This window comes from Ambystoma mexicanum, chromosome 6p (genome assembly GCF_040938575.1).
Source record: "Ambystoma mexicanum isolate Mex_15411 chromosome 6p, UKY_AmexF1_1, whole genome shotgun sequence".
Lineage (NCBI taxonomy): Eukaryota > Metazoa > Chordata > Amphibia > Caudata > Ambystomatidae > Ambystoma > Ambystoma mexicanum.
The window spans coordinates 74,111,190-74,687,905 of NC_090935.1; the positions used below are offsets into that span (position 1 = coordinate 74,111,190).

Below are 576,716 nucleotides of genomic sequence, written 5' to 3' on the forward strand. Positions count from 1 at the left end.
TGCAGGAAAACACATTATTGTTTTCAGAGATCTTCTTCAATTGACACCAGTGAAAGGTGTGCCTATTTTTAAAACTTTAGGACACAAACTCTGCCGTAAAACTATTGGCAGCATGATAATGTCAACCTTTGGCAACATTTCCAATACAGAGAATTAACAGAAAACATGCAGCAATCTGCAGATCTGACTTATGCCAACATCTTAAAAAGTATTAGAGTTGGTATACTATCGCAAGAAGCACAAGTAATATTAAACCCGGCACATTCATGCACTTTATGGCGATAATGCATGTGCTACAGATGTTATGGAACAATTAGCTCACAAAAATATCAATTGTATGGCCTTAATGCCAACTCTTGCAAGCTGTTTCAAATTCAATGAAACAATGTTAAAAAAAGAAATGCAACCACTAATTGAAATTAGCGCCACAGACAAACTAGACATACATGGTATGACAGTACCCATGTGTGAACAAGCCACAACAAGACTAAATACTTTAGAAAATTCAATCTCCAACACAGCTGGATTGGAAAAAATATTAAAATTATCCTTAAATTCCAGAGTAATGCTTAAACGTAACCTTGACGTGGATCAAGGACTAGTTAATGAAGCACTGGGTACAGTTGTTGGCTTTCAAACATACCCACGTGACAACAACATTCAGTTTGTCAATATTCTCTTCGACAAACTTTCAGAAGTGAAAAGGATAGGACCCTCAACAGCTCGATTCCTTCACTTCAAAGACATGTATCTACGCAGAGAACAATTTTCGCTAACTCTTGCATACGCAGTCTCCATTCATAAATCACAAGGTCTTACCCTAGACAAAGCATTGATAGACATTGGTAACACAGTCTTTGAAGAAGGCATGAGCTATGTAGCACTATCACGCTTATGTACACCTGACGGTCTATTTCTAATCAACTTTGATGCAAGTAAAGTAAACGCTGATATTCCTTGCATTTCAGAATACAATAGACCTCCTTCACTATAAACCCCCATCTAAAAACATATCCTGTTCCACAAAAAGTAAAAAGTTGTAAAAGAAAACTAAATCAAACAGAAATGCAACAGGATGTCACTGCAAATCCTCCAAAGAGAGTAAAAGAAACTAATACTTCATCAAGTACCACAAGCAAAAAATAACCTACTAGGGAAAGTAAACCAGGTACTTCTTCAAAGAAGGAAGTCAAACTCCAAAAAAGCACTCAGATACAGAACTACCTGGTCCATTCAAATTTTCAAATATAACTGGTGTAAGTTGCTACGCAAATGTAGCAATGAATGTTCTATTTTATTTACCTCCAATTGTTGACAACATTTACTTACACAGTACAGACCAATTGTATTTGCAAATGTTTGTACTTCATAGAACCACAACAAACAATCCTGACAACACTTATAGTGTTCATGGAATAAGACAAGAATTGGACTACTGTGCTGGAATGGTTGTATTCACTATAAACTCACAGGAAGATCCACAAGAATTTCTAATGTACTTACTGCAAGTACTGGAAAACAAAAACATACCTATAAGTGAAATCTTCCATATTTCATACATGTGGAAACATACATGCACTCTATGCAACGATGTGACACAAGAACAAATCCCCAATGAGCGCTTTGTGTATGTATCAATACCTAATTGTGAATCTGTTCCATTTCAGCAACTTGTACAAAATGCAAACCATGGTAGATTATGTACTAACTGCAATTCGGATAATCGTTCCACCTTACTAAATACGTAAACTAATGCTTCTACGTTACTATGCAGATGGTACCAAAAACAACTGCAAGCTGACTGGATTCACACATGGTCAAGTATCACTTGGTAAGAAAACCTTCACAACAATAGGTGTAATGTACCACACAGGAGCCACAACCAATGCAGGTCACTATACTGCATATATAAAAAAAAATGTGGTTGATTCGAATATAATGATAGTACCATTACTCTAAAGCAGAGATTACCTGCAAATCTTACAAACACTTATTTAATCTTCTTAAAACCAAAATGTATTAACTAAACTGTACTTAAACATTAACAAAATTTCTATTAAAAAACTATAAACTGTTACAATATGCCAACAGCTGTCTAACTGCCCCAAGATTGTACAACAACTAAACAGATAAATGAATACAACTAAATTATATCAAACACTAAAGAGTTAGAATACACCAACTGGTATCTAACTGTCCCAAGATTTTACAATATCCAAACAGATAAATCAATACCACTTTATTATAACAAAAAATAGACTGTTAGAATATGTCAATAGGTATCTAACTTCTCCAAAAATCTGCAAGCCAACATATAGAGCATTACCCAGAAACAATAAGTGAACACTGAAAGCAAACAAATAGACTGTAGAATAACTAAAAAAGTTTTTTTTTAATCCAACATGGAATTATTTTCTCCTACAGACCCAATGATTTTAGCAAAAAAAACAGAAACTGAGCAAATTGCACAGTACACTGGTTTGTCATCTACTAAATATGAGGGTCAAAAAAATTAAAATTTGATTATTCAATGTTATAAGTCGTTACAAAATACCAATACTAACATTACCTTTTCTTTTATCACAGAAATGAACATGAAATACATGTACTCCAGTTACTAAACCAAACAGTAAGTATATTATAATAAGTACAACCATCACACCAAATCACACCCATAGAGACTTATAACTTTGATGCTTATAAATTTGGTCTTGTCCATGCACCCAAGACTGGACAAGACCAAATTTATATGGCCATGCTCCCAAGACTCTATGCCCTGGCCACAACCACCACAGCATATCACACCCATAGAGTGAAACATTTTAACTATGCCATATGGGCACTTTTAATGTCAACTTGCCTACGCACACTACGCTCAAGCATAGCGTCCTCAGGACACCCCCATTTTGTTTATTTATTAACATCCCAGGACACATGATGTGTTCTTAGAACACTTTCATCTTGCCAGCGAACAATACGGACAGCGTCCTCAGGACACCCCCATTTCGTCCATTGACGAACTTTTCAGGACACTGCATGTTTTATTAGAACAGTTTCAACTTGCCTGCGAACAAAACAGACACTCATACCGTCCTAAGGATACACCCGTTTCTTTATTGACGAACATCCCAGGACACATGATGTGTTCTTAGAACAGATTCAACTTGCCTGCGAACCAATTGGACAGGCTTACCGTCCTGAGAACACACCCATTACGTTTATTTTTTAACATTTCAGGACACCGCAAGTGTTCTTAGAACACTTTCAGCTTGCTTGTGAACAATACGTACTGGCGTAGTGTCCTCAGAACAGCCCAATTTTGTTTATTTAGAACATTTCAGAAAATCTGCGTTGTCAACGGACAAAACAAACACAACAGGGGGGTCTACCACCGAAATAAATACAACATTTAACCCATCTCTTACTCCCCCACCCTCCCCAAACAGTTTTACACACCAACACACTATACTAAATAGTATTTTTCCACCAAGGTTCACTGCGCTGTCCGCAGACGTCTGCGTATCCAAAATGGCGGGCGTTCCCGAAAATCTGACGCGCTTCACGCTCTTCACCGTCCAATCAGCGAATATGTTGCATGTCCACGGACATGATGCAAGCTGGTTGGCCAATCAAGACACTGGCCCTCATTACGACCCTGGCGGAATTCCAAAAACGAAGGCGGAAATGAAATACTGCCATCGAATACCGCTCGTTGCGATCATGACCCGTCACCGTAAAGTACGATGCCATTAGCGACACCGTAGTAAACGCCAACGCTAACTGCACCAAGCACGCGCACGCGCGCCTTGCAAAACCGTAATTTCCGCCATGGCACAACGGTACGCGAATTCTGACCCTAGCGGACGTGTACTCAACGCCATCAAGCATGGCGGAAAGTACCTCTCCACCATGGTGAGAATTATGGCATCGCGAACCAACCGTACATGGCCCTACTGAGTGCCTGTACTCCACTCCCTGCCGACATTGCACAACTCCTCGTAGGCAAACGCGGCCAGTACAGTACCACACAACTCCACTCAGAAGCCGGAACCCAATGCAGATCATCTCACAATACATCGCGCCACAAATCGGAATATGCAACATCACTAGTAAAGAATAAGGCCACACGGTCAATATCTGAACATAATTTTAATGCACATCCAAATCACCAAGCCCATACAGCTATTCGCAAACTAACTCCCAAATGATTGCCATCACTGTGGGCTGCATCCGCAATGAATGACCAGCTTCTACTTGTGTGACGCCCTGTTTCTTCATGGTACACAGGGCCTACATTTACGACCAAAAAGGCAACACGGAAGCGCCTAGAACCGCAGGGCAGTCCCATGCAGTAGGCACTAGTCCAGCTGAAAGGTACATATGTTGCTCCTAGCCACTAGTACTGCCTAAGGGCATGTGGCCCATTGGCGATCGTCCCATAAGATCGTAATGGTGCTCCACTGATTAACTCGAAGCTGCAGGTGTCGACTGAAAAAGCCATCTGCAGGAGTGGCGTACAGATGGCAGCGGCAAAAGGGGAGGAGATACCTGTCACCCAAAAGAAAAAAATAATAGCATGGGCATCCGAACTTCATATGAATTACTCAGTTCATTCAACACACTAAATATACAACCATATGCATGCTGGCACACTGAAAAGGATTAATGTCACCAAAAAATCACTTGCGAATCATAACGACATAAATCGAGCTCAATACACTATTACTAACGAGTGTATGTGTGCATGCGTCTGTCAAAACAGAATCCATTAGATGTGATTAGTAACGTGCACAGACACAAGTGTTTGAAGGCGCGTCGAGACAGGGAGGGTTCAACAAGGGCAGACAGATGATGGACCCACTATGGCAGCTTTGCATCACATAGCGCAGGGGAAGGGGATAGATATCAAAAAGCCATGCACATGACAAACTCTTAATTAAATCATCTGTCCATGCATCCATTCATCATTCCCTCATCCCGGAATAGAAACGCCTGAATATTTACTCACATTACATTTGAAATTTCCATTGAGTCTGTGCGTAATGCAGTCTGCAAAATCCACTGTGCTCCTGCCCGGTTCACTAGTGTAGTGAAGTAACATGTATTTGGGGACGTCCTGCCTCATCGTCCACTACGCTATTGCGCATCCCATTCAATTCACATCAATCATTGCATAATCATCATGGGCCCTGTCCCAAGGACATTCAACAATAGAACGTTACATTTCCAGTCAGACCTGTGGGCATCTCCTCGCCGCTAGTTGAAAAGCAAAAGCGCTGTCCTTCGAATTCCTCATTTGCAACATCACGTCGAAAAGGCATCTGTAAACGCTTGGATTCACAAATACATCTATGTAGTGTGGCTGTGTGTGAAAATGGCAACTGGCTTCAATCACTAATGGGACTCCCCGCCCGTCGGTGAACGTCGGTACAGTGCTGCATGAGGGTCCACCGTTGATCGAGTACTACATTCCACTGACCCTTCACAAGTTTGTCCGCGACTGCAAAAATAGTATGTGAAACAATGGGACCATAGCAGAATCAACATATTAACCAATATTTCACTGCCATCGGGATCATATACATGATTGTAATTGCAAGATGCCATGCGTCAAATAGCAGCGTTGTGTGCGGGACGTGCTCGCCCAAAAGTAATTGCAGCTGGCACAGGTGGAATGAATCACCACAGGTGGAGGCTATACAGCCTGAAAACACATAAATTGCACACCCAAACCCCTCCCACAACCACACCCACTCCCAAATGCTACCGACAGGACTAGCGATGTTGGGCCTGGGGGACCTGATAGCACTGCAAGTACTCCAACTTCAAGAAGAAGACGAACACCAATGACTGCAACAACCGGCCGCACAGAGGAGACGCAGGAGGAGGAGGAGGAGGAGGGCAAGGCAGGGGCAGCAAGGCCCACCAGCACAGCCACTACCACCATGCAGGCAGCCCGCAATCCCACGCCTCCGTGCCAATCCGTTCAACCTCACTGCTGAGCAGATCCACACCCTCTACCGTTTGGACCGGGACACCATAACCGCCATTGTCGACATGACACACGCTGACCTTGTCAGCATGATAGATAGCCCAACCGCCATCCCACCCCTACTGAAGGTGGTGTCTGTACTCCACTTCCTGGCCACAGGCACCTACCAGCACACAGTCGGACAGTTGCATGGCATTTCACAGCCACTATTGTCACGGACACTATTCCAAGTGCTTGATGCCCTCCTGAAGCACTCAGACGACTACATCTGTTTACCACGCTCGGAGCAGGAGCTCACAAACGCAAAAGTGGGATTCCATGCACTTGGCGGCATACCGGGTTGCATTGGTGCCATCGACTGCACCCATGTGGAATTGGTTGTCCCACATGCCATGGAGGTCCAGTACCGCAACCGGAAACAATATCATTCTATCAATGTACAAATGGTGTGTGACTCCAACAGGATCTTTACACATTGTTGTGCCCGATTTCCAGGATCAACCCATGACTCTATGGTCTTGAGGAACTCTACAGTACCACGCTACATGGAGCGACATGCAGGGCACCGATCCTGGCTACTCGGTGAGTCTCATTTAATGCATGTGAATGTGGGGTAGGTGATGCGTCAATGACGTGGCAGGAAGGGGGGGATGCGTACGTAGCAATGTTATTCCACAAACATCCTTCTTTGTCCACATACAGGTGATGCCGGGTATCCACTGAAGAGATGGCTCCTTACACCAATCCGGAACCCACAGACCCAGCCCGAGGAGGACTACAACCACGCCCACTCACGTACCCGTGTAGTCATAGAACAGGCATTCGGCCTACTGAAGGCTCGTTTCCGCTGCCTCAGCAGGTCTGGCGGGGCACTCCTGTACCGCCATGAGAAGGTTGCAAAGATGGTCATGGCATGTGTAATGCTACACAACATGTGCGTACGTAGAAATGTGGCCATGCCCCCTGACGCAGAACTGCAAGCACCTGAAGATGGTCATGATGAGGGTGGGGATGTGGCAGCACCTCAAGGAGTCTGCGAGGCACAGGAGGCCCGTGAGATTCGTCAGAATATCATAGATGCATGCTTCTAGTACTCACGCCTGGTGGCTGTTACATGGACACGGGACTTGTGGCACTGTGTGTGTCGGGAACATGCACAATGTGGCCTGTACGCCAAGAAAGGCCTCGTACACAAAGATCAATGTCCACACATCTCATTGGATTAATGTGTATATATGTATTGTAAATGTGAAATGGTATTACACACCCAATCGACCCGCCACCCGGTAGAACCCTACACACCCCCTCCACCCTCCTACCTCCCCCCAGAACACCAGTGTCCAGAGATGCTCATTGTCATTGGTCAGACGCTATTGCAAGCCCCCTCTCCGGGTATCAGGGGCACCCCTGCCTGTGGAGCGCAGGTTCCTCCCAGATCTGTGTTGGGGGCTGCCCTGGATGGAACTTGCAACGGATGATGTCTCTGCCTGCTCAAGTCCATGCATGTCCCTAAGGGTTTGTGAGAGCTCAGTGAGCACACGGCGCACAGCGGCAAGTTCAACACATACATCTTTGGACGTCGCATGCAGTTCCCCCCTCAGGCTCTCGGTGCTTCTCTCCATTTGTCCCCTCAGGCTCTCGGTGCTTCTCTCCATTTGTCCCCTCAGGCTCTCGGTGCTTCCCTCAATTTGTGCCTTTAGTGTCTCTGTACTTCGCTCCATTTCTGCCCTAAGTGTCTCAGTAGATGTTTCAATGGCTGCCTTAGAACCCCCACATTCATCAGCATGCTCCTTGAGGAGCGTGGCCAGTTGCTGCTGTTGCACTATCATCTGCTCGAGGGACTGTTGCCTCTGCTGGGCCATGCCCATTTCCGGTGGTGTCACAGAGGGGCTGATCACCTCATGTTGCCTTGCCACAGGCCTTGTGGGGGTTGGCCAGTCGTCGTCTTGTGGGTGCCCCTGCGTGGTGTCCTCATGGTGTACGGGATGAAACATACAGGGGGATTGGGACAGGTCATGGATGGATCCTACATCTACAGCACCGTTTTCTGTGTCGGAGCATGCTGGCATGAAAGCAGTGTCACCTATGGTGCTGCTGCCACCAGAAGCAGTGCCTTCTGTGGCATCCATTGGGGGGACCTGTGGTGCTGCTGTTGTGGACATGCTGGCTGCTGGGGTGCCTGTTGATGTCCCCTCCAGTGTGCTGCCACTCGATTCGTGCTGCTGACGTGTCTTGATCCGTGCAGCTGAGGTGGAGGGTCTTTGGCCGTTGGTCTTGGCCCTCTTTGCAGGTGTGCTGGTAGGGGTGTCCTGAAGCTCGTCGTTTGATTCGGACCCTGTGGTGGAGTAAAGGAGGGCAAGCGTTATTTATGGGTCTGTTGTAATTGGAATGGCAAAGTATCACATGCATTGGGGTGGTACCTGAGGGTGATTTGGGTCAGGGCCTTGGGGGAGGTCTCATTTTCGTGTGGATTGAGGGTGCAGTTATTTTGCAGCCTGCAGTTAGGGTGTGCATGCTGCACATGCAGAGGGTGTTTTTAGGATTTTTACTTATTTATGTATTTAATCTGACTTTTACAGGGCGCTATCATGGCAATGTATGTGGACGTTCTCCTGGACATGTGTTTCTATTGCACTATGGGGACACATGGTGCTTCACATGATTGGACTTTGTGGATTTAGCGTTGTTTAATTTGGCCCACCTACCTGATTCTTCGGATGTCTGCACTCCTTTCTCCATCCCTCCGACTCCCTCTATGCTCTCCATTCCAATGGTGGAGGCACAGAGTTCTTCCCAGGGGGTCAACTTGATGGGTGAATCAGATCCTCCCCCGGTAGCTGTGGCAATGTTGCGGTTGGCTGAAAGTATGCTCCGGACGCGTATCCGCAAGTCGTCCCATCGCTTCCTGCATTGCTGTGGGTTGCGGGGTGCGGTCCCCACCGCACTTACCCGCTGTGCCACCAGGGCCCATATGTCCTTCTTGTTCGCAAGTGCCGTCCTGGTCATTTGCGTCGAGAAGACGACGGCAGCGTTCTCCTGGAGGGTCTCTGTGAGCACGGTGAGTTCCTCATGGGAGAAGTGGACCTGCCGCTTGCGATCGCACGCTTTTTTAGCAACTTTTCCCATTTTTCTTTTTTATTATGGGGTGGCTAACGGGTTGGGATGTGTCTCAGAGTCGGTTTTTTATGGTTGTGTTGGGATTCTGATTTTATAGGTGTACGGCGTCCTGTTTCCCGTTCCGGCCCCATGTTTTTACTTCCGTTTCCGTATATTTACGGTGACCGTAATTTGCGCTGACCGCTCATTACGGTGACCGCTAAGATGGGTGGCGGAATTGCACCTAGGGCGCCGTACGACGGCGGTATGGGCCGTTTTGGGGTCATTTCCGCCATCGCGGACTTTGCACTTCCGCCATGGCGTGGTGCTCGTGCCCGATGGGTCGGAATTGGCCGCACTTTGCTCCATCGTGCAATGGCGGAAACGCTATTTACGCTATGGCGGTCATGTCAGTTACTTTCCGCCAGGGTCGTAATGAGGCCCACTGTCCGCGGAGCGAACAGGGAAGTGTGTCTGCAGACCGAACTTAGATATCACAAATTTTTTGTGACCTACTTTTTGGTCATTTTTTAAAAACCTACTGGACAGATTTTCACTAAATTTGCAAAAGCATGCTTTCGGGACCAAGCCGCTGCTCCTGGTCCTAATTTGATGAAAATCCGTCCAGCAGTTTGTCCTGTAGACATGAGCAAAGTTTTTCCCCATTCAGTCTGTGGGAAAAAAATAAGTTTTGGGACCCCCCGTATAACTTTGCCCCCCCTGGACCAAACCACACCACACTTTGAAAAACAATTCAGAGTGACACATATACTTTTTTGGGCAAAGTTTGAGCAGGATTCTTCCAGGGAGAGCGAGTTTATAAGGCACCAAAAAAGGGCTCTTCCTATGGAAACAGCGACTTAACCATAACTGTTATGGTTAAGTCGCTGTTTCCATAGGTAGAGCACTTTTTGGGCGGCTTATAACGCCTCTCCCCCTGGACGAATCCTCGCCAAACTTTGCAGGCAGGTACGGGGGCTTGGTGTAGAAAGCGTGCTTTTGTAAATTTGGTGACCTTTCGTGCAGTACTTTTTATTAAAATAACCAAAAAGTAGGTCTGAAAAAATTAGTGATATCTATGTCTTCTGCGTGGTCAGACTTCCCTGTTCGGACCACGGACAAGATTGGCTAAAGGGCTGGCGTCATGAGCGCGGACACGCAAGTCTCTGCCGATTGGCTGCTGTGAGACGTGTTGTGCGTCAGATTGCTCGGATGCACCCGACATCTTGGATCCACCGATAGCGGAGCAACAACCAGCGTACACAGCAGCAACCAGCATACACATGCTATATTTATAAAAGTCTTTTGCTGTGTTACAGAGAGTTGGGAAAGCTTTAGACAGTAGGGCATAGATAATCAATGCATTTGTTATGGGGGTCGGTCTTCATGATGCATTTTCCATGGCCACCTTGTACACACAGAAAATGAGGGGTGTAATAACGGTAGCATTTCAGTCCATGCAGTGCACAGGAAAGTTGTAACTGTTGTAAGGACACTCATAGTGGTAGCGAACATTGAAATTGACACCATGCAATAATTGATTTACTTTTTCCTATGGGTATTATTATATGTATTACTACGCTGCCATGGGTGTTTCATGCTACAGTGGTTGTGGCCAGGGCCTAGAGTCTTGGATGCATGGCTGTCGGCCGAAGGTCGAAGGCCTTACTTACAAGACTGTAGGCCCTGGCCACAACCACCGCAGCATGTCACACCCATGGATACACCCGTAGTATTGCGTATCCAATGTCTAGGTGTGGGGAGTGTGTGCAGTGTTCAGGAAATGGCTGAAGGCCATGCACCCAAAAACAAAGTTGTAAGTACTGGACGTGCAAGCCACTGAACACTCATCCCATGTAATATCTATGGACAGGCTACAGCTAGGAGTGAAGCCTTTGTCCAGAAGCACTGAAGGATACCACACCTGTATAAAAACCCCCACTACCACACATCACAAAGAGGTGGTTGTGGGGAGACCCTGCACTCTTGGGTGCATTGTAGTGGTAGCAAACATTGAAATTGATAACATGGCATAATTGCATTACTTGTTCCTATGGGTATTATTATATTCATTAGTACGCCGCCATGGGTGTCAAATGCTACAGTGGTTGTGGCCAGGGCCTAGAGTCTTGGATGCATGGCCGTTGGCCGAAGGCCGAAGGCCTTACTTCCTAAACTCTAGGCCCTGGACACCAACACTTCAGCATGTCACACCCATGGATACTCCCTTACTAATGCATATTGATTGCCTACTTGTGGGGAGTGTGTGTACTCTTGGGTGCAAGGCTAAAGGCCATGCCCCCAACAACACAGCTATAAACTCTTCACTTACAAGCCCACATGGGTTTCATGTAGTGCAGTGGTTGTGGACAAGATGTGTACTTCTGGGTGCATGGTTGCAGGCTGCATGCACCCAACTGGAAACTTGTAAGCACTGGAGTTATAAGAGACTTCACAAGCATATATTGAAATGTATGGCCATACACATAAAATATTAGGCTCTGCACACAAACAGTGCACCATTTCAGAGCTATGGAGACACCCCTAGTATTGAACATCAGTCAGGTGGCTGTGGGGAGAGTCTGCAGTCATTAGTGCATGGCTGTTGGCCATGCACCCAACAGCACAGTTATATATAGTGTAATTACAAGGCAGAATGGGTACGATATGGTGTGGTAGTGCATCACTGTGGTGGCTGTGGGGAAGGGTTGCAATCATGGGTGTATGGCCGAAGGGCATGCACCCAAAAGTACATTTGTTCGTAGTGTACTTATATGACACAATGGATGGCATATGGTGTGGTAGTAGTGGCCAGGATTCAGAGTATTTGAATAAAGTAATAAGCACTGCAGTTGTAAGTAACTGCATTTTAAAAACTGTATGCCTATACATTCATAATGCTATGGCCTCAAACTCACATTTGTACCCTGTGGCTACAAACTACTGCACCATATCACAGCTATTGGTACACTTGTACTATGCAACATCATTAAGATTGTTGTGGAGAGGGCGTAGCATTTTGGGAGCATGGCCAAAGGCCATGATCCCAAAATCAAGTTTGTAAACAGTAAATTGACAAGGCACAATGATTCCGATATGCTGTGGTCTTTCTGGCCAGCACCCAGACACTTGACTGCATGCCCAAAGACCAAGCACCCAAGACTGAAGTCATAAGCAGTGGAGTTACAAGTGAATATGGGTGTGGTGTAATGCGCTAGTTGTGTGGACGCCTTAGTGTCTTGCCTGCATGGCTGCAGACTCCTCCGAACAGTAAATGTATAAGTAGCTAATTTACAAGGACCAAGGTTTTGATAAGCAGCGATGCTTGTGGCTAGGAAGTATACTCTTTGTACCTTGGTCATCAGTCGTAGGTGGTAGGGTACACACAGAAGATGCAAGGGCCAGCCTACAAGCACTGCAGCATATTAGTACCATAGTTTGGACGTGTAGATTTGCATGTGTACAAAATGACTGCCAATATACTTACTCCTTACTTTGTTCAGAATCCACATACAGTTTTTGATTGGTTATCGTACTTGGCAGAAGTATCCCTTTTTCAATTTCTGTGATAAAAGAAACAGGTATGTTAGTGTTTGCATTTTTTGGAAATTTACTACATTGCTTAATAGACAGTTTACCTTTTTTTTTTAGACCCTCAGATTTAGTTTACAAACCAGTATTTTGTGCCTTGCGCTCAGTTTCTGTGTTTGCTTTTCTAATCCTTGGGTCTGGGGAAAGAAAATCCTTGTCGGATAAAAAAAAAACTTCATTTACTATGGTACTAACTACTTCCTTATTTCCTTTGAGTGTTTCCTTCATCTTTCAGATTAATGTTATGTTTGTTGCCTTCCTGCCGATTGTTACCAACAGTTAGATACCTGTAGGCATATTCTAACTGTGCATTTGTTCCTACAGCTTTGTGATATTCATTCATTTGTGTTGTTGTTGTTGTATTGTGTTTCCTTCATCTTTCCCATTAATGTAATGTTTGTTGTCTTCCTGCTGATTTTTAACAACAGTTAGATACCTGTAGGCATATTCTACCTGTGCATTTGTTCCCAACGATTTGTGATATTCATTTATTTGTGTCATTCTTACATCCTCTTGGGTATTTAGATACCTGTTGGCGTATTTTAACTGTTTGAAGTCTTTCACATAATTGTTTTAAAAAATCTTGAAGCACACATCATTTCGTAAATGTTGGCTTTAAGAACATTAAATACGCATTTGTAAGATTAGCTGCAATCTCTGCTTCAGAGTAATGGTGGTATCATTACATTCAAACCATCCACAATTCTTTTTAATATATGCAATGTAGTGACCTGGATTGGTTGTAGCTCCAGAAAACAACAGGGAAAGCTTATAAAGCTAAAGTGCTCCGTACAACCGTGTTTGTCCTTTTAACCGTTAACAAAATCACATATGGTAACACAAAAACAACGGTTTTGTAGGAGAGAAGGTATTCAGGGTGCATCAAATGTATGCGAAAACAAATAGTTGAGTTAAAGTGCTCACACTCGAATACATGAGAAGGAGGGCCACCTGGCTCGGCGTACCTAGCCCTAAGGAAGAACACCCTGACCCTGACGGGGCGCCTATCCCTGGGTTGCGCGTGGTGTATCGCCTACTCAAAAGATATAGAGGAGAGTATTGTCCCTCAACCTTCTATACTGGTGGCAATGTCTGGAGACAGACACGAGTAGTCCAACAGGGACATCTAAAAAGTGGTAGACTTCAGCAGGTGAGGCAGCGTGCAACAAAACTGTATATTAGATCTTGAGGCTGTTAGAATGCATGGATACAACCTGTGAGACAGGTCAACTGCTTCTATTCCATCCAGAATGTATAACTTTAATAATTCCCGTAGGTCATTGTGGTTGGAGTATGAAACAGTGCTGCTGGAGACACCACTGGAGGGTATAAAAAAACACAAACCCAGGGAGAGAAAAGGAGGGGCAATTACATTGATGGAAGGATGAATAAAAAACAGGCACCAATAGTGTGTAGACTTACAGGTGGTGATTGTCATGCATAGAGTGGAGCATGTCGGAGCAAAAAACTGCAGCGGTCAGAAGTTTGCAGGAATGGTGGAGGTGCCTGGACACCTGTGTAGGGTCTCACAGGTTGTATCCATGCATTCTAACAGCCTCAAGATCTAATATACAGTTTTGTTGCACGCTGCCTCACCTGCTGAAGTCTACCACTTTTTAGATGTCCCTGTTGGACTACTCGTGTCTGTCTCCAGACATTGCCACCAGTATAGAAGGTTGAGGGACAATACTCTCCTCTATATCTTTTTAGTAGGCGATACACCACGCGCAACCCAGGGATAGGTGCCCCGTCAGGGTGTTCTTCCTTGGTTGTAGCTCCTACATGGTAGATTATACCTACTATTGTAAAGGTTTTCTTTCCAAGTGACACTTGACCATGTGTGAATCCAGTCAGTTTGCAGTTGTTTTTGGTGCCATCTGCATTATAACGTAGAAGCATAAGTATTATGTAGGCACTATGTGATTGTATCAGTAAGGTGGAGCGATTGTCTGAATTGCAAATAGTACCTAATCTGCCATGGTTCGCATCTTGTACAAGTTGCTGAAATGCAATGCTCTCACAATTTGGTATGGAAACAAACACAAATCACTCATTTGTATGACTTTGCTACAGAGAGTACATGTATGTTTCCACATGTACAAAATCTGGAAGATTTCATTAACAGGTATGCTTTTGTTTTCCAAAACTAATAGTATGTACATTAGACATTCTTGTGGATCTTCTTGTGAGTTCATAGTGAATCTCACCATTTCAACACAGTCGTCCAATTGTTCCCTTACTTCATGAACACGGTATGTGTTGTCAGGATTGCTTGTTGCATTTCTATGCAGCACTAACATTTGCAAACAAAATTGGTCTGTACTGTGCTGGTAAATATTGTTAACAATTGGTGGCAATTGAATAGCTATATTTGCGTAGCAACTTACCCCGCTTTCATTTGCAAATTTGAATGGTCCCGCAAGTTCTGTATCTGAGTGCATTTGTCGAATTTTCTGTTGCTTCTTTGCCAACGTCCCTGGTTTACATTCCGTAATAGGTTCTTCTATGTTTGCGGTAATTAATGAAACTTTACCTTCTTTTCTTTTCTTTCTGGAATTTGCTGTTGGATTCTGTTGCATTTTTGTTTCATTTACTTTTCTTTTACCACATTTTACTTTATCTGGAACAGGGTATTGTTTCAGATGAGGGGTGTACAGTGAACACAATCTATTGTATTCTAGAATGCAAGGAATATCAGCTTTGGCTTTACTTGCATCAAAGTTCATTATCAATAGACCGTCAAGTGTACATAAACATGATAATGCTACATAGCTCATGCCTTCCTTAAAGACTGTGTTTCCTATATCTATCAATGCTTTGTCTAGGGTAAGACCTTGGGATTTATGAATAGTAATTGCATATGCAAGAGTTAGAGAAAATTGCTCTCTACGTATATACATGTCTTTGAAGAGAAGGAATTGAGCAATTGAGTGCCCTATCCTTATCACTTCTGAAACTTTATCAAACAAAGTGAATATTCACAAACTAAATGTTGCTATCACGTGGGCATGATTGAAAGCCAACAACTGTGCCTGGTGCCCCATTAACTAGCCCTAGCTCTACGTCAAGGTTACGTTTAAGCATTACTCTAAAATGTAAGGATAATTTCAATATTTTTTCCAACCCAGCTGTGTTGGAGATTGAATTTTCTAAACTTTTTTGTCTTGTTGTGGCTTGCTCACACATGGGTACTGTCATACCATGTACGTCTAGTTTGTCTTTGGCGCTAATTTGCAGTATTGGTTGCATTTCATTATTTAGCATTGTTTCATTGAATTTGAAACAGCTTGCAAGAGTTGGTATTAAGGCCATACAACTGACATTTTTGTGCGCTATTTGTTCCATAACATCAGTTGCACATGCATTGATGCCATAAAGTGCATGTATATGCCGGTTTTTCATTACAACTTGTGCTTCTTGCGATAATACACCAACTCTTATACTTTTCAAGATGTTGGCATAAGGGAGATCTGCAGATTGCTGCATGTTCTCAGTTAATTCTCTATATTGGAAATGTTGCCAAAGGTTTAGGTTACCTATGCTACCAACAGTTGTCCGGCAGAGTTTGTGGCCTAAGGTTTTAAAAATCGGTTCACCTTTTACTGGTGTCAATTGTAGAAGATCTCCGAAAACAATAATGTGTTTCCCTGCAAAGAGTTCTTCGTTGTTACTTTTGAGTACTTCTTGCAATCTGAGATGAATCAAAGCCAACATTAGCTTGGAGACCATTCTCACTTCATCTATTAGTAGCATTTTCATTTGTTTCAATACTCTGCGTAATTCTATTGCAGCTTCTGCAAAAAGTTTGTAGTACTCTAATTTATTGTGATGCTCTACTGGAAGCTGTACTAATTGGTGTAAAGTAACACCGCCTATGTTGTAGGCAGCTAAACCTGTGGGGGCCGTTACAACAGCTGACAGTTTGTTGTTTGTCAATTGTTGAAGGAACTTGCTGATGATTTTGATTACAAATGTTTTACCTGATCCAGCTTCACCACTGACGTACAGCAGTATAGGTTTGTAATTTTGGCAGGTACATTCTTTATTTTCATGTTGTACACCATGTACAATTTGTGTTGTTACGTCTTCAAAAATGGTGTGCTGATCATTCTTAAGTTTTGCTTCCTGTACAGTTAAGTCTTCTGTATCTTCTTGATACTGATACATGGTGTTTTCTACTTCTGCCATAGCTACCTCAGCCTCATTTGCTATTAGTGGTTGTCCTAGTGGTTCTTGACTTCCTGTTACAGAAGGTTGACTACTGTCGGAAGAGTCCTTATCTAGTTGGGCCTGAATTTCTTCTTCCTGTTGCTGCTCATTGTGTAACATTGTTTTGTACTGCGTAAAGTTCACATTGGTGATAGCACTTTCATTTGCTTTGAAAGCATCTTCATAGCAGTCATAGTTTTCTAGTGTGTCTTTCTCTTTTCTCCATGGTTTGAAAAGTTGAAACAGAGACATAATATAGTTCTTTCTGTTGAGGAGTTGTTAATGACAATTTTACATGATTAATTAAGCTTTGTTTGGTAAGTTTCACTAAGTTCCCTTCACAATTGCTTTCATCAGGTTTTACATTATTTTTGTATGCAAAGTTCTGAGCTATGTGGCACAGACACATGCTTTCCAGAGTGCTACTCCTGTTCGGATAGTATGTGTCCAGTAAATGGTTTTTTAGAATATCTTGGCTGTTGGGATTATTTCTGGCAATTGTTTCTATGTCCTCATATGATTTTAGCACTCTTTTTGCAGGACCAAGACTAAGCCATACTATGTTGTCTGATTTTCCATACAAAGCAGTACCGGTTAAACGATCTGCGGCTTCATAGGCGCCACATTTTCTATGAGAAAGCATTTTTTACCTAGGCTGTACAATTTCTGTGATAAAGTTTTGTCTGATGCTAGGTCATCCCAGAGGTCTTGCAGCTCTGTTTTTTCTGCTTTTGTTAAGAAGGCTGTAACATATCGTGCAACAGCAGTTGAATTGTCTGCAGTGTACTGCACATCTATGATTGCATTCCATAAGAGGCCAATGATTGCATTGTAATCATTCATATATGTTGATTCCTCCCTTCTTTTTATGTAATACATGTTATTAGGTGATTTACCTTTAACACTATTTCAAACTGAGGACATGAAGTTGTTTACTTCACCAGTTTCTGTAACTGGTCTAGGGAAACCAAAGTGGCATTTCGTGTAGTATTTACCTTTGTTTTTGTATTTGCGTCGACAATATTTGCCACATTTGTGTCTTTGAAATTGTAAAATCTGCCCATGCAGCTCACTATGTGTCTGTTGAGAAGGGATTTCACAAGTGACATATTTTTGGATAAACTGCAAAACAGTGCTGTCACTGTCCTGACCAAATTTCGGTGCACCTTTGATCCATAACAGCATGTGAATATGTGGTGCTCCTCTCGCTTGATATTCTTTTCTCCAAAACAAGTGTTGCACTTCTCCAAGGGGAGGAAAAGTTTTATTGCAAATAAAGTGTAGCATGGCAATGAAACGATGATGGAAATATCTTGACACATTTACTGGATCTAGAGAGAGAAGTTCTCCAGGTGTTAATATATCTATGTTGTTTTTGTTGCTGTTTGCTATGCGCAGGAACTCATGCAAATCTTCCCATGCATATTCGGCACAACTTAGCGTAATAAACCAAGTCGGTGGTCCAAGGTTTATGATCATACAACGCACGTCTCCGTGCCATCGGAACCAGTATTCCTTTGTACCATGCATGTTTGCAACCACATGTGTTATACTTGATTGTAAAATCTAATCTTTTTCCTGTACTTTTTGTATTAACTGTGTAGCTGACATATTTTGAAAGTGGGTACCAGATTTAAGAATGTGTGCAACTCGTAACATAGTGTTGCTAATTCACTTTCATAGAGTAGGTGGAATATGTAGTCCACATTTTGTCTAAATCTGGGATCTTGGAAATGCATTCGTAATGACCAGTATTCTGATGCCCCAATCTGAGTGGGTCTATCATCATATCTTCCACCTTTGCCAGTAGGAAATAGCAGTGGAAAAGCACATGCTTCCATACTTTTTTCCCATATTCTCATTGGTGACCCTTTGGTTTGTTGCATTTGGTAAGTTTCTAGTGTATCATCTATGCTTTAATTGGAATGCAATGGATGAATTGTGTAATGGTCCAAAAGAGTAGATACTATAGCATGATCCAGAAGTTCGAATTGTCCAGTTTCTGATGGCTCTTGAATTATTTCTGTTGTTTCCCTTAAGCTTTGATCAATATTGATTTCCTTGTAATACTCATTATTGTCTTTTGTATATTGCAATGCTTGTCTAACTTTGTGTAAGTCCACTAATTGTTGACGCATTTTTGTGTCCTTTGTTGATACTCCATTTACCAAGACTATTAAAGAATGCTGTATTGACCATTCTACTCCTAGAGTGTGTACATTTTCCGTTAGATCTAATGGCAAATAAACTACTTTCACCAATTCAGAGGAAGGTAATTTTGCTGTTTTTGGATGAAGGCGTATAATTGCTTGAAATGGGTGAACTGCTTGAATTATTATGCTCTCATACAAATTGAGCTGTTGCAGGATTGTTGGTAATGGAAACAATTCCAAATTATTTGTAATAGTACGTGAAGGAGGGTGGTTGTTGTCTAATTTTGTAGTACAGTAACATATTAGGCGTTCAGTTAGTTCATATTTGTTTTCTGCTAAAAGATAGCGAGCTAATTCAAACCATTTAGAATCTTCATTGTCTTCTATTTTGTATGGTATTTCCACTTTTTTGTGTTCCTTTTGTAAAATGTTCTGCGGCAACACACACACACATGGTTTGGTACTTCAGCCGATGACCTTTTAAATTTTACTATTTCTTTTCTGTATGTGTGTAATAGAGGGTTGCTATGTGCAGAATTGTTGCTACTATGTTCTAAAACTGTTGCATTTTGTAAGTGGCTCTCACTTCCAAAATACTTTGTCTGAATACGCTCAATTTCTTCTTGTAAGTATTTGGGTGTTCCATCCAGAAGAGTGGTATTTAAGTTGCCTAATTCTGAAGCTGGACTTTTTGCATACTATGTTTTAAACACTAGATTTCTCACGTTGGAATGATGTATTGATATCCTTTCGATATCATGGAAGGTGCTTTTGCAAATAGGACCAGAAATGCAGGCTAATGAATGTCCTTTTAGTCCTGTGTACTTCTGCACTGGACAAATATCCATATTTTTCAGCACTTTCATTTTACTTTTGTCTTTACCTTTTACATATTGATGGAGGAACTGGTGTAAAGATTTGAACGCTTTGTTTGGAATGGTACACATTGATGTGCATGGCCATTTGTATACTGGACGGTCTGGTGCTGCTGAATCGAGAGGTAATTCGAGTTTTTAGGGAATACATTTGTAAGCAGTGTTTCTTGTTCCATGATGTAGTATTGATTTTCACATTCCCTCGTCCACTGGTATGGATGGCAATTGTGTTTGTTTGATTTTGTTTGTATGCTTCTTCATTAAAATATGGTTCTGCGGTTGTTGTGTGACTCCATTCACCACCACAAACTTGTAAGAAATTATTTTTGTTCACATTTCATTTTTTGCTGAGTTTCTTTTGTAGTTTCGTACTTAGTTTTGTTAGTGCTTTCATTCTATTTAACACTAATATAAACAACCTCCTTTTCAGAAGGATTGCACTGTCCATGAGAGCTTGTAGGATTAACTTTCTACCGTAGGTTTTAAGGGGTGAGGATGATTTTGGTCCTTTTCTTAGTAGATTCGGAAGGACTCTGTGGCGAAACATTTTTGATAAAGTACTTTTTTTACTATGCGTTCTTGTTACACTATCAGGATTATTAGGAGCATTGTTAGCTGAACTGGTAGTTGTTTTTTGACGACAACATTTTTGTGGTTTGTGACACACTTTGATGGAGGAGGTAAAGTTTCGGTAGCTGAGACTTCCTTTGTTTTCCTAACCAACTGCATTAGCTGGTTTGTTCCAACATTCCGTACAAACTCTACAACAGGTGGATGCTTACATTGGGCACTTTTATTTTTATTTGCTCCACATTTGCGTTCCTTTCTACAGAGTTGCTTTTTGGTAGGCATTCTTTGGTGTCTGTTGAAAAAAAAAGGTATACTTTGGTCTTATGTCTAATGTATGTTTGCTGTGTGCATGTGTGCATGAGTCTGTTGGGTAAGCTCTTTGTCATGGTGTGGCAATATGCATTGGACTTTTGCAATTATTTGGGAAGGCTCCATTACTATTTGTATACTACTACAATCTGCTTCAGATGACAGTACAAAGTGGCCTCGAGAACCATTATTAAAAAATGAAATGCCATAAACTTGCGACAGCAACTTTTTTTCTAAATCTAATCCTTCTAAGGATTACGTATGTTGTTTGAGTTCCAAACACACAGGGATTTGTCAGCCATTCTGCCTGTTATTCTTTGTTCAATAAATGGATATTTGTAGGTAGAATGGTTTAGAAATCAATGTTTGCTTTGGCGCCCAAATTAAATAAACAACCTACACAGCCTCTTTGAGGAGTTCTTACAATATAAAAGGTATTCATGTACTTACTTTTTTTTGCAAAATACCCAGGTTTCTTCGGATATGTCATCTACAGTGTAGGTGCTGTTCATTCTAAGGAGAGTAGTCTTCACTGCGGTGCAAAAACAAAATGCATTACTTTGTGTGTTTACCGCAGTGATGATACTGCACACATTAATTGTGGTTCTTTCGTCACAGCATTTTACTTTCTTATTTCAACCCACTGCATGTGTGCATTTCACTTCACTCGGTGCAGTGTTTGAATGGCATTTGCAATATGGTACTTGAAAGTCCTTCCAAATTGCTAACAATTTTAATTTTATGAAAATGCCTTGTTTTTTACATGGTGTTCTATGTATAGGAAAGAGGTTTGTTAGTGCTAGGGCATAGTAGTAGATGGTGGAAAATGTTGTACTTGCAAATTAAAAGCATGATGCCTGCCGAGAAATCGGGAGAACCTCAGAGGGAGATGTCACCACAGCAATCGGGAGTGCTTGGTATGTATTGCCTATGCACATTTAGCCGCATTAATTTGTCTAAATTAAATTATAAGGGTTGCACATGTTCTCTGATCACAATATACATACCTGTATTCTATACTCATGCATGTGTCCATGCATGAAGCTGTACGTAGAAATTTGTAATACTTGCACAGTAACTTGTAAAGTAGGTGCTTTGCAATGATATGCGACTTCTATTCAGAATCATCGACAGTCATTTTGAAGTGCACAATGTTGATGACGTAGTTAGAATTGGCGATGTTCAATGTGATTGGTGGATGGTTGTGTGACTGCTTAGTTGTGTCCAATGAGGGACTCGATTTGATACCGATGTGGAAAGGGTAGAAGGACTGGCTAAGAGTTACGTGCCATAGTACACAACGCTTGTCCGCGGGTAGGGCATGTCACAAACGGGTTTCTACAGCACATCCTGCATGGAAAGGGGACTGTAGGCATCAGCCAATCAGATTTTCACATTACGCTTTTGTGTCAAAAGACGGTGCGTAAACTGAAGATGGCAGGGGTGGAGAGGGTCAGTGTTTTGGTGCTTGGAGACATTTTTATGCATGCCTTACAACACTATTCGGACAGTAGGCATGTGGCACACCATTTCGATGTGAGAGGAGTGGAGGTTGTGTGGAGTGCTGACACTGATGCTAATGCTGAGGCAATTCTGCATGTTTGCAGAGACATGCGTTCTATGACGACTCCTCATGTGGTCATTTTGCACTACGGTGCTTCCCATTCGGGATACGTGAGTTCACGTACTTTGTTGGGAGATTTGACACAGTTGGTTGAAGCACTCATGACCATCTTCCCAACAACCAAAGTGATTTTCTCTGCTTTACTCCCTATAGTAAAATGGGACAACAATTCTGTTTTCTGTCCAGATCAAACTATTGGGAGGTCTATCATTAATGGCGGCATGCGTGCATTCATACTATGAACTGGTATGTTTTTCTGCAGCCACGATAACATTGCTTCAAGCAATGTAGATTATTTTGAAGAAGATGGTGTTGCGCTATCTTCTTTGGGAAATGCAATGTTCTTTTGGAACGTAAGGTTTGCTTTAGAGAAGGTTCTATAATGGTTGTAGGAGGAAAGCAAGAACAAAAAATACAAAAAAATACATAAAATAACAGATGTCTGTACGTTATCTGGCCAAACATATTTAAAAAACGGCTCTTTTCAGAGCCCACCTTCAACGGGAAAAAGGGGAATAACTCTTGAATGTACCGTCGTCACGCTCTGATCCTATACATGTCCGCGAACATGGCAGTACTTTTCTGCCAGTGCATATCACCAATGGGAATTCAGGGGTGGAGACGCATGCGAATGAGAATGAGCGGATATAGGGATTGGTCCATAAAGTTCAGCAGGTGTGTTCTGAACGGCGCACTTTATTCATCTTTGATGTCCTGGGTGTTAGTCTTAGCAATGTGCATAAATGGTGCGAGTTATGGTTGCTTAGCTTACCATAATGGGGGAATGAGCAGTGTGTTTTGGTTTCACTGTGAAGTATAACATTCCTTTAACAAAGGTTTTATACTGAATGTACATATATATATATATATATATATATATATATATATATATATATATATATATATATATATATATATATATATATGGCAGGAAAGATGTTATGGTGTCAGTAATGTAATCAGTGACATTTGAGATGACATCTTTCAGGGTCTGGGTATTAGTGTTAGCAGTGCACAGGGGCGGTGACAGGTTTGGGGGCTTAGGTTACCATAACTGTCGAATTTCAGGTTCTAATTGGTACCATACAGGGGAGGGTGAAAGTATTTCTTTAGTGAACTGCACAGGTTTTTGGTAGAGCAACTTAACCATAACGTACCCTCAACAAGTTTTATTTGTAGTATATATATATCTATATATATGTATAATGTGTAAACTTGTGTTGTTCGAGGAGACTCTGGTTTGTTTGACTCCATGGCGTCATCTAGTTTGTACGATAATCTAGATGACTAGATGATATAGTTTGTACAATAAACTAGATGACAGTAAACTAGATGACGATTACTACAATAATCTAGTTTGTCAACAGTTTGTACAATAAACAGATACGGATAAACATGCACTAATTTCTTAAGAGGTGGGTCTACATTGTGTTATGGAGATCGGAGCCCCACCCGCACATTTTTAAGGACCATGAAGGGACTCGAACTTCAGCAGTACAACACCTCAAACAATGACCTGAACACCTTCCAATCATATTTGTAACCCATTAACATGACAGAGGCAGCTATAATTCACACACTGGATGTCCCCACAACTTCAATGACGAAGCAAAAACAGCACCTTGGCATACTCCTTAAGCTCTCTGCAGCTTTTGACAACATCAATCACACTATTTTTCTAAACATATTATTGCACAAGGTGACCCTCTCAGGCACTGCTCTTGAATATGTTACCTCCTTTCTGTCTTACAGAACTCACTTTTTCTCCATGCCCCTGTCGATCCAACCACACCCCAGTTAAGTGCAATATTCTAAAAAGATAACTACTATCTCTGTTTCTGTCCACTCCATATGACAACATCCATTTTGGTTTTCGCAGATGACATGCAAATATATTTCCAACCCCCAAACTCTTTGGATCTCCAAACCCTCAAAGATTCATCCCCTCCTGGAGGGTCACCAATGTCTTGAAACTCAGATCAGCCAAACACTCCCCAACAACACCTTTGGCCCCCTATATGCCATACAGAACACAGCAGCAAGACGCTGCCTGCACTTACCCAAAGGCTCACGCATAGCACCAGCTCTCTTGCTCTCCACACCTCAGAGAATTGCTTCCAAAGGACACTGCATCTTATATGTTAAAGTTATAAAAATGTCATGTTGTTGTTTCACTCTCCAATCTATTTTGGTGCGTCCTCTTCCCTCATTACACAATGTAATGTATCTATTTTCGAAAATGTTATTATTCTTACATTTGTTTAAAGTGCAGTCCTGGAAAGTACATCATAATTCATCACTGCGGACGTTTCATCTTTCAGACCTTCCTTCCGCTACCTTCGGCACCTACTAGCTTTCATCTATGCCATCGAAGAGATCAACAGAAACCCTGAACTCTTACCAAATCTCACATTGGGTTATCAGATTTATGACTCATGTTCCAGTGCATTGAAAGCTCTTCATGGTGCGTTGGGCATATTCTCAAAAGAAACAGTGCCAGTACCAAACTATAACTGTCAGAGGAAGAGCCCTTTGGCTGGTTTGATCGGAGATCTGACATCTGCAACGTCCATCTCAATAGCTCATCTCATGGAACTCTACAAGCTTCCACAGGTAGGAGTGGCTGGTGGACTTGTTGCAGAAGATACAGTACTTGTGATCAACATTTGTCATTTCTGTCGACCCTCCTTTGGCCATTTGACACAATATAATATCCTGCATCCTTTATTATTTTGTTTCCCATTATCAATATGCTTACATGAAAACCTACTGTATCGATCCACTCATTCCACAGTGTGGCGCTAGTAGACACAAAACTGTCTGGCCATATCCAAAATGTCACATTATATACTGTCTTGCAGTTTAGGCACTAAATGCCAACAAAATGATTGTCACTTGGCACACTGTGCTGTGTATGCTTGTTAGAGCATTGGTAGTGTGCAAGTTTGAAAGCTAAACTAAAATGGAGCATCCTTAATAGCTGCGTTTGAATATCTCTACTTGTTTTTCCATTTCTTATCTTTGTATATGGCTGAAATATTAGGACGCTTAATGTATGAAAAGAAAATTATGTTAATGAGACAAGAGTATAGAGCGTGTCAATCATGTAATGGTCACTGATTTTGCAATCCCCACCAGAATGTACTGACAGTGCTTCTACCTCAGTGTTAAGTTGGGCTCCTGGCCCAGAACGACACTGACAGCAGTGTAGGAACAGAAAACATCTTTACTAAGTTGCAGTTCCTTGTAGAGAGTACAGGAATACATTTAGGCCACATCATGTTAAGTTATATGTACAGAACATCTACAGCATCCTCTCAAAGTCAACCCATCTTCTCAACTGACATTCACAGAACCATTCAGAACATAACATTCTCACACACAGCATTGCATGTCAGACACTCCTAGCATTCCACGCATACAGGGCAGGGTGCAGGAAAAGATAAGACACAGCATATCTTTCCCCCTTAAACAACACAACACAATACTGACAAAGCAAGAGACATACATACACACACAATCCCAACACATGTACATTCCTCAACTTCCACAACAAACCCTTGCAGCGACGCACCCACACACAAACATTGGAACTGTCCTCACCCAGTGGGATAATTTGCACCATAAAATGCCACTCCATTTCCTCTACCGCTAAGGGATAGACACCAACCACTGAAGAAAGGATATCACATCCAAACCATTCAACAACTTCAGGCTTCCAGTCCCAAACCACACGACAGAGGCAACACCATGCCGTACTAACATGCTAAGTACCCGAGAGCACACAGAGAGTGGATCTCCCAAAACACAGACGGAGGAAGTAGATCTCCAAAAACACACACAGAGCATGGATTTCCCAACACATAGTACACCACAGACTTGCCATACCATAAACAAAGCACGGGTTCCAAATACAATGTTAACCATTCCCACGGCAACTCACTGACTGCCCACCATAACATGTGCACCATTTCCAACACAGCAGGGTACTCCAAGTACCCCGGTTAACTAACGCCCCATAGAAAGAGCACTCTAAGTACTTTGGGTACCGACACCACACAAGAAGCCTGTGCTGAAGGACTACATTCCACAACTTTTGCAACTCCAAATTAGAAAGTGAAGCTTGACCACACCTCATCATGGCAAACGATCCTGACAAAGCACAACATATATTCTAGACAATTATAACAATTCGCTAAATACATTAAGATCAACCTCCCTTGCTGTTTTATTTAAAGCATAGAAGCTATGCACTTGAAATTCAATTTCTAATTCACTGTTCATCAGTAAAAATCCAGCGTGTAAACTAAAGGGGTGGAATGGGGTTAATAGAACATGCATCATAACTTGCACAATACCCTACTATTTCAGGAAGTCCATGTCCCTAAATTGGGTAAATTGTAACCTGTAGGAAGAAAATGTTAAAACATAACTAAATTGCACCTTAAATCTCAACAAACTTCACAATAAGCACTTTACATAAGTCTATACAGAGGCCACGACTACCATTCAGTCCATGCATCTCATACAACACTGGGCCTCACATCACAACACCAACTCTAACATAGTGAACACAAAACTATATGAACATCTGAGCCAAATTCAATAGAACAAGTCATCATTCTCTCTGTTCAAACGAAATAGCTTTAAGAAATTCAGGAGTCCACTTCTTGCAATTTCAATAGATTACTGTTACTGGCACTTTCAACACAGTGCCACAAATGAAGCAAAAATATGAAACATGTGCCACTTCCTCTTCCAACACTGCCTCTTGGAATCCAAAAATGCTTGATAAATCCCCACCTTCCCCCACAATACCTGTGGGAGGTTTCTACTCCACTCAGTGATGACGGTCCAATTCCCTCTCTGACCCCCTTGCTCACATCAGGATTGACTTCCTCCTGAGTCATTCTGCCAAGTTTCATCTGATTCACCAGAATCTCACTCTGGCCTATATTCAGCTCCACTCCCCCTCTCTTCCTCGACTGGGTGCCACGTCTCATGGACCACCACACTCCGTTCCACAGCAACCCTCCTTTTTATTTTTTGCCTCCATGTGAACTGCAACAGTGATGTGCGACGCTGCTATGACCAAAAGAATTAGATGAAAGTGCCTGATAACATGGGCACGTTTTTGACTGAACGCCTGTTGCTCCAGAATGCTGAATGTTCTATGGCATCAACAGTTTCCTGGATCCTTCACACAGAGCGCAGCTCCCCCAGAACTCCACTACAATAGCCTCCAAATGCCTCAAAGGCCCGGACACAGCCCTCCCGGCAAGGCACTCTGAACAGCTTAGACCTGTGGGCAGGACACCCAAGAAATAGCAGACTATAGACCCAGTCGCTTGCGACAGTAAGAGCTGACTGCCGCACCCACTATCCTCTCCAGTACAACAGTTAAGCCCGGACACAATAAATGGACTTCAAGTCCCAAAATTCCATACAGCGTGATGGCACTTCCTCAAATGCAAGCGCTGCAGTAGTACAGTATTCACCTGTTCTTGTGCAGGCCCCCCTTTTCCTATATTATTTCCCTTTAACTCTCACTGGCTCAGGCCCTGGACAGTGCTTTTCTGCCCACTTACTGCAATTCTCACTTTTTGCCACCGTCACTCAACCGCAGACTCGATGGGCCCCTGGCCTGCAAAGTCTCAGTCTGCCCCTTGCAGACCTTATGGGTCCTTAGCCCCACAATATCTGTATCTGGACCCTGCAGACCCAATAGGCTGCAAAGACCTGGCGCTGGTTTGGGGGGCAGTGGATGTCTCTCTCATGGTGCTGTCCTCCAGCACAGCAGGCTTCCTTGTTGCCATTGTAGGAACAGGAAACATCTTTACAGCTCCGGGTAAAGGGTACAGGAATACACATCAGGGAAATTATATGGACAGAGCATCCACCAGCATCCTCTCAAAGTCTACCCATCTTCTCAACTGACATTCACAGAACCATTCAGAACATGCCATTCTCACACACAGCATTCCATGTCAGTCACTCCTAGCATTGCATGCATGCATGCATGCATGCAGGGTGCAGAGATAGACAGGACAGAACAGTCGGCTACTGTTCAACACCCCAACACTCAAATCCCCAAATATTTCCATTGAAATAAACATTCCAGTAACATAGTATGTGACAAGACAAAGATGATCAGTGGCTAACCCCAGTCATCCATATTGCTTCAGATATTTTGCCTGAGAATGATTCATATTTATGGATTAAACAATGGCACTCGTTAAGAAAACGATAAAATCTGGAGAAGAATGTGTAACGACAGTATTTTGTGTACACTGTCCTGCTAGCCCAAAATAAACATCTGATTTATAACAACGTATGTTGAACAAAGACAAGGGTACTGGGGAATCTTTCCAAATGAGTCTAGTTGTGCTCTTCTGCAGTAGGCACACCCTTATGAGAATTGACCATGTAGAGGGGATATGACTAGTAGTTTTGTTTAATTGAAGTTATTGATTACCTTTTATTACCTTAGCTATTTCTCCAAAGCCACCAATGTCCTACCCAAGTATGCATGCTTAGTAGGGCTGCCATCCTGAATTCCTGAACCGTTACTCCATGCGCACGCAACATTCCAGCCTAGCTGGTACAGGCATGATACTATATTCTTTATAAAATAAGCAGAAGGGAGTAGAACCTATTCACAACACCTCACAGTACTCACCAGACTCATCTCACACAAACTAGCCACCACAATTCCACATTTGCAACCAACAAAACAGCGTTCTTTACTCGGCGTACCTAACATTTGCAACACACAGAAGAAAACATAATACCATATATTTAGGGGTCTGCCACCCCTGTTTCTCAGAGTTGCCACCTCAAGCACTATCCAAAACATTTCAACACCTGGAACCCTCACAGCATATACACTTCTCAGCTGAGCCTATCACGCTAAGGTGATGGCCTGCAACCCCCCAGCGCACTTGTATTCCTCAAATAAGAAAACACTACTACACCTGCAACCCTACATGCAATAACTATACCAACACACCCAAATCTTCAACTGGAATCTTGTCACACTTGTGAGGCATAACATCTCCAAACACACAAACTCACATCTGCCCCTAACACACAAAACATGAACTTCAGCAAATCAAACATCTCCCAAAGAACACACAGATGAGAAAATATCAGGTGCAGGAGTGTGCACTGACATTATAGGCCCTGATTAAATGGAGCCCCAGCATACAACGTTGGGCCAATGGGATGTATTGACTTACAGAACCGTGCAGTGGTTTTTTTCTGAAGTTTTTCTCAGTAAATTGCACTGTTGTGAGGCAACATCATTGTTGCCTGACATGGGTCCGGCAGCATGACTTTGTTTTGTCATGCTGTCACCGTTTGTTTTGCTGAAACAAACATGTGTTTGTCGTTCCTTTAAATAATCTTGATGTGCTTCGTGCATAAGACATATCACGTAATCGCCGAGAGCAGTTAAAAAATCCTATGTTTACACAAGCGTCACTTGACCGCGAGAACACGATCGATCGGACGCTGTGTGTTGTTTTTACGCTGGAGCCCTTAAAAGCAATAAGGTAAGCCCGGGATGCAGGGGGAAATTGCTGTTTGGTCGACAACCCGCTCCCCAGCTACTGTTTACAGGAGGCCACATTGCAGTGTCTGGTGTTAAGTAATGTGCTTTTACTGGGTGAAAATACAGAGCTGCATGAGTCTAAAGAACTTTTCGAGAGAAGGCGGGCAATTTACCGTCACAGTTATGAGAAGAACTGAACTTATAAACAAAATCAATGTTGAGGCTATGTTCGATCGCACATCTTTAGGAACAGCGCATCACTAAGGTGCCCAGAAATAAAAGTGTAAAATAGTCTAAAGCCCAGGTTTTGTCTGTGCTTTTCCATAGAAAACCAAGCGAGGAGGATCCTTACACGCAATCTCACGGCGTGGCGGAGGTTCTCTTTGGTCCGAAAGTGTGCAGCCGAATTCACATAACACTGCAGTTTATAAAGGCTAATAACTAGCAGGAATTAAGTAAGTTTATCTTTCAATGTTGCCTGCCGGCAATTTAACTAGGCCACAATACCGAGTTTTTTAAGTCAATTAATGTGACCGACTGCTCAATTCTAAGATTAAATGATCTAAAAAAAGTGCTCGTAGAAGTATAAATGGTGTGCACCAATGTGTTTCGAAGAAAAAGCAAACACATATATAATTAAAAGACTATGGGCCTCATTAGGACCCTGGCGGAGAGGGTATTACGCCAGCGTAGTGCATGGCGTACCTCTCCGCCATACTACGAGTTCCCGTAGCGCCATGGAGGTTTTCTCCGCCTGGTTTTACCAGCCGGAGAAAACCATGGCGCTACGGGACCTCGTTGTTAATTACGCCACCGTATTTTACGGTGGCGTAATTAACTCCTTCCCCACTCCCATTATACCCTATGGGGCAAAAATGGGAATGGGGAAGGGCAGAATGGGGATTGGGGATTTACCGCTCCGCCGAGGTCGGAATGGGGCGGTAAATCCGCCAACCCCCATGGCGCTATCGGCGGCTTTCCGCCATGCTTCGCGGTGCATTTAGCACCGCGAAGTCCGCCTGGGTCGTAATGAGGCCCATAAAGCCGTTTACATTTTTTGTATTAAAATGAATTAAATAAGGATAAGGTTTCCTTGTCTATTAAAAAACAGGTTCCCAACACAGTTTGTGATATCTGAATAAACCAGAGTTGATCTGTGAATACTCGGCGATAGGAATAAAGTCTTGCCAAAGGCATGATTAAGCCGGTTTTGAGCTCATGTCCGTCCAGGATGCAAGTAAAGGCTTGGTGATACATGTGTAGAAATATGCTACTTTTAAATACTGTTGCAAATAAATTGATCACATTATGTGTAAAAACAGTGCTAAATACGATTAAGCTGTGGATGTATTTAGCAAATAGAAAGAGAAAAAAGAACTTTCTGTGGGAATTGAACCGATGTTGTTTATACATTTGTTTATGTTTGTTTTTAGATGTTGCTAAACCTGTTACAGGGATTTGAAAGAGGTGCCCATCACTTGGAAAGAAATTGTCTGTCCTGAAGAAGGCCTAAAAAACCACTGGATGTAGAGACACTAGGGATAGTTTTTTCATCTCCACAAAAGGCCGAAACATGTCGACACATTACAATAGATTTATGAATTGATAAAGTCTTGTATCTTTAAACTGCTTAAGTGAACATTGTGGTTTCCATTAATGCAATTAACCCCTTACAGATGATACTGTTTTTAAGAATAGATTGAGAAGATCATGTATTACTGATTTAGCTTGATGGATAGATATGTTGTCCTGCTCTCTCTCTTTTTTAATTTTTCTGAATTGGTCTTAAAAATGAATAAACCCATATGGACTTATTTAAGAATGGTTATGCTTTAGTGTTTGTTGAATGTATATGAGTAGGATGGTTCTTCTCCTCCACAAAGTAAGTGATATTGCTCACATGAATTTGGTCCACCTATTTCTAAGGTGGAAGCAATAAGTAAAACAAGATTGTAGATCACCAAGCCTGGCCTGTATAGACATTGAGCGGGGTAGTCAGTTGTCTCGTTCTAGTATAACACTTGTGAGGCAAAAAATCTCCAAACACACAAACTCACATCTGCCCCTAACACACAAAACATGAACTTCAGTGCATAAAACATCTCCAAAAAAACACACAAAAGCCTGGAAAAGAAAGGAAAGCATCATACCAGACAAAGAGCACACACAAACAAACATACAGGAGCAGAAAGTTATGACACATACAGACATGGGTTGATCACTCCCATGTCTAGGCCTTAGAAAAGGATTGCATGCATACGATGGAAAGCATTCTTCTACATGCACAAATATTCATAGGCCAAGCTCAATTTACTGCACCTTTCATCAAACAATCCCTCAACTACCCCAGCCTCCCTCCCTATTTGGAATGAAATCGTCATCAATCCAGACCTGGGCACTTCCTTACTTCATACACAACTGGATCTCTCTTGCAGGGAATGAACCCATCCATATATCTCTTCGATCTATGACTCTGCGAAACAATGGACCCCCTCACACCATCTGGTTGCCCCTCCACCAAAAGTCATGCACCCCTTCCCTAAAAGCTCTTGAAACCCTGAAGCATCGCCAAGAGCAAGCCTGGAGGACAACCACCACTCCTCTTAACAAAACGGCCCTCGCAAGACTGACCAGGGCATACTTGTATGAAATCAAGAAAGTAAATTAAAATCACTATGGAAACAAACTCCAAAGATCCATGCTGGTAACTCCACAAAATCCTAGGGCAATTGAATTCCCCTAGTTGCATAACCCCTGCACTACCTGAATTCACAAGCTATCTGCGATGAACTTTCCAAACACTTTCTTAACGTTGCGCTTGAAAGACACCATGCCATCACCACAAAACTAGCTTGGACTTCGCCATTGACTTAAGGGTCCTCCACAATCCCAAACTCGTACTCGCCCTCCCAACCTAATTTATCTTCTTTCACTCCTCTTTCCCAGTCTCATTTCTGCAACCTACTAGCACTTGCCTTGAGATCTGCACCCAACTCCCCTTTTGAAATAGATCCTTACCACGACTAGTGTTGGCAGCGTAGCATGCTCCATTGTAAATTTTCCCTCATCAGGCACCTTCCCAGAGGCCTTCAAAACCTCTCATGTTAAACCGCTTCTCAAAAAACCCAGCCTCAACCCACTATCTCTATCAAGCTACTGCCCAAACTGCAATACCCGCTTCATTGCTAAACTAATTGACAGCACAGCATATAAGTAAATTGGCCTTTTCACAGAATCCAATAGACTCCTCGACCCAGCTTAATTGGGATTCCGACCACTCTGTGGAATGGAATACTCTCTGTTCTCCATCTGGGATGACCTAAAAAGAACTGCCAATGGCGGAACCATGTGATCGATAAGCTGGGTGAGTCTGATGTGACTGTTGAACTGCTATTATCAAATCCTGATCGAGCAAATGCTAAAATCTATTTAGGGGCTTGGGCTCTGAATGAAGCAAGATGCATAAAATACAAACACTTTAATCCTTTAATCTTTGGTACGAAAATATTCAGCATTATGGAATCCTATTTGCTGAAATGCCCGTCACCTAAGATCCGCATGGATTATTTAAGGTTTAGACTTAATCTAGGGACAACGTGTGAAGTTCTTTGTAAAAGCAACATTTTGTTGTTAGAACAAAATTACTGTAGGTATAGCTGTGTACTCCAACAAAGAGAAACATTACAACATTTGAAAGTAGAATGCAAAGTCTTAAGTGAAGTTAGAGCAAGGTGCTTTGATAAGGTGATCCTACTACACAATGATATGGAAAGCGATGAAATATGGCAATTGCTGTTTTCAAATGTTCTTGTAGGGTTCAAATAGCGCTAGTGCTATTTTTACAAATGGTGTTACCTTGGTACAAGGAAATCTAAAACCTACCACATATGAGGATTCAACATGTATACAAGGTGCGATTGTAATTGTGTTGGTTTGGTTGGATTAATAACCGCTTATTTTTTTTTGTGCTTTCCTCTCTCTCCTTTGTTGTGATCATTGAATTTCCTTGTTCTTGCAGTGCTTTAAAATGATTGTAATTAGTTGTTGGTTTGTTTTAACTTAGCGTAAATTTCTAAAAGGATTTTTATGTATGTGTATTTTACTTTAATGTGGATTGTTATCTTATTTGCTGTGTGATCCTGTGATTATTAATAATATTGTAGTAAAAATATTTGAAAGGTTACTGTATGTAACTGAAACAAATAATAAAAGAAAAAAGAGCTGCCAATTTGGAGGGCTATGCCACACTCATCCTCCTAGAACCACCACTATCGCAATCAGACAGATTGGGATGCACTGCCGGTGATTGTCCTGGGAGTTCATGCCGCCATGGTCACGTCCCGAATCAGCAGGCAGGTGGGGGTCCCCCATGCAACACTACAGGAGGGCAATCAAGAACCTGTCCCCCTGATCATACGTGTGCAGGTAAGGTATTGAGCATGTATGAACCATAGGAGGGGCCGCTGATGGTAACAGTACCTTCTTAAAATGTTCAGTGAGCGCTCCATATCTGGGTAGACTCGCCACCTTAACCGCCATGAAGAATCTGGAAGTACAACCCTGTGCCTCTTGTGGAAAATAGTTGGCGCATGGACTCTCGCTGTTGCAAACTGTTTTATCACAGCCGCAAGAACTGACAGAAGAAGCCAAGCATTTGAGCGAGTGCCCAAACAAGAAAGCGCCATAGATTTCAGCAAGATACATATAACACACCACTAGCCGCAGGCATGGATATCCACAAACATCAGTATACAGCAAGGACAATCACAAAATGTGGTTGTGTTGTTCACATAATGCTCCTGTTCACGAGGAGAGGAATTCGCTGATGGGCCCATAGGTCAGCGCTCACCCTCAAGAACCAGTAAGATGAGATAGCTGCACCATGTGAGGACAGGAGGTGCAGGATACACTTACTCTGACACAACTCAATAATGAGGACTCAGTAGGTTGGCAAAGGGAAGTCCGTTTAATGATACGTGCATCAAACAGGGAAACAAGTGGGAATCAGCTGTAGTGCGATCACCGGTCTCACTCCGGCTTCCACAAACTTTGGTAGAATAGCAATTCTTATAGGATAACATCGTCATCTCTGACGTCTAATTTCTATAAAAAATCATCATTCAACATAATTGGTTAGGAAAGGCAACTTAAGTATAGGTGCCATATCTGTATAGAGAAATAAAGGATGTGATTGGATAACTACGCCCATCCCTCTACAACACACGTGATTGACGTCACTATGAGTACGACGTCTCATTGGTTACAGAGTCTATAGGACCCTAGATTACATGGTCCATTGTGATTGGGCAAGTTACACCCCTAAACATAAATCTCCACTTTAATTAGCAGCATGTAGAATAGACACCCAGGTGCCTAGTGACCAAAATTCACCCTTCCTCCTTTCCATCAGTGTTTTAGGGCTACATGTCAATTAGTTGGCTGGGTATGGCCTCGGAACTGTAGCCTCTTATCAGGAAAAGTTATGGCATCCTCGGGTTCCGGATGACATCAGGCGGTGGTACCTCCTCGCGCCTGGCTGGTCACGTGTTGGTTCACCGTGAATCTGCTTCAGCTTCTAGCCTTTTGCTGCATTTAATTCTGCTTCGGCCCTACCATCTGCCTGGGCCTTTCTTATCTTGACCTTCATGGTCGAGCTGGTATGCTCTGAAGTTTGGTTCTTGTGAGCTGACGGTCTCCTCCCTTACTCGATTTCCCAGGCATGAGCCTCTCTCTGTTGAGTTTCGATTCCACTCTTCCTCTCTGTTCTGGCTGGGCTGTGAAACTCGACCTGTTAGGCCTCGGGCTGCCTGGGCACATTTATGCTTTACAAAATGGAGTCACACTTGTATAATGTGCTTTTGAGGTAGTTATATAGTTGGCCCATGCTGCTTTTAATCTTCTACTAAGCATTGCAAACAGTATTGATTTCTTAGTATCTTGCTTTCCAAGCCTATTTACACACGTTTAACAGGTTGGTTGCTTCCATCTTGTCTTGTAGCACCGTTCTCTCACGTTTTAACATTGTCTCATCTTTGTATCCATTACATTTATTTTCGTAATCACTTACACTGGCGTGTTATTTTCGAAAGTGGCTTTTGTTCATTTACGAGTCTGTTCAGGCCCTTGTGTCATTTCCACTGGCCTTCCATTAGGGCTCTTGGGGTCTCTTCATGGACCGTCTGTAGGTACTCCTCATTTAGTATCAGCGGTTGGTATGGCTGTCTGATAGGGTACCGTGCCACCCAGGGTTGTCTGGTTATGGGCACTTCAACAGGTACGGATTTCCTAATGTACACTGGGCAGAGTCCCAGTGCAACTCTCCGCTGGTTCATTTGCTCTTCACACGTCACATACTTTGGCAAGTACCTTCCAGGTACCTCAAAAGAAGGGGCAGGGGTGCAAATCATGTCTGGAACCTCCTTTACACTCCCCCCTCTGGTCGGTTCATTGACCACTTCTGCTTCATTCTTCATCTCTATTTCTTTAGATTCTTCAGGGTTTTGTTCATCGTCTTCATGGTTTGCACATGATGGCGTGAATGTGTGAGCCTTTGGAGTCCATATTTTTATCACTCCTTTCAAATTCCCTGCTGTCTTCACATGTTCATCTTTGTTCCATGTCATTAGCTGACATTGTCCATTTGGGCGGCAGTAGATCCATTTTCCTTTGTACCTTCTTCGTTTCTTTGGATAAGTGAATTTTGTTCCTTCTGGTGCATATTCACTGGCCTTCACAAAGTCCATGATTTCTTTATCTGTCAGGTCTCTTGGCTTCCAACCTGGCTCGACATCGACCATCATTTTCATCCCAATGGCTTTCTTTGTAGTTTTCTGGCACTGTGTAATGATTATCTTGATGACACAGAATCCTAGCAATACCATTGCTAGTAGAGCTCCCAGAAACTTGAATATTTCTGCCATCCATTGTGGGACCCATGTGAATAGATCTCCAAACCAGCTGTCATCATTTACTTCGTCACTTTCATCGATCATCTGGTTTTTCAGGCTTGTCAGCATGCTTATGGCCTCTGTTACGGTTCTGTTTTCTTCATCGTGTAATGGTACAAATGTGCAACATAGTTCTCTGATTTTTGCACAAAAACCTCCATCCATTGCAGTGATCATGTCAAGCAAATATCTGTTTTGGAGGGTCATTAGTCTGATTGCTCTCAGCTCTTCTTTGATTGTGTTAAATCCTTTTATAGTGGTATTGATGGTCTGCAACAACTCCCATCTGGTTATTTGCAATCAATAGCATTCACTCCAATTTGGATGTGTGGCAAGAGCATCGTGGCTAACTCTGTTGAGGTGAGGCTGAACAGCCTATGTTTGTATGGGATTGTATGGAAAGCCTCTTCTGATTTGGCAGAAAGTAGTTTTCTCCCTTCCTCCTGGATACCAGTTCCACAGATCTCCTTCTCCTTAGATGAACATTTGCTTTCGGAAAACTGTCCAGATTTAGGTCATTTTTTTGAATCACTAGTGCAGGAACTTGGACATTCACTGTTGTGTATATGCCTCCCCAGTATCTCGGCAGCCTTATGTATGCTTTGGATCCACAAGCCCAGTATTGATCCATAATTACTGCTGTTCCATGTATCATTCCTGGGGCGTCGAAGACTCGTCCACAGTTCTGATTTTCTCCCATCTTCCTTGTACCATTGTTTCTGAAGCATAATTTTGGGTTCTCCAGTGCCACTATCTGCAGGGGTCCCCCTCTGTCTTCGACCCATGTGAGTAGTCTTGCGAGTTTTGGCCATAATGGCTTACATCTGTTCCGCACTATGTTAATGGTAGCTTTGCAATGTCCAGTGACCATCCAGGCTCTGCAGATCATCACTCCTTTTTCCCATCCGTCTGGTGACAGCACTGTTCCCCAAATGTGCATCTGGCCTCTGTTCTTCCAAGTTCGGTCCTCTTCTGTTGTCTTTCCTCAGAAATTTAGCTTCTGATTCACTTCCCATCTAATTCCTGCCTCTTTTACATAGGGTTCTCATACCTGATCACATGGTTCTTAGTATGAGCTCTGTTTCTTGTTTTTATGTCTTGAACATAATTGTCCTCATCAGGATCCGTTGCTTCCTTTGCCCATTTCAGGGAGGCATCATGGCCCATGAACTGGCCTCTGGTCTTGCACAATGCAACGTGTGACTTGCAGTGTGCTGTCTGGACATCGATTTCTATAGCCACAAAGATCTTGGATTTTCCCATATTTTATGGCAGGAGCGCACAGACGAAGCATTCCCCTTCTGACTGCCTTCGTCCTATTTCCTTCATGTGTTGGTACCATATGTTGTTTCCGAGATGGGCTGTGCTGTCCAGATAATCGTTAAGTTCATTATTATCTTTGTGAGGGCTTCTCTTGATTCTCAGCGCTCTTCTGTAATTTGCTATGACTACGTCTCTGAATGCATCTATGCTGCTTTTCCACTTCGGGTATCTCGATGGAGCAGGCTGCCACGACTGCATCGCTGTGATAGGAGGAGGATATGTGCTTCCTTTCCTTCCCTTTTATAGTCTGCCATAAACTTCCCATAACCACCATTGGTTCACCAACCTCCCAACTTGTGGTTGTGCTGTAGGCCTGCGGCTTGTTCCTTGCATTGGAGCAGGTGGGCTTGTAGTTATAGTCTCTATCGTTCTGTTTTTCAGCTCCTTGTGCAGTTTCTTTGCTCTGGCTATGAATGGGAACAAGCAGTCTATTAGCATTTGTGTCTTCTCTGTGAATTATTTTGTGGCCACTTCTGTTCTTTTGAGGGATCTTGCAATTCCCTCCGTCGTTAGTAATTCACTTGGCTTTTCTTGGTTATCTCCGCTATTCTCTGGACTTGAATATTTGGTAGGCAGTTTCTCCTTCTCTGCTGCTTTCGTTGAAAGCCTTGTAGCCATCGACACTTGCCCTAGTTTGCGTGTATTCTGTGTGTGGATGTGTGCCGTGGCCAGTGCTACATTATCATTCATTCCGTGCTGACCCTGTCCCCAGCTTTTTCTCTCATTCATCACCTCATGTGTATATGTATCACTGCTAATTATATTCAACTTGAAATCATTTGCCTCATCATTAGCTTTTCTTGGAACTGGAATCACTATATAGAGTCTGGGTGCTTTTGTAGGCCCCTGACGTTCGTTATCCAGTGGGTGTACTGATATGGGGACACTTCGTGCACCAATAAAGAAAGCAGTTCTGATTGTTAATAATAGAAAAACAATTATGATCACTTTACATATGCACATAATCGTTCTGGGTGAAAGTTTGCATCATTTTCTTCCAGGAAAGCGGGGGCGTCCTTCTGCTGGAGGTAAAACTATGTTACTGCTCTGGGCCCCCATGTCGATTGAGTTCATAGTTAATTATTTATTATTTTCTCGTTCCGATCTCACAGTTCAAAAGTTTATTATTACTAAAGTGTCGAGTGCTTTTCACATGTCCCCCCTCTTGTGGGTGCTGGCGATAGTTGCTGGGCGTGCAGTACTTTTTCGTTTGCTAGGCTATGGATTAGGTTAGACTACTGTTTTTAGCACATCACATTCATTCTGTATTTCTATAATAAACACCGTCCCAGGGCACTTCTTGAATTTGCTTTAGTCCCGAGGACGTGCTGGAAACAATTCAAATGTGAAACATAAAACGATGGAACTGCTACAAAATCACACAAAATGGAATGCTGGAAAAGTTAAAAAAAAAAAAAAACTGTAGTGTATGTGTGGCCAAATAGGAAAAACTATACTTCACAAAAATAGCGTTGCAAAATTAGGAACAAAAATAAAAATGAAAATGTGGAAAAATAAAAAATGAGTCAAAATCGCAAAAATGTGATGTTGTACCAACAGGAACAAAAAAAAACAGAAGTCAATATATGAAAAATAGGAAAAGCTGAGAAGGATGCAGAACAGGAAAAATAAGATGGTGAAGTTCTTGTCTTCTCCTTTCGTTCGGTCTCTCGGCGACGAGTTGAGGAGCAGTGTCTCTCTTCTATATCTGCTCCACAGTGAAGTGATGACAACAAAGTTCTATTTTGGATTTCCTCCTTCTAAGGCTCTCCTCAGCAGTGGATGTCCATAATTGCTTTTTAGTTGCGCTTCAATAGCCCTCAGGAGCCGTTTCAGTTGCATGCTTTTTGCTGGATTACTGAGGAATGTGGGTATGTCAATATTGCTGGGTCTACCCACTAGTTCTGGAAAGTTTTCAATGAGGTGGAAGAAGACCCAGAATGCTTATCTGCTGAAGAACAGAGGCCAGATGCACATTAGGGGAACAGTGCTGGTGTCAACGACATTTGCTCTTGTTTTCTAGTCTCTAGATCACAGGCCTTTTTGCTGTGTTAACAGTTGTCTCCTCGATCTGTCCCTCTGCGATAGGTCTCACTGGAATCTCCTTAGGAATTCCTGCTGGAAGTTGGACAGCTCCAACTTGGCTCTGCATTATTCCATGGAGAAGTGTGCTCATGTGTGGGGCGTTGGCTGGATTTCTGAGGAAGGTGATGACGTCAACATCTGCAGGCCTTACCATTTCAGGATAGTCTGTTACCAGTCTGAGCATGACATGGTGGGCCAGCTGGGTATCTGCAGGTGACAGGGACATCTGCCTTGTTTGTTGGGTCTTGATACTAGATGCTTCAGGATATCGTTTTTGGGTCTCAGGAATGCCTTGTTTGCCGCTATCAGAGTCTTACAGTTTGCGTTCACTACCTTGTGTGGCTGAAACGTTCATGTTATCAGTGTCATTGCATTTTTGGATGTGTGATTCTCTTCATTACCCTGCACCTTTGTCTGCACAGAGTGTTCGTCGAATGTCTTGTATCCCCTTTAGTGCTCAGCGGAAATGTTCAATGTAAAGCCACGCGTTTCACAACAAGTACTTTAGTCTTGTCTTTTCTGCTCATGCGTCCTTCATCCTCGCCATAGATCTTGTCTGCACGTGATTAGGTCCTTTCTCGTTGTCTGTAGATTCTTCGGTGCAGGAGGGCTCTCTCCTATAAAAGGCTTGATGTCATTCAGGAAGATCCAGGCTCTCCTGCTCTTGAGCTTGACAGCGGATGGGGTGCAGTCCTCTACGATGAAAGGGCCGTTAAACCGTGATTCGTCGTACCTCTTTCTGGTGAAATTTCTTACAAGGACGCTGTCACCAGGGAAGATGAGGGGCGCACAAAGGCTGTGAGCTGTGCCTGCATCAGCACTATCTGTTGTGGTTTGTGCTGTGCTGCCCCTTTCCGCCGTCGCTGCAGCTGGCCTGAAATGACAAAGGTGCTAGATGTCAAACAGTCCAGGTAGGCTTTCATCTCTTCTCCTAGTACCTCCCTAGTTGGCTGGGCATCATATCTAGCTCTGTCTCGGGGGGTAAGAGGGGTCCTCATCCTTCTACCAGTAACTATTTTGTGTGGCGTGAGATGATGGTCAGAGCCTGGTTGGTTCCGAAGAGCATACAATGCCAGTGGTGCAACCATCCCTTCCTTAATGTGAGCTTCAACTTGGCTATCCTTTCCTTAAGTAAGCCATTGATTCGTTTACATATCCCATTCCCCTCAGGATGATACGCCGACGTGAACTTGTGGTTTATATCAAGCAACAAGCTGATCTGTTTGAAAACTGAATTTACAAAATGGGCCCCATTATCTGATCTCATTACTTCGCACACCCCCCATCTAGGGAACATTTCCCTCACCAGGAACTTTGTGGCACAGGTTGCATCGGGGTGTGTACAGGGACCTGATTCTACCCATCTTGGAAAAGGACACACCACCACAATTTAATACCTATACCCATTACTCACCTGAATCATATCGACATAATCGATATGCAGGTGCTGAAACGGTCCATTTGGTCTGTGGATGATTGCTCTCACTACTTTTAATGTGTGCCCAGAGGTGAATTGCTGGCAGATAATGCAGTTTACCATAGAAAATGCAACATGCTCCACTAAATTCGGTGTGAACCAGTCTCCTGCAAGCTTTGCAGCAAGATTTTCCTTTGACATGTGTATGGGGTAGTGAAGCTGTTCTAACGCTACCTTTATAAGGGTGACAGGCATTACTGGTTTACCAGTGCTGTCTTGTCTCCACAGTCCGTCAGAGGGTTTTAAAGAACAGTTCTTCTCCTCCTGTGGTGCCTCCCGTTGGAGCTCAATTAGCTGCGTCCGCCCCATGTTGCTATAGGCATCTGCAGTGGCTTGTGCTATCATCATTCTTTCATGGGTGCGTGCCACCTCCACGTCCATGATTGTTTCAGTTTTGGATGCCATGCGCTTGGCTTCAGTGTCCGCTTCATGATTTCCGCAAGACACGAAATCTGTCCCCTTGGTATGAGTGGCGCATTTCACGACTGCTATGCTCACTGGGAGCTGTATCGCTATTATCAGCCTGTCCAACAAGGCTGCATGTTGCACTGGGGTGCCGTCTGCTCGGAGGTAGCCCCTCCTTTTCCAGCGTGCTAGTCCTGCATGAACCGTGGACGTCACATAGGCGGAGTCGCTATACACCCTTACTTCCTGGTCTGCATGGTTCTCAATGGCGAGTATCAATGCCAATAGCTCTGCAGCCTGTGCCGAATAGTGTGATGGTATTCATGCACTAACGAGTACTTGAAACTCTCCATTCGCTATGTGTTTTACCACGCCAACGCCTGTATACCTTTGTCCGTCTTCTTGGTAATTTCTTGAAGACCCCTCAATAAAGACAATCTCTCCACCTGCCAGGGCATTTTCTTTTACCCTGGGGATCTCATAATAGAATTCCTCATAGTTTGCTCGTCGTGTATGGGTTCTCCCTCCATGACTGGCTCAGCTATTAACGTGGCAGGGTTTACAGTTTTATATCATACTGCTTTAATCGATGGATTACAGATAATCACCTCATGGGCGATGCTCTCTGTGAAGTCAGTGTGCTCTTTGGTTTCTCTAATATGGCGAACAGTGAGTGCTCAACATACAATGTCATGGAGCACCCCATCACAATGGATGATGCCTTCTCGATGGCGAACCCTCAGCAGCTAGATTTTGTTCGCATGGGAAATGGCCCTTCATGACCGGGTCCAAACTCCCGCTGTAATATGCTAGGGGCTTGTATCCCAGCGAGGTTCGCTGGGCGAGCACTGCCGTCATAAAATTTCCGTCGTTGTGTGAGAACAGGTAAAATTCCTCTGCATAATTAGGAATCCTCAGCACTGGGGCCTTACAAATTGCCCCCTCGAGCTCTGTAAACCCTTTCTCCATTGCTTCATTCCATTCAATTTCTTCTCTTGTTGCCTGGGCCTTTTTAAGGGCCTTTAGCAAGGGCTTGGTATACGAGCTGTAGTCAAAGACCCATGCTCGGACATAATTGCACAGTCCTAAGAAGCTTTGCATTTGTTTTATTGTGCGCGGCTTGGTCATGTTCATGATAGCTTCAGCCCTTTCTGGAGTTACCTTCTTCCCCTCATGTGAGATCAGTTGCCCTATGTACAACACCTCCTGTTGGCAGTACTGCAACTTTTCCTTGTCAACTTTGTATCCCTTCTCAGCCAGTATAGTCAATAGCTGGACAGAATCGTGCCTGCATTGCTCTTCAGTGGTGCGGCAGATCAGAATGTCATCTACATACTGCAAAACAACATTGTCCACCGCGATATTGCTTAGGTCCATTTGCAGGACCCTGTTGAAGATTGACGGGGACTCACAGTACCCCTGTGGCAAGCTTGTACTTTTCACGCACATTTGTCTGAAAGTAAATGACGTCAGGTCTTGTGAGTCACGGTGCAATGGAATCGAGAAAAACGCATTTTTCAAATCGATCACCATGAAATACTTTGCTTCAGTTGGTATATTGCATAGTATTGTGGTTGGATTAGGGACTAAAGGAAACTCGGCTTCGACTATATCATTTAATGCTCGTAAATCCTGGATTAAAGGCCAGGACCCTCCTTTTGATTTCTTGACAGGATAAATCACCACCGTCTTACAAGGTGATTCTGACGTCACTAAGATACCCTGGTCCATCATGGCAGAAATTGTCTTTGCGATCCCTTCATTCACTTCTCTGTACATGGGGTATTGTCGTGCTTGCAGCAAAATAGCTCCTGGCTTAAGCTTAATCTTTACTTCACCTTCCCCTTTCAGGAGACCTACGTCATAGGGCCCTGTAGTCCAAACTGTGGCTGGCATTTGGGCCATGTCGTTATCAAAGTACTATGGGCGTATCAGTGCCAACATCATTTTCTGTGGCACCTCCCGTTTGATCATTTTGACCCAAAATATGAGACTCACTTCCACCATTGTCTCTTCTAGGTCAGGGTGCTCTTCAAACAGATCATCATCGGTGACATCAGTCACTCAATACCCTTCTTCAATGGCAACGATTGCACACCATTGTCTGCCTTCATCATCATATCCTTCAACCAATACCACTCTCCCTCGCACTGCGGCACATTGTATCTTTAGGGGGAATACTTGTCCCTCCTCTTCGTGCATGGGTATTCTTGGTCTGAATAGAAATTCATCAGGGGATCTCATAGTTCTGTCTGCGAGGCCCGGCAATCCCGCCATAAGCACTCGCACACCATATGAGAAGACTTCAAAGTCTCCAACGGTATAGCCCTCATGGCTGCACGTCCAGAATATGCTCTGATCATTTCACACACATTTGAGTAGTGCATTCCTGGGGAGCAGCAAACTATACCATTCTCGGTAAATGAGATGGTCATGTTTAGTTTAGTCATCAGGTCCCGACCCAGAATATTTACTGGGGTCTGACGTGAATATGTGTAAATTCATTTTGCGCTCTCCCACTGAGACTGGGAGTGCACCTGTAAAGGGAACTCTACTATGAGCTCCAGTGAAACTCTGGGTATCTATGGCCTCGCCGGACAAGGAAAATGTGCCTTCTCGAATGCACGAACGCGTTGCACCCATGTCAACTAAAAAGGAATATTCTTTCCCCCCTATGGTGACATTCACCCGTGGTTCCCTGTTAGGGTCCGGTGTTACTAATAGGATAGAACACATCAGAGTCTCCTGTGAGCTGTCCTACTTTATATATAAGTTCCGTCCACTGTACACTTGTTGATTTCCCCCAGTCCCAGGATTAACACCCCCTCCGCGGTTAATGACCTGCGACATTTGTGGCAGTGCCTGCTCGGGTTGTCCCTGTGGCAAATTCCCCATGTTCGGTGGTTGAACCACTTGCTGTGCTCTTTGCTGCAAGCCTGCCGCCTGCTGCTGTACTGTATAATTTTGTGCACCGCCCTGCTGCGGGGCGGCAGGTTGATTCACCATGCCTGTCCCCGTCCCTTGGCTGTTTTGCCACATGCCTTGGCTTCTGTACATGCCCGCAAACGCTTCCTGTCACTCCACACAGCCAACACTCTGGCAGCGGCCGGACCATTTGTCCATCCGGCATAGCTGGACCGCCCATTTGTGCATTCTGGATACCACCTTGGACATTTTGAAAACCTCCTTGGTTACCTCAAAACCCTCCCTGATTGCTCTGCCATCCCCTACCTCCAAAACCTCTTCCCCTCGGGTAAAATTTTGCAGAGGGTTAGTTGCTTGTTGTGCGCTTGTGCATTCTTAGAGAGCTTTCTTTGCACCAGCTTTGCCTCCTCTCCCTTATGAATTGCCTCCTTTTTCATTTTCTTTTCTTGCAACAATCTGCAATAGTGTGCAATTGTCAACTGTATTTCAGCCCATGGTTTAGCTACGATTCCTACCAATTTCTTGAGCTGTTTTTGCACCGGTTCTGGTAACCCTTGGCACAATATATGGTTGAATACAGGGATGGATTTTGTTCAAGATTCATGCGTTTCAAGCACCAATGCGTCTTGAACATTTTGGATATAAAGCAACGGATCCTCTGACTCTTTCATTTTCCGAGTCATTATAGCTCCCATGTCGGAAGTGTCTGGATATAGCGTACGCAGCGCTTTCCACACTGCTGCTCTACAGTTATTAAATGGCGCTCCGTCATGGGTGGTGTTAGTTAGGGTTGCTCGTTTACATACATCATCTGCTCTTTCACCAAGTATGGCAATTAGGAGGCCCTTATTGTCCCCTATAGCTAAGGTGACACCCCTTGTCATTTTCTCTCACTCATTTATCCACTTTCCGGCTCCCGATGTCAGCATTGGAAGCTTATTTTTTAGGTTTTCTTGGTCCATGTGTGGCCATGGAATATATTGTGGTCTTGCACCCTCTTTTTCTCGCAATGGGAATTGGAATGCACAGTCCTCCTTCTCTTTCCCCATAGCTCTCTGGTCTACTGCTAGGGTGGCACTCCCACCTTGTCATCTGCCTGGCAAAGCCCTTAACCTGTCTGCATAGGCAGGCGCTGATGCCCCCCTCAGACCGTGAGGTGTTTCTTCATGTCAGTTGGATTGTCCAGCGGACTTCGGTGCCCTACTTGTAGACCCTCTAGCATCCGACCATCGTACCTCTCGGTCCCTTGGGAGCCGTTTTTTGCAACTTCTCCCTTCGTCATGTGCCCCTTCCTCCATTTCCCCACCGGAGTCAGATCCTGAATACTCCCAGTTTACACAACTTCTTGCATCTTTTCGTTCTGCCCAATCTCCAGCCTGTATAGGGATTGTCCTCTGCTTCCACTACTTCGGGTGACATCCTCTTTGTCGTATAGCTGAGTACTATCTAAACGCTCATCCTCCCTTCCCCCTTGGGAAATTAGTTCCAGGCCCATCTCGTCATAAATATTCTCAATCGTTTCCGGATGCTTCTGGTGTGGAAGTCATCATCAATATTTGTCCCGCTTGTACCTGGTACTGCATAGCTTGCAGGAAAGAACTCTTCTATGTCTTCCCATTCTACAAAAGGATTGGGTTTTTTAACTTCCCGTTACAAATATTCTAGATCTCGTGCCCTCTGTATGCACTTACGTTCTGCTTCCTCATCTATTTCCTTTCACTTCTTTGCTTCTTCTCTAGCCTGATCTACTTCCCTCATCCATTCATTTCTACGTTCTTTTGCCCTTCTACTTTCCTCATCTTCCCGCTTCTTTACTTTCCTCTCTTGCACTCTCCTTTCTTCCTCTAACTTTAGCCTGTTCTGCTTGTACTTTGCGTAGGCTGCGTATTGTGTGTGTCTGAGCGGTATTCCTTGTTTTTCGCAATATAGTTGTTCCCGCCTTAACCTATCCTTCTTTTTTACCCTATGGTCTCTTATTTCCTTTTCTTTTTCCTTTCTCTGCACCTCATCAGACCATTCCCTCGGTCTTATGTAATCACTCCCTTTACCATCAAGTTTTGGCAATATCTGACCTCCCATCCACTTGTCCTTTGCGAATGCTAACTCGCTGCTCCCTTTCTGCTTGTTTCTCTCTCTCTCTCTCTCTCTCTCTCTCTCTCTCTCTCTTTCTCACTCTCTCTCTCTCTCTCTCTCTCTCTCTCTCTCTCTCTCTCTCTCTAGAGAGAGAGAGAGAGAGAGAGAGAGAGAGAGAGAGATGCACTACTCTGTGCCTGATCCTTTCCTTCGTCTCTGCATCTCTCCTTGTCCCTCGGGACTGCAGAGGCAAGATCACCTTCCTGCTCCTTTTCTTTGATGTCGTCCCCACTGCATGTAGGCGACTCGTCTGCCGGGTTGCTATACCCATTGGCTGCCTTAAGTTCTCTTAGTGGGTAAAGACCCTCTGACTTGCTTCGCTCAATGACTGGTTCCGGCGGGGCTGGTGGCGCGGTAGGCGTCTCACCCCCCTCTGTGGTTCTTCCTCCTTCGCTTGCTCGAACATTTACCAAAGTTCGAGGACGGCAAGGCATTTCTTTAGCATTTTTCCAGTATATGTGGCATGTAGGAAGGTGGTCAAGTGCTGTAAAACAGCCTTAGAGAGTGACCCGTTCTGGGGCCACGGCATAAACATCTTATTTACGGTGCCCTTAACCCACTCCTGGCTATATTTCTTCAGCTTTGTTGCATGTTTGGGCAGTTGCTTGCATAAATGCGCAAGCGGGGTAACTTCCTCCATTCTAAATTCTGTCACCAACAACAATTATACAACTCCTTCAATCTTTCAATAGTATGAGGAAGCACCAAATACGCAAGCTCCAATCCAATCCTTTCCCGTCAAATTTTATACCAACAATTTACTCAAAACTCATCAATTCAGTGGCGATTCCCTCTCAGTTACCTCCTCGCGCCTGGGTGGTCACGTGCTGGTTCACCGTGAATCTGCTTCAGCTTCTAGCCGTTTGTTGCATTTAAGTCTGCTTCGGCCCTACCATCTGCCTGGGCCTCTCTTATCTTGACCTTCATGGGCGAGCTGGTATGCTCTGAAATTTGGTTCTGGAGAGCTGACGCTCTCCTCCCTTTCTCGATTTCCCAGGCATGAGCCTCTCTCTGTTAGGTTTCGATTCCGCTCTTCCTCTCTGTTCTGGCTGGGTTGTGAAACTCGGCCTGTAATGCCTCGGGCTGCCTGGGCACATTTCTGCTTTACAAAATGGAGTCCCACTTGTATAATGTGCTTTTGAGGTAGTTATATAGTTGGCGCATGCCGCTTTTAATCTTCTACTAAGCATTGCAAGCAGTATTGATTTCTTAGCATCTTGCGTTCCAAGCCTATTTACATACGTTTAACAGGTTGGTTGCTTCCATCTAGTCTTGTAGCACCTGTCTCTCAAGTTTTAACATTGTCTCGTCTTCGTATCCATTATATTTATTTTCGTAATCACTTACACTGGCGTGTTATTTTCGATAGTGGCTTTTGTTCATTTACGAGTCTGTTCAGGCCCTTGTGTCATTTCCACTGGCCTTCCATTATGACTCTTGGGGTCTCTTCGTGGACCGTCTTTAGGTACTCCTCATTTCGTATCAGTGGTTGGTATGGCTTTTTGATAGGGCACTGTGCCACCCAGGGCTGTCTGGTTATGGGCGCTTCAACAGGTACGGATCTCCTAATGTACACTGGGCAGAGTCCCAGTGCACCTCTCTGCTGGTTCATTTGCTCTCCATACGTCACGTACCTTGGCAAGTACCTTCCATGTACCTCAAAAGGAGGGGCAGGGGTGCAAATCATGTCTGGAACCTCCTTTACACTCCGCCTACTTACACCAGACCAAACCTCAACACCATTGACAGCAGAATACAGCACAGACCTATGACAAATTTGGGCATGCTGAACAAATAGCAAGTCACTAGCACTCACGCCACCTCCTGACTCCTCTCTGCACCCATCCAAATGCATGTCCGCATGGGTTTCTTCCCCACCGGAGCCTTGTCAGGCTTGTTAGGGAGTTTTCTAATTTCTGTGCTTATTCCGTTCAACCTTAGAGACGCCCAGCTCTTTTGCTGTACTTAAGAACTTTTATTTTTTATCTTGTAGTGAGTGAGACCTTATTATCACTTTCTCATGTATTTTTTTATTTGATTCAATCTCTGTGTTTCTATGATTTTGGATAAACTACTGTTTCCAAGAGTAGTGAAGTGAAATTGACTTTACTTACCTTTTTCTCTTTGTAGACCCAGCACACACCATCTTATATGGAGTGTTGGGGGTTACTTAGTAGCGTCCTTTTTCCACTTTATCATGTAACTTTTTTTTGTTACCCTCACTCCAATTAATGGCTGTTGGTAGTGGTTTAATGTTCCTACCACTGTGTGTTTTTACTGCAGGCTGAATCCTCTGCTGCAGTATTGCACCCATGGGTGTCCATTTTGTAAAAATGGCCCGGTCTTCTTTTTTTTTTTACCATTTCTTATGAGGTCTTTCTTGCATTTCACTCTGCCCGACAAACCAGGTTTGGTCCCTTTGTTCATTTTGTCCGTGGCGGGCTTCAGTGTTGAAACCCGCCTCTGGCTCCAGTATGTCTGGGAGGGCAGGAAGAGAGGGAGGTGCCTGAACATCGCTGTGCTTAGTCTCCTTAGTTACAGGAATGCACCCAAAGGTGCCTTGGAGGACAGCCGCCCTGCTGTGTGAGTGATAGCTAGGCTGTCAATGAATGGGAGAAACCTGCATAAAAGGCTAGGTCTTTTAGACAGAAGGCAGAGTCAACCACTGGATGAAGAATACGAAGAAAAGAAAAGGGAAGAGAAGCTTGCAGCACCCTCCTGGACCATTGGTTTGCCCAGTGAAGCCCTGCAGCAGTGCTGAAGCTCCACATTTTGCATCGACTAGAGAATCTCGAAATGGACGACTTCTTGGGTTGGTGGGACCAATCAACCCCAAGATGAACTTACCTGGAATCCCTTTCCCTGCTGGCTGTACTTCCTTGCTGATTCTGGAACCGAGTGCGAGGGGTCAGAAACACCAGAAACGAGTGCATCATCTTTAAGCCGGTCCCAAGCTCCAGGAAGATCCTAAGGACTCCCTTGAAGCAGGACGACCCATGCCAGAGGCACCTCACCAGAGTGCTGTACTCCAGAAGCGTGGGGAGCCCATAAAGTGTCCGAGGTCCGCGGTGGTGCTATTGACTGGTAGCTGAAACTGTGCTGCTGATTTGAAAAGATCCCTTTACTGCCGCCAACCTTCAAACTGCAGTCCCCAAATGTCCTCCCTCTTGTCCTCACGACTGAGTACCAGGAACATCAGATCTGCTGGACTGCAACAGGAACAGAAGCCAGCTGAAAACTCTTCTTCTAACCTAAGGTACTGTATTAACTAAAGGGGTACTTAACTTTTTGGATGTGTAGTGTGTCTTTCTCACAGGAGACTTACAGTAGCTGCTTTTTCTGCAGAGTTGCTTGCAGCTTTGCTTTCACATGTCTTACAGCTTGTGGCCCAACAGTAATTATTTTCTACAAACTCTCTATATAGAATTGTGCAAGACTTTTGTGCTAACTACAAGAAGAGCCCCAGCTCCCCTAGACTTTGTTCAATTCAAATTGGCTGTCCTGGCTCCCTGCAGACTCTTCTTACCATTGACTTTTCGTTTAACTGTCCTCTCAGGATGGCTGAGAGGAAATGGCATGCTTCCTGTACATCCTCTGACAAACTGGCCTATCGCCTGCTCCAAAGGCAACACTGGCTCTCTGTCCGCACTAAGAAGAGATCCCTCATCTAAGCCTGCATCTCTGGGGCATCCAACAACTCTGCCAAACTCTTAAAAATCTGCAATGAGCTTGCCAATCCTGCGGCAGTCTCTACCTCTCCTGTCCTCCACCCTCTGCATGGCCATGGCTTCTCATTTCATCTCTAAAACTCAGGACATCCTGTTCTCTCTCTCTCTCTTCCTCTGCCCCTCCTCCCCCTACTCCCCGCTCTTCCTCTTGCCCTTTTGTGGCCACCTCTCCTCCCCCTTCTCTGCCTTTCACCTGTTCTCCCCATATGAGGTTTCTAGACAAGTCTGATCTATGAAAGTCTTGTCAAAACGGGTTCTCCCCTGTTCCTCTAAAACCATCAAGGGCCACATTGACAACCTGGCTCCTGCTTTGGCTGACTTCTGCAACCACTGGAGTCATCCCTTCCCCCATGAAGCACTCCCTTGTGCACCCTCTTTTTAAGAAACCCTCAACCGACCCCTACCACCCTATCTCCATCACTCCTTTCCTGGGCAAACTCTAGGAAAAGCTGGCAATCTCCCAGCTTAATCTTCACACTGAATTGGTTTGTTGTCTCCATGACCATCAGTCTGGCTTCAGAGCTGCCAGAAGCACAGCAACTGATCTCCTGAACATCTGTGAAGACCTGCTCTCCAACCTTGACTCCAATACCCCCTGTGTCCTCATCTTACTTGATCTCTCTTCTGCCTTTGACATGATCAAACATGCCATCCTGCTCAAACGTCTCGGTGATAACTTATCACTGATCAGGCCCTGGCTTGGCTGACCTCTTTCCTCTCGGATCGACCCACCCAGGTCCAATTTGGGTCCTTCCTCTCCTCTATCTCTATTTGTGGTGTTACCCAGGGGTCTAACCTACTTGCCAAGTACTGCAACAAGAAATATGACTTGCACCATTATAATCATCTCCTGCTTTAGGGTCTCAGATCCTGGTTTCTCCTCCTCTCTGATAAGGCCCACTTGGTTGACCTTCTCGCAAAGTACTGGCACGAGGAAGAAAACTTGTACCGTTACATCCTTCTCCTACTTTAGAGTATCAGACCCTGGTTTCTCCTCCTCTCTGATAAGGCTCACTTAGTTGAACTTCTCGCCAAGTACTGCTATGAGGAAGATGATTTTGATCCTGCTCAACCTTCTCCGTGATAACCTGGGGATCACCGGTCAGGCCCTGGCGTGGCTGACTTCTTTCCTTTCTGACCAACAATCCCAGGTTCAACTTGGGTCCTTCATCTCATGTAACTCTATCTGTACCTGTGGTGTTCCCCAGGGCCCTAACCTCTCTCCCTGGTGGTTCAACCAATACCTGGCACTTCTTGCCCACCGTATTGCAGCGATCTGCCCCAACTTTCAGTGCTATGCGGATGACACTCAGCTAATTTCAGGCTGCACTCAGGCTCCTCTTCTCCCTTCCTCATCTCTCACTGTCTGTCTGCTATCCAGCAGTGGCGTGCTGCCAATGATCTCTGCCTTAATGCCAGTAAGACTGAGAATATCATCATCGGCACACCCGCTCCCTCCTTTCCTGTCACGCTCTGGCCGGCCTCTCAGCCCTTCTCCTGCTCCCACCTGTGAGGCTAGAAACCTTGGGGTCATCTTCGACTCTACACTCTCCTTCTCGAATCATATCTCTGACGTCTCTAAGAAGTCACACTACCAGCTGCGCCTCCTCAGAGGTATTCTTCCTTTCCTCTCCTTTCCCCAGAAGCTCAGTCTCTAGAGCTCTGGTTGTCTCTGGGCTGGACTACTGCAACAGCCTATTTCTAAATCTGCCTGCTTCTACTCTCCGCCCTCTGCAACTCATCCAGAACAGGACTGCAAGACTTGTCCTTGGCCTCAAGCCCAGGGATCGTATCTCTCCAGGACTGCCAAGTACTGCCATAAAAAATCTCTGCACTGGCTCACAGTGGCTGTGAGGATTAAGTTCAAAACTCTCTGCATTGTCCACAAGACCTTCTGGGGCCTGGGGTCTCAATACCTCCAACTCACTCTTCCTAAATATTTTCTTTATCGAGTACTTCGCTCATCCGCCTCCAACTCCCACAGGGTCAGTCACTTCTCCAAGCAACACGTTGGTGGTAGATCTCTTTCTTCGGCTGGTGCCTCCCTCTGGAACAGACTCCCTGACACCCTGAAACTTGAGGAGAACCACCTCAAGACCTTTGTCTTTGCTTCTGCTTTCTCTCCTCCTCTCCTCTGCTGAACTCCTGACTGAAACTGCACTGATCACCTGGCTACCCTCTGATCTCGGGCCCAGGTCCCCTCCCCCACCAGCTTCACACCTGTACTGCCTCCTGGGCAGCCCCTGCACTTGGGGTCTGTTTCTGTATCCCTACAGTTCCCACAGCTCTTGAAAACATGATGTCTGTACTTACTCCTGAACCTGCCACAAGTTGGCCACACTTCTACCTATTGTTTTATTTATTCTTTACTGTTGATCCTATGTATTACACTGCCCCCTCCCATTTCCCCCAACACTTTCCCTTTGCCCCCTATCCTTGTGGCCTAGTAAGATTGTTGTCTTTGTCTTCCCTCTGTTCCCCCTCCCTTGCCTCGTCGCGCCTTTAAACACTTGTGTATAGGCGCGTTATACATGCCATATCATACCATATGTTCATAGGTGGTACATAAATTACTTGTATTGTTGGGCAAAAGTTATCCTATACTAGAGTGTCCTAGCAATTGAAGTCACTGCAGGGTTAAGGAAGTGTCTTACCTACTTAACTTAAATCTGAGAGAGTGTTTTTGAAGTGTATTTTAATGAAAGTCTCTGTTCAATAAATACTTACTTTACTAGACAACCTTGAGTATCAGCGTTATTTGGATATGTGTTACTGTGAATCTCTCTGTTGCATCTCTACAGCTCACAATTACCCCTCTTGAGTTAAGTCAACTTGTGTAGTGCATACTGTGTAGTTGGGTTTCTATTGCCAAGAGGACAAGTCTGGTGTAGTCTCCCACAGGGTTCCTACATACAATCTTGCCTAACAAGCCCTGCTATGCCTTTTTTGGCCCAATGCACACACGCATCCTAATCGTACTCCATGACCTGCAACACTCTGGACTTCGGTTCTCCGAGAGCATTCCCATTAACAGCATATTGAGACTATAATAAGTGTAAAAGGCAGTATAAAAATGACAAGTACAATACCATCACTTTTGCATTAAAAAGACACATGACATTAAATGGCTCAAAGACCACAGATCTGCTCATGGCAGATAACCACTGCACTGCGTTCATGCTAGAAACATCATCCAACTCAGTATGGTACAGCAAGATATATGCATATTTTCATTAAAATATAGATACATGATTTTTATTTAATAGTCGTGATTAAAAACTTCCTTGACACGGTTTTTCTACAAAAAGTAAATCATTCCTTGGCACCAGACTGTTCTTAATTGACTCACAGAAATGTGCAAACGAAAATAATATACAAATCTATCAGTATTCCTTACGTTCCTTTGTGGAAATAATTAAAACCGGCCCCTTACACTTTGCCACATACGCCTTCCCATCCAGGCACAAAGTAAACCAACTTAGATGTGCACAGAAAGAAACACACAGAAACAGGCGCCACGGTCGGCTTTACCCAGCGTAAGGCAAGTCAGCTCCTCGGCCTCCAAGAAACAGACTTTTTGTTAATGACTCCTTCCTTAGTAAATGTATACAAACCACCATAAAACAGCCCATGGCAGGGAGTATAGATTTCAAAGCTGTAATATGTTAGAGTTGTCATGTGTGTGTGAGTGCGGAATGACGTGATGTCACAGGGAATGTTGGAGTGTTGGTGGGTGACTGGGTTCTATGGTTCTGATAGTGGCGGCATAGCTCTCAACCATTTGTTGTGCAAAGGCGGGTGAAATCACCCGATTTTGTTTTTGGCGGGTGAGACGCTCATTGGAATGAATGGGCGTGCAGGAGGCTTGGCGGGTGAGTCAGCCCTTTACAAGGCTCTCTGTGAGTTGAGAGCTATGAGTGGCGGTTAGAGTGTGCTAGCTGCCTGGGATGGATGCTCCAGTTATGTCCTATGTCTCTGGCTTAAGTCTTACACATCTACTGGGGTTCTCACAGTCATGGAATAAACTTACCATCAATGTACCTCCTGTCTCCAGCATGGTGTGTGAGCTCAAGAACCCCCTACTACATACCACATCCCCACATTACCAGGATTTATTTCAATATGCGGCATGTATATCTCGCCCAGAAAGCACAGAACAGCTAACTCACTGGATGATCTCTGTCTGGCTGTAGATTCCTCTGGTTCCAACAGATGCCGAGCGGTGCTGTGTCACGCACTGGAATGCACAAAGACACATGTGCATCAGAGCTGCCTCACTGGGATCAGCTCCAACACGACGTTTCGCAGATTCCACCGAAGAGGGCGCTACATTCCTGTGGGCCACCAACGGCCATGGTGGAATGCCCGGGCGACAGCGCAGTGCTCTCCACATATGAGCATTTTATAAACTCCATGCAGCGCCTTTCCTCCCATCAATGCGGCCCCACCTGCGGAGTGTGGGATCCCGCAGGGCCCATGGCGGAGGGACTACATAAGGCGCCACTACTGCCAGCACCCCCGCTGCGCGCGCACTTGGGCCTTTTCTGCCCTTGCTCCTCGGTGTGCTCCAGTCACGCCGCCTCCAGAGCGCGGGCAAAGAATGTGGCCCCGAATCCCACGCGCTCTGAGTGGATCTCTCGATATGGCGTCTGTACAGCTGCAGATGGGCCTTCAGCAGTGGCGCCAACCACCAAGTCATTGTGTCTTCCTGGGCTCAGATTTTGCCAACTCGACTCGACGTCGGATTTGCCTTGTATGGACCAGCAGGAGACTCAGCTAAGACTCAGAGAGGACGCTGGAGCAAGTAAGTAGAAACAGTAAATGTGCTTTATTCTGTTACAGGTAGTGGGAGAGCAGGTAACATCTATCCTTCTTAGTAGAGCCCTCATCCGCAATCCCCGAACCGTCACTCACAGAATCCCCATGGAACCATGCACTCAACATTCCACCAGCCTAGCTGGTGCAGGCATGATACCACGATAATACATCAGATATTGATCCGGGGGGCACAGTAATTATGCAACTGGGTATTAGCCATAATTTATCTTACACTTGGTGTGATGTGTTGCCTCTGAGGTGTGCTGCCTTGCAGTGACGTTTTCCATGAATGTGATTGTATCCCAGACAAGGAATAAGGAATCAAGGGTCAACCTTCCATCAAAGATAAGGTACTTCATTGAGTTTTACAAATCAGGTTACATTGCAAGGTGGAATTAACCTTCACAATGAACCCCAAACTTCATAGTGCCATGCACAGTTCATGAAAGGTGCGAGAAAACAGTCTCATGTGGCAGTGGCAGTAGTTATGCAAGACTCTTCTCACTATGGTTGAATATGATAAGAATCTGCGCCACAGCAGAAATGTTACTCATACTATTGCGTGGTTCACAAGAAGTTTGCTGACTTTCAAAAGAATGTGAAAAGTCAATGGGTGCTCATTAAACAGGAGGCTAATATTCAACTGGAAATATGCATGGAAACTTAGTCCAGTGAGGAGAATTGTAAAGTTACTGTATGCAGCTGCTCTTATACTGTAGCTGACAGTCTCTTTGACTGAAGGTGGACTATGCATTAAAAAAAACACCACAGCCAGAATATCTTTTTTTTATTGATATAGTTGTAATATCAACCGTTCAACATATAAAATATACAACATATTACTTTCAAATTACATGATTGATCCATTTTACAAGCACAAGTCACATAAAAACATTAGAACATAGACATTCACCAAAAAATACATACATGTATTTGAAAGTGAACATACCATTTTTCTTATTGTGTTGATCTGAGATGGTATGTTAGTTGATCGCATCTAAACAAAATGAAGACAAAAACTTAATATCTGCAATTATTACAGATATTCTCTCTCCATTAAAATACTCTGCCATTGCATATCACAAGAGTCCAGAGCTGTGGACCACTCATGTGGTCTGTCTGTGTGATGCTCTCTGTCTTTTCTATCTTTTCCAACTGTTTCTCTATCGACTATCCTACCCTTCTCACTAAGTCTGGTAGGAGCAAGTTCAAAAAGGATGTCCCGGTCTCAAACCCAGACCCCGCTATCGCCGATACCTACACCAGCACTTCCTCCAGGCAGCCCTCACTAACATCCTCTTTGTCGTTCCTTTGACAGTCCTATGGACTTCTCAAATGGTCTCTGTGCTCTCCCCTTTCTCTTCCTCGCCCATTAATGGTGGCACCTCTTGAGAGGCCCTCCTGGTGTCCTTCCACTCCTCTAAGGTCATCATTAATGTTTACCTTAATGGCACCGTCTTGGTGCAAGGCCCTCAGAGCAACCTCCTCCTCTTTGATAGACGCTTCCTGCGCCTTATCAATTTCCTTTCCTCTGCCACTGTCCCTTCTCTCCCTTCTTGCCTCCACCCTCTGCCACTTCTCTGGCACCTTCTTCCTCCTCCTTGGTTACCTTGCCCTCTCCTCCCACCTCCTCTGCCCTCCCTCGGGCTCCGTCTACACCTCTGCAGGGAGTAACTCTGATTTGTTCCCCTGTCCGGAAGTCTTTCAAGGTTAGCAATCGTCTCCACCTCGCCACTCTTAACTCTCGCTCAGCTGTCAAACACTCTTCTGACATGTGCCTTCTCCTGGTAGAACTCAACCTTGATGTCCATGGTCTCACGAGGCATAGTTCACGGCCAGCTCTGTCACGAGCTTCGACACTATCCTTCCTGATGGCTACAAGGTCCTCTCTGCGCATGTTAGGGAGAATTCTCAAGAATGACTAATTTCCCTTACCTCCTGAGTCCCTCAGCAGCTGTGCTGGATTTCTAGGATTTATTTTTGTTCATCTGCTAAGAGGGTGAGCCTTTTTTCTGACTCTTACATATGGTTTGCTGTTTGTGTTTAACATTCTCTTGTGTTCATAGACTGGAGCCTCACCTACTCCATAGGCATCATCTTTTTATTGTGTGTTACACAGCACCTTCAGTGCAGTGACACAGGTGTGTATTTTAGACTTCCCAACTCAGAGTCCATTTTCTGGGACTGACTACTGTCTCCCAGAACATAGTGCACCCTATCTTACATGGAGTACTGGAAAGGGTTAATACATATACCCTTTAGTCTGTTTCTCTTGGAGCATTGTTTCGCTCCCTTTTCATCCAGACTTGGCTTGTGGCAGTGGTAACTACCCTATTTTTCCTACCGTGGTTATCTTAAATAACCTTGGTATTGTTTTAGGCTATCTTGGTAGCCTCAAACTTAAACCCGCTAGACCATGTAGGTTTTTATATGGTTCCGGCTGGGTTTATTCACCATTTCTTTTTGAAAATCTCTTTCTTGTGTTTTACTCTGTGTGCCAAACCAGGTTTGTTTCCTTTGTTCACCGTCTTATCACAGGCTTCTCCACAGAAGCGCTCAGGCGCCTGAAAGTCTTTGCAGGCAGGATGTGAGGGAGGGGTTTTAGGACCCCTGCAGAGAGGTCTAGGAGGAGGAGTAAGGCAGCTTGGACGTTATCTCTGCGCTTGTCGATCTGTGCTTTAAGGTCATTGAGAGCCGTTTCAGTCCCATGTCCCAGCTCTAGTAGGAAGATACTTCCGTAGGGAAAGCTGGGGATATTTTAGTCCCAGGCCCCAGAAGGCCATGTGGACAATGCAAAGGGTCTTGAACTTGATCCTTGCAGCCATTGGGAGCAAATTGAGGGATTTCAGTGATGGAGAGATATGATCGCTGGGCTTGAGGCCAAGGACATTTCTTGCAGTTCTGTTCTGTATGACTTGCAGAGGACGGAGAGTAGAGGCAGGCAGATTTAAAAAGAGGCTGTTACAGTAGTCAAGCCTAGAGAGATCCAGAGTTCTGGAGACAGTGAGCTTCTGGGTGAAGGAGAGGAAAGGAAGAATACCTCTGAGGAGGTGTAGTTGGTAGTTTGACTTCTTAGATAAGTCAGAAATGTGAGGAGAGAAGGATAGTGTGGTTTTAAAGGTAACCATAATGTTCTTAGCCTCACAGGTGGGAGCAGAAAAAGGGCCAAGGGAGGCTGGCCAGAGAGTGGCGGGAAAGAGGGGGATAACTGGCCAGCCCAAACCATTAAGGATGCAGCTAGAGACCTAGTCCCTTTTATCTCAAAGCTCATTAATGCATCATTCAAAATGAACCTAGTCCCTAATAAACTTGGGTACTCCCACTGCTCAAAAAACAAACGTTAGAACCGTCCATCCCAACCAACTATAGACCTATCACCACAGTCCCCTTTCTGCTTAAAATCATTGATAGAGTATCTAACTTGCAAATACAAGATTACCTACAATCTAATCACCTATTAGGATCACGTCAATCTGGCTTCGGACCTCTTCATGGCACGGAAACCGCATTAATAGACCTCAAGACTCAAATTGTCGAGTTGAAGGACAATGGGAAATCAACTTTGCTACTCCTCCTTGACCTATCAGCAGACTTTGACCTAGTGGACCATGCAATATATGCAACCATCTTAGGTCAGCTGCCCATTTCTCAAGTGATGCCATAACCTGGATTCAGTCCTTCCTAGCCAACCACACAATAAGTGTCTTCTCCCCATCAGCAGCTGCTGATCCTATACAAGTCTCCTGTTATGTACCGCAGGGATCATATGTATCTCCTACCATGTATAATATCTTTACTAAGCCCCTGTTCGACAAGTTGGACAGACTGAGCGTCACCTACACTAACTATGCAGATGACACCCAGATCCTTATCCCCCTTTCGGGCAACTTCATGGAGGACTCGGCCTTGGTAAACAAAATATACCTCCTCATTCAGGCATGGATGGCCTCCCACAGCCTCTGCCTGAATGACGATAAAACGGAGCTACTGATCATAGGTTCAGAGACACCTATGAAAAACCTTAGCCCGAGATATGCCTCCTTCAACATTGATAACAACATTATTAAAGTGATACACGCAGTCAAAACCCTGGGCTTCTATCTTGAGTCGGCACTGACGCTTAAGAAGCAAGTCAATTGTCTTGCATCTTCTACAGCATACACTTGCAAATTGATCTGAGCTTGCTGACCGTGTCTATCCGAATCGAGCTGTATTACCCTGGCAAAGGCACTTATAATATCTAGATTGGATTACTGTAATGCCTTATTTGTATATTATCGACAAACTGCAAAGACTTCAAAATAATGCCCTCAGAGTAGCCCTAAATATTCCCATCAAAGAACACATTTCCATATTCAGAAGAAAGTTCCACTGGCTCACAATTCATGACAGGATCCTCCTTAAAAAACTCTCTCTCAAGTCCAAATGTCCAAATAACATAGCCCCACCTTACCTTGCCGAAAGAATTAACAGGAGGATCACTACCCGCCCAATGAGATCTGCCAACGCCCATACCCTTGAGGTCCCCAGATTTAAACGGTCTACAGCGGGCGGCTCTAGCTTCATAGTCATAGCCGCACAATCCTGGAACTCACTTCCTTAGGATCTCAGAACTGACCAACCTTACTCTAGTTTTAGACGTAAAACCCACTCCTGGATTTGGTCCAATGACTCCTAACCTACTGCCTCACTATTACCATGCCAATACTCACCTTCATATGCATGCTAGGCATATCGCGCCCAACACAGTCGTCACCTAGATCATACCTGAATGCAATAATGCTGTGTAAATATTGTAATATTTATATATGACTATTTGTCTTGTGTAAATCTTGTAAATTTGTATATGATTATTTGTCTTGTTGTAAACTATGTAGTGGCAATTTGTCTTACTTCTCCTGTATGCAGATAACATTATTATCTATGTAACTAAGATTCTAAGTATACTTGCAATGCTTGCGCCCAGCTACCTAAGGGTTTGGTTGTGCTTTATCAAATAAACAAACAAACAAACAAACAAGAGCTCTCCTTTCTTGTTCTGATGTCAGTTTCAGTGTGGAGTAGAGTCAGCCCTGCTACGTGCTATCATGCTTTTGCAATTTTATCCCACGTTCCACTATTGCAGCATTGTCTTCATTGACGTGTGTGTACAACCACCGCAGGGCCATGAATTGCGATGTGAATCTGCCAGCCTCATACTGAATACTACTGCTATCGCGCTTGCCGGCATTACCAGTGACTTGGAGCCCGTCTACTTCTTTCTACCGCACTGTCTCTGTACGTCAGTGTATTACGCGCTCAAGCCTCTGCTACCAGTTAGTTTGCATACCCAATGCTACATTGTATCACTCGACCAGCTGTACCACGCACTCCTGACGATTTCCTCATGCGCCTCAGCTGTAGCCTCTGCCGCTGCTATTGATGCTCATTTTCCGACCCTCCTTCAGTAAACTGGGTCTGCTTTTGTTGGATTACCGCATGGCACTTCAGACTCTTGGTGCGATTTTGCCGTGCTCTTCCCTTTGTTCGTAGCTGGGTGCCATCTTGCATCCCTCGTCGCTGGATCTCACAATTTTCACCAACTCATATTTCAAAGCTTCTACTGTGATTCACACCAAGCTTTCCACTGTTCATGCCTTTAGTAGTCATGCTGCTGCCTCTCCAAATTCACGTCTCTCAGCAAGCTCAGAGTGCATATTTTAAACAGGATCACAGATGGATTGGCAGGAGCACATAGAGATCACGACTTAGTCCATGGCCATGTAGCCACGCCCTCACTTTGAGACAGAGTTCACCTGATAAGGAGTTTGAGTGGTATGATTAGCCGAGTTTAAAATACCCCAAATTTGGGCCCTTTTTTTAAGCTATAGCTGAGAGCATCAGAGCCGATTCTCTTTGATAAATTGTGGCATGGTGAAATTTGAGTCACTTTTTGTACTGCATTTTTAGAGTGCGTTCTCGATCAACCATTGACCCATAGTTAGATGAGCAAGCACTTGTATATTTATTTTCAGTTCAGTCTTTTTTGTGTTCACCTCATGGTCAAAAGCATGTTTATGTTTGAGCACTGGTTTCTGGTTCAGAGAGGGCTGCAGTTCAAATAGGCTCATAACTGCCACATAACAACCATTCACACAGGACACACGAGGACCCGGCTTTAAATGAGCAGTTTGTAAACACTTTTCGAAGTCAGCCACTAATTGTGCAGATCACCGAAATGTGTTGCTCCCCCCCGAGAAGCTCTAGGGAATAGTTAAAATGCATTGGTTCCTTAAAAGAGCTAGACCACGACCAAGACATTGTTAATAGCTCATGATCTTTGTGTCATTGTGGTAGGACCTGAAAGTCCTATATGATGTTAAGCATGTTTCTTTGAACAAATATGTAATCAACTATTGCTGTTTGACTGCCTCTTCTCCATGTCGGTGGTGGCGGAATGTCCTCCTTAAGAGCTCCATTCAGCATGACAAATTGACATTCATGCATCAGTTTGAGCCATCTTTGAGCTGTATCGGATCTCCGATAAGCCTTGTTCGGAAGTGAATGAATGTTCAAATCATCAGCTAAAGGAACAAAGGTCATAGTCGCATACAATCAAATCTAGCATTTGCTCAAAGTGAAGCAAAAAAGTGGTCTCCACAATTCCAAGGTGATTCCAGTAAAAATTTAGTACAGCAAGAGTGGCAGAGGATGTTTTTATTTTAACTAATTGTTTAAAAATATCGGGGGTGGCCCAGAGCTCCAAAACAAGACCTATATCTGCTTTAACAGCAACCATAGGGCCTGCCAATGCTCTACCTCGAGTCAAGGATTTGGCGGGCAGCAAAGAGAAAATATAGCTGTGCCATACAGGAAGTTCAGTAAAGCATGTTTCCTGTAATAAGATGATATCAAAGTTGTTTAGAGGATTTTGGTCCGTAGACAATAAATGTTTGAATCCTCTGGTGTTCCAACTCGCTAACCTGCAGGTATTTAAGTGGGCAGTGATGGGTTCCTGTAAATATGTAGTGTAATTCTCTTATCATTATAATGTAATTTGAATAATCATCTTTACATGCTTCACCTGTATCTCTGTTCCTCATGCATATGCAACTATGTAATTGCGCCCAGATACCTCACGGTTTGGCACGCTATATTAATAAATAAAGAAACAAACAAATTAGTCAAATACTATGTGATCCGAAATTGCGGCGGCCGCACTTTGAAAAAGATCTATGCTTTTAGATTTGGCTGAGGAATTGAAAAGGCCAGCTATGTGTGATTTTGCTGTACAAAACCTCTGATGTCAGTCATTAGGGATAGCACTCTGTCATTCATTTTGAACAAATATGTAATCAACTATTGCTGTTTTTACAAAAGGTGCGGGCGCCCTTCTAACAAGAATGAATATGGCTCAAATACCCTCTTATATGGAATGTACTCCACTCAGGAGTGTCTCCAACCATGTTTTATCTCACTACACCCTTTATGGAAGACGAATTTCCATTTGCATCTAAGTCTGGTCACACCCACTAGGGCAGTCCAGCACCGGAATGCTAGGCAATTTCATCTGAAAAAGAGTACCTTTTGCAATCCCAGACATGCGTTTCGGCCCCGCTGGGCCTCATGAATAAGGAGAAGATGGGCCTCTCTGGGGCATAGTGAGCAAGGCTCCACACCTGAACCTTAGTAGGAATCCTTTGCAATTATAGTAATTCTTGACAATAGCAGCATTTTCTTCAGGAACAAGCGGGTTTTTAAAATAAAAGTATAAAAACATTGCGCATCAAAGGGGTAATATTTGACAGATGGAGGCTTTACAGGTCCGGCAAGCGTTGACAGATGGAGGCTTTACAGGTCCGGCAAGCGTTGACAGATGGAGGCTTTACAGGTCCGGCAAGCGTTGACAGATGGAGGCTTTACAGGACCGGCAAGCGTTGACAGATGGAGGCTTTACAGGACCGGCAAGCGTTGACAGATGGAGGCTTTACAGGACCGGCAAGCGTTGACAGATGGAGGCTTTACAGGTCCGGCAAGCGTTGACAGATGGAGGCTTTACAGGTCCGGCAAGCGTTGACAGATGGAGGCTTTACAGGACCGGCAAGCGTTGACAGATGGAGGCTTTACAGGACCGGCAAGCGTTGACAGATGGAGGCTTTACAGGACCGGCAAGCGTTGACAGATGGAGGCTTTACAGGACCGGCAAGCGTTGACAGATGGAGGCTTTACAGGACCGGCAAGCGTTGACAGATGGAGGCTTTACAGGACCGGCAAGCGTTGACAGATGGAGGCTTTACAGGACCGGCAAGCATTGACAGATGGAGGCTTTACAGGACCGGCAAGCGTTGACAGATGGAGGCTTTACAGGACCGGCAAGCGTTGACAGATGGAGGCTTTACAGGACCGGCAAGCGTTGACAGATGGAGGCTTTACAGGACCGGCAAGCGTTGGTCAATGGTCACCTAGGAGGTATAAAACTGGATAAAGTATGAAATAAGTTTAATGATGACATTGTACAGCAACAGCCTTTGCCCCGAGACGTCCAGCATTCTGCCTTAAACTGTGAGTCAGGTTTTAAGTATATGTATTGGGTATTATATATATAATCAATGATATCATGATATTATGCACTTTACCCTCAAGATTTCTTATTGCAAAACATATATTTAATATTATTAATAATGGGCAGAGAACACATTCAGAATGTTACAAAATGGTAGAGCATTGGTGGGGGTGATCGAACCCACTGCGACTGTGGCTGCTGCCTTTCCCGAGTGATATTACAATCTCTGGTCCACCAAGGATTTGGAAATGATGTGTGCATGGGAGCCTAAAAACCTTTTTTCATCCAAGACACTTATGTGGATTGTGGACAGCACGTCTGCTGTCGCACAAGGGGCTGAGCTGAATGACCTCAAAACCCTGGGTGGCAAAACAACTACAGCAGCATTTGAAGCAGGACTTGACACATCAAGGGTAGATTTCTGTGCAAACAAAATGGTTATATGTGTGAACGAAATAGCACTTCGTCCAAATACTGCTCAGCAGTGAATTAAGGTGCTGTTCATTTAGGATCACATTCTTGGGCAGAATCATGTGTGGTATCTGCTAACTGGATAAAGAGTGTTCTTTTCTGGAGTTTGTGCATCTAGCAGGGTATGAGGCTGAGCTTTTAAGGTGATGGAGCTCGAATGAAAGTAGCATCAAGATATGGAGCCTGATTCAAATATCAGACTTTCTCTTCACTTTATGTAGACATTGGTGTGGGTGTTACATGATTTGTTACTATGATAGGAGGTTATTATTTAAACATGGCAATATTTAATGTAAAAAATCCCTGAGATGAAATCAATGAAATGGGAGAAAACATGCATTTATAATGTACTCCCATCAGACGGCCTTCCTCTTTAATATGCCCAATTATTACAGGGAGGTATGTCTAATGTGATGTCCCATTTGGAACACTGTCCTATCACATACATTGACCAATTAGATTGGGAATGTACACACACCTCGAAAAGGCAGTGTTACTCTTCTACATATGATTCAACAATTACTCACTGAGGGAGTCACTGACAGACTCACTCGCTCACTCACTGACTGCTGAAGAAAAAGGATTGACCCGCAACATTGTGTGACATGGCTGCTCTTAAGGTGGCATTCTCTTGTTTAAGGGCAGTGACTTCTAGATGTGATGCCTGTATCTCTTCAAGACGTTCCTGCAATGCCGCGATGTCCATTTTGAACTCTTGGCGTCTTAAACTGTTAAGTGCCTGATCACTGGGATATGGTTTACCAGTTGCCTGGTTGCTGTCATGCGCTGTTTGGTTGATCCTTTTGGGGACACCGGCTTGTGCGGCGTTCAGGGTGTCTTCCTGCGGTTAGTGTGGGCAAGAGATTCAGCCCCCTTCCGCCCTAAGCAATATGGGTACTTGAGCACAGGGTCTCCTCCTGGTATTAATGTGATGAGGAGGCAGTGGAACACACTGAACTGGGGGTTTGTTGTACTGCAGGAAGCAGTGCTTGTACATAGCCTCCCTTAGAGCACCCCAGGACCAAGGAAGGAAACAAGAAGAAGAGGATGATTGGCAAAATAAATTAAACACTTGGCCACATTGTTCTGAATGGTAGAGAGCTGCATACAAATAACAAATTATTCATTTTCCCTCCTCAACAAGTATTGCCAGTTGCTATACCAACCAGATATACTTTCCAAAACTCTCTCTCTGCCTCTTTTCCATTGTTTGTGCCACTTATTAAGATGCCAAAATGTGCCAAAAACCCAAATGGAGCTCTTTTATTGGATGTTATCCTACACAGTGGCGAGTCCTAGGAGCAGAGGTGAACCATAGGAGGACACAATGGTTGAGACCCGTGTGGGAGATGGGACCATCAATGACAGACGTAGTTCTGGAGGTGAGAGAGGGTCCATCATTGCAATGAAGTAGGTGTTAAATGTTAAAAACTATTCAAAGGGTAGGATGGAATTAAAACAGGTAGTACATGGGGAGGGAGAACCAGTGGTGCCCTTTTAAGAGTTCACGTGAAGATTCGAGAGATGTCAACTTGTTTTCAGAAATTTCAACTTCAAAGGACGCCACAAATCAAATTTATCTTGACTTGGACATCCGTCTGTGTTTTGGAGTACGTAGTGAGTACCCAAGGTAGAGACAGCCAGAACATATTTAGGTTGATAGGAGATTGTTGTGTACACTGACTACACATAGCTATCAAGGGGGTTACCCACAAGTATATACTGAGACAAGAAGGGAAAGTAGAGAGTCAAATACATTAAAGCTTCAAAAACTAAACCACACTTAAAAATCTAGTGGGGCTTCGGAAAAAGTTTTTACTCCGGCCATGGGGGAGGAGCAGTTAAACCAGCCCTTGCAGTGTACCATGCCCAAGCAAAGGCATCGCCCATTTGTGGGTCTGAGGTTTGGGGCTATGCAAAGTCTACACCCTAACAGTGGTGGAGAGTAAATTCCTGAAGAGTGTTCTACTCCTTCCTCAAAGCACTCCATCTGCAGCAGTGTGGATGGAGTGTGACATAGGCTTCATTGGTGATGAAGCAGAAATGAGGCCAGTCTATCATTGGTTTAGAGTATGGGGCACGCCTGGTTTGGTCAAATATCCGGAAGCTCTTTCTTATGTGATGTCTTTGGGGGGTACATATAATGTGCTTCAGTTGCTCCACGTGAAGAAATGGCTGTTTGTGTTGGGCTTAAGTATGTACTGGGAAAACCCTCTAAACATGCCCTTGACTGCTACGCTGTTGGTTAAAACAGCTCATTTAAGCTACAGGGCAAATAAAGTTAGTTCATCCTGTTCTGCATTGATGGGCCGTGGCCAGCTATGATGTGAGCAGGACGTGCCTCACACCAAGCTCCTAAACTGATCTGTCAAAATAAGCATCTTTTTCATCTATAGAGATCAAGCTGAGGTCCCTAATAAACCCATACAAGTAGAAGAACTGGAGGAGGTTTCCGGTGGTGTCCGGACATTGAAGGAAACCCGACAGGATGAGAAAAGAAGACCCAACGACATCACCCGCGAGAAAACAAAATGATAGGTGCAATGATGCAATAGCGGAGACGGCTGGAAAATCCAACAGGGAAGTGCGGTGAAGCAGTCTGACAAGTGAGCCTGATACAGACCTTTGTCGAAGTTGAGTGGCAGTGGAGCAGCGAACGACAGATGGGATTCGGGCAGCAGGCACACAGATTGAGACGTGATGGATAGGTGGGTTCGTAGAGTCTCAGGTCGTGGTGTAGATCCTGTGATAAGCAGCAAAGAGAAATTGCTGAGCGTGGCTGCTGTGAAGCATGCTGCCACCCGAAAGCATAAGCTGCGACACCTGCCAGTAAGCAAAGGCAGCCCCTCCTCCACAGAACATTTTTTTTTAAAGGAAAAAGGGCCCTCCCCGGACCACCTCCCCCAACTCCCTCACCTCCACCGAGCCACTACGAATATTGTGAGCCCTGCACATGTCGCCGGAATTCTGCTCCTTCTCTATGTTAACAGGCACCAAATATAACACATAGAAATCTAGCAGCAAAAGACTTGGAACACCAGGGACAGCAACAGAGACAGCCTGAAAGGAACAATCAGTGCATGGTAGACACAAGACTCCAGACCTGCAAAATGTAATGAATTCTGAAGGAAGTAGAGAGTTAAGGTGGCACACACTAGAAAAAAAGTAAATAATGGAGTAATATGGGAGCTAACAGACAGTTTCTTGGAGAAAATAAATAGCACAAGATTGAGACTGCTATACACCAGTGCTGCGGTGTAGCCTAACACAATACCACATTAATACCGGATCAGACCACATAAAAGACACAAGTCTGGTGACTGCATGAGTGACCTTATGCCGGAGGGGGGAAGGAAAAAAAACCTGACTGAGCACGGATCAACAAAAATGAAAGCATTTGCCAGGAAAGAAGATCCGGGGAGCCTACAGAGAAATTGAGTGAAAACTGTCCAGACTCTTCGACACTGTTCTTGAGGCGATTGTGGCTTTAGGGACTTCAATGGAATCCCGTATTGATGTGGGGTTGCTGAGACAGGATATCCGAAACCTGGCAGGAAAAGTCGGAGAAACAGAGAACAAAGTGTAGGAAATGTTGATTGCAACAAAAGAATTGCAAGTCACAGTGCAAGATTTGACATCAAAGGTGTGAATGCTTCAGGATCAAGCAAAGGATGCCGAAGGAAGAGCGTGAAGAAGTAATATCCGAATCCTGGGACTGCCAGAGGGCGAATAAGACAGAGATCCCACATTATTCATTGAGAACATGCTACTTTAGGAAATTGTTCCCTGAACAAAATCACAGGGGTTCCCGGTAGAGAGAGCCCACAGAGCATTTACAAACCCCTCTCACCGAACCCTCCGGGTGCTGCTCCCAGGCCGATGATAGCCAATATACTGAACTTCAGGATCAAAGAGAGAATCCTCATCTTCTCTAGAGAGGGGGGTATAACTCGCAGAGGATCGGCTGCACTGGCTATCTACGCTGAATACACATTACAAGTCCAGAGGAGGAGAGGACAATGTGTTCCGACGAAAGATAGGTTGCGCCAGCAGGGCATCAATGATATGCTCCTGTATCCAGCATAGCGGGAGTTCCCTATTCTTCTAACCGATCTTAGAGGTCAATGTGTGGCTGGATGCTAACCATATGAATCCCATGGGAGAAAGAAAGAACAATACTTGCCATTGTGCTGGAATGGGGACGAGCACTGAATGCATCAAACCATGAATGCAATGTTAACAGAGAAGGCAATGTATTTGGGACTGGTGTGACCAAACTGCTCCAAAAGGGGGTCCCTTGGGGTCGGTCGCCATAGTACCTCTGGCCATAGTCATACCCCATCCCTTACCCCCTCATATCCCATCCCTTCCCTGCTCCTTCATTCCCTTGAAAAATGTACCCACTTCCCACATGTCGAGCACTGCCCCATTCCTCCTCCCCTTGGTCCCAGTCCACCAAATCCTCCCCTCTCGATCCTCTGAACTCACCTCATCCTCACTGCTGCCAACCTTGCCACTGTGACTCAGAGAATTGTGGATTTCTGCCCCACTGTCCTTGTGTTCCTTCAGCCCACACAGCGGCTATTCTTGCATTTGTGATATTGGGGTATATCCTCCCTCCTCTATCTGTGCAGGAGTCGGCCCCAATGTCACCACAGCCACTTTGCATAATGATTCTGTACCAGTTTCACTTCCTCTGCCTGTCATCTCTGAAGCTTTTCTTTCTCTCGTTCTTTTATTCTCCGACAATGATGTACTCTAAGCCTTTGAATCTCAAGCCACCTTTTCGCTTCAATCCCAGCGATGTGTCAAGTGCCTTTCGCAGTTCTTCTGGTAAGCCTTGTTTTATTATAAAATGGAAGAAGGATACTGACTGGTCCCAAGCGTTACCCGTATCTGCCCTCCACTTCTCTTGTACTTTAAGAATGAACTGCGTGGCGTCCTCATCCTTCTGGATTATACATTGCATGATGGACTGTAAATCAGGCATGTCTGGAAATGCTCGCCACAGCGCATCCCACACTTTTGCTCTGATCTTCTTGAATGATGCTCCATCGTGAGCGTCGTTTGTCAACATTACTCCCGGTTATCCTGCTTTTATCCACACATTGGCAGCCGATCCCCAAATGCAGCTACTAATAAACTTGTAATGTCGCCTATTGCTAGGGGTACTCCCGCGGTGTGTTTTTTGAAGGAGTATACCCGATTTCCCATGTCCGCCATGAGAGGCGGGAGTGGCTTAAGTAGGTTGTTCTTGTCCATCTATGCCCATGGTACGTACTGCGGCCTTCCCGCACCCTTGTGTATCAGGAGCATTTGCATTCTCATCTTGCTCCTTCTGCCCTTAGTTGCACTTCAATGTTTTCCTTCTGTCATCCGGCCAAACCTTTCCCTCAACCTACCGTCCCACAGACTTTCCACCCTCGGGGTGCGCTGAGGCGCTAACTCTCCTCCCCATCTTCACCTTCCTCAACCTCATTGAACTCTCACCACTCCTCTTCATCTCCCCTTTGGGACCCAACATTCTCATAGCCCAAGCTATCCATATCGCTGTCACATTCTATGTTGACAGTCTTTATGAAGCGTTGTCTATTCTGATTAAAAAATCCCCTGACTTCCACTCATCTCCCACTCCCACTGGTTGCACCAGTGTCTCTGCTTTTGTTATGTCACATGCCCCCCGAAATCTGGCTAACTCTGTTCGCTTGGATGCTAGTGCTATTTCTAGATAGAAATTAGCTGGTCCAATAGCACACACAAGTAGATTGCTCCCTTTGACATCTGTACAGAGCTTGCTGATGCAGGTTTGAATCCCGGCAGGGCCAAACTCAGCCTTTCAACCTTCCGAGGTCAATAAATGAGCACCACACACCGTGGGTAATAATATGCAGTGCTCAGATGCCTGAGGGTTCGTATAGCTATTTCAATGCTAAATTATTATTATTATTATAAATATCTCGTGCTTACACCAGAGTGTGCTGTGTGCGCTCTGACTTCTAGAGGGGAGACATATGGGGGAGGTGGTGCTGTGGCTGGTGTCAATACATTTGTACCCGTTGACACATATGTTGGGTTTGTGTACCCCTCTTTAGGACAGGATGCTAAACAGTATATTCCTTTCTTCCCTGCCAAGCCCTTCCCCTCCTCCTGGACCATATCTCTGTCATTGCCTTGCGCCCCTCCATCCTCCCTATTGTCCTCTGGATCCACAAACATTTTCCAGAGGTTCAATATTTCCCTTCTATTCTGAAATGGTCTCCCCTTGTAGTTCGCTGTCAGGAAGGTAGACATGTGTTCTAATGCACTCCTGTCGAAGGAGCCCTGCTCTGGCCAGGAGCGGGGCATCCCCCCTTTTCTGGTCACCCACTGATTGTGATATTTCTTGATTTTGTTGCGATACAACAGCAGAGCCTTGAACATGTCCTCTATGGGCATTCCTTCTCCCATAGTCGCATACCCTGTGTACCTGCTTATTGGTGCTACACCTGTACGAATGTGCAAAAGTTGTACAAATGTCATGAAAGAAAAAACCCACAAAAAAACTGCACACAGTCCAATTCCCCCCTCCCTCTGTTCCCTTTTTTCCCGGTTAAAGCTTGTCATTCTCACAATCTGCACTCGCTATATCCCCATTCACACACATACCACACAATGCCCCACCTGGGCCTTTTCCATGCACAATAAAAATACAAGAACAAAATAAACAAACATAACAAATTACAGTAAGTAACAACCCCTACTATTCCCGATCTCTCTAATTATGCAGAGCTCCTATGTAGTTTCTCCTTCTCTTCCCTATCTTCTGTTTTCCTTTCCCTTACTTATAATTCTCCTTATAAAATTAGTAAAACCAAAAAACAAATCACAATTTACAGACATGCCACACTCCCGCTTCCATTTAATCGGGTTTTCGTATTGTTCACACTCCCCCTACATTTGTCCCCAACTTGTTACACTCAGATGTGCGCGGTCACCCGTAGTCCTCTGTTCATGTAGTTCCACACCGGCTTGCACCTCTTCTTGTGGCCGCACCCTGCTCCAAAGAGCAGGAAGGCTTCTGCAAAGATGGCTGCTGCAGGCCATTGAAAAGTATGCATTTTGGGGCTGGTCGCTGTAGGTGGGCGCAGCACCTCCGGAGAGTCTGCATGAACAACACATTATGAGGGAGTCTGGCATCATCAATTGGATCATCACATATAGGCAGAAATCGCAAGACTGGTTGGTTGGGCCCTATGCATGGGCCTGCTCCTTCGGGGATCCCAAGCTATGATTGGCTGCAGCCTCGTCTGCTTGTCTCTTCTCACGTGGGGTCAGCTGGGCTCATCTCTCCAAGGACCTACAGTCAGGCTTTTCACATGTTGCCATTCTATGGTTACTTTTACTATGATAACACTACTACATCATTATGGCATGCACCTGGGAAACTTGGGGACTGGCACGGTAGGAGAGCTACGGTCATGCTGAACTACACATTCTCTGCACTCTATGCACCTAAGGCTTCCACCCTCGTTTTGAGCTATAATTTATTCCTCCCTGTACCTCGTACTACAAAGGGTGTATTTATGGGCTAAAGTGAAATGGTCATCTTCGTTTAGATCTTTTATGGCCATTGGTTTTATTGCTGGTGGTCGGAGGTTGGCACTATCGTGGAATGCAGGGGCTCTTGAACTGTGTCAGTGGTGGGTACTATTACTCCTGGTGGGCTAGGTGGGGGCTGGAGGTCTGCTGTTAACCTGGCTTTCATGAATGTGCACCACAAGGAGCCTGGTGATGTCTCATGGCCTTGCAGGGTGCATTCCTTTCTGGGATCATAAGTAATTGTAACAGTTCAGGAACAAAGGGAAGTTTCTGTGAGACTTGGCAGCACTGGTTCATCTGCCTATAGTGTTGGGGCCTATTCAAGTTTCTTCGTCTGGCCTACGTTTACTGTGCAGCCATGCAGGACTGAATGTGTCTACCATAACTATAAAATGGTGTCTCTTTATATTCGTGCTCTAAATCTATGTATCTATGATTCCCGTAATATTGTACTTGTGCCGGGTTTCAAAGCACAGCCCTTTCCCCCCTGGTAGATTGCAAGTCTATCTATGGGATTTACCTCACTCTAAAGCGCCTAGGTGGGTGGGAAAGGCTCATCTCCTTCCCAATACAGTCCCTATTTTCTGGAGCCCAATTGGTGAGACCTCTGTTTCTTGCCTTCTGGCTTTTTTGAGTCCTTTATTCTAATTCTTCCAACTCGGGCGCAAGCATCTTTGGGCATACATTCTAGTCATCTTGGCCACCTCGCTGAATGTCTGAGGCCCTTGACAATGTTGATAGTATGCTTGAAAGATGGATTGCAATTCCTTGACATTTTCTATTGTAGCAATGCACAATGGTCTGGTTGCAGATCTGTCATGGGTATCAGGCAGTTAGTTGGGGCTAACTGGGTGGATGCTTGGCAGGCCTGGCATAGGCAAACAAAGAACCCATAACAAATCCCTCCTTTCATTCCTTCCTAGTGTTTGTAGTAACTTCCTGGTTACCACTTCCTGTTGCCAAACAGGAAGTGCATGATAACTCATGGGCTGTCTAGTGTTTGATGTGGCTGGCTATATAAACCACACCCAAGATTCTTCCAGTGCTTCGTGTTGCTTACTGTGAGCTGTATCAGCAACACACTTGCCGTGCTCTGGATCAGCCAGCATCTGCTTACCTGCTCTGGATCATCCTGTTTCTGCTTACCTGCTCTGGATCATCAGGTTTCTGCTTACCTGCTCCAGATCATCCTACTTCTGCTTACCCGCTCTGGATCATTCAGCTTCAGCTTACCTGGTTCTTACCCCATGACGCAGCTATCTCCAGTCAAGAGGGGACTTCTACACCGGCACCTGTAAGAATAAAGAAGAACAGCGTTAGTACGCGCACATCAGTAACGCTGCGCATACTCACCGAATCTTCCCGCAACGTTGGAATCCAGGTTAGTTGCACGAGCGCACAAACCCCTTTAAGAAAGAAGAGACATTATTCATTGTGCTTGCTCCAATAACGCAGACACTTATTTCACTCCACTCTCTCTCTCTCTCTCTCTCTATGCGGTGCATACTTATCAAAAGCCTCCGTGCATACTTACCTAACCACCAAGTCTCCAGTAGTGCTGAACCCGGACTCAAGGCGTTAATACCACATAATTTATTCTGCAAGAGAAAGGAAGAGACATTACCAGGCGCGCTCGAATTGAAGGCGCTGCGCAAACATACCAGCAGCTAGCTTCTGCACGCAGCACTACTCACCCACAAAAATACCGGCAAACAAAGACAATACGGACAATTTTGGACACTCAACATTCTGCGCACAACGTTCACTTGTGTGAAGGACTTTCTAGCCAGTGAAGAAACTGGCGCCTTGAACTCTCGGCCTCGCTTTGAAGGCATAAAACAGCGTTTGGTGTCTGAACTCAGCCTACAGACATTGGCCCAATCACATGAGTGAATCACGCCCCTGCAAATGCAGGATGGAGTGCACACCCTACTAAAGTTCAAGGCAAGCCCATAGGGGGACATCACAGCACACAGTAAAGAGAAGGGAAGGGCCCAGGGGAATCGGTGAATTCAGGTCTGAGTGTACACCTTGTATTTGACAGGTATTCCTCTGGGTGAAACAGGGGAAGTGAAGACTCGGGGTCAAGGGATGCTCATCCATCGCTACTGCAGAGACACAGTTGAGTGTGACAAGATCATTGGGTCTGTGGATGTGCTCAGTTGACATGGAGCTGTGAAGATCCTCAGCACAACTACTTAGGGTGTAATACTGTTATATAGCACTGGACAATTTTCTAGAGATTACGTCATTCAGCAACAATGCTGTGAGGTTCTTGACATCAAAGCCAGCATTGGCTTCCTGTGCTTCCACAATGGTAATGTAATCATATGTTTGCTGTCATTTGGTTAGAATATCATTTTCTGCTTGGTCTGTACAGCGGATTAGAGAAAGGGATGTGATTCTGCAACCCAGGACCGCTCTCCTGCAATTAGCCATGTTGCTTGCGTCTCTCTGCTCTGCCTGGAATAGTCCTGTGGAAATGGTAGGGCTGTCTCTGTGTTCTCACTGTGTTGCATTGCTGTTGTAACATTGGTGATGTGAGGTGAGTTGGGCATCCTCTGTTGTTGGTTGGTTCACATCTGTCTTAAACACTTAACTTCAGAATTTGCCAGATTATGTGTTGTGAATATTCAGGACAACAAACTCATTCTTTGACTTTAGAGGATCAGGTTTTTTGCTGAAGGTCCACTGGGTATGTGGCCAGAGCCTCTGCACCGGAATTGTAATGGCTCACCTGCAAACTGTTTCTGTGTTGTCAGATCATCGTCTCTGAGTACTACAGCCAAGTTACCCGCCGCAGTATGCAATTGTCTTTGTGTTTAGGTTGCTAAGCAACTACCCCAGGCATTCTCATAGGCCGCCAGGGTCTGCCGTAAGGCGTTAGCCAGCCCCCTTACGCAAAAGGTCCCTTTAGCTCAAGGACTCTCCTGTCTGGGCCTGTCCGGGCCTAAGGGCTGTGGGCCAACCTACAGTCTGATCACCCAGCCAAATGTGAGTTTACCGCCAGTCTGCACTGTAAGTACCTTTAACGTTCAGCATCAAAGCCTGCCACCCTAACAATGAACAAGCCGCATGTTGTATGTCCAAACGGCTGGTACGCCTGTGCATTTGTAACTTATCGTGAGCATACCCTTTCCAAACTCCCCCATACTTCGCATATGGTGCTCAATGTTGCCTGGTAATCTCCCATAGCCTCACCTCGTCTATACTAATGCTAGTTAGTCGCCAAACAAAAATAAAACAAAAGCGAAGTCACTGTGTACTATTAACCCCACGGCAGACCTTATTGGCACTGTATTCGTGAACCCAGTTAACCACTGAATGCTGATATATGCCATACTTTTGAATCTAGTAATCTGCTCAATGTTGATATATGCTGTACTTGTGAATATAGTAATCTGCATGTTAACCCAGCTAATTACCTCACGTTCATACTTGTTAAACCTGTGTAACCTGTAACCACTAGGAGTAACCAGTAATCTACATGTGAACTCAGCGAATCTCTGAACATTGATATTTGCCCTATGTGTGATTACAATGATTCCAATTATACTATTCAAAACATCCTATGCTCTACGACTATAACTGCCAAGTGTGGTAATTACCCCAGCCTTGCTATTAGAGGCCTCACTGGTGTTATATATTTACTACTGGTCCCAACAGAACGATTGCTAGCCTCCCCCGAACCCTAAACCTCATCGGGATAAACATCCAGACCATACTCGCTTCATGGACAGTCTAATTAGAAAGAACATGACCTGCACAGCAGGCGCCTTTATATACCTAGGGACTGGACTTGCCTGCTTACAATGCGAACACCACCACACCATCCCTTGCCCTACTCCTTTCCTCAACACAACAGCACCCTTCCCAGAATCCCCCTCCTGCCCAGAAAATCCAGCCGCCCTCAACAATGCACTAAGGCCCTATCCATAAACCATCACCCATCAACCCCCCCACCTACCCCCTGACAAATAGGAAATATTGTGCCGACTATCGGCCTGAAATGCCCAGAAACACCACCACACCTCCATAGCTTATCCACCAGCTAATAAAATTGCAGCAGTTGTCTCTGAAGTTGTATGCCAACAACCTACCTTGTGCCCAGTTATGGGACTTAGCAGAAAACTCTCTCACGAATGCCGCAATAAACCACAAATGCTAGACATCCACATTTAAAAATACTGGTGTCTGACAATCCAGCTGTTGCTAAAGAATCCCCTGCCCTCACTACACACCAATCTATGTGCAACTTGCCAGATGATCAAAAACACCCCTCCAAGACACCATTGGTTTCCAAGGTCATAGCCAACAGCAATGAGACTACTAAAAGGCGCACACATAAACGGCAGATGTTTCACAGCCCATGAACCCTGTTGGGTGTTCTGACCCACGTTTGGACTATTATGCTACAACATTTGGTGCTGTGGGCTTAGGAAATTCAAGATGGCCGAAAAAGCCCACATGTGCGCCAGAATCTATGAAAACCGCGCAGTTTATGCGCACACCAAAATGGTCGCCTGACTTGCCACCCCCCGGTGCGGGTGTGCTGGGTCAGAAGAGCCATGAGTGAAATGGGGTGCCAAAGAGAAAAACAGCAGTGCCTGTTCGCTAGAAAGCACACCTTTTATTTCTCTGAATGCCTGCTCAAAATGCCTATTTTCAAACATTGCAACACATCCAAAAATCTCACTGAACACCAGCGGACATCTGGCAGAATGAAGTATGTGTGCATACTAAATCTGGGAAGATGAAGAGCCCAAAACAATGTTCATAACAAAACTGGCTGAGCTATGCATGTCAGCAGCCTAACTGAAACTGGATTAAAACCACCAAAATCGAAATGTTTAAATTAACTGAGTGACCTACTTTTGAGTGTCACATAGTTTGTAACTGTTAAAATGTCATAGTTTTGAACTTAGAATCAGCATTCTAGCTGCATGTGTAAAAATTGTTAGTTTATTTGAATGCAGAAAACTGGGTAACTAGAAGTGACATTAGCTGGGGCCTGGCTTAAGGAACTGAATTCTGCCTGACATCTACCCCCACAGGAGTTAAAACCTGCTCAGCCACTCTTCCCCTTGCCAAAAGGAGTTGTCACCTCTCTGATTAGATTAGGGGTGGAGCAGCTACAGGGAGTTGAACAAAGGCCTGTCCTGGGCCCAGGCAGAGGGTTTATTGGGGGGAGGCCATAAACGGCTTCCTCTTGAACAATGGGCCTTCCAGGGCCCAGGCAGATGGTTTATTAGGGGGACCGTAAAATAGCTTCCTCTTGGCAGAAGCTGGGAGGGGCAGGGTCTCTGAGCTTGGCAGAAACTGGATAAACTGGTTTCTACACCATGTGACCTGGGAAACCACACCCCTTTGGGGCCTGAACATAAATCTAAAAAGATGGATCATTCATAGAGCGGACTTGTGACAATTTTAAAAGTGATGTCATTTTTCTTGGGATTTTTCTGTGTACATTTGAAGACGTGTTAGGACCAGGTGGTATGTTCAGGGGGGTTTTTAGCGGAAAAGTGGATATTACTCTAAATGTATGTATGTTAAAAATTTGACACTCCACCACCTAATGCCCACATGCTTTGCGAACATTTGTGTAAATGCGGGGACAAATCCAAAATTGGTAACCCGACCAAAAAGTGAAATATGTTGCCATTTTTGAACCCAAGCTCCTAGAAACAACAGAATTGGAACAGGGGCTACCACCAGTAAATGCATGATGTGTGTATGCAATGCCAAACAACTGTCTATCGGGGAAGTGTGCATTTTGATCAAATATAGATTTGTGGGCAAACTGACCAGGGGAGGATCCTCTGACCCATAAAACCTACAGCATCACTCTGACTCACAGTTCCTTCCCCAATCATGGGAGAGGGGAGAATTGGGCCAATGACAAGTTGAAAGAGGGGCTGGCTAGTGATGCTGCACACACACCCACTTTCAAAAGACATAAAAAGAGCCACTGGAAGCTAGAGAGGACCTTCAATTCCATTTGCTGCGGAGCATGCTGCCGGACCATACCACATCCAGAGATCCAGACTTCAAATCCATCAATCTCCAGAACCTGTAGCAGTACCTAGAAAGCAGAGCAGTATCCAGAATCCAGAGAGGCTAGACCAGCAGAGCAGAGCTGACCCAGACGCTGTGCGCAGAAACCGTCCGTGGCGAGTGAAGAAAACCTGTTGACCAGATCCGTGGGGAGGCTTATTTCAAAAATATATTGTGACTACCTAGCAGAACTGTGCAGAACCAATCTCTTAGTTAAAATAATATAATTCAATCTATTTTAATCTAACCAGAACTGCCTCCTAACTGTCACCTGTCATTTGCAAAGCTGTTACTTGTCATTTTCTAGCTGCAAGCTGTAACCTGTCGCTTTGAACTTTTAAAATTTCAAATCCGAAAAACAACCTTCACAAAATCGTTCATAACTCTGGAACCGTTGATGCTTTTAAACAAGCTTAGAACCGACTTGCTACTCCTGATACTTTTGCCGTAATCACGATTCTCACACTCACGAATTTTACCGCGATTTGCGATTTGGTTAAAAATCCAGCCACGTGTGAAAACAGCAGCTTCCTTGCTTTCCTTGCTAAAAAATCGTTTGCCTCTTAAGAACCATCCCTGAATCATTGCTAGAGTGAGCCTGGACTAATATTAACTAGATACCACTCACCCTGAACCTCTAGAGGGAATTAAAAGCATTTTAGCGTATTTTTCACTTCATTGCCAGCACATATAAAAGCATTTTGGGCCTGTGTTTCAAACTTCTGTAGTCTAAGCTTGCTGGGGTGAACTGAATTACATTTGATTGCATTTCTGACAACTGTGTGCTTTCCTTCCATTTCCTTGCATTGCATAAAGGGGGGGAGTGGATTGCCAGGGAAAAGTGATTACATTGTTTTGTTGAAATCATATTGAGTATTTTCTGTACTGCCTTTCATTCAACATTGCATCCATCTGAACTTATATAAAGCATTCTCTACCACCTTATTCTTCTGTTCCTATTGACAAGTGTGCTAGTGCCAGACTATCCATTATTGATTACTGCTCAGATTAAGTGTGATATTCAATTATTAATTCATTATAAAGTGTGATATATATATATATATATATATATATATATATATATATATATATATATATATATATATATATATATATATATATATATATATATATAATTTAAATTCTCAAATAAACCTTTTAAACTTACAAAACAGAATTACTTCTTGGCTCAGCGGGGTCAGGGGGATTCCAAGAGAGTGGTGTTACACCGGGGTAGTCATCCAGAAATCATAAACTGGACATAAAGATATATCAATAAGGGTTTCCATTCAGTATCCCAGACTAGGCATTGACTTAGCTGTAGTGCTGGATTGGATCCTCTTACAACCCGATATTGCAGATATTATCAAAACCAACAACCTCAACTTCATAGTTGTCATGGAAATGTGGCTACATAAGGCCTCTGGCCCTGTTTTGCCACTAGCCATCCTTGAAGGATACTCCATATTCAGGAGGGATAGAATAACCTCAAAGGGAAGGGGAGTAGCCCTCTTAGTAAAAAAAATACATGAACATAAGAATCTCCACCGAACCCCCGTTCCTCAGGTGAAATCATCACACTAAAAATTATCCCTCTCACAAACTTGTACGCTCACACTTCACATTATTTATCGACCACCAGGCCTGTTATCTACATTTGAAGAAGACATCACATCTCTCCTGGCACACAATATGAAACCACAATCCAAAGTCATTATGGGTTACTTCAACTTAGGCCTAAACACCCATTAGACACCCACACCGACCTCCTAGCTAATTCCATGAAAGCACAAGGCTTAATCTGCACACGGACCCATGAAAAAGGACGTACCCTAGATTGGATAGCAGACTCTAGCTGCTGCACCGACATCCTCACCAACACCATAACATTATAATCTTCACCACCTCCATCACCACTAGAATTCTAGAATTACCAAAAAATCCTCACTGACTCTTACAGTACCATCGATCTTTGACAGTGACCCCTCAATATTGGTCAGAAACCTCAGTAAAGACATGCTCACAGCTATGGATAAAATAGCCCCACTGAAAATGAAAAAAGCCAAACCCATTGCTCATGTTAACTCATGGTTCACCCCTGAACTTCATACCATGCGCATGACCAAAAGAACAGCAGAACGCAATTGGCTCAAGACTCCAACCCAGACAAACAAACAACTCTTCCAGACCCTAGCTAACAACTATAAAAAAGAAATCATCAAAGCCAAAAGTGAAGTCTATTACCTCAGAATCCTAATACCAGGTAACTGTTCACAATTCTCTGCAAATTGGAATCTCCAGCACCCACATCAGACCACACCTTCAAAAATGAACAGTGGAGCTCCAACATACAAAAGGCCTTGAGCAAAGTGTTGCTACTACAACAAAAAAATAACTCTAAAAAGAAAATCTAATCGTAATCCCTCCTCCCAAAAGATACTCACATTGACAGAACACCAGAGGGACAATCCATTCGTATTTACCCCTTTTGCCATCCCAGACACCATTAACATGATCAAAGGCCTAAAACCCTCTAGATGCAAGGGTGACACTTGGTAAAAGAATGAGCTATTGAACTTGCACCTTTCATCACTAACCTTATCAATAGCTCTTTTGCCAACAACTCTATCCCGGAAGACTTATAAACAGCCTGGGTCTTACCATTACTTAAAAATCCTATTTATACCCCAGCATTCCTACTAATTTCAATCCCCATCACCACAGTACTGTTCCTATTAAAAATCCTTGACCAAACTGCCTATCTGCAGATCCAAAAATTCTTGGAAGATAATAACCTTTTAGGCCTAAAACAATCTGGATTCAGACCAGGTGATGGAACAGAAACTGCTGTCCTTGACCAGAAAACACAAATGGATCAATACAAAGACAACTTATGCATCCTTCTCCTCTGCAGCCTTTGATCTGGTCAATCATGACATGTGATGCCAGCACTTGGAAACTGCTGCACACTTTTCCCTAGATGCCATCAAGTGGATAAAATTGATTCTTTCAAATCAGAACATGAGGGTCTTCTCGGACACCTCAGCAGACCCACCTGTACCCATAACCTGCGGCGTTCCCCAAGGATCATGTGTGTCTCCAACGCTATACAATGAATTTACAAAGCTATATTTGACAAACTGGATAAAATGGGTATCATGTATACAAACTATGCAGAGGATACACACATTATAATGCCAATCACCTGTTGCTATAATCCAGACTCAAAAAACTTAAATACAATCTATCTGGCCATCCAGGTCTGGACGGCTCAGAATGAGCTGTGTCTTAATGACGACAAAACCGAGCGGATCATAATTGGAAATAAAAGTAAAGTAACCGCCCTCCCACACGAGTACAAATCCTTCAACATCGACAGCAATACCATCATAGTCGCCAATGAAATAAAAACCCTCAGAGTTTACTAACTTAATAACTCTGAGTGGCACTGAACATCCTGTTCAAATAACGTATTTCACCTATTAGGAGGAATATCCATTGGCTCCCAGTCTATGATAAAATAACATTTAAAATTCTCACACTCACACATAAATGTATCCCCAACAAAGCCCCGGCTTACCTCAACCGTCTGATTAGTAAAACACAGTCCAGCAGTCCCACTCGGTCCCTTTACACTAACTTGCTCACCACGCCTAGATTTAGAAGGCAAAAAGCAGGGGTTTCAAGCTTTCCAATGATCTATCCCAAACTCTGGAATCCTCTCCCTACTTATCTAAGAAATGGCACATCCCTCTGGTTTTTGCAGAGAAAAACTCAAAACCCTACTTTTTAGGACAGGCCTTCATCCACAGACTTCATGACCAGTGTTACCAACACTCTGACCTTGACCTCCTGTATAGTCTGAATGTAAATTGAACTGTATTCTGTGAACTGCACGTAAATTGAACTGTATTCTCTGTAAACGTACTATGTCAAATGTTTACAAGGCAAAGCCTTCTGTAACCATATTCTTAATTGCTAACGTATGTAAATCTCTGTAAACATATTCTTAAGTGATAGCGGCTAGTTGCCTCTGGGATTTGCGCGTGGTATAAATCCATAAATACATAAATAGACAAGCCTTTCCCAGCAGTAGCAGGCTAAAACAAGTAACCACCTATGAGGGGCAAACAATATCAAAGACAGTGGGCTAGAAGTGGCTGCAGGGAGCCAGGACAGCCAAAGTCAATTTGAAACAGTGTATGGAGCTGAGGCACTTCTTAGATTCAAAGAGAGAAATCACTTGTAGGGCCACAAGCTGTTAAGACTTCTGTACTGTGAAACGCAGAATTATAATCCACTCTAAAGGTAAGCCAATGCAGTTCCCAACTGAGAAAAGCACAGCTAAAAGCCACTGAGGTAAGTACCCCAAGTCTAAACAGTGGTACCTCTGGTTTGAAGAGTGGTGCAGTTGGATTCTGTCCTGTTGCAGAGATGCAGGCCCTTGGTTCCTGAGCCTCAGTCGTGCAGATATCAGAGAGGACGTCATGAGGGCTCCTGCTGTGGCACTTTGGAGGTCGTTGGCAGCTACGGGCTCAGCAGAACTTTGCAGTTTCAGCACTTAGTAAACAGCACCGTCGAAGATCTCGGATAACTTTTGGGCTGCCTTCACTTCTTGGGACCTGCAGTCTGAGGGGATTTGAGTTCTGGTCGTCCTGCTTCTGGAGGGTCCTTAAAAGACCACTGGAGCATCTAGCCAGATTTCAGACGTTGCACTTGACTACTGCAGCTGCGAATAAGTACAGCCAGTCGGGGAAGATCGTCTACTGGAGTTAGTTTCAGGGTTAGTCGGTCCCACTAACACAAGGGAAGAAGTCATCCCTTCTGGACTGTTATGCAAGATTGTATGCAGTACCCTGTAGGAGACTGCACCAGCCTTTCCCTTGTGGCAATAGTTAACCCAACCTTTGGTATAAACCTGTGCTACACAAGTTGGTAGAGTGACTAAGCAGCCAGGCTTATCTCAAGAGGGGTCAATGTGAGCTGTAGGTTTGCAACATAGTTTCACAGTGACAAGAGAGGTGCAGGACTTGTGTCACTAGGCCATCGCCCAGGGGATGTTCTTTGTTCAATTCCACCTGGCAGGAGTAAAGAACACTGTCGCTGACTCTCTCAGCAGGGAGCTATCCTCTTGCCATGAGTGGGAGCTTCGGCAGAACCAAGTGGGAATTGTGAAAATTAGCTTGCTTCACATCTAGTCAGGACTGTGAATGTTAGCAATGCCACACTTAGTTAGAATTGTAAATATTAGCCTGTGAATGTTAAGCAGTCCAACATTTAGAGAGAATTGTGAACATTAACCTGCATCACATCTAGATAGGATTGTGAATGTTAGCAATCCCACACTTGGTTAGAATTGTGAACATTAGCCTGCGCCAGACCCAGACAGAGTTGTAAATGTTGGTAATGCCAAACCCAATGAAAACTGTAATCATTAGACTGCACCAGACCCTGACGGAATTTGAATGCTAGCAATTGCCACACCTAGCTAGAATCGTGAACAATAGCCTGTGCCTGATAGGACCTTAATGCACCAAGAATGTTCACAATTGCCACACTTATTTATCTTTTGTCGAATATTAACAAATACCACACTTAGCTAGAACTACGAGCATCAGCCTGCGCTGGACCCAGATGGAATTGTGAATGTTAGCAAATGCCACACTTAGCTAGAGTTAGCCTGCATCACATCTAAACATGATGGTAAAATGTCGGCAAGTGCCACACTTAGAAGAACAAATATCATCAGTAATTTCAACCTAGAAATTGCTCCTGCTTCATTGGCTCATAAACCCACGCAAACACTCCCATCCCATATCATTACGCTTACTCTCTACTCTACACCATCACACAATTAGAATGCAACTATACCCCTGATTTGGCCTAGCTGTTCACATACAAATATTACTTCATGACCACATCATCATTCTAATAAAACGAAGCTGTCCCATGACATTCCGGCCTAACTACTCACATAAGCGTTCTACAGGCCTAACACAGCCAGAACCCAGTCTGGGTGTCCACCCACCAGACTGCACACATTCAACTGATATCTTCTCCACCTAACGCTAGGATTCAGTTACCATCTGGCAATTACATCAGTTGTACACATAACTGGTGCACCCACGCACCCTTTGAAACTTTCTCTCTCTTTTGACCTGGACTGTGGTTCCCGAGGGCTTTCAACCTACCAGCGCTTTGAGATCATGCCAATGATATATAGAGTGCTATATAAATGCCAAATAACATAACATAACATAACATAACATCTTGTTGTCATGCAATGAAGATGGGAGCACTGACGGTACACTAGGGCTACATTACTGAAAAGCAAGTGTGGCGTCACCAGACACTCCTGTCTTCAACAAACTTGTTCAACCAACCACAGACCCATGCAAGTACCAGCATTACAGTTCTACGCCCCCTGCATACATAGACCACACATATGATCATAAACGCACCCTCACTCAAATGACTACATGGCTCTCATGCAAAAAATTCACATGGGGAATTCTATATGGCAGTTACCACTCCCACGCTCTTTGAAAAAACATTTTTGTGAACAATCGCACAAAACAATCTTTGTTTTTGAAGAAGCATATATGCAGACCTCTACTTTTTTTGTTTATTTTTGTGAGAAAAAATGTCTTCTTTTGAATTCTTGTTGTTACATATTTCATCAATATTCTTTGTCTTTGAAGTTCTGCTTTACTGGAGCTGTTCATTCATAATCACCTGTGTGCATTGCCTCGACAGGAAGATGCTTTTTCATCCACTTTTCCAATCTTATATCAGAACATTATTGCTGCAAGCCTTTTCCTACCTATTTATTTTGCTGTTTTTAGAACATCTCTTAATATGCCTTTATTTGTTTGCCAGCAGATCAGTTATGGGGCTCAAGCCCCTATCTTTAGTGACAGAGTGAGTTTTCCAACCTTTTACCGCACAGTCCCGGACGAGCGATCCCAGTTCGACGGAATAGCTCAGCTGTTGAAGCATTTTGGTTGGACCTGGGTCGGGATCCTGGCCCCGGCGGATGAGAGCGGAGAGAGAGCTCTGCGAGAATTGAAGAAGCTGATCTCTGAGAGCGGAGGCTGTGTTGAGTTTTCCTATCTGTTGGAAACAGAGATTTCTCTTTTTGCTTTTGATAGACGTATAAGTATTTCTCAAGCTATCAATACTTTCACATCAAAGGTTATCATCCTTTACAGCACAGGAACTTTAATGGTACAATTTGTCCTTCAAAGTATGTTGAATAAGGTGCCAAGTAGAGTTTGGGTTGTATCTGGAACGACATATTTTGGAGAAAAGAATTATTTTGAAAATGTATTGCAAATATTCAATGGAACCCTGGCATTTTCCATCAAGACAGGGGACATTCCTGGATTCCAGGATTTTGTCTATGGTGTTAATCAATCTATATTTCCAGAGAACGACACTGAAAATCATCTCTGGGTGGAATTTTTCCAGTGCAATTTTGATAATATGAGTGAATGGAACAAACCAACTCTGCCTTTATGTTCAGGCAATGAAACCTTGCAAAGCGCTGCCTCTTCGTTCTATGATTCCTTCAACTTGCGATTCACATTCCGAGTATACATGGCGGTCTACGCCCTGGCTCACGCCTTACACAGCATGCTGGCATCAGACGTCGGGACTGCTCCTTCTGCTGAAGGTGCAAAGCGAGAGTTCAAACCCCAGAAGGTAATTGTCTGTTTCGTGGATCCAACAGGGCAAGTGTGTTGATCTTGCTACAAAATTATAGGCATCAACATGGAAGGTGTTTAACATGCTGTCAGGGTTGCCAGTAGAATAACGAATATGTGAATGTAATAAAGCAATTGCTTCAAACCACTGCGGATTCCACTACAGCTCTGCAGAAAGCCCTGCAGAGGCCACGTGACCTGGCTCCTTGTCATAGCTGCACCATGTTTTGTGAATCCATCTAGCCTCCAATGACCTTGAAACGGCAGTCAATGCATGAAATCAATCCTATAGATAGAAAACAAGCCTTTGTTAATCAGGTTCTTAAACATTTAATATCAATCTTACACCACCTCCAAACCTTCCAGTTCTCTATATCTGTCACCCCATCCAATGATTAGTCATACATTAATAATGAGGACAAGATAGCTGATGGCCTCAAAAATAAGGATTCATCAGACCAGACCAGGCATTGCTGCCAGAAAGAGCAATACTGAGGAGGAAAATGAAACAATCCCATAAACAAATGCTAGAGTATTAAAAGACACACTTCCCCCACCTGTGTGTAGTTTCTTCATGGTTAATTGTGTGGAATGATGGAGGTATGTTGCTCATATGAGTGTGTGCAGAGGGATGCACCTCAGATCTTTTGACTTCTCATCCTTGTGCAAGTTACCACCACATATGGAGCCAGATAGATATGGTTCCTAAGTTGGTCCTTACCTTCCTGCAGCACAACGCTTTCCAACAGAGTGTGCATGTAGCCAGATTTAGTTCTATGTGTCCCACTGAAATTACAGAACAGCTTTTTTCTGTGTGTAATACTGGCAGATATTTGTTTTCCTTATGGATTAGGACAGTCTTGGCTCACGTGGAAACCATGGTGCTGATGTTTATGACTGTGAGGATGTTGCGGATGCCACATAATGGTGTGATGTTTAACATGAAGGCTGTTTCTTGAAGAAACTATACACAGGTGGGGGAAGTGTGTCTTTTAATACTGCAGCCTCTCTTTCTTTGATGTCTTCATTATCCTCCTCAGCATTGCTCTTTCTGGTAGCATTGCTCAAAATGGTCTGGTCTATGATGAATCGTAAGATGTTAACGCCATCAGCGATCTTGTCATCATTATGAATCTATGACTTATCATTGAATGGGTTGACAGATATATGGATCTGGAAGGTTCAATCTCCTTCCTACCAGGTGTCACCTAAGGGCATGTGTCTCATCCACTCGCACCAAGAGATGGACACTGGAGGATGTGTCATCCAACTCCCCCAAATCAGGCGAGTGTGTCTCACCCACAGATGCCACCTGACGCCACATGTCTTCTCAATTGACTTCATTACACTGAGGATCATTACAAGTTTGGTGGTATCTCGGCAGTAAATCTGCCAAGATACCACCAAACAGAATTACTGTTACTACCACTTGGTCTTGCGGTATCACTGCCTGACTACAAGTGGTGGTTTGGCAGTGTTAGTCCACATTGATGGGATTTTGGTGGTATTACCGCTGGTATTACACCAGTCGTTTGATATTTCACTTGCGAAATCTCAGGCGGAAGTGACGTTTTAAGTTAAGAAGTACGAAACATTGGTCCTCATTACAAGCTTGTCAGTGTAAGTAAAAATGGCATTAATGTAGTGGTAATTCCATTACGTTTAAACACCTCACCACCATACTACAAGTTTGGTGGTACAATGGTGGATATAGCTCCAGAAAAAAGGTGGAGGTGAATCCATCACTTTAACACCAAAAATCAGTGACATGAACAGCATAACTGCCAGCAGAATCACTGCCGGTGGTAATTCTGCCAAAATCACTATGGAGTTCTATGGGGATTTACACCACCCTACCACAACATGTAATCCTTCTTTAAATCTGTGGAATGAGTGTTTTTTTACGGTAATGGAGTTTGGCAGTAATCTGGCAGATTTACCACTGAATTACCACCAACCCGTTATGAGTTACACTATAAACTGTTTGTTGTAAGGAAAAGCACAGCTTGAGCTATTTCTAGTGAATACTGTGTAAACTATACATTTTTTAAATTCCATTGACACACCCCCAAAGTAAAAGCCAGCCATTTTCACAGTGCAAAAATTGTAATTTGGCAGAACATCCTCCGTGCCAGGTTATGATGCACAATCATCAGACGTATACCTTTTGCTATTCACGTTCATCCATCCTCTGAGCCTCCCTCCCCACTCCTCTATGACATGTTATTCATGATATGGTATGATATGATATGATAGTTTATTTATATAGCGCCTATACACAATGTGTTTCAAAGCGTTTCAAGGCACGGGACGGAAGAAGGGAAAATACAATGACATTCTTACAGGCCATGAACAGTAAGGATGTGAAATTAACTATCATACTCGGCCTGATGACATTTCAGATAGTGCAAGAGCTATGACATAGATAAGGAAGGGAGGGGGAGAGTGTGAAGGAAATGGAAACAGACAGGCGATTACCATACTAGGCCTGACAACATTTCTGGTGCAGAAACGGAGGGGAGGAACAAAACAAGCGACTTTCATACTAAGCCTAATGACATTTCAGATAGTGCTGGAGGGGGTGTGGGGAGGAAAAAAACAGTAATGGCAGGGTGGAGGAAACAGACAAGGTTGCTATCATATTAGGCTAATTCTGATAGAGTAAGTGTATAGAAGAACGTAAGGGGAGGAGATAGGAAAAGGGAGAAGCGAAAGGAGGAGAGAACAGAGAGTAAGCAGTCAAAAAGAGTGGAGAAGCAAGAGTGGAGAGCGAATATAATTGCAGAAGTCAGTAGTAACACATAATGTTGAAAGCCAGGATACAAGATGCAGATGAGAACAGCATGATTCAGGGCCACCATGAGTACAAGATGCAAAGGAAGTCCAGCATGAGAGTTGAGAAAGGGTAATGCACTGTGAATGAATGAAGTCCATAAAAGTCAATCCAGCATTGGCCACAAGACAGTGATGGTGAAACCAGAAGGTATCAGGACAGACTCCTGTAGAAGTAGGCTGGAGGATGTTGAGGGGGAACAGGGTAGAAGAATCGAGCAAAACAGGCAACACTTGTGTGCAAGAGGGGGGGCACAAGGGAACATCACAGGGGGACAAGAGAGGTTGGGGATGGCCTGTGGGAACAGATGGGGTAACACATGTTTGTGCATGCTTGCCTGCTGTCTGAGCAGGGGGTCAGGCCCTGGGTCCTCCTGGTCCGAACAGGTCCAAACAGGAATTGCCCTTTTCTTAGTCTGCCCTTCGCTTCAGATGCCCGGGCGAGAGATGCCCTTCATCTAATAGTTAAGAGCAGGAAGGAAAAAGCAGGGCTAAGAAGGTGGGTGGTGCTTAGGCCATGTGACCTAGATCCACTTGCACCTGCTCCCCATCAAGCACAATCATCAGACGTATACCTTTTCCCATTCACCTTCATCCATCCTCTGACCCTCCCTCCCCACTTCTCTGTGACATGTTATTCATGCACAATCATCAGACGTATACCTTTTCCCATTCACCTTCATCCATCCTCTGACCTTCCCTCCCCACTCCTCTGTGACATGTTATTCATGCACAATCATCAGACGTATACCTTTTCCCATTCACCTTCATCCATCCTCTGACACTCCCTCCCCACTCCTCTGTGACATGTTATTCATGCAGAATCATCGGACGTATACCTTTTCCAATTCACCTTCATCCATCCTCTGACCTTCCCACCCCACTCCTCTGTGACATGTTATTCATGCATAATCATCGGACGTATACCTTTTTCCATTCACCTTCATCCATCCTCTGACCCTCCCTCCCCACTCCTCTGTGACATGTTATTCATGCACAATCATCAGACGTATACCTTTTCCCATTCACCTTCATCCATCCTCTGACCCTCCCTTCCCACTCCTCTGTGACATGTTATTCACGCACAATCATCAGACGTATACCTTTTCCCATTCACCTTCATCCATCCTCTGACCCTCCCTTCCCCCTCCTCTGTGACATGTTATTCACGCACAATCATCAGACGTATACCTTTTCCCATTCACCTTCATCCATCCTCTGACCCTCCCTCCCCAATCCTCTGTGACATGTTATTCACGCACAATCATCAGACGTATACCTTTTCCCATTCACCTTCATCATCCTCTGACCCTCCCTCCCCACTCCTCTGTGACATGTTATTCACGCACAATCATCAGACGTATACCTTTTCCCATTCACCTTCATCCATCCTCTGACCCTCCCTCCCCACTCCTCTGTGACATGTTATTCATGCACAATCATCAGACGTATACCTTTTCCCATTCACCTTCATCCACCCACTCACCTTCCCTCCCCACTCCACTCTGACATGTTATTCATGCAGAATCATCAGACGTATACCTTTTCCCATTCACCTTCATCCACCCACTCACCTTCCCTCCACACTCCACTCTGACATGTTATTCATGCAGAATCATCAGACGTATACCTTTTCCCATTCACCTTCATCCATCCTCTGACCCTCCCTCCCCACTCCTCTGTGACATGTTATTCATGCACAATCATCAGACGTATACCTTTTCCCATTCACCTTCATACATCCTCTGACCCTCCCTCCCCACTCCTCTGTGACATGTTATTGATGCACAATCATCAGACATATACCTTTTCCCATTCACCTTCATCCTTCCTCTGACCCTCCCCTTCCCACTCCTCTGTGGCACGTTATTCATGCACAATCATCAGACGTATACCTTTTCCCATTCACCTTCATCCACCCTCTTACCATCTCTCCACACTCCTCTGTGACATGTTATTCATGCACAATCATCAGACGTATACCTTTTCCCATTCACCTTCATCCATCCTCTGACCCTCCCTCCCCACTCCTCTGTGGCACGTTATTCATGCACAATCATCAGACGTATACCTTTTCCCATTCACCTTCATCCATCCTCTGACCCTCCCTCCCCACTCCTCTGTGACACGTTATTCATGCACAATCATCAGACGCATACCTTTTCCCATTCACCTTCATCCATCCTCTGACCCTCCCTCCCCACTCCTCTGTGACATGTTATTCATGCACAATCATCAGACGCATACCTTTTCCCATTCACCTTCATCCATCCTCTGACCCTCCCTCCCCACTCCTCTGTGACATGTTATTCATGCACAATCATCAGACGCATACCTTTTCCCATTCACCTTCATACATCCTCTGACCCTCCCTCCCCACTCCTCTGTGGCACGTTATTCATGCACAATCATCAGACGTATACCTTTTCCCATTCACCTTCATCCATCCTCTGACCCTCCCTCCCCACTCCCCTGTGACATGTGATTCATGCACAATCATCAGACGTATACCTTTTCCCATTCACCTTCATCCATCCTCTGACCCTCCCTCCCCACTACTCAGTGAACACAATCATCAGACGTATACCTTTTCATTTATCAAGTGTACATTCCCACCTTGTGAGTTACATGTTTCTGCCATGCGTAAGTACACCTGGCAAAACCTGATTGAATCAGACGAATGTATTCATCACATACATTTCTACAGTATTTTGTTAGTCCAAAACTATTATTGCTATGTTATGTTATGTTCTGTTATGTTATGTTTAAGAGCAAATACAGAACAACTGCAACCAATCAGGAGTAGCCTCTTGGTGCTGAAGGACCGTTCAGTTTCATGCCGTGAATTAGAAGTGGTAGTTTCTCCATTTTAATGCCAGCTGCTCAGTTGCTTTCTAAAGTCAAGGGGGTTGAAGTTCTTGTTTCAGTTCGATAGTGCCACAATTGTGTCGGCCGGTAGGAAAATAGGCAGCCCCCCCATTCTAGGTGTTTTGAACCTGGGCACTTTAAGCTATTTGAAATAATAGGAACATAGACTTCAAGCTTATTTTTAGATTATGAGTTTATCTCTGATAAATGGTTCAATGTGGCCTGACTGTGAGCGGGTCCAGGAAGAGAAAGGCACTCACCTTCATCCATCCTCTGACCCTCCCTCCCCACTCCTCACCTACCCATCCTTCTGGTTCTCATTGCTCTATTCCCTCCTGTGGTTGCAGCAGCAGCATTTCAGAGGCCCTTCCATGTAGCCTTGCCCGGGCAAAGGTCCACAAGGCAAAGGGCAGCAACCATGTAACCTAGCCTAAGTGTGTAAATTAACCATTTTGGCACTCAATCTAAGTGTGTAAGATAGCAATACTCTAGATGGAGCTTTAAATAGGTACAGAAACCAAACCCAAACTGTTAGTATAGCCTTGTTATATTCCCCTGCTGCGCTCTGAGGTATAACTGTGCTTCGCTCCATAGTTACCCATTGTGTTCTGCACCATAGCTAATGTGTGTTGAACATTGCCAAACCCTATAACTAGCCATCCTACGGCGATACAGGTCAGGAAGCACAACCATTACTGTGCTCCAGGACCCAGCCACTATGTAAACATTGCTAATATAGTTAGAGTCTGAGTTGAGTGTGCTATCCTCCATAGTCATCCATTGTGATATGTTTTATCGTTAGCAGTTGTACTTAATTGTGGAAGGAGAGTTGTTGCACCTACATGTATACTAGGGGGCAGACGTCAGGCAGCATTTAGATGCATTTTGTGAGAAACAAAATGTGTTGCGCCCAATTGTATTTTGGGGGCAGCAAATCTGTTACAATAGACATATTGGGAAGATTAGCCATGCGTCACATGTAGATTGAAATGTAAAGAATAGCAGTGCGTCACATTTAGATGGATTTGTGAAGATTAGCCATGAGTCACAATATATTTGTGAAGATTAGTCATGTGTCACATTTAGATAGAATTGTGAAGAACGACATGCGTCACATTTAGATAGATTTGTAAAGATTAGCCATGTGTCACATTTAGATAGATTTGTTAAGTTTAGCCATGCGTCCCATCTAGATAGAATTGTAAAGATTAGTCATGTGTCACATTTAGATTTGTGCAGATTATCCTTGCCTCGCATTTACATAGAATTGTGAAGTTTAGCCATGCATCACACTTAAATAACATCTTGAAGATTAGCAACTGAGAAAAACTTTGCGATTACCCAATGTTCTAAGCCCCCCCACTCCTGCGCCCCTCCTACACTCATCCGTAGTACTATACATGTCCATTGTATAACCAAACTACACACAATCAAACATCCAACATAACTAACACTTGCAAACAACAACAATCCTAGTTACTGGACCATACCCCTACCAACAGAACAAGCTAGCATGCAGTACCATAACCATAAACATCAGCCAATGTACACATAAAACACAAAAATAAACACTCAACATAACAGATATTAACATACAACAAACAACCCAGGCACTTGGCCTAACCTTTACATACACAAGCCAAAGCGCTCAACCACAAAAACCCAGCCAATTTACACATAAAACACACAGTCACGTCACACACCCAAAATAACAGACATTCACATACAACAAGCTCTGTGGTAGTAACTGATTTATTGTGTAGGCATTGCTTGGTGGGGGCTTGGGGATTCACTGTACCTAATAACAAGCCTGCATCACCTCCCTTGAGTCTCAGCCTGGCTACTTGCCCAATGTTACCAATTGAGAGCCTTGGATGTAGCTCTGTGCCTCTTCCCCGAACCATATAATGGGCACAAGTACAGACACCCTCCTCCAGTATTCACAAAGGGGGCAGAGCGGTGGGATCACTGGTTTTAGGACTGTGTTTCATCTTGCTACCGACAAAAAAATCTACACTTTCGGTTTATTTGGGTTTTAGTGCTGTATACTAGAAAAACCTCACTACAATGGAACCTATTGCTAATTCTTAATTGACAAGAATGAGTTTAGAAGCTCTACAGCAGAGGTCGCCAAATGTCGAGTGCTGGAAATACTGAAATATAAACACTTTTTAAAGTTTAATTATTCAATGCTGTGTTTTGCGGCTATTTTCCTTGATCAGGATCTGAACCCTGGTCGTGCCACTTGCATGCAGGGAGCTTGACTGCTGTGCCATGTGGAGCTGCTTGTAAATTCCCTGACAGATGTCAATATCACGTTCTGCTTCTGGAGGCTGCCTGTAGTACCAGAGTTGGCTTTGTGCACCCCCGACACTGTCTTGCTTAAGTAAACTGCTTAGAGATGTCAGAAGTGCTGGGGCAGGATCAGGATCATTGGGACCACGCAATGAAAATATTACAGTATTGCTGCCGCTCGCCTGGAAATGTTCAAAATAATATTTTAAAAATGGTGCAATTTCTTTCATGTGGCTTCTTTCCAAACTCCACACTGTACATTTCCACTTTAAATCACTTCCATAACACAGGTACACCCACTTTTAGTACATTAAGCAATCCATAGACACGCTGTACAGTAGAAGCCTACGAGGGTAGCTCAGCAGGTTGACAGACTGATGCTGAGATGTTATATATTCAAAACTAAATGCCGTATCATATCATATCATATGTGTTTCAATGGCGTGCAAGTGCATGGGAAGGGGAAAGGAGGATAGTGCCGACATCAGGTGTCAAGTGCTAGTGGTGGAACTGTAGAGGTACAGAACAGTCCCTAAGTACAGGGGGTTGCCAGGAAGGCAGTGCAGGTGTGCAACTGGGGGGGGGGCTGGGCTTCAGAGCAGGGGGTTTGCCAGGTGACCAGTGTAGGTGACCAGTGCAGTTTCAGTATCTGCCAGGAAGTCAGCAGGGGAGAGGAGGAGAAAAGGCAGAAGCAAAGATAAAGGTATTGAGGTGTTTCCAGAACTGGAAATGATTCTCCTCAAGTTTCAGTGAGGCGGGGAGGCTGTTCCAGAGGAAGGCCCCAGCCGAAGAAAGAGATCTACCACCAACTCGTTGTTTGGAGAAGTGACTTAGCCTGAGGGAGTTGGAGGCGGATGAGCGAAGAGCTCAAGAAGAAAGATATTTTGGAAGAGAGAGCTGAAGGTATTGAGGCCCCAGGCCCCAGAAGGCCTTGTGGACAATGCATAGGGTTTTAAACTTAATCCTCGCAGCCTCTGGGAGCCAGTGCAGAGATTTCAGTCCTGGAGAGATACGATCCCTGGGCTTGAGGCCAAGGACAAGTCTCGCAGGCCTGTTCTGATGCAGAGGGCAGAGAGGAGAAGCAGGCAGATTTAGAAAGGGGCTGTTGCAATAGTTCAACCTGGAGAGAACCAAAGCTCTGGAGACAGTGAGCTTCTGGGGGAAGGAGAGGAAAGGAAGAATGCCTCTGAGGAGGTGCAGCTGGTAGTGTGACTTCTTAGAGATGTCAGAGATGTGTGGAGTCGAAGATGACTCCAAGGTTTTGAGCCTCACAGGTGGGAGCAGAAGGAGAGCCAAGGGAGGCTGGCCAGAGACTGACGGGAAAGGAGGGAGCAGGTGTTCCAATGAGGAGAATCTCGGTTTTACTGGCATTAAGGCAGAGATCATTGGCCGCAGACCACTCCTGGGTGGCGGACAGGCAGTCAGAGATGAGGGAGGGAGAAGAGGTGGCTGAGAGTAGCCTGTGAATGAGCAGAGTGTCGCCCGCATAGCACTGGAAGCATAGAAGAAGTGCTAAAAAAATATATATTTTTGGCCAGGGTATGGGTTGGGCTGCTTGCTTGAGTATATTCAGGATGGAGGTGGGGCTATTTCTGCCCCTGTAGTGAAAATCAAAAGTTGGCACCCATGAACCCACTGTTTCATTTCCTAATAACTGCTGTCAGCACAACAGAAGCCTTTATTTGTGATTGACCAGTTTGACAAGCATATAACATCTTCATAAATATAACCTTTGCTAAAACACAGAGGGGCACACAAATAACAGTGTAGGTGTGGTGTCTGACAAAAAAAAAAAACATTTCAACGAAAACTAGTGAACGCAAGAAGCATTTTTCAATTTGGAAATTCCTTTTTTTTTAAGTGTGAAATGCACATTTGGAATCAATAGTGTGCTTAGCATGTAGAAAGCCTGTATAAAATGCCAAGGAAGAGCACAAAAATTACAGGATATTTGTGTGGTAGTCCATCAAACATCTGTCTTTTTGAGACAGCTACTATTAAATAATAATGCAACAAAGAGGTTTTTGAAGTTCTTAATATAATCGTGAAGGCATATGTTATTTCATCTGTTTATAGAGAGGAAATAATTGGGGGAAAAAATATTGGTAAAAATTCAGAGGTTTATAAATAGCCCCACCCGGATATTGCCCGCTACTAGCTCTCCACTGTTGACCTCCACTACAAGTAGTTCTAGCTAACGTAAAGGTTGGAGAGCCCTGCTCTACAGAGTGCTTGTGAGGAGAGAGAATTAGACTTTTAGGATAGGTCTAGGGCAGAACTGATAGCTGCCTTTGTGGATTACCGGGCACAGTCTGTTACCCTTGATGAGGAGGAGGAAGATTCCAATGGGGCAAGTCCCCTTGGGGATACTGTAGTTCCTCCCGATGGGAATTCCACCTACCCTGCCACTTCTATTCCAAAACCCAGCATTGTTCTTCAGGGGGATGCCTGGAAACCTCAACTACTGAAATTGGGGTTACAAAGAGAGAAGTTAGCCTTTCAGGAAAACAAGTTGGAAACAGAAGCAGAGATGAAAATGGAGGAATCGGCACAAAGACAGAGATGCCGAAAGCAAAAGAATACAGCTGGAGAAAGCTAAGGTGGAGATCTCAGATAGATGGTTAGAGGCATTTGAAAGGGCTTGTGATATCAATGATGTTTGACCAACAGGATTGGGCTAAATGTTTGTTGAGCAAAGTACCTTAGAATGGTTATGACTATATTCTGAAGCTGAGTGTGGAAGAAAGGGGTCAGCATGAGTGTATCAAAGCTGCTTTAATTGGCGAGTTTGGCAATACAGAATCCTTGAAGTATGCTAGCTTCACAGACTGCTCTCAATCATATGTTTGCCACAATGATGTGGCATCAATTGGTACAGTTAGCGAAATTAGAAAATGAGACCATTAGTTTGAGACACACCTTGTGAGTTATAAGTAGGGTTCCTGTATTTGGATATTAACAAAAAGACACATGTATTGCTATCATACATCGTATTGACAAAAAATCAAATGAACAGTTGAAAGGGTCATATTTTGACATCCAATTAATAAAGCATGAATAGACCCTTGTCACTCGTAATTGGCCAATCCATACATTAAGTATGTTCTGAAAAGAAATACATTTGGTCACGCCACATAAGTTTGGTCACGCCACGCCAACACGTGTTTCAACCTTGCTAGGCCATCTTCAGGGCGTAAGAAATGCTACCAAATAATCCAATAATCAAATCAAACATTCAATCCTAATTTGCAGAGAAAGTCCGGGTGGGGGACATACACAGTGGGGAAGGTACATTTCCAAGAAAATACAAGTTTTTGGATGAATGGGAAACAAAAAAGGGAGAAAAAGAAAAAGAAAAGAAGGATGTTACATGAATAATGTGTGAATAGAACAAAAAACATCACATTTCCATTGATACGATTTGACTACGTTTTTTGAAGTTGTACAACACTAATAATTTGACCATACAGTTATTCCAAGCCCTTGGTTTGGAGATTCTTGTTAATAGGCACTATTACTCAGTTTGGTCTCTGCTATCTGATTATACAATGTACAGACAACATTAGTGATTGGTTTGCTTCGACTAAGACTCATGTAAGTAGGTAAGCGTGCCTGGACAAGAGATGACTTGGAGAGCAATAACATATCACTCATGTCATAGAATAAATATGGAACGGTATGTTACCTAGTCCGTAATCCTCTGGTGTTCTGGGGGGATAATTCCCAGGGGTTGAGAGCAAGAGTAGTGGTTCTCCTCTGTAAAGCAGGCTCCCAGTGGTCCTAGTTGAGTTCATTGTGGATTGCTAATGGTACCTATGCCACAACACAAGTACCCTCATTGTGGATTGCTAATGGCACCTATGCCACAACACAAGTACCCTTATCGTGGATTGCTAATGGTACCTATGCTACAACACAAGTACCCTCATTGTGGATTTATAATGGTACCTATGCCACAACACAAGTACCCTTATTGTGGATTGCTAATGGTACCTATGCCACAACACAAGTACCCTTATTGTGGATTGCAAATGGCACCTATGCCGCAACACATGTACCCGTATTGTGGATTGCTAATGGCACCTATGCTACAACACAAGTACCCTTATTGTGGATTGCTAATGGTACCCATGCTACAAAACAAGCACCCTTATTGTGGATTGCTAATACTACCTATGCTACAACACAAGTACCCTTATTGTGGATTGCTAGTGGCACTTATGCTACAACACAAGTACCCTTATTGTGGATTGCTAGTGGCACCTATGCTACAACACAATTATCCTTATTGTGGATTGATTGCTAATGGTACCTATGCTACAACACAAGTACCCTTATTGTGGATTGCTAATGGCACCTATGCCAATGGCACCTATGCTACAACACACGTACCCTTATCGTGGATTGCTAATGGTACCTATGCTACAGCACAAGTACCCTTATTGTGGATTGCTAGTGGCACCTATGCTACAACACAAGTACCCTTATTGTGGATTGCTAGTGGCACTTATGCTACAACACAAGTACCCTTATTGTGGATTGCTAGTGGCACCTATGCTACAACACAATTATCCTTATTGTGGATTGCTAATGGTACCTATGCTACAACACAAGTACCCTTATTGTGGATTGCTAATGGTACCTATGCTACAACACAAGTACCCTCATTGTGGATTTATAATGGTACCTATGCCACAACACAAGTACCCTTATTGTGGATTGCTAATGGTACCTATGCCACAACACAAGTACCCTCATTGTGGATTGCTAATGGTACCTATGCCACAACACAAGTACCCTTATTGTGGATTGCTAATGGTACCTATGCCACAACACAAGTACCCTCATTGTGGATTTCTAATGGGACCTATGCTACAACACAAGTACCCTTATTGTGGATTGCTAATGGCACCTATGCTACAACACAAGTACCCTTATTGTGGAGTGCTAATGGTACCTATGCTACAACACAAGTACCCTTATTGTGGATTGCTAATGGTACCTATGCTACAACACAAGTACCCTTATTGTGGATTGCCAATGGTACCTATGCTACAACACAAGTACCCTTATTGTGGATTGCTAATGGTACCTATGCTACAACACAAGTACCCTTATTGTGGATTGCCAATGGTACCTATGCTACAACACAAGTACCCTTATTGTGGATTGCTAATGGTACCTATGCTACAACACAAGTGCCCTTATTGTGGATTGTTAATGGTACCTATGCCACAACACATGTACCCTTATTGTGGATTGCTAATGGCACCTATGCCACAACACAAGTACACTTATTGGGGATTGCTAATGGTACCAATGCCACAACACAAGTACCCTTATTGTGGATTGCTAATGGTACCTATGCCACAACACAAGTACCCTCATTGTGGATTGCTAATGGTACCTATGCCACAACACAAGTACCCTTATTGTGGATTGCTAATGGTACCTATGCTACAACACAAGTACCCTCATTGTGGATTTATAATGGTACCTATGCCACAACACAAGTACCCTTATTGTGGATTGCTAATGGTACCTATGCCACAACACAAGTACCCTTATTGTGGATTGCAAATGGCACCTATGCCACAACACACGTACCCGTATTGTGGATTGCTAATGGCACCTATGCTACAACACAAGTACCCTTATTGTGGATTGCTAATGGTACCCATGCTACAAAACAAGCACCCTTATTGTGGATTGCTAATACTACCTATGCTACAACACAAGTACCCTTATTGTGGATTGCTAGTGGAACTTATGCTACAACACAAGTACCCTTATTGTGGATTGCTAGTGGCACCTATGCTACAACACAATTATCCTTATTGTGGATTGATTGCTAATGGTACCTATGCTACAACACAAGTACCCTTATTGTGGATTGCTAATGGCACCTATGCCAATGGCACCTATGCTACAACACACGTACCCTTATCGTGGATTGCTAATGGTACCTATGCTACAACACAAGTACCCTTATTGTGGATTGCTAGTGGCACCTATGCTACAACACAATTATCCTTATTGTGGATTGCTAATGGTACCTATGCTACAACACAAGTACCCTTATTGTGGATTGCTAATGATACCTATGCTACAACACAAGTACCCTTATTGTGGATTGTTAATGGTACCTATGCCACAACACACGTACCCTTATCGTGTATTGCTAATGGCACCTATGCCACAATACAAGTACCCTTACTGTGGATTGCTAATGGTACCTGTGCCACAACACAAGTACCCTTATCGTGGATTGCTAATGGCACCTATGCTACAGCACAAGTACCCTTATTCTGGATTGCTAATGGTACCTGTGCTACAACACAAGTACCCTTATCGTGGATTGCTAATGTTACCTCTGCTACAACACACATACCCTTATTGTGGATTGCTAATGGCACCTATGCCACAACACACATACCCTTATTGTGAATTGCTAATGGTACCTATGCCACAACACAAGTGCCCTCATTGTGGATTGCTAATGGTACCTATGCCACAACACAAGTACCCTTATTGTGGATTGCTAATGGTACCTATGCTACAACACAAGTACCCTTATTGTGGATTGCTAATGGTACCTATGCCACAACACACGTACCCTTATTGTGGATTGCTAATGGTACCTATGCTACAACACATGTACCCTTATTGTGGATTGCCAATGGTACCTATGCTACAACACAAGTACCCTTATTGTGGATTGCCAATGGTACCTATGCTACAACACAAGTGCCCTCATTTTGGATTGCTTATGGTACCTATGCCACAACAAAAGTACCCTCATTGTGGATTGCTAATGGTACCTATGCGACAACACAAGTACCTTTATTGTGGATTGCTAATGGTACCTATGCGACAACACAAGTACCCTTATTGTGGATTGCCAATGGTACCTATGCTACAACACATGTACCCTTATTGTGGATTGCCAATGGTACCTATGCTACAACACATGTACCCTTATTGTGGATTGCCAATGGTACCTATGCTACAACACAAGTGCCCTCATTGTGGATTGCTTATGGTACCTATGCCACAACAAAAGTACCCTCATTGTGGATTGCCAATGGTACCTATGCGACAACACAAGTACCTTTATTGTGGATTGCTAATGGTACCTATGCGACAACACAAGTACCCTTATTGTGGATTGCTAATGGTACCTATGCTACAACACAAGTACCCTTATTGTGGATTGCTAATGGTACCTATGCTACAACACACATACCCTTATTGTGGATTGCTAGTGGCACCTATGATACAACACAAGTGCCCTTATTGTGGATTGCTAATGGTACCTATGCTACAACACAAGTACCCTTATTGTGGATTGCTAATGGCACCGATGCCACAACACACGTACCCTTATTGTGGATTGCTAATGGTACCTATGCTACAACACAAGTGCCCTTATTGTGGATTGTTAATGGTACCTATGCCACAACACATGTACCCTTATTGTGGATTGCTAATGGCACCTATGCCACAACACAAGTACCCTTATTGTGGATTGCTAATGGTACCTATGCCACAACACAAGTACCCTTATTGTGGATTGCAAATGGCACCTATGCCACAACACACGTACCCGTATTGTGGATTGCTAATGGCACCTATGCCACAACACAAGTACCCTTATTGTGGATTGCTATTGGCACCTATGCCACAAAACAAGTACCTTTATTGTGGATTGCTAATGGTACCTATGCCACAACACAAGTACCCTTATTGTGGATTGCAAATGGCACCTATGCCACAACACACGTACCCGTATTGTGGATTGCTAATGGCACCTATGCTACAACACAAGTACCCTTATTGTGGATTGCTAATGGTACCCATGCTACAAAACAAGCACCCTTATTGTGGATTGCTAATACTACCTATGCTACAACACAAGTACCCTTATTGTGGATTGCTAGTGGCACTTATGCTACAACACAAGTACCCTTATTGTGGATTGCTAGTGGCACCTATGCTACAACACAATTATCCTTATTGTGGATTGATTGCTAATTTTACCTATGCTAGAACACAAGTACCCTTATTGTGGATTGCTAATGGCACCTATGCCAATGGCACCTATGCTACAACACACGTACCCTTATCGTGGATTGCTAATGGTACCTATGCTACAACACAAGTACCCTTATTGTGGATTGCTAGTGGCACCTATGCTACAACACAAGTACCCTTATTGTGGATTGCTAGTGGCACTTATGCTACAACACAAGTACCCTTATTGTGGATTGCTAGTGGCACCTATGCTACAACACAATTATCCTTATTGTGGATTGCTAATGGTACCTATGCTACAACACAAGTACCCTTATTGTGGATTGCTAATGGCACCTATGCCACAACACACGTACCCTTATTGTGGATTGCTAATGGTACCTATGCTACAACACAAGTACCCTTATTGTGGATTGTTAATGGTACCTATGCCACAACACACGTACCCTTATCGTGGATTGCTAATGGCACCTATGCCACAATACAAGTACCCTTATTGTGGATTGCTAATGGTACCTATGCCACAACACAAGTACCCTTATCGTGGATTGCTAATGGCACCTATGCTACAGCACAAGTACCCTTATTCTGGATTGCTAATGGTACCTGTGCTACAACACAAGTACCCTTATTGTGGATTGCTAATGTTACCTCTGCTACAACACACATACCCTTATTGTGGATTGCTAATGGCACCTATGCCACAACACACGTACCCTTATTGTGGATTGCTAATGGTACCTATGCCACAACACAAGTGCCCTCATTGTGGATTGCTAATGGTACCTATGCCACAACACAAGTACCCTTATTGTGGATTGCTAATGGTACCTATGCTACAACACAAGTACCCTTATTGTGGATTGCTAATGGTACCTATGCCACAACACACGTACCCTTATTGTGGATTGCTAATGGTACCTATGCCACAACACAAGTACCCTTATTGTGGATTGCTAATGGCACCTATGCCACAAAACAAGTACCTTTATTGTGGATTGCTAATGGTACCTATGCCACAACACAAGTACCCTTATTGTGGATTGCAAATGGCACCTATGCCACAACACACGTACCCGTATTGTGGATTGCTAATGGCACCTATGCTACAACACAAGTACCCTTATTGTGGATTGCTAATGGTACCCATGCTACAAAACAAGCACCCTTATTGTGGATTGCTAATACTACCTATGCTACAACACAAGTACCCTTATTGTGGATTGCTAGTGGCACTTATGCTACAACACAAGTACCCTTATTGTGGATTGCTAGTGGCACCTATGCTACAACACAATTATCCTTATTGTGGATTGATTGCTAATGGCACCTATGCCAATGGCACCTATGCTACAACACACGTACCCTTATCGTGGATTGCTAATGGTACCTATGCTACAACACAAGTACCCTTATTGTGGATTGCTAGTGGCACCTATGCTACAACACAAGTACCCTTATTGTGGATTGCTAGTGGCACTTATGCTACAACACAAGTACCCTTATTGTGGATTGCTAGTGGCACCTATGCTACAACACAATTATCCTTATTGTGGATTGCTAATGGAACCTATGCTACAACACAAGTACCCTTATTGTGGATTGCTAATGGCACCTATGCCACAACACACGTACCCTTATTGTGGATTGCTAATGGTACCTATGCTACAACACAAGTACCCTTATTGTGGATTGTTAATGGTACCTATGCCACAACACACATACCCTTATCGTGGATTGCTAATGGCACCTATGCCACAATACAAGTACCCTTATTGTGGATTGCTAATGGTACCTATGCCACAACACAAGTACCCTTATCGTGGATTGCTAATGGCACCTATGCTACAGCACAAGTACCCTTATTCTGGATTGCTAATGGTACCTGTGCTATAACACAAGTACCCTTATTGTGGATTGCTAATGTTACCTCTGCTACAACACACATACCCTTATTGTGGATTGCTAATGGCACCTATGCCACAACACACGTACCCTTATTGTGGATTGCTAATGGTACCTATGCCACAACACAAGTGCCCTCATTGTGGATTGCTAATGGTACCTATGCCACAACACAAGTACCCTTATTGTGGATTGCTAATGGTACCTATGCTACAACACATGTACCCTTATTGTGGATTGCTAATGGTACCTATGCCACAACACACGTACCCTTATTGTGGATTGCTAATGGTACCTATGCTACAACACAAGTACCCTTATTGTGGATTGCTAATGGTACCCATGCTACAAAACAAGCACCCGTATTGTGGATTGCTAATACTACCTATGCTGCAACACAAGTACCCTTATTGTGGATTGCTAATGGTACCTATGCCACAACACAAGTACCCTCATTGTGGATTGCTAATGGTACCTATGCCACAACACAAGTACCCTTATTGTGGATTGCTAATGGTACCTATGCTACAACACAAGTACCCTCATTGTGGATTTATAATGGTACCTATGCCACAACACAAGTACCCTTATTGTGGATTGCTAATGGTACCTATGCCACAACACAAGTACCCTCATTGTGGATTGCTAATGGTACCTATGCCACAACACAAGTACCCTTATTGTGGATTGCTAATGGTACCTTTGCCACAACACAAGTACCCTCATTGTGGATTTCTAATGGGACCTATGCTACAACACAAGTACCCTTATTGTGGATTGCTAATGGTACCTATGCTACAACACAAGTACCCTTATTGTGGATTGCTAATGGTACCTATGCTACAACACAAGTACCCTTATTGTGGATTGCCATTGGTAACTATGCTACAACACAAGTACCCTTATTGTGGATTGCCAATGGTACCTATGCTACAACACAAGTACCCTTATTGTGGATTGCTAATGGTACCTATGCTACAACACAAGTACCCTTATTGTGGATTGCTAATGGTACCTATGCTACAACACAAGTGCCCTTATTGTGGATTGTTAATGGTACCTATGCCACAACACATGTACCCTTATTGTGGATTGCTAATGGTACCTATGCTACAACACAAGTACCCTTATTGTGGATTGCTAGTGGCACCTATGCTACAACACAAGTACCCTTATTGTGGATTGCTAGTGGCACTTATGCTACAACACAAGTACCCTTATTGTGGATTGCTAGTGGCACCTATGCTACAACACAATTATCCTTATTGTGGATTGCTAATGGTACCTATGCTACAACACAAGTACCCTTATTGTGGATTGCTAATGGCACCTATGCCACAATACACGTACCCTTATTGTGGATTGCTAATGGTACCTATGCTACAACACAAGTACCCTTATTGTGGATTGTTAATAGTACCTATGCCACAACACACGTACCCTTATCGTGGATTGCTAATGGCACCTATGCCACAATACAAGTACCCTTATTGTGGATTGCTAATGGTACCTATGCCACAACACAAGTACCCTTATCGTGGATTGCTAATGGCACCTATGCTACAGCACAAGTACCCTTATTCTGGATTGCTAATGGTACCTGTGCTACAACACAAGTACCCTTATTGTGGATTGCTAATGTTACCTCTGCTACAACACACATACCCTTATTGTGGATTGCTAATGGCACCTATGCCACAACACACGTACCCTTATTGTGAATTGCTAATGGTACCTATGCCACAACACAAGTGCCCTCATTGTGGATTGCTAATGGTACCTATGCCACAACACAAGTACCCTTATTGTGGATTGCTAATGGTACCTATGCTACAACACAAGTACCCTTATTGTGGATTGCTAATGGTACCTATGCCACAACACACGTACCCTTATTGTGGATTGCTTATGGTACCTATGCCACAACAAAAGTACCCTCATTGTGGATTGCTAATGGTACCTATGCGACAACACAAGTACCTTTATTGTGGATTGCTAATGGTACCTATGCGACAACACAAGTACCCTTATTGTGGATTGCTAATGGTACCTATGCTACAACACAAGTACCCTTATTGTGGATTGCTAATGGTACCTATGCTACAACACAAGTGCCCTTATTGTGGATTGCTAGTGAAACCTATGATACAACACAAGTGCCCTTATTGTGGATTGCTAATGGTACCTATGCTACAACACAAGTACCCTTATTGTGGATTGCTAATGGCACCGATGCCACAACACACGTACCCTTATTGTGGATTGCTAATGGTACCTATGCTACAACACAAGTGCCCTTATTGTGGATTGTTAATGGTACCTATGCCACAACACATGTACCCTTATTGTCGATTGCTAATGGCACCTATGCCACAACACAAGTACACTTATTGGGGATTGATTGCTAATGGAACCTATGCTACAAAACAAGTACCCTTATTGTGGATTGCTAATGGTACCTATGCCACAACACAAGTACCCTTATTGTGGATTGCAAATGGCACCTATGCCACAACACACGTACCCGTATTGTGGATTGCTAATGGCACCTATGCCACAACACAAGTACCCTTATTGTGGATTGCTATTGGCACCTATGCCACAAAACAAGTACCTTTATTGTGGATTGCTAATGGTACCTATGCCACAACACAAGTACCCTTATTGTGGATTGCAAATGGCACCTATGCCACAACACACGTACCCGTATTGTGGATTGCTAATGGCACCTATGCTACAACACAAGTACCCTTATTGTGGATTGCTAATGGTACCCATGCTACAAAACAAGCACCCTTATTGTGGATTGCTAATACTACCTATGCTACAACACAAGTACCCTTATTGTGGATTGCTAGTGGCACCTATGCTACAACACAATTATCCTTATTGTGGATTGATTGCTAATTTTACCTATGCTACAACACAAGTACCCTTATTGTGGATTGCTAATGGCACCTATGCCAATGGCACCTATGCTACAACACACGTACCCTTATCGTGGATTGCTAATGGTACCTATGCTACAACACAAGTACCCTTATTGTGGATTGCTAGTGGCACCTATGCTACAACACAAGTACCCTTATTGTGGATTGCTAGTGGCACTTATGCTACAACACAAGTACCCTTATTGTGGATTGCTAGTGGCACCTATGCTACAACACAATTATCCTTATTGTGGATTGCTAATGGTACCTATGCTACAACACAAGTACCCTTATTGTGGATTGCTAATGGCACCTATGCCACAACACACGTACCCTTATTGTGGATTGCTAATGGTACCTATGCTACAACACAAGTACCCTTATTGTGGATTGTTAATGGTACCTATGCCACAACACACGTACCCTTATCGTGGATTGCTAATGGCACCTATGCCACAATACAAGTACCCTTATTGTGGATTGCTAATGGTACCTATGCCACAACACAAGTACCCTTATCGTGGATTGCTAATGGCACCTATGCTACAGCACAAGTACCCTTATTCTGGATTGCTAATGGTACCTGTGCTACAACACAAGTACCCTTATTGTGGATTGCTAATGTTACCTCTGCTACAACACACATACCCTTATTGTGGATTGCTAATGGCACCTATGCCACAATACAAGTACCCTTATTGTGGATTGCTAATGGTACCTATGCTACAACACAAGTACCCTTATTGTGGATTGTTAATGGTACCTATGCCACAACACATGTACCCTTATTGTGGATTGCTAATGGTACCTATGCTACAACACAAGTACCCTTATTGTGGATTGCTAGTGGCACCTATGCTACAACACAAGTACCCTTATTGTGGATTGCTAGTGGCACTTATGCTACAACACAAGTACCCTTATTGTGGATTGCTAGTGGCACCTATGCTACAACACAATTATCCTTATTGTGGATTGCTAATGGTACCTATGCTACAACACAAGTACCCTTATTGTGGATTGCTAATGGCACCTATGCCACAATACACGTACCCTTATTGTGGATTGCTAATGGTACCTATGCTACAACACAAGTACCCTTATTGTGGATTGTTAATAGTACCTATGCCACAACACACGTACCCTTATCGTGGATTGCTAATGGCACCTATGCCACAATACAAGTACCCTTATTGTGGATTGCTAATGGTACCTATGCCACAACACAAGTACCCTTATCGTGGATTGCTAATGGCACCTATGCTACAGCACAAGTACCCTTATTCTGGATTGCTAATGGTACCTATGCCACAATACAAGTACCCTTATTGTGGATTGCTAATGGTACCTATGCCACAACACAAGTACCCTTATTGTGGATTGCTAATGGTACCTGTGCTACAACACAAGTACCCTTATTGTGGATTGCTAATGTTACCTCTGCTACAACACACATACCCTTATTGTGGATTGCTAATGGCACCTATGCCACAACACACGTACCCTTATTGTGAATTGCTAATGGTACCTATGCCACAACACAAGTGCCCTCATTGTGGATTGCTAATGGTACCTATGCCACAACACAAGTACCCTTATTGTGGATTTCTAATGGTACCTATGCTACAACACAAGTACCCTTATTGTGGATTGCTAATGGTACCTATGCCACAACACACGTACCCTTATTGTGGATTGCTTATGGTACCTATGCCACAACAAAAGTACCCTCATTGTGGATTGCTAATGGTACCTATGCGACAACACAAGTACCTTTATTGTGGATTGCTAATGGTACCTATGCGACAACACAAGTACCCTTATTGTGGATTGCTAATGGTACCTATGCTACAACACAAGTACCCTTATTGTGGATTGCTAATGGTACCTATGCTACAACACAAGTGCCCTTATTGTGGATTGCTAGTGGCACCTATGATACAACACAAGTGCCCTTATTGTGGATTGCTAATGGTACCTATGCTACAACACAAGTACCCTTATTGTGGATTGCTAATGGCACCGATGCCACAACACACGTACCCTTATTGTGGATTGCTAATGGTACCTATGCTACAACACAAGTGCCCTTATTGTGGATTGTTAATGGTACCTATGCCACAACACATGTACCCTTATTGTCGATTGCTAATGGCACCTATGCCACAACACAAGTACACTTATTGGGGATTGATTGCTAATGGAACCTATGCTACAAAACAAGTACCCTTATTGTGGATTGCTAATGGTACCTATGCCACAACACAAGTACCCTTATTGTGGATTGCAAATGGCACCTATGCCACAACACACGTACCCGTATTGTGGATTGCTAATGGCACCTATGCCACAACACAAGTACCCTTATTGTGGATTGCTATTGGCACCTATGCCACAAAACAAGTACCTTTATTGTGGATTGCTAATGGTACCTATGCCACAACACAAGTACCCTTATTGTGGATTGCAAATGGCACCTATGCCACAACACACGTACCCGTATTGTGGATTGCTAATGGCACCTATGCTACAACACAAGTACCCTTATTGTGGATTGCTAATGGTACCCATGCTACAAAACAAGCACCCTTATTGTGGATTGCTAATACTACCTATGCTACAACACAAGTACCCTTATTGTGGATTGCTAGTGGCACCTATGCTACAACACAATTATCCTTATTGTGGATTGATTGCTAATTTTACCTATGCTACAACACAAGTACCCTTATTGTGGATTGCTAATGGCACCTATGCCAATGGCACCTATGCTACAACACACGTACCCTTATCGTGGATTGCTAATGGTACCTATGCTACAACACAAGTACCCTTATTGTGGATTGCTAGTGGCACCTATGCTACAACACAAGTACCCTTATTGTGGATTGCTAGTGGCACTTATTCTACAACACAAGTACCCTTATTGTGGATTGCTAGTGGCACCTATGCTACAACACAATTATCCTTATTGTGGATTGCTAATGGTACCTATGCTACAACACAAGTACCCTTATTGTGGATTGCTAATGGCACCTATGCCACAACACACGTACCCTTATTGTGGATTGCTAATGGTACCTATGCTACAACACAAGTACCCTTATTGTGGATTGTTAATGGTACCTATGCCACAACACACGTACCCTTATCGTGGATTGCTAATGGCACCTATGCCACAATACAAGTACCCTTATTGTGGATTGCTAATGGTACCTATGCCACAACACAAGTACCCTTATCGTGGATTGCTAATGGCACCTATGCTACAGCACAAGTACCCTTATTCTGGATTGCTAATGGTACCTGTGCTACAACACAAGTACCCTTATTGTGGATTGCTAATGTTACCTCTGCTACAACACACGTACCCTTATTGTGGATTGCTAATGGCACCTATGCCACAACACACGTACCCTTATTGTGGATTGCTAATGGTACCTATGCCACAACACAAGTGCCCTCATTGTGGATTGCTAATGGTACCTATGCCACAACACAAGTACCCTTATTGTGGATTGCTAATGGTACCTATGCTACAACACAAGTACCCTTATTGTGGATTGCTAATGGTACCTATGCCACAACACACGTACCCTTATTGTGGATTGCTAATGGTACCTATGCCACAACACAAGTACCCTTATTGTGGATTGCTAATGGCACCTATTCCACAAAACAAGTACCTTTATTGTGGATTGCTAATGGTACCTATGCCACAACACAAGTACCCTTATTGTGGATTGCAAATGGCACCTATGCCACAACACACGTACCCGTATTGTGGATTGCTAATGGCACCTATGCCACAACACAAGTACCCTTATTGTGGATTGCTAATGGCACCTATGCCACAAAACAAGTACCTTTATTGTGGATTGCTAATGGTACCTATGCCACAACACAAGTACCCTTATTGTGGATTGCAAATGGCACCTATGCCACAACACACGTACCCGTATTGTGGATTGCTAATGGCACCTATGCTACAACACAAGTACCCTTATTGTGGATTGCTAATGGTACCCATGCTACAAAACAAGCACCCTTATTGTGGATTGCTAATACTACCTATGCTACAACACAAGTACCCTTATTGTGGATTGCTAGGGGCACTTATGCTACAACACAAGTACCCTTATTGTGGATTGCTAGTGGCACCTATGCTACAACACAATTATCCTTATTGTGGATTGATTGCTAATGGTACCTATGCTACAACACAAGTACCCTTATTGTGGATTGCTAATGGCACCTATGCCAATGGCACCTATGCTACAACACACGTACCGTTATCGTGGATTGCTAATGGTACCTATGCTACAACACAAGTACCCTTATTGTGGATTGCTAGTGGCACCTATGCTACAACACAAGTACCCTTATTGTGGATTGCTAGTGGCACTTATGCTACAACACAAGTACCCTTATTGTGGATTGCTAGTGGCACCTATGCTACAACACAATTATCCTTATTGTGGATTGCTAATGGAACCTATGCTACAACACAAGTACCCTTATTGTGGATTGCTAATGGCACCTATGCCACAACACACGTACCCTTATTGTGGATTGCTAATGGTACATATGCTACAACACAAGTACCCTTATTGTGGATTGTTAATGGTACCTATGCCACAACACACGTACCCTTATCGTGGATTGCTAATGGCACCTATGCCACAATACAAGTACCCTTATTGTGGATTGCTAATGGTACCTATGCCACAACACAAGTACCCTTATCGTGGATTGCTAATGGCACCTATGCTAAAGCACAAGTACCCTTATTCTGGATTGCTAATGGTACCTGTGCTATAACACAAGTACCCTTATTGTGGATTGCTAATGTTACCTCTGCTACAACACACATACCCTTATTGTGGATTGCTAATGGCACCTATGCCACAACACACGTACCCTTATTGTGGATTGCTAATGGTACCTATGCCACAACACAAGTGCCCTCATTGTGGATTGCTAATGGTACCTATGCCACAACACAAGTACCCTTATTGTGGATTGCTAATGGTACCTATGCTACAACACAAGTACCCTTATTGTGGATTGCTAATGGTACCTATGCCACAACACACGTACCCTTATTGTGGATTGCTAATGGTACCTATGCTACAACACAAGTACCCTTAGTGTGGATTGCTAATGGTACCCATGCTACAAAACAAGCACCCGTATTGTGGATTGCTAATACTACCTATGCTGCAACACAAGTACCCTTATTGTGGATTGCTAATGGTACCTATGCCACAACACAAGTACCCTCATTGTGGATTGCTAATGGTACCTATGCCACAACACAAGTACCCTTATTGTGGATTGCTAATGGTACCTATGCTACAAAACAAGCACCCTTATTGTGGATTGCTAATACTACCTATGCTACAACACAAGTACCCTTATTGTGGATTGCTAGGGGCACTTATGCTACAACACAAGTACCCTTATTGTGGATTGCTAGTGGCACCTATGCTACAACACAATTATCCTTATTGTGGATTGATTGCTAATGGTACCTATGCTACAACACAAGTACCCTTATTGTGGATTGCTAATGGTACCTATGCCACAACACAAGTACCCTCATTGTGGATTGCTAATGGTACCTATGCCACAACACAAGTACCCTTATTGTGGATTGCTAATGGCACCTATGCTACAACACAAGTACCCTCATTGTGGATTTATAATGGTACCTATGCCACAACACAAGTACCCTTATTGTGGATTGCTAATGGTACCTATGCCACAACACAAGTACCCTCATTGTGGATTGCTAATGGTACCTATGCCACAACACAAGTACCCTTATTGTGGATTGCTAATGGTACCTATGCCACAACACAAGTCCCCTCATTGTGGATTTCTAATGGGACCTATGCCACAACACAAGTACCCTTATTGTGGATTGCTAATGGTACCTATGCTACAACACAAGTACCCTTATTGTGGATTGCTAATGGTACCTATGCTACAACACAAGTACCCTTATTGTGGATTGCCAATGGTACCTATGCTACAACACAAGTACCCTCATTGTGGATTGCCAATGGTACCTATGCTACAACACAAGTACCCTTATTGTGGATTGCTAATGGTACCTATGCTACAACACAAGTACCCTTATTGTGGATTGCTAATGGTACCTATGCTACAACACAAGTGCCCTTATTGTGGATTGTTAATGGTACCTATGCCACAACACATGTACCGTTATTGTGGATTGCTAATGGCACCTATGCCACAACACAAGTACACTTATTGGGGATTGCTAATGGTACCAATGCCACAACACAAGTACCCTTATTGTGGATTGCTAATGGTACCTATGCCACAACACAAGTACCCTCATTGTGGATTGCTAATGGTACCTATGCCACAACACAAGTACCCTTATTGTGGATTGCTAATGGTACCTATGCTACAACACAAGTACCCTCATTGTGGATTTATAATGGTACCTATGCCACAACACAAGTACCCTTATTGTGGATTGCTAATGGTACCTATGCCACAACACAAGTACCCGTATTGTGGATTGCTAATGGCACCTATGCTACAACACAAGTACCCTTATTGTGGATTGCTAATGGTACCCATGCTACAAAACAAGCACCCTTTTTGTGGATTGCTAATACTACCTATGCTACAACACAAGTACCCTTATTGTGGATTGCTAGTGGCACTTATGCTACAACACAAGTACCCTTATTGTAGATTGCTAGTGGCACCTATGCTACAACACAATTATCCTTATTGTGGATTGATTGCTAATGGTACCTATGCTACAACACAAGTACCCTTATTGTGGATTGCTGATGGCACCTATGCCAATGGCACCTATGCTACAACACACGTACCCTTATCGTGGATTGCTAATGGTACCTATGCTACAACACAAGTACCCTTATTGTGGATTGCTAGTGGCACCTATGCTACAACAAAAGTACCCTTATTGTGGATTGCTAGTGGCACTTATGCTACAACACAAGTACCCTTATTGTGGATTGCTAGTGGCACCTATGCTACAACACAATTATCCTTATTGTGGATTGCTAATGGTACCTATGCTACAACACAAGTACCCTTATTGTGGATTGCTAATGGTACCTATGCTACAACACAAGTACCCTCATTGTGGATTCATAATGGTACCTATGCCACAACACACATACCCTTATTGTGGATTGCTAATGGTACCTATGCCACAACACAAGTACCTTTATTGTGGATTGCTAATGGTACCTATGCGACAACACAAGTACCCTTATTGTGGATTGCTAATGGTACCTATGCTACAACACAAGTACCCTTATTGTGGATTGCTAATGGTACCTATGCTACAACACAAGTGCCCTTATTGTGGATTGCTAGTGGCACCTATGATACAACACAAGTGCCCTTATTGTGGATTGCTAATGGTACCTATGCTACAACACAAGTACCCTTATTGTGGATTGCTAATGGCACCGATGCCACAACACACGTACCCTTATTGTGGATTGCTAATGGTACCTATGCTACAACACAAGTGCCCTTATTGTGGATTGTTAATGGTACCTATGCCACACCACATGTACCCTTATTGTGGATTGCTAATGGCACCTATGCCACAACACAAGTACACTTATTGTGGATTGCTAATGGTACCAATGCCACAACACAAGTACCCTTATTGTGGATTGCTAATGGTACCTATACTAGAACACAAGTACCCTAATTGTGGATTGCTAATGGTACCTATGCTACAACACAAGTACCCTTATTGTGGATTGCTAATGGCACCGATGCCACAACACACGTACCCTTATTGTGGATTGCTAATGGTACCTATGCTACAACACAAGTGCCCTTATTGTGGATTGTTAATGGTACCTATGCCACAACACATGTACCCTTATTGTGGATTGCTAATGGCACCTATGCCACAACACAAGTACACTTATTGTGGATTGCTAATGGTACCAATGCCACAACACAAGTACCCTTATTGTGGATTGCTAATGGTACCTATACTAGAACACAAGTACCCTTATTGTGGATTGCTAATGGTACCTATGCCACAACACAAGTACCCTCATTGTGGATTGCTAATGGTACCTATGCCACAACACAAGTACCCTTATTGTGGATTGCTAATGGTACCTATGCTACAACACAAGTACCTTCATTGTGGATTTCTAATGGTACCTATGCCACAACACAAGTACCCTTATTGTGGATTGCTAATGGTACCTATGCCACAACACAAGTACCCTCATTGTGGATTGCTAATGGTACCTATGCCACAACACAAGTACCCTTATTGTGGATTGCTAATGGTACCTATGCTACAACACAAGTACCCTCATTGTGGATTGCTAATGGCACCTATGCTACAACACAAGTACCCTTATTGTGGATTGCTAATGGCACCTATGCTACAACACAAGTACCCTTATTGTGGATTGCCAATGGTACCTATGCTACAACACAAGTACCCTTATTGTGGATTGCTAATGGTACCTATGCTACAACACAAGTACCCTTATTGTGGATTGCTAATGGCACCTATGCTACAACACAAGTACCCTTATTGTGGATTGCTTATGGCACCTATGCTACAACACAAGTACCCTTATTGTGGATTGCTAATGGCAACTATGCAACAACACAAGCACCTTATTGTGGATTGATAATGGCACCTATGCTACAAAACAAGTACCTTTATTGTGGATTGCTAATAGTACCTATGCTACAACACAAGTGCCCTCATTGTGGATTGCTAATGGCACCTATGCTACAACACAAGTACCCTTATTGTGGATTGCTTATGGCACCTATGCTGCAACACAAGTACCCTTATTGTGGATTGCTAATGTTACCTATGCCACAACACAAGTACCCTTATTGTGGATTGCTAATGGTACATATGCCACAACACACGTACCCGTATTGTGGATTGCTAATGGCACCTATGCCACAACACAAGTACCCTTATTGTGGGTTGCTAATGGCACCTATGCCACAACACACGTACCCTTATTGTGGATTGCTAATGGTACCTATGCCACAACACAAATGCCCTTATTGTGGATTGTTAATGGTACCTATGCCACAACACACATACCCTTATTGTGGATTGCTAATGGCACATATGCCAGAACACAAGTACACTTATTGTGGATTGCTAATGGTACCAATGCTACAACACAAGTACCCTTATTGTGGACTGCTAATGGAACCTATGCTACAACACAAGTACCCTAATTGTGGATTGCTAATGGTACCTATGCTACAACACAAGTACCCTTATTGTGGATTGCTAATGGTACCCATGCTACAAAACAAGCACCCTTATTGTGGATTGCTAATACTACCTATGCTACAACACAAGTACCCTTATTGTGGATTGCTAGTGGCACTTATGCTACAACACATGTACCCTTATTGTGGATTGCTAGTGGCACCTATGCTACAACACAATTATCCTTATTGTGGATTGCTAATGGTACCTATGCTACAACACAAGTACCCTTATTGTGGATTGCTAATGGCACCTATGCCAATGGCATCTATGCTACAACACGTACCCTTATCTTGGATTGCTAATGGTACCTATGCTACAACACAAGTACCCTTATTGTGGATTGCTAGTGGCACCTATGCAACAACACACGTACCCTTATTGTGGATTGCTAGTGGCACTTATGCTACAACATAAGTACCCTTATTGTGGATTGCTAATGGCACCTATGCCACAACACACGTACCCTTATTGTGGATTGCTAATGGTACCTATGCTACAACACAAGTACCCTTATTGTGGATTGTTAATGGTACCTATGCCATAACACACGTACCCTTATTGTGGATTGCTAATGGCACCTATGCCACAATACAAGTACCCTTATTGTGGATTGCTAATGGTACCTATGCCACAACACAAGTACCCTTATTGTGGATTGCTAATGGTACCTGTGCTACAACACAAGTACCCTTATTGTGGATTGCTAATGTTACCTATGCTACAACACACATACCCTTATTGTGGATTGCTAATGGCACCTATGCCACAACACACGTACCCTTATTGTGGATTGCTAATGGTACCTATGCCACAACACAAGTGCCCTCATTGTGGTTGCTAATGGTACCTATGCCACAACACAAGTACCCTTATTGTGGATTGCTAATGGTACCTATGCTACAACACAAGTACCCTTATTGTGGATTGCTAATGGTACCTATGCCACAACACACGTACCCTTATTGTGGATTGCTAATGGTACCTATGCCACAACACAAGTACCCTCATTGTGAATTGCTAATGGTACCTATGCGACAACACAAGTACCTTTATTGTGGATTGCTAATGGTACCTATGCGACATCACAAGTACCCTTATTGTGGATTGCTAATGGTACCTTTGCTACAACACAAGTACCCTTATTGTGGATTGCTAATGGTACCTATGCTACAACACAAGTGCCCTTATTGTGGATTGCTAGTGGCACCTATGCTACAACACAAGTGCCCTTATTGTGGATTGCTTATGGTACCTATGCTACAACACAAGTACCCTTATTGTGGATTGCTAATGGCACCGATGCCACAACACACGTACCCTTATTGTGGATTGCTAATGGTACCTATGCTACAACACAAGTGCCCTTATTGTGGATTGTTAATGGTACCTATGCTACAACACAAGTACCCTAATTGTGGATTGCTAATGGTACCTATGCTACAACACAAGTACCCTTATTGTGGATTGCTAATGGTACCCATGCTACAAAACAAGCACCCTTATTGTGGATTGCTAATACTACCTATGCTGCAACACAAGTACCCTTATTGTGGATTGCTAATGGCAACTATGCTACAACACAAGCACCTTATTGTGGATTGCTAATGGCACCTATGCTATAACACAAGTACCCTTATTGTGGATTGCTAGTGGCACTTATGCTACAACACAAGTACCCTTATTGTGGATTGCTAGTGGCACCTATGCTACAACACAATTATCCTTATTGTGGATTGATTGCTAATGGTACCTATGCTACAACACAAGTACCCTTATTGTGGATTGCTAATGGCACCTATGCCAATGGCACCTATGCTACAACACACGTACCCTTATCGTGGATTGCTAATGGTACCTATGCTACAACACAAGTACCCTTATTGTGGATTGCTAATGGCACCTATGCCAATGGCACCTATGCTACAACACACGTACCCTTATCGTGGATTGCTAATGGTACCTATGCTACAGCACAAGTACCCTTATTGTGGATTGCTAGTGGCACCTATGCTACAACACAAGTACCCTTATTGTGGATTGCTAGTGGCACATATGCTACAACACAAGTACCCTTATTGTGGATTGCTAATGGTACCTATGCTACAACACAAGTACCCTAATTGTTGATTGCTAGTGGTACCTATGCTACAACACAAGTACCCTTATTGTGGATTGCTAATGGTACCCATGCTACAAAACAAGCACCCTTATTGTGGATTGCTAATACTACCTATGCTACAACACAAGTACCCTTATTGTGGATTGCTAGTGGCACTTATGCTACAACACAAGTACCCTTATTGTGGATTGCTAGTGGCACCTATGCTACAACACAATTATCCTTATTGTGGATTGCTAATGGTACCTATGCTACAACACAAGTACCCTTATTGTGGATTGCTAATGGCACCTATGCCACAACACACGTACCCTTATTGTGGATTGCTAATGGTACCTATGCTACAACACACGTACCCTTATTGTGGATTGTTAATGGTACCTATGCCATAACACACATACCCTTATCGTGGATTGCTAATGGCACCTATGCCAAAATACAAGTACCCTTATTGTGGATTGCTAATGGTACCTATGCTACAACACAAGTACCCTTATTGTGGATTGCTAATGGCACCGATGCCACAACACACGTACCCTTATTGTGGATTGCTAATGGTACCTATGCTACAACACAAGTGCCCTTATTGTGGATTGTTAATGGTACCTATGCTACAACACAAGTACCCTAATTGTGGATTGCTAATGGTACCTATGCTACAACACAAGTACCCTTATTGTGGATTGCTAATGGTACCCATGCTACAAAACAAGCACCCTTATTGTGGATTGCTAATACTACCTATGCTGCAACACAAGTGCCCTTATTGTGGATTGTTAATGGTACCTATGCTACAACACAAGTACCCTAATTGTGGATTGCTAATGGTACCTATGCTACAACACAAGTACCCTTATTGTGGATTGCTAATGGTACCCATGCTACAAAACAAGCACCCTTATTGTGGATTATCCTGTGGATTGTTAATGGTACCTATGCTACAACACAAGTACCCTTATTGTGGATTGCTAATGGCACCTATGCCACAACACACGTACCCTTATTGTGGATTGCTAATGGTACCTATGCTACAACACACGTACCCTTATTGTGGATTGTTAATGGTACCTATGCCATAACACACATACCCTTATCGTGGATTGCTAATGGCACCTATGCCAAAATACAAGTACCCTTATTGTGGATTGCTAATGGTACCTATGCCACAACACAAGTACCCTTATTGTGGATTGCTAATGGCACCGATGCCACAACACACGTACCCTTATTGTGGATTGCTAATGGTACCTATGCTACAACACAAGTGCCCTTATTGTGGATTGTTAATGGTACCTATGCTACAACACAAGTACCCTAATTGTGGATTGCTAATGGTACCTATGCTACAACACAAGTACCCTTATTGTGGATTGCTAATGGTACCCATGCTACAAAACAAGCACCCTTATTGTGGATTGCTAATACTACCTATGCTGCAACACAAGTACCCTTATTGTGGATTGCTAATGGCAACTATGCTACAACACAAGCACCTTATTGTGGATTGCTAATGGCACCTATGCTACAACACAAGTACCCTTATTGTGGATTGCTAGTGGCAATTATGCTACAACACAAGTACCCTTATTGTGGATTGCTAGTGGCACCTATGCTACAATACAATTATCCTTATTGTGGATTGATTTCTAATGGTACCTATGCTACAACACAAGTACCCTTATTGTGGATTGCTAATGGCACCTATGCCAATGGCACCTATGCTACAACACACGTACCCTTATCGTGGATTGCTAATGGTACCTATGCTACAGCACAAGTACCCTTATTGTGGATTGCTAGTGGCACCTATGCTACAACACAAGTACCCTTATTGTGGATTGCTAGTGGCACATATGCTACAACACAAGTACCCTTATTGTGGATTGCTAATGGTACCTATGCTACAACACAAGTACCCTAATTGTGGATTGCTAGTGGTACCTATGCTACAACACAAGTACCCTTATTGTGGATTGCTAATGGTACCCATGCTACAAAACAAGCACCCTTATTGTGTATTGCTAATACTACCTATGCTACAACACAAGTACCCTTATTGTGGATTGCTAGTGGCACTTATGCTACAACACAAGTACCCTTATTTTGGATTGCTAGTGGCACCTATGCTACAACACAATTATCCTTATTGTGGATTGCTAATGGTACCTATGCTACAACACAAGTACCCTTATTGTGGATTGCTAATGGCACCTATGCCACAACACACGTACCCTTATTGTGGATTGCTAATGGTACCTATGCTACAACACACGTACCCTTATTGTGGATTGTTAATGGTACCTATGCCATAACACACATACCCTTATCGTGGATTGCTAATGGCACCTATGCCAAAATACAAGTACCCTTATTGTGGATTGCTAATGGTACCTATGCCACAACACAAGTACCCTTATCGTGGTTGCTAATGGCACCTCTGCTACAGCACAAGTACCCTTATTGTGGATTGCTAATGGTACCTGTGCTACATCACAAGTACCCTTATTGTGGATTGCTAATGTTACCTCTGCTACAACACACATACCCTTATTGTGGATTGCTAATGGCACCTATGCCACAACACACGTACCCTTATTGTGGATTGCTAATGGCACCTATGCCACAACACACGTGTCCTCATTGTGGATTGCTAATGGTACCTATGCCACAACACAAGTACCCTTATTGTGGATTGCTAATGGTACCTATGCTACAACACAAGTACCCTTATTGTGGATTGCTAATGGTACCTATGCCACAACACACATACCCTTATTGTGGATTGCTAATGGTACCTATGCCACAACACAAGTACCCTCATTGTGGATTGCTAATGGTACCTATGCGACAACACAAGTACCTTTATTGTGGATTGCTAATGGTACCTATGCTACAACACAAGTACCCTTATTGTGGATTGCTAATGGCACCTATGCTACAACACAAGTACCCTTATTGTGGATTGCTAGTGGCACTTATGCTACAACACAAGTACCCTTATTGTGGATTGCTAGTGGCACCTATGCTACAACACAAGTACCCTTATTGTGGATTGCTAGTGGCACATATGCTACAACACAAGTACCCTTATTGTGGATTGCTAATGGTACCTATGCTACAACACAAGTACCCTAATTGTGGATTGCTAGTGGTACCTATGCTACAACACAAGTACCCTTATTGTGGATTGCTAATGGTACCCATGCTACAAAACAAGCACCCTTATTGTGGATTGCTAATACTACCTATGCTACAACACAAGTACCCTTATTGTGGATTGCTAGTGGCACCTATGCTACAACACAATTATCCTTATTGTGGATTGCTAATGGCACCTATGCCACAACACACGTACCCTTATTGTGGATTGCTAATGGTACCTATGCTACAACACACGTACCCTTATTGTGGATTGTTAATGGTACCTATGCCATAACACACATACCCTTATCGTGGATTGCTAATGGCACCTATGCCAAAATACAAGTACCCTTATTGTGGATTGCTAATGGTACCTATGCCACAACACAAGTACCCTTATTGTGGATTGCTAATGGCACCGATGCCACAACACACGTACCCTTATTGTGGATTGCTAATGGTACCTATGCTACAACACAAGTGCCCTTATTGTGGATTGTTAATGGTACCTATGCTACAACACAAGTACCCTAATTGTGGATTGCTAATGGTACCTATGCTACAACACAAGTACCCTTATTGTGGATTGCTAATGGTACCCATGCTACAAAACAAGCACCCTTATTGTGGATTGCTAATACTACCTATGCTGCAACACAAGTACCCTTATTGTGGATTGCTAATGGCAACTATGCTACAACACAAGCACCTTATTGTGGATTGCTAATGGCACCTATGCTACAACACAAGTACCCTTATTGTGGATTGCTAGTGGCACTTATGCTACAACACAAGTACCCTTATTGTGGATTGCTAGTGGCACCTATGCTACAACACAATTATCCTTATTGTGGATTGATTGCTAATGGTACCTATGCTACAACACAAGTACCCTTATTGTGGATTGCAAATGGCACCTATGCCACAACACACGTACCCGTATTGTGGATTGCTAATGGCACCTATGCCACAACACAAGTACCCTTATTGTGGATTGCTATTGGCACCTATGCCACAAAACAAGCACCTTTATTGTGGATTGCTAATGGTACCTATGCCACAACACAAGTACCCTTATTGTGGATTGCAAATGGCACCTATGCCACAACACACGTACCCGTATTGTGGATTGCTAATGGCACCTATGCTACAACACAAGTACCCTTATTGTGGATTGCTAATGGTACCCATGCTACAAAACAAGCACCCTTATTGTGGATTGCTAATACTACCTATGCTACAACACAAGTACCCTTATTGTGGATTGCTAGTGGCACTTATGCTACAACACAAGTACCCTTATTGTGGATTGCTAGTGGCACCTATGCTACAACACAATTATCCTTATTGTGGATTGATTGCTAATTTTACCTATGTTACAACACAAGTACCCTTATTGTGGATTGCTAATGGCACCTATGCCAATGGCACCTATGCTACAACACACGTACCCTTATCGTGGATTGCTAATGGTACCTATGCTACAACACAAGTACCCTTATTGTGGATTGCTAGTGGCACCTATGCTGCAACACAAGTACCCTTATTGTGGATTGCTAGTGGCACTTATGCTACAACACAAGTACCCTTATTGTGGATTGCTAATGGTACCCATGCTACAAAACAAGCACCCTTATTGTGGATTGCTAATACTACCTATGCTACAACACAAGTACCCTTATTGTGGATTGCTAGTGGCACTTATGCTACAACACAAGTACCCTTATTGTGGATTGCTAGTGGCACCTATGCTACAACACAATTATCCTTATTGTGGATTGCTAATGGAACCTATGCTACAACACAAGTACCCTTATTGTGGATTGCTAATGGCACCTATGCCACAACACACGTACCCTTATTGTGGATTGCTAATGGTACCTATGCTACAACACAAGTACCCTTATTGTGGATTGTTAATGGTACCTATGCCACAACACACGTACCCTTATCGTGGATTGCTAATGGCACCTATGCCACAATACAAGTACCCTTATTGTGTATTGCTAATGGTACCTATGCCACAACACAAGTACCCTTATCGTGGATTGCTAATGGCACCTATGCTACAGCACAAGTACCCTTATTCTGGATTGCTAATGGTACCTGTGCTATAACACAAGTACCCTTATTGTGGATTGCTAATGTTACCTCTGCTACAACACACATACCCTTATTGTGGATTGCTAATGGCACCTATGCCACAACACACGTACCCTTATTGTGGATTGCTAATGGTACCTATGCCACAACACAAGTGCCCTCATTGTGGATTGCTAATGGTACCTATGCCACAACACACGTACCCTTATTGTGAATTGCTAATGGTACCTATGCCACAACACAAGTGCCCTCATTGTGGATTGCTAATGGTACCTATGCCACAACACAAGTACCCTTATTGTGGATTGCTAATGGTACCTATGCTACAACACAAGTACCCTTATTGTGGATTGCTAATGGTACCTATGCCACAACACACGTACCCTTATTGTGGATTGCTAATGGTACCTATGCCACAACAAAAGTACCCTCATTGTGGATTGCTAATGGTACCTATGCGACAACACAAGTACCTTTATTGTGGATTGCTAATGGTACCTATGCGACAACACAAGTACCCTTATTGTGGATTGCTAATGGTACCTATGCTACAACACAAGTACCCTTATTGTGGATTGCTAATGGTACCTATGCTACAACACAAGTGCCCTTATTGTGGATTGCTAGTGGCACCTATGATACAACACAAGTGCCCTTATTGTGGATTGCTAATGGTACCTATGCTACAACACAAGTACCCTTATTGTGGATTGCTAATGGCACCGATGCCACAACACACATACCCTTATTGTGGATTGCTAATGGTACCTATGCTACAACACAAGTGCCCTTATTGTGGATTGTTAATGGTACCTATGCCACAACACATGTACCCTTATTGTGGATTGCTAATGGCACCTATGCCACAACACAAGTACACTTATTGGGGATTGATTGCTAATGGCACCTATGCTACAAAACAAGTACCCTTATTGTGGATTGCTAATGGTACCTATGCCACAACACAAGTACCCTTATTGTGGATTGCAAATGGCACCTATGCCACAACACACGTACCCGTATTGTGGATTGCTAATGGCACCTATGCCACAACACAAGTACCCTTATTGTGGATTGCTATTGGCACCTATGCCACAAAACAAGTACCTTTATTGTGGATTGCTAATGGTACCTATGCCACAACACAAGTACCCTTATTGTGGATTGCAAATGGCACCTATGCCACAACACACGTACCCGTATTGTGGATTGCTAATGGCACCTATGCTACAACACAAGTACCCTTATTGTGGATTGCTAATGGTACCCATGCTACAAAACAAGCACCCTTATTGTGGATTGCTAATACTACCTATGCTACAACACAAGTACCCTTATTGTGGATTGCTAGTGGCACTTATGCTACAACACAAGTACCCTTATTGTGGATTGCTAGTGGCACCTATGCTACAACACAATTATCCTTATTGTGGATTGATTGCTAATTTTACCTATGTTACAACACAAGTACCCTTATTGTGGATTGCTAATGGCACCTATGCCAATGGCACCTATGCTACAACACACGTACCCTTATCGTGGATTGCTAATGGTACCTATGCTACAACACAAGTACCCTTATTGTGGATTGCTAGTGGCACCTATGCTGCAACACAAGTACCCTTATTGTGGATTGCTAGTGGCACTTATGCTACAACACAAGTACCCTTATTGTGGATTGCTAATGGTACCCATGCTACAAAACAAGCACCCTTATTGTGGATTGCTAATACTACCTATGCTACAACACAAGTACCCTTATTGTGGATTGCTAGTGGCACTTATGCTACAACACAAGTACCCTTATTGTGGATTGCTAGTGGCACCTATGCTACAACACAATTATCCTTATTGTGGATTGCTAATGGAACCTATGCTACAACACAAGTACCCTTATTGTGGATTGCTAATGGCACCTATGCCACAACACACGTACCCTTATTGTGGATTGCTAATGGTACCTATGCTACAACACAAGTACCCTTATTGTGGATTGTTAATGGTACCTATGCCACAACACACGTACCCTTATCGTGGATTGCTAATGGCACCTATGCCACAATACAAGTACCCTTATTGTGGATTGCTAATGGTACCTATGCCACAACACAAGTACCCTTATCGTGGATTGCTAATGGCACCTATGCTACAGCACACGTACCCTTATTCTGGATTGCTAATGGTACCTGTGCTATAACACAAGTACCCTTATTGTGGATTGCTAATGTTACCTCTGCTACAACACACATACCCTTATTGTGGATTGCTAATGGCACCTATGCCACAACACACGTACCCTTATTGTGGATTGCTAATGGTACCTATGCCACAACACAAGTGCCCTCATTGTGGATTGCTAATGGTACCTATGCCACAACACAAGTACCCTTATTGTGGATTGCTAATGGTACCTATGCTACAACACAAGTACCCTTATTGTGGATTGCTAATGGTACCTATGCCACAACACACGTACCCTTATTGTGGATTGCTAATGGTACCTATGCCACAACACAAGTACCCTCATTGTGGATTGCTAATGGTACCTATGCGACAACACAAGTACCTTTATTGTGGATTGCTAATGGTACCTATGCGACAACACAAGTACCCTTATTGTGGATTGCTAATGGTACCTATGCTACAACACAAGTACCCTTATTGTGGATTGCTATTGGTACCTATGCTACAACACAAGTGCCCTTATTGTGGATTGCTAGTGGCACCTATGATACAACACAAGTGCCCTTATTGTGGATTGCTAATGGTACCTATGCTACAACACAAGTACCCTTATTGTGGATTGCTAATGGCACTGATGCCACAACACACGTACCCTTATTGTGGATTGCTAATGGTACCTATGCTACAACACAAGTGCCCTTATTGTGTATTGTTAATGGTACCTATGCCACAACACATGTACCTTTATTGTGGATTGCTAATGGCACCTATGCCACAACACAAGTACACTTATTGGGGATTGCTAATGGTACCAATGCCACAACACAAGTACCCTTATTGTGGATTGCTAATGGTACCTATGCTACAACACAAGTACCCTAATTGTGGATTGCTAATGGTACCTATGCTACAACACAAGTACCCTTATTGTGGATTGCTAATGGTACCCATGCTACAAAACAAGCACACGTATTGTGGATTGCTAATACTACCTATGCTGCAACACAAGTACCCTTATTGTGGATTGCTAATGGTGCCTATGCCACAACACAAGTACCCTCATTGTGGATTGCTAATGGTACCTATGCCACAACACAAGTACCCTTATTGTGGATTGCTAATGGTACCTATGCCACAACACAAGTACCCTCATTGTGGATTGCTAATGGTACCTATGCCACAACTCAAGTACCCTTATTGTGGATTGCTAATGGTACCTATGCTACAACACAAGTACCCTCATTGTGGATTTCTAATGGGACCTATGCTACAACACAAGTACCCTTATTGTGGATTGCTAATGGCACCTATGCTACAACACAAGTACCCTTACTGTGGATTGCTAATGGTACCTATGCTACAACACAAGTACCCTTATTGTGGATTGCTAATGGTACCTATGCTACAACACAAGTACCCTTATTGTGGATTGCCAATGGTACCTATGCTACAACACAAGTACCCTTATTGTGGATTGCTAATGGTACCTATGCTACAACACAAGTACCCTTATTGTGGATTGCTAATGGTACCTATGCTACAACACAAGTACCCTTATTGTGGATTGCTAATGGCACCTATGCTACAACACAAGTACCCTTATTGTGGATTGCTTATGGCACCTATGCTACAACACAAGTACCCTTATTGTGGATTGCTAATGGCAACTATGCAACAACACAAGCACCTTATTGTGGATTGCTAATGGCACCTATGCTACAAAACAAGTACCTTTATTGTGGATTACTAATGGTACCTATGCCACAACACAAGTACCCTTATTGTGGATTGCAAATGGCACCTATGCCACAACACACGTACCCGTATTGTGGATTGCTAATGGCACCTATGCCACAACACAAGTACCCTTATTGTGGATTGCTAATGGCACCTATGCCACAACACACGTGCCCTTATTGTGGATTGCTAATGGTACCTATGCCACAACACAAGTGCCCTTATTGTGGATTGTTAATGGTACCTATGCCACAACACACATACCCTTATTGTGGATTGCTAATGGCACCTATGCCAGAACACAAGTACACTTATTGTGAATTGCTAATGGTACCAATGCTACAACACAAGTACCCTTATTGTGGATTGCTAATGGTACCTATGCTACAACACAAGTACCCTAATTGTGGATTGCTAGTGGTACCTATGCTACAACACAAGGACCCTTATTGTGGATTGCTAATGGTACCCATGCTACAAAACAAGCACCCTTATTGTGGATTGCTAATACTACCTATGCTACAACACAAGTACCCTTATTGTGGATTGCTAGTGGCACTTATGCTACAACACAAGTACCCTTATTGTGGATTGCTAGTGGCACCTATGCTACAACACAATTATCCTTATTGTGGATTGCTAATGGTACCTATGCTACAACACAAGTACCCTTATTGTGGATTGCTAATGGCACCTATGCCACAACACACGTACCCTTATTGTGGATTGCTAATGGTACCTATGCTACAACACACGTACCCTTATTGTGGATAATGGTACCTATGCCATAACACACATACCCTTATCGTGGATTGCTAATGGCACCTATGCCAAAATACAAGTACCCTTATTGTGGATTGCTAATGGTACCCATGCTACAAAACAAGCACCCTTATTGTGGATTGCTAATACTACCTATGCTGCAACACAAGTACCCTTATTGTGGATTGCTAATGGCAACTATGCTACAACACAAGCACCTTATTGTGGATTGCTAATGGCACCTATGCTACAACACAATTACCCTTATTGTGGATTGCTAGTGGCACTTATGCTACAACACAAGTACCCTTATTGTGGATTGCTAGTGGCACCTATGCTACAACACAATTATCCTTATTGTGGATTGATTGCTAATGGTACCTATGCTACAACACAAGTACCCTTATTGTGGATTGCTAATGGCACCTATGCCAATGGCACCTATGCTACAACACACGTACCCTTATCGTGGATTGCTAATGGTACCTATGCTACAGCACAAGTACCCTTATTGTGGATTGCTAGTGGCACCTATGCTACAACACAAGTACCCTTATTGTGGATTGCTAGTGGCACATATGCTACAACACAAGTACCCTTATTGTGGATTGCTAATGGTACCTATGCTACAACACAAGTACCCTAATTGTGGATTGCTAGTGGTACCTATGCTACAACACAAGTACCCTTATTGTGGATTGCTAATGGTACCCATGCTACAAAACAAGCACCCTTATTGTGGATTGCTAATACTACCTATGCTACAACACAAGTACCCTTATTGTGGATTGCTAGTGGCACTTATGCTACAACACAAGTACCCTTATTGTGGATTGCTAGTGGCACCTATGCTACAACACAATTATCCTTATTGTGGATTGCTAATGGTACCTATGCTACAACACAAGTACCCTTATTGTGGATTGCTAATGGCACCTATGCCACAACACACGTACCCTTATTGTGGATTGCTAATGGGACCTATGCTACAACACACGTACCCTTATTGTGGATTGTTAATGGTACCTATGCCATAACACACATACCCTTATCGTGGATTGCTAATGGCACCTATGCCACAACACAAGTACCCTTATTGTGGATTGCTAATGGTACCTATGCCACAACACAAGTACCCTTATTGTGGATTGCTAATGGCACCTATGCTACAACACAAGTACCCTTATTGTGGATTGCTAGTGGCAACTATGCTACAAAACAAGTACCCTTATTGTGGATTGCTAATGGTACCTATGCTGCAAAACAAGTACCCTTATTGTGGATTGCTAATGGCAACTATGCTACAACACAAGCACCTTATTGTGGATTGCTAATGGCACCTATGCTACAACACAAGTACCCTTATTGTGGATTGCTAGTGGCACTTATGCTACAACACAAGTACCCTTATTGTGGATTGCTAGTGGCACCTATGCTACAACACAATTATCCTTATTGTGGATTGATTGCTAATGGTACCTATGCTACAACACAAGTACCCTTATTGTGGATTGCTAATGGCACCTATGCCAATGGCACCTATGCTACAACACACGTACCCTTATCGTGGATTGCTAATGGTACCTATGCTACAGCACAAGTACCCTTATTGTGGATTGCTAGTGGCACCTATGCTACAACACAAGTACCCTTATTGTGGATTGCTAGTGGCACATATGCTACAACACAAGTACCCTTATTGTGGATTGCTAATGGTACCTATGCTACAACACAAGTACCCTAATTGTGGATTGCTAGTGGTACCTATGCTACAACACAAGTACCCTTATTGTGGATTGCTAATGGTACCCATGCTACAAAACAAGCACCCTTATTGTGGATTGCTAATACTACCTATGCTACAACACAAGTACCCTTATTGTGGATTGCTAGTGGCACTTATGTTACAACACAAGTACCCTTATTGTGGATTGCTAGTGGCACCTATGCTACAACACAATTATCCTTATTGTGGATTGCTAATGGTACCTATGCTACAACACAAGTACCCTTATTGTGGATTGCTAATGGCACCTATGCCACAACACACATACCCTTATTGTGGATTGCTAATGGTACCTATGCTACAACACAAGTACCCTTATTGTGGATTGTTAATGGTACCTATGCCATAACACACATACCCTTATCGTGGATTGCTAATGGCACCTATGCCACAACACAAGTACCCTTATTGTGGATTGCTAATGGTACCTATGCCACAACACAAGTACCCTTATTGTGGATTGCTAATGGCACCTATGCTACAACACAAGTACCCTTATTGTGGATTGCTAGTGGCAACTATGCTACAAAACAAGTACCCTTATTGTGGATTGCTAATGGTACCTATGCTGCAAAACAAGTACCCTTATTGTGGATTGCTAATGGCAACTATGCTACAACACAAGCACCTTATTGTGGATTGCTAATGGCACCTATGCTACAACACAAGTACCCTTATTGTGGATTGCTAGTGGCACTTATGCTACAACACAAGTACCCTTATTGTGGATTGCTAGTGGCACCTATGCTACAACACAATTATCCTTATTGTGGATTGATTGCTAATGGTACCTATGCTACAACACAAGTACCCTTATTGTGGATTGCTAATGGCACCTATGCCAATGGCACCTATGCTACAACACACGTACCCTTATCGTGGATTGCTAATGGTACCTATGCTACAGCACAAGTACCCTTATTGTGGATTGCTAGTGGCACCTATGCTACAACACAAGTACCCTTATTGTGGATTGCTAGTGGCACATATGCTACAACACAAGTACCCTTATTGTGGATTGCTAATGGTACCTATGCTACAACACAAGTACCCTAATTGTGGATTGCTAGTGGTACCTATGCTACAACACAAGTACCCTTATTGTGGATTGCTAATGGTACCCATGCTACAAAACAAGCACCCTTATTGTGGATTGCTAATACTACCTATGCTACAACACAAGTACCCTTATTGTGGATTGCTAGTGGCACTTATGTTACAACACAAGTACCCTTATTGTGGATTGCTAGTGGCACCTATGCTAGAACACAATTATCCTTATTGTGGATTGCTAATGGTACCTATGCTACAACACAAGTACCCTTATTGTGGATTGCTAATGGCACCTATGCCACAACACACATACCCTTATTGTGGATTGCTAATGGTACCTATGCTACAACACACGTACCCTTATTGTGGATTGTTAATGGTACCTATGCCATAACACACATACCCTTATCGTGGATTGCTAATGGCACCTATGCCAAAATACAAGTACCCTTATTGTGGATTGCTAATGGTACCCATGCTACAAAACAAGCACCCTTATTGTGGATTGCTAATAATACCTATGCTGCAACACAAGTACCCTTATTGTGGATTGCTAATGGCAACTATGCTACAACACAAGCACCTTATTGTGGATTGCTAATGGCACCTATGCTACAACACAAGTACCCTTATTGTGGATTGCTAGTGGCACTTATGCTACAACACAAGTACCCTTATTGTGGATTGCTAGTGGCACCTATGCTACAACACAATTATCCTTATTGTGGATTGATTGCTAATGGTACCTATGCTACAACACAAGTACCCTTATTGTGGATTGCTAATGGCACCTATGCCAATGGCACCTATGCTACAACACACGTACCCTTATCGTGGATTGCTAATGGTACCTATGCTACAGCACAAGTACCCTTATTGTGGATTGCTAGTGGCACCTATGCTACAACACAAGTACCCTTATTGAGGATTGCTAGTGGCACATATGCTACAACACAAGTACCCTTATTGTGGTTTGCTAGTGGCACCTATGCTACAACACAATTATCCTTATTGTGGATTGCTAATGGTACCTATGCTACAACACAAGAACCCTTATTATGGATTGCTAATGGCACCTATGCCACAACACACATACCCTTATTGTGGATTGCTAATGGTACCTATGCTACAACACAAGTACCCTTATTGTGGATTGTTAATGGTACCTATGCCACAACACACGTACCCTTATCGTGCTTTGCTAATGGCACCTATGCCACAATACAAGTACCCTTATTGTGGATTGCTAATGGTACCTATGCCACAACACAAGTACCCTTATCGTGGATTGCTAATGGCACCTATGCTACAGCACAAGTACCCTTATTGTGGATTGCTAATGGTACCTGTGCTACAACACAAGTACCCTTATTGTGGATTGCTAATGTTACCTATGCTACAACACACATACCCTTATTGTGGATTGCTAATGGCATCTATGCTACAACACGTACCCTTATCTTGGATTGCTAATGGTACCTATGCTACAACACAAGTACCCTTATTGTGGATTGCTAGTGGCACCTATGCAACAACACACGTACCCTTATTGTGGATTGCTAGTGGCACTTATGCTACAACATAAGTACCCTTATTGTGGATTGCTAATGGCACCTATGCCACAACACACGTACCCTTATTGTGGATTGCTAATGGTACCTATGCTACAACACAAGTACCCTTATTATGGATTGTTAATGGTACCTATGCCATAACACACGTACCCTTATCGTGGATTGCTAATGACACCTATGCCACAATACAAGTACCCTTATTGTGGATTGCTAATGGTACCTATGCCACAACACAAGTACCCTTATTGTGGATTGCTAATGGTACCTGTGCTACAACACAAGTACCCTTATTGTGGATTGCTAATGTTACCTATGCTACAACACACATACCCTTATTGTGGATTGCTAATGGCACCTATGCCACAACACACGTACCCTTATTGTGGATTGCTAATGGTACCTATGCCACAACACAAGTGCCCTCATTGTGGTTGCTAATGGTACCTATGCCACAACACAAGTACCCTTATTGTGGATTGCTAATGGTACCTATGCTACAACACAAGAACCCTTATTGTGGATTGCTAATGGTACCTACGCCACAACACACGTACCCTTATTGTGGATTGCTAATGGTACCTATGCCACAACACAAGTACCCTCATTGTGAATTGCTAATGGTACCTATGCCATAACACACATACCCTTATCGTGGATTGCTAATGGCACCTATGCCACAACACAAGTACCCTTATTGTGGATTGCTAATGGTACCTATGCCACAACACAAGTACCCTTATTGTGGATTGCTAATGGCACCTATGCTGCAACACAAGTACCCTTATTGTGGATTGCTAGTGGCAACTATGCTACAAAACAAGTACCCTTATTGTGGATTGCTAATGGTACCTATGCTGCAACACAAGTACCCTTATTGTGGATTGCTAATGGCAACTATGCTACAACACAAGCACCTTATTGTGGATTGCTAATGGCACCTATGCTACAACACAAGTACCCTTATTGTGGATTGCTAGTGGCACTTATGCTACAACACAAGTACCCTTATTGTGGATTGCTAGTGGCACCTATGCTACAACACAATTATCCTTATTGTGGATTGATTGCTAATGGTACCTATGCTACAACACAAGTACCCTTATTGTGGATTGCTAATGGCACCTATGCCAATGGCACCTATGCTACAACACACGTACCCTTATCGTGGATTGCTAATGGTACCTATGCTACAGCACAAGTACCCTTATTGTGGATTGCTAGTGGCACCTATGCTACAACACAAGTACCCTTATTGTGGATTGCTAGTGGCACATATGCTACAACACAAGTACCCTTATTGTGGATTGCTAATGGTACCTATGCTACAACACAAGTACCCTAATTGTGGATTGCTAGTGGTACCTATGCTACAACACAAGTACCCTTATTGTGGATTGCTAATGGTACCCATGCTACAAAACAAGCACCCTTATTGTGGATTGCTAATACTACCTATGCTACAACACAAGTACCCTTATTGTGGATTGCTAGTGGCACTTATGCTACAACACAAGTACCCTTATTGTGGATTGCTAGTGGCACCTATGCTACAACACAATTATCCTTATTGTGGATTGCTAATGGTACCTATGCTACAACACAAGTACCCTTATTGTGGATTGCTAATGGCACCTATGCCACAACACACGTACCCTTATTGTGGATTGCTAATGGTACCTATGCTACAACACACGTACCCTTATTGTGGATTGTTAATGGTACCTATGCCATAACACACATACCCTTATCGTGGATTGCTAATGGCACCTATGCCAAAATACAAGTACCCTTATTGTGGATTGCTAATGGTACCCATGCTACAAAACAAGCACCCTTATTGTGGATTGCTAATAATACCTATGCTGCAACACAAGTACCCTTATTGTGGATTGCTAATGGCAACTATGCTACAACACAAGCACCTTATTGTGGATTGCTAATGGCACCTATGCTACAACACAAGTACCCTTATTGTGGATTGCTAGTGGCACTTATGCTACAACACAAGTACCCTTATTGTGGATTGCTAGTGGCACCTATGCTACAACACAATTATCCTTATTGTGGATTGATTGCTAATGGTACCTATGCTACAACACAAGTACCCTTATTGTGGATTGCTAATGGCACCTATGCCAATGGCACCTATGCTACAACACAGGTACCCTTATCGTGGATTGCTAATGGTACCTATGCTACAGCACAAGTACCCTTATTGTGGATTGATAGTGGCACCTATGCTACAACACAAGTACCCTTATTGTGGATTGCTAGTGGCACATATGCTACAACACAAGTACCCTTATTGTGGTTTGCTAGTGGCACCTATGCTACAACACAATTATCCTTATTGTGGATTGCTAATGGTACCTATGCTACAACACAAGTACCCTTATTATGGATTGCTAATGGCACCTATGCCACAACACACATACCCTTATTGTGGATTGCTAATGGTACCTATGCTACAACACAAGTACCCTTATTGTGGATTGTTAATGGTACCTATGCCACAACACACGTACCCTTATCGTGCTTTGCTAATGGCACCTATGCCACAATACAAGTACCCTTATTGTGGATTGCTAATGGTACCTATGCCACAACACAAGTACCCTTATCGTGGATTGCTAATGGCACCTATGCCACAATACAAGTACCCTTATTGTGGATTGCTAATGGTACCTATGCCACAACACAAGTACCCTTATCGTGGATTGCTAATGGCACCTATGCTACAGCACAAGTACCCTTATTGTGGATTGCTAATGGTACCTGTGCTACAACACAAGTACCCTTATTGTGGATTGCTAATGTTACCTATGCTACAGCACACATACCCTTATTGTGGATTGCTAATGGCATCTATGCTACAACACGTACCCTTATCTTGGATTGCTAATGGTACCTATGCTACAACACAAGTACCCTTATTGTGGATTGCTAGTGGCACCTATGCAACAACACACGTACCCTTATTGTGGATTGCTAGTGGCACTTATGCTACAACATAAGCACCCTTATTGTGGATTGCTAATGGCACCTATGCCACAACACACGTACCCTTATTGTGGATTGCTAATGGTACCTATGCTACAACACAAGTACCCTTATTATGGATTGTTAATGGTACCTATGCCATAACACACGTACCCTTATCGTGGATTGCTAATGGCACCTATGCCACAATACAAGTACCCTTATTGTGGATTGCTAATGGTACCTATGCCACAACACAAGTACCCTTATTGTGGATTGCTAATGGTACCTGTGCTACAACACAAGTACCCTTATTGTGGATTGCTAATGTTACCTATGCTACAACACACATACCCTTATTGTGGATTGCTAATGGCACCTATGCCACAACACACGTACCCTTATTGTGGATTGCTAATGGTACCTATGCCACAACACAAGTGCCCTCATTGTGGTTGCTAATGGTACCTATGCCACAACACAAGTACCCTTATTGTGGATTGCTAATGGTACCTATGCTACAACACAAGTACCCTTATTGTGGATTGCTAATGGTACCTATGCCACAACACACGTACCCTTATTGTGGATTGCTAATGGTACCTATGCCACAACACAAGTACCCTCATTGTGAATTGCTAATGGTACCTATGCGACAACACAAGTACCTTTATTGTGGATTGCTAATGGTACCTATGCGACAACACAAGTACCCTTATTGTGGATTGCTAATGGTACCTATGCTACAACACAAGTACCCTTATTGTGGATTGCTAATGGCACCTATGCCACAATACAAGTACCTTTATTGTGGATTGCTAATGGTACCTATGCTACAACACAAGTGCCCTTATTGTGGATTGCTAATGGTACCTGTGCTACAACACAAGTACCCTTATTGTGGATTGCTAATGTTACCTATGCTACAACACACATACCCTTATTGTGGATTGCTAATGGCACCTATGCCACAACACACGTACCCTTATTTTGGATTGCTAATGGCACCTATGCCACAACACACGTACCCTTATTGTGGATTGCTAATGGTACCTATGCTACAACACACGTACCCTTATTGTGGATTGTTAATGGTACCTATGCCATAACACACATACCCTTATCGTGGATTGCTAATGGCACCTATGCCGAAATACAAGTACCCTTATTGTGGATTGCTAATGGTACCCATGCTACAAAACAAGCACCCTTATTGTGGATTGCTAATAATACCTATGCTGCAACACAAGTACCCTTATTGTGGATTGCTAATGGCAACTATGCTACAACACAAGCACCTTATTGTGGATTGCTAATGGCACCTATGCTACAACACAAGTACCCTTATTGTGGATTGCTAGTGGCACTTATGCTACAACACAAGTACCCTTATTGTGGATTGCTAGTGGCACCTATGCTACAACACAATTATCCTTATTGTGGATTGCTAATGGTACCTATGCTACAACACAAGTACCCTTATTGTGGATTGCTAATGGCACCTATGCCAATGGCACCTATGCTACAACACACGTACCCTTATCGTGGATTGCTAATGGTACCTATGCTACAGCACAAGTACCCTTATTGTGGATTGCTAGTGGCACCTATGCTACAACACAAGTACCCTTATTGTGGATTGCTAGTGGCACATATGCTACAACACAAGTACCCTTATTGTGGTTTGCTAGTGGCACCTATGCTACAACACAATTATCCTTATTGTGGATTGCTAATGGTACCTATGCTACAACACAAGTACCCTTATTATGGATTGCTAATGGCACCTATGCCACAACACACATACCCTTATTGTGGATTGCTAATGGTACCTATGCTACAACACAAGTACCCTTATTGTGGATTGTTAATGGTACCTATGCCACAACACACGTACCCTTATCGTGCTTTGCTAATGGCACCTATGCCACAATACAAGTACCCTTATTGTGGATTGCTAATGGTACCTATGCCACAACACAAGTACCCTTATCGTGGATTGCTAATGGCACCTATGCTACAGCACAAGTACCCTTATTGTGGATTGCTAATGGTACCTGTGCTACAACACAAGTACCCTTATTGTGGATTGCTAATGTTACCTATGCTACAACACACATACCCTTATTGTGGATTGCTAATGGCATCTATGCTACAACACGTACCCTTATCTTGGATTGCTAATGGTACCTATGCTACAACACAAGTACCCTTATTGTGGATTGCTAGTGGCACCTATGCAACAACACACGTACCCTTATTGTGGATTGCTAGTGGCACTTATGCTACAACATAAGTACCCTTATTGTGGATTGCTAATGGCACCTATGCCACAACACACGTACCCTTATTGTGGATTGCTAATGGTACCTATGCTACAACACAAGTACCCTTATTATGGATTGTTAATGGTACCTATGCCATAACACATGTACCCTTATCGTGGATTGCTAATGGCACCTATGCCACAATACAAGTACCCATATTGTGGATTGCTAATGGTACCTATGCCACAACACAAGTACCCTTATTGTGGATTGCTAATGGTACCTGTGCTACAACACAAGTACCCTTATTGTGGATTGCTAATGTTACCTATGCTACAACACACATACCCTTATTGTGGATTGCTAATGGCACCTATGCCACAACACACGTACCCTTATTGTGGATTGCTAATGGTACCTATGCCACAACACAAGTGCCCTCATTGTGGTTGCTAATGGTACCTATGCCACAACACAAGTACCCTTATTGTGGATTGCTAATGGTACCTATGCTACAACACAAGTACCCTTATTGTGGATTGCTAATGGTACCTATGCCACAACACACGTACCCTTATTGTAGATTGCTAATGGTACCTATGCCACAACACAAGTACCCTCATTGTGAATTGCTAATGGTACCTATGCGACAACACAAGTACCTTTATTGTGGATTGCTAATGGTACCTATGCGACAACACAAGTACCCTTATTGTGGATTGCTAATGGTACCTATGCTACAACACAAGTACCCTTATTGTGGATTGCTAATGGTACCTATGCTACAACACAAGTGCCCTTATTGTGGATTGCTAGTGGCACCTATGATACAACACAAGTGCCCTTATTGTGGATTGCTTATGGTACCTATGCTACAACACAAGTACCCTTATTGTGGATTGCTAATGGCACCGATGCCACAACACACGTACCCTTATTGTGGATTGCTAATGGTACCTATGCTACAACACAAGTGCCCTTATTGTGGATTGTTAATGGTACCTATGCTACAACACAAGTACCCTAATTGTGGATTGCTAATGGTACCTATGCTACAACACAAGTACCCTTATTGTGGATTGCTAATGGCACCTATGCTACAACACACATACCCTTATCGTGGATTGCTAATGGTACCTATGCTACAGCACAAGTACCCTTATCGTTGATTGCTAGTGGCACCTATGCTACAACACAAGTACCCTTATTGTGGTTTGCTAGTGGCACCTATGCTACAACACAAGTACCCTTATTGTGGTTTGCTAGTGGCACCTATGCTACAACACAAGTACCCTTATTGTTGATTGCTAGTGGCACCTATGCTACAACACAAGTACCCTTATTGTGGTTTGCTAGTGGCACCTATGCTACAACACAAGTACCCTTATTGTTGATTGCTAGTGGCACCTATGCTACAACACAAGTACCCTTATTGTGGTTTGCTAGTGGCACCTATGCTACAACACAAGTACCCTTATTGTGGTTTGCTAGTGGCACCTATGCTGCAACACAATTATCCTTATTGTGGATTGCTAATGGTACCTATGCTACAACACAAGTACCCTTATTGTGGATTGTTAATGGTACCTATGCCACAACACACGTACCCTTATCGTGGTTTGCTAATGGCACCTATGCCACAATACAAGTACCCTTATTGTGGATTGTTAATGGTACCTATGCCACAACACACGTACCCTTATCGTGGTTTGCTAATGGCACCTATGCTACAACACAAGTACCCTTATTGTGGTTTGCTAGTGGCACCTATGCTACAACACAAGTACCCTTATTGTTGATTGCTAGTGGCACCTATGCTACAACACAAGTACCCTTATTGTGGTTTGCTAGTGGCACCTATGCTACAACACAAGTACCCTTATTGTGGTTTGCTAGTGGCACCTATGCTACAACACAATTATCCTTATTGTGGATTGCTAATGGTACCTATGCTACATCACAAGTACCCTTATTGTGGATTGTTAATGGTACCTATGCCAAAACACACGTACCCTTATCGTGGTTTGCTAATGGCACCTATGCCACAATACAAGTACCCTTATCGTGGATTGCTAATGGCACCTATGCCACAATACAAGTACCCTTATTGTGGATTGCTAATGGTACCTATGCCACAACACAAGTACCCTTATTGTGGATTGCTAATGGTACCTGTGCTACAACACAAGTACCCTTATTGTGGATTGCTAATGTTACCTATGCTACAACACACATACCCTTATTGTGGATTGCTAATGGCACCTATGCCACAACACACGTACCCTTATTGTGGATTGCTAATGGTACCTATGCCACAACACAAGTGCCCTCATTGTGGTTGCTAATGGTACCTATGCCACAACACAAGTACCCTTATTGTGGATTGCTAATGGTACCTATGCTACAACACAAGTACCCTTATTGTGGATTGCTAATGGTACCTATGCCACAACACACGTACCCTTATTGTAGATTGCTAATGGTACCTATGCCACAACACAAGTACCCTCATTGTGAATTGCTAATGGTACCTATGCGACAACACAAGTACCTTTATTGTGGATTGCTAATGGTACCTATGCGACAACACAAGTACCCTTATTGTGGATTGCTAATGGTACCTATGCTACAACACAAGTACCCTTATTGTGGATTGCTAATGGTACCTATGCTACAACACAAGTGCCCTTATTGTGGATTGCTAGTGGCACCTATGATACAACACAAGTGCCCTTATTGTGGATTGCTTATGGTACCTATGCTACAACACAAGTACCCTTATTGTGGATTGCTAATGGCACCGATGCCACAACACACGTACCCTTATTGTGGATTGCTAATGGTACCTATGCTACAACACAAGTGCCCTTATTGTGGATTGTTAATGGTACCTATGCTACAACACAAGTACCCTAATTGTGGATTGCTAATGGTACCTATGCTACAACACAAGTACCCTTATTGTGGATTGCTAATGGCACCTATGCTACAACACACATACCCTTATCGTGGATTGCTAATGGTACCTATGCTACAGCACAAGTACCCTTATTGTTGATTGCTAGTGGCACCTATGCTACAACACAAGTACCCTTATTGTGGTTTGCTAGTGGCACCTATGCTACAACACAAGTACCCTTATTGTGGTTTGCTAGTGGCACCTATGCTACAACACAAGTACCCTTATTGTTGATTGCTAGTGGCACCTATGCTACAACACAAGTACCCTTATTGTGGTTTGCTAGTGGCACCTATGCTACAACACAAGTACCCTTATTGTTGATTGCTAGTGGCACCTATGCTACAACACAAGTACCCTTATTGTGGTTTGCTAGTGGCACCTATGCTACAACACAAGTACCCTTATTGTGGTTTGCTAGTGGCACCTATGCTACAACACAATTATCCTTATTGTGGATTGCTAATGGTACCTATGCCACAACACAAGTACCCTTATTGTGGATTGTTAATGGTACCTATGCCACAACACACGTACCCTTATCGTGGTTTGCTAATGGCACCTATGCCACAATACAAGTACCCTTATTGTGGATTGTTAATGGTACCTATGCCACAACACACGTACCCTTATCGTGGTTTGCTAATGGCACCTATGCTACAACACAAGTACCCTTATCGTGGTTTGCTAGTGGCACCTATGCTACAACACAAGTACCCTTATTGTTGATTGCTAGTGGCACCTATGCTACAACACAAGTACCCTTATTGTGGTTTGCTAGTGGCACCTATGCTACAACACAAGTACCCTTATTGTGGTTTGCTAGTGGCACCTATGCTACAACACAATTATCCTTATTGTGGATTGCTAATGGTACCTATGCTACAACACAAGTACCCTTATTGTGGATTGTTAATGGTACCTATGCCACAACACACGTACCCTTATCGTGGTTTGCTAATGGCACCTATGCCACAATACAAGTACCCTTATTGTGGATTGCTAATGGTACCTATGCCACAACACAAGTACCCTTATCGTGGATTGCTAATGGCACCTATGCTACAGCACAAGTACCCTTATTGTGGATTGCTAATGGTACCTATGCCACAACACACATACCCTTATTGTGGATTGCTAATGGTACCTATGCTACAACACAAGTACCCTTATTGTGGATTGTTAATGGTACCTATGCCACAACACACGTACCCTTATCGTGGTTTGCTAATGGCACCTATGCCACAATACAAGTACCCTTATTGTGGATTGCTAATGGTACCTATGCCATAACACACATACCCTTATCGTGGATTGCTAATGGCACCTATGCTACAGCACAAGTACCCTTATTGTGGATTGCTAATGGTACCTGTGCTACAACACAAGTACCCGTATTGTGGATTGCTAATGTTACCTATGCTACAACACACATACCCTTATTGTGGATTGCTAATGGCACCTATGCCACAACACAAGTACCCTTATTGTGGAGTGCTAATGTTGTCCTTGAAATTCTACTTCTTTATCATTCTGATTACAGCAAGAATAAAGAGGGTAATGGGACTGAAAGAGAGAACCTATGCTTATTTTGCAAGGCAGCATATCAAGCTATGAGTGATGATCGTGATGGGATGGGGGTGCCTGACCAGATCTTCATACCCCTTAATTTGTTTTTGTTCAGTGGAGGGGGGCCCCACAGGGGTCCCTGCCCCGGGACCGAGAAATGCTTAAAATGGCCCTGCCTATGCCTGAGGTGGAGGGCCACTGTCCTCCCTTCTTCTCCAGGAATGTTTTTTGGTGCTCCTGCAGAGATCTCCTTATTTGTGCTTGTTCCTGGGATCAGTACTCAGAGGTATTGAATACTATCCCACTGAATACCCAGAGATTTTTGAGAAGTAGCTTCATTAATGGCCAGCCTTCCACTAGTTTGAGAGACACTGGGGCTAGCATTACGGTAGTGGATAGTATCCTGCTCAGGCCAGAGGACTATATAGGTACTACTCTGAGAACAACTGAGTTAGCTAATGACCCCCCCTCCCCCGTAGCCCTAGTCACCCTCCATATTGATGACAAGGCAGTCAAACTTCCGGCAAAATTACAAGATAATGTGCGTGCCCAGATGCTGTTGGTTAATGACCACCTAGCTGAGTTGGGGTTGGTTTCTGATGGGCCACCCCTGACTACTGCTGCAGTCACTCACTCTAGGGTCAAGCACGGTCTGGCTGATGTCAGTTACCCAAGCCAAAGGCGAAATGCAAGGCAAAGACTAAGAAGGCCTCCTCTGTGAAGGGGATTCATTCTTTAACTGCTGCTTCAGCAGCACCCACTGTGGACCAAAACCCCTGAGAGACTAGGCCGAGTGGTGACCCTAGACTCAACTTCTGGGGGAGAAGAGCCAAATGATCCACCTCAGGGAGTGATACTCACCCCAGAGGATCACCCTAACCTACAATGCCTGCTAGCTGAAGGTGGGCCAGAGAGAGTTTCTGAGGTAACAGGTCCAGGTGCAAGGTAAGAGTGCAGGTATTTTAAGATGTATTGGGAGGGTGAGCTTCTTTATATTGAGCCCACTGAGCCAGAACATTATGCAGTTAAAAGGTTCCTACTGCAGTTGGCCCATGAGGTGCCCCTAACTGGTCATTTTAGCACTAAGAAAACCAAGCAAATGCTCCCAGCCCACTTTTACTGGCCCAGGATTGGAGTAGAAGTGGAAGCCCACTGCAAGACCTACAGCACTCGTTGGTTGTCTAACAAGACTTGAGTCAGTGGCATTGCCCCACTGCAGCCTTTGCCAGTGGTTGGCACAGCATTTGGGAAGGTAGGCATGGACATTGTTGGTCCCTTAGACCCTCCCACATCTGGTGCACACAGGTTCATCCTGGAATTGGTCGATAATGCCACCAGGTATGATATGATATAATATGATAAGTCATTTATAACGTGCCTGTACACAAGTGTTTCTAGATGCAATACTCTGAGACTTTAGCCCTTCGGACCATTACTGTCAAGGTGGTTTCCAGGGCTCGCCTGGGAATTTTCACCAGAGTCGGATTCTCTAAATAGGTGGTCTCTGGCAGAGGAATCAATTATATGTCCATCTATATGCAGTATTGGAAGGAATGTTTAGTAATTTATAGGGTTTATACATCCTACCTCCACAGACCAATGGCCTGGTTGAGACATTTAACAAAACTCTCAAAGGCATGTTGGGTGCTTTGGAAGATTCGCTATCTACTATTACCATGCCTGCTGTTTGTCTACAGAGAGGTACCTCAGGAGGGTGTTGGTTTCAGCCCCTTTTAGCTCCTATTTGGACATCCAGTGAGGACGTCACTTGGCTTAGAAACGGCTTGGAAGTCATACCTCAGGTCCTGCCAAGCACCTGTAGGACTATGTTTTAGGCCTCAGGAAGAGGAGAGCACAGATGATGGGCCAGGCATCAGCAAATCTTAAGCCAGCCAAGAGTTGAACAAATACTGGCACGGCCTCAAGACTTCACAAGTGGACTCGACTCCTGGATAGGAGATCCTTGTTATGGAGCCCCCCAAGGCTCAAGCTGTGGCAGATAAGTGGACTTCAGGATAATCGTCAAGATGTGCAATATCAACTATCAGGTTGACTTGGCTACCCCTGGGGTATCCCCCAGGTCTTCCATATTAACATGCTCAAGTCGTAGACGTACAGGCTCACCCTTTGCGGCTCACCCTTTGCCACAGGCTCAGCTACAAACATGGCAGGGTTCACTATTTTACACCTGACCATTTTAATTTCAGGATTCTATATAACTACCTCATATGCAGAGGCTCTCTGAGATGTCAACGTGCGCTTAGGTTTTTCCAGAATGGCAAACAAAACATGCTCAACAAACATTGTCATAGAACATCCCATCACAATACTAGTAGACTTCTCCATTGCGAACGCGGCTGCTGCCAGTGATTGTTTGCAAGGAAAATGCCCTCTCATAACTGGATCCAAAATCCCATTATAATATGCCAGCGGGTTTGTATCCCAATGTAGTTCTCTGCTGTCATGAATGTCCCATTTCTATGTGAAAATAAGAAGAACTCCTCATCATAGTTGGGAATTCCTAAAACTTGAGCATTATAAATTGCTTTTTTCAACTCTTCAAACCCTTCCTCCATTTCCTCAGTCCATTCTATTTTCTCTGTTTTCACCTGTGCTTTCTTCAGAGCTTTCAAAAGGGGTCTTGTATATGAACAATAAGCAAACACCTACGCTCTAAAGTAGTTGCATTATCCCAAAAAACTGTTGCATTTGCTTTATCGTGTGGTTTTATTGTTTTCATAATCACCTCAGCTTTTTCAGGTGTGACTCTTTTCCCCTCATGTGAGATTAACTGGCCTATGGTCAACACCTCTTCTTGACAATACTGCAACTTCTCTTTGTCTACCTTGTATCCCTTGTCTGCTAGGATAGTCATTAAGTGAATCAAATATTTTCTGCACTCACCTTTTGTCGCCCTACAAACCAAAATATCATCTACGTACTGCAGCACAACACTTTTCAAATCAATATTGCTTAAGTCCATCTACAGGACTATTTTAAAGATTGATGGAGACTCACATGTCATGATCTCTGCTTCCAAAAGATCAGGACTTGCCCGACTCCCTTGGAAGCAGACCCATAACCCCGGTTGGAAGCGCTGGGCTCATAATGCCATAATGCTCATAATGCTTGGGTGGACTTACCTGCAGCAGACCATTCTGCTTACTTACCTGCCAGTTGAGCCCCTGATCCTCTTCTGTTTGGGACTACTTTTCCTGTTGGGTGGGGCAGGAGCCACTCCCTAGGTTCAGAACACTGTAACTCTTCTGGAAAGCAGGAACTCTTTTCTCACCTAGGTGAGGCTGTGGAAGGAGACACCTAAGCACTACAGGAGGCTATTTAAACCACACCTGATGGATGAATCTTGCTTTGCGTTATTCTGCATTCTCTGCAGCAGAACGCTCATCGTGTCTTCTGCTTCTGATCCTGGACCTAAGGGAACAAAGGCTTACCATCCTGGAATCCAGTCTTCAGCAGCACCTGTAAAGACAAAGAAAGAACAGGTTAGCACTACGGTCTTCAGTGGCAGCGCATCTCTTACCTGGTCCATCGGCTGTCACCAACGCCTCGTGCTGCATTCCGGCATCTGAAAGACAAAGGCTTACCTACTCTTTGCATGCTCCGGAGGTCTTCGCACTGCATTCCGGCATCTGAAAGACAAAAGCTTACCAGCTCTTCGCAAGCTCCGGAGGCCTTCGGCGCTGCATCCGGCATCTGAAAGACAAAAGAATGTGCGTTTAAAGACATTGGGCAACTTTATTACTCACGTGCCATTACTCCTTCCCACGCCGAATCCAGTGGGTATTCCAGCACCCTTCAGCTTCTCTAAAGCTCCGAACTTGTACCTGCAAGATAAAAGGGACAGTTAGTGCGCATCGTGAAGCAGGCTACAAGCGCTTACTTACGTGCTTCCAGGCGCTTCTATTCCTCACGCGGGTTCGATCCTCAACTCTCATCAGCCCGCCATCCACCATCGTCGGAACCCTGCAAAACAAGAGATAGCATTACAAAAGACTTTTAAGACATTTGAAGTGCCCAGAACTTACCGTTCGTGCAGTTAACGACGGACAGCAGTCCTCTGAGGTCAAGAGGTCTGCACCCTTATCCAGTGAAGAAACTGGTTACGGCACCCTGCCCCGAGGCAGATGGAGAGCTCGGCGTTCACTTACCTAAGGTGAGGGCGTTAACCTTTGGGGTTCTACAGGAGAAGAGAAAGGGAGGAAGAGAGAGGCACCCAATAACCACAGTTCATTAATCCCATATTTTCTATCTGCAGACATCTTACTCTTCGAGTCAGACATACAGTGCACAGAGGTCCAGCCCAAAGAGCCAACCGTGTGTTACACATCACCTTTGAAGATACGGCATTCACCCAGTCAAGACCGGCGCCTCTGCGGGAATCAGGTGAGCGTTACAGAACGCAAAGCCGACTGCAAAACTCCCACCCAGGCGCTATGGAAACCTCGGATACCGACCAGCTAGCCCAGTTACTTGAGGAACTAAGAGCAGAAGTGCATGCAGCCCGTCAGGAAACGAATGCTCTAAGAAGGGAACTGATTATTTCCAAGGAGCGAACAGACAATCTCGCTAGACAATTGCTACAGTCACAAGCCGGACAAACTCCGTTACCCGCATCAGGGGAAAATCTTCCTTCAGCATCCTCTGCGAACCAAGTGCAGATCAACCTACCTGGGAATGTACCTCTGGCTCCGCTCGAACGATTTTCTGGTGACCCAAAGAGGTTTGCAGTATTTATTTATCAGTGCCAGCAGCCTTTCCAACTGATCAAGCTAAGGTAGCTTTTGTGCTTTCGTACCTTAGTGGCAATGCGGCAGACTGGTCGATCCCTCTAGTTAATCAAGATGATCCGGTTCTCCATGATTTTCAAGCTTTTCAGCTCAGTATGGAAAAACTGTTTGCAAGACATTCACAGGGGCAGGCCTTGGACAATGAGCTCCTTTCATTGCAACAGGGTAATCAAGACCTTTTGGCTTATATTGCGTCTTTCAACAGACTGATAGTGGAAACTCGATGGCCTGAGGACAAAAGGATTACGCTGTTTTATAGAGGTCTACGTGGAGAGCTCAAAGATGTGTTAGCCCAAGTAGTGAATCCCCCGCAAGACTGTTCGGACTATATTGACTTAGTCGTTCAAATTGACCACAGACTGCAGAACAGGAAGGCCGATCGTTCCAAGTTTGATGCTCGAGTATTTTCCAAACCACCAACTCCTACCAAAGGAGTAGACTCCGGGGAACCCATGCAAATAGGGGGCATAAAAGGACCACTAACACAAAAGGAGCGGGAAAGGAGAAAACAGCTGCAATTATGCCTCTATTGCGGAAACTCGGGGCACTTTCTTCGAGACTGTCCGGTGAAACCAGCCAAGAAGGCAGTAGGAGCTGCAGTTACCAGGGTCACAAACGCTGAGCACGGAAACAACCTCGCCCGACAAGAATAGAGGTCCTCTTGCCGAGCGTTACAACCAGTTCCGTGACCTCGCATTTCGTGATACCTATGGTCCTCATTAGCCCTGAACATCTGGATAGATTACATGCGATTGAAGCTTACGTCGACAGCGGTGCCATCGGCAATTATGTGGATCATGAAATGGTTTTGAGGATGAATCTGACTCTTTGTCCAAAGGCTGTAAAGGATGTCATTACTACGGTGGATGGTACGGAGATAGCCTCCGGACCAGTAACGCATACCACCCAAGAAGTGACGCTAGTAAGTCAAGATGGACACCATGAGAAGATCGTGTTCGATGTGATCAAGGCCCCTCAGTTCCAGATTATTCTAGGAATTCCTTGGTTAGAGAAGCACAATCCTCAGTTCGATTGGCGGGCAAGAACGGTTCAGTTTCCAGAATGTGTCTCTACTTGTCACCCTCGACCTGGTGTTGCACTGGCAGCAATTTCCTCAGAGGCTCCCCAGTTACCTCCTGAATATCTAGAATTCCAAGATGTTTTCCGGAAAGATCAGGCTAACTCTCTACCTCCTCATAGGTCTTATGACTGCCAGATAGACATGATACCTGGATCTACTCCTCCTTGTAGTAGAATTTATGCCCTCACCGAGCCTGAGAATCTTCACCTCCGACAATACCTGGATCAATACCTAGCGAATGGGTTTATTCGTCCTTCCAAGTCCCCTGCTTCCTCAGCTTTGTTCTTCGTTCCAAAAAAAGAAAGGGACCTTAGAACTTGTATAGATTATCGCTCCCTGAACCAGATCACCGTTAAGAATAGATATCCGTTACCTTTGATCCCTGAACTCCTGGACCAAGTCAGAAAAGCATGCATATATACAAAGCTGGATCTTAGAGGAGCCTACCTCTTGGTACGAGTAAAAGAGGGCGATGAATGGAAGACGGCCTTCTGCACCAAGTATGGGCTATTTGAATATCAGGTCATGCCCTTCGGACTTTGCAATGCCCCGGCCGCCTTTCAATATTTTATGAACGATGTCCTCAGAGAGCTCATAGATGTGTGTGTTGTTGTTTACATTGACGACATCCTCGTTTATTCTTCATCGGAAACTGAACATCGGAAACATGTGAAAATGGTCCTCGAGAGATTGCGTCAACACAAACTTTTCGCTAAGTTGGAAAAATGTGTTTTCAACGTGACTGAAGTTGAATTCTTGGGATTCATATTATCACCTAGCGGAGTGCGTATGGATTCAAAGAAGGTCGATGCAATTCTCAAATGGCCATCGCCATCCTCCGTAAAAGGTGTTCAAAGCATGTTAGGCTTCGCTAACTTTTACCGCAGGTTTATCCCCGAATTCTCTCGAATAGTCCAGCCCATCACCGCCTTGTTAAAGAAAAACAAACGTTTTGAATGGTCTACCGAGGCGGAACAAGCTTTCCAGAATTTGAAGACTAGATTTATCTCTGCACCGATCTTAAAACATCCTCGCCCAGAACTCCCCTACATCGTTGAAACTGATGCTTCGAGCCTTGCCATGGGGGCAGTTCTATCACAAAAGGACCCAGTAACCAATCAGTTGCATCCCGTGGCATTTTGGTCCCGCAAATTCTCACCTCCTGAAATCAATTACACTACTACTGATAAGGAACTTCTAGCTATCAAGTCCGCCTTTAAGGCTTGGCGGCATTATCTTCTGGGGGCCCGACACACCGTTACTGTGATTACAGATCACCGAAACCTGCAATATTTGAAAACCGCAAAAGCTCAATCCTCTAGGCAACTCCGTTGGGCACTATTCTTTGCCGAGTTTGACTTCATAATTACCTATCGACCTGGTACAAAAAACGGTAAAGCTGATGCCCTTTCTCGTATGGGAGTGGAAGAACATTTGATCAATCCTAAACCTGTACCTATCATTCCCGAACAAAGAATTCTAGGTGTAATCGCCACACAATCCATAGAGGAAGTTAAGGATAAAGCCAGGCTACTGGTAATTCCAGCAGACATACAGAATTGGCATCTGCAGGGAACAGACTTTAGGGTGAAGGACAACCTATTATATTTCCAAGAACGGTTATACCTGCCCAGCACAGATTTACAGAAAAAGGTAATCTCTTGTTATCACGATTCTTTAATGGAAGGACATCCCGGTATGACCAAGACCTCGGAAAAGATCAAGCGCTACTTCTGGTGGCCGTCTTGGAAAAAAGATATCAGAGACTTTATAATGTCCTGTGGAGTATGCGCCCAAAACAAGAGTCAAAAGGAAAAACCAGCCGGCCTCTTACGCCCTATTGACATCCCACCTCGCCCTTGGCATACGCTTTCTATGGACTTCATCACCGATCTACCTCCATGCTCCGGATACAATACGATCCTAGTAATCGTGGACCTATTCTCCAAGATGGCGCATTTCATTCCACTCAAAGGCTTACCAACAGCAGCAACTCTGGCCCGAGAATTTCTCGAAAACATCGTCCAACTGCACGGTTTTCCTTCAGTTCTTATTTCGGATTGAGGTAGTCAATTTATTTCTCATTTTTGGCGAAGTTGCTGTCGGTCGGCTCAAATTGATGTGAGACTTTCCACCAGCCACCACCCTCAAACCGACGGACAAACCGAGAGGACCAATCAAACTCTGGAACAGTATTTGCGCTGCATGCTACAACAAACTGAAAAAACCTGGAAAGATATCCTTTGGATAGCCGAATATGCCTACAATAACTCTGTCCACTCGGGAACTGGGAAGACCCCGTTTTTTCTTTTATACGGTAGTCACCCTCGAACCTCGGAGTTGGATCCACTCCAAGATCTTGGAACACCAGCAGTAGACCACCTGCATTCTACAATCACCCAAGCCTTTAAGGAAGCCGTTTCTCACCTTCAAAGGGCTAAAGAACAATACAAGAAAGGAGCATACCAACATCGGAAGGAAGTCCCCCAATGTCAAGTAGGAGATCAAGTCTGGTTATCCACCAAATATCTACCTCTAAAAGGACCACGCACATTCAACCCAAGATACCTTGGTCCCTATTCCATCACTACCATAGTAAATCCAGTAGCGGTCAAGTTGGACTTGCCCCCTCACATGAAGATACATTTGGTCTTCCACATCTCTCTATTAAAACCTGTGCAACCTCAAACCCGACTAACTAAATCTCCAAAACCTATTCTAGTTGATGGAGAACTGGAGTTTGAAGACAAAAACATCCTGGATTCCAAGATCTCCAAATCTAAACTATTTTACCTGATTGACTGGAAAGGCTACGGTCCCCAAGAAAGATCCTGGGAAGCTGCGGAATATGTCCACGCCCCTCGTCTAATCAAAAGATTTCATCGAACATTTCCTAACAAGCCCAAACCCCCGGAGAAGCCTGGTTTGGGAGGGGCCTTGAGGGGGGGGTGCTGTCATGATCTCTGCTTCCAAAAGATCAGGACTTGCCCGACTCCCTTGGAAGCAGTCCCATAACCCCGGTTCCTAGTGCCAGCCAGTCCCAATTGGGACCTTTTGGACCCTCTCCTGGCTCCAGTGGCACCAGGCTCATAAAAATGCCAAGTCCCAGCGCTGGAAGCGCTGGGCTCATAATGCTTGGGTGGACTTACCTGCAGCAGACCATGCTGCTTACTTACCTGCCAGTTGAGCCCCTGATCCTCTTCTGTTTGGGACTACTTTTCCTGTTGGGTGGGGCAGGAGCCACTCCCTAGGTTCAGAACACTGGAACTCTTCTGGAAAGCAGGAACTCTTTTCTCACCTAGGCGAGGCTGTGGAAGGAGACACCTAAGCACTACAGGAGGCTATTTAAACCACACCCGATGGATGAATCTTGCTTTGCGTTATTCTGCATTCTCTGCAGCAGAACACTCATCGTGTCTTCTGCTTCTGATCCTGGGCCTAAGGGAACAAAGGCTTACCATCCTGGAATCCAGTCTTCAGCAACACCTGTAAATACAAAGAAAGAACAGGTTAGCACTACGGTCTTCAGTGTCAGCGCATCTCTTACCTGGTCCATCGGCTGTCACCAACGCCTCGCGCTGCATTCCGGCATCTGAAAGACAAAGGCTTACCTACTCTTCGCATGCTCCGGAGGTCTTCGCACTGCATTCCGGCATCTGAAAGACAAAAGCTTACCAGCTCTTTGCACGCTCCGGAGGCCTTCGGCGCTGCATCCCGCATCTGAAAGACAAAAGAAGGTGCGTTTAAAGACATTGGGCAACTTTATTACTCACGTGCCATTACTCCTTCCCACGCCAAATCCAGTGGGTATTCCAGCACCCTTCAACTTCTCTAAAGCTCCGAACTTGTACCTGCAAGATAAAAGGGACAGTGCGCATCGTGAAGCAGGCTACAAGCGCTTACTTACGTGCTTCCAGGCGCTTCTATTCCTCACGCGGGTTCGATCCTCAACTCTCATCAGCCCGCCATCCGCCATCGTCGGAACCCTGCAAAACAAGAGATAGCATTACAAAAGACTTTTAAGACATTTGAAGTGCCCAGAACTTACCGTGCGTGCAGTTAACGACGGACAGCAGTCCTCTGAGGTCAAGAGGCCTGCACCCTTATCCAGTGAAGAAACTGGTTACGGCACCCTGCCCCGAGGCAGATGGAGAGCTCGGCCTTCACTTACCTAAGGTAGGGCGTTAACCTTTGGGGTTCTACAGGAGATGAGAAAGGGAGGAAGAGAGAGGCACCCAATAACCCCAGTTCATTAATCCCATATTTTCTATCTGCAGACATCTTACTCTTCGAGTCAGACATACAGTGCACAGAGGTCCAGCCCAAAGAGCCAACCGTGTGTTACACATCACCTTTGAAGATACAGCATTCACCCAGTCAAGACCGGCGCCTCTGCGGGAATCAGGTGAGCGTTACATCACAGTGCCCTTGGGACAAGCAAGAAGTTTTCAGTTTAATTTGGCAAACCATAAATGACGTAAGGTCTTCGGAGTCCTTAAGCAACAAGATTGAGAAAAAAACATTTTTCAAGTCTATCACAGTCAAATATTGTGCTTCTGCTGGGATGCTACACAATACCATTGCAGGATTTGGAACTAAAGGAAACTCTGCTTCTACAATCTGGTTAATTGGTCTATTTTCTTGTATGAATCTCCAAGATCCTCCCTTTGCTTTTTTCACAGGATACACTGTGGTAGTACTCTGACATCACTAAAATGCCTTGTTCCATCAGGGCTGATATAATCTTAAAAATACCCTCATCTGCCTCTGGAGTCATTGGGTATTGTCTTGCTCGAGGTAAATTTGCTCCTGGCTTCAACTTAATCTTAACCTCCCCTATTCCCTTCAATAGGCCTACGTCACAGGGGCCTGTAGTCCATAAAGAGTTTGGCACATATTTTCCCCAAGTCTTCATCAAAAAATGCTGGGCGCTGTTGCACCATCACCATTCCCTGTGGGATCTCTCTTTTTTTTATTCTGATCCAGTATGTAATACTCATCTCCAATATCACACCATCATCTGATGGATCATCTCGGAACATGTCTTTGTCTGTGACGTCAGTCAATCTATACCCTTGCACAATGGCAATCACTGTTCTCCATGGCCTGCACTCATCATTGGTGCCTTCGAGCATGGCCAATTCCCCTTATACTATGGTTGCATCTAGGGGAATAATCTGTCCCCCCCTCTTTGTCCATAAGTATCTGTGTCTGAACAAGAACTCACCAGGTATTCTCATGATCTTTCCCACTAAGCCGGGTAGCCAGGTCAAAAAAATGCATATCCCATGATGAAAGACTTCCGGCTCTAGTGGCATCCCTTGCAGAGCCATTTGCCTTGTAAATGCCAATATAAATTCACCCATGTTTATATAATGTATCCCTGGAGTGGAAAACACTATGGGCCTCATTACGACCCAGGCGGTAAGGGGTTTACGCCAGCGTTAACAGCGCCGACCCTTACCGCCTGAGTACGAGGTCCCTTAGCGCCATGGCGGATTTAACACCTGCTTTTAGCAGGTGTTAAAATCCATGGCGCTAAGGGACCATGGAGTTAATTACGCCACCGTAATTTACGGTGGCGTAATTAACGCCTTCCCCACTCCCATTATGCCCTATGGGGCAAAAATGGGAATGGGGAAGGGTAAATGGGGATTGGGGACTTACCGCCCCGCCAAGGTCGGAATGGGGCGGTAAGTCCGCCAACCACCATGGCGGAATTGCAACCTTAGCGCCATGGACCATGGTGCTAATAGCACCATGGTCCTCCGCCAAGGTCGTAATGATGGCCTATGTCTTAGTGAAAGAGATCGTCATTTTTAATTTTGTCATTAAATCTCAGCCTAGAATATTAACCAGTGTCTGCCGCGAATACAATAATGGAACAGACATGTCACATGCTCCTGTAGAGACTTGTAATTCATCAGCAAAAGGAACTCTGCTTGTAGCTCTAGAGAAACCTTGCAGATTCATGGCATTTCCCAACATTGGATATTTACCCTCACGTATACATGAGCGAGTAGCCCCAGTGTCTACTATGGTTACATCAACTCTGGGTTCCTCTCAGGGTCTGGCATCACTGATAGTACTGACCACATCAAATAGCCCTGTGAGCTGTCCTATTGTGGATACATGCTTATCCCCATACCCGTGAAAGAACTTCCTCTCACCACAGTGACACTCCCTACTCTATGTGTCAATAGCTGTCCCGTGTTTACATTCTGCTGTATCTGCATAGGTGCATGCTGTGACTGCCCTTGTGGCTGATTCAATGGTGCTTGCTGTGGTTGCATGTGCGTTGCTTGTGCTTGATACACCATCTGATCTTGACCCTAGTTTGTGAGCTGTATGCTGGAGGATAAGCTGTGCCACCTCTTGAGAAATGCCCATTCTGTACATCCCCTTGGCTTCCACATGTTCGTGTGATGTGCCCTGTCATCCCAGATATCCAACAAACAGGAGGAAATCTTCTGATTTGTCCCCCTTGCATATTCTGATTGTCATTCTGCATATTCTGAACCCACCTTGGTTATTCTGAAAACCTTCTCTTCCTCTGTAGCCCATTCCTCTGCCTTGTGGCGTAAACCCATTCCCCCCTTGATCTATTGGTGTTGATTGTTCGCCTGCGATGTACCCACTGCTTGCTGCACTCCTGATCCTTCTCCACTTGTCATTACTGCCCCAGCTATTTTGACAATTTCTTCTGAACTAATTTGGCTTCCTCAGGTTTTCTAGCATTTTCCTTCTTATTTTTCTCTTACAACAGCCGACAGTGATGCACTCTGCTCAACTGTATCTCTGCCAATGGCTCCACTTCCATTCCTACTAATTTATTGAGTTGCCTCTGTACTGGCTCATCAATCCCTGACATAAAAAGTGGTAAAATAATACCACTGATTTTCTTCACCGCTCCCTCGTTTCAAGAAGCAATTGGATCTTTATCATATTTCATCTTACGCGCCTTAATTGCACCCATATCTGACGTGTCAGGATACTGTACCATGAGCGCTCTCCAGACATCTGCTCTACAGTTGTTAAATGGCGCTCCATCATGTGCTGTGTTCTGTGTCATGACACTTGAATATCCAGCTCTCGTCCAAATGTCATCAGCCCTTTCCCCAGGAATGGCAGCTTGGAGACCCCCTAATGTCCCCTATCACTACCGTATTGCCTCCTGTTATCTGTTCTTGGTCATATATCCGTTTCCCTGCACCCTCCGTTAAACTAAGACGTTCAGACCTTAAGTTATCCTTATCCTTAAGGATTTGTGGCCACGGAAGCTACTATGGCCTGGCCCCTCCTTTCTCCAATAAAGGAAATTGCGTGAACCCAAATCCGCAATCGGCTCCCATCGCCTGCCTGTCCATAGTGGGGACAATGGTTTGTGATCGCCTTCTACCTGGCAACGACCTCAGCCTGCTTGCATATGGTGGCGACTCTCCCTTCTCACTATGCAATCGTTTTTAGGTCACTCTGGATACGCTATAAGATCTGGCGTCCTATCCTTAGGCTGCTCTAGATCACACCATTGTTCTTCCCTTTCTGTCTGCAGACAACCCTCTGGACTGCAAGCACCTCCTCCCTATTCTCCACGGAAGGTTTCCCTGTCTTCATCTGACATATCTAGTCCCCAATTAGTATGGCTCTCTTCTCTTTCATCTTTATTTAAAGTCAGCCTGTCTAAGGACAAGGCTCTTTGCTCAAGACTGAACGGGCTTCCTCCTTCACCTTGTGACTGGGCTATTATAGATTGTTCTTCCTTTCCTCTGCCTCCTCATTCACCTCTTGCTCCCATATCCTGAAAGGCTTTATCAATCCAATCTCCGATGCTCCCTATCTCGAAATTCTCATCTAATATAACTTTAGATGGCCCTGATGTTGCTCCCTGTGACAGGAGGAACTCCTCTGTATCGCTCCATCGTATCACTGGACTCGGTTCCATCAACCCCTTTTGAATGCAATCAATTTCACGCTCTTCCTGTCTTCTTTTTTGCTCCATTTCTTCATCTGATTCTCTTTGCTTTCTTTCCCATCTAACTCTCTCCTCTTCCCTTCTTTCATTTGCTCTACCCTATTATTTTTCCCTTTGTCTTTGCATTCTTTTATCCCATAATTTCTGTGCTTCCTCCTCTTCTCTCTTCCTTTCTTGCCTATCTCTCTCTTCAATTGCTCTGTCTGTTGTCATATTTCAGTTCCTTCAATGGATAAAATTGATAAAATCCTTTGCTTTCTGTACTCCAGGTAAGGCAAGGGGAGCAGAAGGCTCAGTACTTTCCTCCCTACACTGGTTAAGCATCCAATATTCAGGAGGCGGATCCTCCTGCTCATTCTGGTACATTTTCCAGAGATCTAAATTAGCTGACCTTTTTGTCCAATTTCTTGCACGTATGTGGCCATGTGTTGCAATACCGCTTTTGACAGCGATCCCCCTTGTGGGCATGGTATTAACATCTTGTCTGCTGTGCGCTTGACCCATTCCGTACTATACTGTTTGAGATTTGGCACATGTTTTGGCAGCGTCGTGCACAAATGCATCAGGGGATTAATATCTCCCATTGTGACAAGTCTCAATCGACTGTCAATACTTACCGTTAGTTACAAAAATACATTTCAGAAAAACAACACATATGAGCACGCTCCAACACTCGCTATTCAAAGCCTCTACTTCTCAATTACCTCAATCTACTTTTTCGGTTGGCGCTGAAAATGAATAAAAACATGTTTTATCGCGGGAAAGCCGTTAATAGCAATCTGCAGCGCTCAAACCTGCCACAGGTACACACGACCAGCACAGGTGGAGGCAATTGAGTCTGGCAAAGCACAAAAGGAGCACACACCACACCCTTTCCAAACCCAAAATGCTACCATTAGCAATTGCAATACTGGGGCTGTAGGACATGCCTGCACTGCTACTACTCCAGCAGGCATTGAACCAGTGAAATGCAGCGGAGGCACAGGAGGAGAAGGAGGGTGTGACAGGGCCAGCACAGACCACAGGACAGGCAGTTGTACCCCGCAGGTAGCCACCAATTCCTCACCTAAGGACTTGTCCATTGACCGAACCCCTGCACAGATCCACACTGCCTGTGTGGGGGGACACAAGCATAAGTAACCTGTCTGCTGGCTGGGATATGAGGGGTGTTGCATGGGGGGGTGGAACACAAGCATAGGCAACCTGTCTGCTGGCTGGTGTATGATGGGTGTTGCATGGGGGGGTGTAACACAGTGACTTGGGTGGCAAAACTGTGACCCCAATCATCTTGACAGAATGTTCGACACAGCCAATGGATGCAGATGTGGCATGCCTACACAGCTGTGTGTTAATGTAAGCAACATACACAGCACCCACCCCAGCACATGCACCTTGAACACCATCAGACATGAACCACAGGTACCACGATAAACCATCATGCAGACAAAACATGAGCGGAGCAAAGTCCATCACTGGACATTCAGCCATGCCTGGGGAAAATCCAACTGCCACAAATGGAAATCTCTGTCACTGCACCCACCCCACGGTTACACCGCAGGCCAGTATACCGGCCCAAGCACCTCAAGGGACACATACAATTGCAATGGTGCAAGCAAGGAAACTAATGTAATCACTGATCAGTCACCACCACTAACATTTGAGCGAGTGGCGCAGGACCCATCCACAGTACCTCTGCTCCACCATGCCAGTACACACCCAGCCCCGTCAAAGAAATGTTTGCCGTCGACGGCGGACCATACTGCCATTGGGCCTTGGTCACATGGGGGAAGGCAGTGATGGACAACTACATGGTGACATCAAGTAGTTGGAAACACAATTAGCAAACCACTCTGTATCATGAAGCATATCAGGCATACATGTCATGATGCACTCCACATGTATAGTACACATTTCAAATGCAACACACCCATCAGATGTCAGCAGATCATGGTCATTGTCAACTCATTTGTGTGAGTGCTGTACCTGATGGAAAGGTCCCTAAGACTTGAACGGCACACATACCCCCTAAGCATGGACCATCCCTAAGTACACTTACTTGGGTCTTACTATAAGGAAATGTCAAGTGCAGTCATGATGAATCTGTGGCATGGGACATAGGCATTGCACACAAGGAATGACAACAATGTTCACAAATACACTTTCCATTGGTCTCGTACAGGTGATGCCGGGCATCCCATGAAACGGTGGCCCCTACCCCCCATTAGGCAACCAGTCAACAGGCACGAAGAGGACTACAACCATGCACATGCACACAATTGTGTCACAATTGAACAGACTTTTGGCCTGTTGAAGGCCCCTTTTCGCTGCCTCAGCAGGTCGGGTGGGGCATTCATATACAGGCCTGAGAATGTGGGCAAGATAGTGTTGGCATGTGCCATGCAGCACAATATCTGCATCCATCGCAACATACCCCTGCCCCCTGACACAGACCAGATTCCACCAGAAGATGAGGAGGAGGATGGTGGAGAAAATGCATATCGACCACGGCACAATGTGAATGATGGACGTGTAGCACGCCAAACTAAGATTGTACATTACTTTTGATGGACTGGGCTACACAAGACACTTGGAATGGGGGACACTGAGCACTGGGCACTTTTAAGAAATAAATTGACAATGTCAATGTCCAGTAACGTGTTTTTCTTATGCACACCAGGTGTATTAAATGTATCATAACTAAGTAGAGTGAACAGGAACCAATGTGGACTTCTACCCCTCAATATGCAACAAACTACCCCCCACCCACAACACCCCCACCGCCCAACACCGCCACACACCAGCACCCTCACCCCCCAACCACCAACACCCACACACTCACAACCCCCAACACCCTCACACACCCACTCAAGCCACCCACCACCCATCAACACCCCCACACATCCACGCACCCCACCATTCATGCACCAACACCCCCACACACCCACGCCCCTGCACCAACTTCAAGTTCAACTCAACCCCCAATGTGTGTCAGGCTACTGATGCCCCTTTTTAGGTGGAGGGGTTGTTCGTCTGGCCAGCGCAGACTGAGCAGTGACCTGCGCACCAGACTCATCTGGCCGAACTCGCCGGTGTTGAGCTGGTCAATTGGGGGGGGTTGTGGGTCAGCCACTGCAGCACGATGTTGGGCCATGGTGGCCGCCAACTGGGTGACGGCCTGTGTCATTGCTGCCATGACTTCATGCACGTGCCAGACCACAGGGTAGACAGCACAGCTTATTGTCCTGGCGTTCTCTTGCATGGCCAGGCGTGTGGCTTCCCCTTCTGCTACATATTGCTTGACCATATCATGCATGGCCTGCTGGAGCTCCTTCATGTGGGTCAACCGGACCCCCAAGTCCTGGATGGATTGGGCAGCCGGTGGTTTGAGGGGGTGATGGAGGGTGCGTGGTTGCAGGGCTGCGTGGTAGGACAGACATATCATCCGCTGATGCATATCCACTGGACCCAGGCTCGGGTGAGAACTGTGGGTTGTCCAGCATGATTGGGGTGTCCGGCACATCCTCTGGCAAGCTATAGACTGAAGTGTCTTCTTCCTCCACCTCCTGAACTGCCTCCGCGCTGTTGTGCAGATTGCGCTGCCTCTCGAAGGTCACTGGTGGCCGTCAACCGTGGCCCCTCCACGTCACTGGCCGCAGGTGATCCCTCCTCTTCAACCTGAGGTGTTTCCTGTGGGTCTGATGTTTTTTTTGGTGGGGAGATTTGTGGAAGGTGTGCCTTTTGGCACGGGTGCCTTCATGGCAGCAGTGTGTCCTTGCTGCTCCACCTTCTGGGGTGTTTGTGTTGGCTGCTCGCAAGATTCTCCAGCCTGTGCACCCTGTTGGCTGGGGGGCTGTGGCGCTTGGGAGTGGTGGTTTGCTTATGGCCAGCCCTTGATGTGGGGGTAGTGGAGGCAATGCCTTGGCCTCGGCTCAGGCATGCAGGAGTCTTTGTTGGTGTTGCAGTGTCTTCTGCCTCGCTGTATGATCCCATGCCTGTGGGAGGGAGAGAGGCAGGACATCAGTCATGGGTCAACATACATCCTACATAAATCGATGGTACTTCATTTTGAGTCCTGTGCATTCTCGTGTACATGTTGGAGGGACAGCCATAGTGCTTACAGGAGTTGGGGGGGTGCATTGTTTGGGCATCCTTCTGGTGCATCCTTGATGGGCATGGTGTCTGTCGGGTGGCCGACAGGTGTATCGTGGCTTGCGTGTTGTGGCCATGCCTCAGGGGCTGCGTGCCATGTGGTGTCTAGATGTGGGTCGGACGTGCTTGCACAATGTGCGATGTTGCATTGGTGTTTAAACTTTGTGCCTGTTAATGGTGGGTGTGTCAAGTGTGCAATCGGTAGTGGTGATGGCACAGTGGTCAGGCCTGCATCTGTACGGTGATGTATATGTGTGTGTATGTGTGCATGCAGATGGCGCATGTGTCTGCGATTGGGGACTCATGTGGTTTGTGTCAGTGGGGTTTGTCATGTGTTGTCATGATAGGGATTTTGGGTTTTGCAGAGGCTGACTTTAGCTCGGTGGTGATGGGCCATGTATTTGCTCTCATCTACCTGCCATTTGGACTCCACCATTGTACTTGGGGTATTGGGCCTGTGTGGTGACATTTGTATTACGCTAAGGGTCACTCACCGTCATCGTCCGATGATGGGACTCCCATCTCGGAATGGCCAACACCCTTGATGGCCTCCATGTCAATGACAGAGAAGCAGGTTTCCTCCCAACGTGCCAGCTTTATACGGGATGATGCTCCGCCTCATGTTGCCTGGGCCTGGCTGCGGTTTGCTCAGAGGATGTTGCGGACAAGCAGCCACAGATCATCCCAGCTCTTCCTGCAGTCCTTCACAGTGCATGGGGTAATCCCTACCACAGAGGCCTTCTGTGCCACCTCCTCCCAGATGTGTTTCTTTCAGTGTGTCGGCGAGCATGTTGTGTTTGTCATCACGAAAACATGGTTTCCACAGCTGCAGTGTGCGTTTTCGGGGTGCCTTGGCCATCTCCTTGCTGACACAGTCCAGTTTGCCAATCCAGGTGCTGTAGGCAGATGATTGCAATGGATTGTGTTTTTAAAGATGGCACCGGTGCATTTCCTGTTCTGGTGCTTCTGGTAACGGCACTTCCGGTACCGGTATTTACGATACCGGTATCAACGATACCATTCATTACGGCATCTAGGATGCCAGTGCCGTGTCTGCAGCATTGATGGCGCCGCTATCGTTACTGGCGTGCCGGTATGCACGTGAACGCTGACTCAGAATCAACCGTTGATTCTGGCAGCAGTCCTACACGGACACTGGTGCACCAGCATGCCGGTAATTTCAATCTTTTACCAGCCAATTCGTAATGAGGCCCATGGGCCCTTTTCACCTTTAGGAAAACACCACAATCCTCCACAGGATTTTCCCCATTTAAACTTTTATATGGGCGAGAACAGCAAGATGTCTTAGATATGTTGCGTTAAATGAAATGAGAAACAGCTACTTTACCACTATCCCAAACTGCCCAGAGACTGAAAGAGCAGATGGCAGCAGTTTGATCCATATTGCAGACTAACATGACTAATACCCAGGAACAACATAAGGTCTATCATGATATAAAAGCTGTAGTAAGATCCTTTTCTATAGGCAAAGTGTCCTAGTCCTCATCCCCTCTTCTGAAAACAGAATGCTCTCTAGGTGCCATGGTCCCAAAGGTTTAATAGATCAGATGGGGCCTTACGATTATCGAGTCTCACAACCAGACAGAAAAATCAAGACTCACATTTATCACGAGAATTTATCATTGAAAACAATACCATTGTATCAACCAGTTTGTTTTCTGATGAAACCAGCACCAATACTTTAATTTCCTCCATTTCGGCTCATAATCAAAAGGAGGAACTACGTTTTCAGAACGGAACCTGTGGGAGCAAAGGGGATATATCATTACTTCGGTACCCTTCAAGAAAAAGTATTACATCTGAAGCCATATCGTATGCCTGAGAGTAGCAAGGACATCATTGAGGAAGAATTGGAAAATATGTTAAGGGCTGATATTATCGAGCCCTCTCAAAACCTCTGGTCCTCTCTGAATGTGTTAGTCTCTAATCCAGATAAATCGTGGATGTTCTGCATTGATTTCAGGAAGGTAATTTCAGTCTCCCAATCTGATAGTTACCACATGCCCAGATTTGATGATCTTATTGATCAATTGGGATCCACCGTTTACCTCTCCACAATTTATCTGACGAAGGGGTACTGGCAAGTCCCTGGTAAGCCAGCAGACAGACAAACAACAGCTTTTTCTACTTCTGTGTGGTTTTTCCAATTCAAAGTATTGCCTTTTGGCATTCATGGGGCACCAGCTTCCATTCAACCGTTAATGGACCAGATCTCCGGGCCTATGCTTCTTTCTGTGGAGCATACATCAATGATATCATCATCCACAGCAAGTCTGTGAAGGAGAATGTTTACCCTTTGTATTTGGTTACAAGAGCCTTAGGTAAAGCGAGGCTTACGACATACCTAAAGAAATGCCATTTAGATTAGCAGTAAAATATCTTGAGTTTTTTTGTGAAAAACAGGCTGATTCAGGCCCAGACAAAGTCAGAGCAGTTAAAGAAACCCTCACTCCAAAAACAAAGATATATCTTAGAGCCTGCTTGGGTTTAGTAGCATATTAGAGTGTTATCCCTAATTTATACAGATAAACTCAAAAATGCTGAGCCCCAGAAAATGTAATGGTGTTGCAAAGATCAATTGTGCTTTGTTCAACTCAAACATATTTTGTGTAGTGAGCCTGTGTTGAAGGTGACAGATTTGAACCAGGAATTTATCCTACAACAGATGCTTCAGTGGAGCACAGGAAAGGAAAGGTGCAGGGTAATGTAGGCTTATTTTCCCGTTTACCAATATGTGCAGAAAGAACCAGAAATATTAGGGGAAGGGTATGTGATGAATGTATTTGTTTATTTATTTACTTTTGAATTTATTGCAGCACACAAAACCCTCGGGTATCTAGGTGCTTGTTACATTGCGAAAAAAAGACGGGCGAGAGGGAGAAAAGAGGGGGGAAATGCATCAGGAAGAGTGACAAGTTTTAGGAGGAGCTGTGTTAGTTAAAAAGCCAAGTCTTTAAATTTGTGTGGAAGGTCCAGTAGGCTGGTTCTTTTCTGAGGGCTGGTGTGAGATTGTTCCAATATTTGGCAGCCACGACCGGAAACCTCCCTCACTTCCTACCCTTTCAGACACACTGGAGACAGAGGCGGGTTTCAGGACTGAAGCCTGCCAAAGGCAAAATGAAGAAAGGGCTCAAACCTGGCTTGGTACACTGAGTAAAACCCAAGAAAGACCTCCCAAACAGAAAATGTTGAATAAAGAAGCCATGCTGCAGCTGAGGGTTCAGCCTGTGGTAGAAAAGCACAATGGTAGGGAAATTCAACCACTGCCACCTGCCATTTAAAGTAGTGAGAGTAACATAATAAATGTTACATGACAATGTAAGATAAGGGACTACTGGGTAACCCCTCAGCACTCCACATAAAATGATGTGGGCTGGACCTACAAAGGTATTTAAACCTTATATGAAATGTAAAGGATTGCTCAGTGCCCCTGCACTGAGGGTGCTGTGTGTCACCATACAAAAAGTGGATGCCTATGGAGTTTGTCAGACCCCAAAAACAATGGAAACACATCATCCAAATCCGGTCAAAACATATGAGTGAGTGAGCAAAAGGTCTCGCTTATTCCAGGCTTAAAATGAAAAAGTTCTAAAGTCCAGCAAAAGAGCTGAGGGTCTCTAAGGTTCAACGGAATTAGCACCAAATCGAGAATTCACCCTAACACTTGCCCAACCCCACCCCCAGACTAAGGGACAGGAGGATTATATCCCCTCCTGGATGAATCTCCTAACCCAGTCAGTTATACACTCTGGAGAGACCATCATCATTTTGGTGATTACACCCTGACCTGTGTTCTATGGTAAAATCAAACCCTTGGAAGCTGATTGACCACCTTAACAATTTCGGATTCTCCCTTTCATCTGCATTAACCATATCAAGGGTTGGTGGCCTGTCTGAATAATGAAAGTAGAACCATACAAGTATGGCCTAAACATCTTCAGAGACTACACAATGGAAAACATTGACGTTCTATAGTTGCCCACCTTGTCACACGGTCCTTCAGCTTCCTGCTGATGAAGCTGATAGGGTGATCCCTGCCTATCACAGCCAGTTGGCTCAAAACTTGCCATATCCCTGTGTTAGAAGCATCTGTTTGCACAATGAAGGATTTGTTGTAGTCAGGAGCTCTCAAGAGTGAAGCTTGACAAAGGGTTTGTTCAGTCCTTCAAAAGCCTTAGCACACTCCTCATTCCACCTGACCTTCTTGGGGAATATTTATGAGGAGATCACATTCAAGGAAGAAGCTATGGTTCCATAGTTCTCTATTAAGTTCCTGTGATACCCACTGAGACCTAAGAAGGCTCTCACTTGGGTCTGAGTAGTAGGGGTGGCCCAGTCTTGTACTGCCTGCACTTTGCTAGGCAATGGCCTTATTCCACCTCCTCCTAACTCATGTCCAAGGTAGACCACTTTACTCGTCACCCCAAGTGGGGATGAACATTGCAATGTCATCCAAGCATGCCATGCAGAAGTCCTCTAACCCATTCAGAACTTGATTCACCATCCTGTGAAACGTAGCAGGTGCATTTATGAGTCTAAAGGGCATAACCTTAAAGTGGCAGAGGCCTCCTGGGGTGGAGCATGATGCAGTTTTCTCCTTGGCATTGTCTGTCAGAGCTATTTGCCAATAGCCCGAGGTAAGGTTAAATGTACTGAGGAATTAGGCTGAACAAAGTTTGTCCACCATCTCATCTGTCCTGTGTAAAGGATGGGCATCAGTCATGGTGACTGTATTCAAAGCTCTATAGCTCCATAATCCACAAAGAATCTCAACTCTTTGGTTCCTGCTTTTGGTACTAGTGCAACTGGAATAGCCCATGGATTTGCAGATGGATCAATAACCTCGACATCAAGCATCTTTTTGACCTCTTCCTTTATGTGAGTTCTTACATGATCTGACATTCTGTAACCCCTGCCTTTGACAGGGAGACTGTCACCAGTGAGAATGTCATGCTAGCCCCAAGGATCAAGTCTGGTGTCAGTGAGAACAGGGAGCCAAACTGATTCAAAAGAGCCTTGCTCTCCACCTGTTGTTCCAGAGTCAAATCTGAAGAGAGTTTTACTCCTTCAATTGTCTCATCTGAGGGTTGTCCACAGAAGGGATCATGGAGAGGCTCACTCTCCCCCTCCTCTTGATCAGAGGCTAGAAGCAAAGCTCTGAGTTCTGGAAACATAAGCCTTCAGATGGTTAGTGTGATAGACCTTAGGGGCCTCCTTGCGTTTGCCACTCCACTAAATAATGTCCTCCAAGTTTACCCACAAAAGGTTCCAATCCATTTGTCCTGTAAGGCCGTCTGCCTTGTAGGTACCATAACCAAGACAAGCTGGTCTGGAGTAAACTCCACCATGTTGGCCTACTGATCATGCCAATGTTTGACCAGACCCTGACTTGCTTTCAAGTTTTCTGAAGATCATGTCATCATCAGTGCCAACCTCTTCCTGAGGCCCAGCACATTGTCAGTGACTCTCACTGGCTGTTGGTAAGGTGCACTCTGCAAACCGTCCTTGATCAGGGCCAAAGGGCCTCTGACCGGATGACCATAAAGAAGTTCAAATGGGCTGAACCCAACCCCTGCTTGAGGGACTTCTCTATAAACAAAGTGAAGGCATGGCAGTAGAAGGTCTGTTTTTCATCTAGGGGGTTCCTCTAAAGCACTTATCATGCGCTTCATAGTAAGGTTAAACCTCTCCACCACCCCATTGGTTTGGGGATGGTAGGCTATTGAGAATTTTTAAGTCACTCCACACTTCTTCCACATGGTGTGCATGTAGTGGGACATAAAGTTTCATCCCCTGTCAGAGATGACTTCCTTAGATAAACCTACCCTGGTAAAGATACCAAGGATGGCCTTAGCCACTGCCTGAGCAGTAACAGTCCTCAAAGGTATGGCCTCGGGGTATCTGGTAGCACGGTCTACCACAACCAATATAAATTGGTTGCCTGAGGAGGTTGGAGGGTCTAGGGGACCAACAATGTCAATCCCCACCCTGTAAAAAGGGACTCCTACCACAGGGACGGGTACTAAAGGTGCCACATTCTTGGACCCACCCATGCCAGAATTCTGTTAAGTATGGCAGCTCCTACAGAATGTATCTACATCAGCCCCCATTTTGGGCCAGTATAAGTACAGAGATAAACTCTTTGTCTTCTTGAAACTCAAGTGGCCAGCCAAATGAATCTCATGGTCTAACTGTAGGAAATGTTGCCTCACCTCCTGGGGCACTACTAGCCTCCTATGGTAATCCTGTGGTACATTCAGTAGGTTCACTTTAGAGGAGGCCATCCTCCCAGTAAAGTCTATGCTTCCCTGGCTTTTTCCCTTCCAGCTGAGAAGCTGTCTGCTGGTGCAGATCTTCTAGAGAGGGACACTCTACTTGTCCTCTGCTGAAGTGTGCCCTAGCGGGTCCATCTTCTGCAAGTAAAGTCTGCAGCTTACGATGGTTTATAGGATCCAGATTTCCAATGCAGGGAAGGTTTTCTTACAGCTCTGTGTCACCGGTAGCTGCCTCCACAGAGTTTTGTTGGTCTTCCCTCTCAACCTCAGCTGGGGAAGGGGTCACTGGGGTGACCTGGTACAGTCCTCTCTGGGAGGCTCTTGTCCTCTGAACAGGTTTAGGTTTGAGACCTTTCTTTTTCCCAGAGACCTTGTATTTCTTCTTTGTATATTTCTATTTCTTGGGAACTGAAGGTGACCTTCCTGTGGACCTGAGGTATTGGAAATCTCCTCAACCTCAAACTGAGAGTCTCTTAAGGTTTCCTCTCTGGCCAATCTTGTTTGCTCCTGCTTCTGTTTACTGGAAGGACTTGGGGTACTAGATACAACTCCAAGAGTTTTCAAATAATTTCCCAACAGGACTCTCCATGGCACTTCATTCTGTACACTAACAGGAATTCTAACAGTCATATTATTGCACTGGATGAGATCTGGCAGAATAGGAACCATTTGAATAGGGTCTCATGAAAGTTTAGTGGGATCTTTGGGTCTTTGGAAAAAACGTCCATCTACCACTGTAATGCTTGCCCCAGTGTCTCTGATGGCAGGGGTTTCCTGACCATGTACAATAATACTGTCCTTATAATATGCTTTTGTATTATCTGGAATGGATTTACACACATCCACATTATGTTGTTCCCACAGACCCAGAGACACTAAAGAAACACTGGCTTGAACTCCAATGGGTTATACAGTCAGTAGTTGAAAGTGTCTATTTGTCATGTGTTCTTCCCCATCAGGGATGAAGCCTAAGGAGGCATTGTGGACCCCTGAAGGTTTACCCTTACATCCATCTGGGATCTCCTTTTTGATATGGTTTACAGACCCACATACACAATATTTCCCAACTTTTCTCTGGAATGGGGTTTTCTGTTGACCTCCCTCTGGTATGGCACCAGAGGGTTCACTAGACCTACCAAGTTTCCCATGGACTTTACCCTTGCTTTGTTTGTGGCCCTCCTTTGGATAGTTGGAATTAGAATTCTCTTTCCCCTCTTCCATATACTGCTTCCCCTCTTCCTTATTGTGAGTTGCCCTAGAGTCCTTGTGAGTGGCACTGTTGGCAAACCATAAGTCAGCAGCTTGTGCTAGCTTTTTTGGATCATGTTCTTTTGAGTCAGCAAAGTGCTGTGTCAGCTCTGGAGAGCAGGCCTCAGCACTAGATTCTAGCAAAGGAAGATGTATCATTCCTGTTAGAGAGAATTGTCATACATGGCTGATTTCCCTTACCTAATGAGTTCCTCGGCAGCTTTGCTGGATTTCTAGGGTTTATTTCGTTCAACTGGTAAGAGTGTGAGCCTTTTCTCCACTCTTACCTGTGTTTTGCTGTGTGTGTTTTTACCATTTGTGTGATCTTGGGCTGTGAAGCTTCACCTACTCCATGAGTATCATGTTTACGTATGTTACACAACACCTTCAGTTCAGTGACTCAGGGTTGTCTTTTAGACTTCCCACTGACTCCATTTTTCTGGGACTGACTACTGCATCCCAGAAACATGTAAAGTTGCCATTAACGTAGTGTAGTCTTTTTAAATCACAGACCCAGTACACCACATCTTAAATGGAGTATTGGAAAGAATTCATTTTTATCCCTTTTTGTCTGTTTCTCTTGGAACACTGTTTCGCTCCCTTTTCATCAAGACTTGGCTGGTGGCAGTGGTAACAACCCTGTTTTTCGTACCGCGGTGATCTTATATAACCATGGTATTGTTTTAGGTTATTATATTAGCCTCAAACATAAACCCGCTTGACCAAATATATTTTATTTCAGCTCCGGCTGGGTTTATTCACCATTTCTTTTTGTTAAAGTCTTTCTCGTGTTTTATTCTACGCGCCAAACCAGGTTTGGTCCCTTTGTTCGCCGTCTTTTCGCTGGCGTCTGCACAAAAGCCCTCCTTAAGGTGCCTGAAAGTCTGGGTAGGAAGGATGTGAGGGAGGGGTTTAGGACCCCTGCCATGGGTTCCCTTGGTAACCCAAGTCGCACTCCTGTTTGATGGGCTGGGTGACTGTCCTTGCCAGGACAGCCACTCTGCTGTGTGATTGACAGCCAGGCTGTGTGAATGGGGGAAAGCTGCATAAAAAGCAGGTCTCTGGGACTGGAAAGGCAGAGTCGCCACTGGAACAAAAGAACCAATGAGGAGCTGATGGAAAAGGACCCCTAGAATGACTGAACTGCCTGGTGAAGCCCTGCTGCAGGTCTGAATCTTCAGAATCCGTCGACAGAGAAGATCCTCCAGGAAACTTCTTCCTTTGAGCTGGTGGGACCAACTAGTTTGCCCAAACTGCAAGCCAGGACCCCTCCTCTGGTTGAATTCGCTGTACAGAGCTTCAGTGGGCCGGATAGCTAGGAAGGTCGGACCCTGCTTGGATTTTAAGGAGAGCACCTTTTATTTTTTGTTTCGCTCTGATACTGGTTTCTTCCCTGGGTGGTGCAAGACTCTCCAGTCTTCCTACTTCTTGTCAGTACGACAGTCGCTTCAGGAACCGTGAGCCTGCAGTAATTACCAGGAACATCCGCTTCAGCTACATCTTCTTCTCCGTTTTAAGCAACTGTGCAAATCCGGTTGTTTGTTTCGTTCAACCGTGGTGAAAAATCTTTCTCCAATCCGATGGCTTGTCCTTCTCTTCTCTTTCAACTAACTTTTCTACCAACCAACCTTGTCTGAAATCCATGGCACGAACTTTACCGCGAACTATCCTGAACCATGTGATCTTGAGCAAAATACTTTTGACTCATTCACTTTGGACTTAAGCCTTTTCTACCTGATTCTATCACTGTAGTTCCTCTTGCTCAATTGCCCGGAATACTTACCTGTTGGTGTTGTTCAATTTCTATTAACTTTGTCTTTCCATCCCTTTTAAATTGGTGGAGTGCCATTTTGCTCCCACTTCATTTTGTGAGCTTAATTTGTCTGGAACTTATTTGGAGTGGTGTGGTGTATTAAGATTGTGATTTTTAAACTGCTTTATTATAGTGAAATGTTCAACCACAGCAGCCAAGCGATAAACTTCCTTCACAATTGCAGTTTAGCCCTTCAAAGAGAGCTCACTAGCTTTCTCTGGCTGCCCCCACCCCTCCACTGCTGGTGTCTGTCTCAGGAGGCAGGAGTGCTCCCTGTTCCAAAAGAGCGTGCTGGCAATGACGCTGGCAATTCCCTCGCTGCAGCTGCGGCTGATCTCCAACGGGGCACCAACACCATCACCACTCCCCTGCTGTAGCCAGCAGGCCACTCTGGTTTCTCACCAAGATGGCGTGCGGCTCAAGCACCCGCCAAAGATCAGTTGGCATGGGGGCTCCCGGGTACCGATTTTGTATAAAAAGTGCCCCAGTGGAAGTGGAGTCTCTCCGTAGTCGATTGCCGCCTGTGTGACAGCTGGATGTACGCGGGTAGAAGGATTTTGAATACAAGATGTCGTTGACCCTGATGGAGCAGCATAGGCTCACCTCTTCATCGGCAGACGTACAATAGCGCCCCCAATGCTTATTAATTCTTAAGCTTTTTAATAACTGCCTTCAGTTGGTGCATTGTAACTGAATCTAAGTATACTGTGCTGCCACATAGAATGGTATTTGTTTGCAATTGCTAGAATAGTGTTGCCTAAGTAAAAAACATGTTGTTTATTACTATAAACTTCCCTAAACGTCATTTAATTTAATTACAGGTCTGTGGTAATACCTGACTTATTGTGCAGACATTCCGTTGTGGGGGTTTGGGGATTCACTGTACCTAATGACCAGTCTGCATCACCTCCCTTGAGTCTCAGCCTGGTTGCTCGCCCAACATCACAAATTTAGAGCCTTGGCTGGGGTGCCTCTGTGCTTCTGCCCCAAACCATATAGTGGGCTGAAGTACAGGCAACCCCTCCAGTCTTCACACTCACTCTATGAACCAACCAGAAACCACAACTAGAGAAATTACATACTAGTATACTATTAGAAACCAGAAGATTTTTCAGAGAAAGGCTTACAGGGTCTTCCTTTCCCACTATAGAGATCAAACACGTAAGGGATCTACCAAGGGACATTTGATCCCAGCAGGACCCCCTGACATTCAGGCAAAGTCTAAAAACCTGGCTCTTCAATGCTTCACAGACCAGGTTTTACTTACACCGAGCAAGCAGCGGAAACAACACTCCTCAATAGTTTGATTTGCACATGCAGGTACAACCTAAGGGAATGTCATACTGGCTCCTGACCATCTGCCAAGAACACGATACACAGCACTCATGAACCTATAACAACTAGAAGACATCACATCATGGTACTGCCAAAACTATAACAGAGGTCAACCATGGGACATGCCTAATTTACCTAATAAATACCCACACAAATACTCAACTTGTGCTTTATGCTCAGTGCTTATTTGGAAAACATCAAACTTCTTATAAAGCATACAAGCACGCCGCTGTGTGCTTCCGATCTGCAACTTCAGCACTGTAATGTTGTCTTTACATGGTACATATCCTAATGTTATTACCATATCCCCATCTTTACCACCTTCACTACTGATGTCACTTCCTCCTCCTCTGTACCTCCTTCACCGCCTTAGTTTATTACCTCCTCCTGCCCCTTCTCGCCCTCTGACTCCAGAACCTCCTTTACACTCTTTATATCAGGTTCCAGTGTCCTCCTACCACCCGCCACACCATCCTCCAACCACCCACACTGAGCGCATTATGATGATCACTACCCCTCCCCTCCCTCCGAGTTTGGACACTTGGTTAGTGCTTGGACCAGTTTTCTCTAATGGTGGCCATGCTTAGATTAGCTTTGTGTATATCTGGTCTTTCTTTGGACTGGGGGAAGTGGGTAGAAGCAAACAATCATCAGGCTGTGCATCTGTCTGGGGCTTCACTATTGCCTACCTGCCTTGTACTCCCTAGAAATTACCTGATCCCCCCATTTGCCCAGATTGAGAACTAGAAGCTGGAATATCTCTTGGTAAACCTTTCTATTGTTCTAACTGTAGATACAATTCATGTTAGTCAAACCTTCTTAGTCCCCAAAACTAGGCTGACACATCATCTGTATTGAAGTAAAGAAAAAAAGGAGTAAGATGCCGGGTACAGAATGGACACATCATGTTCCATTTATTCAGACTAGCAAGTCAACAAATTGACAGGATTCTCCATGCCCCACCACCTGAACCAACCCAACCAGCCCTCCAAGTCACCTGGCTTTATATCACCCCTGGGCTAAGACCCTCTCCAGAACATGCCACTTCTGTTTTACCTACCCTGCCCTGTAATACAAGAAAAGGCAGTATTTCTACTATCTTTAGTTCATTACAAGCAGTCACATGATGTTCTCCGTCAGATCAACAGCCTATTCTGACAACATCCGCTGTCCATCTCCTCAAGAGAGGGGCATCGAGCCACTGCCTTCCGATGCACATCTGCGGGGGAATTACCGTTATGGATTGGATGAATCCAAAGATGATGGCTGAGTGGGCTTCATCCAATGCACTCGAAAAAAACCTAAAGCGCTGCTTCAGCAGTCCTACAGTGCATGGTCATCAGACAGTCCTTGATTGCAAACACTGTCCAAAGTCCATAGGTGTGGATTATCCTATCAATGTCTGCTGCAATTTAAAGTACGAATTAGAGACACTCAGGCTCATGTGATGCTTACACATGATTCAGGTATTCAGAGTTTGGTACCATAGTCTACAACGAACACTTGAGACACTTGTGTATAGGCACATAATAAATAATAAATCAGTCAATCAATCAATCAACAGGACTTGCCCCTCCCAACAACATCATGTGGTGCCTGTATGGCACTGTCGCGTTACTGATCCTCTCTTTCGTCAGAGGCTACGAACATTAACAGACCCCCCCCTTTGTGCTTACTGAGCAACTAACCTAACTCTTCCACTACTAACACACCATTCCTCATGCACCAATTCAGCTGTTTGTCCTTTGCACAGGGGATTCTGCCACTAGTCCCTTATCTATGGATCAAACCAATTGTGCATTTGTGCTGGTGAATCATTTACAGCTATATTATCATCTAATACATCTCCCAATTTTTGTTGCAACATTTGAGTTTCCTGCTGAATTTATAAATTGGTAAAAGAAACACAGTGATCAGGGGTCAACTGATGGTGATGGGAGCTGGAGGACCCATTATTAATTACTGCAGGTTCTTGTCAGTGTCAGCACTGCCTACAATAATGTATTGTCATTCCCAAGATAAGAGAACATGCTGTGAGAAAGACACTGGTGGTAATGTAAGGTTGTTTTTACCTTTCCCTAGAGTATGATGGTGGGCCGCCTATCTATGACGATGGATAGAAAAAGAAAAACATATTTTTCATTCAAATTACAGAACACTTCTTAATTTTTTCGCTTTCTTTCTCTGATTTTCTTATTTCCTTCACTACTGCAGTGTGCAACACGTTAAACACATCCATACACCTTCATACATTCTCCTATAGCAAATCATCTCAGTTAGTAACTAGAGATAAACACATTGGCAGAAAAAGTCACGCTCCACAGCGCTTGTAAGTACAAATTAGAGAAAGAGCGTCAAGGCTGCAGGTATCTGGCTAGTGTGGATATACTGCCAGTATGATTCCACTGAGCTAAGCACAGATGCAACACAAACAAATCCCAGTTTCACAGCGCCAAGTAGAGCAAAATAACAATCGGGAGTTCAAGTGATTTGGATGAAAGAACAGCCTTTAAAGTCCAAGATTTAGTACAGGCAACAGCCTATCACATGTTTCGAGCCTTCCACGGCTCTTCATCTGAGGCTTAGTAGGGATAGAGCCTGAAATTTAAGCTGAAGGGACAATGCCCAAAAAGTACTCTGAAGGCTTTGCAATTGCGGATAAAGCTGGACGGCTGTTTAGACAGACTGAAAAAATCAATGCACAGAAATCAAACACACATTTTAAGGACCGTAGAAAGATCTACCCGGACTATTTGTGACTTAAAGACAAACTACAAACTCTCAAAACCTGGGGTATCTAGTCTGCATATTTAAAAATATAAAAGTCATTCATTTTCCTGAAAAAATGGAAGGGTGGGGTATCCTTTGGTCTTTATATATCCTCTACTTTAGTTGGACCGGTTTCAGCCAAATCTACTTATTATGAGTCAGATTCATCTGGAACATATAGGCAAAGTAAATGATTCCCTACTGTACAAAATAGTTTGTATATATGGGGCTCACGATTTGTACCCTCTTCCAGGGTCAAAGTTAGTTCTCCCTGTCTCCTTTGTGAGGTAGCCATGGTGTGCTAGACGTCTGTCAAATATGGTACAGTCAAGGTTTACCTGTCCATGAGTGTGTTAAAATGTGTTTAAGTCTGGGTAGGTTGCAGCAGTTTTGTCTTGGCCCTCTTATGTGATTAATGGTAATGTAAAGTTGTTCAGACACTTGGATTAACAGCAAATAATACACCTCCTGGAGTGCATAATGTAACAGTATGAAGGGCCACTTCAAATGCAGACTTCACCATATTATACACTATTTCTAAAACCTGAAGACTCTTTGAAATATCGGTCACTTCTCTAATCACTACCTCTACTTCCTCCAAACTCTCAAAACTGTGTGGCACCAACTTAGGCCATCCTTTCAAAAAGTTAACATATCCCTTTACCACTTGTCTCTCTGTAGCTGGCCATATGTTAAGGAATTCTCTCTAAAGGCTGAATTTCCTAACCTAGTGAGTTCCCCAGCAGCTTTGCTGGATTTCTGGAGTTTGTTTCTTTCTCCTGCCAAGAGTGCGACCCACTCTTGGACATGATTTATGGTGTTCATTTGACTGTTAATGTGTTTTATGGGCTATGGGGTCCTTTACTCCATAGGGTCTCATGTGTTTTTACTATGTGTGTTACACAGCACCCTCCGTGCAGTAACACAGGGGTGTCATAGTGACACCCCACCATAGACTCCATACCCTGGGACTGACTACTGTCTCCCAGGGCATGTAAAGTCACCATTGGCTTTACTTGTCCCAAATTATGACCAGAAACCAGTACAAACCATCATATTGTGGATGTACTGGTCGGGGCAATTCGATTGCCCCGGGGTCTGTTAGTCGAGGGGGCACGTCTCCGTCCCCCCTGATCGAGTTTTGGCTGGTGGCAGTGGAAACTACTTTTTATATTCGACCGCGAATATATCCCTATGGGATTTTGCCATTGTTCGAGGCTACCAACTTTAATTATTTAATTCTCACAGCCTCGAGCATACCGCCGGTTTATTTATTTAATATTAATTTGCCGGTTGGTATTTTTTGCCAGGACTCAATTCTAAAATGGCGTTTGTGTTCTCTTCTGTGACTCCAACCCAAGTCGAGCCCTTTGTTCCACTTTTTGGCAGGCTTCTCCACAGAGGCCTCCAAAAGTGGTGCCACTCTGTCTGGGTTCCACAGGGAGTGTGGGAGGGGGTTTAGGCACCCTGGACTGAGTTACCTTGGTAACTCAAGTCGCACTCTTGTGTGATTGGCCCAAGTGGTGAGCCGGCCGGCTCACCACTTAGCATGTTTGATTGACAGCTAGGCTGAGTGAATGGGGGTGTGCTGCATAAAAGCAGGTCTTTGGGGACTGGAACTTCAGAAGTCGCCACAGGACCTGAGAATCCGACGAGCGAGAAGCTGAGCTAACCTACCATGACGACACCACCGGTGGAGCCCTGTGGAACCGACTCACCACTTCCCGACGACAGAGAAGATCTCCCGGCTGGAGAGGCTTCTTCCCCTGACTGGTGGGCACAACCAGTCTACCTTCTTCTCTTCTCACCCCAGACCGTCTTGTGGTCGAATTGCCCGTGCAAAGCACCCCGGCAACCGGATAGCCACTTACCACTGGACCGCGAATAAAAGGACCACTCCTTTTACCTGAGAACTCCGCGGTTGGCTTCTTCCCTGGCAGTGGAACATACTCCTGTCTACCTCCCCGACGAGATCCTCTCTTCCCCCGGACGAAGCACCGACTTGCATTCGCTGCCAGGAACAACTGCCCCCGCTGGAGTATTCTCACCACTTTAAGGTACCGTGTCCGCCAGACCTCCCTTTCTAAAGATTGCTACAAGGTAATAATAACCCCTTAACCTTCTGGACTGGGCCGGCCGCCTTGACCCTCTAACTGGTCCCTTTCTTTTGGTCCAACTCTTTTTGAACCTTTGCAAGACTCTTGTGAACTTCAACCGTGTGACCTTGGACACATTTCGTTCTGATCCTCCTAAAGTGGATCCGACCTACTGAACTCTAACTTCACGGTTTTACTTGCTCCCTTTCTTGTTTTGTTCTTATGAAAGTGTTGGGATCTGTTTCATATTATACTCTGCTTTTCTCTCCCTTTTTAAACGAATTATTAGAGTGCCATCTACGTTAAGCGCTCACCGCTGTCTGAAAATAAGTATGGCTTTACTTAAGACTAGTCTAATATTTTTCTAAGGGAATGTATATCTGTTAGTGACCGTGTTTTTGAATTGCTTACTATTAGTGCCTGTGTGTTTTTCTAGATGTGGATTTAAATAAATAATTATATCTCTTTTACACCAAGCTCTGGTCAGTGTTTACTTGTTCTATGTTCTATGTTCTATGTTCTTTTAACCTATTGTGAATACTCTGTATACTGCCTAACTCTTCTTGAGGGAAGTCTGACTGCTCAGCCACAGCTACCAGGTAAATCTGGGTGGTACAGACTGCTACCAAGTGGGTTTACTGCCAAACACCTGTAGTCCTAAATCTTTTGCAGTGGTCCCAGAAGAAACTGCACAGGTTTCTGCCTATCACCATAACACTGTAAACTGCGTACTTCCTGTGTGGACCATGTAATGAATATCTGATTCTAGTGGAGCTAACATTTCCACACACTGATCCTTTTTCCTTAAAAGCCATCTTTCCACCAAATTATATCCAGTACCTTCTCCTCCCCAACAAACACTGCTTCCTACCATCACAATCTGTCCTTAATCTAACTTATTGCAACTGTGGGCGTTGCAAAGGCCATAGTTACCAATTTGAACCAATCTAACCCTCAAATCAGGAGTCATGACCAGGGCAGAGAGTAGGGATTGTGATGTATCCTATGGACTCCTCAATGCATCCCTGCCTGAAGTCTCCTCTCAGGTGGCCTGGGAAAGGCAGACACGTCCTGATCCTCACCATGGGAGGTGGGGGGGAGTGTTCTGTGGGAGGATCACCTGGGAGGAGGAAAGGCCCAGGGGAATGAGAGGACTCCGTTGGATGAGAAGCAGTATTGATCATACTCTAGGGATGATACGTCCTTAATGCCAAAGTGTGTAATGGCTGTCGTACTAACCATCTTTTGGTTCTGCAAGCTACACATATACAAACGGATGAAAGCAAGCCCAGACTCATAGATCTTGGGAAAAATAAACATCCTTTCACGATTATGGAGACTTGTAAAGCTAAAGATGTCCCTAATATCCAAAGATACAGTAAAAGGAAATATCTGAATAAAAATTGCGTAAAATAATTGCCTTCCCTATTTCAGTCAGGTCTGCTTAAGCCTTGTAATGTTCCTTTAAATAATATCATAAAGCATACATTTTGGCTTAGAAGTAAAAACCAAACTGGAAACTACTACTTTGTCAGGGACTTCAAGTCCCATAATTCCATAAAAAGCAGAAGCATTGTGATGCGTGCAGGCAGCTCAAGCAGAAACTGGGAGAGAGAGAAGACGCCTGGAGCACTATTCAGCAGATATCAGCTGCCAGTCCTGAGAGGGTCTGTGTCTCCCAAGGTCTGAAGGCCAGGGTCAAACAGCAGAAAGTGTGCTGGAGGGAAGCGTATCCCTTGAAGATCAATTCTGCAGAGGCTGCGTAGCGGGAAGTGAAAACGAGGGGTGTTTTCTTTCCCAAGAGGCCATCTCTGGTGGCTGGTGTGCACCTAAGTGCCTTGAGGCTGTTTCCGGTGTCTAGGTTGCACCAGAGACCCTCAGGAGCATCATTAGCTCTAGTAGCATGTGGCGTGGGTTAAGGCAGACTAAGCAAAGCAGTTTGCTGGATCGCGAGGAGTAACAGAAGCAGAAGTCCTGCAAACGGCGAGGGGATTGGAGGCGCACATCTTACCCAGTGAGTTCACAAGCTGATAGTGACCCCGGAGTGCTCCGTACTTGCTAGCGTATCGGAGGCACGTTTAGCGAGTAAGCAGCACTCACGTATGTAGCAGCACTCACGAATGAGTGAAAGTGACTTTCAATATCATTTAGAATACTGAACTATTGAAAAGCAGCAAAAGCAGCACTTGCGTATGAGTGAAATTGGTTCTCAAAGTGAATTTGAATGCAACACGAATTTTGAGCAGCAAAATCCTTATATAACAAAGCCTAATGACTGTAGCTTTAAAAGTGTGAGTCTGTGGAAAACCCAGCATGCTAAGGGGATGATATTGTCCAGAAATAATACCTACAAGCATTGCCCAAGCCAAAAAAGACTAACATCCAGGCAAATACAATTCTGTAGCTATTGTCAACAACAGAACAGAGCTAATGAAAGGTCTATAAGTGGTGAAACTTGTTACACCTACATTGTAGAACATATGATAAAAGCTGGTGTAAACTCACATTAACAAAGCCAAGGGAGGAATAGACTAAGACCTGTCAGTATTTGGTTGCTGGTGCAGCAGGGAAACAAGAGTGGCAAAAAGGCTGCCCTCCAGGACAAGAATATTCAGAAGAAGAGGCGCATCATTTACCTGAGAATATTAAAGAGCACCAATGTGAATCTTGTCTTCCCTGAAAAGTTGAGAAACTGAAAACTGTTGAAAACGGTGAAACTGTTGTAAAAAAATTAATTCAGTCTATCTAAACCACTTTCTTTTGACAAGCTTAAATTGCAAAGAACAGTGTTTGTTGCAAATCAGGATTTCCTTTTTTTTTCTTTTTTCCACTTACAAACTTGGGGAAGGGGGAATTTGCCAAGGTTATAAGGAGAGACTGTGGTTATATTACAAATACAGTCATTGTTGCTTTGAATTATATTTCATTGTGTATTATATGTACAGGTGTGAGGGACAGATATCCTTTATTAGACTGTTTCCTTTAGTTTATTTTTTGGCAGGGAAATCCTCATCAGTTTAATGGTAGGTCACCCATTCCCAGTTTAGATCCTGTCCAGGGACTGGGCAGTGTTGTGCTTGCCAACGCCCATAATCTTTTGATTGGATCTTGTGCCATGAAAGAACACTCTTTTGCTGCACAATACCAGCTACTGTACTTCCAGAACCTTCTCCATGACCATAGGTGCTTGGGTAGCTCCTAGTCATTTTTCAGCAGTTGGGCCAGCTGTCGTGCAGCACATCTTCTCTGATTGACACCAGCACTAGATTTCTACTTGCTTCCAGCACACGTCTCGTCAGACGTTGAAAGGCCTCTTTGGTCAACTTGCTGGGGGTGCCAAAAACATGCAACTCCTCAACGTGTGTCTCAATGCTGGAAAGCTCTGCCCCAGATATGAACCTGGGGCCTTTTCTAGTTTGTCTACCCAACCGTCCTACTTTAACCCTTTGTATATTTCCACTTTGCAATTGCAGTATTAGCCCCATTCCAAATGTGATCAATTATTTCACCACGAATAGCAGGCCCGTTATTAGCGCCCTGGTCCCTTAGCGGGACCCGTAAAGGACGTGTGGTCAGACCACACGTTCTTTGCGGCTCCCGCTAAGGGACCTCGGAATTGGGCGGTAAGGGTTTACTGGCGCTAGTCTCCTTACCGGTGCCCGGTACCCCTTAGTGCCCAACTCAGAATGACCCCCTGAGTCTTTTATGAATTGGAACACACTTTCACTGTTTGAGTGACATTTCTCCCATCTAAGATGGCCAGCAGACTATACTACAAATGAATTGGTCTCTCCCTGCTTCTCTCTGAGATAGTGCTGAGATCCTCTTACTTAAAATACCCTGGCACCACCAACCTGTGCATATTATGGGTATTTTACTACATCTGACACCCATATGGCATTGCCACCAAGTCCTTGCGGGGCAGTCACCACTGTGGTTTCCGGGCCACTGCTTATATCAGTAGATGCGGTTGTAGATCATGTTATTCCTCCTCCTGGTAAAAAGGACAGAATAACAATAATATATCAAATAAGAAATATCGGAAGGCTTAGGATATTCAACAGTGAATCTTCCACTGGTAGTAGGTATATTAGTGGTAGCAGTGGAAAAACCTATATCTCAAAGGTTAAGTTGGGGTGCTCCTGTGGGTTCCTCAAATTCAGCATTTTACGCTTTGAGGTAATCCTCATCACTCAACCGATTTGAAAGCGCCTTATAGGGACAGAGAACAACCCTACCTAGACATTCAGCTGACTGTGGTACAAATCCCAACCAAAGATCAACTTTGCATTCCAAGTCTCCATTCAAGCCTAGGTTCCTCCTTGTCAGTGCACCACCCAGGGTTTCCTATACAATGACCAAGCCCTCACATCTTTTTTTTTTTTTTTTTTTGGTAGTAAAAAAAACAAGTTTAATTTACACCTTTACAAAGAGAGATTCTTTTCATTGTCATTCCTCTAATTAAAACATTCCAAACACCTACATTTCATTGCTTGATTACTAATACTTCTAAGTACATATTTCATCATACAGAATACCAAAATACTAAAAGCAATTATATACATACATTTTGCTAAAATAATCAAAATTATTCATCTCAGCATCATTTCATGGAATCACCCTTACAAGAATATGGATTAGCAAGAAACCTTCATCGGCTTCATAATAATCTTGACCTTATTTTGTGCCCCAATAGTGGTTTACAGATGGTATTAAACACCCACTATACAAGAGGGACCTTTTGCTGGAAACATGCACCATTTCGACATTCCAAATAGTTCTCAATCACATTTACAAGTCTTACTGTTGCCAATATTATTGCGGTAGACTGGCCCCACATGCAGCGTAACCAGATAAAATTCTGTTCAAGCAGTGAGTTGGTCCCCAGAAATTTACCCAAACAAAGGAGCCTTTTTTGCTCGAAATAATCACAATACATAAAAAGATTCTCAAGTGTTTCTGGCTGTTTCCAGCTGGAACAAAATCTACAGTAGTCCCAACAGCACCCTTCCTTGAACCCTGACCAGTTCTTAATACGAGATCCTGTGTGGATCAAATCCAGACGAAATCTCATATAGGTCCGTCTGGCATTCCTGTCAGGAAAGCAGAGGATATAGGTCAAACGAGGGACAAGAGCATGTCTAAATTTAGCATATGTGTGAAATGAAGAATAGCCTGCAATTAGGTCAGCATTGCGAGCCCAGGCGTTCCTATAATGCCTGGTTTTCGCTTTTCCTGGGGAATTGGTAAGCTCCGGATGTGACATGTTCAATGAACTCAGAATGTTAGACATACAACCTTGAAATGGTACAATAGATGCAGGCTGGTCTGCTTGGAGCATTGCCCTAAAATCTTCATAGAGCGAGTTTGGCGGCGGCGAAAGCATTTTGCAATATGTATTAACCAGTCGCCAGGTGTATTTCTCCGCCAAGGGATATAAACCCAGTTCATGAAGCAGGATTGCGTTTGGCAAGTAACCAGGCAACCCCAGGACTTTTTTCCAGGCACTACCCTGCAAAATGTTCAAAGTGGGGCCCATGTCCAACAAACAAACATCTAAACTGTATAGAATGTTTGGCTCTACTTTCATGGTGTAAAAGTATAGCTAAGGCATAAGAGAATACCTACAGTATTTTATAAAGATGATTTTCATTTGCGCAGCCAAGATATTCATCTTGGCTGTCAAAATACCACGCCATTTTTTCGATATAGACATATTGTTTGAAATATGATAACCCAAATAGGTGATCTCATTCATAATCGCTATAATTTTAAGGTTAATTACATATTTAAACCTTATAGGTTTCTTAGTTGTTGTGAAACTTATGATGTGCGATTTAGATGAATTGATAGTCAAATTGTTGCGCAAACAGTATTCATTAAAAATATTTAATTTGTTCTGCAGCCCAAAGGATACCTATCAAACAATATGATATCGTCAGCAAATGCCAACCAATTCAAACGTAGTTTGCCAAGATTAACAGGGAAGACATTTGCTCCCTCCCAGATGTTTTCAATGTCCGCCAGATAGAGAATGAACATTACAGCAGCCAAGTTGCAGCCCTGTTTCACACCGATTTCTTTCAAGATGTTGTCAGACAGTAGTCCCTCGGGATTGATACGGACCCTGTAAGAAGTCTTCAGGTGTAGGGCTGCAATAATTCCGACTAACTTTGGTGGAATTCCATAAGACAGCATCTTCTGCCAAAGTCGAGTGCGCAAGACACTGTCAAAGGCCGCTGATAAATCTAAAGATGCCATATAGATTGGACCATTAGCTTTGGTACGCGAAGCTGACAGTAAGTGTCCAAGAATTTGTGCATTAAGCTGAGTTCCCATAGCTTTCCGAAAGCCTACCTGTGCTTTGAGAGAATACCTGCCGAAGTTATATATTTCGCCAATTCCCACAATACCAATCGAGCAAATATTTTGGCCGCCGTATCTATAAGGGCAATTGGGCTAAAGTTGGCCGGATCGTTCAAGGCTCCCTTTTTATGGATAGGGATCACAATTGCGGAGAGCCACGAATCTGGAATAACGCTTGAATGATATATTCTTTGATAACGGGGCAATAGGTATCGAGCCCAAAAATGTGGGTCATCCTTATACACAAAGGGAGGCAGGCCATCTAGCCCTGCAGCTTTGGAGTACTTCAATTGAGTGATTGCCAAAATAACATCACTAAGAGTCCAGGGACACTCAGTCGGCATCTTCAAATGCAGATTCTCCGACTCCAAACCTCTGTGAGCAGCTGGTATTGCGTATCTTTCTGTGAAAAATTGTTGCCATACTGATCCAGATATAATCGCAATCATACGCTCGTCCACCTTTCCCAAAGGATTTCTCAATGCATCCCATACTTCTCTAATGTTTCTTTTGCAAAGTTGTCCCAACATCTGTTGGTTTTGGAGAGTGTGAGCTGCGTGACACAACAATTTCATTTTGGACTTAAAGCGTGCTACGATGGATTTTTTTTTAATAATATATGCTAAGGTGTTTAAATTACCAGCTCTTGCCAACCGCAGCTCTCGATTTTTGAGAGTTTTCAGCAACACAACCTCTGCACTATATTTATGTGCACCTTTCGGTGTTTGTGCACCAATACAGGCCCTAGACAAACACTCCAGGTGTTTTTGAATCATCCTAGCATGCATTGTATCCTCGTTAACCCCGAGCGAACTGTTCTTATTAAAAACCATCAGGTCTCTGTTTATTAAGAACACCATTTGTCGGCAGGTACTTGGATGCCATCTCACAGTTATCATGTTCCTGTCATTTTCAATCAAAGTCGTTACCACCATAACATCATACTGTTCAACCCACACATGAAGCTTCGAAAGGAGCATGCGGTGATCGCTCAGTCCCACATCCAAAATCACAATGGGATCAAGCAGACTAACGCATGCCCTCGATGCTAACATGTAATCTATAAGGGAGGACTGTTGTCCTCGATGCCAAAAGGCTTTAGTACTGTGGGGAGCTAGTGGAATAGGGTAAATTCCCCATGATTCAATAAACTCAATCCATATTTTGCCTCTTCCTAGAGCGTGTTGGAGGTAGAGTTGTGGCGGATGAATCTGGAGATTGGAGCCTTCTATCTCCAGACATGAGTTCAAATCTCCACCAATTAAAATTTCATGCTTGGGGAAATATACTGAAACCCTCTCCAACATTTGGGTTAGTTCCAGTATAGCAACATCGATTGGTTCAACACTGGGATTCCAGTAAATAGACAATAGAACTATGGCATAAGGGTTACATCCAAAAGACTGCAATTCCACCAGTATCTAGTTTCTCCACTAATCTGGATGTTACTTTCAGGCCGTTTTTAATTAATATTGCAGCTCCGCCAGATGGTCGCCCCGCCAATTGGCGTCGCGCAGGTGCGTTAAAGGCAATCTAACCATCAAGTACGATGTCATACAGTGCCATTGTTTCCTGCAACAGTATGACGTCAGGTCTGAGATGAACCGCCAGACGACCATGCCATGCCATAAGATTTTTCATTCCGCAACAATTCTAAGTTGCAACACTGATTCCTGGTGGTTACAAATGAGTGGATTCCGGTTTCATAGCAGCTGCCACTTTAATCAGTGGTTCCAGCCATGAGAGGCCACTTAACACCTGTGTTAGTGAGGCCAATCTTTGAGTCAATTCGATAGTTTTCTGTTCATAACCCACCACTATGGGAGGTTTGACCTGCTCCTTGGGTGTCGGAAGGGCAAAGTCAAGAAAAGACCATGCATTCTCCATGTCTGCAAACAGACAGGGAGAGACTCCCAATATTTTAAAGTCATCAGCGAAATCCAAAATTAATTTAGTAATGATTTGAGATTGAACTCTACACAGAGCTCTATGGTTGTTGTGCGGAGCTAACTTGATCCAATCCAGGTCCTTGGATGCCAGATTCCTTAATAAAGGAATCTGGAAAAAGGTATTCATTAAAAATGACCTGTTGATCCTTACTAACCCATTAATCTCTGGGTTGCTGGTCCATCCAATAACCTGTTTCATATCATTTGGGGTTTCAAACAAAGACTGAGGGACTTGATGGTTTTCTAATGGCAATGTCATCTCTGTTGAATCAACCTCAGGTCTGCCATGAACCACCTGAGGCAAGGGGGCAGGTAGAGTGGAGGCCAAAGTTAGATTCACCTCAGGTGCAGCTAGATGTGCCACAACAACTTCTAGTTTCAACAAGTTGGGGGGACGGCCTACATCAGCATTCCCATCAACACAGCGGACACTACCCTTTGTCGCTCCACTCAGACCGTCTGCTTCTTTTTTCTGTAGGACCAACCCAGTAACCACTGGGAACATGTTCTTGTTTGGGGGACAAAGACCATTCCCTACTTCTTGGGGTCTGTTGACCAGTTTTTTATTTAAAATGGTTGGAAAAAAACTGTGGAGTTGTAGTTGGGCTTTCGTTAGGAGGGTTTTGGGGGACTGTGCAGATAGCACTTGAACATGACCGCTTTTCAGTGCTTTGATCTGCAAGAGTTTCTTGCTTTCTTCATTTAGATCATGAAGATCCAGTGTTAGGTCAACTGAGCTATCACCTGATTTCGCACATACACAATTTGGGGTATCTTCACTAGGCTGAAGCCCCTTTTCTGGTGCCACTTCTGGTTGCTTTTAGCTAAATTTAGGCGTTTTTGGGCTCGTAAAAAGGCTTTTTTTGCCTTTCGAGAGACAAAAAGCTTATCGTCTTGCTCAGCTGTGCCCATAGGCCGGCAGCTTGGCAACAAGGGTACCGGAAGCTCCGCACTTGCTTGTGCGTCAATGATTGCTGTCAAAGCTGAGGGACTATCTGGAGTTGTTGATTCACCACTAACTGTCTTGATACCACCACAGAGCCCTGTAGACGCCAGGGACTGAGATTTTGAGACCACATTGAAGAGTAAGCGTTCCACCTGGAGTAAGCGATCATGGTGAAGCTTTGATACCTCTAAGAGATCTATTTCCCCCGAGGCACAGAGATCGTTTACATCACTGCTCACACCTTGCACCACATGCGAGTACAACCTATAAGGTGGCCATACCATTGGGGGTCCAACGTCCGTCTGAGTACCCTGTGAACGTGAAACCAAACTAGATGGAATCAGGGTATGTGACCCAGCAAATTTCAACATCATTTTTTCAAATTGGGATAGATAGAATGACCTTGAGTTCTCTTCTGCAAGTATGAACCCCTCTAGTCTAGCTATTTTTTTTCATAAAGGCCAAAAAACCCTGCATCTCCCTTATAGAGCAATGAGTGAGTTCATCGCCTTTATCAAGCAAATTAAGAATGTGCGAAATCACTGGGAAGTTAAAGGGCTCGTGAGCAAGAATGTCTGCAGGCGAGTCCTCAGGAGTCGAAAAAGCCCTACTGATCCCCTTTAAGTTACCCAATCCCACATCCTCATTCACTGTGGAAAAAGCCCCCCGGGTATGGGGCAACTCAGTCTCTTTATTGTGAGCACATCCTTCGTGCGGATTTGCAAGACCAAATAAGCTAACACCTCCCACACCCGACCAAGAGGGCCCTGGAAGATCCCTTCTAGGACCCAACTGCTCTTTGAAGCTGGAATCATTCAAATGGTGAAAATGCACTTGTTCCCGAAAAGGGAAAGAGCGAGAAGCAGGAGAGGAAGGGCTGAGAGAGAGCCTTACTCGTTTGCCCAATTCATTCATGATTGTGGGAGCAAGCATAGATGTGTCAGAGACATGGGCGAATCCGTCCAGTGCATGGGATACAATACAATCAATATCATGAACATGAGCCAACGGGCAGTCCATCTCACTATTGCATTCATTGGCGTCTTGTACTGAGAAGGTCAAAGGGGGGTGATCCTGGGCCTGTCCTGCAGTTAAAGGATCAGCACTAACCGCCTGGTCCATCATTGGTGAACCTTCATGATCTGTAGGTACAGGGGGTGGGTGGGTCAATGCGGGGCTATTTTGTCAACAGCTAAATGAATCAATACTTTAGCAACAGGTATGGGTTCCTTCGCTGGGCTTGCCAGTTCGACCTCAACTGAGGTTGACATTGATAGGAGTGATTTTTTAGTAGGTGGCAACAAGGGCAGGGTGGTGTTTGCGCTTTTAGACCCTTGATTCTTACCCGGGCCTTTAGAGAGATTGACAGGCTTATTGTTACTTCTCAATGCCCGACCCAGTTCCTTTACCTGATCGCCAACAAGAAAAGGCAGGGTACTTCACTCACAAGTACGATGCTCCTCCCACAAAATATAAACACGTCTGGGAGGGTTCAGACAAGAGGTCAACAAAATATAACTTCCCACCCAGCTTCCACCAACCCGTTGATATGCATAACAGCACCACAAATATGGAGCAAACACACCCCAAACAGTGGATAAGATCTAATAGACAACTCAGTGTAGATAGAGCACAACAAACTCTAAATACAGCGCGAAACAATACAGAGAGCACGGGGATCCCTTCAAAGCTTCAACATGAATAAATGTGTTAACCTGAGTAAGTCCTTGTACATTCAATTGTGATACATGCTCACTTCAGGCCATATTTTCTGTGCATAGCCAGCTGTAGCTCTTGTAGTTCACGATTCCAACCAAGCCACCACAGCCTTGTGTCAATAGTTCACTTTATGAAAACCCCAACTGAGACTCCCCAAGCTTGCCCAAGAGCACCTGGCTCAAAAGGAGACGGCGAGAATTGTGGTGGCCGTATTGAGAAAGTTTCACAAAGGCAGAATGCTCAAACAAGCAGTTTGTTCAACAAGATAATCCCCTAGCAGGTTCAAAGGCGTAGGGCCCACAGTCACCTGCTTAAGGGAAACACTAGACACTACCAGTATGCTGGCAAAACTGATTTTTCGCCTTACCAAGTGCACCACATACTTGCAACCGAGGGTTCAGAGGCACAAGGCCCACAGTCACCCTCAGGTCATAGATCTAAATGCCCACTGAGGCAAGAAGATCTCACCACATGTAAGCAATAGAACTGCACCCGTCAATAATTAGGCAACTTGCTGGCTATTTTGAAACAGCATAGTAGCAGGGCCGAAACAGAGAAAGGGTTCAAAGGCCTAAAGCCCGCAGTCACCTTTTTCCCAAAATCCTCTGGACCTCACTGTACGAACTACAGAGAAGGTAACAGAGTAGGCTCCCGCCAACACCTTATGACTGAGGACAATCAAGGTAGGCAGAACAGGATTACGGACATCCAGGTGCCACTTAAATAGAGCGAGAGACAATGGTGGGTAGAAGTGGCGCACACGTAGCGAGCTTAGCTCGATTTTTCATAATATGCAGCCTCTCCATGGGTGCTCACAGAGCTAAATTCTCACAATACGTGGGCAGATTTTTTTTTTTTAAAGTACTTAATCCATCAGATGGCTGATTCTCATAAATAAACAATAAAACTCCATTTAGACAGTCAAAACGGCAGTGGAAAAGCATGACCCAGTGGTCGTTTCCCGCAATAGTGAGCCTTCACAAAGTTTTCTTGCAGTCTCAAGGTGCGCGAAAGTCTTACCGAAATGGTCGGGATACACCTCAACACCACGCAACCACCAAACACAAAACACACTGCTGGCACGCCACGCTCCGCGCCTGCGCGGTGTGTATGTAGTCTGTGAGTCCGATTTGATGAACACAGAGAAGGGACTTCAAGTGAATGGATGATCCTCCTCAGAACGCAAGGAATCAGAAGGGATACAAAGTAGCATCCTCTCTCTCAGCCTCGACAAAACACACTGCTGGCACACCGTGCCACGCTCCGCGCCTGCGCGGTGTGTATGTAGTCTGGGAGTCCGATTTGATGAACACAGAGAAGGGACTTCAAGTGAATGGATGATCCTCCTCAGAACGCAAGGAATCAGAAGGGATACAAAGTAGCGTCCTCTCTCTCAGCCTTGACAAAACACACTGCTGGAACACCGCACCATGCTCCGCGCTCAAGCCCTCACATCTACTTACAACATAGGTGGTGGCCTAACAAATCACATCACTGTGCCAATCAACAACTGGATCCACAGTAGCATTTTATCAGTAATTACATAAATCCTACAAAACAATTTGCGACATTAAAGAGTCTAAGTTTGCAGTACATCGCTTTGTCAGCCATATATAAACACTATTATTTCTCTTTTGCACCAGCCCTTTTGGCCAATAAACCTTTCATCATTCATCACACTACTCCACAATTCCCACACATTACACATACATAATGTCCTACATGTTTCTTTCCAGATACATTCATAACAAGCCCTGGCATCAGAATATGTTATCACATTAGATTCTTCATTGCTAACATAGTCTGCATAATAGAATCATGTTCTCCTTCAACTACATTAGTGTAAGTCGGTACAAACAAGCAGGTGAAGAAAAGCACAAAAACTACACTACGGGCCCTATTGCTTGCAGTCACTCACGTTCACCCATGAGGGGTCCCCTGAACATACCCTGGATGCAAGAGCTGTCTTTCTTTGATGGACCTTTATGAGGACACTGTCACCAGACTGGAGCGAATGGACTGGTGTTTCTAGCTCCTGTGGCAGCGGCTTTAAACCTAACTATGAGCAATTCTGACAGAAGATATTAATGTCTTCATATAATCTAATAAACAGTGGTCTGAAAGCTGCATCTCATCAGATACAGACTGGGGGTGGTGAGGAAAAGGCAAATTAGGCTAAATCTTCAAGGTTGATAACAGTGTCTTAATAACGTTAGTAACAAAATGAGTGTCCTGAACACTGTTAAAGCACACATGTATTCCGACTCTAGGCACAAACTCACAAATCAGTATTTTCGCCACTGTCACAGCATCTACTTTTCTACAAGGATAAGACTCTACCCACCCAGAAAATACATCAACCACCACAGGTAAGTACTGCCAATGATTGTACTGTGGCAATTTGGGGAAGTCTATTTGTAGATCTACAAATAGTCCATAAGGGGGAGGGTGTGTTATTTTATGGTATATTTATAAAGCCAACCAGGGCATCATGTCGCTAAAAGCAAGAATGAGGTGGGGAGAGAATAAAAGAGATATGTTTTCAACAAGCGCTGAAACAAGTAGTGCACTTCAATAGTTCTCAGAGTGCGGGGAATAGAATTCCATAACTGAGCCGCAGCCACTGAGAAGGAATGGCCACAATACGAGAGTCCTTCAAATGAGGCACAGAAACTAGACAAGAATCAGCAGAACGGAGCTGGGGGTGGTGTTCTGTGGGTGGATCACATGGGAGGGGACTCGGGTCAGGAAAACTAGGAGAACCCTCTGACCAATGTCCCTAATGATCCCTTTGTCCTAATGACCTATTGTAAAATGTAAGCCTTTGATATAAAAAAAGAACAAACCATTTGGAACTTTAAGTCCCATAATGCTGTAGGTACTGGAGCGAGGAAAAGAAGCTCAGAGGTGCAGAACTGAAATGTGCAGTCTACTGTAAAACATGACATCCTAGGCATGCACCTAAAAAACAAAGCACATTTATCACCAGAAGCGAACGCCTGGGTGGCCTCCTTCCTAAAAGGAAGACTCATGAAAATCTTCTCAGGCACTGCATCTGCCTCCTCCACCACCATCCACTGTGGCGTCCCCCACACTCTACAATATATTCGCCCTCCCACTCTTCAATGACCTTGACGGTCGCAACATAGCGTACACCAATTATGCTGACGACACACAGGTACTACTCCCACTAACTGGGACCTATGAAGAAGATGCAGCAGCCCTAACCAAAATCTATTCAGCCATCCAGACCTGGATGCATGCCAATGGCCTTTGCCTAAACAGAGACAAAACAGATCCTCCTAGTAGGTACTAGCAAAACTCTCAATAGGCTCCCACCTCAATACAAAACCTTCAACATTGACAACTCCACCATTCCAGTCTCCTCGACTGTTAAAACCATAGACTCCTCACTATCCATGTCTCAACAGGTTAACACCATAAGCCCTTTCTCTCCACTGAAAATTGCCTATCCATCTCCAGAGCCACAGTAGGTACCAAACTGGACTACTGCAATGCCCTATTCCTAGGCACCTCTGCAAAAAACCTGAATAAACTTCAAGTCACCCAAAACAATGGGCCTCATTCCGAGTACGGCGCTAACCAATGGCGCTATTAACGCCTTGGTTGATGCCGTACCCGGACCGGCAGCGCCTTGGTGGATGGCGGAATTACCGCCCCATTCCAAGGGTGGCGGGGCGGTAATTCCCCAATCCCCATTTACCCTTCCCCATTCCCATTTTTGCACCATAGGGCATAATGGGAGTGGGGAAGGCGTTAATTACGCCACCGTAAATTACGGTGGCGTAATTAACATCAAGGTCCCTTAGCGCCATGGTTTTTAACACCTGCTAAAAGCAGGTGTTAAAACCTCCATGGCGCAAAGGGAACTCGGAGTATGGCGGTAAGGGATTACCGCCACCGCTCTCGTTAGCGGTGGCCGCTATCCCTTACCGCCATACTCGGAATGATGCCCAATGCCCTCAGGGCAGCCCTGAGCATTCCCAAAAGGAAACACATCTCTCAAGGTAGGAAAGATGCCCACTGGCTACCGGTTAAGGAATGCATACTATAAAAATGCATGGCCATCACACACAGATGCCTTTCATTAGATGCGCCACTCTACCTATCCGAAAGGATCACACTCACCTCCTCCAACAGCCCCACCAGAACCCACCTCTCCAATCAGATCTGTGTACCCACGTTCAAAAGATCAAAAGCAGGGTGTCCAGTTTTCAGCACTTCGCACCAATAAATTGGAATGCCCTGCCCACCACACTAAGAAAGGAAAATTCCTACTCCACCTTCCGGAAAACACTAAAAACCCTACTTTTCTCCTAAATGTCACTAACCAACCTGGGTATACATGCTGTTTCCTTGTTACCCCAGCAACAGCCCAATGTATGCTCTTTTTTTCTGCATCTAGCTCTTACATCTGTTTTATACTATGTCCTCCCTACTGTTATGTTACCTATGTAAGGTAAGTAATCTGTAACAGTGCCACGATTCCCCAGGGACGCTTGGGCGCTTTATAAATGCAAATAAATAAATAAATAAATAAAACTGTTTCTAATGAAATCCTTTCTGTCAAACTAGCACTGATCAACCCCCAGACCCTCAACATCCACTTGATTGACCGCCCCCCAGGCCCAATCGGGACTTTTGAGGAAGACATCCACACCATACTCTCCAGCAACCTCAAAAATTCCACGCAAGTACTACTACATGGGGATCTCAACCTAGGATTCAATGACGCATCGGATCAATCTGCCTTAGAAACGGCAAACATCCTATCAGAATATGGCCTCACCCAAAGAAGCAAAACCCCACCCATAACAAAGGGAGAATACTAAATTGGATAGCAGACTATAAGTGCCATGCCAATATCCTCTCCACCTCACCTCTACCATGGACCGACCATTACCTTCTCTCATTCACGTTATCGACCAACAGACACCCCTATACAAACCTCTAGGGCTCCACCCACCCACCTCTAGGACCCCACCCACCCCACATCCACCCTAACTAGAAATAAAAGAACATGACCGCGGATAGGCTCGTCCCCGCGATTCTGCCCACCCTCATCTCACTCCCTAACAACACCGATCCGGAAAGCATGGTCAATGAATACAACAAACTCATGACCTCCTCCTTAGATCAGATTGCCCCTCTCAAACCAAGACTAAGTAAGCCAAAAAAAGCACTTAAAGAAATGGTTTACTCCTTTCCTAAAAGACCTAAAACAACAAAAAAGAAACTGTGAAGCTGCATGGAAACTACTATCATCGGAAGCCAACAAACTCAAACTCCCAAAACTCCCTTCACTCTACAAAAAAGAAATCTGCTTAGCCAAACAGGAATCCTACGACACCCGCATCTCCCAAGCTAACTCCAATATGAAAGAGTTATTTACCATTCTTAAAGAACTAGAGTCTCCCATTGCAATACCTGACACCTGCACCAAAGATAAAAAATGGTGTTCAGAGATCAAACACGCACTAGCCAACAAAGTAACCACACTACAAAATAAAATATTCCCAAAAAAAGAATCTCTAAATGCCACACCAACACCTAAATTATCAGTGAACACCACAGAAAATCATCCATCCGCTGTAACTTCTCTAAAGTCTCTATCCTAGAGGTGGAAAGAATTATTCTCGCCCTCAAACCAACCAATTGCCCGGGTGATCCCTGTCCAGCACAACTCATTAAGGATGCGGCTCGCGACCAGTCACCTTTCATATCCAAACTCATCAACGCATCCTTTGCTACCGGCACCTTCCCCACAAACATCAAAGAATTGTGGGTACTCCCACTACTAAAAAAAAAAGTACTCTTGAACCATTAAATCCCACCAACTACAGGCCAATCACAACAGTCCCGTTCCTTCTAAAAATTCTAGACAAAGTGTTATGAGCCACACAGTCAGGCTTCCACCCACAACATGGAACTGAGACCGCCCTCATCGATCTAAAAGCCCAAATCAAGGAGCTTAGAGACAATGGCAAATCAGCTCTACTGTAACTCCTGGACCTCTCAGCTGCTTTCGATTTGGTAGACCATACAATCCTATGTAACCATCTCGACACAACAGCACACTTCTCTAAAGATGCCATTACATGGATCAGATCTTTCCTAAGTGGCAGAACAATGAGGGTCTTCTTGCCCTCATCAGCGGCATATCTCTTTCCTATCACTGTGGGGTACCACAGGGGTCCTACGTCTCGCCCACACTGTACAATATCTTTACCAAGCCCCTCTTCAATGTTCTCGACCATCTTGGTATCACCTACACCAACCATGCAGATGACACTCAGATCCTACTCCCACATACAGGGGATTACGACAAGGATTTGGCCTTGATAAATAGAGTGCACATGATCATCCAGGCACAGATGGCCACGCACGGTCTATGCCTGAATGATGATAAAACAGAACTCATCATCCTGGGTACCCCTACTAACCTAAAAAAATCAGGGCTCGCCTACACCTCCTTCTTAATTGACAGCAACCTCATTAAGGTAGCACAAGAGGTAAAAACACTAGGCTTTTACCTCGATTCCACCCTATCTTTCTCTACACAGGTCAGCACGCTAGCATCCTCCACAGCGTACATGTGCAAACTCATTAGAACCGGCAAGCCATTTCTCTCAAATAACAGCTGTACCATCCTGGCCAGAGCCCTCATCCTAACCCGCCTAGACTACTGCAGCACCCTCTACATAGGTTCCAACAAATCCATCATTACCAGAATCCAAACCCTACAAAACAACGCCCTTCGAGCAGCCTTAGGTATCTCCAGAAAAGAACACATCTCTGAGAGCAGACGACAAAACAACTGGCTCTGGACTAATGACAAAATCCTACTAAATACTGCGTCACTCACCCTAAAATCTCTTAACAACGCCGTACCCATCTAACTCTCTGAGAGGTTCCACTAACAGACATCCCAACAAGATCAATAAATCTGGACTGCCTGTCCATTCCCAAATTCAAACGATCGACGATTGGTGGCAACAGCTTCCCTGTTAAAGGGGCCAAACTCGGGAATTCTATGCCTCCCTCCCTAAGGGCAGACCAGCCCTATCAGAATTTCAGAACCAACACCATCTTATGGCTAAAATCCACTGACCAATAATCACACGTCTGTCTATGTATCTGAAACACAATGCACGACACCTGCCAAATAATCACTGGACGATAACCTCATTCTATGTATAACACCTGTAATGTACTGTAAATATCGACATACCCTGCTTGTTTAATATGTATAGTGATGTATTGTAACCTGTAACTTGTAACTCATTGTAATTAAGCTTTGCCTATTCTTGTACCTGCTGCACCCTGATACCCCTGGGTCTGGCGCACATTACAAATAATAAAAACAAACAAACAAATAAACAAACACACAACTGAGCGGGACTTTACATTTTTAACGCCCCTTCAGGTGCAGGCCATGAGAAGAAGCAGACAGCAGCAGTGGGTAAAGCAGAAGCAGAGTGAAGACAACGTGAGAGCCGCCACTGTTTATGATGGGGGATGTAGCACAGAGAGAGTCATATAAGTTGAAACTCAGATCTGCAGAGAACGTGCATCAGGAAGCGGTGATGTTGCAGGCTATCCCATAAGAGAGAGAACCTCTCCTATTCTGGCATTCTACTCTGGTGTTTGTCATTCACTGGATTGTGTGAGGAGCAATGCGGGCTACCTGTGTAGAAGACGAGGGCCGTTGGGGTGTGACCGGATCTGTTGGGCTCCCAGGACCCGACACGGGAAGGGGCACTCTGTAATAGACCGCTGGCTGGCAGTAACTCTTTTGAATACCGAACTAAAGAATTGAAGTATTTTTAGCGCAACACTAATATTGAGAGAGACCAAAACCCTCATTCCGAGTAGGGCGGTAAGGGATACCGGACACCGGTAAGGAGACCGGTGCCGGTAATCCCTTAGCACCCTACTACGAGGTCCCTTAGCGGGTCCCTTCCTTAACGCCTGGTCTGACCAGATGTTATGGAGGGGACCCGTTAAGGGAACTGGGTGCAAATAACGGCTTGGCATACGCCGGCCCGTTATTTGCACCCTCCCCATTCCCTATGGGGGCTCAAATTGGAATGGGCAATGGTTCGGTGAATGGGGACTTACCGGTCCCAGCAAGGTCTGAATAGACCGGTAAGTCCCCATTGCACCAAACCGGACACAGTACTGTTATTGGTGGCAGTCATGGTGCAAATAGTGCCATGACTACCACCAACCTCGGAATGAGGGCCCAAGTAAAGAGGGGGCATGATTTGAAGAAGATAAATATAATCTTCAAAAAGGAAGATTACTTAAAATGGAAAATAACAACCAGTATTGCCTTAGCCAAAGAAAGCCAAATACAAACAAAAGAGGATACTGTTTCCCTAGTAATCTACAAAGGGGGAGACCTGAACAAGAGACATTACCAGCAGTTAATTTGTGTTGTAGAAGGCACCCAAAGATAGCAGGAGAGAAACCCTCTTTGTAGAAATCATCGGGGTGGGGGGGAGGAATATAACCTGCTTTGCATGTGGCAAACAAATTAGTGGAACAATCAACATCAATGTCTATTGTATCCTAATGGAAGAAGGTTTTAACCCCACCTTATTTGTATCCTAATGGAAGATGGTTTTAACCCCACCTTATTTGTATCCTAATGGAAGAAGGTTTTAACCCCACCTTATTTGTATCCTAATGGAAGAAGGTTTTAACCCCATCTTATTGTTGAAAGTGTAATACTTATTAAAGAAGCAGTTTTCTTCTTTACTTTCCACATTGAGGATCTAAGCGAGGAAAGTCTGAAGCATCGTAAACCTCAACACATGCTACTTGTAGTAGTGCTAGGAGTTTTATCGTGGCAGTCGTGTATACCAGGAAAGGGACTATTAGTGGTTAGTCCTGGCAGGTTAGTGGACCAGGAAGATGATAAATGAAATACTGCAGTATGGTGGAGGGTTGTGGTGGAAAGAAATTGGCAAGTCCACTAATGTGTAATGATGAACAGTGTTGTAACCATCCTGACAAGATATTATTATTTATGAAGCTGAAATGTGAAAGTGCTCATTCTTAAAAGAAGATAAGTCATATTGAATTCTAACAAAAAGTGTGCAGAAAAAGTTATTTAGTCTTTTTAAGTAAGAGTTTGTGTAAACTTTGGACAATCATTTTGAAAAGTGATAAAACTTGTTGACCAATACTACCATCCAATGCCAAGGAAAGGACTCAGGGAATGAACTTTGTGTGACATTTGGAAATTGGCCATTGAAAAGAACTTTCTTGGGCAGAAATGTTATTTTTGAAAATGCTGCATTAATCCTTGGGAAGAGGATACCACCCTGGTTACAAGTATATTTGCTTGCAAAGTTTTATGTTTACATATAACTGTTATTTTGTGCTGTTAGAAGGGCCATCTAATACTTGTATAATGGTTGTATGTATAAGTGTGAGGGGCAATATTTGAGTGTTTTCCTTCAGTCTTTGTTGGACAGGCAGGGAATTCTGTGTTATGTCATGGAAAAGTGAGGCGTTTATTTCACCCATATTGTTTAATAAAATGGCTACTTGTGAAAAAATGATCTACTTGTCTGAATCACATTTCTGATCCCTCACAATGCTCTTAACAACAGGGAGCCAGTGTACTTGGCGGGTACAGAAGAGATCTGGGCACACCTAGACATAAAGGTGGCAACTCTTGCTGCAGTATTCTGCAAGACTTAGAAGCGCTGCCAAAAATACGCCAAAAATAAACAAGAGAGGATACACCGGAGCTCTAAATTGGGAAGTAATATAGGTGAGAATCTTATGCATAACTTTAAGTTGGAAGTACCTATTCTGGAAGATTGCACTTATCTGGAGTTGGCAGAAAAAAAACTCAGAGATTTCTGCTCCAAGATCTTTCACAGATGAAACAGGAGAAGGAAAAGGGCCCAAACCAGGTGGCCAGAAGGCAGTAGTGCAGAAAGCAGCGGCAAATGTGGCCCCACTACCAGCACCTCCGTTTTCTCCACATTCATTTTAAGCCAGTTGTTACACATCCATTCTCTGGCGGCGTCAAGAAGAGACAGATCTAAACAAATCAAGATTTGGGTATCATCAGCATGGGACTAGAAGATGAGCTTGGTTGGATATAGCAATTGAACAAAACAGAGGAGAGGGCCGAATGCTCAGGGACACTGCAAGGGATTGAGTCCTATATGAAAGGAAGGATAAAAACCAAAATACAACAATACCAGAAAGGGCCGCCCTGTCAGATGATCGACTAGGACGATGTGGTCAATTATATTAAACTCAGTGGCGCTGAGCACGCCGCGCCCACATGTTACCTTCCTGGTTGCTGGTCTTTTTCGCGTCTTAAGGAGCTCTCCAGCCTCTTTTCCTTTGCAGATGAGGAGAAGGTACAAGTGGATCTTGGTCACCTGGCCCAAGCCTCTCCCACCTGGTGCATTCCTGGTTGTTGCTCTTTTTCCCCTCTTAGCACACCCTGCCCACCTGGTGCCTTCCTGGTTGCTGCTCTTTTTTGCATCTTAAGGAGCCCTCGAGCCTCGTTTTCCTTTGCAGACGGGGAGCAGGTGCAAGTGGATCTTTGTAACCTGGCCTAAGCCACAGCCTCCTGGTACCTTCCTGGTTGCCACTATTTTTCCCTAATTAAGGAGCCCTCCAGCCTCTTTACCTTTGCACATGAGGAGTAGGTGCAAGTAGATCTTGGTCACCTGGCCTAAGCCCCACCTACCTGGTGCCTTCCTGGTTGCCACTCTTTTCCCCACTTAGCAACCCCCCCACCTGATGCCTTCCTGGCTGCCGCTCCTTTTACCCACTTAGCACACCCCACCCACCTGGTGTCTTCCTGGTTGCCACACTTTTCCCTCACTTAGCATGCTCTGCCCACCTGGTGGCTTCTGGTTGCCACTATTTTTCCCTACTTAAGGAGACCTCCAGCCTCTTTTCCTTTGCAGATGGGGAGCAGGTGCAAGTAGATCTTGGTCACCTAGCCTAAGCCCCACCCACCTGGTGCCTTCCTGGTTGCCACTATTTTTCCCTACTTAAGGAGACCTCCAGCCTCTTTTTCTTTGCAGATGGGGAGCAGGTGCAAGTAGATCATGGTCACCTAGCCTATCCCCACCCACCTGGTGCCTTCCTGGTTGCCACTCTTTTTCCCTAATTAAGGAGCCCTCCAGCCTCTTTAGCTTTGCACATGAGGAGTAGGTGCAAGTAGATCTTGGTCACCTAGCCTAAGCCCCGCCCACATGGTGCCTTCCTGGTTGCCGCACTTTTTCCCCACTTAGCAACCCCCCCACCTGATGCCTTCCTGGCTGCCGCTCTTTTCCCCCACTTAGCACGCCCCGCTCACCTGGTGCCTTCCTGGTTGCCACTGTTTTTCCCTACTTAAGGAGACCTCCAGCCTCTTTTCCTTTGCAGATGGGGAGAAGGTGCAAGTGGATCTTGGTCACCTGGCCTAAGCCCACCCATCTGGTGCCTTCCTGGCTGCCGCTCTTTTCCCCCACTTAGCACTCCCCGCCCACCTGCTGCCTTCCTGGTTGCCACTGTTTTTCCCTACTTAAGGAGCCCTCCAGGCTCTTTTCCTTTGCACATGGGGAGCAGGTGCAAGTGGATCTTGGTCACCTGGCCTAAGCCCTACCCACCTGGTGCCTTTGTTGTTGCTGCTCTTTTTTCCCACTTAGCAAGCCCCACCCACCTGGTGCCTTCCTAGTTGCTGCTCTTTTTCCCCACTTAGCAAGCCCATCCACCTGGTGCCTCTTGTTTGCAGCTCTTTTTCCTTATTTAAGGGGCCCTCCAGCCTCTTATCCTTTGCTGATGGGGAGCAGGTGCAAGTGGATCTTGGTCACTTGGCCTAAGCCCCGCCCACCTGGTGCCTTCCTGGTTGCTGCTCTTTTCCCCACCCTTAGCTAGAACCGTCCAACTGGTGCCTTCCTGGTGGCCGCATGTGTCCCTACTTAAAGAGCCCTTCAGCCTCTTTCCTTTGCAGATGGGGAGCAGGTGCAAGTGGATCTTGGTCACTTGGCCTACGCCCCACCCACCTGGTGTCTTCCTGGTTGCCACACTTTTCCCCCACTTAGCATGCTCTGCCCACCTGGTGGCTTCTGGTTGCCACTCTTTTTCCATACTTATGGATCCCTCCAGCCTCTTTTCCTTTGCAGATGGGGAGCATGTGCAAGTGGATTTTGGTCACCACTGTGTATGATGGGGGATGTAGCACAGAGAGAGTCATATACGTTGAAACTCAGATCTGCAGAGAACGTGCATCGGGGAGCAGTGATGTTGCAGGATATCCCATAAGAGAGAGAAGCTCTCCGATTCTGGCATTCTACTCTGGTGTTTGTCATTCACTGGATTGTGTGAGGAGCAATGCGGGCTACCTGTGTAGAAGATGAGGGCCGTTGGGGTGTGACCGGATCTGTTGGGCTCCCAGGACCCGACACGACATTATATAACCTTTATATGTCAGACTGTTGCTGTCTGAGGATTGGGGGTCGTTCTCTGCCATGCGGACAACCTCATCCTATTAAATTACACATTCCCGGGGGGAAAAGCTATGTTTACAGCATTGTGTAGTTACGCGCCTGAGAACAAATTAAGCATAAATATGGGGAAAACCAAAGTTTTGGTGGTGTTCTCAAAAAAAGGCAAGAGACTTTCAGCACAACCCTGGGAAATCTAGAATATGTTGCAACCTACCCATACTTCCGTTTGGACATAAGTAGCAGCAAATCATATATTCAGGTGGTGGAGGCAAAGAAGACCAAAGCCTTAAGATCAACCCAGCTGATGCTGAAGTTTGCAAGGGATACAGCTGGTTTCTCCTTGGAAGGAATAATAATGTTGTTTAAACAATGCTTCTGCCCATGGTGCTCTACGGGTTGGGTGCCATTGCATTGTCAGATCTGGCCTGGTTAGATGTAGTTGAAGAGAGTCTTTGTCCACTAAAGGGGAGTCTTTCCTGGTGAGGTGCCACTTGCCTTTACTCCTATGGATGGTGTTGCGGAGCTGGCTCTCCTCCCGAGCCTCACAGGGGAAGGCACTCCCTTGGGTAGGAGGGACACATGCCCTTGATGTGTTATTGTCTCCGGAACCTCAAAATGAATACAACTTTGAAAAAGTAAACTCAAAGAGAAAATTTAGTCAATTATAAAAGAGGAGACATCCTAAATCCAGGTCCAGCTAGCTGGGATATCACCTTCAATGGCTCCATTAAATCTAACCCGAAGCAATTCTTTCATCAAATGTAAAAACCTAGCACCATCAGTGAATTCATAAGGATACCTATCCTGTATATCATTACATTTGGCAGATACATCTGATTAAACAAATTAAGTTCAATTCAAATCCCCTGCTACAATAACATTTTCCATGTTTTTATTGGCAAAACCTATAAAATAGAATGCCATTAAGTTTACCAAGGAGTTCAGCTTTTGCTGAGGCATTCAGGTTCCAATAAGTATTTATAATTGGAAGGTTATCCAACCAGCAAATGTTAGTACTCTGAATTTCTAATGCTAAAGTCTAGGAAAACTATTAGAAAGAAAGAACTTTGATTGAAACTGACTGCTACCAATAATAACCCAAACGGTCTACTTTTAAATCCTTTCTAGACCGGTTAAAGAAAGGAAGAATAACCATCTAAATACCAACCCTTCCTTAGCCAAACTATTTGGAATATAATTATGTGATAGTCTTTCAAATTAAAAAAGTGCTTATCATTCCTCAGCAGATGTGGAAAAACCAATAGTATTCCAAAAACAAGGTTTCAATACTCAGGTGCTAAACTCTAGCTTGCGCAGATGTATGTACTGATGGTAACCACGTCAATCATCTAATATAAGTTGCTGATTAATAGGTTTATTAGTGATACAGATTATCCAATTCCCTGCGAAACCAACTTTGCAACACATTTTTAGCACAAGGATCTCTTGTGTCCCGATTATCTGGTATAAACAGTTCATCACCCATCATAGGGAGCATACTTTTAGAGGTTCCATAAATTGCAACCAGATCTTATAATTTGTAATATATAGTAAGTCCCACAATTTAGGATAATATCTTGATCAGTTTTCCAAATAAATTACCTATACACTAGGACAATGTAGCATCAATCACTTCATCAATCACTTCATCAGAAAGAATCTGTACTGAGGTGGACTCCTTGGGATACTAATTTATTTATTTTTATATTATTATTATTATTATTTTTTTATTGTATTTACCAAAAATTCATTAGTTTTAACAAAATTGTCAAAGTCTATTTCTTCTGTTTTCGTCACGAGAGCCGTAGAGAGGAGCACTTGTATGACTTAGCTTTTCACTTCTTGTTCTTTACTTTGTTCTATCAAGATGAAAGCCTGTTGCAAAATCTTTGCATTGGCAATTGCCCAGGATGTTTTTTGTCCGCTAATTAGCCGTTTCCACCAAGTCTCCTCTTCCCGCAAGATTGAGGCCTCCAGAACAGTCGGCAAATAGGCCTTTCTCAGGGTTCTCAGCGCCGTGCAGGAAGTTAATAGATGTCTAATCGTTTCTATCGCCTTTTCCTCTTTGCATAGTCTACATAAATTTGATGGACTGTTTCCTCTGATAACCAAAATTTGGTTGGTTGGCAACAAATTTAGCCTTGCTTTCATAAAGAGCTGTCTCAGAGGCTAACTAGGGATTTTTTTGTAAATTTCGGCCGGATCATTGTATTTTCTCTGTAGGGGAGGTAGATGGTTTAAAAGTTTGTTCTCTTCAACCATCTCTAAGGTAGCAATCCAGTCTAGTTCCTCCAGTTTTCTCTTTACTCTAAGAGGGTTGGTCAACAGCTCCTCTTGCGTGCAAGCGACAGAAGTTAGTTGAGCCTTCTTTTTGTCCACCCATGTTATCAGAGTTTTGGAGTTGCCTGCTTTGATTTCCATCGCCATCAAATTGTATAGTGTTGGTGATTCTGGTATAAGGATTTTCCGGTGTCCGGTCAATTGGTCGACAACAAACTGGTCGACTGCAATTTGGTCGACACCATTTGGTCGAATGCCAAATGGTCGAATTTTTTTTTTTTTTATATATGTGTTTTGTGGGTTTTCGTGTGGGGAAAAAAAAAAAAAGAAAAAAGGGGGTTGGGGGGGGCCCCCCCAAAAAAAACCAAAAAAGGGGTAAAAAAAAAAAAAGAAAAAAAAATTGACCATTTGGCATTCGACCAAATGGTGTCGACCAATTGTCCTGTCGACCAAATGTTTTCGACCAATTGACTGGTAACCCCGGACAAAGTGTTGTTTTCCACTACGGCTTTTAATGAGATCAATCCCAGTTCTTTTCTTATTGCCGGTAGTGAAGTAGAGTTTGGAACCGACAACAACGACCTCCAAAAAAAGGCTTCAATCTTTGGACAAATTTTTACCAGCAGCAGAGGCATGGCTTGAACTCTGTATGTCAGGCACGGGATGACCTTTGCCTTGTAGTATTTTAATACTGGTAGCAGCGAGAAACGCCCAAACTTATTGTCCAGCATTCTTGCCTGTGTAGTCATTTTTCAGACTTTGGACCAGATAAAGTTTTGCATGTTTGTCTCCTGTTTGGTGTTGTCCAGCATGACCCCCAGTTATTTGAATTTTTGGACCACTTCCACCTGCATATTGTCCAACGGCCATGATGATGTTTCTCACTTTTTCTTTTTGCCCAAAATCACTATTTTCGTTTTTTCAATGTTGATTAGAAGTTTGTTTTTGTTGATGTACTCGACCAGATTAGTCATTTGGCGTTTGAGACCTATTGGAGTCTGATCGACCAGGGTTATGTCGTCCGCGTAAAGGATTCTAGGGACTTATACAGACCCAACCTTTGGTGGGAAAGCCCTGACCAATTCCGTTGATTCTTTGTAGTCTCCGATGAATGCCGTGAACAAAGCTGGCGCTAGAGGGCATCCCTGTTTCACGCCCCTCGTGATTGGAATACTAGTCGATAGCAGGCCCCTACCATTTAATTTTACTCTCATCGAAGTGTTAGAATAGAGTGCTGTTATCGGGGCCAGGATGTTTTTCGGACAATTTGCTGCTTCGAGTTTGTGCCATAGTAAAGTTTGATTCACCTTGTCGAAAGCCTGGGTGAGGTCAATAAAGGCTAGATAGATATTGGATGATCTCTCTAGCGCTTTGCTTTTCAGAAGGCTGAGAATCATGATGTTGATTGATGCTACCGTGTTTTTTTGGTAGCCAACTTGAAAGGGATCGTGCAGTGAAGCAGACTCTAACCAGGCTTGGAAAATCTTGAGTAGAATCATACCAAAAACTTTGCCTATACAGTCCAGGAGCGATATCGGTCTGTAATTTGCCGGATCAGTTCTACTCCCCTTTTTAAAGATGGGTACTACCACCGATGACGTCCATGATACTGGCACTGTTTTAGTTGTGGCACAGTTTTTGAAAACTTTGCTGATGAACGCCGCCCACTCTTCTGAGAAGGATTTAAGGTCTATGTTGGAAATACCATTGGGCCTGGTGCGTGCAAGGTTTTTAATTTCCTTATGATGCCTTTGATGTCCTCATCAGAGAAGTTGTGCCATTTCTGGTGTTGTGCTGTTTCCTCACTTGCCTTTTTTTCATCCGGATCTTGAAATAGGACTGAGAAATGTGTCACCCACGCTTCTTCACTCACGCAATTTGCCTGCGACGACGTAGGGTGCGCCCCTGATTGTTTGATAAGGGACCAAAAGTCTCCTGTGTTTTTGCTTCCTAATTTCTTTAGCATCCCCTCTGCATCTTTTTGGTACAGGGAGATTTGGTGCTGTCTCAGCCACTTTCTTTTATGAATTCATTAAATCCACTTCCATGTTGCTTTTTTCTGCCTTTTTTGTAAGGCTTCTTACTATGACTCTTCTTCTCACTAAGATTTTGTCATATTGATGGCTTTGCATGTTTTTCCTGACCACATTTTTCTTTTTCATTTTTATTTTGAAAGGGCTGAGTAGAGGTTGGTAATCAGGGATTTTGACTGTCGATGTATCTTTACATTGTCCTTCTTTGCGATAAATGTGATTCAGAGATTTTACCCGCTCCGCTGTCAATTTAAGTCGATTCCCTTGACCATTTAATTTAAGATAGGATTCACAGAGGATTTGCTCTCTTTTCCCTATTTCCCATGTGGCAGCTCGCTTTTGTTTTCACAATATCAAAAGTTGAGGCAAGGCTCAAAATGTTGTCTGTAGCAAAGATAAAATCAATGGTCGCACTGGAGGTGTCTCTTTCCCATGACGGGACCCGATCTTGCTCGGGAAGGCCTTGTCAAAATCGTGGCATCCTTGTGAGGTCATTAAATCAAGCCATTTTTTGCCCCTTTTTTCTGCTGGAGTTGTTGGTTGGTGTCCAGTGGCCCCTTTTGAGGTGCATCTTGCATTTAAGTCTCTGCATATTATAATACGCATTACTTTTAGTTCTATTAGTAATTGGTCCAATATGTCGCTTATGCTCCTCAAAAAATCCTCATCTGAGATGCTCTTTGGGTTCCAGTATACAGCGATTATTGCTACTGGTAGATCTACGGTATGCTTGGTATGTTGGTTCGAGATCGTCCATTTTGTTAGTATTGCTAAGTGGTGTATTGATGATAACAGCATGTTTTGAATGCTGATGCCGCTACCTGATCTCACCGCTAGGACAATCCCTGAGGAAGGGCGACCCCCTTCACTTTTCTTTGCGGAGGAGAATTCAATCGAGAAGCCATCTAGATGGGGTTTTTCCAACAGCCATGTTTCTTGTAGGGCTAAGATGTCAAAATTGGCCAAATTTACATCGCCTTTTTCTAGTAGATGTTGGTGGCCTCGCGTGTTCCATGATCCCATGGTCAATGTATAAGATAATTGCTTCTTTTGCGTACACGTCACTCGAGGATCCTCACCGAGGGTGACTAGCTGCTATTTCCTGGCATATGCCGATATGGTTTTTGGTAGCCACGCTCATAACTGCTTCATCTGAGGGACAGCTATTCCTGTTTTCAATGTTTGCTGATTCATGATATTAGGTGTTAATTGGCTGTCTCGTGCCTTGGCAGTTTTTACTTTTATCGGAGTTCTTTCTTCTCTATTGTCAGATCCCCTGCCTGTTTTTGGGGTTGTGAGATCTTGAGGTGGGTCAGAACTGTTTCTTCTCTCTTTGGCACCTTGCCTATTTGGCTCTACTGGATTAGGCACTACTTTGGCGGTGTGGGCTCGCGGCTTTATCATATGCCTTGGTAGTCTGCGGGAATTATAAAGCTCCTCCATTTTCGATTTGTATCAAGGTGATCTAGTTCTACTTGAGAGCTTTGGTTCATCCGCCTCGCTTGCTAAGTTGATTTCTGAGTCATCCCATATTGCTAGGAGGAAGCCGTTTTTGGAGAGTTCTGTAATCGCCTTACTGATTGACAGGGGCATGGTCCTGGCCTTTATATGGATATATGCCTTTGCCGTTTCTCCTCTATGATAAGGTTCTACCCTTACGTAATCTTCTGCCCTCAAGATGTTTAGTAACTTGGTCGTGCCCAAGATATTTCTTACCGTCCTCCTGTTTAGGACCATATTTTCCCGATTTTTGCTAGATTGTTCTAATTTCAAGATTACAAGGCTTTGGGGTTTTTCTTTTCTGTTGTGGTTGGAAGGTCTCCCTCTTTCCTTCGATGGATGTCTCCTTTGGGTGTCTACTTTCTCCCTCCTTTCAACCTCTCGCTGTTTGTCGGTTCTTACTTGAGGCTCATATGCCACCCTGTCTGCTACTTTTAATCTACTATTTGCATGTTCTTTCCCATCGCTATTTGCCTTTGCTGTAATACTGTTCTTGATGCTTTTTGCAGAGTCTAGGTCCTTGCGATGTTTTTCACTTGAAGGTTCTCTACACTTTCTCTCTTCCACATAATTTCTCTTTAAGTCTTTCTCCTTCTGAGCTCCTCTTTGACTTTCTTCTTCGTCGCTATCTTCGTATAGCGACAGATCCATGACAGACTCGTCCGCTAAAAAGTCATTTATTTTTTTGGGCGAATTGTCAGCAAAAGGGCGTGAGCTTGGTTCGTAATCCTTTCTCTTCTTACCCACGGTACGAAATGACCTTCCATTCATGGTTTCCCTTTCTTTCTCCACTATTTCCGTTGTCTTTGTAGTGGAATTTGCTGCGCCTCCGGGACTGGGCTCTACCCTTTTGGTTAGTTTCAATATTACTTCTTCTTTGGTTGTGTCTGATTTTTATTGTTTTGCTTTGTCCCTCTGCCCCTGTTTTTTTTTTCTACCTCATTCGTCTGGACCTTAGGGTCGGTTTTTCCGGCCTTCTGTGTTCCCGGCGAGTTTGGCCCTTCTTTTTTTTTCATTGGCGAAGTTGCTTTAAAGAAGAAGACCTCCGGTAGATTGACTTTTCCTCCCTCCTTATTGCTGTATGAGTTAAAAATGCTGAAATTGCTGCCGTTTTGATCCTCACTCAATACGTTTTTTAGCTTTGTGTGTTCCGTTTGCGTTGACTTAGCCATCACTCCCATTTTTTGTGGTTTATTGTGTTGCCATTCGTAGTTCTAATTTGGTTACCCTCTGCCCCACCTGCAAGTTTGATCGGAGATTTGTCTTTGGCCATTCTTTGTTTATTTTGTTCTGCAGCACTTATAAACCCTTCTAGGAATGTAAGTTTTGTATGCATCATTGCTATTAGGGCCGTCTGATCTTTCAGGGTGTCGTTGATGGTTTCGTACAATTTGCAGAATGGGTGCAGAGCAATCGTGAGCGCTGACATAACAGTGGTCATATCATTTTTTTTGTTGGAGTGTCTTCTGGCGTCATAGGCCGGTAATCACCGTAAATCTGGCGCCTATTCGATGAATTTAGAAATGCTTCTTGGGTGTTTGCTCTTGTTGGTGTATAGGATTTTGATATAATTGGCAAATTTTTGCGTGATTTCCCTAGAGAATCATCTTCTAGTTTGTCCTTTCCTTGTCGTTTTGGGTTTTCAGTTTCACCCCATTTCGGGATCTCCCCCCTTGGTAGATGGTGTTCAATACAGATTTGTTTACCAGCAACTGTGTCCTCCTTGGCCACCCCTTTTTCCTCGTTTGCGATGTCAAAAACACTGCCATCTCCTTCTGACTAGTTTTGTGCGGGACTATCCTTATTGGCCTCAAGTGGTATAGTATTAGTCGGAGGTGAGTTATTTGGACTCAAACAGTTGTTTATTGTTTTCTTTTCCAAATCTTTCTGAGGGGGGGTTAAGCATTCTGTAGGATGTGGTTTATTTTTATTGATAGCCTCTTGTTGTTTTGCTGGAGATTCCGTCTCAGACAAGGGTTAGGCGTTTGATCTGCAGCAGGTTGATTTTCGCCTGCGGTTGGCCCCGTTTTCCTCACTTTTGATACTGGAGTTGGTTCTTTTAGAGCTTCAAGGATCTCCGCATCTGAGAGTTCTTCCAGATGGTCGTGACTTCTTTTTCCAAGGTTATTTGACACATAATTTGCAGGGATGCGGAGTGCTGTCTTTTGAAAGAACTTTTTGATTGATGATAATTGCAGCTTCTTATGTTTATTCATACGTCTATTGGCAGAGTTCACACGTCCTAGCATCCTAGTGCTTGAGTTGGGTTTAGAGCCTTCTTGTTTTTCCGCCTGAATTGCTTTTGCGGGCGCTGCGGCTTTCTTGGCAGGGTTACATTTGCCCTTCAAACAATCAGTGCTCACAGCCCCTTCCTTCATGCGCGGGCCCAGGGAACCGTTCTGGTGTCCAGAGTGTCTCCTGTGCCGTCCTCCGACTCGCTGTCACACAGAACCCTCGAGTTTGGAGCAGCAACACACCCATTCCTCGTCGACGGAGGCCCTGCTCCGCCCTCCCCGGCTCTTCCCTCCGGGCCCGGAGCGGCGGAGCCTCGCTCACCCCCCAGCTCCGCCAGCCCTCTGCTAGTGCACGGCAGAAGAGACAAGTAGGCCCCTGCCTCGGCAATTGGGATCGCCTGAGGGGTGGGTTGGAGTGCCTTCTTTTCACTGGACCCCGTGCTGTTATCCACTTGTTCTTCTGTGGGGACGGCGTCTGTTGCTGATGACACTGGCGTCTTTGTGGGAGCACTGTTTCGCCCAGGACCTTTGTCCCCGGAGGTTTCAAGCGCCACAGGCATCCCAGCCGCAGGATCACTCCCCGTCGTCGCCCTCCAGCTGCCGATGGGGAGGATCTAACCGCTGACTGCTCCGGTGGGCGCTCGAAATCCGCAGTCACTTTCCGAATGTTGTTGTCGTCGCACCTCAGTTTCACTTTGTTCCGGGGCCTCTAGTCTTACACCATTTATCTGTGCCGTGATGAGAGATGTTGTTTTTAAAAGTCCCGGGTGCGACAGTTCCCCCTTACGTTGATGATCTGTGGCAGATAGACTTAAAGGTGCTGATAAAAGTCATTTTTTCTCGGCTAGCTGGCCCTCTGGGTTAGCGGACAGAGATGCCTTTGTGCTTCTCAGACAACGTTTGTCCATCTCTCCTTCCATTTGTTGATGTTCTGTTGTTGTCGTTGTGGCTTGGGAGTTGTTTGAAGTCGCAGGTTGTAGCATGTCTAGGTTGTCCGGTCTGACTCGGACTGCACAGACTGCTCCAAACTCAGCGACAAGCTCCGCGGCCACTCCACGGCTTCCAGCAGTCTTTATGGTCTCTGTAGCAAGGCAGTAGAAAGCAGAGTGGATGCAAGATGGGGCCAGAAAACGCTAGGTTGAGAGCTTCCTGCACAGACTGCTCCAACCTCAGCGACAAGCTCCACAGTCGCTCCGCGGCTCCCAGCAGTCTTTATGGTCTCTGTAGCAAGGCAGTAGAAAGCAGGCTGGATGCAAAATGGAGCCAGAAAACGCTAGGTGGAGAGCTTCCTGCACAGACTGCTCCAACCTCAGCGACAAGCTCTGCGGCCGTTCCGCGGCTCCCAGCAGTCTTTATGGTCTCTGTAGCAAGGCAGTAGAAAGCAGACTGGATGCAAAATGGAGCCAGAAAACGCTAGGTGGAGAGCTTCCTGCACATACTGCTCCAACCTCAGCGACAAGCTCCGGGATACTAATTGGAATCAGTTCCTAATGGTGATTCCACATCAGTCACAGAATGAGTATCCAAATCAGGTAGATGCGATTCATTTGATTCAAAGCAACAGTTAAAACACATCCAAGCCTTGGCTTTGGTCAAGAAGAATAGAAAATTAGGAAAATTGTTTTTCCTAATGGGAGAATATCAGATGTATGTATTTTCTTCAAAATTATTTCGCCTAATGGAGATTTCACTGAATGCATTTCACCGAATGCATTTTTTTTTATTATGAGGGAGACCCCACACAGTCCCCTTCTCCTCTTTCTACCCTAACTTATACCCTTACCCCACACCCCACCTATTATTCTTACACATTTACCATTTCCCCCACCATTTTCAGTGAAATAAATTCAGTGAAATCTCATTAGGTGAAATGGTATTCGAAAGAAATATGTGGTAACGGAGAATATCACCCTCCAGTGCAGAACTCTACTTGAAAAGAGCTCAGTTTTATTACATACAATTGCAGTTTCTTCCTTGTCCGTGCCAAGTTGCTCTTGTTCTTTATGAAACGAATAGCTTCAATATCTTCATCTGTGAAAGTAACCATTTGTGTTATCTCTTTTGGCTTATACTTAAACGATGATCTTAAGAATGTAATAGAACTATGTTTACTATTAGTCTGCTTATGTTTTTAGATTTTTTTAGACCTTATGACTTCTTTTTTTTTCTTCGTTTGGAAAAAACAAATCATCTCAGGTTTTGGCAAGATAGAAAACGATGTATTGTACTCCACTAGAAGTCCTGGCATTCAAAGTAGATTTCTGTACAGATTATCTTTAATTTTATCACCTAATCACACAATGGAGTTTAAGACTATATTGTGTGCCAGAAGCAAAGAAGCCCCCACATTATTAATCCACCCAGACACTGTTAAAGGTGAGATGAAGTTGGTAAATCCAGGATGCCTGAGCCTGACTGACATTGATTTCTGTTATGTGTTTCGGAAACAGAGAACGAGATTTGTTTATTACATCGCCCGCATAAGTATTAAGACCATAATCAGAAGAGAGACGGTACTCATGAAACATTGTAGAATTGTTGCTGAGTTCCAAAGTCTATCTTAAGCAGGTGTTGTGGTAAGAAAATTGTTACTGGATGCACTAACAGAACTTCAACCTCAAATTGGTAATCCGAACCAAGAATACCTGACCCAGAATCCACAAACTTTTCCTCAGTAGGTATTCTTTTCTTACTAGAATTGGAAACACTCGGAACTAGCACTTATATTCAAATGTGTAGATCTAGGAAAATTGAAAAAATAGAATGACTTCCCCTGGCCATAACGCTCCTCTGCTTCCTACTGCACCTGTGAAAGGGACAGTGAGCTAAAGACTTGGTAGAGTCTCTCCCAGGGGTTATTCACCCAAGAACAGGTCATTGGGCTGTGTTCGTGCTGGTAGAGAGATTCCCAGACCCCCCTTTTTTTTGCATAAATTAACTTTGGGTTTCACCCTAAGTTAACAGGGCGATCCAGACGTGGACCCCTTGCTCACTGTTCTTAGAGAGGCAACAGTTTCACCTCACTGATGATGCCCAACAAGGCTGAAACACGTGTATGGGGTTACTGATGGTACTCTTGTTCAGAGGAGAATTGCCTAGCATTTCGGCGCTGGACTGCCCCTGGGCAGGACAAAGGCTGATATGCGGGGAAATTCCTTCTCTGTGAAAGGGACAGTGAGCTAAAGACTTGGTAGAGTCTCTCCCAGGGGTTATTCACCCAAGAACAGGTCATTGGGCTGTGTTCGTGCTGGTAGAGAGATTCCCAGACCCCCCTTTTTTTTGTTTTAATCCTGAGCTGGGATTCTACTCGTGAACAAACCTTGACTAGTGAGTTTTACCTTTAAGGAGGTCTAAAAGTTTTTCACATAAAAATCATGCGATACTGAGTCAAAAGCTTGTTTAAAATCAATGAACGCTAAAAAGACAGGTTGTTTGGACAATATGCTTTTTGAGGGCTGAGAGAAGAGTTAGATTCAAAAAGGTCCTGACTCCTTTGACAAATCCCGATTGATGTTCATCAAAAAAGGTCAATCGAGAAGTCTCACAAAGATCTTCCCTGGGATATCTAAAAGGGCAAATAGCCTTTAATTTGTGGGATTATTATGGTTTGCCTTTTTAAAAATGGAAATTATAATTGATTCCTTCCATGACGTGGAGATCTGACCTGTTCTAATCAAATTCCTATAAATGACCACAAGAATGGCAGCCCATTCATTTGGATATGCTTGAAGAGTGGCAATCGCTAAGCCGACGGGTTCTGGCTCCAAACAAGCTAAGGTTTTTCATAAAGAGAGTAATATCTAGTTGATCAATGATGAGTTTGCTTAGATCCGGGGTGGTGAAGGGTGATGGAAGTGTAAACGTTGTAGGAGCAGCAAACAAGGAAGTAAAGTGAATTGTCCAAGCTTGTTCGCTTACAGAGTTTAATAACAAGGAGGAAGTGGTGCATCCATTGCTTTTTTTGAGTACATTCCAAATCTGGGAGGCCGATTTGCTTGCAATGGCCGCTACCATCTTCTCTGACTTTGTTTGTGTTTTATTGATTTGCTTGATGGCGTTCTTATAGATTGTTCTTAAGCTACTCCTTTGTTGTGAATGAACAATCGGACAATATTTTCTCAAGGCTCGTTTCAAATTTGACTTGAGGGTTTGAATATGAGTGTCAGAAGTATATTTATGTTTAAAGATTGGTCGTTTCAAGGAAGAAGAGGATTCAGTAATGAGATTTAAGCAATCAGTATATTATAAATTTTACGTAAGGGAATTAGTGTGAAATCTGTGTCATTAAGGTCTTTAATTTAAAAAGACACCATATCAGACAATGCCTCCCTTGATTAAGTGCTATAGGTTGGTTAACAAATTAATGAGGAGCAATCATGCAAGGTATCCAGCTAACCTTTAAAATGTTATGGTCACTGGCTGTGGTAGAAACTACTCTAAACTATTTAACACGTTTGTTGGTGTTTGAAGATATGAAGACATAATCAAGAGTTGCATGTGCAACGTCTGTTGACCAGGTTCCAGCTGGGGGAGTGTCTTCTGCTGTTGTACCATTGAACCTAGTGAAATTTTGTATTTTAATTAGAGCCATCCACTTATCTGCTCTAGAGGAACACTGTTTGGTAGTAATTGTTATGCAATTGATATTAAAGTCTCCTGATATTAAAGATGTTTGAGTTTGGGCATCTAAAAGGATTAGACCCTACATTGCTTCAATATGGGATAATAACAGATCTTCATTAATGGCTAATGGATTCCAATATACATTTAAAAGGGCAGACTGAGGGTAAAGTGGATAGTCAGAGTATGATATTAATCTAACTAGCTGAATTCCTGGGTAAGGAGAGGTCCAGGGTACAAGGTGAATTTGTGATTGAAGTTTGATTGCTACCAAAAGACCGGCTGCAGGATGGCCTTTAGCGAGTTTCACCATTGGAATCAAAGTGATTTTAAAGTTCGGCCATACATGTTACAGTGATCCACGTTTCCTGAAGTACTATGACATCATGTGTGGCTCGGGCTTCAGCTTTTGAGATGATCAAGTGAGAGAAGCCTCTCGTGTTCCACAGAGCCATGGTACAGGAATGCATCTGCTGATTGAAATGGCTCTATTAATTGGAGTAGCGATTGATGTCAAGTATGGCTTTAGAAAGCCATGTACATTTGGACTGTACAAGTGGCATTAGATTGTGCTTGGATTGCTGGTGACAATGGGGAAGATTCTCAGTGTTATCACATTTGCAGCGGATATATAGGGGTTTGGGTTCTGATTCTTCGGTAGGGTAGCCTTGTTTGAGCTCTTGATGAATGTGTCGGTTATTTTTTGTTGTGTGTGACCATGAGTCAAACGTGCTGAGATAAGTTGGCAGTTAATGTGCAGTAATTCTCACACAACCACTTTACTGCCATCATTTACCTCATCCCTGACCATGCCTTTAGGCGACAAAAACACACAAACGTTGGAATGACGGGACCAGGAAAGCCAATAAAAGGAGGCCAAAAGAAGGTTGAATGAGCTGTCACAGAACGAGGGATGATTTGGGGTTGTTTTACTGCAGAGGAAATGTTCGAAGGGGAAACGAGTGAAGATTATTTGGTCAAAATAATCTTCGGTTGTTTCTCCTCTGAACATACCAGATGTGCACAAACCCATCCCCACACCCCCACCCACACCTCTACCCACCTACCAACACACCCCCACCACACCCCCCCTACCCTAACTTACCTTGAATTCCATCTCACTGGTCCCTGCAATGCCAGTTCCCTTTCACTTCCGTGATTAGGAACCAGCGCAGCAGGGTCCTTTCCTTTTTTTTTCTTTTTTTTCAGATGCAGGGGTGTTCCCAGCAACCCCCACTCACTATACTGTATACTGTAGTGAAAGGGGTATTGCGGGGGACGCCCCGCAGCCTTTTTTTTGTTTTGTTTTTTGTCGGGTCAGCTGCAGGGGTGTTCCCTGTAACCTCTGCTCCCTATACTGTATATATTTTTGGGACCTCGGGACAGCTAAGGGGGACACCCTTGCTCACAGTATAGTAAACTGGGGTTTGGGGATACCGCTGCAGCCCTTGCAGCCCTAAACCGAATTCAACAGGCCTACCCAACCAAAGGTCCAAAAGAAGGTTGAACATTTGGTTGGACCTGTTTTTAGATAGATGGATTGTATTCTAATGGTTGTCTCATTTCTTCTTAAGATGTATATGAGAAGTGTGTTTTAAACTGTAACACACAATTAATAAAAAGAATAACACATTTACAAGTAGTGGAAGCAGTCCCATGCATGGTGCCTGTACAATAGCATAATGCTGGTGAGCTATGATGGTGTAACAAATGTGATATATAGTAGGGACAAACAAATGAAACAAAAAACATATATGTAAGAAAAAAGGTGACTTACAAAGGTAACATTAATTTGAGGGGGGAGTGTGTCAACATAGAGAGGAGTACAATAGAAATATACAAAACAACATTATGAAATATCAGTGAAGTTGGTGGCAGTCAGGTGGGGAGGATAGGGGGAGAAAGGCAGGGAGAGTTCTCTCTTTATCAAGTAAGTGAACTGTGAGCCAAGCTTTGAAGATGTCCAGTTGGGCTGGCTTAGATGGTGATGGGCAATGGGTACCATTGGCAAGTAGGGAGAACGAATGGCAGAGAAAGGAGGCACAGGGATGGTCCTGGACAGTAAGTCTGAGTGCAGAGGAGGATCAGAAGGAATGAGATAGTTAGTAAACAGAGATATAATAATTGCTGAAGTCTTCCTGTACAGGAAGATTTCACTAGGGCTGGTCGACACTAGTAAGGGCCAGGAGCTGACAGAAAGAATGAACATTAGCCATGCAGGTTACAAAAGTTTTAGAGCAGGAGGGGGAGAAACAGGAGTGACCCTGTTTAGGGCAGGCAAAGGGTTAATTCTCTAGCTCTCTCATGCCAACTCCTCATGCACCCATACATTAGCAAGATAATGTTCTTGAGTCAACATTGGGATATATCACCCCTGATATAGCCAGCGGGTAGTCCATCACATGAAGAACGGCTTGGAAAACCCCAGAGCACACAATTGCCTGGGAATTGGGAGGGGATGACATAAAAACTGATGCATAGTAAGGACTGTGACGGGCATTCAAGAGGCTGAAAAGGTTCAAGAGCCAGGAGTGACTGGAGTAGACTCTGTGAGATTCGTCCCAGAGGGGGGAGGCCTGGTTAAACCATGGAGAAGAATCATGCTGACATTGTATTTCCAGTTTCCACTTTATGTTGACTCCCTTTGTAATTATCACCCACAAATGAAACATTAGGTATATGGTCTTGTAGTATTTTTGTGTCCCAGGGACCTCTGTAAAAAAGGTTAATTGCATTTGTAATTATAATGCAATCAAATAAGAGTAGTGTTTGAGTCTGTAAACAAAGAGAAACAAAGAAGAATGACCATACAGAGAGGGCCACCAATGGGTTGCTCTGATCACGGGTGATCATGCCCATGCTGAGAGGCACAGCTAGATATTTCAGCTCTTGCCTCCATCCTGCTGCAGTGCCCCTCAGACCCCTCCTGATTTGTACACGTCTGCCTGCATGCCCTTGGGGAAAGAAAAACTCCCAGATAGATTCAGCATCAGCATTCATGCCATCACATCAGCCTTCCAAAGACCTGAAAAACAAGTTCCCATTGGCGTGTCCATTTACCAGTTGCATGGTGGACATCTTAGTTCCAATTTCTCTACTAATATTTGTGCCCATAACATTCAAGGCATTCTTCAGATGTGCCAATTAACATATTTCTGTGTGTGCCAGGTTGTACTTGCTGGTATCACCCTGCTACCTGCATTACTCAAGTGACAGACTGTACCCCCCACCCGGAAAAGCCCACCTAAGACAACATTATCACCTACGGGTAGCTCTAAGAGTTGTCTAAAGATTAGTTTCTTCTTTGACATACCATTATTTGGCAATCTCGGAGCTAGTCTAATTTCTTCTTATGTTATTTTCCTGGAAGTTGTTTCTGAATGCTTGTGACTACATGTATGTTTAATTGTACTGTATTTTGTGTGTGCCGTATACAGGAGATATCGATTGTTCACTTAACCTGCTTTGCAGAACTCACTCTTACCATTATTTGGAATTTTAATTGCCAGATGTCTCACCTTTGCTATTTGTTTCCTACCATTCTGTAATGCCTTGCTATGTTTCAGTTTTGATATGAGAAGTAGGGTTTCTGTGCCATTTGTCAAGGCTCAAAACATGTCAAATAAATAAGTTATTGTTCACAAAATAAAAGTAGACATGCAATCTCAAATAGAAGTGGAAGTCAAAAGTACAAGCCAGCACTTCCTACATATGTTATTCTATGTTTCACAAGCACATGTATACCATGCTGTAATTTAAATGCAGAAATATATGTCATACACCACCCAAATGCACATTGGTAATATGTATTTCTTTTTTTTTTTTTAGTTAAATAAATTCCTCCAGAATATTCATTTTAAGACACCGGCTGGAGTTGAATTTGCTTTTGATGATACCGGGAGCGTACCTACGAAATATGATATAGTAAACCATATATACTTTACTAATAAAACCCCTAGATGCATTCTAGTTGGAGAATTTGACTCCTCTGCAACACCAGGTCATCAGCTTTTCATCAACGAAAGCGCCATCCAATGGAACTCTGTGGTGACAGACCACCAGCAGGTGAGCGCACAGACCTGTCTGGTATACACCGCCAACCGTGAGTCATCTGTGGCCATCAATGTCCTATGAATCTGAGCCCATTGCTCAACTCATGCAACAGAGGGCCCAATGTATGACTGCTCTTCATCAATTAACTTTGGCAATACTGATATCAAAGCAATAAATACATCATAAAACCATCAGTTTCATCAACGCCATCCACCCAAAGAACACCCATAACATACATTTCCAATCAGTAACATGTGCCATGTTTAAATATAAAAGGCACATGCAGGGGTTGGACAACAAATTCCAAAGCTCAATGCACTTGTGAAATAGGACATTATTGCATAGGTATCTAAATATAAAATAAGTTCCCCCAAGAGTATGCATTGAGCAAACATTCACAGTGTGTGTTATTGTAAAATAATCTAATGACAACTTCCAACATCTGCATCACAGGGCAGTCCTGACATTGTTCCATACAGAATAAAACTGCTCATTGGACAACAGGTAGTGAGTGATGACTCACACCAAAAGACTTCCAATCATAGGCCATCATCGCATGCATGCTGACAGGCTGATTGAGATGGGCAGGAGAGCTGTGTTACATTTAGCACTTTGTGATAATGTTTCTTTATCTGTTGGTCAACAATTCTGCCAAATCATTTCCAATCTTTGAAACAAATATGTTACTTAACCCACTTATTTGAAAGAAAACTAAAACATGATGTATGTAAATACTATTTAAAACAATATAATCTTCATTATGCCATGTGTTAAGAATAATAATCAGTGCATTGACGGCCATATTTGTTTTCAAGAAACATACTAAATACTGACTAGTCAGTTATTTGCCTCCACCCATCAGACAACGATAGGTTTATCCCATGGACTTTATTTTCGAGGCCCAACAAACCATTGGCAAAACATCAATATGTGCATATTAGTCTCGATTGAGCTATTATCAGTGAGCATCTTTTTCCCTGATTGACCAGCCACATTCAAGAAGTTGTTCATGGAGCCTGGTCATGTAGTTCCTTGTCTGACCATTTGAAACAGGCTTGAATAGTTCTTTGAACTAATATTCCGAATGATTGAAGGTAGAAAGACATGGACTGAGGACTTACTTTAAGCTGCTGATAGTGGTTTCTATTCTTTATCTGTTAGCTGTTTGTGTAATCACAGATTTAGCCAATTTATTTAGGATTATTTGATGGTCGAAAAAAACAGTTTACACTGATTGTCTAGTCTGAGTAATCCACTTGCAAATATGCACCTTATGAAGAGAAAGAACATGTTTTTCAATGTTCTGATTTGGAATGGATATGTTGTTAGGTCAAATAAAAGCTTGCAGAATTCTGACAGTTACGGATGATTTATCAACCAAGGGTTTACTTTGTCATGCAAGTTAATCAGCTGAAGTGACCCTGTGGCCAGTAACGTTTTAAAGAAAATGGGTGCACTGTTTTGGCCAATAAGTGTAGCAAAGTTATGGACCACACTCCTGCAGCATATCTTCCAATTTAGTTCCGTACACCCTGATGGTGTTACAGAAGCATTTCACCGTTGAAAGCGCAATTAGCAGTCGGACAAAAAGTCTATTGTCCTGGGCCAAAATGAATTTCTTTTGCACTATAGCAATTTCTGCTCAGGTGCTACTTGTGCTTCCATTAGTGCAACGTTTCTGTATTAAGGTAACACTTCTTTAAGGCCATATTTTGCAGAAAATCATAATTTCTCCATCAGCTTGTTTGAAATGTGTGGAGTGCTGCTTGGCTTGTGTACCCTAGGTGAGGTGTTCTTACTAAAATTATGTCTCCAAATGGACAAAATGTGGGACTAAAAACAAGAGGACACCTTTGGGATAAAAGCTTGGTAATTTCTTTTTACAGCTCCTCTGGTAACACATGAAGTGACATGTGTTGACATTCACTACCATTTTCTTGGAACTCATAAACAAAGCCCATACCCATATATGTCTCTTTGTAGGGCAAGTGGTGTTCTTGATATTAAGACCACATCATCAGGATCGGCGAGGCATCGAATCAGCCTGCCTCCTTCCGGGGAAATGTCACATGTAAGGGAAAGATGATGATCAGCTATTTCCTTTTGATATACATAGACCCCAAAAAGAGGCCAATGGAAGATAGCAAAGAATTCAGTGTGATCTCCCATTCTTCCTGTCGTTGACATCTGTGCCTATGTAGAGTTGAATACTTAGACCTAACATGTGTTACTCTTTATCCTTATATGTAAATCTCCCCCCCCACCCCACATGTGTGCACACTCTTGGAGAAATATAATTCCTATCACAGATCAGAAAGCACCTTACAGCATTACGTGGTAACCAGAACATCACCAACACTTTCGGCTGCAGTACCATAACACCCACATTGGCTAAGTCTGTGTGCACGCTCATAATGAAGGGAAAAGAGCTGGGCAGCTTTGGAAAATGGTGTGCCACGGGAATGCATATATCAACTCAACTAGGGGTATAACATCAATGTTGGTCCCATAAGCTGTGATACCATGCACTGACATGAGAATTAATGTAAGGATCTGAGGTGGAGTTCTTCACATACCACCAGACAAACTGTAGTCACTCCTGAAAATGCTGTAGCGTTGTGAGTGCTTGAGTAAGGGACACCAAGCTTTACCCACTGGACCAAGTGAAACATAGATGATATCCCCTTTGATTCAGGCCAGTGTTGTCTAAGTGTTTGGTCATAGGGAATAATATCAAAAGTCAAGGGGCAAGTAGTGCATCCACGATGATAACCTGCCCATAACTTTGGCAACAGATCTCTTTCCCTTCTCACTTATGGAAACCCCTGGATTCTAGCACCACTGGGAAATCTTTTTTCTAACAAGGCAGTACCTGAATTGTACAAAAAAGTTGAAACAGGGTCCCTGGAATGCTTCTCCTCACCCCTTGAACATGAAGGCGCAAATAGGCAAAAACACACAAATCCACTCGCTATTTGGACAGCCCCCAGGAAGGGCAGTGATGTCTACATATGCAGAGAGATGGGACTCTGGCGGTAGCAATGCTGGTAAAAACGGTACGGCTGCCACCGGAGTAATTTTTTTCTGGCGCCTGGCAATGGGGACTTACCGTAGCTTTACGGCCACAGCGGTCCTGGTAATTGGCCATTGCTGGGCGCTGGAATTATTATTCCCCATCCCCATTGAAGTCCCATTGGACTCAATGGGAATGTCGAGGACGGATGCACCAGCACCATTCATGAATGGTGCTGGTGCATCCTTCAAGGTCTGCGAGCAGGGTGCCGTAGCTTACCGTTACTTTTGTTACCAGACCAGCATACTTGTAATGAAGCCCCTTCTCTTAGACATTAATTCAAACCTTATCCAGGTAATGTCATTTTGGATAAAGGTGCTTCAACACTGGTCATGGAGCCAAATGCCTCGATGGATGTCGTTGAATAATGCCAAGAATGTGCTGATGTAGTTAGTGACACAATGACATAGCAACGTATGTAATATGTAAGGAACCTGGAAGGACCAAATACGACAAACCTATAAGAAACATAGCACGGTCTAGAGATGTAGAAATCATAGTATAAGTATAATGATGATCACATTAGGTGACACGCCGTAGGACGAGAGACGAAGGAAAGCATAACCAGGCTGCACAGAACAGGACGCCAGGGCTTGCAGCCAAGGTCAGAGACAAGCAACACATTCCAAACCTAAAACGACAAAGGGCCGTCTACAGAAAAACATAATAAATCCTCATAAATTGCAGACCAGAAAAGCTTGATTTCATGTTCCTCAACCACGTGATGCAGCTGAGCGAGACAATGGTTATTCACCTGCTGTGGTAAAATGAGCGGTTCTCAGCAACACAGCCATGAAGGAAAACATGGAAGCATTAACAACATTGCAACATTGTGGGCACTTTCACAGGCAAAAGTGGTACTGCTACAGATACATTGGGAACACATAGTCATTCTCACGTCCTTGAAGAGGTGCACAGAGCGCTGAGAACAGAGCTTGGTCCCAAGCCTGGGGAGACCAGTTCCAGCCAATCAGGGAACAGAAATCCAGGGGTGGATGGCACAGTACAAGGACCAATGATAATCCTGTGAACCTGCAACAATGTAATAGATAGTTTCTTGGGGAAGGGCCAGGCCAGATACCTGACATGTAAGGGCTAATAACAAGGCATCAATAGGGGCAATCTATAAGGGATACCACTTCGATCACTCAACTAAAAGGGGAAGGGCCTAGGTTGAGATGCAAGGGGACAACAACATGGCCCGACACAGGCTCAGGAGCGGTGATACTAGGAATTTTCGAATGTCCTGTGTGATCCCTGTCAGTTTTTGTAATAAGCAACAGTTCTAATTTGCCCTTGGCTGAGTCCTCCATTTGTTACTATGGGAGGGTTTTTGGTCCATGGGAACTGAATGGGTGCACTCATAGTAACCCCCAGACCTCCGGCATACCTAAGCCAACAAGGTTATGGATAAAGTAAAGCAATAAAGCAGCCCAGGAGGCAAAAGGTCAATTTCACTATGGTCAGGATGACCAGTGGTCAGAGCAACAGAGGTTAGGGGAGTCTGGTGACTCACATGATGTTGACTGCAGCACACATTTGATGCTACCGGGCATCAAAGGGAAAAGTGAGCAGACCATAAGCCCCACAGGTGCTTCATGCCTACCTACTAGATGCTTTAACCATGGGAAGCAATGATGTTCTGTTAAGGTTTTGGTACAGCAAGAAGATGATCTGGTCAGCAGTAGTTGTGCGAAATGGCCCTCCATCACTAAGCTGCATGCCACAAGCATGCAATCTGAGAATGTTTTAATTGCTGGTGCTATTTTCTGTAACCACAGAAGATGTTTTGCAGTGTTGTACCCTTAACTATTCATGCTTTGTAAAATTGAACAGTCACTTGTCTGCAAACACACCAGCAAAGACGATGGTGATCAGTTTTTACTCAGTATGTGTCAGATAATTAAAGGTGGATGGGTTGCTTCATGATGCTGGTGGTTGGGAAAAGGAAAGGTGTAGTTGTGAGTCTATAACCAGACGTTGTCTTACACAAACCAAAGCCTATTGCCCTAGCAATGTTTTGTGAATCCTTTTATTTTTACGTTGCCACATTGCTTGTCAAAGATTCTCATGTTTTCTCACAATGCACAGCTACCCCATAATGTTCATGAGTTCTCTCGCATGATACAGCCACCCACTAGCATTCTCATGTGTCATGATTCTTATCACCTCTGCCTCACAGAGCTTTTCCTGCACACTCAGGGGAGTGTCTCAGACCCCTACCCCCAATAGAGGCAGTGGTAGGAATAGAGGTAGGGAAAAGCACCTATCACTGTGTATCAGTACAGAGAGCAGGCAACAAACCTCTACAGTGGGCAGCTACTCTCCTTCATCCACACAGGACCGGTTTACTAATGTCAAATATATTTTATTGATGGTAAACTGATCAAACCATTCCACTTACCCTTTTTATATCAAAACATGCACCACATACAATATGCCAATATACAATACTTTAAATAGATGCCCCACGCCTCAATATTTGCTTCCATGTTTCTGACAAGATTCTCAATAATGAACAGATGAACAGTCAGGGAATGCTGCTACACTCCCCTTTACAGTGTGATTTGTGTTATTATGAGAAATAATTAGTTAAGAAACATTCCTGCTAATATTGTAACTACACATAACACATTTCATATGCAAAACATTATATACTTATCTTGCTACTTGTAACTGCTCACAGATTGTACCCTTCTCCTGTAACCGGGTGCTGCTACTTTGTTGTTACTATCTATGTTAATATCACCTGTAACGGTATACTGTATCACCCCTTCTGCAACCTGTAACCTCCTTTCTGTAACTTGTAACTTCCTCCTAAACATGCGCCCGCAAGCCTCTGGGCATGGTGCGCAATATAAATAAATAAATACAAATACAAATACAATGACTATGCAGTTTTCATTGTCATTGCCTCTATGTCTGTTTAAGACCAGACATCCATTACAGAAGCATGCAAGTCACTTCAAAAATAACTATCTACCTTAATAGTTCTCTCTAGATGGATCATCTTTCCCAATGTGATATTAAAAATTGGTAAAATAAACCCTTATACTCACTACTGTACTAAGAGTGTAGCAAGATGAGTCCTGGATGCCTTGAGCCTTGTGGGCTGCCCAATCGAAACAATCCAAAAAATATCAAATCCAGTTGAAAATTCACCTATCAAAATTACTGTGGTTTCTTTTATTAAAAAACTGCCATAATAGCAAGGAAATGACAATTGTATGTCAATAGGTGGTATGCTGATTGCCATTGGTTCCAGCGTGCTGTCAGGGTCCTTCCAGCCTCATCTGCCTCGTCAGCTCTGTCAGCTAAGCGAACAGCCCATTGCCTTTTGCCACTCCCTAAAGCGAATCTTTTATAGGATCAGAGCTTTGTTTTACTTAAGCCTTCTCCTCCCCTCCTAGCAGGTTTCAGACTCATTTCTTATCCAAGGCCCAAGCAGAGTGCCTTGAAGCAAGATTCCACCTTATCAGCTGAGCGAGTAGCAGTTTGTATCAAGATGCTGCCTCTCCCCTCCATCAGCCAGCAAGGTCAATGGCAAGTTGCCTAAACCTTTCATTGACATTCTCCCTGTTCCCCATTCTCTTCATATCCAGCCTTGCCCAGAAGCAATGTACTCTATTGTAGTTTCCTAAAATATAATTATTGTTTACAGGAACATGCCGAACAAAGGGGACAATTGGAATACATCCAAGACCAGTGGAATACAGAACAGAAGTATTTTTATTGTAATTTGCTTGTGTGTTCCAAAACAATAGATAAGTCTGGCGCACAGATCAAACATTAAAAATGGATGAGGAATGCTATTCATTACTGCTAATGTATGCTCCCTGAATAAATATATTGTAATGCAAATCACTATGTGCATGTCAGCATGCCTAACGTCTACATAGCTTGAGATATCGCTCAACCCTAGGGCTGACCAAAATACATGTCACAGGTTCTCCCACCAAGTGAAACCAGCTGTTACGCTTCTTGGGTTCTTCCAATTGCTACCCCTGAATGTTCTTTGGTTCTCCCAGAGAGAAAAGCATTACCTTTAAGTTCTCTGAGTTTCTCACAGGGCGCAGCCTCCAACTTACATTCTTTAGTTCCCACACTGGGAATACCCTCCCCTTTTGTTTTTGTGATCTTTCATAGGATGCATCCAACCAATAAATATCCTTGACTTGTTCACATAGTACAGCTGGCCACTAAAGTTCTCAAGCTCATTCACATGGCACAACATCCACTTCAGTTCTCAGGCTTTCCCATTGAGTATTTTTCTAAATGGATCCAGCTCTTCCACAGACTGCTGCTACTCTCCTAGTTGAAGTGTCTCCATGTGATGCTAATCCCTACTGCATGACTGCCTCATTCCATCCCCCTTTTACTGCACCCTACAGGAAGGGAGGTTGGATGGAGCTCTCCATGCCTCCACAAGTTGGCTGCTACCTCAACACAGTCTTGCTTGTCCGGCTAACAGACTGCTCACAATAAAAGCAGGTGACTGTATGCTTGCGATGTAGATCATGGGTTCATTCCCAAAGATCAGACACCTTTTGCAACAGGGGCCTGTCACTGGCTGCATATATCTGTGCCAATACTGATTGGGCAGGCTGTAGGGATGTTGGAACTTTGGTATGTCACACCTGACATCACACACTTGCGGCACAATGGCCCTAGGAAGTGCAGGGGCACTCTCTATCCTCAGCAATGCTGAAGGGGGCGGTGTTGGGTACCAGGTTCCTATCAGGCTCTGTGGCATCAAAGCTCTCATTCAGTGTGAATATTTTCTTCTGTTAGTGGTGAATGTGATTCCTAATGACCCTTATACCCATGGTGGGAAGCTTGCTTTCTCTTCAGCTGCTGCTTCCCACTGCCCTAAACCATACAGAAGATCTCAGGACCATACCACCAACAGTCTTTCCTGGTAAAGGGCAACATAGTCCTACTGCCAGGACCATTTGTGCTGTGTAAGGGGTAGTAGAAACAACTCCCTCGTCTTCCTGACACCTTTGCCACAGCAGCAGCAGTAAGATGTTTCTCCTCCACCACCTCTTTAAGACATCTTGTTCTTCTCGATCCTCCTCCTCACCCTCAGGAAGATCCACCGCTTACTGCAATACCTCCACTAGTCTTAATACTAAGCCTACGCTTGATGGACCAACCCCTTATCTGTAGCAGTACAGTTTCTGTGTCCACCCCTCCTTCCACATGAGTTACATGCCACATATTTGGGCATCCAATAGAGGCCCTTCCTCCACTTCCTCCATAGGTTGATCACAATAGGCTCTTTCACCCCGCCCCGTCATACAAGTTGTAGACACCACCAAAGTGCTGCCTCCTTCTCCTGAGCCCGCTCTCAATGCTCCAGCCTTCTATTCTAAATGAAAGGATCAGTAATAATTCATGGTACGGCTTATAAAATGTCAGCAACATACAGCACAAAATACCCCTCCCTCCATCTGTCATGGGAGAATGCTCCAGCTCCAGCAAGTAGTAACATATCTTTGCCTCATCCTATTCCCCTTCACACATTTTACTTTTCTTTTTCCAACCTTGCAGGGCAGGGTTTTGTGGAGTGTGGAAATCTGTAGCCACAACGTTTTGTGTCTTTTGGACTATGTGATTTTTGGAAGGAAAGGCTACTGTCAACAATGAAGAACACGGATTTGGTCGAGTTTCGAGTTTGATAGCTGTGAGATGAATCCTTCCAGGTTCATGTCTTTCAGCCACTGTTGCACACGCTGTTGTTTGGTTTTCGGCACAATGAGGATGAATGTTGTCTTATTGTTCAGTTTGAGGTAGGCTTTTGACATCCATGTTTGGTTGGTTTCCAAGTATTCACACAGGTGAGCAACGTCCTGTGGGCTACTGACCTTAAGGTACAGCTGAGTGTCATTAGCGTTCTTATATATGAATATGTTGGTGTCATTTTGCAGAGTTCCCAATAGTTCTATGTACACATTGAAGACAACTGGGAAGAGGATGGATGTTTGGGGGATTCCACATGGTCAAAACAAGACTGACAGGAATTCATAATCATGAAGGCAAAAGTTTAAACAATGCAGGCACAAATGTACCATTGAACTACAGGATGTAGTTGGAGTAACCTTTCACCTCTTCTACTGGTGGTATAGATGCGCCTCCATATAGACTGTTACATTATGATACCTATATAACAGGAAAGTTCATCCGTATATCAAAATATATACTCTGCGATTAGTGTTTTCAACTGATAATTTGGTGATTAGATCAGCAGGCTCATTAGTAAAAGCAGGTAAAAGGGGTGCACATGATTTTAAAGGTCTTTTTCTCTTGAGACCAGTTTTCTCTTTTTTATATATTCAGGGGGTTACCTTCCTCTTGATACCCCCATTTTTTCTCTGCACCCCTCTCTCCCATAGCCTCTCTCCTAGCCATTCCCTTACTGTGGCTACTATCTATCGGCCACCTGGTCAAATTTCCTCCTTCCTCTCTGAGTGGGCTGACCTCTCCTCCTCACTGCTGTCCTCAGCCACTCAACTCCTTTTTCTTGGAGACTTCAATATCCACCTTGATGCCTCCTGTCCTTCCTCTGGACTCTTTCGCGACCTCTGTGACTCTCTCTCACTCTCTATTCTCCCGTCTGGACCGACCCATTCTGCAGGGCACACTCTTGATGCTCTGATCTCTTCTGACCTTCCCTTCTCTGTCCCTCTCTCCACTCCTCTCTCCTGGAGTGATCACTTTCTCCTATCCTCCCACCTCACCTTCCCTACTCCACAGGCAAAGCCACCCTCATCACTGCCACCCACCTTCACGGTCATCCGACCCATGAAGCGCGTGTCAGTTGAGGCTTTCGCTTCCACCTTCTCGCCCACCCCTCCCCCTTCGGCTGACTCCCACCCTGACACAGCCCTCTCCACTCTCCACTCTGCTATATCTGATACCCTTGATATCCTTGCCCCTGTCATGAGAATCCGCCTGAAGCCCAAAGCTAAATGTAACTCCTGGTACGACTCGGATCTCGTCACCCTTAAACGCAAGTGCAGGGTGGCAGAGAGGAAATGGCGTGCTTCATGTTCATCCTCTGAAAAACTGGCCTGCCGCCTGCTCCAAAGGCAATACCGGCTCTCCGATCTCACTAAGAAGAGAGCCCTTATCCAAGCCCGCATCTCTGCGGCATCTAACAATTCGGCCGAACTCTTTAAAATCTGCAAGGAGCTGGCCAACCCTGCTGCAGTCTCCACCTCTCCTGTCCCCTCCCAGGCCCTCTGCACGGCACTGGCCTCTCACTTCATTTCAAAAACTCAGGACATCCTGTCCTCACTCTCCTCCTCTCACCTCCCCTTCTCTATTCCCTGCTTTCCCTCTGGCCCTTCTGCTGCCACTCCTCCTCCCTCTGTCTCTGCCGTTCCCCTTTTTTCTGCTGAGGTTTCGAGACAAGTCTGATCTATGAAAGTCTCGTCAAAACAGGTCCACCCCTGTTCCTCCAAAACTATCAAGGACCACATCGACTCCCTGGTGCCTGCCCTGGCTGACTTCTGCAATCACTCCTTCACCTCTGGAGTCTTCCCATCCCCCCTCAAGCACTCCCTTGTGCACACCCTTCTTAAGAAACCCTCTTCCGACCCCTCCTGCCCAGCTAACTATCGCCCAATCTCTATCACTCCCTTCCTGGGCAAGCTCCTGGAGAAACTGGCCATCTCCCAGCTTAATCTCCATCCTGAATCTGTTGGTAGTCTTCATGACCATCAGTCTGGCTTCAGAGCTGCCAGAGCACGGAAACTGCTCTTCTGAACATCCGCGAGGACCTGCTCTCAAACCTTGACTCTAACACCCCTTGTGTTCTCATTTTGCTCGACCTCTCTTCTGCCTTTGACACTGTTAATCACACCATCCTGCTCAACCGTCTCCGTGATAACCTGGGTATCACTGGTCAGGCTCTGGCGTGGCTGACCTCCTTCCTCTCCAATCGACCCTCCCAAGTCCAACTGGGTTCCTTCCTCTCTGACATCTTTTTCTCTACCTGTGGTGTCCCCCAGGGATCTTATCTCTCCCCCTGGCTGTTCAACCAGTACCTGGCACTTTTGCTCACCGCATCTCCACTCTCTGTCCCAACTTCCAGTGCTATGCGGATGATACCCAGCTCATTTTCAGGCTACCCTCGGCCTCCTCTTCCCTGACGCTCTCTGTCCCAACTTCCAGTGCTATGCGGATGATACCCAGCTCATTTTCAGGCTACCCTCAGCCTCCTCTTCCCCTTCCCTCATCTCTGACTGTCTTTCTGCTATCCAGGAATGGTGTGCCACCAACGATCTCTGCCTTAATGCCAGTAAGACTGAGATTCTACTTATCGGCACACCCACTCCCTCCTTCCCTGCAGCTCTCTGGCCATCCTCCCTTCGCCCTCTTCCTGCTCCTACCTGCAAGGCAAAAAACATTGTGGTAATCTTCGACTCCACACTCTCTTTCTCTCCTCACATATCTGACGTCTCTAAGAAGTCACACTACCAGCTACACCTCCTCAGAGGTATCCTTCCTTTCCTCTCCTTCCCCCAGAAGCTCACTGTTTCCGGATCCCTGGTTCTCTCGAAGCTGGACTACTGTAACAGCCTCTATCTAAATCTTCCTGCCTCTACTCTCCGCCCTTTGCAACTCATCCAGAACAGGACTGCGAGACTTATCCTTGGCCTCAAGCCCAGGCACTGTATCTCTCCAGCCCTGAAATCCCTCTTCTGGTTCCTGGTGGCTGCAAGAATCAAGTTCAAGACCCTCTGCAAGGTCCACCACGCTTTCTGGGACCGGGCTTCGCAAAACATTCAACACCTTCTTCCTAATACCTTATATCTCGATCCCTATGCTCCACTGCTTCCAACTCTCTGAGGGTCAGATACTTCTCCAGGCAGAGAGCAGGGGTAGATCCCTTTCCTCTGCTGTTGCCTCTCACTCGGCAGCCTCCCTGGTCCTCTCAAACTTGAGTCGAACCACCTGAGGTTCCAGAAGCAGCTCAAGGCTTTACTTTTCCCCTCTGTGTTCTCTCAAGGTTGCAAAGCCCTCCACAAATTTGGAGCAATATTCAGTAAGTCTTAGAAATGCCCGAAGCATATCTGTGTTCTCTCCCTCTCCCTCTCTCCCTTGCTAACCTACCTCTCTGTTGGGCTGACTGTTTGCTTATTACCCTCAGAGTCTGGCGGTGTACCAGGCTCCTCTTTAACCAGTCTTCCCCACACTGCCCCTGGGCCTTTCATGCACTAGGGGCTATAACTGTAACCTCTACTGTCCCCTGCCTCCTTGCACTTACCCAGAGCCGCGCTGGCCCAGATGCACTTACTCAGAGCAACGCTGTCTTGATTGCCATTTCCCCTTCCAGCCCCCTTGCACTTCTCCATTTCCTTCCCATGCACTTTGCATTACCATACTTGCACGGCATGAATGATACAGAGCCTAGTAAGATTGTTTGTCTTGTCCTCCGTCTGTGTCCTCCCTTGTCTACAGGCACATTATAAATGACTTATATCATTATCATATCACCTCTGCACAACCTATCACCTTCTACCCATAATTTATTCAGCACCTGGTCAAACTGTACACTCATTCCTGGTGAAGTCTTATTCCACCTTTCTTCCACCAACTGAGGTATCTTAATCATCTCAGCATTGGCAACGCACTCCTCCTGCTGCTTCGTCAACTCAACCTTTTGTCACTTGCGCAATGTTTGCCTCTCACTCACACAGATAATGGGCCTCATTACGACCCTGGCGGTAAGGGGTTTTACGCCAGCGTTAGCTGCGCCGACCCCTTACCGCCAATTACGAGGTCCCCTAGCGCCATGGTGCTTTTAACACCTGCTTTTAGCAGGTGTTAAAATCCATGGTGCTAAGGGACCATGGAGTTAATTACGCCACCGTAATTTACGGTGGCGTAATTAACGCCTTCCCCACTCCCATTATGCCCTATGGGGCAAAAATGGGAATGGGGAAGGGTAAATGGGGATTGGGGACTTACCGCCCCGCCAAGGTCGGAATGGGGCGGTAAGTCCGCCAATCACCAAGGCGTAAACGTAGTTTACGCCATGGTGGTAAAGTCACGGCCCAGGCGGTAACTTACCGCCTGGGTCGTAATGAGGCCCAATATGTCTGCACTCTCTATAGTAAGCCTAGGAAAGCAGTCCGCTACACAGTGCTTAAACAAGGTGTATACACCACTGAGAAATTGTACTCCTGTAAGGCTGAAGCCCAACAGTGTATTCTCATTGATACACACATATTCCTTACCCACTGGCCTGATCTGTCTTTATCAGAAACGGCACATCCCACAACAAAATCTTTAAATGGTTCACTGCCCAATTACACACGAAAGCCCCACGCTCGATAGTCGAATATTTCTTCTAAGCTTCCTGCAATGTGCTCGAAGAAAAGCAATCACTACTTCGTAGCCATCTTATCCTAACTCCAAAGAACTCGCATCTGTTGTCAACACTGTCTTATGACAAGGATCAATCATGCTCAAAGTTGGAGCCCCTGCTATTTTCTTTTTAATCTGCGCTAAAACACTGTCATGCGTTTTGGTTCAATCAAAGGGTATTTTCTTCCTTAGAAACTCTCCTAAAGGACTACTCAAGGTTGCAAAGCCCTCCACAAATTTGGAGCAATATTCAGTGAGTCTTAGAAATGCCCGAAGCATATCTGTGTCATGAAGGACTGGTGCCTGCAACACAGCATCAAACAAATTTGTTTTCAGCCTAATGCCTTGGGTATTTATAACATTCCATAAGTATGACACTTCCTGGATCTTAAATCTACCATTTTCTTTCTTCACCATAACTGTAAAGACCGGAGTGGGGTATCTGTACTTCTGCCCTCTATATGTTAGGTTAAAGGCAAAGACCACCCAATCCAAGGGTCTCAATCTGGCAGCAATCGACAAGCAGCCAGGCGTAAGCTTTCAGGAGGTGATGCAGGCTGGTTCTTAAGCACAGTGAATCCCCACTTCGACTCCCCACTGAACAAATTGGTAAGTGAGAGGTCCCCAGATATCTACATCTATATCTCATTCACTCTGGCTGAGCCAGGCTGAGCCAGGCTGAGTCAGCCAATCACGCAGAAGGGCATTCATGCAGGTAGGCAGCCAATCAGGTTCATAGGCAAGGCATTCAGACCATTCACTCCACCCAGACACCCATAACAGAGAATGTGGAATGGGGAAAGTATCCAGCCATTAAGCACACTACACAGCATTCATGTCAGTTTCAGTCAGGGATGTCCCATTTATTGTGCCCCACACCCAGAAACCAGACACCCACAAAAGAGTATGTGAGTTGACTTCCAACTCCATTCACACAGCTCCCAACCCTAGGGTGCATCCGCAACACACAGCTTCTGAGAAGGCTCCATTCAATCTGACAGGAGCCAGCCCCAGACACATATATGGTATTTCAACCTAACAACCAGTCAGGGGGAAAGGGAACAGAGACCTAGATGGTGTTTCTGCCCAACAGCCACCCAGGAGGAAGAGACAGAGTCAGGGTTTCCCAGGTCTTTGGGAAACAAGGTAAAATGCAATAGAAACCAAGAGGTCGCAGGGGCCACCTTGCCTTCCTGCAGGAATCCATTGATTCCTATGACAGGGCGTGGGTGTCCCGAAATGGAGGACAATCAGAGCCACTGCCAAGTCAGCAAGTAGCTGCCACCAGCCCATAGACTTCTCTATGGGCAACACACAGGTGCCCAAAACAACACACGTAGGGGTACAGTGGTGTAGCCCCACCCATGTTTGCCATAAGGTTATACATTGTGTGTTGTTCACCAAAAGATAATATGAAGAGCTGCACTGCCAGAGTTCCAGGCTTCTCCACCTCTCTCATACTCCAACAACCCTATTTGTGCACATTTTGGCTAGATGATTGCTAGGGAGAATTCTCCTCTATGGCTAATTTCCCTCACCTAGTGAGTCCCCCAGCAGCTTTGCTGGACTTCTGGAGTTGTTTTCCACTTGGTATGAGTAAGAGCTTTTCCCCCACTCTTACCAGTGTTTTGCTATGTGTTTCTATCTGTTTTTGTGATTGTGGACTCTGAAGTACACCACTTCAGTAGCCCCCTTCTTTTTGTGTGTCACACAGCACCTTCCATGCCGTGGGTTGTCTTTGAGACTTCCCTCGACTCCATTTCTGTGGCGACTACTGTCCCCCAGAAAAGGGTAAAGTTAGCAGTCAATCTAACACAGATCAAGTAAACCCCATCTTCCATGGAGTACTGAAAAGGGTTAATTTGTATCCCTTTTCATCTGTACCTCCATTTTTTTGCTCTTTTAACATTTAGACTTGGCTGGTGGCAGTGGTATATACCCTAACTTTTCTACTGCGATTATATTAGATAAACGTGGTACTGTTCTTGGCTATTATATTAGCCTCGAACATAAACCCGCTTGACCAAATCGTCTTTCTTTTGGCTCCGGTTTATTCGCCATTTCTTTTTGTAAAAGTCCTTCTTGTGTTTCACTTTGCGTGGCAAACTAGGTTCACCTTCTTTGTTCACTATCTTTTGGCGGGCTTCTGCTCAGAAGTGCTCCTCGAGGCGCCTGGGTGTCTAGGTGGGCTGAATGTGAGGGAGGGGTGTAGTCACCTCCTGCACAGGGTATCCTAGGAAACCCAAGTCGCACTTTGTCATGATTGGCCAGGGTAGTTGTCCGGGCTGGACAACCCCCCTGCTGGGTGATTGAAAGCCAGGCTGTGTGAATGGGAGTTTTTCGCATAAATGGCAGGTCTCTTGGGCTAGAATGCAGAGAGTCGCCACTGGAACTACAAGGAACCGAAGAGAAGCGGAGAGAACGACGGCTGCTGCAGCTACCCCATCCCAGTGAAGCCCTGCTGCAGTCCTGAGCTATCTGTCCTTCAACGACCTAGAGAAGATCCAGTCAGGAGTCTTCTTCCCTTGAGCTTGGTGGGGATAACCAGCTCATCTTCTACAGCCGAGGAGCCTCTTCCTTGGTCAAAATTGCTGCACGCTGCTGTAGTGGTCCGGATAGCCACCTGAAGAGCCTCTCCTGTTTTTAAGGAGCGAACCTTTTTTTCTTTGTCGCTGCTGCCGGCTTCATCCCTGTGTGGTGCAGACTCCCTACAAATGTCCTCCTTCACAACGAAGCTTCAGGAATCATGGGTCTGCGCGAAACCAACAGGAACAACTGCCAGGGCACCATCTGCACCAAGGTACTGTGTTCTGCTGAGGAAACTGGGTGAATCCCTTGTTCTTCATTTCCAAGGCTTGCCCTTGTCTTCCCTCCTTCTTATAACTTTTGCTTCCGAACATTGACAATTGAGAAGTACTTTTGGCTATGTTGAATCGTGAACTGTCTTTGGCAACAGGCCCCAGTGTCTTTCGATCCTAGCTCCGGCCCTTTGATTTTGAACTCCTGTCTCTGAGTGTTTCTCGATTCTGTCTGCCTAACCAAATTATTGCCTGTGAATTTTGCCTCCAACTCCCTCTGGGTATCTCAGGTGCTAAGTGTATTTTTGCCCCGGTAGCATTTCATGTCACGGATACGCGTTTATTTAGTAGACCGAACTGTCAAATAGTGATCGCAATTGTGTTCGCTGTAACGTGCCTAACACCGGTTTATTCAAACACAGGGTACTTACCTTGAGACTTACTGTACAAAGTGAATTGGTTAGTTGTAGTATATTTAACGTGTGTTTTTTTATTGAAGATTAATAGAAGTGTTGTGTTTATAACGAATATCCCCCCCGGAGATAAATTATGCCATCACGGATAAGGAACTTTTGGCAATCAAATCTGCCTTTAAGGCTTGGCGCATTACCTTTTGGGGGCCAGACACACCAGTACAGTTATCGCAGATCACCAAAACCTGCAATATCTTAAATCAGCCAAAGCCCAGTCATCACGCCAATTGCAGTGGGCCCTTTTCTTCGCCGAATACGACTATGTCATCACTTTTCGTCCAGGGGTCAAGAATGGAAAAGCTGAAGCACTCTCTCGCACAGGCACTGATGACCTGGTATATACTACTCCAGATCCAGTCCCCATCATACCGGAAGACAAGATCTTGGGTCTCACTACGGCCTTAGTCCCAAGCTGAATTTAAGAACAAGATTCAACAAACTATGAACCCAGACGCTCTTCTCGCCTGGCAAGCCCAAGGGGAACAATATTCCATTAACCATCATTTACCTTTTTTTAAGGATCGGTTGTACGTACCTGCCAAAGACTTACAACAACAGATTGTCGGGGGGAAATTCTGCCGGGGTCGGCCGGGCCGTCCGCAGACCTCCGGGCAGGGAGGCCCCAACTTCTCCCGTATATCCCAAAAGAGATAGAGTATGAGACACACGCAAGAAGCAAGGTGACTCTGCTGTTTATTAGACAAACGGCAGGGATGGGTCAAGGAGCGTACGCGTCCGTCCTGACACACACACAATCGTGGGGCTCGCAGGCCCTTTTTACCTTAGTATGACGCGCTACTTGCGTCACTTGGAAAGTTTAGCAAAAAAAAACTATCTCCACTCTGGATTGGTTACTCAAGTGGTAGGGTTAGCATAGCATACATATAGAGAACGATGTTAGTGGTTGAGGGTTAGTCAGGTGGTATACCTGGGCTGTCCCTTCAATTTGATACATGAAAGTTGTTACATGAAGACCTCTGAGGATTGGTCAATGTTAATGGCGTCAGTGATAGGAGCCCCATGTTCTGATTGGTTCGCTCGCGAGCCTCCCAGTCTGGGACTATAGCTGTTCCCAGCTCGCGGTGCACCTGTAATTTGCAACAATGTTGTACTACGGGTAGGTGTAAACAATGTGAGGATTTATTTATATGTTGGGAGGTCGACTACTCCCACTGCTGCAGATGTCCAATGAGTCTTTTAATTGTATCTGCCTGTGTCTTGAAACGTGGGATTCAGGCGTCTCCTTCCTCCTGGGCTTGGCATCTTGTCAGGTTTGGCTTTGTCACGTGAGGTGGGACCGTGTTTGAGGCAAAATTCAACACAATTAATATTGTTTTTCCTACTGTGTGCCTGGTTTATCTTGCAGGTGCGACCTTGGCGTTGGCTTGCAGCGTGCAAGATTGCAACATCGTGCCCTTGGCGGTGTGCTTTCACCGGGCTCATTTTGCAGGGTCAGCAACCCAGTTCTTGCTCATTCAATGTTCATGGAAGCTTTTGCTTGCGGCCTACTTGGGCCTAGTGCATAGGTGGAACCGTTTGATGCAAAGCGCTTTAGGTTACGGTATCAAATTGCTCTATCCTCAGTATCGTGTCTCCGTTATATTCTTCATTATGGTACATGGTTCTTAGAAGAAGCGTGAGCAAGCCTTTTTAGATAAGTTCATGATGCGTCTTGCGTTTCTGCATTTTGAGAGCCTATGTGGAAAATAATAAAGATGCACGTCCGTGAGTATGTCTGTCGCCTACGTCATAGCACTGAGTATATTCTTTGTGTGGATTGGTGTGGGAGTGTCCGGTGTGCATGTTTGCACAGGTGTGCTGACCGTTGGCTAGGTCGTCATGGCATCTCTAACGACGTGTAGGTTTAGTCGAGTTGATCCGTGCCGCAGGTGTCGGCATGGACAGGGCGGGCTGCTGGGCAGGTAGATGGGCACATCCGTATGTTCCTGTACCAGGGTATTTGGTTGTCTGGTAGATAGGCAAACTCCTCTCGTGGTGGGTGTCTAGGCCGTGATCCTCTGGGCCACGCGCGAGAGGGGAAGGGCGGGAGCCTGTTCTTCCATTCTCCCACTTCAGTCCTCCCTGAAACATATCCTTTTCTTTATCTCCTCTTACTCTCCATATTTTAGTTATTCCTCCCAAATGTCCATAGTGGTTAACATAGTCTTCAAATGACCAATACATATATTCACAGGTTCCTCCAGGAGTGCAGTATACCCATTTCCCTATGTAGCTCCTTGGGTTTCTTGGGTTTTCGAGCTTCACACATGGTGGGTCCAGGTGGTTGGTGATGATCTGGTTGCGCAACTTCTCTCTCTGTTTTATGATTGTGCCTGTGTGTTGGCCGTCATCTGTTGGCATCAAGAGGTGTATACCAACCATTTCGATCATCTCGTCTGTGGTGCGTGCCTTCCGGGCCTTCCAAAATCTTATTATGATCAGTGTAGCTCCAGCCAAAATAGTACACCCAACTATAATCTTCAGTCCATCTGACAGCCAAGATGGCATCCATGACCATAATATTGAAAACCAGCTCTCATCCTTTTTCACACCTTTACTTTCATCCATCATTTTTGAGTGCATCTGGGCCAATTGTGATACAGCTTCTGTGAGTGTACCATTGTCAGCATCATTAGCAGGAATGAATGTGCAACATGATTGTCCTATCTTTGCGCAAACTCCTCCTTCCATTGCTGTGAGGAGGTCCAGTACATATCTGTTCTGAAGCGCTACCATCCTCACAGCTCGCAGTTCCTCTTTTATTGCGTTGAATCCATTCACTGTAGAGTTAATTGTCATCATTAGTTCCCACCTAGTTATCTGGAGCCATTTTGCGTTTGCGTAGGCCTGCAGTCCAGGATGTAATATTGGTAGTCTGTGTTCCGGCGGAATTGAGGTGAGTGCTGTTTCCAACCTTCCCCACAGGTAATTTCCTGTCAGAGTTTCTCCTTGTCTTTTTCTTCTGTTGAGGACAGTGTAGTTGCCGTTGCGTCTGTTCTCTGGCCCTTTCCGAGGCTGTGCAGATCTCCTCTTCCTTTTGTTCCCTTCATCCATCTTGGGGAAATTCACCATATTCACATGCTTCTGGGGTACCACAAGTGATGGTACATTAACGTGTACTATAGTGCATACATCATTCCACAAAGGGGGCAGTGTGTGGTACGCCTTGTCTCCACAGGCCCAGTAATGGTCCATTACTACTGCTGTTCCTGCTCCCCCCTCAGGTAACTCCGTCACGCTTTCACAGTTGGTGTTGTATCCTACATCCACCTCTCCTTTATGTTGGTAGCATACCTTAGGCGCAGTTAGCGACAGTATTGTTATTGGGTCTTCATCCTTCTCCATCCACGTGAGCATGGGTACGTACTTGATCCAAGTCATCCAACATCTATGGTTATGTCCATCAATAGTTGAAATATTTTCTCTTGTTACCATGTTGCTGCCAACCACTCCTATGTCCCATTTGTTGTTCATGTACACCTTCCCTGTTATTATCATCAGTGGTCTTTCCCAACATCCGTTTTTACCAGGGACTTCAGTGGCGTACCAATCACATGGTAGGTACTGCAGTGTTTCTTTCTTTGTTTCTCCTTTTTCAGGACCACTTGTTATGTATCTGAATCCTTCAGCATATAAACTGCTCTTGTGGTAACTCAAATAAATCTTGAGGAAGTTGTTTTCATATGGATATGTATCTCGTGTTTTCCACACCAGTTGCACCACTGTCCCTTGAAATCTTCCTTTCGTCTGGAACAGTGCCAGGTATATTATACATTGTGCTATTTTTCCATCTATCTCCGTGGCAACAAATGTTCAAGAAGCGCTCATGGCGTATGGGATCAATGAGCAAACGTAGCAGCTGTCTTCTGTTGTCTGCTTACCTATGTGGGTCATGTGGTGGTACCATATGTTGTTTGAGATGTGTGCTGAATCTTGTATGTAGTTGTTAATGCCTTTATTATCTGAGTATGTGCTGCGTTTAACTCTATTTTCCTTGTGTGGGATTTTACTAGTAACACCTGACGTAACACCTGTTGCAGCTGGGGGTGGGGGTGCATTAGGTTTGATAGATCGCTTATAACAAACATTTAGCACCTGTAGAGGTGTGATGAGTAACAATGAAGTACATACTGCTGGATGGGCACACATCTATATGCTACAGTACAACAATAGTGTACTCGTTTATTAAGACATACAAGAGTATGCTGGTATTGTACTTACTTTGTTGATTGCAGTGAGTAGGTTTATTGTAGGCTGTTTTTTGAAGTGCACACTCCAGTAGCTTTCCAGAGACAGGTGGGTACTGCTGCTGCATAAGAAGATGGTAAGTAAATATGTTGGCTAATGACATAGTGCTTATATTTGTAAATTACCTTCTTCAGAACTATAGGGGGATGTCTTGTCAGAAAGACAAAGTGTGTGTGTATAAAAGGAAGGTGTACAATATGAAGGGAGCATACTAGTATGGGAGCATACACTTGTTTGTTAAGGGAATAGGTGGGCTATTTCGGAGTTTAGTGTATCACTGGTTATGAAAAACGTGTGTGTATTAGTGTAGGCCTATTTACTTGAAACATGCAGACTGCGCATTGTGGAAGGATGAGACAAAGGTGCAGAACGATGTACAGAGTGCAAAGCACAATGTTGTTGGGCGTCCATTTGCATGCAGTTCTTTGTATAGTTAGTACATGAGTGCTGGCATTGCTTCAGGGTTTTAATTTCATTATGCACATTTACGATTGTTAATGTTGTGAATGTGGCGATAACTTTTTTTATTGCTTAATTGCTGTTGTTATGTATGACGTGAGGGTGGAAACTGTCGTTATGCTTGAAATGTATACACTTGGCATAGTTTGGTCGGAAAGACTGCCCAATAGTTTTGTTTGTGATTTGTAAAAATTTAGTAGGAGGTGCTTTAATGAGGGAACAAATTGTAAAAATGACGGAACACAAGAGCTCAGTAACATTTGTCGTATACCAATGCCTGTTGTGGGCAAATGGAACCTTTGACACCACCTACCAATGTAGGATCGATTTAATGGTAGGTGATGGGCGACATAACAGTACAAATTTTGAGTATGTTATGGAGATTTACTCCTTTGTACACTGTTGCTACGCACGCAAAGCTCTCAACCTTTCATGTCCCTTGGGTGGGTGAAAACACTCGATTTTGTAATTGGTGTGTGAAAGCCCATTGATTCATATGGGTGTTTAGGGAGCTTGGCGGATGAGAGTGGTGCCTAAGTAGCGGGTGACAGCTGCCAAAAGCATGAGAGTTGAGAGCGCAAGTATAACACAGTTGGCACTGTACTGTAGAAAAATGGTAATACCTACTGGGTTCTAGTGATGGGTAGCGATGCTGTTGTTTGTGAGTGCAGAACGCATTGATCATTGAAAAGTACTTTCTCGTGGAGGCGCTTTTGATTTGCAGGATATTTCACCTCTGTGTGTGAAACACTGTTATGCACTGTTCAAGAGATGTGATAGCATTACATGCACAGTTCTTTGATGTAATTGGTGGATGTGTATGTAATACATTAACAGTAGCCAATCAGGTAGTCCTGCTGAAACAGTACTTGAAAGGGAAGAAGGGCTGGCCCTGCTTTACTGGACCACAGCTTTTGCGGTAGTTGGGGAAAATCGTACGTGCTACATGCTGTCCTTCATAAAGTGCACGCTATGGAAATGTGACTACGGTTTAGCGATTCACGTGTTCCAGTTTTGTAGTGTTCTTTCTCTCTCTGCAGGTCTTTGGTTTCAGGTAAGCTGGCATCAAAGAACTGGACATGGTGAGCATTACGCTGGCCACAGCAGAATAACATGAAGCGTGTTCTGCTGTTTGGGTGCGGTTTAAATAGTCTCAGGTGAAGCAGTCTGGGTAAAAATAGTCCCAGGCCTGCCACACCCAAAGTAGTCCAGGTAAAGTAGTCCTAGGCCTGCCACACCCAAAAGACTAGACCGCATAGCTCAGTTCCTTGTAACTGAGCTATGTGTGTGCCTCCATGAACCCCACCCCCAAGTTAAATAGTCCCAAGTAAATAGTCCCATTCTAATGTTGGTATTCATGAATGTTATGAGCCTGGTGCCAAAGACAGGACTGACTCCAAGAGAGTCTTGTATGAGGTTTTAAGGCCATTGACCTGGCCCTAACTGGAAGGCTGACTTGCCAGTGCGGGCCAGGGGCAAGGGTCATGACAATGTTTCCCCTATTGCAATTAGTAATCTGTTGCACTATATACACTATATACAATGTACGCTGTAGACACACGTGTAGTAATGTACGGAGGACAAGCCGAGGGCAACCTCTAACAAGAAGCACACAAAAAGGTGTTTCTTTACATGCCTCTTTATCAAAATTAGAAAAAAAAACACTTTGCACAACTTTAACAAAGACGCAGACTTTCTATGTTGCTTAAAATGTGTTTGTGCAGCCTCGTACACAGCAATATGTTGGCAAAAGCTTTGCCTTTTGGGGGTGCACACGTGCTACATCTGTGTGTTTTGAGGGTGGCTGCAATAGAAATCGGACTGTGCAGGAGTTGGGATTGGTCAATATGAATTTGAGGGTGTGGTGTGTAGCAGCAGATTATGCCAAAATGCCTGTTTGCCAATAGGAGTGGACATGGCTACGGTGGATGGGTGTGCCGTTCAGTAGGCAGACTATATGGTTGTTGGGCAACTCAAGGATACATTGAGTACAAGTTTACGCAGAACGTTGTGCACTAGCAGCATACCCTGATCTCCATAATGTCAATGTGCACAGGTCCCGAATACGTGGGATGCAGTGGTTCCATGTGGGTACTTTTTGTGTCAGTTTGGTTATGCTTGTTCATCCAGACATTATTATTGTTCATTGTGGATGGAACAGTATAGGGCATGTTACTGGCAAATCACTGCAGTTTGCAATGAAGGAGGCATTTCGGCAACTCATGTAAATGTTTCCAAAATCGCACTTCATTTTTGGCTGCGTTCTTCCTTCTGTGGCCCACAAAAGGAGAAAGCGCGGCGCAATGGCTGTTTGCGCTTTTTTGCGCAACGTTGGCATGTTAGCTTCCACAATGAAAACATTAGGTTTCATAGTAGGAAATGTTTTCGTTCAGATGGAGTTCATCTGACTTATGCTGGCAATGAGATCTTTCTGCGTAATATCCAAAATGCAGCTTCCTGAAAGTGTTGGAAGCATTGTCCCTGTCGTTGTTCACCACTTTTAACGTTGAAAATACAAACAGCACAAAAAGGCTCTTTTCAGAGCCACTACTTCTTATTGTAAATGCGTACAATGCTTTTGACGGTGTCCCGCCACCCATTGTGGCCATCTCTGTACGCTGCGCTTATAGGCAGAGTCACTGCATGCATGCTTGCATTCAACTTCTATTTTTGAACAGTGCAAGCTGGCTCTGAAAATAGCCTTTTTGTTCCCCCACCTTCTGGCTGTGTAGCATTTGTCCTGTTGTTATAAGACACGCCAGAAAAGCCAGCAGTGGAAGGGAGATTTGGTAAAGGGTACCAACCACAGGGATAAGAAATAATACATAGAGAGCAGGAGATGTGGGGTGCACCTTACTTGGGTATGGGGCAGTGTTTGCCATGCTCCCGGACCGAAGCCTCAAAAGCACTTCGCAAATGTTTTCCCCTACACCGTACTGCGTTGCGGTATATGCACAATACAGTGACCTTTGAAAGGTTGGGGTCTGTTGCACTGCATGTGTCCGTGGCCCACTGGAGTGTCCTTAGTGGTGGCAGGAGCAGATGCAGAGGATGGTGTAGAGGACAATAACCTACTGCCTGCTTGGAAGGGGACAACCCTCTGAATAGCTGCATGGTTGTTCACTTTCAGGTGCCGACACATGGAGGTGGTGCCATAGCTGTACAAGCCAGGTTTTCCATGACTGAGCAGTGCACTGCACCTGGTTTGCATGAGATGTTGGCACATCTCCAATGTTACTAAATAGTTTCCACACCCAGTATTGATGCTGGCAGGCAATGGGGATTCAGTCTACTTTATTCTGGTGTCCCTCCACATTATGACACCTCTGCCTTTGCTCAGGACTTTCAGAAGGAGGTGTTGGTGGTGAGGGTGTGGGTGCTCCTGAGTCAGAGGTAGTAGTAGAAGCTCTGGTGGTCATTAGTTGGAAAAGTAGATTGCAGGCACACAGTTGGCGAGAACGCAATTTCTGTCTGAACCTATTTGCACCAGTGCTCTTCTCTAGAAAGCCAAACAGAACACTTGTGGGGTGTACTCTTTTATAGGGCCGATGTGGAGCATGTGACACCACAAAGTGGCACTAACTCTTTCCCTACAATATCTACATGTAGAAGGAAGAGTGGAGGATCTCTGTAAGGGTGCACTATGACTGTAACACTCCATACTCATCTTTCGTTGTGTAAGGATCTGGGTCATGTCCTCCAAATAAGGAACCATGTGCACCATTGATCCATCACCATGGTGACATTGCTATTGTTTTCCATTTGCAAGCTTGTCTGCTGGACGTATATGGCGGTTATACTTGTGGCACGTGCACAGTTCACCTACTGATACTCTTGCCATCCTCGGACTGCTGAAACATATGGCACACGTACATTGCACATTTCTACCTAGAAGTGCTGTTAGCACGATACAGTAGGTATAATATGTATGTGCAAAAATACTTGCAGGACGTGGTTGCACGTTTCCAGCTAGTACAACAACATCACACGTTTATTCGCATATGTTCACCAGGGACAGTGTTACCAGGCGTCACAGGATGATATACGCATGTGCACTGTTGTGCCACAGATAAACGGACGCTCTTGCAACTATTTACAGATGGTTGGGTGCATGCAAACAAGTGGTCCGTAGAGGAGTCCTACGGATGCTTTTATTGTGATTGCGCATAGGGCACCCATGTACGGCAGTTGTCCGGCTCATCCATTTTTTTCACTTGCAATCATCCCCACTAGTACTGGGCCCTTTACAATTGCAATGGCCTTGTTAAACGAAAAAAAAAAGAGACATACGCAATCAGTACAAATTAACCTATCCATTTTTATTAGCACACATTTATAGCGACTATTTGGAAAGGAAAGGGGGACAAGAAACATATACATATATTGGGGATTTTCCCATTTCAACAAGCTGTTGGTAAAGGGAAGAAGGGATTGAGGTCTCATTGAAGTGCTTTTCATGACACTTAATTTGCGGGAAAGAGGGGCTGGGAAATGGGGATGGCAGGCATGTGCAAGTTGGGCAGTGATATCTTATTTTCCCCATTATATGTTCTTCTACAAAATTTCTCAAGGCGGCAAATTGGAGGAGCAACTGATCGATTTTGGCGTCCAGGCAGTCAACTTGTATATGCCAAGCTTTTACTTTAGTTTTGGTGGCCGTATGTTCCTGTGGAAAAGGTGCTGCTTCTGGTGTACTGCTTTGCATTCTGGTATGTTCTGTTAAAAGACAACAAATGTGGTTAATTCACATGCAGTATTACATTGTCATTGTATTCACCTTGCCACCAAATTTCCTACCTATGGGGTTACTATGCTCAGTCAATTGGTCATGAAGGAAATTATCCTCTAGCCATTCAAGGGTGCTTGCCCTTGCAGTAACTCTTTACCTTTTCACAGTGCAGCGGATAACAATGGGCCTATCATCATCACTCATTTTTCCATGCAGAAAATTCTCCTCAAGCCAATCTATGGTGCAAGCCATTGCTGCGCACAAACAGAAAACATCATGCTTTGCTACTGTTGTACACTGCCGGACCTTTGCAATTACAACATAAACTTTTGTGTATTTACCAGGTTGCTCTGACGTTCTGTTCTCGGTAGTTGTAGTTTGCTCTTCTGCCTCTTGGTTCTTTGTTTGATTGTGCAGCAGGTGTGCAGTACCATTGATGAAGGCAAACGTCATCAATCTCTTCTAGATGCTTTCCATTATGCTGCATACCCTATGCCTTTGTGCACTTTTTTGCGAAAGTACACATTTTGTACAGCTGCAGCATTTTCCCTTCCCATTGCTGCACTTGCTACTGTTCGTATATGTTTTTTGTCTTTGCTGCATGTTGCCACTTTTTATGACCACCCCTCCCTTTCTGCTGCCGCTGTGTCCAATCTCTGCAAACAGATGCAGTATTCCCAAACTTTGTGCCTATTACTATAGAGCCTCTGGCTTCAGCATGTTGTACAATACATCTTTACAAACTAAGCGTATCCTGTAAAAAAACCGAATGCAATTCAGTCAAAGACACATTATTACAAGAACACTATGGTTCACTTGTGCACCTCAAACCTTATCACCTTTCCTCCAAAAACTATAATATACGAACGTTATCGGTAAAGTGCCCTATTAAAAACCTATGAAATTCACTAACACAAAATGTTGTTAAAGGTACGTTATAGTTAAGTTGCACTTCTAAAAAACTAATTAAATTCAATGGAAAAACATTGGTACAGGGACGTTATGGTTACAGATAAATCCTAAAAACCACAGAAAGTTATGGTACGGTACACAACCATAACTCGCGCTACCACTGTGCACTGCAAGGACTAAAACCCAATCCAGTAACATGGCCTAGACTGTATGCTCTGCTATGAAGAATGATAATGGGATGCTGGGACGTGACCAAATTGCCAATGGGAGCAGGTCCACCCACTTCAATGCGCGCACTCCATACCACTTCACATCAACGTGAGGAAAACCAAGATGTTCAGCCACTCCACACTGCTCTGCATACACCTGCAACCAAAGAATCCATGAGTCCCCCAACAACCACACTCTGCCTCCTGAAAGACACACCAATAGCCATAACCCACTTCACTCCTCTTAGCAAACAGAACTTTTGCCACTCTCTCTCCTTGCATACCACACCCAGAAAACCTTATTGGCCAATACCCTGGGCTCCACAGTCCCATTTGCATGCCTGCAATCCTCAAAAGTCCCGGATAAGGCATGTGCGGTGTCCGCAGACAGATCATACAATTTGCGGGGGGTTAAAGAAATTAAACCCAATGTAAGGTATTTACTCTTTAGTGGTGGCTCTGAAAACACATGTTTACATCCTTTTTGTGGCCATTTCTCTTGTTTCTTTTTTTTGAGAAATAAATGCCACCCACAAAAAAAAACTCTGAGAATTAATGTTCTCATTCTCAAAAGAGAACATCACAACATTACACTAAAAAGAAGATATGCCACTGTTCACAAGACACCTACCTGCATCCTGTGAGGACAGAAGACATTGGGGCAGCTCCATAGTGCTCTAGGGGGTATGTGAGAAAATAACACTTTTGTATGTGGAAAACGCAGCATTAGTGCCTTTTATCAAGTCCTTCAGTGCACTCTGCAAAGTTACTGCACTAATGTACCCCAAATGCAGTCATCCACAGTGTACCACAAAAACATCTGGAGTATTCAAATTGGCCATATCTCGACAAAGTGCAAGCACACCTTGCAAATTATGGCCAGGCACACCACACCACAAAGCCTTCACTCCGTGAAATCCACGTTTGGCAGAAATGCCACTTATCTCTGCAGATCAGTCACAAAGCAATCTCCTACCATCCACTCACTGACTCTCTCCATCTCTGCAACCATAGCCATCAACACTACACACAGCAATGAAAAAAATGAAGACCCTCTCTTCCTATGAAGCACAACTAGAAGACCTGATTCCCTAAACCCCACATTCCCCTTTCCATGCCAGGCATCCTGAAAAGCCCTGGATGTGGCATACCCTATCCACAGACTACAATGGTGTCCGCGGACCCCATAACACATGGCAACCCTTATTCTCTTTCCACTTCAATCTTTGCAGTACTTCCTCATTGGCTACTGTTAAGCAGTCACACACCATCCACCAATCACATGCAAGAACTCTACATCTAACTCTGTCATCTCAGATCAACACTTCAGATGTACTTTTGAACTCTCAGAGTACATGTCTCATGTTACTCCCAAGCACCTGTATCAAAAACTACTTTAAAAATCTCCAAGATCCTGGTTTGCACATTCAGCCACACCTGCATCCATCAACACAAAGTACAGGTATGAATATTTTTTGAAAAGTACATTTCCAACTCTTTTACAAATACAAATAAACAGGGTTCCTGCCACTTACTCAGCATAACCTACTCAATAAGGATACCCTTTAATTAGCATTTTCCTAACCGTTTCAAAACACACATTTCCAATTTCTGCAGCACGGTTTATGTCTTTTGTGAAATAAAAGAAACCACATTTCAAACATTTCCACAGCAAGTTTAATTGGCAGATCCTGCGTGAAACTTCAATATATTACCAAGACATGCATGCTTGCCCATATCACCCATTCTAAAGTGCAAACTGTTATTTTCTTCTTTCATTCTGTCACTTTTAAAAACACTTCTCAAACTAACAAAACTGCTCTGAAACTCCCATAATGCACCGTCAACACAAAACCTGGATGTATGTTACTAAAGCATGACATGTGCATGGATTGAAAAATGACAAAATCCAATGTGTTTAAAACTATTTATTTAAGCACCATTTGAAGGAAACCAAATAAATACATGTGTACATTTATAGCAGTGTTGTGTGTAAATTTTTAATTAATAAATTTAAAAAAATGGAAACAATTACTCCAACATATTGCAATCACATTCACGTACCAAGCATGCATGTGTGGGGAACTTAATGAAATTGCACACACTAACATTCTCCTTCCTAATCTGTACATGCTTCTTGGCTTCTCAATTTTTCTAAGAATACGTGGACTTGCAGTGCTCCATTTCTAACACAAATAGTGCAACAACAACTCTCACACTTTCAGAACTCCAGCTCCTTAGGCGATACTTATCACGGAACCACCGGCCCCATTGCCAACACTGCCGGTGCTCCCATGTCCCCATTCCCATACAGTGCTATGCAACTGCACACAAATAGAGAATAACATTTCCCACCTGACTTTCTAGGCCAACAAAACCTATAATGTCCTAGTGACACTGGGAAGCTAGCTGACAAGCAATGCTTAGAAATCTGGTGGGAACCTGTATGCAGCAACAGCAGTGTTACAACCATACTCATAATCACGTGCAATGTTATTAACTATTCTTCCCAACAACTCCTCATACGGTGTAAAATAATGTCTCCTTGTACTACAATTACTTTGCCATTACCACACACACCTATTCATTTTCTTCTTCCCCAATTGCAGTGAAGAACAGTCTCCTGAAAGACAGCAACTCCCTACCCCTCCTACAAGATAAAAACCGGAAGGAAACTACTCTTCACATCCTACAAAGTAAGTGCACTAGTGTAGTATTCTTTCTGTTACTCATATAGTAACCCTTGGTTTCTACTTGGACTCTACCTTGTCCTTAAGGAAACAAGTGAACTTCCTGGCCTCATCCACTGCCTATACTGGTAAACTCATTAAAGCATGCAGACCCTTCCTCTCAACAGCTAGCTGCATTATCCTAGCCAATGCACTGATCCGCTCAAAACTGGATTACTGCAATGCACTTTATGCAGGCGCTAACAAATACATCATCAATAAACTCCAAACCCTGCAAAACAACGCGCTCAGAACGGCCTTGAACGACCCAGTCAGAGAGCACATCTCAAATGTGTGTAGAAACTACAACTGGCAAAAAATTAGCGATAGGATCACCTTCAAAATTGTCACACTAACATTCAAATGCCTGAACAATACTGCCCCCATACCTCAGGGACAGAATAATAAGTAAAACCTCTGCACGACCAACCAGAACAGCCAATTCTTTCTGCCTCCAAACCCCAAGATTCTGACTAAAAAAAATTGGAGGCAATAGCTCCCCCGTGCAAGCAGCTCAGTACTGGAACGCCCTACCAGTTGAACTAAGAAGGGACCAGTCCTACAACAGCCTCAGGCACCATACCTGCACCTGGCTCCGCCGCAATGACGTTTGAAACCTGAGACCATGTGCATTGTGTACTGATACCGTACGCACCCATCCACTCTCTCCTGTAAAATGTACATAATGTATCTACTGTTTATAATATGTTACCCTCTGTTTCTATATGTAAAAGTAAAGAATGTATATAATGTAATTACTGTATATAACATATGATACCAACAAGTGATAACACTGTAATCTGGAACCTGTAAACAAGTTCTAAGTATTGTTGTTACTCTGCACGCCCAGCTACCCAAGGGTTTTCTGGCACTCTATAAATAAACAAACAAACAAACAAACAAACAGTGCAGTGTAGCGTATAGTAGCATACAAAATTCTTTCCAAACCAACATCATTCACTTCACTTTTACTCATTGCACCTCAGCATGTAAACTCTTTGTATTCTCATCTGAACACCAGTATCGTAACACCCACTAGTATCATGAAAACATTGTAATGTCCTTACTTATTCATGCACAGTACACTATCTTACACACTAAACCAAGCCCTTCACACATCTACACAGAGTTACTCTTACAACCTTACCAACCAGAACTAACAGCCCATTGCACAATCGCACAGCCCCCTGTTCATGCCTGCCCTGATAGCTAGAAGTAAAAAATAAAAATTAAAAGAAATGTATTAAGAAGAATAAAACTACATCTATCAATGTTAACATAGCCACAGTTAAGCATTTCAAAAAATGTATTTGACAAAAAATGTTCCATCATAGAGTACTTCACAATCTTATAAAAACAGCAGAAGAATCACACTCAACCCTTAAAAATAAGTTCAGAAGACTAATCCTGGAGCTCTCATTGACAGCGCAATGCTTCTCAAAAGACATATTTTTAAATTAATTTTAATCAGAATGAAACCACTGACAAAATTAATCAGTAAACTACTTTGAAACATGCGCAATGTCAACATAGATTACTTTGCAAACTTCAGTGCAGGTGAGCGGATTCACACAAGCAGCACAGAACCATATTTCAATGAAGAGGCATATAAACAAGATCAGAAAAACCCAATTGCCATACATAGCAGTGGCAGAGGGGGTGAAATGGTAGACGACCCCATTATGGCAGAAGAAACCCTAATTGTAAACATGTCCCCAACAAACTTACAATCAACTCTCCATTCCACCAAACCAAACCGTCCAGTCTACAAATGGCCCTGCACCTCAATGTGTAACGTACGGAATCAATCCTTCAAATCTTTATGCCAATTCCTCAATCACTATGTTAAAGTAAAAGAGAAAATTAGAATAAAAACTTTACAAACCATGGACTCCTGTCCAGTGCGCAATTACACTGGACTGCGAGGACATTCATTAGCCTGCATTTTAGGATCTGATTGTGAAAGCACCCTCCACCACATAAAAATGTTAGCAACACACCATTCCACTATATGGAATATTGTCCAGAGAATGTACTGTGCAACAAGTCCTGCTTTAGAACTGGAACATTTTAATAAAATTCTACTACTTGGCACAGCCAAAAAACCCCATCAACAAACAGACCACATCCAAAGCAAATATTTCTGAAGTGAAGATCACTTAGAAAATCCAGTAACTTTAGAGAAGAGTAGCGAAAACCTTACAAATGCCAATCTTCTAATAAACACGTACAAAAAGAAATAGTAAAGTTTAAAAGCACATCTGCTGAAGTACCACAGGCTGAGCAGCGAACGTCTATGCGTGTCTCTTCCTGTCTCACTACTTCACTCACGCTTGGGTGCTATCTTTAGGGATCTTAACATTGGGCTTTCCATCCTGCGTCTGAATGCAGGGGCGCTTTAATGTTCTTAGGCACTTTCACTGGATCTAGTTTCCATCACTGATCCTACGGCCTGTAAGTGGAATCCAGACCAGCAGTGACTCTGTAAGTAAGTCTTGCTATCAATTGGTTCTTGGTAACTGTTTTTGCTTAAAGTTTTTTTTCTTATTTTTTGAAGGAGCGGTCTTGGTGAGGCCTGGACAAGCATTCCTAAATGCAACGCTGAGCAACATTCATGCAGGTAGGTGTTAGCGTGAGAGCGCGGCGTTGAAATATATTTAAATTGGTATTTTTCAATTGTGCGGCTATCCTGGTGTCTCTTTTCCCTTCCTCTGCAGGTGCAGTGATGTTCCAGAGCAGCGACCGTGTGAAATGGTTCGATGGAATCCTGAGATTTCTGATGCCTCCGGGTACATTTTTGTTCTCCTTTCTTGTCTTCTTTCTGCAGATGCGATGATGTTCTGGAGAAGCAGCCATGTGGACCGCTTTGATGGGATCCCGAGATGACTGATGTCTCCTTTCTGCAGGCACAGTGGTTCTCAGAAGCGGCTGGAGGGGAGGCAGTTTGGATGGAATTGGAAGACTGCTTCTCTCAGGTAAGAACTCTACCAATGTCCTTCTTCTTGTTATTTCCCTTCTTTGACAGGTGCTGATGATCCGTGGTTCCTGATGAAGACCACAGGGTGTGGCTGAGGCCCAAGTAAACAAGAGCAGAGCTAGCACGGTGAGCGTTACGCTGCAGGAGTGCAGAATAACGTGAAGCATGTTCTGTTCCTTGGGTGTGGTTTATATAGCCCAGGTAAAGTAGTCCCAGGTAAAGTAGTTCCAAGCCCAACCATACCCAGGAAACTAGACTGCATAGCTCAGTTCTTCAGGACTGGGCTATGTGTGCCTCCATTTTCACTGGATCCTCATTCCATATGGTCAAACAGTATGGACCTGGTGCCAAAGAGCCTCTAAAAACGTTTTGTGGCCTTTAAAGCATCAATGGAACCTGCAACATGGAAAGGCTGGTTTGGCCCTGAAGACTGGTGGCATGCATCATGGCATGCATCATGACAGCACTCCTCCCTAAGGCTCCTCACAGGGTGGGTTCCCCATCTGGTCCATACTTGTTTGGATGATTTCAATGGAACCTTTTCACCAATCGTTGTGCATGAATGTGGTTGCTAGGTTCCCATGTTCTTTCCTGCAGTCCATAGCCTTTCCAGTCAACTAGCTAGAATAATTTAGACTTGACAATTTTAGAGTCCAGAATATCCTTAACTTCAAATTCGGGTTCCCATCGACCATGATTGGCTTTGGTGGTTTTTTAACTCAAGTTCCTTATTGCACTGGTTTCAAAAGTGAGACGTGAAACACGGGATGAACTCGCATATGTGGCGGTAGCTCCAATTTCACTGCCACAGGATTGATGATGGCTTTAATGGTGTATGGTCCTAAACATCTGGGATTGAAAGTATGAGTTCCTCTTACTGGTATATGTTTAGAAGCCAACCAGACTTCATCCCCAATTTGATATTTTGGAGCTTCACTCCGATGTTGGTCTACAAATCCTTTGTGTTTTTCTTTAGTTTGCTTCAGATGCTCCACTGCCTTTTCGAAGGCTTGTGTGATGGTAGCACGTGGATTCCTTACAGCAGGCATTTCCAAGAGTAGAGGAGAATCTACATTGGAGGTTTGTGGATGTATTCCGTAAATTGTATAGAACAGACTTTGTGTCCAGTGTTAGAGTGTAAGGAATTGTTATAGGCATACTTGGCTATCCATAAAACCTCTTTCCAATTTCCTTCTGTTTTGTGTAGCATGCATCTTAAGTATTGTTCCAGAGTTTGGTTGGTTCTCTCGGTCTGACCATCGGTTTGAGGGTGATAGCTAGTGGAGAGTCTTACCTTGATTTGGGCTAACTCGCAACACTTCCTCCAAAAATGTGAGATAAATTGACTGCCACGATCTGAAATCAGGACTGAAGTGTGGAAGCCGTGGGTAGGCCTTTTAGTGGAATGAAGTGGGCCATTTTGGAAAACAGGTCCAATACCACTAAAATGGTGTTGAACCCATTACAAGGAGGAAGGTCGGTGATAAAATCAAGAGAAAGCGTATGCCAGGGTGTAGGTGGAATGTCTAGAATTTGTAAAAGACCTGATGGTCGTTTCTTTTGAGTCTTGTTGTGTCCACAAATACTGCATGATAGCACAAATTGCGTAATGTCTTTACGCCAAGTTGACTACCAATAGTTCCTTTTAACTTTAGCTAAAGTTTTGGCAATCCCAGGATGACCTTCCACCAGAGATTGGTGGTAATTTGAGATGACATGTTCCTGTAGTTCTTTACTGGGAAGATAAAGGCGTCCTCGAAAGTATGGCAGGTGGTTTGCAACTGTATGGTGTTTGCTTTGGGTAGACCAATCTTGTAAAGTCTTTGCATGAATTAGGTGCAGAATTTTCTTTTGGATGTCGTCCAAGGTCAGACATGTCGTAATTCCCAAGATTCTTCCCCCTGGGATTATGGCTACTGGATCCGGGGTCATGTATACATTTATATCTTTGCCGATATGGGAAAGAGAGTCATCTTTTCCGTTCCAACATCCGGGTTGGTATGTAATCACAAAATCATATTCGGCAAAGAATAGGGCCCATGGGCGTTGGCGAGATGACTGGGCTTTTGCTGTCTTTAGGTACTGCAGATTGCGATGATCAGTGATCACTGTGACGGTGTGTTTTGCTCCTAGGAGGTAATGCCACCAGGCTTTAAAAGCTGCTTTAATGGCCAAAAGTTCTGTGTCTGTCACAGGGTAATTTAGTTCAGGTGCTGGGAATTTTCGTGACCAAAAGGCCACTGGATGAAGATGACCCGTCTCAGGGTCTTTCTGTGAGAGAACTGCTCCCATTGCGAGACTGGAAGCATCGCTTTCCACTACATATGGGAGATCTGGGCGCGGATGTTTCAGGATCGGGGCTGAGGTAAAACTTCCATTCAATTCCTGGAAGACCTTTTCTGCTTCATCAGACCACTGAAAGCATTTATTCTTTCGCAGTAAGGATGTGATTGGATGCACAATTTGTGAAAAACACAGAATAAACCGGCGATAAAAGTGTGCAAAGCTGAGCATACTCTGGACTTGTTTGATTGATGTTGGAGAGGGCCAATTGAGGATGGCATCTACCTTACGCAAATCTATACAAACACCTCGGAGAGTTAGAACAAATCCAAGACACTCGATTTCGGTGACATGGAAGGAGCATTTTTCTAGTTTAATGTATAACTTGTGTTGCCAGAGTTTTTCAAGGGCAGCACAAACATGTTTCACATGGTCTTGCTTGGAAGCGGAGTACACCAAAATGTTGTCAATGTACACCAAGACGCAAACATCAATCAGTTCTCGTAAGACATCATTCATGAAGTACTGAAATGATGCCGGAGCATTAAAAAGCCCAAAGGGCATTACCTGGAATTCAAATAGCTCATAATTGGTACGAAAGGCGATTTTCCATTAATTTCCTTTTTTGACTCGTACAAGATGATACACTCCTCTGAGATCCAACTTGGTATAAATCCGAGCGTCCTTCACCTGATCCAACAGTTCAGGGATAAGAGATCGGGGGGTAACGATTTTCTACAGTCACTTGGTTGAATGCGCGTTAGTCAATATTGGTCCAGATACATTTTTAAATGGAGATTTTCAGGTTCAGTGAGTGCATAAATTCGACTGCAAGGAATCTGTACGTCAGGTACGAGGTCGATTTGGCAGTCACATGGTCTATGGGGCTGCAGGGTATTGGCTTGATCCTTCTGGAAGACATCTTGAAAGTCTTGGTATTCCTGGGGTAGTTTATTTGTTAGACTCATGACCATTGCCACTTCTGAGGTAGGTTTTTTCTTTTCAGTCAAGGATTCTTCTACCTTATAACATGTATGAGCACATTCATCGGAGAAGGTCAACCTTTTAGCACGCCTGTCAATGTGAGGATCATGTGTTTCCAACCACGGCATTCCTAGAATTATTTGGAATTGTGGAGCCTTGATTACATCGAACACAATGGTTTCCGATGCCCGTCTTGGCACAAAAGTGTCATCTCTGCCGTTGAGTGCATTACAGGACCTGAGTATATCTCCGTTCTGTCAACAGTGGTGATCATTTCAGTTGTAGCCTTCTTGCAAAGAGGAAGATCCATCCTTGATGCTAATTCCTGAGCATGAGAATATAGTTACTAATTGCTCCGCTGTCAATGTATTCTCTGAGCGCATGCATGCTAGACAGTTGTTGGCGACTGATTAGAATTATTGGCAAGGCTAGGTGCGAGGTCTGAGAATACTTCTTTTCACTTGACAAACGGAACTCTACGCTTGTCGGGCGTGGAAGTTTCCAGTCTCCGGATCTTCTTCAACCTTGTCAGCGACCCCGACTACCTTGCTGGGTGGTCTCACTGTACATTCTCGGAGGAAGTGGCCGGCATTCCCGCAATACAAACACAATTGTTGTTTTCTTCCTTTCAGTCTTGGATAATGGTCCTCAAACTCCTCCAATTTGCATAGGTTCGGACATGTCGGTTGTTTTGAAACATTTTCCTTAGGGCAAACATACACCCGATTTTCCATTTTAACTCGATCAGCTTTTCAATCCTGCAGTCTGTGGTCTATTTGCACCACAAGGTTAATATATTCCACACAGTCTCTTGGAGGATTTACAACTTGAGCCAAAACATCTTTTAGTTCACATCTCAATCCACGATGGAATATTGTTGTTCTTTTGTTTTCGGGCCAACCAGTTTCAACTATCAATCTATTGAAGGTTGCAATATTTATTAACAGATCTTGGTTTCCTTGATGCAAAGATAGAAGTTCATTGTCTAATGCTTGACCTTTGGTGTATCGAGCAAACAGTTTCTCCATGTCTTACTGAAACCTCTGGAAGTCCCTCAGAAATGGGTCATCCTGAGTAATATGTGGTACTGACCAGTCCGCAGCGCTGCCACTCAGATAGGAAAGCAAAAAAGCAACCCTTGATTGATCGTTTGGAAAAGCTCCAGGTCTACATAGGATATGAAGACGGCACTGGTTCATGAAAACCTCATATCTATTTGGGTCTCCAGTGAAGCGTTCAGGTGGAGCCAAAGGAACGGCCCGGGATAACCACCTGTACGGGATTGCTTGAGGGAGCTGGAGATAATGGCCTGATTCCAGGTAATGGTGTCTGAACAGCCTGCGACTGAAAAAATTATCTGGTTAGTTCATCTGTGCGTTCTTTAGTCACAACCAGCTCTCTTTTTAGAGCATTTGTTTCCTGCCGAGCCGAGTGCACCTCGGCCCTGAGTTGTCCCAAAAGCTCGGCTAATTGGTCAGTCTCGGATGTTTCCATGACGCCCAGGTAGAGAATTTTATGGAGGCTTTCCGTTCTGTTACGCTCACCTTGTCCCCACAAGGGCGTTGTATGGAGCTGAGCGGCGAATGTCTGAGCGTGTCTCTTACGGTCCCGCTGCTTCACTCATGCTTGGGCGCTATCCTTAGGTATCTTAACATTGGGCTTTCCATCCTGCGTCTGAATGCAGGGGCGCTTTAATGTTCTTAGGCACTTACACTGGATATAGCTCCTTCACTGATCCTACGGCCTGTAAGTGGAATCCAGCCAGTTGTGACACTGTAAGTAAGTCTTGGTATGAATTGGTTCTTGGTAACTGTTTTTGCTTAGTGTTTCTCCTTGTTGCCAAAGTTTTGACTATTGTCCTTATTTTTTGCAGGAGCGGTCTTGGTGATGTCTGGTCAAGCACTCCTAAATGCGATGCTGAGCAACATTCATGCAGGTAGGTGTTAACGCGAGAGCGCAGCATTGAAATATAATAAATTGGTCTTTTTCAATTGTGCGGCTAACCTGGCGTCTCTTTTCACTTCCTCTGCAGGTACGGTGATTGAGCAGCAACTGTGTGGAACGCTTTGATGGAATCCTGAGATGTCTGATGCCTCCGGGTAAGTTTTCGTTCTCCCTTCTTGTCTCCTTTCTTCAGGCGAGGTGGTTCTCAGGTAAGAACTCCACCAATGTCCTTCTTCTTGTTTTTTTCTTTATTTGACAGGCGCTGATGATCCGTGGTTCCCGATGAAGACAAGAGGGTGTGGCTGAGGCCAAAGTAAACAGGAGCAGAGCTGGCACGGTGAGCGTTACGCTGCAGGAGTGCAGAATAACACAAAGCATGTTCTGTTCCTTGGGTGTGGTTTATATAGCCCTGGTAAAGTAGAACCGGGTAAAGTAGTTCCAACCCCAGCCAAGTCCTGGAAACTAGACTGTATAGCTCAGTTCTTCAGGACTGGGCTGTGCGTGCCTCCATGTTCACTGGATCCTCATTCCATATAGTCACATAGTATGAGCCTTGAGCAAAAGGCGCCAGGACTGGCTCCAGGAGAACCTCTGAAAACATTTTGTGGCCTTTAAAGACCAAATGAAAGCCTGCAACTTGGAAAAGCTGGTTTGGCCCTGAGGACTGAGGGCATGCATCATGACAGCACTACAAAGAAATACACATTGACAAAACCTAAGGGAAACCACCAAAATAATTCAGGATTCCTCACCAACTGGCAAATTTGAACTATTAGGGCATCCATTATTTTAGACCAGTATGTAATTCACCTACTGCACTCCAAAGACACAATAGATGATGCACCAGAAACATGTCAAATGTGCCAAGCCAAAGGATCTCCAATCAGCATATGGGAAAAAGAGTAGAAGCACAAGCCTTTCCTCTACTCTTTTCTACTGGAAAAGGGGAAAGATATGATGAAAGATGCACACGAATAACAGCATCAGAATACTGCTCTTTACGAATGTATTCTGAAGACCCCAGATTCAGACAAAATGTTGAATACATATTCCACCTCCTGTTTGAAAGTGAACTAGCAACTCTATGGGCCTCATTACACGGATGGCGGTAAAGGTTTACCGGTACCAGTATTTTACCGGTACCAGTAAATCCTTACCGCCTTACTACGAGGTTCCTTTGCGGGTTGGGGAATTTAACGCCTGCTTTTTGCAGGCGTTAAAAACCAACCCGCAAAGGGACCAGGGAGCTAATTATGGGACCGCAATTTGCGGTACCGTAATTAGCACCTTCCCCATTCCCATAGAGCCCTATGGGGCAAAAATGGGAATGGGGAAGGGCAATGGTGGAAGGGGGAATTACCGCCCCGCCAACCTTGGAATAGGGCGGTAATTCCCCTTTCCACCAAGGCGGTGCCGGTATTTTACCACCATCCGTGTAATGAGGCCCTATGTTACAGAGTTGCACACACATTGAAATCAGGTTCTTAACCATGTCTGCTACCCAACTACTTGAAAAGATAAAAGACAAAGATGAAGTTTTGAAGTCAAGTATCACAAATCTCTTGGCAAACATGCGTGGTACAAAAAAATACTGGTTCCGATTCACGCTGATGTACACTGTATGCTACGAAGCCTTGGCCCACCCACATGATTTGTCACTTTCAGTTGTGCAGAATATGCATGGGAGGTCTAGCATGACTTCATACTTGTAGCAAACAAAAACAAAAAAGGATTAGACATAAAAACACCTGGAGAACTCTGCTCTCTTGACCCTGTAAATGTATCAAGATACTTTCATCACTGCTTTATTGCCATGCTGCACTTCATCTGTAATAAAACAGTTCCTCCCCTCGGAGAAGTATAACACTTTTTTTGAAGAAACAAATATCAATCCAGAGGAGCAAAAAAACATCCACATGCTTTTATGGATAAAAGATTAACCAGATTTTGGTCATGAAAGTGATTTATTCACAAATATGTAACCTGCGTCATTCCTTCAGAATGCACACATAGTAAGCTAGATACACAAATGTTACTCTTCCAAAAACATAAATGTGGCAAATAGCCCTCTTGTGGAATGCAAACATAGATCTACAAAACATTGCAGACAATTCCATCCACTGCTGTTGCAAGATATGTCACAGCCTACCTAACCAAAGCTGAGAAAACAGAGCTAAAAGACTAATTTTTGTCTTTTCTTATTGCATAAACCAATATTGGCTTTCTCATAACATTAATATTTAACTAATGCTTTGGCATTTTATTTTATTTAATTGTCAATCGCGCATTATTCCAGTAATAACATGCTCCTTTTGGATCGTTTTGTCCGATATCGCTTTGGGTATGTTCCTTCTGTATTTACTTATGGCATTCATACCTAATCAATGGATGAATTAATGTACTTGTTAACTTAACCACACACGTTTTATTTGCATGCGCCATACAATGGTTGTTTACCTATGATGTCATTGGTGCGAGGTTGTCCTACGGCACTATTACGTGTCACTATTTGGATTGTTTACCCATTATGTCATTGGTGCGACGTATTTTTTTCACAACGCCGCTTTCGTCGTCACTATTGTGACGTTTGCGTCAGTATTTATTTGACCAACGCTATCAGGATGGTTGCTTTGTGGGAATTCCCTTCTACAATTGGATGCTTGATTTTACGAGTAAGTTTGCTGTGGTTTTTGTTGCTTTTCCTTTCTCGCATTTTGTGCGAAACATAATTATCCGTGTTTTATATACTCTGCTGCTATTAGGTTCAGTGTGACAAGTTATGACTATATTAACTTTTCTACAGGTTATATATTGATACTACCATTTTGGCGTCTACACTTCTTTGACACGGGTTACCAGTTTCCTATTTGATTACTCGAATGCTCCATTAGGTATGTGGTTTCATTGTGACATTATATGTCAATCCTTGATCTGTTTTGATCTATGACTCGTGTCCTTATATTATATGTTTTTTTGGATACCAGCACAGAGAGCTTGTTTAAGAAAACACTATTACAATTGACTTACTGTTAGGGAGAATTCTCTCTTTAGGCTGAATTTCCTAACCTAGTGAGTCCCCCAGCAGCTTTCCTGGATTTCTGGAGTTTGTTTTTCCTCCTGCCAAGAGTGAGACTCTTTTCCTCCCACTCTTGGACATGATTTATGGTAGTCCTTTGACTGGTAAAGTGTTTTTTGGGCTATGGGGTCCTTTACTCCATAGGGTCTCATGTGTTTTTCCTATGTGTGTTACACAGCACCCTCCGTGCAGTAAAACAGGGGTGTCATAGTGACACCCCACCATACACTCCATACCCTGGGACTGACTACTGTCTCCCAGGGCATGTAAAGTCACCATTGGCTTTACTAGTCCCAAATTATTAACAGAAACCAGTACAAACCATCATATTGTGGACGTACTGGTCGGGGCAATTCGATTGCCCCGGGGTCTGTTAGTCGAGGGCACACGACTCCGCCCCCACCCCGATTCGAGTTTTGGCTGATGGCAGTAGATGCTACTTTTTATATTCGACCGCGAATATATCCCTATGGGATTTTCCCATTGTTCGAGGCTACCAACTTTAATTATTTAATTCTCATAGCCTCGAACATACCAGAGGTTTATTTAATTAATATTAATTCCCCGGTTGGTATTTTTTGCCAAGACTCGATTCTAAAATGGCGTTTGTGTTCTCTTCTGTGACTCCAACCCAAGTCGAAACCTTTGTTCCACTTTTTTGACGGGCTTCTCCGCAGAAGCCTCCAAAAGTGGTGCCACTCTGTCTGGGTACCACAGGGGGGGTAACTCAGGTCGCACTCTTGTGTGATTGGCCCAAGTGGTGATCCGGCCTGCTCACCACTTAGCATGTTTGAGTGACAGCTAGGCTGAGTGAATGGGGGTTTTCTGCATAAAAGCAGGGCTTTGGGGACTGGAACTTGAGAAGTCGCCACAGGACCTGAGAATCCGACGAGGGAGAAGCTGAGCTGACCTACCACGACGACACCACCAGTGGAACCCCGCAGAACCGACTCACCACTTCCTGACGACAGAGAAGATCTCCCGGCTGGAGAGGCTTCTTCCCCTGACTGGTGGGCACAACCAGTTTTCCTTTCTTTCTTCGCACCCCAGCCCGGTTTGTGGTCGAACTGCCCGTGCCAAGCACCCCGGCGGCCAGATAGCCACTCATCACTGGACCGCTCCTTGTACCTGAGAAACTCCGCAGCTGGTTTCTTCCCTGGCAGTGCAACGGACTCCTGTCTTCCTCCACGACAAGATCCTCTCTTCCCCCGGACGAAGCACCGACTTGCACCCGCTGCCAGGAACAACTGCCCCCGCTGGAGCGTTCTCACCTCTTTAAGGTACCGTGTCCGCCAGGCCTCCCTTTCTAAAGATTGCTACAAGGTAATAATAACTCCTTAACCTTCTGGACTGGGCTGGCCGCCTTGAACCTCTAACTGGTCCCATTCTGTGGTCCAACTCCTTTTTGAACCTTTACAAGACTTTTGTGCACTGCAACCGTGTGACCTTGGACACATTTCGTTTGGATCCTCTGAAAGTGGATCCGGCTTCTGGAACTCTAACTTCACGGTTTTACTTTGCCTTCCTCCCTTGTTGTGTTCTTGAAAAAGTGTTGGGATCTGTTCCAATTTGTTCTCTGCTTTTCTATCCCTTTTTAAAACAAACTATTAGAGTGCCATCCACGTTAAGCGCTCACCGCTGTCTGAAAATAAGTGGGGCTTTACTTAAGACTTGTCTAATATTCTTTTAAGGGAGTGTATATCTTGTAGTGACCGTGTTTTTGAATTGCTTACTATTAGTGCCTGTGTGTTTTTCTAGATGTGGATTTAAATAAATAATGATATCTCTTTTACACCAAGCCCTGGTCAGTGTTTACTTGTTCTATTGTGTGCTCTTGACCTATTGTGAATACTCTGTATACTGCCTAACTCTTTTTGAGGGAAGTCTGACTGCTCATGCACAGCAACCAAGTGAATCTGTGTGGTACAGACTGCTACCAAGTGGGTTTACTGCCAAACACCTGTAGTCCTAAATCTTTTGCAGTGGTCCCAGAGGGAACTGCACAGGTTTCTGCCTAACACTTACGTTTGATAAGTGGTTTACTTATTTTACTAGCATGCATGCTTGCAGTGGATTTGGAGTAGCTCTGTTCATGCCTCCGGCTCCATCCACTTTTGATGGGGTCTCTACCAGATGTTAGTGTTTCTGTTGTTATTTACACTACTGCTACTAAGGTGATTGGTGCTTGCTGTGCACGAGTGGTGGCTCCAGTGATTTGTGCACTCTATGGGGTTTTTTCAGCTACCCCCCACTATATATTCTAATGTTGTATATATTCAGTAAGTTCTTAATACATGTCAATATATTTCATGGTTACATTACCGTACACTCCATTACTCATTATTATTTTTATTTGTTTTATCATATTGTTTTCTTTTCTTTGCAACTGTCTTCGCTTCCTCTGCTCCACTCTTCAACCCGGATATGTGGTACGCTAATATGTAATATTTATGACCTTTAATGTTGTTTGTTGAATTATTTTGTATTTATCCTTGATTTGTCATTAATCTTTTCATGTCTTTTGACCATATTCAATGTTGTTTTGTAACATGATAATTTGCTTTCGGCTTTGTGTACACAAAATTAATTCAGCCTTGAGAACGACCTGCGTGTCGAAACACGAGTGTAAAGCGCATTACCATCTCACCTCTTCCTTTACCACTATACTGCATACATTACAAAATCATGTGGTTGGTGTGAATGCAATGGCAATGGCACTTCAATTACTCTAAAACATAGATCACCAGCAAATCTAATAAATACCCATGTAATATTACTTAAACCTAAACCTAGTTACTGGCCTTTAAAACTATCATAAATTAGTGCATGATAGACACCAACAGGTATATAGGTGAAGAAATACCCTTCTGAACTTTAAAATGATAAAAGTCAACATACACCAACTTGTATCTAACTACATCCAGAGTTCTACAATACAGTTTGTAATATGGAAAACAGTTTCAATCTGACTACACCCATAGTACTGCAATATTACTTTTCAATATTGAAAGAGTTAACATCCACCAACAGGAATGAAAGTGCTTCAAAACATACCCTTGAAAACTGTAAAACTATCAACATTTAGAATACGCCAGTTGGAGAACCCAGTTGGAGAACCCAGAAAAAAAACAAACGTGCCAAACACGTCCTCCCCGTGCAACAGACCCCCCTGCCCGTCCACTCCACAACCCATCAGCGAGGTGGAAGAGACGTGCTCTTTCAATAACAATGGAGGAAGGAATTTGCCGGGCTCAGGGCCGAGCCGAACCGCGCTTCATCATAACAAAGAATCGAGCGGCACAAAGTTGCTTAATCTCAAAAACAATGAAAACACAAAAGGAGAAACAGACCTTATCGGGGCTTCTGCCGAGAGGGTACCAGCAGCATTGGGGGCAGCAGAACCAACGCGCTCGAAACCGCCATTGACGCCGCTCCCACCACCGACTTTGCTGGTCCTGGCGGGAGCAGGAAGCACGGCGGGCCTGCTCGAGAGAAGTGAGGGTGAAGCGAGCAGCATACCCCTCCCCGCCGTGTCCAGTGCCGTGCCCAAGACGGACATCCAGGACGAAATGGGTCGGTGAGTACCGCCGGCGAAGAGATGACAATCGAGGGATTGCCCCCGGCACTCCCTATATCAGCAAGCAGTTCGCTCGAAGCCCTCGTGGCGGGAGTACCCGGAGCGGGAGCGGATGGAGGTTGGCTCCCTCACGGGACAGGGCAGACTATGAGCGGAGAAGAGGGGCGGCAACCAGCTGGGAATGAAGCTGAGATACCGATCCAGGAAAACGCCCTCCACCCAAAGTCTCGGGCGGACACAGAAACAGAAGCGCGCACAACACCGACCGCCACACCTGAAGAGGACGAATTCCCGGACATCGGGCCTCTCCACCCTCCGCCAGCAGTAGGGAAGGCGGGGAGAGAGGTGAGCCCCGATTCAGCCTGCCTCCATCAGGAGATCACACATGGCCCACAGGATGGCCAACGACAGAACCAGAGTTTGGAATTAACAGGGGCACAAGGGCAGAAAAGAACCCCCACCATCGAAAACCCCCAATCCACAATGAAAATAAAAGCCATGTAGCCATGTTCCACCGCCCAGAAAAGGCAAGCATGGGAAACGCACCACACCCTACAACTGAGAAGCAATGTGGGAAAAAACCTAAGACGCAGAATAAGGGATGTGACACGATCGGGTCTGGAACACACTCATCTTCCATCGTATCCATCAAAGAAGATCCCAATTCCACGGGAGAGACACCCAACCTCTCGGACATTTCACACAAAGAATCAGAGGAGGAAGACGACAAAGAAAACCCAAGAGCACTAAAGGAAAAAAGAACGAAAACAAAAATAGGAACGAAAACGCTAAACCCAAAAAAAAATCAACAACCAAACACACTAAACAAACCTCAAATAAACCAAAAACTGTCCTAAAAGAGCTAGAGACTGTAAAAGTGATCAAAAGGAGAAGAACCTCCTCGAAAGCCCTAACAAACTGTCTGCTATCATGTCCCTTGAAGGCTTTCTTTACACAACAGTATAAAAGGCAGCTGACGAGAGAGATTGAAATTTCTGATGCAGAAATGCTAGAAGTTGCCCACGATCACCATCCGGGACCTATACAAAGGAAAACCGACTCAATTTGGACCACAGCTCCACATGTAAACCATACAAATGACAATCAACGAATTAGCTTGAACAATACAACTTCAGAGCAAGCATCGGAAAAGACTGAGTCAACAGAGGCAACCCTGACAACTGAGGGATATCGTCCCACCAAAACAACATCTAAAGAAGTGGAAGGAATCTCCAAAATAACAGAAGCATTGACGCATCCGCTTCACCCACAGGGAAAAAAACCCGGAAAGGATACGACAAGGGAAGATACCTCCGACATTGAACTCGTAGAAATCGACAAAGAGCAAGCCCAGTGTTAAGGGCGAAAGAGGGAAGATACGCATGGACCACGCCCCATCTAACAACCAGCATTTTGAAGACACCGAGGTCAACTGACAAAGACGAAAGAGGGCTCGAACAGGAGGTGGAAGCACCTACTCAAAGACCGGCACAAGAAAGAGCAATCCCTGAACACGAGCAAAGTCTACTGCTTGCTAAATCCCCAACAAATACACCTTTGCTGAAAAAAAGGCCAGCGAAAACACATACTTCATCGAGAAACCGTAGACTAAGCGACATAGCAGCCGGAATGCAGAGAGTTTAACCAAATAAGAACCCAGACATGATCACAATCATGTCTGCTATGTCAGTTGTACTTGCACCATTCTGCAAACTCTACAAAGCAATAAGAGAAGAAATTCGAGACAACACGGCAATGATGTCTAATATGTTCAACAAAATATTGCATGTGGAAAGCTATATTACCGCGATTGAAGATTTGAAATACACACACCAATGACCACAGGAAAACAAAATAGAAGAACTAGAAAAAAAAATCAAAGACCTAGTGTGCCAAAACAACATCCAAAAAGCACTGCAGACCGGGCACCAATTAACGCGCCTCAAAGAAGGCTTGGGGATTACAACTAAAAACGCATCTCCATCGGAAATGAGCACAGAACAAAACCAAATAAAACCACTACCACAAAATAACAAAATGCAGCAAAAGATAAAATTGGCACTTACGGGCCAAATACTCAAAAAACAGGTACCAACAGCGGAAGAGTTAAAAACACCAGCTACAACACAACTGGAGACTTGTCGGATAACAAATTCTCCCAAAACTGCAGAGGATTTTATGGCAGACCCACAACACTGGGAACACCATAACATCATTACTAATGAGCCTGATAACACGCCTGCCAAAAAGACCAAAGAAAGAAATGGGACACTTGAGGTCAACATATCCCAAAAAAAAGAGGACCACCACGAAAAAGCGGAAACAGAAAGACAAGCAAGCATCCACGAAAACCTGGACAAAAAAATCAAAAGTCGGGAAAATGAAGGTAGAGAAAAAAAACCAGCTCCAAAGAACAGATGGAGAAGCAGAGTTGAGCTTGAACAAACAAAAAGAAAAGAAGAAACTCGCCTATTCAAGCTGGAGCAAAATGGTGAAAGTAAAGACTTTCTCACATTAAACCGACAAACTGTCATTCAGATAATGAAAAACACCCAATCTCTCAAGAATTTTAAAAGCAAAAACATAACTCTGGTAGAGCCGTATCATAGCGGGAGAACAGCGAAATCATACCTACACGTAAAAGCAGAAAGTATTAATCACATTGAAAAAACAGCCTTCAAAGAAGTGGAGCAAACAGGGTTCCTTCTAACCGAAATAAAAAAGTACAAAACAAAAAGACCAAAGAAAGAAATGGGACACTTGAGGTCAACATATCCCAAAAAAAAAGAGGACCACCACGAAAAAGCGGAAACAGAAAGACAAGCAAGCATCCACGAAAACCTGGACAAAAAAATCAAAAGACGGGAAAATGAAGATAGAGAAAAAAAACCAGCTCCAAAGAACAGATGGAGAAGCAGAGTTGAGCTTGAACAAACAAAAAGAAAAGAAGAAACTTGCCTATTCAAGCTGGAGCAAGATGGTGAAAGAAAAGGCTTTCTCACATTAAACCGACGAACTGTCATTCAGATAATGAAAAACACCCAATCTCTCAAGAATTTTAAAAGCAAAAACATAACTCTGGTAGAGCCGTATCATAGCGGGAGAACAGCGAAAGCATACCTACACGTAAAAGCAGAAAGTATTAATCACATTGAAAAAACAGCCTTCAAAGAAGTGGAGCAAACAGGCTTCCTTCTAACCGAAATAAACAAGTACAAAACAAAAGATAGCCTGATAAGAAAAATTTCCGAGCAGCAACAAAAAGACAACCATCAGCGAACAGAGAGAGAGAGACAAAGCATAAAAATCAACCAGAGACTACAGTGCCACAAAGCAGAGAGACACCCACGATTCATACCGCAAATAATCGCCTGCCAGACCCATAAGCACAAGCAGGGTCAAGACCCCGAGACAATGGGCTGAGAGAGCGGCAAAGGAAATCACACTTAACCACCAAACACGAACATTCAAGTTAGAGCAACAAGACCCAAGGAAAGATAAGGAGCCACTGAACTGGCCAGCAATTCTCCAGTTAATAAAGAGATCGAAATACCTGAGACATCTAAGATCGGAAGATATCACGGTAATCAAGCAAAAGCGTACATTCACATCAAAATTAACGGAATGGAAGGAATTGATCAAGCAGCCTTCAAAGAACTGGAAATGATGAGTCTGCGCTTGACAGAAATAAAGAAATCAGAATCACCAGAAAGACATCAGCCAGCTGGCACTACAAGAAAAGGGGGATTCCATCCGAGCCAAACCTAAGACACTGCTCATCCCAAAGTCTGATCACCGACGTACAGCCAGGTAAATCAAGACACGAATCTTCACTGACTCAAGAGAACCCAAAACAAAAGAGCAAGATGGCAGACCAGAGGCAGGCGAAGGGCCCTTGGAACTGGTTGACAGCAACGTGGAACAACAAATCTGATAAATAGCAACGACCAGGGCCAGATTTCGACCTTAACACAACAGTGAAATTCAGAGAGGTACGGCCCGAACTGAAGAATTTCATCCTAGGATCCTGGAACAACCGGGGCCACGCGCACCTAATGGTAGCAGGAGATGTAAACCTGGGCAGCTTCGACATCTTATGCTTACAGGAAACGTGGCTGATGACTAAACCTGCACTGGACGGCTTTACAGTTGAAATTTCGCCAGCCGAGAAAGGCCTTTTAGGAAGACTGTCATTAGGCCTACTAATCGCGATAAAAACATGTCGCCGTTTAACAGAGCCGAGAAAGTGGAAAGAAGCCTACAAACTGCTAGTAGTGGTGTCATCATGGGCCCAACAGGAACCAAAAAAAGGACAAAAGCCAAATGTGTTAGCTATAGTCACCTGCTACTGGAACCCCCAGCGTATGTCAAGGAAAACATTTTGCGCTAGTATCAGCTCCACGACTGACCAACTCTACGAAGATTTCGAAGACATCGAAATCATAATCTGCGGGGACCTCAATGCAAACTGTAGCAATCAAAAACACAAACCCATCCGACAACCGACATCTGATCAAACAAGAGAGCGCGGGAAGGCCTGGAACGACCTCATCGCTATAAGAAATTTACAAAACTTAGATACGCTGTTCCCGAACCAAACTAACTTACCTACATGGGAACGTGGATCCTCAAGCACCACCTTAAACTACATAAGCATTTCCTCAGGCTTAACGCAAGCGATAAAAACCTTTAGAGTGGAAAGAACGCTGAACACCGATCACAACCTGCTGTCGTGTAATTGGCAGGGTTGGAGACCTACAAAAAACAGGTATCTCCCAATAACGGAGCCAAACAATCAACAAACACGACTGAGACTAACGGAAGCGAACATTCTGAAAATTAAAAACGTTTGGGACCAAAAAATTCAGACCAACAAACTAAACAAAATAGATGAAAGACCAGACTACATACCACTGTTAGCCCTCTACAAAAAACCACTAAAAAAACTGATGCCTCCGTGACCTATCCAAAACATGCCTTTAACATAGAGGTGGTTGAACAGAGAAAAATGGGACGACGCCTGAAGAAAATGGCTAAAAAAAACAAACACCAGCGAGGATTGGACAAATTGGCACCAGGAGACAAAAAGGTACCGCAACTGGCTAAAACAACAAAGGGCAACACAATACCAACTGGACGCAGAGGAGATGATGAAGAGACCTTCGTCTAAAAAAATCTAGCGAAATCTGGTCTCTAATAAAAACAACATCCGCGACTCAGACCGCACCGATGATCAACGCAGTTGCGGAAGAAAAATGGACATCGTACCCAACGAAAGAATTCGAAGACCTGAAGGTTGCAAAAGTAGCAAAGGGGGAAAACCCAATTTCAACCTGGGTAAATCTATCCAACCCAGAAGACATTGCAGACAACATTAAGAAACTGAAAACATCAAGAGCCCCCGGGCATGACGGTCTGACTAACATGGAACTCAAGAAATTTCCGAGTGAGTGGTTGAACGTAATTAGCGGAATTTTTGCAGAATGCGAGGCTAAACAACACATCCCCGAGTCATGGCTGAAAGCGGTGCGCGTACCAATATATAAAAAAGGAGGGCGTGAACATCCAGAAAATTACGCCTTGCTCGATATCATAGGCAAATTATATGCATCTCTACTGTTGGACCATCTCAGAAAATGGGAGAAAAACAGAGCCTCAAAAGACAACCTGCAAACAGGTTTCCAGAAAAATGGAAGCACTACAATTAACATCATGATACTTAACATCTTAAAAGCCAAGGGGAAGGAAGGGGCCCCAAAGGTACATCTAGCCTTTGTATATTTATCTAAAGCCTTTGACAAAATCGGAAGAAACATGCTCTGGGAGAAACTACTACTCTGGAACTTCCAACAATCGATACTCGAGCCCATCACAGCATTACACTTGAACAACACCATAAGAGTGAAATTAGGTCAACACGGTACGCTCTCCATCAGAGTTCAAGATTTGTAGAGGGGTCAAACAGGGATGCCCCCTAGCCCCAGCTTTGTTTATTGCCTTCTTGAGCGATCTGCAAGCCTCAGAAGTCGAAATAAGGAGCTTCCCACCAAAACTGGGCAAAACTTTCATCCCCAGACTTTTATACGCAGACGACGTGATCCTTATCGATCAAACCAAAGTCGGACTAGAGCGCATATTGTCAAACCTAGCTAAATACACCCACTCTAACCACCTATAAATCAACAAAAATAAATCAAAAGTTTTGTCAATCGAGAAAGCAACGAATAAAAAAACTAAAAAAATGGTTTGGTACCTTGAAAACGACAAAATTGAAACGGTTGAAAACATCAAATAACTAGGGGTCGAAATTGACAGCTCAGGAACTGACATAGCCATGCAAAAGACGCTGTGGGAAAAGGCTAAAAGGCTGACATCACAAATGAAAGTGATCGATAGAAAATATGGCAAGTTCTCCCTAATGCCCACAATTAACTTCTACAAAGGAAAAGCGGTCCTAGTTCTAATGTATGGAACAGAAGTCTCTCTATGCATTCCTTCATCAATATGGACAAAACTGGAAGGACTGATGTGGAAGGCAGTGCTGGGACTCCCCAAATCAACTGCTATGGCGGCAATCCGAAGAGAACTAGGTCTGGTATCCCTGGCATCCATGGTAGAGCAAAGCGCCATGACCTTTTTCCGGAAAGTAATTCTGCCCGACTCACTACTAGCCCTCAAAATCATAAAGGAGGAAATAGAAAGTAGCAAATGTGCAGCACTGAACAGAAGGGTGGAAAATAGAAAAGAGAAACTGGAGGAAATAACTTGCACAGAAAAAGAACTGATCGATAACCCAGAACGAATAAAAAAAAATGATAATCATGGATTGGATCAACACACTAGAGGCAGCAGCAGAGAATAAACTTCTATCACATCTCCCATCTACATTCAACAAAGTGAAATCTCCATTGAAATATTGCGTCAAATTTCCTGAAAAAAGAAAAATAACTTTGTTTATGAAAGCTAGATTAAACTTGCTTCTAACTCAAGAATTTTTGTGCATCAGAGGTGCGTCCGAAAAAAAAGAATGCCGTTTGTGCAAATCGACAGAGGTGACAGAAACTCTGAAACACCTGTCAATAAACTGCCCAAAAACCAAGAAACACAGACTAGTTAACCTACTACCCTTGATCGAAAACCCCTGGATGATATGTGAAAACAACCTATGGAAGCGCTTGATATCTGGTGAAACCACAAGATGGACGATAGCGTTGGTAAATCAAATTGACGCAATATTTCGGCAAATCAAAGAGGAACATCCGCCTACCTAAATGACATCTGTAAACAAACAAATGACTGTGGTCTTAAGAGGCGACTCGGTACCAAGGAAACTTATGAATTGGTACAACAGAAAGAAGAAGTTTCAAAATACGGAAATCGACTAACTTGATAAATTTTCTTCGGATAACTCCTAAGAAAAACAGTCTAAAAAAAAAATAATACACATATTTGTGCACCTTAAACATTCCTTTAAGTACTGCACACTTCAAAGAAACATAGTGTGACACTTAACGTCAAATAAATGTACTTGTTTTTTTTAAACCTACATGGATTTTTCACCCCACAGACCCAATGATTATGGAACCAAATACAGTAACTGTGCAAAATGCACAGTAATGTTGTTTGAAGCATAGTACACATTGTGTGCAATGTGACATTGTAAATTACCTTACCTAAGATATTATGTTATGTTTTCACAGAGAAAGAAGCAAAGATTTCTCCTGCATTACCATGTACAACAAAGTCAACCTGTACCCCAAATGGTACATCAATGAAAAGTACCATTTCCACTTCAATGGTATTGTGTCACTGTGTTCCAACAACTATACACTGACTATACAGTATATATAATGATGATACACATATTATTGTAATGGTTCTTTCCAATGCCCACATTCCATTTCTACACACATATATTATTACAATGCTTGTAGACAGTGGCCAAATTCTTGGGTGCATGGCCTAATTATGCTATGGTGGTTGTGGCCAGTCCCTAGATTCTTAGGGGCATGGCCTACGGGCTCCGGCCATGCACTCAAGAATCTAGGGACTGGCCACAACCACAACAGCATAATAAGGCCATTCACCTAAGAATCTGGCCACTGGCCACAACCAACACACCACAACGTACCATACCTTCCCAATTCAAACCCCATCTGCAGACATCAAAATGTACTGCCATCCCTCTTTTTCACCAATGGCAATATCACCATATCATCTAGATTCCACTCCCCTACTCTAACAAGCCCTCTGGTAGTCACCAAATAACCCCAAACCTGTTTCTCCAACTGCCCACGAAACACTTAATACTGCAATGGTTGTAGCCAAATTATTGGTTGCCTGGCCGTATTATACTGTGTTAGTTGTGCCAGTGGCGAGATTCTCGGGTACATAGCTGATTTTTAAACTGTGTAAACATCCTCACATCAGCTACATTCCACTCCCCTACCCTAATAAAGCTTGCCTGCAGTTACCACATAAGATGTCCGCCCAAGGACCTGTCCGCAGACTACCATGGTGTCCGTGGACTGCTGCGCCCTGCACGCTCTTCTTCCACCTAAACAAAGAGCCCCATATAGTCCATCTTTCACTCCCACACCCTTCCCAGCCCCTCTTGCAGCGAAGACCACTCTCCTGAAAAGCAGCAGCAGAATTTGAAGTACACACAACAAATAAGAAGAAACCTGCTTATTCCACAAAAAAAGTAAGTTAAATACCACCATAATATTTTTACTATTACTCAAACACACTGTGGTGTTAATTCATGATATTTCCGCTCCTAAAAACAGACATTGTGCACCATTCTGTCCACAAATCCCCATTTGTTAAACAGAGATTTACAGGCAGAATGGCGCACAAATCCCCATTTTCCGTCGCACAAATGACATAACTCAGCCCCTAGAATTTTAATATTATAGAGCAAACAACTGTTTTAATTCTATACCATTAGATTTATTATTTGTACTTCTCCTCACCACTAGCTTACTTTCTACTGTCATCTGAACCCCAGTTTAGTAGCACATAAATTCATGAATACCCATCCCAACTAGTTGTAGTTGCCCAATGCACAATCACACACCATCACATACATCTTTATCATCATACTCAGACACTCATGCACACAGCACACATACATTGCAGATCACCCCAACCCATACCTTCTTTATTTTTTTCAACAGACCCTAAAGAATGCCTACCAAAAATCAAGTCCGTAGAAAGCAATGCAGAAGTAGAGCAAATGAAAACAGAAGTGTCCAAAATAAGCATCCATTTCTAGCAGAATTTGTACAAAAAGTTCAAACAAAACAGGTAATACAGTCATTTACTGAAACAAAACAAGATTCAAGTACAGAAACCTTGCCTCCTCTATCAAAATGTAAAACAAAACAGAAAACAATTAACAAGAATTCAGCTAAAACTAATTTTAAAACGGTTCCTATAAATCTTGATATAGTACCAAGTAAGCATACCAAAAAAAGTATTTTAGCAAAGATGTTCCGCCACAGAGTCCTTCAAAATCTTATAAAAACAGGAGAGAAATCATGCACAACCCTTAAAACCTACCATATGAAATTAATCTTAGAAGCTTTGATAGACAGTGCAATCCTTCTCAAAATAAATTTATTGTAGTGTTAAACAAAATGAAACCACTAACAAAACTATTGACTAAATTACAAAAAAGACTTCTCAATAAATGAAATGTCAACAAAAATAACTTCTTAAATATCTGAGGAGGTGAGTGGGGATACACTACAAGCACAGAACCATATTTTAATGAAGAAGCATACAAACAAAAGCAACAAATACAATTGCCATACATAGCAGTGGACGAGGTTATGAAAAAGTTAATAATACCATAATGGAACAAGAAATACTGCTTACCAAAATATCCCCAGAAAACTTAGAATTACCTCTCAATTCAACTGAACCAGAACATCTAGTATACAAATGGCCATGCATGTCAATGTGTAACATTCCCAAAAAATCTTTAAAGTCTTTACGCCAATTCCTCAATCAGTATGTGAAAGGCAAAGACAAAATCAAAATTAAACTACTGCAAAATATGGATACCTGTCCAGTGCGCAAGTACACAGGACTACAAAGACATTCATTGGCCTGCATTTCAGGACCTACTTGCAAAACCACCTTCCATCATATCAAAATGATATCAGCACATAATTCAACTAAAGAAATCTAGTCTATAAACTGTACTATGCTAAAAGTCCTGCTTTAGCACTAGCCAATTTAAATAACAGTCTTCTACATGGTACTGCAAAAGACCTACTTGAAGAAATCGACTAAATCCAGAAAAAATATTTTGGAAGTGAGAAGCCACTTACAGAATGAAATAGCTTTAGAACAAATTAGCAACAATTCTACGCATGGCAACCTTCTACTACACACATACAAAAAAGAAATACTGAAATTTAAAAGTACATCTACTGAAGTACCAAACCATGTGTGTGTGTTGCCGCCAAACTTTTTATAAAAGTAACACAAAAACTGTAGACCTAACATACAAAATGGAAGACAATGAAGATTCTAAATGGTTTGAATTAGCTCTCTACCTTATAGCAGAAAACAAATATGAAATAACTGACCCCTTAATACTTTGCAGTTACTGTTTGGCAACAACTGGTAGACTTACATAAAGTTAGACAAACCTTGCAATATCTAAAAGACAATAATGAATACCACATAGAAATTAATATTGAAGAAAACTTGAAGGAAACCACTGACATAATTCAAGAGTCACCAGAAACTGGTCAATTTGAGCTTCTAGATCCTGCTACAGTATCCCATACTTTAGACCATTATACAATTCATCCATTGCACTCTAATGACACCGTAGAAGAAACACTAGAAACATACCAAATGCGACAAACAAAAGGATCGCCAATCAGCATATGAGAAAACAGTATAGAAGCATGTTCTTTTCCTCTACTCGTTCCTACTAGCAAAGGAGGAAGGTACGATGATAGACCTATTCAAATAATTCAAATAACAGCATCAGAATACCACTCGTTACGGTTGTATTCTGAAGATCCCAGGTTTAGACAAAATGGGGAATACATATTCCACCTACTCTTTGAAAGTGAACTAGCAACTCCATGTTACAGAGTTGCTCACACATTAAAATCAGGGACCCACTTTCAAAATATGTCAGCTACACAATTATTATAAAAAGTGCAAGAAAGAGATGAGGTTTTACAATCAAGTATTACAAATCTATTAGCAAACATGCATGGTACTAAAGAGTAATGGTTCTGACGTCATGGAGATGTACGTTGTATGATAAGAAACTTTGGTTCACCCACTTGATTTGTTACATTAAGTTGTGCCGAATATGCATGGGAAGATTTACATGGTTCCTACACATATCAAACAAAAACAAAACAAACACAGATATACTAACACCTGGAGAACTTAGTTCTCTAGATCCTGTTAATGTTTCTAGATATTTTCATCATCGCTTCATTTCTATGCTACACTTCATTTGTAATAAAACTGTTCCTCCCCTCGGAGAAGTGCAACTCTTCTTTTGGAGAAAAGAATACTGAGCCAGAGGAGCACCACATATCCACATGCTTTTATGGATTAAAAATGTTCCTAAATTTGGTCAAGACAATGATGCCACTGTCTTACAGTTTATCAAACAATACTTGTGAAATTCCATAGGATGCAACAAATAGTGATCTTCATGCACAAATTTTACAATTTTAAAGACACAAATGTGGCAAATATTGTCATCGCAAATACAAAAACAAAGGGAAATACTACACCAAATGCCGCTTTGGTTTCCCTAGACCAGTTACAAAAACAGGTCAAGTGAACAACTTCATGTCTTCAGTTAGACATAGTGTTAAAGGTAAATCACCTAACAATACATATTACATAAAAATAACAGAATAAGAAAAATATATCAATGATCACAATGCAATCATTGCCCTCTTATGGAATGCAAACATAGATGTGCAGTACATTGCAGACAATTCCACTGCAGTTGCACGATATGTTACAGCATACTTAACTAAAGCAGAAAAAACAGAGCTCCAAGACCTCTGGAATGACCTGTCATCAGACAAAACACTGTCTCAGAAATTATACACCTTGGGCATAAAAATGCTCTCCCATAGAGAATGTGGCTCCTATGAAGCTGCAGATCGTTTAACCGTTACTGCTTTGTATGGAAAATCTGAAAATATAGTATGGCTAAGTCTTGGTCCTGCTAAATCTAGAAAAAGAGTTCTGAAATCATACGACGACATAGAACCAATAGTCAAACATGATCCCAACAGCCAAGACATTTTAAAAAACGATTTGCTGGACACATACTACCCAAATAGAAGTACCACTTCGGAAACCATGTGTCTATACCACATAGCCCAAAATTTCACATACAAAAATAATATAAAACCCGATGAAAAAAAAGGTAGATACAGAGTGTCAAAGGCAGCTTAGTAAAACTCACCAAACCAAATTTAATTAATCATATCAAATTGTCATTAAAGACTCCTCAACATAAAGATCTATATTACATGTCTCTGCTACAACTCTTTAAACCAAGGAGAAAAGAAGAAGAAATACTAGATAACTATGACTCCTATGAGGATGCTTTCAAAGCAAATGAAAGCACTATAACTGATGTAAACTTTACACAGTACAAAACAATGTTGCACAATGAACAGCAACACGAAGAAGAACTCCAGGCCCAACTAGATAAGGACACTCCTGACAGTAGTCAACCTTCTGTAACAGGAAGCCAAGAACCACTGGGACAGCCACTAATAGCAAATGAGGCAGAATTAGCTATGATGGAAGTAGAAAACACCATGTGTCATTATGAAGATAAAGAAGACTTAACTATACTACAATCAAAACTAAACAATGAGCAGCGTAGCATTTTTCAAGAAGTAACAAAAGAAATTGCACATGGTGTACAACATGAAAATAAAGAATGCACCTGCCAAAATTACAAACCTATACTACTGTACGTAAGTGGTGAAGCTGGTTCTGGCAAAACATTCTTCATCAAAATCATCAGCAAATTCCTTCAACAATTGACAAACAACAAACTGTCAGCTGTTGTCACTGCCCCCTCAGGTTTAGCTGCCTACAACATAGGTGGTGTCACTTTACACTGATTACTACTCCTGCCAGTAGAACACCAAAACAAATTAGACTATTACTATTTTTCTACAGAAGCAGCAATGGAACTACGCAGAGTATTAAAACAAATGAAAATGCTACTAATAGATGAAGTGAGCATGGTCTCCAACCTAATGTTGGCTTTGATTCACCTCAGATTACAAGAAGTACTCAAAACAAACTAAGAAGAGCTCTTTGGAGGAAAACACATTATTGTTTTGGGAGATCTTCTTCAATTGTCACCAGTGAAAGGTGAGCCTATTTTTAAAACCCTAGGACACAAACTCTGCCGTACAACTGTTAGCAGCATAGGAAATGTCAACCTTTGGCAACATTTCCAATACAGAGAATTAACAGAAGACATGCCGCAATCTGCACTATGTATTACACGGCTGAGATTGATCGTAAAAAAATGTGAAAAATGCATATCCTTGCAATTGAATTTGGCACCATTAGAATGACGCATCTATATGGAATTGAATGTGTTGGAATAACATCGGGTGGAGACACGAACAGATATGAATAACAAACATGAACAACACAACATGACATTACAGTGTCACTAAAATGGGTATTGTCATGTTTTATTTGTAACATCTGTCATTGTTCCATTTGTAACAGTTGCTATATTTGTCCATATTGGAAGGGGTGAGCTCGGAGCTTTTTTACTTATAGAGCTCATAGGTTTTACCTAAGAATGAAACCACTACAAAATGGTGGGCAGTCAAGGCGGAAATTTCGCACTTTACAAATGTTGGTAGTCCTTCCTCGATTTTTACTGCCAGCCAATGGGTGAAGGATATAAATACTGTGTCTGTTTGTGAGTATTGTAGTTATGGTTAAGTTGCTGTTTCCATAGGAAGAGCACTTTTTGGGTGGCTTATAACTTCGCTCTCCCTGGATGGATCCTCACCAAAGTTTGCAATTTTTTTGGCCATGCACCCAAGAATCTATGCCCTGGCAACAACCACCACAGCATATCACATTCATATTTGCTTATAACTTTGGGTGAAAAACAAATGTATAAGGAACAAAGGTATTAGATACTATGGATATGATATGCTGCTATGGTTATCCTTATTATTGTATACTTACTGTTTGGTCTAGTAATGGGAGTCCATGTTTTTCTTCTTCATTTCTGTGATAAAAGAAAATAGCATGTTAGTATTAGTATTTTGTAATGACTTATTACATTGTATAAGCAATATACTTTTATTTTTTTTCGACCCTCATATTTAGTATAGTACAAATCAGAGTACTGTGCAATTTGCTCAGTTTCTGTATTTGTTGCTAAAATCATTGGGTCTGTGGGAGAAAAAAAAATCCATGTTGGATTAAAAAAAAACCTTTTTCTGTAATTACCTACAGTTTATTTGTTTGTTTGTTTTCAGTGTTCACTTTTTGTTTCTGGCTAATGCTTTATACTTTGCTTTGTTGTATTTTTTTGGAGCAGTAACAGATTCTTCATTTGTTTTGATATTATAAAATTTTGGAGCAGTTAGATACCAATTGGTGTATTCTAACTGTCTATTTTTTAATATATATTAGTGGTTTTGATTTATCTATTTGGATATTGTTAAATTGTGGGACAGTTAGATACCAATTGGCGTATTCTAACTGTGTATTTTTTGGTCTAATTTAGTGGTATTCATTTATCTGATTATTTGTTGTAGAATCTTTGAGCAGTTAGATAGCTTTTGGAGTATTCTAACAGTTTATATTTTTTTAACACAAATTTACTTAAAGGTTTAAATACAGTTTATTTATCAAATTTTGATTTTAAGAACATCAAATAAGCATTTGTAAGATTTGCTGGTAATCTCTGCTTTAGAGTAATGGTACTATCATTACATTGAAACCATCCACATTTCTTTTTTATATATGCCGTGTAGTGCCCTGAATTGGTTGTGGCTCCTGCGTGGTAGATTATACCTATTGTTGTGAAGGTTTTCTTACCAAGTGATATTTGACTATGTGTGAATCCAGTCAGCTTGTAGTTGTTTTTGGTACCATCTGCATTGTAACGTAGAAGCATTAGTATTACGTATTTACTATGTGTTTGTATTACTAACGTGGAGCGATTATCTGAATTGCAGGTAGAGCATAATATACCATGGTTTGCATTTTGCACAAGTTGCTGAAATGGAATGGATTCACAATTTGGTATTGATATATATATGAAGCGTTCATTGGGAATTTCTTCTTGTGTCACATTGTTGCACACAGTGCATGTATGTTTCCACATGTATGAAATCTGGAATATTTCATTTATAGGTATGTTTTTGTTTTCCAGTCCTAATAGTAAGTACATTAGAAATTCTTGTGGATCTTCCTGTGAGTTTATAGTGAATTTCACCATTCCAGCACAGTAGTCCAATTGTCGTCTTATTCCAAAAACACTATATGTGTTGTCAGGATTGTTTGCTGCATTTCTGTGAAGTACTAACATTTGCAAACACAAAGGTTCTGTACTGTGTAAGTAAATGTTGTCAACAATTGGTGGCTACATTTGCATAGCAACTTACGCCAACTATATTTGAGAATTTAAATGGTCCAGGTAGTTCTGTATCTTAACTGCTTTTTTTGGAGTTTGTCTTCCTTTAACAAAGTTTTTTCACTGAATTTCATAGGTTTTTAGTAGCGCAACTTAACCATAACGTCCCTTTAACAACGTTTTTTTCACTGAATTATATATATATATATATATATATATATATATTACATGGCCACAGTAGTGGCCATGTAGTTATGGTTAAGTTGCTCTTTCCATAGGAAGAGCACTTTTTGGACGGCTTATAACTTCGCTCTCCCTGGACGGATCCTCACCAAACTTTGCAAAAAAAGTAGTTGCGTCACTCTGAATTTTTTCGCAAAGGTTGGTGAGGATTCGTCCAGGGGGGGAAAAGTTATAAGGGGGTCCCAAAACTTTTTTTTCCCATAGACTGAATGGGAAAAAACTTTGCGCACGGCTACAGCCCGAACCGCTGGACGGATTTACACCAAATTTGCGGCAGGAGCGGCGGCCTGGTCCCAAAAGTGTGCTTTTGTAAATTTGGTGTAAATCTGTCCAGTAGTTTTTTTTAAAAATGACCAAAATGTAAGGCAAAAAAAAATAGTGATATCTGTGTTCGCTTCGCGTACGGACTTCCCTGTTCGCTTCGCGGACAGCACCCCGATTGGCCCATGGCCTTGCGTCATGTCTGCGGACATGCAACGTGTTCGCTGATTGGACGGCGAGGGGCGTGGAGCGCGTCAGATTTTCTGTGGCGCCCGCCATCTTGTATTCACAGTCGACCGCGTACAGCGCAGTGAAACGTGGATAAAAAATTGTATTTAGTGCCGTGTGTTGGTGTGTAAGAGTGTTTGGTGAGGGTGGGGGAGTATGAGATAGGTTCAATGTTTTGTTTTTTTATGTGCTAGACATTTTTGTTGTGTTTGATTTGTCCGCAGAGAACACGGCTGTTCTGATATTTTGTAAATAAACTAAATGGTGGGGTGTTTAGAGGACGGAGTATGTGTCATTTTTGTTCGCAAGGAAGGTAATAATGAGCTATGAACACTCGCGGTGTACTTAATTGTTCGTAAATACACAAACTGTGGGTGTCCTCAGGACGCTGTCCGTATTGTAATCTGTCTAGGTGAATGTGTTCTAAGAACACTCACAGTGTCCCGAAATGGTTGCAATTACACAAAATGGGGGTGTTCTGAGAACGTTGTTTGTATTGTTCGTTGTCAGGGTGAAAGTGTTTTAAGAGCACTCCTTTTGTCCACTAATAGTACAATTTCCTAGGGGCGTCAACCGACTTTTTGTACACTAAAGAAACGATAAATCCGGCTGGTGTGAGCCGACATTATGTGATAATCCTATGACTGGCGCTATTGACCTGGCTGACTTGCTTTTGCGACACTAAATCATATCTCCCACCCCTAAGCCTGATATTATCAGAGCATTGATATTCCCCGCCTCTCTCCATGACATTACAGGGTGCGTAATCAAACGCGCCCAGTCGTCTCCAGTACTACGCGACTTTAAACAGAACCCGGAAGACAACACACATTATGTCACAACACTACAATTCGAAATGTCATCAGTGATGTCATCAATGACATTTGTGATGTCATCAATGACATTTGTGATGTCATCTTTGATATCCTGGGTGTTAGTGTTAGCAGTGCACGGTGGCGCGAGTTATGGTTGCTTATCTTACCATAACTGCCGAATTTCAGGGGTTTTTCGGTTTTACTTTGAACCATAACGTCCCTTTAACTAAGTTTTTTCACTGAATTTCATAGGTTTTTAGTAGCGCAACTTAACCATAACGTCCCTTTATCAAAGTTTTTTCACTGAATATATATATATATATATATAGGCAAAGTGTGTTATTAATCTTCTAATAATGACAGTTATAATTGACAGTCCTGGTTAAAGCACTCTTTCAATCATATTGCTGTTAGATGAAAAAACATGTATTGGGTGCAGTTAACTATAAGCATAAACATGTTATGGATAATTCTACTTTCAAAGATGCAGTTGTTTATCTTGTTGCCACCCAGGTACTCAGTGTCAGAACAACATGTTATTAGGTTACCTGGGTAACATGGAACCTACTAGGGCACCAAGAGACAGTGTATTTATTTATTTGCATTTGTATCGCGCAACTTGCAGCCCGGAGGCATCGAGGCGCTTTTACAAGAATATGAAAGAGGTTTGTCATACAGGTTCATGCGCCCAAGGCTTCTTAGTTAGTTACACATTACAGGAAACACATTTCATGAAATACAGAGTGATCAACGTGATGGGCAAAGAAAGAGTAACAGTGTGGTGGTGGTTCCTCAGAGGAGTGGTACTAGGTTTTAGCTTTTAGTTGAATAGCTTAGTTTTGATGGCTTTGCGGAAAACTTGGTGGGATTCAATCTGTCTTAGGTGAGAAGGGGGTGCGTTCCAGTGAGTGGTGGCCAAAATAGGAAAGCTGGAGCCGCCTGCACGGGCTCTACGGATTCTTGGCGTGAGGATCGTGTTAGAGTAGCCTTCTCTGAGCGGCCTTGTGGCAATATCCCTGGTGATTCTGTGGGAAAGGTATGGGGTGCGAGCTCATGGAGGCATTTGTGGGTGATGGCAAGGGTTTTAAAGACAATTCTTTCTTTGACCGGGAGCCAGTGAACCTGTCTTCTCACTTCAGAGATGTGTTCTCTTCTGGAAGTTCCTGTGGCTGCCCTGAGTGCGTTATTTTGTACCAGCTGAAGTTTGTTGATGTTTTTTTGGGACGTTCCAATGATGAGAGCATTGCAATAATGAAGCCTAGAGCCGATTATAGCCCTAGCAATGGTGAGGCAGTTCTAGCCTGATAGGAAGGGTCTGGCTGCGTTAAGCACTTTAGTGTAGTGCGCAGATGATGAAGCAAATGCGTTGACCTGTCTATCCATAGTCAAGTCGGCATCTTGGTAGACTCCTAGGGTCTTGATCTGGTTGGAGACTTTGATCGGGATGTTGTCAATGGAAAAATAAGTATTGCTTATCGAGATTACCCAGGGTGGTGGGTGACCCTATGAGCAGGAGCTCAGTTTTTTCACTGTTGAGGCAGAGTTGTCTGCCATCCTGGATTGGATGGTGGAGTAGATGGTGGTGAGTGTCTTCAGATCTGCATCATAGTCCTGCATAATTCGTATATGAGGTGTGCAAGGCGTCGAGGATGCTGAACAAGGGTCTTGTAAAAAGGTTATAGAGGGTAGGTGCAATGCACGAACCCTGTGGAATGCCACATTTGATGTGGGGTTGAGCGATTTTTCAGTGAAGAGATTCATCCTGGACAGGAGGGAGGGCCCCCTTTTACATCAATACATACTTTTATTTGAAACTTACCTGGATTACTGGACATCCATTACTTCAAGATGATTGAATGGCAAGTCCATACTTCGGGTTGGGCTTCCACAATGCTTGCTTCACTATTCTGGATATTTCCCTGAATGGTTATCAAACCCCAAATAACCTCCTCCAAGAACATCATGATTGCCTGTTTCACAATAAATCACAGATTAAAAAAGAATGCTTTGAATTCTGCTGTTATCAAATTATCATGCACTCATTTCACGTTTCTTCTCTACTGATAATCGTTCTTCAAGTATGATAGCTGAGTTGGGAGAGAATCATGTCACTATAAGAGCTGAACTAAACATCATGTTAATATATGTTTTATATGTTGTAGATGTTTATCGCCAGCTACCATAAATTGTGTGCTGATTAGCACCACACAAGTTAAAACCCCTTAATTTGCTCAACACACGTCAAATGTTCCACATTAGGAATACATGTCAGCACAGAGAAATCAAGGCTAACTTGCTCCTATAAAAAGGGTACCTACAGATTTCTTTGATTCTCCCGGATTCTGCCTGATCACAGGAAGAAGGGCCAAGAAACTAGAAATCCAACTTCCAGGAGAATATCTTCTGCATATTTTGATCCCCACTCAGAGTTCAGTAATAATACCTAGAACTCAGTTCCATTAAGACCCCTAGAGAGGTGGCCTGGGCTGCATGCAATGCATGCCATGCAACGTGTAACAGGATGGCACCTGTCATGATGCCTACCCCCAGGCATCCGGACCAAGCCCATCAGCCCCGGGAGCAGGCATCTAGACATTTAGTAAAACCTCAGCAGCCCCAGCTAGGGGCTATCTGGGTTCAGTCCTGGCGCCTTAGGCGCCAAGCTCATGGTAGGAATCAGTCCTGGCGCCTAAGGCACCAGGCTCATAGTCATTACTTACCTCAGGCAGACCATGCTGCAAGTGACTCCAATCCAACATGAAGCCTGAAAGGGACTATTTTTCTACAGGGACTATTTTTTACTCGGGTGTGGTTCTAGGGACTTCTAACCTGGGACTACTTTTGAGGCTATTTAAACCACGCCCGACCAGCAACACACGCTTCGCGTTATTCTGCATCAAGCAGCGTAACACTCACTGTGCCTGCAGCCTGCACCCAGTCTTCTGCCACGCCCGCCTCGAATCCGGACCTCCTAAATCAAAGAGGAAAGACAGGGACACGGTTAGAAAACAAACTTATTTCTATTCCACACCTGATTCTGGATCCATCTTGTCTCCGTACCTGTAAAGGACATCATTTCTGCACGCGTCGCACCTCCAGCTGCAGCGCCGCGCCATACTCACCAGTCTTCACAGCATCCTCCGGGTCGGCGCTGCCTCCGAACTTCGGCACCTAGAAGACAAAAGAAAACCATAAGGTGAGCCGATGGAACCATCAGGATTCGTAATCATTTTTATCACCCCAGCTGTTAAATTGTCAATAACTGCTGGAATAGACTATGGTTGTGGAAGTAACTCCACCTGACTCACTGCCTCACTTAAAATAAGCCCACTGAGTATCATTACTTATTTAAGTCCTCCAGTACTATTCAGGCAGACAAATCTCACAAGGCACACCCTTTAACTAGGACCATATCAGATTTGGTCAATTTCTGAGGCCACAAAATGGACTGTGTGCTGTTGAAGTAAGAACGTTTTCTTCTTTCTTTTCATAAATTGTTACTTTTATACCTATGGTTGAAACATATTTACACAATATTTGTGGGGTCTGATCTAATTAGGAACATAATATTTTACATTTCAGTTCACACAATACATTTTCTCAAGAACAATTCTTCATTCACATTTCTTTTCCATCTTAATATTTATTATTTATGCATACCTTTTTTCTTTTTTTAATGTGCTGAACACTGACATACAGAGCTGGAAAAGTTTCTTAAGGAATTCCTAAGTGAGCGATGAACTTGGAATAGTTTTATTGTGAGTTCATGCATCATTTATATTTCTTTGAAGTGCTTAGATTTAGGGGACATCCCGGTGCCCTCCTGATGAAGATTGCACACCAGAGACGGAAGGTCAGTATTATAAGGGAGGTCTGGACCCACTAATGTTCTAGAGTTTGACAAGAGGACAAATACCAGCGGCATACCATGATGTACGAGGTACCCATGATGTTGTGCATAGGACAGCAGATGATACGCATGCCGGTTTCAATAGCTGGACCTTTTCAGGAATGTTGGAATCTTAATCAATAAATCCACATACCTGCCGATGTCATGACCAAATAAAACAGACTGAATACAGACAAAAAGGCAAAGCTTCCAAAATAACATAAATGTACTATGCAGAGCCAGGAAGTAGAGAGCAAGTTGCCTAAAATATGCGCTTCAGCTTTTTCAATAGAGGGAATTAAATTAGCCAAACCCCAAGAAACAAGAACAACTAAAAAATAAAATAAATTCCTTTCTTCCTCGATTTGCAGCATTTGAACTACCAATATAAATGAAACCCCATAAACCATAAGGTAATGTCACATAACCCATTACGGATTCTGGGGGATCAAATCAAATACATTAGGACGAAGAATGGAAGAGCAACATTAGGTGTATGGAATTCTCAACCACTCCAACCAGGCCACATATTTATGCAGGGATAGCACACCATCTGCCTGATTCATGGAATTATTTGTGCCGCAAATGGGGATTTGTGCGTCATTCTGCCCGCAAATCCCCATTTGTCAAACAGGGATTTGCGGGCAGAATGGCGCACAAATCCATGTTTTTGGTGCAAATAATTCCATGAATCGGGCAGTAAATGAATTAGAAACCAAAACAAGCCATAACTAATACCAATTGCTTAAACATGTATTATAAACAATATAGAAGGATCACATATAAACTTAAATCACAAAAGTGCACCATGGTGAATCGTAGTAGGCATGCATTCTAGAAATCATACAAAAAACACCCAAAAGGTTTCAATAATAGTAATAAAAAGATATACAGTCACACATTTTAATTATTGAATGTCACATATTCACATTAAGAGACCAATAAAATACATTATGGATCAGTGAACCATAAAGTGAGTAAATGCAATACAAAATACAAAACTGAATGCAAGGACAATGAACAGCACGCATACATCTAGACAACCACAGTTTTGGCATGTTGGGGTATCCTTTCTAATATCCTTTACCTTCTTTATGACAAACAAGAGATGTGTGTGTCATACACTCCTATTGTTAAGAAATAGCCAAAAACAATTAACCATAAGGTATTGATTTTTGGGACAATAAGAGGAAGCGTCTGTCACCCACATGTTTTCAATATTTTAAACAAACCAACAACACAACGTACACTCCAGCATAACCTTAATTAGTCATAGACCACCCGCAGGTGGGCTACTCAATATAGGTCTAATGCGAAATGCTGACAGCAGCCAATTAATGGCAATTTTAAATAAATGAATACAAATATAGGTGATAAGACTAACAGAATTCCTCAACAATTCTTCCAGAGAGGGAGTAGATCTTTAAGTTTCCTCAACAGACTGAAATATTGTGGAAATCTAAATTGAATTTTGTAATATCCTCTCAATGAAAATATGTACTGTGTTTATTATTGAACAAATCAATCATTTCAGTGAACCAATTACAACGATTATAATGTGTTTGAATTTTCCAATATTAAATGTGTGACGAAAAGAGCAAACCCATACTAAGTCATATGGAAATACCTTTGCATGCAATACATAAATAATGTATTCATATTTATAGAGTGCCAGTGTTTGTGATCTTCCTTTACTCCTCAGTGCATAGTTCCACCAAAACACAGACCAAAGCATAATGTCACAAATCAATGATAGTGTTAGGGAGAATTCTCTGTTTAGGCTGAATTTCCTAACCTAGTGAGTCCCCCAGCAGCTTTGTTGGATTTCTGGAGTTTGTTTTTTTTTTCTCCTGCCAAGAGTGAGACTCTTTTTCTCCCACTCTTGGACATGATTTGTGGTGTTCCTTCGAATGTTAATGTGTTTCATGGGCTATGGGGTCCTTTACTCCATAGGGTCTCATGTGTTTTTCCTATGTGTGTTACACTGCACGCTCCGTGCAGTAACACCGGGGTGTCACAGTGAACCCCACCATAGACTCCATACCCTGAGACTGACTACTGTCTCCCAGGGCATGTAAAGTCACCATTGGCTTTACTAGTCCCAAATTACCAGTACAAACCATCATATTGTGGACGTACTGGTAGGGGCAATTCGATTGCCCCTGGGTCTGTTGTTCGAGGGGCACTGTCCCATCCCCCCTTGTCGAGTTTTGGCTGGTGGCAGTGGATACTACTTTTTATGTTCAACCGCAAATATATCTCTATGGGATTTTCCCATTGTTCGAGGCTAATACTTTTTTTACATAGCCTCTAACATACCGCCGGTTTATTTATTTGATATTAATTCACCAGTTGGTATTTTCTGCCAAATCTCGGTTTTAAAATGGCGTTTGTGTTCGCCTCTGTAACTCCAAACCAAAGGTCGAGCCCTTTGTTCCACTTTTGGCGGGCTTCTACACAGAATCCCTCCAAAGTGGTGCCACTCTGTCTGGGTACCACAAGGGGTGAGGGAGGGGGTTTAGGCACCTTGGACTAAGTTGTCTTGCCAACCCAAGTCGCACTCTTGCGTGATTGGCCCAAGTGGTGAGCCACCCCGCTCACCACTTAGCATGTTTGATTGACAGCTAGGCTGAATGAATGGGGGTTTTCTGCATAAAAGCAGGGCTTTGGGGACTGGAACTTCAGAAGTCGCCACAGGACCTGATAATCCGACGATGGAGAAGCTGAGCTGACCTGCTACAACGACACCACCGGTGGAGCCCTGCTGAACCGACTCACCACTTCCCAACGACAGAGGAGATCTCCCTGCTGGAGAGTCTTCTTCCCTTGACTGGTGGGCACAACTAGTTTACCTTCTTTTCTCACATCCCAGGACGTCTCGTGGTCGAATTTCCCGTGCCAAGCACCCCGGCAACCGGATAGCCACTTACCACTGGACCGCAAATAAAAGGATGGCTCCTTTTAATTGAGAACTCTGCGGCTGGTTTCTTCCCTGGCAGTGCAATAGACTGCTGTTTTCCTCCATGTCGAGATCCTCTCTTCCCCCGGATGAAGCACCGACTTGCACCCGCTGCCAGGAACAACTGCCCCCGCTGGAGCGTTCTCACCATTTTAAGGTACTGTGTCCGCCAGGCCTCCCTTTATAAAAATTGCTACAAGGTAACAATAACCCCTTAACCTTCTGGACTGGGCTGGCCGCCTTGACCATCTAACTGGTCCCTTTCTTTTGGTCCAACTCTTTCTGAACCTTTTGCAAGACTTTTGGGCACTTTCAACCGTGAGACCTTGGACACATTTCGACCGGAGCCTCTTAAAGTGGATCCGGCCTTTTTAACTTTGACTGCCTTCTTCTCCTACTGTGTTCTCCGAAAGTGTTGGGATCTGTTGCTATCTTTGCTCTGCCTTTCTCTCCTTCTTAAACCGATTGATTAGAGTTCCATCTTCGTTAAGCGCTCACCACTGTCTGAAAATAAGTGTTGCTCTACTTAAGACTTGTCTAATAATCGTTGAAGGGAGTGTATATCTTTTAGTGACCGTGTTTTTGAACTGATTGATATTAGTGCTAGTGTGTTTAACTAGTTGTGTTTTTAAATAAATAATGATATCTCGTTTACACCAAGCTCTGGTCAGTGTTTGCTTGTTCTACTGTGTTCTATTGACCTATTGTGAATACTCTATATACTGCCTAACTCTTCTTGAGAGAAGTCTGACTGCTCAGCCACAGCTACCAGGTAAGTCTGGGTGGTACAGACGGCTACCGATTGGGTTTACTGCCAACCACCTGTAGTCTTAAATCTTTTGCAGTGGTCCCACAGGGAATTGCACAGGTTTCTGCCTAACAGATGGTAATACCAGAAGAGACATCACCGTGGGGAGCGGAACAGATGAGAGAAAAGGGGGAATACATCAGAATACATTCAAATATAAATTATTATAGCAGTCTGGAATACGCTTGCAATTGCATTCTTCGGTAGCGCTTTGTAGTTATCCCATGACATCACTCCAGCACCGGTAGAGAGTGGAGGTGTGAAGTGGAGGTGTTCCAAGCATGAAAAAAGAAATATCGGTAGATGTTTCCTTTTGGTACTAATTCATGCATCTAGGCGTGTTGGTACTAGTGACTACATTGGAAGAGGGTATGGCTCAACTCAAACCTGTAGTTGATGAGGGGTCTCAACCCGCATTAGGATCACCTATGACCATCTCAGTGGACATGTGTCTCTAAACCTCTAATTCACAATAAAAGGCAGACAAACATGATGATCAAAGGACTCAGGGGAAGCACTCCGGAGAAGCCACCATGATATTTTTTCTTCAGGTGGTTTGTTCCTTGTAGCAGAAATCCAAGATAACCTTCTGACTGACAATTATTATTAGCTTTGATGACCAATATCATATGCTTTTAAGAAATGTCAATTAGGGAATTGTTCTTGATTTCTTTATTGCAAATCGGTCTTGTGGTGAGGTAACTTGATTCTTCTTTGTGGTGAATGTTTTTGCCTCACATGTTGTTTATCCCTCAAGCAGGTGGTGAGATTGTTTCGCCTCAGAGGAATCTGGGATGGGTGGTGATATCTGTGGAAATCTGAAGGGTTATTTTGTGTTTCCCACCGTCATCACTGTGAGCTGGTCTCAACCAGTCTTGAAAATATTTGTGATTCAGAAAAGTGTAGCGATGGGTGGTGTACGTGAATAAAGAACAGTTCAGCATGGATTTTGAAAGAGTATGGTAGGAAAGGGATATTAGGGAGTGTTACTATGGGAGTCTACACTGTGATGAATCCAATGGAGTCATCACATATTCCTTAACGGTGACCTCCTCCTGTGTTGCCAGTGGACAGAAGCTGCTACTTGACCCTGCGGGGGAGGGGTTATATGAGGGAGGATCACATGGGAGGAGGCAACCACCAGGTAGATGTCATAGCTTCATTGGATGAGACATTGCATCCGTCATTTGCCCATGAAAAAGACCCCCTGCTACCAAATACCATATTAGCCTATTACCATGCATCTGTTCTCCCCTTTAGGGAAAATAGAGAAACCTTTTCCCATCACCCTTTAGGATACCCTGCCATCACTGGTATAAAAGGTAAACGCTTCAAGAATACCTTTTTTCTGTTCCATTTCCCCTTCATATAGAACTGTTTTTTTCATATGGAACCATTGAGAGAGATTTTCCAAGTACTATGCATCAGTTGACATCAATGGACTCCAATTCCCACAACCACCTTAGTACTGGGACGAGGAGGATGAAGGAAATGATGCAGAGCAGAAGAAGTCTCAAGATCAATGAAAGTGCTAGTTGTGTTCAGAAAGCAATTGTGTGCGGGACATTTAAAGATGGAAAACAATCTATTGCCAGCAGCTGTTAAGGGGAAGATGTTGTATCTCAATCAGAGGCGTGTGGACGCTGGGGGCACGAGCTGGTGTGGCAGAGCAAAAGTGCTCTCCAGCAGAGAGGAACAGTAATATTGCTTGATGAACTGCAGGGACACAGGGAACCACAGGGAGATTCCTGGACGTTCAGCAGCTGGAGGAAGTATTGTTATACTCACCGGAACCTGAAGGAAAGCAAGCGTGTAGGAGCAGAGCTGCAAGAAAAGCCAGAGAGACGTCAAAGCAGTTCAGAGGGGAAAGCAGATGGCAAAGGTACACCACATATGCCCAAACAGAACAGAATATGCCACACAGAGGTGGTGAGTCTGCCCAGGCAAAGTGGGGACCCATGGGCATTTTGGCGACCATGCTAAACACAGTCTGACCATTGTAAATCTGCAGAGATAGAAACAATATGAAGAGTGCTTGCAAGTCAAAAGGGAAGAGTACAAACAAGACCCCCAACAATATATGAGTGCATGGAATGCAGAAATAAGGAAGAATTCAAGCCTACCTTGAAATAACTCAATATACCGAACCAAGGAAGATATATGCAATTTTGGATGTAAACAGAAACTGTTATATATGTATGGAAGTAAGAAGTCCTGGCCGGCGAGTAAATCAGGTAGATATAAGTATATGAGAGGTCCTGACAGGAGATTATACCAAGCAGTTGTAAGTGAATAAGAAGTTCTGGCAGGGTAGTATACCAGGGCAATCCAAACCTACACATAGTTACCAAGAAAGGGCAGTGTTTGTTGAACAAAGAAGGAACTTTGTAATAGAAGGAATTACTAGGCTAAGCAGCTTTGTAACTCACAGGATTGCGTTGGGCCAAGAAAAGACACAAAGAACTGTTAGACCAAGAAACATTGCATACCATTGAAAAATCCAGGGGAAAGGAACCATCCACTGGAACCAAGGTTCTGGTACCTTGGAGAACTTTTATGTTGAAGCTGTAGTATTTTCACTTTTTGCAAACACCAGGTTAAAACATGTTCCTTCTCACTTTGTTTTTTGGTTTGTAGTGTGTGGGTTAGGTTATAACCCTTTTGGACACAAGGACAGTTTTGATTTATGACATCCTGACACAGATAGACCCTTAGTTTCAGGTAGGGAAACTCCTATTAGAGCAGGGTCAGAGAGTCATTTACCCAATACAATTATGTTAATAAAAATCTTTAACCAAAAACATGACAACTTTGTGTCTGGCATTCATTTCTGATCACTCACAGCACTTTGGGGAAAAGCTTGTCATTGCAGCTTGTCCTTGTAGATGTTCCTTTTACATTTTACTAAGTAAATGCCACTGTATTAAAAAGCATGAGGAAATCAGGTCACTGCCTGCAGTTTTGTGAGACTTGACTACAAGTATAAAATGCAACGATTCAGATATGGTCAATTAGGATACAGTGTCTTAATACGCTCACACGAGGGCGTGGTCATTTAGGTAATTACAAGTGTTGACTAGCAAGGCTGTCCTGCTGCAGAAGACATGCTCTCTCCTTTCAGACATATGTAGGGGCATGACCCTCCTGTTTATGTCATATGCTAAGTCCACTTGGTCGGGTGTGGCTTTATTACTTATGAAACATTTCATGTTCCAATAACCACGAAGATTGATGATCCAGAGGGTTGTCTTTTTCTCTTAAAATTACAACTGGGGAGAAGTCCTCTGCATAAAGTGATACAATGACCATATTAGGGCTCATATTCCTTTCTCAGACAATGTGTGAAATAGGTTGTGACTTATATTGAAGGAGAGATTATTGTCGATGGGGACATACACATTTTAGTTTACTCTGATCTTGATAGGTCAAAGGTTGTCTGGCTAGATGGGAAAATTAATTAGCCAGGCTTAAATACAAATTTAGGCATGTGAGGTAAGTCAATCAGTGGCAGTTTTCCCTCCTGGGGGAGCTGGGTTAATTATTTAATTCTCTTATGTATCATAAATACTTGGACATGGATATGTTCTTTCTTTCTCAAAAGACTGATCCAGATTGCCATAAACGTGACTATTGGGCATGCCACTTGCTCTGATCATTATCCATTCCTATGGACATTCTGCAGGCAAAATGAGGAGAGGAGGGGATTTTGAACATCCCCAATGACAAATTGGGATGTCCTGAAAGCTGCTCTGGGAAGCAACCTTCTAGAGGCAGCGCACAAGGCAAACCAATCACCAGCATCCCAGGGGATACTAGTGACAGCCGGAGTGCAGTTAAGCAATCTCATCACAAATATAAACAGAAACTACTCTGATGAAACTCAGGCACTGAATTTTCTAGCACAGTGAAACCTATGTGGGGCACTATTAGAAAACTTAAGCAAATGAGGAATTGGAATTTCATTCAAATGGTTTAGGTGAGGGAAGGTTTCAATGTAGGCAACTAAGTAAAACAAATGGCAGCCTTCACTGTGTTGTAGGGATCATTATAGAAGGCAGACGCTCTAAATGTTACTATAAAGGAACGATAATGTGGCTAAATCCAGGTCTCAACACTAACTGAAAAGCATACTGGTTCACCTGATCACCCCATATCACCAGACAAGGTTATTTGAGTAATTTACAATCTCAATTAAATTAGAACCCAAGCCTGGTGTTTGTAATGCCTTGTGCTGTGAAGAATACTATTGCCTCTTCTCCCATATGCAACTTCCCTTATTAACTGTATCAGGCAGCCGCGATGATTAGCACCCCAATGAAAAACTCACATATCATTTAAATATTGAAGGCAGGCAGGCAGGCAGGCAGAGACCGTATTTTATACTCCTCCCACAGGCCTTTCACTTTGCTTAATCTTGATGCAAACATCTATACTTGTGTACTGGACAACCATAGTGAACCACTCCTATCAACTCTCATTGATCCAGAGGGAATTATTCCCAATAGGACCTATATGGTAATACCAGGAGGGAACGCCATATCATGGACAAAGTTCCTAGGTCCAAGCAGAGGTCAATGTATTGCATACTTGAATAGGTGCACTGCTCTGTTCAAGATCCTGCATAAATGTGGGTTTAGTGAGTCCATGATTAGGACAATTGAAGTACATTATAATTCATTAAAGTGAAGGGTGTGAGTACATTTTTTGTTCCCTATTAACTACCGAAGGAGCACAAAACATTGTTGCCTTTATCCAGCCTTAAAGTTACACTTACAATGTAATATTTTGCTGTACAAATCAAGAGGCAACCTACTTTCCATGGGGCAAGATGGGGAGCCGACAACAGATAAATGTTTGTGGATGACTTTTTCCTCACACTTACAACCCCTGACATATTGTTGCCTGCATGGAATAAATCTTTGCCTTTTCAGTAACTTCAGGATTAAAAATGAACATCTCTAAATTGCATTTGCTGTAGCTACATATAATGTCTCACAAACACAGGTTGTATGGATGTCTGTGCATGTGTTACTGGGGCATGAACACAGATGTCCTTACCCTCTGACTTTGCTCCTTCTCTCAGCATGTCCTCTTCTACAATTCTGCAAAGGAGAATCAGGGCAACCCACAGACCTTAATAGATGGACAGATATGAGACATTGGGCCTCCATACCGGGTTCCAGTGCCGGGTTCTGTGAATGAGGAATTACCGAGTCATTTCAACCTTAGAGGACCCGGTAATTCCTCATGCACAGAACCATTCCCCATTCCCATTTGAGCCCCCACAGGGCTCAATGGGAATGGGAATGGAGCTAATAACGGGCCCGTTATTAGCTCCTTGGTCCCCTTGTGGGACCCGGAAAGGACGTCTGGTTTTACTAGACGTCTGTTCTGGGTCCCGCTAGGGGACCTCGTAATCAAGCATCCCGTAATGAACGGTGCCGGTCCTGTACCAGCACCCTTCATTACGGGAGTGCCTGCCTGATAATGAGGGCTATTGTATTGTGTTTATTTGTATTGTGCTCCATGCCCATAGGCATCTGGGCGCATTTCTTTCCTAGGTAGTTAATTGGTACAGGCATGGTTATAATTTACAAAAATTTACAAAAGCGCATGTCATGAAATTTACAAGATTACAATAAGTGGGTCGAGGAAACATGGAATATACAAACACAATATACAGAGTACAGAATAGATAGAGAAAACAGATTTGGCAGGATTGTCTTACAGCGGATCTTCTCATGTTAGTGGATATGTAACAAGTAAGTCTGTAGGCTGTAGCTGCGAATGGTGGCAGCTATGATTCTTGGGCACTAAGCCAAGTTTTTGTATTCCTCCTGAATGGGTAGTAGTTATGTTCAGTTCTTAATCGTAATTGTAGGCTCCATGATTTTGCTGCTAAAACAAGGAAGCTACTACCTCCAGATTTTTGTAGCTTAAAACTGGGTATTTTGAGGCAATGTGCCTGTGCCGACCTTATGGAGCAGTTTGAGGTATTACGTGCACAGTTTTTGTTTAGGCAGCTTGGAACTAGATTGTTGAGAGATTTGTGGGTGAGAGAGAGGGTTTTGAAGGCAATTCTTTGCTTGATCGATAGCCAGTTCAGGTTGAATTTTACCATCGAGATATGTTCGGATCTAGGAATATTAAGTGCTGCCCTGATGGCAATATTTCGTAAGACTTTTGTTGAATGGTTCCCAAGTAAAGGCTGATACAGTAGTCTAACTTGGAGAGTACTAGCGCTCTTGCTATCGATATACAGTTAGGAGTGGTGAGGAATGGCCTGCAGGCTGTAATTAGCTTACAAGTGTAAGCTGTAGTGGAGGCTGATGCATTGACCTGTCTAGTTAGGTTTATTGATGAGTCAATGTAGATGCCCAGAGTTTTAACATCTTTGGAGACCGTAATAGAATTTCCGTCAATTTTAAAAGCTTAGAATTGTTTGTAGTCTGTTGAGTTTGATCTTGGAGCCATGAAGGAGAAGCTCAGTCTTCTCGTCGCTAAAACACAGACCAATGTTTAGCCATCCAGGCCATAGATGTTGTTAAGTACCTTGGTGTCAGAATCATAGTCTCCGGAGATGAATATGAGTATCTGGGTGTCAACTGCATAGTTAGTGTAGGTGACACCCAGATAGTTCAGATCATCGAACAGAGGCTTTGTAAATACATAGTAAAGTGTGGGGGATACACATGAACATTGGGGAACCCCACATGTGTCTTGTGCTGGCTCAGCTGAGGCTGTTTGTGAGAAGACTCATCATCCTATTGTTGAGGAGGATCGGATCCACATGGTGGCTTTGTTAGAAAAGAGAGCAGCAGATGTTAGGTGAGAGCAGAGGACTTTGTGGTCTACTAAGTCGAATGCGGCCAACAGGTCAAGTAATAGGAGTAAGACGAGTTTCCCTTTGTCTTTCAATTCTTCAATTTACACCTTCAAATCAATTAAGGCCATTTCAGTGCCATACCTTGGCCTGAAGCTAGATTGTCTAAGGCTCAGGAGGTTGTTAGTTTCCAGGTGCTTCTGTATCTGCAGATAGGCTGCTCTATCAATGGGTTTTAGGAGGAATGGGACTGTGGTTATAGGTCTATACTTTGGGGGGTTATAATGGTCTAGAGTAGGCTTTTTTTGGAGCGGGTAGACCCAGGCGTCTTTAAGATTATGCACTATGCCTATTTGGAATGACGTATTGATAAGAGAGCTAATGAATGGAGACAATTCTTTGGCTGTCTCCTTAATGATAGGAGCAGGGCAAATATCTCCCTGGCATCTTGAGGCTTTTAATTTGGCGATTATATCCTCAACCTTCTTGATGGAGAGAGGGGAGACATTGAAGGGTCTCAAAGTTATTGGAGAGGAAGTAGGAGCTGTTGATGTAAAGGCAGTGTCCAAGCTCGTTTTTAGACTCAATTTTACTTTGCAGCATGATTATCTTGTTCAGTAAAGCTGACTGAATATTAGTACACCATGTGGTGTCTTTAGTGCAGATGTCTGGTGGAGGCGCTGGGGATTCCAACTCTCTGAGTATTCTGAAAAGTTCTTTGGTGTTGGATTTTGCTTGAGTGATGCAGGTATTGTACGTTTCTTTTTTAGCTTGTAGAATTGCCTCCTTGTAATTCATGGAGGAGATTATAAAGATGTCATTGTTGGATGCTATTTGATGACTCTAACAGAGTGCTTCAGCATTTCTCTTGGTTTTGCACAATAATCTCAAGTGTGGGGTGTACCACAAGTTCAAATGCGTGATAGGTTTAGCTTTCCGTGGTTTAAGCGGGGCCATTGTGTTTATGGCGTTGAGGATGGTGTGATTGAAAGAATCCACTAGGACCGTGGGATCTGAATGATTATAGAGTAAGTGGCATTGATGAATGGTTGCATAAGTGGAAGCAGCTTATCCACAGTTATAATTTGTGAATTCCTAGTTTGAGTGGTTGGGGCGACATTCTGGGTGTTGTTTTGGATGCCTTCATCCTTTATTATGAATGAGATCAAATGGTGGTCGGTCCAAAAAAAAAGTGAATTAGAAAGGATAATGATGTCACAGTTAAGATCTACTACTACAGTTAAGATAACCAATCTAGCGTCCTACCTTTGTTGTGGCTAGGTTCTGTGATCCGGTGAGCGAAGCCTAATTCAGTGATTGAGCGGGCAATGGTAGCAGCTTTTGTGTCTTTTACATCTTGGAAGCACAGGTTGAGTTCTCTGAGTAGGATTATTTGTGAGCCTGGCATAGTATTATTTGAGAGGAGAAGAGTGATATCTTCTTCAAAGGTGGATACAGGTCCGTAAGTTTGTATACAAGATGTATGGTAATTGTATGAGAGGCACAGATAGGTAATTTAATGGACAGCTGACGAGAAGGGCTGGTTAGGAATGGGCCTAAGGCCCAGTGCAGTTTTTGAGATTAAGGCAAATAATCCACCTTTCGCTGTATTAGGGTATCTATCAAGTCCGGTGATGGAGTACTTGTCTGGGATGGCAAGTGAGAGATAGGGACCTGCAGCAGCATGAAGCCATGTCTCAGTGACTGCTGGGAAGTCGAGGTTGAGAGATGAACATGTTACTGACCAACTGTAATGTTCTTTCGACTGGATGTTACTCCCACGTAGTCCTCATCTTAGATATTCATATCTTCAACTTTGCTGGTTCCGAATTTTATTTTTCCGGTGTGCTCGAGGATGCGCCGTCGATGTCCCTCAGAGGCAGCCATCGAATGTCGACGTCATACGTAGTATAAATGGCTCGAGTCGCAGCCTTGTTGGCTTCAATTCTGTTTCTTTGGTATATTTTTAAAATGATGAGTAGATAAGGCGTACACCTTAGACCTTGAGCTCTCAAGGAACATTACATGTACAATACGTAAACTGTACTGCGGGGTAGTTTGGGAGGGTCGATGAGGAATACATGGTAGGAACATTCAGTCGAGAGAATGTTACAGTTGGTAAGCAACTTCTTCTTCAAATAGATTGTGTCCTCCCATGTATTCCTTATCTCAGATAGGCTCCCAAAGCAGTATAAATTTGGAGGAGGGAGTACCAGAAATATTAATCACGGACTGTATGAAGTACAGCTTTTGCAAAGAGACCCCCTTGTGATGATGTAGAATCTAGAGAGTAGTGCTTCACAAAAATGTGCCTAGATGACCAGGTGGCTGCTGCACAAATATCTTGCACTGGGACACCCCTCTGAAGAGCTGTTGAAGTTGTAGTCTGATTGTTCTCAGCTCCAAAAGGTTGATGTGTAGTTTCGACTCCGATGGAGACCAGTGAATGCTGACCTGCAGATCGTCGGTGTGGGCTCAGCACCCTCTGAGTGAGGCGTCCGTTACTACTGTTATCTCGAGCCATGGTTGCCAAAAAGATTCTCCCTTGAGGATATTTTCCTTGCAAGACCACGATAGAAGATCTTGAATCACTGTGGTCAGAATATGTAAAAGATCTGACATTCCCCTGAAAATTGGGACCATTGAGTCCTGAGGGCTCATGATGAGATCTCATTCTGAAAGTGGCCTCTGTCACCAGAAAAATGCAGGATGCCATGAGGCCAAGCAACCTCAGAAAGTCGAAGGCCGGCATATGTTGGGCATTTTGGAACTTTGTTACCATCTGCAGAATGTGGTGAGCTCTCTCCTCGGGAGGCAGAGCTTTTCCAGAGGAAGTATCCAGGACTGCTCCGATGAATTGGAGTCTTTGTGATGTGATCATATTTGACTGCTTGTAATTTAGAGAGAAGTCCTGTCTGTGTAGGAAATGGCAGGTCTTGTTCAGATGTTCCTGGGCTTGTTGAGGTGAACTTGCCCTGATTAACCAATTGTCCTTGTAAGGGTAAACATGAATTCCCCCTCTCCTGAGACTCGCTACCACTACCGCCATCAGCTTGGTGAAAATTCTTGGGGCAGAGGTGAACCGAATGATAGAACTCGAAACTGATAGTGACAATAGCCAATCGCGAACCTCAGGTACTTCCTGGGCTTAAGATGGATCGGCACATGAAAGTAAGCATCCTGAAGGTCCAATGATACCAATCAGTCTTGGAGTGGCCTGAAGGATCTGAGAAAGGGTAACCATCTTGAACTTGTCCTTCCTGTGGAACCTGTTCAAGTTTCTTAAGTCCAAGCTGGGTCTCAATCCTCCGTCCTTTTTTGGGATTAGAAAGTATGGGGAATACCAACCCTTGTTCCTCTCCACTACAGGTCCATGTTCTATTGTAACTTTCTCTAGCAGGGTTAGGATTTCCTGCAACAGGAGCGGATCTGGGATTTTGACATAGTTGTATCCCGGAGGGTGATCCTGAGGTTTTTTCTGAAAGGGAAGACAGTAACCCTGGGCCACTGTTTCTAGTGCCCACGCATCTGAAGTAATGGCCCGCCATTCATTCACATGCTGAGAGATCCTGCCTCCCACTGGGGTTGTGTGGGTCAAAACCTCAGAGTGGCTTTGTGGCAGCTGCAGCAGCAGCTGAAGGGACATATGCTGCTGCTGCAGCCGATCTAGCACCATTTCCTCTTTGACTGGCGTGTCCTCTTCTCCTTCCAAATGAGGAAAAAAAACAAAAAGGACGACCCCTCCAGGAAGATGAGCCTGCATAGGGGCGTTGTTGAGGTTGTTGTATGGAGGCACTAAGAGACTTAGCTGCCGCCTTAGAGGTCTGCAGCTTCTCCAAACTTTCATCCGCCTTGCTGCCGAACAACCTTAATCCATCAAATGGCATATTGAGAAGTCTGGTCTGTACATCCGGTGCAAACCCTGCTTTTCTCAGCCACTCAAATCTGTGTAGCACTGTGCTAGACATCATGGACCTACTGATGATGTCAGCAGTGTCCGGACCTGATTGAAGGCATTCCCTCATAGCCTCCTTTCCATCTCTCACAATCACAAAGGAACCCTTCTTGCTCCTCGCCATCAGGAATATGTTCAGGTGCCGCTGTCATACAATCCCACAGGGTGTATGTTAATCTTGATTTTAATGCCATGCTTCCAGAAGAGAATACCTTACGAGACCATGCATCAATGTTTTTGTCATCTGGGGGAATTGTAGAGTATGCCGAATTCCTAGTGGATGTGGCCACCTGGACCAATAAACGTTGAGGTGACGGATGCTTTATTAAATATTCAGGGTCTGAAGAAGAGGGCCTGTATTTACTTGTGAATTAATGTACTGCAGGAACCGAGTCAGGGGTTTCCCATTAAGCCATCACCTTCCTTTGTGGAGCTATGTAAAAGGGAAATATGGGATCCTGTTGAGGGACAACAGAAAGATTTATCCATCATGTAATCCTGTTGGTAAATAGGTGAATTTCTGTTCCATCCCATGAATTCTGTCACTCTATTCATCAGTCTCCTGTATCCTGAGTTTGCGTGATCAGCAGGGTCAGGTCTTTCAAAATATAACTCAGGAGATGTTTCCACACCACTTGCTGTCTGTAGACACTCATATACGTCAGCCATTTTTGAATGATGGTCAATTAACTCCTCAGGAACTTCTCTTGTTCCAAACTTAACACCAGAAGGTGAAATATCCTCCTCAGAGGATTGTTCTTCATAAATGGAAGACATGGATTTAAAACAATCCCATCTAGTTTCTGCATGAAACATTTTCTCTGGTGGAATAGATCTTGGCTTCGACAAAGGAGCCGATTTGGATATCATAATTAATGACGACCTCGACAAAGGCGTCAATGTTATCGACACAGGCTTTGACAGAGAAGAAGGAGTCTTCGACACCGTCAAAGGATCTCTCGACACAGTCGAAGGATCCCTCAAAACCGTCAAAGGAGTACTCGATGTGAAAGTCTTCAAGTGGACTGTCGACACCTTCGAACCTTTGATAGAGGCATCGAGGAAGCCTTCGATATAGACTTTAATGGCGGTTGGCTATTCGCATCATTTTGTCGAGTATTGCCTCTGGTTTATGCACTGGTAGGCATTTTTTATGAGGTGTCAGAGAGGTTTCCCTCGATGACACCCTCGACAATTTTTGCGCAGATTTTAATCTTTTTGTCTTTGACCTCCCTCTGTCACCTTTAGCATGAGCAGCGAGATGGTCTTCACTAGATTTCTGAGGGACATCGACAGCGCGACCTCGAGCACAGCGCCCTCTGGTGGAGATTTATTTTTCCGAAGCAGCAAAGCTGAATATTTGAATATCTAAGATGAGGAATACGTGGGGTGACACAATCTGTGATGAGGCCCTTAGTGCAGGCATAGAAACATATACCATTTTTTAGCTATGTCACAAGTATAGGGCCTGCATGTAAGCGCGTTAGACACAGGCTGCAAACCTGATGAACAAATCTGAATAGACCCAAGTGCTGACGAGTGAGCGACCTGCACTGATAATTTCCACAAAAACCCTCCTGTGTTTCAAAACTGTTGCCAATATGTCCATCCCGTGAAAGAATGTTTCCTGCAAGGCCATGAGACATTGCTAGGCACCTTGCTGCATGTGTGAGTTATAATCCCTACAACTGTACAAGTGATAAGACCTCTGAATTCCGAGATCCTAGTTAACCCCAGGCCACCGGCTATAAACCAGTCAACCATAATAGATATATGCTTTATAATGACATGATTTATAATGAAAGCTACAGGGAGGGATACATTATAGTTCTAAAGTGAGGGTGGAAGCAGGAAGAAGCGACTGGGATGAGTGAAATGTGTTTGTGTCAGAGTGATCCCCTGTCTCCCCCTGTACCAGCCTATGATCATGCCAGGTGCCCTGTATAATGATAGAGCAGCACTGCTAGTGTAATGTAGCTAATTGCCTTTTCGACCTTGATGTCCGTGATATTATTAGCCCAGCTGACCCGACGTAATGGAAGACGGACAGACCGGCCTGGGTCCAATGGCCTGGCATCACCTATGGAGTGGGGTGACCATGTATAGGGTTGCACCAACCAGCCGTGTGGGTTTTTACTGTATATGAATGACATTGTGTCCACTTTTTAAGCTTTTGCTTGCACCATGTTTACTCAGAGCGTTCCTGGGCAGCAGAGTTCATTCCTGGCACACATATTTATTATGCAATTAAAACTTGTTTTCCTTGCAAGCATCTTGTGGCCATTTTTTCCCTGGCGGGTTGTATTTTTTCTGGTGTGAACGTTTAGCTGTGTGCCTTCACTATTCGCCCAATTGAGTGGTTCCTTAGGCCTTCCACCCTTTACAATAATGTTGTCTGAGTGTATTTTTTTTGCGATTGCCACTCTAATAAGATGTGAGTGGGCCTTTCCTGTCCTGTACCTATAGCATTCAGACCCAAACCAAATGCATAGATGACTTTATAGTGTCAGGATCCTCATGTATCATCTGTTCTTTGCTTCCTTTTTCTTTCTAAATATTCATTTTTGGCAACTGCTGAGAGCTCCATCCCTTTTGCTGTAAGTACAGCCACATGGCCAGGGGCCTAAGGGGTTGGTGAGTGACCATGCAGCAATTTATGTGGTACAGATGTTGGGTTATTTTGTCCGGCCATGTTCCTTTGTCTATAGGGTTGTTATCTGGTGACGCAAATTTTTACATGATAGCTCGTCCATACAACCTGATAACTGCAGCAGGATGACATCTCTGCTGGCCATTTAGTTTACCTTTGCAACATGGCCTTTCCCATCCATATTCTGCTCTCAGTCTCAGTATATGTCCATCTTGTTGATACTGTGCATGGCAATGTTAAGGTCTCATTTAGCAGGGCACATCTCCTGTCTGTACATGTATAGAGCCCATTGAAAAGGTTTGCCACACCACATACGGAATTATTGCCTGCCTGGTAACCACTACATCACGTGATATTCCAGCCGGTTATGAGCCTCCTCTTCATCTTACATTCCGACAGCTCTTTTAGCAGGTGTAGCTTTCTTCCAAACAAGATTTTTGCTTCAAAGACATGCCACCTTATTTTTTTATTTTTTTTATTTTTTTTATAACGCATCCAATACTGTACCTGAGTTCAGTTTCTAAGTGCGGATCTGGTATTCAAACCTTTGTTGTTATGCGTGATCCTGCTTCCAAGACCGGTGCGTTGCACATGTGCTATCCTCCGTTCTATATGGATTTGATCATTATTTTTCCAAGGAATCATAGCTCCTAATAGCTCTGCCTCTTCATGAAGATATAATAATGACTGTGGTGCACCAGGTGTTTGTATTCAAAAACAAAAATACATAATGCGACCAACCCCACTTATGATCGACACATTATCGTTGTCAACAAATCACGACTGTGTCACATCCTTCTTACTTGTAATGCTTGAGTTTCACAGCCCTGATACAATATTCCTGGCTAATTCCCTCAATATCACCAGGTTCCTCGCTCTGCCTGCAGTGAGAGCTGCCTCCCCGGGTACCGGAAAGCCCCTTTAGAGGGCAGGCCCATCTGCTGTTTCTACTGTGTGCCCTGCGCAGAAGGAGAGTTTTCAAACAGAACCAGTGAGTACAAACCTTACCCCAAATATTGTCAATAGAACACTATTCTAAAAGGGAAACTTAAATGTAACCTTTTTGTAGACAGAGTCCGTTTCTGTAAAACAGCTGTACAATAAATGCATGAACGATTGAATGACTGTAGTAGTGCTTTGCAACAGGACACATGTCATGCTCAGCAGATTGACCCATTTGCCATATCTAGTATTACATTGCGCTTCGGTAAGGTATGCTTTTACATGAAAGTTTTCTTGGATTAAAGTGAAAATAGAGCAATTATGGAGTTTTGTTTAGGTCTGGTGTAACTTCAAGGCATGCTCCAATTTACGAAGGTCACTTACAAATGAAATGTTAGTTTGAGATTATTCAGAAACACACCAGGGTTAAAGCAAACACATTCCTGAACCTGTCTGCCCAACATATATATGCAGCCTTTGGAAAAGGGTGAAAAGCAGAAAAAAACAGCCAAAGAAGGAATAACATCAAACTCGAACCTTTTCAGAACCTCGCTCAATGGCTCTGGAACATCAGAAGTCATAAATGGGCGAGTGTTTGGTGTAACCTCTACACAACAATTTAACACCTGCCCCAGTAGGGAACTTCAGAATACGCCGAGTAAGCACAGAAGATACAGTGAAATTGCATCTGACTATCCAAGACCCTCATCAAACAATAAACAAGATATGACCACAATGATGGCGGCGCTTACAATTGCCCTTGCACCATTTTGTAAATTATATGAAACTATCGGAGATACAAAAGATAACATAACGATTCTAGGTAAGATCCTATCCAAGATGGATTTCTTAGAGGGATACATCACGGCCATAGAGGCAAAAACGAATAAACAGGAAACAAAATGGGTGGAAAAATTAGCCACCGTAGAGAAGAAGTTATAAGAGAAAAACAGATGGTAAAAAAGACTATGGACAGAGCATCCCAGACAATTCAACAAAAGGAGAGGGGAGAGATGGAACCAATCTTTATTAAACAGAAAACGACAAACCCAAGTGACCTGCCTGGACAACAAAAGCAGAGTATCAATCTGGGAATAACAACCTCACTGGCAGTGACAAATCAAAAGAAAAAACTGGGGTTACGACTGGTAAGCGACACCAACAAAGGTGAAACAGATAGAAAGAAAACTGAGATCCCCAATTCAAAAAAGAAATCGAAATAATTAATCCTACAATACCTACATGCACAAGTGAAGTTACAGCGAAAAGTCAGCAAAAAACAGAAAAGCGCCCAAAACGGCGAGGAATTTATGAGAACAAGCTCACTGATGGACCTTTCAGTACACCTTGATACAGAAGCAAAAGAAGAGACCCTAGGGTTCTAGAGGGGCTGGCAGATGAACAGCATGGCGATCTTGACAGTAGAAGGGAAATAAGAGGTAAAAAGGTGACAGGAAAAACAGCACCAGCACCTTTAGAAGAGAAAGACTTGCGATCAACCTCATTGAAACAACAACTGCAGAGTCAGCAGGAAGATCATTTAAGGAGAAGAGATGAGCAGTAGACCAGGGCAAAGTCAGACAAACCACAGGCAGAGAAATCAAAGCTCTCACATAGCCCTCACAAGGAGCTAAGAATTTTCAAATTAGAACAAACATCATGTAAAACCAAATATATTGTGCTGAATAGGAAAACAGCACTTTACATACTGAGCAAAATCCACTGTCAGCAGCATTTAAAGTCGGAAGACTTCAAACTAATAGAACCCTATCACAGGGACCAAAAGGCCAAAACGTACCTTCACATTAAAATTCAGGCAATAAAAGATATCACGGAGGAAGCATACAAAGACTTACAACAAGCAGGATACACCCTGACAGAATTATATATACCCGAGACAGACCGAAAAGTGCAGTCCACAAAGAACACTGGCGACCACAAAGTGCATTACATATCCCAAACTAGAGATCTATACAACAATAAAAGACAGGTACAGTTGTATCATACGAGATATGAAAACAATCACCACTATGAGTGGGAAAAACGAGAGCCAAGGAATGAGAGATACAGAAGGAGAGATCTTAAAGCCATTGAAGATCTAAATGAAAAACACTTGGAAAAGGGGGGTCAGTCACGGGATAGAAGAGATCGAGACAGAGCTGAATCTCCCACCAAGTGCCAGGTGAGCCGGACAAAGAGAGAAGTTTCAGAAAAAGATGGCAGAAAAGAAAAAGATAGAGAAGCAAAGAGTGAAAACACGTAAAAAAATAGAACACCAAAAGGACCATGGAACTGGCACAAAGCGACTTTAAAGCCACACACTGAAAAATAGCAATTATCAGGAGGTGGGTCCAGAGATCTACCCCCTCCGACGACTGAACAAGATCATGAGCAAGAAACCCCAACGCAAGATTCTGTAGCCATGGCCTCATGGAACACGATAGGCCACCGGCACCTGACAAACCCGGAGAATCAGGATCTTGGGGCGTATGATATTCTATGCTTCAGGAGCACTGGCTAACTGAAAAGCCAGCTTTAGACAGCTTTGAAATAGAATTTTCACCAGCGTCGAAAGGCCTGTTTGGGCGACCGTCTTCAGGGCTCCTGATAGCCATAAAGTCGGGGATCAGAATAATAAGTGTAAAAACCATAGTGGAATCATATGGAATACTGGCAGTTCTAACGTCATGGGCCCAGGAAGAAACTTGAGGAAAGGGATCTGAAAAAGCAAAAATTGCCCTTATACCAACGTACTGGATCCCGGAAAGAACCATGACATCAGATTTTTGTAAACAAGTAGCCAAAATAATTGATGTCATCATGGTGGAAGACCTGATGGCACACATAATAATCTGTGGAGATCTAAATGCTAACTGTACCATGGATAAGGGGACAACTCTGCTGAAGAAAATTAAATCTCTGGCAGAAGAAAGAGGAACATCGTGGATGAGGCTCATGAAATCGAGAAATCTCCACAATGTGGCACCATTGAAATCTTGGATGGTAAAGATTCCCACATGGGAAAGGGGCGTATCCAGAGCTGATATTAACTATTTCTTCATCTCGCATAGTCTACTGGCAAGTATAGAAGACTACTCGGTGACCAAAACACAAGAAAGTGACCACAATCTTGTGGCTATAAAATGGAATTCATGACGATCTGTACCCCAGAAGTACAACAATTCAATTGAACTGAACAACCAACAAACCCGCATTCGGCTCACTGCAGCAAATATTGCATGCATCACCGAAAAGTACAAAATTGGTATCCAGGCACGAGGAGATAAGAAACAAAGCCCGGACTATCTACCTCTCTTACTCCAGTACAGGATGAAGCCGCTGGGTAAAAACCAAAAGCTATGACAAAATATACATACTTACGACAAGGAGGTCGTAGAAAGAAAGAGAACCCTGCGAAAACTGAAGAGACGAAATATCAAGAAGAATTCGATAACAGCATGGAATACACTGAAACAGGAAAGCTCAAAATACAAAACTTGGATACAAGGTCATAGACACATAATGTATCAAAAAGACGCAGAGGAAATGCTGCGTACCCTAAGTACGAAAAAAAACGGTGATTTCTGGGCACTCATTAATAAACCCGAGAAGAATACTGAAAATCAAATAGTAAATGCAGTGAGTGAAAGAGCTTGGGTGAAATTCTTCCAAAATTTGTTTAAGGCACAACCATATCAAATAACAAGGGCCGAAAATCCAGTTAAAACGCCTTGGATCTTGGATTTCGGCAACTGATGACATAAAGAACGTCATAAGGAAACTAAAGAAATCCAGAGCACCGGGTCTAGACAGACTATCCAATATTGACTTAAAACAGAATCCGGAGACTTGGGCTGCCTTTATCAGTATCATCTTTGAACAATGTAGACAGACAAGAACCCTCCCGTCGTCATGGGTAAGTGCAGTGGTGGTGCCAATTTTCAAACGGGGGAACCGAGAAGAACCGAGTAATTACAGACCCATCGCCTTACTCGACATAATAGGTAAAATCTTTGCAACGCTCCTTCTGACCCACTTTCGAAACTGGGCCAGATCATCACTGGCAAATGACCCCTTTCAAATGGGTTTCTTAAAGAAGGGAAGTACAACAGTCAACATCTTTATTCTCAACTTGATAAAAGCCAAGGTCAAGCAAGGGACGCCAACTGTATACATGGCATTTGTGGATCCCCCCCTCCACTGCCCCCTTCCATCTGTCAGGCTGTTGGTGACCAACAAAACAAACCAAGCCAGACTGCCCTCCAGTCAGGTAGCACGCCCAACATCGCTTGTGGCTAGATATCCCACACAACACCCGGTGGGGTTGGGTGTCTAAATAGAGCACCAGACCAGCTCTCTACCCTGTGTCCAAGAGAACAGGACCACTGTTCAAGCAATTCCATTAGTTGTTCTGTCTTGCCCTTATTGGCAAGTTGACAAACCTTTTCCCCAGTAAACCGTCCCCTGTGTATCATTTGTGTATCTGTCACAGGCCTTTGACAGAGTGTATAGGCGGATACTCTGGAACAAACTGGAAAAATAGAACTGTCCGGGGGAACTGCAAGACCCTGTGCTGGCTAACACCAAGCTAAGAGTTTGTTTAAACAATCAAGGCCTTTTGTCGCAAGAGATACCGGTGGAGCAAGGAGTGAAGCAAGGTTGTCCTCTGGCCCCAGTTTTGTTCATCGCTTTTTTGGGGGACCTCAAAGAGTCGGATGAAGCAGTAAGAGCCTTTCCACCAAAACTAGGTAGGGATAACATACCACGCTTAATGTATGCAGACGACTTAATATTACTAGACCAAACCCAAATTGGCCTACAACGCCAACTTGCAAACTTTGCGCAATATATGGAGCGAAACAACCTGCAAATAAATAAATCGAAAACGAAAATACTGATTTTTGGGAAAAGTGCCAAGAAGATCCAGGCGTGTTTCAATTGGGGGGTGGATAAAAAAGATATCGAAGTGGTCCAAAGTTTTAAATACTTAGGAGTCCACATCGATCACTCGGCAAAGGAAGTAACAATGCAGGGGATTCTATGGGAAAAAACAAAAAACCTTGCGGCCCAAATGAAAACCATAGACCGAAAATATGGCAAATACTCCTTAGTCCCAATGATAGAGTTCTACAAAGGGAAGGTGGTGCCAGCCTTGACATAAGGCATGGGAGCTACGCTGAGCATGCCAAAGGACATCTGGCGGAAACTAGAGAGCCATATCTGGAAAACGGTCCTAGGACTGCCCAATGCTACCTCAATGGCACTTATCAGAAGAGACTTGGATCTACTTTCCCTAGAAGCGACAGTGGGGCTAAGCGCTATGCAACTCTGGAGGACAGCTTGCCAATCTATAAGATACTCGCTGACGAAATGAAAAACCGTCACTTGGACATCTTAAATAACTGGACAGATAACCTGAGAGAAAAGCTTACTGAGATCGCGTGCACTGAAGAGGATCTAAACAACAACCCTACGAGAGTGAAATCAAAATTGGAAGCTCAGGATTGGATAGAAACCTTGGAAAACCTTGGAAAAAGCCCAGATGAATAAACTGACAAAAGATCTCCTACCAAATTTCAACAAATTAAAAGAACCAATGGGATACTGTAACAGATTTCCAAACAAGCAACTCAGAAAACTGTTCATGAGGGCACGCTTCAAACTCCTTCTGACACGTGAAATCCAAGCTATCAGGAGACAAACTAATGAAAAGGCCTGTCGTCTCTGCAACCAACCAGATGAGCTAGAATCGATAGAACATCTTCTGATATACTGTCCTTATCTAAGAAAAGCAAGAGCCAAATACCGGACTAGTCTGTGCACAGATCGCTTGGGAATCTTAGAAGATGCAGACACAACGTGGTGGAAAAGGCTGATGTCAGGGGAGATAACAAAATGGACGATAGCAACTGCAAAAATCTTGAAACGTGCATTTGAATTAATTTCCTCAAAAATCTTGATGATGACCGATGATGAGGTTCCTGATGCGGTGCAGGCACTTTAATAGGGGAGATTGGTCGGCCAGGGAGAAACCGTCCCCCGTCAAAGCCTCAATTGTCTGACTGTTGTACTTTCCATTTCATCGTGTGGCTCTTGTAAAATGACCAGCATCACTTTTGTAAAAATTGCCAACGCACTTACACACAAATAAATAAAAAAAATAAAAAAAAAAATATATATATCAAAGCAGACATTTCAGGCAATTGAAAGTGACACAATAGCATAATCCTCCTCTCTATATACATTTGAAACATGACTGTCAACCTTTGAAGCATTTTCGCAATGCTGACATGACCGACCGGCATAGGATTTAACCGTCCAAAAAAGTGCTTATACACCTCTGCCTATCTGTCACTCCTCTTTATTTGGCTTTCAGAAATGTGTCTAGTAATAATATCCTAATGGGGTGTTTAGAAAAAAACAGTTACCTATGTTTTACATCTAAAACTCTCCAATGTTCAGAAATGATAATGTAAATTTTGTGATCTTCTTGTATAGTAAATCGCTGGCAAATAACCCATATTGCACACAGACACCATAGCACATATGTAACATATATGTTTAAATAGTGTGGTGAAATAAGCACATGAGACCCCTCTAAGCAGCTCATATGAACAGAGGCGGCTGCACAGAAGATCATGGTTGCGTTTAGAATTAAATGAAATACATATATGCCAGCGTATTTGCCAGTCAAAGATGGGCATTCACCAAATAATGAATCAGCAGGACTATACTATCTGCACTTACAAAGCTCCTAGAAGTAGGCAGAAGCACACAGAACTTCATTATACACTGCAAGTAGTGAAATGGCAGGGGCACCCAGAGACATGGCTTATCCACAGCATGTAATTGTCTGATTAGCGCTTAGAAAGGCAGCTGCTGTATCGGACACCTGGGAAACATGCAGAAGCAGACAGCAGTGCTGAGAAAGGCAATAGCTGTGCAAGGGGATTACTGGGGTCACTTCAAAACAATACAGCGTGAAGGTTCAGCACAATAGAGTTCGAAAAATGCTTGTTACAAAGACAAGGGCATAAGATTCTGATATTCCTGAGTAAAAAAGTAAAACTGATTCTCTTTGATTTCTGAATAAGAAGTAATTAAATTGGTAATCTTTTAGAGTCCATGTTAATTGACGTATTTGCTTTGCGGCATACAGAAGGTATCCTGAGAAAAAAGTGTTTGCTTTGTGTTCAACTGCTCACTAAGTTTAGCTTGATTTTTTTTGTTGCGTGATGTTCTGAGTGAGATATAATTCCAATTGAAAGAATTGAAAGGGGAACAAACACGCAGAATAAGAGAGAGAAAGAGTACAGAACAAACTAGGCTACCATTTTAAATAGGGGATGCAGATAGATGTTGACTAGAAGCAATTACATGGCTGGGTTGATTTTAAACTACAGTTGACGTTATGAATTTATCTAAACCCGGAAGCAAGAAGCAAGAATGTGTGAAATAGATTAAAATAATTAGAACATTTGAATTATTATTTGTATTTCTGAAATTAATGCTGGTTTTAGAGAGTTCTTATGAAGGTTTAAGCTTATTTCTTTTAGAAAGAATAACAAGGCATTGATGAGTGATGTAATCAAGTGGTATGGTTAAGAATACTCACACAACCAGCTGCTTAGTTGAACCCAAAATATAATCTAATGTGAGATTCATGAAGCCTTCAGTGACCAATGACTGAGCACATGTTAATGACGTATCACATGCATTCCCACATAGAGCTACTGTATATGAAACCCATGGTATACTAAATGCATACTTCCAGAGTAAAGTAGAAAAACAATTATCAATGGATCCGTTTTATTTGGCAAGACCCACAGAATTTGCATGCAACCCGTTAGGCAATGTCTCTCAAGCCACAGGCTTCAGTGAGGTCACACAAAGGGTAAACGCCAAATGAAACCCTCAGTTAAATTATGTTTCCCATATATCAGCCCTGAGGGAAGTCACTTTCGTCAGAGCAAGTGCTCACAAAATCTGATGGCAAACATGCATGCCCCATGAATCGATTATAGCTTTCCTTGAATCTTATGTATAGGTTCCACAGCCTTCAAACAAAAAGAGGTCGAGCTGAGGCTTCTATCCAGCTAGGGCACAATGAGAAACCACAAGGAATCAAACATCCAAAGCAACAATGTGCCCTACTGCAATTGTAATAAAGTCCAGACTCAAAATATACCATGTGATTTTCTGATAAATTCATTTTTTTATTATCAAGTACAGTTTTTAATACACAAATATCCTAACTCAACATATAATCACCACATTTGTATATAAAACCACTAATCTGTTCATAACCTAGAGTCAAATTATTGTTCCCACACCTTCTCTTTTTTCTCCTCTGCAAACCTCATCTCATATATACCACACACATACCATACTTTCAAACGCAATAAGAAAAACACAATAAAATGGACATCTTTCAGACAAAATTTGAAAAAAATAGAACACAACAAAGACGAAACAAAATTTGTCTTCAATTTGCCAGGTTCATAAATTGATTGGAACCATAATTGAGATTCAATCCTAATATCTAAGGTTTTCAATTGTAATATTCCTTTGTCCTCTGTCATCGTCGACTCGAGTTTCGGCTACAAAAAGAGGGTCCTAGATAATTTTCTCTGGATCAGACTCATCAGGATGACGTGGTTGAGGAAGGGAAGGAAGGCAATGTCAGGTGTCGGCTTTGGAGGAAATATATATGTGGTTGCCCTGCCACTGTAACTAATATCCAATGGATCCTGTGAGTGACCAGGGACACCCCCTATCTGTGGGGTCAGTGGTCTAATGAGGGGCAGATGTTTGCCAACACATTTCCCCTTAGGTAGTGCACCAACCTCAGAGAGAGCCGGAGTTGGGGCATTCTTAGTGTCATGGCCACTGGCCCAGAAACACAGACCCCGCACCATCAGGGGACAAGGGCAAGGGGTAACTTAACTTTTGATTGTCCCTTTGGGACAATATAGCATAAAGGACCCAGCTGGACTCAGACCTGGCGCCTTTGGCCTTTGGCGCCAGGCTCATGAATAACTGTAAATTGACATACTTTATTTGGTACAAAGTACTTTATTTTACATGCAGGAATCTCCACGTGCATCTATTCGGGCGAGGCTGCTGGGGAAAGCTGGATTGCACGTGCAGCATCCTTAGGAGTGGCAGGGTAGGGCCGGTGAGCCAGGGCGTGGCCAGAGCTAGACTATATAACCCCGCCCAGCCTTCATGCAAGCGCTTTGCGTTATTCTGCACTGAGGGCAGCGTAACGCTCACCGCCACCTGAGCGCATCTTACCTTTGTTTCCAGCTACCAGCTTCAACATCTTACCTTTGTTTCCAGCAACCAGCATCAGCATCTTACCTTTGTTTCCAGCAACCAGCCTCAGCATCTTACCTTCGTTTCCAGCTACCAGCATCAACATCTTACCTTTGTTTCCAGCAACCAGCATCAGCATCTTACCTTTGTTTCCAGCAACGAGCATCAGCATCTTACCTTAGTTTCAAGCCTCAACACTTACATTGGAGCCTGCTTTCGTCGGCACGCATCATCAGTGACTCTGGCATTCATCAGTCATCTCCAGACCTCCGGAAGGCAGCACTCAAACCCCGACATTGCGGCACGGCGAGCAGTCCTGCAGGAGAAAAGATAAAGACAAGGTAAGAACTCACAAAGGTATTGCGTTTAAGGTTGCGCTTTTGACAAATCGTCGCGCTCAACCTTAAACCAACACTCACCTGCTGTCAGAGCATTGTGGGCTCCATTCTCTTCCATTTTGGCCTCGCTTCATGCACCACAACTACCGCAGGGCTGCAACTTCACCTGTGGGGAGAAAGCAGAAGGAAGACATCATTAAAAGACACGGACAATAATCAGGAATCAACATCACAATATTTTAAAGCCTTAAGACACTTACCACCAAGAGTGGCGTAGCCACAGCTGGACTGGGCTACCGCCTACAATGGGCCAGTGAAGGAACTTTGTCCATCAAGAGCGCCCGTGCAGTGAGAAGCAGGATGGAGATCTCATCATCATTAATCAACAGGTGAGCTTATATGGGTCGCACATGCTCACCACACTTTGGGAAGAAGGGTTTGAGAGGGAGAACAGTCGCATAGCAGCCATCTCGCGATCTCTCATATCCACGCAGGAGCAGTGTCACCAATTGCCGAAGCCCACAGCATATGTGCAGGGGAAGAAGACTGACAAGAGGGACTCATTTCCATGGAAGGCTTCAACCGTGCCCCAACCTCACCGCAGAGACCAGGTGAGCGTAACACTTAGGGCTAGTGAAAAGCCCGTTGAGAGCTGGAAACTAGCATGCAACTACAGTGAGTAACCAGATAACAATGGGCTGCAATTCGAATACCATGAGTCACTGTGCCGGCAGAATGGTGATAGCAATCAAAAGACTTTGATATTGCTTATTGGTGCACATGCAGTGCAGAGGTAAAAAAGCTCCAAGCCAACCAGTTTGTGGAGAATTAAAGGCTAAAGCTGGTGCGTTAGAGGCAAGAGGTTTCACATGCAAGGACCTAACTATTGGTAAAATAGATGGATTGCCTCCAGACCCAGATGTCCTAGATTGATGGGCCTGTACGCCAGAGGATTCCAGATAAGCTCCTCCGACTGAGAGCATGGAAACAAAAACAAAGGGACCACATGCATCAATTAATGTGAACACAATTTCACTAATTTCCTGCCTATCCTCATAGGTGGAATAACCCGGAGAGGAAAAGCAGCTTTCACTTACTTGGTGAATACTTTTATGCAGACCGCAGGAGATTTATGGGTGCTGCTGGGGCCAGAAATGTGCCGCTCGGTGATGCTATCACAGCGTGCTATGAATAAGCGGTCCTGCTGCAATAATGCAAACAAACCCGAGTAAGTTTCTTTTCTGCTGTGCACGTTGATAGAAACGGACACAGTGAGAAAAACCGAAACAAAAATGGCTCTCACTTACTTGAAAAATGCTAGTATCCAGCCTGCAAGATATGAGTGGGTACTGCTGGGGCCCAAAAGTTTGCCGCTCAGTGGTCTAAATGGCAGTGCGCTATGGAAAAGCGGTCCTGCTGCAAGAGTAAAAACGACCCGGAATTAGTTTTCTTTCTGCTGTGCACATAGACTGAAACATGAAAAAAACTATTTACTGCGGGGAATCGTGTCTAGAGTCGGCTCTGTCAGGCTGTACCTGTAATTGGGGAGTGCTGATCAAATCCCCACAATGAGGTGTGATAATACACCCGGTCTTTAGCAGTGTGGAAGGAGATGAATCCAACGTGATGGTAAGACTGTAATACCAATCCCGGGTCTGTAGTCACTTCAATGAAATAGATAGTGGGCAGAGAAAAGGGACTATTCTATCTTGCCCATGGAAACAGAAAAGGGCTAAGCCGATGTTTCTTGCCGGCTTTATGCGTTACCACTTTCTCGAGGCAAACCAACAAGATTAAAAAGGTGATTAAGAAACACTGGAACTTAGTTACCAGTACTGGATGCACGATGGAACCACCTTTGTTTGCTTTAAAACGCAACCGCAATGTACGAGACAGATTCAAGCCACCGACACAAACTTTACAACAGAACACTCTACAAGCAGCCTGGCACTTGAAAATGAAACCATTGACAGGCCATTACCTATGTTGTAATTGTGGTGTATGTCAGTTTATTGCACAAACCACAATTTCCAGGCATCAAGATTTCACCTGGGAACTACGAAAATGTACCAACTGTCAAAGCAAAAATGTTATCTACGGAATTAAATGCCCCTGCTATCTCCTATATACGGATGACAACTAGGAAAGTTACAATAAGAATCAATGAACACGATCACGCATTCGTACAGGTACTGAGTCAGCCCCATTGGTTTTGCATTTTTTGCAAGCTCAGCACACAGCAGACAACATAGCTTGGACAATCCTTGAACAATTGCAGGAGGATAAACATTACATTTCTCAATTTCTAACAGATTATTCAAACTAGAGCAACGATGGATATAACGTTTGCAAACACACATTTTTGGATTAAACAACAAATTCCAGTGGCCAGCACTTCTTTAAAAAAGCTATTAGAAATCCTATATTCAAGTCTATGTTGACAACTGACAACATGGCCGCCACGACCTTGCAGGAAAGACACATCAGCTTATCCCTTTTCTGTTTCCATGGGCAAGATAAAATAGTCCCTTTTCTAGACTAAGCCTACAAATGAATGAAGGGCTTGTGCAGCAGGTATCTAGATACATATTTCATTGAATTATAGCATACAAATATGAAATGCAATCACGTCTACATTAATTGGATGAGTATCCACACAGGTCGATTTCAAAGCAAGAGAAAGGAAACTGGTCAACAGATCAAAATAGATAATTGAACTCCCACAAATCAAAAGACCATTGTAAGGCAGAAAAGAGGCCTTGTACATTAATGTAGAGGGATTCACCACTGTCCCAGCTCTTGGAAACACCTCAAGATATGTGCACTGGTCCTGGAACAGGCTGCAGGCAGAAACAAAAAAGTTGAACGATGAACCAGAGCAATGTACACGTGTCACTAAGATTAAAAGAGAAAATTAAGGCAAAGAACAAGTAGTGTTAGGAAGAAAGCACATGCCCACCAATATCATTTTTGTTGCAGGAGCCAATGTTGTGGAATAACTTGCCAAAAGACATACAAAACTGCAGACAAGTGTAGGGCCAGAAAATCCTAAAATCGGGGCAGTTCAGAAAAGAGCAATTGACTACAGTTATATTTCCTCTTTTTTTCGCGCATCAGCGGTTAGTGTCAAGGGGACTTAAGTGTCTTCTTTATTCACTCTCCTGAGCTTTCAAGTATAATTGACAACCTGGAACTCAATGGAGAGAACATTTCTGAGCACTTTCAACAACGCAGTGACATCACTACAATACAGGACAACCGGGTGCAACAGCAACATAAACAAGCAACTCCTTATACATATAAGGAATATTAGTACACCATACTTAATATGAAAGAAGAGGCACAGAGCACGGCGAAACCAAATCTTTATAACACAATCAACATTGAGCACATTGGTAATAATACTCCCAACTGGAGAGTGGAATCATAACTACCTAAGGCAGATGTCTGACAAACCATAACCGTAATTAGCTGGCATACTCGTGGCTTTTCACATCTGATATGTAAGAGTGCCGAATGTATTCATAGTTATGACATCGTAGTGTTGCAGGAGACGTGGCTGACACCTAAACCAGTCTGGGATAATCATAGCATCATTCTAAATCCAAGCAAGCACACCTTTAAGAGGAAGACTAGTGTCAGGTCTTATAATTGCCATTAAAAACAATATGAACCTCAAGATCTTTGCTTATGAGGCCCCAAATGTGAACCTGCAGATGGTCAAAATTGCTTATATAGATGAAGCTATTGGCCTAATTAACATATATCCTAATCCTTTGGGATTGGCAGATAAAACGTTTTTTGACGATCTCAAATACCTGCTGAATCTCTCTACTCAAACCCCAGATATCACAAATGTTATATTAGCTGGTGACCTGAACATGCATCTGTTGACCTCGAGGAAACATGAAAATGCTCAAGCTAATGCCAAACGGATAACTTTAATGAGTGAGAGTCATTCGATGATATGCAATGGAGTGCTCTTTGGCGATATTCCTCCTCACCCTACATGGCAGCGTGGCCAGAGCAACTCTATAATTGATTAGATGTTTGTTGATCGAAACACCTTTCAATGTGCAATAGAGTTTAATGTGATCAACTGCCCTAGTAGTGACCATGATGCCTTGTCGCTCCAATTAAATCTTGGCGGTAGCTGTGACAAGATCGGTCAACAGAAATTTGCACAAATATTCACAGTTAATAATGCACGGTCGAGATTTAGATGGAGTGAGCAAATGCTTCAGTCATTTTGTACTAATATTGAGGAGTCTAACCTCAGTGAGATGTGGCCTGAAGAATCATACTCTGCCTTCTTGTACCTATATAAAATGTAGCCCCTCTCGTCATCAAGCTTAGGTTTTAAACACACCAGCGTACTTGGAGCAGTACACACCAAATATACGAGTGTCTGAGGACACACATAGTACTGGGTAGTAAACAGAACAAGGGTCCGCTCGGAGTCACACACAGTGACTGTAAATTGATGCTAATATCTCCCTGAGCCATCTGGACTGGACCTAGGACCGGGCGAGGTGAATTCTATATGGAGAAAATTGACGTATCTGCAAGATTTAATTAGCACCCCTAACCAAGGAAGCATCACTCTACTGCTGGGGCCAGGATAGAACAACCACATGGAGAACATCCATTCGAAGGCAGCACAACACAATTCGGGATATAGTTGTGCACAGCAGATCCAAATAAACAATGATGGCTTCCGCAAGAACACATTTCACCTACAAGAGCATGGGACTCTGTAAACGGGAAGACTTTTTATATTAAACATTGGGCCACATTCAACACACACCAACTTGAAGTACTGCAATAAGAACTGTTTGTTTTTTCAAAACTTATATTTTTCTGATGAGGTGCACTAGATAGAAATTGCACATGTCTGTCTAGTTTCCCAAAACTCGAGTAGAGATCACCATTGAGCCCACTCCTTCCAGAGTTGGTTCGAACTTGGGTTTATATAAAAAAAAAAAAATGTGGTAATTCACATGTTTAAAAGCAAGCATTTTCGAACATTTACCCTTTTTTTATTCTTGAAAAAAACTTTCAACTATGCACTTTTAATAGATAATGAATAACGCTCAAGCAGATGGGAGTTCTGATTACAGAACAGAATCATTAAAATTGTGGTTTTTGCACAAGTACGAATGGTTGTTTGTATGAATGGGGATGAAAGTGGATGTGAGAAATGATGTGTGCGATGTGAACACTGGTTGGTGTGATATGTGTCTTTCTAGATTTGGTTTTTAATAGATTTCTTATTTGATTTATTTATTTATGTATTTATTAAGCGCCGCAGCCCGTGGGCATCAGGGCACTAACAAAGAGATGAGGGACAACAAAAGATGACGGGACAAGCGGGGCATATCGGTCAGGTGACTGGTCGGAGGTGGGCCGGGTTGGTTACTTAAACAGAACCGTTTTCAGGTTTTTTCTGAATATCAGATAGTTGGGCTCAAGTCGAAGATCGAGTAGGAGTCTGTTCCATTTAGTCGTGGCTAGACTGGGGAAGGCTCGACCCAAGCCATTGGATTTGTTTACTTGTCCAGTTTGGATCAACCCTTTGTTTCCTGATCTTAATTTTCGGTTGGGTACGTAAGGCCTAATTTGTTTTTTGAGATAGTCGGGGCGGAACCATAGAGACAGTGGTGGACCAGAGACATGGACTTGAAAGAGATACGGTCCTCTATGGAGAGCGAGTGGAGAGTTTTTCTTTCATCAGGGATGTGATCTCTATTGGATTTGCCCGTGATTGTTCTTATTGCATTATTTTGAATGACTTGGCATTGATTGAGGCATTTTTTTGGTGGCACCTAAAATAAGGGAATTTCCATAAACTAGTCTCGATAATATGTTGGCTCTAGCGATATTGAAGCTGTTTTGTTGACTCAGGTGAGGGTTTATTTGTTTTAACAGTCTTTGATGGTATTGACATGTCTTTTTAAGATATGAAACCAGTGCTTCTGCTCCCAGTGAGGCCTGCAGGTACACGCCTAGAGTCTTCACTTTTTCTGAGACCACTATTGGTGAGTCTTTAATGTAGAAGGTTGCAGAAGCTGGATCTAGATTTGCTCTTGCTTGAGGGGATCCGAAAACCATATGTTCAGTTTTCCCTCCATTGAGGCACATCCAGTTGGATTTCATCCAGGCCTCAATGAAGTTGTAGACTGAATTGAGCCCATCATTGTTCGTGGTGTGGCAGCCCTTCAATTCTAATACCAATTGCGTATCATCTGCAAAGTTTGTGAAGAATATGCCCAGGTTGGTCAGACGGGTGCAGAGACAAGGCATATAGATGTTAAATAGCAGTGGTGAAAAACTGGCTCCTTGAGGGACTCCGCAGTCTACCTGCTGAGAGGCCGATGAGTGGTCGCCCCATTGGACACTGGAGCTCCTATTTCCCAGGAAGGAAGCTATCTATTCAATGGCATCCAGGGAGCAGTTGCTTGACTTCTCTACGGCCTCTCTAGATGATAAGTCAATGTGTTTTATGTGAGTTTTTGTAAATGCTTTTTTCACGATGATATTTGACTGATGAATAAAATAAATTAACATTAACATACACACTGCTTTCTGTCTAGAATACATGCCCTTTGAGCAGGGTTGTCTTTTGGAAGGGATTGTGTTGGTGTTTTTTACGCATCAATTGTATTATTAATTGTATTATTAATGAATGGAGGGTTTGCCTTATCTAGGATAACTGCAGTTTTGTAAGGTTTTAAACTTAAGCATGAATATGACCATGAGGTTCAAACAAGGAAAGCAATACTACGTAGTGAAAAAAGATCCTTGCTTCTGGGAAAAATGCATTGATTGGGAAAGCTAAATGTAAATGCAGGAATTGGCTAAGATCATACCAATTCCGGCTAAAACAAGCTGATGGTGCGGCTATGTCACGTGCGATTGGGACTAAAAATACGGCCCAGATTTGGACATTAATAATAATGCAACCCATATGAAACAAACACCTGTACAAATAAACGGAGTGAGCGACTCTGATTGGATCCAACATTACACAAATTTATATGCATCGCCATCAGCAAGTGGTAGCAGTATAGATCTTGGGCCTTCATGTTATCATGGGTTGCATATTACAGAGGAGGATGTATTGTACTTTATTAACAAAGCTAGTGGATCAAGGGCTCCTGGCCCAGACGGGCTGAACAATAGCATGTTTAAAAAGATCCTGTGTACCATATTCAATCAAATAGTAACATTGAATACTATTCCCGATTCATGGCGTCGGTCTATAATAGTTCCAATTTTCAATTGAGGCGATCGGTCCTGTGCTACCAACTATAGACCGATCGCCCTCTTAGATGTGCCAGGGAAAATGTTCTCTAGATTCATCCTGCGGGACTTTATTGAATGGACATCTCACCCGGGCCAATGCGACTTGTTGCAAACAGGCTTTGTCCGTGGATTGGTTACATCAATTAATTTGCTAACACTCAATTCCATAATAACACATCATATGATCATAAAGCAACCTTTATATATGGTCTTTGTTGACCTAAAGGCAGAGTTTGATTCAGTGTCAAGAGAACTGTTAATTAGGAAATTGGTGAATCAAGTGTGATGCTGGAAATGCATCAGAGGGACAGGGCCTCTGAATCCTTGTCCTTTTCTGCCTTTTATCGTGTGTTCTGTTATGTTTTCTGCCCAGGAGTCCATTTGGGACTCCTGGCAGTGCAGCTCTCTCTTTTGGTTTGGTGAACAGACCCATGGGATACCCTTATGGCACCCATGGGTAGGGGTACAACCCTGTGCCCCTAGTGTATGTTTTTGGGCACCTGTGGGTGGCCCACAGAGCAGGGTATGGGCTGGTGGCAGCTCCATGCTGAACTGGACAGGTGCTCTGGGTGTCCTCCATTTTGGGATACCCAGGCCCTGCCATTGGGATCAGTTGATTCCTGATAGAAAACAAGATGGCCCCTGTGGCCTCTTGCTTTCTATTGCCTGTTGTCTTGTTTTTCCCAAAGTCCTGGGAAGCCCTGACTCTGTCCCTTCCCCCTGACTGGCTGTTGGGTGGAAGTTCCATATATGGTGTTGTTGTGAAGGCCCAGCTAGACTGACTGGAGCCTTCCCTTTGACTGTATGTTGTGGGTACCTCCTGTGGGTGGGACCTGGGTGAATGGAGTGTGTGACCAATATGCACTTCTTGTTGTGGTTGTCTGGTTTCTGGCATGTGAGACAAAGACTGAGACAGCCCTGCCCGAAACTGGCCTGAATGCAGTGTGTAGTGTTGAATGGCTGGGTACTTGTCCCAATCCACATTCCTTGTTGTGAGTGTCTGAAAGGGAGGAGTGTGGCCTGAATGCACTGTGTGCCTGATTGGCTGACTGACTGCATGAATGCCCTTCTGTGTGATTGGCTGCTGTGTGTGTGCCAGCAGTGTGGATGAGAGACAGGATAGTATATCTGGGGACCTCTCACCACTGGAAATTGTTCAGAAGCATTCAGAAGCTGAGTCTCCACTCAAGAGTAACTGGATTTGCTGATCCTCGACGTCCAACTGGAAGAAGAAGACTTGCTGTGGCATTTGCTTCGACAGAAACTGAAGGTTGTCGAAATCGTCGAGGACTGACCCGAGAGAGGACCTGGTAAGGCGCCCTCTTCCCGTGCTCCGAGGGACCATCGAGCACCGCTGAATCTTCGCCGAAGCGCCCTGGAAGTCAGACCATCGAAAGGCTGCCGACCCGAGACGGGACCGCCGAGGAGATCGAAGTAAAGCACCCGGACCTCGACGCTGTCGAAGTCCATTGCCGTCGACCAGGGTTCGCAGGTCTGTGTAACCGCTGGAGGCCCGTCGAAGTTGTGTTGCCCAGCCGTGGGAACCACTTGACGCCGTGCCGCCGACGACCGGAGCCGTCCGCTCCTTGCCTAAGAACATTTGAATCGAAGGACTCTCTCGACCGCATCGTCGACCGCTTTTGTCCTGCCGGAGAAAGTCGAGGACGACCAACGCGCCGAGGAGAATCCGCCGGTGGGTTTCCCGCCACCTCACGACCCCAAAGACTCGAGCGACTCGACGCCCTTGCTGGGCCACCGTCACCCACAATCTTTGCGGTCCAGAACTAGTGTCGCCGAGGTGCCCCGCACGCCTCTTCCTCGCAGGACGCCGACGTCTCGACGCCGACGAGCACCGCTCGGATCGAAGCCTGCCGCCTCATCGACGCCGTTCTACCCTGTTTGGTCGTCGGACGTTCGACGCCCCGTGCCTCCCGCTTGAAAGGGAAGGCATTCAAGAAGGGCCGTCGATTCCCCGACACCGAACACCGAGTTCTTCGACGCTTCTCGACGCCTCTCGACGATCCGTGACTCCTGCTTTAAAGGGGGTCATTCAAGAAGGATCTGTCGACGCCTCTTCGAAGAACTCGACTCCACCAGGTACATTGGGGGGGTAAAAACATTGTAGGAGAGACTAAGACTGTGGAACAATATATGGACTGGGCTTGTGTCATATCCCTTTATTTTACAGGTTGCCCAGGTGGGGGGATCTCCACACAGAACTGTGTCCAGTAGCAAGGGCCAGTATTCTGCCTATTGTTTCAACCCTCTGTTATCTCTCCTCTCTCTATTGCTGGTTTCCTTCTTATTGATCTGTGTGCTATTTTAACAGTATTGTGAATGCACTTTAATGAGGTCTAATATTAGTGGTACCACTTTAGAATTGTAGATATTTACCATTATTGATTTTCCTGAGCACAAAGTGCGTTATTGTGATAAGTGTACATATCCCTTGAATATTAATTATATAAAGACTGTGTTTTCAGTAATACAGTGTGTGGACATTCCTTTGTGGGGGCTTGGGGATACACTGTACTTAAGAACCAGCCTGCATCACCTCCTGAGAAGCTAGGCCTTGATTGCTCGCCCATAGCTACCAAATTAGAGAATCTTGGCTGGGGTCCTCTGTGCCTCTCCTCTACCATATAGAGAGCGGAAGTACAGACCCCCCCACCGGTCTTGACAAGCTGGTGGCCAGCGGTGGGATGCTTATGGTTTTAAGACTCAGTGTATAACCGTGCCACTTACAAAATATCCGCACTTTTATTAGATTAAGGTTCGGGTGTGTTCCAAATAACTGCATTACAAGCAATGGAGTCCATTGCAAATGGTAAATTGACTCGGATGAGCTTAGAGGCTCTCCAGAGTGCTTGTGAAGCCAGGGAGTTAGACTTTGTGGATAAGTCTAGGGCTGAGCTGATAGCTGCCCTGGTGGATTACCAGACTGATGGTGAAACTCTTGATGAAGGGGGGGATGCAACCAGTGAGGACTCTGCCCCTGGGGTTGTCGCTGAATCTGTTTCTGGGAATGCCACCATTCCTGCTGCCTCTGTTCCAAACCCCAGCAATTCCATGGAACTTGAGTTATTAAGGATGAAATTGGCCTTTGAATATCGCAAGTTGGAAATAGAAGCTGAGCTTAAGAGAGAGGAGCTGGCACAGCAAGTGGAACTCAAGAATAGGGATCTTGCGCTCAAAGAAAAGGACACTGAATGTCAGAGAATCCAGTTAGAGAAAGCTCGAGTGGAGACTTCCGCTAGACCAATTGAGAGTGGCAGGTCCCCAGCCACCAAGTTTATGAAAGATTTGGTTGGTGTGTTTGTGGAGGGTTCAGATATCCTCCAATGGATTGAAGCGTTTGAAATGGCTTGTGCAATTCATGAGGTAGATAAAAGAGATTGGGCTAAGTGTTTGTTAAGCAGAGTGCCTCAAACTGGATATGACTGTATTCTGAAGCTGAGTGTGGAAGAAAGGGGTCAGTACGAGTGTATGAAGTCTGCTTTGATTGCCAAGTTTGGCAAAACACCTACCCAATACCTTAAAAGGTTCAGGGAATTTAAGAAAAGAGAGAATGTGTCTTGGGTTGACTGGGTGAGTACTGCGCACATGAACATGATGGGGTGGATTGATGGGTACAAGGTGAAAACTTTTGTTGAGTTGTCCCACCTCTTGTTTTTTGAGCATTTTTCTGAAGCCTGTTCACCAGAGCTGCGTCAGTATGTGGCTAACCAGAACATTTTGGACCCCTTTAAGCTGGCTAGGTTGGCTGACAAGTGGGTCTCCCATCGGGTGTCCCCTAAGGACTCCAGTGGGAAGGACAAGGACAAAGAAAAGGGGGCCTCTCAGAAAGCTGAGGAGTCCCAAAAGCAGTCACAGTCGGGTAAACCAAAACCTTCCTCTCCTAAGACCCAAAAATCTAGTGGGGATAAGTCCTCTGTGGGTGGGAATAAGAGTAGTGGTCCACCTGCTGCAAAGCAGGTTCCCAGTGGTTCCAGTACCGTACCCCGCACTCCTGGCACTTGTTGGGATTGTGGGGCTCTGGATCACAAAAGGGGTGACCCCAAGTGTAAAGGTAAGGCACTTGGAGTACAGGCTGTCAGCCTGACCTACCCTTACCCCGTGTCTGAGGTGGAGGCCACTGTCCTCCCCTCCTCTACCGGAATCACCTTTGGTGCTCCTGTAGAGATTTCCTTAGTGTCCCTTGGGGCCTGGGACCAGTACGCAGAAGTACTGGCGACTATCCCACAGAACACCCGTAGGTTTTTGAGAAGTGTCCTCTTGAATGGCCAGCCTTCTACTGGTTTGAGAGACACTGGGGCAAGCATGACAGTGGTGGACAGGACCCTGCTCAAGCCAGAGGACTATGAAGGTGCTCCTCTGCAAACCACCAGATTAGCTGGTGGGCCTCCCAAATTATCCCCTGTAGCCTTAGTCACACTCATGATTGGCGACAAGACAGCAAAGCTTCCTGTCCTGGTTCAGGACAATGTCCCTGCTAACATTCTGTTAGGAAATGATCTAGTGGAGTTGGGGTTGATCTCGGATGGTCTTCCCCTGACTGCTGCTGCGGTCACTAGGTCACAGGTGACACCGGGTCTGGCTGTGAGTCAGGTACCCGAGCCAAAGGCGAGGCCTAAGGCAAGAAGAAGGAAGACCAAGAAGGCCACCTCTGTGGAGGGAACACCTTCTCTTCCTGCTGTTCCGACAGCACCCATTGGGATCCATGCTCCGGACGGGCTGGGTCCAGTGGAAAACCCAAACTCAACTCCTGTGGGAGAAGAGGCAGAAGACTCTCCTGTGGGAGAGGTTCTTAACCCGGAGGAGCACCCCGACCTTCAATGCTTGTTAGCTGAAGGGGGACCCTCCCGGGCAGACTTCTGTAAAGGACAGAGAGAGTGCCACTCTCTCGAGGGTCTGAGGAAACAGGCCCTGTCCCAGGCCCAAGGTGAAGTGCCTAGGACATTCAAGATTTATTGGGAGGGTGAGCTCCTTGTTAGTGAGCCCACTAAGCCTGAACCTGGTGCCCGCAAGAGGTTGGTGGTACCCCAGGTTTACAGGCCCTTCCTACTGCAGTTGGCGCATGAGGTGCCCTTGGCTGGTCATCTTGGGACCAAGAAGACTAAGCAGAGGCTCTCTGCCCATTTCTACTGGCCAAGGATGGGGGTAGAAGTGGAGTCCCACTGCAGGACCTGCCTCACTTGTCAGTTGTCTGGCAAGACTGGAGGCAGGATCATTGCCCCACTGCAGCCATTACCAGTGGTTGGCACACCCTTTGAGAGGGTGGGCATCGACATCGTCGGTCCCCTTGACCCTCCCACTTCAGGTGGACATCGGTTCATCCTGGTCTTGGTAGATCATGCCACCAGGTACCCTGAGGCAATACCCCTTCGGACTGTAACTGCCAAGGTGGTTGCCAGGGCTCTCCTGGGCATTTTCACCCGTGTTGGATTCCCCAAGGAGGTTGTCTCTGACAGAGGATCCAACTTCATGTCTAGTTACATGAAAACCATGTGGAAAGAGTGCGGGGTAACCTACAAGTTCTCCACCTCTTACCACCCCCAGACCAATGGTCTGGTTGAGAGATTTAACAAAACTCTCAAGGGCATGCTAGGTGCTTTGGAAGAGCCCCTAAGGAGGAAATGGGATCTCCTCCTGCCATGCCTGCTGTTTGCTTACAGAGAGGTACCTCAAGAGGGTGTTGGTTTCAGCCCCTTTGAGTTACTCTTTGGACATCCCGTGAGGGGGCCCCTCGCCTTGATCCGAGAAGGCTTGGAAGCCACCCCTCCAGGTCCCGCCAAGCAAGTGGGGGACTATGTGTTAGGCCTCAGGCGGAGGATGACACAAATGATGGGTCAGGCAACAGCAAATCTCAAGGCCAGCCAGGAATTGAACAAGTACTGGCATGACCTGAAAGCTTCGCAAGTGGATTGGACTCCGGGACAGGAAATCCTTGTGATGGAGCCTACCAAGCCTAGAGCTTTGGCAGACAAGTGGACTGGACCCTTCAGGATCATCTCCAAGATGGGCGAAGTCAATTATCTGGTTGACATGGGAGCCTCTGGGGTAGCCCCCCAGGTATTCCATGTCAACAGGCTCAAGCCTTTCCACAGGCGAGCAGAGGTCTCATGTCTCTTGCTAGCTTCAGGGCAAGAGGAGGATGAGAGTGAGCCCCTTCCTGATTTGCTGCATAGCAACCCTCAGGATGGCTCAGTGGAGGGAGTACAACTCTCTCCAGATTTGACAACAGAGCAGCAGAGGGCCTGCAGGGCTTTGCTCCAGCAGTATGCCTCTCTGTTTTCACTGACACCGGGCCTTACACCGTGGTGTAAGCACGAAATTGACACTGGTGACAGCGTGCCTGTCAAGAGCAGGAGCTATCGTATGTCAGATACCGTCAAAAACCACATCCAGGCTGAGGTCGCCAAGATGTTGGATCTGGGTGTTATTGAATCCTCAACCAGTCCCTGGTCCAGTCCAGTGGTCCTTGTCCCCAAGGCAAGTTCCCAGGCGGGTACCAAGGATTGGAGATTCTGTGTGGACTACCGAGGAGTCAATGCCGTCACCAAAACTGACGCGCACCCATTGCCCAGGGCTGATGAGCTCGTGGACACTATAGGTGCTGCCAAATTTGTGAGCACCTTTGACCTTACCTCAGGCTATTGGCAAATAGCTCTGACGGACCATGCCAAGGAAAAGACGGCATTCTCCACACCTGAGGGACTCTACCAGTTTAGGGTCATGCCTTTTGGGTTGAAGAATGCCCCTGCCACCTTCCAGAGATTGGTCAACCATGCGCTCAGTGGGCTGGAAGCCTTTTGTGTGGCTTACTTAGACGACATTGCCGTCTACAGTTCCACCTGGGAAGAGCATTTGACACATCTGGATAGGGTGTTGCAGGCCTTGAAAAGGGCTAACCTCACTATCAAGGCCACCAAGTGCCAGATAGCTCAGGGGAAAGTTACCTATCTTGGTCATGAGGTAGGAGGGGGTCAAATCCAGCCTCTTTCCAGTAAAGTACAGGACGTACAGAACTGGGAGACTCCCACTACTCAAACCCAGGTGAGAGCCTTTTTGGGCCTCACTGGGTACTATCGCAATTTCATGGCAGACTATGGAACCATAGCTGCACCCCTGACAGCTCTAACTTCGCCCAAACAGCCTAGGAAGGTTAATTGGACTGAAGACTGTCAGAGGGCCTTTGATGGCTTGAAAGAAAGTCTGTGTAGGGCACCTGTGTTGAGTGCGCCTGACTACAGCCGACCCTTTATCGTCCAGACGGATGCCTGCGACACCGGAATTGGAGCTGTCTTGTCCCAGTTAGATGACAAAGGGAGAGAACATCCTATCATATTCATCAGTAGACAACTCAAGGGTAGAGAACTTAGGTGGGCTACTGTTGAAAAGGAATGTTTTAGTATAGTTTGGAGCCTTAGGCGTTTTAGGCCCTACCTTACGGGGTCCACCTTCAAGGTCCAAACAGATCATAAGCCCCTGAAGTGGCTTATGCAGATGAAGGGTGAGAACCCGAAATTGCTCAGGTGGTCCATTAGCCTGCAAGGGCTAGACTTCACCATAGAGCACAGACCAGGGAAGAGTCACGATAATGCAGATGGCCTTTCCAGAAGGTATGTTGACCGTCTGGATGAGGGTGTCTATCCCGTGGGAGATTAGACACCCTCCACCTCAGTCTGGGGGGGGCGACTGTGATGCTGGAAATGCATCAGAGGGACAGGGCCTCTGAATCCTTGTCCTTTTCTGCCTTTTATCGTGTGTTCTGTTATGTTTTCTGCCCAGGAGTCCATTTGGGACTCCTGGCAGTGCAGCTCTCTCTTTTGGTTTGGTGAACAGACCCATGGGATACCCTTATGGCACCCATGGGTAGGGGTACAACCCTGTGCCCCTAGTGTATGTTTTTGGGCACCTGTGGGTGGCCCACAGAGCAGGGTATGGGCTGGTGGCAGCTCCATGCTGAACTGGACAGGTGCTCTGGGTGTCCTCCATTTTGGGATACCCAGGCCCTGCCATTGGGATCAGTTGATTCCTGATAGAAAACAAGATGGCCCCTGTGGCCTCTTGCTTTCTATTGCCTGTTGTCTTGTTTTTCCCAAAGTCCTGGGAAGCCCTGACTCTGTCCCTTCCCCCTGACTGGCTGTTGGGTGGAAGTTCCATATATGGTGTTGTTGTGAAGGCCCAGCTAGACTGACTGGAGCCTTCCCTTTGACTGTATGTTGTGGGTACCTCCTGTGGGTGGGACCTGGGTGAATGGAGTGTGTGACCAATATGCACTTCTTGTTGTGGTTGTCTGGTTTCTGGCATGTGAGACAAAGACTGAGACAGCCCTGCCCGAAACTGGCCTGAATGCAGTGTGTAGTGTTGAATGGCTGGGTACTTGTCCCAATCCACATTCCTTGTTGTGAGTGTCTGAAAGGGAGGAGTGTGGCCTGAATGCACTGTGTGCCTGATTGGCTGACTGACTGCATGAATGCCCTTCTGTGTGATTGGCTGCTGTGTGTGTGCCAGCAGTGTGGATGAGAGACAGGATAGTATATCTGGGGACCTCTCACCACTGGAAATTGTTCAGAAGCATTCAGAAGCTGAGTCTCCACTCAAGAGTAACTGGATTTGCTGATCCTCGACGTCCAACTGGAAGAAGAAGACTTGCTGTGGCATTTGCTTCGACAGAAACTGAAGGTTGTCGAAATCGTCGAGGACTGACCCGAGAGAGGACCTGGTAAGGCGCCCTCTTCCCGTGCTCCGAGGGACCATCGAGCACCGCTGAATCTTCGCATAAGCGCCCTGGAAGTCAGACCATCGAAAGGCTGCCGACCCGAGACGGGACCGCCGAGGAGATCGAAGTAAAGCACCCGGACCTCGACGCTGTCGAAGTCCATTGCCGTCGACCAGGGTTCGCAGGTCTGTGTAACCGCTGGAGGCCCGTCGAAGTTGTGTTGCCCAGCCGTGGGAACCACTTGACGCCGTGCCGCTGACGACCGGAGCCGTCCGCTCCTTGCCTAAGAACATTTGAATCGAAGGACTCTCTCGACCGCATCGTCGACCGCTTTTGTCCTGCCGGAGAAAGTCGAGGACGACCAACGCGCCGAGGAGAATCCGCCGGTGGGTTTCCCGCCACCTCACGACCCCAAAGACTCGAGCGACTCGACGCCCTTGCTGGGCCACCGTCACCCACAATCTTTGCGGTCCAGAACTAGTGTCGCCGAGGTGCCCCGCACGCCTCTTCCTCGCAGGACGCCGACGTCTCGACGCCGACGAGCACCGCTCGGATCGAAGCCTGCCGCCTCATCGACGCCGTTCTACCCTGTTTGGTCGTCGGACGTTCGACGCCCCGTGCCTCCCGCTTGAAAGGGAAGGCATTCAAGAAGGGCCGTCGATTCCCCGACACCGAACACCGAGTTCTTCGACGCTTCTCGACGCCTCTCGACGATCCGTGACTCCTGCTTTAAAGGGGGTCATTCAAGAAGGATCTGTCGACGCCTCTTCGAAGAACTCGACTCCACCAGGTACATTGGGGGGTAAAAACATTGTAGGAGAGACTAAGACTGTGGAACAATATATGGACTGGGCTTGTGTCATATCCCTTTATTTTACAGGTTGCCCAGGTGGGGGGATCTCCACACAGAACTGTGTCCAGTAGCAAGGGCCAGTATTCTGCCTATTGTTTCAACCCTCTGTTATCTCTCCTCTCTCTATTGCTGGTTTCCTTCTTATTGATCTGTGTGCTATTTTAACAGTATTGTGAATGCACTTTAATGAGGTCTAATATTAGTGGTACCACTTTAGAATTGTAGATATTTACCATTATTGATTTTCCTGAGCACAAAGTGCGTTATTGTGATAAGTGTACATATCCCTTGAATATTAATTATATAAAGACTGTGTTTTCAGTAATACAGTGTGTGGACATTCCTTTGTGGGGGCTTGGGGATACACTGTACTTAAGAACCAGCCTGCATCACCTCCTGAGAAGCTAGGCCTTGATTGCTCGCCCATAGCTACCAAATTAGAGAATCTTGGCTGGGGTCCTCTGTGCCTCTCCTCTACCATATAGAGAGCGGAAGTACAGACCCCCCCACCGGTCTTGACATCAAGACTGCCCGGCTTATCTAATATCTTTGATTAATGATATAAATACCCGAAATACTATACAAGTGAGGGTGTCTCTGGAGGGAAATTTAACATTGCCAATTAACACATACAGAGGGCTGCGACAAGGCTGCACACTTGCGGCAGTATTGTTTAATTTTTTTATTTCTGATGTGGGTAAAGCCTTCTTGAACATGAATCTCGATGCACAGAAGCTTGCAAATAAGATCATCTCATATTTATTATATGCTGACGATTTGATCATTATGTCTAAAACTCTGCTAGACCTGCAAAATGAGTTAAATGCTCTGGCTAATTATGTACGCGACAATCATTTGACCATAAACTTAGGTAAGACAAAGGCCATGCAGTGCAACATGAGTAGAAAGAGCAACTCCAATAGATGGTTCCTTGATGGACAAGCACTGGAATGGGTTTCTTCCTATATCTATTTGGGAGTTAGTGTTGCTAATTCATATGATGTGAAAAAGTACATTGATACTTTAAAAAACAAACTAACTACTGGGATATCTCAAGCAAGATTAATCCAGGCTAAATTTGGGAAATCGTCAACCACACCTGCTTTAACCTATTATATGCAAAAACCTACGCCAGTGCTCTTATATGCAGCAGAGACAAAACCTGTAATCTCAGAAAAGATATGGACTGCCTTCGAAGGGAAGTTATGGCGCCGATTATTGCAGCTCCCTAACTGTGTGCCGACTGTTTGGGTCAGATGTGAACTTTGGTTGATTTCACTGCATGCGCGATATGTCTGGCAGATCATGGCTTTATTTAGAAAATGTCTTTTGGCTTTGTATTCTCCCCTGGTTGATGGTATATTAGCCAACTATGTGTTTTCTTCAAAGGATGAAAGTATATTGAAATGGCGAAAACTGGGTGTCCATACTATGGCGAATATTGAGATCATCCTGTTAATTTTGATTCAGCATCCTACTAGGGCCAAAGTCAAATTGTTCCAATTGGACTGGTGCCAATCTATAACTACATGTATTAAATACCTTGAGTTCTGAAAAAAAAAACGAAGAGATATGGTAATCAAGAACCCTACATACTAAGATATCATGCTGTTCCCCATAGGAATGAATGTATGAGAGTTCAATTCAACTTGTGGCATACAAAAGATCTAATGGCCAAACGCAAGATAATTAATCAGACTGAAAACTTATGTTGGTTTTGTCAGACTTCAACTCAAAAAGAGACGTTGAAGCATTTGTTAGTGGAATGTGCAAGCCTATTTGATCTGAGGTTACATTATTTTAAACACATACTAAAAACTTACAGAGGTATTGACTCTAATTTGTTATGGATGATGATCCATAGTGAGAATCGCTGCAATAGGGTTTCTTCAGGTTTTGAAATTGGAAAAGCCTTGATCCAGTTCAATATGAATGTTCATTATACAGTGATGGTGTTCATTTTTTTCTTCTTATTTAAATGATATGATTTATCTCATTGATGTATGGAAATGTGATTCAAAGATTGTATATATGAATAATATTTGATATGCTATGTTGTTTAATTTAGCTTAAATGTATTTTGAAATAATTTTATTTGAGTGTCCTTAAAAAATGTAAATATTTTATTTTTGTATGTATAAATATTGTAAAGTTGGAAAAAATCAAGCTAAAAAAAAAAGTAATATAAGGAACATTTGCAGCTATTTGTTTCCTGCTATCTCCTCCGATCGATCTTGAAGTGTTTACCTTTGACTTTTCTTTGTTTCACCAAATGTGATATCACTCACATTTAATCTCTGCATCCTGTTCCCCCCCCCTCCCATGTCTAACTCCCTCTTACCCTTGAAAGGCTTCACTCCACCCCCTTGCTCTAACTGGTTAGCTTTTTGACAGTCTTTTCTTATTTCTATTTGTTTTACATCTGTGGGTCTTTTCTAAGGGTTTTGTGAGCACACTTTCACTGTCATCTAACCTGGGACACCTGTTTTTCCTTAGTTGTCTTTCTGAGTCTCTTTTAGTCATGTTTTTTCTATTTCTTCTCCTTTGCCGCTTCATTACCTTTTCTAAATCTTAATGGCATTGTCCATTGTTATTTCTTTCATTATTCCATCCACCTATTGAGTTTAGTTTCATGTCCCAATATAATGGTGCTCCCTCAGCACCATGGGTTGTCATTTCCTAGGCTGTTGCTGAACGTTTATTCCAGTGATTGAAGAGCTTCCATTGCATGCCTTCTCTTTCTATAGCCTGCCACTAGGTGTACCACTAATGAGTTAATATGGATGCTTGCTAAGCATTCTTTTTTTCATACTTTTTATTACACCACATATCCTCCATCTGGGTTCCTTCTTTAAACCTGTAGGAGGGGGGCAATGGATTAGAGGATCCTGCCTGATTGAAAGAGCCTGATACATGAAACTCCCATTCCAGCTTCCTCAGTATATTCCATCATCAGGTAGGGCACCTTTGGCATAAAACATGGAAAGTAGAAGAATCATCTGAACCTATAGTTGCAGTAGCCCTATCAAGTCTAGGAAGGATGCCAACTCAGGTGGGTGCTTGGGACCCGCTCTATGCATAATGGCTTCAACTGTGTCAGCATGACATCATGGCATAGACTGTCAACCTTCTGTTGCTTGATCTTGCATTTCTGTTGCTTCCCACTCTCCCCTCCCCTCTTACTCTACTCTTTTTCTCCCATAACACCTGATGAGTTTTGTAGACAAGTCCGCTCGATGAAGGTCTCATTCACGCAGGTGCTCCCCTGCTTCTCCAGAACTATCAAGGACAACATTGTCTCCCTTGCTCCAGCCTTGGCCGATTTTTGCAATCACTACTTTGCTACTGGATCCTTCCCCTCACTACTCAAGCACTCCATTGTGCAACCTCTTCTTAAAAAGCTTTCTGCAGAACATCCTGTCTGGCAAACTACCGCAATATCTCCAATACCCCCTTCCTGGGAAAACTCTTGGAGAAGCTGGCCATCTTCCAGCTTATCCACCACACTGAATCTGTTGGTTGTCTTCATGACCACCAGTCTGGCTTCAGAGTTGCCAGATACACGGAAACTGCTCTCCTGAACACCTGTGAAGACCTGTTCTGTAATCTCAACTCCAGCTCTCCTTCCATTCTCATCCTTCTTGACCTTTCCTCTGCCTTCAATACCGTCAATCATGCCACCCTGATAAATCCGCTCCATGATACCCTTTGGATCACAGACCTAGCTCTGGACTGGTTGACCTCCTTCTTCTTGGACCGACCTTCCCAGGTTCAACTGGGTCCTTTTCTCTCCTCCATCTCACTATCCACCTGCAGAGTCACTCAGGGCTTTATATCCTCACCTTCGTTGTTCAACATCTATCTGGCTCCTCTAGCCCACTTGATCTTCACCTTCTCTCCTAACTTCCAGTGTTATGCGGATGACATGCAGCTCTCCTTCAAGCTTCCCTACTCCGCCTCCTGCTCTTGCTCTCTAATTATTGATTGCCTGTCTGCTATTCAGGCATGGTGTTCTGCTAACGAGCTCTGCCATAATGCCAGTAAGACAGGGATCCTTCTCAGCGGGGCCCATACTCTTTTAGCCCACCCAAATGTTACTATGGGTCCTTTTCTTGTACTATGCTCCTCACAGATACGCAAGCCGGCAAGGATTTAATTTCTTTTCCATGCACAATGCTGCCAGCACGGTTCACTAACAGTGTGCTACATTAGGATGTGGACGTGGCACTTGACAACAGTGAGTATTTGCGAACCCGCTTGTCCAAGGTAAGAGACTGTAGAGCAGTGCCGGATGGTTTAACAGTATAGACCTCCTGACGCCACACACGATGTAACGCATTACCTCATTTCCCACACACGGGTCGTTTTTGCCAATGATTGTCTTTAACTTGGTTGAGCAAGCACACTAGGACGAGTGCATGGTTTGAATAGTTTGAGCCTGGACAGAAGGGCACCAGCAAACTGCTCTTTTGGCTTAATTTACCTCACTTTATTCTATCTCAAAGTGGGCAATTGCGCAGGAGCTTGGGGTTCACGGCTTACAGGCATGGATGCATCTCTAGGGTTGAGCGGTGGTCCGCACTGGACAGTTGGCCTAGACACAGGCTGTTTTATTTAAATAATGGATGCTCATGGGTTCAGCATGCAGAACAAGGCTTGCAAGTGCATGCACTGTGGTTTAGAATATACATAGTTTTAAAAAATGATATGTATTTCCTTTGTTTGCAGAGCTCCCCCTGCAGGAAACTTTGTTTTTGGCCCTGATATACGCAGTAATTTGTGAAAATAGAGTTACCTCCAAGCTGAAACTCATGTTGGCCTGTACCAAATGACCTACTCATTCAAACAGATTTTGTCATCCATGAACTGGCCTGCCCTAAGGCTGGATTCTTTCACCACGGGCTTGGAAGTCTTTGGTTTCCCTTCTTGGCTTTGAGCCGGGACCAGACAGGAGTAGTTACTGTCACGTGTTTTGTCTTTCCTGTGTTTTTCAATAGTATTATTGTATTTTACCTTGTTTGTACTCATTGTGTGCTGCCTATGTATGACTGAGGAATGGGTTATGTGTGTAGGGCAAGGGGTTTGCAGCATAAATTTGGCATGCTTTTCCATTGTTTGTCATATTACTTTGTCATGTGTGAAACATTTTTTGCAAACATTTGCAACCTTTGCATTAAAAACATTCTATTTTATACTGCCTTTGGCCAGTTTATATATTGAGTTGTTACGCATTGGGACCCTCTTGTTGGTTATACCAGACGAACTGGCATTCGCCTGCAGCTGTACAGCCCAGAAGGCATTATATACATTGTGAGTGCCATCAACAGAATATGGAGGTGTATTTTGTGTTATGCTGACTTCAGGGATAATAGCTTGGACATCTGTGAAACAGAGATGCCTGTTATAGGCTCCACCATTTTAAGTAAGCGAGATCTCTGCAAACAAATTGCACTTCAGCCCTCACAAGTCTATGCAGAGCCCCACCTTACCATTGGTTTTCCTAACCACCATGATGGGTATGCCCCATTCAGCTGCATCAGCTTGTTGAATGATTCCCTCTTCCTCCAGCATTCTTAACTCCTCTTACAGTCCCATTCTCGATGCCAATGGTACCGGCCGAACCTTGGTAGACACTTGCTGAGCATCTCTTCTGACTGTGGTGGTCTCTTCTCACTGTGGTGGACCAAGTGTGAAAGACACCCTAACCTTTCCTGCAATACCTCAGCGGCCCAGTCCTTCTTGTCCATTGACTTGCCATGAACCGTGAGTTCGGTTGGAATGACAGGGACCAGGTGTGATAAGCAGCTTAGCTTAGTCACCTTAATAGTATACATTGCTAACATGCCTTCTCACCTAATCTATACCCAGAGTTCTCGGCCATTTGAATTCAAGTTCTGCTGGAAACTCCCCAACAATGTGAATGGGAACTTCTCCATATTTGTTGACTTGGATTGAATATTCTCTTGAGGTACAGATTTGGAATTGCTCCATCCATGTATTCATGGTGGAAAGTGTATAGTCCACTCTGCTGTCCACAAACACTTCACCATTCATCCTGACTAATGCACAGTGATTCTTACTATTGATATTGACTGTCACTTTGATTGCACTAATTGTGTTTACTGTGTGGTATGGATGACAAACATTTCTTGCATATCCTTTTGTGCATCCTTGAAATTCTTGCAGCATTTACCCAAATTATCCCTCCTTCCACAGTTCCTACAAATAATGTGGATAGCAATGCATGTTTTGTCATTAGGCAAATGGTGTATGTTACCACAGCAGTAACATATTTTGGTACCAAGTCCCTGCATGTCCGCCCTCATGTTTTGGGAAAGTGTGCATGAATTTTGTTTGCAGCGGTTGCTAAAATGTGTACAGACATCCTCTCTGCCTGCACGAACCTGGTGAGGTTCTGACCCTTTTGTTACACCAAGCTCCCTTTTACAGATCCTTAGTTGCACTTGCAGACCTAGTGACTGTGTTCGTCTCTCCACTGTCTCTTGTTGGGTCTCCATTCAGTTCCTTAATGTAACTCTTAGTGTTTTCTACTGAGTTTTTTCAATTTCAATGACTCTATGTAGGTTGTGGTCCGTTTCATGCCACAGTTCCTCTATTATCGTGTTGTTGATGCATTTGCTCATTAATTGATCTCTAATGTGTTCCTTGCAGTGTACAAATTTGCATTTTATTGCCAGCCCAAAAAGAGCAGTGACAAACTCTTCTACAGTCCCCCCATTATTTTGTTCCTTTGTGTCAAAATGAAAATATGTCAAGATCTTGTTGTCTTTGACAACATAGTGCAAATAAATTCAGAGGTTTGGTGCCTTTCTGTATTGTATGTTCAGGTAGCCTTTTAAATATTGTTCACCCTGCAAATCCCAAGCAATTGAACAACAGAGCATCCTTCCTATAATGTAAGTAGTTGGGCAACAACCTCCTACAGTGTGATACAGTGCAAGCAGTGTAAGCAGCATCATTCTGTTACCAGGAAATGGTCTTGCACTGTGAGATAAATCACTGGCACATCAGCTGTTCTCACACAGCGGCCCACTGTGTGTCCTGCGTAATGGTGTGCAGGTTGCTAGGTGATGTCTTCGCACCACGAGCAGGGCTCTTCCAGAAAATACACTGATGGTGTCACTGGAGGCTAGCCCCTTACATCACCACCGCCATACCTCTGCAAATTCAGTTGTGACAATATGGGGTTCTCCTGCATGCCCCCAAGCACATCACATGTAGGTTCCAGAGAAGGAGTTGATACACATCCAACCTAGTATTAAAGATCTCCTATGAGAGACTGCAAACTCCAAATGCCATTCACAGGTTGCAAGCTTTTATTCCTTCAATAAAGGTACATCAGTTGATAGCAAATCTTTCCATGCCAATGTAGAGGAATATTGACCCAAAAAACCATACACAAAACATTATCCAAATGGCTAAATAATCACTGCACTGCACCATTTTGCAAAAGGTCTCACATAGTCCCATAGGACTGAACTGATACAGAGCTTGTCACATCCCACGGAGATAGAAGTCGTATAGTGGGAGAATACTAAATTTGATTATATAAGTTACAATGTTATCCAACCACCCTCATTGGCTACCATCTGTAGAACATGCTAATACTCGACTGTAGTCCCTGGACCGAATGGCAACACACTCTAAACCAACAAACCTGACACGTGGTCCCTCTACACATTCACTGATGGATCCAGGTATGGGGCTGGTTACTCGGATATTTCAACAGATTGATAAATCGAGACTGTCACGTGATGTGCACCCCTCCATTCCAGATGCGCCCAGAGTAAACTGGTGAGGCCAACTCTGCCTTCATAAGACAATAGGCCTCCGCATTATACCTGCCGGTGTGGCACACACAAGTTGCCTCCCTGACCGTGTACTTAATTTACTGGCATCACCTCTGCTCTTCCTAACCCACATCAGAGGACATTCCAGACATGGCTCCCCCTTATCTCCTTCAAAACCCTGGTGCCTCGTAATGTCTCAGGAGGATAGGTCAGGGGCAACATGCTTGCCTTGGAAGCAAGACGTCACAGAGCCCCACAGGTTCGATCCCCGGGTCCGCGCTTAGAAACCTCTGGGCATTAAGCAAGTTATAAATAACCTATCATTTCATATCAATGATGTGACTGGGGCACAGCTCTTCAGTCTGAATTTCAGGGATGTGTTTGCTTACATTGTGTGTCTACTTATAATTCATATGAGATGACCACTTTTGGGGAGGGCATTAGTGCGCTTAAATCTTTGCTTGGCCTCTTGGCATCACAAAGCCTTTTGCCCTGTTATCATGAATTTGTCCTTCAAAGGGCTCCTCCCTACCAGCTCACATTCCATTCCCACCATGTTGAAGACCCACAGCTGGATACAATTAGCGTTTATCTATGCATCTCAGGTGCCTCTGACTTCAGCTTCTCTCCTGGGGACAGGAAAAGGGATTTGGTTTACAAGCTACCTACACAGAGCTACCACGCCACATCAGGGCCTGCATTCTATTCTGTTCAAAGTATACTGGGCCTCAACTTTCAAAATGGTGATACATCTGTCATGCTACCACACTGACCTCGCTTCTACCAAACCTACCAATGTATGCATGCACACCTATGTACTTTAATTTCTATACTGAAATCTATAATTCAATTAAGAAGAAACTACGGGTGCAGGGGAAGAATATAGACCCTGGCACGAGGCTTACACAATATACAATAAGCAAAAAGTGTCTACCATTAGAGACACTCCCGTTCCCTGCACACCAATTTAACTGTTCAGACAGTCAAGCATTTTATCCAAATGGCAAATATTTTTTTAATGTACACAGTAAATCAAAGCACACATTTCACATGTGAATATTCCCAAATATATGTTCTGCAAAATCCTTAATGCTTTTTGAACATAAAGAAGTGCATTTCAAATTCAAACAATACAAATAAATCCAATGCTCTTTGATATGAAGTCTTTCCCAGGCCCAACGTGTTTCGGGGTGTGAACCGCTTCTTCAGGAGCGAACAAATTCTGAAATAACATATATGGGGGATCCCATCAGACCCACATTTTCATAAACTCTAATATCTTAGTCTAAAGCATAATATTGATCATACGTAACAGAGATACCATCAACATATAGGCATATCAGCCCCCAACATCAATTGTTCCATCTGGACTTTTCTCAAGCACCGGTATCATTCCAACATGCAGTTAAATTACCACAAGATAGGCAATCGCTGCCCAAGTGTTAACTCTTTATCAATATCCGATCCACACATTAATGTTCAACAGTGTCGGAAAACGTATCACCTCTGCTCCAGTGGTAAACCTCTAGTTAAACTGCACATACCTTAGACCTGGTATCCAAAAAAACAGTGTTGAGTATACCTAGGTAGTAGGAAAGGTAAGGAAGACTCTAGTCAAACAATTTTAGAAATACTCGAGACAGAGCTTTCATATTAGAAAGATTATTCATAAACATTGGTCGGTTCTACACCACAATCCAACTCTCCTGAAATTGTTCCCTGAACCACCGATGAGGGTATACAAACGAGGCACACATTTACGGGATAAATTGGTGAAAGCAGAGAGGATACAGAGACAAGAAACTTTGACAACTAAACGAAAGGGGAACTTTACCTGCTTGGCATGCAGCCATTGCAATAATGTGCATAAAGGAGATTACATTACTCACCCCTGGACTGGCAAGAAAATAAATCTCAGCAACTTTGCAACTTGCAGGTCGACTGGAGTTCTGTACAGTATTAAGTGCCCATGTGGACTGCTATACATTGGACACACATCAAGATCGGCCGGGGAGCGATTGAATTAGCACAAATCGACTATAAGATGTGCCAACATGAGATCACCCGTGGCAAGACATTTTAAAGATATGAGGCATTCAATAGCTCAAATTCAGTTTACCATCTTGGAAGTGGTGAGACATCCACCCAGAGGAGGGGACTTTAACACACGTCTCACACAAAGGGAAATGTATTGGATAGACCTCCTTGAAACATTAGAGCCAAGGGGGATGAACGAGGACTTTTCATTGAACTGCTTTGTTTAAATGAAATGAAAGTTAGAGTAGGGATGTGGTTCACCATAAACTAAATGAAGGGTGCTGCAGAGGAATAGTATCAGGACATGGATGAGTATGATTTAGACTGATGAACGAGGTGCAGTCTTTTCACTTTTAATAAATAGTAGGGCACTAGATGTAAGAAGTGCATATTTAATATATGCACTAGAGGTCGGTATATAGGAATATGCATTACATGGACACGACAGAAACTTATTGGCATTGCATGAACGGTCACATATGGAAAATGAAAAATGTGTTAAATAGCAGACACTCAGGATGTATAGAGTGGAAAGGAATATGGTAATTGGTATACATGGAGATTGAGGCCTCTGCATGAAGAATGGCACTTTCCATAGCGAGTCTAACGATATATGATAAGTGCACGGTGTGATGACTCGCTTTGGAGGCAGCCTCCACTTGTGATGAGAAACGGCAATCCGTTACGTTAATGGAGAGACGTGATTAGCTGTTACGGAGGATCCCCTGTTTCAAGGGTAACACACTAGCGTTTTGATGCCGAATGGAGCACTGAGTCTCTATTTCAGCGCTGCCACATGATTTTGCACGTGACATGCTGCGGGACTGAGACATTGTAGGGCCGGATACGGTGAGATTACATCTAGGAACGCTTGTACAATACGTGGAGTAACCTGAAATAGGTAAATACTGGATGTGAATGCAGTGAGGGTGCAAGGAGAAGTGGGATGGTATTTAAGAAAACTGTGCGAGAATGCGCAACTATTAAATATGGGTTGTCCTTGCAGGACATTTGGAAAGTGGACGACGTGAATGTGGGCTCAAGTGTTAGGAGGTAGATGAGGCCGGAGGCTCTCTACAACACATTGAATTATACTCCAGCCCCTTAACAGCACCTACATGTCTGCCTGTAATTGCATGTAGGTGATGGTATCTCTGTTACGTATGATCAATATTATGCTTTGGACTAAGATATTAGAGTTCACAAAGTTATGGCCAGTGGTAAATTCATTTCATCTGTCGGAGATACTTCAGTTGTGTCTTCTCATCTTGGAGCGATCTGCTGAGAGAGAACTTTATTACACCTCGTTAACTCACGCAAATATCCCTGAAACTCCTCCCCCAAAACTCCTGCTGCCCTGTGAGCATCTGTTGCTGTGCGTGTAGGCGTAAGAGGTGTGTGCATCCTTCTCCCCCTCAATATCTCATGCAGGGTCAAGTAGTGATAATTGCTGGCCTGCGTTCTCAGGCTAAACAAAGCCAGAGGGCGACATTGCATCAAATTCCTCCCTAACATTACACACAGTTTAGACAAATTGAAGTGAGTCCCATTATCATATCTTCGGACCTCACAAACCCCCCAGCGAGGAAACACTGGGTGAAACAAAAATGTAGCAGCATATTTTGCAGAAAGTCCCACTTCCAGCTGCACCTCCTCAGAGGTATGTTTACCTTTTCTCACCTTCACCCAGAAGCTCACTGTCTCCAGAGCCCTGGTTCTCTCCAGTCTGGACTACTGCGACAGCCTCTTTCTCAATCTGCCTACCTCTCCACTTCGCCCCCTGCAACTAATCCAGAGCAGGACTGTAAGACTTATCCTTGGCTTCAAGCCCAGGGACTGTATCTCTCATGCCCTGAAATCTCTCCCCTGGCTCCCTGTGGCTGCAAGGATCAAGTTCAAGACCCTCTGCATCATCCTCAAGGTTTCCTGGGGCCGGGGTCCACACTATATCCAACTCTCTCTTTCCGAAATGCCTTCCCTCTAGAGCTTTTCGCTCAGCTACCACCAACTCTCTAAGTGTCAAATTTTTTTTTTTTTTTTTTATTTTAATTGTAACAATTAGTTTATAAATAAACTTCAATTACAATAAGAAGAATCCAATTTTCACATATACAACAAAGCAAGAAGAAAAACAACAATACAACCAAAGTGAAACAACACATTCTATGAATTTGCAGGAAGGAGAGTAAAAGAGTAAAAGAATAAATGAAATGAATAAATGAATATTGCCAACATATTGCCCACATATTGCCAACATATTTCCGGTTAGAGCATATCCTCAGTCAAAATGTTTTCCACAAACTCACTTTCTGCACATGTGAGCGAAACATTTGAACCAGATAGGATCCAAAACCACCATCTATCCATATCTTCATCAGCTGGGGCAAAAGGCCCAAGGTAGCGAGTTCGTTGCTGTGATATGTTGGAGCACTCAATGATCAGGTGTTTTACTGATTCAATTGAGTTTCCACAGAACCTACAGAGGTTATTCTCGATCTTAGTAGTATTATTTCTTCGTCGCCATTGGATCTCCTTAGTTGTAATAACGTTCAACCGAAGTCTCATAAATTGATTACAATGTTTTCTTGATGGAAATTTTTGGAGATATCTAGGTAATTGATCTAGACGATTTGTTAATGGCCCTAAGTCGATCGATGAAGACAGAAGATTTCTATGTTCTAAGTTTTGGATCCAGTTCCACTTCCTTAGTTTCTGTTTCGCAAGTTGGGGGGGTTGCTATTAATGTTTCCCACTTTATATCTGCAGAGTCTAGAATCTTTTTTAAACCGCTGCACCACGATAACATGATACCGCAAGATTGCTGTTTGGTTGCGTTTGCAAAGATTTGATAAGCCGGAGCCTTGTCTGTCATTGACATTTTCCGTAACAAGGCCAGCGATTTCCAGACAACTATGTTGTACATTGATTCGATTCCAAGTTCATGTCTTATAGAAATCATTGAGGTGCCCTTTGGAAGCTTAAGGATGCATCTCCAAAATAAGCCTTCGAGGGTCGGCCACAGATGATAGTCAAGATTCCAGCCGGCCTCGGCTCCAAAGGTGATTGAAGGGATCACCTTTTGAATATAGAAGGTTAGTACTGATTTTAGGGTAAATTTCCCGTATTCAGCATGAAGCTTAGCCCCTTGTAGCGCGAAGGTCAACATACGTTGTTTGAGATCAGACATCCAATCATGTTCTCTGATTGAGGTATTAAAAATGATGCCTAGATACCGAACAGATGGTACAAGTTGTAGCTGTAATGCGTCGAGTTTCCATCTGAAGTTTTTAATTTGTCTTTTGGAGGAATTTCCAATCGCCATGATCTTGGTTTTCTCCACATTAATTTGTAGCGAGTTGTCACTCAAGTAATTTTCAAGGGCTAATAAGAGTCTCTGAAGACCAATTGGGGTTGCGTCCATTAGGACAATATCGTCTGCATAAATTGTCCAACTGATACTGTTACTGTCGATGTTTGGGGGGAAGCATCGAGTCTGAGAGAATGCTTCAGATATATCAGCTATGAATAGTTTAAATAATAAGGCGGCAAGGGGGCATCCCTGTTTTACTCCCTTGTTCATACTTATTCTCTCAGTGAGTTCACCAGCCTCATTAATCCACACTCGGATTGATGTTTTATTGTGGAGGGCCATAATGGGGTAAAATAATTCAAGCGGACACGACCAGGTAATCAGTTTTTTCCACAATTTTGTGCGGTCCAGAGAATCGAACGCTTGTTTCATGTCAATGAATGCGATATACAGGTTTTTGCCTTGATGAAATGCTTTTAATTTCAATAGGTTCAGAATGGTTAGATTTACCTCAGTTCCCACGCCCTTTGTAAAACCTGACTGTCTTATATCAGAGTGTCCTGAGCTAATAGCCCACTTTGCCAGCTTCTGTTGTAAGAAGGACGCAAATATCTTACCCAAGATGTCTAACAGAGCAATTGGGCGATAATTCGCCGGATCGTCTCGGCAACCCTTTTTAAAAATAGGAACTATGATAGCCGAGTTCCAGGTTTCAGGAATTAGCTTTGGGATAGCTATCGCTTGGAATAGATGGTAGATAAAAGTTGTCCAATGCTCAATGTTGGCTTTTAGAGTGACATTGGAGAGGCCGTCAGGGCCAGCTGCTCGAGAGTTTTTTAACCTTTTAATTGCAGATGATATGTCCTCTCTTCTTTCAATTACATCCCAAGACTGGACAACTTCACACCTTTGGTCTGTTGGCCGATTTACCGCAGTTCCAAAGACCTTGGCAAAGTATGATTCCCAACTGGCCTTGGAAATACCATGATGCATCTTTGCTTGATGGAAAATTGCTTTGTGGTTTATGATATTCCATAGGTCCTTTGTCTGATGACAAATGATGATCTTCAGAATACGTTCTCCTCGTTCTTGATCTCTCATTGTTTTGAAACATTTCAACCAATTTCGGTACTTCACTTTCAGATGTTTCATTTGCACCATAGCATTGGGGTCTAAGTTTTTCTTTAATTTCCTTAATTCACGTTGCAGTTGTTTTTTTTTGAGAGATACCAATGGACTAAATTCATATTTTTTTAAATATGAACATCTGTTAGAATGATTAGATTTTATTTGAAAGTCTACCAGCAGGGCAGTGTAATTTAATTTGTCATGTGGAGCTATTTCTTCAGAGGACATCATTTCGTTTAGATTTCTCAATTGCTTAGTGTTTATTTTTAGTCGATTTCCTCCTTGATTTACTTCGATCGGCTGGTTGAAAAGTTCTTCATTTTGTGGCGAAAATGCCCTTAGAGTTAATTCGAGCGGATAGTGATCGCTCAATTTTGACTTCAGAACCGTCAACTGGACGATGTCATGAGACATAGTTTTTGATGCCCAAACATAGTCAATAATAGTTCCATTTCCACCACGCTGCCATGTAAAGTTTGGGGGACAATCTCCTTTTGTATGACCATTGAGCATATAACAGTTCCTAGCATTCATTGCTGACTGAAATTGATAACCTCTACACGAGGTTTGTGGTTTCTGCTTAAATTTAATCGTTTTCAGGGTATCATCAAACCACGAAAAGTTCAAGTCACCGCATACAAGTACTTGTAGGTCGGACAGCAATTCCATGGAATCATCAATCAGTTTTGTTATCGATTGGATAAAATGACATGAGGAAATCATTGCTGTGTTCCAATAGATGTTAATGAGCAGAAGATGCTTGAGTGTTGAGCTCGGTCTACAACTGTTTTGAAGAATTGTTCCCTGGACAAACAAATTTGGAGAAAAAGAATGCAAAATCTCCCATCCGGAGGCGTTATTTATCATGGTCAAGAGCCCAGAGAATGGTCGACCAAACTGGTTTTTCCCAGCTGGATTTAGAACGATGGAATACCCGTCTCTGTGCGGCGACTCCCTCAACCATGTTTCCTGGAGGCATAGTGCAAAACAATTTTCTAAAGATGGTTCAAAATTTTCGAACAGATGCCGAAATCCTCTGGTGTTCCATGATAAAAGGACATTCACGTCGTCCTTAATGTTTTGCGATAGCTAAGTCCTGTTCAAATGAATCTGTGAGGTACGATTGAAGATGTCCGACTGATCTCTGTCTGATATTAAATTGTTGGCGTAAAACTTCACGGCGTTGTTCATGAGTTTGCTCCCGATCGTGAGGCACATCATTGCCTCTTCTTTCTCTTTGTGGGTTGGTTTCTAATGTCAAATCGAAGCCATATGACAGTAGCTCGTCTTTTGCTGCAAGCAAGGCATTTTCAACTGCCTGAGAGGTGATATGCAGATAGACCATATCCAGAGAGTCTTCATTGATGTATTCCACAATGGTTATATCGTTGGACGTTATCGTTCTTAGGGATGGAAAATTATGTAGTAATCGCATCACATTTCTACGGTTAGGTTGACCTCGTTTGAGTCTGAGAAAATATTCTCGAGTCTTAATCTCCAGAGATTTTGTTCCTGTACAGATTTCACAGGTGCAGTTGCTATTGGATGACGTTGCTTTTGCTTTTCCCATTGTGCAGCTGTCATCCTGGGATTTAGCTTTGTAGTGAATAGTTTTTTTGATGTTGTGCAGCAGCCTTTTCGCGTTCTCGATTTTGGGATTGTGAGGCTGCACCAGAGGTGCTGGCATTTGCACACGTGGGGGTCTTCTTTGTTTCAACATTTTTAGATCTGAACACCTGATGAATTTTTCCCGGACCTTGGGAAGGTGTTAGAACAGGGCGAGGGGTTTCAACTGCCTGTTCTGATTGCATCAATTCGACCGATTTGTCTGAGTATATCGAAAGATCGCATAAATCAGTGACACTTAGATCGGAATTCTTTGAACCAGAATCAGATTCGCATCTTCGTCTTTTATTTGGATTTGATGGTTCGGCTGCTTTTATTTTAGAGGTTTCTTTCGACACAAGATTTCTTGAGAGAACATCATCTCGCTCACCCTGATGAACATTTAATGGATTGCGAGAGAAAAGTCCCAGCTTTTGTGGTGTCGAAAGATTTCTCACAAACTGTTTCGTTTTTATTCGAGCATTGCTCATCTTAGTTTGCCGCTTATTTACTATCAGTTTGTTGGCAGGGGTTTTTGTGGATTTTGCACAGGGTTTGGATGGAAACGAAGGAACAAAGAGTTTTGCAGCTCCACTGAAAATGTCGAAGGTGTTTACAGGTCCTTTTGAGAGTGGTACAGGAGGGTTTTGTGTAGTTTGAACTTCATCCACAACAACCGCAGACAAGTTGGAATTTTGTGGTAATGCGTCTGGTTTCGATTGTACTTTATTCGAATGAATACGGTCAGGCTGGTCACCCAAAGGTGGTGCTACTTGTGGTTCCAACGACACGACAATTTCGGTGTTCACGTGGTCGAGTTGCGATGTACCAGGACTCTTGTCCAAGACGGTACTGGAATTTGAAATGTTATTTGGACCGCTTTGCTCTTCTTTTCTTCTTGAGATGGTGTTTGATCTCTCTGTGCGGTGAGGAGGTCTCTCTTTCAATGGACCTTCAAATTCGATATTGTTCAGGGGGCGAGAGTGCCGACACCACTTCATTATCTCTAGGATCGCATCCATTTGATAATTTTTATCTGTGTGGTCCTTCATTGCGAGGTCTCCTAGTCGGTTTTGCCATTGAAAGGAGATCTCCGCTTCACGTTCCACTCTAGTCATTAGATGAGTGTTATTTTCTTCCAATGATGAAACTTTGTTTAATAGATTATGCAATAAAGCATTTTGATCTTTTACAGACTCGTTTAATGTTTCCAAAAGTTTGATGAATGGAATCAAGGCTAAAGATGAGGCCGCCAAAACATTAATGTGTATCTGGATCCCGGCTGCAACGGATAGATTTTCTTTGTTGCAAGGAATTGACTCAGATTCGGAAATTGAAGGTTCATCATTTTTGCTAGAGCACCTTTCATTTCTTGGAGAATCAGAGGCTGCTTTAGAACTATGGTGAAAACGCAGGTTTTCCATCGGGTCCTTTGAGGAACACGGTTGTGATTTTCTTGTCGTAGGGGTGCCTATGTTACGAATACTTGTTACGTCTTTTTGCTGAGGTGTGCTTGTGCAGGATTTAAACATGCTATTTGACTTTTGAGTGATCTTCGCGTCTTTCTCACTGTGAATTGACGACTTTACTTTAGTTGTTGATGTAATTTGCGGAGCCATCGAGAAGCTATGAATTAGTTTGTTTTTTACGGCCTGATAGTCCGCTGTCAGCCGCTCCGTCAGCCGCGCTTCTCGTCCCGCTAAGTCCACTCCTTGACTTTTTTTATGAGTAGGCATAAGCAGGGGAGGTAAAAGGGGTCAAGATACTGTGGTTTCTGATGGACGTGAAATTTCACGTCTTTGTAAATCCGATTCGAATGCAGAAGCCGTCGGAGCAGTGGCAGTTCTACTGACTATAGAGTCACATGAGATATCATTATTTATAGGCAGAATGAAAGAAAAATTTGTTTGAATTTCGGGTCCATTTGGTATCTTCAGGGCCAGTAGTTCTGTGTCCGTTACGTCAAACGGCGAAAGAAAGGAAGCAGTATCGATTTCGATCATCACGTTTGACTTTGGAGGATGATGCTCATTTACCATGTTTGTCATTGTGAGTGAGTTTGGTTCGGCCAAAACTGTGTGCGATTTCATGATGTTTTGGCACACGTTGTCTAGCTCATTAGAGTGAAGGACTTGTGTCGAGTTGTCGGCCAACACGACTTGATTGATTTTATTAGTTTCATCACCGTCTGCTTCAGGCGGCAGGTGAGATTCCATGTCGGAAACAACAACAAGTGGCGCAGTATTTTCAGACCGCGGACTTGCTGTGTTTACCACGGCACTTTCAAGAATTAAGGTCTCGTCGTTGGACGTGAAGGTAGGTTGAGCTTGCGCTATGTGAGTATGTACAGCTATCACGTCGACCACAGACACAGCTTGGTTGATAGAAACGAGGGATGTTTTTGTTTCAAAGTTTACTTCAAGGTCGCTAGTGCTGGCAGCGTGAAGTTGTGTGGAACTGTGTGGAAGGTTTTCAACCCCAGCTTGATCTAGGTAAGGGGGGGCGAAGGGGGTGGAAGAGGAGCACAAGCTGTAATGGGGGGAGGGAAGAGGAAAACGGGGTGGGTAGGGAAGAGGGAGGGAAAGGGAGAGGTGCGGACGCGTTTGTAGAAGCACCGGCACCCAACAGCTGGCAGCACAGGTTCGGTTGAGTAAGAAAACGCACCATGATTCCGAGCATTTAATGTTGATTGGCGCATCTGCGGACGAATGTCAGTTACCATGGTATCTTTTACCGGTGGTTGTCAGACTCGAGTTGCAACTCGGCGCGTCCTCAGCGATGTAGGCAGACCGCGCTCCGCGCGCTGGAGGGGTTTTTAAACAGTTAGCCCAGTGAAGAAAGAAAGAGGACTGAACACGTAGTGCAGCTCCTCAATGTAGCACAACACAGCAAGGACTGGAGGCAGACTGGACTCTGCACCGGACTCCGCGCCGCGCTCCGCGCACTGGAGGGGTTTTTAAACAGTAAGCCCAGTGAAGAAAGAAAGAGGACTGAACACGTAGTGCAGCTCCTCAATGTAGCACAACACAGCAAGGACTGGAGGCTCTGACTGTCAAATGCTTCTCCAGGCAGAGAGTGGGGGGCAGTTCTCCTCTGCAGGTGGGTCCCTCTGGAATGGCATCCCTGGCCCTCTCAGACTTGAGCAGGATCACCTGAAGTTACGGATGCAGCACAAGACCCTCCTTTTCTCCTCTGCCTTCTCTCTCTCTCGCTCCCTTGCTAACTTACCTGTCTGCTGCACTGCCTGGTTGCTTGGTTCCCTCAGAGTCTCACTGGGCACTAGCCTCCTCCATGACCAGTCTTCCTCTGCACTGCCTTCTGGCCTACCTCACACTTAGAAGATGTAACTATAACCCCTTCAGCCCCCCTGCCTTTGCACTTACCGAGAGTCATGCTGCCCTGAGCGCACTTCCCCCATACCCTCTCCCTTGCACTTCCCCCTCTGCTTCCCCCTGCAATTCTTGTTGTCACACTTGCATGATCCAAATGAGACAAGGCCTTGGTGGATCGTTTATCTTGTCCTCCCTCTGTCTTCCCTCTCTGGTCTTGTCGCACCTGGAAACACTTGTGTACAGGCGCATTATAAATGCCAAATCAAAACATATTATATCATCAGGTTGTGTGCAGGGACCAGCTTCAACTTAACAGGAGAATGAGCACACTACAACAATAAGGTAATGAAATGAAATGATATTTTTTTTATATCGCGCTCGTACACAAATGTTTCAGAGCGTGACCATGCAAAGGGAGGATACAGGGGAGAAGAAAAACAACGATCTTACTAGGCCCAGTGACATTGAGAAAAACAGTATTACTTCACCTGTTAATCATGTTCACATAGTGCAGCTACCAGAATGGCCCAGAGGGACGGGGAAATGTGCCATGCAACGTCCTAAGCAACTGGCTGGTGTTGTATAGATGGCATGTTGTGCAATTTGCCACAAACGTGTTAAGACATTCTTGCAGGTTGGGGAAAATTCAGTCCTCCTGAATATCAGAGGTCTGTGTTTTGGGTGTGGGTGGTGCATTTAACCACCACGACTAGCTTGGGACGGGACAGGGCATAAATCAATCTCTCCATCAAGGCCGCATGCTGGACAGGTGTGCCGTCTGACCTCCAGAAACCCCTCCTTTTCCATGTGGACAACTCTGAATGTACTGCAGTTGTAACATAAGCATAATCTGAATAACTGGTCACTAGGCATCCATGGGATTCCTCTAAGGCTTCTATTAATGCATCCAGTTATTCTGCCTGGACTGAATAATGTGTTGGTAACCTCTTTTGAACTACAACCTCGTATTCCCTATATATACACAGCACACCACTGCTGCACCTGTGTGCCTCTGTTCAGTCCCCTGATCAATCGTTAATGACCCATCAACGAAGAGGACCTCCCCTTCCTTGAGTACGTCTTCCCTTGCTTGTATTAAATCATCTTCAGGGCGCTCGTATGTGACACAATCATGCTCTTCCTCACCTTCTTCAACTGGCATTGCAATGAATGTGCCAGGGTTCACTGTGCGACACGGCGCAATGTGAAGGGATGCGCTTGACAAGATTACTTCATATTCTGAGGCCCTCTGGGCGGTTAAAGTGGATTTGGACCTTTGAAGAATTGTGAATACAGCATGCCCTACATATAATGTTACTGAACAACCCATGGTAATCGTTGCAGATTTTTCAATGGCAAAGGCTGCAGCGGCCAGTGCCTGTTGACAAGGGGACTAAACTTGCATTATGGCATTTAATGTGACGCTGTAGTATGCCAGGGGATAGTTTTGTGCACTTATGATGTTTTCTGAGCCAACACAGTAGTCATTACTTGCCCATTGGAATGTGAAAACAAATACAATTATTTTGTGTAGTCAGGGGTGGCCAATACTGGTGATCACATCTTTGAGTTCCTGAGAACATGTTATCATTTCTCCTGTCCATGTAAAGGATCCTTTCCTTGTCTGTTTTTCTTTAAGAGACTGTAATACAGTTATTGTGCAACTGGAATAGTCAGAAATCCATGCTCTACAATAGTTACACAAGCCCAAGAATGGTTGCATTTCTTTCACTGTTGTGTGCCTATGTGTGTTTTTCACTACGGGTGCTCTTTCTGAAGTTACTCTCTTCCCTTCAGATGATGTTATTTGTCCAAGTACACTACCTCTTATATTGCATTATATCCATGTCCACTTTATATCCTTTCTTTGCAAGCAGTGTCAATAGTGTTACGGAATCTGCTCTATATACATGAAGAGGTCCTCTACGTACTGAATGACTGTGCCTGGTATGGGTATGTTGCCCAAATCCATATGTAATACTGCAGGATTCACAGTATCCCTGAGAGAAACTAATGTATTGGAATCTTTCCCAATGATAGGTAAACACAGTGAAGTGTGTGGCATCTGTCAATATATTACAATGGATTGTGGCAGAGTTTGGTACAACTGTGAACTCTGATTCAATGTTGGGGGGCAAGTTCTGTATCATCCTCTAACTTGATCCCTTTGCTTTTTTGACAGGGCATATCACTGTGTTGCATGGGGACTGTGAGGGTACGATAATCCCCTGCTACCATAATGTGTAAATTGTTGCGTGTATTCCCTCATTTGGATCCCTCCACAATGAGTACTGTTGCACTCTGGGTAACACTGTGCCTGGCTTCAACTTGGAGCGTACTGCCCTATGCTCTTCAAAAGACCCACATCGTGGGGGTTGCCTGTCCGTAAAGTGCTTGGGACCTGTAACCGATCATGCTGTAAGTGTGCAGGCATGCATTTAGTAATATGTATAGGACACTGAACATTCCTATTCTGAATCATTACTTGACATGGGATACAAACATCTAGGATAATTTCACCTTAATTACACGCATCCTTGAACAACTGTCCATCCGACACTGCGCTGTTAAGGAGAACCCAAATTGCCACAATAGCATAAAAAACAATACTCAATAATGGAGTACTCAAAACGCAGGGCAAAACCCAGTGTTATTCAAAACACAGAATAAGCATCTGCGACAGCATACAAGTAGCTCTCAATTACACAATAGGTGTGAGCAGATTATGAATCGAAAATACTGCATTACTGGCTTTACATTACAACATCATAAAACCTATTATTTGAGTTATTTTAATTGGTTCGTATCCAAAGCTCCATACAGAATGCATAGCGGGTAATCACACACTTGGTAAGTACATATCCAATGGCTCCACCTGTGCCCAACCTCTTTCTGATCAAGTATTTATCTATCTATCTATCTATCTATCTATCTATCTATCTATCTATCTATCTATCTATCTATCTATCTATCTATCTATCTATCTATCTATCTATCTATCTATTGTGGTTTTTGTATAGCTCCAAATCGCCCATAGGCCTCAGAGCGCTCACGCAGACAAACAAAAGGGAAACAGATACCGTGGACAGACCTACGAGAAGATGAAGAGCAACAATGGCTATAAGATTTCTCCTTCATCAAACAGGTGTGTCTTCAGTAGTTTCTTAAAGATAGCAAGAGACACACTGTTTTTAATCAAGGGGGGCGTGGAGTTCCAAATCATTTGTGCCCAATGAGCAAAATCTGTACCACCTATTCTTTTGAAACATTTCCGTGGTTGTTTTAGGTCATGTTTATCATTAGATCAAAGGTTTCTGCTGACGGGTGCCTTTATTAGTTTTATGGGAGCAGACCCAGCTACGCATTTGAAGACTATAACAGAGCATTTAAAATGAATCCTCTGTTGAACTGGCAGTCAATGAAGTTTTCTTCTGGCTACTGAGATTTTTTCCCGTCGGCTCAATCCAAAGACTGCCCTAACTGCACCATTCTGTATTGTTTGCTGTTTGTAATATTGCTTTTAGATGTATCCATCAGGAGACTATTACAATAGTCTAATTTTGAGTTAATTGTAGCTCCCGCAATTAGAGGTAGGTTTTGCTCAGTTAGATGAGGCCAAATTTGCCATATCGGGTTTGTGTGAAACGCACATGTTGATTTTAGATAAGACACATGTCTCTTGTAAGAGAGGTGCGAATCCATGAAAACACCCAGAGTTTTAACATGATCCGATACCTCGATGTAGCTATTATTAATCTTGAATGTTTTGTATTGTTTGTTTAATTTTCCTATTTTCTAAGGTGTGCCAAGTATCAAGAGTTCGGTGTTCGCCTCATTGAGTGCAAGACAGTTAGTTGCCATCCATATTTGGATAGCATTGAACACTTCATTAACTCATTGCGCCTCCTTTTCTTAGGAACCTGACAGTTCAAATACCAATTGGGTGTCGTCGGCATAGTTTGTAAACTGGACACCCAGATTTATGAGCATGTCACACAATAGTTTTGAAAAGATATTAAAAAGCAACAGGGACAAACATGATCCCTGCGGGACGCCACAGGTCAGCACCGTTTTCAGGGAGCAAAAGTTTCCCTTTACCACTGCAGCCATCCTTTGGCCCAGAAATGATTTAAACCATTTTGTTGCAAGTGGAGATCATATGCCAGTTGTTCTTAATCTCTCTGCCAGAAGATCATGATAAATAAGATCAAACGCTGAGGAGAGATCAAGTCGCAGAAGTAGGGCAGTATTTCCATGTTCTATAATACCAGCAATGTTAGCCTGGAGATCCAAAAGACCGGTCTTCGTTCTGTGTTTTGCCCTAAAGCCGTATTGCTCCTTAGCCAGTTGGTTGTTTGTTGTTAGGGAGAATTCTCTGTTTAGGCTGAATTCCCTAACCTAGTGAGTCCCCCAGCAGCTTTCCTGGATTTCTGGAGTTTGTTTTTTTCTCCTGCCAAGAGTGAGACTCTTTTTCTCCCACTCTTGGACATGATTTGTGGTGTTCCTTTGAATGTAATGTGTTTTATGGGCTATGGGGTCTTTTACTCCATAGGGTCTCATGTGTTTTTACTATATGTGTTACACAGCACCCTCCGTGCAGTAACACAGGGGTGTCATAGTGATACCCCACCATAGACTCCATACCCTGGGACTGACTACTGTCTCCCAGGGCATGTAAAGTCACCATCGGCTTTACTAGTCCCAAATTACTAACAGAACCAGTACAAACCATCATATTGTGGACGTACTGGTAGGGGCAATTCGATTGCCCCTGGGTCTGTTGTTCGAGGGGGCACTGTCCCGTCCCCCCTCGTCGAGTTTTGGCTGATGGCAGTGGATACTACTTTTTATATTCAACCGCGACTATATCTCTATGGGATTTTCCCATTGTTCGAGGCTAATACTTTTTAACATAGCCTCTAACATACCGCCGATTTATTTATTTAATAATAATTCACCGATATTAATTTTCTGCCAAAACTCGGTTTTAAAATGGCATTTGTGTTCGACTCTGTAACTCCAAACCAAAGGTCGAGCCCTTTGTTCCAGTTTTGGCGGGGTTCTACACAGAAGCCATCCTATGTGGTGCCACTCTGTCTGAGTACCACAGGGGGTGTGGGAGGGCGTTTAGGCACCTTGGACCAGGTTGCCTTGCCAACTCAGGTCGCACTCTTGTGTGATTGGCCCAAGTGGTGAGCCACCCCGCTCACCACTTAGCATGTTTGATTGACAGCTAGGCTGAATGAATGGGGGTTTCTTGCATAAAAGCAGGGCTTTTGGGACTGGAACTTCAGAAGTCGCCACAGGACCTGAAAATCTGAAGAGGGAGAAGCTGAGCCGACCTGCTACGACGACACCACCGGTGGATCCCTGCTGAATCGACTCACCACTTCCCAACGACAGAGAAGATCTCCCTGCTGGAGAGTCTTCTTCCCTTGACTGGTGGGCACAACCAATTTGCTTTCTTTTTCGCATCCCAGGACGTCTCGTGGTCGAATTGCCCGTGCCAAGCACCCCGGCAACCGGATAGCCACTTACCCCTGCACCGCGAATAAAAGGACCGCTCCTTTTAATTGAGAACTCTGCAGCTGTAACGCTCACCTGAATCAATCGGAGGCACAGGTCTGGGCTGGGGGTTCTCGGAGTCTTCTAGGGTCACGCGCAGGCCTCGAATGCCACCCTGGAAAGGCCCTTTCCTCACTGAGATCTTGATCTGAAGGGTGAGGTGTCTGCAATTATGAGAGCAAGGGGTTAATAATGATATATAAGCCTGACTGGGCAAGCTGACTCCCCTTCCTGATACTCCCCAAGTAGTTTGTAGGCTAAATGTGCTCACCTTATGTAGGTGAAAGCGGAGCTCTCCATCCTGCGTCTGTGCAGGGGCGCCGAAGCCAGTTACTTCACTGGTTAATTGTCCAGCCTCTTGGTTGCAGAGGATGAAGATTTGGAGCTAGGCCGTCGTTAGCAGCACGAACGGCGGTTGCTTGAATATGGAGGTCCGGAGAGCGATGGAATGGCGAAGGTATTGCAGGCAAGTAAGTAGAAAATGTCAATTCGAAGTTAAACGCACTTCTCAATGTCTCTTTTCCTTTTTCAGGTTGCAGAAGCAGCTGGGTAGAAAAATAGATGTCGAGGAATGCGCCGAGGAGTGAGAAAGATGAGAGCTGCCCAAAACACGTGCGTATAGATGGAGTTTTGTATTTCTTAATGATGTCCTTTTGTTTTGCAGATGGGAGTAGCAGCGTCGGCGGAGGCGAGAAGAATGCAGCGCAGGTAAGGAAAGTTTCACGGAGGTTTACTAACCAATGTCCTTGCTTCCACAGGGTGCCGAAAAATGGAAAGCTGCAGCCCGTGGCTTGAGATGCACCGATGGAATGGGTAAGTGCTGCGCTGGTTTTTATCTCGTGCTAACCTGGTGTTCTTTTCCCTTCTCAGATGCTGCAGAAGACGAAGATGGTATTTCAGAAGGTAAGATTACGGATTTCTCTTCCCTAGATGCAGAAGTTGAAGATTCTCTGGAGCTGACACGGTGAGCGTCCTGCTGCTATTGCAGAATAACGCGAAGCACGTTGCTCTGATCGGGCGTGGTTTAAATAGCCTACTGGAGTGCTTAGGTGTCTCCTTCCACAGCAGCCTCGCCCAGGTAAGAAGTCCCAGCTTCCAGAATAGTTCCATTATCCAGTCCCAGGGAGTGGTGCTGGCCACACCAAGAAGGTAAAGTAGTTCCAGCCATGGATGGATGAGGATTTCATCCTGCAGGTGAGTGAGCAGCATGGTCTGCATCAGGTAGGTCCAACCAAGCACCATTCCTTACATCATGAGCCCGGCACGTCCTGAGCCGGGACTGGGTCCCCCTTATGAGCCTGGCGCCACTGGCGCCAGGACAAGGTCCATAAGGCCCCTATGGGAGCCGATGGGTGCCTGGAAATGAAGTTGTGACCCAGCTTCCGAGGCAGTTGGGCTAAACCTGACTCCTTGGAGGCTGCGGTCATGACAGCGGCTGGTTTCTTCCCTGGCAGTGCAACGGACTCCTGTTTCCCTCCACGACGAGATCCTCTCTTCCCCCGGACGAAGCACTGACTTGCACCCGCTGCCAGGAACAACTGCCTCCGCTGGAGCGTTCTCACCATTTTAAGGTACCGTGTCCGCCAGGCCTCCCTTTCTTAAGATTGCTACATGGTAATACTAAGACTTTTGTGCACTTTCAACCGTGTGACCTTGGACACATTTCGACCGGAATCTCTTAAAGTGGGTCCGGCCTTTTGAACTTTGACTCTACGGTTTTAAACTGCCTTTTTATCCAATACTGTTCTTCTGAAAGTGTTGGGATCTGTTTCTATCTTTGTTCTGCCTTTCTCTCCCTTTTTAACCGATTGATTAGAGTGCCATCTTCGGTAAGCGCTCACCGCTGTCTGAAAATAAGTGTTGCTTTACTTAAGACTTGTCTAATAATCGTTGAAGGGAGTGTATATCTTTTAGTGACCGTGTTTTTGAACTGCTTAAAACCTAGTGCCAGTGTGTTTATTAGATGTGCTTTTAAATAAATAATGATATCTCTTTTACACCAAGCTCTGGTCAGTGTTTGCTTGTTCAACTGTGTTCTTTTGACCTATTGTGAATACTCTGTATACTGCCTAACTCTTCTTGAGAGAAGTCGGACTGCTCAGCCACAGCTACCAGGTAAATCTGGGTGATACAGACTGCTACCAATTGGGTTTACTGCCAACCACCTGTAGTCTTAAATCTTTTGCAGTGGTCCCAGAGGGAACTGTACAGGTTTCTGCCTAACATTTGTGTCTACAAACGTTTGATACTGTAGATAGGTAATCCTGTCAATAATTTTGAGCAAAAACGGCACGTTTGTTATAGTATTGAGGGGTCCAGGTTTTCCTTTTTAATAAGAGGAGTGATCCATGCTTCCTTAAGGTCTACTGGAACATAGGCTTCTTCAAAGGATTGGTTCACAAATTCCGCTACTCAAGGTGCTAGGGTATCTGCAAAGTCCTTAATACCTCACTACATTGGTGGTCACTTATTGGCTGGCATTCTTCATCATGGCCAATATGGCTAGAGAGACTCTAATTGGTTGACACCTTTATAACCAATTTTGAAAACTTTGGCACAGCTTCAAGACATAATGAGACATAAGGTGGGAGTAGATAAGTCCATGGTATGCACATTTTCCAATTAAAAGCAACTCCTCATCATCCCCAGGTGATGTGCCCTATCTATTTCCTTTGTATTTTGGCCTTATGTATCATCTTGTGTCTGTTCGTGCTCTAGGGAGTTTGGCAGGTGTCTTATCTGGACTTGGATTACAATGAATAACTAGTGTTCTCCATGACTTCATCACGTGTTAGAGGACCATGTTGGAGAGTTAATTTGTTCTTATTTATTGGATTTTTAGCTAATTCTGGTGTACATGTTATATTGCCTGTGGCCACATAGGCCACCCTTTCCCTATTCTCTATAGTTTCTCTTGGTATAATATTCTCATGCACCCCCACATCAGTGGCTAGTTGTTTCTATCAATTCCATTAACGTGGAAGGCTACTGCTTCGTCTCCTGGGAAATGTTGTCTTGTCTTTGTGTTTGTTCTGCATGCCAACTACTCCCTTCTTTGCTTAAACTTGGTGCATGCTATGACTGCTGTTCTGGTCAGTTTCACAGCTTCTAAAATTAATCTGTTTTTGTGAGTTCACCATCTTCGGAGGCCCTGCTACTTCTAGGCCCAATGCAGCCTATGTGCTAAGAAAATGGCTGCACCTTTGTTCATTCTCTGTCACGTAGTGCCTTCTATCTCTTAAATGTAAATGGTCTTTGGGCCTACATGTATAAATATGAATGCATGTGTTTGTTGTGTCTGAAGCAACGGTAACTTTAGTAACAGTGCAGGTGCTGCAGGGAAAAGCATGCCGGTGGGGGCCTGAACTCCCAGCAATTTGGCGGTCTGGAAATGGTGCAAGTATGGTGCTACCGGCACTATAATTTCTGGACTGCCAAATTCATAATGAGGGCTTATTGTGTGAATATTTTTAATGTCTATGAATTCTTCCAGTCTATGTGCACTTGTGTCTGCTACGTGTACTTTGTGTGTAGCCATGTAGCCCTATAGTAAATCTATATCTGGTAACAACTACCTGTTAACCTGCTTGTCACTTCCTCCATTCTGTTCTTAACAGAGAGCCATATTTGTATGACCCCCCTCAGGCTGCATCCTTGTACTACGTATTCCTCTGGACCGCATGTCATAAATCATCAATCTCCATCTCGCTCACACTCTACCCAATGCACTGTGTAGTTGTGTGGGTTAACAGGACATATCAACACTGCCCCAGGGGTCAAATAGGGGTACATACACGGTAATCCATCTGTTTGTGTGTATCTGTTACTCTGATAACCCACATTTACTATTAGTGTCATTTCCAGAGCTTTTTTGCTAGCCTTTTGGCATTGGCTGCATGCTTATTTCAGGACACAAATGTTAGGATCAGTGCCAATATGGATAGCAATATTTTTAATGCATTCGCCAACCAAGTGGCTACCCATGAAAACAGGTAATCAAACCAGTCATCATTTGCAATATCCTCTACTTCTGCCACCATTTTGGTGTGCAGGTCCTGTAGAGTAGTTATGGCTTCCATAAGGGACCCATTCTGCTTATCGTTTGCAGGTGGGTATGTGCAGCATGATGAGCCAATTTTTGCGCAGACGCCACCCTCCATGGCTGTGATAATGTGAAGGACATACCTATTTTGGAGAGTCATTAATCTAACAACTCTCAACTCTTCCTTGATTGCATTAAGCCCTTTTACTGTGGCATTGATTGCTTGCAACAGTTCCAATCTCTTTATTTGTAACCACCGGGCGATAGTTTGTGCTTGTAGGCCATCGGCAAGGTAGAAAGTAGAGAACATCTCAGTTGTGCTGAACAATGTATGTTCCTCTGTTATTTCAGTGTAGGCTTCAGATTATTTTGCTGAAAAGTAATTCTCCCTTGGGGTTTTATATAGGGTAAGAGGCATTTACTTTCTATTATGTGTGTTCATCAGGGTAACATCACCAATCTTCACATCACTCAGTGGTATCACCAGAGATCGTGCACTTATTACTACTGTGGAGCATTTTGGAGTGAGAACCAGGGGAATGCAGAGCAACCAATTTTTATTTAAAGTCTCTTTCAGTTTGGCAATGTGTTCTTTCAAAAGACTGTTGAGGTGCTTGCAAATGCGGTTCAATTGAGGATGATAGGCAGACGAGAATGTGTGTCTCATTCCCAATAACGGTGTAATGTTTGCAAACACCTTGTTTACAAAATGTAGTCTGTTGTCAGAGCGGATCACTTCACACACTCCACATCTAGGGGTAACCTCTCAGATATGGAATTTTACAGCTAGCATGACACCTGGTTGTGTGCAGGGACCTGCTTCTATCCACTGAGAAAAGGCTAGTACAATAGTATATTTGTAGCTGTTACATTTTTGGATCATATCCACATAATCGATATGCAAATGCCGAAATGGTCCATTAGGGCGTGGTATTGTTCCTCGCATTGTTCTCAATGTGTGGCCAGCAGTGTATCTTTGGCATACCATACAATTATAAAATTAGTGACATAGTCATGCAAATTTGGGAAGAGCCAATCATCCGAAATAGATGCTGCAATACACTCTCTCGTGGTGTGCGCTGGGTAATGTAGTTGTTCAAGCGCTACTGTTAGAAATTGTACAGGCATAACAGGTTTCCCTGTGCTATCCTGTTGCCAAATTGGCTCAGCAGGGGATAAGAAACACCCCCATTTCTTCCACACTTCCTGCTCTTCTTGTGGCACATGTCCCTGTAGCTCTACAATCTGTGTTACTGGCAGTGAGTTAAAACATTCTTTCATCATCAAGATGAGCGCATGCGTGCATATATTGGAGGCGGTTGTAATGTCTAATAGCTCAGGTAAAAATGCTACCCTTTTGGCTTCTGCTGCTTCATTTCCATAGGAAATCATGTCTATACCTCTTGTATGCATTGCACATTTCACTATTGCTACTGCTGAGGGATACTCTAGTGCTTCTATTAGTCTTTCTAACAACGGTACATGCTGTACTGGCATGCCGTCTGCGTGTTGAATGCCCCTTCATTTCCAACGTGACAAATCTGAGTGTACTGTTGTCGTCACATAGGCAGAGTTGGAAAACACTGTTGCCAACTCATCCTGATGCACTTCAAGTGCTAAAATCATGGCAACCAATTCTGCCGCTTGCGCTGAAAAATGTGCTGGTACTCTTGCACTTTTTATCGCTTCAAACTCTCAATTTTCTTTTACTTTTACTACTGCCCACTATCCCTCTGTCCAGAGTGTTGATTGATTGTTGATAAACCCTCAACAAAGAAAATTATGACTCCTCCTGGGCGTTTTCATTTGCATGTGGCACATCACTAGAATAATCAGTATAGTTAGGGCAATCATGTAGATTATCTCCTTCCTGCTCTGCCCTGCTTCTGCTATATATGTTCCAGGATTCTCTATACAGCATCTAACAATTTTGATTAATGGATTGGATATTATCGCTTTGGAGCCAGAGTCTCTGTGTTTTCAATGTGCTTTTGGGTTTTCAAGAATGGCAAAAAGGACATGTTCAGCATTTAATGTAACTGAACAACACATCATTGTTGTGGAGGATTTCTCAATTGCAAAAGCTGCTGCAGCTAATGCCTGCTCACATGGGTAATGGTCTCTTATTACTGGATATGGGATCCCACTGTAGAACACCAGTAGCCTGTTTCCCAATAATGATGTGTTTTGTGTGAGAACAGCTGTCATTACAACTCCATTTGAATGGGAGAACAGGACATATTTCTCATTATAATTTGGCACCCCTAATACAGTAGCTGTGCTTTTGCTCTTTTCAGTTCATCAAAGGCATCTGTCATCTCACCTGCCCATACAAGATCTCTTTTGTCTTTCTGTGATTCCTTCAGTCCTTCTAAAAGAGGTCAAACATATGTGCTGTAATCAAAAACCCATGCACGACAATAAATGCAGTGTCCCGAGTACTGCTGTTACTCTTTTATAATGTTTGGCCCGAGTGTTCTGGTAATTGCTTCTCCCCTTTCAGGTATAACCTTCCTTTCTTCATTTGATATTATCTGGCCAAATACAATACTTCTTCCTGGCAATATTGCAATTTCTCCTTGTCCACTACCCTTTGTCAGTTAGTACAGTCAGTCGGTTCACTGAGTCTTTCCTGCACTCTTTCAATGTGGCACTGTTATTGTAATAGGTTATTTATAACACGCTTAATACCCAGATGTTTCTAAGTGCAGACCCGGAGATCGAACCTGTGTTGCTCTACGTTGTCTTGCTTCCAATGCAAGTGCGTTGCCCCTGAGCTATTCTCCCGAGACAATGCCCACTGCACACTAATTTATTTGTTTATTTATAACGCACTGTGAACAGGGCCCATGGCATAGCAGCACAAACGGGACATACAACAAGAAAAATAAAAAGTCAAGACATCTGAGTCAAAAGATCAGAAACAAAGGACCAGGATCGAATTATTTGAACAGAAGAGTTTTCAGGCGACGTTTGAAAGGCCCCACAGAGGCGCAAGTCCTCAACTCCAGAGGCATAGAATTCCATAGTTTGGGAGCAGCATGAGGGAAGCAGCATTTCCAAACTAGGGAGAGATTAGCCCTGGGAACAGACCAAAAACAGGAGTCACTAGATATCAAAGTGCGAGTTGTCGGTAACCAATTTACTTATAGGGCAAGATAACTCGGACTCATACCGAGTAAACAAGCATGAGATATGCACAACGTTCGAAACTAAATTATTTTGCCCATAGGCAGCCAGTGCAGTGATGTTCTGGCCATAGAGACATGATCAGTTTTATGCAAGCGACAGACAATACGCACTGCATTGTTCTGTACTACTTGAAGACGGTTCAAATCACCATATCCAAGTCTATGTAGGAGGCTTGAGCAATAATCCAGACGTGAGCTGATAATGTCACAGGCCACAGCAGCACAGCTGTTCTCACTCAGGGAGGGATGAATTGCGGGTAGCAGCCTTAGATAGTATGACGATCGAGAGACTAGAAGGCATGCATGCGCTTTCATGCTTAGGTCTGGGTCCAAGGTGACTCCTAGGATCTTAACCTTGGTCAGAGAGCTCAGGCCACAGTCCACTAACTTGAATGACTGAAAAGCCGGGTCTAATCTACGAAATCTTTGGCTTGTTCCCAGAACCAGGATTTCAGTTTTGGAATTCTTCAAGGCCAACACATTACATAACATCCATTCATGGATGATGGAATATACAGAGTTGATGAGTAGCATATCAGCTGTATGGTTACCCAAGAGGGGGATGAGACAGTGAGTGTCATCCACATCAATTGCATATGTTATACCTTCAGTGTCTAATAAATGGAACAAGGGGATGGGAAAGATAATAAACAGGGTGGTCGCCATGCAGGAACCCTGTGGAACCCCACACGGAAGTACAAATCCTTTAGCTGAGGCTGTTTCATAGTAGACCCTGGCAATCCGCTCTGACAAAAAGGAAGAAATCCACCTTCACGCTTCCTTGGAAGAAGAGACCGATTCCTGGAGCCTGGAGTCTAAGGTGGAGTGGTTTGCAAGGTCAGAGGTAGCCGTAAGATCCAGGAGCATCAGAAGTGAAACTTGACCCTTGTCCATAAGATTCAGGATATTATATTTCAAGTCTATCAGCGTGGACTCAGTATTGTGGTGGCTCGTAGGGCCAAACTGTTTGGGTCCCAGAATGTTGTATAGTCTCAAGTGATCCTGTATTTGTTGATGTGCAACCCTATCCAGAACTGTGAGCAAGAATGGAGTGTTCGTTATGGGACAATAATTTCCTGCCACTGTGGGCTCAAGAGACGGTTTCTTTAGCAATGGGGCAATCCATGCCTGTTTAATGGAGGCCGGGACCATGTTTTCTTTGAAAGAACAGTTCACAAATTTAGCAAAAAGGGGAGAAAGGGAACTAGCGCAGGACTTGACAATAAAGGCCGGACATTGATCACTCTTTCAGTTTGTTGGCTTAAGTTTAAGAATGGTGTCCTGGATATTTTTTTTGGATACTTCAGCGAAGGCAAATGCTGTGTTAAGCTCCATACATTTTATTATATTGACCCTAGTTGTGGAGATGGGCCTGTAGGACATCTGAGTTGTGATATCTGCCTTAATAGTCTCGACTTTACTGTGCATAAGGTTCTGGATATGTTGGCACCATTGTTGGTTCTCATTAACCAGAGGGATCGGGGGACACAGCTCCTCCAGTTCGCATAAGATTTTGAAGAGTTAGAAGAGCTGGAGGCTTCCGATATCCTCTTTTCATGATGCACATTTTTTGCTTCAGAAATGGCCCTTTTGTATATTTTTGCTCCCTCTGCGTAGCTAGCCTTATTATAAGCTGTAGGTGAGTTATGCCATTGTTTGTAGGCTTGATCTTTGATGAGTTTAAGTTTGTGGATGTCCGATGAGTGCCAGCCTCATCCTAGCGTCATAGGCTGTAACTACTTTGTCAGCAGTGTCCAGGCTGTCTAGATTGCTGATTACTGGGACAAAGTAAGGAAACAGGGCCTCAGGAGTTAGTTTACGTAAATTTAGACAAATGATCTTTACAGCTGGGATTTTATTCTTAATGGCAGGCACAGTTGTGTGTAGCTGAAAGAAGACAAAGTAATGATCGGACCAAGGACAGGAGATAATTCTGATGCCATCCACTGAAATGCAATAGGATGCCACCCAGTGCAGAAATCTGTAATTCTGTGTGGGAAGCAGAATATGTTGTTTAAAGGTCAAACTCTTAAGTGAGGCCTGGACAGCCTGGGCTAGCAAATCTGTATGGTAATTATGCCACAGGTTAAAATCTCCCAAAACAAGGACTTTGGATAGGGGCTTGTGGGCAGAGGTGATCCAATCATTAAATTGAATGAGAAAGTCGGGCATACTCTGAGCTGGACGGTATAGAAATTGAGTGTGGTGTTGGGGTTAAGAAGTATTTTATCATACAAGGTTTCACAGCCGTCAATATTCACAGAGTCTAGGCTAAGTATATTAAGTGTATTGCGGAAAATGAGAGCAATACTCCCACCCTTCCCCGTCAGTCTATCTGTTCTGAAGATGGTGTAGTCCTGGGGCATGGCTAATGACCCTCCTCCTTTTAATAGGCCATCCATGTATCACTGTGATGTCTGTCTGCATGTTTCCCAAGTTCATCTATAGTACCCTGTTGAAAACACTAGGGGATTCACAGTACCCCTGTGGGAGGCGACTGTGCTGCAATCTTATTCCGTGATATGTAAACACGGTCAAATACTGCAAATCTTCATTCAGGGGAATAGAGAAAAAAGTATTTTTCAAGTCAGTCACTGTAATCTATTGGTCCTTAGGTGGCGCGATACATAATATTGTGGCTGGATTTGGCACCAATGGGAATTCTTCCTATTGTTCAAGGTTTTAAATTGTGTATAAATCTCCAAGACCCGCCAAGACACTGCCATGTTGCATGACAATTCTGAAGGCACTAATACTCTTGTTGCATCAGGACAGCAATAGTTTCATAGATATCGCATCAACTTCTTTGACATGGGATACTGTTTTACTCATGATAAAAAGGCACCTTTTTCAGTTTTATCTAAACCACTCTTGTTCCTTTTAAGGGGCTGACATCATATGGACTGCTAGTCCACAATGTACTGAGCACCTGTGCCAAATATTCCGGCAAAAATGTTGTTACTCTTTTCACCAATAATATTGTTTGGGGAACTTCTCTATACTCTATTTGTAATTGGTAGGTTATACAGATGTTAAACATCACTTTGTCATCTGAATAATCACCTTCAAACAGTTTGTCATCAGTCAGGTCAGTGAGTCTAAGTTTCGAGTCAAGCATTATGACTGTGCACCAAGTTACTACTTCATGATCAACTCCATGTAAAATTACTCTGTCCACTCTCATTATTGCTGCTACTAGTTCAATGGTAATCATTTCCCTTCCACCACGTCTGTGGGATCCTCTTGTCTGAACAAAAATTCAGTAGGTAATCTCAACCATTTCTTGTATTTATGGAAGCCATGCTAACACCACTTGTACCCTATAAAGAAACACTTCTGGGTTTAGTGGCACCCTGAACCCCTTGTGATTTCTGCCTATAAAATGCCCTCACAAATTCTTGCTTGTTCACATAATGAACACTAGGGGTGTCACGGTATTAGTTTTATGACGGTATGATAACCTTCTTGCCAAATGACGGTATATCATGGTTATCGCGGTATAGCAGGTGATGTTAACTAATCTTAACAAATATTTTCTAAAAGGTCATAAATTGTCAGATTTATCATCACAAACAAAATCTGGCACCCAAGGCCAGAATTGGGCTTTTCAACATACTTTCCACTGAAATGCCACCCCTTGCTTCCACCAAACACACGTGTGGAGAGGAGGAGGGGGGCTGCTGCGACTGGCAAGGCAAACTGAATAGCTTTTCTTAAGTGGTCATTTAGGCTTTTAGCTCCTCCATTGGCTACTGGTGAAGATGAACATGTTGCCATCTTGATAACCTGCATGCCACAGATCAATGGAGGCTGATGGTAGTATACGCTTGTGCGCATACACACCCACACGCGCACACACACACAGACACTCTCTCTTTACGTTACAGCCTTTCATTTACTTGCGGGCCAAAAGGTGTTTAGTAATCACGGACATGTTACCCTTTGGTATGGCAGCAGGGAATACCCACAGAGATGAGTACATTTTACAGTGTAACTTATTATATGTAAATTCAATGATAGAACCAGGGAAATCCCCCATCCCAAAGTAAACCCTTTTCCTTCTTAGCACTGTATTTATTCTTCCTATTGCTAACATATTGATTTTATGTCAGGCACGTGTGATTTATGGAATGGCATTAAAAACTGCTCCAACTGTAACTACTTGGCAGATGGCTTATCCAACAGTGCAAGACGAAGACTGTGCAGCACTTGCCTACTGCAGCCTTTCCAAATCAGATTGAAAAGCACACTTAACGGTATAAACGGTATACCGGTATAAACAATGTGACGGTTATTATTATTCAATTAAGTGGTTCACAGTATCTTTAACGGTATACCGTTACACCGTTACATCCCTAATGTACACCTGGTGTTGAACATAGTATCCCTTCTTCAGTAAAAAAAAAAGGTAATGTTTAGTTTGCTCATCAAGTCTCTACTCAATATGTTAACCAGTGTTTTTTGAGAATACAATAAAGGCATAGCCATCTCATGTTCTTCTACTGTTATGGGCAGATTATCTGTAAAAGGAACCATCATCATAGTCACAGAGAATCCTTGTGCATCCATTGATATTCCTGGCATCAGAAATGTCCCCTCTCAAACACAAGAACTCATCACTCCAGTGTCAACAAAGAAGGACAAGTCGTATCATATATGGTCACCCCAACCCTCGGTTCCTCTTGTGGGTCTGGGGTAATCAATGGCATTGGCACAAGTCTCCTTGTGGGCTGTCCTATTGCGTGAACATGTTCAGTCCTGCCCCAGTGAACGGATTCCCTCCAACTACTGGCATGCCCCCTTCTCTAGACATCAGCAGTGCCAGTGGCAATATGTTTGCATCCCATTGTGGTATTTGTGGTTGTATGTGTGCTTTCTGTATCTGAGGTTGCACCGCCTATAGTGGTTGTTGCATTTCCCGTAGTACTGCCTGAAACACATGCTGTGTTTGCTGATCCTGTGTCTGGGCTGGTAAATACTGTGTTTACTCCTGGGCATTGTAATCTTGTGATGCAGTGCTATATGGCGGTGGATATGCTGTCCTCCCTATTGGGACGAATTGCTGCTAGTTTTGTTACATTCCTCCCCTACCACTGCAAACTCCTGCAATGTGTTCTACATTTCCACATGCCCAACTCAGTGCTCCAAATCTCCAAAATCATGGCTGTCCTACATTAAATCCTCTTGGCTGTGGTGCTCAGAACCCAAATCCTCTTCCTCTTGGTGCAAACCCTCTACCTGAGGATAATAATGATACTCTTCTCTTCCTGCCATTCCACCCTTGCTGTGTCTGCTGTTGTTCTTGCAAATTATTGTTCTCCATGGTGCTTTTGAGTACTGCTCCTTCAAGCTGCCAATTCTGACAATTTGCTTTGTACCATCTTCACATCCTCTATTTTTCTTTCCTTCTCGTGTTTCAATCAACAATGATGAACTATGTTCAATGGTATCTTGGGTCATGGTTTTGCCTCAATTCCCACAATTTTCTTTAATTGTCTCTCTATCTCTTTGGGTAGACACTGACTGAAAATGTGATTAAAGATTGTTATGTTTTTATCCCACAATTCCCTTGTCTCTAAGCACCATTTCTCTTATATCTCTTGTATATAAGCAGCAGGATCCTCATCTGGTCCCATCTTCAGTGTCATTATCACGCTCATGTCGGATGTGTCTAGAACCTTTATTCTGAGTGCCCTACAAACATTTGCTCTGCAAGGTTCCCCGTCATGTCTAGTGTTCTGTTCTGTCTCCCCAGGGCAGCCTGCCCTCTTCCAGATATCCCTGATTGCTTGCCCAATATGGCAGCAAACAAGATTTTAATTTCTCCTACCGCTCAAATCATACCCGCAGTTCTATTTCAAATTCATGCTGTGAGTGATGGTAGTTTATATACTAGATTATTGATGTCTGTCTGAGGCCAGGGAATATACTGTGTTAATCCTTTGCCCTCCTGTAATAGGGCAAAGTTTTTCAACCCACCTTTGTGCATGGGGGCAGCCACACCCTTTGTCTTCACTTCAAATCTGTTTCGACCTGGTAAATCTCTTATTCTATTTACATATGGTGTGCTCCTTTCTGGGCTCATTGAATAATTTTGAGGGAGCAATGGATACATGGTGGGCTCTACCTCCTCCCTCTAAATCTATAAGATTGTCTTATGCAGCTTCTTTCTTCCCGCTCTCATCATCAACTTTCCATTCTGTCTGACTGTCTTCCTTGTCTTCATCCTCGTACTCTGCTTCCTCAAAATCTAACCTACTCAGGGGTTCATTCACATACGTCTGCTAACTATCTCTTCCAATACGTCCCTTTGCATTCTTTGAAGTGACTTCTTCCAACTCTCTCTTCTCCTCGTCTGTCATATATCCTTCTCTTAACCTCCCCCTTTTTATGTCTGGCAGCATTTGTCTACTGATTATGACATCCGCTTCTTTTCGTGTCTCTCCTTCTCTCTCTCTTCCTCTTGTCTTCTTTCTCTTTCCCTCTCTTGTTCCCGTTTCCTTTCGTTTTCTCTCTGAGCTTCTCGTCTTCTCTCCCTTTCATCTTCCATCCTTTTTGCCTGCTCAACCTCCTGACTGTTTCTATCATACATGCCCTTCTCGTTAGTTATCTGTACCCTTTCCATCAAGTTCAAGTATTATTTTCTCTCCTATCAATGTGTCTGATGCAATTGATGTCCTGTCCCCTCTCCCTGCATTGCTCTTGCCTTTTGACTTTCTTCCGCTGCTTCTGTTAATTCTGCTTGCAACATACGCTGCACGTCATATTCTACTAGCTGGGACCATTATTGTTGTTTCTTTGCTCCCTCCCTCCTCATGCCATCTCCATCACTGTATGCTGGGGAAAATATTTGGGTTGGTATACCCTGCAGCAGCCTTTAATGGATATACCCCCTGTATGGTCGGGGTGGGACGGTCAAAAGAGGAGGAAGAGGTGAGAGAGGTATGGCTGGTGTTCACCCTTCGTCATGCTGGTTAAGCATCCATTCTGTCTTACTTGCTTCCGCCACCACTTCCTCAAAATGTTCCACAGTTCGGGAATACTTAGGGCCTGATTCATGGAAGTGTTTTATAATGGCGCAATCCTAAAGGAAAACGTTCCATGAATCAGGCCCTTAATCTGAAATTCTTTCCCATTATTTGTGGCATTCAAATATGTGCAGAAGTGTTGCAGCATCTCTTTTGAATGAATACCATCTTGAGGCCACTGCATAAACATTTTGCCAGCCGTATCTTTGACCCACTGGGCGTGTTACTTAAGTATCTTATTTTTATATCTGGCAAGGCATTTGCACAAATTAACAATGGGAGTGTCATCTAGCATGATAACTTTATAAAACGCAACTTAACCATAGACAATACATCCGGCTTCAAACCGTGCCCACCTTTGTCTCTCCGTTTTCCTAACCCTCCGTTAAGACAACTTCTAACCATGCCCCACGCCTCTCTCTGTGACCACATGGCCCAAAATGCTTCTCCTGAGCAGTACCACAAAATGCTGCTCATACTTTAAACCACTCATCCTTGTTAACACAACAAAACACCTCTATTTCTCTATGTTATGTCACAACAAAACAAAATGGCGCCAACAATTGTTAATTACATGGCCTTATGGTTAAGTTGCTAATCCCATAGGAAGAGCACTTTTTGGGAGGCATATAACTTCGCTCTCCCTGGACAAATCTTCACCAAACTATCCAAAGAAAGTATATTGCCCACTCTGAATTTCTTTGCAAAGTTTAGTGAGGTTTGGTCCAGAGGGGGAAAACTTATAGGGGTGGTCCCAAAATGTATTTTTTTCCCATAGACATAATGGAAAAAAACTTTGCTCACGCCTACAGCCCAAACTGCTGGAAGGATTTTCACCAAATTTATGGCAGGAGCGGCGGCTTGGTCCTGAAAGCGTGGTTTTGTTAATTTGGTGTAAATCCGTCCAGTAGTTTTTTTTTTTTAAATGACCAAAACGTGAGGCAAAATAATTAGTGATATCCATGTCAGCTCCGCAGACTCACGTCCCTGTTCGGTCTGAGGACTGGCCTGTGAATGGCTGTTTTGTCCACGGACTGGCCTCCGATTGGCCCGAAAATCCACAGACTTTTGCGTGGTCCGCGGTCACTGGGACGCGGCCGCTGATTGGCTGGTGAGAAAACGTGAAATGCGTTGGTTTTCCTGAACCGCCCTCCATCTCGGATTCGCAAGACTTTTTTGGGGTCCGCGGACAGCGCGTTGAAAACATTAAAAAAAAAACAGCATTTAATTTGTCAAACTCAACAAACAATCTCTGGTGATGTGGGGGGGGTGAGGATTGGATTGGATATGGCCATAAGAAGCCAAAAAACGGGTTGTTTCTACCCCCGAAAGTCTGATGTCCTGGGGCAGTTCTGTGGTGTTTGCGGACACTTCACATGTCCTAGGACATCTGTACCTATTTCTTCATTACAGGGGTGGGGAAAAGCTGTTTTTGGATGGCTTATAACTTTTGCGCCACTCAATGAAACTGCATGTAATTTTTGCAAAGTTTTGTGGGATTCTATCAAGAGGCGGCAAAGTTAGAGGGGGGGTCCCAAAATATTATAAAGACATATAAATGTGATGTCATTTGACAAATATGCACAACATTTGGCTAAACGATTTTGGATCTAGATATAAATGGTTTTCTAAAGTTTGGTGGGATTTTCTCAAGAGGGGGCGAAATTAGAGGGGGGTCTTAACATTTTTAGATGGCTTATAACTTTGTTGCTATTTGACGAATGTGGACAAAAGTTTTGCGAAAGGTTATAGGCCCAACCTCCTATGTTTGTGTAAAGAATGAATGGATTTTGTCAAGTGGGGGCTAAGTTATATGACTATTGTATGTACATACATTTTGACACTTTTTAAAAAATAAAACATGGGCGGATTTCGAGCAAACTCGTGAGGAGCATTGGCAAGGACATTAAAGCATGCTTTTGCAAATGTGCCCTTGTTTTATTTTTTGACAAGTGTAATAATGTAGGTACAAAAAATAGTCACATACCTTTGGTGACTGAGGTATAGCCTTTGGCCGTGGGCAGTAGCCAGATTGTCTGGGTCATGGCATAAGGTCATGACCCGGACAATCTGGCTACTGGCCATGACCGCTAGGGACGAAAAATGGTGTTAAAGTGGCTATGTCTACCTGGGACCGGCTATGTGGTAAAGTTATTCGAAGGAAGGATCGGTTTGAAAGGGAAAAAAAGTGCTTGTGGTAATATGTTCATAGGGTTTTGCGGGCTGCCATGGCAAGGGAAGAGGGGCTGTGATATTTGTGATGTCATCTTTGATGTCCTGGGTGTTAGTCTTAGCAGTGCACGGTGGTGGCGTGAGTTATGGTTGCTTAGCTTACCATAACTGGCGAATTTCAGGGGGTTTTCGATTTTACTTGTAACCATAACGTCCTTTTAACAACGTTTTTTTACTGAATTTCATAGGTTTTTATTAGTGCAACTTAACCATAACGTCCCTTTAACAAAGGTTTTTCATTGAATATATATATATATATATATATATATATATATATATATATATATATATATATATATATATATATACATTTAGAGCTGTCTTCACATCTACATGCAGTGGATCATTCTCTTATCTCTCTGCCCCTGAAAGCTGAAAGAGGCTTACTGTACAGTCTTTTTCAACTATTGTCGAATGATTTCTCTCTTTTTACATCTCACAAAATCAAAAATACACAAAATACTTAAAATTCTCAGTGTTGCCATGCGCAGTTCATACTCACATGTATGGGTCTTCTGAGGGTGTTCAGCATTGAATCTCCTCTAGCTGTCTTCTCCATCATCAGCACCCAGCTCTGCGTTTTGCAATTCTGAGCAGGACTCATCATCAACGAGGGTACCTGCCAACATCTCTTCACAGAAGTGCATTACTCCGCTCCCACAAACAACCCTCACTGTCTGAGGGGGGAAGGCGAGGAATCCTTGATAGTCCGAAAAAGGCCTAGAAAACTATCCTTTGCTACCAAGTGTTAAGGAGGGGCCAATTTGCCACACTAGCATAAAAAACAATACTCAATAATGGAGTACTCAAAGTGCACAGCAAAACCCAACTATTATTTGTTCCTTTTTCAGGCCAAGGCTTGTACATACCTCCTGTCGCATTAGCAACCTATTCCCTATGATACTTCATAATCTTCTCTCGGTACAGCGGAAGCACCGTAGACATGTATTCAAGTGGTGTTATGGAACTCATCATTTCAGGGGAGTAGCCCTGATCTTCCTGGAGTGGATCCCTGCTTCCTACACAGGCCTACTCCTCCTTTGAATGCCTGGTCTGCAGGCTCTCCATCTCTCCTGGCCTCTCTATCACTGTGGCCACCATCTACAGGCTGCCTGGCCAGGTCGCTCTATTCCTCTCCGAGTGGGCTGACCTCTCCTCCTGGCTCCATCTCAACTTCTCCTCCTTCGCTACCTTAACATCCACTTGGATGCTACTAGCCCCTACTCTGGGCTCTTTCATGACCTCTGCGACTCTCTCTCTCCCTCTATTCTACCCTGTGGCCTGACTCACTCTGCAGGGCACACCCTGGATGCTCTGATGATATGCAGTGATTATATGGAATCCCAAAATAACTAATGCAGTTACAACGAATACAAAACAATGAAAACAAAAATAACAAATTTGGGAAAAATAAAAAATGGGGTTGAGAGTGGGAATATTGGTTTTGGAGGTAAGTGGAATAGTGTTAGGAAAAAAAGGGGGGGGGGCTTTGGTTAGGGAATACCCCCAAACAACAAAAAAGGAATTCGTTATTTTGGTATTAGTTGTTTTGTATTTGTTGTAATTGCATTAGTTATTTTGGGATTCAATGAAATGACATGTAACCATTCTGAACTCCTCAGACCTCCCTCTCTCAAACCCCTTCACCACTCCTCTCACCTGTCACTCTCCGACCGTTCAGGCTAAGCCGTCCCCAGCACTGCCACCCACCTTCTCCGTCATCTGGCCCATGAAGCGTGTGTCAGTGGAGGCTTTCTCCGCTATTTTCGCTCCTCCTCCTACACCTTTGGCTGAATCCCACTCTGACACAGGCCTTTCAAACCGTCATCTCTCTATCTCTAACACTCTTGATGTCCTTGGCCCTTTTATGAGGATCCATTTCAAGCCTGCATCCTATTGCAACTCTTGGTACGATTCTGACCTTGCTACACTTAGGCGCAAGTGTAGGGTGGCAGAGAGGAAGTGGAGGACTTCAGGCACATCATCTGACAAACTGGCCTGCTGCCTATTCCAAAGGCAATAAAGACTCTCTGTCCTCTCTAAGCAGAAAGCTTACATCCAAGCCTGCGTCTTGGCGGCCTCTAACAACTCAACCAAACTTTTCACAAATCTGCAAGGAGCTGGCCAATCCTGCTGCAGTCTCTACCTCTCGTGTGCCCTCACAGGCCCTTTGCACGGCCTTGGCATCTCATTTCACCACTAAATCATAGGACATCCTGTCCACTCTCTCTTACTCTACCTGTTCGTCTCCCTCTACCATTTCAGGCCCATTTCCAGCCGCTTCTCCTCTACCTTTCCCCTCCTTCCCCCTGTTCACTCCTGACGATGGTTCTAAACAAGTCCGATCTATGAAATTCTCGTCCAAGCAGGTGCTCCCCAGCTCCTCTAGAACCATTAAGGACCACATCGACACCCTTGCTCCAGCCTTGGCTGATTTCTGCAATCACTCTTTTGCCACTGGAACCTTCCCCTCCACCTTAAGAACTCCTTTGTGCACCCTGTTCTTAAGAAGTCTTCTGCTGATCCTTCATCTCCGGCAAACTATCACCCAATCTACATTATTCCTTTCCTTGGCAAACCTCTGGAAAAGCTGGCCATCTCCCAGCTTAATCTACATACTGAATCTGTTGGTTGACTCCATGACCACCAGTCTGGCTTCAGAGCAGCCAGAAGCACAGAAACTGCTCTCCTGAACACCCGTGAAGGCTTACTCTCCAATATTGACTCTAACCTTCCTTCTGTCCTCATTCTGATTGATCTATCCTCTGCCTTCGAAACGGCCAACCAGGCCATCCTGCCAAATCGTCTGAGACAACCTGTGTATCACTGGTCAGGTCCTAGCCTGGTTGACCTCCTTTCTCACTGATCGACCCTCCCAGGTCCAACTTGGGTCTTTCCTAGCTTCTATCTCTCTCTCTAGTTGTGGTGTTACTCAGGGTTCTAACCTCTCTCCCTGGCTATTTAACCGCTACTTTGCACCTCTGGCCCACTGCATCTCTACCATCTGCTCTAACTTTCAGTGCTATGTGGATAACACCCAGCTCTCCTTCAGGCTCCCCTCAGCCTCTACAGCGGTTTCTCCTATAACAGACTGCCTGTCCGCAATTCAGGAATGGTGTGCCTCCAATGACCTCTGCCTTAATGCCAGTAAGACTGAGGTCCTCCTCACTGGGACTCCTGATCCCGCCTTCCCTCTCTCACTTTGGCTGCCCAACCTGGGCCCTTTACCTGCTGCTTCCAGTGAGGATAAGAACCTTTGGGTATTCTTCGATTACACCCTCTCCTTCTCTCCTCACATCTCTGACGTCTCTAAGAAGTCACACACACACAGTCATCAGCTGCACCTCCTCAGGGGTATTCTTTCTTTTCTAACTTTCGCCCAGAAGCTCACTCTCTCCAGAATTGCATTGCATTGCCACCTGATAGCTGAATTTAGCCTGTTAGTGCATTGCCAGTTGATAGCTACATTTAGCCTGTTAGTGCATTAACACCTGATATTTGAATTGCCAAAAGATAACTGCATTTAGCCTGTTAGTGCATTGCCATCTGATAGCTGCATTTAGCCTGTTAGTGCATTGCCATTTGATAGCTGCATTTAGCCTGTTAGTACATTGCCAGTTGATAGCTGCATTTAGCCTGTTAATGCATTGCCATTTGATAGCTGCATTTAGCCGGTAAGTGCATTATGGCCATTGTGCTGCCCATACTTAGCCATTGTGTTGCCCATACTCAGCCATTTTTTTGCCCATACCTAGCCATTGTGTTGCTCATACTTAGCATGTCTAGCCCTATGCTGCCTATACTTAGCCATTGTGTTGCCCATACTTAGCCATTGTGTTGCCCCTACCTAGCCATTGTGCTGCCAATACCTAGCCATTGTGTTGCCCACACTTAGCCATTGTGTCGCTCACACCTAGCCTTTGTACTGCCTTGTATTTGCAGCCTAGGCACCTATACCTAGCATCTGCAGCCTGTGTGCCCAACCCAAACCTAGCGACTGCCAACCATGTGCATCCTTGCAACTACCTAGAAATACAACCAAAACCTAGCCGCCAGTCATTATGTGCCTGCCCCTCCTAACTTACAACAAAACTTGGCTCATTCCCCTACTCACCACCATAGCCATCACCAACGTACGCAGCCCCACCACCCAACACACACCAGCCATGACACCCATGCTATTCATGGCACACCCTGCCAACATGTCGACTCATCCCCTGCCCCCACACAATCCCTACTTGAACTCACCTGCGCTGTGGCTAGAACATTTCTCTACTAGGCCTATGCCCAACCAACCTTGCTCAGCAACCATCAGGAATGCAAGACTGGGCTCAAGACTTCCGCGCCACAGCCGGACTCCCAAGAGGCCCTCTCATCTCCTTCAGAGCCCTCCATCTGCACAATCTCCCTGCAGCAGCATCACCTCACACTCACCAACACAGAACAACCTACCCAAAGCACCGCTTATCAAAGGTGCCCTGATTAAGGCCAGGCCTGAAACCCTGCCCAACAAAGCCCACATTCTCGATAATCCAAAAGTAACACACAACCTCAAGGGAGGTCTCATTAACATTAGATCTCTAATAGCCCAGGCCTCTGAAATTGCTGACATCATCACCTGTAACCAACTCGACTTCCTAGCAGTTACTGAAACCTGGCTGCACAAAGCTGCTGGCCCTGCCCTAATGCTAGCCATACCCCCGAAATTTACCATCTTTAGAAAAGACAGAGAAACTTCCGAAGGAGGTGGCATAGCTTTTTTCTGCAGAGCGAACCCTACCATCAAAGAAATAGATAGCATTACTATGCCGTCAGCTGAACTACTCTCCTTAAAACTAGAAATCTCTGCTTCACGTACTATCACGGTGCACCTTATCTACAGACCCCCTGTCCCACTAGGCAACTTTGAAGAAGACTTAATTACCCTCTTAAACACTAATGCTAAACCAGGAACACAAATCATTCTATTAGGCGACTTCAACTTAGGCTACAATGACCTTAAAGACTCTAATGGCTCCACCATAGTCAACACCATCTTGGAAGCAGGCCTCACCATACGCAACAACGACCCACGCACTCTAAAGGCCGCACATTGGACTGCGTTTCCCTCATAGCGGCAATTGAACCTTGCTTATGGACTGACCACTATCTGATCTCATTGACCATTTCAGATCTTCCCCAACCTAAATCTACTAAACCACATGCTCCTCCTGCCTTCACCCGCTGCAAAAAAAATATCACACTATCAAACCTCCTCCCTCTGATCCAACCTATCACTAATCACTCTATCCTGACCACCAACCCTAAGGATCTAGCTGACCTGTACAATAACACCATTAACTCAGCAATAGACGCCATTGTGCCGCTGAAGCTCACCAAATCTAAACCTCCTGCCCATCTCAATACCTGGTTCACCCCTACGCAAAGAGAAACGACATGCAGAAGCATGCTGGAGAAAAAACCCTTCTCCCAACAACAAAACCCTCCTTACTGACCTCACCAAAAGTTACAAAAAACAAATCATTCAGGCAAAAAAAGAGACCTTCAATCACAGAATCAAAAAAGCAAATTCTAATACCAGGGAAATCTTCTCCATTCTGAGAGAATTAGAATCCCCAATTGCACCCATAGATTCCTGCACCAAAGACAAAGCCTGGTGCACAAACATTCAAAATACCTTACGCAACAAAATCACAATGTTACAAGACAAAATAGCAGCCAAAAATACCTCCCCCCACAACATTGCCCTCTCCACGCAAGAAACCATCCTTCAGGAACTTGCCGCCAACCAAACCAAACCTCTTAACCAATTCACCTTTAGAGCCATTTCTGTTGTGGAAACTAAGAATGTCATTACGTCTCTTAAACCCTCGCGATGCCTTGGTGACACCTGTCCAGCCCCTATTATCTAAGAGGCTGCACATGAACTAGCCCCTTTCGTCACATCATTTATCAACGCATCATTCAAATCATGTTCTGTGCCAACCAACCTTAAAGATGCTTGGATATTACCTCTCCTAAAAAAAGCAAACCTGGACCCTAATGTCCCAACGAACTATAGGCCCATAACAACTGTCCCATTCCTCCTCAAAATCTTAGATAAAGCTGCATATCTACAGATCCAATCCTACTTGGAGATCAACAACCTACTAGGGACAAGACAATCAGGATTTAGACCGAGACATGGAACCGAAACGGCTCTCCTTGATCTAAAAAAACAACTAGATGAGCGTAAAGATAGAGGAGACATTTCTATTCTACTACTCCTAGATTTATCAGCCGCATTCGATCTGGTAGATAACAAGGTTCTCTGTAACCACCTCAAATCGGCTGCCAACTTCTACACAAAAGCCACTGGTGGATAAACTCATTCTTGGATAAGAGAACCATAACAGTCTTCTCGCCTACATCAGCAGCGGATCCAGTCCCCATCACCTGTGGAGTCCCCGAAGGGTCATGTGTTTCCCCCACTTTGTACAATATTTATACAAAGCCTCTGTTTGAGATCTTGGACAAACTAGTAGTCTCATATACCAACTACGCTGACGACACACAGATTCTTATCCCAATCCAAGGAGACTATGACAATGACACCAACCTCATAAATAAAGTCTACCAATCATCCAAACCTGGATGGCCACACATGGCCTATGTCTTAATGACGACAAAACCGAGCTCTTAATCATCGGGTCCACTAGTAAACTTAACAAATGATACCATTTCTACAATTCCATCACTATTGCTCGCATCAAAATCAAGGTAGCCAAGGAAGTTAAAACCTTAGGATTCTACCTAGATTCAGCTCTCACCCTCGACAAGCAAGTAAATGCTACAGCCTCGGCAACTAGCTACACCTGCAAACGTATTCACGCATGCAAACCATACTTGTCCACAGACAGCTGTACCGCCATAGCGCGAGCCCTCATCCTCTCCAAATGAGACTATTGCAATACACTTTACCTAGGCACCAGTAAACATGACATTAACAAACTCCAAACCCTGCAAAACAATGCCCTTAGGACAGCATTAGGCATTCCTAAAGGACAACACATATCTGACCAAAGAAGAGCCGTCACCTGGCTGGCAATCAATGAACGTATCAAACTCAAAACTCTGAATATTACACACAACTGTATGAATAATAAAGCTCCTGCATACCTCACAGAGAAATTCACAAAGTACACCTCTGAACGACCCATCAGAAAGGCTCAATCAAATAGTATCAAGGTCCCCAACTTCAAACTGAAAAGAACTGGAGGGTCCAGCTTCCCAGTACTAGCAGCTCATCTTTGGAATTCCATCCCAGATTCACTCAGAGCTGCGCCTTCCTTCCATGTGTTCAAAACTAATGTCAAAGCTTCAACGGTACCGAATACTCTGTATATTTAATGTAAATTATTTAAAACTGTAACATATCCTATTTGTAAGCTATGTGACACTTTAACATAAGAAATGTTGTATATGTGATCCTATAACATAATCAATATATAATATCTATGTACCTGTAACCTAGGATTCTACTTTCTGCAATCGCCCAGTTGCTTAACGTCCCGGTGCGCTCTTTAAATAAATAAACAATACAATACAACACTACAGAACTCTGGTCATCTCTAAGCTGGCCGACGGCAACAGCCTCTTTCTAAATCTGCCTGCCTATACTCTTTGCCCTCTTTAACTTATCCAGAATAGGACTGTGAGATTTGTTCTTGGCCTCAAGCCCAGGGATCGTATCTCTCCAGCTATGAAATCTCTCCACTTGCTCCCTGTGGATACGAGGATCAAGTTTAAGACCCTCTTCATCATCCACAAGGCTTCCTGGGGCCGGGGACCACACTACAGCCAACTTTCTTTTCCTAAGTATCTTCCTTCTCGTGCCCTCCCCTCATCCACCTCCAACTCTCTGAGGGTCAGATGCTTTTCCAGGCTGCAAGTGGGGGTTAGATCTCTGTCCTCAGCTGACGCCTCCCTGCCTCTCTCAAACTTGAGCAGGAACACGTAAGGTTCCGGAAGCAACTCAAGAACTTCCTTTTAGCTTCCGCTTTCTCTCTCCCAACTCCCTTGCTGATGTCCCTGTCTGCTGTGCATTCCTGGCCACACTCTGAATTTACAGGACCAGGATCCTGCATGACTGGTTGCCCTTGCACTGCCTCCGGGCCTACCAACCATTTAAGGGACTGCATCTGCAACCCTAAAGTCCCCTGACTCTCTGCACTTAAGAGCCACTTCCCGGCTGCACTTACTAGTTATGAGCCACTTCCCGGCTGCACTTACTAGTTACTGTGCACTCTCTCTACGCCTCCTGGCACTTCTTCCCCTCACCCCCCCCGCACTTGCGCTATCTGTTTGACACAAGGCCCATTGAAACCGTTGTTTTGTCCTCCCATCCTTGTCTTGTCGCGCCTAGAAACACTTGAGTACAGGCGCATTATAAATGACTTAAAATATCATATATCATATCAATTCATATTGTTCCATCAAATCTTTACTTTAATAATACTTTGTTCAATAAGCACCGAAACAGTGGTGCCAATCAACCCATCCTTCTCCCAATACCAATCCAACTCCCAATTACCACCTGTGAGAAACCGAAGGGTGCCCTCACCTCTTTCCTCAATATATTCTCCCAGCGGGCCAGGGAAAAGCCAACACTTTTGGATCCTGACCCTGGGGGTGGCTATGCGAGGGACGATCACCTGGGTGGAGGAGACTTGGGGAGTGGGGATGAGGCACCCTTGGAGGAGATACAGTATTCCCCATTTCCCTTTCAAATGGAGTTAAATATCCCACAGGCGGGATATTACCTATCCTGTCCATATTTTCCGATTGACAGTTGCTCATACACATATCATTTTGGTACTGGGACGAAGAATAGTACCAAACACCACTGTGGTATGGGGATGAGGAAGCGGACAACATGAACGACATGGAGAAGTGACTTCCATAAAAGAGAGTGAGTGGTCTAGTTGTCAGAAGACCAATCAATCTGGCAGGGACTTTAAATCCCCCAACCCCTGTGAAGAAGGGGTCAGAGTGGCTGAAGCCAGCTGGAAGAGCCAGAGCCACAGTCGAAGGCGTGCACGAAGGCGAGAGGTTTGCAGTAGTGCCGGGGAATGCAGAGCTGAGGTAGCGGGAGGAGGGCACGGTGTGAGGCAGAGATCCGGGCTGAAGAGCTGGAGTGAATCATACGAGAGCCGGAGACCCCGCAAGGGAGTGCCTGCTGCACTGACAGATTGCTGCTGGAATAAGCTAAGCCTCTGAACACCAGCACACCACAGATGCGAGATGCTGCATGAATAAGCTGAATCATGGCAGCTGAGAGACTTGCAGAACTGCCACTGTATGCATAAGCCGGTAATTTTGCCTGGTGAAGGGGGCATGGGCCCGGGCGCAACGAGGAGGCAGTTAAGCACGTATGAAGTGTTGAACTTTAAGTAATTTTAAAACCGACCTGGAATATTGAAAACTTTGGAAGAAGGTTGATGTAAAGAATGTGTTTGAAACACACTGGGCCTCATTACGAGGTTGGAGGTAGCCTTGCCGGTAAAATCGGCAAGGCTACCTCCAAACTTGCAACCGGGTCCGGCACCCGCGAATGGGCAATTACCGGGTAATTGCCCTTATTTGAATATTGAAAACGCTGAAAGACTGAAGGTAACCCCTTTTGCATTGTGAACTGTCTTGAAAGCCTTGGGGAAGAGAACCCCCTTTTTGCATCATGAACTGTCTTGAAGCTTTAGGAAAGGGACCCCCTTTTTCATTGTGAATTGACCTGAAAGCCTTGGGGAAGGGAACCCAAATGCAAGCCAGGAGCTGGAATAAGCTCTAAACTTGGAGATTAACACTTTTCAGTTTGACGCTGACATCCGTACACTTAATGTACAAGTAGATGTGAGGGCAAGTATAGGTTTTGGACACAGACAGACATTTGCCTTGGACTTCCTGACACAGAGTAACCTTAGTTTCAATTAGGTAGGAAAATGACCCCTTAGTATAGGGCAAGATAGGCCTTGTCCAGTCTTTTTTTCGTTGAATAAAAGATGACTTCACACCACACACTCTGCACCCAGCTCCTTTCTCCACACACTCAAACACCACCAATCCAAACCACCAATCCACACCATTATAATTCCATATACAAATGGTTTAGAACCTTCCCAAGTCTCCTCTTCGAGACAAGGGCATTTACCACCTTACGCCCTCTTCTGCCGGGCGAAGGGAACCCAGGTCTGTCATATAATAGGCCTACACAATAAAATCACACTTATTAAACAAATGGTTTAGACCCTTTCGCTATCCACTTGCCACAGGAATAGGGAATTTACCTCCAAAGTGGAGGGCTCTCAGGTTCCCCATATAATGAACCTTATCATTATTATATATTCTGGTTCATTTCATTTAAAATGATGAGATAACAACAAGAGGCTGAGTGGATGCTTAGTGCAATTTGCCAAAACTATGCACAATCTACTTGGGAATTACTCAATAACAATTATTCCCTGCAATCCTCCCTTTTTGTTAAATGGAGTGTGTGCAGATTCTTGGGTTAATCACTTCACACCTCTTTTTTCCTCCCCCATTTGCTCCAATAACGAGGGAGAGGACATGGGTTCAATGGATGAATGGTCTTTCCTGATTGAAACAGATGAGTTTGAAAGATTAATTATAGGTTTAAGCTCTTCACGCGCACCCGGTATTAAACTTGTTAGGTCTGTGGCTCAGTGGACTCATGCACCCACTACAAGGACCTGTGTTTGACCTCATGGTCACAAGTTGGAATCCTGGCAGGTCCACTCAGCCCTTCATCCTTCCGAGGTCGATAAAATGAGTACCATTAAGTTGGGGAAAAATAAACATCTGTTATTAGCACCAAGATGCCCCTTCGGGGGTGAATGTGCGCTTTGCAAATACGCCTTTTATGTTATGTTATGATATTATCGAAAAAACAGCCCATAAGGGATTGAAGCAAGGTTGCCCTTTGGCACCTGCTTTATTTAACTTATACTTATCGAATATGAACAACACACTAAAGCAAATGCTTCCCTCCTAAAATCAATGGGAAAATAGTGCTGTGGATGTTCTATGAGGACGATTTGGTTCTTGTGGACCAAATGCCCCTAGGACTACAACACAGACTGGCACTATTACACGACTATATGTCATCTAAAGATTTAAGGATATACGTAAAGAAGTCATAAATATTGACTTTTTCTTCATTGAGTGGAAAGCAACATAGCAGCATAGACGCCGCCATTTAGAACCTTAGGTAAAAGCACCACTTTGATAGCATTAACCTTAGCCCAGAAGGATAACGAGAGCCTACTCCATTTATGGACAATATTCCTTATATTTTCTAAAACCGTATCAATATTGAACCCAGCCATACCTTTCATGTCCCTGGACAAAAATACCCCTAAATATTTCACTTGACAATTTTCCCATTTACAATTCCAATCTAATAACTGTCTACGCACCGGATTATCCCAAGCCGGGAATACAACAGTCTTCTCCCAATACATTTTGTAACCTGAGAGTCTACCAAACTCAGGAATCATATTCCTTAAAATGCCACCCCCTACTTCAGGATTATCAAGAACAATTACTACATCATCTGCATAAACCAGAATCTTAACTTCAATCTCTCCAATTTTAAAGCCTGTTAGACAGTATGATTGCCAAATATATATTAAAAACGGTTCAAGAGCCAAATTAAATAGGTAAGGTGATAAGGGACATCCCTGACGTGTACCTTTAAATAATCTAAAAGAAGTTGAAAGAACCCCATTTACCCAGACCCTGGCACTAATACCCGACTGCAATGCCCCGACGAATAATGGTCCAAAACCAATTTTTACCAAAGTAAAATTTAAAAAAGCCCAAGTCACACTATTAAATGCCTTCTCGGCGTCTATAAATATAAAAAGTAAATCCCACTACACAAGTATAACAAGGAGCTGGTTCAGAAAAGGCGTAACCTGAGAAAACTGAAGAGACAAGCCGCCAGCCCAACCACAAACTGTGCAAAAACTGTTTCCTTGGAATAACTAAAGAGATACAAGTCCTGGCTTGAAATTCCACAGACACTCCTTGTACCAGCAAGATTCTGAGGAAATGCTGCGAAAGCTGGCTCACAAAAACTCTGGAGTCTTCTGGCAATTGATAAGAAACTCCGGTAATCTATCGACACAGGGAACATCAAACAGTGTTTCGGAAGACAGCTGGCACTCGCACTTCCTGCAGATCTTTCAGCTCCCTCCGTCAAAGCCCAGTAAAAAAGAAGACGTACTGGAGGCCGCCACATGGGAAGACTTCTCAGACAAAGTTGACATCGAGACAGCAATAAAAAGACTAAAGCCATCAAGAGCCCCAGGTCCGGATGGAATTACAAACATTGATCTAAAAAACCATTCGGCAGAACGGGCCATCTTTATTAGCCACGTCTTCAAAAATTGCAGCCTTTCAAGAACAATCCCTCGGTCTTGGACCTCTTCAGTCATCGCACCGATCTACAAAAAAGGAGACAGGGCGGCACCTGGCAACTACCGCCCAATCGCGCTCCTAGATATGATTGGTAAAATATACGGATCTTTCCTCCAACAGAGTTTTAAATCATGGGCAAAAACTGCCCAATGCAACAATCCCTTCCAAGCCGGCTTTATGAAAAATTGTGGAACAACAGTGAACATAATGATCCTCAGTACCATAATAGCAAACTTCTGGAAGGATCGGGAACGGTTTTCCTAGCATTCATAGACCTCACCCAGGCATTAGACCAAATTGACAGAGAGAAGATGTGGTCCGAATCGGTTCACTGGGATAGCCCAAACGCCATACTGGAACCAATTAAAGCCCTTCATACCGGGACCACGATTAGAGTCAAACTGAACCAAAAAGGCCTACTTTCAGAAGAAATTGTAATGCTCCGAGGTGTTGAGCAGGGCTGTTCCCTCGCCCTGGCCCTGTTTATAGCTTTTCTAGGTGACTTCAAAGAAAGCTCCAACCAAATCAGATCCTTTCCACCCAAAATTGGTCAAACGGCCATGAGCCGCCTCTTATATGCAGATGACATTATTCTCCTCGAGCAGACCGAAATCGGCCTCCAACGACAACTGGACAATTTGGCCACGTAGATCTCAGATAAAAACCTGGAGATAAATAAGGAGAAGTCTAAAATCATGATACTAGAAAAACCATCAAAAACGAAAAAAGAAAAATTAATTGGTTCATTGAAAACTCTCTGGTCGAGGTAATAACTGCCTTTAAATACCTGGGTGTGAAGGTTGACAGCTCCAAAACTGAAGTAACAATGCAAGTCCACTTGTGGACTAAAACACAGAAGCTAACTACACAGGCGCGAGTAATAGACAGAAAATATGGCAGGTTCTCCCTGTTGCCAGTGCTAAGATTCTACAAAGGCAAAGTCGTACCGAGCCTGGTGTATGGAGGGGATGGAATGCCCGCTATTCCAGCAACAATCTGGCAAAAACTGGAAGGTTACTTCTGGCGGAAAGTCCTTCAATTCCCGAACTCGACATCAATCGCTGCCATCAGACGAGAACTGGGCCTGCTCTCCCTCAACGCAGCAAAAGATGCAGGTGAAATGGCTCTCTTTAGAAAAGTGATCATGTCTGACTCCCCTTCATTGTACAACCTGATAAAAATGGCATTAAATCACAACAGTTGTAAGGCCCTGACAGCATGGGCTGCGAAGCAGAGAACGAGTCTGGATATTATTGCATGTATGGACGAGGACTTGATCCAGAATCCGACAAAAGTAAAAAGGAAAATGGACCAGGAAGACTGGATAACAACACAAACCCTCGCTGAAAAAAATAAACTACTATCCCACTTACCTTTCAGCGCCAAAAAACTCCACTCAACGACTGAAATCGTAGAAAGGTTTCCGGATAGAGCACTTCGTCTAACCTTTCTAAGGGCAAGGCTGAACTTATTACAAACTAATGAAATAAGGGCCATCCGGGGGCATCAAGTACAAACCAGTGCCGGCTCTGCAGAATCGTATCAGAACAAGAGACAGTGAAACACCTTCTCCTAAGATGTCCGGAAACAATCAAATGGAGACGAGCGTTCCTCGGCCCCCTTCTCAAACCTACCAGCCTATATGAAGAGGAAGTGTGGTGGAGCCGTCTGATGAGTGGTTCAAAGACTTGCTGGTCCTTACCCACGGCAAAAATCTTAAAGGCCGCTTTAGACGAATGCGCTAAACAAACAATAGCCTAACGAAACCCACAGTCAGAACGGTCCTCCGGACAAGTGAAACTGAAAGTTGTCGGACGACAAACCAAGAAGAATCTAACGAATCGATGAAACAAAAGGAAAACAAAAAGGGAAAGATGAATCACAAAGAGACTGAAAAACAAAACAAAAATTTGCAAAATCATTGAATTGATAAACGCAAAAAAATAAAATAAGTAAATCATCCGATCACGTAGATGACAAATTTAAAATAACCAAGAGGGTCCTGATATTATCATATCCATGACGTTGCTTCATAAAACCCACCTAAGTCTTATCAATTAACGACCTATATGCTTATCCAGCCTAGAAGTCAACATTTTTGTAAATACCTTTGCATCCACATTCAAAAGCGATATGGGGCGATAATTAGAGCAATTCGATGCATCTTTCCCATCTTTGGGGATCACTGAAATCACTGATTCTCTCATAGAGGGACATAAAGTACCCTTCATAAGAAACCGATTGTAGAGTTCACATAACTCTGGCGCCAACTGCTCAGTAAAAGTTTGATAAAACTCAGTCAGTAATCCATCTGGGCCAGGTGACTTTCCAGACTTCAATTTTTTGATAGCCTCCATCACCTCCTCACAAATATAGGAGCATCCAGAAATTCTCTGGCTTCATCAGACAGACAAGGAACCTCAATTTTGTCAAATAACTCTTCCAGGTCACTTTCCAACAGATCATGTTCTTCAGTATATAAAGATTCATAATAAGTACGAAAACACTCACTAATTTCTTTTCTTTTTTCAATAATTCTACCAGACTCATTTAAAACATTTTGAACAAAGGACCTCTCACACAAACCCTTCAATCTATTTGCAAGCAGTTTACCCCCACACTCCCCTTTCTCCCAAAAGCGTTGTTTAGAAGAAAATGTTCCATGGTCAGTTTGAATCGCAGATTCTAGACGTAATTGCTCATACAATCTCTTCATCTTTAAACGATCTTTCACAGATCCAGTATGTGCATAAAACCGATTGTGATTTCCCCAATTCCAGCTCAAGGTCTCTAATTTTTGTTTCTCCTTCTTTCCTCACTCTAGCTGTCCAATTCATCAATTCACCCCTAGCTGAGGCCTTAAATGCATCCCACACCACTAGACCATCAGCCGAATCTCTGTTAACATCAAAATAACTAGACACAAAACCGGAAAGTGACTTTAATGCTTTTTCCACTTTCAGGATTCATGGTTTTAGCCTCCATCTAGCAGAGTCCGGAGAGCATGGAGTAAGACACAGTTTAACCAAAACCAAGGAATGATCTGAAAGATGTCGCTCACATATTCTAGCTTCAATTATTGTCTCAACCAATCGATCCGATGTGAGGAAGTAGTCAATCCTTGAAAAGGAATCGTGAACTGGGGAATAAAATGAAAATTCCTGCACATTTGGATGTAAAAACCTCCAAGAGCCTATTAAATCAAAGCTAACCACAAAATCCCTAAATTCTCTACTAGATTTGTGGCCAGTAAAAGAGCATGTCGAAGACCTATCCAATTTGAAATACATAACACAATCGAAGTCCCCTCCTTAAATTACTATTTCCCCCCTCATATCAGCTAAACGTTTAGTTACAGAGTCATAAAAATGACTCCCTGCTGCCACAAACAGAGCTGATAGTAAATAATGTATCCTCGAATTTCAGATCAACTAAAATGACTCGGCCTTCATCATCCATAACAATCTTATCCACACTTGCACCCAACCCCCTTCTAATCATGATCCCAACACATTGTGAATTTGTAGAATAACAGTTAAGCCACACTTTCGTGTATCTAGAATTGGTAAGGAGACTCTCAATGCCATCCTCAAAGTGCGCCTCTTGTAATATAATCACATCAATCCTTTCCCTCCAAATCCTGGATAAGATTTTCTTTCTTTTAGAAGGACACTTCATACCTCTGACATTCCAAGTACCTACAGTGAACAAACCCATATCATGATACGCTCTAATTTAAAAATCACCTTTTCCAACATTTATGTGACACTGATAACATGTACTGTACCAAAATAAAGATCAAATAACAAAAGAGTGACAAATAATTGAATCAAAGCAGAAAAAAAATAATCTCTTCCAAACAAACAAACAAACAACAAAACAAAAGACAAAAACATACAAATGAATTAAACAAAACGAGCCCAACAATAATCAGGCTCACTAAGAGTTACAATATTTACAAAACCAATAACCATCATAACCATCAAAAGATATAGACTATCCATCTAACCATTGCATCAAACACAAATTACTAACAATGAGCAATATTATCACCCTAACAATACCCCAAATTACCTGTCACTCTATGAATGCAGACTCAGTAACATAGTTTCCCCCAAACAAATCACCTATACAAAACAAACATTTGTCTACAATAGACACTCAAAATAAGTGACCTATGAAAAGAGGATTAAACTAATATGCTTTAGAGTAATAATATCCTATCATTACTCGATCCACTAGTGTGTAACTTCAGGTGCCGATAGTGAAAGATTTAGAAGGTCCACCAGGCATTTAAAAATTCTCGAGCATTTACAGTTGTAATGCACTTTTTACACAGTGTACAACACATACAAGATAGTGTGTGGCAGCCCATACAAACAGGATAATGCAAAGAGTGGAGCGTTTACTTGCAAAGTGTGGCGCACTTACTCTACATTAGCCTTACACAATAGCACAACAACACTAGTTCATGGTATACAAGCCACAAGATTGACCAACCACATGATGTAAATCGGCACACACTACTACTAAATTGCACTCCACAAATGGCAGTGTTACAGACTGTGCATGTCAGCCTATACTAGCCACAAGAAACACTACAATAAGTGTGTCTCTTGCAACTAGTCCATAGAGCAAGGTTATAACCCATACAGAAGGCTGCACTGCCCATGAGACCAGAATATTGCAGAGATTACCGAGATTACTACATGCGTATATAGTAATAGTGTGCAGGAATTCAAAACTGCAAAGTGCAAAAGATAGCAGACACACCCATGGTTTACATGTAACATGCAGGGGGATGTGGCACACTACACATATGATACAAAGTAGTAGTATTCTTCCAGTCATTTACTCTGGCAAAATCTACATACAAAAACATTTGTCCAAGGTAAGCATCAGAGAAAATGAGCACGTATACTTTGCTGCAAAGAACACAAGCTAACACACTGCAAAGTTCAGTCAGTTAGTGTGCATCGACCACTCATCATATATTCTGTTTCCCTCCCCACTGTGTCAACCACTGTGTCCCCACTACCCTCCAATATAAATGTCCACATCTTTACCACAACAGATCATAAAGTATTTGCTGTTTCATTCCACAAGTACTTTAAAAACTGTAAAACTGCAAAAGGATCCCGCAAAATAAAGGGCTGTTCTCTGACAACAATATAAAAAAAAACTGAACTGTACCCACTACACAAACTCCCCACATTGATAGGAGGAAATAGTGATCCGGGCACTGATTATGGGGGCTTGCAGCTGCCTCTGTGCTGAGCCACAGTCATCCGAAGATTGAAATTGAAGAATGAGCGCAGTGTAAATGACCCCAGCAAGGCAATATACCAAATGCAACCACAAGATCAATACCTCTGTTCCCTTCCCCGTAAACCCCATCCCTTAGCACCTGTAATGCTAATACCGCGTTAAACGGACCATGTGCAGGGTGTCTGCTGAAGCAGCCCATGTGAGCCACAACCCCCTACCAGATGCCGCCCATGAGCACTATCCCCATTACATGAACAGTTACATATGCCAATGCCATCCTGACAGCAGTTCAACCATTGTCCGCCAGCTAAAGGGTGGCGTCTGCGCCAGCAGGGTGTTCCACAGAGTGCAACTCAAACAGTGCTGGGGGACGCCCAGAAGAAGGGAGACACTGACTCCGTGAGGCGAGATTTAGGTAAGGGAGACCCACGGACACTGACAACCAGGGCCCCAGGAGACCTGCCGCACCGTTGAAAGTGCAGCAGTCCTGAGTACCTTCAAACTTGATCCACCTTCACATACCTCAAAGGCCTGTTCACACGAACGTGATGCATGTCCTTCACATTCCCCGGGCGCCGCCAGTCAAATACACTGTCTCGGTAAGGTCTAGCTTCCAGCCCACAGAGCAGTGAGAATGGAGCCTGGCCCAGCTGCCCATGACAGCGACAGCTGGCCATTTCACTTCAGCCCAGCAAAGAGAGATGCAGCATCCTGTCTGTAAAAGCTCACCCGCTCACCGAAGCTTCCATGACTGATACACAGCACGCATTATGTTCATAAAAAACTGAGGTACTTCCCTCTAGTGCGAATCCCACGGCATCCTTGAATCTCACCAACACACAAGCAAAACCGTTAGAATAAATAACGGTTTAAACATAGCAAACCAAACACAGAAGTATAAATAAAAATGTAAAGTAATAATAATAAAGGGGGAAAAAACAAAAAAATGAACAATCACAATCCAGGAAACTATGTATTCCTTTTCTGTTTCAGCTGAGATGACTTTTGAGACATCAAGGTAGAGGTAGATGCAGTACTTGCTTCCATAGGTTCAACATCCAAATCGGTTAAAAAGGCTCCAGCTTGCTTGCAGTCCACAAATGAATGTATTTGGCCTTCTACTATGATACAGAGTATCACAGGGTAGATCGTATAGTATTTAAGATGCTTATTCTTAGCTTTCTCCTTAGCCACCTGAAAACATCTCCTTCTCTCCATAATGTCCTTACTCAAATCAGCAAAAATCATTATTTTATTTCCTCCCCAGTCAAGATCTCCATTTTCACGGGATTTCATCAGAATGAGCTCTCTGGTTGGGTATCTTAGAACTTTACAATAAAATGTCTAGGTCTCTGACCCAAAGCTGGCATTTGGCCAAGTACCAGTGCGCTCTTTCAATTTCCAGCGGAATTTTCGGGTCCAAATTAAGGATAGAGACTAGTACCTTCTCCAGAAATGAAATAGGATTACCATGTTCAGCATTTTCAGGAAACCCAGCAATCCTCACATTGTTGCACCTTGAAAAATGTTCCTGCACAGAGAGTTTTGAAGATAATTTTTCATTTACCATATCCAGATGTCTGATCTAATCTGCTAACCGTATAACCATGTCATCCACTGTTGTAAGGTGTTTTTACACAGAAACTACCTTTGTGGTAAGATCCAAGTACCTCTCTTCAGAGGTGATCAGTTTAGCCTTAATGTCAGCCACATCTGCCATCATTTTGGTAAGCAAGTCCAAAATCTTGTCATCTCTTCCTTCTTCCTCTCCCTTTTGTCTTTTGGCTGGTTGAACAGTCTCTATAACACCTGATTCTTCATAATGATGATGGATAGTATCTAAAGCAGTTGGCACAGGAGCTCAGCACCTAAGCAGCCATTCCCGAAGCTGGCAGTTCTAGAATCCTCCATTCCAAATTTTAACAAACCTAGATAAGAATGAAACAGTTTTGCCTCTTGAAATGTACACGGTTTAAGGCCCTAAGAAACTTCAATTGAGGTACTAATAACAAATCCTGATGCTGTGAATGTTGAGCTTGGCACCAAGATTGGATCAATACACAAGCAAAGAGACAAAGATAAAAATTGACTCTAGGTCTAGGCTTAGAGACCCGAGCCCTTAATGCTGTACCAAAATATCTAGTCAAATTAGCAAGTGTTTATCATCAGAACCAATTTTTACGTCTAGGCCTGAACCTATATCCGACTAAGGAAGTGATGTTCAGGTGAAAAGAAGGTGGGTGGAAAGATCCTGGATGTAGATTTTGTCTAGAAGTGGGAATATCTGAAACAGTGAAGCATGTAATGAATAGTTGCCCTGCACTGACTTCCTGAAGAACATTCTTTCTGGGAAGATTTCTAGAGAATGTTAAAATGGTAACAGTGGAAGAATGGTGGAACATGTTTTTTTCAGATGAAAATGCGCCTTTTGTCCTTGCTGGGGTAACGTTTTTAGATGAGGTTTTTAAAATGTAATTATGAATCTTATGGACTCTGTGAAGAACTGGGAAGATTGTATATATATTCTGCAGTACTGCTTTCCTTCGCAATCCGACTAGGTCCAGGTTTACTCTCTTATTTTTACCTCATAATATACTATGATGTCACCTTTCCTCGCAGCGGAGGAGCTTCCTCTGGCACCTTCTATACATATAAAAACCACACTATATTGCCATGTGACTTTTACACTCCTCGCACTAACAATCAACTCACTCCACACATACGCAGTCTCCCCTGATGTTTTGTTCTGCAAAGGTGCACTTACATCTATACGTTCTCTCAAGCAGCTCCGAAGCGGGTTCCCATCAACATCCTGCACAATCTGGGAGCAGCGCCCCGCTCGAAGGAGCAATACAGGCCTTTCCAAAAAAGGCACCTGCGAACCTCTTCAGATCATGCATGGGAACTGAATGAAGACAGGCGCTGCACTCCAGGATGCATGACTGGGACACACCCGACCTCCCGGAGAGTTTGGGATATGTAGGGGTCACCAAACTGTAGAGGAATATTGACCCAAAAACATGTCACAAAAAATAATCAAATTGGCTAAATAATCAATGCACCATTTTTTTAAGGATAAACAAGGTTTATTACATGTAAAAGGTCCCAGACAGTCCTGTAGAACTGAAATAAACTGACACAGAGCTCATCAAATCCCCACGTTCATTCAAGTTCTGTAGTGGTAGAATACTACATTTGATTATATAAGTTACAATGTTATCCCGATACCCTCATTGACTACCACCTATAAAACATGCTAATATCCCCCTATAGCCTCTGGACCGATTGGCCACACACTATCTAAATTCACTCACCTGACACGTGGTCCCTCTACTCTGTCACTGTCGGATCCAGGTATAGGATTGGTTACTCGGGTATAATGGCATATTGATAAATTGAGACTGTCACGTGATGTGAACCCCTCCATTCCAGACGTGACTGGAGTAAACTGGCGAGGCCAACCCTCCCTTGACAATAGGCCTTCTCATTATACCCAACGCTTTGGCACACGCATGTTGCCTCCCTAAACTTGTACTTAATCTACTAGCATCACTTCTGCTCCTCATATCACAAATCACAGGATGTTCCAAACACGGCTCCCCTTATCTCCTTGAAACCCCGATGCCCAGTAATGACGTAACTGGGGAACGCTCTTGAGTCTGAATTTAGGGATTTCTTTTGCTTAAATTGTGTGTCTAATTATAATTCATATTGGATGACCATTGTTGGGGAGGGCAGTAGTGCTCTTAAAACTTTGCTTGGCCTCTTGGAATCACAAAAACTTTTTCCCTGTTCTCATGAATTCATCCTTCAAAGGGCTCATCTCTACCAGCTCACGTTCCATTCTCACCACGTTCAAGCTCACAGCTGGATACAATTAGTGTTTCTCTATGTACCTCATAGTGCCTCTGACCTCGGCCTCTCTCATGGGCAACAGGAAAGGGGATTTGTTTTTCGAGCTAACTACACAGAGCTACAGCTCCACATCAGGGCCTACATTGTATTCTGCTCAAAGTATACTAGGATTCAACTTCCAAAATGGCGATAATTCTGTCATGCTGCCACACTCACCTCAGATCTACCAAAACACCTTTCTAACTCCATCTTCCACCTTACTCGGCTCTTCCCGCACACTGTACTTCAGGCCATATGTTTTCTTAATACAACAACTAAATGTAGGGCCTATACACAGCCCTATCTATAACCTCTGCAACAGCAAAAGGGATACATTTGTTGCTCTTTCTGTGTTGCAGTATGTGAGTATCTAATATGTATTAGACCTAACTCAAAATAATGGGGCTCATCATAAGTTGGCCGGTGCGGTAATAATGTGGCAGTATTAACATATACAGGCACGTTACCGTGCTGTTCAACTACAATTTTGCCAGTGAGGTGCCTGATTTACCTCCAGCTAAGAGCTGGTGGTAATCAGGCCCCTTACCAGCAAAGATCACTGGTAATACAGGCAAATCCCCCCATGGAGTCCAAATGGACTCCATGGAATGGGAACTTACTGTTGCTGCCACTCGTAATGCAGCAGTAATACTGCCGGAATGAGTGCCGGTAACAGTTTTTCGTTTTGCTGGTATTCTGGCCGATTTGCTACCAGGATACTGGAAAAGTCATAATGAGGTCCAATATATGCTCCTTATTCTGTACAAACCGCAATCGACTCCCGCAATACTTCATGCAAATAGCTTTTCTTCAACCTATGCATTTTGCCCTGCTGGAACGTTGGACGTGAATCCCAGCACCCAAGCAACCTCCTTACCAACATTTCCATCACCAAACTGCATTCTATGGGTTATGCATGTTTTTGTAGCCTGCACTTTGAGCAGCGTCGGTCATCATGGACTGACCCCGTTTTTAAAGAAAAATGATCCCTCCATTCTATCCTATCTCCAATGCGCACCCACTCACCCCTAACCACAGACCCCATACTACCCTATCCCCACATACACATATACCTGTTTATGTATATAGCATTGGTTGTATTCAACCAAAACCTACTAGATCAAAGCCTAGACTTTAAAAAATACGTTTTTTAAAATCACATATTATGCATTCCATAGATCACAGAAGATGCCAGTGGTAGGTGCTGCAGAAGCAAAGAGCAGGAAGTAGCAACAGGTAAATAGGGCCTGGGTCAGGAAAATCAACTAAAGGTGTATAAGGAAAACAGGAAAATAACAGATCACCTGAACAACCACTTTTAATTTCTTAATTTATTATTTAACAACACAGAATATTCAGGTTGAAAATAACCTGTTTCTTGTCTGAGAATTTGGAGCGGGATTGGTGTTGGGGTGTGGGGGTAGGGATGCAGTTGTTAAATCAGGGATTTTACCTCCATAAAAACAGCTAATCATTGCAAAGTAAACACATTTCATAGATACAAGTCATCACACCTCTGTTTTTCGCCTTGTTTTCATGACCTCAGACTTTTAGCTGAAAAGGTGACTTTGATCCTTTACACCCTTCCTTCCTGGATAACTGAACTTGAAGTGTCATGTTCTGTCATCTTGTGGGTTGAAGGGTCTAATACAATGAGAAGCTTACATTTTCTGGCATTACCAGAAGATAACGTCCTCCTTCTTGCCATAGTTTATACATGCTATGTTGAGAGAAAAGTTAATATTAGATCAGTTGGATAGCACTAAGGCACATACCACTGACATGGCTGAACTGCAAGTGACAAGCAATTGCAAAAAGGATTTTAAGATAAATGCATGATATCTTTTTTGCAAGGATCTAAAGTATCCTGTTATAGCAATGACTAATGTGGTTGTGCGACCAGCTAAGCAAAGTTGTCAAATCTCTTTGTTAAAATGTACAGTGCAAGATGATATTTAACGATAAAAATTGATTTCTCGATTCTTAAAGAGTGCTGAACGGCTACACAAATGTTCTAAGGTCTCCACTACAGAAGGAATATTGCAGAAAGGACAGGTTGTATTTTGAATGTCTAGAAGGTTATAGCACAAACACATTTCTCCAGTTGGAATTAGATTCCAACGAAAGCAAATTAAATTGCGTCTGATTGAGCGATGGGGATAGATTGTTAAAAAGGGTGCAAGTATTTTAGCAGCTTTATAGTCTGTTTTTAAGTGTTTCTGCGAGACATCAGAATGTATGGTGTTAATTGTTGATGCCCAACTTGTCTGTAGAGTGTTGTTTTAATGTTATCTGGATTTGTTAGTAGGTCTCTAAGAGAGAGACCTAGATCAGCAAGTATAGACAAGCATCTTTCTGAAAAAAAGGCTAGTTGAGTTAGATGACTGGAACGTTTGTTAGTTATAATGTCTTTAAGATCTGTATAAAAGGCAAACATTTGTTTCAGAGGACATGATTTTAGAATAAAGGGATAAGTGTCTACTTAGCGCTCTAGATTTCAAGGAATGGAGGCCAAGGTCATATTGCATAATGGCAACAGGAGTACTATTGGGAACGCAAAATATTCTTCTCCAGAAAATGACCTCAATTTGAGGAAGCAGGTCAAGGACCCAGATAGGTAATATCTCTGCAATATAACAATTGCAGAATTATTTTCCCCTCATGGAATATCTCCCATATTTGGAATCAATACGCAGTAATTGATTACCTATGTCTGCTCCCTGAGAGGTCAACCATTCTTTTCATTCTGATTTAGATTCACGTGCATGGATCGGGAAACCTAAGTATTTAAAATTGATCACTCGATCTAATGCTTCATTGTCTACATGCCAGCGAAATGTATTTTTAAGTATATTAGATTTAGTTATACAGGGCATAACTTTAGTTTCAATCAAGTTTACTCTGAGACCATGAGCTACTGCAAAGTCAACACGAGCTCTAAGTAAGCGCTGTAATCATACTGCAGTGGTATTAAAAATGAGGAAATCTTCTGTGTAGGCTAACCAGCTGATTTTATGAGTGCCAATTTTCGGGGTGGAAAGAGATGCTTCATTTAAGAATGTTCCTATGTCACAATGGCATACATTAAATAAGCATGCTGCAAGTACACAACCTTGCCGTACTCCTTTAGTAGTTGTCAATTTTTGATATAGGGGACCGGCATGATATAGGTGGAATTTAAATGAGTATTGGTGTGAAGAGCTATTATTAAACGAAGAAGACAGGAAGCAAATCCCCAATTATGCAATTTGGTCCAAAAATATTTCGATCAACTGCATCAAATGCGGCTGAGAGATCTGTTGTTGCCACAAATAAAGACTCTTTTTCCTTAGTCTGTACTTTGGATAAAAGCGTTTTTAAGATCAAACCATTTAGAGATGTATTATGATTTTTCCTAAATCCAGTTTGCCACTTGGAAATCAAGTCAACAGCAGATTGCTATGCTTCTAGATGTTCAGGATGTATGGCTGAAACGATTTTACTGTCAGCATCTAGAATAGCTATTGGGCGGTAGTTGGCAGGGTCAGAGTGTGAGCCTCTCTTGTATATTGGGATTATGTGGGCAGTGTACCAAGAAAGAAGGAAATAGTTGTGCTCTTACTATATCTGAAAAAAGTATGGTCAGAATTGTGGCCCAAGTTGCGGGTTGTCCTCTGAAGAGAATGTTAGTGAGGTTGTTAGTGTCAGGAGCACAAGATGAACTGGTGTGTTCAATAATACGCAACACAGATTTGTAATCAAATTTTAGGTTCCAATCTTCCTTATAATTGTATTGGATTGCTATTGGAGAGTTCCTAGCAAGACCCAACGAGACGTTTTTTTAAGTGAGCCTATCCATTGGAGCTCCGTGATTAAAGCAGTTCTAAGGTCAGATTGAGTTTGGTTTAGATTATTGATTAGGGGCCAGCAAGCGCAAGTGACTTTATTATCCAAGGCGGATAACATTGATTCCACGTTGTGCTGCATAAGTAAAGCTCTATGCCCTTTGAGCCATGATGTATATTTATAATTAGCATGTTTTATTTTTGAATGAAATTCTTCTGGTTCTGCTATGATGCATCTTTTTAGGGCTCTGATCTCTGATTAAAGAGCCCCTATTTCACTGTTGTAAAAGTGATTGTTTCTTACTTAATTATGGGTTATGAGAACTGAATTTATTAGTAAAATATGGTAATACAACGACAAACTCTACAAAATTAGATGGGGCAATTGGATGGAATTGCCAGTCTAGTGTAGTATGTTTAATGAGATGATGCGCTTTCAAGTTGACTTTCTGCACGCGAGTTGCATTCCATCATAGACGATTACCTGCTTGATTAATCATCTGCGAGGGAGAAGGCGTTTGAGTTAAGTTACTGAAAGTGGATGAAAAAGAAAAAATGGAAGATAAATAACTATGATAGCTGAGATTACTATAGCATACCACCAACTTTATGCAACGATCGAAAATTGGGATGGTTGCAAACATGTAGTCTAAAGTTGAATATGTCTTGCCATTTGTCCATGTTGGTTTATTGGGTATATCGCCTAGGATCAAACCATTAAGCATTAGCAACCCTAGATTTTCAAGTTTTCTAGGGTTTTCAAGTTTTTTTTACCACATTTTTTCAGAGATCGTGGATCATCAAAAAATAATGAGACGATCCAATCGGAGGTAAGGCAGGCATCGGGCATTTAAGTCACCCATTATGATTACTTGACCTAAAGTATTTTGCTTGATCCATGTGTTCACATGGAAACTGATTTTATCTATAAAGATACTCAATGGAGTCATGGCTGCATGGCAATAAATATTGAGTATCAGAATGTCCCCATGTAGGAGGGAGTGCGAGTTTGACATGGGTTATCAAAATAGCAAATAGTGGAAAGTAAACAGATATTAATGATATCGTGCTGCATGTTTTGATCATCATTTATAGGCCACCAAAAGGCCTGCCTGAGAGGCCCTTTCGTGAGGGTTGACACACAACTGCGTATTCATCAAGGGCTGTTTTTTGTAGTAACCAAGTTTCCTGTAGAACTATAAGAGTTTGTTATTTCAATAGGTTACCTACTTCTGGATTGGTTAAGAAGGTATTGTGACCTCGGGTGTTGAAGAATAGGAATATGTAGATCTGCTATGGGAACATCAGGAACGAGAGAAGGTCCGCTGAGATATGTTATGTGTTCATAAAGGGCATACTAATCATTTTTGTGGAACAAGATTGTGAATTTGTGCTACTATTGCGCAAAGAATCTTTTTGTTTTAGTTGCTCATTTTCCTTAGAAAAAGCTTTGATCATTTCCCTCAAGGATTTTTTTTCGACAACATTTATCTCATGTGGTGAGGGAATCTCACTTTGGAGAGAAAGATCAAAGCCCATTGTTCTGATAGCATCTATTTCTCTAAAAAGAAGATGAAACACAATGTTTGGTTTTAGAAACAGAATAAATCGATCGGTCCTATGTCTGTCTGCAAATAAAACACGATCAATGTCATTTGTGGTAAAGGAATTCAAAGAAGGTAAGGAGCGAAAAAGTTCCAACACAGTAGATCGATTTAAGATAACAGATTTTGGGTCGTATAGTACACTTTCAAGCAAAACTGACAGCTTTTGAGGGACTGTTGTGTGCAAATTGTTCAAATAGCTTTTTCTCAAATCGGTGTTGGTTTGATTTGGCGATTGGTTACGTACAGTGGGACTGAAGAGTATTCTCGCTCTCGCAGAAGCCCATTTTCTGTTGGCAGCTGAGGGACTTGAAGAAAGTGATTATCCAGATGGTTTCTGTCCTGACTGCAAAATCATCAAATGGGGCATTTGAGTTAATAATTGCGTTACAGCGGCAACATAGGGTTTGAATTTCAAAGTGGGATGAGAATTTCGGAAATGTTGATTTAGAGAAAAGGCAGACCATGCTGTTAAAATGTCTAAATTTGAAGTAGGTTTGGTATTTTGATTCAGTTGCGCATCATTAATGCTGGAACGCTCGTTAACTTCAGACGGTGAGTCATTTTGAAAATTCAGTGGAATTGAAATGGTATCAAAAGTATGAGGAAGAGCCATGCATCCAGCCGTGCATCCATTGAAGTAGCCTCCTGGAGTCCTGGAAGTTCTCCCTATGCCCTTTGCAGGTGAGCCTGAAGCCCATCGGCGGTGCGCACTGTGCTGGGCCACCCCACAGCAGGCACCCGAAATCGTGTGCACTATGACACGATAAGCTCCAGCCTCCAAGATGGCCGCCGCCATCAATGTTTATTGAGTTGCCTAGCAACGTTCAACATCCCGCCCAGAAGGCCACCGGCAGGCGGAAGCCAGCCCACTCAAGGAAGGCCCAAGAAAGCAAGGCCCCTTCCTGTTTTCCCCTGTTCCCACACTCCGGGTAGACGCTCGAGAGGGCAGGAGCCCCTTTATCTTGCACCAGATGCGTCTCCTGAGACACGCCGCCCCAACGACAACACGGACTGCAGGAGCAGACGTGCATCCATTGAAGTAGCCACCTGGAGTCCTGAAAGGTCTCCCTATGCCCTCTGCAGGTGAGCCTGAAGCCCATCGGCGGTGCGCACTGCGCCGGGCCACCCCACAGCAGGCACCTAAAATCGTGTGCACTACGACACGATAAGCTCCAGCCTCCAAGATGGCCGCCGCCATCAATGTTTATTGCATTGCCTAGCAACGTTCAACATCCCGCCCACAAGGCCACTGGCAGGCGGAAGCCGGCACACTCAAGGAAGGCCCAAGAAAACAAGGCCCCTTCCTGTTTGCCCCTGTACGCCACAGAGCACCACCAGCCACGGCACGACCAAGACACATGAGCCAATACATGTGAGTACACTGAAAAACATCTCCATAGACACCTCTTCATTGTCAGGAATGGAAGCAGCAATCTGAAAATTACGCCACGACTAACGACTTCCGTTTTGTTCTGTTACTTACTCATCTCACCCTGGGGGCCCACTGTACCATCGCCTATTGTTCACAGACATCATCAGTGCATGCCTATTACTCGACCAACCGAGTCTGCCCCACTTGAACGCACTCTGGTCCGGCGCACCTTTTATGCACCCTTTCCCCAGTGCCCCATGCACCCATGACAGGCGGACAATCACGAATTTACACTCAATCTAGGCACTCACGGCCCGCACTGTTTTTACTGCATTATACTGTCAATTGCACTGCTCTAACTTACTTGCGCTGATCGAATTTGCCTTATTATAATCTGTTATTATGTTACTCTACTAGCACACCAGTCAACACTATAAGTTGTCCACGCACAACCATTAGCTAAATCACTATTACCTACTTGTTGATAGATCTGCTTTCAACCTATGTGCCCAACTACCAAACGAAACCGGCATAAGACTGCTACTTACCTATTGCTGGATAGCTGTTTTTAGCCATGTGCTCTCCTGCTACTTACCTGGTGTTGGATAGTTGCTTTTAGCCCATGTGCCCAACCACCCAATGAATCTCGCATTAGACTGCTACTTTCCTATTGCTGGATAGTGCTTTCTAACCTATGTGCCCAGCTGCCAAACGTATCCTGCACCAGATTGCTACTCACCTGTTGCTGGATAGTTGCTTTTAACCTATGTGCCCAACTGCCGAATGAATCTCGCATTAGACTGCTACTTACCTATTGCTGGATAGTTGTTTTTAGCCATTTGCTCTCCTGCAACTTACCTGCTGTTGGACAGTTGCTTTTAGCCCATGTGCCCAACCACCCAATGAATCTCGCATTAGACTGCTATTTACCTATTGCTGGATAGTTGCTTCTAACCTATGTGCCCAACTGCCAAATGAATCTCGCATTTTCAATGTGTTATATCATCACTGTATCTACCAAATATAATTGAGGATAACCACTCACTGCACAATGCACATTAGCAAGAGCCAAACGGCCACCCTACTGTACCTCCTCATGCTTCTATTACACATTACCACGACTATTACTACTGCAACCATGCGCTCAGCAGAAAATTAACCGTGCACAATCTCAGAAAGAAACATCAGGCTTCGCGCCAGATTACCTCATCTCTATGAGCCTACCGGTCACAGCAAAACTCCCAATCCCCTTCTGAGATCTACCTCACGGCACCCTAAAGTATGTCCTAACCTAACCACGCCCTGTAATAAACTCACCCAACTCAAACTCATCCCTATAACCATCCAGGATCTACCCAATGCAACAACTCTATCCGGAGGCTTGATCAACGCTAGATCCTTAGTGGGCCATGCCACGGAAATAGCAGACATCTTATCCACCAACAACCTCGACCTACTAGCAATCACAGAATCCTGGCTGCATGAAGCAGCAGGCCCAGCTCTATCAATAGCCATCCCTGAAAACTATCAAATAATCAGAATGGACAGACCCAATAACAGAGGAGGCGGTCTAGCCATCATAGCAAAGTCCAACCTCGAGCTAAGACCATTCACTCAATCGCCTCTCAAATCCTGCAAGCTCCTCACAGCCAAATTACCCATCTCCAACACCCGTACCTTAGCCATCTACCTAATATATAGGCCCCATGGCCCCATTGGCTCATACAAAGCAGACCTATACAGCCTCATAGCCAACAATACAAAAGACACCTCCCAAATACTATTACTAGGTGACCTGAATCTTGGTCTGAACAACCCTGGTGACAAACCAGCACAAGCCATAGCCAATATGCTAGCTGAACACGGCCTAACCCAAAAAGTGTTTACCCCTACCCATAATAAATGTAGGACCTTGGACTGGATCGCCGTCTTGAACTGAGATACCACCATCACCAAAACCACTCCTCAACAATGGACAGACCACTACCTCATTGACTTCACATTGTCACTCAATAAAGAAGTCAGCAAAGAAAAAATAATGGCACCACCACTGCCCACCAGAGCAAAAAAATATATAACTCCTGACAACCTTCTACCACTTCTACTGCCAACTCTCAATGCACTCCCCGACAACCTAAATCCAGAATGCCTAGTAGAAAGCTACAACATGGCTATGAAAAAAGGACTAGACCTCATTGCCCCCCAAAAAATGCAAAAAAGCAAACAACAATCTCACCTGAACACCTGCTTCAGCCCCCCACTTGAAAGAATGCGCAAAAGGAAACTTGAAACCCAGTGGCGCAATAACCCCACAGAAGAGAACAAACTACAACTCAAACTCTTTGCTAACAATTACAAAAAAGAAATCCTTCTCACAAAAAAAAATCTATTCAATGAATCGAAAAATCCAACTCCAACACCAGAGAACTATTTGCTATAATAAGGGAACTAGAATCCCCCATACCGCCACCAGATAACATAACTAAAGACAAACAATGGTGCACCAGCATCCAAAACGCCCTAACCAACAAAATCAAAACTCTCCAAACTAAAATCGCACTGAAAAAAGACTCCCTAACCCCTAACATATCATCCCCTAGCAATCATGCCAAAACAACAAACTCTTCAGGTCCAAATCTCTTCAGATTCACTAAAATATCCATCCTAGAAACAGAAGAGATCATAGCCTCACTCATACCATCCAACTGCAAAGGTGACACCTGTCCACCACAAATAATCAAGGATGCTGCCAGGGACGTAGCTCCCTTTATACCCAAACTGATCAATGCATCCTTCTCCTCCAACTCCATACCAAGCATTCTCAAAGAATCCTGGGTTCTGCCTCTCATCAAGAAGCAAACCCTAGACTCCGCTATCCCCAATAACTACAGGCCCATCACCACAGTACCGTTCCTGCTAAAGATAATAGACAGAGTAGCATACCTACAAATCCAGCAATATCTACAAACTCACAAACTACTAGTCGTCCACCAATCCGGTTTCAGACCACAGCACGGTACTGAGACAGCCCTAATCGATCTTAAAACCCAGATTAATGAGATTAACGACAAAGGCAACACTGCCATGCTACTCCTCCTCGACCTGTCGGCAGCATTCGACCTGGTCGACCACACAGTCCTGTGCGAACACCTGGCCTCTGCTGCCCACTTCTCGAAAGAGGCCATAGCCTGGATCCAATCATTCTTGGACAATTAGACTATGACTACTCACTAGCCTCAGCAGACCCCATCAAATTAACTTGCGGCGTACCCGAGGGCTCCTGCGTCTCCCAAACCCTCTACAACATCTTTACCAAGCCCTTATTTGACAAATTGGACAGACTGGGTGTCACATACACTAATTATGCAGATGACACCCAGTTCCTCATACCCCTTTCAGGCAACTTTGACTCAGATACGGCCTTGGTAAACAGAATATATCTCATCATTGAGGCATGGATGGCCACACACGGCCTATGCCTGAATGATGAGAAAACCGAAATCCTCCTCCTCGGCTCCAATGCCAATCTAAAAAAACTCAGCCCCAGCTACAAGGCTTTTAACATCGATGGCAACACCATCACAGTTGCCAAGACAGTGAAAACCTTAGGCTTTCATCTAGACTCAGCCTTGTCGCTAAAAAAACAAGTAAACTCATTAGCATCCTCCACCGCCGTGCAAGCTAATCAGGGCAAGTAGAGCATTCCTCTCTCAAGCTAGCTGCATCATCATCGCCAATGCCCTAATACTCTCCAAACTTGATAATTGTAATGCCATGTATCTAGGAGCCAACAAATACATAACTGACAAACTTCAAACACTACAAAACAATGCACTCAGGACAGCCCGTAACTTACCTTCCAAGGAACACATCTCCAACAAAAGGAGAGAACACAAATGGCTCAAATTCTGTGACCGCATCTCACTCAAAACAGCATCACTCACGTTCAAATGCCAGAATAATGCTGCTCTCCCCTATCTTGCAGCCAGAATAATGAAAAAAACCTCCACCCACCCTACCAGAATGATCAACTCTCATTGCCTGCAAGTACCGAAATTCAGACAAAAAAAACGGGCGGCAGCAGTTTCCCTGTCATGAAGCGCAACATTGGAACGCCCTCCCACCCAACATCAGAACAGACCAATCCTACGATAGCTTTAGGCGAAACACTCTCACCTGGTTACGCTCCAATGATCCCATGACTGATCAGTGAACTATTCACACTAACAAACTATAACCAACCTGACTGTTTTATTTACATCCCTTAGCTGACCTACTGAAATGTAATACTACATGTATATGTGTAAATATGTCATTTCACCATATTATACGTATTGTAATGCTATGCTATATACTCATATGTGCCTTATCATGCAACTAAGTTCCTATGTAACCTTATCCTCCTGCTCTCTGTTGTGCCGTGTTACCACTGGGTTTTGCACACCATACTAAATAAATAAAAAAAAAAAACAAATAAACAAACAAACAATTTGGTGAAAATGTGCAGATCAGCATGGAATGTTGACTTGCCTGTAGCGCCGTACCGGCCCAAGGAAGTTCCATTGTACTGGTTGGACAGAGAACAGCTTTTGGGGAGGTGTAGAATGTGGTAGATGGCGCCACTTCCTTATTAGTGCAAGTGGTATGATTAGGATGGCAAACAGGAGCGTCGAAAGGCTTGCTGGAGTTTTTGTTGAAAGAATTATGAACCGCTTCAGATGGAATAGGAAGAAGATCTCTTTTTTATTTATTTGTTATTTCATTTTTTTTTAGCTGTTAGCTGCTTGCAGATACATTTCTTAGAGGTCTGTCGAGATTTATTGGGCATGATAATATTTTTAGTTTTCTGCCGATGTTTTCCAGTTTTTTTTATCGGGCAGCTTAAGAGATTTTTCAACAGCAATCCTTGAAGTATTTGGGTGATTCTGTGTGATTGAGTCACCCCAATACAGATCGATGCAACCAGTTGCATCATTATTGTTGATTCTTTACGATGGATCAACTGAATCAAGAGTTGAAGTTTGCAGTTCGTTAGACATCAGACAATGGCGTACAAAGATGCTTAAGCTCGGGACCATTAACGGGGGACAAATCAGAGAACACAGGGATAGGCAACAAGGCGGTTGAGGTGTACACTTCAGGTTCCATGATCGGAATCTCAGTAGTCAAATCAATTTTTGCAGAGTCAAATGTTTTGGGTAACTGATGGAACAGCCGTTTAATATGCTTGATCATAGTCGAATATAGTATCACATTTTTGAATTTAAATACCAATGATTCCAATAAAACAGAATGAGTCTTGGTTTCTGATTTTAAGGAATCATGGAGTGAGACTAAGATTGTAAGCACTTGGTAAATTCCCTTAGAGCATCAGGTATAGAGAAGGTATAGAGAAGTCGACTGGTCCAGAAGAAAGCTTAAAAGTGGCATATAGATGCCTGGAGGGAGAAATGGTAGATGTCGATGAAAAAGGAGGACAATGAAGAAACCAAAGCAACTTCAGGTTTGTTATGCAGTTCATTATGGGGTTTCATGAGTGATGAATGAAATACTGTGGATGCAGGCACGGAAGCAGCGTTAGCATTTGAATTCGATATAGTGGGAACAAAGGTGTTGATTGCTGCTTACATCACACATCTATCTCCTACTCCAGTTGGAGTCGCTTATTAAGGCGATATGAGACTTATTCAGTGGAATGTCCATTAATACACTCTCGGAAGGAGAGACGGAAGACTGTGGTAGTGGAAGCGCGACCGCGCCCCACATATCTTGATCAGAGATCGGTAGTTGTTAGGATGGAAAGGTGGGGGGCAAGTCTGAGCCAGGCAGAATGCTGATCTTTAAAAGCATGTTAAATAAATTGTGATTAAATAATAATTAACAACGTAGATAAAATGAAAACAATTAGTATAAGGGCTATGGATCAGGTACAACACGGCTAAACCCACAACCACACTCCCTTAAATCCCAAAGTCAAGATTTGTTTTAATGTATTTGTTTCCACATGAGATCGACGATTAAAACAAGGGAAGCAATTGACTGACCTCCCTGTAGACGAATGTGTTGTTGTGCAAACTGATTTCTTCCAAGAGTCATATGAGGAATACAAAAGCTGGTACCGATAGTGAGTCGGGGAACAGAGTAAAGTGTTTTGGTTCTCTGGTTCCCTCCGGAACATGACTGAACACTTTGATGAAACACTTCGCAAACGCTTTGCATTCTCGCAAGGTTGTAAACTAAGTCAGTCTGAAAGGTGCAGGGATCCAAAAACGCTGTGGATTCAGCTGACGGCACAGAGAGCACACACACGGATAGACAGCAGCGAGGTTTCCTCTGGGAAGGTTCAAACATGACTGAACAGTTTGCTGAAAGACTTCACCATATCTCTTTCTAAATAAATTAACAGAGTAACGTGTATGCTCAGGCTCTGATTATGGTACTGTGCTAAAGAGCCAAGTGATACTCTTTACTTAGACATTCAATTAGGTTCATATGGCCCTAAAGTCATAAATATGCAGACACATCTTCTATTACATGAATTGTAACATGTCAATTAGTTGCATTGGAAATATGTTTGTGAGTTTATAATGCTGTACCTATTCCTAAAACGATTCAGTTCTTTAATGATGTTTAACTGTATTGTTTTGTTAATCCATAGATATGGAAACCTGCATAAGATGCCCTTCGGACCAGTGGCCCAATGTAATGAGAGATGGCTGCATTCAGAAGACTGTCATTTTCCTCTCATACAGTGATAGCCTTGGCATGAGTTTGGCTTTCATATCTATTGCATTATCCATAGTTTCAGCTGGAGTCCTGGGAATCTTTCTCCGACACCGAACAACATGCATAGTGAAGGCCAACAACCGCTCTCTCAGCTACACACTCCTCATCTCCCTAATGTTGGCTTTTCTCTGCTCCCTCTTATTCATTGGACAACCTATGCCGTTGACTTGTCTTATCCAACAGATTGCATTTGGGATTATTTTCACTGTTTCTGTGTCTAGCGTGTTGGCAAAAACCATCACTGTTTTCATTGCCTTCAATGCCACCAAACCTGGGAGTAGATTAAGGAGATGGCTTGGAAACCAGGTGGCTGTCTATATAGTCCTTGTGTGCACCCTGGGGGAAGTAGTAATATGTCTGTCCTGGCTGCTCACCAATCCCCCTCACCCACACACTGACCTCCACTCTCAAATTGGGAAGATTATCCTGCAGTGTGAAGCAGGCTCTGTAGCTGCCTACTATTCTGTGATTGGTTACATGGGCTTGTTGGCCTTTGCCAGCTTTGTTGTGGCTTTCCTGGTAAGGAACCTCCCTGACAGATTCAACGAGGCGAAGCTCATCACATTCAGCATGCTGGTGTTCTGCAGTGTCTGGGTCTCCTTCATCCCAGCCTACCTCAGCACTACTGGAAGTTACATGGTCGCTGTGGAGATCTTCGCCATGCTGGCTTCCAGCGCTGGACTGCTTGGGTGTATATTCATTCCAAAATGTTACATCATTCTTCTTAAGCCGGATTTGAACACTAGAGAAACTTTTACAGTAATGAGTCCTTTGTAGTCACAGAAAGGACAAAGCTTTAATTATATTATTGATTTTTATTAGGGCGATATTACCTGAGACAGTGGGCGACCCTTTCGGTAACGGCCCACCGCCCGAGTTAAGGGTCTGAGCAAGCAATGGACTCTGAGCGCAATGAGTGGTGCCGGTACTGACGGGGTCAGCCCACCACCTACGGTAATATTGCCATTAGCACCCACGAATAAAAAAACCTTTTCTGTCCGACCCGGCACCACGTCGTGGTTGACAGGGTCTGTTTTCAATGGTGATAACTGTGAAGTCATAAACATTGAAAAAGGACACTGGGAACCACGGCACGGCTCTGGTCGAGACAGAAAAGTAAAGTTTCTTATTTTTTTTAAAACACACTCATTCCACCCGCGTAGGTAATTGCATGGGTGCTAACCGGTGAGAAAGAGGAGCGGGGAAGGGGGCATTGGCCAGCAGCACCCAGGCTTCTCGGAATGCAGACTTGTACCACACAATACAGCCCCACAATGCAAAAATATGAAACTGAACCAAAGTGTCAGGCATTATTATATCGGTAGTACCCAAATTGTTTGTTTACAATTGTTCGAATGAACAATTGACTGATTTTAAAGGGTCACAAATGACCTTTTCACAATTGACCGCATAAATAAAAGGGGTTTTGGGGGGGTTTGCATTGGGTGGGGAGGTTGCGGGGGGTTTCCCCCGCATATAGGTTACAATTGACATTCACAATTCGGTCAATTGTGAAAAGGTCAATTGTAATTCAAACAATTGTGAAACGAACAATTCGTATACAACCATTATATCTATCTTAATGGACCTTAATTCTCATACAAGGGCTATGGTTCGCCTACTAATCAATTGAAGTTACTGTAGCAATTACTAACTCTTCATCTCATAAAGGACCATGTTAATCAGCTCAGCAGCCATGTCTGAAGGTGCAACCATGCTAGCACATCATTGTAAGTGAAGTGCACAGACAGCTCAGAAATAGTGAAGAATTAACCACAAGAAATCTAACAATAAACTTCTATTTGAAAAGTAAAATGGGTGTATTATATTTCAATAAAAAAATATGGAGCAGCAAACCTGATACCACTTTTTCTTTACAAATGTTTCCACTGTTTGGATTTTAATTTGGTATTTTCATCACTCGTGTGTGCTTTGATCCCATGACTAAGCATATCAATCTTCTTGGTTTTCGTGTTTTATTCCTTGTTTATGATTAGTGCTGTTCTTGAACACCCTGCACACTCATGGATTATCATGCAATTTGAGTCCATACTTGCAATCCAAAAGGAATCATATTTTTACTCACAATAATTGATGTGTATATCAAGGCACACCAGAAACATAGCCATAGAAAAGTCGGGCTGGATCGTGTAAATTGCACCAGTCACAGAGCTGTTTTAGCAAACGTTAATGGTTATCGCCAGTATCACATACATGTTTTGCTCATATTGAATTATAGGCAATGCTGATTTTGCAATAAAGGGCAATTATTGTGTTGATTTTGAAACAATTGTTTGCGTTGGGACTAAAATATTGCATCATTCTGCACAGTGTCAATATTTTTAGTGTGGACATAGTAGCTGCAGAACTGATAGTGGCTGCCTTCCTGTGCCACCCATCTTCATCTCTATGCCTTTCTATGCAACACTGTTTCCTGTGCTCTTTTTCTTTCCCCCTCTCTACCTCTCATCTTTCTTTATGTCTGTGTCCTTTTCTCTAATTCTTCCCATTTGTCTTTCTTTGCATTGACTCATTTTTAAATATCCTGCATACTTTTCTGTCAATCCCTCCACACCACTTTCTCTGCCAATCAGATCCAACCATTGCTGTTGAAGCTCACAAATAATATATTGGCGCCAAGCCAATCCTCAGAATACCTTGGCTAATGCTGTGCAAAAGCAATTGAAATTCACAAGTTAAGCCGGTACGCGAGAATTAAAACTGTGCCATGGGTTCTTGTGCCATCTCTAAGTTCAGGCTAATGGACATAGAGTTTCAGTGTGCCAGGACGTAACTCTTGAAATGGCCACATTTAGGATAAAAACCTGTACTTTGTATAACCAACTGGCATTTAAAACCCTACATTTCGGAAGTGTCACCTTTTTGTGATTTAACATGCTGAGTGTTGCATGTTAGAACAGAGCATTTGTCATGTTTGCTTGCAAAACCAAAGGACCACAAGGCTTTTCTTGAGTAGCTTCTGTTCCTTTGGGTGTTAAATCCCTTCCCCTCCTGTAAGCCTGCTCATTGCCAGGTTCCCAGTGACCAAGAGCCAGCAGGATAGTAAGTGCCTTAGAAAAATAGGGTGATGTCCTCTTTTGCTTTTGCAGAAATATACCCCCCAGCCATTTTCTCTGAAAGTTAGGTTGATGTCTTGACTTTTAAATTTCACCCCACAATCGTACACGTGTGCCATTTCAACCTTTAGAAGACATGGCGGACTGGTCAAATGAATGGAAGCAAGATTTACGTATACCCTGTGGGACTGCAAGTCATCAGCGGCTGAACGCATCCCGGAAGGTGAGGAATGGGATGGTTTCCTGGCTATAGTGAAGGATGGTGAAGGGGCTATGGAGGAATGCCTTCAGTCAGGATTGGACACTGCGGATAGTATAAGCAGGTCCATGGAATCTAGCACGGTCTTGCACAGATTCGCATGGCTAAGACAATCTGGTTTTGTAGCTGATGTGCAGTCTAGATTACTTAATATGCCCTTTGATGGCTTGAGGTTGTTTGGCAGCAAGGCGGACGAGAGCTTGGAGAAGCTGCCGACCTCAAAAGCGGCAGCAAAATCACTCAGTGCCGCTATAAGGCACCCTCAACAACACTCTTATGCAGGCTCATCTTCCTGGAAGAGTCGCCCCTTTTGCTTCTATTCCTCCTTTGGAAAAGGGAGGGAGCAGGCCAGTCAGAGAGGCCAACAGAGAGAACCCTTTCGTGGTAGAAATGGGAGAGGTGTTAGCTCAGCCACAGCAGCGGCTTCTACCTCCTCAGCCACTGCTGTAGCCACTGCAAAGCCATTTTGAGGTCTTAACCCACAAAACCCTGGTGGGAGGCAGAATCACTCGGTATTTGGACGAATGGCAGGGCATTAGGTCAGATGCCTGGGCACTAGAGATAGTGACCCAAGGTTACTGCCTTCCTTTTCATCAAAGACCTCAAAATCATCTACCGGGAGCCAATTCTGTAAAAATTTCAAACCCGCTACTTGTGCAGGAGATTTTAACCCTGCTAGAGAAAGGTGCAATAGAACATGTACCTGTAGCGGAGAGGAACATGGGTTGGTACTCCCCTTATTTTCTCATCCCCAAAAAAGACAGAGGGTTGGGACCCATCTTGGACTTAAGAAACTTGAACAAGTTCTTCATGAAGGACAAGTTCAAGATGGTGACCTTTTCTCAAATCCTTCAGGCTCTTCAGCTTCAGGACTGACTGGTTTTATTGGACCTTCAGGATGCTTACTTTCATGTGCCAATCCATATCTAGCACAGAAAGTACCTGAGGTGTGCAGTTGGCAGATCTCACTATCAGTTTTGAGTTCTGCCATTTGGGCTGGCCTCCCCCCTGAGGGTTTTCACCAAGCTGATGGCTGTAGTGGCAGTTAATCTCAGGAAAGGAGGGAATCATGTCTACTCTGACATGGACGATTGGCTAATCAGGGCGAGTTCACGAGAACGAGCCCAGGAACATTTGACCATGACCTGCCACTTCATACACAGACTGGGCTTCTCCCTCAATTACAAGAAGTCACAAATGATTCCAAGCCAAAGACTCCAATTCATCGGAGCAGTCCTGGATACTACCTGAGGGAAAGCCTCGCCTCCCGAGGAGAGAGCTCACCACATTCTGCAGATGGTAACGAAGTTTCAAAATGCCCAACATCTACCAGCTTTCGACTTTCTAAGGTTGCTAGGCACCATGGCATCCTGCATTTTTCTGGTGCCAGAGGCTCGACTGAGGATGATATCCCTTCAATGGGCCCTCAGGACTCAATGGTCCCAGTTTACGGGGGAGATGTCAGATCTTCTGCAAGTCTCGGCCAAAGTAGCTCAAGATCTTCTATGGTGGGCTTGCAAGGAGAATATCCTCAAGGGGGAACAGTTTTGGCAACCATGGCCGGAGATAACGGTAGTGATGGATGGCTCACTCACAGGGTTGGGAGCCCACACCAACGATCTGACAATCAGCGGTCGTTGGTCTCCATCAGAGTCCAAAGTACACATCAACCTTTTGGAGCTGAGGGCAATCAGACTAGCGCTGAAGACCTTCCTGCTCTCTGTACAGGGAAAGAATGTCCTAATAATGATGGACAACACAGTGGCCATGCATTACCTCAACAAAAGAGGAGGCGTAGGATCACTCCCACTTTGCAGAGAAGCAATTCAGCTCTGGTTCTGGGCAATGCAAGAAGGAATCTCTCTATCAGCAATTCATCTAGCCGGAGAGAAAAACACAGTGGCAGATGCTCTGAGCAGGCAGAGCAGTCTCCCACGAATGGGAACTAGCTCAGGAAGTCCTTCAAGAGATCTTCGCTCTTTGGGGAACCTCTCAAGTAGATCTGTTCGCGACCGTTACCAACCAAAAGTGCGAACTGTACTGCTCAAGGGAATTTCCCCCGAGAGGAGCTCTAGGGGACGCGTTCGTGGTGAACTGGATATTTCCACTCCTATACACGTTCCCTCCAGTCCCAGTGATTCCTCAAGTAATCAGGAGGTTGAGAAAATTCAGGAAAACCATGATCCTATTTGCCCCGGATTGGGCCAGGAGAACGTGGTACCCGGACCTTCTGGACATGTCCATCTGCCCTCCAATACGTCTTCCACAAAGAGAGGATCTCCTCTCGCAAAGGGAAGGTCAAGTTCTCCATCCAGAGGTCAAAGCGCTCAGCCTTCACGCTTGGCTTCTGAGAGGCTGAGATATAAGGATTGGGACCTTCCGGACTACGTTATGGAAATTTTGCTTTGAGCTAGAAGGCCAGCAACAAAATCCTTGTACTGGTGTCGTTGGAAGAAATTCAGTAACTGGTGCAGGGATAAGAATGTGGATCCTTTTCAATGTAGCACTCCCATGGTGCTTTCCTTTCTTTTACATTTGGCTAACTCGGGGTTCCAAGTTGGTACTATTAAAGGATATTTAGCAGCGCTATCTATCTTCAAGTGCTCCTCAGAAGAAGTTTTGTATTTTAAAATGCCTTTAGTTATCCAATATTTTAAAGGGTTAACAAATGTGTTCCCTCCTACACCTTTTCACATTTGGGACTTAAATTTAGTTTTAAAATGTCTTATGTGTGCCCCTTTTGAGCCTTTACATTCTTGCCCTTTAAGGCTCCTAACTTTTAAAACTGTTTTACTAGTGACTTTAGCTTCAGCCCGCACGGTGGGTGAGTTGCAGGCGCTCTCTTGTAAGCCTCCTCACACTATTTTTCATAAAGATAAAGTTATTTTGAAGCTCAAACCTTTTTTCATACCTAAAATAGTTTCAGATTTCCATCTGTCACAAAAGATTCCTCTACCTTCATTTTGTCCTCATCCGCACGCTAGTAAAGAGGAGGAAAGGTTCCACAGGCTGGACCCTAAAATGGCTTTCAGCTTCTATAGCTCTAGACTTGAAAAATTTAGACAAACTGATCAGTTATTTGTCGGTTACACTGGACACAAATTGGGCCTTGGTGTGTCCAAACAAACCTTATCCAGATGGATAATTGTAGCAATATCTGAATGTTACAAGTTGGCTTGGAAAGAGCCTCCAGATGGATTGAGGGCTCATTCAACCAGGAGCATAGCAACTTCTACGGCTCTTCAGAGGGGTGTTCCTAAGCAGGACATTTGCGCAGTGGCCAACTGGTCAACCATGCACACCTTTGTAAAATATTATTGTTTGGACTACACTTCTTACCAAGGAGGCCTTTTTGCAAAAGCCGTCCTTCATTCAGTACATAATTTAAAACTCTGGTACTCCCTCTTCCAAATTACAACTGATGTGGGAGTCTATCTAATATGAGGAATACGTGGGAGGACACAATCCATTCGATGAACAAGTTACTTACCAACTGTAACGTTCTTTCGACTGGATGTTCCTCCCACATATTCCTCATCGACCCTCCCAACCTACCCCTCCGTACAGTTTTTATGCTTTTTGCACTTGTACTTCCTTAAGAGCCTGACATCCTTCGATGCCTGATACAACTGATGCGACCATTAACACTGAAAAAACAGAACTGAGACTAACGGGCACGGCTCATGCCCTTTATACAACGGATGCTGTCGACATTCAACGGCGGCCCTCTAGGGACTAAGACCACGCGGCCTAGAGCTCAGCGGCCTCTGGCGAAAAAGAAATTACGAAGAAAGAAGCTGCCAGCTGGCAGATTATCTAAGATGAGGAATACATGGGAGGAACATCCAGTCGAAAGAACTTTATGGTTGGTAAGTAACTTGTTCATCTACCTCAAAAACAAGACTAGGATCGTAAATTAAAGAATTCATGAAGAAGCTTTCTTCATATGCAGAATAAGGGAGTACGTTTCGCCTGAAGTCAAGGAGGCTATTTCAAAAGATGGGCACATGGCACAGAGAGGGGTGATTGATTAGACCATGTGCATGAGAAACATTTCTGCTAAGATTAGGAGGGCTAAGTCATATGCTGATGCCAAGTATTGACCAACCACAAAGTCAAAAGCCTGTGTGAGGTGGAGTGAGCAAGTCTCTAAAGCCCAGAACGGGTAATGGCACCCTGGTTAATTAAATTGAATAGCAGACATTTAGAGGCAGAAATGGACAAAACCATGGTCTCCTGACACGCAATGAAGAACTCAAAACGAAGGCTATTTATTAGAGCTTTGAGTTAAGATAGTGGTGTGCTCACACTCCCTTGAATGACCCAGAACAGTGAGCAGACTACGAGGTAATTTACAAACAATAGAGCTTGGCTAAGGATCAGGTCGATGACATACGATGGACTGATTGGGAAAACAAAGAACAAGTTGATGCAGCTTGAACACCTAGGTTTCACTTTGTTCACGTGCTGTGAAAACAAGTCGAAAGTCCAAGGTGGATAGGGTTACCAACCAATCAAAGGGCCTGCCATGGACTTTCATATACAATGTTGCAGTTATTAGCTGGCTGCCATATTTATTTAATTTCATTGGTGTTTTATAACGCGCCTAAAACCATACCTGAGTTCGGTTTCTAAGCGTGGATCCGTGATTCGAACCTCTGTTGCTCTGTGTGGTCTTCCGTCCAAAACCAGCGTGTTGCCCCTGTGTTATCCTCCGTGGTCTCTGCTAAAATCAGTATGTGACGTGTGTAGAAGTAGCTCAGGTTGTGTCATACAGACAAGGGGCAGCCAATGAGATATTAATTCTTATATAATTCTCTAAGTAGATATGTTCCCCTAATTCTACCCCTTCAGGCGTTAGGGTTTTGTGAACTGCTATGTAGATTATGTCACGAGTGACTTACGTAAACGTATATAAACTCTTTACAAGCAAAATGATGTGTGAATATTGAGCATCTATTTTGATAGCTGTATTTCTCCCTTTTTCCTTACATTCAGATTAAAGCAGTATTTTACCATCTTCCTCTGGTCTGTCCCATTATTTGGTCTGTAATTATTATTTGTAATCCCATCTAGCACAAAGAAGACGCTTAAAGGTGCTAGAGCACACTGCAATCATTTGATGCTTTTGTATCTGATACAAAATAACCTCTACAAAAATAAATATGTGAAAAAAGAGCATGCAACATTTGAAGTGAACATAGCACCCACCACAACATTTTGTATGTGATCGAGGTCCCTAGTCAATGCAAGGAATTCACTATTGGAAAGTTACAAACACATTGACAAATATTAATCTTGCCCTAGAAAGATTCATGGGGTTCATGTTGCTTGAAAAAACATTATTTTGATTAACAATGATTTTTCTCAAATTAATTAACCTTCCCAACTTATTCTAGGACAATCATAGGTATATATAAACAAGCTCCTCTCCTAGAATATGTGGGAACATACTGAGTAGTGGGAGAAAAAAAAACATTGGGCTTCATTACAAGATTGGTGGTAAATTAGCATTAAAGCCACTGATTTATTGTCAAATGTGTTTAGCATCACTGGCACTCATGTACTGGCCTTTATTGCAAAGTCTCTTAACACAAGATTGTGTTACCTCAGCTGTTCCAGGTAGAGCAAGGCATAAAATAACCGGTATCACATCGCAATTCACTAGACAAGAATGATTAATTGCTTTTCATTTTATAAATCATGTCGCACTAACTGCAATGTAATTTCAGAGAAGGTGAGCATGTTCTTTATTCGTTGTACCAAGCTCCAGGACAGTACAGGGCCTATACAGAGCAAAGCAGAGATCCAGGCTGCAGGCTGACCCCAAAGTTCATTTTTAATGAGCACTTTGGCTGATGGAAACTGCAGATAAGGATGACTGTGTGGGAGCTTGTCTGTGTTCCACTGTAAATATTGGGAGGGATGCAGGATGGGACTAAACAAGCTAGCTCTTTCTCTCTGATCTGTCATTGCTTCCACCTCTGTACCCCAGCATTTTTCTATTTCATAATGTGTTTGCTCACTTTTGCACCCTTAAAAAGGACTACCCCTTTTTTTTAAGTTCCCTTTGCTCTCATGTATCCACCAACCCTATAACTTTCTCTCTTGCCCATCTCCCCTCATCACATCTGAGAGGCCCTTCTTTCATCTATTTCTTTCTCACACATCTTGCTTCCTAAATCAATTGTTTAATTCCCTTCTCTTCGCTGTCCGCCTTTGCTGAGCTCTATATTCCACTCAGACTGCAATGGCCTTAAACATGATAGGCCTTCATGTGCGCATGCAAAAGGCTATTTTGTCATGCATCTGAAAGGATGTGAAAGGCTCAGTGGGCACGTGTGCATTTTACGTGTGCATGCATGTGAAAGGCTACAGTTGCTTGTGCCTGAAAAGCTATGCTGCATATGAAAGGCTAGGTGTGCACATGTAAGGCTGAGGTCTGTGTGCATGTGAAAGTCTGCATTGCTCATGCAAAGCTGCAGTGCCATGGTATGCGTTGCTGTGTGTATTGTACATGTTACCATTTGGACACTATCTTAATTCAATGACCACAACAAAAGCTAGGATTATGGCTAACGCATCTATTACGTAGACCAGTCTTTTTTTAATTAATGCACATGCCATGTGACAAGAACTTGATATGCATGCTGGCATTAAATTCATGACAAACATGAACTTTCCTCTCCATTGAAAGTTGCCAGGTTTATAATTTAAGTGGCTGTGCAATACATGAAGCCTCCCCTAATTTGCATATGTATTGACATCTCTGCAAGCAATACCAAGGAAATTAGTGCATATGTAGCCTTGGATACTAAATCCGATGATGGTAAAACGCATTACAAAACGTTTTTATAAGTAAGCCAACAGACAAATAACTTTGCTGTGCAGATTAGGTGGCATTATCATTATTATATATGAAGCAGTACCTTGAGTGAGCTTTTTTGTGTAGCATACACATGTCAACTGAATGGCTTGTGGGCACTTCTGTGAGATCTAATGATGTGCCACGGATCACACACGTTAGTTAATTGTGATACCGGGATTTGAGACCAGTCTCCAACAGAAGGCCCATAACCAAATATCTTCCCAGCTTTAGTTGGTAAAAATAGTACTTTGGTTTTAAATAACACTCTGTTTTGTAGAGCTGCTTTGAAACTTACATAAAAATCATCATCCAAGCTGAAAAGTATATAAATCCATGTTGAGAAAAAACACTATGGTCGTAGCTTTAGGTACTAATTCTTGAATGGAAAATTACAAGAACGCAAAGTAAATTTAAGCTAAATCATCCTATGAGTTTGATAAATGTACGTTTAAGACTTAGACACACATAAAAGGTATTGTATGATAAGGTCACCTTCTTGTAGTCATTGTTTGATAGAATCAAGCTTGCTACTGTATATCATCTGATGGGAAAGTGAACACTTGTCAGAAACAATGGTTCATCAATGAACCACCACTAATAAGGAGCGTGCCGTTTAAAGGCTCTGCCGATAGATAACCGTGTGTTTATTTTATTTATTTTTACATTTGTATAGCACACTTAGCCAAAGAGCATCAAGGCTCTGTTGCATGACCAGTTACTCAGAAATGTACAGACATTGGGATAAGCACAGTGTAATAGTTATTCAGTAAAAGTGACTGTAGTTCAGAGGTGCAGACCAGGTAAAGGCCTGTGTCCAGCAATCAGGCAAACAGTAGTGTTTTTAGAGTTCTTCGGAAAGTACAGTAGGAGAGTTCAGCATGTAGAGTGGGAGGGAGGAGGTTCCAGTGTTTGGCAGCTGTGGCTGAGCTGGGAAACTAGAGCCTCCAGCTTTGGTCCTCTTGAATTTAGGCGCAATTTTAGTTGGCATAGGCAGCTCTGGGAATTGTTGACTATTGTTGACTATTTGCGAGGCACCAGTGGGAAGCCCTGTTGAATTTGCAAGGGTATCGCTGTCCGGTCGCATGTCCAACAAAAGGCCTCCTAATTATAGCACCAGTGGTGAAATAAGCCTGCGATGTCCCTAGGCCCTCTGCTACCGTACAGGTAAAACACGTCTTGCATTGGCCCTCATTGAAAGTAAGGATATACAAATTTGTTGAATTGTTGAAATATTTTTATTTAGCAGTCTCGACTAATCAATTTTGCAAGACTAATTTATGCCTTGTAGAGTGATATATAAAGAGCAATAATTTACACAATATTTGTATAAGTTGCTATTATTGTTCAGATTTAATGCATTTATGTTCATATCACCCTATCCTCGTTCAATGGGATGCTGTAGGCGTCCCATTGACTGAGGGAAAATCCTTTACAAAGATGGCTGCTATGGAAAGGGAAGGTGGGGCTCGGTATGGAGCCCCTCTTCCCTTTCCACAGTGGCCTGTGGGACACAAGGAGAAGGAGCAGATGCAGCAGTGGGACTCGCTGCTGCCGGAAAAAAAGGGGGTGGGGTGAAGGAAAAAAAAGGGAACAGAGGGTGGGGAGAAGATGGCTATGGGGAAGCCGGCCGTCAGGCGGCTTGGAACATGGGCTTTTACCGGCGGTTTATGCCCGCGTTGCTAGCCATCTGATTGGCTGGCTCCCCCTGCCCGAGTGCTAACGGGAATGGAACAAACACTTGGCTGTGAGGCGGGACTTGAGTCCATAGAGGGTGTATTTATATTCACATGTGCAGCCTGTGCTGTGGTTTTTAGGCCGCAAGAGTTCGTTCTTTAGATGGGGAAGCTGGTGTTCCTGTGCTAAATAGAGTAGGTCCTGTTCTTAGCCTATTAAATATATCTTGTAATCCCTATGTTTTTGTTTCTCAAACTCTGTTTATTCCATTTTCCAAAAACAGCAAACAAAAGCAACAAAAACATGTGTAATCATAAACATGAGCATGAATATAAACATGAGCATAATCAGAGAAGTAGTGGCCATAATCGATTGTGACCATTCAGACCCTCTGATGCGATTTCAGATATTGGGCTAATAGGCTTTTCCGGTGTGAACCTACAGTTTACAAATTAACAGCGATATTGCGTAGCCGCGTGGGGTGAGCAGTGTCCATAGGCCCATGTCCCCCAGTGCTGGCGCCCCGCCTTGCATACAATAGGTGCCAGGGTATTAAGAGCAATCTGTTTTCTATAGTATACAACAATGATTTTATACTTGCTCCTGATGCCTGCAGGCTTTCGGCGCGTTAGAAGTATGCACATAACATAACGTATGTAAGATGTTTCATTCGGGCGTCATCTAATTCAGGGGAACGTTTCACCTACCCCAAACCATGCATGCACAATTATCCTTTATTTAATAGAGTTCTTTTTATGAATCTGGGACCCCCGATTTAACAGTATGGATTCTTTACAGCCTCCATCCTTTTTTGGGACAAGAAACAAACAGGGTTGCAGAGGAGGTATATATTTATTAACAAAATATGAATAATCAAGTATATTTAAGGATAAATCATACTTCCATTTAAATGCTAATGATGAAAAAGTATCAACACACTATTCACCTCCGTTTTCAATGCTATAGCTGCAGAGCTAGAGACTGGTATAAACCAATCATCACCACGTGTATGTTTTGTCTACCCTGGGTGCACATGCACTATTGATTTCAAATTCATGAGATTACAGGATCAGATTTTCATTTGTTAAAAAAACAAATTAATTGAAAACATCCCTGCCTATCCAATTCTCGCTGCTACTCCTTTATCGCAAGTAGATACCACCTCTCAACTCAATAGACACATCTGAATTTCATCAGCATTAAAATATATAACTCAATTGCAGCAACCTACTGGACCTTCGTATATGTAAATGGCGTGTAGAAAAGAAAATGTATGTTCCACATGTAGGTATGATAGATTCCCTTCAGTGATCTGTCTATTTAATAACAGTGCAAAAGCATACCTTTCTCACTTTCAATGGGCAACTTACAAAAACGTGAAAATGGTTAGCAATGAATTGCCTGTAGAGGAAAAGCTGGGCACATTTTCCCTAGCTCCCGCCCCCTCACCGTGTCATACTGGAACAGCAGGCTATATGTGGGACACCATGCGTTATGCCTATACCGCATCGAGTGTATGAGAGACGTTATGCACTCAGGCAGCCATATAGAATGTACCTTTGCACTGAAAGTGTGGAAGGATGCCGCATGGAAGGATGTCAGCACACACCCATGCACATCATGGAACGTTAAGTGAAATCTGTGGAGGGCAGAGTGATGTCATGAAGAAGATATGTGAACCTATGCTGAAACTATGAGAAAATACATAACAGTGACAAGGTAACTGAAGCACCAAGAGAAAGATGTACCTAAAGCTAAAGTAATCATGAAATCAAAGAAGATGAAATCACTTTCTGGCCAATAACTGTAAATATGCCGTAATGCAAGAATGAAGACACATATAGGCCTGCTATGGAGGAATATATATTGTAAAAAGGACAGCCATGATAGGAAAATGTACACTGACTCATGTTGAATTCAACCAAGCTACCTCAGAAACAGACCAAGGCTGCAGAATCAGGAGAGGCTGGAAAGCCTGGTTTGCAGAATAATTGAATTGAACAAAAGAAAATAAAAGGCTAGAATTTACACATTTGTGGTCTCTTCACATATGACTCAGAAGTCGAAGACAAGGGCTACTCATTAGAGCCTCAAATGAAGATAGTTTTGTGCTCACACTCCCTCAAATGTTCTAGGACAGTGAGCAGTCTGCAAGGCCAACTACAGACGGAAGACTTTGGCTTCTGGCCGACCGATGAAGGATGATGGATTAAATGGGACAACGAGGAGTAATCTGACATTATTCAAAGAACCTAGGTTTCGTTTCATGTACATGCTGCTAAAGAGCCAAAAGTCCAAGGTTGAGATAGCATGCCAACCAATCAGTGAGTTTAAGGGGCAACCTAACATACAGTGTTGCATACATCAATCTGCTGTTATTTTGTCCGCTATAATCAGTACTATACGTATTTAGAGGTAGTTCAAGGTGTGCCCTACATATAAGGGGCATTCAATGATGTATGAATGCTTATATTTTCGATATGTAGATATGTTCCCTTAACCAATCCCTTCATTTGACAGGTTTATGATTTTCCATGTAGGATGACTTAATAGATGACGTATATTGAGGTATAAGACCTCTGTGTAATCAAGTTAAGGTGTGAATGTGCATGCATCAGCCTGTCAGTTCTCGCTGCTTTATTAAATGAGAATAAAGTAGTACTTTGCCACATTCCTTGAGTGTGACCGGTTATTTGGTCTGAGACCTTTTTTTTTATTCCATCTAGCACAAAAGACGCTTCAAGGTGCTAGAGCACATTTTGGTAGCAGTTTGGATGGTTGCAGTCCAATCGACATAGGCCAGATCCAGACTACCAGATGTTTGGCTGCTCCTGCCATTAGCCAGAAGACCGCAGAGCTTCCTGTGGAGATCAGCGTGCAGAGTCACATTCAAGAACATTTGGTTGGCAGGTGCCCCTTTGATGACATTGCTGTCCGGTCCCCGCAGGTGCCTCATGGATGGAAGGCGAACTGATTTGTTGAGGGAGAGTCGATGCTGAGCGTCTTGAGCTGAGTCACAGATGTAAGAAGAACAATGAAGACAGCAAAATTAGGATTGAGGGGAGTGTTTTAAATAATGTGTTTAAAAGTAACAGGACTTTTTGGAAGATTATGAGGAGAAGAAGTAGATACCTCGATTCCTGGTTCCAAGGGGGGAGGGCAGAAGGGTACGCACTTAAGTAAAGACTCCAAATAGGGGTGGTAAGGATTCCTGAAGCAAGGCCAGCAGAAGAGTGCATATTAAACTCCAAAATGGAGTAAAAGGCTGAGAAGAGATGCATTTACTAAAAATAGTAAAGGAATGTATACACGGTAACATTGAATAAGTGGGGTTATACAAATGTCAATATAAAGCTTTTGTTGTGCCTAGACTAATAAATATAAAACTATAGTAAAAATTAAGGAGATTGTGGACCATTTGGACAAAGAGATTGACGTCAATCACGAGGGTAAAAATCAAAGGAAATTAATATATAAATAAAGAAGAAAGTCTTAAAATACTAATAAGAACGAGATAACAAAAATGGATAGACAGTGTAAATGAATGAGCAAACAGAACATCATTGTATAGATTTTTAAATAAAAAAGTAAGTAGTTAAAATATTTTTGTGGGGGATAATAACCAGTGATTGATGTTGCCTGCGCCAATTGATCGGTGTGTTATATTTGATCAAATAAAGAATCGAATAAAAGGACGGGTAAGTATTGACGAACGAAACCGACTCGTCATCATGGGGGACAGACACTCATCTTCGACATCTGTGTAGGTCATTGCCGAGATACACAGCAAAGATAAGGAAATATAATTTGGATTGAGTCTGAGGCACCACTTATAAGACACTCATGCCGTGGCCTCAGGAGGGTTCGCTGTCAAAAACCATATTGTGGCATATGACAACATAGCTGCGTGCCATCTATAAGGGAAAAAAGTTACAGAAAAGGCTTGCCATTTTAGACTTATGGAAGATGTATCAGAGTGAGAAAGATGATCCAGCCGAGAGGGAGTTGATAATAATCAGCATAAAGGAGAGGATAAAATGCCTTTGGCTCACCTTTCCTCTCCTGACGATAAGAGCGTAGATACAGAGGAGAAGGGATTTTGCCCTTTAAAGGAATTAAAAGCAGTGGTGGGGTACGGTAATCTGACATATGCGCCCCCCGCTAATAACAGCGAGGATAATGCGGAAGAGAGCGAAAGCAGAGGATGTAAAGATATATCAACACGCGATGAAAGTAAACAGCGTGGTGAGAGAAAGGACAGGCAAGAAAAACAAATGCAGATAGAGGAAGAAGCAAGGAAACAGAACGAAATAAAGGATAACATTAAGGGAATAACAATAGCACAGAATCAATGGATTGGAGGATACATGTTACTTATTGATTGAGTTCGAGAAAGAGAGGAAAGAGAAGAGCGGGACAAGAAAGAGAAGGAAGAGGAAAGAGTATACAAAGAAGAGAGGGATAAAGAATGCAAGCTAAGGGAAGGATTAAGAAAATATGAGGTGCAATTGTGTAAAGTGATTTTGCAAAGGAAGAGGAGTTTGGGAATTACTTGCTGTGCCGTGCTGACTTGGAATGGAGATTGACTATGAGCGATTAACCTGCCTAGGAGCTCGGCGTGCAGCAGGAGTGGTCTGCCCACAACTACAAAAGAGCCGGACCAGCGCGAATGCATGAACGATTATGTAAAGTGATTTGGCAAGTGAAGAGGAGTTTGGGAGTTACTCACTGTGCCGTGCTGACTTGGACTGGAGATATCCTATGAGCAATTAATCTGCCTGGGAGCTCGGCGTGCAGCAACAATGGTCTGCCCAGAACTACGAAAGAGCTGGACCAGCGCAAAAGCGCGTGCAATTGTAAAGTGATTTGGCAAGTGAAGAGGAGTTTGGGAGTTTGGGCACCGGTAAGTCGTCTGTTGTTTGCCATTTGCGCCTTGTGTTAGCTAATTATTTCCAGAATTACAGTTACTAGAATTACAGTTACCAAATTTGCCAAGAAAAAACACAAAAAATAACAAAACAAAAAAAAGTCCTACTCCTTCCTTGCGGGTACTGACGTGGGTGCTTGCTACCATTTCTTAGGGCGTTGGGAGGGTGACTGTAGGCCTAGGACCTTGGAACCCCTCGCTGCATGCTTGATTTGAAAACAGAGATCGCATAGCGGGGTGTTTCTCATCTGCACCCCTACTTAGGTGTCATGATTGTGGTTCTTCGCAGCACAATTCAGCCCAACAAGGAGCCCCAGAGCCAATTCTGACTCCTAAAACTATGGAGAACACAAGTACGGAGGGAAAAAACCCAAATGATGTGAAAGGACTTACATCTCACAGGGGAAGAAAGTGGCATTCTGTGCAGCCCGGGGGAAAATGTTGGGCCGGTGGCTGTGTCTGCGGGCACGGACACACTACTAGATGCTCCACCCTTCTGAACCTGGGTACAGCGACCAAAGTGACAGAGAGGCGTTTTTTTTGCCTCTCTATCTGCATGCTCTTGGGGAGGTACAGCAGTTCAAAACTCTTGGCACAATTTGTCACCCTCCATCCAAGCGGCGGACCCGAAGATCACTCCGGGGGCTAAGAGAATGGCAACTCAGATGCAGGACCTCAACATTGAACAGGACTTGGTATCTGATGTTTCAATTCTGGCTCCTGTAGTGTCCCACAAATTGGGGAAACGTGTGCACCTCTCACTTGATTTTAAATCTAACCAGTGGATACTTCCCAACTCTAACGTTCAGTATGAAGAGGACGCCTGTTAGGGAGAATTCTCATTCAATGGCTAATTTCCCTTACCTAGTGAGTCCCTCAGCAGCTTTGCTGGATTTCTGGAGTTATTTTTTCCACTTGGTAAGAGTGTGAGCTTTTCCCCCACTCTTACCCATGTTTTGCCATGTGTATTTCATCTGTTTTTGTGATTGTGGGCTCTGGAGTACACCACTTCAGTAGCCCCCTTCTTTTGTGTGTTACACAGCACCTTCAGTGCAGTGACACAGGGTTGTCTTTTATAATTCCCACCGACTCCATTTCTGGGGCTGACTACTGTCCCCCAGAAAAGGGTAAAGTTGCCATTAACTCTACTTAGTCATTTAACCACAGATCCAGTACACCCCATCTTACATGGAGTACTGGAAAGGGTTAATCCTTAGCCCTTTTATCTGTACCTCCTAGAGCATTATTTCACTCTTTTAACATTTAGACTTGGCTGGTGGCAGTGGTATCTACCCTAACTTTTCTACCGCGATTATACTATATAAACTTGGTAAAGTTTTAGGCTATTATATTAGCCTCGAACTTAAATCTGCTTGACCAAATACTTTTTCTTTTTGCTCCGGTCGGGTTTTTTCGCCATTTATTTTTGTTAAAATCCTTCTTGTGTTTTACTTTGCATGGCAAACCAGGTTGGCCTTCTTTGTTCACTGTCTTTTGCCCTCCTCTTGGCGCCTTGGTGTCTAGGTGGGCTGAATGTGAGGGAGGGGTGTAGTCACCCCCTGCACAGGGTATCCTAGGAAACCCAATTTGCACTTTGCCATGATTGGCTGAGGTGGTTGTCCGTGCTGGACAACCCCCTGCTGCGTGATTGACAGCCCGGCTGTGTGAATGGGGGATTTTCGCATAAAAAGCAGGACTCTTGGGCTAGAAGTCAGAGTCGCCACTGGAACTACAAGGATCAGAAGAGAAGCAGAGAAGAAGTCGGCTGCTGCAACTATCCCGTTCCGGTGAAGCCCTGCTGCAGTCCTAAGCTATCTACCCTTCGACGACCAGAGAAGATCCAGTCCAGAGTCTTCTTCCCTTGAGCCTGGTGCGGATAACCAGCTCATCTTCTACAGCCAGAGGATCCTCTTTGTGGTCGTAATCGCTGCACACTGCTGTGGTGGTCCGGATAGCCATCTGAAGAGCCTCTCCTGTTTTTAAGGAGCACACCTTTTATTCACTGTCGCTGCTGCCGGCTTCAGCCCTGTATGGTGCAGACCCATCCAGACATCCTCCTTCTTGCCGAAGCTCAAGGAACCGTGGGTCTGCAGGAAACTACCAGGTACAACTGCCGTGGCACCAGCTTCTTCATTGAATAAGGTACTGTGTTCTACTTGAGGAAATCGGGTGAATCCCTTTTTCTCCTCCTACAAGGCTTGCCCTTATCTTCCCTCCTTCTTATAACTTTTGCTTCCTCCATTGACAATATCTAAGTACTCCTGGCTACGTTGAATCGTGAACTGTCCGACAGTGTGATCCTCGACAACAGGAACCCGGTTCCACTTAACACTGGCTCCGGCCTATTGACTCTTGAATTTCTGTCCATGAGTGTTCTCTGATTCTGTCTGCTTGACAAAAGTATTGCCTATGATTTTTGCCCCCAATTCTCTCTGGGTATCTCAGGTGCTAAGTGTGTTTTTGCCCCGGTAACATGTCTTGCCGCGGATACGTGTTTCTTTAGTAAGACCGAACTGTCATTACTGTCAAAAAGTGATTGCATATGTATTCACGGTAAAGTCTTTTGTTTCACAACACCGGTCCGTTAAAACATAGGGTACTTACCTTGAAGTTATTCCGTACAAGGCAAATTGGTTGGTTGTAGTATATTTTACATGTGGTTTTGAATTAATAGAAGTGTTGTGTTTATAACAAACGGTTTAAAAATTAATGTACTTATAGTTTTTTTTCCTGAAACCTTGAGTCAGTGTTTGCTTGAGTCACAGTAATTGTGGTCCCTTTGTGTAATCTCTGCTACTGCTCATATACTCTTGAGATAACCCTCAATTATACAAAATTTGGTGGAAAAGTCTCCGACCTAGATCAATGGGCCTGAAGATCGTAGAAATGATTTGACAGTGGAAACAGAATATTGTAAGATGAAACCTGTATTTAATTTAGAGGGGACTGGGGAACAAGAATCAGTATGATGTTCTTAATTTTGAGCTGCGTGAGGTTTGTCTAATTCTTAAAAATCTATGTGCTAAAGTGAATTTTATTGAAGGTTTTGTTACGGCAACTAATAGGAAGACTACTGTGTATGAGAAAAAACCTGATGAACAGAGTCCCCAATCCCTCTTTTCTCCTGCCCCAATTGAGCCCATAGAGAACTGTAATGTGTGGTTGTCAGCACCCTTGCCAGGTGAGGATACTATGAATAGGGGGGAACGCCAACTACTGAAGTAGGGGACTTACCGTCATTTGAGGAATCAAACCAGATACACCAAACGGTATTACTATTGGGGGATCAAGGACCTGTACTGCTGGAGGAGGCTGGGGCACCCTGTCTGAACAGTAGTATGGCTGAAGGTCCAACACTCTCCCAACATACATCAGGTCAAAGGTGCTAGGGTCCAGAGAGTAAATCCAACAATCAACCTTAGTCAAAAAAACTGCAAGGCCCTTGAGAAGCGTTCAAATGACAGCTCAAGAAGGATTTTGCGGAAGTTAAGGCTAAAGGTAGATGAGTTGGCTTGTAGCTCTAGTAGACCATCTAAAGGGTTAAAACAGGAAAAAGAAAAACAAAAGAAGAAACGTAATGGGCCTGGAAGTCAAAAAAGTGTGTTCTCTTTAGTGTAGATCCTATTCCTAAAGGCCAGGAAACTATGACACTTTTTATTCTACCCATTGGCAAGAAAAAAGACGTTTTTAACTTGAGTAATATTTCTGTACACCCAAGTGTTCTAAGTTGTGAAGGTCGCAAAGTTGACCTTGGCTCTGAAGGTGGGGATAATATGCCAGAGGAAAGCTGGATTAGAGTAGGGGGGTGGGGTAAATATCATACTCTGACCACATTAAAATGCCTAGACTATAATGGGAGCTTGCAGCAGTACGAAATAGCATCCCAGACCAGTCATGATAACCTGGTGGCTCTTCCGAAGTAGGTCTTCCCTATCTTTATGTCCCTGGAGGATAGAAGAAAGGCTATTATGCATTGACCAGCGGAAAGGGCCCAAGCATCTAGAGTAGTTAAGCCAAGGCCCCAGTTGCAGTGCGATAAAAAGGCACAGAGAATAGTTCTTCTACACAAACCTGGTGAGTGGAAAGAGAAAAGAGAAACAACTAAAGGAAAGGTGGAGGAGGATTTACACTATGTCTACCTAGCCCGCATATTTGAAGAATACGACAATATCCCCCTAAATCGGCTGCATATTTTGAGTGCGTTCTCAGAGATCTTAAGTTTACGGTTGATTAACTCCAGCGAAAATAAGCAAGTTGTGTTTGTAGATGAAGATAATTTGAATATAGTGAAAATCTGTCTAAAATTTAGAGTGGTCAAAAAGGCCATTTTAGCAGAGTACAAAATTTTGTTATCACTAGTTTATGAAATTATGGAAACCCTAGAGGAGGAAGACCCAAAATTGGATAGGGACTACAGGGATAGAAAATCTCAAACTAGAGACCCATGGCAGAATCTGAAGATCAATCTTTGCAATAAATCGTGGGTGAAGTTGCAGAACGATTGAAATAAAAAATCTTAGGGAAACAGTGACCCTAATTATGACTCGACTAGAATTGTAAGCTCCCTGCATAATGGTAGAGAGCCTTCAGCATGAGTGGCTTTCATGTCTATTCTGTGCTGGAACTCCAGGGTGTTTACCAACATATCAAAGAACGAGGAGCAGTTGAGAACTTTCCCCATAGTGTGTTTCCAGGAAATACTTATGTGTGAATTGCCCATCATGGATGGGTATGAGGTATTGGCAATCAAGGCTGAACAAGGCACAAGAGGCTGCCCATATGGTGGGCTGCTAACAGCAATAAAGCACAATCAGGGTATAGAGTGGAAAATAATTAAAACATCAAGAAAAGATATGCTGCTCACATTACTTTCCTGGAGACCGCAAAAGGCGGATAAGTTCTCTAAGTGTCTAATATTCAACATGTACTATAATCCCAACCGTGTATCACTGGATGATTTTATGAACCATTTTTCATATCTTGTGTTGGGTAAAACAATTAAAGGATTTCCAAGTCTAATGAATGCAGGTAAGCCTCCGAATCATAGGTTGAAATCTTGTGCATAAGGTTGAGGGTTTTCCTAACATTATCATCACCTTGCCTGCCGGGTATAAAGCCAACTTGGTCACCATGCACCAGGGTTGGGAGATGCTTAGCTAGCCTGTTTGCTAGGAGCTTGGCCAGGATCTTGAAATCCGTATTAAAAAGAGAAATTGGGCGGTAGGATTGACATTGGGAGGGGTCTTTCCCTTCCTTTGTGATTACTACAATGAGAGCCGACATCATGGATAGACGGAGACACCCCGTTTCAAGCGCTGTATTAAACATTTTGGATATGAATGCAGCCAAGGTGGAGCCAAAGGATTTAAAAAAGTGAACCATGAAGCCATCGTCCCCCGGAGTGGCGCCACTCTTAAGGCACCAATGGTGATAATTACCTCCTGCAGAGTGATGGGTGATTCGAGGAGGTGGGCCTAATCGGGGGAGAGGTGCGGGATGGGCAGAGAGTCTAGGAAGCGGTAGACATCTGTACCGTCTCCTGAGTACTCCATTGAGTACAGGCATTCATAATACTGGCGGAACTGTTCCCCTATCGAGAGATCGCTTATGCATGTCTCTCCCTCGGGAGAGCGGAGAGAATCAATCCTTCTGTTATTCCTAAATTCCCTCAACCTTCAAGCGAGGATTTTATCTGCCTTCTCCCCTTTTTCCATATACCTCTGTTTTAGAAAGGCCAGCTTCTATTCCGTCTGATCTACAAGAAGGGCTGCAAGCTTTGCCTTAAGCTGCTGAAGCTCCACCCACTTGCCCGGGAACATTTGGGATTTTAACTTGCCCTCTGGCTGGATAGCCTGTATCTTCTCCCTCAACTTTTTCTCCTCGTTATCTCTCTTTTTCCTTGAACCCATACCCATAAGGACCCCTTGAACACGTCCCGACCCCTATTATGCCCACTTCACCATTATCGTTAAGTGTGAAGTACTCTTTTATGGCGGCAGGAAGGGCCTGGGAGAGTTCTTTGGCCTGCAGTAGAAGGTCATTACATCACCAACGGTAACCATCGGAGGGGCGAGGAACAACTCCCATGCGGATCTTGACCAAATTGTGGCCAGACCACGGAATGGACTCAACAGTAAAATCGGAGATGTGGTCGTGGAGCGAGGAGTCCACCAGGATATAGTCTATCCTGGAGAAGGTTGCGTGCGGCTTAGAAAAAAATGTGAAGAGTGGGTCGTGACCCTATCTTGTCGTGTGTGAGTCAGACAGACAAAGGTCGTCATTGATCCTCTGGAAAGTGGCAGCCATCCTCTTCTGTGCATGCATGTCCGTGTGTGGGTTTGCCGACCTTCTATCCCTTTCCGGGTGTAGGACCATATTAAAGTCGCCACCAACCAACAAAGTACCTTCCGTGAAAGACATAATTGTAATTTTCATGCCTTCCCAGAAGCGATCCTGGGCCTCATTTGGAGTGTAGAGAGAGACTGCCGTGACCATACTACTTCTCACCTCGCCCTTGACTATAGTATAACGGCCTTCGGGGTCGATGCGCTGGGCTTTCAGTGAAAAGTGGGCTCTGGAGTACACCAGCAGTGCAACCCCATTTTTGTTTTGATAGGTAGGAAGCGTGAAAAGTATGCTGTATGGACTTGGGTCTAAGGGTCGGCGCCATCCGCTTTACCCAGTGCATCACCTGCAGGAAGAGGAAGTGCAACTGCAACCTATTAAACTCCCTAACCACTATCGATCTCTTCGTGGGCGTGTTTAGCCCTCGAGCATTTAATGATCCCAACGTCAGTGTGCGATTTGTGTCATCCATTGGGAAGATGAGAATCTCCTAGGACCACACTGGGGGGGTGCTTAATATTCATCTCCCAGGCCTGCCCCCATGAAACTTGAGTAGATATAGAAGAACCTGTACCCTTAAAAAACCCTCTGTAGCCTGACAGCCATAAAATACCCCAAACAAGAACAACACAAAACCGAACTCCCCCCTCTCCTCCCACCCCCAACCTGAGCACCTGGACTGTTGTCGACTCGAAGATCGGCGCTACGCCAGGCCCTCAGTGCCTCCCCCCTCCGGGTCCATAAACCCCCACGAAGAATTATTGAGAGCCCCCGTCCCCCCACAACCGAGAACAACTGGCCTTGTTGTACGCCCCCCCACTTCCCGGGAGAGGCCAGAAAGACAGTGAAGATATCAACGCAACTTTGTTACCTCTACATAGCCCAAATAAGGTGGTAACTGACAGACTCACTAAAACACCTCTATTAAACAAATCAGCGTCTCCATGACCCAACCATGCCATATAGTTCAAGCAGATGCGAGACCTCCGTCAATCATTAGAGGCTCTAGGCGAGGCCGGGGTGATCCTTCTAAACGTTCTGTGGCCCCGAACTCTGTGCCTCTCTGGAAGTTTGTTAGACATTTGGGGCCCGCTCAGATTTCTCTCTCGATCCACATGAGGCGGGTCCACACTGGATCCACCCAGAAGCTCCTGGGAAACTCTCTGAATATCATCCTCTGTGATCAGAGCATATTTGTAGCCCTCAAGTTCAAATGAGAGCGAGAAGGGATATCCCCACCGGTACCTTATGCCCTTGGATTGAAGCATTTTCGTCAGGGGAACAAACAACCGGCGCCTTGCCAGAGTAAGGGCTGACAAATCCTGGTAGATCGTGATTTGTGTCTTTTCCCAGCTGATCAGGCCCTTCCTCCGTGCAAGTTCCAAGATTTTATTCTTCTCTGTGAAATAGTGAAACCTCACCAGGACATATCTGGGGCCCTTGCTGGAGGTGCCAGCCCTGTGCACCCTGTCGATAGTCGGTTCATTGGTGTTGGCGTCATCAAAGAGTTTCCTGATAACAGTATTGACCGCTTTGATGATATCCGTTTGTGTCTGCCTTCTTGCTCTGGTAAGCCTCGGAATCACAGGTTGCACTGTCTCTCCCTATTTTCTAAATTGTCAAGCTTTAAGGTACATTTCTCTTCTCTCCTTTTCAATTCAGCGAGCCGCATGTCAAACTGAGTCTCGAGGAGGTCCACCGAGGAGCTGTTTGCCTCCAGAGCCGGAACTCTGTCGTCCATGGAGTCCACTTTCTTATCCAGGGTATCCAGTCTTTTGCCAATGTCTGCCCTCTGTGCGCGGATTTCTTCTAGAATGGCTGCCATACACTTGGAAACTACAGTAGCATCCAATGGTTCTAATTGGGCCGAGTTGGACATAGTGAGAGGTAAAGAGCACGGGGTAGGTGAGCGCCGAAACCTTTGGAGCGATTCAACCCAGTTCATGAAGACCGCGTCAGCACAAGGGCACATTACGGGAAACTTACGAGGTTCAAGCAAAGTAGGGCACTCAAGGCCACAAGAATATGTGATGAGAAGGGGCAAGGGCGACCCCACAAGCGAACACAGATCCGATGCTGACTAGAAAGGAGGTTGTTTTTCATGGGCGTGTCATCTCTGGTGACTCCGGAACAGGTGCGTGACAACAGAGTTAACTACCCCCACGTGGGGGCTCCAGGGTAAGGAGAAGCTCAATGTTCACAGAAGAAGACACTGTGGAAAAGAGACTACTGCATTAGCTGTTAGCAAGGTAGATGGAAGCAAGTAGGCAAGCAGGGAGCACCAAACATCAGGAGCCGAAGCGCTGGGCCCAGCGGGGTCAGGGTGCGAGCTGCTGTGAGCGACACACCCCCAAGAACGTATGAAATCAAAAACTCTCAATACAGGTCGCCGGGATCGGATCAAGTTATCACCAACTTCGTTCTGGAACTATAAATGGGCTTCTGTAGAGGCAGACATCCGTTTAGGAGAAAGTCAGAGGATGGTGGATTCCCAAGTCTCACCACCACGCAGAGATTGAGTTCTTTCAAACCCCCCTCCTGGGGGACCAGGCGTAGGGGCCTTGCCTCAGGACACTCGCTTCAGAAGAGTGGCCCAACAGCAGAAGTAGGGCAACGGGGGCCTGAGCCGTGTGAACCTGGAGAGCGGGGCCCTGTCCCGTGGAATCAATCTCTTGCAGCGTGTGACTCTGGGCGAAGTGCACCCACACTGAGCCTGCCTCGAAATTGATCAGGGAAGGCCTGCGCCGACAGGCCCCAGAAAGCAAACTTAGTGGCCTGGTCCCAGGACTGCCCCAGCAGGGAAAGCCCCGTCAGGCCATGTCCAGTGAATTGCAGGGGCCCAGTTCAGCCTCCCCCTCCCGTTCCACTGCCTGGCATCTCCACTCTGCTCCTACCTCCGGCTTCCACGTCGGACTGCTGGCCTCGGGCGGTGATCAGGGAGTGATGTCCTCTGCAGGCGTGTCTCATTCTTCCGCTGCTGCAACGGAGGCCAGCGGCTGATAGATACGAGGCTCAGGGGACCCGAGGGCCGCAGCGGGGGAGCGGCAGGTGGCTCTCCTCCGCTTCAGATGAATAAGACACCATGGAAGCCCGCACTCCGCACCGGGCCTCGGGACCCTGCCCACCCGAACACGGGACCGAGGGCCAGGGGACTCACAGAAGGCCGCTGCGAGCAGGGCCGTCCAAATTAGCTGCTATGTCGTTGTGAGGGTGCTCAGGCCGTTCCTTCCATTCGTATTCGGAGAGCCGTAACTCTGGTTCCACTACACCGGCAAATGACGGGTATGGACCGTTCGGTGCTCGGAGTCTTCAGCCACACCTGGGGGGGTCCACGGCTCCACTCCTGGGGGTTAGGGGGGCTCAGTCCTATTTGAACTAGCCCAGAGGGAGAGAGCTGTAGAGATTCTTCAGCACATCTTGGCGCCCCCTGGTGGCTTCACAGTAGCATTATTTTACCACATTTTGTGCCGGGGACTGCCAGAGCCAGTGCTTTGGCAATTGAAGAAACAGGTGGGAATGGAAGCGAAACCATGGCCTAAAATACATTTGACAATCGTGTATCACTGCCGATTATTGTAAGAGAAGACTAAAAAGAAAGCTGTGAATAGAAATCAGGAGGAAGTGAAGTTAATCCAGATGAAGTTGTCAAAAATAGCGATGGAGGGAGCGATATTGACGAGTAATGCAGGAGGAGTGACACAGGAGATGCAGTCACGGTACCAAAACAACATAGGGTATCCCACAGATCAAAGTGGGTACAACTTTTGGCCAACCGGAAGAGGGAATGGGCCTAGAGGAGTAGGACGATGTGGGTTTTAAAACCCTCAGGGAAGAGGAGGATTTAATGGCAGACATCCGCAACAATGCTGGAATCGGGGAAGAATAGGACATATAGCTAGAACATGCAGAAGCTGAGGAGGCATGCAACAGAATTGGCAAACTTCAAGAGGGGGGATGGGTTATGCTGCACAATTTAATACAGAACCACAGGAATATTATGCCCAAGATCACACACAGGCTCAGACATAGGCGCTGCAACCCCAACAAATGTAGCCAGCACTGCTGCAAATGCAATTACCACAAGGGCAAGCACAGCACATACCCATGCAAGGACAACAGGTACAAACACAGCAAGCACAGACACAGCAGGCTATGGTACTATGGGGAGTGTGACTGTGATAGGAGAAAATCCTTTCACAGGTACAGGATTAATTCATACCCACAATAAGACTGCCCACAGAGCTACCTGATGAGTTCAGTACTATCAGTGACACCAGACCCCCACGAGGAACCAAGGGTTTCTTATTGACACTGGAGCCACTCGTTCCTGTGTCCATGAGGGAAAATACCCAATGTCAGGTACTGCTATGAATGGTCGGGGATTCTCTGAGGCGATTAATTTAGTTCCTTTCACAGACGAATTGCCAACCTCTATAGGAGAACACGATATTTCAATACCATTACTATATTCTAGGCAGACACCAGTTAACACATTAGGACATGACCTGATGACAAAGCTTAACATGATCAAGGGATAGTGTGTTCCACTCCAGGGATACACTATTTGAAAGTGGGAGAGTTTATATTAGCCTTTACAGGCCAGCAGTCATTATGAGGTTTCCTTTAGACCCAGAGGTATGTTTGTATGGAGTGACTGTTTTATTATCATGGTTACCCAGATTTATAGATACAATATTGAGAATACCTGATAAATTCTTGTTTAGACCACAAATTCCCATGGATAATGAGGAAGTGCAGATTATCCTCTTAGAGTTAGAAGCAGCAGTGGTCAGAGAAGAAAGGGTAATGCTTCATGGGACAGGTGATGAAGGAAGAGGATGGAGAACAGTGATAGCCCTCAGTGAAGGATATAGGCTGAAAGATTTGACAGACAAAGAACTGTTTAGAGGACTATTCAGACAATGAACTGGTGTTTTTTTATAAGTCTCACTTATTGGATTAAAGTAGATGATATAGAAATACTGTAGAGAATGGCGTTGGTAACAAAGAAGACCGTCATTCTTCCAGGAAGACTTAGAGGAAGTACCAAAGATGTTATGGACCACAAGCCCATATGTTGTGGGTCTATTAAAAGGGATAAGAGCAGTTAAAATCAAACTAACACCAGTACCCCTTTTTTCCATGAGCAAAGCAATATCCCATGTCCAGAGAGGTGGATGAAGGTTTATTTGAGACCATTTCCGCTTTAATGAAGCAAGGCATATTAGTGCCATTGGATTCATCATGTAACACAGCTGAATCAAAGAGGGGGTCGTGGAGATTTATACAGGACCTTCGCCCCCTAAACAATATAGTCGAAGCAGAGTTTCCCAGTTCCAAATCCCACGACAATACTGTGTAACATCCCATCTAAGGCTAAATATTTCACAGTTAAAGATTTAAAAAAATGCATTCTTTTCGATTCTCCTTCATGAGGACTGACAAGATTTAACTTCTTTTTTGTATAGAAATATCTGCCTGAAACATACTCATTTACCCCAGGGGTGCTAGGAGTCCCCTTCAATCTTCAATAGTATTCCAGATGGACATAGGTAATGTCCAACTCGAAAGAGCAATAATCCAGTACGAGGATGACATTCTGGTATGCAGTGAGACAGACGAAAGATGCCTAGAAGACTCAGTTAAACTCATGACTATACTCTCATGACTATACTCTCAGAGAAAGGATACAAGGTAGACAAAGAGAAGTTTCAATACTGTCAGGAAGAGGTATTGTACATAGGACAGTTGATCCCTCACAAAGGGAGAAAAGTGACACCTGAGAGAGCATAAGCAATCATGAAAACCATAGAACCTAAAACAGTGAGGGAAATGCAGCAGTTTCTAGGCTTATGTAACCACTGCAGGGCCTGGGCTTTTGATTACAGTACACATATTCAACCACTTTTGAAAGGACTTGAAGAAACACAGGTGGACAGGAGCACAATAACATGGATAGATGAGATGACTGAAGGATTTGAAGAATTAAAAAATGCAATCAGTACCTCTCCTCTGTTGGGGATCCAAGATTACAGAATTGTGTTTATTTTCACATTCAAATGGAGAAGTTAGGACTGTAGTTATCACACGAAAGACGACATTAGGACATGGACACAAACCAATGACTTATTACAGTGGGATTTAAGATCCAGTTATGAAGGGACACTATCCCTGTGATCTGTCTTGAGCTGCTGTTGCATTCACAATTGAAAAGGCTTCAAGCATAACAATGGGGTTCCCAATAACGTTATTTGTAGAACATGCATTATTCACAATTTTAGAGAAACCCAAAAGTACAATGACCACGCAAAGATCATCAGGGTATGAGGGGATTATTTCCAACCCTGCGATCAAAATTGTTGGATATAAGACAGTCACACCTACATCCCGTCCCCGTTCCTCCTTACTTATGGGACATTCCTCCATCCAGTGGGACGGGACCGGAGCACTTTGTATCCTTCCCCTCTTTTTATGCGGGGTACGGCACGCGGCCGCAACCCCGCCCTCCTTAGCTGTGCCCAGCGCATCGCCCATCAGTCCTTTTCTCCGCTCGATCGGGACTGGACGCACGTGCATCTCCGGAAGATTTTTTCCTTCCAGTGTCCTCCTCACCTGCTCCTGCTTAGCGGTCGCGAGTCCATCTATGCCGTTTCAGTTAGATTTTCCTACTTGTTCTTCTTGTCAGCGACACTTCGCTAGGGCGGAGCCCCATCCTCTTTGTACTTGGGTCCGGAACACGGTGGGACTTGTGCTTTTACTGCGACTCCCTTTCGGTCCGGGCGCTTCCATGTCATTTGGAGCGGTGGGAGGAGGTGTTCCAGTGCGCTCCCCCATTGCATTTTCTTACTTTCATCAAAGAAAAGAAGAAACGTTTACTTTTTAGAGCACCCAGGCCGGGGGACTCCTTTCCGGGGTCTTCCCGGTCCGGGAGGGGCGTCAAAAGCTCGTCAAAAGCTTTATTACCGGGGTTTGCCCTGAGGTGCTTTCTAGGCCTAAAAAGTGTACCAGAGTTTACTCCGAGGGTCTCCGTAAGGGGCCTATTGACACCGGATTACTATCCGAGGCCCCTCCTGTTGGGGCTATTTGGGGGCTCAGTTCTAATGTGGCGGCAGGTACTGGAGCTTGCTTTGAGGTCTTCTTGGCTGGAGCATCCCGTAAAAACATTGGGGTACGCCCTGAGGTCTCAGTTGAGTCTGTTAGTACCGAACAAAAGTTTGAGGCCCGTGGTGAAAGGGCTTTAGATACTGGGCTCGGGTCCGAGGCCCCTCGTTTGGTGGCTAGGGTGACCAACAGTTCTGAGAGGCCTGTTAAGGTCATGTCGGTGAGGTGTGTTCCTCATCGCTCCCGTTCAAGCGGTTACACCAGACCTGTTGAGGGGACACGGAGTGAGGTCTTGGAATTCCTCAGTTACCGGCAGTACCAAGGTCCTTCCGTTGAAGGGTTCTTTGGCTGATAGCATGTCTCAAAAACATTCTAGGCCTTGCAGCACCGGTTCGTCCGAGGTTCCTTGTATCAAGGCTAAAATGAAGACCCCTGACCCACCTGTGGAGAACCCAGTCTCACTTCAACACGTGTCGCAGTTCTTCTCAGGTGCTGACAAAATGGCGGCCGCTCCCGCGATACCTCCCTTACAACTACGCGATCAGCCTTTGTGTGGGCAGTGGGTTTTCAGGTGAACATCAATATCCTTGTGCACATCCTTTTCGTCCAGTTTATGACTGGAACGCTCGGATGCTCCTTCCACACAATGTCTTGCTTCCTGCGGCATCGGCGCCCTTGATTTATGTGGACTCCAGTGGAGAAGGGCCCTCTTGGCAGCCCTCTCCCTTGCGTCCCTGGAATTACTCCGACTCCATGAAGGAGTATTTTCGAGGCTTGTTTAGGGAGATATGCCTGCCTATCCTGACGGTTCCAGCTGCGGCACCTGTGGTTCCGCCGGCACCGCCTTTACCAGTCGGACCTCCCCAGACTCTTCCTCCCTTGCCTTCATTGTCCCCATTGGACAAGTCTACAGTGGTGCCTGATGCAACTCAGCCTGAGCCGGATCTGCTGGACGACGCACAAGAGGATTAAGACAGTGATGACCAGTCTTGCTCTGTCAGAGCTTTTCACGACCGAGTGATGGACATGATGTGCTTATTGGATGTTCCAGTACCCGAGGCACCCGCTCCGCAGGAGGGAGTGCTTTCAGGGGCGTTCACCTTGTCTCCTTCAGAGCGTACTGGTTTGTTCTTGCAGAAGGACGCTTTGGCCGAGGTCCGTAAAGTTTGGGAAAAACCATACTCTGACTGTTTGTCAACAAGAAGATTGGCGCACGTTATAGGCTCCATTCTTCGGAAGAGGTGGCTTTAGCATCGTTTCCACCTCCCTCCTCCACGGTATTGGCTGCTGCCACTTTACAAACCAGACCTGCTGCATCGTCTTCCTCAACGGCTACATAGGTTCTGGCTAAAGAGGACAAGCTTCTTGACTCTTTGGGAAGGAGGATTTTCGCTAATTCAGCTCTGCAAATACGTCAAGCGAACGCAGAACTGGTGTTAGCAGGGGTGAATATGAAATGTGGAAAGGTCTGTCGGAATTTGAGGTATTTATTCCCGCCAAAAAAGCTAGAGGATTTCAGAGCGGGTTAATCAGATGCTAGGGTCCTGGCACAGGACATGCTGGAGGCCGCAGCGCATCATGTCGACACCTCGGCCCGTGGCCTCATGCTTGGCGTGGACACCTCTCATCAGGCTTGACTGCACACCACCAAGTTCTCTAAGGAGGTGCAGGATAAGGTTCTGGACCTGTCTTTTGATGGCAAGGAGCTTTTTCATTCCACAACGGACGTTGAATTTACAAAAACTAAGGATAGCACTCATACCGCCAAGTCTTTGTCGGTCTTGGTGAAACTGCCTTTCAGGGCACAGAGAACGTCCTCGCAGCCTCGGCCATCCTCTGCTTTCAGGTGTTTTCGCGACCAAAAGTCCTGCAGGGTTGATACCCCATCGGGATATTCCCGCCAAAGGCAGAAACAGAGTTGGTTTTTCTCCTGTTCCTCAGCCTTCTCTTCAGGTTCAGGTAGCGCTGCCACTGAAAAAACAGCTAAATGAAGTTTCTCTGCACTCGCACGAGACCCCGGTGGGAGGACACATTGGGTCTCATTGGGAGGCGTGGCAGACCATCAACGAAGACCAGTGGGTCTTGTCAGTTGCTCGGGTTGGCTTACATTTATCCCTTCCCCCTACCCCACCCATCAATCCTCCTTTCCAGCAGTTGGGATCGCCCTCCCTCAGAGCCGAGATTCAGAAGCTGCTGGATCTCAGGGTGGTGGAACCCGTTCCCCTAGGGGAGAGAGGGGAGGGCTTCTATTCCCGGCTGTTTACAGTGCCCAAACCCAACCAGGCTGGCCTGCGCACCATCCTAGACCTTTCCCAGTTCAATCTCTCTCTACCCCAAGTGAAATTCAAGATGATCACGCCCTGTCAGATAAAGTCCTCTTTGCAGAAGGGCGATTGGCTCAGCGTGGTGGACCTCCAGGATGCGTATATGCATATCCTGATCTGGAATCCACATCGTAGATACCTACGTTTTTCTGTGGGAGAGGAGCACTTCCAGTTCTGAGTTCCCCTTTTGGCCTCAGCTCGGCACTGCGTGTCTTTACGAAGATGATGTTGGTTATCACAGCTTATCTTCGGCTTCAGTGTATCCAACTGTATCCGTATTGGCTACTGCACAGTCCTTGTCTTTGGAAGGCCTCAAACAACCTTCAGTCTCTCCTCCAGCTCCTGTTCCAACTTGGGCTGTCAGTGAACTGGCAAAAAATCCTCCATGACGGTCTCACAGGATCTGATTTTTCTGGGTTTTTGTTGGAACACGATCGACTGCAGAGTATACCTGTCCGGGGACAGAATGGCAGATCTGGTGGCCACGTGTCAGGTGTCAGGTCTTTGCGCAGTCATGGAGTATGTCGGCCTGGAGGTTCCAGAGGCTTCTGGACCTCATGGACTTGTGTGTCTTGGCTCTTCCTCTTGCTAGGCTCAAGATGAGGCTGGTGCAGATGACTCTTCGGAGTTCTTGGCGTCAAGCTGTGGATCCAGACTCCAAAATGATATCGATTCCAGCTTTCATGAGAGCGGACCTTTTGTGGTGGTCGTCTCTCGGCAATCTGTCGGTGGGCACGGCTTTTCATGACCCTGCTCCGCTGGTGACAGTCACAACGGACTCTTCCATTCATCCAAATGGATCTTGCCATTCAGTTTTGTGAATGGGCGGTGCAGCAGGGCATATTGCTGGTGACTGTACACATCCCGGGCCAGCTGAATGTTACTGTGGATGCCCTCAGCCGACGAACGATGGTCAGCTACGAGTGGGAGTTGAAGGTGGAGGTCCACTTACAAATCTTCCAGTGTTAGGGCACTCCAGAAGTGGACCTCTTTGTAACGTCGGCCAACAAGAAACTTCCTCTGTATGCCTCCAGAAACGGTCTGGGAGCCTCCTCTCTGGGGTATGCTCTTGAGATTTCTTGGCACAATATGAGGGCCTATGCTTTTCCGCCTCTGCCCCTGATTCATCGGACAATTTGCAAACTGAGGAACACAATGAACTGTTCTCTTCTGCTCATAGCTCCGTGGTGGCCGGCCAGGTTCTGGTTTTCAGAGCTTCAGCATCTGTCGGTGTGTGCACCGATCAGGCTTCCGTTGGTTCCTGACCTGCTTCACCAGGGAGATCGGCAGCTGTGGCACCCCTCCCCACAATCGTTCAGCTTGGTGGCATGGTACCTGAGTTCAGATCTTTAACACATCTCAACCTGTCTGCTGATAACATGTGCATTATCCAGGCTACCAGGAAGCCCTTGACGAGATCTTACACTGTTCAGGGCCTCCAACCTCCTAAAGGGATCTATGCACACCTGGTACGGGCCAAGGCAGCTGCTGTTGCCTTTCAAAAGTATGTCCCCTGTGAGACCATCGCGAAAGCGGCTACATGGGCCTCTCCTTGTCATGATGCCTGCCCCCGGGGACCCAGACCAAGTCCAGCAACCCCGGAAGCAGGCATCAAGTTACCCCAAGCAAGCCCAACAGCCCCCGCTAGGGGCTATTCGGGTGCAGTCCTGGCGCCTATGGTGCCAGGCTCATATGGAGAGTCATTCCTGGTGCCATAGGTGCCAGGCTCATAGATTAAAACTTACCTGATGCAGACCATGCTGAAAACTTACCTAATGCAGACCATGCTGCAAGAGCTCCAAGCCAAACGAGGCTTGGAAGGGACTATTTTACCTAGGGACTATTTTTTACTTGGGTGGGGCTGGGGAGGAATACCTACCTGGGACTACTTTGGAGGCTATTTAAACCACGCCCGAAGAGCAGCACACGTTTCGCGTTATTCTGCATCCAGCAGCGTTACGCTCACCGTGCCTGCAAGTCTGCATCCAGTCTTCTGCCACGCCCGCCTCGAGTTTGGAGCTCCTAGAAAAAGGGAGAAAGAAGGAGAAAAGGTTAGAACAAGAGCAATACCTTTGATCCTTATCTGAATTCCTGATCCATCGCGCCTTCGAGCTGGAAGAAAGAAGTTGTTTTATGCGAGTCGCCTCGCCTGCTGCAGCACCGCGCTGAACTCACCGGCCTTTGCAGCATCTTCACATTTCACTACATCCTCCTGCATGTTACCGCCGCACTCCAGCACCTAAGGAGAAGACAAGAACAACAAGGTGAGCCAAGGGAATACACAGAGGAATACCCTTCATAGACTTACCTGATTTTACCACCGGGGGTACTATTCTACTTCACGGGTCGGCGCAGCCTCCACTGCATCCTAGCCGAACCCCGGCCCCTAAGTGGAAACAAAAGGACAGCAAGGTGAAACAAGGGACTAACAAGGGGAACCCTCCTCACCACAAAAGACTTACCTGATTTTACCGCCGGAGGCATTATTCCCTGAGACTTCATACTTTCTCTCAGCGCCTGAATAAGGGAGAAAGCAACAGGTTACATATGGACATTATTTTATCGTACTGTGTTGGATAATACAAATCCTTACCAGAACATTACCGGTTGCCATGAGGAACTCTTCATTAGGGTCAAGCTGCAACCTGCAAGGAATCGGACAAGAGTGAAAGTCAGGCATTTCAACTCTTACGAACTACATAATTACGGCGTGTTGCCGGGAATATCGGAGTCAATTTTGTCCTGGAACTCACCAATTCCTTCGAGCCAGTGAAGCAACTGGTTATCTATGCGCCCCTGCGCTCAATGCAGGATGGAGAGCTCATCTTTTCAAATCATCAGGTGAGACTATAAGAGGGAACATCCAAGGTGATCAGTGGGGAGAACAGCGGGGTGGGGGGATTTACGCTCAACTCCACGGGTGGTCAATTCCCTTTCTCCACTTGCAAAAGAATATTCCTACGGGCCAAGCAAACGAAGCTAGGTGGGACAGTCCAGTCCGTCATCTCAGCCCTACGTGTCACATTGGTGGAGACCACAGCAGTCCAGTCCAGATCGATGCCTCAGTGGGAGCCAGGTGAGCGTAACACTCCTTCGGCTTTTTTTGTAAACACTACTGTTTGGATCTGAGCTCCAGAGCTGATGCTCAGTTTGGCCAGGCTGTGCTTAAAAACCTTTTTCAGTAAGGAGTTTCCATCCACCAGTAATTCCTGTGCGGAGTGCTTGGGAATCTCCCAAAAGTATGGAGGTATGCCTGCCCACTGTCCCCTCTAATAACAAACTTTTGTTATTGCTTAAAGGTGATAGAAAAAGACTAATGGGCGATGCGCTGGGCGGAGCTAAGGAGGGCGGGGTTACGGCTGCGTGCGGTACCCTGCGTAAAAAGAGAGCAAGGACACATTTTTGAAAAATGTGATGCTTTTTACAAAGTGCTCCGGTCCCATCCCACAGGACGGAGGAATGTCCTATAAGTATGGAGGGACGGGGACTATGGACTAGGAGTAAGGTGGTCACTACGGTGAGTAACCTTATTAAAATCCAGCAACGTTTATAGCAAATCTAGTAGGAGAGGATGATTATGTATATGATTGCACAACGTATACTGAATGTTATAATGACATTCTCCAGGCTAGAGAAAATGCCCTCGGGAGAGGGGAAGTTGTTTTTATTGATGGTTCTTCAAGAATTGATCAGACAACTGGGGAAAGTCATACTGGTTCAGCCGTAATAAAGCTGAATCGAGAAGGTGAGTTTGAGGTAGTGACAAGTAGGAGATTTTCTTCGAATTATTCAGCACAGGGTGTAGAATCAGTGGTGCTCATCAGAGCAATGCAGAGATTTGAGGATGAGGAAGTGACGGTGTACTCTGACTCCGTCTATTTGACGTCAACTGTACACGCAGATTTATCACGTTGGAAAAGGAGGGGCTGTTAGGCAGAAACCTGTGCAGATCCCTCTGGGACCACTGCAAAAAGTTTAAGTCTACAGGAGTTAGCAGTAAACCCAATTGGTAGCAGTCTGCACCACCCAGATTTACCTGGTAGCTGTGGCTGAGCAGTCAGACTTCTCTCAAGAAGAGTTAGGCAGTATACAGAGTATTCACAATAGGTCAAGAGAACACAGTTGAACAAGCAAACACTGACCAGAGCTTGGTGTAAAAGAGATATAATTATTTATTTAAACACATCTAGATAAACACACTGGCACTTTTGTTTGAGCAGTTCAGAAACACGGTCACTAAAAGATATACACTCCCTTCAATGAATGATAGACAACTCTTAGCAAAGGCAACACTTATTTCCAGACAGCGGTGAGCGCTAAACTAAGATGACACTCAAATCAATCAGGTTAAAAAGGGAGAGAAAGGCAGAGCAAAGAATGAAACAGATCCCAACACTTTTGAAAGAACACAGTGAGAGAAAATAGGCTGTTTAAAACCGTAGAGTCAAAGTTCAAAAGGCCGGACCCGCGTTAAGAGGCTCTGGTCGAAATGTGTCCAAGGTCACATGGTTTAAAAGTGCACAAAAGTCTCGTAACAAGTTCGGAAAAGAGTTGGAACAAAGAAAGGGACCAGTTAGATGGTCAAGGTGGCCAGCCCAATCCAGAAAGTCAAGGAGTTATTATTACCTTATAACGATCTTTAGAAAGGGAGGCCTGGCGGACACAGTACCTTGAAAATGAAGAGAGCGCTCCAGCGGGAGCAGTTGTTCCTGGTAGTGGATGCAAGACGGTGCTTCGTCCAGGGGAAGAGATGATCTCGGCATAAGGGAAAACAGGAGTCTGTTGCACTACCATGGAAGAAACCAGCCGTGGAGTTCTCAACTTAAAAGGAGCGGTCCTTTTATTCGCAGTGCAGGGCGAATGGCTATCCGGCTGCCGGGGTGCTTGGCACGGGCAATTCGACCACGAGTCGTCCTGGGTTGCGAAGAAGAAAGCAAACTGGTTGTGCCGACCAGTCAAGGGAAGAAGACTCTCCAGCAGGGAGATCTCCTCTGTCGTTGGGAAGTGGTGAGTTGGTTCAGCAGGGCTCCACCGGTGGTGTCATCGTAGCAGGTTGGCTCAGCTTCTCCCTCTTCGGATTTTCAGGTCCTGTGGCGACTTCTGAAGTTCCAGTCCCCAAATCCCTGCTTTTATGCAGAAAACCCCCATTCATTCAGCCCAGCTGTCAATCAAACATGCTAAGTGGTGAGCGGGGTCGCTCACCACTTGGGCCAATCACACAGGAGTGCGACCTGAGTTGGCAAGGCAACTTGGTCCAAGGTACCTAAACCCCCTCCCACGCCCCCTGTGGTTACCCAGACAGAGTGGCACCACTTTGGAGGGCTTCTGTGTAGCATAGCAAAAACACATGAGACCCTATAGAGTAAAAGACCCCATAGCCCATAGAACACATTGACATTCAAAGAAATACCACACATCATGTCCAAGAGTGGGAGAAAAAGAGTCTCACTCTTGGCAGGCAAGAAAAAACAAACTCCAGAAATCCAGCAAAGCTGCTGGGGGACTCACTAGGTTAGGAAATTCAGCCTAAACAGAGAATTCTCCCTAACAGGGGCATCCTCTGCGCAGGTGGCACTCCAGTGCAAAATACAGCCCTATTGGATAGGCTTATGGAAGCATTAAGTCTCCATTGACCACAGTAGTCATAAAATGTGCAACGCATTCCACAAGTGCAGATTGAATCTCACAAGGAAACAAAGCCGCAGATTTAGAGGCTAAAAAAGCAGCCTATTAATCAACCCACGTCTAGTTTTGAAGTAGAAAATCTTAAACAGATGACATGATAATGCATGTTGGTAAAGGAGCACTTTAACATGCTTTCTATTGTCCAGTTAATTGAGATATAAGGTTGAACCCCATGAGAAGAACAGGATTTATGGAGAAAGAAGTGGTGTTCTTTATCCCCCACTGAGGCAGTTTGGAGACAGGATAGCACTGAAAAGCCAGTTATGCCTCTAGCATTATTTAGAGAAGCGCTGGAGCAGTTTCACCGCCCAGCACACACGACTTGAGAGAGTCTTGCTGCTACAATTGCAGAAGAATGTTTCTCGCCCAATCTGTTAGAAAATGTGGCACAGTTCATTGTAAATTGCATTCTGTGCCAGAAATATACAGCAGGGCACACTTTGCAAACAGTAAGAGGAGTAATTCCAAGACCAAATGGCCCATTTCAGCATCTACATATAGATTATATAGATATGCTGCAGATATGCAATGGTTACAGATATATGCTGGTCCTAGTATGTCATTTTTCTAGATGATTGAGGGAGGTCCATGCACACAATCTGATGTCTCGTGTGCCGCCAAGTTTCTTGTACGTGAGGTGTTCCCGAGGTGGGGATGTGTGCAAGGTTTTGTGGTCTGACAATGGAGTGCATTTTGTAAATGAGTTGTTTAGCAGAAAGTTCTTCTATTGGGTATTAAACATAGGTTTACTTCCGGTTATCACCCACAGGCAAATGGCATCGGTGAAAGATTAAACAGATTATTAAAGGAACTAATAGCAAAGCTAAAATAACCTTAAAAAAGGGATGGCTACATTACCTGCCCCTTGCCCTATATGCCATGAGAAATCAGCCTGGCTCAAATCACCATCTAACTGCTCATGAGTTGGTGACTGAACGTTGTATGAGAACCCAACTAGTGTAAAAACGGATGCCCACAGTGTAGCAAAGGCATTAGGTGATGAGATGCACGATTACCTAACAATGACTGCAAGTATTTCTTTCATATCTCAACAGATCAAGAACAGAAGCAAGGGGTCAAAAAGAAGCGATAAAGATAATTAACCTCTTGAAACCGAAGAATTGCTAAAGCCCCCAAGTCTGTAACCAGGCAACCATGTGCTGGTGCTCAAATTTGTACGCACCTGGAGTACGCCCTGCTATGAGGGGCCACATGAAGTGGAAGAAGTTAGCGCCACAGCTGTGAAACTAAGAGGATGGAGAGCATGGCTGCACCAACACAACCGCAAACTATACAAAGGCGAAACACTGACCCCTCTTGCATCTGCCCACAGTGAAGCAAAAGAAGTAGTTCTGTGCATGCTGACTCATTCAATGGCCAGAAGCAAGGATAATGAAAATGACGAGCATATCATTACTTTAGGTTAGGGATTCATGTTTTCCGAATTTGATAAGGAAAAATAGACTTGCAACTATCCTGGAACTTTCTTAGATAAGATAAAAGAGACAATGTGAAGAAAATCCAGAGTTTGAAGAGAAAAAAGATTATCTGTCATTGTTTATGCTACCTATTATAGTGACAATACACACACTTGGTGTGTTATTTTTTCCTACATATTACAGCGTTATCCAGGCTGATACGAAGAGGAGTAATAATTATTACAACCCAAGAATAATTGCATTGTTTGGCGAGTGATAATTGCAATTATATTGCAGTTTCTGATATAAAAGTAATCCAAAAAGAACAGATTTGCATATTGAAATAAATACAAAATGGAGAAGTTTCAAAATTTCAGAAATTCACTACCATCCAGAAAGTTGATAGGTTTTCATGGAATATTGATGGTGATATCATTTGGTATTATAATCTGTGTTGTTCTCCTTATTATTATGGCATTCAGAAATGTTATAAATGATAATGTAGACATGGTAAATGTCAATGAGACATCTACAGATATGGAGGGCGTCAATGAGACATATATTATTGTTCCGGATAGAGCTGTTTTACAATAAAACTAGAGGTCTATTTCGATTTAAAAGGGATGTTGAGGAGAACCATGAAAATATAGATACATATCTTGAAAATTCAGTTCTTTTAAAGCATAATCTATGGTATCAGCACATGAAAAAGGTGGGGAGATGAACGTCAGATCAAAGATGTTATGTGTGAGGCAAAAGACTAGTAATGAACAGTACTAGCTATATGTGTGTTTTCTTTATTGTTTTGAAACCCGGCAAAGGATTATTGTCTCACCTGTATATGTTATTGTAAATTTTCAGGTGTTTTTGTCCGAAGTCATTTTGACATCGGTGTTGAATAATTGTAAAGGAATATTGTAAAATATGTGCACCTTGTCCTTGTTTTTTAACAAATATTTTCTGACTTTTTAGATAATTTTTACTATATTGAATAAAATGTTGATACATTTCTTGGAGTTCCGTTTAGGAGTATGGGTCTGTCTGGATGTGTGGGGAAGTTAACTTTGTTGTTCTCTATAATTTGTTTCTGATATACCCCTATATATACAAAGTACTAAATAAGGGGGTTTCCCTTTTATATACGGATGTGTGTTCCCTTACACCTAATGCTCTGGAAACATCTAAAATATTCATAGCAACAGAATTATCAGTGAAAAGACACATTGCCTGACGCAACTTGCACGTTGCCTGACAAGAGGGCAATTCCAAGGCAGAACAGCATCCATAGTATGGGTGAATAAAAAGACGTCTCAAAGAGAAGACAATTATGTACAAGATATATTGTCAAGAGAAAACCAAGAGACAAAGCACATAATAATAAAATATGAACAGCCTCGACTAAATGGAGCAGGAATGAAGACAGAGGAAAATAAGATGCTCCAATGTGAAGACAAGATTGGGAGTAAAGAGGAGAATACTGGCAAAGATGCCAGCTACGAATTAAAGGAGCACTGCTCACTCCTGAAGGATGGGTTGAAGGATTGGTTGCGTGAAGAAGTTGTGATGAACACAGAGAAAGAATGCAAGTACCAATGGCCTAAGACTGCAAGATTGTTAACATGGGTCAACGAAGAGGGGGGACGCTTGCAAATATTACCCCTGAAGAATGCACCCTTGTGTTTCAGAAATAATGGCACAATCAAAATTGGAGAAAACCTCAAGTGTGGCTGTGTTTTTGTCGTCCTTGGCATGATCAATATTGGGCCTGAGGATCAAGAGCATATATGAAATTACCGCCAAAATGGGGAGGAGTGTGTTTATTGCTACTGATAAGTATACCAGCCTTGATAGTACCACAAAGTGACTTGCAGATAATTCATTTTCCGAATATGGATGCACATCTGAGGAAGAGAAGGTCGTTCAACAGACTCCGACAATACAGAGACAATTACTTCTCAGCAAAATCAGTAGAAGCATATCATGATGTTCTAGATGAGCAGAAGCTGTTCAGCTGAACAGCAGTGATGTTTACTGAAATCTTCATGCCAGGAATTCAGACTGCAGTGAATGCAAAGTGGTTGTAGATCATCCGATGGGAGCTGCTGCAGGCGATAAACACAACAATAAAAGGATTTAATACTTAGGGAAGAAATGAGGGCAATCGGGCTTATGGCACTCCAGAACAGGTATGTCATGGACTTAATCACAGCAATGGAAGGAGCCGTGTGCACCAAGATCGGGTCATCTTGCTGTACATTTAAACCTGCCTATGATGACGAAAATGGGAGCCTGACAGAAACAATAACGATGTTGACAACTTTGCACATGAAGATGGTGGAGGAAGTAGACGAAATGGGGGATGAAGATTGGTTTCCATTTCTATTTTCATGGGTTCCAACCTGGCTGGCGAATGCCTTCAAGCTACTTGGAGCAATCTAAGTGTTTGTATTGCTAGGATTTTGTCTTATAAGGATCATCTTGGGACAGTGCCAGAAGACATCCAAGAAAGCTATTGGGATTAAGATCATGTTTCATATAGACGCTGGAACTGGCGAGCAGATGCAAAATGAAGTCAGTACCAGTGAAAATATAAACAAACGTATTCTTGAACCTCCAGGAACAAAGTTCTGCTATCCCAGGGATCATAAAAATATGTAGCACGTTGGATATTCTGTCCACCATCAGGAGATTGCTGCCACATGACCTGGAGTGTGGATGAACCTATAAAGAATGCAGGACACCTGAGGGGGGTGACAAAGGTATTGATTCCCAAGAAACGATTGTATGAATAAATGATAAAGGAGAATGGAAAGGAGAATGAAGAGAGGAATGTGGTCGAGATGTGATGAACTGTTCGGCTTTTCTTTTCTGTGGAGTCAAGGTTAGTACCTCTGAGACAAATGTCTCTCCCCAGCTTGGTTATCAGCAGAGGAGGGTCTTGCGTACCGGTGACATCTCCTACAACACACGCTGGCTATTGTTCGCGGTCGTATGCTTAATTCTGCGGAGGTTTCACAGGCCTGGCTCATAAAGGTCAAGGTCGTTTCTCTCCTTGTCTTCATCTCTCTTCGCGCCATCTTTCTCCTCCTCTTGAACTACAGTGCTGAGTTAGCCCTCTCATCATGCGATCTGCCTTGCTCGTACTGTGCTGTCGTGCTCCACCTTTAATTCCAGTGGGGAAGGGCAAGGGATGTCAGGTGTGTGTAATTCTGGTCAATTGCCTGACTTTGCCTGACCCTTATATTGAGACAAATCTGATAGACGGCTTGGGTGTTTGCCTGCCATCTTTCGTGGTGCCCGAAAATGTTTGTGTTAAAAAGGGGGGGATAAAGTGATTGAATGTCCTATGTAGTTGGAAGGGGAAAAGGGGTTGATAGAAGGGGAATACTGCATCTTACCTGTCGGTATTCCCGTTCCACTCCCGGGATCCCCCCATCCAGGTGATCCTCCCGCGCTGGTACACCTCCAGGAACTGGATCCAACAGCAATGGCCGTGTCCTGGCCTCCTGGATGACAGATCCCTGGGGACTAGATCGGGAGACTTCAGGTTTCTCACATACCCTTCCTCCATGCGTTCTGACCACATGTGTTTCACAGGGGAACCCGGAAAGAAAATTCATATTTCCCTGGTCTTTTCCTTTCCAGTGTTCCACAGTGAAACAATACGGTTGTAGGTCTAGAAACCATTACATGACCCGAGGGTTGGAGTCTTTGCGTGCATTGGCTTATCCAAACTTTCAGTGATTGATAAGTGACGAGTGTGAATTTTTGTCCTAAGAGGTAGTATCTAAGTTGGATTATGGCCCATTTGATGGCCAGGGCCTCTTACTCTAACATAGAATAATTATTTTCCCGTGGGAAAGGTTTGCGGCTGGCGAAAAGTATGGGGTGTTCTAATCCATTGCAAACCTGGGATAGGACGGCTCCTTACCCAGTCTGTAAGAAAAGTCGACTACCTTTAGGATCAGATTTTGGCATAGAGTTTGTTTCAGGGAGTTGTAGCAAGTCTCATCCTCGTCATTCCACTGAAGTTTCTGTGGTCCAGCATTTTTATGTTTGTCTCTTAGCCGGGCTGTTTTATCTGGAAAGTTGGGGATAAACCTACGGTAGTATCCTATTAACCCGAGAAAAGCTCTTAGATCTCTTTTGGTCTTGGGAGTTGGTGTATCTAAGACAGCTTTTACCTTCTCATGTTGGGGTTCTACATTCCCTTTCCCTACAAAGAAGCCTAGATATTTTACGGCTGATTGGGCCAGTTGGCATTTAGCGGAGTTTGCAGTTAGGACTTTCATGATGGCATAAAGATAGAAGAGATGGTCCTCCCAGGTCTTATTATAAATGACAATGGGCATCATTGCAAGTGAGGCGGAACGGGTTAAGGGGACCCGCTAAAGGAGGCGAACCTGTTAAACCCGTTCCGCTTCATTACAAGCTCCCCTCGCCCGACCCCGTAAGTAACGCCTGGTCAAACCAGGCGTGCTTACCGGGTCCTGCGAGGGGAAGAGGGAGCAAACAACGGCCTGCTCGTAATCGGCCCGTTGTTTGCTCCCTCCCCAATTCCCATTCAGCCCTATGCGGGCTGAAATGGGAATGGGGAAGGTCCGGGCCCGGGTTCCTGGAGGGAGGAATTACTGTGCCCTCCGAACTCAGAATGGCCCGGTGTTTCCCCATTCTGGGAACCCGGACCCGATTTTGGCGGCAGCCATGCCGCCAATAGCGGCATGGCTACCGCCAAAATCGTAATGAGGCCCAATATCATCAATGTAAGCTCTGCAGAAATCAGAGTACGGCTGTAAAATTTGATACATGAGGTATTGGAAGGTGGTGGGTGCACCGTGTAGGCCAAAATGTAGGGCTTTAAATTGGAATTGTCCTAGAGGTGTTGAGAATGTGATTGTTTCCTTATCTGGCCCATATACACGGACTTCCCAATATCCTTTTGTTAAATCTAGGGTAGATAAAAAGGTGGATGTTCCGAGTTTATCAATTAGTCATCAATGCGAGGCATGGGGTATGTATCAAAGTCCGAGATGGCATTAACTTGGCGGAAGTCTATAAAGAATCTCCAGGAACGGTCAGGTTTAGTGACCAACATGAAAGGAGAGGACCACAGGCTTGAAGATGGCTCAATAATATTGGCTTTTAACATTTTGTTAACTTCCTCAATCACTATCTGTTTACAGGCTTCTGGGAGTCGGTATGGTTTTAAGAGAATACACAGGGAAATGAGTCTAATACGTCTTTTAAATCTTCCTGTTGTATCGATAACTTGGGAGGGATATGATATGATATATGATATGATATTTTATTCATTTCGCGCCCATACACAAGTGTTTCAGGGTGCGACGGGGCAAGGGAGGGGTACAAAGGAGGACAAAACAACGATCTTACTAGGCCCAGTGACAGTGAGAACGTGCAATTGCAGGGGAGAGGGAAGTGGGAAAGTGCAAGGGGCAGGGGAGGATTGGAAAGTGCTGAACAAGTAATCAAAACAACAAAAGATAGTGTGGCCAGCAGGTTGCAAGTGCAGAATAAGGCACAGAAAACGGGTGTGAATAAGTGCAGGAAGGGGATGTAGGGTTGCAGATACAGACCCAAGTGCAGGGGGTGCCAAGAGGCAGTGCAGATATGCAGCTGGGTAGGCAGGGATCTAGGCCTGAGAAACAGAGGGTAGCCAGATGCCTAGTGCCGAAACAGTCAGCGATCAACAGGGGAGGGGACGAGCTAAGGCAAAGGCAAAGAAGAAGGTCCTAATGGTGTTTCCGGAATTGAAGATAATTCTCCTCAAGTTTCAGACAGACAGGGAGGCTGTTCCAGAGAGAGGCCCCAGCCGAAGAAAGAGATCTACCCCCAACTCATTGCTTGGAGAATCAATTGAGCCTGAGGGAGTTGGAGGTGGAGGAGCGAAGAGCTCGAGTAGGAAGGTATTTCCGAAGGGAGAGTTGAAGGTATTGTGGATCCTGGCTCCAAAATGCCTTGTGGACAATGCAAATGGTCTTAAAAGTAATCCTTGCAGCCACTGGGAGCCAATGTAGTGATTTCAGGGCTGCAGAGATACTATCCCTGGGCTTAAGGCCAAGGACAAGTCTCACAGTCCTGTTCTGGATGAGTTGTAGAGGGCAGAGTAGTAGCAGGCAGATTTAGAAAGAGGCTGTTGCAGTAGTCCAGCCTAGAGAGAACCAGAGCTCAAAGCTATCTCTCTCTTCAGGAACCAGACAGGCTAGTACTTCGGCCTTGGTGGCTGATGGGTTCTCAGTCCACTCTTTCAAGAGATTTACATGATATAAATGGATTTTATTTTTCTGTCCGGTTGGGCTACTTCATACATACAGGTTCCCGTTCGCTCTATGATCTCATAAGGTACGTGCCATTTGAAGACAGTTTGTTTTCTTATGTAGGAAGGGGACTAGTACTTTCTGTCCGATGGAGAATTATCTTAAGTTAACTTATTTATCATAAGAGGCTTTCTATTGGCTCTAGGCCTTCTACATGTGTATACCAATTAAGTCTCGGACCAATTTCATATGTTCCCGCATTCTGGTGGCAGTTTGCGAGATGGGAATGGGAGCTGCCTCTCGTTCCTCCCAGGTTCCTGGAGCATGTCCAGGACATCTCTGGGCTCTCTACCATAGAGCAGTTTGAATGGAGAGAATCCAGTGCAGGCTTGGGGGGTTTTCCTTACTGCCAAGAGTGCCCATGAGATCATTCGATCCCAGTCTTTCCCGTCCTTGTCTACCAATTTTCGTAAAATATGTTTCAAAGGCTTATTGAATCTTTCTACCAAGCCATCAATTTGGGGATGGTACACAGAAGTTCGTAAAGTGGTAATGTGGAGTAGCTCCTTCACTTCAGCCATAAGCTTACTCATAAAGTTTGAACCCTGGTCTGTTAGTATTTCCTTAGGAAAACCGACTCTGGAGAAATACAGTAGAAGATGTTTGAGGATCTGCTGTGTGGTATCATTTTGTATCAGGAAGGCCTCTGGATATATGGTTGCATAATCCACAGTCACAAGGACATATTTATTGCCCAATCGGGATGTCTCAAGGGGGCTAAGTATGTCCATACCGATTCTTGAAAAGGGGATTTCTATGATTGGTAATGGGTTTAGATGGGCAGGTAATGGGATATGTGAACTGGTCTTTTGACAGATTTCGCAAGTCTGGATGAAGGTTTTGATATCGGCGTGGATACCTGGCCAGTAACATTTCCCACTAATATGCACCTGGGTTTTAGATAGACCTAAATGTCCTTCGGTAAGGTGGGAATGCACAATTTCTAGTATGACTTTCCTTTGGCTTTTGTGTATTTCCAATTGTGTTTTTATAAGGCCTTCCATGGACGTCTCCCTTCTGTAAAGCAATCCTTGTTTTAAGAAGAAAAAGGGACTTCCCTTTTCTAAGCCTTCTCCTTCTGGGATTACTTGTAAACATGCTTCTGTGAGAGCTGGATCATTTCGCTGGGCGAAGGCTAGATCGGGATCCTTTTTTCTCCTTGATATTGAGAGAATTATCAGCCTCTCCAAAGCCTAAGTTTCCTCTGTCCGTTCTGTCTGGCTCACTTCCCTTAAACTGAGGGAATAATGCTCTTTCTAAAAATGTCTTGGGCAATTTCATCCCCTCAACGTATCTCAAAAGGGATTGCACCATGATTCCGTAAGAGAACCTTGACATCTCCCCGGAAGTCTGGATCAATAACACCTGCTAAAACATCTATCCCAAACTTCCACGCTGGTCCGGATTTTGGGGCCAATCATTTGTAATATCCTGGAGGGGGTATCAGGACCAAGTCCATAGGAATCATTCCTCCTTTTGCGGGAGGGAAAATAGCTTCCCTACTACTGCAGATATCAAACCCTATTGATTCCTTTGTGGCGATGGAAGGGTTGGAGGCTCTTTGACTAAGTTTTTGAAACTTTAGGCTTCCCAATTAGTTTCAATTGAATCACATCCCATTCATGACACCATATGTGATACATATTATTATTGTATCACGTCTTAACATGTACTCTATGCTGCATACCGCTATTCCCTATTGTCTACTAAGACATGTTATACTAGAGCCATAGTGGCTGAGTCATATTACCTTAGACTTGCAATGTACTATGTTACTGCTCTAATGCCTCGGGAAGTGCCTGTGACACTCACATTAGCATGATCTCATCTGTTGAACCCCTTCGTATCATACTGTTTTACAGCATTTTCAGATATTTGTGTTGAATATCTCTGACTGTACTTAAGTGCATCACACTGACATAGCACTGCCTGAAACTTATTTTATAAATACCAAAATTGTACATGTTGCCACTTGTATTATGCTTAAATGTATGTAAATCAAATACCCATGGTAATTGTTAGCATGTCGTAACCTGTTTACACTACATCTGCTATCTGCTCACATAGCACTGCCCCATTGTACTCCCTATCTAGTTACTAGCTCCTCTGAAACCACCGACCCATATCGCCAATAAATAAGAATAAATAAGCAGAAGAGTGTGCTCAGCCCTGTGTACTTAACCTTGCCACCCTGCACTATCTTCCTATCTTCAAATGGCTATCACTAGTGCCACACTTGACCTCAGGTTTGGAGTACCTAGTCTCCAAGACTATGACTGGCCCGCTTCTAGGCCAACAATCAGACCCACATCACACTGTTAACTGTTAAAACCGAATTGCAGTGATATGAAGGTAAGGCACCTGTTACAGTTGTCGCTGCCCGCCATATTTACTGAGGGAAACCTCTACCCCCTGAGATAACTCATACCAAGGCCCACCTAAGGCATGGCACTGCACTGCGGGTGCCTATATACAGGTTAGAAACGGCATTGCCCGTCTCTATTGCCTGCACCATACCATTACCCCTTGCCCTACTCCCTTCCTCCCCAAAGCCTCCCCATTTGCAGCACCCCTCATTCCACCATCAGATAACCAGCCACCATCTAGTTAACCCATTTCCACTGAAGTCCTATATCACCTGGCTAATCATGCCACCGTTACCCCAGTAACTAGTTCTAGACCTGGACCCCTTGCATCCTCCTAAACTAAACAGCCACCCGCCACCGCCCAGCTCCAGCATCCGTCATCTATGCTTACCATAACGTCCGCCGAGCAGGACCCTAATACCACTGGTAAAACATCCACACCCCCTAGACAGACCTGCAAGCAGCATAGCCATTCAAACTGCTCTGGCAGAGCAGCTGATACAACTGCTCAGCCAGCACACACCGTCCGGTGCCCAGACACAACCTGTTATACACGCACCAGTATCACAACTTTAGTAACCCAGAACCTTAGCACCATTCCTGTACTAGGACCAGTCAGACCTGCCAGACATTTGTCATGAACACGCCAGAACTACTATCACACCTACTCCACTACCCCCATTTTCACTGATCCCCCTCACATACCACTAACACTTCACTGTTATACACACCAGCTAGCTCATTACTTGATTAACTCCTCTTGCAACAGCAAGAACACGGGATGACAACACCTAAGAGTCCCATCCTTGCAGCCCTTACCACTATTGATTTGGATTCTTGACCTCACTCAACAGCCTTCAACTCTAGAAGGGTGCACTGTTAAATGCGCGCTCCTAAGGAGCTCATGTCATTCATATCCATGACTTACTTCTGGATCATCAATTAGACTTTGTATAGAAGTGGTTATAGCCCCCCTCTCAAACTGAATGTAATGAAGATAGACCCACTCCCTCTCACACCGAACATAGACAACTTGTTGGGGTGATCAATGACTCTAAATGTTGTAGAAATCAGAAATGTAGTGCCTCACAGAAAAGCACTATGGAGGACGATCCATTTATGAAGTCAGAATGTCATGTACAGTAGAGAATGTGTCAGGTAGTACATGTTATGATACAATATCAAAGAATCTAGGTTCAAAACTAAGCAGACCTGAAGTTATGGGTAAAAATAGGTTGGCCAGGCATTTTGTAATTGGTCGACCATTCTTTCTTTAAGACAAAGTCCGGCACTCTAAGATGGATACTTCCTTGAGTACACAAAATGTTCGATTTTTTGCTAACTCATGATGACCTCAATGGACAGTCTTTTTTTTAAAAAAGTTCATCCAGGGGACAATGGTGGGGGAATGAGTGAGTAAAAACCTGTTTAGACTTGTTCTGAGTGGCAGATAGGCCGACCAATCATAAGTAGGAAGAGGGATTGTACATAGATCATGCCACATAAGTCAACAAATCACAGGCAGGAAAGGGGCTGTACTTATGATCAGGCCATTACCTCACCTTACTAGAGTGCATATAAGGAAAGGTGAGCCTAGTTATTTTAGCAGAGTCCCAGAGATGTTGGTGATGCTGTATCCTGTGTCTTGCCTGCTGGAAGAAATAAACCTGATGACTTTTTGAAACCAGTCTGAATGTCCTGCTTTGCTCCAGAGTTTCTTCTTTGCCCAGACATGCCAATGCCCAGGTGTGGGGAAGATGGGACCCTCTTCTACATTTGGCGAGCCAAAGCCAGCATTCCTGAGCTGATGTCTCCAGGACAATAACTGAACCTGGAAGACAATGTAAAACATGCTATGAGGCCTGAAAGAGGAGGAGAGAGAAAGAGAGTGATGGGGGGCAAGCTGCAGTTGCCCGCACATCCCTAAGGAGAGAGGTCTTGCAGGCCTGATAGCATGGCAGAGGGCCTTGGTACCTGGGGGTTGGAGAGGGCAATTTGTTTTTTGGCAGTCTGAAAATTATTTCAAAGTCATTTTGGAAAAATTCCAAAGACTATTTAAATTGGGAAATTTACGAGGGTCTTCAAAAAAAAAATCTTAATTTTTAAGAAAATGTTTAAGAAAACTGAGAGCTAATCAACCCTTCTTCATGTTCAGGTGTAATACTATAAGATGGCTGGTTACCAATAATACAACTACATAGTTCAGCCTGGGACAGACTAGAAGTTATGCCCTATTGACTCTGCATAGCAACCTCTCCCTGACCACCCTTTTACACTCTACGATACCTGTCACTTATGTATTTATCCTCTCACCTTATCTTGTATTATTCACTTTAATCATTATATATTTGTTTTCCTCGTATAATTCACTGTATCTGACTCACTGTATCCAATCTTTATCTGCATCTACTGTAACTAAGTTGAAAGTATACCTGCAACCTACATGCGAAAGGCGCCCAGTATAAACACACAATTAATTATTTAAAAATTCACTTTTGGGAGACACATTTTAGGAAAAAATGTTAACTATTTTTATGAGATTTTTAGGGAAAAAACTTTAAAACTCTTTTTTAGTCTTTTTTTTAAAAAAACCTAGTCACTTTGGGAGACCACTCTTAGAAGAATTATTTTTGTGTTTATGTTTGAGCAAGCTTTCAGAAACAATTGTAATCACTCATGGGGAACCACTCTAAGAAAAATGCTTTTGAGATTATCTGTTGACAGTCTTTCAGAAACAATTTTTACCACTTGTAGGGAACCTCCCTAAGAATTATTTTCAGAAAAGCAGTGTTTTTAAAGTGTAATATGGTAGCTTAGAAGAAACGGGTTTGGGGTAAAAGTTACTTAAGAAAGAATAAGGGCTGTATATAGGGAGTACGATTGGCTTGAGGGGAGAATACCAAGCAATCAGGAGATACTGTGAGAAGAGATCACAAGAGAGGATACACCTTAAGATACCTGTGGGTTAAAGACCACAGAAGAAACAGCACCTAGAGCCTTGTGAGACAAGGCAGTACAGAAAACCAACTTGTTTAAAGACAGTTGAAGAGGGCAGTTTAAACTCTGTAGGAGTATTTTTAAGAAGGCAAGACAGGGCCTGAGGACAGGACTGTGTGATTCATGTGGCCAGCCAGTCTGTTATGTTTGTCAAAAAAGTATATTTATGTGTTGTGTGCACTGTACATTTGTGTATACATATTGAAGTATTGCAGAGAATGCATTTTATTAAATGAAAGTGTATTTTATTAAGTTTTAAGGAAAAGTGGCACTAAACCAGAAAACTTAAATGTTCAATTATGGAAAATAAATGAGATAAATATATGCTAGGGATGAAAGTATATAGTGGCGTGTTGTTTAAAAGTTTGAATAACACAAATGAAGTGAACAAAATAAAGAAAAGGTAGAAACAAAGTTGTTCACTTTGAAACATTATAGAAACCAAAATCCAGTATCCAGTAACTACAGAGTTAATTCTTGTATTTGCCAAAACTAAAAAGGTTAATTTACCTAATGAATCCCATACAGCGAAAATCTGCATCGATCTTGATAGAAACATGCAGAAGATAAGAACTGACAACATTTTAGAAATGGTGCTTTAATTTAGATTGTGTAAATCACAGAAGAGTGAGTTATAATTGTGCTAATGCAGTCCTTTCATTAAAGAATAGGAGTTGAGATACACACAGGGCTTAAGAAGGAGCTCCTGTGCAGGAAAAATAGATTTATTTAACTGTGTAGCAGATAAATCCCGCACGAAGCGATCTACGCGGTTAGATGTGGTGAGTTATGTTCGCAATGTATGGTCTTTGGGATGGAATGTGGTTCAGGACTGTGTGCGCGGCAGACATGACACTAGATAAATGATGCAGAAACAGATGTCAGGAAGGTTTTTGTTTAAAGACGGAGCAAGTTAACTCTTTAAGTAATCGAGAAAAAACAGATGGTTTAAAATTGAAGAACTGGAGAGTTTGGTTTGCTTTATATTGTTGGAGCACTTTTTAGAAAGTACCTGGGCTGGGTCCCAAACATAAGAAGAGTGTTTAAAGCAAGCTGACAATGGATGCTTTTTGATTCATGCATTATGAGCAAAATGTATACGCTATTTTGGTGGTGCATTGAAATTGATTAGAGAAGGAGGCATGTTATTAAATGACATGGATTGTTATGTGGGCCGTAACTAAGGAGTTGAGAATAGAGATGGCAGCACGCATGCAAGTTTAAAAAACTCATCAAATAAATTTGCACCGTAGACAGATGTCAAGAAAGGAAGAGATGTTCCCGGTGATATATACATTATGTCTGAGAATTTCAAAGACATTTGGAAATAAAATCAGAGAAAAGGTGCCCAGGGGCACACAATTTGAGAGAGGTGTAGATGAGATTCAATTTGTGTTTTTGTGTGCAGAATAGAGTGAAAAGCAGGCCAAAACATTAGTGAAGGTCATTGAATTAAGCTCAGATGCGGAAATGAAATCTTTCTATCTTAGTATAAGGGAATCAGTGAATATTGAAAGAAAGCATGCATAGCCATGCACATGAGAAGGTATGCATATAAATGCATACACATGGAGAGACATCTATGCAGACATATATACAAAAGTGCACATGATTTTATGGCAGAGTAAGCAATTTGTGCACTATGGACAATGCATTTAGAAACGCACTGGAATGGAATCTCTAAAAATCCTAAGGGATAAGGCAGTAACTGATCTGTTAGCGCACATATAGAGTTAATATAGAGTTAATAAAGGATGGTTATAGTTGCCCAGACTCAATGGTAAGAGCATTGAGGACACGAGAGTGCAAAGCACTGGTTACCTAGACGGAGAAATGATGAGAAATTTAAAAACCAGCAGTGACGAAAAGCTAAGGTTTAAAAGAAGCCCTTATCGACGCATGAGTTGATAGTAGATTATTTAGAATAGATTTGAAAGTCGAGGTGGACTTAGAAAAATATTGAACAAGAATGATAGAAGTCTATCGCGATACACAACAGAAGGAAGCCCCACAGGGGAAGAGTGAACAATGATCGAGTCACAATATGCACTTATGCGTCATGAGGAACGCCTTATGCAGTATAGGACTCAAGGGGTTGTCTCTTAACTAGACTGACTCTGAATAGGAGATGATGAAACGGATGATGAAACGGAAGGGTTATGCGAATTAAGAAAATGAAGAGATCGGATGTAGACCTCCCCATATCTCGGAGGTCACACTCTGGTTACGCGGCTAATTTGACCTTATTAATAGGCAATTCTCGAGAGGGGGGACAGCATGCCCCCTAGTGTACAGTTCATAAATCAAGGAGGGGCTTTGATGAATGAGAGAAGGAATATTGAGTAGACTCCAGTTCAAAGATTCTCCTTTTTGCCATATGCAAATGGAACTGATATAATAAATGTGCACATGTAGAGACTCATATTAGGGCGGGCCTCGTGCGCACCACAGGGGGATTTTTGGACCCAGTAATAAGGGGTCACTCCCCTTGCGACTAAAGATGACAGCCGTTGAGTATGCCATGATGAGGGTTGACAGTAAGATAATTTTGTGACATAATGTATTGAACATGTAGGGGTTTTTCTGTTTAGGAAAATCTGAGGTTATGTTGGTGTCTCCAAGGGCTACTGCCTATGCAGGGGTTGTGTTAAAACTGGCGATCAAATAGTCAGACAAAGAAAAGAGAATTCTGCCATGGGCACATCTGAAAGCACTGGTAGAAACTGAACAAACTGTGTTTGTATTTTGAGAAATTTTCTGATGAACCCTCGAGGGTAAAGGAAGAGATAGTGGCAGTGGGGGAAATTCTCTTTATTGACAGTTCTTCGAGAATCAATCAGGGTAATAGACTTAGAGATACAGGTGCCGCTGGGGTAAAGCACACGACTAATGGAAAGGTGAGGTATTGACAAAATGTATGCCTGCCGTCTTGCTTTTCATCACAGGCTGCTGAATAAGAGGCGCTGATTGTCGCGCCAGAGAAATCGCGTTGACCAGGAAGTAATGGTGTACAGTATCAGACCTCAACAGTAAATGCAGAACTGCAGAACTAGCATGTTGGAAAAGGAGCGGTGACCTCCTAGCGGGCAGCACTCCTGTGCAGCATACAGCGGTATTAAATAGACCCATGGGAGCGAACACTACGACTCCCAGTAGCCATTATAGTAGGGTAATAGGGGAGCTACACTGCCATGGCTCTCATGAAAAGGTTTAGGCAAAGTAACGTCACAGATGGTGATATATCTAGATAGGGCTTAATGAAGTATGATGTGGTGCTTTCTTTAGGAACATCACACCTTAAAAGCAAAGGAAAGGGCATATTTTAGTATGTATGACCATAATGTAGCAGCATCCAGCATAAATTAAAGAAGATTGGCGAGAGTGTCAAAACCAATAATTGGACTTTAGGCTTTTTTGGCATGGGTCCAGAAAAAATGAATTAGGAGAAGATGAACATAAATAATTTACTTTAAACAATATAGGAGTAAAGAGCTCAGTTTAAAAAATTGGTGTCATTCGGCGGTACAAAAAAAAAGTAATAATAATACATTAATGGAAAAATAAATGAAGAAATGATTGGGTGAATGAAGGAATGCATCCTAAATCAAGAGGGGAACATAAAAAGACAATACATTCAAAATAGAAAAAACAAATAGCAACAGTAAGGGATAAAAGCCAAAATTGAAAGGTTGTACAGAGCAATAAAAAGATGTATGGAGTAACAGAGAACAAAAAGGAGTATGGTTGAACAAAATTGGGTTAACAAGACAAGGACAATTTTGTATAAAGCCAATTGAAGAAGAACGTACGAGGGTACGCACATTACAATTTTTTGAGTGCCTGTAACAATGTTGTTTTATGTTACAGATGATGAAAATCATAGACCTTGTGTGAGCATAGGAGGAATGTCTGCATGGCCTTGGTAGGAAAAGAGACAGAGGTAAGTGTTAAGTGAATGGAGAGAAGAGAAAAGAAAAAAGAGGTCAGTAATGGCTCACACCATAAGGGTGTGGACACACTGTTGATCATTATTATAGATAAGAGGACCCAGGTGAGTAACAGAAAAAGAGGCAAATAGAAACACAGTGTCTTCAATTATGTAGCCATTTTTTCCCAAGATAGGTGCAATCAGGGGTAAAAGAGTAGTATATAGATGAAAGCATGGCCATGGTCAGACAACGCAAAACATAGAAGTCGTCAAATGGAAGGTGGGTAAAAAAATGTATTTGTGGGACGCCAAAGGGATAGACTTGGCGAGTGTATGATAATGTTTAGAATAGGCAAACAATGTAGGTTTATGATACAACATGAAGGCACATAGCAAGTATTGGTGCCATAGTCTAGAAAAACAGGGGTAGACTAGATTAAGCGTAGTGGGGTAAGGAGGAGATAATGTGCAGCAAAACGTTGTATTTGTCTCAACAGGATGAAAACAAAGCACAGAAGAAAAAGACAATGGTCCAACGCGATTGGGAGAAAGATGATGAAACAAGGCAGAATGAAGCATTTACAGCTATGCAGCAAGCATTTACAGCTGAGCGGCAAGCATTTACAGCTAAGCGGAAAGTATTTACATCAAAGCAGAGAAACAGACTGAGTATTAGCCCTAACATTGAATAGGGCTGGTAAAAAGTGTCATTGTTTTGTGCACCAACGAATTATGGAGCACCTGTGAGTTAAAAGGGCTTAAAATAGTGAGAAATGATTTTAAGAACACATTTTTTGTTAGCAGCAAGGAGACAGAGTCTAAGTTGGGAAGTAACTTGACCTCCTTCCCAGTACCCGAATGACTTTTGTCTCTTTTTCAATTCTCAACAGAGAACAGGGATCCCTGCAAATGACGTCCTCTTCTGCTACAGATGTGCCTCGAAGACTGAGAAGACGAAAATATGTTTTTTTTAATGTTTTCTGTTTATTATGTATTTCAAGTATCTCTACATCTTCCCAAGAAGCCATCGGCTGGATTGAGTCATTCCTGAGTAACAGATCTATGCGTGTCTTCTCCACTTCAGCCTCCGCTGACCCCATCCCCATCACATGCGGGGTCCCTCGGGGATCATCCGTCTCCCCCACACTGTACAACGTGTTCACAAAGCCTCTGTTTGATGATCTTGACGGTCTGGGTATCACCTACACTAATTGCACCGATGATACCCAGATCCTCATCCCGTTGACGGGAGATTACAATAAGGATTTGGCCTTGGTGAACAGGGTGTACCTCATCATCAAGGCATGGATGGTCTCCCACAGTCTATGCCTGAATGATGACAAGACTGAACTCATCATCCTCGGATCCACCTCAAACCTAAACAAACTGGATCTCAAATACACCAGCTTCATCATAGATGGCAACTCTATCAAGGTAGCCAAGGAAGTGAAAACCCTAGGAATCTACCTAGATTCTTCCCTCTCCTTCCACAAACAGGTTAGCTCCACGGCCTCTTCCACAGCCTATACATGTAAGCTAATAAGAGCAGCCAAACCTTTCCTATCCACCCAGAGCTGCATTACCCTAGCCAGAGCCCTTGAACTATCACAACTGGACTATTGTAACGCCCTTTATGTAGGAGCCAACAAACAGGTTACTAACAAAATCCAAACTCTGCAAAACAATGCTCTCAGAGCTGCGCTTAGCATCCCCAAGAGGGAACACATCACCAACATCAGGAGAACCCATAACTGGCTCGCCACCACCGACAAAATCCTGCTCAAAGTAGCCTCCTTAACACACAAATGCCTCAACAACGCAGCCCCTTGCTACTTAGCCGACAGAATAATAAGATACACCCATAACAGGCCCACCAGAACCACCAATGCAAACCTGCTCACAGTTCCCAGGTTCAAACAAACCAAAACGGGCGGCAACAGCTTCCAGGTGAAAGCAGCCCAACACTGGAACTCCCTACCACCTTGCTTAAGGACACCTCAAACCTACCCCCACTTTAGATGCAACTACATTCAGTGGATAAAGAACAATGACCGATAACTTACCATGCCTTTGTAAATTATGTGAATATGTATATTTATAAACTGTATATCTCTGAATCCTTCGCAACTGCCTTAACCTATGTACATACTGTAAATTACTCTGTATCCTCGCAACTGCTCTAACCTATGTATACACTCTAAATCACTGTACAGCACTGTAACCAAGCTGAGAATAACCTTGCTGCTCCTGCGCCCGTCTACCCTCGGGTGTGGCGCGCAATACAAATGAATAAACATAAACATAAACATGATTGTGCGCTGCAAGCGTCTGCCCTTTGAAGTACATAGATGGCATGGCCTTGACTAGGGGTGGTCGAAACGGCCGATAATTTGCTCAGCAGACAAATTGCAGAATTCTGCGCAAATTCTGCCACTTCGCCTGCATCCGCTCACAGAGCAAAATTGCCAATTTCAGGCTTTGTCTCCCTGAAATTCTGTTTTTATGGGAATTATGTTTTTTTGGTGGCCACAAAAAGTTTCAGACTGAAAAAAGAAAGTTTGTGAAAAAACCACCATTTCAGATGGTTTGCCAGTAGACATTTATCTTTTCCATGAAATTTTGTTTCAGTGGTCAATATTTCAGGGAAGAAAACACATTTCAGGAAGCAAAATATGCATAGAAAATTGGCACAACAGCTAAAAAAAAGTCCCTGCATTCAGAACAGAGCTGGAGGCGAATTTGGGCAATATGGTTCCACCAGCAGTGATGGTAACTTTGCCCACCCCTAGCCTTGACTAGGAGACTGAAAATGAATCTAAGTCCAAAGGAGGCTGTGTTGAGAGCTATGCATTTTGCTTTCTTATTGGTGCTTTTGTTTTCACATTTTAACCTACCTTTCGTCACTGCAGTCTCTGGGCCCTATTTTTCACATGTTCTGTTGTTGAGCTCAGTCACAGGCCTCAGAGAAGGCCAGTGCACTTTGAGGCCTGAATGCTTCCTCCACCAGTAGCAGGGCCCCAGGGCTTCTGACAGCAGCAGAGGCCCTGTGAGGAGTGGCCTCAATTGAGCAGGAGGGCTCCAGCGTGTCACCTCCTCTTACCTGAGTCCTCTTCCTTGGGCTCCCAACTCTGTCTGCCTTGACCTCTCCATGCCCCTGCTCCAGGGCTCACCTGCTGCCATCGCCATGCCAACAGAACCCTCAGGCAGGGCATAGCATTGTGAAATGACAGCCTCCCCCTCCCCCACTGGGGCCAGGGTCAGGGCTGGGAGCTTCCAAGGAAAAGACACACGTCAGCTCAGTTTCTGCTGAGCTGCTCCAGAGCTTGACCCCTCAGGGGCCCTAGGGCTGGTGCTCAGAGCAGGGAAGGGTGTTTTATTGGAATGTCCTTTCCTTCTCAGTGCCTCCTACAAACCATTTTAAGCTCTGTACATATACAAAAGCAACACGTGTCATGTCATTTGGGACATGCTGTTCAGATGTCTAGCTCCACTAAAACCCTCCTTACCATATTTCGGAGCCATCAAGGATGAACCAAGAAAAGTGCAGGGCCCTGACAAATCTGCTTCATTGTCACAGCTTTAACAGACATCTGTGTGTCACACTACATGACAGGTCCGGCCAGGGCAACAGCAGGGGAAGCTTCACTCACAGAGTGCTACAGCAGGGGCTTCCCTCCTACTGAACGAGTGCAGCAGGACAAACTCCTGTCACAGAGAATGGGCGCAACAACACTGCAAACTTCACTCACACATGGTCTGGCTACAGACAGCAAAGCAAGCCTCCTACATTGTGCACACTGCACTTTAAAGGGTTAGGCTTTGGACAACAGAGCTATCCCTCTGCATCGCACATACTGGACACCCTGAAGGGCCTCCTCCAGATTGCATTGTTACTGGAACTGCGTCGTATCCTCTGTGAGGATATGTTAAAGTAATTTATGCACACAAGGTTCTGTAACCATGACAACATCTTCGTGTATGGTTCCAGAATGTTGATGAGACCATACACGAAGATGTTAATGAAAGAAGTTGGCCTCCTCGGGGGCTTCTCCAATTAAACTGAAGATCTCGTTTGATATTCGAGATAAGCGTGGTGTGATTTTTATCACATGAATACATAACAATTGGCAACAAGGATTACCTGCATGGAGAGAGCCCCCGGGCACAGCATGAGTGATTTAAGCAAACGATCTGAACATTGATGCCGTTCGTTACTAGGAGCTACGATAGTGCTGAAATCTATGAGGGAAATATATATATGCTGACAAGGAAACAGGTGAGCGGCGTAACAAATGAAAAAAAGACGGAAACTATGAACGATAAAACTTACTAGGAACGGCATTATACGGACGCTGCGCGCGAGCTGACCAACCGCCCAGTGCACTAGAGAAAAGGACCTCAGTGCGTGCTATGCGTGCCGCCATTTTAATGCAACACTAAGGGTGAATGATACGTGCGACAGAGCGCAAAGCAACATAGTGCACACCGAGTGTGTAGGAGAGGAACGGTTTACAGCGGAGGTTCACACGAAGAGAGAGAGTGATATTATGGGATAAAAAAAAACTAAAAAAAAAAATTTTTTTGGGGTGATAATTGGACTTGTTTAAAATATCCGTGCAGGAGTTGATGAATTTCCAATTCAAATAAAAAAGAAGTACTAGCAGTGAAGTGTAAACCCAGATATAATATTGTCAGGAAAGGATTTCATTGCATACCAGTGTATCATGCAGACCATATCTGCCCCAGTAAAGTTTTTGCCATTGCCTGGGAATCCAAATTGTCCCTGGGAACAGTGGCAAGATCATTTCCAAGTGTATCTGAGGGCAATAGGAGGCTCGAGGTACAGTGATGATCAGAAAGAGGCTACACTTCTAAATTGCATTTGTGCAGAGGCACTAAGAGTTTTCAGGACATTACCTGAATTGGAACATGATGAAGTGAGTTGGGAAGAATCTTCGAGTGGAGCTAGAAAATATGACACAGCGATTGCCAAACTTAACAAACATTTTGGAAATAAAACTAACATTGTATTGGAAAGATATAGATTTTTCACGAGAAAACAAGGTAAAGGAGAAAGCATAGACTCATACTTGGCTGCACTAAGGGGATTGATGGCTACTTGTGCTTTCACAGGGGTAGCGGATGAATACTTAAGGGATCAGATGGTGTTGCATGTGGCAGATCCTCGTATTCAACAACGTTTGTGGCAGGCAAAGAACCCCACATTGGACAAGACAATCGAGATAGCCAGGTCAATCGAACTGGGTGAAAAATGTATGAAGGAAGTCCAAAACAAATTGGAGAATGTAGAAATCAAATCGGTTCAAGACATGGAGGATGGGCAGCATAACAGCCAGGAAGACGAATTGATTGCCATGGTTAAGAGATTGGTCAGGTCAGAGACAAATAATGGACCAAGACAAGAAAGAGCAGGCACGTTCAAACAAAATAACAGATGTTTAAATTGTGGATGGTATAAACATGTCAATGCAGAAAGAGACTGTCCGGCTATGTCAGCAGAATGTTACCGATGTGGACATGTAGGGCATTTTGGAAAAATGTGTCGCAACAATAGAGGAAGAGGTAGATTTAACAGCCGGTTTGGAAGAAATACTGGACGATACAATAGAGGCAGAGGTGCAGCAATGACGAGTATAAAGGCGTTGGAGGAAATGGGTGGTCCAAGCAACTTGTTGGCAGTCACGGATCTGCTTGAAGACAGGGTTCAGATACTAGCTGTCACACCAAGTGAAACAGGCGTGGGACCGTGGGTCGCCATGGAGATAGATGGCATAACTTTACAAGTGATGGTGGATACTGGATCTCCTTATACGATGGTTGATGTGGAGACATATGTTAATGTATTGAATAAAAAGATGGAAGAGCTACAGATGACAAGAATAAATGCAACGGGGTATGGGAAAACACCCATCAACATTATAGGGTTTGTCTGGGTACATGTTAACTTTGAAGGGAGGAAAACATACTGCAGACTGTATGTGGCTGAGAATGGGTTTTCGATAGTAGGATGGTGGGAGCAAGCATCCTTGAAAATGAGAATTCATCCAGGTGAAAATGTACCCATTTTGTGCATCACCGAGAAAAGTTGTGATACCGCAGAGAATTTGGCAAAGGCTTTTCCCAAAGTATTCAATGAAAAAATAGGTTTACTCAAGGGATTTGAACATCGGATTGTACTCAAAAGAGGTGCAAAACCAGTGGTACATAAAGTGAGGAACATACCCATTGGTACCAGAGAGCCATTGAAGAGTGAATTAGAAAGGTTATGCATGCAGGACGTCATTGAACCCATTGAAAGCTCAGAGTGGTTATCCCCGATTGTAATTGTAAAAAAAACGGATGGATCCATCAGGATGTGCGTGGACTTAAGAGACTTGAATGCCAACATATGGATAGATCGACATCCTTTGCCGAACATTGGGGAAATGTTGACCACCATGAAGCCAGCAAAGTATTTTACGACGTTAGATCTATCATCAGCATATCACCAAGTTGTATTAGAGGAAGACATTTAACATCTTTTGTAACACCATTGGGAGCTTTTCGATACAAGAGAATGCCTTTTGGGTTGGCTTCAGCAGCCGCTGTATTCCAAAGATTAATGCATCATTTATTTGAAGGTTTACAAGGAGTACATTATTTCCAGGATGATATATTGGTGTCAGGGATGTCTCAAGAAGATCATGATGCAAAGTTATTAGGTGTACTACAGGTTCTGCAACAGAAAGGAATGACACTAAAAATTGTAAAGTGCAAGATCAAGAAAAGTGAGGTAACATACTTGGGTCATCGAATAAATGCTGATGGTATAATGCCAAAGGAATCATTGGTAGACACCATTCTACAAATTTCTGATCCTAAGAACAAGGACCAACTCAGAAGTTTCATGGGTTTAACAGAATACTACTCGAAATTCATTGACCATTATTCAGATAGAACTGAGAAAATGAGAAGTTTAATGTGCAAGGGTGTGAAGTTTAATTGGACTGAAGATTGTAAGGGTGAATTTGAGCAAATCAAAACATTGATCAATAAAGCACCGGTGTTGAAGTTGTTTGATTCAAGTGCCAAGACAAGAATTTCAGTATGTGCAAGTAATATAGGACTGGGAGGTGTACTAGAACAAGTTCAAGCAGGTGAAATCGTTCCCATTGCTTTTGCCTCGAGGACATTAAGAGGTGCTGAAAGACATTATTCGACGATAGAGAAGGAAGCCCTTGGTGTTAAGTGGATATTAGAACATTTCAAAAGTCTAATTTGGGGCATCCCAGTGGACATTAGAACAGATCATAAACCACTTGTCCATGTTTTAAACTCAAAAAATCCTCACATGACATCTCCACGCATAAGAAGATGGACACTGATCATCATGCAATTTAATGTGACCATAAAATACAAACCAATGTGGTAGCAGATTGCTTTTCTCGCCTGCCGTGTGAGGGTGTTGCGGGTGATTGTGAGGACAAAGAAGAATGTATGGAAGAAGAAAACATGGATTGCATCGTGGCTCAAGTAAACCTGAGTTTCTCAAAGGAGGAATGGATTAGAGCCAGAGAATGTGACCCAGAACAGGAAATGTTGAGAAGAGCCATTGAGAGTGGTTGGAAAGATACTGATGACAATGTAAAATACTGGGAAAGATTTAAAGATGAGTTGTCTAGTGATAAGATATGTGTATATCGAGGAGAACGTATAATACCTCCGACAAACTTGAGGAAGAGGATTATGGACATTGCCCATGAAGGCCATGTGGGGAGAATGTTGACAAAAAGAAGAGAAAGGACAGCTTATTGGTGGCCTAACATGTGGGGCGAAATGGAATCTCTAGTCAGAGATTGTACTGCATGTGCAGTAAGTGACAAAAGTAAATTGATAAGGACAACCCCATTGCAGCCGGTGAATATTCCCAGTACGGTATGGACAAAATTAGCTATTGATATAGCTGGACCATATGAAACATTGGAATCACAAAAAATCTTCCTCATAGTGTTGGTGGATTATATGTCCAAGTGGGTGGAATGTGGTATTATCGAGGACTCTGTGTCGGCTATCAAGGTCATGAAATTTTTGGAAGAAATCTTTAACAGAGAAGGAGAACCACAAGAGTTAGTGTCTGATAATGGAGCTCAATTCATGTCTGTGGAAATTCAAAAGTTTCTGAAGGATAGAGCCATTAAACACAGCACCACAGCCTTATACCATCCAATGGGGAACGGTTTGGTGGAGAGGATGAACCGTTTCATAAAAGGCATTATCCAATTAGCCATTATAAATGGTTTACCATGGAAAGAGACACTCAAGGAGGCTCTCAACACATACAAAGTTACCCCACATTCAATAACTGAAGAAGTTCCATTTACATTGATGAGAGGAAGGATATCTACAAATAGACTTAAGCCTGCTTGGATGATGAACAAAAAGAACACAGAGATAAATTTAGAAGACATGGTCATCAGAGTAAAAAAAAAACAAGAAGAGTATAAAAGATACTATGACAAGCAAAAACATGTTCAAGAGAGTCAAATTGAAAAAGGTGATTGGGTAAGAGTGAGAGAACCAAAACGTGTAATGAAAGGAGAATCAAGATTTCGTCCTCTCCAAAGGGTGATGGAATGCTCAAAGAAATCTGTGATTTTAGAGGATGGCAAGAAATGGTCATGTGATGATGTTGTTTTGGCAAAGGAGGAGGAAGTAATGAGAAGTGAAAGGGAATGGTATGGAGAAACATCTCAAGACAAGACTTTCAAAGAAAAAGTTGATGAAACAAGTGTGAAGTGCAAAGGAAGTACACAGGAAGAGAAAGTACAGGAAAATCTGCATGTAGGGAGGTACGACAATGCTCAGTCAATACCAAGACGCAGGAAAAGATTGTGGAACCGTAAACAAGATTTTGTGTATTATTGAGAACTTGAAAACTGAGAAGTTGGACTGAGGAATTGGACCCAGTTTATATGTTACACTCGTGGTAACATTAAAATGTATTGTATCCTTTATAAGTTCGCAGAAGTTAAAGTTAAGATTTGGTTATATATATATATATATATATATATTTATGTATGCACAGCATAGCAGACGTATGTTAAGATTTTCAAAAGTTTTCAAAATTTATTTAAATTTATTTAGAAAGGGAGGTGTGAGGATATGTTAAAGTAATTTATGCACACAAGGTTCTGTAACCATGACAACATCTTCGTGTATGGTTCCAGAATGTTGATGAGACCATACACGAAGATGTTAATGAAAGAAGTTGGCCTCCTCGGGGGCTTCTCCAATTAAACTGAAGATCTCGTTTGATATTCGAGATAAGCGTGGTGTGATTTTTATCACATGAATACATAACATCCTCCTGCCCCAAACCTCTTCCATTGACTGTCAGCATGCTTCTCCTTACCTTCCTGCAGATACAGCACCTCTCTAGGCCTAACGGATAGAACACCAAGCTTCATGGGGCACTTTAAGGTATCCAGTCTCCACCTTTTTTCTGTCCTGCTCCTCATTTCACCATGAAGAACCACTGGCAACATTTCAACATCATTTCGAAACTGAAGTTATGGAACAGCTACTAAATCAGGGGAATGGCGGCAGGGGGATTTCATTCCATTTCATTCTGTCCTTTGGCTGTGTGCGCAGTGTCAGAAGAGTTGGAGGACTGCAGAAGACACTGGAACAGATTTCTGGGAGAAACTGCCGGAAACTCTGGCCCCTACCCCTGCCCCGATCGCCTTACGAACGCCTTACACACGCCTGGCGGGCCTTTGCCCTGGTGGGCAAAGCCACAGCAAGGCTCTGAGCACAGTACCTGAGGAGTGTGGGATGACACAGGGCTCAGCCTGCAAACCTACGTACTATGGGATTTGAATGGGGGCATGGGGTCCTACAAATGTAATAAATAAAATAACAGTCCTTCCCACTATTCAAAAAAGTACTTAAGACGTGGTTATTTGACCAGGCCGAGTGGATCCCAGACACCTTGCACCCCTGACTAACGCAACTCCTGCATTGTATATAAATGTACATAATGTAATAATGTAAACCTGTATTGCTGTATTAATGTTCTTATCATCACTAAGATTGTATTCTGCCTCTGTGTGTATCTACGCCGTGATGCATCAGGGTCTGGGCGTATAACAAATGTAATAAATAAAAATAAAATAAATAAATAAATGCAGGCCTTCCTGGGCTTCCTACAAACAGCTGTGTGAGGTACACCCCCCTCCATTTGGACAGGCCCCCCAGTGGGTGGGGCAGTAAGGTTTGGGCACCCCGGCACCAGATTGGCACATCAATGTGCCCCTCTGCGCCAAGGCAGGTATAGTTAACAAAGAAAATAATTCAAAATGGCAGGCTGCCCTTTAGCGGGGGCGGAGGGGCCCCCTACACCGCTGTGGAATTTTCTAATGTGTATGGGGGTGCACCTCTCCACCCCCACCCCAATTGGAGGGGCGGCCCATCTCATGTAGCCCTCCCCAGGGGCAGATAAGGGGGGGCTGTCCTGCACTCCTCCCTGGGCTTAGGCGTCCGTTCCTAGGAGCAGATATCTGGTCCCAGGGAGGGCTGCATGACATGGCACCCACTCCATTGCGGCTGGGGCGGGGGAGGAGGTCTAGGCCCCATCCCATTAGAAAATTCCCCGACCCTTTGGGGTGCCCCACCACCCCCCCCTAAAAAGCGTTCCACCATGTTCACTTTTTTCCTTTGGTAACCCAACTCCTCTTGGTGCAGAGAGGCACATTGATGTGCCAATCTGGTCCCGGGGTGCGCAAACCTTACTGCCCCACCCACTGGGGACCCTGTCCCACAATTTTTGGGGGCCCTCTCCCCCTTCACCCCAAATGAGTGGTGGGGGCACCTCATGCAGGCCTCCCTGGGCCTCCTACAACCGGCTGCGTGAGGTACACCCCCCTCCATTTGGGGTGGGGGGGAGAGGGCCCCCAGAAATTGTGGGGAAGGCCCCCCAGTGGGTGGGGCAGTAAGGTTTGGGCATCCCGACGCCAGATTGGCACACCAATGTGCCCCTCTGCGCCAAGGCAAGTATAGTTAACAAAGAAAATAATTCAAAATGGCAGGCTGCCCTTTAGCGGAGGCTGAGGGGCCCCCTACACCACTGGGGAATTTTCTAATGTGAAGGGGGGTGCACCGCTCCACCCCCACCCCAATTGGAGGGGCGGCGCATCTCATGTAGCCCTCCCCGGGAGCAGATAATGGGGGGATGTCCTGCACTCCTCCCTGGGCTCAGGCGTCCCTTCCTAGGAGCAGTTATCTGGTCCCAGGGAGGGCTGCATGACATGGCACCCACTCCATTGCGGGTGGGGGAGACGGGGTCACCACCCTGTCCAATTAGAAAATTCCCCGACCCTTTGGGGTGCCCCAGAGCCCCCCCTAAAATGCATCCCACCATTTTCCATTTTGTTATTTGTTTACGAAACTTGCCTTGGCGCAGAGGGGCACATTGGTGTGCCAATCTGGCCCCAGGGTGCCCAACCCTTACTGTTCCACCCACTGGGGGGCCTGTCCCACACTTTTTGATGGTCCTTTCCCACCTCACCCCAAATGGGTGGCAGGGGCATGTGGGATGTTCTGACCCACTAGGCTCTGCCCCGCAACATCACTGTGTGCTGCTTTCATCAAACAACAGAAGGGCCGCCAAAAAGCTCTAAGCGCAAAATCTCTGAGAAGTGCGCAGGGAAACCTGAAAAATAGGCCGCCAATCCATTTTGCCTGTGTCAGTGGTAGAACCGGAGACCACACTACCAAAACCTGTCATTGGGCTGCCCGCAGAGTGAAATGAAACTACTTGAAAAAGCAGTGCTGCATTGCCAGGAAAACCCAGAAGTGCTTTAAAATCCGTTTTTCCTTGGCTGTTGAAAGTGCAAAATCCTGCTTCCCAAACATCAGAAAAGATCCAACAACCTTGTTGGGTGTTAACCATCACCTTACTTAAGGAATCCCCATAAGCACAATGTCAGGAAAAGCACATATAGTAATAATGAACCCAGCAATCCAGAAGAAAAAAGGCCGCCCGTCATCCGGTTTCATAACGCTTATTAAAAACGGGCGGAACCTCGACCTTATAGAATTCGAAAACATAAACCCTTGGATTCAAATAACAATACTCAAATGTAAAACAGAAAAACCGGCGAAAGAAATAACAAATAGATACCACAGAGAAGAGGAACATGGTGCCTAATGAACCTTTACTGGAACCCAGTAAGTATATCAGATGAGAAATTTATAGATGCGGTATTCTGGACTATAGACAACGCCAAGGAGACACACAACAGAATTCATAATATGCAGAGATTTAAACATCCACATGTTCGACAAAGAAGGGAAAGAACTAGGGAAAAATTCCATGTCGACCAGAGCTAAGAACTGGAAGAAAGAAACAATATCCAGGAACCTGAGTAGGTCGGACACCATAGACACAACAACAGGAAGAAGGATGGAAACCTGGTCAAGAGGGAACTGTATAGCCACAATTGACTATATATACTTATCCAAAGGTATATATGACGAACTCAGAGAAACACAAAATATCCAAACAAAAACCAGTGACCACTTCATAATGAAAAGAACTTGGTACACCGCGAAGCCAACCAACGATAGAATGGAATCAATAGATCTGGAAGTAAACAACGGAAGAAACAGACTAAAAATTGGACAAAAAAGGATAGAAGAACTTCCGAACATAATGAGTAACTCAAGATTACCGGACAATGAAAAGATTAACTATGAATGGTTACTATTACCCTATAAATGCAAGAATAGATCCTCCAATGAAAGAAAAGCGATAAAAACTCACGCTCATGTCTTCAATGAGAAGATAAGAACCAAAAAAAAGGAACTGAGAAACAAAATAAAAGCGATACTGTAGTATAATACAAATGAGAAAACAAAACAATTAAAAGCGGCGAAACAAGAATACAGAAACTGGATAAAGAACAACAGAGCCAGAATAATACAAGATGACGCTGAGAAGATGCTACAAAATATAAACAAAAGAAACACAAGACAAATATGGACACTGCTACATGGTCAAACCCAAATACAAAATACACTGATCGCCGATGTACCTGAGGCAAGCTGGACAACATATATTACAGAGCTATATGGTCACAGAAAAAACAAGAAAAGAAAAATCCAAGACACGGAAAACAAAACCTGGCATTGGGAATGGGACTACGAAGACATACAAAAGCAATCAGATCCCTAAACATATCCAGAGCTCTAGGCCCGGATGGTCTATCGAATATGATAATAAAACAAAACCCAGATGCATGGGGAGCAATATGCGAGAGCATATTTGAAATGATCCAGAGCACCAAATCAATCCCTAAAACATGGAGGCAAGCAACGATAATACCCATATTTAAACATGGTTCCACAAAAGACCCACGAAATTACCGACCGCAAGCATTGCTGGATCCACTGGGAAAAATATTCCCCAAACTCCTACTAGAGAATTTGGACAGATGGGCAAGAAAAGAAAAAAAATATGCAACCATGCAAACGGGTTTTGTAAAAACAATCGGCACTAACATCAATCTCCTATTACTAAATATACTGAAGCACGAAGCCAGAAGAACAAAATCACAAATCTATGCTGCATTTGTAGACTTAAGACTGGCCTTCGACTCTGTGAACAGAGATGCACTATGGGAGAAGCTGAATACGTGGAAGTGCCCAAACAACATCATAGAACCTATCAAACTCTTGTATGAAAATACCAGCATAAGAGTCAGACTATCGAAAGAAGGCATTCTGACCGAACACATAAGAACATGGAACGGCCTGAAGCAAGGATGTCCGCTTGCCGCCACGCTTTTCCATCTTTATATGGCAGACCTCGAAGAAAACATCTACACACCGCAAGTGAATCCGCCAAAAATACATAATACAGCAATACCATGCATTCTATATGCTGACGATATAGTGCTGTTAGCAAAAACATCAAGAGGACTGCAGATAGCGTTGAAAAATCTAGAAGAATACATGGGAAAGAACCAGCTAGAAATTAACACACAGAAAACTAAAATAATGACATTAAAGAAAGAAACAAGGAAAACCGGAAAAACGCCCTTCTTTCACATAGGAAAAGACAGAGTGGAGCAAGTAAAGACAATAAAATATCTCAGAGTATGGATATCACAATCCCCCACTGAAGAAGAATGGATGCAGCTACTCAAAGACAAGACTGCATAACTTGCAAGACAGGCCAAAATAATACACAGAAGATACGGAAAATTCTCTTTAACACCAGTAGTTACCTTCTACATGCAAAAAGTAACAGCAATACTAACTTACGGAGCAGAGGCGATGATAAACATCGACAGATCCATCTGGACTCACTTAGAGGGAAAATTCTGGAAAATTCTGGAAGAAAGTGTTAAACCTACCAATGTCTCTGCCTGCACCACGTATACAAGCAGAGCTTGCCTTACAATCACTGGAATCCGTTGTGCTATGGAAACAACTCGACCTATATAGGAAGATCATGAGTCAAAGCTACGCACCACCGCTCGAAATACTCAGATCCGACAAAAGCAACAACGCTGAACACACACTTGCAATATGGAAAAGAGCGATAGAAGACAAAAGAATAGAACAAGACATCTCTCTGGAAATGCTGTTAGAAAGACCACAAAAAGCTAAGATCAAAGTTAAGGAGAATGACTGGATGAAGACAACACAAGACAAATTTAAATACCGACATCATATGCAATGTGTACTCGATTCCAGAAGAGTTAATCAATTACCGGCGTACCTGACAATGTTCCCATCCTCAAAAATAAGAGATACATTCATGAGACTGTGCCTAAATATTCTCCCAACACGAGAAATAATGGCAGCGAGGAAGCAAATCCCAAAAATGAAAAAATATTGTCGATTCTGCAAAGACAAGAAGACGATAGAGACACTCCTACACATAATTATGATTTGCCCTGCTCTTGATGAAAAAAGGCAACTATCGAGAGAATGGTTCATGAAAACGACAAAGGTACTCGACCCGGAAGATCGCTGGGCAACGATGATAGCAGGAAATGAAAAACAACTGATCTTTGCCTTAATTTCGTTTTGGAACAACATAATGAATTTAAGACAAACAGGATAAAGAAACTAAAAATAAACTAAATCACAGAGGACAAAAGAGAGCCAAAAGACACGAGATAAAAACATTAATCGCAGCACAGCTGATTTTCAAACAGAGTAGAAAGTAATAAGATGAGAGGTTTGAATGCAAACCAAAACATTTTAATAAAAAAAGAAAAAAAAATATGTGATGTGAATATGTATTATTATTATTTATTTTTTTTATTTAATGTTTTATGGTTAAAATTCTTTTAACCTTTAACATAAAATGATACAAAACATCCTTCTAAAAGAAAGAAGAGGGAAGAAGCAGGGCTCCTCTTTGTCCGTCTACATTTGTGACCCCTCTAGCTGGCCTAATAGAGGGAACATAATAGACGGGGTTGGAAGTCCATAGATGTGAGTTTCAGTTCAATTGGATAGAGCAGATGATTGACCTTTATGCTTGATCAGGTCTGATGTTCTTCTGATCGGCTCCCAATCAATCTGCCGTCTTTCTTTTCAATAGATGTTCAATAAATTTGAGTACCTCGAGTGTTTTGCCCAGCTTCTCCACTGTCATCAGTCTCTTCCAGTATTCTTCCTCTGTGTCTTCAGTAATACTTGTTACAAAGTCACCCAACCATAGTTTTCGTTCCTCCATTAGTTTTGGACAGGATAATGCCAGGTGCCTAGTTGATTCAAATAGATTGGGATTTTCGCAATATCGACACTGAACCTCATGCAGTCCTCCCTGGGCCTCCTACAAACGGCTGCGTGAGGTACACCCCCCTCCATTTGGGGCCACACAAAATGTGTGGGACAGGCCCCCCGGTGGGTGGGGCAGTAAGGTTTGGGCACCCTGGGGCCAGATTGGCACACCAATGTGCCCCTCTGCGCCAAGGCAAGTTTCATAAACAAAGAAAAAAATTGAAAATGCTACACTACACTTTAGGGCGGGCTGAGGGGCACCCTAAACCACCAGGTCATTTTCTAATGTAATAGGGGGTGACCCTCTACCCCCTCACACCGAATGCATGGGGGGCATCTCATTCAGCCCTCTCTGGGGGCAGATAAGAGGGGGCATCTCATGCAGCCCTCCCTGGGATCAGATGCCCCTCCCTAGGAGCAGATATCGGCCCCCAGGGAGGACTACAAGGGGTGCCCCCATTTCCCCTTGGGGTGAGGGGGAGGGCTAGCCCCCTTTCCGTAAAATAAATCCCTGGTGGCTACTGCCCCCCCCCACTCCCACCCAAAACCCCCTTTTGTTTTTTTTGGGTTTTTTTGCGTTTTTTATTTTGCCCCCTTCCCTGGGGGCAGATGATCAGCCATCTGCCCCCAGGGGGGGGGCTAACCTGCAAGCCCCATCCTTTGGGGGGCCTGCACCCTTATTCCTGGTGGCCCTCCCTCCCCTCCAATTGGATGGGGGGCCACCTCATGTACACCTGCCTGGGGAGGGCTACAAGGGGTGGCCCCCCTTTCCACTTGGTGTGGGAGGGGGATGGCCACCACCCTTTCAGGGGGCAAAACAATCCCTGGAGTCTAGGGACCCCCCCACCCCCATCCCAGTTGATTTAGTATTTAAAAATATATATATTTTGCCCCCTTCCCTGGGGGCAGATGATCAGCCATCTGCCCCCAGGGTTCAGCACATATGTGTCCCCATGCTTTGGGGGCCGGGGGAGAGGGCTGCTTACTGTAAGTAACCCCCCTACCCCCCACATCACAAACGTATCCCTGGTGGTCCAGTGGGCTTGGCTTGGCGTGAATCGAGCGCTCTGCGCCCTCTCCGCGCCCAGAAATGCTGTCACACAGGGTGTCATTGGAAAGGGGAGAATCTCCCCTTTACAAGGACACCCTTTCTGAAATAATCCCTGGTGGCTAGGGCCCCCAAACCCCCTCCCCCCTTCCCATCACGTTTTGTTTTCCCTGAATTTTTGTATTTTTTTAGGCACCTACCTCTGGGGCAGATGGTCACCTGTCTGCCCCCAGATGTCTTTATATATGGGCCCCCATGCTTTGGGGGCCAGGGGGGGAGAGGGCTGCTTACTGTAAACAGCCCCCCTCCCCCCACGTCACAAACGTATCCCTGGTGGTCCAGTGGGCATTGCTGCCCGCGCATCGAGCACCCTGCGCCCGATCCACGACCAGCAATGCTGTCACACAGGGTGTCGTTGGAAAGGGGAGAATCTCCCCTTTCGTTGGAAAGGGGAGAATCTCCCCTTTCCAACGACACCTCCCTCGATCTCCGGCTTGAAATACAGCCAGAGATTGAGGGGGAGAAAGGTGAAGACTCACCTTCTATTTTCACTGCAGCAGCCCGAAATGGCTGCTGTGGTGAAAATTACTTTCAGTTTCACACCGACATGCATTACGCGCCCCCGACATGAAACTGAAGGTAATCCAGCCTCCTGGCAGTGAGGGGGGATAGCCCAGGGGTTGGATTACTGTTTTGTTTGATCCCTGCTTTGCAGGGATCACACAAAACAAGGTGCCAAAAAGAACGAGCTATCTCATCCTTGGCTCTGCGTATGCAATTTCAAGGACGAGATACCTCGTCCTTGGCACTTAAGGGGTTAATAGAAAAGAAGGTCCCTGAGCTTGCTCATTGGCAATATATTCAGGGATTTGGGACATGGCTCAGAGCTCGCCAATACACAAATGGATGTTCAGGTGGACGATTTCAAGGGGAAACCCACAGAAATATCAGGCAGTATTAACATGAAGAAGTGAGCAGAAGTACGTATCGACACCGTAGCTTCATATTTTATTTTTGTAAGCGGAACGAAGGCAAAGTTATACGCCAGGCGGCTCTAACAAGACTCTGATACAGTGGCCAAATGCAGCCATTTCCCAAATACCTGAATATATCACAACTGAGCAAGCTCAGGGACCTTATTTCCTATTAAGAAGTGATACTGTGCCCTGAGAAGGACCAATTTGCCTGTATCAGTGTCTTTAACATTCTCATCCTATCTTCTTTTCACAGATGCTGGTCCGTGACGAGCGTCAGAACGGCGAAAGTGAGGGATAGAAGCCAGTGCTGGTGAGGGATCATCTTCAGAGCTGCAGGTGGAGCTGAGAGAGTTTGCGCAATGTCACTGGTGAGTATTTTAGTTGCTATTAGATCTCCATTGCTGCTATCCGCTTCTGATCAATCTTCTTTCTCTTGCTTGCAGGTCGGGAGCTGGAGCCTGCGGGTAAGTTTTAAGCTGCATGAGCAGAATAACGCGAAGCAACAGGCACGCCTGGGAGTGGCTTTTATAAATATCCACTCCCATCGACTAGATTGCACCTCCCAGTGCTTTCCTTGGCCTGCTGGCCAGCCATCTTGGTGGAAACAGGAAGTCCCTCATAGTCCTTGCCCCTTGACAGCAATAAGCACCAGGTGTGCCATAAATGGTTCCAGCACCTGTTCTTCGGGACCTGAGAGTATCCCTTGTGTGTGTCTGAGGAAGCAGTCTGGCCCTTAATGGTAGGGAGGTGTGCAAGTATGGGGTGGCTCTAGTGATCTATATCCTCAAATAATTGCCATAGATCTAGAATATCTTTTCTTTTTTGGAATAAGTTCCCTTTATATTTTGCTGCTAAAAAGATGGACATTTTTTCTAGTATTTTTCTGTTATGGGAGCCGTGCTCTGCCCAGGATCCTGCCTAGGGCCTGTGGGTCCAATGCCTATCTCCAGTTGCCACTGCATTGGACCGGATCATGCTCTTGTTGCCCTAAACACCCCAGCATTGGTAGTGCTTAACTGCAATGCTTAGCCCTCTCAACATCCACATTGTGGCCGAACTTCAAATGACACACGTTCATTTGTCAGACATTCCTTTGCTGAACATTCAGGTACCAATGGCTTGTCTTTTCAGAATAATGTGGGACATTTGCAATGTAGGCGTACCATTGAAGGACTATCGAATGCTGGACATATGAATCCTAGACAACTTGTCAATAATTTTGGAATTACAGTTTTACTGGTGCCAAAATGGATAAAAGAGACAAAGTGTTCTGCAATATGAGTAGCAGGATACGAAGGAGAGAAAATAACTATACATCTCAGAAATCATCAGAATTGTTGAGTGTGATACAACAGAGTTAAGACTGTTTTCTTCGACCGCTATCTTGTTTTCAACTCTTTTAGCACCATGTTTTCACGCAGCTGCGAATGCAAAGTGGCTCCAAATTACCAGGTGGGAGCTTCTGCAGCTAGCAAATTAAACAGAGAAGGTTTAACTTCAATACGAGAGGGGCTTACGGCAGTGAGGTTGATGACCCCACAAAACAGGTATGTCTTAGACCTGTTGACAGCTATAGAAGGGGGGGTTTGAGCAAAGATTGGTGCAAGCTGCTGCACCGTAACACCAGCTAATGATGAACGAAGCAGTAGTTTAACAGCAGACATAAATGCTTTACACAAGTTAAACACAAACATGTAAGAAGAATCTAGCAGTGTCATCAAGGAAGATTGGTATGATGCCATTTTTTCATGGTTGCCCACGTGGTTGGCTCAGGTCCTGAAGGTATTGGTCCCCGTCCTCGTAGTGGCAGTCATTGTTCTTTGCCCAACCCAAGTAGTATTGGGTTGTTGTGCGCAGCCTGGGGGAAGCTGGGGAAAAGAGTACGGAGAAGATTTGGGAGAAGGAGGGGAGGGATGTTTAATTTGGAAGCAAGAAAGGAAGAAGGGAAGTTGGAGGAAAGGATTGCTAGGTTAGTAGGGGTGACAAAAATGTTTAATAGATCAGAGGTACTATTTACATAACAACCATACAGAAAATTATGAAACACGCTGGGTGAGTTGCATTGGCGGAGAGTGTTGTGTTATCCTCCCCGGGTCTTTAGAGGAATGTGTAGAGGAGGGATATGGCTTGGAGGGGTCTCTGGAAGATGTGGGTAAAGAAGAGGAAGGAGAAAGGAGGGACGGGGTAGGAGTTCTGAAGCAGGTGCACCGGCCACTCATGTGAACGCAGGTACAGTCTGAGAAAGATCATCTAACAGGACATCAGGACGTCAGCAGTGACATAATGGCCATGTACCATGAGGACAGTATCTGGGTTCATACATTTAGGCTAACAGTGAAGAGGTGACGATCCAGCACACAGTAGTACATTTTTGCTTTCCACATAACATAGGCAGTGGTTGCATTATATTTTGCGTTTGCCAGCATTGTAGCACATAACATTGTACTGTTTGCATGCACTGCACTTCATAGAGAAGATGCAGCACATCATTTTTCATGCAGCACATTGCCCCACATCTCAGCACGACCAAGAGCACACTGCATGACACTAAATTTACCACTCCTTGCCTGCACGACACAATTGCAGAAAATACATGGTGCCACATTTCTGCATGTATCATACTACGTAGAGAACATGCAGTACATTGCGTGACACACCTGACCACAGCCCAGCTCATGACACTACATATTCGAGTTACAGGACAGCTGGACAGAAGTTGCATTGCACACAAGAACACTCTCAACTTCTGGCGTAGCACACACACACACACACACACACAGCTCACCACAGTATATTTTATCACATGAAGGGCATGTGAACCTTTTGCTTTTAGTAGTTCTATAACAAATAGTGTGGAGCACAGGACATGGCAATAGTGTGTCTTGTGCCTGCAGGGATGCTACGTGCTGTGAGAAAGAGCTGTGCCATTTTGAATAGGCCTCAGTTAGAGGCACTAAGCTGCTATTATAGTGTACTAGGCCATAGTTGTTAACTGAGAGCACTTGACTTGAATTTCGTCTTGTTCTGAAAACAAGTGTGAGCACAAAGGCAGGTGGGGAGGGGTGTGAGGTAGTTGCCAGCTCACTATAGCAAGGGATGCATTTCTCAAGTGACAAATGCCTGGTCCCAGACAACAAGTACTGCCTCATCAGATTGGGAAAGAATACATAATGTTTGTGAAGGCTGCAGCGGCGGTTCTCAGGCAGCCACAATCTGAAATGTGCTGAATAATATGGAGAAGTTAGCAAAAATGATGGTCCAGGAGCTGTGCTCGGCAGTGGACCCATCACGTTTTTATATAGAAGGCCATTCATTACAGGGAGGGTACTAGAAGGCAGTGTGGCAGGACTGGCAACATTTAACAAGATATGGAGGTACATAGTGATCAGGTGCAGATGGTGGGAATGGGAAATCAATAGACATGGTTTCTTCCATGCTGATTTGTTGCTTATTGGTCCATCTCAGTGGGACGTGTGGTATGGTCCAATTAAAATGAAGCCCTTTATCGAACTGCTTTACCAAGATGGGATTGGCACATTTTTTGGATTGATCAAGGTGGGTGTGACCATGTAGGGTGGGTGGTGTTCTTTCTGTGACAAAATATTACCTGGCAATAGTTTTAGAACAATGTATAGGGTTGTTTAGGTGGCTGGGTATGTTTTTGTTACATTTCTCTGTGATATGTTAATGTTCTGTTTGTGGCTATAAAATTTTAGCCCACAAGGGGCGGGTTGAAGTTGACATGTTCTGTACATCTACCCGGCTGTGATGTACGAATACATTTTGTGTTTTTTCATGCATGTGGTGCACTCCTTTCTGAGTTTTTGTGGATTCTTTTTCCCAGCTTTTGGTCCTGAGTTGGGATTGCCCCCAGCTCTACACCTTCTAAGCACTTTCCTGCTCTGCAGATGCTAGTTAAATTAAAAGGTGGCAGCAGAGTGAACTAGATTGCTTTAGGAAAAGAGCTCTGCATTTCTAAGTGTTTTGTAAATGGGTGAAAAACAGAGCCGTCTGCAGACCCAATGTGACACTCGCACTAGGACCCTCGCCAGCAGGAGCAGAAATGGCCATTTGATGGCATACTTTTACATTAGATGGAAGTGCAGGTGGGCTCAGGCCTCTGATGGCAGAGCTATCCACCAGGCTGCAGAGGACCTGCAGGCCTTGGTCATCAGGAAGAGCCTTGCGCAAGGCCTTCTCTATTTCCCTATCCGAGAACTCTCTAGTTTGGCCCAAAGTCCCTTTGATTTAGACGGTGGGACGCTGGTAATTTTCTCCATTTCACCCAATTTTCATCCAAAAGTACTAGAAAACATATAATTTTAGCCTTTGGTTCAACTTTGCAGTTTATAGGGAGTGTCTGATGGGTACCGCATATGTGGCTATGACATATTCATTGTTTAAAACTTCACATTTTCTGTGACTGTAGGTGAGGCAATAGATTGTTCTATTTGGGATCAGGGTCATGGTCAGTTTGTAGATGTCCTCCCCCGACCACTGCTCTGTTGTGCTCCGTGAGTCGTGCCTTTTCAGCTACTGTTAGGCCCCAGCCCACGTTACCCTATATTTTGGCTGCACACAGCTAGCGTGCAGACCTTCAAGCAAGTCCTCTGGCCCATTCCATTGTCCCATTAGTGCGTATAGAGGCCCTCTTTCTGCTATCCTGTGGTTGGTGGCTTCCCCGGTGTATAACCCCATTACACCCCCTTTTGATGGGTTTCAATGCGTGTGCCCTGTATGTGCCTTTAGACTGCGGAAACCCCATTGCGATAGCATTACTGGCTTCCCTCTGTACGTATGGCAAGACTACGGCCATACATTTGTATAATACATTCCACTCCCCAGTTCTTTACTACATTTACTTCAGTACACATCACAACCAAGGACAGGGGGCATACCTTTACGATCAGCATACCTGAACACCTACCATATTTGAGTGGGCTGTGGTGTAATGGGTTGGTGGATGAGATGTACACTGTGCTGCATGTTGGTTCAGACACATAAGGTCAGTTTAAGTGGCAGTGGCCAGACTGCAGCAATATGTGTTTGTCTGACCAGTGTGAGTATGTGTAGTAGAAAGTAGAAAGATGGAGGATGAGCAGCAGATTAAGGGGTCCAATACACTAGTAATTTGGTAGCCGCAGCACTCCATCAGGTGTTGGACATTGTGCACTATAAGGCTCCACGAAACATGTGTTGTGGCAACTACAACACTGTACTAAGAGTTTGGTTTGCCTGTAAGATATCTCAGCGGGTTGAACGCTTGCTGCTGCAATCTGTGTGTGAGCTGCAGGTCACAGGTACAAATCCCTGGAAGGCAAGCTCAGTCTTGAATCCTTTGAGATTGAACATTAGGACTATCTTCTGTTCAGCGATAATACGTTTATGTATATTTCTGATGCACAGCGCCTTGGAAAAGCGCTATATAAATAGCAAATCATCATATCTGGACCATCTTGGTGTCACCTACCCCTACACTAACTATGCAGATGATACTCAGATTCTCCTTAATGGGGATTATGATAAGGATTTGGCCTTGGTAAAGAGAGTTTACATCATCATTTAGGCATTGATGGCTGCTCAGGGTCTCTGCCTGAATGATGACAAAACCGAGCTCATTATCTTAGGCACCACACCTAACCTTTAGGGACTTGGCCCTGAATACACTTCCTTTAACATTGACGGGAACCTCATCAAAGTTGCCAAAGAGGTAAAAACTCTAGGGTTTTACCTCAATTCTAACCTCATATTTACCAAACAAGTAAACGGCATGGCGTCGGCCACTGCATATACATGTAAATTAATCAGAGCTGGTAAACCTTTCTTATCCACGAATAGCTGCATTATCTTGGCCAAAGCTCTAATCCTGTCCAAATTGGACTACTGTAACTCCCTTTACATTGGTGCCAACAAATACAATGTCACGAGAATACAGCCACTCCAGAACAATGCCTTTAAAGCGGCCCTAAGTATAGCAAGGAAAGAGCACATCTCAGAGATTAGGAGACAACACAACTGGCCATGCACCAGCGACAGAATCCGGCTGAAAACGGCTTCACTCACCTACAAATGTTTAAACAATGCTGCGCCATGCTACCTTAGCGAGATAATTAATAGAAAATCCTCAAGTAGGCCCACTAGAACAGCTAATACTAACTGCCTATCCGTGCCAAGATTAAAATTATCTAAAGTCGGGGTAGCATTTTCCCAGTTAAGGCAGCACAGCTTTGGAACTCCTTGACCAAACATACATTAACTTCAGACAGAATCTCATCAACTGGCTTAAAGATAATGACCAGTAATGCACCTGCCACCCATTTCGCCTGCACTGTAAATAGATTTCAAAGTGCCCTATTAAATTATGTCCTACTTGTATAGTGTTTATTCCTATATTGTATGTATCTATGCATCTACTATATCTTGTATTTAATGCATTTGTATATACTGACTTGTATTTTATATGCCACTATGTAACCTAAGGTGACAATCTTCTTGTATTTTCTGCGCTCAGATACCCCCGGGTCTGGTGCGCATTATAAATAAATAAACAAAAACAAACAATACAAATATGGTCGTCTGCATGACTTTCTCACACTAGAGCAGTGGTGGTGCCTACACTGCGACAGAACCTGGTCATGGTGGTCAGTTAACATCTACTGCACTAGATTAGCAGTGAGGTGGACACGATAGTCTATATAACTCTACCGCGCCATTACTTTGGTGATCAATGAACTTCAGCAGGACTGGAATGCACCGGTCCAGCGGTATCTAATACACTAGTAAAGGGCGACAGGTGGTGGCCATGATGTTCCTCTTGGATCTACCACACTCATGCAGCAGGGTGTGCGTAGTTGCCAACATGACCCCTTCCAATCTGTAGATGCCTAGCCAGTCCTGTTTTTTTCTTTGCATTCTGTGGCTTGTATTATGAGTTTTAGAATGGGAAACGTGTAACTACAATTCCCAGAATGAAAAGAAAAAAAACAGGACTGGATAAGCATCTTCAGATTGGAATGGGTCATGTTGGGAACTATGAGGCTGGGTGTGAAGCTCCAGGGTTGCAAGGACACTCTGGTTTGTTTGTTGCTGCTTCTTCCAGGAAGGGCTTCTGGGGGTGGAAGCAGCTGTGATGTCACAAGGTCTTCTTCAGCTCAAGGTTCCATGGTTGGCATGGTGAAGTGAGCAGAGGAGCCATCTACCAGGTCGAGGTAAAGGTCAGGACAGCCACAGTTAGGAACAGCAGAGACTGGGACCAGGGGAGGGCTTGAAACCCCAGAAGATACCAGAGTCCACCTTCTGGTCCAGGGTCTTCTGAGGACCTGCTGCATTGCTGCTGCTGCCCCTGCTGTAAGAGCAGAGAGCCTCTCTCAAGCTTGGTGCTGAAACAAGTGGATCTGGGGTCTAAAGTAAGATACACGTAGAGGTGTGTTTCAAGCCTGTCTGTAACATGAGTGATGCCTGACTCTGACATACGTTACTATGCCCCATGTCATTTAGGAGAGGGTCACCTACTCGTGGAAATATCTTTGCATTCTGGGCCATGTAGTTCTATATTTCTAGTGGATAAAAGGAAAACTACAAGTCTGACTAGTGGAGAGTGGTGGAGAGTGTTCTCTGTGCTTCTTACTGGACGAAAAGTCTGTTGTTCCTATACATTGTGAAGGAGGTGGAGCAACCCTTCAGTGAGCATTCAAAGCCATTACTCCCTAGCAGAGCATTACAGAGTGGTGGAGAGTATTCTCTGTGTTGTTGGGGCTCTGGGGCTCCGGTGCTCAGTGGCTTTTTTTCTTTGTATTCTGTGACTTGTAGTATGATTTTAGAATATGAAAAGTGTAACTACAATTCGCAAAATGCAAAGGAAAAAACAGGACTGGATAAGCACCTACAGATTGGAATTGGTCATGTTGGCAACTATGAGGCTGGGTGTGAGGCTCCAGGGTCTCGAGGACACTCTGTCTTGTTGCTGCTTCTTCCAGGAAGGGCTGGTGGGGGAGGGAGCAGCTGTGATGTCACAAAGGCTGCTTCAGCTCAAGGTTCCATGGTTGGCCTGGTGAAGTAAGCAGAGGGGCCATGTACCAGGTTGAGATAAATGGCAGGACAGCCACCGTTGGGAACAGCAGAGCCTGGGACCAGGGGAGGGCTTGAAACCCCAGAAGATCCCAGAGTCCTCCTGCTGGTCCAGGGTCTTCTGAGGACCTGCTGCATTGCTGCTGCTGCCCCTGCTGTAAGATCAGTGAGCCTCTCTCAAGCTTGGTGCTGCAACAAATGGATCTGGGGTCTAAAGTAAGATGCATGTACATGTGTGTTTCAACCCTGTCTGTAATATGTGTGACGCCTGTCTCTGACACACATTACTATGACCCATGTCATTTAGGAGAGGGTCACCTACTCCTGGACATTTCTTTCAATTCTGGGCCATGTAGTTCTATATTTCTGGTGGATAAAAGGAAAACTACAAGTGGAGTGACCCTTCAATGAGCATTCAAAGCCATTACTCTCTAGCGGGAGCATTGCAGAGAAGTGGAGAGTGGTGGAGAGTGTTTTCGGTGCTTCTTACTGGAGGAAAAGTCTGTTGTCCCTATCTATTGTGAAGGAGGTGGCGCGACCTTCAGTGAGCATTCAAAGCCATTACTCCCTACCGGAGCATTGCAGAGTGGTGGAGAGTGTTCTCAGTGTTCCTGGGACTCTGGGGCTCTGCGGCTCAGCGGCTCCTCCAATTCTTTGGACCGGCACCTCAGTAAATTAGCTAAAACCGAGAGAGGCTGCACAGCTGAGATCTCTTATTAGATCTCTTCCTATTTGTCGGAGGTGGGAGCTTTGTCATGACACGTGACACGTGGCAGAAAATTGCGTGGAAAATAGCAGGAAAACACAAACTGTCATGATCTCTGCTTCCAAAAGGTCAGGGTTTTCCCAACTCCCTTGGAAGCAGATCCATAACCCAGGTTCCGAGGGACAACCAGTCCCAATTGGGACCTTTTGGACCCAGTCCTGGCGCCAGTGGCACCAGGCTCATAAATATGCCCAGTCCCAGCGCTGGAAGTGCCGGGCTCATAATGCTTGGGTGGACTTACCTGCAGCAGACCATGCTGCTTACTTGCCTGCCAGTTGAGCCTCTGATCCTCTTCTGTTTGGAACTACTTTTCCTGTTGGGTGGGGCAGGAGCCACTCCCTAGGTTCAGAACACTGGAACTCTTCTGGAAAGCAGGAACTCTTTTCTTACCTAGGCGTGGCTGTGGAAGGAGACACCTAAGCACTACAGGAGGCTATTTAAACCACACCCGATGGATGAATCTTGCTTTGCGTTATTCTGCATCCTCTGCAGCAGAACGCTCATCGTGTCTTCTGCATCTGATCCTGGGCCTAAGGAAAAAGGCTTACCATCCTGAATCCAGTCTTCAGCAACACCTATAAAGACAAGAAAGAACAGGTTAGCATTACGGTCTTCAGTGACAGCGCTTCACTTACCTGGTCCATCGGCTGTCATCAACGCCTCGCGCTGCATTCCGGCATCTGAAAGACAAAGGCTTACCTACTCTTCGTGCGCTCCGGAGGTCTTCGCACTGCATTCCGGCATCTGAAAGACAAAAGCTTACCAACTCTTCGCACGCTCCGGAGGCCTTCGGCGCTGCATCCCGCATCTGAAAGACAAAACAAGGTGCGTTTAAAGACATTGGGGAACTTTAATACTCACGTGCCATTACTCCTTTCCACATCTAACCCAGTGGGTATTCCGGCACCCTGCAGCCGCTCCGAACTTGTACCTGCAAAATAAAAAGACAGTTAGAGCGCATCGTGAAGCAGGCAACAAGCGCTTACTTACGTGCTTCCAGGCGCTTCTATTCATCACACGGGCTCCATCTTCAACTCACTTCAGCCCGTCATCCGCCATCGCCGGAACCCTGCAAAACAAGAGACATCATTACTAAAGACTTTTAAAGACATTAGAATTACTCGAAACTTACTGTTCGTGCAGTAAACGACGGACAGCAGTCCTCTGAAGTCAAGAGGCCTGCTCCCCTTATCCAGTGAAGAAACTGGTTACAGCACCCTGCCCCGAGGCAGATGGAGAGCACGGCGTTCACTTACCTAAGGTGAGAGCGTTGACCTTTGGGGTTCTACAGGAGAAGAGAAAGGGAAGAAGAGAGAGACATACAATAACCCAGTTCATTAATCCCATATTTTCTATCTGCAGACATCTTACCCTTCGAGTCAGACATACAGTGCACAGAGGTCCAGCCCAAAGAGCCAGCCGTGTGTTACACATCACCTTTGAAGATACGGTATACGCCCAGTCAAGACCGGCGCCTCTACGGGAATCAGGTGAGCGTTACAGAACGCAAAGCCTACTGCAAAACTCCCGTCCAGGCGCTATGGAAACCTCGGACACCGACCAGCTAGCCCAGTTACTTGGGGAACTAAGGGCAGAAGTGCATGCAGCCCGTCAGGAAACGAACGCTCTAAGAAGGGAATTGATTATTTCCAAGGAGCGAACAGATGATCTCGCTAGACAATTGCTACAGTCACAAGCCGGGCAGACCACGTTACCCGCATCTGGGGGAAATCTTCCTTCTACATCCTCTATGAATCCAGTGCAGATCAACCTACCTGGGAATGTACCTCTGGCTCCGCCCGAACGATTTTCTGGTGACCCAAAGAGGTTTGCAGTATTTATCAATCAGTGCCGGTTGCATTTCTTATGCCGGCCAGCAGCCTTTCCAACTGATCAAGCTAAAGTAGCTTTCGTGCTTTCGTACCTTAGTGGCAATGCGGCAGACTGGTCGATCCCTCTAGTAAATCAAGATGATCCGGTCCTCCATGATTTTCAAGCTTTTCAGCTCAGTATGGAAAAACTGTTCGCAAGACATTCACAGGGGCAGGCCTTGGACAATGAGCTTCTTTCGTTGCGACAAGGTAATCAAGACCTTTTGGCTTATATTGCGTCTTTCAACAGACTGATAGTGGAAACTCAATGGCCTGAGGACAAAAGGATTACGCTGTTTTATAGAGGTCTACGTGGAGAGCTCAAAGATGTGTTAGCCCAAGTAGTGAATCCCCCACAAGATTGTTCGGACTATATAGACTTAGTCGTTCAAATAGATCACAGACTGCAGAACAGGAAGGCCGATCGTTCCAAGTTTGATGCTCGAGTATTTTCCAAACCGCCAACTCCTTCCAAAGGAGTAGACTCCGGGGAACCCATGCAAATAGGGGGCCTGAAAGGTCCTCTAACACAAAAGGAGCGGGAAAGGAGAAAACAGTTGCAATTATGCCTCTATTGCGGAAACTCAGGGCACTTTCATCGAGACTGTCCGGTGAAACCTGCCAAGAAGGCAGTAGGAGCTGCAGTTAACAAAGTTACAAACTCTGAGCAGGGAAACGACCTCGCCCGACAAGAATAGAGGTCCTCTTGCCGAGCGTGAAAACCAGTTCCGTGACCTCGCGTTTCGTGATACCTATGGTCCTCATTAGCCCTGATAATCCGGATCGATTACATGCAATTGAAGCTTACGTCGACAGCGGTGCCATCGGCAATTATGTGGATCATGAAATGGTTTTGAGGATGAATCTAACTCTTTGTCCCAAGGCTGTAAAGGACGTCATTACTACGGTGGATGGAACGGAGATAGCCTCCGGACCAGTAACGCATACCACTCAAGAAGTGATGTTAGTAAGTCAAGATGGACACCATGAGAAGATCGTGTTCGATGTGATCAAGGCTCCTCAGTTTCAGATTATTCTAGGAATACCTTGGTTAGAGAAACACAATCCTCTGATCGATTGGCGAGCAAGAACGTCCGGTTTCCAGAATGTGTCTCTACTTGTCACCCTCCACCTGGTGTTGCACTGGCAGCAATTTCTTCAGAGACTCCCCAGTTACCTCCCGAATACCTAGAATACCAAGATGTTTTCCGGAAGGATCAGGCTAACTCTCTACCTCCTCATAGGTCTTATGACTGCCAGATAGACCTGATACCTGGATCTACTCCTCCTTGTAGTAGAATTTATGCCCTCACCGAGCCTGAGAACCTTCACCTTCGACAATACCTGGATCAATACCTGGCAAATGGGTTTATTCGTCCTTCCAAGTCCCCTGCTTCTTCAGCTTTGTTCTTCGTTCCAAAAAAGGAAGGAGACCTTAGAACTTGTATAGATTATCGCTCCCTGAACCAGATCACCGTCAAGAATAGATATCCGTTACCTTTGATCCCTGAACTCCTGGACCAAGTCAGAAAAGCATGCATATATACAAAGCTGGATCTTAGAGGAGCCTACCACTTGGTACGAGTAAAAGAGAGTGATGAATGGAAGACGGCCTTCCGCACCAAATATGGGCTATTTGAATATCAGGTCATGCCCTTCGGACTTTGCAATGCCCCGGCCGCCTTTCAATATTTTATGAACGATGTCCCCAGAGAGCTCATAGATGTGTGTGTTGTTGTTTACATTGACGACATCCTCGTTTATTCTTCATCGGAATCTGAACATCGGAAACACGTGAAAATGGTCCTCGAAAGATTGCGTCAACACAAACTTTTCGCTAAGTTGGAAAAATGTGTTTTCCACGTGACTGAAGTTGAATTCTTGGGATTCATATTATCACCTAGCGGAGTGCGTATGGATTCAAAGAAGGTCGATGCAGTTCTCAAATGGCCATCACCATCCTCCGTAAAAGGTGTGCAAAGCATGTTAGGCTTCGCTAACTTTTACCGCAGGTTTATCCCCGAATTTTCTCGGATAGTCCAGCCCATCACTGCCTTGTTAAAGAAAAACAAACGTTTTGAATGGTCTACCGAGGCGGAACAAGCTTTCCAGGATTTGAAGACTAGATTTATCTCTGCACCAATCTTAAAACACCCTCGCCCCGAACTCCCCTACATCGTGGAAACTGATGCTTCAAGCCTTGCCATGGGGGCAGTTCTATCACAAAAGGACCCGGTAACCAATCAGTTGCATCCCGTGGCATTTTGGTCCCGCAAATTCTCGCCTCCTGAAATCAATTACACGATTACTGACAAGGAACTTCTGGCTATCAAGTCTGCCTTTAAGGCTTGGCGGCATTATCTGCTGGGGGCCCAACACACCGTTACTGTGATTACGGATCACCGAAACCTGCAATATTTGAAAACCGCAAAAGCCCAATCCTCTAGACAACTCCGTTGGGCATTATTCTTTGCCGAGTTTGACTTCATAATTACCTATCGACCTGGTACAAAAAACGGTAAAGCTGATGCCCTTTCTCGGATGGGAGTGGAAGAACACTTGATCAACCCTAAACCTGTACCAATCATTCCCGAACAAAGAATTCTGGGTGTAATCGCCACACAATCCATAGAGGAAGTTAAGGATAAAGCCAGGCAACTTGTAACTCCAGCAGACATACAGAATTGGCATCTGCAGGGAAAGGACTTTGCAGTAAAGGACAACTTATTGTATTTCCAAGAACGATTATACCTGCCCAGCACAGATTTACAGAAAAAAGTAATCTCTTGTTATCACGATTCTTTAATGGAAGGACATCCCGGTATGGCCAAGACCTCAGAAAAAATCAAGCGCTACTTCTGGTGGCCGTCTTGGAAAAAAGATATCAGAGACTTTATAATGTCCTGTGGAGTATGCGCCCAAAACAAGAGTCAAAAGGAAAGACCAGCAGGCCTCTTACGCCCTATTGACATCCCACCTTGCCCTTGGCATACGCTTTCTATGGACTTCATCACCGATCTACCTCCATGCTCCGGATACAATACGATTCTAGTAATCGTGGACTTATTCTCCAAGATGGCGCATTTCATTCCGCTCAAAGGCTTGCCAACAGCAGCAACTCTGGCCCGAGAATTTCTCGAAAACATCGTCCGACTGCACGGTTTTCCTTCGGTTCTAATTTCGGATCGAGGTAGTCAATTTATTTCTCATTTTTGGCGAAGTTGCTGTCGGTCGGCTCAAATTGATGTGAGACTATCGACCAGTCACCACCCTCAGACCGACGGACAAACCGAGAGGACCAATCAAACTCTGGAACAGTATTTACGCTGCATGCTGCAACAAACTGAAAAAAACTTGGAAAGACATCCTTTGGATAGCCGAATATGCCTACAACAACTCTGTCCATTCGGGAACTGGGAAAACCCCGTTTTTTCTTTTATACGGCAGTCACCCTCGAACCTCAGAGTTGGATCCCCTCCAAGATCTTGAAACACCAGCAGTAGACTACCTGCATTCTACAATCACCCAAGCCTTTAAGGAAGCTGTTTCTCACCTTCAACGGGCTAAAGAACAATACAAGAAAGGAGCAGATCAACATCGGAAGGAAGCCCCTCAATATCAAGTAGGGGATCAAGTCTGGTTATCCACCAAATATCTACCTCTAAAAGGGCCACGCACATTCAACCCAAGATACCTTGGTCCCTATTCCATCACTACCATAGTAAACCCAGTAGCGGTCAAGTTGGACTTGCCCCCGCACATGAAGATACATCCGGTCTTCCACGTCTCTCTATTAAAACCCGTGCAACCTCAAACCCGACTAACTAAATCTCCAAAACCCATCCTAGTTGATGGAGAACACGAGTTTGAAGTCAAAAGCATTCTGGACTCCAAGATCTCCAAATCTAACCTATTTTACCTAATTGACTGGAAAGGCTACGGCCCGCAAGAGAGATCCTGGGAACCTGCTGAATATGTCCACGCTCCTCGCCTAATCAAAAGATTTCACCGAACATTTCCTGACAAGCCAAAACCCCCGGAGAAGCCCGGTTTGGGAGGGGCCTTGAGGGGGGGTACTGTCATGATCTCTGCTTCCAAAAGGTCAGGGTTTTCCCAACTCCCTTGGAAGCAGATCCATAACCCAGGTTCCGAGGGCCAACCAGTCCCAATTGGGACCTTTTGGACCCAGTCCTGGCGCCAGTGGCACCAGGCTCATAAATATGCCCAGTCCCAGCGCTGGAAGCGCCGGGCTCATAATGCTTGGGTGGACTTACCTGCAGCAGACCATGCTGCTTACTTGCCTGCCAGTTGAGCCTCTAATCCTCTTCTGTTTGGAACTACTTTCCCTGTTGGGTGGGGCAGGAGCCACTCCCTAGGTTCAGAACACTGGAACTCTTCTGGAAAGCAGGAACTCTTTTCTTACCTAGGCGTGGCTGTGGAAGGAGACACCTAAGCACTACAGGAGGCTATTTAAACCACACCCGATGGATGAATCTTGCTTTGCGTTATTCTGCATCCTCTGCAGCAGAACGCTCATCGTGTCTTCTGCATCTGATCCTGGGCCTAAGGAAAAAGGCTTACCATCCTGAATCCAGTCTTCAGCAACACAAGAAAGACAAGAAAGAACAGGTTAGCATTACGGTCTTCAGTGACAGCGCTTCACTTACCTGGTCCATCGGCTGTCATCAACGCCTCGCGCTGCATTCCGGCATCTGAAAGACAAAGGCTTACCTACTCTTCGTGCGCTCCGGAGGTCTTCGCACTGCATTCCGGCATCTGAAAGACAAAAGCTTACCAACTCTTCGCACGCTCCGGAGGCCTTCGGCGCTGCATCCCGCATCTGAAAGACAAAACAAGGTGCGTTTAAAGACATTGGGGAACTTTAATACTCACGTGCCATTACTCCTTTCCACATCTAACCCAGTGGGTATTCCGGCTCCCTGCAGCCGCTCCGAACTTGTACCTGCAAAATAAAAAGACAGTTAGAGCGCATCGTGAAGCAGGCAACAAGCGCTTACTTACGTGCTTCCAGGCGCTTCTATTCATCACACGGGCTCCATCTTCAACTCACTTCAGCCCGTCATCCGCCATCGCCGGAACCCTGCAAAACAAGAGACATCATTACTAAAGACTTTTAAAGACATTAGAATTACTCGAAACTTACCGTTCGTGCAGTAAACGACGGACAGCAGTCCTCTGAAGTCAAGAGGCCTGCTCCCCTTATCCAGTGAAGAAACTGGTTACAGCACCCTGCCCCGAGGCAGATGGAGAGCACGGCGTTCACTTACCTAAGGTGAGAGCGTTGACCTTTGGGGTTCTACAGGAGAAGAGAAAGGGAAGAAGAGAGAGACATTCAATAACCCAGTTCATTAATCCCATATTTTCTATCTGCAGACATCTTACCCTTCGAGTCAGACATACAGTGCACAGAGGTCCAGCCCAAAGAGCCAGCCGTGTGTTACACATCACCTTTGAAGATACGGTATACGCCCAGTCAAGACCGTCGCCTCTACGGGAATCAGGTGAGCGTTACACAAACGCAAACCTTGATCTTTTTGTAAAAACTGCCCTTAAACGCCACACAACCGTCACAAGATGACAAGGGACTCCAACCCCGGCTCAAATATTCCGCGAACAAGAGTCTATCTGAGGCTGTTTGACAGAGACTTTTTTCCCTCTGGCTAATAGGAAGGGAGCTTGCAATCTGCAACAAAGTCAACACGAAGCAAAAGACGCTAATACATGGAGTCAGCAGTCTGAGGTGGGTGTGGAGTGTGTGGGTCTTGTGAATTTATTAAAAGCCAAGAAGGCACCTACTTTTTTGATGGACTTTCCTCCCCAACCTGAAGCATTATGTCCCCTGACCCGTTCTTAAAGAGGTATCAACAGCTTTAAAAAAAGCGGATAGGGAAATGGTGGAAACAAACAAACATGATTTAACTGACACTGAAGCGCTTGAGCTTAGCATACCTATGTTAAATGACTTGGAAACTCCATCTATAGCGAATAACAGTTTGGCTAAAAATATGGATTGTTTAACTCAAATTGTGCAAATCCTGCAAACCCCACAATGCAAAACTGAGTCTACATTAGGCCCTAACTTATTGGGAGACTGCAATATGGGAAGTACAGCAGGAATGTTTGGGCCCAAAGAGAAGAGATCTGCAATGAGCCTAAGTACATCTCTTGCTATCCCAAGCATGGCCCAATCAGGCGAATCAGATACATCGAACTCTACTATGGCAACAGCACTAAACCCCATGGATAAGTTAGAAATAGGCTGAAGCCCTTGGAGCCTTTCAATCAAGCTTCAACACCCAGTACAATACCTAGCACAATAGTGATTTCTAAGCTTGAGGGTGAACCTTCTTTTTTGGCTGTGCGTTTGTACAATACCTAGCACAATAGTGATTTCTAAGCTTGAGGGGCAACCTTCTGTTAGGGAGAATTCTCTGTTTAGGCTGAATTTCCTAACCTAGTGAGTCCCGCAGCAGCTTTGCTGGATTTTTGGGGTTTATTTTTTTCTCCTGCCAAAGAGTGAGACTCTTTTACCCTCACTCTTGGGCATTATTTGAGTGTGTTTCTTTGACTCTAGATGTGTTTAATGGGCTATGGGGTCTTTTACTCCATAGGGCGTCATGTGTTTTTGTGATGTGTGTTACACAGCACCCTCAGTGCAGTAACACAGGGGTGTCATAGTGACCCCCCAGTATAGACTCCATACCCTGGGACTGACTACTGTCTCCCAGGGCATGCAAAGTCACCATTGACTTTACTAGTCTTGAATTCTGAACAGAACCAGTACAAACCATCATATTTTGGACGTACTGGCTGGGGCAATTCGATTCCCCCGGGGTCTGTTAGTCGAGGGGGCACGTCTCCGTCCCCCCTGATCGAGTTTTGGCTGGTGGCAGTGGATACTAATTTTTATATTCAACCGCGAATATTTCTCTATGGGATTTTCCCATTGTTCGAGGCTACTATCTTTATTTATTTAATTACGATAGCCTCGAACATACCGCCGGTTTATTTCATTATTATTAATTCTCCGGTTGGTATTTTTTGCCAGAACTCGGTTCTAAAATGGCGTTTGTGTTCTCTTCTGTGACTCCAACCCAAGTCGAGCCCTTTGTTCCACTTATTGGCGGGCTTCTCCACAGAAGCCCTCCAAAGTGGTGCCACTCTGTCTGGGGTACGTAGGAGGGGTGGAGGGGGATTTAGGCACCCTGGACTCAGTTGCCTAGGCAACTCAAGTCGCACTCCGTCCTGACTGGCCCAAGTGGTGAGCCGGCCGGCTCACCACTTAGCATGTTTGAGTGACAGCTAGGCTGAGTGAATGGGGGTTTTCTGCATAAAAGCAGGGCTTTGGGGACTGGAACTTCAGAAGTCGCCACAGGACCTAAGAATCCGACGAGGGAGAAGCTGAGCCGACCTGCCACGACGACACCACCGGTGGAGCCCTGCTGGACCGTCTCACCACTTTTCCCAGCGACAGAGGAGATCTCCCGCCGGAGAGTCTTCTTCCTTTGACTAGTGGGGATAACCAGTTTCACCGTCTTTTCACCTTCCCGAGGCATCTCGTGGCCGCCCTGCCTGTGCCAAGCACCCCGGCAACCGGAATACCACGTTTTACCACGACCGTGAAATAAAGGGTAATACCTTTAACCGGAAAAACTCTGCGGCTATTTTCCTCCCTGGCAGTGCAACGACCTTCATCTTTCCTCCAAGTCGAGATCTTCTCTTCCCCTGGACGACGACGAGACTTGCACCCGCTGCCAGGATCAACTGCCACCACTGGAGGATCCTTCCCACTTAAGGTACCGTGTCCCGCCTGGCTTCCCTTGCCACCGATTGTACGGGGTAGATTTAGTCCCCGGCTTTCGAACCTGGGTTAGCCTGGGACACCCTGGCTAAACTTTTCTGAGCCTCTCTAAACTCTTTTCGAACTCTCTGCAAGACTTTCAAAGCCTAGTGTAACTGTGTGATCTTGGGCGCATTTGTACTCTGCTCTCTCTAAGAGTGGGCCCAGCCTATGGACTTTGGCTCACAAGTGACTTTTGCTCGTCTGCCTTGCTAATAGTGTTCCTAAATCTTAGAGTGGTGTATCTTTCCATATTCTGTCTTTTTCCCTCCCTTCTTCATGCACTTATTGGAGTGCCATCTATAGTTAAGCGCTCACCTCTGTATGGAAATAAGTGGTGTTAACTAAGACTTATCTGATAAGGAATAAGGGTTGTATATATTATAATAGTAACTGTGTTTAGAGTGTTTTACAATAAGAGTGCTGGAGTGTTTCAAACAGTGTGTTTTTAAATAAATAATTATATACTTTGATACCAAAGCTCTGGTCCGTGTTTGTTTGTATTATTGTGTCTGAGTGCCTATTGTGTATACTTTGCATACTGCCTAACTCTTCTTGAGGGAAGTCTGACTGCTCAGCCACAGCTACCAGGTAAATCTGGGTGGTACAGACTGCTAGCAAGAGGGTGTACTGCTAACACCTGTAGTCCTAAATCGTTTGCAGTGTTCCCAAAGGGAACTGCACAGGTTTCTGCCTAACATTGGTGTACAGCGGTGGGATTTGTATTGAGTATACATTTTAGAGTGATTTAGGATACCTTAGTACAACTAACCACAAAGCTTAGCACTGAAAAAGTAATCTTTCTAACATGTTAACTATGGAAAGTTATAGTCAAGAGTCCCTTGCTACAAAAACTGCTGATTGTTTAAGAGTTCTCTGTAAGCATAAGAATCTCCTGACTAAAGGCAAGAAAATGGAACTAATAGAAAGGTTGTTAGCTAACCAAAGCCTGGATGATGGTTCAGAGGAACCTACCACTCCAGCAACTGTAGATAACAGTATTGAGATTGAAACTGAACCAACTGTTGAGGATCTTGAGGAAGAATCAGAAGAAGAGGGTGAGGCTGCTGTGACTGTCCCCCTATGTCTGCTCTACCTGCTGTACCTACTGGACCTTTACCAGGTCCCACATTTAGCTGTGTGTTTGTACAATACCTAGCACAATAGTGATTTCTAAGCTTGAGGGGGAACCTTCTTCTTTGGCTGTGCGTTTGTACAATACCTAGCACAATAGTGATTTCTAAGCTTGAGGGGGAACCTTCTTCTTTGGCAGTGTGTTTGGTTAAGGACATAGCACTCACTAATGAGAAACTGGAACACAATAATAACAAAGGCAATATCTCAGGGGTTTTATTAGAGACAAAATGTCTAACTAAAGAAAGGGAAAAATAAGGAAGATGTGGGCGTAGAATCCATCATGGAAAAACATCCAGACTCCATAAAGGATCCCCATATTCTAGATGGGGATGGGCCGATCCAGTCAGAATTAACATTGACACAAGGTCGACTTCCCTCAAACATCCGTTCTATGTATTCCATTGCGTCATCTTTATCTTGAACAAGTCTGTAAGAATCTGTTTTCTCGCCAGAGACTAATCAAGCCTCATTGAAACTATACCAGAGTGCGGCATTCCAATCACATTGCAATATTATGGCAGCATTGACCATTGAGCTAGCCTCCTTTTTAAATTATATTTAAACATCAATGACAATTCAAAAGATCATGCAACCCTATTAGCAGTGATCCACTCCAAATGAACCCTTGTAGAATCATTTATAACTTCACTGTTAACAAGAGTGGACCATGAAGCTGAGACCTCTTTCCGACTCCAAAGGAAACTGCAAGAGTCATTGGAAATAGAACAGGCTGTTAAAAAATGATTTTAGGCTCATTATTAGAGATCCTAAAAGAACAAAAAGGTGAGCAAGCAATGGTTTGACATTGGTGTCTCAAGACAAAAGTAATGTATGGGAGGAAAGGTCTTCTAGGCCCCCTCCCCTCCATTCCGACCCTCCTGTACACAATGCTCGTCCTATGGCTGCCCATGCACCTGTGCCTAGATGTGCCGGACTGCCGCGGAATGACACATATGGATGCAAAGCTCAATAAGAAGGCTGATTACTGAGTCCGTTTTGTACCAAACCCGACTCCATTTTGTATATGTTAAAGCAGGCCTCATAGCAAAGCCAGCCTGCAGGGCTGCTTCTCTCCTGTGAACTCAAACACAGTGAGCCAGTAACTTTACCCCACCCACTCCCCTCCGTGTCCCTGCAGCAGTCCTGTTCTCACTGGAGACTAGGCGCAAACAAGCTCCAAGTCAAACACTGTATCTCTCGCCTTCCTCCGTCCATCACTGACCTGTGAATGACCGGGCATGAGCTTGGGTCTGGAAAAAACAATTCATCTCCACAAACATGTCTCATAACTTGCAGACCCTACATTTAAGATATATACTGTGGATAACCCCCCAACCTAACACCTCTTTTGATGTAACAGATACATACCCCACGACTGTGTGCCATCCCTGTTTCACCCCAATGCTAATCCCCTCTGTCAAGGCTATAAATCCCCTTCTGTGGTTGTGTGTAACAGAACTATCATTTATTAACATGTCTAAATCAAACTGAACTGAACATAAAGTTATGATCCATGTGTCTGGGTTTTATAGTGTTGGTTACGCATCGTTCCCTACCATAGACTCTTGTTAATGTCCGACTTGCTAAGTGACACGTTCGATATGATGCAAACTGTATGGTCCACATGTTCACTGGTTTTTCAATACTATGTATACTCACAACTGGTATAAGACTCCCATGCGTACACTAGAAATAGCGATGCCACGAGGCCAATGTAAATAGAGCTATTCAGCAGCACAATGATCATGGTAAATGCAGAGGCACATCCTATAATGTAATTAGAACTTGCTTATTATTTGTTGTAAATGAAGTGGCAATAACCTGTTTTTATCTCACTCTAATGACTCATGTATAATTGCACTAATCAAACTGGACCAAACTTAAAAAACCTCAGGGCCTTCTCTCCCCTCTCTAGCAGCGCCGCACACTCATCCCCCACCATTCCCCCCCTCACGCTGGGTTGATGGCCAAAGGCGCTTGTCTTACTGATGCCTCAATGTAACAAACGTAACCTCTCACCCTTCCGCTGAGCCCGCACCAAGTATCCTCCCCCTCCCCCTGTCATACGATGTCCCCAAAAACCTGCCTCACACACCCAGACTCTGTTTAAAGAAATATAGGAAACAAGTCCCTCACCCAAAAGTCTTTTGCTGTAACAGTCGCATGCCCCTCATTGGTGTACTACCCCAGCTCACCCCAGACCGCTAATCCCATGAGTGGCAATATATTCCTGTCACTATAACAAACAATAAACCATTCTTTCATGGGATCTAAGGGAATGTTTGATGAATGTGTCAACGTAATATTGTGAACAAATTAGGTACCTGGGCCCATGTAGTCTCACTTTTATTGTCCAGGTCAAACGTCCAGTGATGTAATTCTTATATGCCAAAATGTGTAAACAAATGTTCAATGTACGTGTGGCCACAAGGGCTAATGTTAGAAAGTGTATATCTTCCCGATTTGGACGTTGCCTGACCCTGCACCCCACCCAGATGAGCCCAGCTGACCCACATGCTCCACGAAGTAACCAGTTCTATGCCAGCCAATCCGGGAGCACCACCCCTACAGCATGGATACAGTCCTGCCACTTTTGTCCAATGACCATCATTCAATGTATCTCCTATAGCACACATCATAGATGACGTGATTTTATAATATAATGTGCATTTTCTGATGTTTGGGCAGAGCACTCTCGGAGTTTGCAGAGTTCTCTGCTTGCCCTATTTGGTTTTGGATAAACTTTACTTTTTATCTTCACCCGCACTTGGTCTTGGTCTCATTCCCTCCTGGGGTGTGTCCATTATTGACTCTTATTGGGGAGTTATTACTTAAATCAGACTGTTTTGAGATCATAATCACTTCCTGATAAAAAGAAGTCCAATCAGGTGAAACAAAATTATTCTAGACGAAAGATCTAGGCAACGGGAATTTGCCTCGTAACACACTACCAGCAAAGACGAGCAATGGAAAACTCGAAGATCTATACTTTATAGAGGAACAATCCCTCAGATGCAGGTGCAGCTAGAAATAAATCAAGATCTTACAAGGATATTGGAAACCCACTTCCCAATCTCTCGAAAGCTCAAAAAAAGGAAAATATCCAACAAGAAGCAAAGGCTGGGGCTTCAGCAACAGAAAGCTAAAAACTTGTGACAAGGGAAAAGAGGGAAATCTAATGATGCAAGAGACGTTGTGCATAGTATAACACCACCACCTACATTGCCAAGGAGAGTGACTAATAAAAAGAATGGCTGCTTCTGAAGTATTATCATTACTACAAATTTGGAAGGAAAAAAGAATCCTGACTACCAGACTGATCTCAGAAGATCTTCTCAATATGTCAACTTATTTGACAGACAACGATTCTGAGCAAATGGAGAGAATAGAGACTGGTTCTCAAATTAAATCACTGATTGACTCAGAGTGCGAAGAGGAACACATAAATGTGTCCTTGTCGTTGATGGACACTTGCGGAAAAAAGGATGGCCTTAGAACTGAAATCTAAGATGATTAGAACACGCAAAATGTCTAAACCCTTATTTGAAAACTTTAGGAAATCAGATCATACAATGGCATCATCCAAAAAAGAGACTGGTAGTAAAAACATGTTTCTACAACAAATCCTATCAACGAAAGATGGCCTAGTGTTAAACCAACATAATGTATTCAAACTATTACATCATATTCCAAAAACTTTCTTTCATTACCACAGATGATATAAAGATACTGGAATTCACCAATGAACTTCAATTGGATAAGGTGGTACATCACTTAGTGTCAAAGGTGGTTAAGGATTCCTTGCTAGAAGCAGCCCATCTACATTTACCACTGGGATTTGAACTTACTGAACTGCTAAATGATAGGCGATTGCATCAAGAGCAGCTTCGCGTTTCTAGGAAGCCTGATGAGAAGCAGCCATTAATTAAATCTTCGTTGTGCTCTAATCTAAACTTGATTAAGTCTTCAAGAATAAAGATGAAAACGGTGGGTAGAGGCTTGAGTGTTCCTAAAGATTACAGAGATCGTCCCTTAAAGTTACCGTTAGCTGCAAAAATCGAGGAGATAGGCAGATTAAAAAGGCTTGAAAAATACAAAAGAAATACCACATGATGACCAATGGGCTTGGATGGCTAGGGCTTTAGTGTTATCCAAGAGCAAATAACATGAAAGAAATTGTAATACTAGCGATGGGGTTGTGGAATCCTGGAACACTCAAAGCTTTGTCCACTTGTTTAATAAGAATGCACTGGATTATGAAAATGTTGATATCTTATGCTTACAAGAACTGTGTTTGATCAAGCTCCCTCCTGCAAGTCCCGAACCAAGATTCCACGAACAAAGAAAAATGTTTAACTGCAAGATAACAGACGCCATATTAATAATAAAAACACAACTCCAAAAAACACTGAAAACGGAGTGTATTCACCAAAAAACACAGTTAATCAGCAATAGTACGAATCTTTTGAAAATCCTCCAACCAGTAAAACGCCTCCTTAGGGTCAGACATAGTTTTATCACCCTCTGGCAGCATCAATGTTAGGAAATTAAACTTATTCAAGAAGACCCTCACTTTAAGCTCCTTTGCCAAGACTTTCACACCTTTAAAGTCTCTCCTATCCTCCACAAGTTCCTTAGGATAGTCAGGATAGGCATAAATGGGTTTACCTTTGAAGGAAGCAGCTCCTCTACTCCTGGATGCAATCAATAAAAAATCCCTTTTCCTGGAGTGAGTGAAGGACACAATATGTGCCTAGGTCTGGAACCAGGGGCTTTACCAACCCGGTATACATGATCAATGTCATTTTCACTGATGTTATCCACTCCATAACACTCATTAGCAATCTGCATAACCAGTGGTATCAAATCCTCAGCCTTGGGATCAGCCTGCTCCATAACTCCAACAAGTCTGTTATTCCTTTCCCTCAATTTAAAATCCATTTCCAGGTGCTTGTTTTTCTCACTCTGCAAATCCGTTTTCAGATTTTTATAGGCTCTGTAACTCCCTGCCATCTCTGAACCCATATTAGAAGATTGTTTTCACCAATTCAGATACCCTTGTATCCAGATGTGCAACTGTTAGATTCATCTCAGCCATGGTTGTCTTGACTTCAGCCATGTCCAGAGCAACTTGTCTCATCAACTTGAACAAATTCTGAATGCTGGGGTTTTCCTCATCCATATCTGAAAGATGCTTTTGTTTTTTAGATGAAGGATTTTCACGTTCCTGAATTTTCTTCTTAGAATTCATATTAGTATGACATAGCTTCAGGGAGTGACCAGGAGCTGCAGGTTCAAGCGCCTTTCACCTTGGCCAACATTCCCGAAGCAAGGTGTTGTTTTGGCCGGAGTGTTTTCTCTGAAGGATTCAATGGATTAGTGATGTTTTTAAAAATGAGAAATGGATTGACTTTACTGAGCTAAGTGCTACTTTTACTGTAGACATTTTTTCTATCTCAGACTTCGGGAAATTGAAGAGATGTATTGGTGAAGTACATTGTGACAGGGATGCGAATGTTGAACTTTTCACTACTGGTGTTCAGTCACTTGCAAGTAGGGTTTATCATCGAATTGTATCGAATTATAAGGAGAATACAGAATTACTTAATGAATGGAGCAGAAGAGTGGGTTGTGAGATCACTTCTGACCTATGGCTTGAGATGTGTGTGAACGTGAAGCTTTGCTCTATAAGTTTGACCGAATGTTCGAAACAAATTAAAATTCTCAATCGAGTTTTTTGGAGTCCGCAAAGGCTTAAAAATAGAGGTTTGTGTGATTCTGATGTTTGTTGGTGTTGCTGGAGTGAGAAAGGCAGTATAGAACATCTTCTGTGGGACTGTGTGATGGTTTTGTGGGTTTTGGCATGTGGTTTGTATTCTTTGTCTCGGGGTTTTGAACCAAAATATTGACTTGGATTTTAAAACGATGGTGCTAGGCTGCGATGATTTGCATGACGACCTTTCACGGTAAGAAAAGAAATTTTTGTTAAGAGCTGCTTCTATTTGCAAAAAAATGATTTTGAGGAGCTGGAAATATCGGGACTCACCAATTCTGGAGGATTGGATTACAGAAATGAACTGCTTAGCGAATATTGAGAAATTTATTTACAGAAACATGGGAAAATTGAGTTTACATGCGAAAGTCTGGGGAGACTTTTTGAGTAGGTACTAGTTCACCTTGAAGATTGTATATTGATGTCTTCTTTTTGTTTTTTCTTTTTCTTTTTCTGTTCCTGTTTTTTTTTTGTATGCTTTATGCTATGTTATGAGACTTTGTGTTTATTGCCCATTCTTGATCTAATTACAACATTTTAAATAAAGAATTAAAAAAAAGACTAAAGAACTGTGGTTGATGTCCTCTCCCACACTGGATGGTTATAATGTCTATCTTAACCTTGCTTCTAAAGGTTTCAGGGGAAGACCTTCATCAGGTCTACTTACATTGGTGAGCCGGAACTCTGGGTTTGTGGTAGCAACGTTTTTGGATACCTCTCAGTTTTTTCAAGCCATTCAGGTAACAGTAATGCAGAAGGGTAGTTGGTTTTTTAAATGGGAGCTTCTTTTAAATGTATACTGGAACACGCTGGCGATTGAATCAAATGGTTTTCAGGACACTGCATTGAGTATTATATATGATTATGGTACACAAGAGAAAGTCATGTTTATATTCATCTGTGGAGATCTAAATATTGCATGCATTGTTAAAAAGGGCCAAATTGTTGAGGCCTTTGATAATACTAATCAGGAACAGCAAAGAGCATCAAGTTGGGTTAATGAAATCCAAATTAGAGATATTTACATGTTGAACGGCCAAACAAAGGGTGATATTCCAGCTAACTCAACATGGTCCAATGGGATGCAATCCTGAGTTTTGGATTACTTTTTCATCTTAGGTAACTTAATTAATCATGTGGAAATATTGGAGGTGAGGGCAATGGAAAACAGTGATCACCAGCTTGTAGAGATGACGTGGAATGTAATAAATAGGCCAATGTACAATAGATGGCCGATCGATTTCGAAATTTCCCAGGGAAGAAATAGACTGTGGCTAAGACAGCAAGATGTTTCCCTCTTAGAAGTGAAGGATGGGAAATTACTAGAAAGTCATGAGTTGGGTCTCAATTATACACCTTTATTAGTGGAATATAAAGAGGTAAAAGAAAATGGAGGCACATTGAATTTTGCCCCTAAATATATCTATGATTTAGAGTTTGTACGGGCTAAGAAATCAAAGCTGTCTGAAATACAAAGAATACATTGCTCAATGCAGGAGTCAAACGATCTATTGAGAAGGAAAAGGAAACAAGTACACAAATTGGGTACGCTCTCACAAAGTGATAATAATGCAGAACAAATGTTAAAAGCTATAGAGAGGAAAAACTCAAAAGAAATTTGGCAACTGAAAAATAGAAAGAGTATACACCAATCAGCAATTTTGACGAATGCTGTGACAGAAGCAAACTGGATTGAATTATTTGGAAATGTATTTGCCCCGATAGGAGCAAAGGGAAATTGCTTGCTCAAAAAAGATAAGAGATTGTGGTCTTTTCCACTTGATATGTTAGATATAGAAATGCTAATTAAAAAGACGACTCCTTCGAGAGTCCCGGGCCTGACGGTCTACAAGTAATATGATTAAGCCGTTCCCAGAGGAGTGGTCAAAGTTTACCTTCAAGTTTTTAGAACAGATAAAGGTTGGTGGAGATATACCCGTCTCTTGCAGACTGGCGATAAGAGCGCATATATTTAAGAGTGGAGATAGGGCGAATCCATAAAACTTTCACCCTATAGACCTCCTAGATGTTCTGGGGAAACTATTTGCTGCGCTAATATTGGAATATATACAAAAATGGGCTAGAGAAGCAGGAAGATTGGACACTCGTCAGACTGGCTTCGTAAAGGGGGTCGTAATCAGTCTAAACTTGTTAATTCTAAAACTGCTAAAGGTAAAGACCATTGGGAATGGCACACACATCTAGATAGCCTCATTTGACTTGAAAAAAGGTTTTGAGAGTTTAAATAGAGAATCGTTATGGCTCAAGCTTGAGAGATGGGGTTGCCCGGAAGATATATTGTTGACAATTAGAGCCCTATATTCATCTACAGGATCTATTAGGGGTCCTTCACCACGCACACAAACTGGGCGCATTTATCTATCCTTGCATGGGGATTGGACCCCTTTATATATCAGAGCATTTCTGCTATACAGACACAAACTTTGACTAATTTAATCACGATCTCTGCCTGATGGTAGCCATTCTGTCTCACCATCCACCCATTACTCCTATAAATTTGTTCTTCTTGCACCTGGATACACGAATCAAGAAAGTACCTGCAAGTACTGTTGGCTGTGGACTAGACTGCTCCGTCCGTTGGATTTTTTACACAGTGCTGCTACGGCCCTGCGTTATACCGTGCTTCTCTGCCTTACTGCCGTGTGTACGGCTCGGACTTCTGTAAGGCTGGAGGACATCCTTTTGTGCGACACAGCTTGCCTGGCCTTCGCGTGTTGAAGGGAGGTGACTCTTACTGAACTCGAACTCCCCCTAGGGAAGGGAACCCCTCCCCTCTCAATTTTGTTATTCTTTATTGAACATCTGTGTTTCAGGAGTGCCTAATCCCCTGCTGTGTTGTGCTTTCCCCGCCTGCAGGTTTCCATTTCACCGGGGGCCCCTCCCCCCTGTGCTGCGTGACGTCCAGGAAGCTCCCCTAAAACACTGCCCCTCACGCACCAGCACCGCGCACCAGCCAAGTACCTGCAAGTACTGTTGGCTGTTCGCGGTTCGCGTGGAGCTTGGAGGCGGCTGCAAGGTCTCCCCCGCCCTGTTTGTGCATGATAGTTTATGCTTGTCTGATGGCCGAGAATGCAACTTAGTCCACCTCCTGCCATACATTTCGGTTTCCTGCACTATTAAGAGCGGTAAGTGCACCGTTGCAAGCATCACTGCAGTCCCTGTATAATTTTTCCTACATCCCTAGCCTGTCCCTCTATAGGAGACCTCGGGCCGAAGGCTTTTCCCAGAGAGCACTTTTGAAGTGCATGCGAAGAGTGCAAGCTGGCTACGCCCGTTGGGTCACTGGGTGGTGGGCGGTGATATCACGTCGACATTGTAGCAGATAGTGGAGGCAGGATGGATCGAAATTGTATCGAAGGGTAGAATTAGAATATACAAAGTGATCACTGAAATAGTATTAGAGGTAGGCATTTGTACTTCCGGCACTCGCACCCATTGTGCAGAGCAGAGTCTGGACTGTTACCTAACACTGTTCAAAAAAAATTTTTTTTTGACCATGTCGAGGTGCCGCAATAGCTTTGAATATTTTTATAGTCGTTCTTCAACTAGCGATCCTTCCGCAAATGGTCTAGGTATTAGGACTGCACAAGGTTTGGGGGTAAGGATGTATGATGATATTCTCTCAGCCCCTTTGATCTTTGCTCCAGTAAAGAACACGATGCGCATGGCAATGAATATGCCCTTGCCGCCTTCCGCTCCGGAGCCTAGTGACTCCCTGATATTGGAGGGAGCAGCCATGGCACATTCCTCCATGCTAGCCCTAGGAGGAAATATCTCAAATAAGCAGGACATAGCATCTAGTTCATCCTTATTTGAGAATATTGTGAGAAAAAATTGAAGTATTATACCGATTTCCTCCTTTCTGGAAACTCCACCTGACTTCTTTTCGGCGGAGGCCGAAGTATGCAATATGTCTCAACACCTACATGAGCTCCCCTCTCGACAAACACCCGTAATGAGGGGGTTTCCTGAACAAAATATGGTTACAACTGAAATTTTGACCCAAATTCTCCAATAATTAAAAATACATTCTCGGGGTTTTACAGAGCTGAGAATTTTCACTGAGCGCCTGTAACGCTCACCTGATTCCCGCAGAGGCGCCGGTCTTGACTGGGTGAATGCCGTATCTTCAAAGGTGATGTGTAACACACGGTTGGCTCTTTGGGCTGGACCTCTGTGCACTGTATGTCTGACTCGAAGAGTAAGATGTCTGCAGATAGAAAATATGGGATTAATGAACTGGGGTTATTGGGTGCCTCTCTCCTCTTCCCTTTCTCTTCTCCTGTAGAACCCCAAAGGTTAACACCCTCACCTTAGGTAAGTGAACGCCGAGCTCTCCATCTGCCTCGGGGCAGGGTGCCATAACCAGTTTCTTCACTGGATAAGGGTGCAGGCCTCTTGACCTCAGAGGACTGCTGTCCGTCGTTAACTGCACGAACGGTAAGTTCTGGGCACTTCAAATGTCTTAAAAGTCTTTTGTAATGATATCTCTTGTTTTGCAGGGTCCCGGCGATGGCGGATGGCGGGCTGATGAGAGTTGAGGATCGAACCCGCGTGAGGAATAGAAACGCCTGGAAGCATGTAAGTAAGCGCTTGTAGCCTGCTTCACGATGCGCACTAACTGTCCCTTTTATCTTGCAGGTACAAGTTCGGAGCTTTAGAGAAGCTGAAGGGTGCTGGAATACCCACTGGATTCGGCGTGGGAAGGAGTAATGGCACGTGAGTAATAAAGTTGCCCAATGTCTTTAAACGCACCTTCTTTTGTCTTTCAGATGCGGGATGCAGCGCTGAAGGCCTCCGGAGCGTGCGAAGAGCTGGTAAGCTTTTGTCTTTCAGATGCCGGAATGCAGTGCGAAGACCTCCGGAGCATGCGAAGAGTAGGTAAGCCTTTGTCTTTCAGATGCCGGAATGCAGCGCGAGGCGTTGGTGACAGCCGATGGACCAGGTAAGAGATGCGCTGCCACTGAAGACCGTAGTGCTAACCTGTTCTTTCTTTGTCTTTACAGGTGCTGCTGAAGACAGGATTCCAGGATGGTAAGCCTTTGTTCCCTTAGGCCCAGGATCAGAAGCAGAAGACACGATGAGCGTTCTGCTGCAGAGAATGCAGAATAACGCAAAGCAAGATTCATCCATCGGGTGTGGTTTAAATAGCCTCCTGTAGTGCTTAGGTGTCTCCTTCCACAGCCACGCCTAAGAAAAGAGTTCCTGCTTTCCAGAAGAGTTCCAGTGTTCTGAACCTAGGGAGTGGCTCCTGCCCCACCCAACAGGAAAAGTAGTCCCAAACAGAAGAGGATCAGGGGTTCAACTGGCAGGTAAGTAAGCAGCATGGTCTGCTGCAGGTAAGTCCACCCAAGCATTATGAGCCCGGCACTTCCAGCGCTGGGACTGGGCATCTTTATGAGCCTGGTGCCACTGGCGCCAGGACAGGGTCCAAAAGGTCCCAATTGGGACTGGCTGGCACTCGGAACCGGGGTTATGGGTCTGCTTCCAAGGGAGTCGGGCAAGTCCTGATCTTTTGGAAGCAGAGATCATGACAGCACCCCCCCTCAAGGCCCCTCCCAAACCGGGCTTCTCCGGGGGTTTGGGCTTGTTAGGAAATGTTCGATGAAATCTTTTGATTGGACGAGGCGCGTGGACATATTCTGCAGGTTCCCAGGATCTTTCTTGGGGACCGTAGCCTTTCCAGTCAATCAGGTAAAATAGTTTAGATTTGGAGATCTTGGAATCCAGGATGCTTTTGACTTCAAACTCGAGTTCTCCATCAACTAGAATAGGTTTTGGAGATGTAGTTAGTCGGGTTTGAGGTTGCACGGGTTTTAATAGAGAGACGTGGAAGACCGGATGTATCTTCATGTGAGGGGGCAAGTCCAACTTGACCGCTACTGGATTTACTATGGTAGTGATGGAATAGGGACCAAGGTATCTTGGGTTGAATGTGCGGGGTCCTTTTAAAGGTAGATATTTGGTGGATAACCAGACTTGATCTCCTACTTGATATTGGGGGGCTTCCTTCCGATGTTGGTCTGCTCCTTTCTTGTATTGTTCTTTAGCCCTTTGAAGGTGAGAAACGGCTTCCTTAAAGGCTTGGGTGATTGTAGAATGCAGGTGGTCTACTGCTGGTGTTCCAAGATCTTGGAGTGGATCCAACTCCGAGGTTCGAGGGTGACTACCGTATAAAAGAAAAAACGGGGTCTTCCCAGTTCCCGAGTGGACAGAGTTATTGTAGGCATATTCGGCTATCCAAAGGATATCTTTCCAAGTTTTTTCAATTTGTTGTAGCATGCAGCGCAAATACTGTTCCAGAGTTTGATTGGTCCTCTCGGTTTGTCCGTCGGTTTGAGGGTGGTGGCTGGTCGAAAGTCTCACATCAATTTGAGCCGACCGACAGCAACTTCGCCAAAAATGAGAAATAAATTGACTACCTCGATCCGAAATTAGAACTAAAGGAAAACCGTGCAGTCGGACGATGTTTTCGAAAAATTCTCGGGCCAGAGTTGCTGCTGTTGGTAAGCCTTTGAGTGGAATGAAATGCGCCATCTTGGAGAATAGGTCCACGATTACTAGGATCGTATTGTATCCGGAGCATGGAGGTAGATCGGTGATGAAGTCCATAGAAAGCGTATGCCAAGGGCGAGGCGGGATGTCAATAGGGCGTAAGAGGCCGGCTGGTTTTTCCTTTTGACTCTTGTTTTGGGCGCATACTCCACAGGACATTATAAAGTCTCTGATATCTTTTTTCCAAGACGGCCACCAGAAGTAGCGCTTGATCTTTTCCGAGGTCTTGGTCATACCGGGATGTCCTTCCATTAAAGAATCGTGATAACAAGAGATTACCTTTTTCTGTAAATCTGTGCTGGGCAGGTATAACCGTTCTTGGAAATATAATAGGTTGTCCTTCACCGTAAAGTCCTTTGCCTGCAGATGCCAATTCTGTATGTCTGCTGGAGTTACCAGTAGCCTGGCTTTATCCTTAACTTCCTCTATGGATTGTGTGGCGATTACACCTAGAATTCTTTGTTCAGGAATAATAGGTACAGGTTTAGGATTGATCAAATGTTCTTCCACTCCCATCCGAGAAAGGGCATCAGCTTTACCGTTTTTTGTACCAGGTCGATAGGTAATTATGAAGTCAAACTCGGCAAAGAATAGTGCCCAACGGAGTTGCCTAGAGGATTGAGCTTTTGCGGTTTTCAAATATTGCAGGTTTCGGTGATCTGTAATCACAGTAATGGTGTGTCGGGCACCCAGAAGATAATGCCGCCAAGCCTTAAAGGCGGACTTGATAGCTAGAAGTTCCTTATCAGTAATAGTTTAATTGATTTCAGGAGGCGAGAATTTGCGGGACCAAAATGCCACGGGATGCAACTGATTGGTTACTGGGTCCTTTTGTGATAGAACTGCCCCCATGGCAAGGCTCGAAGCATCACTTTCAACGATGTAGGGGAGTTCTGGGCGAGGATGTTTTAAGATCGGTGCAGAGATAAATCTAGTCTTCAAATTCTGGAAAGCTTGTTCCGCCTCGGTAGACCATTCAAAACGTTTGTTTTTCTTTAACAAGGCGGTGATGGGCTGGACTATTCGAGAGAATTCGGGGATAAACATGCGGTAAAAGTTAGCGAAGCCTAACATGCTTTGAACACCTTTTACGGAGGATGGCGATGGCCATTTGAGAATTGCATCGACCTTCTTTGAATCCATACGCACTCCGCTAGGTGATAATATGAATCCCAAGAATTCAACTTCAGTCACGTTGAAAAAACATTTTTCCAACTTAGCGAAAAGTTTGTGTTGACGCAATCTCTCGAGGACCATTTTCACGTGTTTCCGATGTTCAGTTTCCGATGAAGAATAAACGAGGATGTCGTCAATGTAAACAACAACACACACATCTATGAGCTCTCTGAGGACATCGTTCATAAAATATTGAAAGGCGGCCGGGGCATTGCAAAGTCCGAAGGGCATGACCTGATATTCAAATAGCCCATACTTGGTGCGGAAGGCCGTCTTCCATTCATCGCCCTCTTTTACTCGTACCAAGTGGTAGGCTCCTCTAAGATCCAGCTTTGTATATATGCATGCTTTTCTGACTTGGTCCAGGAGTTCAGGGATCAAAGGTAACGGATATCTATTCTTAACGGTGATCTGGTTCAGGGCGCGATAATCTATACAAGTTCTAAGGTCCCCTTCTTTTTTTGGAACGAAGAACAAAGCTGAGGAAGCAGGGGACTTGGAAGGACGAATAAACCCATTTGCTAGGTATTGATCCAGGTATTGTCGGAGGTGAAGATTCTCAGGCTCGGTGAGGGCATAAATTCTACTACAAGGAGGAGTAGATCCAGGTATCAGGTCTATCTGGCAGTCATAAGACCTATGAGGAGGTAGAGAGTTAGCCTGATCCTTCTGGAAAACATCTTGGAATTCTAGGTATTCAGGAGGTAACTGAGGAGCCTCCGAGGAAATTGCTGCCAGTGCAACACCAGGTCGAGGGTGACAAGTGGAGACACATTCTGGAAACTGAATCGTTCTTGCTCGCAAATCGAACTGAGGATTGTGCTTCTCTAACCAAGGAATTCCTAGAATAATCTGGAGCTGGGGGGCCTTGATCACATCGAACACGATCTTCTCATGGTGTCCATCTTGACTTACTAGCGTCACTTCTTGGGTGGTATGCGTTACTGGTCCGGAGGCTATCTCCGTACCATCCACCGTAGTAATGACGTCCTTTACAGCCTTTGGACAAAGAGTCAGATTCATCCTCAAAACCATTTCATGATCCACATAATTGCCGATGGCACCGCTGTCGACGTAAGCTTCAATCGCATGTAATCGATCCGGATGTTCAGGGCTAATGAGAACCATAGGTATCACGAAATGCGAGGTCACGGAACTGGTTTTAACGCTCGGCAAGAGGACCTCTATTCTTGTCGGGCGAGGTCGTTTCCCTGCTCAGAGTTTGTGACCCTGGTAACTACAGCTCCTACTGCCTTCTTGGCTGGTTTCACCGGACAGTCTCGAAGAAAGTGCCCCGAGTTTCCGCAATAGAGGCATAATTGCAGCTGTTTTCTCCTTTCCCGCTCCTTTTGTGTTAGTGGTCCTTTCAGGCCCCCTATTTGCATGGGTTCCCCGGAGTCTACTCCTTTAGTAGGAGTTGGTGGTTTGGAAAATACTCGAGCATCAAACTTGGAACGATCGGCCTTCCTGTTCTGCAGTCTGTGGTCAATTTGAACGACTAAGTCAATATAGTCCGAACAGTCTTGCGGGGGATTCACTACTTGGGCTAACACATCTTTGAGCTCTCCACGTAGACCTCTATAAAACAGCGTAATCCTTTTGTCCTCAGGCCATCGAGTTTCCACTATCAGTCTGTTGAAAGACGCAATATAAGCCAAAAGGTCTTGATTACCCTGTCGCAATGAAAGGAGCTCATTGTCCAAGGCCTGCCCCTGTGAATGTCTTGCAAACAGTTTTTCCATACTGAGCTGAAAAGCTCGAAAATCATGGAGAACCGGATCATCTTGATTAACTAGAGGGATCGACCAGTCTGCCGCATTGCCACTAAGGTACGAAAGCACGAAAGCTACCTTAGCTTGATCAGTTGGAAAGGCTGCTGGCCGGCATAAGAAGTGCAACCGGCACTGATTAATAAATACTGCAAACCTCTTTGGGTCACCAGAAAATCGTTCGGGCGGAGCCAGAGGTACATTCCCAGGTAGGTTGATCTGCACTGGGTTCGTAGAGGATGTTGAAGGAAGATTTGCCCCTGATGCGGGTAACGGAGTTTGTCCGGCTTGTGACTGTAGCAATTGTCTAGCGAGATTGTCTGTTCGCTCCTTGGAAATAATCAGTTCCCTTCTTAGAGCATTCGTTTCCTGACGGGCTGCATGCACTTCTGCTCTTAGTTCCCCAAGTAACTGGGCTAGCTGGTCAGTATCCAAGGTTTCCATAGCGCCTGGGTGGGAGTTTTGCGATAGGCTTTGCGTTCTGTAACGCTCACCTGATTCCCGCAGAGGCGCCGGTCTTGACTGGGTGAATGCCGTATCTTCAAAGGTGATGTGTAACACACGGTTGGCTCTTTGGGCTGGACCTCTGTGCACTGTATATCTGACTCGAAGAGTAAGATGTCTGCAGATAGAAAATATGGGATTAATGAACTGGGGTTATTGGGTGCCTCTCTCCTCTTCCCTTTCTCTTCTCCTGTAGAACCCCAAAGGTTAACACCCTCACCTTAGGTAAGTGAACGCCGAGCTCTCCATCTGCCTCGGGGCAGGGTGCCGTAACCAGTTTCTTCACTGGATAAGGGTACAGGCCTCTTGACCTCAGAGGACTGCTGTCCGTCGTTAACTGCACGAACGGTAAGTTCTGGGCACTTCAAATGTCTTAAAAGTCTTTTGTAATGATATCTCTTGTTTTGCAGGGTTCCGGCGATGGCGGATGGCGGGCTGATGAGAGTTGAGGATCGAACCCGCGTGAGGAATAGAAGCGCCTGGAAGCACGTAAGTAAGCGCTTGTAGCCTGCTTCACGATGCGCACTAACTGTCCCTTTTATCTTGCAGGTACAAGTTCGGAGCTTTAGAGAAGCTGAAGGGTGCTGGAATACCCACTGGATTCGGCGTGGGAAGGAGTAATGGCACGTGAGTAATAAAGTTGCCCAATGTCTTTAAACGCACCTTCTTTTGTCTTTCAGATGCGGGATGCAGCGCCGAAGGCCTCCGGAGCGTGCGAAGAGCTGGTAAGCTTTTGTCTTTCAGATGCCGGAATGCAGTGCAAAGACCTCCGGAGCATGCGAAGAGTAGGTAAGCCTTTGTCTTTCAGATGCCGGAATGCAGCGCGAGGCGTTGGTGACAGCCGATGGACCAGGTAAGAGATGCGCTGCCACTGAAGACCGTAGTGCTAACCTGTTCTTTCTTTGTCTTTACAGGTGCTGCTGGAGACTGGATTCCAGGATGGTAAGCCTTTGTTCCCTTAGGCCCAGGATCAGAAGTAGAAGACACGATGAGCGTTCTGCTGCAGAGAATGCAGAATAACGCAAAGCAAGATTCATCCATCGGGTGTGGTTTAAATAGCCTCCTGTAGTGCTTAGGTGTCTCCTTCTACAGCCACGCCTAAGAAAAGAGTTCCTGCTTTCCAGAAGAGTTCCAGTGTTCTCAACCTAGAGAGTGGCTCCTGCCCCACCCAACAGGAAAAGCAGTCCCAAACAGAAGAGGATCAGGGGTTCAACTGGCAGGTAAGTAAGCAGCATGGTCTGCTGCAGGTAAGTCCACCCAAGCATTATGAGCCCGGCGCTTCCAGCGCTGGGACTGGGCATCTTTATGAGCCTGGTGCCACTGGCGCCAGGACAGGGTCCAAAAGGTCCCAATTGGGACTGGCGGCACTCGGAACCGGGGTTATGGGTCAGAGATCATGACAGCGCCAGATAGCTCAGGCAAAAATCAGCGCTGACTTGATGGAATCCCTCCCTATAAGAACGATAACGCGTCTGTTATCATTAGGGCTGGTCCTGGCGAATCCCCAAGAAAAGAAAGCAGACGAAAGTGTGGCTAAGGGAGAGAGTAAGGTAGACTCAGTCTTCCCAGCGGCCCCTGAGTGTAAGGCTGTAGACACTGCCCTCCGCCAGCAGATAACAACACTGTTAGATGATAAGAAAGGTAACATGGAACAAAAAAAGAAAAATCCTCCTAAAAATAGGAAAAATAATAATAATAAAAAAGAATTCTCTTACGCATGTGAATAGTCAAAATTTTGCCAAACACACTTGGAGAAACTTTACAAGGGAAGAGGTGGGACAGGCATTGAGCTCAAATCAGGATGGGAGTGAAGGCCAGAATCCAACATATTTCTGTCCCACCAATTCATTATCTGAAGAATTGGCTCGTAAAAAGACATTGGTTGATAAGGAAAGCGCAGCCCCCACAAAGCAGATCAGTAACCCTTCTAGGGAGGAGCAGGGGGAGAAGGGGGTAAATCCCCCTTCCCCCCCGGCCCCCGAGAGAAATTTATGGCCTTTTTACTAGGCCCAAAGAAAACCAACTAATATGGGAGGGTGCTCAGTTAGGGGAAACTGAATATCAGGTAAAGCCTGGTACAGGACAGACAGGAATAGGGGATCCTCCGGAAAAGGCTGGCCTAGGGCTGGAGGGTCCCCTGGCGCCGAAACCCAGTGAAGACCTTGAGCAGGGGGCCCAAAATTATCCTCCAATTGCAGGTAGGGCTGGGAGGTCGACTGAGGAAAAGGAACAGGGTCCCCATCTGAAACCTACTCGGGAAGTCGCCACGAAAGTTACAGACAACAAAACAGATAAGGTACCGATTGACTGTTCCAGGAAACCTGCCCCAGCTATTCCTCAGGAAAAGCTAGGGGCTCCTGTGGACATAATGCAAAATGAACTTGCGTTAATGGTGAGTAGAGCGGTGGAGGAGGCACTTAGAACCAAACTTAAGTGTGAGTCCTTACCGAAAGTACCCTCATCGGATAAAGCCACTGCGGGTAAAATATAGGAGAAAAGGGACAAACAAAATCAAAATAGGGAAGGTCGAGAGTTCTCGATTGAGATACAAGATGACGATGCCTTGGCAGAAACAGCTAAAGGGGACGGATATTCCCCCCAAGCGAGGGTCATTAGTCTTGCCCGATCCTCCCAGTTTTGGCAGCCACAACAAGGGGAGGTTCCTTTATGTCCAGTGGGTGCTGTACGGGAACATGCTGTCCATTCGACCACCTATGAGGGAGGAGGAGATCTTAGAGCGCCCAAACATTATATGGAAACGGATTTGAGGGAAGTGGTTTGGAGGAAACCCTGTCATTTGGATTTTCCAAGTATTCTTCTGTATCCTTTGTTTGACTGTGGTAAACAACCTGCACTGAACAGAAACCGAATCCTAACCCTAATTAATGATATTCCATCTTTAGCAGATTTATCCTGTTCTGATATCAAAAGGGTTGATTTTATTCACCCGTATTGTTACGATCACGCTCGGGTAGTTTTACATTCACAACTCGTTTTAAATAAACTTTTGTCTGAATCGGACCAATTGAATAGAAGGGGCTACGATGTACTGATCTTCACTGATGGGTCAAAGATCTCCCTCGAAAAAGAAATAAACAACAACTCTAGGCCGCTCTATCCAGGTGGGTCTTTTCAAACAAGGGCTCCAGATCACGTGCCAGAACAGGAAACAAGTTGGAGATGGTTGGCATTAAGCCTAAGAGACTCGGGGCCTCATTACACGGAAGGGGGTGAGCCATGGCGCTAATAGCGCCATGGCTCATGCCGGTAAAATACTGGCACCGCCTTGGCGGAAAGGGGATTTACCGCCCCATTCCAAGGTTGGAGGGGCGGTAAATCCCCCTTCCGCCATTGCCCTTCCCCATTCCCATTTCTGCCCCATAGGGCTCTATGGGAATGGGGAAGGCGCTAATTACGGCACCGCAATTTTGCGGTGCCGTAATTAGCTCCGAGGTCCCTTAGCGGGTTGGTTTTTAACGCCTGCAAAAAGCACGCCAATTTTGGAGATTAGTTAACAAAAATCAGCCTATGTACATGGAAGGCTCCCTAAATCCAATTAATGAACATGTCTGGGTGAAACATATATCCAATTTATATGCAAAGGGTGAATTAGGTTCATGCAAGATAGAATCCTTAAAACATTTAAAAGCAGTTGCATGGAAATGTGATTTCTCCTTTTCGAGAATAAAGGAGAAAATTATGGCCTCTAGTCGATCGAGGGCTGCAGGACCTAATGGCACATCCAATCAGTTAATGAAAGGGCATCCTGACACTTGGGCAACAGCGCTGGAAATTTTATTCAAAGATATCGGGCGCACTAAATCTATCCCACTAACGTGGAAAATGTCATTCATTGTGCCAATATACAAAAAGGGCGACAGACTCTCACCTTCCAACTATAGGCATATTGCGCTCTTAGACTCGGACTCTAAAATCTTTGCTGGTTTGATATTGCACCAAATAGAAGAATGGATATCTGATAAATCTATTTTGTGCTCACAGCAATTTGGTTTTAGAAAAAACTGTGGTACATTGGCAGGGGGCCTTCTTATAAATCTCCTACAAGAGATAGGCTGGAAAAAGAATGCTCCGCCAGTATATATCGCCAGTATGGATCTGTCTCTGGCGTTTGATCTAGTGAATAGAGGACATCTCTGGGGTAAACTGCAAAGATTGGGTATGCCGATAGAGATCTTGGCCGTCTTAATTCACCTACACGATGGTTCGAGTGTTCAGATCAGATTAAACAACGATGGTCTTCTCTCAATACCAATTAAGACCTTCAATGGCTTAAGGCAAGGATGCATATTCGCCCCAACCTTATACAATTTATACACTTCGGATATCGGCCCATTTTTGCAGGAAGTAGCGTTCATACAGCCGTCTGCGGAAGGTATCAAATTAAGTTGGTGCCCCTATGCGGACGATTACCTTCTATTTGACAGGACTCCGGTAGGGTTGCAACGCATACTGGAAGCATTTTTCATTTATATGTCCAAAAATGGCTTAGTGGTGAATGCTCTTAAATCGAATGTTTTATGTTTTACTCAGAACAAAAAACTCCATAATAAAAACTGGTTTATAGATAAGACGAAGTTAGAAGTCAAACATAATATAATTTACTTGGGTCTGTATGTGAGTGATATCCCGGAAAGAGCACTGACACTCAGCCATTATAAGATGAAAATAAAAGAATGCTGTCTACAGATGCGAATAGTTGACCAAAAATATGGGTTTTTTCTTTCCTTCCACTTGTGAAATATTACACTCTTAAAGCCATCCTGAAAATTATTTACGGTATTGAATTCCCGTTTATTCATGGCAAAATTGACTCAGATAAATTGGAATCAATCCTATTGCGGAAAATGGTATGGTATCTTCCAAAGAGTGTTCCGCTGGTAGCAATAAGATATGAATTAGGGCTGCAGTCACTAAAAAGTACCATTGAATGGAAATGTCTGTTGCTTTTTCGGAATATCGTAAGTAAGAACGGAGAGACTTTATACAATGATATGGCAACCAAGTTTATTAACGGTACGTCTAAATCTGTCTTTATGGGAAAACTGGTGGAAATTTGTAAACATCTCCTGGATAGAGTAGGGGCATCAGTGAGTTCACTTATAAATCACCCGGACACAGTTAAACTATTACTAAGAAATGCAGACTGGGACGGCACAATGGAGAAACTGTGTCATTATAAACTATATGGGCACATGGTATCTTTTTATAAATGTATGGGTCTTCCGGAACCGTATCTACACTCTTTTCCACAGAAAAGTTGGAGAATCTTTTTTACGAGATTCCGTTTTAATGTTCTCCTTACAGGAGAAATTGTTGCGGTGAGAACTAAAACATCTGAGGCAATAGTTCTGTGTGGCCATTGTAAAATCAGTGGTTATAGAGAGACATTAAAACATCTCTTAATTGAGTGTCCTGCGCTGAGTCAGAAAAGGCAGCTCTATTTTAAGCGTTTTGTCCCCGCTGACTCAAAAGTAGATTTGGAGCTATTATGGAAGCGCATGCTCTTTGATAACAAAATACCTTTACAAATGGCGGTAGTACGTTTTTTAAAAGTAGAATGTAAACTATTGTAATTTTGTATTAATTGTCAATAGTTTGTTTTAAAAGAGATTATTGATTTGTTATGCCTTAGTGGTCAAAGAAAAAAAAAATCATTGTGTGTAGGGTATACTGTCAAGTCCATCTGTAGGATTAATATGTATGGAAAACAATGAATTGACGTGTTTGTAAATTGCATGTTTTTAACTTTTGTATACAAATTTTGTAAAGGTTTCTTTGAAACCATATACAAATAAAAAAATTAAAAAAATCATCTACAAAAATTCAGATCAAATTAGATTCTATGAGCACACTAGCTTAAAAAATTAGGGCTCAAACAAGGGGGCCTCTTAGCCCCAATTTTGTTCTATTTGATCTGAACGAAACACTGGAAATGGCTTCGGCCTTCCCACCCAAAATAAATGGCCAGCCATTAGCATGGATGCCTTATGCAGACGATCTTCTCATTTTGAACCAGACTCCGATTGGTGTGCATCGCAGATTACATCTCCTACAAGAATATATGGATAGGAATGATTTGAAGATAAATACCAATAAAACAAATATTTTGACCCTACTTCGGCTGAGAGGGAAAAAAGAAATCGCATGTGTTGGACAATTGAATCATGAAATTCTTTAACAAGTAAAGATGACAACATACCGAGGCACTTGTATCAATTCAAGTATAAATGGTGACCCATGGAAATCGGAGCTGTGGGGGAGAATTAAAAATCTATCAGCCCAGGGATCCTGAAACATAGAAAGTGTGGCAAATTCTCTATGCTCCCAGTGATTGCTTTCTTTAAATCTAAAGTGATCCTTATGTTAACAAACAGAGCAGAGGCTTTCCTATTCCTCTCATGGAAAATATGGGCATTGTTTGAAGGTTTTTTTCGGGAGGAGATTATTGCACTTACCGATCAGTGTTCCGATCACAATGATTAGATATGAATTGGGCCTAACATCGTTGTATGAGGTCACTCTTTATAAAACACTTTCACAGTATCGAAAAATGTATAGTGCCTGATTCATGGAACATTTTCCTATGGGATTGTGCAATTACAAAACACTTCCATGAATCAAGCCCATAATGTCAGGTATGTTGCTGCCTTTTGAGATTCTAAAATTTGGTGAGGTGAAGGGAACAGATTGAATATTTGAACATTGGAAAAGCAAATGGAAGTAGCAGCAGAACAGCTAGTGGTGAATACAGGCTTTGTGGAAAGAAGGTTATGGTCACAAGATTGTATTACGACGGACTTTGACAGGAATATATTTAAAAATACTCAGATTTGAATAAAGAGGCTAGAGGTAATAACGTTCTTCCAAATAATTTGTTACGTTTTCCAGCTCTGTTCATCACAATGACTTTATGCGATTCCGATTGAATCTCTACCCAACGAGGCAGATTCTGGTTGCACGTAAACAAGAAACAGATCTGACATGTAGGTTATGCTTAGTCGAAGTACGGATGGAGACTGAAACCAATTATGCTGTTTTGTATAGGGCTAACCTGTCTCAGAGCAAGATTTCCTGGAGAGTGGTTAAAAGAAAGGAAATCTTTAAATGCTGAAGACATTTGGGCTATGCTCATTATAGGAGAACATGTTCTGTTAATCTTTGCAGCAATTACATTTTAAATGAAGTTTTTAAATGTGAATAAGTTGGACTTTTTAATAATGAATGTATGATGTTAACTGATGTAAATAAAGTTTTGTAATAAACAAATTAACTAATGAAAAAAAAACAAGTCCCAGAATGCCAAGAACTATTCAGGGCTATTGAGCATTTCCCAAATGACATGGGACATGTTATGAGATGAGAGTGCCTGAGCTGTGCTGCCCAGGTGACAGTCATTAAGGATGGCCACCAAACTGCGAGACTATGTGTCAGAGTTAGTCTACTGAAGGATGTCATCTCTCATGCCTTAGGGGGAAAATATTATTATGAAGTGTGTGTACGGACAGGCTTCTTCCACTTTCCCAATGTTTTGGGCTACCTCTCCCATCACCTCTTGCCAGTATAGTCAATAGTGCGGGATCATGTGAGTTGTACTAACAAATATACAGGGTGACACTGGTGGTTGGCAGACCCCATGGTTTCGGCACACCTTCAGACATTCTTGCAGACATTCTGAAGGCCAATGGCTTAGCCTGGAAGACAACCCCTGTACACATGAGATTGGAAATATAAGCATGCCCTACCAAAAGATTGGCTTGGAAAATGATAAATATGCTTATCCTGGAAATATATAGACTTTCAAGACTATGCATGCCCTTGCAAAATAAGAATGTGTGTTCTTCTGTAGTGCTCCATGCCGCAAACCTCTTGCTTCTAAGTGCTTTAATAAAAGGTCTTATGTTTACCCCATTCAATAGTGCTCAGTTTATGGACCTGGCAATCATTCATCAAATGTACTCATACAGGGGCACTGCAGGAGAAAAGAGAGTAGACTTCAGGAAAAGCAGTACTGCTCCCTGGTGGCAGGTGGGCAGCTGGCAGGCTTTGACTCCTGCATGTTGCTCCATAGTTTCTGGATCAGAGAGAGAGGGCTTTAGGGGAGAAGGCATTAGGGACACAGGACCATAAATGCAAATGCTTCCTGCGCATCCATTTCAGCACATCATGCCATGTTAAGCTCTATGCAACACTTGTAAAGCAACTAACTGTCATGCTCATGGCCTTAAAGCACTAGGGATAACTGTAGAACGCAGTCTCAGAATTAGCTACTATAGTATGGAACACTGGGTGTTCCTCAGGACACCTTCATGTAATGGTCGCCTTTCCTGTTGTGTGTGCAGCCCTAGGGCTGCTCTACCGTGTGTGGTGTAGAGTAAAGGTAGAGGTAGCATCATGACGAGGCATACAATAAAAGGAGGCACTACCCACCAAAACTGGTTCAGTGTCTCAGACACAGTGATCAAGTGTGTGCATGCCTTTATTCCGTTGCCCAGTCGGCAGTACCCAGGCCCCGGCCAGTGCCACAACCCACTAGTGATGAGGCGGTTGTGTGCCCATCCTTGCCAGCAACATTCACATAGCCCATCAGCAGGTGCTGTCTCTGCGGCAACAAGGGGACCTACAGCCCAGCGGTGTGCCATCCACTCATGCTGTGCTTCCTGCTGCAGCAAAATCAGATGGGGTGAAGTTCGTAACTCAATCGGTACGCAACGCTGGCTTTGGAGCCAGCAACAAGCTAGCAGCAACACTGGAAGTATTTCGCACTCTCTCCCTCACATCACATCGTTGTTGGTGTGGTCACATCTCAGAGAAACAGTGAAGAGGGCACGCTCAAGCTCAGTATTTCCAGAAAGAGTGGCCTAGCCACGCATTGATGGACCCAGCCAGAGTCAGCGAATGGCTCCATACTTGGGAAAGTGACATAGCACTCCCAGGCCAGCACGCAAACACACTGCTTACATGAGTGTGAGGCCCCAACTCATAGGTTGAGCATATCGGCACCTACAGGGGCATAATATAGGTGGGAAAGGTGCAGGTCGTGCAGATCCCAGCTAGGCCCCGTCCTACGCACTCACTGGGGTAGCAGCAAGTGACACCGAACAAGGTGCAGAAGGGAGCACAGAGACAGTGCAAGATGTCGGACGGCAACAGTTACCGTCATCCAGTTACCGTCATTCCGCGGAAATACCCACAGTCCCTCAGGGGAACTGTCAGGACGGTCAGAGTCACATGCACACAGGAACATGTGGCATGACTCATCACAAGGTTCCTTTATGAAGCCTGTCCACCCCTACCCAGAAGCTGCAGTGGGAGCTGTGGTTACAGCAATTTGAGACACACCTCAAGTCAAAGCTTAAGTCAAAGAAAATTGTGGCAGCAGAAGAAAAATGCTTGCTCCTCATGCTGGATCTGGGAACACTAGCCCTGCGACTGTTTAACACACTTCCAAGGCACAGAAGAAAACTATCAAGCAGCCAGAATTGCTCAAAAACAAATTCAAACCCCAACTGCACCCAGATGAGGCACCCAGATGATGAGAGGTTCCAGCTAAATTTGGATATGCAGCGGCCCTCCGAGTCGTTGATGATTTCCACATGAGAATCAGAAAACTGGCAATAGGATGCAAGTTCCCTAACAAAGTGTTTCAGCATGGCAAAAGGTCATCTACAGCATCATGTCTGAAAAACTCAGATGGGACATCCTATTGGCGAGGAATCTGTCCCTCGAGCGAATTCAAGAGATGAGACGTCACGGAGAAAGGACGGACTCCCAAGTGGCAGCCATGGAGGCGGCAATGACCCGTCTCCCAATCGACACAGACGTGACAGCTACCAGCATCGCCGTAATCGAAGTGAAGGGATGGCCTCGAGGGAGAACTCCCACTTTGCCAACACGCCCGCCACAAACGCATCAATCTTGAAAATGGTGCAGAGGAGCATGGTATTGATATTGATATGTTATTTGTATCACACTCGTACACAAGTGTTTCAGAGCATGACGAGGCAAGGGAGGGGAACAAGGGAGAACAAAAACAGCGATCTTACTAGGTCCAGTGACATTGAGAACGCGCAAGTGCATGGGAGAGGGAGATGGGTAAGAGGAATGGAGGGGGGAGGTGGAAAGTGCTAAGCAAAAATAAGAATAAGTAAATCAAACATGAATAAATAAAAAAATAACAAAAGGCAACAAACGGTGGTAGTGCAGCTAGCAAGTGGCAAGTGCTAGGAATAAGGCACCAAACATGGTGTGTCTGAATAAGTGCAGAAAAAGAGAAGGGGGGACTGTAGGGTTACAGATACAAGGTATTGCCCGGAGGCAGTGCGGGTGGGTGGCAGGGTGAGCAGGTACCAGGGCCCTAAAGACAGAGGGAGACCAGGTGCACAATCCTGAGACAGAACAGATCAACAGAGGAGAGGAAGAGAGAAGGCAGAAGCAAAGAGGAGGGTCTTGAGGTGTTTCCGGAGCCAGAGATGGTTCTCCTCAAGTTTCAGAGTGGCAGGGAGGCTGTAACAGAAGAAGGCCCCAGCCGAAGACAGAGATCTACCCGCAGCTTGTTTCTTAGAAAGATTACTGACCCTGATGGAGTTAGAGGTGGAGGAGCGAAGGGCTCGGGAAGGAAGGTATTTACAGAGGGACAGCTGAAGATATTTTGGAACCAGTCCCCAGAAAGCCTTGTGGACAATGCTAAGGGTCTTGAATTTAATCCTTGTATCCACTGGGAGCAGTGAAGAGATTTCAGGACTGGAGAGATGTGATCCCAGGGCTTGAGGCCAAGGAAAAGTCTTGCAGTCCTGTTCTGGATAAGTTACAAAGGGCGGAGAGTAGAAGCAGGTAAATTTAGAAAGAGGCTGTTTCTAAATCAAAGAAGAGATGTGCCCAGCCTTTGGAGCAACATGCTGGAAATGTGGGAAGTAAAACCATTTTACCTCAGTCTGCCTCAGCTCCAAGCTCTGGCAAGAACTTTGCAAGTTGCACTCAAGGGAGACCCGGAAGCCAAAACCAAGTTATCAGGCAAATTGGAGAGGAAAAGCGAGAAAGGTGGGGCATGATTAAAGCACCATCAGCAATGACAGCGAAGTCAGTGAACAATCGGAGGACGAGTTGTCTCCAGAACTACGCACCACACACCAGAGGAGACAAAGTATACGGGTGCAACTCATATCGGCAGTGGAATCGCCCAAGGGCACCAAAAAGACTAAATGCAGTTCCCAAAAGACACTACAGAGAACGTCATGCTCCTGAACAAGGTCAAGACAGTGCCATGCAGCCCCCCCAGTCCATTACTAGACTGTCTGACTCTATGCATACGCCAGCAAAAAGCCTCTTCCTGTAAAGGGGTCTTTGAAAGCAGATGTTGAATACAATGGTGAAGCATGCCACACCAGGATCTATGTTGTGTAAGTAGGCATTGAGGCGTTGCCAGGGGATTTGCTAGGTCTGGAAAAGACCGGGGGCTAAACTGATGTCGGAACTGTTGGGACTGGGGGCTAGCTAGTCTTTTGGCTGTAGCTCCTGAGATTCTATCCGGCGCTACAACCAAAATATCAGGGGCTATAGGCCGCTTACCCCCCCAAGCAACGCCCCTGGGCGTTGCTAAACTGCACAACTGAAGAAACATTTAAACTAATTAACTCTGCATTTCAGCTGTAACAATCAGCCATTGACAGATTGCTAGCAAAACACACAAACCTATTCAAAGGAATCAGCTGTCTGAAGAACCGAACGGTCACACTTCACATAGACCCTAGCGTGGAGCCAAAAGCAGTCCAGCACAGAAGGATCCCCTCTCACATGTGTGCGGCCGTGAAAGCTGAGCTGAAGATGCTGGAAGATTTGAATATCATTGAGAAAACATCAGGCTCCACCCCATGAGTGTCCCAGATGGTCGTCACTAAGAAACCAAAACAACCAAATTCTGAACGGAATGTACTGACATGAGGCTCCCCAACCGGGCAATTTGACGTGAGCGACATATATTTCCCACCATAGATGAGCTGATTATCAATTTAACTGGAGCCACAGTGTCCAGCCAATTGGACCTTCAGTCTGCTACCAACAGATCAGGTTGACCAACGAGCCGAGATCTATCACAAACGTTCTCCTCGCACCTGTGTTTCCGGAGATACCATAGGTTCAACTTTGGCATTTCGGCGACAGCCGAGGTCTTTCAAAATAAGATCCAAAAGGTACTGCAGGACCTGTCTGGCACCACGAATGGAAGTGATGACAGGCTGGTATACGGTGTACGGTACCTCAGAGGAAGAACGCAACACATGCATGGCAGCCATTCCGGACTGACTTTGCACACGAGAAATGTCAGTTCGGCAAACCAGAGTTGGCATTTTCCGGCTATATATTCAACGCAAACACCAGAGGAAGGTCCGTAATGGCCTTTCCCTTCAGTCCCGTGATCGGGAACAAGCAGGACTTGGCTCTGCTGAATTTTATGCCCGAGACCTTGGCGTAATTGTCTAAAACGTACAGCATTGTTGGTACATTGAGAAGGGGATTATTGACATATATCAGCACGTCATCAGCATATAAGGAGATGATGTGGTCTACCCCTCCAACCCGAATGCCTGCATCAAAGAATTGCTGCCTAAAAAAGAGAGCGATGGGCTCCAGGCCCAGTATATACAGCATGGGTGAGAGTGGACACCCCTGTCTGGTACCTCTGCGGATGTCCCACGACTCTGACACATATCTCCCAGATTTTACTCGCGCCCTCGGTCCATTGTACAGTATTTTAATCCATCTAATGAACCCCTGACCAAAACCAAACCGCTCCAGGACCACCACTAGCCACTCCCAATATATTGAATCAAATGCTTTAATAGCATCTAAGGACAGTAGTGCATAGCATTCTTTGCTTGTGTCGGTATGGGTTATTATATGCTGGAGCCTAAGTAGGTTCATGATCGTATTACGACCGTGTACAAAGCCGTTTTGGTCCTCATGTACTAAGTCTCCAATTAGTCTGGCTAGTCGGTTGGCTAGGATTGTCGTAAGTATTTTAACATCATAATTTATCATCGCAATGGGGCGGTAAGAGTTACACCTATCTGTGGGTTTGTCGGGTTTAAGTATGGGGACCACCAAAGTTTCTCTCATGCTAACGGGGAGGGTCCCACATTCATAGGATTCTAGGAAGACTTCAAGCAATAGTGGCGTCAAGGAGGGTTTGAATGCCTTGTAGAACTCCGGGGGCAACCCATCACTGCCCGGGGTCTTACACGTCGCCAGGGATCTAATTGCTTCCGTAATGTCATCGGGTGTAATGTCCCCATCTAAAGCCTCAGATTGTGCTGGGGTCAATTTGGGTAAGCATATCTCATCTAGAGTGTCCTGTATTTGATCTCGGGGGATCTGGTCCGCATGGGAATATAATTGTTCGTAGAAGTTCTTAAAGGTGTCATTGACACCCTGTTGAGTGTTGTGAGTTTCATCGAGTTCGTCTTTCAATATAGTGGTTATATGACTGGCGTGTTCTTTTTTGCCAAGCCAAGCTAATAGTCGGCCGGGTTTGTCTGCCTCGGCGTGTGCCCTATTGATTCGAGTAATAAAATTGAATTTTGAGAGCCTGTTCCATGCATCGGTGCAGTTCTCCCTCAAAGTTCTAAGATCTTCTTCTCTCTTTGGGGTGTCTATCGGGGCTGCCTCCAATGCCGTGATTTTCAATTCTCCCTCGTCTAGCTCGCTGCGCAGAAGTTTCCTAATACCGCCCGCTTTAGCAATGACTTCCTCCCCGCACAACTACCTTCAGGGCATCCCATAGCGTGCTGACGTGTTCTACACTCCCAGTGTTTTCGGTTATGAAATTGTCTATGGACTCGTGTAGCTCTTCCTTAAATACCTGGTCCCCCAAGGCCTCCGCAGGCATCCTCTACATGGGGATGGGTGGTCTCGGGCCGGTGTGATTCCATTCGATTAATAATGGCGAATGATCTGAAATAGTTCTTCCCAGATATTGCGCACTCCCCATCTGAGGTAAGTGTTCCCTGCCCACAAAGAGGTAATCTAGCTGGGTATGGAGGGCATGTGGAGACGAGTAAAACGAATAACCTCTCTCACCTGGATGCAGCTCCCGCCAGACGTCCGCCAGGTCCAATTCATTGGTCGTGGTTTTCAGGGATGTGGTAGCCGTTGAAGGGCCCTTCATTGTGGGGCTGGACCTGTCTAGCATTGGATCATGGACACAGTTAAAGTCCCCTCCCCATAAATAGAAGGCATTTCTGTACTGTAGCATTTTGGAGCTCAGATCTTTCAGGTGCAGTGGGATATTGTTATTGGAGAAGTATGAGTTCACTATACACACTTCCCTTTGTTCAAGTGTCCCCCAAAGTACCACATATCTGCCTTTAGGGTCCTTATCCATCTTAGTGAGTTGAAAAGGTACGTGGGGGTTGATCCAATGTGTAGACTCCTCTTGCGAATCTGGAATAGGAGGCCCCAAAACCCTGTCCCACCCATTGTTCGTTGAGCTTCGCCTCCAACTCGGCAGAGCAATGTGTCTCTTGTAGTAGAGCAATGTCCACCTTCTTCCGCTGCAGGTAGGACTTGATTCTATTTCTGCGGAGATATGTGCCCAGGCCCCGCAAATTCCACGTCATTATCTTAATTTGTACAACTATCGTGGTCTCTTGGGGGGTCTGGGAGCAATCCCGCTCTTGCAAGGGCTGTATGCTGATGCGGCTGCGTCCCCATCTCTTCCCGTTTGTAGTAGGCTTAGGTCCAATATCTTCAGTGTTTCCTTCCTCCCGTCCCTTGTCGTAGATTTAACCATCGGAGACTTAGCAACCTTCACATCCTCCAACGTGGAGGATGCATTAACCGAAAAACAAAACAAGTAACTGCCCCCAGCAGTCGTTTTGAACTTGCGACGCTCAGGGGCTCCCGAGCCTCGGTGGCCTTTCCAGGCCTTTCGGTACAGGTGGTGTGTAGGCATTTGGCCTGCACTGTTCTAGACGGGGTGGGTCGTTGACGGTCTCACGCTTGGGCCTTCGTGCTCCTGCCCAATCGAGACATCAACTTATTGCAACGTTAAATGGTGTTTCGCGGACCTTATCTCGAGCTTGTTGGTGCGGTCTCTTCCATGATTAGATTCAGTCATTCCTTAGTCATATGGACCCCTTCTCAGGTTCTTCGGTGTCATCCACCAGGTTATTATGCTCAAGCCACATATTAGCGGCAGCTGGGCTTTCTAGGAAGACTGCCTTCCCTTTGTATAGTATCTTAAGTCTCGCCAGATACAACAACATATATTTCAGGTTGAGTTTCCGTAACGTGGCCTTTAAAGGTATGAAGGAATTCCGCGATCGTTGCACCGTGGGGGTGTAGTCTGGGTATATAAATATTACGGAGTCATTCCTCTTTATCACCCCTCCCTCTCTTGAGAACCGCAATATCACTTCCCTGTCACGGAAATTCTGAATTTTTGCAATTATCGGGCGTGGGTATGAGCCCGGCGGCGGTCTTTTCTGGAGGGATCTGTGGGCCCGCTCCACTGAGAACCCCTGGGTAAATGAGCCTGCTCCAATTTCTTGAAGCAGCAGCGTTTCGATGAATTCGGTGGGATTTGGGCCTTCCATGTCTTCCGGGACCCCGAGGATACGGACATTGCTGCGGCGGGCCCGTCCCTCTGCGTCCTCTGAGCAGGATTCTAGTCTTGCCACTGTCAGTTCCAGTTCTTGGACTTTCGCCTTTAGCTCTCGTGTGTCTTCGCCGGTTTCTTGCAGGGACGTTTCAGTTCTAGTTACCCTTTCCGTCAGGTTGTGGGCATCTTGTCTCATCAGTTGTATATCTGACCTAATTTCTCCGATCATGCCTTCCATAGATGTGCGTAACGCTGCAATTGCCTGCAAAATTTGAGCGTCTCGGGGGTCCAACGCCGAGGGTGGCGGGTCCGCCGCAGGGATTGCTTCCTGCGGTAGTTGCTGCCTCGGGAATGCAGTTGTGAAAGCGTCCATCGTGGCGGCCTTTGATCTGTTCTTAGGAGGCGACATGGCCCTGTTGGAGAGTTCCAGATGGACAGGGCGGGCTACAGGCCTTAGCTCTGTAATCCTAATCCGAGTTCCGCTGTCTGCCCTCCAGGTGCGAGGTAAGGGCCCAGTTGTATGTGTTAGGGAACCATGTGCTGTGTCGAGCCGTTCGGGACTGCTCGTGTACCTGCCCGCTGGGTATGCTGCGCCCATCTCCGCTCCTCAGTTGTCAGCAATCCTGGCGCCCCAGTCGACTGACTCCGCTCACCTCAATCGTCTTTGCCTCGCAGCGCCGAAGGGGTAGGTTTTTTTCTTCCGTCCATCTCGTCTTCACTCCAGCTCCTCGGCAGGCTTCCAGGCTTCCCTCGATGTTGTCTGCCGGCAGGGGTCGCTCTCCCCTCTAGACGTGGGGTCTCAGCCCAAGACTCTGCGGTTCTGCCCATAGGGGAGCTTTTTCAAACGCTCCGTTATCCTCTTTGCCAGCTCCGATTTCCACTGGGATTTCAGCCGCGTGGAGCAATAAGGTTCCGCTACGTGCCTCTTAGTTTTTTAAAGATGCTATTTGGATTCTGCCACCGTAGTGTCAGCAGCTTCAGGATCTTGGGCAGGAGCACGGCGGATTCACGGCTTCACACCATGCGTGCAGACCACGCCCTTCAGCACAGAGATCATATGGGGGGTCCATAGATCAGGCAAAGGAACAACAAAGAGGATGTTGGTGAGGGTTTGTCTGGAAGAGGCACTGGTATAGGTATCAGCAATAGGGAGACCCTTTTTAAACTTCTTCTTTCCAGACTAAGTGAGAAGGGAAGGATAGTTGATAGAGAAGCAGTTTGAATAGATGGGAGAAACAGACAGCGCCATGAGTATGAAGAGAGGAGGCATGGGGAGGAGAAAGCAAGTGCTGCGGTATGGAACAGTCACTGGGCTAGCAGGATTACAATCAATGGGCAAAGTTAAATGCAAAATACACCCAAGTTTGACTTTGAAGTTAAATGCAAAATGCACCCAAGTTTGACTTTGAAGTTAAATGCAAAATTACACCCAAGTTTGACTTTCAGGATAGATGAAGGTCATGTAGTTAAGGAGTCAAGTGGGAGTCAGATGGTAAGGGTGAGTACATACACGACTACAATTTGAGAACATAACAAGGAGAGCAGAAGGAGTACCAGCAGAGTAGGTAGTACAAAGGAAGTCAGAAAGGAGGGACTAACCACGGCAGAATGTGTTGTAAGAGTCATGGTAGTCCAATATTCCAGGGGTAGCAGCCTCAGGGAGGGTTTGGCTGTAACAGAAATATCATGTTGCAGCCTGTAAAGCGGACAGGGAAGCTGACAGGAGCCTTTATGTGGGCCTTGGTGTACTGGGCACGCTCCCGCCTCCCGGTTGCTGCTTTTGGTCTATGGCGACCTCTGTAACCAATGGGAGGGGGAGACCAGTGTAGGCCCAGTGGAGCTTAGGCAAAGGGAAAATGAGCAGCCATCTTGGAGGCAGGAAAGAAACAATGGGCCCCATTGATGGAGAGGCAGAAATAGAGTGGAAACCAGGGTTTTTGGAAGAAATGAGCCAGGCGAGGGCTCTCCAGGTAGTTAGTGCTTTGCCAGCAAGGTATTTTTCCAATTTAGAGCACAAAATGCTTAGCGCGCCTCATCAGGCGCAAAACACACAAAAATGGAGCGCTTACCCTGCTTGTGCTGGAGTTCTTTGTAAAGCAGCAGGATAGTACATAATGGGTACAAAGGATATTGAGCGTCATGTATGGGGACCTATGAGGTTGGCATACATAGTGGCTATTGAAAGGGGAACTTGAGGCTCTTTGCTGGGAGAGGGGCTCTGGCTGAACGGCAGTGGGAGACAGATTCTGAGGAATGATGATGGGGGTATAAGGATAAAGTTAGGGGCACAGATTGGAGCTATTAAGTGGAGGTGCAGGGGGATGGGTAAGTCATGGGATGTCTTTGGAGGCTGACACATTCAGGACATTAGCTCTCATGGCATATCTGTCAAGCTTTCTTGGTGCAGCAATGCTTATCAAAGTTAAACTTTCCTTGAAATTCATTGGACTGAGAAAATCATGTTGAATATTAAGTACTGAAAATAGTCAGTTCTTGATTCAAACAGAGGGTGTACCCCCTGCTACACCCTCCAAAACGAGGGCCACTTTAGAGGTTTGCTAAATGGCAGTAGACACAGAGAGGGAGGGGTCAATTCCCAAGCACAAACCCTTAAAGCTATAAGTAGATATGGATTTAAGAGAAAAATTAAGTAGATTGTTTTTTGTCAATTTAAAATAATATCACACACAAATCTTTCTTTGGCTGACTTGTTGTGATATGTCGGGCAACGATACACCATGAGAAGGTATGGTTTTAAAGGATGTATCCTTCTTAAGAAGAGGGTATGTATTTGATAAACACGTAACAGGTACTGGGGGAATCGACAACTAAAGATGGACTTCTACATGAAACTGTATCACGATGTATTGAACTTAATAATGTTCCCTCATTGCTCCCAATATCTCCCTTGTGATTGAATATAAGATCCAAAACCTATTCTCTTAACCACACTTGTCTTCACTAAACTGGTCTACTGTGCCAGCATTCACTTTGGTCTCCACAACTATGCTTTCTGTCCTCTCAACATGATCATTAACTTCGCTATCAGGACTCTCTTTGAACTCACTCACTACTTCCTCATACTGTCACTGGGCTGCATGGCTGATGATGCAAAAGGGGGTCAGATTTAAATTTCATCTCCTGGTTCACAAATCTATCCACGGTAAGGCACCACTGTATCTATTCTCCTCTATCCAACTCTATAAGACTTCTCGTAATCTCAGCTCCATCTCCTTGACTACCCTTGTCGCTCCCCACCTTCCCTGTGCTTCCTCTCGCTTCTGCTCTTTCTCTCTTCTTGCTCCACTTGCATGGAATTCTCTTCCTCTGGACGTCCGAGAAACAGTCCACACAGATTTGTTCAAAAACAAACTAAAAGCCTACCTCCTCGCCTCTGAGTTGCTCTCTTAACCTTCCTCTCATCTGCCTCCTAGCTAACAATGTTCCCTCACTACTAATCTGCCTCTGTCTCTCACTTCCTCTGGTTCCATTCTATCACTTCACCCATCATGGTCACGACCCGAGCATAGCTGGCGGTACTGCCTACCTGCACTTAAAAAAGGCCAATGTTGGTTGTCCTTAATCTATCTATGTCCACTTATGCATTGTCCCTAGTGACTGCTCCATTTACTCCCCTCCACAACCTGGTGAGAATGTACCTCACACTCGCCCCATTGTAAGAAGCTCACGGCTTCCCGTCAAATCTTATTTGTTATCTATTGTATGATATTATGTGATCAAAAGAGCCATGTTCCTCTTGTATATAAATAAAATAAATAGATATATAAAATAAATATTCTAACAGGTCCCCGCCACTCCAGAGAGGCGCTATTCTACAAACAAAAAACCAAATGATGAGTTCAACAGAAAAATGGCATTCATAAAAGTAAGAAGTGTTTAGACTCCCAGCTCACCTATGCTAATAACTCAAGTTCCACTCTACTCTTCAATGACAATCTCTATGCTCATGCAGACCAATCAAACATGATCCTTACATCACATAAGATTTATAGCAGGCTCCTGCTTGACCTTGGATTTGATATTTCACGACCGGTCCCTCCTGAATTTTGGATTCATGACAGGCCCCTTCTAGACCTTCCTCCCTCAAGCTCATTTTGTATCAGGATCCTTTCTTGTTCTGTCTCCTTTGCATCCAGCGTAGAGGATTAGCAGTAGACCTCTTTCAAAGGCTCTTGCATACCAAATGTGCTGTTGTGCATGTTGAGCCCAACATGGACTTTCATGTTGGGCTCAACATACACAACAGTGTCTAACATAGGCCTTAAAGGATCCAGTCAGCGCCAGAAACACTTCTCCCCAGGGTCGCAGATGGAAAGCCAGAGGCTTTGGCTTTCCATTTATCCCAAGGAACTGTGAGAGGCTGACGTGTCCCTCTAGTATGCCTTCCTCCACCAAGGTTTCCATGGCTTAACAACTCTCCATCCAAAGTTTGTACTGCCTTTCTCGAGGTAGCAGTCCATCCAGGGGCCCTCCCTCCAGCAGTCTCCCCATGCATCTAGGAAGCATTAACAGGTGTGCATTCTTCCAATGAGTCAATAGAGAATGACTTACTCAAACCCTTTTTTATACCCATGGGGCTCTGTTGCAATGGGCCTGAACTGGTTTTCTACTATGCTTCTTGCAGTCCCCTGCAGGGGATGATTTTAAAAGCAGGATTAAGCTTGTTTGCTCTTAGCATATTTTTACTGATTGGCCCTTTGTATTGTTCAATGGATGGTCGTTGTTACTTTACACATGCTTGCTTGCTGGAGTTCATGGAACCTTTGCTGCCGTATGTAGCATCTCCTGCAGTATGGGCACTGGAGTGCATGGTCAGGTGAGTGCCTCACTGCTTACTTTTCTATTGCGGTTCTCGGGCCTTGTGGGTACTGTCAGAAATAGACTGCCTTTTACTTTATGCACTTGAGAAAGGAGGTATAACTAATTAGTTTCAGAAGAGCAATGGATTGGCATTGTTGGGGCTTTATACATAAAGGATGTGCATCACTATTAAATATCTAAGTATGAAAGTAGACAAATGGCTTTTGATGCATTCTACACCAGTTCCGCAATCTTCTGAATATTGTTAAATCAACTACCCCTGTGAAGCTGAATCTCAGAATTCCCCTCTTGTGAGCTTATGCTTCTTCCCAACCCCATGTTGGTCCTTTCCTTTTCTCCCTTCCTCTGCTTAGTGAACATCTGTTAGAGTGATTGACAGCACTTGCTTTCTTGGAATCCTAGGCATTTTCAGAAGTGCTCACTACACAAGGTCCACCACACAGTGCTAATAGTTCTCTTCCTTTCTTGAATTCAGAGACATGCTGATATGACTCACATTACGTAGTCTCTCACATTGTCCTAACTGTCCTTATTTTATTTCCTTTGGAATATGAAGATGTGTGGAAGCACACAGTGCTAATGGTTTCTACTTCCTTGAAACCTGAGACATTGCTGAGGTGCTTGCTAGAAGCGATCTGCCACACAGTGCTAACGGTTCTGTTATTCATTTGTTCAAGCTTGAGGCATTACAGAGGGACTCACTACAAGCAGTTTGCCACACAATACTAATGGTTATGTTCTTCCTTTCTTAAACCCTGAGGCATTGCAGAGGCTCTCACCGTTCACAGTCCGGTCACACAATGTTCACGGTTCTTCCTTTAGAACTGGAGGGATTGCAGAGGCTATCAATTCAAGCAGAGTGTCACAAAGTGGTAATGGTTGTGTTCTTTCATTCTTAAAACCTGAAGCATCGTGGAGGCGCTCGCTATAAGCAGTCAGCCACACTGCGTTAATGGTTCTGTTTTCCCCTTCTCAAAACCTGAATTATCGTGGAGGTGCTCGCTATAAGCGGTCAGCCACACTGCGTTAATGGTTCTGTTTTCCCATTCTCAAAACCTGAAGCATTGTGGAGGCGCTCACTATACGTGGTTAGCCACATAGTGTTAAAGGAATAGTTCACTCAAAAATGTTATTGCCTCAAAAGATGGGCCATGATAAAAAATATATATAAAAAATATTTATGAAGAAAGTTCCTATGTAAACTTTTGAGCAAATGAGGCTCCACGTCACACATTTAAAGCCCTAGGAGGAATCCATTTTGTGGCTCCTGTGCTTGTGTTAATCTCTGCCCTTGCAGCACTAATGAAGCAAAAGCCAGCCAGCTGTAATAAACAAAAGCTACCAGCAGGTGACATTTGCTTCATTATTGCTGGAGAGCAGAGATTACACAAGCTGCTGTTGGTAAGTGATTTAAATGTCTTTCTTTTTTCAAAGCACTGCAAAATAAATGCTTCTTTTTTCTTTCTAAATTAGAATGAAAACCGCAGCATTTATAACGTTGTATTTATATTTTCGGTGGCTTCAGTTTTGAGTCTAATGGGCTCAAAAGGAGGCACACATTACAAGCAGTCAGCCATGCAGTGCTAACTGTTCTATTCTTTCTTGCTTAAATTCTGTGGCATTGTTCAGGAGCCTGCTAGACGCCGTCTTCGATACAATTCCAATGGTAATATTTGTGCAATTTGGACTCTGGTGAATTGTCTGGAGGAGCAGTCAGGGACAGTGTAAAAAATGATTTCATCTGGCTTTTTTGACATCTAAGACATAATGTAAGAAAGGTCAGGTTATCTCTGGTGTTATGACCATAGTTTATACACATCTTGTGACAAAGTCATCCACCTAACCTTGGGAACCCACAGCGGGGTGTTCACGGGCACTGGGTACCACCACAGACTAGTGGAGGATGGGCTTGGATGAGGAATATGGGGGATCGCAAACCACCCTCACTGGGTCCCTGTGATAATAAAGGGGTTAGTCATTGGAATTCTCATACCTGTACCACCCCTACCTATAGACAGTACCATCCAGGGCAACATCACCAGGCCTTCATACTCCCTATACTAATATGCAGGATAAAAAGGGGGTCGATGCATGGGACCTTCTTCCCCACCTCCACCACCCATATCAGTGAGTGACGTAGGGAGTGTGGGTTGCCCATAACAGTTGGAGAGACTCCATCCCATAAGGTGGACACACTTAGGGAGCCATTCAAGCTCTCTATTCAGACTCAAACATTTAGCATATGACAGAAAGTCTGTCAACTTTTCAAAATCCCAGAAGAGCAAGAAAATGCACGTTTTTAATTGGCACTTACGCTGGTGGAACCATTTCACATCGTGACTTGTGTAGCCCATGGAGGCCCTTCAGTTACCAACTTTCCCCTTGAGCAATGAGAAAGCAATTTGTGTAGAACGCATGAGCAACGAAACAAAAAGAAAACCTGTTCTCTCAGCATCATGGGGATTCACATGCTGGCAGAGTAATGATTGTTAGGCAGAATCATATGCAGTACCCTTTGAGAACACCACACACAATTAAGACTACAAGTGACAGTACCAATTCACCTTTGGTACAATCCTGTACTACACAGTAAAGTGGTAGCGATGGCTGAGCAGCCAGACTTATCTCAAGAATAAAGTGAGCAGTATCAATAGTTACACAAAGGACAGCAATTTACTATGGTTCAAGCAAACACTGACTCAAGGTTTCTGAGTAAAAGAATATACATTTATTTACACATCATTTATAAAACAATTCACTAAAGTAAAGCAGTTGAAAAAAATCACTACACCACACCCAATAGATTCTGGACAAGTTAGGCTCAAAATGAAGTGAGAGCAAAATGGCACTCCAGTAATGTAAAAGGGAGGGAAAGACAAAGTTAGACACAAACTAAGCAGCACCAACAAGTAAGTAAGCAGGGCAATCTAGAAAAGGCAACTATGGTGAGGAAATCAAATCAAGAGGCCTGAGCCAAAGCCAATGGACCAGAGTCTTTGCAGAGGATCACACAGTTCAGAGTAGTTTGTGGTTTAGTCTTTGCCAAGAGTTCAGAACAAGTTGGTTGGACGAAAAGTTACTTTAAAGAATAGGGAAGGACAAGCCCTCGGTTTGGCGAAAGATTTCACACACTTTCACCGAAGTTGGACGGAACAAACAACCGGGTTAGCACAGTACCTTAAAAACGGAAGAATGCAGTAGCAGAGGCAGACGTTCCAGGCAGATCCTGCACGATCATGATTCCTGAAGCGACTTGTCACACTGATACAAAGTAGGAAGATTGGAGAGTCCTGCACTGCTCAGGGAAGAAACCAGCAGCAGAGCAAAAACGACCAATAAAAGGTGCGATCCTTAAAACCCAAGCAGGGTCCGATTCTCCTGGCTGTCTGGTTCACTGTAGCTGTGCACAGCAAATTCGACCAGAGGAGGTAGGCCTGGCTTGCAGTTTGGTGAAATGGTTGGTCCCACTAGCTCAAGGGGTGAAGATTCCTTGCAGATCTTCCCTGTCATCGAAGTTTGAAGATTCGGACCCGCAGCAGGGATTCACTGTGAGGTTCAGATGTGGTAGAGGTCCTCTTCTGTCAGCTTCTCTTTGGTTCTCTCGTTCCAGTATCAACTCTCACTTCGAAGCCTAAGAGACCTGCTTTTTATGCAGTTTTCCCCTATTCACACAGCCTGGCTGTCAATCACACAGCAGGGTGGCTGTCCCGCCAGGACAGTCACCACAGCCAATCATACCACAGTGCGACATGGGTCTCCAAGGAGACCCTGTGCAGGTATTCTCAAACCCCTCCCTCACATCCTGTCCCCCTCAGATATTTAGGCGCCTAAGGAGGGTTTCTCTGCAGAAACCCGCCAAAGGACGGCTAACAAAGGAACCAAACCTGGTTTGGCGCGCAGAGTAAAACAGGAGAAAGACCTTTAAAAAAAGAAATGGCAAACAAACCCAGCCGGAACCGAAATAAAATAAAAGGGGTCCAGCGGGTTTATAGTTCGAGGCTACTAACTTAGCGTAAAACAGTACCAAGGCTATTTAAATAGACTGCGGTGGGAAAAATAGGGTAGATACCACTGCCACCAGCCAAATCTTAAAGAAAGGGGAACGGAATAATGTTCCATGAGAGACAGACAAAAAGGGATAACTAGTAACCCTTTCCAGTACTCTCTAAGATAGTTTGTACTGGGTCTGTAATTTAAAAAGACTAATAAAGTCAATGGTAATGGTGACAGCAGTCAGTCCCAGAAAAATGGAGTTTCAGTCGGAAGTCTGAAAAAGACAACCCCGTGTCACTGCACTGAATGTGTTGGGTAACACACAGTAAAAAGATGATGCCTATGGAGTAGGTGAGCCTCCACAGCCCATGAACCCATAACATTGTACAACACATAGCCAAAAACACATGTGAGAGTGGGAAAAAAGGCTCACACTCTTACCAGGTGAAAAAAATAAATCCTAGAAATCCAGCATAGCTGCTGAGGGACTCAGCAGGTAAGGGAAATTAGCCATCTGGAGAATTCTCCCTAACAGTGATGCCCATACTGAAGAAGGCATGTGCAGAAGGGGTTTCCTGGGGGAGGGGAAGGGAGATTCCATACCTGTCCATGGGTCTTCTGTATTCCAAGATATTGTGCTCTCAGACCATCCCCATTTCAATCCACATGACCACTAACCTATGGCTGACCCAATCATAAAACGGCAAAATCCTCAATACACAGGTGTCCTCACTATCATTATTTATCACCCAAAGAGTGTAATGACCCTACTATAAAAAGGAGAAAGAAAGGGGACCAAAGGAAACTTTGCACTTGCAGTGTTTGTCAAGGAGTTCTCTCCTGTGTTTTATTTGTCAGTGATGTGATGGCACACACGTAGCAATGCGTCTGTGTCTGACCTGTCCTTAAGACAGGTAGCTAATATAATCATAGACATAAAAGGGCAATGGTGAAGGAACAGAGCAGCCAACACGTGTTTCGACCGGAAGGCTCTTTATCAAGGCAAAGCAGTGTGACTGGTGGGTCCACTGCTTAGGGAGGTCATAATGTTCTGGAGTCCATGGTTTGCACACATTTAAAAAAAAAAAAATTGTATTTGTTTTTGGTAGCAAAGAGAAAAAAAAAATTCTTTGCACCTTTACGAATTAATGTCACTAAATACTTTACATAATTTCATAAATTACATTTGTCGGAATACAGAACATTTGTCAAATTTCAAATTACAATATATAAAATGAACTGTTTTTACAAAGACATAAATAATAGATACAATACATTGAACAATACAATTCAACATATGGATCCATCGAAGCCTAAGAAGGAACAGAGAGCACCAATATAAAAGAATTTAGAATACAACCAAGCAATCTCTCTTATACTGCCAATTATGAAGTAGTTGATAGAGTAGCAACCTTCTGTGAGTCGACTAATGCAACAGTGGTGACTTTCCTTGTATATCTTAATTTGTTTAAAGGCAATAAGACTTCTCAAGCAATCTCTCTTATACTGCCAATTATGAAGTAGTTGATAGAGTAGCAACCTTCTGTGAGTCGACTAATGCAACAGTGGTGACTTTCCTTGTATATCTTAATTTGTTTAAAGGCAATAAGACTTTCTCAATCTTATTAACAAGTCTCACTGTTGCAAGTATAATGGCATTTGACTGACCCCACATACAACGTAACCAGGTCAACTGACGCTCATTGATCGAATATGAATCCAAAAAAGGTCCCAGGCAGCAAGACCTGTCAAGATCAAATTTTGGGCAATACGTAAACAGATGTTCCAAGGATTCACATTCTCCACACTTGGAGCAAAACCGGCAGCAATCCCATTGCCCCAATTCCTTGCAGCCTGACCAATTACCAATGCGAGAACCAGTATGTACGAGGTCCAGCCGAAACCTCATATATGTCCTTCTTGCGTGGAGGTCAGAAAAGCACAAGAGATAGGGCAGACGGGGCAAAACAGCCTGCCGAAATTTCGCATAAGAGAGAAAAGATGGGTAACCTGAAATTAGATCCACATTAAGGGCCCATGCATTCCTAAAGAAGCGAACTTTAACCTTACGAGGACAATCGATGAGATCCTGTTGCGTCATGTTCATAGATTTTAGGATTGTCAACATGCGCAACTTGAATTCATAAATGGAGGCAGGATGTTCCTTCATAAGCATTAGTCCAAAATCTTCATACAGAGAGTTGGACGGGGGAGAGATCCTTTTGTTGAAAGAATTTAACAACTGCCAATTATGTTTCTCTGCCAGAGGATAGAGACCCAATTCATGAATAAGAATTGGATTAGGCAAGTAGCCCGGAAGGCCAAGTACCCTTTTCCAAATCTTACCTTGGAGAGAATTAAGTAACAGGCCCAGATTCACTAGGCAAATGTCCAAGGCGTAAAGGAGAATGGGCTCTACTTTCATTGTATAGTAATGAAGAAGAGGGAGTAGCGAAAATCTACAGTACCTCACAAAAATAATCCTCATTTGGACAGTTAGATAGTCTAACTTGGTCATCAACACAAGGCGCCACCTGCTGACAGACATGCCATTTGACATTGAGTACCCCAGATAAGTGATCTCTTCCCTCCTCATAATTTGATGGGAGTTCACAACATACTTAAATGTCATGTTTTTCCTCTTAGGCGAAAAAATTATGATGTGTGATTTATCTGAGTTGATGGTTAAATTATTCAGGGTACAATATTCCTAAAAGATGTTAAGTTTGTTTTGTAACCCAAATGGGACCTTGTCAAATAGAATGATATTGGGCCTCATTACACGGACGGCGGTAAGGGTTAACGGTCACCGTTAATGGCAACGGTGACCGTTAACCCTTACTGCCGTACTACGAGGTCCCTTTGCGGGTTGGAGGATTTAACGCCTGCTTCTTGCAGGCGTTAAAATCCAACCCGCTAAGGGACCTCGGAGCTAATTACGGCACCGCAAAATTGCGGTGCCGTAATTAGCGCCTTCCCCAGTCCCATAGAGCCCTATGGGGCAGAAATGGGAATGGGGAAGGGCAATGGCGGAAAGGGGATTTACCGCCCCTCCAACCTTGGAATGGGGCGGTAAATCCCCTTTCCGCCAAGGCGGTGCCGGTATTTTACCGGCATGAGCCATGGCGCTAGTAGCGCCATGGCTCACCGCCTACCGTGTAATAAGGCCCATTGTCAGCAAATGCCAGCCAGTAGAGACGTAGCTTTCCTAAATTTACCGCAAAAGTGTTTGTTCCCTCCCATATCTGCTCTTTATCGGCGAGATACAGATTAAAAAGTATCGCAGCGAGATTGCAACCTTGCTTGACGCCAATTCTTGTCGGGATACTGTCAGACAGCAGAGGTTGATACGCACCCTATAAGAGGTGTTCTGGTGGAGCGCTGCTATAATCACAACCAACTCGTGGGGGATGCCATAGGACAGAATCTTCTGCCAGGGTCTATTTCTCAGTACACTATCAAATGCCGCTGATAGGTCTAAGGATGCCATATAGATCGTCTCATTTGGGGAGGCATGTGATGATGACAATAAATGAGCAAGAATTGATGCATTTAGCTGCGTACCAATAGCTTTGCGAAAACCGACCTGCATTTTAGAGAAGATCTTGGCAGTGTTAACGTGTGATTCCAATTCACACAAAATCAGCCGTGCAAAAATCTTTGCTGAGGTGTCAATTAAGGCTATTGGCCTAAAATTTGCCGGGTCGGTTAAGGCACCCTTTTTGTGGATTGGAATTACAATCGCCGAGAGCCAAGAAGGAGGGTTTTCCCAGATTTATAAATGGAGTGGTACCAGGGAAGCAAGTAGCTGGCCCAAAAGTGCGGGTCCTCCTTGTAAACACAAGGCGGTAGCCCGTCAGGTCCCGCAGCCTTTGAGAACTTCAGGGCTGCAATTGCCCATATGATGTCTTTAATTACCCAGGGAAAAACTGAGGGGAGTTCCAACTGCAAGTTCACAGACTCCAGCCTTTTGTGTATTTCTGGCAAGTTGTATTTCGTGAGGAAAAAAAGACTTCCATTCCATACCCGAGATGGATGCCGTCATACGATTGTCGATCTTCCCCAAGGGATTTCTTAAAATTGCCCATTGGTCCCTTGTGTTTCTTGTACATAGCAGTTCAACCATGTGTTGGTTGGCAAGATTGTAAGCCGCAAATCGCAAAAGCTTCATTTTATGCTTAAAGCGGGCGGTAATGACGTTTTTTCCCCTTTGTATGTTTGCCACACTCAACAGAGATCCTCTTACAGACCTCATTTCGATGTTTTTTTGTCTTTTTAATTTTGCCACCTCTGTCCAATGTGGGCAAACAGATTTTAGAGACTTGTTTGCACTGCCTTCTTTAGAAAGGCACACCAAGTGCATACGAATCATCTTCAAGTTAAGATCGATGATTCTCTCCCTGTGGCAAGGCGTCAGGAACTTGTGACGGGAGACAACAAGGTTGCGATTTACACGAAACGCCATTTTGCGACAGATTGTGGGGTTCCATCTGACAGACAGAGTATGTCTGTCGCATTCGACCAAGGCTATAGATTCCAGATTTTCGTATGCTTCAAGCCTCAAATGTAGATAGGTGGTCAACATCCGATGGTCACTCAATCCCACATTAACGATTTGAATGGGTTCAAGTAGGCCTGAACATGTGGTTGAGGCGAACACATAGTCAATAAGAGATGACGAAGTGCCACGATGCCAAGAAGTTTTGAGTGTCTCAGCAGAAAGTTGGTTGGGGTAAATGCCCCATGCTTCCAAGAAGGAAGCCCATCGCTCACCTCTAGCCTGAGCTTGCCGGACATAAGAGGAAGACTGATTGGCAGATCGATAAGTGCCTTCCATTTCGAGATACAAATTTAAGTCACTCCCAATTATAATTTCATGGTTTGGACTGTAAAGAGCCACATAACCCAGAATTTGATTGAGCTCTTCCAGGATCGAATCCAATGAGACGTGACTCGGATTCCAATATAACGACATCAAAAATAAAGGGAAAATTTTGGTGTCGTCAAAGGTTAGCTGGACCAAGATGTAAGATTCCGATCTTTCCAGAATGCGTGAGGCCACCTTAAGAGTGTTACTAATGAGTATGGCAGTACCTCCGGACGGGCGTCCCAAACAAGAGCGTTGTGCAGGGGCGTTTAAACAACTGTACCCATCTAAGATGAAGGCACCTAGCGCCATGGTTTTTTGTAATATTAAAATCTCAGCCCTATAGTTTGGGTCTGCCTGGTAATGCCATGACTTGAGATTAGACACACCACAGCAGTTCCAGGAGGCAATTGCTATCCCCTGGTGTTATAATTCCGTTGGAGGAGCTTTCAGAGATGCTGCCACTTTAATCAGCGGTTCAAGCCATGACAAACCACTCAACACTTGTGTAAGCGATGCGAGTTGGACTGTCAGTTGTTTCGCGTGTGACTCGAAAGGCGCCACTACTGGACCCTCTGTTCTCGCAACTGGAGCTGGACTAACAAAGTCCAAAAAGGCCCACGCACACTCCATATCCGTAAAGAGGCAAGGAGTGAGGCCCAACAATTCAAAGTTGTCGGTGAATTCAAGGATCAACTTTGTTATAATCTGGGATTGTACTCTGGACAGTACCCTATAGTTGTTGTGAGAGGCAAGCTTTACCCAATGTAGGTCCTTTATTTCTTAACGATGGAATCTGAAAGAACAGGTTCATCAAAAATGTCCTATTGATCCTAGCAACACCATTTATGGCTGGATTAGTAATCCATCCCAGTATGAGCTTCATGTCCTTTGGGGTTTCCAAAAATGACAAGGGTGCTGATGGTGGCTCAACCTGTTGGATCACTTGGGCTGATTCTAAATTTCCTGGCGCAAGTTGAGGCAAGGGCGAGTGAACCTGCCCCTCCTCACAAAGAGGCACAGCGTCGTCCTCCTCTTGCCACTCCTCTAGAGCCCGATCAGGGGCCACCAATCCAGCGCGCTGCTCCGCCATGTATGGAATGACAGGCGGCAACTCAGAAGCCAAGTGTGGTTTGTTTGCAAGCTTTGTTTCGCCCACTAGCCGCGTTGCAACTTTCTTGCTTTCGATCGTAGGAAAGAAGCAATGGAGTTGCGGTTGGGATTTAGCAGGTAAAGTCCACGATGGGATGGAAACAGGCACCTGCACATTGCCACCTTTTATGGCATTGATCTGGAGATGTTTCTTACACTCCTCGCTCAATTCGCGAAGATCTACGGCCTGATCGTCCTGACTATTCAAAGAGCAGAGTTGTCGACCGTAGTAAATGTATCAGGCTGCGTGTCCAAAACCTTGGGCACTTTTTTTGCCAGTTTTTTCTGAGAGGCCTTTGCGATGTTCAAATGTTTCTGGGCTCTCAAAAATGACTTTTTGGCCTCCGAGAAGGAAAATACTTTCCTTCTTGTTCAACTTGTATCGCTGTTGACCACCCAGCTCAAGGGTACTCTGGCTATCTATGATAGCTGTCAGAGCCGAAGGACTATCAGGTGTAGGGGCAACACTGTTATCCAAGACCTGGGCTCTGCCAGAGTATTGCTGATCTTCCATGGAGTGGGACTTCGCAACCAATTTATACAGGGTGTGTTCCACCTGGAGTATCCGATCGTGTTGTAGTTTCACTATATACAACAGGTCTACAGCCTCGACGTCGGGCTGCTGTGACCAAATCCTGGAAGCCCCTGTCAACACTTGGGAGTAGGATCTTTGTGGCGGGACAGTATTCCAATATATATTTTCTGTCTCCGAGCCTTGTGCCCGTACTGAAGGCAAGATGGGAGCAGACGATGTTGGCGCTAGCCAGCATTTTTTCAAATTGTGTAAAGTAGAATGCTTTGGATTGTTCCTCCGCAAAGAAAAACCCTTCCAGTTTGGCCATCTTTTCTTTCATGAAGGCCAATGAGCCTTGCATTTCCCTCATTGAGCAGTGTGTAAGCTCGTGGCCCTTGTCCAAGAGGTTAAGTATTCGTGTTATAACCGGGAAGGGATCATTTGGCGATGTGACAGCAGGTAAATCTCTTAGAGATAATGCGAAACGTGCCTCCTCGTTAAGTGGAATGGAGGCAGCCTCGTCATTTCCCAGATTCAACTCAATATTGCGGGGCAACAAGTTCCCTGATGAATCCATAACCGCCCCATAGCTGTTGATGTGAGAAAAGGGCCTGCCACTGCCCTCTCCCCTTAGTAGGGGGGGAAGTCTGGTCCTTATCATAAGTATTATACTTCTTACAGCATGGTTCCTGTGATGGGTGAAAGTGGACTTGTTCACGGAAGGGAAAGGACCTTGAGGCAGGGGAGGAGAGACCCATAGAAAGTTGCACCCGTTTACCCAATTCAGTCATTATTGTCGGGCTCACATGAAGGTGTCCGAGACAAGGAAAGCCTTCATAATAAAACCTTGGCGTCCAGTTGCTATCATGAACGTGCGCAACCTTGCACGCCTCCACTTCCTCATTTTGATTAGCATCTTGTACGGAAAAGGTAGGAAACTACACGGCCGGGGGGGAGCTTGTGCTCAGTGGCTCCATGCACAGGACTGAATCCTCTATTCTCGGGACCTCCATCACCTCTGCGGGGTTGAGAACTTCCCCCTCCATGGCAGACAGGGGTGGCGTCAGAAGTGGCGCTTTGTGGGAGGAGGTGGATGGAGTATAATTACTACTTGGCAATTTGGACCTTACTGCTTTCCCTTGGATTTTGGGAGTTGCGTCAAGCTTGGAGTTATTTCTCAACACCTGGCTCATAATCTACACCCAGCGCCCAGTCCCACTGGAGAAAGTGCTACCTAGCAGTAGTGTACTTGATGTCAACAACAACCCTTTTTATACAAGTGTTGCCTGGGACAAGCTGAGGGCAGATAACAATAACAAAACAACCTAGTAGAGTGTGTAAAAAAAGGTATTCGGATGCCCAATAGAGTCAAACACAATACAACACACATCATTTGGCAGCACCCTTTCGCCATATGTATACCAAAGCCCAGCACCGAGGCTTACCCAAAGCACCACACACCCAAGGATCAAAGGCGTGAAGCCCACAGTCTCCGAGGGTAGTGTTGGAGTGCTCACGATATCAAGCCGTCAAACAGTATGGCGTTGCCCCCAAATACCGGACTCTGTTCGCCCACTATACTTTCAAGTTTAGATTGCAAGCCCGAAGAACTAGGACGTTAAGACTAGGCACACCGCGCCACGCACCGCAAACAGCAAACAGTACTTAGCAGGTACTTGGTGCGCAGCGCTGGTGCGCAGCGCGGGTGCGCCAGGAAACGTCTATTTGACGAGTCTCGGGGGAAGTCGCTCGTCACAGGGGGCGGGGCCACCTCAGGCAGGAAACGCCTTCAAAAGTAAAGAAAAAGAAGGATAATTAGGGAATTGCGGCTATAGTTTTGCATCACATGTAGAGCCACAACCACAGGCACACAACTTCAGAAACCCACAACCTGTGAAGCACACAACCTGTGAAGCACACAACCTGTGAAGCACAAAGGTTCAATAGTCCCGAACTGAGTAGAGAACACAAGGCAAACAGTCACCTCGAAATCAGGCACGCTGGTGTTGCCAGCAAAGACGTCCTCCAGGCGAAAAAGTCTTCCCTGCAGCACAACAGCTGCTCCAGTCAAAAACGGGGCTGCAAACCGACAGCGGCAGTAAGTCCAAAAATCCAAAAACACAAGGGGGGGGAGGCAGCGCAGCAAACAGTACTTAGCAGGTACTTGGTGCGCGGCGCGGGTGCGCCAGGAAACGTCTATTTGATGAGGCTCGGGGGGCTTCGCTCGTCACAGGGGGCGGGGCCACCGCATGCAGGAAACGCATTACAGAGGCGCTATAATCAGTTGGAGTACTGGTGGGAAATTGCAGGTTCCTGAGCTTATTGTCAGCGGTTCGCTGCAGATGCAGTCAAACCCGAAGAGGTTAGTTCATTTCTTTTTTCTTTTTTTTTTTAAACCAAGTTTATTTTGGATCAAAGGCATACAGGTAAATACAACATAACATTTGGCATCAATTGTTCATTAGGTTCTGTATCTTACTTGTGTTCGTACCTTACAGTTTGTAAATGTTCCCTTAGCCTTCAAAGATTTTCAATTTTCAATTCCCTCCCCCACTCTACCCCTCCCTCCGACCCCCTCCCTCCACTTACCACTCCCCCCACAACTTTAACCACTGTTTTACACTATAAAGTACAGCAGATTTAAGATCTTTTCCTGAGTCTTGGGTCCCGGCGTCTTTTCGTCTGGTGGGTCTCAGATGACATGTGTGTTCCGGAGTAGGCAGGTTTGAAGAATTGGGCTTCCCTGTCCCGCACCACTTCATGGAATGGGTTCCAGATAGTTAAGAATTTTAGGTATGTTCCAGTACTAAGAACACATATCTTCTTCATAGCCATTACTCCCCAGACCTTGATCCACCACCATGCTGAGGTTGGGCCCTTTTTCCAGTTTTGTGCAAGGGTCATTCTTGCTGCTGATAGCAAGTGATAGCAAGTGAGTAATAAGAGTGGCTGTCGTTCCTGACATTGCGTATTTGCCTTCTATGGGGACTCCTAGGAGAATTGTTTTCGGGGATCTCGGCAGTCAATCCCCGAAATGTCCTTTATGTGGCTTAGGGCCTCATTACACGTTGTGCGGTAACCATGGCACTATTAGCTATTAGCGCCATGGTTGCCGACAGTATTTTAACGTGTCCGCCTCGGTGGATGACGGAATTACCGGCCTACTCCAAGGTGAGCGGGGCCGGTAATTCCCCATTCACCAAGGCCCTTTCCCATTCCCATTTTTGCCCCCATAGGGCATAATGGGAATGGGGAAGGTGCTAATTACGGTACCGCAAATTGCGGTACCATAATTAGCACCGAGGTCCCTTTGCGGCACCCTACTTTAACGGCTGGTAAAACCAGCCGTTAAGGTCGGGTCCCGCAAAGGGAACTCGTAGTAAGGTGGTAAGGGTTTACCGGTACCGGTGCCCTTACCGGTACCGGTAAACCCTTACCGCCTACCGTGTAATGATGCTCTTAGTATTTCCTTCCAATAGGCCACAGCTTTGGGGCATGTCCACCACATATGAAATGGGTCTCCCTTCTCACCGCAGTTTCTCCAGCAGTTTGGTGAGTATGACTTTGTGATTTTATGGATGCGATTTGCGGACATATAACATTTGAGGCATAGTTTGTAAGATGATTCCTTAATCGTAGTGCATCTGGAGGTGCTGTGTGCACGTGCCCATATTTGGTTCCATTTCTCCTCTGTTGCATGTCTCTTTCCCAGTTCATTTTGTATGTGAGATTGTCAGTCGATTGATCATTGGAGAGCCGTCTGTAGAGTCTGGTGACCCCCTTCGCTGTGTTGCCTTCCTGCAGAGACAGTTCTAGGCCTGATGGCGTTCTTGTGCCCACTCTCTTCACCGTCAGGTGGGTTATCCAGTGCCTTATTTGTGCATATTTATAGCGCTCATTTTCTCCTATATTGAATTTATAAATACATTCTGTGAAGAGTAATGGAGCGCCTTCCTTGTACATGTCTCTCAGGTACATGGTCTTGGCCCCTGACCATCTTGCCAAATACTGTCGCTGAAGACCCGGTGTGAAATCTGGGTTGTGCATCAGCGGCATATATGGTCCCATTCCAGCTTGGAATGCGTTTCTTTTTCCGGGCTTTGTCCCAGTTTTGCAGTGAGCATTTCGTCATTTCCAATAGTGCACCCCTGCTCACTCTGTTTTCTTTTCTCAGGCTCAACAGGGTTATTAAGGGGGCTAATGAAGCTGATTGTTCAATTCTACACCATCCCTTGTGGGTCTCTGGTTTTGCCTACTGCAACATCGGTGTTAGTTGTGCTGCTAAGATGTATCTGTCCATTTCTGGAACTTATAGGCCGCCCAGGAGTGGAGGGCGCATTAGGATTCGTTTCTGGATCCTGGGTTTCTTACCATGCCATATAATTTTAAATATCGTGTTTTGCAACTCTCGGATCTTGGCTGGCGGTATGGGCACCGGTAGTGAACTTATTACATAGAGGAGACGAGGGATGATAGTCATTTTGACTGCTGTGATGCGGGCGAACTATGAAATCTCCTGAGATTCCCATCTGAGCATGTCTTCCTGTAGCTGTTTCCACAGCTGGATTATGTTTGCATGATATAACTTATGTGGTTCTCTAGTAAGCTGGATCCCTAAGTTTTCCAGTTTTTCCCCCACCAAGCTCATCGGGAATGTCCTCTCCAACGTCGCAGTCACTACTCTCCTTGCTGTTATGTTCATGTTTTTGATTTGGAGAAGTTTATGGGGAACCCTGAGATCTGTCTGAATTCCTCCAGTTGAGCCATCGCTCTGGGCATCGTATTTTCTGGGTCTCCCATGAAGAGCATGATGTCGTCCGCATACAGCACTATTTTGCGGGTCTCCTGACCGATCGTCACTCCCTTGATGCTCACATCTTGTCGGAACTGCATTGCGCATGGTTCCATTGCCATTGTGAAAATCAGAGGGGAGAGCGGACAGCCCTGTCGCGTGCTCCTTCTGATCTTCACGAACGCCGTACTTTGTCTGTTGATCCTGACGCTTGTCGATGGGTGTTGGTAATTGGCGAGCACCATCTTGGTGAATTCTGGGCCACAGCTGAAGCGCTCCAAGATCAGTTTCAGATAACACCAGTCCATGCTATCAAAAGCACAAGTGGCATCTAGGGTTGTCACTGCAAACATCTGTTAGGTTCGTCGCCCGGCATCTATGACGTCTTCTGCCCTTCTGACGTTATCTTGTGTGTGCTGGTCAGTTATGAACCCTGTGGTCGTTGTGTATTATGTTCGGCAGGATTTTCATTAGGCGGGTTGCTAGGATTTTCGTATAGATTTTTGCGTCAGTGTTCAGCAATGCTATGGGACGGTAGCACACACAGTTGTGGGGATCTTTACCCGGCTTCAGGGGCAGTATAGTTATCGACCTTCCCATATCAGGCGTGACCTTCCCATCTTCTCAGAATGTATTATATAGCTTTGTCAGCGGGCTGAGCAGTTGGGTGCTGAACGTCTTGTAATAGCTGTTGCCGAGACCGTCTGAAGCTGTGGTCTTATTTGCTGGTAGTGCTGAAATTGAATCTCTGATCTCTTGTGCCGTAATTGGGTTCCCCAGATTAGTTCTGTCTTGTTCAGCAATCTGGGGCATCGGGAGCGTGTTGATGTAGGTCAGTTGACGTTCTGGGTCAAGATTCTCACTACTTAATAGTTCCTCATGAAATCGCTTCATTATCTCTTTTTTGACGAGCTCCGCTGTGTGGGGTTTTCCATGAACGTTGTTTAGTTGTGCTATATAGTTGTGGGTTTTTTGCTTTCTCAGTTTTCGCTGTCAGGAAACAGTTTGCCTTGCCCGCAAGGATATAATAGGATTGTTTTGTTTGTAGCAGCGACTGGGCGATCCAGTTTGCCGTATGATTCTCCAGTTGAGCTCTGACTTTCCGAAGCACTCTTAAGGATTTTCTTGAACAGTGGGCTTTGTGTTGGGCTTTGGCGGCTTTCACTTCTTTTTCTAGTTGGTTTGTTACCAATGATCTTTCTCTGTAGTATGCCGCTGCCTGTGACATGAATTCCTGCATTCTATGTTACCCCCCAGTCTGCTTCCCCATTGTCGTTTTCTTTGAAGTAGTTGTTGATGGTAGCCTCCATATGGGCCCTTAGCACTATGTCCTTCAGGAGGATTTCATTTAACCTCCAGGGCAGCTTTGCTCTGCTCCCTTCTACCCTCCATTCTATACCCACCAACTCTGGTGCGTGATCTGAGTGATATTCCACTCCTATTTCTACTTCAATTTTTTGCGGGACTAATGTTGTGGATACTAAGATCATGTCTATCCTGGAGTATCCCAGGTGGACGGCTGAGTAGTGGGTGTATTCTCTCTTGTCCCCTTGGAAGAATCACCAGGTTCCAATCACCCCTAATTCTCTGAAGAAGCGACCCAGAGCTTATCTGTTTTTCTGGTCAGTTGTTGTGGGGTCCGGGGGTGTTTTGTCCAGCATTGGGTCCATGACACAGTTGAAGTCCCCACCTACTATCCGTAGGCCCTCGCACCAGCTGCCCAGCTTGCCCAGCAGATCCGTTATGAACACATCCTGGCGACTATTAGGAGCGTAAATGGCTAGAATTGTGTACAATTTCCCCTTTATCAACCCTTTGAGCACCAAGTACATGTCCTCTTTGTCTTTGCGGATGTGTAGTTTTTTGAAGTCTAGCGCCCTCCCAATCACTATAGCTACCCCCCTTTTCTTCTCACCACTTGAGGCAAAGAATTGTTATGGGAAGGCTCGATTGGCTATTCTCTTCTCGTCTTTAGGGAGAAGGTGTGTCTCCTGTAGGAGCACAATCGCAGTCTGCAATGTTTTCAGCCAGTCTAGTATCACCCGACGTTTTATTGGCGAGTTCAAGCCCTGTACATTCAGAGACATTACTTTTGACTCAGTCATTTTTGTGTAAGGGAAGTTGCGCAGTTTGGAGCTAGGAGTGCAGCGTTCCAGTGATTCTAACATTTACCTTTTCCATCTCCTGGGTCTCTAGCTTGTCCTGTTGATGTGCCTCTTGGTTCTTTTGTTCTTCCCCCAACTCTCCAACTCTCCCTCTTCCTCCCCACTTCCCAGAAGTGTTGTTCTTCTTCCTCCTTGCGGGTTTTGTGTGTTTCGGTGTGTTGTAGTCCTCGACCATTGTTTTAAGGTTGTACAGTCTCTTGTTAGTTGCTTCTCCTAGTGATCTTCCATCGCTAGTTATTCCTGACTGTTGCAGAACCTTGGATTTTCCTGTTTTCTTTGACTTTCGCTTTTTCTCGATTGACCATTCCCACGGTTTACTCGCAGTGTCTGATTGGGACGTGGTCGGTCATTCGGACGGTCCTGGTCTTCCTCTAGCTGTAGGATTGAACAGCCCTCCTTGCAGGTAGAGATTTTCTGCTGCTTGCCCTCCCATGTAAAGGAGAGGCCGAATGGATGCGTCCACCTGTATCGTATCTGCTTTGCTTGGAGTACTTTTGTAATTGGCTACATCATTCTTCTCTTGCGGAGAGTAGTCAACGCTAGGTCTTGGTATAGCTGAATGTGAGAGCCGTTGATTGTGAGATCATTGTGGGATCTTGCTGCTCTCAGGAATTCTTCTTTCTGGCAGTAGGACGTTACTGCTATTAGGACGTCTCTAGGTCTTGCTCCAGGTTCGTCCCGTTTTGGGCCAACTCTATGTATCCGAGCGAACCCAATTTGGTCTGACTGCGTGTCTGGTAGCATGCTACTGAAACATTGTTTCATAGTGTCTTTAAGGTCTCTATCCTGGACCATTTCAGCTAGGCCTTTGATCCTGATGTTAGATCTTCTTGAATTATTTTCAAAGTCCTCTGCCTGTAATTCCAAGTTGGTTGTTGCGTTGGCCAACTGGTCCAGAAGGACGCTGTTCTGGTTAGATTCTTATGCTACATTTGATAAGCCGTTTTCGACAATATCTATCCTTCCTCCCAGGTCTGACATTTCTCTGCTTAGCTCCTGGAGGGAAGATTTCAGTTCCTCCTTCATCTGTTCCAACTGATTGTGGAACTTATTTGTGAGTCTGGCTTCCATCCCATTCAAATAATGTAGGAGTTCCTCCTTGTCTGACGCCATAGTGTTTGGTGACGATGGTTCTGCGTAGTTAAGTCGTTCCCGAGGAGGAGGAGGTGAATCACTCTCCCTTTGTCGTCTCTGACCCCAGCACTTTTCGAGCTGGCCCACCTGGATTTTAGCCTGTGTTCTCGTCTTTGACTGACCGGGCCTCACATTAGTCCTTGGTATCTGAGTTGCTCCTTTGGGAGCGGTCAGTGCCACTCAGAAACAGCAGAACTATCTTCTTGGGCGTCATAGCATGAGGGGGCTCGTTCGTTTGTGCTTCAGATTTCTTGCCAGCTTTGGTTTCGTCTCCTTCCTCCTTCGGGGAGCAATTCCGTCCGCTTAGTTTTCAGTGGCAGAGTGCCTTGTAAGGGGACCACCAAGGTATGAAGAAGGTGGTTTTGTCTGCGTCGACTCTTTTAGTTTATTATACGTTCTTGTCACCAAGACTGTAGAATTTTTGTTTTCTGGAGAGGTTAGGGCGATGTAGTGCATGTGTGCTCTCTATCTGGGGCTCCTTTACCAATGTGTATGCTTCTTTCGCCTCTTGGAGCTCCTAGGTTGATTGATGTGCTTCTTTACAGTTCGTGTTGTCCCTTGTCGCGCTCACTGTACCTTAGGGACACCTTAAAGTAGCACTTGTTTACTCTCTTGGTAGTAGCACCAGGATAATGGTGCTGCTGACACTGTATATTGCTTGGGAGTTCATGCAAATTAGCACGCTGCTGCGCTGTTAACAGGTATGCAGAGTGATGTCGCTGCAGACTCTGCTTGGAGGTTTATGCAGATGAGTGTGCTGCTGTGCGTGGCGACAGGTGTACAGGTAGGCTAATGCTTCAGTAGTTCAGTGTCTGTGAGAATGATTAGGCTTTGACAGATGGGAGTCTGTATAAATCTTATTTTTGAGGTTGATGGAGCATAGGTCCTCCCTCACGAGCCGAAACCCCCCTCAACAAGATCCTGCTGTTTTTCTCATTCCAGAGCACTTTTGCGCCCCCCTTGCACAGTACTTGTGCTTGCTCCGGAGCAGGATCCGGGGCAGGGCACAAACTGGTGGCAGTCCAGGATTGGCAGATATATGATGTACGTAGCACGTATCTTGTAGCTGTCGGTGTCCATAGGACTCCCCTCGACCCAATCCCCCTAGCTGCTCGCTCACAGCGGCCACGGCTGGTGGTGGGGAGCAGGATCCGTTTGTGCATAGCCGCCAGGGGAGGTGTGTTACGGGTCCTGTCGCACACGAGTCGCCTTCTCTCCACCTTTTCCTCATTTATGTAGGTGCTTGGTGGAGCCGAGCCGCTGCCTCCCCTTGCTGTTATGGGCTCCCGGGGTTCTCGTGGCGCAGAGCTCCTCTTCGTCTGCTCCCTTGCTCTTGGCGAGATGGGCGACGGAACAGTTGCTCACTTCTCCTCACCTTATTTTAATACACCCATCTCCCGGAGCACTGGTTCCCCCTGCGGAGTCTCAGGTGGGAACAGGGGGCCCGCGGTGCTCACGTTGCAGAATCCGGATGTCTTCCGTATCCTCCTATCCGCTAGCGCTCGACCGGTCCTCTCGGAGCGCCAGAGGTCTGTGAGATAAGAATGGGAGGGCATGCTTTTCCTAGCCTCCAGTTCTGAACCGGCCATCCGCTAGCCTCTCAGATGTTGATTGCGTGAGAGCAGGCCGGTTAGACCCGGCAGTGTCCGTAGCTCTGTTTCTCACACTCACCAGGGTCTGGAGAGCTCTGCCAGCAGCGGTCCTCACATCACTCGGTGTTTCTCCTGGTATCTTAGCCCCAAGCTTGCTGATTTTTCGCCTGCTTGTCGCCAAGCCCATCAGACGTCCTTCAGGATATTTTCAACTGAAAACGGGCTGTATTTTGCTAACTATTCGGTTTTTGGCCTCTGCTTCCACCGCCTCAGTAATGCAGTCCAAAAGGCTCTTCTCCAGTGCCCGGGGCACCGACACAGCCGACACAGCCGTCCCTAGAGGAGCACAGTATCAGCAGTGCGTCTTCCGTATATCTCCTCTCTCCTCCAGCATGCTCTCGGTCGGGGGGTCAGAGATGGTTCCTGGGTATAATAAGGGGCCTGCGGGGAGGCCTTATACGTGCTTCACCGCGGCAGCGCTGGTTGTCACGAAGCTGTAGGCTTGGGGGGTTTTAGTAGTCTTAGCTTGAGGCGACGGTCTTACCCTCTGCTCCCAGGCAGGCCGCAGTGTGGGCACCTTGTTCTTTGTGTGTTGGAGTGTAGTCTACATGCCTCGCGGGGCGGGCGAGGGTACACGCTCAATTGGTGCAGAGGTTGCTGCATCTCTTGTGCCCCTGTCGGGCTGCGTCTCGCCCGCTCACCGACCTGGTACTTCAGCTGGAACGTGGGCTGTCGGATCCGTTGTTCAGTTACCAATCTTTGGGTAGTAGATGGTGGGGAGCAGGCAGCCCATCCGGTTGTCAAGTGGTCCGGGGTGCACCCACTTCCCGGGCCCTGCCTCGTTCGCTATTTCCACTCTCCCAAGGGACTCGGCAGTAGTATGACAAAATAGTACATTTGTGTGTCGGTCCCACAATTTGTATGTACGCCGGATCTTCAATCTGTCATGTATTTGCAGAGTTTTTCCTCTGTGTGACTATCAGTGCCTAGCATATCCGATGCACCCTCGGTCACCGCGTTCAGCTTACACGTGCCAGCCATTTCTTTTTTTCAAGAGAATAGAGCTGGAGATTGGAGGGTGAGTCTGGGGGAGCATTTGTGGGCAGTGGTGGAGGTGGACTGTCGGAAAAGGATAGAATGTTGGAAGGAAGTTGAAGAAAGGGATAGTTGCCTTCAGAGTAACAAGAGTTATTGGGGAGTAGAGGAGGCCTACCGTCCATCAGAGAAAAGAGTGACCTGTGTGTAGGGTGAAGGAGAACTGATACCAATTAGAGAGAGAAAGGGTGTGGGAGGTTGGCAGAGAAATAACTCCAGGAGATCGGCTGTCCAGGAGAAAGAATTAGGTGGAAGTCTTTAAAATTGGTGGCAGAGAGAAATGAGCCAGAGGGTCAGGTACCCCTACTATACAAGTGGAGGTGTGAGGCAAATTGGTACTCCTTCTAAAGAGAGAACAGTGGACAAGGGTGGAATTTGGCAGAACATAGATAAACTGGGAGGAGGTATGAGGCAGTGCTATTGCTACAGGTGCCAAGGTACTTCAGCTAGAGGTAGTTTGTGAGGAGATGTCTCGGGTATCAGGGCTGTGAGCGGGGAGGTGGTCAACTGAAAAAGAGTATTTCATGCCCATCCCAAGAGTGTGGGAGAGTGGGTCACAGGAAGACTCACTCAGTCTCTTGTCCTGCTGGAGGAGACCTGCCAACTTGTCCAAGCCTCGAATGGACTGGACATAGAAGGCCTATCATCCGACTCAACGAATAAGAGTTCTGGAAACCCACAAACCGGCAAATTGTCAGGATTGTCAATCAAACTCAAGCTTGGCTGGATGAACCCACTGTAATCAGTGTTCCCTATTTTCTACAGGACACCAGACAATCAGTGGAGAATACTCACTTACCATGTGATAAGTACCCTTGAATTGTTTAAAAATCTTCACTTGAAATAATTTATCCAAAAATATATAGATAACCGTGTAATGCAGATTGTTTAAAAAGGTTTTACATCAAGGAATAGTGCTTCACCAGGAAGCAGTGTACAAAAGGCACATTCCTAGCTGTAGTAGTGCCATTGCTGGGTGTTTTACAGAGTTGTGATGAATTCTCATTATTAACAGAAGTAAAATCATTAACATATGTTAACTTAATGGCCCTCATTACTTGCTTGCCAGTATCCCGCTGGTACACCTGGCAGGATACTGGCAAACGGACCTATCGTTACCAGTACCTAATATGCCAGAATTACCAGCATATTACAAGTGCCGGCAACAGTAGGTTAATCCCATACTATAGGGGTCATTACGAGGTTGGAGGTAAGTAACTGTCCTTACCGACATGGAGCAAATACCGTGTCCGTGTAGCAAAGAGCCCGCTATTAGAGGGCTATTATGAGTTCGCGGGCACGAGCTTTGCGCCATTCCGCTAAAGACCCAAAAAGCACCCTTAGCGGCATAGAGGGATGCGCAGATATCACCACTGCCATCCATGGTTCCGGCATTAGCGGTGACCGCTATCAGAGGTGGCCGCTAAATAGGCAGAAGCGGAAGTAGCGTCATCGCACAGGAACGGGAAAGAGCACGGCGGCCATCTTCAAAAACACAATCCATTGCCATCCTCAGCACCCAGGATCCACATCACCACCACACATGTCCCAAAATCAACCAACAGCATATTGGAATGCCCAAGGCACTGAAAAAAGGGGCTGCGTGCCAGCAAGGAGCGCTTCTCTGAAGAATAGCTCAACAAGCTCGCAGACACCTTGGCCGAAAATGGGGAGGTTGTTTTTGCAAATGATATGCGTCAACATGCACAGTTGTGCAAGAAAGAGATCTGGGCTGAGTGAGTGTGGTTGGCACCACCCCATGCACGGTAAAAGATGTCCGGAAGCGCTGGGATGACCTGCGCCTACGCGTCCGGAACATCATCGCAGCAAACCGTACCCAGGGAATGGCAACAGGTTGCGGAAGTGCCTCACCCATTAAGATGACTCGCTGGGAGGAGACCTGTGCGAGCACCATTGGAATAGAGGCAATCGAGGGAATGGGGGATCTGGAGCGTGGAGCCCCGTCATCGGCTGATGCAGGTAAGTGTCCCAAATAAACCACTGTAATGCAAACCATGAAGATGTCCCCCGGAATGACAGTGAAATGATGCAATGCAGGGGCCACCAGACACATGTACGCAACCCTACCTACAGGCAGTGCACAGCACCATCTCGTCCACATGCATGATGTACCCCATACGTGTGAGCCCAAACGCATCCCTGCATGACCCACCCATAAGGCAAGCAACCTGTATGTCACTACTCCAACGGCAAATACCTGCCATTCCATAGAACTGCAGCTACCCCAATGCATGCCTGATTTACATAGACCCATCACTTGGTCCCCCACAGGCACACAATCTGACAGTGATGCTCAGGACCCCACGGAGCAGCCCGCGACACCAGTGAAGAAGTCCAGGGGCACGGAGGGAGCAAACATGCCCTCAACATCAAGGGGAAGAGTGACACCAGGACAACCTCACAAGCCCAACACAACCCACGAAGCTGCAGCAGCAATGTGCAAAAGGGCCACCACCACAGCACCCAAACCAGCCACCACCACACAGGAGCCAGTGGCTGAAGGCTCTTGTTTCCACTGCCAGCAGTACTATCGGAGAGGCAGCTGCCACGGCAGCCGTGTTGGATGATGATGCACATAGTCTGACACTCGGAACACCTACCGCAACAGGCCCCCTGCAGTCACCCCACCTCTCCCCACCCAGCATACACAATGTCAGCAGCCATGAGCTGTCTGCTGTGGAGTCATGGCCATGGAGCTTCAGCCCCACAGGGAGCATGCATGATGCAGCAACCATGTCTCATGCAGCTTCGACATCCACCGGTGTCCGCGACAGGCAAGAGGGAATCACGGCCATCCAACAGTGCCAGGAGGAGCTGACAGCGCTGGTGACCTAGCACATCATTGAAGGTGGCCAGGCAAGGGAGGATTTCAGGGAATGTGCAGTGTCCCTCAAAGCTGCCATTGAGTCAACTTCCACAAACATATGCAACAAATTGGCGGCTGTGAGGCAGGTCCTCACCCGCATGGTGGAAGCCTTGGAGGCCCTGCGTCCCGCACAGGTGATCGAACAACCAGGCACCTCCTCGAATGCCAGCTCCACACAGACCAGCCCCCTGCGTAGGTCTATGCGGAACTTGTGCAGGTCGGACAGGGGTCCACCCGATGCTGGCAATGGACAAGGGGTGTAGGTGCAGCCTGCCATTCCGAACTATAACAGACTAATGGTGCATGCAAGTGCACACCATGTGTCGGGAAGTTGAGGGGGGAGAGGGAATGTGGGGAAGTTGAGGGGGGAGGTGGAAGAGGGAGAGGGTGTGTGGGGTGGAGGGCTTGTGCACATTCAATGCTCTTCTTCTTCAATACACCTGTTGTGATATGAGAATTCACATGACCGGACATTGCTTATTGTGTGCTTTATTGGTGAACTGTGTACAGTGTCCATGTCCCCGACACAACCAGTGCCCTGAGTCCCACCTCCATGGCACACTTCGCATCCATGCATGTTAGAACCATTGGTTAATCAAAGTCTGGCGCACGGCACGTCCCTCCTGTGCATCGCTACCTCCCTGATGTGCAGCCCCACCTCCTCCATCCTCATCCCCCTCGTCAGGTGGTTTCAGTTCAACGTCAGGGGGCAGAGGCACATTCCGTCTGATGCACATATTGTGTAGCATGACACATGCCATGATGATTTTGCCCACCTTCTCATGCCCGTACAGGAGTGCCCCACCAGACCTGCTGAGGCAACGAAACCGTGCCTTCAAAATCCCAAATGTCTGCTCGATCACCACACAGGTATGTGCACGATTGTAGTCCTCTTCGTGCCTGTTCTGCGGGTTCCGGACAGGGGTAAGGAGCCACCTCTTCAAGGGATAGCCAGCATCACCTGCATGTGTGCAACAATGGTTATGTGTAAGTGATTATATCAAATGGGACCTGTATCAATGACACAATAGCCTGCATTTATTTCCTGTTTCCACATATCCATGCATTAATAGAGCTACTCAAATTAACTGCAATGTGTGAATTCATATGATCGACAGGTGTGCGTGGCATCATCTAGTGGGCGCAGGGGTGTCCTATTCCTTATGAGTGCTCATGCACTGTGGTTGCCCACGCCGGTTGTTCCCATGATCTAGGTGATGTCTAGTTAATTGTATGCTTTTATCCTGTCACCGTTGAAGCCAGACTCTTGATGATCTGACTTTCCACGGCTGATGTAGCCATGCTGGCATGCTGGACCTATGTGGTGGTGTAGGAGTGAGATTCTGTATTTTGGCCTCATGTGACTCCTTTGTATGCACTAATGGACACATGTCCATTGTGATGATGTTAATCGGTCATTTGCATTGGCCATACTAACTGTATGTCGCTGCATTGTGTTGCAGGGGCTATGGTCTGGTTATGTGCAGTGTACATGTTGATAGCTATGGAATGGTTGCAGCATTGCCTCATTTCCATAGTAGTGCAGCTTACGTCTTGCATTTAGGTGTCAGGTCCAGTCTGGCTCGCTTTGGGGTATGAGCATGGTCTGTCCTCTCAGCTAATCTCAGCTAGGTGAAGTATGCATCTCTCCCTCCCATCTCAGCCAGGTGAATTATGCATCCTCCCCCCCATATCAGCCAGGTGAAGTATGCATCTCTCCCCCCAATCATCTCCCCACATCACACTGCCATGAGCTTGACATGCAACTCACCGAGTAGCCAGGATCTGCATGTCGCTCCATGTAGCGTGGTATCGTGGAGTTCCGCATGACTATTGAATCATGGGTTGATCCGGGAAATCGGGCACAACAATGTGTGATGATCTTGTTTGAGTCACATACCATTTGCACGTTGATGGAGTGGTATAACTTATGGTTGCGGTACACTACCTCCATGGCATGTGGGACCACCAATTCACCATGGGTGCAGTCGATGGCACTGATGCAACCTGGGAAGCCTGCCAGTGAATGAAAGCCAACTTTGGTGTTGGAGATCTTCTGGGAAGGCCGTGGTAGGAATATGTGGTTGCCTGTGTGCTTCAGGAGGGCATTGAGCACTTGGTTCAGCATCCGTGAGAATAATGGTTGTGATATGCCATGCATCTGCCCTATTGTGTGCTGGTAGGTGCCCGTGGCCAGGAAGTGGCGCACAGACACCACCTTCAGTTGAGGGGGGATGGCGGTACGGGTGTCTATGAGGCTGGCAATGTCGTTATGTATCATGTCCACAATGATGGTGATGGTGTCCCGGTCCAGACGGTACAGGGTGTGGATCTGCTCAGGGGTTAGGCTGAATGGATTGGCTCTGATTCGAGGGATTGTGGGCTGCCTGTGTGGTACAACTGCCTGCACTGGTGGTGCATGCTGTGCCTGCCTCACCCTCCTTCTCCTCCTGCGTCTCCTCTGTGCTGTCTGTTGTTGTTGCTGGAGTTCCACTTCAATCATGGCCTCCAGCCCCAGTATTCCTACTAGTATTGGAATCATTTTGGTGTATGACTGGGTGTGGGTAGGGGTGGGGTGTGCTCCTTTTGTGCTGGCCCACTCTACATGGCCTCCACCTGTGACGATTGTGTGCACCTGTCTTGTGTTCTGCTCCTGTTTACGCCATGTCGCTATTGCCGGCATGTAGGGTCGCGTGCCCGTGCCAATGCCGCTATTAGATGCACCGTTACTTACGGTGCCGCTAATAGCGGGTTGGCGGGTTGTAATGGACCGGAGCGGTAAGCGATGCCGGTAATCCTTTACCGGCTTCGTTTTTCCCTTGCCTCCAACCTCGTAATGACCCCCAATGATCATGGAGGGATTGCTGGTATTACCGGTATTACCGGTATTACTGGCACTGGTAGCACTGGTAGCACTGGTGCTGGTATTACTGGCGGTTTTTGCCAGTGTGGTGTCTGAGTTACCACCATCTCATGCCGGTCCAGAAAAGTGCCAGTAAACGGAATTTCCAGCACGTTCATTTCGGACTGGCATACTCCTAATGAGGCCCAATGCGATCATATGAAAACGTCACTCAGCTTTTAGAAACCTTATTTACAAATGATTTAGACACAGGATTATCAAAGGACCACCTTCCCAAAGTTAAGTGAAAGGCACAGGATGGATACGTGTACATGTGTGTGCACGTGTGTGTGTGTGTTTGCGTGTGTATAACGCTGATGAAGATGTAGGATTCCCAAGCAATAGTGGAGAGCATTCGATGGGCATGTGTACTGGTGTGAATAGAAAAGAGGTTTATTATCATAGAGAAAGAATTGGTAGAGAATGAATCAATCAGAATTTAATAAAGGTAACCAGATAATGATTATATCTGGAAATGATGCCAATTTAACACCCAAAGCATTTATGCTGTATTTTAATACAAACACAAAAATGAATGATCCCATAAAATTAGGTTTGCACATAATTTATGAATGTTTAGACGCATATGCTGTTTGTTAAAACCTTATGCAAAATAACATTTGTTTATAGATAGTGTAACAATGTACCATAGAAAACATGAGAGGATTCATGTCAGTCACAGGGTTCGTAATTGAGATTCGATGGCCAGTAGCTAAAACCAGCTCCTGGGGATCGGGCATCACCTAGTAGCAGGAGCTACCAGAGATGTTCCTTTAAAGTTTTGTCCATTTTGTATGAACCATTGTGTTTAGATGTGTATTAGATGTGTTCTAATTCTTGTTTATTAGCATTCTCAAACACTCAAAGTTAATGAAACATTTAAATGTTTGGAAAGCACCAACTGGCCCTAGGAGACATAAGTAGCTCCTGGTAGCTGTTGGTTTCAAGCTATCCAGGATCTACTATGCTAGAAGCAGGAGCTAAATAGCTCCCAGCTCCCCTGAATTTCGAACCCTGAGTCAGATAGGCATAATCCATATTTCACCAATGACTATGTGACAGCGTTTTATGTATGGGAGAAATAAATAATCACTATGCTTTAGCTTGATTGTAAAGAAATTGATGAGCCTTTGCAAGGATAGTAAGTAGATTACTGTCAGGTGCCGTACCAGCAAGTATGCCTATGTTAACCGTAACTGGGGTTTGGAGGTTGCCATAGCTCATGGACCCAGGACATGGGACTCTAATTCGCAGATACGCGAACGGACATCCAATGATGTCATGCTGCCCTGCACGTTCCGGACTCAGTGAAGGACCACGGTAGAGGCAGCTGTCAGTGGAATAGGAAGCCGAGCTGCAGATGCTGGTGCACATCTGACTTCCTGTGAGTAGCATTTTTCTCCTGTATCCCTTTCTTGTTTGGGACCCTAGCCAGTGTTACTGTTTGTCTGATGACTTGGATGTGGTTGCCTGATTATTGTTTACTACTGTACACCTACATTACCTACAAACTTACTTTCCCGATAGAGGGCATTCTCCATGACCCAAGACCAACACCCTCAACAATTGTCTCACCAACATATGCAGCTGGATTACAGTGAACAGCCTCATATTAATTCTGGCCAAAACAGAAATAATGATCTCACCCGCTGAGGGCAACGCAACCAACTCACACCTTGACTGGTCGCCCATCATGGGAACCCAACCGGAGACCTTAAACATGATAAATAAGCTAGGAATACTCATGGGCAACAGACTATGAGTTATGATCGGTTATTTATAACGTGCTTAATACCCAGAGGTTTCTAAGTGTGGACCCGGGGATCGAACCTGTGTTGCTCCATGTCGTCTTGTTTCCAAGGCGAGCAGGTTGACCCTGAGCTATCCTCCCTATCACTGGAATCACAAGTCAGCGCTATCGCAAAGAAATGCTTCTACCTCATGAGACTACTCAGAGAGATGCTCCTCTTCCTCTTTTTCCCACATAGAATTCTCACAATTATCACACTAGAATTGTCAAGAATTGACTATGAAAACAGCTTCTACCTTGGAATGCCACAACGGTCACCATAAACACCATAAAACTTCAACACATCCAAAACACTGTAGCAAGGATACTCCTGAGATTAAACAGGAGAGAACACATCACACCAGCTCTGAGAAGCCTACATTGGCTCCCAGTGAAAAAAAAATGCATTCCATTCAAAGCACTCTGCATTGCCCGCAAATCACTACATAGACCAGGAGCCGGATTTCTCCATGCTAAGATCAGCCGCTACAAACCAGGAAGAGACCTAAGATCAAGCAACGACTACCAAATTGAGACACAAGTAACTGCATGTTGACGTCTAATTGCTAATCTATGGAACACAATGCCAAAGGAAATTAGGATCACAGAATACCACTGCACCTTCTGAAAACAACTGAAAGCATGGCTATTCAACTGCCAATAACCAGTACTAACGGGACAATAACAGCAAAACCAATGGGGGCCGAAGGAAAGCAACCAACCAGTAACCCCTGCTTCCGACTCCTCCTCTGCTGGCCATGCATCACATTTAGTATGATTTGTAAAGATTAGCCATGCCCCATATTTAGATAGATCTGTGAAGATTAGCTGTGCATCACAATAGATAGAATTGTAAAGATTAAACATGCGTCACATCTAGAGAGATGCGCCACTTTAGCTGTTTAATCTTATTACACCCAGAAGCACACTCTGTGTATGTTAACCCTTGCTGCGCAGAGAGGGGCTAGTGGGAGTTGCCAATGTATTGCACATAGAGGAATTAGTTGTAGTGGCTAGTGTGCTAAGCATGGAGGGGTGGCACAGCGGCTAGTGCTTTGAGAGTAGCCAATTTACTAATCATACCTGCTACTGGTCCCCTCCAACATACCCATAAGTAGCCAAACTACACACAAACACAAACCAAACTTAAATAACATTAGCACACAACAAAGTATCTCAGACTGTGAACCTTAACTCGGACACTGGCCAGTGCGCACAATCAAACTACCAGCCAACGACACATGAAACACACAAACACACACCCAGCATAACAAACATTTGCATACAACAAACAACCAAAGCACTGAGCCTTACCCTTACGGAAACAACAAGCCAGTGCACAAACTCAACCCATCTGCAAGCCAACATACACAGATGCCAGATTGTCCTGGTTTTGGACCTCTACTATCATTCTAACCCCACTAACCCACCCCACCCTATTTTTATGCAGAGCCACGTGAGTGCCTGGAGACCATCCCAGTGGTAATGGTGTGTGGTCTAAGACAACTTAACATAACATAACTATGTACCTACCTTTGCTATGAACTTGACCTGGCTTCGTTTTCTCCCTTTGGATTTGGGTGCTGGAACAACCCTGTCACCTCTGTAGAGATTCTTGTTCTTTCTTCCATTAATATTCTTTAGGATTGTTTGTTTGGTTTTTCTTCACTTTAAAAGAACTTTCCATGGAATTGTTCTAAGATTGGGTCACTCCAAGATTCCCTGGAACTCTGAACTATGACTTTGGCTTGTTCTTCCATCGGAATTATAGTTACTCTCTGTTTATTGTTTATTTGGAACGTGCTGGAACATGGGCATAGAAACGCAAGGACAAGTCAGACACCATAGAGCAAGAGCAGAGAATTAGCCAGGAGAGAAGAATCATGGGGGTTCTTTATAGAAGTTATTCAAACAGAAGGGTCTTGATCTTAGGCTTAAAGATTGATGATGCCCTGCATAGTCTTAGCTGCAGGTACTTCCAAAAGTCCTGTGTTATTGGTGCATAGCGTGCACCTGACTGGCAGCCACCTTAACCGTTTAGTCAAATATGATGGGCTTTCACCGTAAAGACATGCATGCGTAATGCATAGCGTCCTAAAAAGGATCTGCTTTTGTACGGGCAACCCATGGGGTGACCTTCTTACTGCAGACGCATGCTCCGTTCTACGAAGAGCAGTGACTGCTCTGACTGCATTATTTTCAACTGCCTGCCGTTGATTAAGCTCTGTCTTTTCGATACCCTGAAGAAGGCTGCACAGTACCTTGGAATGCCGAGAGCCAATAATTGCATGAGATAATGTAACACTAACTGCTGTATCAAGGAATGGTCTAACCTGCACCAGTAGCTTAACATAATAGGATGCACGAGACACAAGACTGCTGACATGAGCTTTCATTGTGTGTTCAACACCATACCAAGTGTTTTAACCTCCGTAAGCGTTGTCAGATGATAATCAGCAATTTGAGAGGTAGCAGAGGCAGAATCAATTTTGAGCAGCTTGGAGCCGGTACCCACCGACATAATTTCAGTTTTTCCATTGTTAAGTACCGACCCATTCAAAGTCATCCATTGATGAATTTGATTGTAGATGTTAGTAATAGTCTGTGAGTCTAGCTCATAGGTACCGGTAAGAGGAAAGAGGCACTGGGTATCATCCGCATAGTTTGTGTACCCAGTGCCTTCGGCATCAAGACAGTTGAAGAGAGGAAGAGTGAAGACATTAAAAAGCGTTGAGGGCACACAGGAGCCCTGGGGTACCCCACAATCCAATTCATAACCCGCTGCCATTTAATCTTCATGAAAGACTCTCGCCGTTAGTTTTGAGAGAAAGGACAGGACCCAGCTAGATGCCTTACTAGAAAAGGAGGCAGTGTCTTGTAATCTATTGGCCAGGATGGTATGATCAACAAGGTCAAAGGCTGCAGTAAGATATAAGGGCATCAAAGGAGATGCTTTACCTTTGTCTGAGTGCTGAAGAATGGATGTTTTTAAACCCAGGAGAGTGGTTTCTGTGTTATGACTACTTCTGAAGCCTGTTGGTTAGAGCCAAGAAAGTTATCTATTTCTAGAGGTTTTGGATGTGTTGATACGCCACCTTATCTAGAATCTTCAGCAGGAAGGGTGAAATTGTTATTACACCCTTGTTCCATTCAGGTCGGGGTTTCTTTCTGTTCCCGGGCTCCTTGCTGATTGGTGAAATATCTCTGGTTCCTGGCCCCCTACTTATTTTACAGGTATGTATTGAGTTCTGTGGAATCGGGTGGTGGTGTTGCTGGTCCCTTAAACATCCCTTCCTTTTTTATTTGCATTCAGAACAGCATGCCTCATCTTCCCTATTTATGTACCCAGCCTTTTTACTCAAACCCTCTGCACCTGGGTATTAATCTCTCAGAAGAAGAGAATGCAACAGTGGTCGTACTCCGCAGCAGCTGTCACAAAAGTCAGATAATTACCGAGGGTGCTATGACCCCTAATGCGTGGGCACTGTCTTGATATGTAGGGAGCCAAAGACTGCTCCAGGTGATGTGGGTCAGCTCATGAAATGGATGCATTGGAATGCCACAACGGTCACCATAAACACCATAAAACTTCAACACATCCAAAACACTGTAGCAAGGATACTCCTGAGATTAAACAGGAGAGAACACATCACACCAGCTCTGAGAAGCCTACATTGGCTCCCAGTGAAAAAAAAATGCATTCCATTCAAAGCACTCTGCATTGCCCGCAAATCACTACATAGACCAGGAGCCGGATTTCTCCATGCTAAGATCAGCCGCTACAAACCAGGAAGAGACCTAAGATCAAGCAACGACTACCAAATTGAGACACAAGTAACTGCATGTTGACGTCTAATTGCTAATCTATGGAACACAATGCCAAAGGAAATTAGGATGAAATGGATGCATTGGACTGGGTAGTTCATTTCATGAAGAAGTAACCGACAGATGCACCATGGGAAGGGCCAAAAGAAGGACCTGACAAATGGGCAGGCATGTGACATCTTTTTGTGCCGTATGATGCTTCAGCATCTAGTGGCTTACTGGACCACTTTGGGTTCTGTGATTTAGAAAATGGTGAAGGGGTACGTTTGCAAAATAGAAATGAGGCAAGTAGTCCTCTAATGAGTTTGTATAAAGATACTGGTGTGAGGGGAATTTGTGGGAGTTCACAGGCACTAATGGGAGTTTCCATGAGGCCAGTAAACTTGAGGGAGGATTGTGAGGTCCCTGTAGTTGGTATCTTTATGAGAAATCTTTAACACTTGAGGGGAATTTGTTGATGGTCATGGGTTAATTACATCACTCATTCACTCACCACCATCCACACACCACAATGCTTGATTCTTTAAAAATATTTTATTTAAATAGTCTCAATTGAAAGGGTAAGAAAAGATGCACAGCAATAAAATCACACTTGTGATCTCTCAGCCAGTCGGGTACCCAAATGAGGGGCCCATGACGCACCATTTTTCTATCATTCCATACCTACAGGAATGTCCACTCATCAAACTTCTTGTCATCCCCTTGATAGAGCAGAGGAGCATATGATGGGTGGGCAATCAAGATCTAGTCAGTGTTCTTAAAATAGTACAAGTTGCAAGAAACATGAACAACTCGAAAACCTTGAAATGGTGGTTGGGCAATGAAATCCGGAACAAGGTAAAAGAGGTAAAATATCTTGGAATAACGATGAACTCGAGCATAAATGACCAGCCTTTTGTGAAGAAAAGTTCTTCCAAATGCAATCAGTTAGCTGCCCAAGCCAACAAACTACATAACAAATATGGAACATTTTCATTTGTACCTGTGGTTCATTTTTATAGAAATAACATTGTTCCTGCCTTGACATATGGAGCAGAAAATCTGTTTGGTTGTAAGCATGACATCTGGCTAAGATGTGAACATGTTATTTGGAGAATGATCTTGCACCTGACAGTGTGTATGGGATATGAGGTGAACTCATCCTGCATTAATGCCATAGTGACTTGGAATACTTTGGCATTCTATAGAAAAACCTTGAGAGGGAGAAATATACTGCAATTTAACATCCTAAGGAAGGCGCCTGAAGTATATTCAAACAGCTTGCTAAATGAATAGAAAAGCACCTGCGAACATATTTTAAAACAGTTGAATACAGACAATGAAACCTTGCTGGGTAACCCAAACGCTGTAAAAAAAAAAAACTATATGAGCAAGATTGGACCGAAAAACATAATACTAGAACACAATATAGAAGAATGAGAAATGCGCCGGCTGAAGCGAAAATATGAATATACGCCCAGCCTAGATGGTGAAATTCCCATGCAATAAGTCAAGATCTTTATTCCTAAGGTTTAGGCTTAATACATTTGAAACAAGACACTGGGTACAATGCTAAAGACCAAGAGGAAAGAAATCTTGTCTGCAGATTCTGTAACCATCACGAGGAGTCTTTGAAACACTTGGTTTTGTTCTGCCTCCAGATGAAAGAGGCAAGAACGAGGTACATGGGCACAGAGCTAAGTAAATATCAAACATACTCAGCAGAGGAACTCTGGTCGATAATGCACAAGGGAACAAATAAGAAATTGTTATTTGCGCTATCATTTTTCTTGAAGAACTTGTCTGAGTCCATCAAAGGATGGGCTGGGACTTTGAGATGAGATGTCCTAAGAGCAGTGGTATTTGTGTTTCAGCTGTAGATAATGTTTGCAAATATTTGAAATGGACATGTGATATTTGCAAATCTTTCATTTTGCTTTTTTTTAGGCATGGAAGTGTAGCATCTATATACTGTATTCTTTTTTTTAAAGTTTGTAATAAACTAAAAAAATAAAAGAAAATTGTTCAAAATAGTACATCACCAAAGCTCCCTCAAATCCCCTTAACAGCTTCTGGTTGGTGTCATAAATTGAAACAATATAAATCCTGAGCCAGGGCTACCAAGTAACCCAAAGCCCTCTTTCTTGTTTCATCCATCGATGGCTCCTGCTGCTTCGGCTTGTGTAGACAGGTATATATTACCCTTGTGTATGACCTGAAGCCTGGCATTTAATTAGACCAGGGCTTGGATGTTAAGTTTTTGTAGTTTATTCCTTATGCCCTGAAGTAACTTCCTTCTCACCACAGGTGCCCTACAAGGATCAAGGAGCAGCTCCTAAGCTCCCCTTATACTGAACGGTGTTTCTCCACCACCACATTTAAGATAAGGAACGTTTTTCCTCATCCTTTATACACAGTATGAGTCACTTTGCCCTCAGACAAAGTCTAACTTGTGTAAAAATAGGAAACCCTTTAGCCAGTTCAACATGCCCAACACCATTGTTCACTATATTCACTCTCAGTAATTCACTTAACGGCTTGCCAGTGGAAGTCCTAAGACACCTTATTGTACATCACTCATATTCATCTGCCCTGACAGCACTCTACTCGACTCACATCACTAAAGATGTGTATACATTATACAATAGTGTGGAAGCCCCTCTACTGAGAATGAACATTGCCCAAATAACCTGTTCCGTGTGATATACCCTACACTTGAGGCACTATAACCACACCCATGGCAGTCCAGCACTGAAATGCTAGGCAATTCTCCTCTGAGCAAGAGTACCATTAGCAACCACAGGGGCATATTTTGGCTTTTCTTGACTTCATCTCTGAAGTGAAGCTGAGCCTCCCCAAGACACACTGAGCAAGGGGTCCACGCTTGGATTGCGCTTAGTGACTTAGAGCAAAAACAAAATTTACAAAAGTGAAGAGCCCCACTACTGAGAATGAACATGGTTCAAATAACCTGCTCTATGGGGTGTATCCCACTTAAGAGAACTACAACCATATTCTAGCTCACTATGCATTATGATTAGCATTTCAGTGCTAGTATGCTATTATGGGTGGGGCCAGGCTGATATGCAAATGGATATTTCTCCTTGGTGAAGGGTGTAGGGAGCTAAAATGTGGTTGTAGACCCTCCTGGGTGTGATACATCCCATAGAACAGGGCATCTGTACAATGTTCATTCTTGATGTAGGGGCTCCCACACTTTTTTAAAAATGTTTGCAAATTACTTTCACTTAATAATCACCTATGGAACATGGTTATTTCAGGAGATTACATTTGATAATTACTAAATGTTTATTAGCAGATGAATCTCACAAACAATTTAGTGCATTATGGATACATATTTTTGCTTAGGTTTACAAAATCAAACGTTTTTAAACACAATGGGCCTCATTACACGGTAGGCGTTAAGTTACGGTCATTACCGGCATGGCGCTAATAACGTGTCCGGGTAGGAACCTGCCCGCTGATTGCTTGGCATCACGAGTATGCAGGCAGGAGCTTAGTGCCATTCCGGTAAGGACCTTAGTGCCATACCATTAAAGCACCCGAAAAGTCCCTTGGCGACATCCAGGAAAGAGCTGTTAGCACTTCCGCCGTCCTATAAAATGGCATTGGCGCTGACCGTTAATAGCGGTCACCGCTAATAGCGGTGACCGTAAATAAGCAGAACCGGAAGTAGCGTCATCGCACAGGAATGGGAAATAGCACAGTGGCCATCTTAACACAATCCATTGTCATCCTCTCATCCTCTGCCCCCAGGACCTGCATCCACACCAGAGCCTTACTAAATCCTTCAGAGACACACTGACAATGCCCAAGGCAATTAAAAAAGGAGCAGAGAGGCAGCGTAAGGAGCGTTTCACTAATGAAGAGCTCACAATGCTCACGGACACGCTTGCTGCCAACGCAGAGGTGGGGTTCGCAAATGACATGCATCATGTCACCCTAATTAAAAAAAAAAGGAAATCTGGGCAGAGGTGGCCCATAAAGTCAGTGCGGTGGGCACCACCCCCCGCACTGCGAAAGATTGCAGGAAGCAGTGGGACGATCTCCGCCTCCGTGTACGCAGCATCCTGGCTGCCATCCGGAACCTGGCCATGGCCACAGGAGGCGGTGGAGGATCCCCAATTAAACTGAGTGGGAGGAGACCTGCGCAAGCACCATAGGGGTCGAATCTATCGAGGGAGTCGGCGATATGAAGCGTGGTGCGCCCACATCATCAGATGGAGGTGAGTGTCCACACCAAACACTGCACTGTGAAAGATGAGTTACCTCCCCAAATGTGAGCCCTAAATCATCTCATGGATGTGGCTATCAAACATACATGCACCCATATGCGATTCACATCCCAACACACACACATGCATGCATCACCACAGACACGTGTCACCCAGACTCATGCATGAATGACCCACCCAACAGTGCTCCGACCTGTATGCCCAAACATGAAGTCCGAATGCATGGAACAGCATGAACAACTGCATGAAGCGCGTTTACCAATCACCAATGCCATCCCCTCTTTGTCCCCCACAGGCTCACAAAGCGACAGCGATGAGCAGGACACTGAGACGCAGGCTCCCCCTGCCAAGAAACAACCCAGGGCAAAGGAGTCAGGCAACATTGCCACCACGTTGAGGGGCACAGGGAAGAGTGCCCTCCTGCAGAGGTCCAAACCCACCAAGCCACCTACGCCACCAAGACGTGAACGTCGGCCAGAAGGAATTGCAGCACCCACTGTAGTAATCCCCCCCACGCATGATCCACCTGCGTAAGGGACACTGTCTGCTGCCAATAGTTCAATCGGCTAGGCAGCAGCCACAGCACCAATGTCCGATGTGGAGGAGACTTGTGACTTGTCCATACAAGAACACACACCCAGCCCCCAGCAGTCAAAAGAAGCGATCCCACGCCCCACATCGCATTCCAGCAGCCATGGCCAGTCTGGTGATGAAATAGTTGCATGGTGCTGGAGTCCACCGGTGCCATCACCTGATGCTGGACCAATAGAACAAGGCGCGGCACCCACCCCACGAGCAAGACAGAGTGCCTATGACATGGCCATCATCAGACAGCGGCAGGAGGACATCACTGCGCTGGTTGGCCAGCATGTGGATGAGGCAGCATGTTTGAGGGAGGCGTGCAGGGAGCATGCAAGGGACATCAAGCAGTCCATGGAAGCCAGCACAAACAGGCTATGTGATGAGATGTCACTTGTGAGGCAGGTCCTCACACGCATAGCTGACACAATGGACAGACAGAACCCCCCACCGGCCCCGGAACAACCGTGCACCTCCTCCGCTGCCAGCTCAAGGCAGACCAGGCCCCGGCACAGGTCCTTGCGGACTAGGCGGCGCACAACCCCTCAACCCCCCAACGGTGGCAGTGGGGATGGGAAATAGGGCCAGACAGTTGTTGCTGACACATGTACAGCTGGGCAGCACTGTTGTAGAAGCCATTCATGGGAGTGTTTTGGGGGGAAGGGGGTAAGGGTGTTTTGGGAGTGTTGTGGGGGGAGGGGGAAAGGGTGTTTTGGGAGTGTTGTGGGGGTAGGGGGGAAATGGTGTTTTGGGAGTGTTGTGAGGTGAGGGGGGAAAGGGTGTTTTGGGAGTGTTGTGGGGGAGGGGGTAAGGGTGTTTTGGGAGTGTTGTGGGGGGAGGGGGGTAAGGGTGTTTGCGTAGGTGGGTCCATGCACTTCTTTAACTAATAATACATTAAACACACTGGTGACAAGATAAATCACTGGAGCGGACCTTATCATTGTGTATGTGGCTTTATTGGTGGACAAGGCCCAGTGTGCACTTAACATAACCCAGTGGCCAAATACCCACATCCATTCAACAGAGTTCAAACATGGGATTTAGAAAATGGGGTTGATCAGATGCTGGCGCACAGCACGTCCCTCCTGGGCATCGCCACCTGCATGACCTGCAGCCCCCTCTCCTCCATGCTCATCCCCGTCGTCATCCTCAGCAGGTGGTTGCAGTTCAATGTCAGTGGGCATTGGCACATTCCGTCTGATACACATATTGCGCAGCATGACACATGCCATGGTGATCTTGGCCATCTTCTCATGCCCGTACAGGAGGCCCCGCCCGACCTGCTGAGGCACCGGAAGCGTGTCGTCAAAAGGCCAAATGTTTGCTCAATTACCACGCGGGTACGGGTATGTGCACGATTGTAGTCCTCTTCGTGCCTGTTCTGTGGGTTCCGTACAGGGGTAAGGAGCCACCCCTTCAGGGGATATCCAGCATCACCTGCATGGGTGCAACAATGGGTATGTGTAAGTGTTTACATCAAGTGGAACCCGTACATATCACACAAACCAACATAGCATTGTGAATGACATCCACAAATCCAGGCATGCATGGCAATCAGAGTAACTGCAATGTGGGAAGGTGAAGTAGTCCTTGCAAGTGGACATGCACCATGCATGCCTAAGGCAGAGATTGCCATGTTCTGGGTGAGTTTAAGTCATTCATATTTCTTGGCCCTGGCAACGTTTGTACCACACTGCTAGTGTACTGCCATTCTGTAGTTGATGTCCCCAGGCTGTGGTGCGGCACTTCAGTAGTGGTGTACGGGTGTGGCTCACTACAATGACTACAGGAGATCCCTTTGTATGCACTCAAGGGCGCGGATCATTTCTGATGTTGTTCAGCATACATTTCCAATGTGATTTTTGGATGTATGTTGCTGCCATGTGGTTGCCCTGCTACTCGTCAAGTAGCCACGAATGTTGTCCAGCATGTCACTCCATGTAGCGTGGTATTGTCGAGTTCCGCAGGACCATTGAATCATGGGTTGATCCGGGATATCGGGCACAACAATGTGTGATGATCTTGTTAGAGTCACATACCATTTGGACGTTGATGGAGTGGTATTGCTTTCTGTTTCGGTAGACTGCCTCATTGGCATGTGGGACCACCAGTTCAACATGGGTACAGTCGATGGCCCCGATGCAACATGGGATGCCTGCCAGTGAATAGAAGCCAACTGTGTTGTTGGAGATCTCCTGGGCAGTCCGTGGCAGGGATATGTGTTCACTTGTGTTCTTCAGGAGGGCATCGAACACCTGGTTCAGCGTGCGTGAGAATACTGGTTGTGATATGCCATGCATCTGACCTACCGTATGCTGGTAGGTGCCTGTGGCCAAGAAGTGGAGCACAGTTACCACCTTCAGTAGAGGGGGCATGGCAGTACAGATGTCAATGAGACTCACAATGTCATCGTATATCATGTCTACAATGGTGGTGATGGTATCCTGGTCCAGACGGTACATGGTGTGTATCTGCTCAGGGGTTAGGTTGAATGGACCAGCTCTAATCCTGGGGATTGGTGGCTGCCTCTGTGGTATCACTAGGTGCACTGGTGGGGCTTGCTGGGCCTTTCTCGCCCTCCTCCTCCTCCTGCGCCTCCTCTGTGCTGCCTGTTGTTGTTGGTGCTGCAATGCAATCATGTCCTCCAGCCCATGTAATGCTGCTAGTATTACAATCATGTTGGTATGTGTATGGGCGTGGGAAGGGGTGTGGTGTGCTCCTTTTGTGCTTCCCCAGTCTTCATTGCCTCCGCCTGTGCTGATTGTGGCCACCTGTGGTACTTGGGAGCAATGCACATGTCCCTTAACGGGTGGTTCACGATGCCGGTATTTCCGCCTTGCCGGTATGGCATTTTTGGGCCTAGTCCATGCCGCTATTAGCATGTCCACTTGCCTTGTTATGGACTCCTATTTCCGCCATGCCATTAATGCCGTCATGGGGGGTCGCACGCCCGCGAGCTTGCCGCTATTAGTGGCACCGTTCTTAGCGGTGCCGCTAATGACGGATAGACAGGTCGTAATTGGCAGGAGCTGTTTGCGATACCGGTAATCCTTTACCGGCATCGCTTTTCCTTTACCGCCATCCGTGTAATGAGGCCCAATGTCCACTTGATCATGACATTTGAGGTATGCATTATGTTTACACATTAAACATCAAATCTTTTACACAGGTTTACAAAGCACAACATGTACAACAAAATATTGGTTTCATTTTGAAAATGTAGGTGTACTCTGGGTTTACAGAAGTTTACAAATCCCACGTTATGTATACATAACATTCACTTAGTTTAACATTGTATGTGAAAATGAAGTTTTCAACTTAAAATTGAAAGTCATGCTCACGCTCAAAGAATACCACCCGTGAAAGTGCCTATCGAAACAACTAGATTGGGTACTAAAAAAACAATGTTACAGTGCTTAGAAGTGGCAGGAAACTGCCATAAATTGCTCTTTAAGTAAAGCTATTATTTGCATTATCCCTTTAGAGATATATGTGTGCACACATACACAACCTCTGAATATTGTACTCCCCACCAGGCAAGAAGTGTGCAACCCTTCTGTAGACCAAACCTTGCACCAAGCAGGCCTCCTCTGCCAAATGGCTGGGAGCAGGGCTGCATTGTAGCCCTGGGTATATGCTTCCTGTCATAAGGTTTTGAAGGGGAGAAACTCAGAAATGTAATTCCTGTGAGCGGATAAAGTGCATAGCAAGACAATTGCTGTTTGGCATGCACTAGGGCCAGAGCCAGCCTACCATTGCATGCACAGCCTTTGTCCATTACAGGGATGCAGCAAGCCTTTTCCACATCCCAGAAGAAGGCTGCAAAGACAACCGACCTAGGCCTGAGCCTACAGCATCTGTGCAGTTTGAAAGATAGCTCTGTTATGAGAAGCCAATGCCCACCTGTAACCACATGCACATCTCAAACCGACTGAATGTCTTCCTAGTATGGTCCCGTGTCTGTCCTGGGAATAGAGTAAGGACGGACAGACTGGTACAACAGACAGAGAGAACTGCCTGCAGACAGAGCTAAACATGCTCACTGACTCTGCCTGCACGTTTCCATTTCTACTCTCTGTTGAATATTGAGGAACAAAACAGGATATGGGAGTATTTAGCCGAGTGCTTACAGTGTGGATTTAACTTACATGAGAAATCATTAAGTGGGGCTTATGATAACAGCAAGGTTTTGAACCGGTGACTGAACATGGCCTTGGGGCCTCCGGCCAGGGTCTTATTCAGAATCAAGGGGTGACACCATGGACGTTGTTCATCTCCAGCTAGTTTCCGATGACACAATACTATGCACACCTTTCACTCTTAAAAAATAAAACTGCCAAAGAGCATGTATTTTTCAACATATGATCCTGTGCTTTTCTTACTGGAAAAATAAATCTGTACTATGGATCCCACAAAGTGTACATTCTCAGAGATTCTTGATTAACTTTTGTATTAATGATTGTGTCGAGCATTTTCCTATGTTGGTGATGTTCGAAAGGTATGTGGTCGTTCTTTGAGACTTTTATTATGCGCCGATGCAGTTCTATGGGCTTGTAATACCAAAACTCTGCAGATTACGATTGATCAATATATTGTGTTTATGGCTGTCAGAGGTCTTTCCAAGTAAGTCTAAACTAATGCTGTTGGGCAAATGAAAGGATAAGCTATCCTCAATAATGATAATGAGCAAGGGTTGAAAGGATGAACTGCATATTATTATTTGGGGTTGGGAGTGCACATCTAATCAATAATTCTAACCAAGACTATCTAGTCAGTGCTACATGGGGCTGGTATTTGGAGAATTACAAGGGCCTATACCATGGTCCGGAGGTCCTGCGGCTGGAGGAAGGGTTTGATATTTCGAACAGTAGAGATTCTGAGCCACTTTGGACCTTCTTGTGTTGAATGCAGCCAAGTAGGACGAGAAGGCATGAGACACCCTTATCCATGATTTGGAGAGCATCATCAACCACCTGGGTGATGGCTGTCTCAGTGCTACGTTTTGGTCAGAATCCTGACTGATGGTCATTTAGAAGGTGGAGTTGTTTGATTCTGGCGAGTAGTTTTGTAGCAACTACTTTTTCCAAGATTGTACCAATAAATAGGAGGTTCGTAATGGGCCTGTAGTTGACCAGGTTGTCTGGATATAGGGTTGTTTTTTTCTCAAAAGAGGTTGTATGAGAGCAGTCTGGAGGGTGCCCAGGAATGACCCTTCTGAGACGGAGGCATTCATGGTGCCGAGGAGTGCCAGACGTCTGAACTAAGGGCTGTGAGGAATAAGGGCATGTCTGTGCCCTATGATCTTCCTAGACGCCAACTTGTTGGGAGGTGAGGGCAGGCGCCTTGTCTCCCCAACCTGCTTCCTGTGAGGGAAGACACGCTCTGCCTTAATCAATACTCCATATGGGGAGTGAGTACAACCCGACAAAAAGAATTGCAAATTTTGGTTTTAAATTTGCTACTATACCGGATCAACGCACCAAAGTGCCTAGAGGCCTGATTTCAGTGGCCACACAGTCTTTTCCACCATGCAGCGGTTGCCGGGCTCATTGGACTCGCAACATGATAAATGGCTGCATTGTGCACCTCCCATTCCTAGAAGGCGCACCGAGATTACACCAGCCCCAGCAGCGGATTGGCTGGAGCACTGCATTTCCTCCCACCGTTGGCACCGACAGGCGGGAGCTGGCCGTCTCAAGTAAGGGCCGTGAGGAATAAACCCTGTCTGTGCATGTCCGTGGTGGGCCGCTGGCCCCCCTCAACTTCCGTCTGTTGCACGGAGTAAGTACTTACCCCCCTCTCCCTCCTTTCACTCACTCACTTTGGTCTGCTCTCTGCATAAATACCATACAAGAAGTACGCTTCATTCCGCCAGCAGTACCTAGATACTACTGGCGTCAATATTTTGTCCAATAATTAACTATTATGCCCTTGAGCTGCGTGCTGGTCTGCCCTCAATTTACATTAGTTACCCAAAGTGTGATTCGTCAGCCACGATTACATCGCAAGTGTATACACGCTCGCTGACCCAAGATTAATTTTCCACTCCCGCCCTGGTTATTCTTTGGAACACCCGCTAACGGAGGACTAGTAATCACACCACAGAGGGGGGTCTGGGAATCTCTCTACCAGCATGAACACAGCCCATTGACTTGTTCCTGGGTGGATGGCCCCTGGGAGAGTCTGAACCAAGACTTTAGCTCACTGTTCTTTTCACAGAAAAGACATTTCCCTGCATATCAGTCTTTGTCCTGCCCAGGGGCAGTCCAGCACCAAAATGCTAGGCAACTCTCCTCTGAACAAGAGTACCACAGCAACCCCATACACGTGTTTCAGCCTAGTTGGGCATCATCAGTGAGGTGAAGCTGTGCCTCTCTAAGAGCAGTGAGCAAGTTTGTGCTGGTAGAGAGTTTCCCAGGCCCCCCTCCGATTTGCATAGTAATCACACCAGTTGTGTTCCACCCTTGTTCGCCCACATTCACATATATTAACATTTGTATTTCCTGTGCATGCCGTCACCTGCATCCCTGACTATTGCCCCCATTATATATGCTCATGGTATATTACTTGATGTTGGCTTTAACTCATTGGGCCATCTCTGCGGACCACTGCACCGTAGCCCATTGCCTAAACCGTTAATTGCTCTACGGATCGCCACTGTTCATGA

General features: G+C 44.4%; 1 protein-coding gene across 1 annotated transcript; it reads left to right on the forward strand.

Moving 5' to 3' along the window:
* Positions 1 to 85,315: 85,315 nt before the first annotated feature.
* Positions 85,316 to 404,220, forward strand: LOC138510670 (vomeronasal type-2 receptor 26-like). The gene is made up of 5 exons (XM_069626450.1): positions 85,316 to 86,161; positions 193,327 to 193,647; positions 216,107 to 216,343; positions 300,321 to 300,444; positions 403,316 to 404,220. The coding sequence occupies exons 1-5, from the start codon at positions 85,316 to 85,318 to the stop codon at positions 404,218 to 404,220; spliced, it is 2,433 nt and encodes an 810-aa protein (XP_069482551.1).
* Positions 404,221 to 576,716: the final 172,496 nt, after the last annotated feature.

What these genes read in the sequence shown, in the direction of transcription:
- LOC138510670 (XM_069626450.1), top strand. Translation starts at nt 85,316, where the DNA reads ATGCCTTTATTTGTTTGCCAGCAGATCAGTTATGGGGCTCAAGCCCCT. An exon ending in GAGAGTTCAAACCCCAGAAG is followed by an intron (nt 86,162 to 193,326) that starts GTAATTGTCTGT and finishes GGGGTACCACAG; the next exon opens with GGGTCCTACGTCTCGCCCAC. An exon ending in AGAGTTTTCAAACAGAACCA is followed by an intron (nt 300,445 to 403,315) that starts GTGAGTACAAAC and finishes GTTAATCCATAG; the next exon opens with ATATGGAAACCTGCATAAGA.